The sequence below is a fragment of the Phocoena phocoena genome, chromosome 17, assembly GCF_963924675.1.
Source record: "Phocoena phocoena chromosome 17, mPhoPho1.1, whole genome shotgun sequence".
Taxonomy (NCBI): domain Eukaryota; kingdom Metazoa; phylum Chordata; class Mammalia; order Artiodactyla; family Phocoenidae; genus Phocoena; species Phocoena phocoena.
The window spans coordinates 35,370,137-35,946,852 of record NC_089235.1 but is presented as its reverse complement, the minus strand read 5'-3'; the positions used below and the strand labels follow the sequence as shown (position 1 = coordinate 35,946,852).

At 37.2% G+C, this 576,716-nt stretch overlaps 3 protein-coding genes and 1 pseudogene across 3 annotated transcripts; 2 read left to right on the top strand and 2 right to left on the bottom strand.

Moving 5' to 3' along the window:
- Positions 1 to 11,967: 11,967 nt before the first annotated feature.
- PIP4P2 (phosphatidylinositol-4,5-bisphosphate 4-phosphatase 2) lies at positions 11,968 to 105,202 on the top strand. Its single transcript, XM_065895537.1, has 7 exons — positions 11,968 to 12,092; positions 34,609 to 34,757; positions 49,074 to 49,180; positions 58,068 to 58,191; positions 73,908 to 73,960; positions 104,081 to 104,171; positions 104,831 to 105,202. The coding sequence occupies exons 1-7, from the start codon at positions 11,987 to 11,989 to the stop codon at positions 104,972 to 104,974; spliced, it is 774 nt and encodes a 257-aa protein (XP_065751609.1). The 5' UTR covers positions 11,968 to 11,986; the 3' UTR covers positions 104,975 to 105,202.
- An 18,537-nt stretch (positions 105,203 to 123,739) lies between these two features.
- On the top strand, positions 123,740 to 157,051 carry C17H8orf88 (chromosome 17 C8orf88 homolog). The gene is made up of 5 exons (XM_065895714.1): positions 123,740 to 123,809; positions 126,535 to 126,608; positions 133,899 to 133,968; positions 154,766 to 154,872; positions 157,028 to 157,051. Exons 1-5 carry the CDS (start codon positions 123,740 to 123,742, stop codon positions 157,049 to 157,051), a joined length of 345 nt encoding a protein of 114 aa, XP_065751786.1.
- Positions 157,052 to 159,951: 2,900 nt separating this feature from the next.
- NECAB1 (N-terminal EF-hand calcium binding protein 1) lies at positions 159,952 to 452,258 on the bottom strand. Its single transcript, XM_065895521.1, has 13 exons — positions 452,007 to 452,258; positions 445,114 to 445,138; positions 355,779 to 355,887; positions 291,140 to 291,165; positions 265,831 to 265,928; positions 235,258 to 235,394; positions 222,356 to 222,477; positions 211,325 to 211,401; positions 193,306 to 193,356; positions 171,679 to 171,791; positions 165,501 to 165,578; positions 164,119 to 164,210; positions 159,952 to 160,379 (listed from the first exon to the last, which is right to left on the bottom strand). The coding sequence occupies exons 1-13, from the start codon at positions 452,103 to 452,105 to the stop codon at positions 160,354 to 160,356; spliced, it is 1,053 nt and encodes a 350-aa protein (XP_065751593.1). The 5' UTR covers positions 452,106 to 452,258; the 3' UTR covers positions 159,952 to 160,353.
- An 81,734-nt stretch (positions 452,259 to 533,992) lies between these two features.
- LOC136136896 (PRELI domain containing protein 3A-like) lies at positions 533,993 to 558,724 on the bottom strand (annotated as a pseudogene).
- Positions 558,725 to 576,716: the final 17,992 nt, after the last annotated feature.

The window sequence follows — 576,716 nt, the reverse complement described above, 5'->3', positions numbered from 1 at the left end:
CAATCTTTTGGCTCCAAGAGGCCTGGAGCTATGTGCTCAGGGTCATCAAGTAGTTAATATCTTCCATTTGGTGGGGGGTTTTCACATCTGTAAAACAACTCAGGAAATGAGCATCAAATACTGTTATCTAGGTACTTCAGAGAGGAGCTAAAGCAGAGGATATGGGGGAAGGTCTGTCTTGGGAAGGCCTTATAGGGTCCTGCTCCTTTACAATATCATTACTCCTCTGCTCAAAAGCCAACAAGAGTTCCAAAGTTTTCTCAACTCAGAAGATATACCAAACTGGCCTCATACGATCTGCCCCATCTGGGGTACATGCCAAACTTCTCTGATCTCATCTTTTACTCCCCCACCCCCCACCCCAACCCCCCAGCTCAGTTTGCTCAGGCTTCCTTGCTGTTCCTGCATATCCCAAGCATGCTCCCTTCTCAGGGCCTTGATGTTCACTGTCCACATACCCGTTTAAATGTCAGTGAAGCCTATCCTAGCTCCTCCATGTAAAAAAGCAATGTGCTTCCTCCACCCATCTTTGCCGTTTTCCCTTACCCTGCTTTATTTCTTTTATAACATTTATCACCATCTGATATATTATATATCCTTGTTAAACTGTTACCTATATTTTTCGTTATAATGGGGTCAGGGATATTGTAACTCCTTAAACAGTGCCTGGCACATAGAAGGTACCTAATAAACACTTGCTGAATGAATGAATAGAAAAATACTGCAACAGTTCTGAAACATTAAAAAATAGAGGACTGGTTAAATAAACTGGGATGTTGCACTTAAGTATCAGGCAGATAGACCCTTCAAAGAGCTAGAAGTAGAAATTAAAAAAGCCTAGAAGTGAGGAAATGAAAACTAGAATGTGGTTCTGTATCTCACAGGAAGAAATGCTGGGAATACCAACTTCTAAAGAGGTAATAGGTATTTTTCTTACCCAACTGTTTTCTGAAACCATAGGAAAAGTAGGTTTCTTATCATAAAATGTGTTTTTACATTAATCAACTGCTTCTATGGTCTCAAATAGGTTTATCCGTGAAATGTGCGTATGTGTACCTCCAAGGGCTAAAAGTATTTTAAAAAAACAATCTTATTCTATGTAGATTTTATTAGCTCAAGCTGCCATAACAAAATGCCACAGATGGTTTAAACAGCAGAAGTTTATTTCCTCACAGTTCTGAAGGCTGGAAGTCTAAGATCAAGGGCTCAGTTTCTGGTGAGGACTTTTTCCTGGCTTGCAGATGGCTGTCTTCTCATTGTATCCTCACATGGTCTTTCCTCAGTGCAGATTCATGGAGAGAAAGAGAGAGACAGAGAGAGAAAGAGAAAGAAAGAAAGAGGGAGCAAGCTAGCTCTCTGGTGTCTCTTCTTATAAGGACATGAATGTCATTGGATTAGGGTCCCACCATTAGGACTTCATTTAACCTCAATTACCTCTTTTTTTAAAAAAGTATTTATTTATTTGGCTGCACCAGGTCTTAGCTGTGGTACACAGGATCTTCCTTGCTGCATGAGGGATCTTCGTTGCACCAATTTTTAGTTGCAGCATGTGGAATCTTTTAGTTGCGACATGCAGAATCTTTAGTTGTGGCATGTGGGATCTTGTTCCCTGACCAGGGATTGAACCTGGGCCCCCTGCACTGGGTATGCAGAGTCTTAGCCTCTGGACTAACAAAGAAGTCCTAACCTCAATTACCTCTTAAATGCCCTGTCATCTTTGTAGCCGCAGCATTTACTACCAAACTCTTATATTTATTAATCAAAAATATTTGAATCAAGGAAAAGCTTGAATTTGAGGCAACAGTCATATATATTTCTACATTTATCCATATCTATCTATCGATCTAATCATCTATCTCTACAAGTTATTAAACAAACAGAACTTATCAAAGTACAGATAAGAAACCATTATAGTTTCCTACAAATACTGCCCCTAATAGGGCCATTTAAAATTCTCACTTGTCTACTGTAACATATCTTATCACATCATCACATCTTGGGTAGGTTCTATAACTTCCTTGTCAATTTCAGTGATTAAAAATCCATCCAGTCTAAAACTCCAATTTCATATCCCAATCAAAGATTTCCTCTTTTCTGTCATCTGCTAGTATTGTGGCTTGAAGGACCTGAAATGGGGAGGGGGTATGGTCTTCCTTTTGCCTCTTTCCCATTTTCCACCTTGGGGGAAAGAATGTAGTTTACCTCTGGGCTTCAGGTCCTTCCTCCCTTTTCTAGTTTCTACCTCCTTCAAGAAGTGGACACAGGGAGGAGTTGGAGGGAGTCAATGGGCTGTCGTAGTCTTCCTTGTGTTCCTTGATACTAACTCTTGGGCCAACACTGACTGGCCATTGACAATACTCTCTCCACAGCAGGCACTCAAACACTGGATTTCTAGAGGAGGCACAAATGTGAGTTCTTTAGGGCCTTCCCAATCTATGGTGTCCTGCTTAACTTCTTCCAGTCCTCCTCAGCTCTTGTACTCAGTGGAATACCCCATGGGCTCTGGTTGCTGGAGTTTTTTCACCCAGCAGTTAGCTTCTTTTGTTGCTGCCATCATGATGGCACAAGCCCAGCTAATTTTTGTGGTGCTACTTTGGCCTACAAGAAACTCACATTCTCATCAAAGCAGAAGTGATAGCTGAGCTACACCACAGGCCTTTCTGTTTGCCCTGCCATAATTCACCAATTCTTTTTTTCCTGTTCACACAGATTTTGGGAAGAGCAGGTAATCTGTGTCCTAATTTGAAAATGAGGTGTTAGTTTTCCTTTTATGCAGATACATCCAAACTTTGCAAATTATTCTTAGAGCACTTCTCACTTGACTTTTCAGAAGAGGGCAGGGAGAAGCCACAGAACTCCCTAAGCCAACAATTCATGACTTCAATAATTTCCATTTTCTTCCTTCTCATTCTCCTGTTTATACGGATTGGGGTAATTGTGGTTATTGAGGGGCCAGTTCTGCTGATTTAGTATGTGGAGATACTTACTGCTTTTTTATGGCCTCAGTTTTGGACCCTAATTATCAGTTTTGGATCAACAAGAAAAGTTCCACACAACTTCTAGTCAAATTTTGTCTATGGAACTTTGTATTTCACTCTGTTCTGTTGTGGTGTGCTTATAGAGCTTGGACCTTATTTTACTCTTATTAGCATCCTGTGAGTTGTAGGATAGCTATCTCCCATTTTGCTGATGAAACTGAGAAAATAAGAGACAATCTAGGACTAATTAATTGAAAAAAATGACTCTTCTATGACTATAGTCAAGATTTCAACCCTCCTCTATTGTTTTTGCAAAATGTTGCACTCTTTCAACTTCAGAACATGGTCTTATTTTCTCAGAGTTATAATTCTGTTTGCTGGAGAAGTAAACAAAATCCCTCAGAGCTGAAGGTAAACCTATTTACCCTAGTCTTAGCAGAGTGTGTACCCATCCTTCAAGTTTTCCTCACTTAAGAACCAGTTTCCTGCTTTTTCAGGGTATGCATATAATGAAGGAGCATTCATATTTCATCCTTCATGTGAAATCTAAATCCCTATTTCCTCAAAGTCTTTTTCACTGGGCATTTCCAAAAGCCTTAGGAACATTCATGCATATTTTTTTATTCTTTTGGCCATGCCACGTGGCATATGGGATATTAGTTCCCTGACCAGGGATTGAATCTGTGTCCCCTGCATTGGCAGTGCTGAGTCTTAATCACTGGACTGCCAGGGAAGTCCCCATTCATGCATAAATACAACTCCCTCAGGCCTGCTGAGATACCCTAGAGTTCTTACATTAAGCATACAGACTACACACCTGAGATGTACTATATAATAACTGTAAGGTGAATGTAGATGAATTAATGAGTTAAAAATACAAACATGTTCTGGCCCATTGTGCTTCTAGCCTAGTTCAGTGATGCCTGTCCCCTGGTTTTCTTTCTAATAGAGCTAAAAGAGGAGAGTGATAAAAAAGCTTATGTTTATGGCAAGTCTATATGCCAGTCACTGATAGTTACATTCCATATATTTTCTCATTAAATTATAATAAATACTCCATAAGGTAGGTATTATTACTCTGTTTTACAGACTAGTTAGACAACTGAGGTTTTGAAAGGTTAAACTAACTTAAATAAGATCATTACTCAGAGGTAGTGAATTCAAGTATAATTTTATTTGATTTCCAAGCCTGGGCTCTCCTGGCACAGAGTAGAGAAACAGAGGTCAGAGTGAGAGAGTAGAGGTGGTACCCTGGTATGTGCTAAGGAAAGCAGTTATAACCCTTACGAGTACATATTTAATATGAACATACTTTACATAGAGGTTCATAAAATATTCATAGATATTCATAAAATCTATGATATATATTCATTAAATATCATAGATATCTTGCATAGATATTCATAAAATAGCCTTCTCAGATGGACTTTAGAATTTCAAATTAAACTTCCCCAAAGCATCATGTCCCTTGAAGAACTCTCCTTTGTCTTTATTCCTTTTTTACACAAAATATCGTTTGTGGTTGTGATTGATCAATTTAAAGTGACCTCCAATGAATCACGTCTCCCTGCATCCATGCTCCTCTGCTTGTGAAACTGCCACATCTTCCATCAAGAGACTGAATTAATCCCTCTGCCTGTTTGAATGTGACCTGGCCTTGTGATTTGCTCTGACAAACAGAATGTGGTAGAAGTAAACTTGTACATGTTCCAAAACCTTGGGCTTATTGTTACTGAGTCCAAGCTCATTCTGCTCACTGCATGACAGGGCAATAAATCAGGAGATGAGGTGTTGAGGCAAGGAATAATGACTTTATTCGGAAAGCCAGTATACCGAGAAGATGGCAGACTAGTGTCTCAAAAGAACCATTTTGTTGGAGTCTGGATACCAGTTTCTTTTATAGAACAGAGACGGGGAGGAGGTAAGGGAATAAAGTAAAAAGGCCATAAGTCTTGCAAATATCTCCTGGAATGGCCAGCCTCAGGAAGGGGATGTGTTAATTTCTTCTTTCTCCTAGCCATCCATAGGTGGACAGGGTCAGGATGTTTCCCTGAACAAAGGCACTTTGGTTTAACATTCAGGCAGAGGGGCAGGGTTCCCGGAGGCAGGCCGTTATGTATAGACAGTATCCTCTTAGTGAACAAAAGCAACCGGAAGAAGAGGTTAAGGAAAAAGTAACAGATCCAATATGTAGTCAGATTTTGTTCTTCCCTGTAACATTATAAGGCCTTGGAAGCATCTGCCTTTGCCCTCTAAGTGTACTATTCTGAGACTGACATGTAAAGAGGAAGCCCAGGATAAAAGTACATTTGGAGACAGGGGTTCAGCCAATGCAGCTTTCTCAGCTGAGCTCAGTCCCCAGCTGATCCACCAGATGGATGTATCTTTCTGAAAAATAATACATTGTTGTTTTAATCCACTAAGTTGTAAGATGATGGATTCTTAAAAAGCAATAAAAAAGCAGAAAGTGGTACTGGAAGTACAAAGCAATAGGTAAATATAATAGAAATTAGTATTGCTCTAAAATAAACCCAAGTATATGGCACTGTCTTCAGGACTAGGCAGCCTGAGAATGCTGAAAGGAGTAGAGGGAAAACTGTTAGTAGAAGCTAAAAAGCAGAGAGGAAATTGCTACGGGAGACCAGAGAACAGAAGTCTACCAATTAACTATTGCTTATGGTAACCTGGAAGGTAGAAAATGCACCTAATGAACTTATTGATCTCACTAATTTCCATGTAGGGTATAGAAAATAACAATTAGCTTCTTTTAGCTTTGTCTGGTGAGAGGTGGTATTTTATATTGCTGCCATAAAAAAATTATCACAAACTTAGCAGTTTAAACAACATAAGTTTATTATTTTATAGTTCTGTCAAAATTTAGAGATAGTAAAAATTAAGACTAGGTCAGTAAAATAGTATTAAGTAAGAGTTTATGGTGTACAGAAGGATACTTTGCAAACTGGGAGTCTTCAAATCCAACACTGAGATGAAACTCAGAGGCATGATGTCACAGGATGGCTTTGTAAAGTAGAAGTAAGAAAGGTGTTTAACCTTTACAATGATCGGGCATTACAATGGGGGTTTCCAGATGGTAGGGGATTCATTAACAGTGATTAACTTATACCATTTTAGGAAGATGATTATCAAAGGCACTTAGAAGAAAAAAACTATGTTGATTTTTACTTATGTTCATGAAATAAGCTAGATTTATTTTCGTTGTGTAACTTAAATGATTTTGTCTGCTTGTAGGATTTTCAAGCCTGGTCTCTATTTTATTTTTATTTTTTATTTATTTTTATTTTTGCAGTACTAGGGCCTCTCACTGTTGCGGCCTCTCCCGTTGTGGAGCACAGGCTCCAGACACGCAGGCTCAGCGGACATGGCTCACGGGCCTAGCTGCTCCACAGCATGTGGGATCTTCCCGGACCAGGGCACGAACACATGTCCCCTGCATCGGCAGGCGGACTCTCAACCACTGCGCCACCAGGGAAGCCCTCTATTTTATTTTATTTTAACATTTCCATAGGTCAGAAGTCCAATAATTCTCACTGGACCAGAATCAAGAGATCAGCAAGGCTGTGTTCTGCCTATAAGCTCTAGGGGAAGATCTATTTGTTGACTTGAAAATAAAACACACAACATAAAGGGTTGTGAGTTTAAGTTTTATTCAGGGTCTTACTGAGGAGTACAGCCTGGGAGACAGCTCTGAGGAAGTGCTCCAAAGAGATAGGGGAGGAGACAGAATATATGATTTTTTTGGCCAGAAAATACATGTAGTCACGCATATATATTGGTAAAAGATGGCTGCTAATCACAAAGAACACAGCCTCGAGTTAATGATTTTAATGCTTTTCTATGTATGGAAGATGCAAGAATCTGGGGTCATTGAAATTCTTCCTGAGACATGAATCTATCTAGGGGCCTGTTTATTGAAAGCACAGAGTGCCTCATCCTGTTTTTCATCTTGAATTCCTCTCAGGGGAGACTGCAGTGGGTTTCAACTTAACCCTTATATAGCTGGGTGATGAGCGATGCTCTATGTTCTTCTTTGCTCACAATTTCTTTGCTCATTAAAGTTGTTTATAGAATCTGGTTCTTTGTGTTTGTGGGGCTGAAATCCTCATTTCCTTGCTGCTGTCAGCTGAGAGTCACCCCTAGCTCTAAAGGCCACCCACACTCTTTGGTTCCCTTCCTCCACCTTCAAAGTCAACAATGGTAGGTTGTGTCCTCCTCACACTTCTAATCTCTCCTCCTTCTTCTTCTGTGAATATCACTAGCTACAGCCAAGAAGGTTCTCAGCTTTTAAAGACTCATTGGCCCACCTGGATTACCCAGGATAACCTCCCCATCATAAGATCTGCAACCCTTAATCACATCTGCTAAATCCCTTTTGCTATGTAAGGTTTCCTAGGTTCTAGGGACTAGGTGTAGACACCTTTTGGGGGTCATTATTTTCCCTACCATAGAGATGAACTAAAAAAGAACTTTCAGTTTACAACAGAATTTAGAGGAAATATAGAGGACTCAGAACAGTCCAGTAAAAGATTTTTAACATAAGAAATGGCCTCAGGATAAAATTTTAATCCAAGGGGATGGCTATAAAACTCCTTGTTAAGACCTCTGAAAGATTCAGTCAGTGATTTGAAGACTTCCTTAGGTAAGACAAAGGGGTTTCTACAAATCTGAAGGGTCTCAAATGTGGCCCAATGTAGAGAGATGCCTATCTCAAAAAGAATTATGTCTGTGGCTTTGGGGGCAGGAAGTAAACCCCAGTGAGATTTATAAGAAGCCTGCAAAGTTTTTAAGGGAATTGTATTAACTTGGATTAAAAGGAACAGAGACAGTTCAAAATTTTAAAAAGGCCTCTGGGCCTCCAACTTTGTTTGGGTCGGAGGCAGACTGGGAAAGCTACTCAACTACAAACAGGAGTCGTACTTTATGGAAAAGAAAGAACTCAGTGGCAGGGCAGAGAGCCAAGGACAGCAATAGATGAGGAAACCCAGTAACACTAAGAGCAGAACTATGCCCTAATAAAGGAGCGTTCCCTGGCTCTAGTGTCAAGGGAGCTAGTGACATATGCTCAACTGGATTTCAGAATTCTGTGGTTCAGTGTACACTATGTTACACTATGTTCTTTCCATTCTAAATGCACATCTGCTCCCTCCCCTCACTTTATGAAATTGGAGTGTTTATTGCTGTTATGCTGCTCGTGTTTCACTGTTAAATGTTGGAGGCTGGGGCAGGGGGAGATGAGGAAGGCACATAATTTGTCTTTTTAGTTCACAGTTCTTTGAATCAACAGGTGCTGTACCCAAGGAGCTGAACCTGTGGAATCATACCCAAGGAACTTTGCCTGTACCTGTACTTGATTTAGGTGACAAGATATACAAACATGACTTTGGTGATTAAATGAGACCTTGGGGTCTTAGGAATGGGCAAATGTAGTTTGCCCGTGAGAGGGACATGAACCATTGTGGCCAGAGAATAGACTATGGTAGCTTGCTACATAATGGCCTGCAATGAATCATGCCTTCCTGTGTTCCACAGCCCTTTGCACTGTGACATTGTCACTCCATCCATGAAGATATGGAATCTATTCCTCCACTGGCCTTGTGACTACCTTTGACCATGAAAAGAGGTCTCTGGGCCTCCAGCTTTCTTTGGGCAGGAGGCAGGCTGAAGGAGGTCAAAGAATGTAGTGAAAGTAACATTATTTGAGGTCCAGAGCCTAGATCTTAAGAGGTGCCATAGCTTCCACAATCGCCCTCTTAGAACACTGCTCTGAGCTACTAAGCATGTGAAGAAGCCTTGTTTGAATGACTATATGGAGAGAGACTCGTGGCCATCCCAGCTGTCTCATCAGCTGAGCCCAGCCCCCAGACAACCTGCTAGCTGAATGCAGCTGCCTAAGTAAGGCTAGGTAAGAGCAACAGAATGTCTACTCAGTCAACCAACAGAATCATGAAAAATAACAAATCACATTATTTTAAGCCACTGGGTTTTGATATAATTTGTTACTTTGTAGTAGATAACTGGAACTGTAGTTTAAGCAGCTTAAGTAAGTGGTAAGATAGATCTCTTACTAGCTCATACATTATCTGTTTAATCATACAATTATTCCAAAAGTGAATAGTGATGGCAAAGTATCATAATCATAAAAGGCCTTAGATTGATCAGTATTATTTAACATTTACTGAGTAACCATAAACTATAGAATTATCTTTAAACTAGAATGAAGTGATACTCATCTAATAAGTTTTTTACTTTTTGTGAAATTTGGCATTGTTGCAAATATAATCTCAATATACCCATTAACTGTATCACCCTCAATTGAATTCTGAAATTAATAGAGAAGTCATATAAAGAAGTAAAGAATGAAGAAAAAAAAAACCTTTATACTGATCATTATTACCTGGGCAATAAAGAAAGTCTAGCTGTAAAGATAAAATGCAACAATAAAATAGTCAGGTGGCAAAACTCTCATCTTCATCAAAAAGTCAAGAAACGCTCTTAACTTTTTTCCCGTTAACAATTGTTTTAGTAAGATTCTGGGACTGTGTAGGATTTGTTCATATACTCATTTGTTATTTATTTGGCAAACATTTATCAAGTGCTTATTAATGTGTCATGCACTGTGTTAGATACTGGAGATATAATAGTGAATGAGATAGATTTGGTTTCTGACCTCACAAAGTCAGTTGGGGATAAAAGGTGGGTGGGTAATGGAAATGTAAATACACTGCTACAATAAAGTGTGATAGGTGACAGGATAGGACAATAAAATCGCCCTTTGTCCTTCTGTATCCCTGGGGGATTGGTTCCAGACCACCATCTCCCAGCCACCCCCAAAGGATACCAAAATCTTTGGATATCCTTCCATAAAATAGTGTAGTATTACACAGTATAGCATATGACCTATGCATATCTTCCTGTATACTTTAAATCATCTCTAGATTACTTATAATACTTAATACAATGTAAATGATATGTAAATAGTTGCCTGAGCATGGCAAATTTACGTTTTGCTTTTTGCAACTTTCTGAAATTGTTTTTTGCAAAAAATTTGCACCTGTGGTTGAATCTGTGGATGCGGAAACCCATGTATATGGAGGGCTAACTGTATAGAAATAGGATTTTGTTGATTCTTTTTAAAAGTTTCTTTATCTCAATAGCTTCTAGGCTGCAACTGTAAAAACACTGTTGTTTCTTTTGTAAATTGTTCACTTTTGCAGGGAGTGCTACATCTTTACCCCTCACATTCCAAGTTCCTAGAGACCTATAAATGCCCTTGGATTATATCCTATGGGAATCCTATTTATTTATTTTTGTCTGCACTAGGTCTTTGTTGCAGGGCAAGGGCTCTTTGTTGCGGTGTGCCAGCTTCTCTAGTTGCAGAGTGCGGGGGGGGGGGGGGGGGGTCTAGAACGCACGCATGCTCAGTAGTTGCAGCGTGTGGCCTTAGTTGCCAAACGTGAGGTGTTAGTTCCCCGACCAGGGATCAAACCTGGGCCCCCTGCATGGGAGTGCGGAGTCTTAACCACTGGACCACCAGGGAAGTCCCTGGGAATCCTTATATTGTGTTGTCTCCTGATACTACTGATCCACAAAGGATGCTGCATAATAGAAAACATTATTCTTTGATTTTCCCTTAGGATTTCCAGCTGGTGCCTAAATGGAATTTTCAGAATAAAGAGTATCTTCAGAGGGCACGTAATATAAGAGGTAGTTTCAAATGTCTACAGTTTGCTTTTACTCATGCCCCTTTAAATCTCCAGCCCCTTTAAAGACTACCAGCCTCATTTTTGGTTTGTTTTTGACTGTGCTATCTCACATACATCTTGAAGACCAAGACCATCCCCTATTCATATGTGTAGACCAGTAATCATATGATAATATGTGATGAATGACTCAAAGAACTATTGCAGAAAAATGATCGGTTTGAGACGATGACTATTTTCCCACTGCATTTTTTATCTGGGCATGTTCAAAACTTTGATTTTAAAACCACACTAGCAAGCCACCAAAAAAAGAAAAGAAAAAATAAACACAAAAAGCAAGATGAGAACTGTACTTAGCTTGTTTTTAATACTGTTTTACATGTGAATGATTATTTTAAGACATTACTAAAGAAAATAGTTATTTGTCTTACATTATTCATAAACTTTATTATCATAAATGTGTCAGGGACAATACAGTACAAAAACAAAACTAAACTGACAACCTATTTTGTTAAATTAAACTTGTAAAAACCAACACACTATGCATAGTTTCAATAAGATACAGTTACTAGAGTGCCAAACAGATATTTAAAAATTAACAAGGAAAAGCAGGAAATGGCACTGCTCATACAAAAATTTACGTCCTCTTAGACAACAGATGTTGAAAAAGGATTTCCTAACAAAAGCAGCAGCCCTCGAGAAGGAATTGATAACCCAGGAATAAGTTTTCTTTATATAATTGCTGCAAAGTTTGACAGCAAAGAACTCCTCTTCCTCCCTTGAGGAGTTAAACTTGGATTTGTGATTGCTGTAGTTTTCCTGTAATCAAGCCACAGGCCTTTTGCCCCCTTTCAGGCTGCCCTTCACTCTTCTTTTTCCTTAGTTAAGCAAATGTGAAGTACAAAGAAGAAAGAGTTGTAACCCCTCCCTCCCACTTACCTCCTCTCTGCGTTCGGTTACTTGGCACCTTCCCTTCCCAGCGTTTCCCAGTCAGCCCTACTAAGTTCCCAGGGCTCCTGCTCCTCCCATTCTCCCCTCCCCCAGCTCTCCCGGGCCCTTTCTTTTTTTTTTTCCTTCATCCGCTCCCCTCCCCTAGGCGTGCTTCCCAGCGCGCTTCTCTTCCCTGCCTCTCGATCCCGCATCCCCCTTCCCTGCCCGCCTCCTACCTTGTGACACATCCCGGGTCCTCCCGGAGGCGGCTGCAGCGGCAGTAGCACTAACAGCGCCTCCAACCGGAGCCGCAACCCCAGACTCAGCCTCCACCCCGGCCCCGGCGCCACTGCTGCAGTCATGGCTGCTGATGGGGTGGACGAACGCTCGCCTCTGCTCTCCGCATCCCATTCTGGAAATGTCACTCCCACGGCCCCACCATACTTACAAGAAAGCAGCCCCAGAGGTAAGGCCAGCATAGATCTTTCTACTTTGTAAGAAAAAGCCTAGGATGTAAAGACCAGGGAGTTCTGAGGCGGAGGCCAGCCTCTCACTTGGGCTGGGAGAGAGGGATGCTGACTGTGCCTTCTGAAGCAGAGCCTGCCTGCCTGCCTGAGAGCTTCACCGCAGGGCTTTCTCGTGGTGTAGTGTGGGGTGTGTGAGTGTGTGCGTGTGTGTGTATTTCGCCCCTTCTTACCCACGGGTATGGGATGTGTGTGTGTGTGTGTGTGTGTGCACCGTGTCTTATCCACTGCTGTTGGTGTGTGTGTGTGTGTGTGTGTGTGTGTATTTCACCACTTCTGACCCAGGAGTACAGGATGTGACATGAATTTCCCAGGTTGGGCTTTGCTGTTTTAGAGCAGCTCCTAAGTGCAGCTGGATGGTTGTGCAAATCTTTCACAGTCATTCACAAATTCTTCCACGTTGCTGAGAAACCAGGAGTACTGCTCACCTTGGCATCTGTCCTTGAAAGGGCTTAGCTTGAAAAATATGCATTTCCTACCATTCACCCACCAGTAGTCTGTTCAATCAGGGAATTGCCTTAGCAAAAGGAGAAGAGTTAATCAATATGCCTAACATGTCTGAAATCTCTGCCCTTCCTTATTGCTTCTACTTGTAAGGAGTATGTGTTAGTTTTAGTGGTAAAATGAGGAATAGAAGAGAAGATGGAATATTTTTGATGCATATCAAAAATGCAGTGAGATTGAGTGCATTGAGTGAGATTGAAATTGACTTTTAAAAGTAACCCAAGTTAATAAAATAAATACTTCTATTTATTTCTCTTCGTAAAATGGAATCAAGAAAGATTTGATGGCAATGGGGTCTGAAGAAAGAAGGGGGAAATCTATTTACCAAACTATTCAATTTATTCAAAGATCTATCCTTGTTCTAAGCCTTTTAGTTGATTCCTATAGTAGAAATAAGGCGGAGTCAGTAGTTATAGAAAATGAAAGGCAAGACTTTAAAAAACCACTTAGAGTAGTGAAAAGATTGGTCAAATATGGCACTTGCAAATGTAGGTTAAATGCATCTCTCCTTTTTGGCTGAATGTGAGACATTTAAAAACCCAAGGAGGCAAACATTAATGCCTTTGAAAATGTGGGTGGATCCTGTTTCCTGTAGCACAACTTTTTCTACGTTCAAGTCTGGAATTGGAGCAACTGTAGAGCAGGTCGAACTTGTCAAGTATTTAAAATTTCCATTTAATACTTTATAACTTGAAAAGCAACAATCTAGATCTTAATCCACACTTAACAAGAAGCAGGACAAAGGAAAAGGATGTTTAGCTGTGAATAATTTAGTGTGCTTAATGAGTTGAGAAATAAGGTGCAAAATGGTACAGATACTCACCCATAGAAAACCCACAAGTCATGTTTGTTGGTCAGCATTAAACACGTGTCAGAGGACACCTCTTGAGGGAACTTCCTTAAAAGGCAAATTTGATGTTAATGTGTTTACTGTTATCTAAACTGTATGGTCTACAACAGGTTTAAACACTTATTTAATGACTGTTTCAATTTCATCAATTCACCCTTTTAAGACAAAATATTTGATGATTTATTGAGAGACAGAATTTAGATTTAAGAAACTGTCCCATAACAGATTTTCATGCTCTCTATCTTGCATCTATGTTTTTTATTTTTAGTCAGAGAGTGGCTAAATTATACCACAAAAATGGTCATACTCCCGGACCTGCTTGTAGACTTCTTTATCATTTGCCAAATAGTTGTTATTCTGATAAGACTTCTCAAAGCACAAAATATGGTACAAGTTTCAGCTCAGCCACTAAGAAAAAGAAGTTTCATTCCAGAAAACTTTTACCAAAGAAATTCAATGTGTTATAAAACAAAATTCAACTGAGTACATTTTAAAGATCTTATTGGCTTTATTTTGTGATTCATGAATGAGGCAGAATCCCGCCTAGCAGATAAAAAGGAGCTCTAAGGAACTGTACAAAATTAAAGACTCATATAGGCAGAAGGGAGTGGGACAGGGAAGTTATACTAGCAAAATGTGGATTGGTTGTGGCAAGGTCACTTTTCTTTAGGGGATGGCAGGGGCCTATCAGGCAGATGACCTCAGTAGTGCTGATCAGGAGATTCCTGATTGATTGGGTTAAGAGTCCATTTCTGAGAGAGGCATAAGTGACTCCATTTTGGGTCTGTTGTCTTGTTTGTAACAATGTTTTAGCAAAAAGCTCTTTCTGCCTATTGTAGAACAATTTTTTTTTTCTTAACTGGTGAATGAGACAGGTTAGATAATTAGAAACACTAATTTCATATGGCATAATACCTAGGAAACAAGAAGCATAAATGAGAAGTAAAAGGCATTTTTTTTTGCATTTTCGGCAAAATATCTTTTCTTAATAACAAATAAGAATCTTGATAAATATTTTGAGTAACTACACAAGATCTGATTCTAGAAGAACAGTGCTAATTACTCATTCAGTAATTCATCAGGTGGGACAACGTGCCGGAGACTGCTCTAGGTAAACAAGAGTAACCAAATCCATGCCCTCATGGAACATGAGGAAAAAGAATAAGTAAAGGCATGGTTGAATCATTTCAGATTGTAAGAAACAGTCTGTCACTAGACCAAATATTTTCAGTAGTTGACAACAGTAGAGTTGAAGCTTGGGATTCAAAAGACCAGAAATAGAATGTACTTTTTGGGAAAGAACTTTGGTTTATGATAATTGCCATCTATAATTACCCAGACATTAAAAAATTTTCGTAGAACTGGTTAATAGCCATAACTAGTGACTATTTTCTCCAATTCAACTCTTCGCTATTTGTGTAACCTTCTAAGAACAGGAATGTGAGATCCCACCCCAAGATGAAATATTCCACTTCAGATTGAAAGTTGATGGAGTGTTTATTTATAGACAAGTTATCGATAATGTAGTGGGGGAGCAGTTAGTATTTTGCATCTGGTTTCATTTGTGTAACAAATCCTCCTGGGTTTCTAAGTGGAATGCTTCTAGTGGTCTTTGCTGTCAGTACTGGATTCCTGCATAGAGTAGGAGGACATCACCTCTCCTGTGATCACAGTGCCCCATTTGGTATATTTGTCAGCTTTTGTTAAATCATAGAAATTAAAATCAAAGAGAGTTTTAGGCTCATTTGAAAGGAGGTTGGAAAAAATACCACAAAACATACAATTTGGCTATATTTGTTTGCTTTCTTTATACATCTGCTAATTTTATAGGAAGGATGTGGCAAATGAATATGACCTCTAAATTTATGAGACGTCATCTGTGAAAAATGGTTTATATTTGGGTTGTCTGATTATGTATTGAATATGGGAATGTGATTATCTACTTCACTATAATTCTATAAGGAAAAGAGTACTTTGTTATACAGAGATAGTTTCATTTGCTTACTTTGTTTCTGTTATTCATTCAGCAAATAAATATTGGAGTACTAGCCAAACTCTGTGGTAAGAAGGGAAAGACAGACATGGCTCCTCTTCCAGTCTAGTGGGGGATATTGAGACATAAATTACATAATCATTCAAACAAATGCAAAAGTGCAGTGGGGATGAGGACAGTGCTAAAAATATATCCAGCGCCATGAGAGTATATAATGAAAAGATTTGACCTGGTCAGGAAAGGCTTTCCTGAGACTTGATTTAGCTCTGAAAGCTTAGCAATAGTTAACTTGGCAAGGAGGGGATTAGAACACTCTAAGCAAAAAAAAAAAAAAAAAAAAAAAGTATGTGCAAAAGCCTTTAGCAGGATAGAGTATAGTAAGTACTAGGAACTGAAAGAAAGCCAGTGTGGTCAAAGTAGAAACAGCAATAGGGAAGGTGCTGCAAAATGGGAGTGGAGAGGTTAGTGTGGTTCATATTCTCCAGAGACTCTCCTTAGAACTATGCTTTTTGATATTCAAGTCCTTAGATAGTTTTTCTCTTGAATCTGGGCTGACATTGTGATTGACTTTGGCCTACAGAATAAGATAATAGAGAGCTGAATGACTTAGGAGACTAGGTCACAAGAGGTCTTGCAGCTTTTGCCTTGGTCTCTTATAAAGTACACTCTGAGGAAAGTAACTTATATAAGAATTTGAACATCCTGAGACTGCCATGCTTTGAGGAACTGTTAACTAGCCACCTGCAGAGGCTATATGGAGAGAGGGATGCCTGACCAGCCCTCAAACATGTGAGTGAAGAAGCCATCTTGGATGCCCATTTGAGCCTTCAGATGACTCCAAGCCAAGCCAAATTCTTACTGCACCTGCATGGCAGATTCTAGGTAATTAACATCCCAACTGAGTCTGAACAATCTACAGAATCATGAAAGCTAATATTAAATTGTTGTTTTAAGCATTAAGTTTTTGGGTGATTTGTTCTGCAGCAACAGATGACCAGAACAATAAGTATTAATCAGTGCATGCAGGGATGATTGGTCATGTTGAAGAATTTTGCCTTAAGCAAAGGGATGATCTGGTTAGATCTTTTATTATTTTTTAATTACTCTATCTACTGATTAGAGAATGAATTAGAGAAGGGCCAGAGTAGATGAGGATAGATGACTTTGAGTGGCTACTATAATGATTTGGACAAATCTGATAAACTGTGATGATAACTTGGACTCAGGTGGTGGTAGAAGTGGAGAGATATGTAGATGTTAAGAATTACTGAAGAGGGGTTGATGATAGATTGAATGTAGGAATGAGAGGGAGGTGGAAAGGATATTTCCTAGAATTCTGGCTTCTGCAACTTGGTGTGATTGCCTACACTGAGGCAAAACACTAGAAGAAGACTAGGTTTTGAAGAATACAGATCATGAGCTTAGTTTTAGACATGATACATTTAAGGTGCTTTCAAATATCCAAGAAGCGATGTCAGATAAGCAATTGGATTTACAGGTGTAGGGCTAAGAAATGAGATCTGGGCTGAAAATATAAAACTATGTTATTTACATATTGGTGACAGCCAAATACATGGATCTTGATTTAGAGTTTCCCAAAGCCCCATCAGTGTTCCATGGAATGTGATGAGATAGAACATACATGTGTTAAGATATGGATTATCCTCAGTCCTTGGAGTAGCAGAAGCCTTTAGTCCAGTGGCCTCCAGCTCTGAGTAGCTATACAAATATTGTTGTTTTCTCCGTGTACCAAAATGTGAAAAAGTTTGGGAAGCTTTATATGAGACTCAGGGAGAAAGAATAACATAAAAGAAGAGAGAGCCTAGGACAAAGCTTTGAGAAACTCCCAAATTTAATGAGCAGTCAGATTAAGAAGAGCCTGCAAAGAGGCTGATAAGTGTCTTCCAGTGAGGTAGGATGAAAGCCAGGGGACTGTAATATCACAGAATCAAGGGGAAGAAAACACTTCGAGAAAGGGGTGGTCAAACATGTCAAAAGCTACAAGAAAGAGCAAATAGGTAAGGTCTAAAAAAATGTCATTTGAACTTAGTGCCATGGAGGTTATTAGTGAGAGTTTGTTTAGAAGAGGCAAGGGGGGTGGGGGTGGGGGTAGTGGTGTGATGAATTGGGAGATTGGGATTGACATATATATACCCTAATATGTATAAAATGGATAACTAATAAGAACCTGCTGTATAAAAAATAAATTAAATTAAATTAAAAAAAAGATGTTTATATTCAAATCCTTTTTAAGCATTGAAGAACTGTTCATTTCCATCTAATGTAATACTCTAATGTGCATTTATTTTAATTGTAAAATTACCTCAAAGCAACTTAACTTCAATGAAGAGGTTAATATTCCTTTATTCTGAAACACACTTAGATTTCCTATGAAACATAATTGCAGTTTAGAAGGCATTGCCATTTCCTTTTCACCTTGTTTCACTTTAAAAAGTGTGTAAATTGGAAGTTGCTTGAGGAAATGTTTTTGGTGACTAGAAAATAAATTGACTCCTGGTTTGAGAGATAAGTTATTTAATATGAACTTTTGTACTTCTTAGAAATTGTACAATAAATAAAGTATATTTTTACTGATCCTCTACCTGAAAAATCTAAAGTTAAAAATGGTGCCTTACTTTAAAGTGAGGCAAAGTTTTATTTCACGTGGAACTATGTTCTACACTAGACTAGAGTTTTACTAGGCACTAGAGTGTCTTGGTTCAGGCTGTTATAACAGAATACCATGGACTGGGTGGCTTAAACAGCAAACATTTATTTCTCACAGTTCTGGAGTCTGGGACGTCCAGGATGGAGGTGCCAGCAGATTTGTTGTCTAGTGAGAACTCGTGGGTTGCAGACCCCCAACCTCTCCTTGTATCCTAATGTGGCAGAGGAGGGCAAGAGAGCTCTTTTGGGTTCTTTTCATAAGAGCACTAGTCTCATTCATGAGGTCTCCACTTTCATGACCTAATTACCTCCCAAAGATCCCACCTCCTAATGGGGGGTTAGGATTCAACATATGAATTTTGAGGGGACACAACATTCAGTCCATTGCACTGAGTTAGAGTCCTTGAATCTATTTGGGCAGTCTTTTTTTTTTTTTTTTTTTTTTTTTTTTTTTGCGGTGCGCGGGCCTCTCACTGTTGTGGTCTCTCCCGTTGCGGAGCACAGACTCCGGGCGCGCAGGCTCAGCGGCCATGGCTCACGGGCCCAGCCACTCCACGGCATGTGGGATCTTCCCGGACCGGAGCACGAACCCGTGTCCCCTGCATCGGCAGGCGGACTCTCAACCACTGCGCCACCAGGGAAGCCCTGGGCAGTCTTTTAAATTTCGGAACCTCCTTGCATCCTTGCGGAGTTTAAGATTGGCTGTGGACCAGCAGGAAGAGATGATGTAGACCCAGGGACCCACACTATATGCACAACCAACTGTAAGATTAAATTAAATTCTCATTTTATCAATATTTGCCAAGGTTTCTGAAACCCACTAGAAACCAGTTTGTCACAATGAGTGGAAATAGATGCAGCATATTTGATAGCAGCTACCGGAAGCTCCGTGAAGGTCCCAATATGGGTGTGGACCTGCTGTGATACTGAGAAAGTAGGGAAGCTTGATATTGTGCTGTGTGCTAAAGCTGATGCTCCATTTAAGGGAGTTTTTTCTTTTTTCAAAATGGTTCTTTTTTGTTTGTTTTTTACTGAAGTACAAATGATTTACAATGTTGTTTCAGGTGTACAGCCAAGTGATTCAGTTATACTATATATATATAGTCTTTTTAAGATTCTTTTCCATTATAGTTTATTACAAGATATTGAATATAGTTCCCTGTGCTGTACAGTAGATACTTGTTGTACAAAATTGTTCTTGAATCAAAATCTCCTTCAGTGAGACCACATTCTTATGAAGGGAAAATAGAGCCCAAACGTTGCTGAAGTCTATCTGCTTCCAGTTTTCCAATATTATGGCAAGCCCATTTCCTATTATAATCCTTTTCTGTTATTCAGCAGGCATCAAGCTCTATGATTCTTTTATTCTATTTTATAATGCCCACATTTCCTTCTGGCTCTACCAAACATCTTTAGAACATTAATCAAGAAATGTTTCATTCAGTCAGTTATCATTTCAAATATTTGAGCACCTGTTATACTGTTCCAGATGCTAGGGAGCTTACATTTCAGTGAGAGATACCCTTGGTAAGGATTATAACTCCAGAGAGTGAAGAGAATAAAGCAGGGCATGAGGATAGAGTAAATGGTGGTGTGGGGAGTATTTCAGGTAGTGTGTTCAGGAAAGATATCTCGAAGATGACAATTGCTCAGAGACGTGAAAAATGAGTTGGAATCAGCTGTTGGAAGACTTAGGGGAGGCGTGTGTCAGGCAGCTGGAACAACAGGCACAAAACATGCTGTTATAAAACAAGGTGGACAGTTGTTTAGAGTGTGGTGACTTAGGGGAGTGTGGTAGAAGAAGTTAGAGGACTATACTAGGAAGTCCAGGAGAGCTTTGTCAACTGAAAAAATGCACAATGTGAGAGTTATGAGTTAAGTTTTATTTGGGGCAAAATGAGAAATATAGGCTGGGAGACAGCCCCTCAGATACCTCTGAGGAACTGTTCCAAAGAGGTAAGGTGGGAGGTCAGTATATATGTGATTTTAGTGAAAGGGGTATACATGCAATCAAGCACACATTTTGGCAGAAGGTTGCTGCTAGTCATGAGGAGCAGATGTCTCCTTTAATGATTTTAGTGCTTTTCTAGATATGAGATGATGCAAGAAATTGGGCTCATAATATCTTCTCCTGAAAAATACCTAACTCTCTGAAGGCCTGTTCTGCCAGTTTTTCCCAAGGACATAGTGCTTCATTCCTGATCTCTGCCGTGAACTCCTTTCAGGGTGTGTTGAAGGTCAGCAACTGCAGTGGCTAGTACTTCATCCTTGTAGAGGCAGATGGAGGGTGACAAGTTTTATGGCAGCTTTGTAGGCCACCATCAGAAATGGGATTGTGTGCGGAGGATAATGGGAGGCCATGAAGGGCTTGGAGCAGACGAGAGACACGAGATATTAAATGTTTTACATTTAAGTAGATCATCCTGGTTGGTGTTTGGAGAATGAATTATTGGGTGAAAAATGGTAAGAGGCTAATAAGACATGAAACTAATCAGGAGGCTGTTACAGTGGAATAGGCAAGAGGTAATGTTGTTCTGAGCCAGGCTATAGGTGATGGAAGCAGTGAAATGTGGTTAGATTCAGGACATATTTTATGCATAGAGCAGAAGGACTTGCTGATGGATTGAATCAGTGGAAAGAAAGGAATCACAAATCTCAAAAATGACCTAAACAGCTAGGTAAAAAATTGCACTTTTTTCTAAAATGGGCAAACAGAAGGAGTTGGATGTGTGTTGCGGGGGTGGTGAGGAGAAGGACAGTGGAAATAAATATTTTGTTTCAGACAAGTGGAGTTTGAAATACCTTTAGTCATCATTCAATTGGAAATGTCCAGTATGCAATTGGATGTACAAGTCTGGAGTCTGGGGAGAGATCAGGCCTGAGGAGTACATTTCATTCAACAATTATTTATTATATGTATGGTAATACTTCACTGTAGTGGGAGATGATGCTTTCAGCTTCTCATTTATTTCCAAGGATTCTTCAAACTCTTTTCAGGAATGTCAAACTTCTAGGACAGAGCATTCTGTAAAAATCTTGCAAGATTTGCCAGATGCAGATGTTAGCTAGATAGCTCAGATGTTAGAGAGGAGAGTTAGCAGGACAGATGTTCATAACTATGTTTGAAGGCAGTAAGCTACTGTCTGCGAAGTGATCAATGGAAATGCTAATCCTTCCACTTTGGGGAAAATCAGACAACCTTGAGTACAGCTTTACACTCAGCTGTTATGAGTTCCATTTTTATAAGGATGTAGAGATATTGCATAACCTGAGAATGACAACCCTTTAATAGTTCTTAAAAGGGAACACATTCTGCCTGCTATTCTTTCAAGAGAACTTCCATACTTTTTTTTGGTGGATTGAGTAGGGAGTGCATCAGAGTTTGTTTTGCTTTGGCACTTTTCTAGATTTTTTTTCCTTTCCCTGGTTGCTGTTATAAAGTGAATTTTTTTTTCTTTGTAAGAATAAAAATAAACATGTGAAAAAGAAGTGAAAAGTGTATCTCCTCTTCCTGGTCTTCATGTGTTTCTCAAGAATTATATAACTAAATCCCTGTATAGTCTCAGAAATGATCTGCCACCAGGTGTAGTTTGGCCTGGGGGACCTGACACTTGAATTCTTTCTGCCAGTTACTAGCTGTTGACCTCAGAGTAGTTACTTTACATCTCTGGGCCTCAGTTTTCCACCTGAGAAGGAGTGGTGTAGTGTGTTCACTTTTGCTTTTATATTCCATAGCACAGTTGTTCTTGGTAAGGAATCTGGATACACCTAAGAGAATATATCTGTGACTTTAAAATATAGATGATGATTATCTTTTTTTACCTCATTCTTTTACTTCCAATGTCCCTTTTTTACTTAAATTTCTATTTCTTCCAATACCCTTTTGAAAATTGCAAAGACAGTATTATTGAACATTAAGGAGTGTTACATGGCTTTTTTAAGCATCAGAAGACCAACTAGTGTGCAATATTTTTTTCTTCCATAGGAAGTATTTGTATGTGCCACATGACCAGTCAGGGCATTCTATTCAAAGCATGTATTTCTAAAGGCAATGGCAAAATATTTTTTCCTCCTATGCTTTGTCAAGTTGAGATAGTTAAGCTTCACAGATCCATAATATGGATGTAAAACCAGTATACAGGGCTTCCATGGTGGCCCAGTGGTTGAGAGTCTGCCTGCTGATGCAGGGGACGTGGGTTCATGCCCCGGTCTGGGAAGATCCCACATGCCGCGGAGCGGCTGGGCCCGTGAGCCATGGCCGCTGAGCCTGTGCATCCGGAGCCTGTGCTCCGCAACGGGAGTGGCCATAACAGTGAGAGGCCCGCGTACAGCAAAAAATAAATAAATAAATAAAAAACACACAGTATACAAGAAAGCCTCTAATAGTTCATCATTTGAACATGTGAAGTTTTAAAGTTTCAGAGATTAAAGAGCTAAGATTCACCATCCAGAGGAACAGCAATACATAGAAGGGATAGTGAGCAGATTTAAAGTAGAAGACTTTCACAGACGCCTGAGTTGTTATTAATCTTAGACCATAGGAATTTCCCAAATAAACATTGATTTCTACTGAGCTGTATGGATTCTGCCAATTAATACAAAGTTATTTATAAGAAAACCATTTTCCAAGTTTACAGAATTCAGGGATCCTGTTTCTCTATATAGAATGCTTTGCCTTGCTCAACAAAAGTAGTATTTATATTTACTGCCAGTCCCTAATGACGACATAGGTTATTATTAAAACTATCAGACATGCCTGAACACAAGATGACCTAAGTGAAAGCCATATGGTCTTTTATGACCTAGTCTCAGAAGTCAAATATGGTGTCGCTTCTGCCATGCTCAATTGGTCCAAACACCTGCACGTAAGGTGAAGGAACATAGACTTCAATTCTAATGGGATGAGTATCAAAGAATTTGCATTTTAAAATTTAATATTTTAAAACCACCACAATAAGCTGTGATACACCCACAAACTGGAACACTGTGCAGCTGGAAAAGAAATGAGGAAACTCTACGTACCATTGTGGAAAGGTTGCCAAGATATAAAGTGAAAAAAGCAAGATGAAGAATGAGGAAGGCATATTCCCCCTTTTTTTTTTTTTTTTTTTTTTTGCTGTACACGGGCCTCTCACTGTTGTGGCCTCTCCCGTTGCAGAGCACAGGCTCCGGACGCGCAGGCTCAGCGGCCATGGCTCACGGGCCCAGCCACAACACGGCATGTGGGATCTTCCCAGACCGGGGCACGAACCCATGTCCCCTGTATCGGGAGGCAGACTCTCAACCACTGCGCCACCAGGGAAGCCCCATATTCCCTTTTTTTGTACGAAAGATGGAGAAAAAAGAATATGTGTATTACATATTACAGGTATATATTACCTGTACCAGGCTAAAGAAACACTGAAAGGATTAAAAAAATAGTAATTTAAGTGTAAATCTCTGAAGTGGGGCGTGGTAGATTGGCACAGAAATTGGAGTAACAATTCTAAGCATATATTTTTTACATTAATATTGATTTTTGAGCCATGGAAATATGTTACTAATAAAAATTTAATGTATCAGAAAGCACTTTGGCCACATTATGTTATTGATCCTTGTAGAGTTTATCCTTCACTAGGACCCTGAACAATGTAACAAATGCTATTTTTTAGACCATGTCCCCACATCTCTATACAGGTCCTTGCAGTGGAACCTTATATTTCATTGTGTTTGATTTGGTCCATTACTCCCACTTGTCAAGATCTTAATAGGAAGAATCCTGTTTTGATATGGGAAATGTATCACTATATGTATCTGCTTTTTCCTAAGACCATGCTCGTTGCCTCATACCAGTATCATTTATTAGGCACTTCTGGTCTTCTCTAGATGAGGATTTACTTTTTGCTTCCTATGGGTAGATAAGTAGGAAAGGGATTTTAGAAACTGAAGCATTCAAATTCTATCCATTCGTCAAAGTCCTTTCTTTCCATGTAATCCTTTCTAATCTCTGTTACTGGACGATATATGTTCCCAAAGCAATATCTCTCAACATTTCTACTATATATTTTAATACTTATTTGTGTACATGACCTTATCAAGGAAGACAAGGAGGGAGACAGGATTCTTGTATCTTTTATCTGTGAGTCCTACATAGTCTCTTGCACTTGATCTTATACTGAACAAGGATCAGTCGTATGAATGAATGAGTGAGAAAATAAAGAAGGATGCCATCATGGTGATTTTGAAGTCACTTAGATAGTGAAGGTTTTACAGGTTTACAGAAGAACATGAGAACAAAAAATGGAAGTGATCCAGCAGAGCATGTAGCTGAATCCATTTGTTTCATTAGAAATGCCCACATAGCAAAGGAAGGATCTCCATCACTATACTTCCTGCTGGCTACAATGAAGAACTCTCCTCTTAATGGATTAACTTCTGGATTTTTTTTATTAATCGCTATATTTTAAAATAAAATTTAATTGACCCATGTGGTAGAAATATCTAAGCACTAGAATTTAAGGGGTTTATTCACTAAATATGCTTAAAAAATAAATACTGTTTCTAAGAGGTTCAGTTCACTCCATATATTGTATCTATCCGATTTTGCTTAGATTTATGATGAATATGTCCCAAATTCTAAAATTACTAAACTGGTGACTTTTATCTATAATCTGTTAATCACTAGGTCATTTTTTAAAAAATGAGTGAAATATTTCAAGATAGAAAAATACTGAGTATAATATAATCATTCATATATCATCATCTAATTCTATCAGACCTTAACATTATGCCATACTGTTTCATATATTGAAGCAAATAAAACATTGCAAATCCAGTTGAACTTTTTCCCTTCCCCATATACTGAGGTAATTTCCCCCCTCATATTTTCTCATCTAAAATGTCTTAAAACAAATTTTGGGTTCAGTTATATTTAAGTACATTTTATAACTGTGATTCATGAATACTTGTAACCTGCAAGTTATCATTTAGTGTGTATAGTAGGTATATGCAAAGGAGTGTCTTGCTTTCTCTTAGAAAAAGCAAGTCTGTAAGAGTGAAAATGAGCTGTCTAGGAAGAGTGACAGAGTAGGAATCTGTTACCTCCTCTGGCTATGGGAAGAGTTTCTAAATTTCTAGGCAGGTACATTTTTTGCCTTGGAAACAATTTGTTTTTCTGTACTAAAAATTAGTATCTCTATATTTTTCTTGAAACACATGCTTTCTTGGAAGCAATATTGTAAAAAAAAATTAAGAATGGAGCCATGCATATACAAACAATATGATTTCACATAAATCGTGTCAGAAAAAATTGTATTTTCAATAAAAATAAGCACAGTAGTTGATAAAATGAGAGAATATGTAACTTATTAACTGCCAATACTGGAAGGAAGTACTAGTACCACAAATGAAATGCACTAGAATGAGGTAAAAATATTGCCTAATGAGAAATAGAAAAGACAGAGCAGAAGTTTTTGTCATCTGGGAATTTGTCATTGGCAGGTCACTGGGCATTTCTTGCCAGTATCTCCAGTTATATGGCAGCATTTTGATACAACCCAAATGCCTAAGACCACTTAGGGAGGGAAAAATGGCAGATAAGCTACCCATAGTGGAATTCAGTACTCATCATCACCAGCTGTATAAGAATACCCAGTTTGTTGTTGCCTTGGGGTCTACCATGGACCCACATAAGCGCCTACAAGCAATACTAGAGGCACTAGGATGTAGATTGGTATTGGTGCCAAGCTGATTTCACGACCAAACTTAATAAGGTATAGCTGTTTTTCTAGAGCTGCAGTTTGGAGAAAGGAGTTGATGGTTAAAATATATAGAAAGATTGCAGTACTTGAATGCTAAATTGTGCTAGGGTGACTTTTCTCTTCCGCCCCTACACCTCACTCCTGACACACTGCGCCTTAGTCAGGTTTATATGCCCTCTTCTATACTCCCAAAGCCCCGTGTGTGCATATCCTTGTTAGAACACTTACCACACCAAGTTGTACTTGTAGTTTTACTGTCTTTCTACATGTTAAGAATGTGAGCTCTTTGAGCCCTGGGGTATGCCTTCTTCTCCTTTGTATCCCTGACATACATCCAGTACAGTACCTGGTACAGAACAGATGCTAAGTACTTGTGACTGAGTGCTAACTAACTCTTGGAAATCCACCATAGAGGGCCTGGCTGGCTGCTGCTTTTTGCCTAACTATAGCTGAAGGCCTCTTGACTTCCTCTGGCATCAGAGCTCATAGAGGGGGCTTATATCACGTCTCCTCAGTTACAAAACTAGAATTGCCCTGGAGCAGCAGTCAAACTTAGAAAATGAGTGAGTTGAATGAAGATGTGACAGTTATTACCACTCCTACATCTTTCATAGTAGCACTGCCTCTGTAGTCCTTCCAGGGAATGTGGAGCTGGCTGCTCTTAGTAGAAGATACAGGGACCCTCTGTGTGACCCTTCCTACCTTAATCTGTGGGCCAGAGAACCAATTTAGGTATTTGCTGGTTGACAAGAATGTCTGTTCCAATAATATATTCAGAAACTGGGAAAATAACTTCAGCGTGGGTACCCAGATTTACTGGGACCACTATGGGTGGATCTGGGGCAAGACTCCATCTGTAACCTGATGACCATCTACATAATCTCTCTGACAGGCCGCCCACATTGGAGTTTTGAGTCTTGAGGAATTAACACCATCTATGAGCCGGTTTCTAGTGATACCTGAAATATCTGGGTATTTTCTTTTTCCCCAGTGAATAGTCACTCTAGTAAATGATCTCAGGTCTTTGGGGGAGACTTGGAGATTTATAATATATACTTATAGTAGTGTTGCTGGATCACTTGTCAGAGACATCAACAAACCCTCAATAAAGATGCTCTGGGTCTGTGAATTAGCTTTGTTGGAAACTGGTTGAAAAACTAGGACTCGTCACTGTGGCTACTCAAGTCAGGTTGCTGATTTTAAGACCTAGATTTTTCTATTATATATAACCAAGTAACATTTGTGTAGGTTACCCATCCATTTCATTCTTAGGCTTATTTCAATGAGCCACTGCCAAAGGTCCTCATGGATCAAAATTTTCTAATATCCACTATTTCCCATTACATTAAATGTACCCACTTTTTCTTTGACTTTTAAGTGCTGCCATTTGGCCTCTGTTACTCTGGGATTCCATGGTCTCAATTGGAGTCATCCTGCACTGTAATGCCTGGCCTATGTAGGAGAGCCACCACAGCAGAATGCTTGTGTTCCCCTAAGTAATGTATAAATCAATGCCTTAGTTAAAGGCATATCTTCTGGGTCCTCTCAGGGGATGTAGTGGGGTGTGGGATGCAGATTTCATATGATAAACTCACTCTAATATTCCTGACTCCTTAAACCTTTGATTGCTTCTTCTGCATCATGCTAGGGATGTTTTGACATTTCAGCCTCATTGAATGTAAGGCCAAGTCTCATCAAACCAAAAAGTAAACTGATAGAGCCACTTCCAGATTTCAAACAAACATTGAAACCAGAACATTTGTCAAGTACACCAGGATTGTTAAATTTGGCTCAACTCAGTGTTATATTCCATCCTCTTTGCTTTAACCCCCATAGGATTCACTCCCACACATATTCTCCAGGTTTCTGACAATATATATTATCAAAACATTGCAATTCTCTTGATGTATTAGTTGCTTCTTTCTGAGTCACACTTTGTACTTGTCCTCCTAAAGCTTGTTGAGATCTGATCCTAGTTTATGGGTCTTGAGGCAACAAGGGGTTTGATGATGGGTCTTAAGAAAAATGGTCATTTCCTTGTAAGACAACTACTTCAGGTGAGGTTATTACAGTTTTCCATTAAAAGGAGGCTCATGTTCTCAGATATAAGAAGAAATGTTGTGCTCCACTCACAGGGGAGGCTCAGAGTGACTCAGGAGTGTAGGATTCTCAGCTCTGTTTGGGTACAACTAGATGGCCCCATTCCAAGTTTCAGAGTTCCACTTCTTTGCAATCAGTGTCCTCAGTTTCACATGGCAGACTTGGTAAGGCTGTGGGTTTCCCTGACCTTATAATTTAGCTATCTATACAATTAAATTTTGTGTTTGATTTTCAGCAATATAAGCCCTGTGACAATTAGAAATAAGCAGTATTTTTAGGGCTGCAATAGAAGTTCTGTGACCATGACTTGTGCTGAGAGTTTAAAGACCTGAGATTCTCATTTTACCCCATATCACAATCCATACAGTAATTATTACTGCCATAATGGTCAAGTAAAGGAGCCTCAAATATCACAATCATATATAGGAGATAATCTGATTCACCAGGATGCCACTGCATGCCATCAATCACTACCATACCATGTCTCACTGGTAAAGGAGCTCAGCACTGCATTCAAGCCCAAGGCATGACCAACCCATTTCTCCAATCCCATTTTTGAGGGTCTGTTTCCTGGGATTACACCTGGTATGAGTTTTATAACAGTTAGGACCTGAAGATAGAAACCAAACAATATAATATAACAGAAAGAATTAATTTGGTATAAAGTTGTTAAGTAGGTAACTAAAAGGTAAAGATATTACTCTAACTTATCAAATAGGTATTAAATGCAGGAAGCAGCTATTACCTCTAGGGTTGTGAGAACAAAGGGAAGAGATTGGAATTATTAAAATTTAGTAATTTAGAGGAACATAACTGAAACATGACTTCTCAGAGGTACCAGCCCACTGGTGGTGATGTCTCAGCCCTGGAGATTTTGTACACCTGGAGAAAGGGCTACAAGTCCCTTCTTCCTCCTTCAACCTTGCAGGTTCTGTTTATCACCTCCTATTAACAAAACATAACCTGCAGCCAGCTGGCAAAGAAAAAATGTGGTTTGGAGAGTTTTAGCACCAGCATGACAAAGCATAGAAGGGTGGATTTGGAGCTGAGATTCAGTAGCCTAATAGCTGGGACATTTACCTTCCAAACTGACTTTAGCCAGATGGATCCTTATGAGGGTATAATGGTTCTAGAAAAATCCAAGAGTCTCCTGGAATAGTTTTATTTATTTGGTTTCAGAGAGGGGAGGAACAGAAGGTGGTCTTCCCTTTCTCTGTGTTGAACTGGACTGGAGAGGTTTTACACAGGAAGTAGATATCCCATAGCAGCCAAGCGCAACCTGTCCCTAACCATACTATCCACAAAAATCCTATGGAGGAGAAAAAGCCAGAGCTTTCCTCACAGGCTGGTCCTTTATACTTTTCTTGCTCATCCTATAATCATAGTGTTCTAAATGATCTCTCATTTTAATCTGATGTCATTTTTCAACTTTGGTACATCTTTATCAAGAGTAAGGACTGCATATAAGACTGTATTAGTGAAGTAAGTGAATTAAACTGGAAAATATTGCCACTGCAGAGATTTATAAAGGAATAACTGAGATAATAAAGATCAGAGCTATCCAGCAAAACATTTGCAACCTTTAAAATGCTATATCTGGGTATATCTGGTAAAAAATGAAGTATGGTTTATTACACCAGCATGAATTAGCAGGAAAGAGGAGCTTTTGGGCATAAAATAGATTAATTAGGTTGATGTTTATGATGGAAAAGTGTAATTTGATCACTTGTGGGTTTATAGAATAATAATGGTTCCTTTTGAGTGTTTTAAGGAAGACCATTATGCATGCCTTGTGATCTATGTTATTTTGTCTTGTCTCTTTTAGGAGTCTCAGTTTTTCTGTGAATTTTTTTTTTTTTTTTTGCGGTACGCGGGCCTCCCGCTGTTGTGGCCTCTCCCGTTGCGGAGCAGCAGGCTCAGCGGCCATGGCTCACGGGCGCAGCCGCTCCGCGGCATGTGGGATCTTCCCGAATCGGGACACGAACCCTTGTCCCCTGCATCGGCAGGCGGACTCTCAACCACTGCGCCACCAGGGAAGCCCCTTTTTTTTTTTTTTTTTTTTCACGGTACGCAGGCCTCTCACTGTTGTGGCCTCTCCCGTTGCGGAGCACAGGCTCCGGACGTGCAGGCTCAGCGGCCATGGTTCATGGGCCCAGCCGCTCCGCGGCATGTGGGATCTTCCCGGACCAGGGCACGAACCCGTGTCCCCTGCATTGGCAGGCGGACTCTCAACCACTGCGCCACCAGGGAAGCCCTGTGAATTTTTTATCATGAACTAATTCTTTCTTCATATTATGTTCTAATTTTCATTTTCCCTGACTCTTCTTTCTCCTCCTCCTAATCCCCTTTAACTCAGATCTGATTCTTGTCTAAGTATTTGTGCAGAATGCCCATTAGTCCTTACATCTTTTCCCTATATTAAATCATATTCATTAAGAGAGGCAGCTGTCATTATGGAGTGACCTCTGGGAGAAGAGTCAGCTCTTGGCTTTGCTGAAGTGCTATATAAAAGTCTACTAAGAAGTCAGAATCCCTGGTCTTCAGTTTTCTCTTCCATAAAATGAAGAAATTAGACTAAATACTAGACTAAGATTGCTTGAATTTCTAACACTGTATAATTCTGGAACTTTGAGGGGGTTTTTCAGGTTTGAGGACTACTGGTCTAACAAATACTGCTCACTTGGAGAAAAAAGATTTTTCACTTAGGCAAACCCCATAGAGAATATGATCATTGTTTAAATAACAAGTAAGACTCTTCCAAAATGAAGAACTTTTGTGACTCTTAATATCCAATGATCCCAAGTTCTGAGATTACAGTGGACTTTTTATCCAAGGCAGAAATTTAAAATAGGTATAATAGTGGTGATCTGTTGACTGTTTTAAAGTGAACAGAGACGAAATGAACAATCTAAGTTGTTAATTATTGCAGGTTTACTGACGGTGAAATAAATTTCTGTAATTACAAGTCCTTTACAAGAGGAGATGGAGTTGTAGGTCAAGGTTTCCTTGGCATAAAAGTACAAGAAATATCTCTAAATCAGTTTAGTGCTAAAGTAATTAATGGACAGAAAATTGAAATTATAGGCCTGAAAGCACTGTTTAGTGGAGCAGTTAGGCTGCAACATCTGTCATTCTATTGATCTCTTGGATTGATTGTACTTATCTGGTGGGCCAGGCCAGTGTCCCCTGTCCACTTCCCTCTCTCAGTGCATGATTTGGAGAGGGTATTCTATATATAGAAGAGAGCCTTTTTTTCAGTCATGCTGTACTCCCCTGCTAGGACCCTAGCTCCTCTTCAAGGAGAGTAGTGGTAATATACTTAGTATCATTTTCCCAGGAGAAATAGATGAGCCTGATAAATTTCAGTGATTCAGTTATTCATTCATTTATTCATCCATCATCCATTCAATAAATATTTAGTGAGCAACTATCATAGACCAAGCACTTATAACAAGTGCTGTATCAGTCCTGAACAAGCCAAACATGACCTTGGCCTCATGGAGCTTATAGTCTTTCCCATTTTAGACTCCTAATCCTCACTCATTCTTTCCCCCTCCTTCCACTTCCCAAGCCTCCAGAAGATTCTGGCATATTTTTGTCATTGAAAGCTTTTTTTATTTTACAGGTTAAAAATTATATAGTACAAATCTTAGAGGAAAAGTTCACAGGGTCTTGTTGGTTCTGATACACTTCAAACATATCAGAACCAAAAAAGATCAACCATTAAAATCTTTAGGAGATTCCACTGAACAAAACTTTTGCCTGTTGGAGTGAATGAGTTTTACCATCCTTATATGTAGCTGCAATGTGTGGCCTCTTCCCCTCACCCTCAATACCCTTGTTTTCTTTGTGAAATTATCTTGTCTTTAAATTTCTTTTCTATCACACTATGTAAGGTGGAAACCTGGTATTAATGGGAGACCTACTTTATGTTACTTTATAACTCAAGGAAAAGGCAAAAGAAGAAACTTTTATTAATAACGCTATTGCTAATAATTATTTCTAAAAAAATTATTATTACACACCAGGCAGTGTGTGTTGAATTTCTACTGAGGTGTGTATGCTTTTTCCCAGAACAATACCTTCTTTACCAAGATCTGATAAAGTAATCTGCAAGTTGCACAGGCTCAAATGTATTTTGACACATTGATCCTTTAACCTGTTTTTTCTTCTTGATTAATACATTACAGGTCATTCTGCATCAACCTTAAATTCTTTCAAGGATTTAAAACTATTTTTTGTTTGTTTGTTTTTTGAATTTTATTTATTATTTTTTATACAGCACGTTTTTATTACTTATCTGTTTTATACATATTAGTGTATATATGTCAATCCCAGTCTCCTAATTCATCCCACCCCCACCACCCTTGGTGTCCATACATTTGTTCTCTACATCTGTGTCTCTATTTCTGCCTTGCAAACTGGTTCACCTGTACCATTTTTCTAGATTCCACATATATGCGTTAATATACGGTATTTGTTTTTCTCTTTCTGACTTACTGCACTCTGTATGACAGTCTCTATGGCCCATTCCATGTCTCTATAAATGACCCAATTTCGTTCCTTTTTATGGCTGAGTAATATTCCATTGTATATATGTATCACATCTTTATCCATTCATCTGTCAATGGGCATTTAGGTTGCTTCCATGTCCTGGCTATTGTAAATAGTGCTGCAATTGAACATTGGGGTGCATGTGTCTTTTTGAATTATGGTTTTCTCAGCGTATATGCCCAGTAGTGGGATTGCTGGGTCATGTGGTAATTCTATTTTTAGATTTTTAAGGAACCTCCATACTGTTCTCCATAGTGGCTGTATCAATTTACATTCCCACCAACAGTGCAAGAGGGTTCCCTTTTCTCCACACCCTCTCCAGCATTTATTGTTTGTAGATTTTCTGATGATGCCCATTCTAACTGGTGTGAGGTGATACCTCATTGTAGTTTTGATTTGAGTTTCTCTAATAATTAGTGATGTTGAGCAGCTTTTTGTGTACCTAATTTATAGTTTTATAAATTATAAAACTATTTTTATAATTTAGACATCTATAGCTTCTTTTTAAATTTAGTGTTTGGCAGTGTTCTGGTATAACACTTCCAGGGATGTGTGCATATTGTCATTTCAATGTGACCTCTTTCAGAGCCTTGGCTGCTGGAGAAATTTGGTTTATTATGAATATTTGAATGGATAACACTTGTTGTTAATTCTTTGCAAGTCTAAAAAATCTACCTGATATACCCTAAGGATGCTAGGTGGTAATATGTGGATTTTAAACATACCATAATGTGCTGTGCTCTAACTCATTTCAGACTATCATAGAGTTCAGAATCTAATCCAGTGGATAGAAAAATCTCTATTTCAAAAATAGCTCTTTTCATGATTAGGTATTGTTTTTGTATTTTACAGTGTCACAGTAGCCCCTTGAACTATCAGTTCTCTTTAGTGGGGATTCAATCATGTGTTGAGGCATAGCCTTTTCTAGATGGCCTATGACAAAATCTTACCTTGAAAGGGGCTCCTATTCCTGTAATTAAGATAGCTACAAAATGAGGCTAGGCAGTCCCCTTTAGAAATCCCATTCTGGAATAGTATATCTAGATTCTTTTTCTCTAACTTTTGTAACAAATATATACTTCTGGTAGATTAACACAGTTCTGAAATTGGGCTTCTACCCTCTACCCAATCAGTCGACTTAAGGACTCTCAAAAAGCAGTGTGTGTGTGTGTGTGTGTGTGTGTGTGTGTGTGTGTGTATGTATCTTTGTATTTTCAGAATTTTCAAACATACACAAAAGTAGTAAGAGCAAAATGACCTTCTGTGTCTTTATATTCATAAATATAGACATTTTGCTACTCTTGTTGCATCTATTAACCCATTTTTTTCTTGGAGTATTTAAATTAAATCCCAGACAATATATTTTTTACCCATAAATACTTTGATACATTTTCTAGATTTTTAATGTTAGGTGAAAGTTTGAGATAAAAATTGTTAAATTTACTTCATTCTTGTTTTTTCTCTGAAATTAGCATAATTCCATTCTAATTAAAACATGTTCCATGTTGATATGTTTAGTTTTCCTGGGTTCGTTTTTGTCTCTCCTTGACTGCCACCAAAACCCTATTTTGTTCTTGTCATACTCAGCAGTTATTATACTGCTTCTAGTATAAACAGAGCACGACAACTACACAATTTATGTATATGTATATATGTAAGTGATTTTAAAGCTTTGTCTTCATTGACTATTTCTGTTTCTTGGGAGTCAGATCATTAGTGTAAGATTTTTACTTTTAGGCATAAATTATCACCTTCCTATTACAAACTCTATGAATTTGCACATAGAAATTGAGTGAATGTTTCAAGTATAGGTTAATAAAAGGTGTAAATGTAGGCAGGTGTGATTTGGATTTTAGGAGCTAAGAATTATTCTACTTCGCAATATAGGCCTATATGTGTTTCTGCTCTGAAACTATATTATGTTGGCCAGCTTTAAAAACATAAAGAACAGGAGAATTTTGATAGTTTTCCTTCTTTACTTCTATTGCTTATTTGCTCAAACCAGCCGTAATATCTCTGAGACTCTGATTCAGTGGCTAATATCTTTTTAGCGGAACTCCCACCTCCGTATACAGCCATTGCCAGTCCAGATGCCAGTGGTATTCCAGTAATAAACTGCCGCGTGTGCCAATCTCTCATCAATTTGGATGGCAAGCTTCACCAGCATGTGGTTAAGTGCACGGTTTGCAATGAAGCTACGGTAAGTGGAGATTTTCATTAATAAAAGCAGAAATTATTATCTGACATCTCCCTAAAAATGTACTCCAGTAGTGTTACTTACAAGTAGATGTGGGCTGGATACTGAAATGGCCATTTTTTTATCCTTTCTTCCTTCTGGCTATTTCTCTTTTATCATACAAGGATGCCTCCAGGTGTTTAAAGCTAACTCCATTATGAAAATTTCATGATGAATTTAAATGTAATGCCATTTGGCTCTTTATTTTCTAAAATGAGACTGACCATGGGCAGTCATTTACAATTATCTTCAGTGTCTATCCACATCTCAACGAAATCCATTCTGATTATCACTAAAATGAAATATACTGAACTTCACTACAAATGTGGACTTTGTACTTATTATGTGGAAAATTATTTAAACTTGTTTTACGTCTGTAGGTTGTTGATATAATTTTTCTGGGCTTTCGTGATTGTGCATTTATTATTGGCATTTGTGTCGAAGTGTTTATTAACAGCTTGGTATATTATTCCATTTATTTAATATTAATTCAGTGAAATATTCAAAAAAACTTGAAGGGCATATTTTTTTACTGAACTTTGGGAAGAGCAACTAAATTTTAAGTAAGATTTTTACAGTTTTAAGTAATAAACTGGTATAAAGAGTATACTGGTTAAAGTAAATATATTTCTACTTTCATGGTTAGGCTTTATTTTTTAAATTTCAATCTGTCTCAAAATTTGAAATTAAATATTAATTTAATTTTTGGTATTTGTAGTTTTTCCTCTTTAGAAAAAGCCTAAAAAAGAGTCAGCCAATGATTAGTGTATCTCTAAGAACCCTGAAACATGAATACTGGGGACTTTATAATATGTTTTATGGAAAAGTCATAAGCTAAAACCTTAAGTCATGAAGCAATATATATCATTGTAAATAATTTTTCTATAAGGGACATCTTTTAGAGAACTTTATTGTGTAAATAGATGATACCTACAAAACTAGCTATTTTCTTTATCAGTTGAACACTTAAATAGTAAATTTAATTAATATCAACTTCCTTAGTGCTCCTTTTAGAGTTGGCAAGCAAATAAGAATTGTTAGACACAAATAGCAACTTAAAAAAATAAAAGTGTCTTAAAGGCTTCCTTGGATTTGCCATTAGTGTTGAATTTTTTCACCTCTTCCTTCACCCATACAAACTTTGTTCTTTAATGAGAAGAAAGAAAGGAGATTTAAAGCTTTATATTTACATGTGGAAGTAAACAGAACAGAGTAGGTCAATTATGAAAGAATCTCAAAGTCATTATGGATTTAACCAGCAGTCTCAAGCTGGTTACTTAGAAGTGATGAGTTCATATAGGGTCAATAAAATTTGGCTACAAATAAGCTAGCTACTTTTGGACATAAAGAAAATTGTGCTGAAATTTTTATATCATTACTATCCCTGTTAAGTAAAGAAATGTAAATAATTGTGAATATTCTAGAGAATATGAATAGTATTTAATCAGATTGCCTTGTATGGAATTAGTAACATTACAAGGGAAGAAAAAATTGAAAAAAAAAAGCCTTTGAGGAATGCTGTAACATATGACCTGCTAATGTTTACAGTGTAATGTGATCTTAAATTTATGAATGAAGAGGTTAGGCAACTGGCAGCTTCTCTGGAGAAATTCTATGTTGAAAAGAACAGATATAATAGACAGATATAGTGGACCAGGGCCCAAGAGAACAGTTCTCTTATGTTCACTATCACTGTTTCCTACTCAATTTAACTGGTTATTCATTCTCCTCATGTCACCTAAAACAGGATGTCAGTGTATCTATTCTCTTGGGTAGCCACCTTTAACAGGAACTGGACATTCCTGTGGAGATTGAAAGAAATAAAACATAACAAAACAAAAAAATCAAGGTTAATAAAAGTCCTTTTTACTTCAGTAGATAGAATTAGGAAGGGAAGTAAGGTGTGTGTTGTGTGTTGTGTGTGTGTGTGTTTGTCTGTGTGTGTGTGTGTGTGTGTGTGTCTGTATATGAGAGAGAGAAAGAATATGGACAAATTTTAGCAACACTTGGAGGACACAGAATTTAAGGTTAAAAGGAGAAGCAATATCTATGACTAGTTAATGGAAAATTTGAGAAGTCCTGGAGAAAGAGTGGAGCTAGTTGGCTGCATACTTGATTGAGTCTGAGATTTGGAGACTAATAGACTGGGGTTTGAATCTGCCACTTAGTAGCTATATATCCTTGGGGACTTCTCTAAACTGTGGTTCTTCATGTAAAGAGGTATAATAGTAATAATACCTACCTCTTAGGGTTGCTGTTGGGATTACAGAGGTAAAGTGCCCAGCACAGTTCCTGGAACATGTAAGCTTATTTTGCCAAGTAAGACTATTAAAACTTATGCATATGAACAATGTCATCTCCCCTGCTGCCTCCCCACCCCAGCCCCACCATTTTGCTGTAGACCAGACATGACATGGTGAGGACTGGCATTGAGGACCAGTGCTTGAAATCTTCTATTTCAATCATGTTGTTTTACAAATGAGAGAACTGAGGTCTAGAAGTATGGTGGGAATAAAATACAGGCTACCTCAGAGACATTACAAGTTCAGTTCCAGACTACTTCAATAAAGCAAATATTGCAATAAAGCAAGTCACACAAATTTTTTGGTTTCCAGTGCAAATAAAAGTTTTTACACTATTCTGTAAGTGTGCAATAGCATTATGTCTAAATAAAGGATATATCTTAATTAAAAAATACTTTATTGCTAAAAAATGCTAACCATCATCTGAGCCTTCAGCAAGTCATAATCCTTTTGCTGGTGAAGCATCTTGACTCCCTTTTGATGGCTGCTGACTGATCATGGAGGTGCTTGCTGAAGGTTAGGGTGTCTGTGGTAATTACTTAAAATAAGACAACAGTGAAGTTCGCTGCATCAGTCAATTCTTCCTTTCATGAACCACAATTCTGTACCACAATTCTGTACCACAATTCTGAACCACAACCAACTGTAACACACAATTTAGTTTGGTAGCATTTTACCCACAGTAGAACTTCTTGCAAAATTGGAGTCGATCCTTTCAAACCCTGCGGCTGCTTTATCAACTAAATTTATGTAATATTCTAAATACTTTGTTGTCGTTTTAACAATCTTCACAGCATCTTCACCAGGAATAGATTACATGTCAAGAAACCAACTTTCTTTGCTTATCCATAAAAAGCAACTCCTTATCCATTAAAGTTTTATCATAAGATTGCAGCAATTCAGTCACATCTTCAGGTTCCACTTATAATTCTAGTTCTCCTGCTATTTCCACCACTTCTGCATTTTCTTCCTCCGCTGAAATTGAACATCTCAAAGACATCCATGAGGGTTAGAATCAACTTCTTCACACTCCTGTTGATTTTGGTATTTTGACTTCTTCCCATGAATCACGAATGTTCTTAATGCATCTAGAATGGTGAATCCTTTCCAGAAGGTTTTCAGTTTACTTCGCACAGATCTATCAGAGGGATCACTATCTATGGCAGCCTTATGAAATCTATTTCGTAAAAAATGAAACCTGAAAGTCAAAATTACTCCTTGATCCATGGGCTGCAGAATGAATGTTGTGTTAGCAGGCGTGAAAACATTAATTTCATTGTATATCTCCATAAGAGCTCTTGGGTCACCAGATGCATTACCAATGAGCAGTAATATTTTGAAAGGAATTTTTTTTTCTCAGTGGTAGGTCTCAACAGTGGCCTTAAAATGCTCAGTAAACCATATTGTAAACAGATGTCCTGTCATCCAGACTTTGTTTCTCTATTTATAGTGTAGTGCAGTGGCAGAGTAGTTTAGCATAATTCTTTAAGGGCCCTAGGATTTTCAGAATGGTAAATGAGCATTAGCTTCAACTTAAAGTCACCAGCTGCATCAGCCTGACAAGAGAGTCAGCCTGTCCTTTGAAGCCAGACATTGACTTTTCCTCTTTAACTATGAAGGTCCTAGGTGGCATTTTCTTCCACTAAAAGGCTTTTCATCTACATTGAAAATATTTAGTGTAGCCACTTTTCTTAATTAGCTTAGCTAGATTTTCTGAATAACTTGCTGCAGCTTCAACATCAGAACTTGCAATTTTTTTTTTTATTGAAGTATAGTTGATTTACAATGTTGTGTTAGTTTCAGGTGTACAGCAAAGTGATTCATATGTATACACACACACACACACATGCATATATATATTCCTTTTTGGATTCATTTACCTTATAGGTTATTACAAAATATTGAATATAGTTCCCTGTGCTATATAGTTGGTCCTTGTTGGTTATCTATTTTATGATTAGTATGTATGTGTATGTTAATCCCAAACTCCTAATTTATCACTCATCCCCGCTTCTACTTTGGAAACCATAAGTTTGTTTTCTATGTCTGTGGGTCTAATTATATTTTGTATATAAGTTATTTTTTTTTAGATTCCACATATAAGCAATGTTATATGCTATGGGTCTTTCTCTGTCTGACTTATTCATTTTAGTATGATAATCTCTAGGGCCATCCATGTTGCTGCAAATGGCATTATTTCATTCTTTTTAATGGCTGAGTAACATTCCATTCCAATATACCACATCTTCTTTATCCATTCATCTGTCATCTGATGGACAATTAGATTACTTCCATGTCTTGGCTGTTGTAAATAGTGCTGAAATGAACATTGGGGTACATGTATCTTTCCAAATTATGGTTTTCTCTGGATATGTGCCCAGGGGTGAGATTGCAGGATCATGTGGTAGCTCTACTTTTAGTTTTAAGGGAATCTCCATACTGTTCTCCATAGTGGGTGCACCAATTTACATTCCCATTAACAGTGTAGGAGGGTTTTTTCTCCACACCCTCTCCAGCATTTATTATTTGTAGTCTTTTTTTTTTTTTTTTTTTTTTTGCGGTACGCGGGCCTCTCACTGTTGTGGCCTCTCCCGTTGCGGAGCAACAGGCTCTGGACGCACAGGCTCAGCGGCCATGGCTCACGGGCCTAGCCACTCCATGGCATGTGGGATCTTCCTGGACTGGGGCACGAACCCCGTGTCCCCTGCATCGGCAAGTGGACTCTCAACCACTGCGCCACCAGGGAAGCCCTATTTGTAGTCTTTTTGATGATGATGTGTGGGGTGATATCTCATTGTAATTTTGACTTGCATTTCTCTAATAATTAGTGATGTTGAGCATGTTTTCATGTGCCTCTTGGCCATCTGTATGTCTTTTGTGGAGAAATGTCTATTTAGGTCTTCTGCCCATTTCTTGATTGGGTTGTTTGTTTTTTGATATTGAGCTGCATGAGCTGTTTGTAAATTTTGGAGACAAATCCCTTGTCTGTTGCATCATTTGCAAATATTTTCTCCCATTCTGTGGGTTGTCTTTTAATTTTGTCTATGATTTCGTTTGCTGTGCAAAAGCTTTTAAGTTTAATTAGGTCCCATTTGTTTATTTTTGTTTTTATTTCCATTATTCTAAGAGTCGGCTCAGAAAAGATATTGCTGCAATTTATGTCAGAGTGTTCTGCCTATGTTTTCCTCTAAGAGTTTTATAGTATCTGTTGTTACATTGAGGTCTTTAATCCATTTTGAATTTATTTTTCTGTATGGTGTTAAAGAATATCCTAATTTCATTTTTTTTACATGTAGCTGTCCAGTTTTCCAAGCACCATTTATTGAAGAGAAATCTTTCCTCTGTTGTATAGTCTTGCCTCCTTTGTTATAGATTAATTGACCATAGGTGCATGCGTATATTTCTGGGCTTTCTATCCTGTTCCATTGATCTAAATTTCTGTTTCTGTGCCAGTACCATACTGTCTTGATTACCATAGCTTTGTAGTATACTCTGAATTCAGGAAGCCTGATTCCTCCAGCTCTATTTTTCTTTCTCAGGATTTGTTTGACTATTTGGGGTCTTTTATGTTTCCATACAAATTAAAAAAATTTTTGTTCTAGTTTTGTGAAAAATGCCACTGGTAATTTAATGGGGATTGCATTGACTCTGTAGATTGCCTTGGGTAGTATAGTCATTTTGAAAATATAAATTCTTCTAATCCAAGAACATGGTATCTTTCCATCTGTTTGTGTCATCTTTGATTTCTTTCTTTAGTATCTTAGAGTTTTCAGAATACAGGTCTTTTGCCTCCTTAGATAGGTTTAGGCCTAGGTATTTTATTCCTTTTGATGCAATGGTAAATGGGATTGTTTCCTTAATTTCTCTTTCTGATTTTTCATTGTTAGTGTATAAAAATTCAACAGATTTCTGTGTTTTAATTCTGTATCCTGCAACTTCACCGAATTCATTAACGAGCTCTGATAGTTTTCTGCTAGCATATCTAGGATTTTCTTTGTATAGTATCATGTCATCTGCAGTAACAGTTTTACTTCTTCCTTTCCAATTTGGATTCCTTTTCTTTCTTTTTCTTCTCTGATTGCCACAGCTAGGACTTCTAAAACTATATTGAAAAAAAAACTGATGAGAGTGGACATCCTTGTCTTGTTCCTGATCTTAGAGGAAATGCTTTCAGCTTTCACCGTTGAGTATGATGTTAGCTGTAGGTTTGTCATATATGGCCTTTATTATGTTGAGGTATGTTTCCTCTATGCCCACTTTCTGGAGAGTTTTTATCATAACTGGGTGTTGAATTTTGTCTAAAGCTTTTTCTGCATCTATTGAGATGATCATATGGTTTTTAATCTTCAATTTGTTCATGTGGTGTATCCCAGTGATTGATTTGCGGGTATTCAAAATCCCTGCATCCCTGGGATAAATCCCACTTGATCATGGGATATGATCCTTTTAATGTATTGTTGGATTCAGTTTGCTAATGTTTTGTTAAGAATTTTTGTGTCTTAAGTTCATCAGTGATATTGGCAGGTAATTTTCTTTTTTTGTGGTATCTGTCTGGTTTTGGTATCAGGGTGATGGTGGCCTCATAGAATGTTTGGAAGTGTTCTTTCCTCTGCAGTTTTTTGGAACAGTTTCAGAAGGATAGTGTTAACTTTTCTGTAAATGTTTTATATAATTTGCCTTTGCCTGTGAAGCCATCTGGTCCTGGACTTTTGTCTGTTGGTAGTTTTTAAATCACAGATTCAGTTTCAGTAGTTGTAATTGGTCTGTTTATATTTTCTATTTCTTCCAGGTTCAGTCTTGGAAGATTGCACCTTTCTAAGAATGTGTCTATTTCTTCTAAGTTTCCATTTTCTTGGCATATAATTGCTTGTACTAGTCTCTTATGGTCCTTTGTATTTCTGTGGTGTCCATTGTAACTTCTGTTTTTCATTTCTAATTTTATTGATTTGGCCTCTCTCCCCTCTTTTCTTGATGAGTCTGGCTAAAGGTTTATCAATTTTATTTATCTTTTCAAAGAATCAGATTTTAGTTTCATTGATCTTTTTTATCGTTTTCTTCATCTCTATTTCATTTACTTCTGCTCTGATCTCTTTGATTTCTTTCCTGTAATAACTGTTAGTTTTGTTTGTTCTTTCTCTAGTTGCTTTAAGTGTAACGTTAGGTTTGAGATTTTTCCTGAGATAAGCTTGTATCTCTGTAAACTTCCCTCTTAGAACTGCTTTTGCTGCATCCCATATATTTTAGATCATTGCATCTTCATTTTCATTTATCTCTAGGTATTTTTTGATTTCTTCTTTTTTTCTTGGTTGTTTAGTAGCCTATTGTTTAGCCTCCATGTATTTGTGGTTTCTGCAGTATTTTTCTTGTAGTTGATTTCTAATCTCATAGTGTTGTGGTTGGAAAAGAGGCTTGATATGATTTCAATTTTCTTAACTTTACCAAGTCTTACTTTGTGGCCCAGCATTTGACCTAACCTGGGGAATGTTCCATGTGGACATGAAAAGAATGTATTCTGCTGTTTTTGGATGGAATGCTCTATAGATATCAATTAAGTGCATCTGATCTACTGTGTCATTTAAGGCCTGTGTTTCCTTATTGACTTTCTTTCTGGATGATCCACTGAGGAAACTGGGATGTTAAAGTCTCCCACTATTATTGTGTTACTGTCAATTTCTCCTTTTATGGCTGTTAGCATATGCCTTATATATTGAGGTGCTCCTGTGCTAGGTGAATATATATTTAAAATGGTTATATCTTCTTCTTACAATGATCCCTTGATCATTATGTAGTGTCCTTCTTTGTCTCTTGTAGCAGTCTTTATTTTAAGGTCTAACTTTGTCTGATGTGAGTATTGCTACTCCATCTTTCTCTTGATTTCCATTTGCATGGAATACCTTTTGCCATCCCCTCACTTTCAGTCTGTATTTGTCCCTAGATCTGAAGTGGGTCTCTGTTGTAGACAACATATATATGGGTCTTGTTTTTTATCCATTCAGGCAGTGTATGTCTTTTGGTTGGAGCATTTAATCTGTTTACATTTGCGGTAATTATCAATACATATGTTCTTATTGCCATTTTGTTCATTGCTCTGGTTTTGTTTTTGTGAAGTCTTTTTTCTTCCTTTCCTCTTTCGTTCTCTTCTCTTGTGATTTGATGACTAACTTTAGTGTTTGTTGGATTTCTTTTTCTTTTTGGTGTGTATAGCTGTTATAGATGTTTGATTTGTGGTTACTATGAGGTTTTGATATAGCAGTCTCTCTATATATACATGATTGTTTTAAGTTGCTGGTCTCTTAATTTTAAATGCATTACAAATATCCTGAATTTGTACTCTCCTCTTATGATTATTTGTCTTGATACCATATTTGTGTGTGGATAATTTTCTACCTTTACTTTATGTTTGCCTTTACCAGTGAGCTTTCCCATTTCATAATTTTCTTGTTTGTAGTTGTGGGCTTTTCTTTTCTGCCTAGGGAAGTTCCTTTAACTTTTGTTGTAAAATTGTTTTAGGTGGTGCTGAATTCTTTTAACTTTGCTTGTCAGTAAAGCTTTTGATTTCTCTGTCAAATCTGAATGAGACCCTTGCTGGGTAGAGTGTTCTTGGTTGTAGGTTTTTCCCCTCTCATCACTTAAATATATCATGCCACTCCCTTCTGGCCTGTAGTGTTTTCACTGAAAAATCAGCTGATAGTCTTTTGGGGATTCCCTTGTATGTTATTTATTGCTTTTCCCTTGTTGCTTTTAATATTTTCTCTTAATCTGTAACTTTTATCAGTTAAGTTATTATGTGTCTTGGCATGTTCCTCCTTGGGTTGATCCTGTATGGGACTCTCTGTGGTTTTATGGACTTGGGTTCCTGTTTCCTTTCCAATGTTAGGGAAGTTTTCAGCTATTATCTCGTCAAATATTTTCTCAGGCCCATTGTCTCTGTCTTCTCATTCTGGGACCTCAATATTGCAAGTGTTGGTACATTTGATGTTGTCCCAGAGATCTCTTAAACTGTCTTTGTTTCTTTTCATTCTCTTTTCTTTATTCTATTCCACAGCAGTGATTTCCAACATTCTGTCTTCCAGCTCACTTGTCTATTCCTCTGCCTCATTTATTCTGCTATTGATTCTTTCTAGTGTGTATTTCATTTTTGTTTTCTTCAACTCTGTTTGGTTGTTCTTTATATTTTCTAACTCTTTGTTAAAAAGTTATTGTAAGTTCTTGCTTGAGCATCCATTCTTTTCCTGAGTTCTTGGATCATCTTTACTATCATTACTCTGAACTCTTTCTTGGGTAGTTTGCCTATCTCTACTTCACTTAGTTGTTCTTCTGGGGTTTTATCTTTTTCCTTCGTCTGGAACATATTCCTCTGTCTTCTCATTTTGTCTAAAATTCTATTTGTATTTTTATGTATATAGAAGGTTAGTTATGTTTCTCAACCTTGGAGAAGTGGCCATCTGTAGGGGATTTCCTGTGTGTCCCAGTAGTACAGTCCCCTCTCATCACCGAGGGCCAGGGACCAGCTGGTCCCAGGGTAGATTCTGACCTGTGTTTGTAGACTCAGTTCCACTGGCTGCTGGACTGTGGTTTCTTGCTTCTGGTGTCTGCCTCCTCGTGGGTGAGGCTGGTCTAGAGGTTTATGCAGGCTTCCTGGTGGGTGGAGCCAGTGCCTACCCACTGGTAGGTGGAGCTGGGTCTTGGCTTTCTGTTGGGCAGGGCTGTATCAAGGGGTGTGTCTAGAGGCAGCTGTGTGCTCAGGAACCCTTCAGGCAGCCTGTCTGCTGATGGATGAAGCTGTGTTCCCACCCTGTTGGTTGTTTGGCCTGAGATATCCCAGCACTGGAGCCTACAGCCTGTTGTGTGGGACCAGGTCTTGATGCCAAAATGTTGGCCTCTATGAGAGCTCACACCAATGAATGTCCCTTGGTAGCACTATCACCAGTGTTGTTGTCCCCAGAGTGAGCCACAGCCACCCTCCCGCCTCCGCAGAATACCCTTCAAGACCAGCAGGTGGGTCTGCCCCAGGCTCCTATGAAGTCATTGCTTTTACCCTGGCTACCAGTGCACACAGGACCTTGTGTGCACCCTCTAAGAGTGGAGTCTCTGTTTCTGAGTCTCCAAAGTCTCTGCAGGAGTCCTGTGGAGCTTCTGCAATCAAGCCTTTCTGGCCTTCAAAGCCAAATGGTCTGAGGGCTCCTCCTCCAATGCCAGACCCCCAGGCTGCAGAGCCTGATGTGGGGCTCAGAACTCTCACTCCTATGGGAGAACTTCTGCGATATAATTGTTCTCCAGTTTGTGGGCCACACACCTGGGGGGGTATGGAATTTTATTATATCAGGAGTGCACCCCTTCTACTGTCTTATTGTGGTTCTTCTTATGTCTTTGGATGTAAAATATCTTTTTTAGTGGGTTCCACTCTTCTTAATCGATGGTTGTTCAGCAGTGAGTCATGAGAAGAAGTAAGCTGAAGGCCCTTCTATTCTGTCATCTTGGACAGGAATTGAAAAATTCTGCAGTTTTGCATAACACATACTGTTGGTTATGCAGTTAAGCACACAAGCCCTGGAGTCAGACTGCTGGGGTTCAGATTCAGCTTCTTTCCTTTAACCTCTATGTGATTGACAGCTAATGTCTCTATCTTCATGGAATTTATACCTCTTCTTTCACCCTTAGTCTAGCTTCAGGGACCTTGTGCAGAGGACTTGCACCTAATGAGTTGGATTAGTTTGGATTAGAGTTTCCAGGTCAGAGCTGCTCCTGATATCTGGAGTTTGCGAGCTGGGCCGTTGGCAGTTCACCTTGCAATTTTAGTTTTTGGAGGTGGCTCCTTTCTTTAAACTTCATAAACTAACCTTTGCTAGCTTCGAACTTTTATTCTACAGTTTTGTCACCTCTTAGCCTTCATAGAATTGAATAGAGTTAGGGTCTTGCTCTGGATTAGGCTTTGGCTTAAGGGAATGTTGTATTTGGTTTGATCATCTATCCAGACTACTAAAACTTACTCCATATCTGCAATAAGACCGTTTTGCTTTCTTATCATTTGTATGTTCACTGAAGTAGTGCTTTTAATTTCCTTTGGGAACTTTTTATTTGCATTTACAACTTGGCTGTTTTGTGCAAGAGGCTTAGCTTTTGGCCTGTCTCAGCTTTGGACATGCCTTCCTCACTAAGTTTAATCATTTCTACCTTTTGATTTAAAGTGAGAGATGTGTGAATCTTCCTTTCACTTCAATGCTTAGAGGCCATTGTAGGGTTATTAACTGGCCTAATTTCAATATTGTTGTGTCTCAGGGAATAGGGAGGCCCAAGGAGAGGGAGAGAGAAGGGGTCACTAGGTGGAGCAGTCGGAACAGATACAACATTCATCGATTAAGTTTGCTGTCTTATATGGGCAAAATTTGTGGCACTCCAAAACAATCACAGTACTAACATCAAAGATCACTGATCACAGATCAATATAACAAATATCATAATAATGAAAAACATTCCAAAATTGTGAGAATTACCAAAATTGTGACACAGAGACACAAGGTGAGCAAATGCTATTTGAAAAATGTTGCTGATAGACTTCCTTGATGCAAGATTGCCACAAACCTTCAATTTGTAAAATAGCACAGTATCTGCAAAGCACAGTAAAGCACAGCACAGTAAAATGAGGTATGTCTGTATAAAAATAAATCTTGTCATTTGCCCAACACACATTTACTTAATGGTAAAATATGTATACAGAGAAATTAAGACAAATTCTGGTTTTTGATACTTTAGATTATATAGGAACACATTCTGGATGTTTGTGAATTTTAGATTGTCAGATTCTATCTATAATATAGTTTAATAAATTGCAGATGGCTTATTGCTAACTTATATATATTTCTACCAAGTTTATTTACTTAAAATTCTTAAATCTTAAAAAAAAAATACGTTGTAGACTTACAGATAGTTAGAAAAATAGTAGTACGTAGTATAGAGAATTCCCATGTGGGCCCCTCACCCACATTCCACAAACATTGACATTTTGCCAAAGTAGCTTTCTCTCTCTAAATAAATAAATATTTTTTTCAAAACCTTTTAAGGTAATTGTGGACATGGTGCTCTTCTACCCCTAAACATTTTAGTGTAAATTTACTAAAACTTAGTGTAAATTTTCCTAAAAAAAAAGGACATTCACTTATATAATCACAGTACAGTTATCAAATTCAGGAAATTAACATTGATGCAATACTGTTATTTAATCTTTTAACTTAATTCATGTTTGCCCAATTGTTCCATTAAAAAAAAAAATCTGGTCCAGGAGTCAATTTAGAATTACATGTTGCATTTGATTATCATGTTTCTTTAATCTCCCTTAATCTGAAATTTAGTCTTTGTCTTCTATTGCCTTGACAGTTTTGAAGAGTACAGGTAAGATATTTTGTAGAATGTTCCTCATTTGGGTTTGTCTGATGTTATCTTGTGATTAAATTCAGGTTATACATTTTGGCAAGCATTCCACAGGAGTGGTGTTCTATTCCTCTCAGTGCATCAGAGCTTATTTGCTTTAACAAGCTTAAGTCCTAGTAATGAGAGGAGTGTTTTCTTTGGTGTTATTTATTCTAACTTTTAAATTTACTGTAAAGTTAAAGAAAAAAGGAAATGCTAGCATTAGGAGCTATAATAAGTGTTTTTTAAGCTAAAAGTTGCCATAAAATTAATCACTTGTATTCTAGTGAGTAAAGTTTAAGAAAAATTCAAATTTGTAATATACTCCTCTTTCCTTACTATTCTTTTTGAGCTTGCTTTTCTCAGACATGTGCAAGAACCCTCAGTGAATGTTTGCCCCTGGCCAGGCAGATAAATGACCTTGCCTTGTGAACTTTAAATGGAAAACAACTCCAGGCCAATACAAACTAATTTTGAAATATGCCCTTCTAATTAAATCTCTACAGTTCCCCAAATTTTATAGAGTGTTTACCAACATTTGAGCTATTTAAAATCACCTATGATTTATCATTAATTATTAGAGAAATGCAAATCTAAACTACAATGAGATACCACCTCACACTGGTCAGGATGGCCATCATTAAAAAGTCTACAAATAATAAATGCTAGAGAGATTGTGGAGGAAAAGGAACCCTCCTACACTGTTGGTGGGAATGTAAATTGGTGCAGCCACTATGGAAAACAGTATGGAGGTTCCCCAAAAAACTAAAAACAGAGTTGCTATATGATCCAGCAATCCTACTCTTGGGCATATACCCAGATAAGACTTTAGTTTGAAAAGGTACATGCACTTCTATGTTCATACCAGCACTATTTACAATAGCCAAGACATGGAAACAACCTAAGTGTCCATTGACAGATGAAAGGATAAAGAAGATGTCATATATATATATATATATATATATATACAATGGAATATTACTCAGCTATTGAAAAGAATGAAATAATGCCATTTGTAGCAATATGGATGCAACTAGAGATTATCATACTAAGTGAAGTAAGTCAGAAAGAGAAAGACAAATACCATATGATATCACTTATATGTGGAATCTAAAATATGATACTATCTATGAAACAGAAACAGACTCACAGACATAGAGAACAGACTTGTGGCTGCCAAGGGGCAGAGGGATTGGGGAGGGAAGGATTGGGAGGTTGGGACTAGCAGATGCAAACTATTATATATAGGATGGATAAAAAACAAGGTCCTATTTTATAGCACAGGGAACTATATTGAATATCCTGTGATAAACCATAATGGAAAAGAATATGAAAAAGAATATGTATAACCAAGACATTTTGCTGTACAGCAGAAATTAACATGGCATTGTAAATCAACTACAATAAAATTTAAAAAATCACTTACGATGCATTTTTCCTTAATGTGTACTTTGGTAGCACTATGGGGAGCCTTAGATTTTAAGAATCATTTCCATTTTATATACAAACAAGTTTTGGCAATTTGTACTTTGGTTAATTTGCTGTGTTTATATTTTCTTCTCTTATATAGCCAATCAAAAACCCCCCAACAGGGAAGAAGTATGTTAGATGCCCTTGTAATTGTCTCCTCATTTGTAAGGACACATCACGGCGAATAGGATGTCCAAGACCCAACTGGTAAGACATGAAGATTCATTCATTCATTCATTTGTTCATTCAACAAGTACTTATTAAAGATTCATTATGTGGCAGGTTTGTTCTAAACAGTCTTTCACCTCAAAGTAATTATATGGCCTACAGCATTTTTTTCTTTGTTAAAGGAATAATACTGCTTAGTTTGAAATTAATGGTTACAGTTATTTGCTTTACTTTTATTTGCTGTTATGTTTATTTCCAGCTTATAGATGACAAATCTGAAGCTCTGAGAGAGAAAATAAATAGTTCAAATCAGTGCTTTTCACAATTTTTAAACTTTTGGCTGCATGCCAAGTGTAAAATACATTTTATTTTACAACCCAAAATTCATATATGTTCATCTACATACATACATACACACACATATATTTGAAACAAAAGTTTCACACAAAAAATTTACTTTTGCTATATGCAGTGCACTCAGATTTTTTCGTATTTTACTTACTCTGTTTCTGCCCATTTATCTTTTCTTTTTCTTTCTTTCTTTTTTTTTTTTAAACATCTTTATTGGAGTGTAATTGCTTTACAATGGTGTGTTAGTTTCTGCTTTATAACAAAGTGAATCAGCTATACATATACATATATCCCCATATCTCTTCCCTCTTGCATCTGCCTCCCTTCCACCCTCCCTATCCCACCCCTTTAGGTGGTCACAAAGCACTGAACTGATCTCCCTGTGCTACGCGGCTGCTTCCCACTTGCTATCTATTTTACATCTGGTAGTGTATATATGTCCATGCCACTCTCTCACTTTGTCCCACCTTACCCTTCACCCTCCAGGTGTCCTCAAGTCCATTCTCTAGTAGATATGAGTCTATTCCCATCTTGCCCCTAGGTTCTTCATGACCATATATATATATATATATATATATATATATATATATATATATTTTTTTTTTTTTTTTTTAGATTCCATATATATGTGTTAGCATACAGTATTTGTTTTTCTCTTTCTGACTTACTTCACTCTGTATGACAGACTCTAGGTCCATCCACCTCACTACAAATAACTCAATTTCGTTTCTTTTTATGGCTGAGTAATATTCCATTGTATATATGTGCCACATCTTCTTTACCCATTCATCTGTTGGTGGACCCTTAGGTTGCTTCCATGTCCTGGATATTGCAAATACAGCTGCAATGTATATTGTGGTACATGTCTCTTTTTGAATTATGGTTTACTCAGGATATATGTCCAGTAGGGGGATTGCTGGGTCCTATGGTAGTTCTATTTTTAGTTTTTTAAGGAACCTCCATACTGTTCTCCATAGTGGCTGTATCAATTTACATTCCCACCAACAGTGCAAGAGGGTTCCCTTTTCTCCACACCCACTCCAGCATTTATTCTTTGGATATTTTTTGATGATGGCCATTCTGACTGGTGTGAGATGATATCTGATTGTAGTTTTCATTTGTATTTCTCTAATGATTAATGATGTTGAGCATTCTTTCATGTCTTTGTTGGCAATCTGTATGTCTTCTTTGGAGAAATGTCTGCTTAGGTCTTCTGACCACTTTTGGATTGGGTTGTTTGTTTTTTTGATATTGAGCTGCATGAGCTGCTCTAAAATTTTGGAGATTAATCCTTTGTCAGTTGCTTCATTTGCAGATATTTTCTCCCATTCTGAGGGCTGTCTTTTTGTCTTGTTTATTGTTTCCTTTGCTGTGCAAAAGCTTTTAAGTTTCATTAGGTCCCATTTGTTTATTTTTTTTTTTGTTTCCATTTCTCTAGGAGGTGGATCAAAAAGGATCGTGCTGTGATTTATGTCATAGAGTGTTCTGCCTGTGTTTTCCTCTAAGAGTTTGATAGTGTCTGGCCTTATATTTAGGTCTTTAATCCATTTTGAGTTTATTTTTGTGTATGGTGTTAGGGACTGTTATAATTTCATTCTTTCACATGTAGCTGTCCAGTATTCCCAGCACCACTTATTGAAGAGGCTGTCTTTTCTCCATTGTATATTCCTGCCTCCTTTATCAAAGATAAGGTGACCATATGTGCATGGGTTTATCTCTGGGCTTTCTATCCTGTTCCATTGATCTATATTTCTGTTTTTGTGCCAGTACCATACTGTCTTGATTACTGTAGCTTTGTAGTATAGTCTGAAGTCAGGGAGCCTGAGTCCTCCACCTCCGTTTTTTTTTTCTCAAGATTGCTTTGGCTATTCAGGGTCTTTTGTGTTTGCATACAAATTGTGAATTTTTTTTTTCCAGTTCTGTGAAAAATGCCAGTGGTAGTTTGATAGGGATTGCATTGAATCTGTAGATTGCTTTGGGTAGTATAGTCATTTTCACAATGTTGATTACTCCAATCCAAGAACATGATATATCTCTCCATCTGTTTGTATCACCTTTAATTTCTTTCATCAGTGTCGTATAATTTTCTGCATACAGGCCTTTTGTCTCCTTAGGTAGGTTTATTCCAAGGTATTTTATTCTTTTTGTTGTAGTGGTAAATAGGAGTGTTTTCTTAATTTCACTTTCAGATTTTTCATCATTAGTGTATAGGAGTGCAAGAGATTTCTGTGCATTAATTTTGTATCCTGCTACTTTACCAAATTAATTGATTAGCTCTAGTAGTTTTCTGGTAGCATCTTTAGGATTCTCTGTGTAGAGTATCATGTCATCTGCAGTGACAGCTTTACTTCTTCTTTTCCGATTTGGATTCCTTTTATTTCTTTTTCTTCTCTGATTGCTGTGGCTAAAACTTCCAAAACTATGTTGAATAATAAAGGTGAGAGTGGGCAACCTTGTCTTGTTCCTGACCTTATAGAAATGGTTTCAGTTTTTCACCATTGAGGATGATGTTGGCTGTGGGTTTGTCATATATGGCCTTTATTATGCTGAGGTAAGTTCCCTCTATGCCTACTTTCTGCAGGGTTTTTATCATAAATGGGTGTTGAATATTGTCAAAAGCTTTCTCTGTATCTATTGAAATGATCATATGGTTTTTATCCTTCAATTTGTTAATATGGTGTATCACATTGATTGATTTGCGTATTTTGAGGAATCGTTGAATTCCTGGAATAAACCCTACTTGATCATGGTGCATGATCCTTTTAATGTGTTGCTGGATTCTGTTTGTTAGTGTTTTGTTGAGGATTTCTGCATCTATGTTCATCAGTGATATTGGCCTGTCATTTTCTTTCTTTGTGACATCTTTGTCTGGTTTCGGTGTCAGGATGATGGTGGCCTCGTAGAATGAGTTTGGGAGTGTTCCTCCCTCTGCTATATTTTGGAAGAGTTTGAGAAAGGCAGGTGTTAACTGTTCTCTAAATCTTTGATAGAATTCACCTGTGAAGTCATCTGGTCCTGGGCTTTTGTTTATTGGAAGATTTTTAATCACAGTTTTAATTCAGTGCTTGTGATTGGTCTGTTCATATTTTCTATTTCTTCCTGGTTCAGCCTCAGAAGGTTGTGCATTTCTAAGAATTTGTCCTTTTCTTCCAGGTTGCCCATTTTATTGGCATATAGTTGCTTGTAGTAATCTCTCATGATCCTTTGTACTTCTACAGTGTCAATTGTTACTTCTCCTTTTTCATTTCTAGTTCTGTTGGTTTGCGTCTTCTCCCTTTTTTTCTTGATGAGTCTGGCTAACGGTTTATCAATTTTGTTTATCTTCTCAAAGAACCAGCTTTTAGTTTTATTGATCTTTCCTATCATTTCCTTCATTTCTTTTTCATTTATTCCTGATCTGATCTTTATGTTTTCTTTCCTTCTGCTAACTTTTGGGTGTTTTTGTTCTTCTTTCTCTAATTGTTCTAGGTGTAAGGTTAGGTTGTTTATTTGAGATGTTTCTTGTTTCTTAAGGTAGGATTGCATTGCTATAAACTTCCCTCTTAGATCTGCTTTTAATCCATCCCATAGGTTTTGGCTTGGCGTGTTTTCATTGTCATTTCTTTCTAGGTATTTTTGATTTCCTCTTTGTTTCCTTCAGTGATCTCTTGCTTATGAAGTAGTGTATTGTTTAGCCTCCATGTGTTTGTATTTTTTACAGATTTTTTCCTGTAATTGATATCTAGTCTCATAGCGTTGTTTTCAGAAAAGAAACTTGATACAATTCCAGTTTTCTTAAATTTACCAAGGCTTGATTTGTGACCCAAGATATGATCTATACTGGAGAATGTTCCATGAGCACTTGAGAAGAAAGTGTATTCTGTTGTTTTTGGAGGGAATGTCCTAAAAGTATCAATTAAGTCCATCTTGTTTAATGTGTTATTTAAAGTTTGTGTTTCCTTATTTATTTTGATTTTGGATGATCTGTCCAATGGTGAAAGTGTGGTGTTAAAGTCCTCTACTATATTGTGTTACTGTCGATTTCCCCTTCTTTGGCTGTTAGCCTTTGCCTTATGTATTGAGGTGTTCCTATGTTGGTGCATAAATATTTACAATTGTTATATCTTATTCTTGGATTGATCCATTGATCATTATGTAGTGTTCTTCTTTGTCTCTTGTAATAGTCTTTATTTTAAAGTGTATTTTGTCTGATATGAGAATTGCTACTCCACCTTTGTTTTTTTTTTGATTTTTTTTTTTTTTTTTGCGGTACGTGGCCTCTCACTGTTGTGGCCTCTCCCGTTGGGGAGCACAGGCTCCGGATGCACAGGCTCAGCAGCCATGGCTCACAGGCCCAGCCGCTCCACGGTATGTGGGATCTTCCCGGACCGGGGCACGAACCCATGTCCCCTGCATCGGCAGGCGGACTCTCAACCACTGCGCCACCAGGGAAGCCCTCCAGCTTTGTTTTGATTTCCATTTTCATGGAATATCTTTTTCCATCCCCTCGCTTTCAGTCTGTATGTGTTCTTAAGTCTGAATTGGGTCTCTTGTAGACAGCATATATATGGGTCTTGTTTTTTTTATCTATTCATCCAGTCTGTGTCTCTTGGTGGGAACATTTAATACATTTACATTTAAGGTAATTATCGACATGTATGTTCCTATTACCATTTTCTTAATTGTTTTGAGTTTATTATTGTAGGTCTTTTCCTTCTCTTGTGTTTCCTGCCTAGAGCAGTTCCTTTAGCATTTGTTGTAAAGCTGGTTTGGTGGTGCTGAATTCGTTTAGCTTTTTCTTGTCTGTAAAGCTTTTAACTTCTCTGTCAAGTCTGAATGAGATCCTTGCTGTGTAGAGTAACTGTAGTTGTACATTTTTCCCTTTCATCACTTTAAATATGTCCTGCCACTGCCTTCTGGCCTGCAGAGTTTCTACTGAAATATCAGCTGTTAACCTTATGGGGATTCCCTTGTATGTTATATGTTGTTTTTCCTTTGCTGCTTTTAATCTCTTTTCTTGTATTTAATTTTTGATTGTTTGACTAATATGTGTCTTGGCGTCTTTCTCCTTGGATTTATCTTGTATGGGACTCTCTGTGCTTCATTAACTATTTCCTTTCCCATATTAGGGAAGTTTTCAACTATAATCTCTTCCAATATTTTCTCAGTCCCTTTCTTTTTCTCTTCTTCTTCTGGACCCCTATAATTCGAATGTTGGTGCATTTAATGTTGTTCCCTAGGTCTCTGAAATGGTCCTCAGTTCTTTTCATTCTTTTTTCTTTATTCTGCTCTGCATTAGTTATTTCCACTATTTTATCTTCCAGGTCACTTATCCGTTCTTCTGCCTCAATTATTCTGCTATTGATCCCTTCTAGAGAATTTTAAATTTCATTTATTGTGTTGTTCATCATTGTTTTATTAGTCTTTAGTTCTTCTAGGTCCTTGGTAAATGTCTCTTATATTTTCTCTATTCTCTTTCCAGGATTTTGGATCATCTTTACTATCATTATTCTGTATTCTTTTCCAGGTAAACTGCCTATTTCCTCTTCATTTGTTAGATCTGCTGGGACTGTACTTTGTTCCTTCAACTGCTGTGTGTTTCTCTGTCTTCTCATTTTGCTTAACTTACTGTGTTTGGGGTCTCCCGTTTGCAGGCTGCAGGTTTGTAGTTCCCATTGCTTTTGGTTTCGGCCTCCAGTGTGTAAGGTTTGTTCAGTGGGTTGTGTTGGCTTCCTGATGGAGGGGACTGGTGCCTGTGTTCTGGTGGATGATGCTGTATCCTGTCTTTCTGGTGGGCAGGTCCATGTCTGGTGGTGTGTTTTGGGGTGTCTGTGACCTTATTATGATTTTAGGCAGCCTCTCTGCTAATGGGTGGGTTGTGTTCCTGTCTTGCTAGTTGTTTGGCATAGGGTGTCCAGCACTGTAGCTTGCTGGTCGTTGAGTGGAGCTGGGTCTTGGCATTGAGATGGAGACCTCTGGGAGATTTTCCCCGTTTGATATTACTTGGAGCTGTGTGGTCTCTGGTGGAACCATGTCCTGAACTTGGCTTTCCCACCTCAGAGGCACAGCCCTGATGCCTGGCCAGAGCACCAAGAGCCTGTTATCCACACAGCTGAGAATAAAATGCAGAAAGAAAGAAAGAAAGAAAAAGAGAGAGAGAGGGAGAGAGAGAGAGAGAGAGAGAGAGAGAGAGAGAGAGAGAGAGGGAAGGAGGGAGGGAGGGAGGGAGGAGAAAGAAAGAAAGAAAGAGGTCAAATAAAATGAAATAAAATAAAGTTAAAAAACTTAAAAAGTAATAAAAAATAAAGAAAGAAGAGAGCAACCCAACCCAAAAACAAATCCACCAATGATAACAAGCACTGAAAACTATACTAAAAAAAGAAAAGAAAGAAAAATGGACAGACAGAATCCTAGGACTTATGGTAAAAGCAGAGCTATACAGACAAAATAACACACAGAAGCATACACATACACACTCACAAGAAGTGAAAAATAGAAAAAAAATATATCGTTTCTGCCAATGTCCACCTCCTCAATTTGTTGTGATTCATTGTCTATTCAGGTATTCCACAGATGCAGGGTACATCAAGTTGACTGTCGAGATTTAATCTGCTGCTCCTGAGGCTGCTGGGAGAGATTTCCCTTTCTCTTCTTTGTTCGCACAGCTTCTGGTGTTCAGCTTTGTATTTGGCCCCGCTTCTGAGTGTAGGTCACCTGAGGGCATCTATTCTTCTCTCAGACAGGACAGGGATAAAGGAGCCACTGATTCGGGGGCTCTGGCTCACTCATGCCGAGGAAGGGAGGTGTACAGAATGCAGGGTGAGCCTGTGGTGGCAGAGGCCGGCATGATGTTGCAATAGCCTGAGGCATGCTGTGTGTTCTCCGGGGGAAGTTATCCCTGAATCACAGGACCCTGGCAGTGGCGGGCTGCACAGGCTCATGGGAGGGGAGGTGTGGAGAGCAACCTGTGCTTGCACACAGCCTTCTTGGTGGCAGCAGCAGCAGCCTTAGCATCTCATGCCTGTCTCTGGGGTCTGCGCTGATAGCCACGGCTCGTGCCCATCTCTGGAGCTCCTTTAAGCATTGCTCTTAATCCCCTTTTCTCACGCACCACAAAACAAAGAGGCAAGAAAAAGTCTCTTACCTCTTTGGAAGCTCCAGACCTTTTCCCAGAATCCCTCCTGGCTAGCTGTGGCACACTAGCCCCCTTCAGGCTGTGTTTACGCAGCCAACCCCTGTCATCTCCCTGGGATCTGACCGAAGCTGGAGCCTCAGCTCCCAGCCCCCACCTGCCCCGGCGGGTGAGCAGACAAGCGTCTCAGGCTGGTGAGTGCTGGTCGGCACTGGTCCTCTGTGCGGGAATCTCTCCAGTTTGCCCTCCACACCCCTGTTGCTGCGCTCTCCTTCACGGCTCCAAAGCTTCCCCCCTCCGCCACCCGCAGTCTCCGCCCACGAAGGGGCTTCCTAGTGTGTGGAAACCTTTCCTCCTTCACAGCTCCCTCCAATGGTGCAGGTCCTGTCTCTATTCTTTTGTCTCTGCTTTTTCTTTTTTCTTTTGCCCTACCCAGGTACGTGGAGAGTTTCTTGGGTTTTCGGAGGTCTGAGGTCTTCTGCCAGTATTCAGTAGGTGTTCTGTAGGGGTTTTTCCACATGTAGATGTATTACTGATGTATTTGTGGGGAGGAAGGTGATCTCTATGTCTTACTCTTCCGCCATCTTGAATCCCCTCTGGTTACACTTATTTGTAAACTGATGTTCTTGAATAAGCAATGGAAGTTTTCTTGATGCTACATAACTACTTAATAGATTGTAATAAATCAGTGACTCATATTTTATTAAAAATAACCAATTAGTTTATCTTTGACATATTTCATCTTAAGTTGGAAGTGTTTTAGTAATCATTGTATACTTTAAATTGTGTTATTTCACTAGTCTTTGCTGAGTATAAGCTATGCAATAAATTCTGTAGTCATGTGCCTCTGCCAAATGGTGTATGGAAGTGCACCGATAGAAGTATATCAAAACCTTAACTGTGTTTTGTTTCTGTGTTTCCTGTCTTCTTGACCATTATGTGAATCATTTGCAACCCCATCTGATGGTAACCTGGGAAATGGAAAGGAAAGGAGCCTACCATTGTCCTTTCTGTCCAACTCCAATTAAACAGACATTAAGGAGTACCAGCCTACCCAGAGAAATTTGGTTGTGACTCAGCACTTTGGTACATTCATGGCACACATATATCTGTTAATGTACAATTTTTTAACTTAGTCTTTTACTCAAGTTGTCTTCCTAGATAGGGTAAGATAAGATAAGGAATGATAAGATTTGAATTTATAAGAACTTGGAAACAGTAGTTAAATGGTTCCCAAGGTGATTTGATTAGGTCCAATTCCAAATAATTTTTTTGCTTTTGAAATATTGACTATTGCTGTTTTCTGTGATTTTGGCTTTAAAGGCTGACATTTAATTCACTTAATTTATAAAACAAGTATAACCTATTTTCAATACTATATTCCATGTTTTTGGCCCCATAGTGTAGGTTTCGCTCTCAGTCCATTTGGGGGATAATGAAGTTGTTTCCTGTCTGTTTCCACAGTAGACGCATAATTAACCTTGGCCCAGTAATGCTTATTTCTGAAGAACAGCCAGCTCAACCTGCACTGCCAGTCCAACCAGAAGGTACAAGAGTTGTGTGTGGGCACTGTGGAAATACGTTCTTGGTACGTAACAAGACATTTGTGACAGGGACATCAATCTGTAAATGTAGGTCTTGATCACACAGATTTGACCACTGCTCATAGTCTTATAGTTTGTCCAAGTGCAAATTGATCAAAAGATTAAAATAGAGCCTTTGTTAGAAAGACAGTCAATCAGAGCCATGACTAGGATGTACTGCATTGTTTGTGAATTACATATAAGGTGCATCCCCTGACTGATTCATTTGCAAAAAGGGCCTCTCTGGGTAGGCTAATAACAAACAAGAACCCTGTGCTCCAGGCAGAGCAACTTGGGTATCCTGGCTTAGTGAGTAACTGAATCTACCTCCTACCCTCATCTCCTCAGCAGAGCGCAAAATGCACACTCTCATGTAGTGGCCTTGTTTCATGGTTCTGGATTCAAGAAATATTCTCATTATAATTTATCAAAATTTTTCTGATTGTTATATATGAAACTTGGAGTAACGGGAATTACTGTGGTATCTGTAATTAGATAAGTTATTGGATAAAAAATAAAGTATAAGTAGTTTGACATGAACAAAAGTTATAGGAGTTCTTGTTTTACTACTTTTAACTTTAACCCTAAGCTTGATTTTTAAATGTTAATTTCATAATGACTTACCCCATCAGGAAGAATAAGAACAGGTTTTCTTTTGTTATTTAGCCTCCAAAGGAGACAAAAGATTATCCTTAGAACCTAAGTACTAAAGAAACCTTCCAGAGTGTAGGCATGGGGAGAGCTGAGGTTGCAGTGGTTTATAAACAAGACCTGCTGTCACTAAGGGATGAATGAGCTTAAGAAAGTGTAGACTGTTCGCTCTTTTTCCCTTCTAATTTTTATTTTTGATAAAGTAATTCATGTATAATAACTTCACATGTCAAATAGGACTGTAAAGCTTAAAGGGAAAATGGTGGTCATCTCTTTACCTAACACAACCCCAATTTTCATCCCCCAAATACTTTTGACTCTTTCAGCTGCTCTTCTGGTATGTACTTCCATGTGTTTAAATTGTTTGCTTGTTTTTTTCTTTTTGATTAAGCAGTTTTAGATATTACCTATTACTCTGTAAAACGCAGGTTGAAGATTTAGCACTCTTACCACCCTGCCTGCTCTCATAGTCCTTTCTCCACTTTCATACTCCCAGTAGAGTTATAATATTTTATTTATTTAATACTTAGTCTTTACATTTTTTATGATTAGGTAAATTGTGTTCACAGCTGAGCCAAGTAATATATTACATTTCTCTCCTGTCCCTCCCTCTTTTAGATTTGTTTTAATTTTTTATGTACAAATCACTAGTTCTTCTCATATTCTTTCATAGAACTACAAAATTCCTGTCAATATAGTCAAATGGGTCAGGGAATCTATTATTTAGACTTCCTCCTACACAGCTGTCATCCTGTGACTTCCCTTCATCTTATCTTAGGAATTCCTATTACCTCTTTCCTGTGTTGGATCCTCTGCCATCCTTACAGTTCTTGGTTTATTGCTTTATTTTGTTGGAGCACATCCTCTCTTAGCTTTCTGAGAAAAGATGCAGAGAAATAAATTTGAACCTTTTACTTCTTAAACAGTTTTTTTTTTTTTTTTTAAACATCTTTATTGGGGTATAATTGCTTTACAATGGTGTGCTAGTTTCTGCTTTATAACAAAGTGAATCAGCTTAAACAGTTTTTAATCTAACCCTATTTTCACGTTATAATTTGTCCAGATGTAGAATTATAGGTTGCCAATTCTTTCCTTAGAAATTTGAGGGCTTTGCTCCACTGTTGATGGGAAGATCAACTGCTGTTGGCTCCTGACCCTTACCATGGACCTATTTTTCTCTCTTTATTTTCTCTTATTTTCCTCTTTCATTTCTCCAAGGTTCTGAAATAGTATTAGAATGTGCCTTAAGGAGAATCTTTTTGACCTCATTGTCTGGCTACTCAGTGAATCCTTTTATAGTCCACTCCATTTTCTTTCTTCCATCTTTCTACAACCCCTGAGATTAGATCACCTGAATTGACATACACACTCTCTCTCTTTCTCTCTCTCTTTTTTTTTTTTTTAATATATTTTTCAGTTTTGGCTTTTTCTTTTACTTACAGGGAAATTTCCTCAACTATATCTTCTAAACTTAATTAAAATTTTAAATTTCAGATGATCTAAATTAATTTTTAATTTCTAAGAGTTCTCCTGTGTTCTCTGATTAATTTTTCTTTTTTCTAAATCACATTCTCTTCTTTATGGCATCTTTCTGAAGCTATTAGTTATGTTTTCTGAGGTATTATTCTTCTTTATGCCTTGTCTCTATTTTCTCTCCATTGCTTCTATTTGTTTTTATTTTCTGATAGAGGTTTTAATGAGGAGCTCATTTATATATGAGAGCAAGTTACTGATTGGAATCTCTAAGTATGCAGCAGGGGCTAAACTTTTTCTCCTTCCTTCCTTCCTTTCTTTCCTCCCTCCCTCCCTTTTTCCTTTCTTCTTCTCTTTCCTCCTCCTCCTCATCTTTCTTCTTCCTCTTCTCCTTTTTCTCTTTTCTTGAAGAACTGCCAACTATTAGTATCAATGTCTTTTTTTTTTTTTTTAGGGCAAGTTTCTCTGGGGAATAATCCTCTGACTTCTTGTAAGAGGTATATCTGGGAGACAGCATTCTAGGAGCTAAGAAAGGATAATAGGAATGAAGGTCTCATCTACTGTTCAGACTGTAGACTTATTTAACTCCTTTGTTTTTAGAATGGCGTCTTATTCTTGCCTTCTGCTGTACCTGGTGTTCCTAAGTTCACAGTCCTTCTTCTTTGAGAGAATAAATCACTCTTCTCTTGCATGTGTTGGGGAGGGAGGGGTTTTTGGTTTTGTGATATGGAGGGAAGAGTCTAGAACTGATACTCCTGTTTTTATCACTACCCCTAACTCCTATCTTTGAAAGCACCTTGGAGTCCCAAGGTCTGAACTATTTTGTAGTTCTTCAGTTGAATCAGCCTGCTTTTCATTGGATATCTCTCTTTAGGCAATCAGGTTTCAGCATCCCTTTCAGTTTGTTACCAAGTCTCCATCAGCTTTCCACTGTCTGAAAATTCAAGGTAATTTCTCTTCGGATTCTATTTGTTCTTATGGTATTTTACATTTGTAAACACAATTTACTGTCATTTTAGTCAGGTTTGGGAAAGGAAATACAAATGCATGCATTTGTCCAACTTATTACATTTAACCAGAATTTCTATGATTTTTCTGATCTACTAGGATAAGATAAATCTTCTTCCTTGCATTTATATTTTATTAATTAAGTCAGTGACCAAGTACATCAATTAGGGGATATATTTGGTGGGGATAGTGAAAAGATTTCTTTTTTAAAAATTTCTTTTTAAAAAATCACTATTGAGAATTAGGTTTGGATTTGGGTCCTGGCCATACTAAAGCCTGACTATGTGATGCTGGGCAAGTTATGTAACTTTGCTAAATTCTGATTTCCTCATCTGAAAATGGGGAGAATAATAGCATATTCACAAGATTGCTGAGAGCAGTAGTAAAGACATTTGTCCAAAGTTTGTGACAGTGGAAGCTAGCCTTGTGGCTGACAGGGTCTTGGTGCACCGGCTGGGTGTCAGGCTTGTGTCTCTGAGGTGGGAGAGCCAAGTTCAGGACATTGGTCCAACAGAGACCTTCCAGTTCCATGTAATATCAAATGGCGAGAGCTCTCCCAGAGATCTCCATCTCAACACTAAGACCCAGCTTCACTCAACAACCAGCAAGCTACAGTGCTGGACATCCTATGCCAAACAACTAGCAAGACAGGGACACAACCCCGCCCATTAGCAGAGAGGCTGCCTAAAATCATAATAAGGTCACAGACACCCCAAAACACACCACTGGATGTGGTCCTGCCACCAGAAAGACAAGATCCAGCCTCACCCACCAGAACACTGGCACCAGTCCCCTCCACCAGGAAGCGTACACAACCCACTGAACCAACCTTAGCCACTAGAGGCCGACACCAAAAGCAATGGGAACTACGAACCTGTGGCCTGCAAAAAGGAGACCCCAAACACAGTAAGTTAAGCAAAATGAGAAGTCAGAGAAGCATACAGCAGATGAAGGAGCAAGGTAAAAACCCACCAGACCAAACAAATGAAGAGGAAATAGGTAGTGTACCTGAAAAAGAATTCAGAGTAAGGATAGGAAAGGTGATCCAAAATCTTCAAAATAGAATGGAGAAAATACAAGAAACTGAGGCAGAAGAACGGATAAGTGACCTGGAAGATAAAATAGTGGAAATAACTACTGCAGAGCAGAATAAAGAAAAAAAGAATGAAAAGAATTGAGGACAGTCTCAGAGACATCTGGGACAACATTAAATGCACCAACATTCGAATTATAGGGGTCCCAGAAGAAAAAGAGAAAAAGTAAGGGACTGAGAAAATATTTGAAGAGACTATAGTTGAAAACTTCCCTAATATGGGAAATGGAATAGTCAGTCAAGTCCAGGGAGTGCAGAGAGTGCCATACAGGATAAATCCAAGGAGAAACACGCCAAGACAAATATTAATCAAGCTATCAAAAATTAAATACAAAGAAAAAAATATTAAAAGCAGCAAGGGAAAAACAACAAATGACATGCAAGGGAATCCCATAAGGTTAACAGCTGATCTTTCAGCAGAAACTCTGCAAGCCACAAGGTTCTGGCAGGACATATTTAAAGTGATGAAAGGAGAATAAAATACCTAGGAATAAACCTACCTAAGTAGACAAAAGACCTGTATGCAGAAAACTATAATACACTGATGAAAGAAATTAAAGATGATACAAACAGATGGAGAGATATACCATATTCTTGGATTGGAAGAATCAACATTGTGAAAATGACTCTACTATCTAAAGCAATCTACAGATTCAATGCAATCCCTATCAAACTACCACTGGCATTTTTCACAGAACTAGAACAAAAAATTTCACAATTTGTTTGGAAACACAAAAACCTGAAACAGCCAAAGCAAACTTGAGAAAAAAATGGAGCTGGAGGAATCAGGGTCCTGGACTTCAGACTATACTGAAGCTACAGTAATCAAGACAGTATGGTACTGGCACAAAAACAGAAATATAGATCAATGGAACAGGATAGAAAGCCCAGAGATAAACCCACGCACATATGGTTACCTTATCTTTGATAAGGAGACAAGAATATGTGATGGAGAAAAGATGGCCTCTTCAATAAGTGGGGCTGGAAAAGCTGGACAGGTACATGTAAGAGAATGAAATTAGAACACTCCTAAACAACATTCACAAAAATAAACTCATAATGAATTTAAGACCTAAATGTAAGGCCAGACACTATAAAACGCTTATAGGAAACACAGGCAGAACACTCTATGACATAAATCGCAGCAAGGTCCATTTTTTGGGGGCTACGTGGGCCTCTCACTGTTGTGGCCTTTCCCGTTGCGGAACACAGGCTCCGGACGCGCAGGCTTAGCGGCCATGGCTCACGGGCCCAGCCACTCCCCGGCATGTGGGATCTTCCCGGACCAGGGCACGCACCTGTGTCCCCTGCGTCAGCAGGCAGACTCTCAACCACTGCTCCACCAGGGAAGCCCGCAAGTTCCTTTTTGACCTACCTCTTAGAGAAATGGAAATAAAAACAAAAATAAACAAATGGGACCTAATGAAACTTAAATGCTTTTGCACAGCAAAGGAAAACATAAACAATATGAAAAGACAACCCTCAGAATGGGAAAAATATTTACAAATGAAGCAATTGACAAAGGATTAATCTCCAAAATTTACAAACAGCTCGTGCAGCTCAATATCAAAAAAACAAACAACCCAATCCAAAAATGGGCAGAAGACCTAAACAGACATTTCTCCAAAGAAGACATACAGATGGCCAACAAACACATGATAGGATGCTCAATGTCAGTAATCATTAGAGAAATGCAAATCAAAACTACAGTGAGGTATCACCTAACACCAGTCAGAATGGCCATCATAAAAAACCTACAAACAGGGGCTTCCCTGGTGGTGCAGTGGTTGAGAGTCTGCCTGCCGATCCAGGGGACATGGGTTCATGCCCCGGTCCGGGAAGATCCCACGTGCCACGGAGCGGCTAGGCCCGTGAGCCATGGCCACTGAGCCTGTGCGTCTGGAGCCTGTGCTCCGCAACAGGGGAGGCCACAACAGTGAGAGGCCCACGTCCCGCAAAAAAACAAACAAACAAACAAAAAACCTACAAACAATAAATGCTGGAGAGGGTGTGGAGAAAAGGGAACCCTCTTGCACTATTGGTGGGAATATAAATTGATTCAGCCACTATGGAGAACAGTATAGAGGTTCCTTAAAAAACTAAAAATAGAACTACCATACGACCCAGAAATTCCACTACTTGGCATATACCCTGAGAAAACCATAATTCAAAAAGAGTCATGTACCACAATGTTCATTGCAGCACTATTTACAATAGCCAGGACGTGGAAGCAACCTAAGTGTCCATCAACAGATGAATGGATAAAGAAGATGTAGCACATATATACAGAGGAATATTACTCAGCCATAAAAAGAAACGAAATTGAGTTATTTGTAGTGAGGTGGATGGACCTAGAGTCTGTCATACAAAGTGAAGTAAGTCAGAAAGAGAAAAACTAATACCGTATGCTAACACATATATATATAGACTCTAAAAAAAAAATTGATTGTGAAGAACCTAGGGACAGGACAGGAAGAAAGACGCAGACATAGAGAGTGGACTTGAGGACACAGGGAGTGGGAAGGGTAAGCTGGGACAAAGAGAGTGGCATGGACATATATACACTACCAAATGTAAAATAGATAGCTAGTGGGAAGCAGCCACATAGGACAGGGAGATTAGCTCAGTGCTTTGTGACCAACTAGAGAGGTGGGATAGGGAGGGTGGGAGGGAGACACAAGATGGAGGAGGTATGGCGATATATGTATATGTATAGCTAATTCACTTTGCTATAAGGCAGAAACTAACGCACCATTGTAAAGCAATTATACTCGAATAAAGATGTTTAAAAGTAAATAAATAGATAAAAGGAAAATATTTAGATGTTAAAAAAAGAAAAAGAAATCACTATTGATTTACTATAGGATTACTCCCTCTGTAAGTGTTGATATATATGAATTAATCGACTAATTTAAATATAAATAAAATATATTTACTATCTTTTTCTTTCTTATATGCAAGCATATTTCATTTGAAATATCATTTAAAACTCTTCAAAATAGATTTTTTCAGCTTACTTCAGTGAGTTCCCTTCCACAATTACCTTGCATTTGCATTTTTGCCCAGTTATGTTTTATATTCCAAATCCTTGGCATGGATAGTCCTTATAAGACACATTGTAAGTGAGCCGATTTCATTTTTTCAAACATATATATTGAGTGTGTACCAGACACTTGGCTACATGCTGTGTCCCCTGCCCTTATGGGATTTTTCCAGTCTAATAGGAGAAAGAAAATTAAAACAATAATTATATGAAATCTAGTTAGGCTAAGCAGAGAAATATGGAGTGTTCTTAGTGTACATACGGAAGCATCTAGCCTAGAGGAAGTGAAATTATCCTAAGAGTAATGGAAAGCTAAAGCAGGGCTTTATAATTAATTTTGTGTGTATTGATGCTATGTCTATAATAGATTGCATATGGGCAAGCCTGAAGAAACACAAGACCAGATATTTAGGTTTTATTATTCAGAAAAGTGATGATGATAGTCATGAATAGCATAAAGAATTTGAGAAAGAATTGGCTATACTGATATTAGTATAGATGAGGGAATGAGGAAAAAAGTAAAATTAAAGACAACTCTTACAAAGGTTTATATTTAAGTTTTTGAAATCATCTGGAAGTGAATTCTAGAGAATGATCCAAGTTGAGAGGTTAGATAGATGTGTGTGACATGGCTTTTATTAAAATTTATGCATTTAGATATTTTCTCCACAGAAGAAAATTACTAAAGTAATTTGCAAGTCAGAAATGAACTTCTAAAAGTAAGCTCCTTCTTACTTAATATTCAGTGCAGGCACCTGAATCATATTAGCATAGTAATTATGATTTTAAAACTTTAAGTCTTTGGCAGGAAAGGGTGTTTTGGATTAACGTGTGGTATTTAAAGATTATTTCAAAATTCCCAGAAAACAAAGTTTTTGGTGACTAGAACAGAGTACATACCTTTAGGGTGGCTATTACCTTGGAGAGTTTCAGACTAATGAGAGATACTGAGTGTTACAAAAAATAAACAGACCTGGGGCTTCCCTGGTGGCGCGGTGGTTGAGCGTCCGCCTGCCATTGCAGGGGCCATGGGTTCGTGCCCCGGTCCGGGAAGATCCCACATTCCGCGGAGCGGCTGGGCCCATGAGCCATGGCTGCTGAGCCTGTGCGTCCGGAACCTGTGCTCCACAACGGGAGAGGCCACAACAGTGAGAGGCCTGCGTACAGCACAAAAAATAAAAAATAAACAGACCTGGAAACTATTAATTTTGACTTGAGAACTTCACCTTATCCTTGTTATTATGCTGATCCAAGTAATCTTATATTCTTTGTAGTAGTCTTTGCCCTTCAAGTTTTTAACTAATAGGATAATTCATCTATTTATTCCATACTTTGTTTCAGCCTTGGCTTACAAGGCCCAAAAGCAATTGAGAAAAATTACAAAGTCCAATAGCATTGAAAAATAAAATATGAAATGGTCAGGGAGAATGAAAAATAGGACAGAAATATGATGGTCATGCATAAGTGTATAAGTACGCATAATATTTATTCCTGTGCAGTTGATAAAATTTTACTGAATGTTAGCTATGAGCCTTCTATGGTTAATGAAAGGAGGAAAACATAATCTATTACAACAGGGGTCCCCAACTCCTGGGTCACGGACTGATAGTCGTCTGTGGCCTGTTAGGAACTGGGCCGTAGAGCAGGAGGTGAGCAGCAGGCCAGCGAGAGAAACTTCATCTGTATTTACAGCTGCTCCCCATTGCTTGCATTACTGCCTGAGCTCTGCGTCCTGTCAGATAAGCAGCAGCATTAGATTCTCACAGGAGTGCAAACCCTACTATGAACTGCGCACATGAGGGATCTGGGTTGCAAGTTCCTTATGAGAATCTAATGCCTAATGATCTGAGGTGGAGCTAAGGCAGCAATGCTAGCGCTGGGGAGTGGCTGCAAATACAGATTATCATTAGCAGAGAAGTTTGATGGCACAAAGACCATAATAAATCAATTGCTTGCAGACTCATATCAAAACCCTATCAGTGAGTGGCAAGTGACAATTAAGCTGCATCTGGTGGCAGGCATTATGGTGGCAAGTGAGTTGATGTACTTCAGTTGTACAGCTGCATCTAATGGCAGGCTTTAAGTCAGAATCCTACACTTATTTTAGTCCGTGCATGGCCTGCCCATTATTTTGTCTACCACTTCCATCTGCGCCTCTTTCCCACGCTGCACACTTGTCTCAGTCACAGTTTTGGTAAGCCCACAAGCTAACCCTAGCCAAAATGAGTAAAAAACAAACGTTGCTGGAGAGCTTCTTTGAAAAGGGGGAGAGACTCAATGATTAGACAGCAGAAGACTCTAATACTGCCAACGAAAAGAAAGCTGCATTTAAAAGAAAATACCAAGAGTCCTACTTAAATTATAGGTTCATTGCCACAGGTGATTCACATTCTGCAAGTCTGCTTTGTATAATATGTGGCGACCAGCTAGCCAACGAAGCCATGAAACCTTCAAAACTGCTTCACCACAGGGAGACCTAGCACCCTGCATTAAAAGACAAGTCTTTGGAGTCTTTCAAAAGAAAAAAATGTGAACATGAAGAACAGAAGCAATTATTGAAGGCCACCACTTCATCAAATGTGTCTGTATTGAGAGCATCATTCTTAGTGGCTAACCGCATTGCTAAAGCTAAGAAGCCCTTCACTATTGGTGAAGAGTTGATCCTGCCTACTGATAAGGACGTTTGTCGTGAACTTTTAGGAGAGGCTGCAATTCAGAAGGTGATACGTGTTCCTCTTCAGCTAATACCATAACTAGATGAATTAGCAGCGGATACTGAGGCACAATTGTCAGAGAGAATTAATGAGTCACCGTGGTATGCAACCCAGGTTGACGAGTCTACTGATGTTGACAGCAAGGCAACAATGCTCGCTTTTGTGTGATATATTTTTCAGGAGGATGTGCATGAGTGTATGTTATGTGCAATTTTGTTGCCAATCAACACCACAGCTGTAGAACTATTCAAGTTTTTGAATGATTACATATCAGGAAAACTGAATTGGTCATTTTGTGTCTGGATATGCAGACGGAGCAGCTGCAGTGACTGGACGACTTTCTGGTTTCACTAGTCTGGTCAAGGAGGTCGCTTCTGAATGTGAGTCTACACACTGTGTCATCCATAGAGAAATGCTGGCTAGCTGAAAAATATCACCTGAATTTAACAACGTTTTGCAGGATGTGATTAAAATTATCAACCACATTAAAGTACATGCTCTTAACTCACATCTGTTTGCGTGGCTCTGTGAGGAGAGGGACACAGAGCACACAGGTCTTCTCTTATACAGAGAAGTGAGATGGCTTTCTAAACGTAGATCACTAACCAGAGTTTCTGAGTTACGAGAGCCGCTCCAGAGATTTCTTTTAGAAAAAGCCACCACTGGCTGCACATTTCAGTGATACAGAATGGGTTGCAAAACTTGCTTACTTGTGTGACATATTCAACCTGGTCAACGAACTCAATCTGTCACTTCAGGGGAGAATGACAACTGTGTTCAATTTGGCAGATAAAGTGGCTACATTCAAAGCCAACCTGGAATTATGGGGGCGATGAGTGAACATTGGGGTTTTTGTCATGTTTCAAACATAAGCAGAAATTTTGAAAGAGACTGAGCCAGGGCCTTCTTTTTCCCAGCTGGTGTATGATCACCTATCTCAAAATGATCAGAAGAGTTTGAGCATTACTTCCCAACCAGAAAAGACCCCTGAATTGGGAAGGAATGGATCTGTGACCCACTTGTGAATAAGCCAGGTGAATCAATTTTGTCCGTGCTAGAAGAGGATCAACTTCTTCAGACTGAAGATGACGGTGGCCTTAAAAGTATGTTTGAGACAACTTCAAATCTCCATACGTTCTGGATTAAAGTCAAGGCAGAATATCCTGAGATTGCCACAAAAGCACTGAAAAGCCTGCTTCCATTTCCAACATCCTGTCTTTGTGAAGCAGGGTTTTCTGCAGTGACAGCAACCAAAACGAGATTACAGAGTAGACTGGACAGAAGCAACACACTTCCGGTGTCACTGTCTCCCATCACGCCCCGATGGGACCATCTATTTGCAGGAAAACAAGCTCAGGGCTTCCACTGATTCTGCATTATGGTGAGTTGTATAATTATTTCATTATATATTACAATGTAATGATAATAGAAACAAAATGCACAATAAATATAATGTGCTTGAATCATACCGAAACCATCCCTTCCCCCCCTTCCCCCAGTCCATGGAAAAATTGTCTTCCACGAAACCGGTCCCTGGTGCCAGAAAAGTTGGGGACTGCTGTATTAGAAGATATTTGTGAAGTTTTCATAAAAGTTCACATAGGAGCTTTTACTGGAATACTGAGACCTAAGAGAGAATTATTCCCATGGATTAAGATAAAACAACATTATAATGGACTGTGTCCTCAACAATATTCTTCATTTATAATAACATAATACAATGTAATATAATATCACTGTTCTAATGCTAAAATTAAATTTACTAGGAATTCACTTCACAGTATTCATTTAACAGCCTGGCTGGAACCATGGATAATGTTGAGAAAAGCTAGATTTGTGTTTTCCAAAGTGTATTCATTAGAACACTCATTTTATAGGATAATAATAAGTGTTATGCCAGTAAAGAGTTCCAGGATCATTGGGAATTGCTAGGATAAAAAAATTAAGCATAGGGCTTCCGTGGTGGCACAGTGGTTGAGAGTCTGCCTGCTGATGCAGGGGACATGGGTTCGTGCCCTGGTCCGGGAGATCCCACATGCCACGGAGTGGCTGGGCCCGTGAGCCATGGCCGCTGAGCCTGCGCGTCCGGAGCCTGTGCTCCGCAAGGGGAGAGGCCACAACAGTGAGAGGCCCGCGTATCGCCAAAAAAAAAAAAAAAAAAAAAAATCAAGCAGAATTTTTATAGTTATATTCTTTAGCACTTTTATTATGTAATATGTTAAAATAATAATAAACAATGTTAAATGATTAAATAATAATTAACTTAATTATTATAATTAAATTAATTAAACTTAATTTCTTATGTTAAATAAATAATGTTAAAGTCCAAGAGGAAGTTTTATCTAGTATGTGCAAGCAATTTTGAGGGGATTGCCTAGCCAGACCAATGTTTTAGGAGACATTGCTTAGAAAATAATTTTCCAGGGGCTTCCCTGGTGGCGCAGTGGTTGAGAGTCCGCCTGCCGATGCAGGGGACATGGGTTCGTGCCCCGGTCCAGGAAGATCCCACATGCCGCAGAGCGGCTAGGCCCGTGAGCCATGGCCACTGAGCCTGTGCTCCACAAAGGGAGAGGCCACAACAGTGAGAGGCCCATGTACTGCAAAAAAAAAAAAAAAAAAAAGAAAATAATTTTCCAGAAGAATAAAGGTAATACAAGCTAGTCCTCCATGAATGTAAAGAAGTTTCTTAAGACAACTGAACAGCAGAGAGTTTAATATTGCATCTATGTGGGGCAGGTATTCACTGTTGCTGTTGAAAGGCAAGTCCACATTCTGTGTAGAGTTGACATTTTCCAATAAAATCTACAATATGTGCCTGAATCATAGATGATGGCTCAAACTTTGCCCTGAAATGGGCCAGTGTAGTACCTTCAGACAGGTTCAGATTTTCTTCACTAGTTCACACGGTTCTATGGTTTGGTGGCTTAGCAGAGAGTGGCAGCAGTTTTAACTTGAACATACTTTAAAATAATCACACCAGTTGCCTATTGTATCCATTAAAAATTAAAACCTAGTAGGGTACTACCAAATGACTAGTTTTAGCAGTATACCTTTCTTACATGCCTTCTAAAATCGATTTAAAAATATATCTTGGGGAAACTAAGTTTATCTGTCATACAGAATGGTTAGAAATAAGCCAAATATTGGAAGACCTCTACTAAAAATAATTGGGTTTTAGAGAAGTTGCTTTTAATCGTTCTGATAGAAAATATCTATCTATTTTTCACAATAACCAAAATATGGAAACAGCACAAATGTCCACAATGGATAAATGGATAAAAAAGATGTGATACATATATACACAATGGAATATTATTCAGCCATGGGAAAGGAGGATATCCTGCCATTTGTGACAACATAGAGGGACCCTGAGCACATTTTGCTAAGCAAGATGAGTCACTAGTCAGAGAAAGACGAGTACTGTATGATACCCCTTATATCTAGAATTGAAAAAAAATCAAACCTGTGAAAAACAGGAAAATGGTGGCTACCAGAGAATGGGAGGTGGAGGATAAGATTGATAGTACAAACTTGTAACAATAAATAAGTCACAGGGATCTAATACACAGAATAATGAATAGAGACAGTAATATTGTACTATAATTATGTAATTGATAAATATCACTATAGTGGCAACCATGTTACAAGATATATATATATATCAAAGTAGTAGACTATATACATTAAATTTGTACAGTGTTACATATCAAATTTATCCAATTAAAAAACAGGAAAAATTAGATTTTTTTTCTATTGACACTTCAAGGTTTGGCAGTAAAATTTTAAGAGTGCAGAGGCTGCATTTTAGACAAGAGAATAGTAGTAAATCCTTTCAAAATCACAGGTATTTGCATTCATTCAAATAGATTATGACAAACATTTCTAATAATAAATATTTTTCTATTTTTAGTTTGCGGCATTTAAATGAGTACTTACAGATAACAACAAAACCAGATGTGTTAGGTTGCTGGCTGTATAACTTACTAATCATACAACAGAGTCTTAGTTGTTTGTTAGTAATAATTGAATTTATCATATATAATCTGTGCTAAAATGATAAAATTGGACTAAATAATCTCCCATAGGTTGGTCATCTAAAATTCTAGATTTTCTGTGCCAGTGTGTTAGCCTTCAAGCTTGGATTTTGAGTTACTCTTCTCTTAAGGGTTTCATAATTGCTTCCTCAGCCACTTTGCTTCTCTTAACAATGAAAAACGTGTTTGTTATTTATAAATAAAATTTGAAATGACATTACAAGTTCAACAACTACCTTAAAACTAATTTCAAAAACATGAAAAAGTAATTAGTAAGATTTCTGTATTCTTCACTTCTTACTGTTCTGGTACCAATTTCTGTAGAAATCTATGTAAATCTGTTTAGCACATTAATTTAAGCATTTTTTCTATTAAGAATAAATTAACTTGTTATAAAATAAACGCTAAAAGAAAGAGCTAAGGCTTCTTGAAAAACAATGTAGCCTTCGTTTGACATTCTAGATATTGAAAAATAATCATTGTGAAAAGAGTGAACATTCATGTAAAGTTTCATTTCTAGTTTATTTACCTTGGGACTTTATATTCCTACTGTGACTGAGAGAGATTATTTCAAGGTTAAGTAACTTTCAGGAGGTTTGAAATAAAAATGAAGAAAAAGAAGTCCAAACAAACTCAGATTTATTTTTGTTCTTTTTAAAAAGCTAATCATTAAAAAATTAAAAAGAAAAAATAGCCAAGTAACACATACTTTCTGAAAGTTTTCCCCTATTATGTGGAAAACATTTGAATATGCATAACTTTTTGAAGCTCTACTATACCTAGAACTTGAGAGTTTTGAAGAAAACTGAGTGACCTGGAATCCTAAGCAAAAATTAATTTTAGTGAAAGAAAAGTTATTTTGATAAAACTGCTAATGTACTACACGGAATTATACAAAAGAAATATACACTTTACAAGAAGATATATAGAAAAGCAAATGATGGAAGGTGAGGAAGGTATTTTGAAATATATTTTTTGTGGTAAAGAGTTACTTTATTTTTTTTAATTTTTAAGTTTTACTTTAAATGTATATTGTACCTCCTTTCAAAGACTTTACTACCAGTAAGCTGTTTCAAGCATCTGAATAACAATACTGTGAGGAAGGTAACCCATTTTATTACCTACATTACAGGGAAGAAAATTGAAAGAAAGTTGTCTGTAGAAGAAATGTATTTTGTTACATAGAATAAGCTACTATAGAACAGAAAGCAGCTTCCTGACATTAGTTCTACCTGTATCTAATTTATTTAGTTTATTTACTTTGTGCACTTTCTACATAAATAGAATAGTTGCATTTTTAGTAATGAGTCTGAATACTCATGTATTTAAAAAGCTAATCATCAATATTTAGAGGAAAAACAACATTGAAGGTACATGAAATACGTTTTTATTTTCTGGCAGTGGACTGAAACATAAAGGTGAATGAAATGACCCGAATTTCAACATTACATCCAGTTTTCATTGTAAAGCAAACCTAGATTGCATCAGAACCTTGAAAAAATCGTGGGAACTGTTTCAGAGGGGAATCCCAACCTTTATTTCAAGGGAGGGGGAGATGTGTTGGAGGGGAAAAGCTCATATAACTATGAAAAGGTTGATGGCTTCTGCTGTGATCCCTGAGGACATTTGAACTAAAAGAAACATCTTATCAGATTGGATAGTTTTCAGTTTTTGTTTTCAACCTCTCTTCTTATTTGTTTTACAGTGGATGGAACTGAGGTTCAACACTCTGGCAAAATGCCCACACTGCAAAAAAATGTAAGTTCTGTACCACTGGAAATAATGCTGGGAAATATTTGAGAACAATTTAAAGAGTTCAGAATTCTCACTTAAGTAAATTTTGACTTTAAGACATACTATGGGATGAATGTATGGTTAACATGTTTATGCTTTTCAAGACTAAAAAAAAGACGTCTTTGGACTGATTAATATATTCCATTTTGAAATTGAAATGATTGGGATTATCTGTTCTCTAAAGGTAAATCAATTTACCTTTAGAGAAAGTGAAAATTACTAAAATTATCAGTAACCTGGTAATGATTTTCAAATGTGCTAAGTGGTTATATAATCTGTTGCAAATAATCTAAAATTTATATTTTTAAAATGGACTGTATAAAAAAATTGGACTGTAATCTTGGAGAAAAAGCCAAATTTTGGGGGGTTTATAATTAGGAAGTTGGATGGCAAAGTTTTTATAATTATTTATCTCTCTTCAGTCAATTTCTCTGTATTCCTAAATGGTGTACCTAAGGAAAATAACAAAAGGCAATATAAAAATGGGAGAAACTAGAAGACATTTTGATTAAAGACATTTTATGCCATCTATGTTGGGAGACGCCCAAGTCACCCTAAGATATTTTGACTTTCTAGGAGAACTAATAGGACTTAGTATACAGTTATACTCACAGCTTTATGGTGAAAGTATGCAAAACAAAATCAGCAAAAGAAAAAGGCATGTGGGGCAAAATCTGGAGGAAACCAGGAGCAAGCTTCTAAGAGTCCTCTCCCAGTGGAGTCATAACAGGACTTCATTCCTCCAGCAATGAATTGTTAACAACATATGTGAAATGTTTTTGACCAGAGAAGCTTATTAGGTCTAATTGGAGCTGGTCACATAGGCACCTGCTGCATAGCGCATGCCACGATTCCATATTCCCAGAAGGAAAGCAGGTATTTGGCATAAGCCATATTGGTTGTACAATTAATTTAGGTATAGCAACCCACTCTTATCAGTAAGGGAATAGTTAGAACTTTTTTGAAATCTAAGTTCCCAGGTGTCAGCCAGGGCTTACCTTACAAGCCAACTTGTCTAAGGATAGCAGTGTTAGGCCTGCTATACTCTTTTCTGCACAGCATCTATTTTTTTTTTTTGCTTGTGGTGCACGGGCCTCTCACTGTTGTGGCCTCTCCTGTTGGGGAAAACAGGCTCTGGACGCGCAGGCTCAGTGGCCACGGCTCATGGGCCCAGCCGCTCTGCGGCATGTGAGATCTTCCCGGACTGGGGCACGAACCCATGTCCCCTGCATTGGCAGGCGGACTCTCAACCACTGCGCCACCAGGGAAGCCCCCACAGCATCTATTTTGATAATGAAATTTTAATTCAAAAATTACTGTTTTCCACTTACATGTGTGGAAAGTAAGCAAAGGAAATTAGACTGTAATGTTTTGATAATTAATATTTAAAATAAAAATATCAGCTCATAGTTACATTTTTGTGATCCTTAGAATAATATAAATACTATATCTATTTTGAGAGTAAAATAATCCTAAGAGTGGTTTATAGGAGGAAAGAATTAAAAAGTGTCTAAGAAGTAGAATATATGTAACAAAATATCGCCATTTATTTGTGCTAGATCTGATTCCAACTAAATATAATCCTGTGGGAATAACTTCTTTATAGCACATTTCTAGCTTCAAAGGAACAGATATTTCCTTTTTTATTTATTTGTGAAATTAATCATATGAATGCTTAACTTAGCTGAATCCAGGACAAGTCTGTACATGGAGAAGCAAAGTGGATAACCCAAAATAAGTGCACAGAAAAATATATACTTCAGGGACATACCAAATACACGTGTGTGTGAATAATCCATATTTCTGTATGTTATCTGTGTTTTCACAAAAATGAAGACAATTAAGTTGCATATATCTTTATGAAGAACATTAAATTAGATTTTAAAAATCTTTTAGAAAATAAAAAACTTCTAATGATTAGCAGATTGTGTGCTAAGCACAGTGATTGTTGCTTTGTGTACACATATATATTAGCTGTAATCTTTACAAAAATCCTGGATAGCAAGAATTATTATCCTCATTTTCTAGATGAGGAACTGTTAGAAAGGGTAAGGATTTTGCTCAAGTGATTTGCTTGGTTGGTTAATTATTTTAGAACAATGGCAATATTTTGCTAATAATAAAGAAGTATTGAATGTCTAGATATTCTACCATTGGTTAAGGTATCACAAGACTGTATTAATGTGGAGAAGAATTTATCAATTAAGGAACAACTTGCTTTCAAATTCACATGAAATAAATCAGCTTAAATATCATTCTTAGAGGAATGTGTGTGTAGAATTGGAATCACATGCTGAGCTTGGGAGGACTTAGGGCATGCATTACTTATTTGAGCAAAGATGCTGTTATTACATGAACACTCATGGGTCATATCTAGATTTCTTTTCTTTTTGAATGTTTTTCTTAAAAAACTGATGAGTCATCTGTTGAAGTAAGATTCTGAGATTTTTATTTCTTTAAACTCAAATAGCAAATGTCCTAAAATTATTTTTAAGTTATAAAAGTTACTAAATCATTGCTATGAAACTAGCGTGTTATTTTTATATCTCACAAAACAAGTGGGGAATACCTTCCCCCAGGGCTCCAGAGACCAAGAAGCATTTTTTATCTCACTGTTTTTTACTCATGCAATCACTGAGGCTGTTGTAGCTGAAGGTGAGGTTTCTCTTTCAATTGGGCAGCTTGTAGCTACTGCTGGGCAGGAGATGTAGTCCTAGCATTCTGAAATAACAACTTGGGCGATATTTCCATGAAGATGTTTTAATGGACTTAAGATTAGTAGACATGATGATTTAATTCATGATAATTATCAATGAATATCATTTCTCCTACATCACTGAGGTACTTTAGGGATCTCTTCCAGTCATTTTAATCAATAGCAGACTCATTCTTAGAAGTTATCCTTTTATTTTTCTGTTTAGTGCTTTCTTTTATAATTATTCATTAATTCAATGTCCTGTGCTAGGTACTAGGTGCTCAAAATAAAGATATAACCTTGCCTTCAAAGGACTTAGTCTTGTGGGTATACGGAAGAGAATAGACCATTACAATAAAGTTTTAAGCGCTTTGGAAGGGTATACCCAGCATGCTCTGCTCTGAAGGGCCCCTAATCCAGACGGGAGGGAAAGGGAATGTGAATGAAAGCTTCCAGGAAGGAGGGATGTTAAAAATGACTTGGAGTGATATGAAAAAAAGGGCCAATGGTTCCTTGTAGAAGGAGCAACCTGTGCAATGGTATAGAGGTACAGAGGAGTCAAAGTATAGGTGTGCTATGAAGGAAATGGAATAGATAGGGTTTAATGTGAAGGGACAAGAGAGAGATTGGGGTCAAGAATGACCTTGTATCTGAGAGGCTGTAGAACCATTCACTGAGATAGGGAATGAAAGATCTAGAAGAACTGTGTCCAGCAGAGAGATGATAAGCTCATTTTGAATGTAGGTATAGAGAGACTCTTAGGTTTTCTAGATTGGCTAGATCATCATCCCTTGAAATTCAAATCCATCTACCTGCTTTTCAAACCACCAATCTTGCATCAATATGGCCATGGCTTCTTCCTTCCTTTACCAAGACAACTGAGAGCTGAAAAAATTCTATGTTGATTAGCTCTTTACAAATGTAGAGCTTTACATTTCAGCTAAACCCTTGCTTGATATTCCCTATTTAAGTGTCCTTGATTAACTCTCTCCCCCATTCCTCAAAGTGGTTATCTCCAGATATTTTCTGTTCCTCTTAAACCCCCATCCCTCATACCTTCTTCTCTATCTCAGCAAATGAGTTGCCTTCTTCCTGTCTCTCTCAGATGTTTAAGGCTATCTGTGAACTCCCTCATCTTCACACTTCCTACCTCTAAACAATTTTTTATATCTATACTCACTTTATTTCTTCTTAGAGGGATGCATGTCTCTTCCTTTCAAGACATATCTCTTTAGTTCATCATGGTGCCACATTTCTCCAGGAGTAAAGTAGAATTATTATCAGTCCCCACTAGGCCACTGAAATTTGCTCTGACAAAATTCATGTCCCAATTGCAAATTTTATTTTTTAAATTTATTTTTAATTGAAGTTTAGTCAAATTACAATGTTGTTATTACTGCTGTACAGCAAAGTGATTCAGTTATACATATATATATATATACACACACACATTCTTTTTCATATTCTTTTTCGTTATGGTTTATCCCAAGATATTGAATATAGTTCTCTGTGCTATACAGTAGGACCTTGTTGTTTATCCATTCTATATATATCAGTTTGCATCTGCTAATCCAAACTCCCAGTCCAACCCTCTCCCCACTTGGCAACCACCAGTCTATTATTCCCTATGTCCCTGATTCTGTTTCTGTTTCATAGATAGGTTCATTTATGTCATATTTTAGATTCCACATATAAGTGATATCATATGGTATTTGTCTTTCTCTTTCTTATATACTTCACTTAATATGATAATCCCTAGTTGCATCCATGTTGCTGCAAATGGCATTATTTCATTCTTTTCTATGGCTGAGCAGTATTCCATTGTATATATGTATCACATCTTTTTTTTTTTTAAAAAATATTTATTTATTAGGTTGTGTCGGGTCTTAGTTGTGGTGCGCAGGCTCTAGAGTGCTTTGCAGCATGTGGGATCTTAGTTCCCCGACCAGGGATTGAACCTGTGTCCCCTTCATTGGAAGGTGGATTCTTAACCACTGGACCACCAGGGAAGTCCCTGTACCACATCTTCTTTATCGATTCATCTGTCAATGTACATTTAGGTTGTTTTCATGTCTTGGCTATTGTGAATAGTGCTGCTATGAACATAGACATGCATATATCTTTTTGACATAGAGTTTTGTCAGGATATATGCCAGGAGTGGGATTGCTGGATCATATGGTAGTTCTATTTTTAGTTTTCTGAGGAGACTCCATAATGTTTTCCAAAGTGGCTCCACCAAATTACATTCCCACCAACAGTGTAGGAGGGTTCCCTTTTCTCCACACCCTATCCAGCATTTGTTACTTGTAGATGTTTTAATGATGGCCATTCTGACTGATGTGAGGTGGTACCTCATTGTAGTTTTGATTTGCATTTCTCTAATAATGTTGAGCATCTTTTCATGTGCCTATTGGTCATCTGTATGTCTTCTGTGGAGAAAGGTCTCTTTAGGTCTTCTCCCCATTTTTCAATTGGGGTTGCTTTTTTGTTGTTGAGTTGTATGAGCTGTTTGTATATTTTGGAAATTAAGCCCCTGTCAGTCACATCGTTTGCAAATATTTTCTCCCATTCTGTAAGTTGTCTCTTTGTTTTGTTTATGGTTTACTTTGTTGTGCAAAAGCTTGTTAGTTTGATTGCATCTCGTTTATTTTTGTTTTTATTTCTATTGCCTTGGGAGATTGACCTAAGAAAACATTTGTACCATTTACGTCAGAGAATGTTTTGCCTATGCTTTCTTCTAGGAGTTTTATGGTGTCATGTCTTATGTTTAAGAATTTAAGCCATTTTGAGTTTATTTTTGTGTATGGTGTAAGGGCATGTTCTAACTTCATTGATTTACATGCAGCTGTCCAACTTTCCCAACACCCCTTGCTGAAGAGACTTTTTCCTATTGTATATTCTTGACTCCTTAGTTGAAGATTAATTGCCTGTAGGTTTATTTCTGGGCTGTCTATTCTGTTCCATTGTTCCATATGTCTGTTTTTGTGCCAATATCATGCTGTTTTGATTACTGTAGCTTTGTAGTATTGCTTAAAGTCTGGGATGGTCGTGCTTCGAGCTTTGTTCATTTTCTTCAGGATTGCTTTGGCAATTCTTGGTCTTTTATGGTTCCATATGAATTTTAGGATTATTTGTTCTAGTTCTGTGAAAAAGGTCATGGGTAATTTGAAAGGGATCACATTAAATCTGTTGATTGCTTTCCATTTCTTTGAATCACCTTCAGTTTCCTTTATTAATGTTTTATACTTCTCAGCATGTAAGTCCTTCACATCCTTGGTGAGGTTTATTCCTAAGTATTTATTTTTTGGGTTGTGATTTTAAAAGGTATTGTTTTTTTACATTCCCTTTCTGATATTTCATTGTTGGCATAAAGAAATGCAACTGATTTCTGTATGTTAATCTTATATTCTGATATCTCTCTGAATTCGTTTATCAGTTCTAGTAGTTTTTGTGTGGCGTCTTTAGCATTTTCTATACATAGAATCATATCATCTGCATAAAATGACAGTTTTACCTCTTCTCTTCCAATTTGGATACGTTTTATTTCTTTTTCTCGTCTGATTGCTGTTGCTAGGACTTCTAATACTATGTTGAAGAGAAGTGGTGAGAGTGGCATCCTTGTCTTGTTCCAGATTTTAGCAAGAAGCCTTTCAACTTTTCACCATTTCATTTTATGTTGGCTGTGGGTTTGTCATGAATAGCTTTTACTATTTTGAGATATGTCACCTCTGTACCCACTTTGGTAAGAATGTTTATCATGAATGGATGTTGAATTTTGTCAAATGCTTTTTCTGTATCTATTGATATGATCATGTGGTTTTTGTCCTTTCTTTTGTTTATGTGGTATATTACATTGATTTGCGTATGTTGAACCATCCTTGTGAACTTGGGATGAATCCCACTTGGTCATGGTTTATCATCTTTTTTATGTGTGGCTGGATTTGATTTGCTAATATTTTGTTGAGAATTTTTGCATCTATATTCATCAAAGATATTGGCCTGTAATTTTCTTTTTTCATGGTGTCTTTGTCTTGTTTTGGTATCAGGGTGATTGTGGCTTCATAGAATGTCCTTCAGAGTGTTCCTTCCTCTTTAGCTTTTCGGAAGAGTTTGAGAAGGATCGGTATAAGTTCTTTGTATGTTTGGTAGAATTCACCTGTGAAGCCACCTGGTTCCGGACTTTTGTTTGTACGGAGTTTTTAAATTCCAGATTCTATTTCAGTTCTAGTGACTGGTCTGTTCAAATCATCTATTTCTTCTTTAAGTTTTGGTGGGCTGTATGCTTCTAGAAGAATGTTCATTTCTTCTAGGTCTTCGAATTTGTTGACATATAATTGTTCGTAGTATTCCCTTATGGTTTTTTGTATTTCTGTGGTATCAGTTTTTATGTCTCCTTTTTCATTTCTTATTTTGTTTATTTGTATTCTCTCTCTTTTCTTCTTGGTGAGACTGGCCAGAGGTTTGTCAGTCTTGTTTACCCTTTCAAAGAATCAGCTCCTGGTTTTATTAATTTTTCTATTTTTTTAATCTCTGTTTTGTTTATTTCCTCTCTGATCTTTATTATTTCCTTTCTTCTGCTGACTCTAGATTTTGTTTGTTCTTTTTCTAATTCTTTTAAGTGGTATGTTAGGTTGTTTATTTGAGATTTTTCTTGTTTTTTTGAGGAAGGCCTGTATCTCTGAACTTCCCTCTGATAACTGCTTTTGCTGTATCTGATAGGTTTTGTATGGTTGTGTTTTCATCATCATTTGTCTCAAGGTATTTTTTTATTTTTTACTTATTTTTAAATTATTTTTTATTGGCGTATAGTTACTTTACAATGTTGTATTAGTTTCTACTGTATAACAAAGTGAATCAGCTATACGTATATCCCCTATTTTTTGGATTTTCTTCCCCTTTAGGTCACCACAGAGCATTGGGTAGAGTTCCCTGAGCTATACAGTAGGTTCTCATTAGTTATCTATTTTATACATAGTATCAATACTGTATATATGTCAATCCCAATCTCCCAATTCCCCCCAACCTCCTCTTTCCCCCTTGGTATCCATACATTTGTTCTCTATGTCCGTGTCTCTATTTCTGCTTTGCAAATAAGATCATCTATACCATTTTTATAGATTCCACATATGTGCATTAATATACAATATTTGTTTTTCTCCTTCTGACTTACTCTACTCTAGGTCAATCCACATCTCTACAAATTATCCAGTTTTGTTCCTTTTCATGGCTGAGTAATATTCCATTGTATATATGTACCACATCTTCTTTATCCATTCCTCTGTTGATGGTCATTTAGGTTGCTTCCATGTCCTGGCTATTGTAAATAGTGTTGCAATGATCATTGGGGTTCATGTGTCTGTTTGAATTATGGTTTTCTTTGGGAATATGTCCAGTAGTGAGATTGCTGGGTCATATGGTAGTACTATATAGGTATTTTGTTTAAATTTCATCTTTGATGTCATCATTGACCCATTTGTTTTTTAGTAGCATGTTGTTTAGTCTCCATGTGATCATTTTGTTCTCATTTCTTTTTCTGTGGTTAATTTCTAGTTTCATGCCTTTGTAGTCAGAAAAGATGCTTGAGATAATTTCTATACTCTTAAATTTGTTGAGGCTTGTTTTGGCCCTAATATGCGATCAATCCTTGAGAGTGTTACATGTGCACTTGTTTTTTTTGGATGTCATGTCCTGAAAATATCAATTAAGTCTAACTGTTCTATTGTATCATCTATTTTCTCTGTTGCCTTATTGATTCTCTGTCTGGAAGATCTGTCCATTGATGTGACTGGGGTGTTAAAGTCTCCTGCTATTATTGTATTCCTGTCAATTTCTCCCTTTATGTCTGTTAGTATTTGTTTTATGTATTTGGGTGATCCTGTATTAGGTACATATATGTTGATGAGTGTAAAATCCTCTCCTTGTAGTGGTCCTTTTATCATTATATATGTCCTTCTTTATGTTTCTTTATGGCTTTGTTTTAAATTCTATTTAGTGTAAGTATTGTGACCCCCGCTTTCTTGTCATTTCTGTTTGCATGAAATATCTTTTTCCATCCCCTCACTTTCAATCTATTGTGTCCTTTGCCCTAAAGTGAGTCTCTTGTAGGCAGCATATCATAGGCTCTTGTTTTTTTTTATCCAATCTGTCACTCTGTGTTGTTTGATTGCAGCATTGAGTGCATTGATTTTTAAGGTACTTCTTGATAGATATGTATTTATTGCCATTTTAAACCTTGTTTTCCCATTGATTTCATATTTCTTCTTTATTCCTTTCTTTTTCTTTTTACTTTTGTAGCTTGATGCTTTTCTTTTGTATTATGCTTATGTTCTTTTCTTTTTGTTTTTTGTAAATCTATGGTATGTTTTTGATTTGTGGTTACCCTGTTAATCAAAAATGTTAACACCCTCCTATATCTACTTGCCTTAGACTGGTAGTCATATTGGCTCAAACACATTCTAGGGGGAAAAAATCTACATTTTCTTACTATCCTCCCCCACATTTTATGATTTTGATGTCCTCTTTTACATCTTCATCTTCATCCTTTTGCTGTTCATTGTGGTTATCATAACTTTCACATAATTTTTTTTTTAATCTGCGTACTGGCTTATTTAAGTGATTTATTTTCCAATTGTGATTTTCTCTTTTCTATAGATTCTTACTTCTTTTCTATTTAGAGAAGAGCTTTCAATATTTCCTTTAGGATAGATTTAGTATTGCTGTATTCTTTTAGTTTTTGCTTGCCCGAGAAATTCTTTGTCTCACCTTCTATTCGAAATGATAATCTCGCTGGGTAGAGATTATTTGCAGATTTTTCCCTTTCAGGACTTTGAGTATATCTTGACACTTGCTTTTGGCCTTCATCGCTTCTGTAGAGGAATCAGCCTTTTGGGGGTTCCCTTGTAATTAACTCTTTGCTTTTCTCTTGCTGCCTTTAGAATCTTCTCTTTATCTAACTTTTGCCATTTTGGTATGTCTTGGTGTAGGTCTGTTTGGGTTTATCTTGTTTGGGACCCTCTCTGCTTCCTGTACCTGGATATCTGTTTCCTTCTTTAAGTTTGGGAAGTTTTCAGCCATAATTTCTTCAAATACATTTTTGATCCCCTTTTCTCTTTCTTCCCCTTCTGGAATCCTTATTATGCATAGGTTGGCATGCTTTATATTATTCCATAGGTCTCTTACATCACTTTCATTTTTTTTTTCATTTAACTTTCTGTCTTCTGTCCTGATTGCATGATTTCCATTATTCTATCTTCCGGGTCACTTATTTGTTCTGCATTATTGTGGTATGTATTGCCTTTAGCTCAGCTTTCGTCTCTGCAAATGAGCTTTCTAATTTTTCTTGGTTCCTCTTTATAGTTTCTAGTTCCTTTTTATAGAATACTCTGCATTTCTGTCGATAGCCTTTCTTAATTCCTTCAGTATTTTCATTATCTTCTCTTTGAAATTTGTATCTATTAGACTGAAGAGGTCTGCTTCGTTGTTTGTTCTTTCAGGGGAATACTCTTGGTCTTTTAACTGTGAGTGGTTCCTCTGCTTTTTCATTTTACTTATATTTCTCTTACTCTGTGAATTTAGGAGAAACAATTATCTACTGTGGTCTTGGAGGGCTATTTATATGTAGGGCTGTCCCTGTGTAGCTTGTGTGGGTTTAGTATGTTTGGTGCAAGGGCTGTTTTTAATACGGATGCCTGTTACTTCTTTCTTCAGTGTGTGCTGGTTGTTATTTCCTTGATAGGGGGTGCTGGTTGAAGTTGCTGGTTTCTGGTCTTGGGGTTTTTGACAGCAGCGGATGGCTCAGGCACACCCCCTGGGGCATGCAATGGGAATGAAGGCAGCTTACAGCCACTCCTGGAGTTCGGATGGGTGGTAGTGGGAGTCCACAACTACTCTTGGGGTACAGGAGGAAGTCGGTAGGGGGGCCATGACCACTCCTGGAGTCCGGGAGGGCATCAGCAGGGGCCCATGACCATTCCTGCGGTCCAGAAGGGAGTCAGCAGGGCATGGCAACCACTCCTGGGGTCTGGGAGGGTGTCCGCAGGGGCCCGGCGACCACTCCTGGTGTCTGGGTGGGCTGCAGTGGAGGCTCGGGACCACCCTTGGAGCCTGTGCAGGCAGTATCCTGCCTCTGCAAGCACGTGTACAGGGAAAAAAGCTACAATCCAGGGCCCGCCCCTCCCTAGAGCAGCCCCCAAACAATGGCGACTGGCCCCTAAGGTGGCCTAGGCTTCCCTGGTGTACACCCCCAGCCTGGCCACTCTGGATTCCAGCCCTCTGAGTCTGTTTCTACACAGCCAACCCCAGTCTTCTCCCTGGTTCTGATCTCTAAAGCCCGAATTCCAGCACACAGTCCCTGCCAGAACCAAAGATGGGCGTGTCAGGCTGGGCTGCTGCAAATGGCTACTAGTGTTCTCCTCAGAGGCTCTGAAGCTCCCCTTACGTCTGTCCGGGGAGCTGCTGAAAGGGCTTCCCAGGGTGCAGGAATCTTTCCTCTTTCACAGCTCCCTCCCAGGGGCACAGGTCTGGTCCTGATTCCTTTTTAATTTTCATTTTTCTTTTTTTTTTTTTTTCCTGTTTTCTTTTTTCCCACCTGGTTACATGGAGATTTTCTTTGCCCTTTCAGCAGTTTGAGGTTTTCTGCCAGCATTCAGTAGATATTCTGTGAGAATCGTTCCATGTATAGATGTACTTTTGTTGTATTTGTGAGAGAGGGTGAGCTTCACGTCTGAGTACTTTGCCATCTTGATTGCTCTCCCCACTTGCAAAGTTTAATAGATCTGTTCAATCTTCATTTCTTTCTTTTCTCTTTAGTATTTGGTTCTGTTGATTACCCTGCTTTTTTTCTTTAAAATTTGTTCTTCTTTTGGTTTCAGACATCACTTTCTCCTGGTTTTCTCCCACTTCTCAGAACATTCATTTGCTATCTCCTTTCCTGGCTCCACTTCCTCTTCCAACTCATTAAATATTGCTATTCTCCAGGATTGGAATCTAATCACAATATATCTGTGCTTTCTCATATGTTTTTATATCATTTATATGCCACTAAATCACAACCAATATATCATTAAATCACCCCAGATCTCTCTTCAGACCTTCAGATGTAAATATACAATCTGTATTCACCATTTGCCTGTAGTTATTTCAACCTGGTGTCCCATAGGCATCTCAAACAGAATGTATCCAACTTGCCCACCCCACTCTGCAAACTAATTGTCCTTGTGTGTTGATGAATAACTTACATTAATGAATGTTTTGCTATCTGCTCAGCTGACCAAGCCAGAAATCTGAGTGTATCTTTATTCACAATATCCAAATGGAAACAGGTCCTGTCAATTCTGTCTCTTGACATTTCAATTCTGTCACCTTATTCTTACTATTTGTATTATATATAGTTCAAGCATTCAGGATCTCTCACCAGGACTACTGCAATAGCTTTCTAATTTATCTCTTGGTCTTCAGCCTTATAGTTCTCTTCCAGTTTATTAGAGTAAAGGTCTCCAAGTGAAAATATGATTTCAAACTCTCCAGCTTCAAACCTTTTAGTAGCTCCCAAATTCATGGCCATAGCATACATCTGTGCAGGTTGTATATTGCACAACCCAAGGAGGTGCCATTGCCATTGTTATTTTAGGTTTTTCTATTAGGGCCATATGAAGTGTGCTAAGGAAAGATATTTTATACTTATTGACATAAATGCACCATGTAGATTATTACAGGCCCATTGCCTAAAATCCAAAATCAAACTCTAAACTTCTTATCAAGATTTATACAGCCCTCCAAGTTTAGATATTTGCCTAATTTCTCTAGTGGTATCTTTATTATGTTTTCTTCTACCTCTACACACACCACCAGCCTCAACAAATTCTTCTACTTCCATAAATATACAATAGAGTTTCTTGCTTTTGTCCCTTAATCTCCTGCTAGGACTGGAGTGACCTGGCTCGTCCCTTTCTCATTCCTGTTTACTTGGAAAATAACTACTTAACCTCACAAATTAGCTGAAAATCCCTTTAATTTTACTCACTTACAGAAACATTCTCTGGAAGAAAGGTTATTTTGCTGTTTGTTCCTTGAACAAAAGTATTATTTTTTCTAGCTACTGTTAGCAGCTAAGATGACTTACTCTCCCACCTATTCACATCTTACCCTGCCCTTAAGTTTCACCTAATAAAGACTTCCCTGGCTAACTCATCTGAAAATTGTGCTTAAATAACACTGCTTGGCACCATCTTTATTTTCCAGGTGTCATTCACAATGCTAGTGTTTCACAGGGGAGTGTTATGAAGGGGAAGGTAAATAATTTGAAGGGTGAATAATCAGATGTTTGAGAAACCTTGCATGATCTTTTCCTCTTGGATATTCAGTGTCCACATTTTTGTATATTAGAGGCTCTTGACTTTCACATCCAGTAATATGAAAGACTAGTTAACCATTACAAATATCCTTTTAAATGCATTGTTCAGCTCATATGAAAGTTAAGAAAATCCCCAGGGAACAAAAATGGAGAGCAAATGACCACCAGGGCTGTCCTAAGGATACTAGGGACCCAGATACTTGGATTTCAGTGTTCAAATGAAGAATGAGAGAGAAGACCTTGGTCTTGCAGAAGGTGGAGAGTTGGAATACCATCCATCCCCCCCCCCCAATAAAGGACTATTCTTCATGAATAGAGTAGGTCAAGGAAAATGCCCACCAGAAAAGGAAGAATACAAATGGAAATTTTTATAAGAACAGTGAATTTCAGGTTTATATTTTACCTTGTTTATATGGTCTAAGAAAACCCAGTCCCAGAAATCATTTTAAAGTAGTTTAAGATTGGTATCATTCTAGGCTCCTAGGGAGCCTGGGAAAAGCAAATGAAAATTCTCTGTGGATGAAGACATTCCTAAACCATGCCTGCTAGGGTTTCTTATATTAAGGTCTGTCAAAATAAGTTCTTAACAAAAATACCAACATGAGGACACAAGATACAATAAGCAGAATTGGCATTGATAACAAACAGCATAATTAGACTTCTAGGAACTTCAGATATTATAATGTTAGCTATAGAATATGTTATAACCATGTCTAAAATGTCTTTTTTTTTAAAATAGAAATAAGAGAAGACAGATAAGAGTCTATAAGAAACGACCTGGGCACATACAAAAATCTGTACATAAATGTTCATAGCAACTTTATTCTTAATAGCCTGAAACTGGAAACAACCTAGATGTCCTTCTATGGCTGAATTGTTAAACAAACTGTGATTTTTCCAGACCTTGACATACTATTCAACAGTCAAAGGAATGAACAACAGTTCATCCATGCAACCATTTGGGTGAATCTTTGGGAATTTATGCTGAGTGAAAACCAGTCACACAAGGTGGCTTACAGCATGATTCCTTTTATATAACAGTTTCGCAATGACAAAATTTTAGGAATGGAGAACAGGTGCGTGATAGTGTGGTGAGTACAGGGGGTGGGTAGGCAAGAGGGAGGTGAGTGTGGTTATAAAAGGATCCTTGCAGTGATGGAACTCTTCTGTATCTTAACTGTGGTGGTGGGTACATGAACCTCCACATGGGATAAATTGTACAGAATTAAATATACACATACACATAAATGAATATAAGTAAAACAGGAAATATGAATATCAGTGGATTGTATTAATGCCAGTACGCTGGTTATAATATTGTACTGTAGTTTGCAAGATGTTACCACTGGGGGAAATTGGGTAGAGGATGAATGAGAGCGCTCTGTATTATTTCTTATAACTGCTTTTGAGTCTACAATTATTTAAAAATAAAAAATTAATTAACCCAAACAATAAGCAGGCAGGTTTTGAAAGATACAATAAAACTTCTGGAAATTAAAAATTACAGAAATGAAAGTACAGTGGAACAAGCTAAACAGCAGGTCAGATTAAGTTGACAACTAAAGTTATGGATTGGAAGATAGAGTAAAGTAAATTACCTAGAATCTGTCAGAGAGACAAAGATGAAAATAATATTGAAATAAATATATATAAGAGCATCTGATATATTTCTGATCTAGAAGGAAAAACTAGAGAATGGGCTAGAGGAATTTTGAAGAGATAATCCCTAAGGATTTTCAGATCTATGAAAGATATGAACCTGTAGATTCAAAAGGAACAATGAAATCCAAGCAGAATAAACAAATATGTTATAGTGAGATTGCAGACAACCTAAAATAAATAGAACATATTAAAAGCAAAGACAGAAAAGTCAGATTTTTAGTATGAAAAAGATAGCAGCAAACATCTCAACTACAACAATGGAAGCCAAAAAGTTTAAAAATACTTCAAAGTTCTAAGAGAAATTAACTGTCAAAGTGTCTAAACCATCACAGACTAATGAAGGTAAAATAAAGATATTTGCAGATGCAGAACCAACTAACCAGCAGTAACAACCAAAAAGAGTGGTTACCATTCTGATACCCTCACTAAAAAATTGATAAAAGATGAATTTAGGGAAAATATCCCTGAAGAAATTTCTCCTCTGTAAGAATAAGGAAAGTATAAACCAAGAAATTCTAAACATTCATCAGGAACACTAACTATATAAAATACCAAAAACATAACAGTAATAGTATTAATGCTAACAAATTTGGAGAACAAAAATAGAATTGAATTGAAATATTGGGACTTCCCTAGTGGCGCAGTGGTTAAGAATCCACCTGCCAATGCAGCGGACACGGGTTCAAGCCCTGGTCCAGGAAGATCCCACATGCGGAGCAACTAAACCCACGAGCCACAACTGCTGAGCTTACATGCCACAACTGCCAAAGCCTGCGTGTGCCCCCTAGAGCCTATGCTCCACAACAAGAGAAGCCACCGCAATGAGAAGTCCATGCACTGCAACAAAGAGTAGCCCCTGCTTGCCTCAACTAGAGAAAGCCTGCATGCAGCAACAAAGACCCAACACAGCCAAAATTATATAAATAAATAAATAAACAGATAGATAGATAGATAAAAGAATTGAACTGAAATATTGAAGAACAAGAACATGTAAGATGGGAGTGCAATGTTTAGAGTTAAAGCTTTCTAAGATCTTTGCATTTATTGGGAAGATAGATTTACCAAATGGTTTTATTTTTTAAAAGGTATGCATATTAAAAATTTAAGTGCAACTGCTAAATGAATAAAAATAAATTGTAAAACTTTCTAAATAGTAGGTAGAAAATGAAATAAAAGAATCATAGTCAATCCAAAAGAAGTCCAGAAAAGTGGGTAGAAAAGCAGATAGAGAAACAATAGAAAGCCAAAATACGGTAGAAGGGATAATCAAAATATATTACTTGTCAGAATATATATAATTAGACTAAACTTGTCAATAAAACTTGCAAGAAATTATCAGACTAGATTTAAGTACATCTGTATGCAATTTGAAGAAGAAACACATGAAATATGAGAACATAGAATGAAAGTAAAAGGTGAAACCATGAAACACTAACCAAAATGAAAGATATACCAGGCAAACACTAACCAACAATAAAATAGCAATAGTAATATTAGTTAAAATAGCAAAGACTGCTGTTCTCTTTTTCCTTGCAGTAGAACTGTCAGTCTTAATGGCGACCCAGCTGGAGACTACATTTCCTAACCTCTCTTGCAGATAATTGTGACCATGTGTTTATATTAGGGCCAATGGAATATGAACAAAGTGATGAATACATCTTCCTGATACTCTCCTTAAAGACAAAAGCTGCTTGGCCTCCTTTTCTCTCCCTTCCTCCAATTGCTTGGAAAAGGCAACTGCAGCAGAAGACTTGTTACCATATTGAGTCAATGGCAATCATAGAACAGATGTAAAAAGAATTTTTATCATTATGGTCACTTCATCAGAAATATAAATTTTGAACTTGAGTGCAACAAATAATCTAACTTTGAAATATGTAAAATAAAAATATATAATTATAAGGAATCTGCTCTTATAGATCGACATAAATACTACTGACTAAAAAAAATACACAATGTGAGAGCTGTGAGTTTTTATTGGGGGCATAATGAGGATTATAGCCCGGGAGACTGCATTTCAGATAGCCCTGAGAAACTGCTCCAAAGAGGGAGGGGGGAAGGTCAGTATAATGCAATTTTGGCAAAGGGGGAGTACATGCAGGCAAGCACATATTTTTTGCAGGAGGTTGCTGCTAGTCTCATGAAGATTACCACTAGTCACAAGGAGCAGACATCACCATGAAGGATTTTAGTACTTTTCTAGATACAAGGAAATACAAGAATTGGGCTCATAAAATCTCCTGAAAATATCTAACTATCTGAAGACCTGTTCTGCCAGTTTTTCCCTGAGCACAAAGTGCCTCATTCCTGAACTCCTCCGTGAACTCCTTTCAGGGGATGTTGAAGGTCAGCAGCTGCAGTGACTCATGATTTAATCCTTGTAGAGGTAGATGGCAAGTGCCAATTTGTAGCTGGCAATACAAAAAGCAAAATTGTAATACTTTTAGAAGAAAAGATAGAAAAATATTTTTATGACAGAAGTAGGAAAGAATTTCCTAGACAAGGCATAAAAAGTATGAACCTTAAAGGAAAAGACTGATAGCTTTGACTATATTAGAAGTACTTTGTGTTACATTGGTATCATTAGTAAATACTCATGATCAAAATATGTTATTAAAGTTGAATTTATAAAAACAGACTATAAGAAAATATGTTCAGTATATATAGCTGCATGGAATAGTATGCAGATTATATAAATGTCATCTATGGATCAGTAAGTTAAAGACAGCCCAAGACAGAGACAATAGGTATGAACAAGCAATTAATAGAAAAATAAAACCAGTAGTCAACCTGCATTTGAAAAGATGTCCAACCTCACTGCAAATTATGGATATACATAATAAAATCACAATGAAATACCATTCACACTCGTGAAATTGTCAAACATGAGAACAATACCAAGTGTTGAAGGGTTAATGAGGATGTAGGTGGAGCAGTGGAAGCTCTCAAATAGTGTTGGTGGGTATATAAATTTGGCATTTGTTAAAATTAAAAACATGTCTACAGTACTACCCAGCAATTCTATTCCTAGGTATATGTTTGAGAAATTCCTGCATATGTACATAAGGAAACACGTAAAAGCAAATTCAAAGTAGCCTTGTTATAATAGCAAAAACATTTAAAACAAAACAAAACAAAACCCTGACTGTCCATCAACAGGGAGAATGAGTAAGCTGTGTTATTCCATATAATGGAAGATAGTTATGCAAATGAATGAAGTAAGCTTCCACATATGACTATGGAAGAGTCTCGTAGAGTACTGAGGAAAAAAAAATCAAGTCACAGAAGCATACAGTTTAACACATGTACGTGTAAAGTTTTAACACTTGCAAAACAATACTATATATTGCATACAGATACCATATTTGTATTAAATGTATGAGATTTTATTGTGCATGTGATAGGTGTTTTTGTCATTGCCTTCTCCCTATGATAAGATGGCACTTGGGTTGTAGAGTAGCAGTAGGTTATTTCTTTCCTGGGAAGATTTTCCAGAGGTAGTGACTATTTAAGTTGAGTGATGAAAAATGAGCATGGGTTTTCTAAGTAGAATTCATGCACTGAAATTAATATACTAAAGTGTGTTCCTTTGGCTCACAGAAAAGCTACTCTGGTATTCACTTAGACCCTTTTGAATTATTGAGTATATTCTAACAAATTTGTTGCCTTCTAATCCATGGTAGATTAGACTGCCAGAGGCAGATACATAGGTAAATGAGAAATGATGGCCAGCTGTGAGATATAAGGCAGGAAAAATCACCAAATGCAGACATAGTTATTAAAACTAAAAGCAGTCTAAGGCTAAATGTAACATAAAGGCAATGAATCACAGATGCCCTAATAACTCCAGATAGCAGGTTGTACACTACTGCAATTAATGATGACCCCCCCAGGTCATCCACATGTTTCTATTTTTCTTCAACTATTCAGGAATTTTTATGATACATATTTGCAATAATATTCATCAATTTTAAAAAAGATTTGGGAATTGAAGCTATTTTTCTGTTATGCAAAATTAACCTTTTGGAATAGCACACTTCTAAATTATGCCTAATGAAATGCCCACGGTCACGAGACCCCTCCACAAGACCACCAGAGACAAGAGTCAAAGCCAAACGGCAAGGGTCATTTATTGCAGGTTCGAACCTGGACCTCCGCGCACTCGTTGCCGGTAACGCTAAGAGGTCCCGATGGAGTTTAGTACAGCTCTTTTATAGACAGGTACAAACAAGCTCGGGACCTTCTGCGGGGCTTTCCAGGGGTGGGGAGTACTGATTGGCTAACTTTTAAAAAAGACACTAGTCACTGATTGGTTAACTTTTAAACAAAGACACTAGTCACCGTCTGATTGGTTGGATGGTTGCAAAAGGGCGTTCAGCAAGCATAGTTACAGAAGCGAGAGCGGCTGGTTAAGTTTCGGTTTCCTGAGGCTTTGTTTTTCAATTAGGAATACTTAAGATGGGGCCATAGTTACAAACAGTACAAACAGGAAGATCGATGCAATCCTAGCAGCGCTACGGCCTAATGGCAGGGCATCAATTCAGTCCTATTTCTACCAAAGTAGAACATAGCCCTTCATTCCCCCTTCTTTCATGAACCAGAGGAGCCAATCTTGGGTCCTCAAGGCTCAGTTTCTTCATTTTCTAAGTCCTCGTATGGCTGATATTGTGATCTTAATACCATTAGCTGAACTGTGTTTATTCTTTTTCGGACGAAATCCATGATTTTGTTGAATATATAGGGGCCTATAGTGAGGAGGAGAAGGAGGCATAGTAGAGGGCCCAGGAAGGGGAGGAGGAAGGGAAGCATCCCATGAAATCCTGACCAAAGGGGATTGTCCGCTAATTCTTTCCGGCGGCGGGCTAAGTCTTCCTGGAGCTGGTGAATTTTGTTTCTTACAATGCCTGATTTATTTGCATAAAAACAACATTTTTCTTTTAGGGCGAGGCATATCCCACCCTGTTCAGCTGTCAGCAAGTCTAAGCCCCTCCTATTTTGTAGGACCACCTCGGCCAGCGAATCTAATTGGTCCTGTAAGTCCTGAATGGTTCCAGAGAGGGCTTCTACATCTTCTATTAATTGTCTAGACAGCTGATTATAGGAGTGAAGGGAGACCCCAAGACCTGTACTCCCTGTGGCCACAGCTCCTGTAATTCCTAGTCCTACCAGGAGGGGTATGGCTGTAATGGCTCGTTTGGTTCTTCCTGCCCAAAGGTCAAAGCTGGGAATGGGCAATGGAGTGTCTCCCGAGATCAGGTCTGCATTAGGGAGGAGGGTGGCTAGGTTGCAGACCCCTGTCCAGTTCTGGGGTAAATAGGTGTATGCTAGGTTATTTCCACAGACAAAGACAGTGGTGTTAGGACTACAGAGGGAGGAGTTTACGGGGATATACTGACTACATCCAGTAGATGAAAGGATTCCCAAGTCAATACTGGCGTTAGAGAGGGAATCGTTTTTGACAAAGCATGAGGTATTAAAGGTAGTTGAAAACTTTGAAAATTGTATGGGAAACGGCTCGGGGAGTAAAGTTGGGTTACATTGTTTGCTGATGTTTAAATTGGCGAAAATGGGGATGGCTATAGGGCAGGGCGGTCCTTGAGGAAGGCAGAGCCAGCAATCTTGTGCTAAGTTGGGGTTGGTGGTATTTAAAAGCGCAAAAGTAGCTTCTAGTATAGTTGTGGTTTGGGGGTCCAGTTCAGAGGGATTGACCTTAGGGCGAATTAGGGGGTGGTAGCTGAGCTGTGGGTACAGATCCTGATAGGCCTTTTCTATTTGTCTTCGGGTTTCTATCTGGCGCACTTCGTCTTGGGGCCCTCCACCGTCTGACATATGTATGGGGGCCCTGGTATTCCAGCACACCGGGGTCCCGGGAGTGCCAATGCATCCAGCCTGAAGGTATTTATTATTATCACTAATGGTGGGACTTTTATTATTCTGTAGTGTGGCTGTGAAATAAGTCTTGTTATTGGTCCCTGTACATTGCTGGTAAGAGGAGTAGCACGTGCTATGCATTGATTCCTGAAAAGTAGAACAGGGACAAATAGCTCGGGGGGGGGGGAGTGGTTTAGGCTTATGGTGGCATTGCCAGCTGGTTTTGACCCCGGTGCCTCCATATACCTGAACAAGGTATGCAGTTATTCCCCCGCAATCCTGCATGAGTATACCTTCGGGGAACAACAGGAGTCTCGCTAGTACCTCCCCTGCACTCACACGGTGCACCATATAGTTGTTGCATTAAAGCATTCTTATTGGGGGGGGGGGTTGAATCCTCCCCTCGTGGCCCGAGGGTTGAGGGTTAGGACTGTCATTAGAGCTATCAGCAGTACCTTGGTCCTCATGGGGGAGGGTATGGCGTAAGGTCAGTTTGAGGGGATTGTCCTTACTCCGATCAACCGTCCAGGTGACGTCAGCTTTAGTGGACTTGATGAGGTCAGAAAGTGGGTCCACCGGCTTGACGTGGGTGTAATGGATCCAGGCAGCTATGCTGTCCACCTTGATGGCCGTCGGCGTTGTCAGGATGATCTGGTAAGGTCCTTTCCACCTGGGTTCTAGGGTCTCTTGTCGATGGCGTTTGACAAGGACCCAGTCACCTGGTCGGAGCTGGTGTGGAGTAGGCGGGGGTCCTGTTGTATATAGCTCTTTTAGTTTGGGCCAGATTGTCTCATGTATCCGCTGTAAGGCTTGGAGGGAAGACAGGAGATTATTTTCTGGGTCCGATTGGATAAGGTTAGTCTTTAGGTTAGGGATAATAGGAGGAGGCCTACCATGTATTATTTCGTAGGGGGTAAATCCTAGCTTATAGGGGGAATTTCGCACCCTAAACAGAGCGTAGGGGAGTAGGACTACCCAGTTAGCACCAGTCTCCATGGTTAATTTAGTCAAGGTCTCTTTTAGAGTTCTATTCATTCTTTCTACCTGTCCTGAACTCTGGGGGCGGTATGCACAATGTAATTTCCAATCAGCCCCAAGTATGGAAGCCAGATCCTGACTTACCTTAGAAACGAAGGCCGGCCCGTTGTCTGACCCTATCATAACTGGAAAGCCATACCTGGGCAGGATTTCTTCTAGTAGCTTTTTAGCTACTATTTGTGCTGTCTCATTCTTGGTCGGGAATGCCTCAGTCCAACCTGAAAAGGTATCTATAAACACCAGTAAATATCTATATCCATATTTGCCAGGCTTTACCTCCGTGAAGTCCACTTCCCAGTAGGCTCCGGGCTGGTTCCCTCTTTCCCGGATGCCAGCGGTTGGTGGGTGGGTGTTAGCATTATGGAGTTGGCAGACTGCACAGCCAGCAACCAGTCGTTCAGTTTTTTCGGAGACATTTTTAATTTTAAGTCCAGTCTGTCTGATGAGATCCTGTAGCCGTTGGGCGCCCAAGTGGGTGCTACGATGGATCCGTTCAAGGACCAAGGTTCCTAGTTTTTCTGGAAGGAGGATATTGTTCTTAGCGTCCCGCCACCATCCGTCTTTAACCTGGGTTAGAGGGAGTTTGTTTATCCATCTAATGTCATCTTCCGAGTAGTCGGGTTGGGGCGGTAATTCCCGGGGCCCTGGATCCGGCAGTTGTAGGGGAAGTAATGGTATTGGAGTGTATGCCGCCTTTCGAGCCGTCTGGTCTGCCAAATTGTTGCCCCGGGCGACTGGATTTGTGGGTTTTTGATGCCCCGGGCAATGTACAATGGCTAACTTTTTGGGTTCCCATATGGCCGCTAGCAAGGCCAGGATTTCCTCTTTGTTCTTGATGTCTTTGCCCTCTGCTGTGAGTAGTCCCCGCTCTCGGTATATTGCCCCATGTATGTGTGCGGTAGCGAAAGCATACCGGCTGTCTGTATATATGGTGGCTTTTTGGTCTTTGCTCATCTTGAGAGCTTGGGTCAGGGCAATTAATTCAGCTTTTTGGGCTGAGGTCCCTGGGGGGAGAGTCTTTGCCCATATCACCTCAGTTTCCGATGTTACCGCTGCCCCCGCATACCTCTGACCTTGCTGGACAAAACTACTGCCGTCAGTGAACCATGTGACTTGTGCATCTAATAGGGGCTGGTCACATAGGTCTTCCCGAACTCCATGGATCTGAGCCAGTACCTCTGCACAATCATGGAGTGGGGAGTCTAAGTCTGGGTCAGGTAATAGAGAGGCAGGGTTTAAAGCCCGTGGTGGAGTGTAGCTGATTTTGAGAGGATTTAACAGTAGACCCTGGTAGTGGACCAATCGAGCATTGCTCATCCATCGGTCGGGAGGCTGTTTGAGAACCCCGTCGATGGCGTGGGGGGTGGTGACATGTAATTCCTGTCCCATAGTTTGTTGGCATCCTTTACCATTAGGGCTGTGGCGGCGATCACCCGGAGGCAAGGAGGCCAGCCTGCAGCCACGGGGTCCAATTTCTTCGATAGGTAAGCGATAGGCCTGGTCCAAGGACCGAGGGGTTGGGTCAACACGGCCTTAGCTATGCCTTTATTTTCATCCACAAAGAGGTGGAAGGGTTTGGAGACATCAGGGAGACCCAGGGCGGGTGCGGATAGCAAGGCAGTTTTTATCTGCTGAAACGATTGCTCAGCCTCCTCTGTCCATTCAAAGGGCGTCTGTTCTTTGGTGGCTAAGTATAGTGGTTTGGCCATTTCAGCAAATTTGGGTATCCATAAACGGCAGAACCCAGCTGACCCCAAAAATTCTCTCACCTGTCGAGGCGTGGTGGGTCTGGGGATGTGGAGGACAGTCTCTTTCCGTGCATCTGTGAGCCATCGTTGCCCCCCTTTCAGTAGGTATCCCAGGTAAGTTACCTCAGGCCTGCAGATCTGCGCCTTTTTGGCAGAGGCCCGGTATCCCAGGGTGCCGAGAGTCTGTAGGAGGTTTCTGGTTCCCTGCAGGCAGGCTTCAGCGGTCCCAGCATCTATTAAGAGATCATCAACATACTGCAGGAGGGTTATATTGGGGTTTTGTCTCCGGTACTCACTGAGATCCTCGTGTAGGGCCTCATCAAACAAGGTAGGTGAGTTCTTGAATCCTTGGGGAAGTCTGGTCCAGGTGAGTTGTCCGTTTATGCCTCTCTCGGGATCCGACCATTCGAAGGCAAAGAGTTTTTGACTTTTGGGTGCTAAGGGTAAACTAAAAAAGGCATCTTTGAGGTCCAGCACAGTATACCATTGTTTTTCTGGACTAAGGGCGCTCAAAAGAGTATATGGATTGGGTACGGTAGGATGGATGTCTATGACTCGTCTGTTAACTTCCCTCAGGTCCTGTACTGGGCGGTAGTCTTTACTGTTAGGTTTGCGGACTGGCAGCAGGGGTGTGTTCCAGGCCGACTGGCAGGGACGCAGTATACCTAGGTCAAGAAGCCGGCGAATATGTGGAGTGATACCAGTTTTGGCCTCTATGGGCATGGGATATTGTCGGACACGTGCAGGATCTGCCCCTGGTTTGATTTTTATGAATAGGGCTGGGCGATGTTTGGCTAGTCCCATCCCACCTGTTTCTGCCCATGCTTCGGGGAACTGCTGAAGCCATGACTTTATATCTTGATTTTGGGAGGGTGGTTCCTGGTGAAGTCGGTACTCATCTTCCAAGTTCAGGGTGAGCACAGATATGGGTTGGTTGTGAGGGTCTGTTATGATCGGCCCCTCTGACCGAAAATGAATTTGCGCTCCCATTTTAGTAAGTAAGTCTCTCCCCAGTAAGGGGCAAGGGCTATCGGGAATGACCAGAAAGGAGTGGGTTACTTTTCCCGTGCCCAAGTCCACAGTTCTCTGAGTGGTCCAGGGGTAACGTTTAACTCCCGTAGCTCCCTGGACCCAGGAGGTTTTGTCAGAAATTTTCCCGTGGGGCTTAACCAAGACCGAATGCTGTGCCCCTGTATCCACCAGGAATTGGACTGGTTTCCCCTCCACTTGTAGGGTTACCCTGGGTTCGGGGAGGGGGTCCGAACCCCGTCCCCCCTACTCTGCATCATATGTAAACAGGACTGGGGTGGTGGCCTTCGGTTGCCATTGCCCCTGGTTGGGGCGCGGCTGCCTTTTTTTGGGGCATTCCCGAGCCCAATGGCCTTTTTCCTTGCAATAGGCACATTGACCTCTGTCCAATGGTCGCCTGGGAGGTCGAGTGGCTGGGGGGTCCCCTTGATCTTTCTGAACAATGGCGGCCAGGACCTTAGTCATTTTCTCAGTGGCTTTAAGTTGTTTATCCTCTGGGGCATCTCGGTTATTAAAGACGTGCTGAGCAATACGGAGTAGGTCCTGTATCTGTTTGCCCTCCAGATCTTCTAACTTCTGGAGTTTCTTTTTAATATCAGGGGCTGCCTGGTTAACGAAGGACATTACAACGGCAGCCTGATTTTCGGGGGCCTCTGGATCCATAGGGGTATATTGCCTGAAGGCTTCCATTAATCTTTCTAAATAAGAGGAGGGACTTTCTGTTTTACCTTGTACAATTGAATATACCTTGGCCAAATTAGTGGGCTTGCGCGCGGCAGCCCGGAGACCCGCCATTAGAGTCTGGCGATAAATGAGCAGTCGTCCCCTACCTTCTCCCGTGTTGTAGTTCCAATCATCCTGCGGGGGGCGAGTTAAGGGAAAGGCTGCATTAATAAGATCAGGGTTAGCGGTGGGTTGACCATCATCTCCAGGAACCAGTTTTCTTGCCTCCAGCTGGATTCGTTCTCGTTCCTCGGTAGTAAACAGGATCCGGAGAAGCTGTTGGCAGTCATCCCAGGTGGGCTGATGAGTAAACATAACACTATCTAGAAGAGCTATCAAGTCTTTAGGATTATCAGAAAAACGAGCGTTCTGGGTTTTCCAATTATATAAGTCACTGGTAGAGAATGGCCAATATTGGAGTCGGGGGTTCCCTGTCTCATCGGGAGGGCCTATTTCTCGCAGGGGTAGGGCTGTGGTGGAATCTGGATGGCGGAACCCTGGGTCGCGCTGAGTGCGTCCACGGGTGCGTCCAGCCGGCCCAGGGGAGTTATTTTCATTGGGCAGGAGGGCCGGCAGTGCCTCTGCCTCTCGCTCCTCCGGTTCTGACCTGGGTGGCCTCTCGGGAGGGGCCACAGGAGGTTCTTCCAAGGGGAGAGGAGCAGGGTCAGGAGCAGGAAGGGGGACCGGTTGTGGGGCCAAAGGAGGATGTTGATATGGAGGGGGTTCTATGAGAAGGAGGTCTTGGCTGTCAGAAAGTATGGGTGCGGTTGAGGTCTGAGGCTTGGGAGGTTTAGTTGGTCGGGCCGTAAGGATCTTATATGTCCCTGATGACAAAAAGGGGGCCATCCAGGGAGGTGGGTTTTCTACCAGGTCCTGCCATACCAAGATGTAGGGGATTTGGTCCGGATGGCCTTCTTTCCCTGGTAAGAAAACTCTAGATTTAATTTTTAGGACTATAGGAAGACAAAAGGTACCCTCGGTGGGCCAACCAACCCCGAAAGTTGGCCATTCAGAGCTGCAGAAGGTAATAAGTTTTCTTTTCCGGATGTCCAGACTGAGATCGTGTCCTCGGGATTTCACATCCCCAAAATTAGTGAGAAGGAGGGAGAGAGGGGTACTCTGTGTTTGGCCCATGTTTAGGTCCTGGAAGAGGTTGGTTAGAAAAGGTTATTCTGAAAACGAAAGTGATTAAGAGCAGTCCCAATAGCGGAGCCTGTAAAAGGAGGAAGGGAGGTTATCGCGTGCGCGCTTCAGATGGGCTATCAACCCCCAGATGGGTCGCGGTGGACGTCTCCAATCACGCCCGACTAGGTGTCCTATAGCGCATCCGCCAGGACTGTCCTAGTCCCCAAAACAGAAGGTACCTTGAGCCAGCTTACTTACCGATCGGTTGTCAGCGATGACCCGTTGACCTGATGTCTGGTGGGCTTGGGGGCATCCCGGACGAGCCCCCAAATGAAATGCCCACGGTCACGAGACCCCTCCACAAGACCACCAGAGACAAGAGTCAAAGCCAAACGGCAAGGGTCATTTATTGCAGGTTCGAACCTGGACCTCCGCGCACTCGTTGCCGGTGACGCTAAGAGGTCCCGATGGAGTTTAGTACAGGTCTTTTATAGACAGGTACAAACGAGCTCGGGACCTTCTGCGGGGCTTTCCAGGGGTGGGGAGTACTGATTGGCTAACTTTTAAAAAAAGACACTAGTCACTGATTGGTTAACTTTTAAACAAAGACACTAGTCACCGTCTGATTGGTTGGATGGTTGCAAAAGGGGGTTCAGCAAGCATAGTTACAGAAGCGAGAGCGGCTGGTTAAGTTTCGGTTTCCTGAGGCTTTGTTTTTCAATTAGGAATACTTAAGATGGGGCCATAGTTACAAACAGTACAAACAGGAAGATTGATGCAATCCTAGCAGCGCTACGGCCTAATGGCAGGGCATCAATTCAGTCCTATTTCTACCAAAGTAGAACATAGCCCTTCACTAGTAAGTGATGCATTTCTGTGTTTCATTTATTTAGTAGACATTCTATGAGTAATTTACCATGTGGTAGGCATAATGTGGACACTGGCCATACACAAACAAATCAGATAATTATATCATCCACTAACACAATGTGTGATATATGATATGTGTTAATATATGTTTATTTAGGAAGAGAAGAAAATACCAGTTGGCTTTTTGATCTTTGCTATACTTTTATCATTTTGGAAATTAAAAAAATTAGAAGTAGAGAGAACTGAAAACTATTGGAATTTCAATTGAGAAATATATTTTATGAAATTCCCATAGGCTTCTTGCAGTATGTATTAAAAGATTTTTAGAAGTTTAATCTCTTTAATTTTGTAATTCTGATTCTAAAAATTTATCATAAGAAAACAATGAAAAATAAGCACAATGGGAAGAATTAATATTGTTAAAATGGCCATACTACCCAAAGCAATCTACAGATTTAATGTGATCCCTATCAAATTACCCATGACCTTTTTCACAGAGCTAGAACAAATAATCCTAAAATTCATATGGAACCATAAAAGACCCAGAATTGCCAAAGCAATCCTGAAGAAAAAGAACAAAGCTGGAGGCATAACCATCTCAGACTTCAGGCAATACTACAAAGCTACAGTAATCGAAACAGTATGATATTGGCACAAAAACAGACATATGGATCAATGGAACAGAATAGAGAGCCCAGAAATAAACCCACACACCTATGGTCAATTAATCTTTGACAAAGGAGGCAAGAATATATAATAGGTAAAAAGACAGTCTCTTTAGCAAGGGGTGTTGGGAAATTTGGACAGCTGCATATAAATCAGTGAAGTTAGAACACACTCTCATATGATACACAAAAATAAACTCAAAATGGCTTAAAGACTTAAACATAAGATATGACACTATAAAACTCCTAGAATAGAACACTTGCAAAACATTCTCTGACATAAATTGTACCAATATTTTCTTAGGTCAGTCTACCAAGGCAATAGAAATAAAAGCAAAAACAAACAAATGGGACTAATCAAACCTACAAGCTTTTGTACAGCAAAGGAAACCATAAAGGAAGTGAAAAGAAAACTTACAGACTGGGAGAAAATATTTGCAAATGATGTGACTGATAAGGGCTTAATTTCCAAAATATACAAACAGCTCATACAGCTCAAAAACAAAAACACAAACAACTCAAATTGAAAAATGGGCAGAAGACCTAAATAGACATTTTTCCAAAGAAGACATACAGATAGCCAACAGGCACATGAAAAGATGCTCAATGTCACTAATTATTAGAGAAACACAAATCAAAACTACAATGAGGTACCACCTCATGCCTGTCAGAATGGCCATCATTAAAAAGTCTACAAATAGGGGCTTCCCTGGTGGCGCAGTGGTTGAGAGTCCGCCTGCCGATGCAGGGGACACGGGTTTGTGCCACATACCGCGGAGCGGCTGGGACCGTGAGCCATGGCCACTGGGCCTGCGTGTCCAGAGCCTGTGCTCCACAGCAGGAAAGGCCACAACAGTGAGAGGCCTGTGTACCGCAAAAAAAAAAAAAAAGTCTACAAATAAATGCTGGAGAGGGTGTGGAGAAAAGGGAACCCTCCTACACTGTTGGTGGGAATGGAAGTTGGTGCAGCCATTGTGGAAAACAGTATGGAGGTTCTCAAAAACCTTAAAATAGAGTTGCCATATGATCCAGCAGTTCCACTCCTGGGCATATGTACAGACAAAACTATAATTCAAAAAGATACATGCACTCCTATGTTCATAGCACTATTCACAATAGCCAAGACATGGAAACAACCTAAATGTCTATTGACAGATGAATGGATAAAGAAGATGTGGTACATATATACAATGGAATACTACTCAGCCATAAAAAAGAATGAAATAATGCCATTTGCAGCAACATGGATGCAACTAGTGATTATCATACTAAGTGTAGTAAGTCAGAAAGAGAAAGACAAATACCATGTGATATTACTTATGTGTGGAATCTAAAATATGACACAAATGAACCTATCTATGAAACAGAAACACACTTGTGATTGCCAAGGTAGTTGGTGGGGGAGAGGGATAGATTGGGAGTTTGGGGTTAGCAGAAGCAAACTGTTACATATAGAATGGATAAACAACAAGGTCCTACTGTGTACCACAGGGAACTATATTCAGTATCCTGTGTTAAACCATAATGGAAAAGAATATAAAAAAGAATATATATATATATATATATAGATATATATATATATATATATAACTGAATCACTTTGCTGTACAGCAGAAATTAACACAACATTGTAAATCAACTATACTTTCATTAAAAAAAATAAGCACAGTGCTTTTAGATGTTGCTTACCTGGCATTATTTCCAAGAAGAAAAAAGTGTCCAATACTAGGGAATTGGTTAAGTTATGTTATATTCATCTATCAGAATTCAAGTTTGAGGATACTTAATGATGTAAGAAAATGTTTATGCTAAATTGGTAAGTTGTAAAAAATGGCTGGAGAAAAATAGTGGTATTTATGGTAGTGGAATTACAGGTAATTTTCCTTTCTATTCTTTATTCTTATTTTCCAAATTTTCTACACTAAACATATAACAATGGTTATAAATGTAAAAAAAAATCAATTTCTATTTGTAAGACAGCACTGATTTTCCATTCTGGAATAGATTGTTTTGGAAATAAATTTTTATCTTGGATGATCATTATTGACCATAGTGAGTTTTTGTGGACTTTGTCAATGATCAACACTTGAATTTTGTTTAAAGCCACAATAATTCACACACAAATTCACCAGGTATGATTTAGATCACTCATTAAACATATTATTATGTACGTTCTTGTCTCTCAAGTTGAATAAATAAATAGAAGTATATGTATTACTAAAGCCGTAGATAAGTATTCACAAAGATGAAATGGAGAATCTTCATGTAAATACTTAATATTCTGTTTTGTTCTCATGAATTTGCAGTTCCTCTGTGGGTAGTGCACTTCCTCGAAGACGCTGCTGTGCATATATTACCATTGGAATGATATGTATTTTCATTGGAGTTGGATTAACTGTGAGTATTACTCTACTCGCTGTTAGAATTCTTTCCTCTTAACTTTATCAGTAGTAAATGGTGAGGTCTGGAACAGCCTTCATTGATCGCTGAAGAACCTGCCTCCCTCGCATACCAGGCCCAGAAGCTTCTGAAGAACTATGAGCAATCCGAAGCCAATCCATTGGCCTGGAGCTTGCCCATCCAGGTGAAATCATGTCTTGGGATCCCTCTGAAGGTCCTTGACATTGGGAATTTTACCCTCCATTTAACAAAAGCCCATTTGTTTTTATTTAGTGCCAGAACCAATTTTGTCATGGCCAAAGCTGAAGCAATGCTCATTCAGCTATGAAGGTCTGAAAAACCATTCTTCTTTTTATTCAAGTGAAACAGAGATTTATTATCAATATGGGGATGACATTGGGGTTATATAGATTAAATTCCTTTTATAAATAAGATATTTTAATGGAATTTTTGTTTACTTTATAAAGTTCATAGTTAATGTAGCTAGCAATGTCATTTTATTAAATTTTACTCTGTTAGTGGTAGCCAACAAATGCAGCAACTCATATTTTGTTGGGGTTTTGTTATCTTAGGAATATACTTCATAAAAACTGCATGTAAGCCAACACAAGTTCTCAGTTTCTAACCTTTTATTTTTATATTGCTTTTTATTTTAGGTTGGCACCCAAGGTTTTGCAAGGCGATTTCATGCAACCTATGTTTCTTGGGCAGTTGCTTATCTCTTAGGTTTGATCTGCCTTATCCGAGCATGTTATTGGGGAGCTATAAGAGTGAGTTATCCAGAACACAGTTTTGCATAAGCTTGTTTATGATTTGGTAATGCAGGTGAGAGTATCTAGCAGTTCTGGATAAACTACTCTGGCATCTTTAAGTCATTTACCTAATGGATTTCATTCTGGTTTATGTATGAAGTTTTAAGACTTTGGGAGTCTTTTATGAACAAATGCTCATTGTACTACATTATATGCAGATAGGTTGTTTTGCTGCTAAGTTTTCAAGCTCCAAATAATAAAGCTTGGTCTTCATGTTCTTTTACATCTCTTAAATATATTTTTGATTTGTTCCCAAATTTTACATATAACATCAACCTTTCATTATTTTTAAATCAGTTATTCCATTACTTTCTGATCTGTATTTCTAAGAAGTGTTTATAAATGTTGGTATAATAGCTTCACATTTATACTTATATTTTAATTAAACAGTAACACAATTGCTTGCTTTAAAATCTAAGCAATACACATTTTGCTTGAACTGCTTACTGTAACTTTAACTAAGATTATAGTGACCTTATTCAGGAAAAAAAAATTTAGTGTACCTTCAAAGACTTGACATTCTTGTCAGATAAAGACCATTTCTAGATACTGTATGCTTGTTTTATGTTGTTTGTAGAAAGATATAATATTTTGGTAGTAATTTAAAATACAAGAATAAAAATATTTATTTGTCCACAGCTGGAGATATGTTGGGTAAATGTTTTTTCCTCAAAGATCACAGGATCTTTGTCTTTGTCTTTGTCACAGGATCTTTTTGTCTTTTATTTTTGTCATTTTTAAATTTACTAATTATAAAAGTTCTGGCCTAGATTTTTGAAATTTAATGTTAATCATCTCTATGTATTCCTTTATGGAGACTGAAGTATTTCACATAACATATTTCACAATATTTAACCATTTACAAAGATGTATGTATATTAGGTTGTCCTCCTTTTCATTAGATCATGGTAAATTTTTCTTATTGGGATAATTATGGAATACTTATATGTGAAGGGAGCCTGTAACATTTTATACTGGTTAAAATATTGAGATGAGATGCAGTTACTTTTACCATTCTTCTCAAATATAGCTAGTTAAATAATTACCAAATTTATTCAAAATACAGATCAAAGACATAAAGCAACATAGTTTTCTAAGAATTCACTAGGATTTAAGGAATCAGCTCTTGCACTGCCCATCTTTGCAGTTTTGAAAAAGATTAACTGAGAGGTAATATTCTAAAGCTTTTGAAGTAGTAGAATTAGATAATGAGATGCTCTGAGTAAATTAATTGGCTATTCCATGGATAAGAATAATATTTTTAATTATTTATGTTCCTAATTAGTATAAAAATGTACTCATCAGAGAGTTTGGAACAAACTACACGTAAATTTCAAAGAGTAAATGATAAATGTATAAATGCAGTTGCTCAGGATTATATGTACCTTTAAAAATATACTAATAAAGATTATTGTTCAAAAATTACCTTGTTCTATTCCATTTTTAAAAAATAAGAGGTTTTTCTAAAATTGCCTTGAGACCTTACTCTAAAGTTTTCATGTTCAAGAATGCATATAATGTTCCTTTATATAATATTCGCTTATGTTTTTTCCAGTATTTTCATGCTTTTATTTTAAAAAGAAAGATTTTTTAATCCATTTGTAATATACTTGATTTATGAAATGAAAATCTAATTCATTTATTTTCTTAATCGTTGATTAGTTGTAGCAGCATTGTATATTGAGTAATACATTCTTTCCCCAGTAACTTGAAATCCCACATTAAATTATATGCAACATGATTATATTCCTTTTGGAATATAACTCCATGATAGCAGGAATCTTGGTCTTATTTGCTGCTTTATTTCCAGCATTTAGAAGAATGCCTAGTGCGTATGTGTTCAATAGATACTTGTTGCATGAATGAATAAATGATTGAATGAATTGGTATGTTAAATTCTTAAATGTGCTTGGGTCTGGAATTTATGTTTGTTCCAGAATGTATAGGTAAATGTTTATATAATCTTATGCTAATGAAAATCTTTCCAAGTAGAAGCCCAAAGCAGATATTAATAAGAAAGAAATTCAACATCCATTTATGATAAAAACTCTCAACAAAATGGGTATAGAGGGAACATACCTCAACATAATAAAAGCCATATATGACAAACCTACAGCAACATCATATACAACAGCAAAAATCTGAAAGCATTTCCTCAAAGATCAGGAAAAGGACAAGGATGTCCACTCTCACACTTCTTTTCAACATAGTATTGGAAGTCCTAGCTACAGCAATCAGACAAGAAAAAGAAATCCAAATTGGAAAGGAAGAAGTAAAACTGTCACTGTTTGCCAGTGACATGATACTATATATATAGAAAATCTTAAAGACACCACCAATAAACTACTAGAATAAATGAATTCAGTAAGTTGCAGGATACAAAATTACTATAAAGAAATCTGTTGAATTTTATACAGTAACAACAAACTATCAGAAATAAAACAGTCCATTTACAATTGCATCAAAAAGAATAAAATACCTAGGACTAAATCTAACCAATCTTTTACAGAAGGTAAAAGACCTATTAAACTGACATTAATGAAAGAAATTGAAGACAACACAACAAATGAAAAGATATACCATGCTCATGTATTGGAAGTATTAATACTATTAAAATGACCACAGATTCATTGTAATCCCTATCACAATACCAGTGGCATTTTTCACAGAACTAGAACAAATTATTCTAAAATTTGTATGGAAACACAAAAGACTCCAAATAGCCAAAAGAATCTTGCAGAAGAAGAACAAAACTGGAGATATCATGCTCCCTGGCTTCAAACTATACTACAAAGCTGCAGTAATCAAAACAGTATGGTGCTGGCACAAAAACAGACACACATTATCAATGGAATCAAAAATCAAGAGCCAAAAAACAAAGAACCAAGAGCCAGAAATAAACCCACATGTATGGTCAATTAATCTACAACAAGGAAGGCAAGAATGTACAATGGGGAAAGACAGCCTCTTCAATAAATGGTGAACAGCTAGATGCAAAAGAGTCAAACTGGACTACTTTCTCACACCACATACAAAAATAAACTCAAAATCGATTAAAGACTTAAATGTAGGACCCCAAACCATAAAACTCCTGGAAGAAAACATAGGCAGTATGCTCTTTGACATCAGTCTTAGCAATGTTTTTATGGATATGTCTCCTCAGGCAAGGGAAACAAAATCAAAAATGAACAAATGGGACTACATCAAACTAAAAAGCTTTTTCATGGCAAAGGAAACTAACAACAGAACAAAAGGCAACCTACTGAATGGGAGAAGATACTTGCAAACAATATATCTAATAATAGGTTAATATCCAAAATATACAAAAAACAACTCATACTACTCAACACCAAAAAAAAAACAAAACTTGGGCAGAGGACCTGAATAGACATTTTTCCAAAGAAGACATATGGATGGTCAACAGACATATGAAGAGATGCTCAACATCACTAATATCAGGGAAAACTACAGGATATCACCTCACATCTGTCAAAATGTTTATTATAAAAAAGACAACAAATAGCAAGTGTTGGTGAGCATGTGGAGCAAAGAGAACCCTTGAGCACTATTGGTATGAAAGCAAATTGGTACAGATACCATGGAACACAGTATGGAGGTTTCTCAAAAAAACTAAAAATAGAACTACCATAGGTTGCTGCAATTTCACTTCTGGGTATTTTTGTGGAGGAAACAAAAACATTAATTCAAAAGGTATAGGCAACCCTATTTTCAGTCCAGCATTATTTATGATAGCCAGGACATGGATGCAACCTAAGTGTCTATCAACAGATGAATGGATAAAGAAGATGTGGCATATATATTCAATGGAATATTACTTAGCCATAAAAAGAATGAAATGTTGCCATTTGTGACAACATGGATAGATCTAGAGAGTATTATGCTAAGTGAAATAAGTCAGACAGAGAAAGACAAATGCCATGTCATTTCACTTATATGTGAAATCTAAAAAACAAAACAAACATAACAAAGCAGAAACAGAGGCACAGATACAGAGAACAAAAAGGTAGGTTTGTGGGGGGATGGGTGAAATAGATGAGGGAGATTAAGAGATACAAACTTCCCATTAGAAAATTAATAAGTCACAGGGATGTAATGTATAACATAGGGAATATAGTAAATAATATTTAATAACAATATAGTGATAGGTGGTAACTAGATTTATCATGGTGATCATTTTGTGATGTATTAAAATATCGAATCATGTACACCTGAAATGCCATATTGTAAGTCAGTTATACTTCAATTAAAAAAATACATTAATAGGAAAGGATTAATAGATTGTATGATTAAAAGAAAAAAAATCATAAGTAAAGCCAAAAGATAAACTGGTGAAGATCTTTTCAAAATAGTATAAAGAATTACTTTTTTTAATACGGGAAGAGACTAAAGGCATGAAAAAGCAATTCACAAAAGAAGAAATACAATAATTAATAAACACCATCTTTTTAAAAAATGTGCTAATGATGAAAGACTATACGTTAAAAACTATGAAAAAAGAATTTCACCTACCATATTAACAAAAGTTAAAAAGCAGTAATATTCCTGCAATTTCGAAGATATGGGAAGGTACACACACACACACATGCACACACACACACATTCTTTGACCTAGTTATTCTATCTCTAAGAATTTATCCTAAAGGTGTTATGGATAAGATAACAAATATATATGTACAACAATGTTTATCACATTTTTATTTATAATGGGGGTTAAAAAGGAAAAAATGTCTCAAAATTCAATAATGTGGACTAAGTGAAATAAATTATGGTACACCTGTACTGTAAAACAACAGGCAGTCATTAAAAATATGATGAAATTTTTCATCTGTTCAGTTGGAATGGTTTACAAAATATTGTGGGACAAAATCAGATCACAAATCAATATGTAGAGTATAATTCACTTTAAAAAAATGATTTTACATGTTATGTGTTGAAAAAACTAAGAAAAATTAAGCACTAAACATTAAGAATAGTTATCTATGAGTGATAGAAGATAAATGATTTTTACTTTATTTCTGTGCTAGATTAACTAATAGTTGGAAAGTGTTAAGTTTCCTTTTGATAAACAGATAAGAATGCTAAATGATGATCACATCAGTATTTGTTACATTGTCATTTGATTCTTGAGTTTTAAATTTATTAAAACCCAAACCAATGAGTTTCATCCATAAAACCTTAAGTTTTAAAGTTAACATATTATATATTTAAGCTTAGTCTTATATGAATTACCATAAATTTTTAATTAACTACATCCAAACTTATGACAGTTTATACTTAGCCTTCCAGTGACTAGTACAGAAGTAGAACACAGAAAGTGCTGGGAAAACATTATTGGAAAGAATATAACATAGCCACTCATCAGAAAAGGAAGGATTTATTTGTCCCCTGTGGTCCAAGGTAGGAAAAAAAAAAAAAAAAAGGCTTAGTTCTTAGAAAAGAGAAAAATAGAACCATGATCAGGTATTCTTGAGCAAGTCATTTGTGAGAATACATATGTCATTTTGGCAGAAAAGAAAGAATCCTAATAATGATAGGTGGCAAGTATGGTGCTAGCCTTACAACATGTGCTATATAATATTCACAGAAATCCTAAGAGAAAGCGTCTTGTTTCTGCTTTGCCAGAGGAAATTGAGGTGCCACTCCCATAGACCTGAAAAAGATTTTGCGTAGAACAGGCATCTGCATTCAAAACAAGCACTAATGATTCTGATGTTGGTTTTCCCTGAGTCATACTCTGAGAAACACTGTACTAAATCATGATGAAAATATACACAATACATGTTCACATGCACTTGCTCTGGCATTCACATTTTCTAATATAGAAAAAGCTTTGATTGTATTTGAGTAGTAACACCATTTTTTTTGTTTAGCTTTTGTTTATTTTTGATCTAGCTATACTTGTGTGTAACTCATCTCTGGGAAGAAAATAAAATATTTGCCCTAAGTATTCATTTCACAAAGAATAGAATACTCTAGTTTAAAAAACATTTTTTTATTTTATTATATCATTATTAATTTTATAGCATTTTATCTTAAATATTATTACATGTATTTATTTTCTTTTTTATAATTAACAAAATCATAGGAAATAAGTAGGAATATTACATATTAAATATAAGGAAACTGACATACAATGAATTTTAATTAATATAACTTCTCTTTCTTGTAATAGCAATATTTATTAAAATGATTGTTAAATAGCACAAAATGCTAAAAAAAGTTTGTAAAGGCTTTTAATTTTTAAATTTATTTTACATGTTCGGTTACAAATTTAAATAAATACTAAGGTTCTTTATGTTTGATAAATGTGCATGTGTTTGACCTTAGGTGGAATACCACTGATAAACAAAAACGAGAAGCCTATATTCTTTTGGGACTGCCTCCCAAATAAGTTTTTAGGTAAGGCTAAATATCTGAGTGCAGTTTGTAATTTAACAGGTGAGAGTCTTTGATCCTCCACAGAGATAGGCTTCAGTTTTGTAAATGTAACTAAAACTCATTTAAGGTAACTTGCTAAAAAGGAAGTGATCACACACATTGCTCTGAAGTTTTTAAGTGTCTTATGTGTATGTGTAATGTTTAGATATAGAACTACTGTAAGTTCCCAGTGTTTAAATAAAATTTTCTGAAAAACCTTGCCCCAGTGTCTGATACTCTATGCCAAATATACCATTGACTTAAGATATTTGATATTTAAATAATCTTGGAGAAAATACATTACATTTTCATTAGTCATTAAGCCTTTAGCAAGAATAAGCTTAGGAGATTTGTAGAGAATTCCTTAGATTATGTAATGCCTTATTTTTTCCTGGCCTCTTCCTACACACCTGCTGTATGACTCCTTCCTTTAAAAGTTCCTCTCTGCCTACCATCTGCCATCCACAGGTCTTCTTTTACTCCCCCATAATTAATGCAGACTTCAGTATCTGGTTTTCATTCTTATCACATGCCATTGATTTAAATGTCAATGTGAATGGCCTCTCTAATACTCTGGTCTGGACTCATTTCTTTGATTCCCTCAAGTCCAGTGACCTTTATCTCCATTACGCGTCTGCTATTCACCACTGTAGCTGCACTCTGGGCGCCCATAGTTAGAACCACTCCATCTCCAAACTCATACTCAGATATCCACTCTCTGAACATATGCTTCCTCTATCCAAAATTCTGACCCTTTTTGTACTGCCATTCCTGAATATCACCTTCAACACTTCTAATTTCTTGATTATTCCAATCTATCATCTTCTATATTTACCAATGAATCCCATAACCACAAATGCCACTACATATTTTTGATCTTTACCTTCAATTACACCTCAACATTGTTTACCTGTCTTCAGCTCTCTCTGCAAATTTCCCACAGATACCATATGAAAACTTTAGTCCTAAAGCCCCTTACCACACTTTTCACAGAGACCCCCTTCCTCTTACAGCGGTTGTTTTCTTATTTCACCTATTCTTACCTTTGTTCCATTCCTCCACCTACACTCTAGATTCATTCCATTCCCTCATTCCTCCTCAGGGAACTCACAATATCTTTTCATTGTTTCTGAGATCCATCTGGCTGCCTAAATCGATAACTGGCATCACCATTTTTATTTCTCATCTCACACCCTCTACAATCCATCAGTTCTCCCTATTCTCTGAAGTATGTGCACGTCTCTTCATGGTTCCTCCCTATCTTAATTGTGACTCTCATCAACATTTCCTGTAAAAGGCTATGAACAGGTCCCTCTGCTTCTATTTTTGCCTTGCCTGCTGCCTGTACCTCTCCTCAATCCATTTTCCACATTAGTCACCTAAGTGATTATTTTTTAGATGCACATAAGATCTTATCATACCCTACCTACAGTCCTTCAGCATCTCTCCACATGCTTATAAGGGAGATTAAAGGCTCTTCATTCTTCTTTAGCCTAATATTGAACCACTACCCAAGCAGTGTCTCATATTTTGTGTTTCTGCAGTATTGAATTACTGATATTTTTTGGTATTGCTTCTGTTTTATTTCTATATGCCTTTGGACGTGTCCTTCTGCCTGCAAGGAATATCCCTGTCTAACTTGGTAAACTCCTTTCTATCCTTGAAAATCCTCCTTAGGCATTACCTCCCCTGCAAACTCTTCCATGATCCTTCCTCTCCTCCTTTCCACCCAGACAGAATTCTTTCCTTGTACTATTTCTATTCCATGTAAATACTTCTGCCACATATACTACCCTCTATTCTACTTACAGGTTTATAGGTACTCTTAGACTATTGTTCTCTTCTTACTAGTTGTGCCTCAGTCATGCAAGTCGTATCTCAGTTTGGTTTTTATATCCTCAGTGCCTGGCACATAATAGGCATAGACTTTCAAAATTTTTTCTTTTTTTTTTTTTTCTGAACTAAGCTGAGTGGAAGCAAATTGCTATTATAGCTTTTCATGCATTGTTTCAATGATTATCTGTATTTGGGGGTGTGTGTATCTTCCATAAAATGCTTTGTAGATGTTTGTGGAATAAGAGGAAGAATACTGACAGGAGGTTGGTAAGGAGATCATTTGGTAAACACTAGGTAATGCTACCTCTTCAGCTTTTCCCAACTCCCAGGCTTTCAGTAGAACTACACAGGCACACCATGAATGCCTTTATCTTAACAATTAGCTATTGAATTGGAATTGTCTCTGTGTAACTGCACCCTAACTAGACAGTACCTACCATGAGAACAAGAAACCAGTTTGTGTACGTGTTACTTGTGCTCATACAAGGTTATTTGTGATCATACAAGGTTTTATTAACTAAATGTAAGGTATTGTGAAGGTAAATAAGCTAAGAAAATACAATTGTAAATAAAACCTCTACTTACAAGTAGTAAGACACATTTAACTCTTAATTATTATCCTTCTAATTGGGAACTGGGATTCCTATTTCCACTTTTGTATTTTCCTTGATACAGTCTCCAAACCTTTTTTTTTTTTTGAACCAAAGTAAATATTTATTTAGAATGAGAAAAACAATGCAATGACAACAAATTAAAAATTTTAAAAAGCTGACAAATACCACAAACATCAAAAAATCCATAAAAATATTTTAAATTAACTGCCTGTATTTTTAGTTTTTTGATTGCCTCTTCATTTGAAAACAATTTTGTAGTGCATTTTCTTTGTGAGAATAAATAATTTGGTATTTTCTCCAGGATAGGCAATCAAAATTTATTTTTATTATTGAAAGTTTAGAAAAGTTAATTTCAGTAACAACTTGTAGTGTCAATTTTTAGTGTTGTTAAATTTGGGGAAACTTGTCATGAGTTTCTTATGTGAGCTCAATGATTTCAGGGCATTTCAAGTTTTCCTGGGCAGTGTAATTAGTATTTAAATTGCTCACTAACCTGTTGTTAAGCTCTTTTTGTAGATGTATATTATAAGTTCTGGATTATCCTTGTAGATGCCAATATTTCTTACCAAATCAACAAGAGATTTTTTAAAATTTCAATGTGTTTATATAATTTATTCTTCTTCATCAATTATCCAAAAAATTAGGAGTCTGCTTATTAACTATATTTAAAATGTATTTATACCTTGAAGTAGATTACTGATTTTGGTTTTATTTGAAAAAAATTTTTTTCTTCCATCTCACTTTTTTATCATAATTTCTATTGATTTCATTTAGTAATATGTAAAACTAATTTTATTGTATGATGTATATATAATTGTATATGTTACATTGTTAAACATATTCCTCAAGAAGAAAACTTCTGTTTTGACTAGATTAATGAGAACTGAATCCTACACCTACAATTTTTTACATCTGGGGGTTGAAAGGATTTACTGACTTCATTATCCACAGACTTCTGGTGCTTCATGCCACAGGACATGTTCTTATCATGACACCTCCTCTGACCTGCACTTTAGTCTCTGAAGCCAGGTGAGCTGTCTCAGTGGAAGGTAAGAATGTTGCTGGAAGCCTTTTCTACACCTAAATAGCTAGCAATAACTTGACTATGCATGGAAGTGATTGTGAAACTCCACACCTTTTAAAATGGTAAATCCTACCATATTACTGTCCCACTTAAACACTTCAATGCTTTCCATTGCTCTTAAAATAAAATTCAGTCTCCTTACTGGAGCCTACAAAAAACTGTAGGATTTCAGCTTTTCCTGTCTCTCCAAACTCATCTTCAGCATTCTCTTCTTGCTTTCTATTCAACCATACTGGTCTTAATCAGTTTTTGAAATATGCTAAACTTTGTTTTTTCTCACCCCAGGACATTAATACGTACAGTTCCCTTTCCCTAAATACCTTTTTCTTATTCTACATCAGCATTCAGCCCTAGCTTAGATGATCCCTTTTCAAAGAGGCATTTCATGTTCAGTTATCCCATTCCAGTCAAGCTTTCTTTGCCTTTACACAGCCTCCTTTGCAGTACTTGCCTTTTGAGTCCTCTTTCTAAATACTTTTTTCTGGAATGGGTTTTCTTAATCAGCATCCCTTTCCTAATGTTCCAATTTATCTATAACGTGTATGTATGTTATATATGTATGGGTACATATTTTTTTGTGTGTACATAAAAAAGCTGTTTGAAAACCTCAACTTAAATATTCTTTTATAATCTCATATTTACAAGTCCCAGTTTGAACTCATCATTTCCCTCCTTAAACCTGTTCTGCCTCTTGTGTTCCCTGTCTTATGTCATCACCACCTATTCACTTGTTCACCCAATTCTGAAACCCCGAGTCACCCTAGACTCTCTTCTTATTCACTCCTTTCACCCAGTCTGTCACAAAACTATTGATTTCACTTCAGCAGCATCTCTCAGATCTATCCCTTCTTCTTTGGTACTTATCTCAGACATCATTATTTTTTATTGGAGTTATTGCAGACACCCCCAGGGAAGCCTTCTGTGGCCTGTTTAATATTGCTATATCTTACACCCCACACACACAATCCGCCCTCCATAGTGCTGTGAGAACGACCCTTCCAATATTCAAAAAGATAAGTTATGAAAGATTCAAACTTTTGATTCATGTCCACTTCTGTTTCCTTTCCACACTGCTGTTTCCCCTACTCCAACTACTGTACGCCAGACAAGTTTTCTTTTCCCTTTGCACCGTCTCTTCTTCCTTGCCTTCTTCCTCCAGCCAGCTGGAAGAAACCAAGCCTAAGCTGTTCCGAAAACGGCTCTAACATTCCAAGCCTAAGGGTCAGTTTAGGCATTCCTTACACTATGCTCCCAACTTAAATCTATTCCCCTATCGCAATACTTAGCACAGCCCACAGAATTTGTTCACCAGCCCAGGGGCCCACCGGATTGTGAGCCCTGTAATTACACCCGTGTTCACCCGTGTTCCGCCTCCACGTCCCCCTAGTATAGTGGTAGTACCAAGTGGGGACTCTCAAAAATAACAGTGAAAAATTGAGTAAAAGAATAAAAGTGAAAATTAAAAATAAAGGATTCGGATTCAGATGGAGTCGCCTCAACCAATTTTGTTCCTTTCAGGACGGCAGTCTGTGTGCGATATGTATTCCTGTCAGAAGTTAACCATTTCCCTTACTCCATGACAGGCCGAATCCTAGCACCACTTAGATTCAGGCCAGGGACAGCTGCCAGCGCCTGCGGGATCCGCCGGCAGCTCCGACGCGGGAGGGGCTCAGTCGTCAGCTCACCGGCGGCCTCGCTCACAGAGGCGGCATAGCTCACAGACGCTTCCTGGAGTCCGCCGCCCGGCACCGCGCAGACGTCTCGTCTCGCGCCTCCCCGTGTCGGGCAAGCAGGACCGCCGGCTGGGGTCCCAAAGGCACCTCGGCGAAGCCTCCGCACCACGCGCGGCTCCCGAGACGCTGCGCCCGCCCCTCGCGCCCTGCACATCCCGAGAAACGCACGCCACTGGTTTAACGGTTCTGCTCCCGCCGGGCGGCGCCGCGCTCTGGGCCCCAGGCGCCCGAGGCCCCGCCCCGCGCCCGCCCAACGCCCGTGGGAGCCGCCGTCTGCCCCGCCCTCGTCGCCGCCACCCTGGGCCTGGAGCGGACTCGCGGCTGCAGCTGTTCACGGACGGGCAGCCGGGCGCTCGGCCGCCGCGTTTAGGGCTGAGCGCCGCGACGCGGCTGCTTGTCCCGAAGTCCTCCCGGATCTTAAGGCGGTAGGTGGCCGGGGATGACGAGCCATACGGGGACAGAAGTCAGGCCCGGGGTGTGAGGAGGCCGGTGGACGCCGTCTCCGAGGGAGGAAACGGGGGAAGTTGAGGTGAGGGAGAGAACCTCTGGGGTCAGTCGGCGCAAATCAGGCAGGGCCTCCACAGGGTCCCCAAGGGGGTTCTTAGAGTGTGAAGGGAGCGAGCAGGTCGGAAGGAAAGGGGTGGGGGCCGGTGTGGAAAACCGGGCGAGGGGCCAGTGGCCAAGGGAATTACACTGCTGAAGGGATATTGATAAAACAAAAACCAAACAAACACATTAAAAGCCCCAAAAAGGAAGTGCACATCGCCCGCTGTCCCAGGACCTGGTCCTAGGTAGTGGGATGGTTTGAAGACTGTTTCCCATGTCCTAGAATCATCCTTACTAATTTTGGGCAACAGTTTGTTTTTGTTTTTGAGATTACTGTAGTTGTTTTTATTAATAATAAATTAAATTCAATAAGAAAAGAAAACCCAGTAAGAATAAAGAAGCAAAAGACATATGTGGTCACTTCACAGAAGGAAATCAAATGGTTAATGAACGTATTTGAAGATGTTCTATGCAACTTGTATGTAAGGGTATGCTGTTTTACAAAAGTTGACATATAACATTATAATAGTTTCAGGTGTACAACATATTTGTATCAAAATTTTATAATTGCTGATATTTTAGCAAAACTAAAAAAAAAAAAAAAAACCTGAAAAAGGACAGTTACATCAGTTATGACAACCACCAACACCCATTACCTGGACAGTTTTATCCCACCGCAATGTTAAATTGTGCTTGTATTGAAAGATGCTTCACAAAGAAAAAAAATTTTTTTGGTCAGAAAGCATGAAATGGAAAATATAAGGGGACACTCTAGGCTTATAACTTTTTGATATTTTAGTTTTAATTTTTCCTGCATATGGCAACACGATTTGTGGAGTATAAAGTGTCTTTCGTCATGTAAGTCATAATTAGTTTATCCTGTACTCCTCTATATTTCCTTTATGTTATTTTTCATCTATCAGGTTATCAGTTTGTGCTGTTTACTTACAAGCAGCATTTGGCTTTAAGGAATCCTAACTTTGTAAAAGAGATATTTTGAAGTTGAAAATTAAGATTAAATCCTATCTGGTATAATCCTATATGGGAAATATACATGAAGTAAATGAAAGCATGGTCTTTTCACTTCTTCTCTCAGCTTGTTTCTTTAATTTTATATGCTTTTATTTCTTAATTGCAGCAGAACCATCAGCAGTTTCTAAAGAAATCTAGAATTTAAGTTGTAAATTTTAAGTATAATATTCAGCTTTTAAGTATAATACATATTATGTTTCATATATCTAATCCATTCTGTGGATTAGAATGGCAGTGTACCATGTCTGCAGAGTGAGGAAAGCATAGTAATCCCACAATTTATTTAGTAGTTGAAGAAAAATGGAAAATTGAGGAAATGAAAATTATTAGCACACACCACTTTATTCAGCAAGGTTTTATACATAAATGTTCCTTCTCATAATTAATTTTTTTTTCCATACAAATAGTGTCCACATGGAATAGTGGAGAGTCAGGTGTCTTTTACTTACCAAACACACAAGTTTAGAGACAAGGGCGTGAACTTTATAGTCGGAACCTCATTTCTACCAATTACTAACCGTGTGAACTTGAGCACATCTCTTATTTTTCTTAGCCTCAGGTTTCTCATCTGAAAAGTAGCTAATAATGATTTTCTACAACAGTTAATGTATGGCTCAAAATTAAATGAGATAGTATATGTAAAGCATTTAACATGTAGTAGGATCTCAAAAAATGGAGTTTTAATTAAAAAAGAATAGGATATGTTGGGTAATGAAATTTTGCCCCAATTGATCAGTATATATACTTATCTCATGGTACTATATTTTAGAAAATTTTAGGTTAATTTGTAATTTCAGAATTGGTAGGCCCTTATATTTAGTTTGGTATATTTTTTTTAAACAAACAAATAACCTAAGATATAGTTAGTATTCTAGATGAAGAATAGCACCTACACAGGTTTCCTGACTTGCAAACCAGTGTTCTGTTCATACCACTTGGCATTTTAAGATGATTTGTGTAAACTTGAAAAACAACTTTAGTTAGTAACCATTTCTCAGCATGTGTTAATATAATGAATTTTTGAGACATTGGATCAAAATGTCCTTTAAAAATATTTATACCACAAAACTATATATTTACATTTCAAAGACAACTTTATGACAGGCCCACTACTTGCTACCCAATGTTGTATGTAGGGTTATGTTTTTTTTGCAACTGTTCTTTGTAACACTTGATATCATAAATGCCTAACCTAGGTAGCTTCAAAGGAAAGGAGTTCTACATTCAATGAGTGAGCAGACATTAGAGTTTAAGATTGAAGTTATTTTATATGCTGACTGTGTAGTTCAGCTGTCTTTATTTGTAACCCAGAGAATTAGGCTTTGGTTTGTGGAGCCCTGTCCTTCATAGATTCTGATCCTAGATCAGTTTTACAATAATAATTGCTTATTATTGTATAAGGTAAATACTTTTCCATTAATAACACTGTTTAAGACATGATGCTGTTATGTAGTATGCATCGCAAACTTATTCCCTATAATGTCACTGTCTCTATGCAGACATAGTTTACTTTAATAATTTCCTTAACTGATGTGGATTTATGTATCTGGGGACTTTGCTGTAGTTTTCATACTACAAATTGAAAGGGTAGGTGGTACTGAAAAATCTTTTCGTTTGTTTGCTTGTTTATTTACATGTGTTGTAAAATCATATAAGAGTTCTGTAACTCCCCAACACTTGGCAACTGTGGATTTGCATTGAATACTGGGGATTTGCATTGCTCAGCAACTGGAAAGACTTTACAACCTACCAACTCGATTTCAGCTGAGCAATGAAAAATAAAAAAGTGTGTGCCAAAGTACTCTATTGTATTCTTTTCATATGGGAAACAGGATGGAAAATTACTACTACTAGTATTAGAGTCCTAATTAAAATGGCTAGGATAAACATTAAATAATGCAATATTAGACTGTTCTTTGGTCCATATTAAAATATTCCCTTCCACATAGAAAATATTCAATAACTATTTGAAGTGGGGTTTTTTTGCTACATATGCTTATAACTATTTTTTTTCCTATTATATCAAAGTAGTTCATTAGTTTTGTTTAGAAGGTTGTTAATCACTGTGCTGAAATACCAGTTAACATACACATTACAAATCTAGATGGGTGTTAACTTAGAGTACTGGCTTGCATCTCTCCGAATTTCAAGAAAAAGTAACTATTTTGTGCTTAGTTATCATTGCTAACTTTGAGAGATAGTTTATAAATTTATGATTTTAACACTTGAATTATGTCCAAAGGCATTTTTTTTAAGATGAAAACATTTCTTTGGAGCATAAAGAAAGTGATTAACCCTATTTTATATTTAGGGAAACAGTCACTTAGACCAACCTCTGCTTAAAATCATGGGTTACAATCAGTTTCTGGATGAGCAAGTGCAAAATCAGGTGGAGTTTTACTTTTGACTTTGTCTTGATAGGTATCAAAATTTGGAAAGCTTTTGGTCCATTCAGGCATCAGAAGATTTTCATTAAATAGGAGGTATTTAAATTTATAGATTTATTTAGTAAAACTAATTATGTTGCAGCTACTAAAATACAAAGATAAATAAAGCCTAGTTTTTTTGGCTTAAACTAACTCACAGTCTAACCAATTAGGCATATAATAGATTTTTTGTATGATACATTTTAGAAAAATTAATAGGCAAAATATTGGGTTGGTCAAAAATTCATTCAGCTTTTTCATAAGAAGTCATGGAAAAACCCGAATGAACTTTTTGGCCAACCCAATACAATATGGACCACTGGAGGAAGAAAGAAAAATCATTATTGTTGCTACCACTATTGTTATTTTACTATCAACTATTTGTTAGGAACTAGAGAACTTCATGTGAACCAGTTTATTTAATGTTAGCGTTGAGACATGAGGATACTTTCCAAGGAAGTAGAGGGAACTTGACCTTGGCTTTGAAGGATGAATAGCAATTTGGGAGAAGAGCAGCAGGGAGAGTGATGGAACTCCAAACAGAGCACCTGAATATATATGATGAAACAAAATAACATTTATGAATTCAACAACTTAGTGAACATGTACTGTGTATTAGACACTGTGCTAGCCATTAGAGATATACCTGAGTGATAGAGCTATAATTTTATAGTCAGATAATAAGTATTTGAAACTAATGCAACACACTGGAAGAGGATACAGGGGTGATTTATGAGCACATAAGAAGGGTACTTAATGAAACTTGGACAGTTCTGCCTGTGTGAGAGGTGGAAAGAGAGTATGGGGCTAGCTTGATCATAGCATCTTGGCCAAAAGCATGGGGATGAGCATACCCATCACTTTTTAGACTCATGACCTTGGGCAAGTTACCTGATTTCCCTAAGCCTTCTCTGTAAAATGAGGATAAAAAAATGATAAAATTACATTTATTTAACTTTTACTATGTACCAGGCATTGTGCTAATGCTTTATACAGATTTTCTTTTTTAGTCTTCACATCAAACTTAGGAGATAGGGGTTATTGTTTTCCATAATTACATAACTAAGTGGTGGAGCTATGATATGAACCTAGGTAGGCTGACCCAAGACCTGAGCTCTAGCTGTTAATAGTGCCTAATTTATAAAGTTGTTCTGAATATTAAATAATGTGACATAGATAAGTGGTTTACTGTGCATGACACATGGATGTTGGGTCCTGTTTCTATTAATAATTCAGGAGGTGATGGGGTACTGAAGTTTTTTAAGCAGGTATTTGTGTAAGGAGATCATAGTTTGGAGACTATATTCACCCATTTGTTCAGCAGATGCTTGTTTTACACCTACTTTGGATCCCGTCCAAGTACTGAGTTAGTTGTAGGGGACACAGGAGGAATGAAAATATTGTTCCTCACTTTAAGAAGACTCTGTTCCTCACTTTTGCCTAGTATGGAAGACAAATCAGCCATTATAGTGTGGTATATAGTATAGTATAGTACAGTGTTCTCTAAGTGGCATGATAAGGGCATATTCACTGTGTCCCAGGTACATAGGTACATAGGGAGAGGGAGTATTTTAATCAGTCTAGGTGTTCAGGGAGATGAATTAAGAACTACTGTGGGACTAAAAGAGTAGTGGTGGGAGTAAAGAAAATATATTTGAGAGATATTTTGGAAGTAGAATAGATAGGAATTAGAGACTGATTATGGTGTGGGGGCTCTAATATAGACAAATTTAAGGTGTCTTTAACTGAGGGTGATATGAGGGAGTTGGTGATGACTTAAGGAATACAGGAGGAGGGACATCTTTGGAGTCAAAGTAATGAATTTGATTTTTTTTATAGTAATAACATTTATTTAGCACTTGCCTTGTGCCAAGTAGTCTTTTTTTTCTTTTTAACATCTTTATTGGAGTATAATTGTTTTACATTGTTGTGTTAGTTTCTGCTGTGTAACAAAGTGAATCAGCTATACATATACATATATCCCCATATCCTCTCCCTCTTGCATCTCCCACCCACCCTCCCTATCCCACCCCTCTAGGGGGACACAAAGCACTAAGCTGATCTCCCTGTGCTACGCAGCTGCTTCCCACTAGCTATCATTTGGTAGTGTATATATGTACACTACATTTGGTAGTGTATATATGTCAATGCCACTCTCTCACTTTGTCCCAGCTTACCCTTCCCCCTCCCCGTGTCTTCAAGTCCATTCTCTACATCTGCATCTTTATTCCTGTCCTGCCCCTAGGTTCTTCAGAACCTTTTTTTTAGATTCCATATATATGTGTTAGCATATGGTATTTTTCTCTTTCTGACTTACTTCACTCTGTATGACAGACTCTAGGTCTGTCCACCTCACCACAAATAACTCAATTTCATTTCTTTTATGGCTGAGTAATATTCCATTGTATATATATACCACATCTTCTTTATCTATTCATCTGTCGATGGATGCTTAGGTTGCTTCCACGTCCTGGCTATTGTAAATAGTACTGCAATTTTGGATATGTTAAATTTGAGGTACCTATAGTAAAATATAAATGGAAATATCTTTTGGCAATTAGAAAGATAAAACTGGAATTTAAAAGAGAGGTAGATGCTGGATGTGTAAATTAGGGCATATTTATCATGCAGATAGGTAGTTGCAATCATAAGAATAGATGAGAGTAGCTAAGAGGACCAAAGCCAAATTTGGACGAATCCCTAAGTTTATTTGGAGAAAAGTAGGAATCAGCTAAGGAAGTTAGAAGAGGCAATCAAAGAAATAGGAAACAAAACTTAAAGAAAAGAGTCAGGGGAGTTAAGGGAAGAAAATGTTTTAAAGAGGGAATATTCAGTTGTGACAGGTGCTGCAAAGGGGTCTGTGGTTTGTTGCATGTTATTTTAAATGCTTTGTTTTGTGTTTTCCACCTTAACTTATAAAATAGTTCTCTTCAAATGAATGTCGTGGTTATTTGTATATATGTTAAAGCAACTTGATTATCTTGTCTAGAAGATAAAATGTATTTTTCCCGCCTAAAGTATGGAACCTCAAGGTCTTTGAAACAATGGAAACCAAAAAGTTGATTGGTAAACCACTTCAACCAGCAAGACCTGTCCGTCATCTGACTTCTCCTGGTGAGTAATCTAGGGTACACATTTTAAAAAATTAATTGGTTAATGGCTAATTAGTATTTGAAAGGCCAAATAATATATAAATAATGTGTATATACAATATATAAGTAAATAAATATATAAATGGTGGATGTTTAAAAAATAATGAAAACCAATGATCTCCACTGTTTAAAGAATTTAGAAGTATTACCAAAGAGAAGGATTCTTTTTTTATTGAAATATAGTTGATTCACAATATTGTGTTAGTTTTAGGTATACAGTAATGATTCAGTTATATACATATATATATATATATATATATATCTTCAGATTATTTCCAGTATAGGTTATTATAAGATTGAATATAGTTAATTGTGCTATACAGCAAATCTTTGTTGCTTATCTATTTTGTGTATAGTAGTTTGTATCTGTTAATCCCGTACTCCTAATTTATCCCTCTGCTCCTCCCTTTCCCATTTGGTAATCATAAGTTTACTTTCTATGTCTGTGAGTCTGTTTTATAATAGATTCATTTGTATTATTTTTTAGATTCCACATGTAAATGGTATCATATAATATTTGTCTTTGTCTGATTTACTTCACTAAGTATAATATTTTCTAGGTCCATTCATGTTGCTGCAAATGGCACTATTTCATGCTTTTTTATGGCTAATATTCCATTGTGTATATATCACATCTTCTGTTGATGGGAACTTGGGTTGTTTCCATATCTTGGCTATTGTAAATAGTGCTGCTATGAACATTGGGATGCATGTATCTTTTTGAATTAGAAATTTTGTCTTTTCTGGATATATACCCGGGAGTGGGATTGCTAGATCATATGTTAACTCTATTTTTAGTTTTTAAGGAACCTCCATACTGTTTTCCATAATGGCTGCACCCATTTACATTCCCACCAACAGTGTAGGAGGGTTCCCTTTTCTCCACACCCTCTCCAGCAATTATTATTTGTAGGCTTTTTATTTATTTATTTTTTTGTGTGTGGTATGCGGGCCTCTCACTGCTGTGGCCTCTCACATTGTGGAGCACAGGCTCCGGACGCGTAGACTCAGCGGCCATGGCTCATGGGCCCAGCCGCTCCGCAGCATGTGGGATCCTCCCGGACCAGGGCACGAACCCATGTCCCCTGCATCGGCAGGAGGACTCTCAACCACTGCGCCACCAAGGAAGCCCTATTTGTAGACTTTTTGATGATGGCCATTCTGACCTGTGTGAGATGATACCTCATTGTGGTTTTGACTTACATTAAGAAATTTCTTAATGGTCTACCAGACCAGCAAAGGTGGGAAGAACTCATGTATTTTTTTTGCCTGAGAGCAACTTGTGTATCTTTTTTTTTTTTTCATGTCTCATTTTCATGGTTAACAACTGGCTTCTGCTCAGAATGATACTCTCAATACAAATTGTGTCCTGTGATTATGATCACTGCAGAGCAGTCATCTGGAGAGAGCATTAGACTTTAAAAAATATACCTAATTGAAAAAAATTAGTACCAAGCAACACTTACAGATTAAGGCTGTGCTTGAGCTGGAACATAAAATCTAATTTTTCAGGAAATCTAAATTTTCTAAAATATTTTCCTTGCCCATAAAACTAAACTTTTGGACAAATTCTTGAAATACTTGGTATTTAATTTCTAAATTTTTTGTTATTATTTTCATTACTAGTATATATATTTATATTTTATGTATATTTGTCTATACATATATACATAAAATATAAAAGTTATTTAAATTCTGTTTAGTCCATGTGTTCAACTGAATAACTGGCTACTTAGAAAAGGGAAAATATAGCCCTTTTACTGGGTACAAAGATGAATCAGAAAATATAGAAATGACACAGCTCCTCAGTCCTCCATTTTTTCTCCTATCTTTGGTTCCTACAAAGAAGATTGTCTCTACTTTGGTAATGTTTCCTTTGAAGATGGCTGTGACTTAGGACAGACAAAATGAAATTAAGGGATCTTCTGGACCATAGTTTAGCAATGCTGAAGCTGTATCCTTCTGGTGCACTGAAGAAGCAGTTGTGTAGGGCGAAGTCTCAGATTTTTTCCTAAAGCGAAGGAAATAAAACCATTGGCAGCCGCTTCTTTCTGTGACTAGCCTTTTTACAGTACTCATCCCTCCCTCATTTGTACAGGTTCAGTTTTCCACTGATCCTTTCCCTTGAAGGCTATTTCAGGGGTAGGTAGGAGTGGGCTGGTAGCCCTGATCTCTCATTTAGTTATATCCTCTTAAGATCTGGACAGGAGTAGGGGTTTATTAAGCAGAATAGTTAAGTAAATCAGAAATTAATTTTAGCCTTTCTCAGCATACTTCTATACTCTCTGGACAACTCACATCCTCAAAGAAATCTACTTTTTCTTCAAGACCCAGATTGAATTATTTCTTTTCGTGAAGCCTTAGTTGATACCCCCAAAGCCCACTCTACTCTCCCCTGGTATCTTCTCTGTACCTGTCACATAACTTATTTTTATTATAGTCATTATTTATGAGCTTGTTTTTTTAAAAATAAGCTATGAACTCTTTTATCTCTGAGCTTTTTTCATGCTTATAAACCCATCTCCTAACATGGTGGCTGACATTTCATTGTGTTGAGTAAATGAACTATCAGAAAACATTTCAAAACAGTGCCTAGAATATCCTAGGTACTTAAGGTTTTTAGGTGGTGGTATACCATTTATTGAAGTAATAGATATTTAAAACGTTTTTTTTTTCTCTCCTAACAGGAACAGTATTCCCTTTCAACTTCCAAAACGAATATCCATGCAACACCCAGTACTTACAAACTGGAGTTAGCAGAGTAAGTCTTAGAAGTTATAATAAAATAAAGCATTACGACTGGAAAGTAACATTTGTTAGATGGCTGTTGTGTGCCAGGTACTATACTAAGTGCTTTATATACTTTTTAAAAGTTATGATCTATTTCAGGCATATATTAAAGAGAATAAACACTTATTAATACCCATTGCTCACCGTTTTCAAATCTAAATATTTTGTTTTATTTGCTTTAGAAAATGTTAAAGCAAAAAACCTTACAGGTAAAATTTTAAAAACCTATATATCCCTGCACCATCCCATTTCCTTCCTATACTTCCCCAAGATAACTGTCCTCAATTTATTATTGTTTTCGTGAATGTATTAGTACTTTTGCTATAACAAATAGAATTGTTTTAACTGTTCTACAATTTTATATAAATAATATTTTACCTACACATATTCTGCTATGTTTTTTCACATTTAGGTTTATATTTAAAATTTTCTAATTTAATGACTAAATAAAATAGTCGCAAATTTAAAAATTTAAAATATACAAAATGACATTTAGTGAAGTTTCCCTCCAATCTCTATCCCCCAGTCACCTATTTCCTCTGATCAGAAGTAACCATTGTACCCCTTTCTTATCTAGAAACTTCCACAAATACATTATGCATAGACTAGCATAAATATATTTATAAATGGATACTAGGCAACTGTTAAAATGAGTAAAGCAGTTCAATATGTGCTGATACAGAATAATCTCTTTATATATATATATTAAGCTGTCACATTTCTTGTTCCATTTTCTGTCATGGGCATGACACTTGTTTCTGTTTTATAATAGAAATAGAAATATTTTATAATAAATGCTACAATAAACACCCATCTATATGTTATGTTTAATACATGTTTGAGAGGTTCTCAGTAGTATAAACCTGTAGTAGAATTGCTATATACTGTCAAATTTCTCTCCAAAGTGATTTGTACAAGCAATGCATGAAGTACTCTGATTTTTCTGCATCCTTACCTTGTTATTGTCAGACTTTCACTCTTTTTTTTTTTTTTTGCGGTACGCGGGCCTCTCACTGTTGTGGCCTCTCCCGTTGCGGAGCACAGGCTCCGGACGTGCAGGCTCAGCGGCCGTGGCTCACGGGCCCAGCCGCTCCGCGGCATGTGGGATCTTCCCGGACCGGGGCACGAACCCATGTCCCCTGCATCGGCAGGCAGACTCTCAACCACTGCGCCACCAGGGAAGCCCGTGACTTTCACTCTTTTTTCATGTTTAATGGGTGAGAAATGTATCTTGTCGGTTTTAATTTTTAATTCTTTATTACTTTGAATGCAGCATCTTATGTTTAATTTGGCCATTTGGTTTTTCTCTTTTGTGAATTATCAGTTCATATCATTTGCCCATTTCTCTTGGTCTATGAGAGAATTGTTTATTTTTTGTGTGTGTTTTTTTTTTCAAACTATAAAATTTTAATGTAGTCATATTTTAAATTTTTTTATGATTTCATGCTTTGTATCATTGTTTATGAAGTTTTCTCATCCCTAAGATCAAAGGATATTTTTCCTATATATTCTTCAAAAAGATTTAAAGTTTTGCTTTAATATTTAAGTGTATAGTCTACCTGAAGTTAATTTTTGTATGATATAGATAGAAATCTATTTTTTTCATATAGAAGACCAGTTGTAAAGCACAATTCATTGAATGATTTATTCTTTCCATTCACATTTATGCCATCTTTATAAGTTTTCAGATAAATAGGGCCTGTTTCTGGACTCTTAATTCTTTTCCATTGATCTATTTGTGTATCTCTGTGTCAGTACCATGATATCTTAATTACACTTGCTTTATATTAATTTTTTAAGCCATTGTAATGTTTTGTTTTATCTGTTCCAGTAGTTAGCATTTCCCTAATTAATACAATAATAATATTCATACCACTCTTTGGAACCCTTGACCTTCTTATAGAAACTTTATAAGTAAAAAGGAGTATGTTAATATTGTAAATTTTATAGAGAAAAATCAATTAATTAGATACACTTCTAAGTTTAAAATTTTGTCTGCTGCTTCAGTTATAATGCAAAAGCGAACAGAATCTATGTCAGAGATATATCACATAATTTATAATGAAGGACACTTTTTACTAACTCTGTATTTTTTTAAACCAACTTTGTTAAGGTATAATTTACATACAGAAAAATGAACCCATTTGTTCAAAGAGTTTTGATAAATATATACCTCATGTAACTAACCCCACAATGAAGCTACAGAGCTGTAGTTTCATCTTCCCCCAAAATACTCTTTTATTCCTTTATAGTCATTCACCATCCCCACTTCCACTAATCCTAGTGCTCCTTCCTCCAGGCATCCACTGATCTGCTTTCTTTAACTATACATTAGTTTTGGCTGCTCTAAAATTTCATATAAATGAAATCACACAGTCTATATTCTTTGGTGTTAGATTTTTTTTTTTGCGGTGCGCGGGCCTCTCACTGTTGTGGCCTCTGCCGTTGCGGAGCACAGGGTCTGGACGCGCAGGCTCAGCGGCCGTGACTCACAGGCTCAGCCGCTCTGCGGCATGTGGGATCTTCCCGGACCGGGGCACAAACCCATGTCCCCTGCATCGGCAGGCAGACTCTCAACCACTACACCACCAGGGAAGCCCTGGTGTTAGATTTTTTTTTGCTCAGCATGTTTTTGAGATTCTTCCATGTCCTTGTAGATAGCAGTAGTTGGTTTGTTTTTAATTTGGAATAGTATTCTGCTGTGTGAATATAGGACAATTTATTTATTCCTCAGTTGATGGACATTGGATTGTATCTAGTTTTGGGATATTATGAATAATTTTGCTGTGCATAATTGTGTTCACGTCTTTGTGCGGACATGCACACAATACCCAGGAGTGGAATTGACGGATCATATGTTAAGTTGGTTTAGAAACTGCCAAAATGTTTTCCAAAGTGGTTGTACTTTCTTACATTCCCACTAGTAGTGTGTGAGGTACCAGTTGCTTCACATCCTTGTCAACACTTGGTATAGTCAGTCTTCATTTTTAGCCATTTTAGTGTGTGAGTAGTTGTATCTCATCGTATTTTATATTTGCATTTTCCTAATAATTAATGAGATTGAGCATTTTATCATGAGTTTATTTACCATCTGTAGTTTTCTTTTTTCTTTTTGGTGTCTGTTCAGATCCTTTGCATGTTTCTAATATTTGAGTTGTCTTTTTATTCTTTTATTTTAAAAAATTATTTTAAAAGATAATATACAAAAGCAAATCACTATATCCTATATGTGTGAATTTATTTCTAAACTCTATTATGTTCTACTGATTTATATGTCTGTTTTTTTCCAGCTTTATTGAGATATAATTGACATATAATGTGTAAGTTTAAGGTATAGAATGTGATGATTTGATACGTGTGTATGTTGTAAAATGTTTACCACAATGGGTTCAGTTAACATATCCTTCATTTCACATAATCACTATTTTGTTGTTGTTGTTTTGTTATAGTGAGAACATTAAGATATACCCTCTTAGCAGCTTTCAATATACAATATAGTATTGTCAACTATAGTTATCATGCTATATACTAGATTCCCTATATGTCTATCTCTTGGTCACCATCACACTTTACAGACTGCTGTAGCTTTCTGATAAGTCTTGAAATCAAGTAATGAAAGTTCATTAACTTTATTCTTTTTCAAATTTGTTATTCTGGGTCCTCTGCATTTCCATATAAGTTTTAAATGAGGCTGTCAGTTTCTACAAAAAAGCCTATTGGAATTTTGATTGAGTTTAAAAATTAATTTGAAAAGAATTGACATCTTAATTTTGAGTTTTTGATCCATAAACATGACATTTCTCTCTGTGCTTTGTTTTTTTCAGCATAGGGGTCTTGAGCATCTTTTGTCAAATTTATAAGCATTTTGTATTTTTTGATACTATTGTTAAGTGGTGTTTTTGTAAATTTCAAATTCCACATCTTGGATACTAGGATATAGAAATACTATTGATTTTTGTATATTGACCTTGCTAAACTCACTTCTTAGATCTCATAGCCTTTTTGTAGTGTATTCCCTCCCATTCTTGCTCTATTGTCATAATTTTACTTTAGTTTGTGCTATAAATACACAGCACATTGCTACTATTTTTGCTTTTGTATATTATATTTTAAAATAATTTTTTAAAATAAAAGAATGAATTTTATTTTACCTTCATTTATTCCATTTCCAGCACTCTTAATTTCTTTGTGTAAATCCAGGTTTATTACTGGTATTATCTTTCTTCTGCCTGAACAACTTCTTTTAATCTGTTTTTTTAAATTATTACCTCATAAATAAGCACTTGAAAACTTTGGCTTAACAACAACTTATTATCTTTCATGTGTCTGTGGGCTGACTGGTCTTAGGTGACCATTTCTCAAAGATGTGGTTGCAATCAGATAACATCTAGGTCTGGAGTGCTTTAAAGTCTTGACTGGACTGGATGGCCAGATGGCTCACTCACATGGCAGGTAGTTAATGCTGGCTGTTGGTTTAGAGTTTAGCTGCCCCTGTAGACTGGAAGGGGCACCTACAAATGACCTCACCAAATGGCTTGGGCTCTTTACAGCACCACATCTGGGTTTCAAGACTAAGGCCTGGAAACCAGCAGGGGCCTGTCATATTAGATTGGTCTGAGCAATCACAGAGCTTGCTCAGATTCAAGGGGAGGAGATAAAAGAATGTCAAGAATGTGTGGCCATCTTTGATCTGTTTAAAAATAATATGAATTTCCCTTCATCTGTATTACCAATTCATGGCCTTCACCCATTCTTTTTATTTATTTATTTATATTTTTTAATTAAAAAAAAGTTTTATTGGGATATAGTTGTTTTGCAATGTTGTGTTAGTTTCTGCTTTATAGCAAGTGAAGTGGAGTTCCCTGTGCTATACATCAGGTTCTCATTAGTTATCTATTTTATATGTATTAGTATATATATATATATATATATATATATATATATATATATATATATATATATATATGTCAATCCCAATCTCCCAATTCATCCCACTTCCTCCTTCCCCCTTGGTGTCCATACATTTGTTCTCTACAACTGTGTCTCTGTTTCTGCCTTAGAAACAGGTTCATCTGTACCATTTTTCTAGATTTTCTCTTTCTGACTTACTTCACTCTGTATAGCAGTCTCTAGGTCTGTCCATGTCTCTACAAATGACCCAGTTTCGTTCCTTTTTTATGGCTGAGTAATATTCCATTGCATATATGTGCCAGTCTCAGAGACCACTGGGACAATACTAAATGCACCATTCTTTTTTATAGGCTTTTTCCCCCATTGTTTCCTAGGAGATCCTTTATACTACAGAAATTAGTTCTTTATGAGTTACAGTATTTTTCCTGTTTACATTTTGCCTTTTGAGAGTGTTTATAAATCTTACTCTTTAAATTTTCATCCTAGGAATGGATGTTGATATGAATTTCTCTCTTCCTGTTCTCCTTCCTTATCTCAGTGGTGTACATTTGTTTAAGATAAGTGACAGGGTCTGGGAACATTTTTGCTATAAAAATGAAAAGGCTAAATAGAATATCTAGGTGTGCAGATTGGGTATTTCACCACAAATTGTAAAGAACCTTGACTTGAAAAAAAAATGGTGTTTATTTTGCTTTATTCAAGCCTGGTCAACATTTTTCATTTCCTAAACTAGCCATATTATCCCATGTTTTGCAGCTCAAAGGCTGCTTTTCTTCCATAAACATTCATTTTTCACCGGTCAGCCAGCCTAATTCCTATTAATCCTATAAGTGTTGTTTAAGCATCACTTCCTATGTAAAGTGTTTCCTGAAATTTCTAAGTCAAATTTGATACCCCTTCCTTCCATTGCACCTTCTGCATATCGTTATTATAGATCTTCTCAAGTTTCATTGTCATTTAGTGTTTTATTTTTCTGTCTACCTTTTAGTTTGTGATCCCTCCAGAAACATATACTGGAATGTCATGTTCATCTTTTTTTTTTTTTTTTTTTTGCGGTACGTGGGCCTCTTACTGTTGTGGCCTCCCCTGTTGCGGAGCACAGGCTCCAGATGTGTAGGCTCAGCAGCCATGGCTCACAGGCCTAGCCGCTCTGCGGCACATGGGATCTTCCCAGACCGGGGCATGAACCCATGTCCCCTGCATCAGCAGGCGGACTCTCAACCACTGCCCCACCAGGGAAGCCCTATGTTCATCTTTGTATTCCCAATACAAAGCACAGTGCCAGTCATGTAGTAGGCACTCTGTGTTTGTTAAATGAGTGGGTTTAATAGGGCCACTGCTATCCATTTGGTGCCTTTACAAGAATTAGAAGAAGAACAAAAAATTATATAAAAATACAGATTTTGTTAGAATAAGATACCTTGCTGCCACCTGCTAGGATATCTGCCACATCTGTGCTGTGAATGATACCCCTTTAGATCCACATTCTTCATAACTATATGCAGTAGCCCTGAGTTTCAAAAGCTAGCTTGACTACCTCTTATCTATGCACTTTTGGATTTGTTACTAAACACTTTTTGTCTTGATTTCCCTTGCCTGTAACATGGTGATCATAACACTTTCTTTACTTCCTTGTAAGATTATGACAGTTAAATGAGATAAGACATAGATAATCACCTTATAAAATTTTAGTAGGTGTACTTTCTTACATGCTATGAAAGATTTGAAATAATCTACATTTTCAGTTGTTAATATGTGCAGGCATGACAAAGTAAATTTACTTTTCTTCAGCTTTATTGAGATATGATTGACAAATACAAATTTAATATATTTAGGTTGAACAACATGATTTTTTTAAAAAGTTATGTAACCTGATGATGTAATATACATACATATTGTGATATGATTACCACAATCAAATTAATTAACACACACAATTTATATGGAAACACAAAAGACCCCAAATATCCAATCTTGAGCAAGAAAAATGGAGGTGGAGGAATCAGGCGTCCTGACTTCAGACTATGCTACAAAGCTACAGGAATCAAAACAGTATGCTACTGGCACAAAAACAGAAATATAGATCAATGGAACAGGATAGAAAGTCCAGAGATAAATCCACACACCTATGGTCACCTAATCTATGACAAAGGAGGCAAGACTATACAATGGAGAAAAGACAGTCTCTTCAATAAGTGGTGCTGGGAAAACTGGACAGCAACATGTAAAAGAGTGAAATTGGAACACTCCCTAACACCATACACAAAAATAAACTAAAAATGGATTAAAAAACAGTGTTAGATAAAATTATAAAACCTTAGATAAAAAATGTATTTTCTTCTTTCAATAGTGTAAGACGAATGGAATGCAAGCCTTTTCTCAAGGTCTTAATGAACAACATCAGTCTCCAGTTAAAAAAGGTAAATTTTTACCATAATTCTCAACTTTCATAAGAGTTTTAGCATTCATGTAAAGTTAATATTTGCTTAGCTGCAAACCTTAGGTACATAAGAAATTTTATTATATTCTTTTGGTTGATTTCTGTCTATATTTGGTTATAGGTTTGACTGCTCTAAAGGGGAGACCACAATAACAGTGACTGAAACAAGATAGAAGTTTATTTCTGTATCTTCTGTATCATGTAAAATTTTGAGCTGGTGTACTCATTCTGGTTTGTGAAGTTGCTACCAGCCCCTGTATTATGCTGTCCTATGGCTTTACAATCCTCAATACATGGCTTCTATCTTATTGCACAAGATGAATGCCTCTACTCCAGCCACATGTCCCCTCTCTAGCCATCAGGAAGGAAGGAGGAAGAAAGTTCTAAAAAGTATGACCCAGAAGTTGCATATATAACTTCTATTTAATTTCTCATTGGCCAGAACTTAGTCATGCTGTACAAAGCAGACTGGAAAATATAATCTTTAGCTTTCCAGCCAGCTAATTCTATTGCTGAAGCAGAAAGGAAGAATTGCTCTTGGGAAGAACAAATAGTCTTTCCCACACCAGCTACTTTTTAATAAAGTAAAGATTATTTATTAATTTAGTTTCCAAATTTTTGTCAACCAATCTATGTATGTAATTTAAAAGTTACAAGTTATAAAAAATACTCTATTAGCATTTTCTTCCAGTATTTAACTCCATATTCTAAAGAAAATATTTAAATTGTTTCCATATTTCTCATTTTTTATATTTTGAAAGCGTCTTTTGGAAAATGAGAATTTATGTCTTTCACATCAGTCCCCTCACTTCTTCAACCCTTCTATCTAACCCCTCCCCATCACATAGTTACTTAAATTTCATTTATAGCATCATCACTCTTTATATTATATGACTATATAAATACAGTTGCTTGGCTGAGAGGTGCATATCTCCGTTTCATACAATCCGTCTTTTTTCCTGGAGTTAACGTTTGCCTTGTTTTTCTATGCAACTGTTGTTAACTTTGCGCATCAGTTGCTCCAACAACTCTGCCACACTTATATATATATTTTCCTTATGGTCATATATATATCAGTTGGCAGTTTTTCCCCTGAAGGAGACTTTCCTTTTAGAATCTTCCATTATCCTGTTCCAGTATGGATTAATTACTCTTCAGTACTGCTGTGAAGCTGTTTTCCTGGAATGGACTTCTACTGTTATCTGGGGATATTCCCCTTGCAATTCTCAGGTTTCTTTTTTCTTCTTTTTGATTGAAGTAAAACTCATCATTTAAACCATTATAAATGTACAATATCATGCAACCATCACCACTATCTAATTCCAGAACATTTTTATTACCCCCAAAGAAACCTCATACCCATTAAGCAGTACTCCCTCATTCAGTCCTCTCCCCAGCCACCAGCAAACACTAATCTGCTTTTTGTCTTTATGGATTTACTTATTCTGGACATCTCATTTAATATAATTATAAAATATATTACCTTTTGTTTGTGGCTTCTTTTATTTGCCATAAGGTACTCAAAGTTCATCCATGTATCAGTATTTCATTCCTTTTTATGGATGAATAATATTCCATTGTATGGGTAAGCCACATTTTATTTATTTCTCAGTTAATGGACATTCAGTTGTTTTTACTTTTTGGCTATTATGAATAATATTGCTATGAATATTTGTGTACAGATTTCTGTTTGAACACCTGTTTTCATTTCTCTTGGATATATGCCTGTGAGTAGATTTGACAGGTCATATGGTAGTTCTGTGTTTAACATTTTGAGGAACTGCCAAACTTTTCCACAGTGGCTATACCCCTTTACATTACCAATAGCAATGTGTGAGGGTTCCAATTCCTTGACATCCTTGCTAGGATCTTTTTTTTTTTATCATAACCAATCTAGTGGGTGTGAAGTGGTATCTCATTGTGATTTTGATATTTATTTCTCTAATGACTAATGATCTTGAGTGTCTTTTCATGTGTTATTGGCCATTTGTATTTCTCCTTGGAGAAAGGTCTATTCATGTCCTTTGACCATATTTTAATTAGGTTGTTTTCTTTTTGTTGTCGAGTTTTAAGAGTTCTAGATACTAGACCCTCATCTGTTCTCTCCCTCTCTCTCCCACTTCCCTTCTGCCTTCCTCCCCTTCTCTCTCTCCCTGTGTATGTGTGTGTGTGTCTATGTGTGTGTGTAATAAATATATACATATATTTATTAGGTATTAGATATGTGTATATAAGACCCTTATCAGATATGTAATAATAGACACTAGACTCTTATCAGATATATAATTGTCAAGGACTTTTTCCTTTGTCTTTTCATTCTCTTAATAGTATACTTATATGTACACATTTTTAAAAATTTGTTGAAGTCCAATTTATCGTTTTTTCTTCTGTTGCCCATGCCTTTGATGTCATTTCTGAGAAATTGCCAAATCTCAGGTCATAAAGATTTATCCCTATGAGTTTTACAGTTTTAACTCTTACATTTAGGTCCATTTTGAATTAATTTTTGTATATGGTGTGAGTTATAAGCCAACATTCACTTTTTAAAATTGAGGTATAGTTGACATACAATATAATATAAGTTTCAGGTATGCAGAATACTGAATCAATTTTAAAGGTTATATTTCATTTATAGTTATTATAAAATGTTGGCTATGTTCCCTGCGTTATACTATATATCCTTGTAACTTATTTATTTTATACATGGTAGTTTGTACCTCTTAATTCCCTACCCCCCATATTGCCCCTCCCCCTTCCCTCTCCCTTCTGGTAACCATTGGTTTGTTCTCTATATTTGTGAGTCTATTTCTTTGTGTTATATTTAATAGTTACTTTTATTTTTTAGATTCCACATATAAGTGATATCATACAGTATTTGTCTTTCTCTGACTTATTTCACTTAGCATAATACCCTCCAAGTCCATCCATGTTGTTACAAATGGCAAACTTCCATTCTTTTTTGTGGCTGAGTGATATTCCATAGTATATGTATGCCACATTTTCTAATTCCATTCATTTGTTGATGGACACTGGGTTGCTTCCATATCTTGGCAATTGTAAGTAATGCTGCTGTGAATATTGGGATGCATGTATGTTTTCATTTTTTTCAGATAAATACCCAGGAATAGAATTGCTGAGTCATATGGTAGTTCTATTTTTAGTTTTTTTAAAAATCTCCATTCTGTTTTCCACAGTGGCTGCACTAATTTATATTCCCAACAGAAGTGAACCAGGGTTCCCTTTTCTTCACATCTTCACCAACATTTGTTATTTGTGTTCTTTTTCATGATAGACATTCTGACAAGTGTGAGGTGCTATCTTGTTATGATTTTAATTTGCATTTCTCTGATGATTAACGATGTTGAACATCTTTTCTTGTACCAGTTGGCCATCTCTATGTCTTCTTTGGATAAATGTCTATTCAGGTGTTCTTCCCATTTTTTTAATTGGGTTGTTTGTTTTCTGGATGTTGAGTTGTATGAGCTGTTTATGTATTTTAGATATTAACCCCTTATTGGTCATATCATTTGCAAATATTTTCTCCCATCAGTACGTTATCATTTTGTTTTGTCAGTGGTTTCCTTTGCTGTGCAGAAGCTTTTAAGTTTAATAGGGCCCATTTGTTTATTTTTGCTTTTATTTCCTTTGCTTTAGGAGACAGATTCAAAAAAATATTGCTACAATTTATGTCAAAGAGTGTTTCACCCATGTTTTCTTCTAGGAATCTTATGGTTTCCAGTGTTACATTTAGGTCTTTAAACCATCTTGAGTTAATTTTTGTATATGGTGTTAGAGAGTGTTCTAGTTTCATTCTTTTACATGTAGCTATCCAGTTTTCCCAGCACCACTTATTGAAGATACTTTCTTTTCTCCATTGTATATTGTTGCCTACTTTGTGGTAGATTAAATGACCATAAATTCATGGGTTCATTTCTTGGGCCCTCTATTCTATTTCATTGATCTATGTGTATGTTTTGTATCCTACTGTTATTTTCTTTTAATTGAAGTACAGTTGATTTACCATGTTGTGTTAGTTTCTGATGTACAGCAAAGTGATTCAGTTATACATACACACATATATATATTCTTTTTCATATTCTTTCCATTATGATTTATTACAGGATATTGAATATAGTTCCCTGTACTATACAGTAAGACCTTTTTGTTTATCCATACTGTTTTGATTACTGTAGCTTTGTATATAGTGAAGTCAGGGAGGATGATACCTCCAGTTCTGTTCCTCTTTCTCAAGATTGTTTTGGCTATTTGGGGTCTTTTCTGTTTCCATACAAATCTTAAAATTATTTGTTCTAGTTCTGTGAAAAATGCCATTGATATTTTCATAGGGATTGCATTGAATCTGTAGATTGCCTTGGGCAAAATGGTCATTTGAATAATATTAATTCTTCCAGTCCATGAACAAGGTATATCTTTCCAAATATTAGTGTCGTCTTCAGTTACTTTCATCAAAATATTAGCAAACTGAATCCAACAATACATCAAAAGAATCATACACCATGATCAAGTGGGATTTATTCCAGGATGCAAGGATTTTTCAAAATCTGCAAATCAATCACTGTGACACACCACATTAACAAATTGCAGAATAAAAATTATATGATCATCTCATTAGACACAGAAAACGCTTTTGACAAAATTCAACATCCACTTATTATAAAAACTCTGTAGAAAGTGGGCATAGAGGAATCATACATCAACATAATAAAGGCTGTATATGACAAGCCCACAGCTAACATCATACTCAATGGTGAAAAGCTGAAATCATTTCCTTTAAGATAGGCAAAAGACAAGGATGCCTACTCTCACCAGTTTTATTCAACATAGTATTGTAAGTCATAGCCACAGCAGTCAGACAAGAAAAAGAAATAGAAGGAATCCAAATTGGAAAAGAAGAAGTAAAACTGTCACTGTTTGAAGATGACCTGATACTATTCATAGAAAACCCTAAAGATGCCACCAGAAAACTTCTAGAGCTCATCAATGAATTTGATAAAGTTGCAGGATACAAAATTAATATACAGAAGTCTGTTGCATTTCTATACACTAACAACAAATGCTCAGAAAGAGAAATTGAGGAAACAGTCCCATTTACAATTGCATCAGCAAGAATAAATACCTAGGAATAAACCTGCCTAAGGAGATAAAAGACCTGTACTTGGGGGCTTCCCTGGTGGCGCAGTGGTTGAGAGTCCGCCTGCTGATGCAGGGGACACGGGTTCGTGCCCCGGTCTGGGAAGATCCCACATGCCATGGAGCGGCTAGGCCCGTGAGCCATGGCTGCTGAGCCTGCGCGTCTGGAGCCTGTGCTACGCAACGGGAAAGGCCACAACAGTGAGAGGCCCGCGTACTGCAAAAAAAACCAAAAAACAAAAAACACCTGTACTTGAAAACTGTAAGACACCAACTTTATAGTTTTGCATTAGGTATGCAGTTTTCTCGTCACCATTTCTTAAAAAGACAGTTTTTTTCTTCATTGAACAATCTTGGCACCTTTGTAGAAAACCTTTGACCATAGGTTTATGTGTTTATTTCTGGGCTCTCAGTTCTGTTCCCTTGATCTGTAAGTCTACCCTTATTTCAGTACCACACTGTTTTGTTTACTATAGCTTTATATTAAGTTTTGAAATTGGGAAGTATGAGTCTTCCAACTTTGTTCTTTTGCCAGGTTGTTTGGTTATTTGAGATCCCTTGCAATTCCATGTGAGTTTTAGAATCTGTGCTTCCATTTCTGCAAAAAAAAAAAGAAAAAGACAAGACTGTGGGAATTTCGATATGGATGGCATTGCATTTGTAGGTCACTTTGGGGGATTATTGCCATCTTAACAGTATTGAATCTTCCAATCTGTGAACATGGGATATATTTCCATTTATTTAGGTATTCTTTAATTTCTTCCAGCAGTTTCTTAGTTTTCAGTGTACAAGCCTTATACCTCTTTGGTTAAATGTATTCCTACATATTATTTTTGATGCTAAAAAACTGGTTTTCTTAATTTCCTTTTTGTGTTATTTATTAATTGTGTATAAAATACCACTGATTTTGTGTGGGGACATTTCTATGAGCTTAAAGAAATAAAGGATCATAAGAGAAAATTATGAATAATTAATTGTATGCCAATTAGGTAATTTAGATGCAATAGAAAAATTTCTAGAAACACAGAAATTACCAAAACTTACTCAAGAAGAAATAGAATATCTGAGTAAACCTATAAAACGTCAGGAGATTGAATTTGTAATACAAAATCTCCCAACAGAGAAGAGTCTAAGATTGTTGGCCTTACTGGTGAATTCTACCAAACATTTAAAGAAGAATTAATACTAGTCCTTCCCAAGTTCTTCCAAAAAATCGAAGAGGAAGGGACACTTCCCAACTCCTCTATGAGACCAATATTACTCTGATATAAAAGCCAGACAAAGATATCACACAAAAAGAAAACTACAGACCAATATCTCTTAAAATATGGGTGCAAAAATTCTCAGTAAAATACTTGAAAACCATATTTAGCAGCACAATAAAAGATTATGCACTATGGCTAAGTGGGATTAATCCCAAGAATACAAAGGTGGTTCAACATTTTAAAATTAATCAGCATAATACACCACATTAACAGAAGGCAGGGGCAAAGAAGATACATCACTATCTCATTTGATGCAGAAAAAGCATTTGGCAAAACCCAATACCCTTTCTTGGTAAAATCTCAGAAGCAAGGAATAGAAGGGAACTTCCTCAACATGATAAAAGGTATATATGGAAAACCCACAGCTAACATTGTACTCACTGGTGAAAGACTGAAAGCTTTCCCCTCTAAGGTAAAGAACAAGTCAAGGATGCCCACTCTCACCACTTTTACTTAACATTATGGAAGCTCTCACTTGAGCAATTGGTCAAGAAAAAGAAATAAAAGACATTCAAATAGGAAAGGACAAAGTATTCTCCAGTCACACATGACATGGTCTTATGTGTAGAAATCCTAAAGAATCCACATAAAAAATTTAAACCTAATGAATTCAGCAAAGTTACAGGATACAAAATCATTGTCATTTATGATTTTAGTAATTTGAGTCTTTTTTTCTTAGTCTTCATCAATTTTAAACTTTTCAAATAACCAACTTTTTGTTTTGTTGATTTTCTCTGTTGCTATTTTATCTCTATTTCATTTATCTCCACTCTAATCTTTATTTCCTTCATCCTTGTAGCTTTTGATTTAGTTTGCTCTTATTTTTACTAGTTCTTTAATTTTTAATGTTAGATATTGATTTGAGCCATTTTTTTAGTATAGGCATTTATAGCTGTATGTTTTACTCTGAGTGCTGCTTTTGCTGCATCCCATAGATTTTGGTATGTTGTCTCCTTGTTTTCACGTCTTAACGTGTTTTCTCACTCTTCTGTTATTTTTCTCTTTGACCCATTGGTTGTTTAAGAATATGTTTTTAATTTACACATATTTGTAAATTTTCCAGTTTTACTTCTGTTATTGATTTGTAGTTTCATTCCATTGTGGTCAGAGAGAATACTTTGCATATCAGTGTTTTTAAACTTTTTGAGACTTCTGTGGTCTAACATATAGTTTGTCCTGGATGTTTTATGTATACTTAAAAAGAATGTATATTCTGCTGTCGTTGAGTGAAGTGTTCTGTATAGTCTGTTAGGTCTATTTGGCTTATAGTGTTGTTCATGTCTTCTCTTTCCTTTTTGATCTTCTGTCTAGTTTTTCATACATTATTGAAAGTGGGGTTTTGAAGGCTCCAATTGTTATTGTTAAACTGTGTGTTTCTTCTTTCAATTCTGTCAGTTTTTCCTTTCTGTTGTTAGGTACATATATGTTTATAATTGTTATCTTTTTAATGAATTCACCCCTTTATCGTTATATAATATCCTTTTTTTTCCCTTTTAACAATTTTTGTCTTAAAGTTCGTTTTCATTTAATGTTAGTATACCCTTTCCAGCTTTCTTTTGGTTATTGTCTGCATCAAATATCTTTTTCATTCTTTTACTTTCAGCTTATTTTGTGATTGGATCTAAAGTGAATATCTTTAGACAACATATAATTGGATCATATTTTTAATCCATTCTGCCAATCTCTGCTTTTTAATTGTTTGTGACATTTAATGTAATAACTAATAAGGAAGAACAGCTCTATCCATTTTGCTATTTGTCTTCTGTAAGTCTTTTATCTTTTTTTATTCTTCAGTTCCTCCATTAATGCCTTCTTTTATGTTTAATAAATTCTTCCTAGTGTATCATTTTTATTCCCTTTTTATTTCCCTTGTCATATATATTTTAGTTATTTTCCTAGTGGTTGCACTGGGGAATAACTGAATTTACAACAATCTAGTTGGAATTAATATCAATTTAGTTTCAAAATTATATAAAACTTTACTCTTATATAGCTATATCCCACCTTTATGTTGTTATTGTCTTTATACATATTTCTACATATTTTGTCTTTATACATTGCATAATCTATCAACCTAGATTTGCATTTTTATGTATTTGTTTTTTAAATCATACAGGACAAAAGAGGACTCACATCCAAAAATTCATTGATACTGACATTTATATTTACCTATGTAGTTATGTTTACTGGTGTTCTTTATTTCTTCGTGTGAATTCTAATTACTGTGTACTGTCCTTTTATTTCAGCCTGAGGATTTCCTTTAGCATTTCTTGTAAGGCAGGTTTACAAGCAATGAACTCTCTCGGTTTTTGTTTATCTACAAATGTCTCAATTTCTTTTTCATTTGAAGGTAGTATTGCCAGATATAGATTTCTTGGTTGACGTGTTTTTTGCTTTTAGTAACTTTTTCATCCCACTGCTTTCTGGCTTCCATGATTTCTGATGAGAAATCAGCCTTTTCTCCAATTGAGAATCCCTTGTAAGTGATAAATTGCTGCTTTTCTTCAAGATTTTCTCTTAGTCTTTTAACAGTTTGCTTATAATGCATCTGAGTGTGAATCTCTTTGAGTGTATTTTGCTTGTAATTTGTTGAGCTTCTTGGATGTGTCAGTGTGTGTATTTCATCAAATTTGGGAAATTTTCTGCTATTATTTCTTCAAACATTCTTTCTGCCCTTTCTCTCTCCCCTATCTTTCTGGGTCTTCCATTATGTATTTGTTGGTATTCTTGTGTAGTCCCACAGGTACCTTAGGCACTGTTCATTTTTCTTCATTCTTTTTTCTTTCCATTCATCAGATTGGATAATGTCATTGACTTATCTTTAAATTTGCTGCTTCTTTCTTCTGCCTGGTCATATCTACTGTTGAACCTTTCTAGTGAATTCTTCACTTCAGTTATTGTAATTTTCTTCTCCAGAATTTCTATTTGATATCTTTTTATAATTTCCATTTCTTTATTGATATTTTAATGATATTGATATTTTGGCAAGACACTTTTCTCATGGTTTCCTTTAGCTCTTTGGGCATATTTAAATTAGTTTATTTGAAGTCTTTCTCTAGTAAGTCCAATATCTCTGCTTCTTCAGGGAAGATTTCTATTAATTTCTTTTTTCCTGTGTGTGGGCCATACTTTATTATTTCCATGACCTGTATTTTTTGTTGTTGTTGAAACCGGATATTTTGAGTATTATAATGTGCTAACTGTAGAAATCAGATTTTCCCCCCTTCCCAGGGTCTGTTGTTCTTGTTTGTTGTAATTGTTGTTTTTCTTGTTTAATGAGTTTTCTGAACTAATAGTATAAAGTCTTTATTTGTCATGTGTGGCCATTCAAGTCTTTTTGATATCTTCATGGTCAGCTAATGATTTGGCACAGATTTCCTTTAATACCTAGAACCAAAAAAAGCCCTTTCCCAGTCTTTGCATATGACCTCTGTGTGTGTGTTGGGGTGTGCCTCCAGTACTCAGTCTAGAAGTTTACAGCTCTGCCTTTGCCTTCACTTATTGCTTGTGAGGAACCTGAAGGTCAGCAAGGGGTGAGAGCTTGGGAACTCCTCAAGCCTTTCTGTGAGCATGAGCCTAGCCTTTAGCATGCATGTAGCCTTCTAAATTCCTTGGAACATCTGAGAGTCTTTCATGCCTTTATTCCCCAACACATCTCTTTCCCTAGCCTTTCCTCCTGAGCTTTTTGTTTTGCCTATTGTTTGCTCCAGTTGTTATCCCTTGTCCTAGGTGGAAGTGGCTAATACATTTCCATCTAAAAGTTTTGACAAATAGATTCAGATAGTAGCCTCAGACCTGGGAGAGTTCTTAGGTGAAATATAGGCAAGTCCTTTGAGATGATTCTTCAGGGAGCCACCAGAGAGGTCAAAAAAAATGCCACCACTATTCTTTGAGACTGGTCTGTATTGCTCTCTCTAGTAGTGGGAACCTAAATCAGGAATGAGGCCTGTTATTTTCAAGGCCACAGCCAAACTGGGTTGGCGGAGATGTTCCCAGGCAAGTTAAAATGCCACAAAACTCTACCAAATTTAGCTGATTTTTTCTTCACTAAGCATTCCCCTGTTTTTTGCAAGGTTTTGATTAAATTCCAGAATTTAGGAAAAAGTTGATTCTGGAAGTTTTTGACACTTTATTTGTTGCTTTTGTGGAGGGAAGGACTTTTAGAGTTCCCTACTTGGCAATTTTCGCTGACATCACTCTCTTCTTAATTCCTTTGCTTTCTTTTTTCTTCATTTTGCTCAAGTGCATTCTTCAGGAGCTTCATTGTAAAGGGCATTGGGTTGGTGAATTCTTTTAATCTGTGTATTTACTTACACACTTGATTGGTAGTTTGGTTGGATAGAAAATGCTGAGTTGAGGATGAACCTTAAAAACATTATGCTAAGTGAAGAAGCCAGACACAAAAGATCTAATATCATATGATTCCACTGATATAAAATGTCTCGAAAAGGCAAATCTATAGAAACAGAGTAATGATTGCCTAGATTGGATTGGGAATGGAGAGTGACAACAAATGAGAGTGAGGTATCTGATGATAGTTGATGTAAAAGTTCTATATTTCACATTTGTGGCCACTCAGGTCTCTTTTGTGATATCTTCATGGTCAGCTAATGATTTGGCAGAGATTTCCTTCACTGCCTAGAACCAAAAAACAAAAATATATTGGGGCAGTGGTTGTGCAACTCTGTAAATATACTAAAAATCATTTGACTGTACACTCAAAATGAGTGAATATTATACTATGTAAATTATACCTCAATAAAGCTATGGAGGAAGAGGAAGAGGATGAAAATAAGAATTAGTAGAGCTCTGCTTGGTAGTGCTGTCAAAACCTGCTGAGTGAAACACAGTGAGTGAATCTTCAACCTCAGGAGCCTGTGCTTTGGGAACTCACAAGAACAAGCTGGGTTTCCCTTGTGTTGATTAAATATAGAATTTGATTTTTAAAATTTCCAGGTTGAAAATTATTTTCATTCTAAAATTTTAAGGCATTTTGCTTTATTTTCTAGCAGTCTATGTTAATTGGCTCTTAATTCTATGAAGTCCAGTGCCATTCTGATCCCCAGTTCTCCAAGGCCCTTAGTAAGTGGCTTTGTCTTTTGTTTCTGTTTTTTATTTTGTTTTGTTTTGCCATTGTTGCTCTGGAAGTATTTTGGATTGTGTGTTTACCTTAGGTTTTCTGAAATTTCCTATTGTTGTGTCTCTTTTTGTAGTCTTTTTTTTTTTTAACTCAAAGTTTTCTCCTGATCAATTGGTGAACTTCTTTGATCTCAAGACTTAGGTTCTTCTGATGTGGAAATTTGTGAATATTTCTTTGATAATGTTTCCCATCTCTATTTTCTTTGTGTTCTCTTCCTAAAACTGTTATATTAGTAATATATTAGTAACATTAGCCTACTTGACTCTGATTGTTTCTCTAATTTTCTTATTTTTCATCTTCTCATCTTTCAGGTTTACTTCCTAATAGCCTTCCTCAATTTCTTTATTTGGCAGCATAGTCCAGAGAACAACTTGGAATTGAGTATTAGCCATTAGTTCTTTTAAAAGCCACAAGTCATTTCCATCACTGGAAAATTCTTTCACTTCTTCCACATTGTGCAGCAGCAATCTCTCCTTTCCTCCCAGCAGTTTCACTCCTAGTTTTCCACGAAAGGGAAATGAAAAAATAGGTCCACACAAGAACTTATAGTATATCCAATTCATCCAAATTGTCAAATGTTGGCTTAAAGTTGTTCATAGTATTCTCTTATTTTCTATTTAATGTCTATAGGACTGTGGTGATAACCCCTTTCTTATCTTTGATATTGATCATTTGTGTTCTTTTTCTTTATCAGTTAGTCTAGCTTGAGATTTGTCAGTTTTGTTTCTGTTTTCAAAGAACCAACTTTTGGCATTTTAATTTTATATATTTTTTCTATTTTGGTGATGTTTCCTTTCTATGAATTCCTTTCTTCTATTTTGGGTTTAGTTTGCTCTCCTTTTTATAGCATTTTTAGGTGGATTGTTAGGTCATATGTTGTAGATATTCTCTTATTATAAGAATGTATAAGAACGAGTGATGGTAGTCAGAAAGAGAAAGACATATACCATATGATATCACTTATACGTAGACTCTAAACTGTGGCACAAATGAACATATCTACAAAACAGAAACAGACTCACAGACATAAGGAACAGACTTGTGGTTGCCAAGGGGGAGGGGCATGGGGGAGGGAAGGACTGGGAGTTTGGGATTAGCAGATATAAACTATTATATATAGGATGGATAAACAACAAGGTCCTACTGCATAGCACAGGAAACTATATTCAATATCCTGTGATAAACCATAATGGAAAAGAATATAAAAAAAATGTCTATATGTGTATAACTGAGTCACTTTGCTGTACAGCAGAGATTGGCACAACATTGTAAATCAACTGTACTTAAATTAAAAAAAAAAAATTACAAACCTAAAAAAATGGAATGTTTAAGAACAAAGCTGAAGGAATAACCCTCCTGTGAGATTTCAGGCAATACTAAAAAGCTACAGTAATCAAAGCAGCATGGTATTGGCACAAAAACAGACATATAGATCAATGGAACAGAATAGAGAGGCCAAAACTAAATCCACACACCTAAGGTTAATTAATACATGACAGAGGAGACAAGAAATAAACCCACACACCTACAGTTAATTAATACATGACAAAGGAGACAAGAATATACAATGAAGAAAAGACAGTCTCTTCAACAAGTGGTGTTGGGAAAGCTGGACAGTTACATGTAAGTCAGTGAAATTAGAATACTCCTTCACAGCATTTACAAAAATGGTTCAAAGACCTATATATAAGACATGACACCATAAAAACAGCAAAGGAAACCATAAACAAAGCAAAAAGACATCCTACGGACTGGGAGAAGATATTTGCAAGTGATGCTACAGACAAGGGCTTAATTTCCAAAGTATACAAACAACTCATACAACTCAATATCAAACAAACAAACAACCCAATCAAAAAATGGGCAGAAGACCTAAACAGACATTTCTCCAAAGAAGACATAACAGATGGCCAACAGGCACATGAAAAGATGCTCAACATTGCTAATTATTAGAGAAATGCAAATCAAAACCACAATGAGATATCACCTCACACCGGTCAGAATGGCCATCATCAAAAAGTCTACAAATAATAAGCACTGTAGAGGGTGTGGAGAAAAGGGAACTCTCTTACACTGTTGGTGGGAATATAAATTGGTACAGGCACTGTGGAAAATAGTATTGAGGTTCCTTAAAAAACTAAAAATAAAGTTATCATATGACCCAGCAGTCCCACTCCTGGCTATGTATCTGGAAAAGATGAAAACTCTAATTCAAAAAGATACATGTGCACCCCAATGTTCATAGCACTGTTTACAATAGCCAAGACATGCAAATAACCCAAGTGCCCATCAACAGTCAGTTGCCTTAAGAAGATATGGTATATATACACAATGGAATATTAGCCGTAAAAAAGCATGAAATATTTCCATTTGCAGCAACATGAATGGACCTAGATAATATCATAGTAAGTGAAGTAAGTCAGACAGAGAAAGACAGGTATTATATGTATCACTTATATATGTAGTCTAAAAAATAATACAAATGAATCTATGTACAAAACATAAACAGACTCACAGACATGGAAAACAAACTGGTGGTTACCAAAGGGGAAAGGAAGGGGAGGAGGGATAAATTAGGAGTATTGGATTAACAGATACAAAATACTATACATAAAATAGATAAGCAACAAAGATTTATTCTACAGCACAAGGAACTATATTAAGTATCTTATAATAACCTATAATGAAAAATAATGTGAAAATATATATATTTTGTATATTTATATACTTATATTTTTATATTATACACAATATTATATATATATAATCACCTGAAAGTAACACAGTACTGTAAATCAACTATACTTCAATTAAAATAAAGAATTTATGTTTTCCTTGGAGCACTACTTTAGTTGCACTGCAGCAATTTTTACATTTTTTTTTTTTTTTTTTTTTTGCGGTACGCGGGCCTCTCACTGTTGTGGCCTCACCCATTGTGGAGCACAGGCTCCGGACGCACAGTCTCAGCAGCCATGGCTCACGGGCCCAGCCGCTCCAGGGCATGTGGGATCTTCCCAGACCGGGGCACGAACCCATGTCCCCTGCATCGGCAGGCAGACTCTCAACCACTGCGCCACCAGGGAAGCCCTACATTATATTTTAATTGTCATTAAGTTTAAACTATTTTTAACTTACTTATCTTTGACTTGTGAATTATTATAAAGTATGTTATTTAATTTCTAAGATATTTGAGATTTTTCTGGATATCTTATTAATAGATTTCTTAATTTACTTTGTTGTCAGAGAATATAGTCTATATGATTTCAAGCTTCTTAAATTTATTTTTTTTATTTTTAGCATTTTTTTAAAGTTGACATATATATTATATTAGTTTCAGGTGTACAACATAATGATTTGACATTTGTATATATTGGGAAATGTTCACTTCAGTAAGTCTAGTTAACATCTGTCACCATACATAGTTACAAAATTTTCTTTCTCTTGTGATGAGAACTTTTAAGATTTACTCTCTTAGTGACTTTCAAATATGCAATACAGTAATATTAACTATAGTCACCATGCTGTATACATTACATCCCTGGGACTTATTTTATAACTGGAAATGTGTAACTTTTGACCCCCTTCACCCACTTCACCTACCCCTTAGCCCCACCTGTGGCAACCATCAATCTGTTTTCTGCATCTGTAAGTTTGTGGGGTGTTTTGTTTTGTTTTTAAGATTCCACATATAAGTGAGGTCATATGGTATTTGTCTTTCTCTGTCTGATTTATCATAATGCCCTCAAGGTCCATCCATGTGTTGCAAGTGGCAAGATTTCCTTTTTTTTATGCCTGAATAATATTCCATTGTGTGTGTGTGTGTGTGTGTGTGTGTGTGTGTGTATATATACACACACACACCACATTTGCTTTATCTGTTCATCCATCAGTGGACGCTTAGATTGTTTTCATGTCTTGGCTATTGTAGATGTCCTGCACTCAACATGGGGGTGCATATATGTTTTTGAATTAGTATTTTTATTTTCTTTAGAAATGCCCAGAAGTGAAATTGTTGGATCATGTGGTAGTTCTGTTCTTGATTTTGAGGAACCTTCATACTGTTTTCCTTAATGGTTGCACAAATTTACATTTCCACCAACAGTGCACATGTTCCCTTTACTCCACATCCTCGTCAACACTTGTTATTTCTTGTTTTTTTGATGACAACCTTCCTAACATGTGATAGCTCATTGTGGTTTTGATTTGCATTTCCCTGATGATTAGTGATATTGAGCATCCTTTCTTGTATATATTGGCCATCTGTATGTCTTCTTTGGAAAAATGTCTATGCAAATCCTCTGCCCATTTTTAAATCAGGTTGTTTGGGGTTTTTTGCTATTGAATTGTATGAGTTCTTTATATATTTTGGATATTAGCCCCTAATCAGATATATGATTTGCAAATATTTTCTCCTATTCAGTAGGCTGCATTTTCATTTTGTTGATGTTTTCCTTTACTATACAGAAGATTTTTAGTTTGATGTAGTTCCACTGATTTATTTTTACTTTTTGTTGCTTTTGCTCTTGGTGTCAAATCCAAAAAATCATTGCCAAGACCAGTGTTATGGAGCTTACTGCCTATATTTTCTTCCAGGAGTTTTATGGTTTCAGGTCGTACATTCAGGCATTTAATCCATTTTGAGTTAATTTTTGTGTATAGTGTAAAGTAAAGGGTCCAGTTTCATTCCTTTGCATGTGGCTGTTTAGTTTTCCCAATACCATTTATTGAAAAGACTGTCCATTTCTCATTGTATAGTTTTGGTTCCTTTGTTGTATATTAATTGACCATATATTAGTGGGTTTATTTCTGGGCTTACTATTCTGTTCCGTTTATCTATACATCTGTTTTTAGGCCAATACCATACTGTTTTGATTACTATAGCTTTGTAATATAGTTTGAAATCAGGGAGTATGTTACCTCCATCTTTGTTGTCCTTTCTCAAGATTGGTTTGGCTATTTGGGGTCTTTTGTGATTCCATACAAATTTTAGGAATTTTAGGAATTTTTTGTTCAATTTCTGTGAAACATGCCATTGGAATTTTGATAGGGATTGCATTGAATCTGTAGATTGCTTTGGGTAATATGGACATTTTAATGATATTAATTCTTGTGATCCATGAGCACAGAATATCTTTCCATTTATTTGTGTCATCTTCATTTTCTTTAATTAATGTCTTAAAGCATACAGGTCTTTCCCTCCTTGATTAAATTTATCCCTAGGTTTTTTTATTCTTTGTTGCAATTGAAATTGGGATTGTTTTCTTAGTTTCTTTTTCTGATAGTTTATTTGTGTATAGAAACACAACAAATTTTTGAATATTGATTTTGTGTCCTGCAACTTTACTCAATTCACTTATTAGTTCTAACAGTTTTTGGTAGAGACTTCAGCGTTTTCTTTATGTCACCTGCAGATAGTGACAGTTTTACTTCTTCCTTTCCAATTTGAATACCTTTTTCTTTTTTTGGCTAAATTGCTCTGGCTAGGAGTTCTAATACTATATTGAATAAAAGAGGTAAGAGTGGCCATCCTTGTCTTGTTCCTACTCTTAGAAGTAAAGCTTTCAGCTTTTCACCATTGAGTATGATGTTAGCTGTGGGCTTGTCATATGTGGCCTTTATTAGGTTGAGGTATATTCCCTTTATATCTGCTTTGTTGAGAGTATTAAGTATAAACGGATGTTGAATTTTGTCCAATGCTTTTTCTGTATTTATTGAGATATCATATGATTTTTGTCCTTCATTTTGTGATGTGGTATATCACATTGATTGATTTGTGGATATTGAATCATCCTTACATCCCTGGAATAGATCCCACTTGATCATGCTGTATGATCCTTTTAATGTATTGTTGAATTTGGTTTGCTAATATTTTGTTGAGGATTTTTGCATCTATGTTCATCAGGAATATTGGCCTGTAATTTTCTTTTCTCATGGCATCGTTTTCTGGTTTTTGCATCAGGGTGATGCTGGCCTCATAAATTGAATTTGGGAGTGTTTCTTGGAAGAGTTTGAGGATTGGTATTGATTTTCCTTTGAATGGTTGGTAGAATTCACCAGTGAAGCCATATGGTCCTGGACCTCTGTTTGTCGGGAGGTTTTTGATTCTGATTCAATTTCATATTTTCTATTTCTTCATGAAATAGAAATAGATTGTAGGTTGTCAGTCTTGGTAGGTTGTATGTTTCTAGGAATTTATCAGTTTCTTAGAGGTTGTCAAATTTGTTGCGTATAACTGTCCATAATATAATCTTATCCTTTGTATCTCTGTGGTATCAGTTGTAATGTCTCCCTTTTCATTTCTGATCTTATTTATTTGAGTCCTCTTTTTTCCAAGCCTCTTAAATTTATTGAAACTTGTTTTATAGCCAACATATAGTCTGTCTTGGTTACTGTACCATATCTCTGTGAATATAATTTGTATTTTGCAGTTGTTGATGTAACTTTTCTAATTGTCAGTTAAATCAAGGTGGTCCATAGTATTGTTAAGATCTGTGTCTTTTCTGGTTTTTTTTTTTTTTTGTCTAGTTATATCAGTTGCTGAGGGAAGGGTTTTTACATTACCTAATATTTTTGTGGAATTGTGTGTTGCCCCCTTTATTTCTGTCAATTTTTGCTTCATGCATTTTGAAACTGTCCTTAGGCACAACACATTGATAATTGTTATCTCTTTATCTAATGTTAAGAGCCACTCTAGCCTTCTTGTTCTTAGTCTTTGTGTGGTATATCTTTTTATATCCATTTACTTTCAACCTATCTGTGTCTTTATGTTTAATGTGTATTTCTTGCAGGCAGCATGTAACAGTGTCTCTTTTTATTTGTTGTGTCAATTTATGGCCTTTAATTGCAGTGTTTATCTTAGGAGTGAGTATACTATGGCCCTCAGGCCAAATGCCCAATTTGGAAATTAAATTTTATTGGAATACAGCCACATGCTTTATTTAGTTATTATCTGTGTTTGCTTTTCTGCTACAAGACAGAGTTGAGTAGTTGTGACAGAGATTATATGTCCCAAACTCCTCAAGTATTTACTTTCTGGTCATTTACAGAAGAATTTTGCTGACCCTGGTTTAGACCATTGAGATTTAATGTGATATGGTCGAATTTAGGCATATAATTTTATTATTTGTTTTCTGTTTGTCCTCATTTTTGTTTGTTTTTGTTTTCCCCTGTTCTTTGGATTTTGTTAAGTTTAATTTTTGGCATTTAATTATATCTATTGTATTTTTAGCTGTATTTCTTTGTATTTTTAAGTGGTTGATCTAGGGATTATAATATCTAACTTTCTCAGTGTACTTGTTAATATTGTACTTCATGCAAAACAGTGATGGCAAAACTTTGCAACCATATGTAGTTTCCTTTCCTTTATCCCCCTGCATTGATCTTTTTGCTATAGCTGTATGCATTATATCTCCATACCTTGGAAATCTCACCAGGCAGTGTCAGAAGTTTTGCTTTTCAACAATCATACATATTTTCATAAAACTTAGATAAGGGGGAAAAAAAGGAGTCTGTTATATTTATTCAGCTATTTGCCATTTCTCTTTTGTTCTCTTTTAAATCTTAAGATGAAAGACTCTGTCTGGTATCATTTCCCTTCAACCTGGAGGACTTCCTTTAGTGTTTCTTATAGATCAGGTCGGCTGGTGACAAATTCTTTTAGTTTTCTTTCATCTGAAAATGTTTTTTACTTCATATGCATTCCTGAAGGATTTTTTTCACTGGCTATGTATAAGGGAAAAACTACACTCCTCCTGTGTTTTTCCTCTACTCTCAATACTCTATTATACTCACAACACTTCTGACACTAGATGTGAGGTTTTTCCACATATCAAGCAATTCATTGCGAAACCAGCTTGGTGTCCTATAATTCAAGTTAATTCTGATATAAACTGGAATTACTGTAGATGCCACAGGGTAATGGCCTGGTCACATAAGACTACCCTCCACTTCTGATGACAGTTACAAGTAAAGGTTCCCAAGACCCCCTTCTTGGATTCTGTCATTTTCTAGGACAGCTTACAGAACTTAGGGAAACCACTTTCTTACATTTACCAGTTTATTACATAATTAAGGGTATGATAAAGAATGTAGATGAATAGTCAAATGAAGATATACATAGGGCCGGGTTTTGTAGGGTCCCAAGTGCAGGAGCTTCTGTGGAGTTGAGTTACACCACTCTCTGGTACGTGGATGTATTCACCCACCCAGAATCTCTCCAAACTCTTTACTTTTTTGATTTTTATGGAGGCTTCAACACGTAGGCACCATCGATCCTTAACTCAATTTCCAGCCCCTTCTCAGAGGATGTAGCGGTGGGGCTGAAAGTTCCAAGCTTCTAATCGTGGCTTGGTCTTTCTGGTGATCAGCCCCCATCCAGAAGCCCACCAAGAGTCACCTCATTAGAACAGAAGACCAAATCACCCAGAAAATTTTAAGAGATTTAGCAGCTCCGGGTCAGGAACTAGTGTCAAGGAACAAATATTAGAACAAAAGACGCCCCTAGTGCTCTTATCACTTAGGAAATTACAAGGGAAAGGATTTTTGTGCCAGGAACAGGGACAGAAACCCATATATATATTTTTTCTTTTATTTCACAATATGGGAACCTAGGTTTCAGTCCTTTTCTGTTGGAAATTTCAAGATTATAGCTCCACTATTTCTGGCCCAGCAAATGGTCTCATATAGACCAAGATGGTGATAGTCTCTGATGACAAATCTGCAAATATTTGAATCATTGTTCTCCTTGAAGATAGGGACCCTATTTTGGACCTTTTTCACCATTATCTACAATAAATGTTTCTTGAATTTATTGGATTGTATTAAATTTTTAGTAAGTTAATATAAAGACTAGACAGGCTTATTAGGGTTCCATTTCCATAGGCTTATCAGTATCTGAATTGCCCAATAGGTGTTATACCTGTTATATTTTATAATAGAAGATTTCTTTACTAGATATGAATAAACCAGATAAAAGAAGCAATGCGTTACCAAGTTTCTGAAATGTTTCCTTGGTTAATTGGCTTTGTTTCTGTGTAAAAGGAAAATTGGAGGCAGTAGATGTTTGTCAGAGCTTTTTCCCCACTTCTCTTTTACATAAAAACTACTTACCATTTTATAAAATAATGGACAGTTAAGGGACATCCAGAAAGAAATGAGCCAAAAAGTGTTCTGGGAGAGTTCTGTGCTTTATAACATTACATTTGATGTTTTGATATCTACAGAGAGAATCAAATACAGCAGAGATTTTCTGTTGAAGCTCTCAAGTGTTTCCATCTGCAGAAAAAAACCAGACTTTCTGCCTGATCATCCCATTGTACTTCAAAAACCAGTAAGTAGTTTTCTAATTTTGTATTGTTTTAATCCTAAATATTTATCTTTTAAATATTTTTGTATAGTTTTAATTCTAAAATATGTGTCTTTTAAACCTTTTTAATCTTTCTCATTGTGAAATATAATTCAGAAAAGTACATAAATCTAAATGTATAATATAACCAATTACTGCAAGTAATTACGACTCTGGTCAAAAATAGAATGGAATTGTCATATTTTAGGAAATATTTTTGTTTTTCAATTAAGTTTTATAATTCACCTGAAATTGATTTTACTATATGGTGTGAGGTAGGGGTGAAGTTTTATTTTTTTCTGCATGGATATCCAGTCATCCTAGCAATATTTAGCGAAAGGATAGTCCTCTGCCACCTTTGCGGCAATATATTTACATGTGGTCTTTCTGGGCACTCTGTTCTGTTCAGTTACTCCTTTTATACAGTAAAACAACACAACTATTCTTCGACACATCTTTGCTGTTTCTTAGCCCTTTATATTTCTGTGTCACCTCATCAAATTATATCAAAGTAAATACACACAGTAAATACATACATGTATCTTTCAGGATATTGATTGGAAAGGACATGAGTTTCATGTCAAGCTTGGGTTCAAGTTGTAGCTCCACCTGTGTACTGGTATATTGTTCAAGCTTAGGCAAGTCACTAAACGTTCTTGAGCCTCAGTTTTGCAATTGTGATAAGGGGATGATTTCTAATTGTTAGGATTAAATGAAATGTATGAAATTGCTTTTAGCATGGTACTTATCTCTCATTATGTACTCAGTAGCTGTTGATTTTCATCTTTTATGGTCTTTACTTCCATTTTGACTGGAATTTGAATTTCTTTTATTTATAGTTTTCATAAACACCATTTTATACAGGTAAAGGTGCATAAAAGGTATACAGGCATACCTCAGAGATGTTGCAAATTTGGTTCCAAACAAACATTGCAATAAAGGGAGTCACACAAATGTTTTGGTTTCCCAGTGCATATAAAAGTTATGTTTACACTATACTGCTCTTAGTTGTGCAATAGCATTATGTCTGGAAAAAAACTATTTACATATCTTAATTAAAAAACAATTTAGTTATTTATTGCTAAAAAATGCTAACCAACATCTGAGCCTTCAGCAAGTTGTAATCTTTTTGCTATGTAACATTGAAGATAACTGTTCACAGATCACTATAACAAATATAATAATAATGAAAATGTTTGAAATATTGGGAGAATTACCAAAATATAACACAGAGACTCAAAGTGAGCAGATGGTGTTGGAAAAATGGTACCCACAGGCTTGTTTGATGCAAGGTTGCCACAACCCTTCAATTTGTAAAAAACACAGTATCTACAAAGAGCAGTAAAGTGAGGAATGCCTGTAGTATTCTACTGAGATGAGTTCAGAATATAGGTATGCTAAGAATGGGTCAAATGTGAGATATAAAATACCTCCTGTGTTCTCCATTTGGGGGATTTCTTACCCTTTGGAATCCATAGCTTTTTTTTCATAATTACAATTTTTTGTATTTTAGTTTATTCATAGTGTATCAATGGCTCTTAATTTAAACTCACTACCTTGTCGACATCCAGCCAATTCTTTTTAAAATTAAAGCATAAATTTAAAAGTTTTTTTCATAATACCTTTCTCACAGGAATATTTAATGAGGTAAAGCATCCTTGATGATATTTGAATTTTTCTACCTGTTCAGAGATCTTAGGGGCATATAATCCTTGGTCTATAAGAATAAATCTAAACTTCAGTGCTATATAAAATAGAGTCGCTTTCTCATTTGAAGGCTTTCCACTTCTAACAACATTTTATTTTGTCAATAGAAGTTTGACCTACACATTATTTTGAGTTTACTTTTGTTTTATGCATTAATAATATTTTCTAAAAATTAGGTACCACAAAAACAGAACAACGGGTTTTGAATACAATCTAATATATTTAAATATAATATATGTATTATATAAGTTTTACTAAACACAGAAGAACTACTTTATTTGACAAATTCCAGTTACTTAATAGTGTCTATAGTAACATGCATTTAGATCTGCAAACACTTAATAGGTCACAACATTTGGTTTGATAAACTAATTAGTAAAAGGTACATTCATTCAATCTAATTGATAAGTTAACTTTTTCTTCTCTATTACAGGAAAACAACCAAAGCTTTAAGTAGCATTTTGAGAATGTATGTATTTGAAGATAAAGAATTACTAGTTTTATATTTTGGACACCTGCAAATGAAGTGGATCTAGTAACAATAACTGTAACGGACTGTAACAATTCAGTTTATTTTTAATTTTGATGGTTGGATATTTGGTTTCTCCTAAAATGAGAAAGAGATACTTTAAACAATAAAGAATTTTCTAATCAGTTTCAGCTTTGCAGGCAGTTTCTTGCATAAATAGGGAAGTAACACTGGAAAGTAGGAATTTGGTTAGTGAAATGGGAAGACTGTATTTATAATTTGCATGCTACTTGCAATTTTTGTTTTTCATCGCTTGTAATAATGGAATGAAAATGTAAGCTGTAAGCATTCTCAAATATAAAGTATATGCTATGATGTACATATGATACATAATTTCTTGTTGCTTTTAAAGTTGCTTTTGTTCTGTTTCCCACTGATTTCATACCAGCACTTGAAAGGATCATTACAATCTCTCTAGAGGTTTAGAATGATTCAGGATGTTCAATGAATAGTTCTCAGTGATAGGAGGGAGAATATTTTAAGAAGTATTTCTTTTCAAATATATGATTGTTCTCTAGGTTTGTGATAATAACAACATTGTCTAAGATTCTTTTATTTCCAAAAGAGGAATAATTGAGGCATTTGCAAATAATTGAGGTGCATTAAGTTTCAGTGCTGTAATTTCTTATAACAAGTGTATGGATGAAGAATTTGGAGGTTTAAACTTTTAGCTCCTAGAAATTCTATACAATAAATCTCCTGCAATTTGTCACTTTTGTTAAAAAGAAAAGTTGGTTCCAGCACAGTGTCACAAAGAATTGCTCATATAAAGGTAAGTGTAAACTCTCCCTAGTTCTATTCTCAGATTCTTTCAGATCCCTGGGTCTATTGGCAAGGCATTCAAGGACATCATTTGGCAGAAAGTTTATCTTAAACTGAATTCTGAACTCCTAAAACCAGTACCTTTTTCTTCACTGGTCTTTAGACTTGTTACCCAGATTCAAACTTTAGTCCATGGCAGATTTCCCAACTTGGTCTTTAGTATACCACTTTTAATTGCTTTGTTCACCAGAAAAAGATTGCTTTTCAAGTAGGAAAAAAAAAAAGAACCTTCACTAGCCATAAATTTATTGGTTACTTAAAAATGAGTTTACACCTACGGCCCAGTTTTTTACACTCATTTTTGCCCTACTATTTCCCTTTATATTATAGCTTCTAGTATTTATATGTGTATGAATACACGCACATACACAAAAATACATGTAATTTATATAAGAGCTGGGGTCATCTCAATAAAAAAGTAATTTAAAAAGAGCTGGGGTCAGAATTACCATATAATTAAATTGGTTTGCTTTATTATTTGCCTATTATCCAAGTCTGTTGACTTTAGTTAAAAAAAAATATGATCGAACCTATTCCAATTTGGAATCCAAAGAGCCCTTCCATTTAGCACTGTTACTGAGGGCAGACCCCTTTTAAAGTCATACTACCATTCTAACTTTGGAAAGTGCCTAGTATCCAAATGACTTGATGTACTTTCTGAATCTGATACAGAAACTGACTGGCCAGAACAATATATTGATTAGCTATAATTTCTATTTTTGAAATCATTTATAACCAGCGTTTTCAAGAAGAGTTTGTATATTAGAAGTCCTCGAGGTTTCAAAGTCTTTTGATCCTTTCTTACTGTATATAATCAGAGTGAGACTGCAAAGACTGTTTTATTATCTGTTTGCCTTTGTACATATGTATAGCTTATTTGAATAATCATTGTACATCTCCATTCATGTTGTTCTTTGCTTTGTATATAAATTAAAAGAGTTGAGCCAGGTGTTGTTTCATGTTTATCATCTTTAGAAATGACCAGACACACACACACACACACACACACACACACACACACACATATACACACATGTGTGTATGTCAATATTTACTACCTATTTCTAGTAGAAGCTATTAAAAATTCTTTAATTTTATTTAGACTGAATGAGGACTGAGAGTACACAAAGGTGTTGGTAAAAGTTAGTTTGAGAAAATATGTTAGGTTAACTTTTATATTTAAAAAATAAAATTTTAGTTCAACCTTCCTTTTTGTCTGAGTTTAAAAAAAAAAAAAGGAAAAATTCACCTTATGTTTGTTTCCTGGAAGACCTGTGGTTTCAGAGGAATTTGGCCTAGAAAATAAACAAATTTCTATATGCATTGCATTTTCATTAGCAGCATTTATCAGAATAAAAGAGATTTTATTAAAAATATTTAATTTATGAGCTTGTACAGCAGAATATATAAGGTACATAGTTTTAGTTTTTCTAGTGAAACTGGGATTGTAGTCATTCTAGTGTTGAAACTGAAAAATAGATGTTTTTTGTCCAGTACATATTTTATTATTTCCCTAAAGTTTGTACTTGTTTTATAATTCTTTGTTCACTTAGGTTAAAATTTTGGTTTTAAAATATTTTGAAATCATTATTTAAATGCAAATGTCTATTTTTCATAAGTAAAGTTAGACCTCTGGATCATGTGCCAAAAATTTTGAGCCACATTTTCTTAACAAATGATATAATGGTGTTACATTACTAAATGGTACCCTGTCACAGAATTGCTCACTTATGAAAAACCAGTTTATAACTTGACAGATGGATAGAGATTCTATTGGTTATAGTGAAGATTGGTTTATGCTCATGTATTAATGTTTTTTTAAGCTTAAACATCCCTGCTCTCTCTCTTTGCATATAAGGATACCAGTCATATTGGATCATGTATTAGCTTTTTAAGTAACATAAAGTGAATAGTTATAGGATCCTGAGTTGGGAATGGAGTAGGTATTACTGAAGAATACATTTCACTCATGGAAAAGCAGATACTTAAAAATCACAAAACGCTGATTTAACCTTTATAGTTTATGACAGATCTACAGAAGCTGTTCTATGAAGTAATAGTCTAAAAGCTCTCACTTTAAATGTTTTTTTCTCTATCATAACAATTTTGTTACTTTATATGTATACTTTTCATATATTATGATTTTGATATTAAAGGGTTTTAGGTTTATTGTATGTAGCAATACAGCAGCAAATATTGAGGATAATAGTGAACTTTGAAAGTTGAGCTAAAATTTACATGAAAGATAAAATGATAGAAGACATTTAAGAAGAGTGCACATCTTAGGGTAAATATATTTAAACAAAAGTAGAGAGTAGATTAATAAGTACAGAGAATTTTCTAATTCACATTTCAGATAGGAACAGTTGTTTTTTACTTGGAACCATAAAGAAAATGTTAAGGAACAGCTAGTTGTTCAGGATCCACCATGAAGCTGAAAAGAGAAAAAGAGTTTTTTTTTAATAATGAAAATAACTGCTAGGGCTAAGTTAGTTCAAGGTGCAAGTCATTCTTAAAGAGACTATTTTCCCTCACCTTTAGTCTGTATAATTACTTATCTTTCAAGTTACTATTTCCTGACTTGATTGAACTTTCCTGTGCACTTGTTAGTTGTACCATATCTTTTGACACTTGGTTGCAGTCTAACTAAAAAGTTTTTGTTATATATGAATAGAGATTGTCTTGGCAATGAGATTATAAACGCCCTGAAGATAAAATCATGTTGTTGTTGTTTTAATCTTCCCAGTTCAGGAAGTTTGGGTATAAGTAAGTGGATGTGTTTTAAATAATTTTTTTTTAGTATATCTGTATTGTAAAATTAGAAATATTTTCCCCAGTAAATGTAAGTATCCTAAAGACAAACCTATGTCAAAGAAGTAAGATTGGTGGAATGAGGTGAGAAACAGACAAATGTGAAGGATTAAAATTTGTTTTCAAAGCTGTTTAAATAATACACTGACTGGCAATAGGATCTTACTTTCTTATGTATCCTTTTTTCCCATAACCATAAGGCTTTCTCCTTTGCCAAGGGATATTCTGCTCCACAGACCAATTCTCATACTCTTTTTGTCTGGGTGTTTTATGATAGCTTATCAGCATAGGCTCCATATTCCAGTATGCCTCATTTAAGTGATTTTTATATTTGAGAGTTCATAGGAATATATTTTGGTTTATATTTTTGTATCTAGTGCAGACTGGTTTATTTGCTTTGTTTATTTAAATAAATTTGTTTTATTTATTTTTGGCTGAGTTGGGTCTTTGTTGCTGCTCACGGGCTTTCTCTAGTTGCGGCAAGCGGGGTCTACTCTTCATTGCGGTGCTCGGGCTTCCCACTGAGGTGACTTCTCTAATAGCGGATGGAGCATGGGCACTAGGCATATGGGCTTCTGTAGGTGTGGCACGCGGCTCAGTAGTTGTGGCTCACAGACTCTAGAGCGCAGGCTCAGTAGTTGTGGCGCACGGGCTTAGCTGCTCTGTGGCATGTGGACTCTTCCCGGACCAGGGCTTGAACCCATGTCCCCTGCATTGGCAGGCAGATTCTTAACCACTGCGCTACAGGGAAGTCCCTGCTTTATTTCTTAAGATGTATCTTAAGTAAACCACTTAGAAATCTTAATTAAAAGGCAGTATTGGGCTTCCCTGGTGGTGCAGTGGTTGAGAGTCCGCCTGCCGATGCAGGGGACACGGGTTCATGCCCCGGTCCGGGAAGATCCCACATGCCGCGGAGTGGCTGGGCCCATGAGCCATGGCTGCTGAGCCTGCGCTCCGCAACGGGAGAGGCGACAGCAGTGAGAGGCCCGCGTACCACAAAAAAAAAAAAAAAAAAGTCTTATTAGAAATTGTTATTTGTGAATTAGTAATACAAACCCACTCATTCTGTGTTTCTAACTGTAATAACTTTCAGATTTTTATTTTAGGTCAAAATATATGCAGCATTTCAAAACTACATAAACAAAATGCACAAAACTAGTTATTACAAATATAAGTCATATGGACATTAAAATCATAAATGATATTTATAAGCTAATTTCAGCTTTTTGTCCAGGGAGATATATCTGCTGTTTTTCCCCAAGGGAAATCAGCTGTTAACAGTGATAAAACTTTCAGTTTAAAATAGAGTAGGATGGCCCAATAGATGTTAAAAATCTTGTTTGAAGTAGGTTTTTAAAATTGTGTTAGAATCAAGCCTAACTTTTTTTTTCTATCAAATTCCAGTGGTTATAGAAATTAGATGTGATGTGAAAATCAATGAAAAATAGGGTAGCAATTAAAAGGCATTAAATTGTATTCACTCTGAATTCTGAGAACAGGAATTGATCCAGTTTTATCTGTACTCAGTTTTTCTCTCTAAATTAGGAAATGCTCTGAGAGAGAAAGAGTAATAGAATGCATGTACCAATGATACTAATAGTGCATAAACCTGCCCTTAAGATCTAGAGTAAATATAAAAAATCAGGCTGAGACTGTCAGAGTCAGCCAACTTGAAAGCATTGACACCTGATCTCCCCATCTCCTCACCTAGCTTCAATTCCAGAATTGACTTTTTCATTTTCCATTTATTGCCAATCCATCAAAATCTACCCTAATTTTAAAATTCTTACCATTTTATTAAAACTTCTCTTGTCAAATCCAATTTTCAGTCCCATTCTCTTCAGTCATGCTCTCCTACATAGGCACCCTGAGGAGCACTGTACCTTGCATGTTACTCCTCTTTTGGTTTCCTTGATACTCTGCAACTGTGACTCTCCTATCTCTGGTTCCCCTCAGTCTCCTTAATGAAAGGAGGCTTTTCTCTCTGCCTTTTAAATAAAGGCAGTTCCTCAGGCTTCTGTTAGATATTTTCTTCTTACCTACACACTTTCTCACCAACCCCCGGCTTCAACCATCATCTTGCTATGGTTAACTTCTGAAAATTCTATCTGCAAGGGAACTCTATGGATATCATCTTGGTTCAGATGCTTTTTTTTTTCCTGGCCTAGGTTATTGCCCTGCCTGACCAATTTCTCTCCTCTCGTGACATTCACCTTTCTCCCTCCTGCCACAGTTACTACTGATTAGAGCATTCACTAGCCCTCTCAAAAACCTTTAATGGCTCCATAATACTGTAAGAAGAAAGTTAAAATTCCTTATTTTCAACTCCCATTTCCTACTCTCTCCTCTCTTTGCACATGTACCATATACAAGCCTTATGCTTTAATCATATCTTTGCACCAATTAACACAGCACATTTAACATTTCTTACATTTGTTCATGTCTACAATTTACCTCTAAGTACCTTCTTCTCCATCTTTATTTGTCCAAATCTAATTTTTTAAAGTCCAGCTCAAGGATCATCTCCTCATTAAAAACTGTTAAAGAGGCAATCCACTCCTCTAAATTCACATAGCACATTATGAGTCTAATGGGTAACTACTATGTATGTCCTGAGCTTGTTATTTTTCTACAAACATTTGTCTTTCCTACTGGACAGAAAGCATTTTATAGGTAGGGACTGCATTTTTACTTTGTACCCTCTATAGCTCCCAACACAATGCTTGTTCATAATTGGAGCTCAATCAGTGCTAGTAAACAGGCTAGGAACCCCAGTATCCCCAGTGCTTAGCACTTATTAACATTCAGTAAAAGTATGTTTAATTGGTAATTGAATGGATGGGTAGATGAACAAATAATTTTTGTTCTCAATTATCTTAAATAAGCTTTGGCTAGGCCAGACTTCTCAGGCAAGTTCATTTCAAATTTCTCTTTCCCTTCTCCTTTTTCTCCAATTACAAAAAATATTTAACAATTATTATAATAAAGATATTTCTAACATAATTCTAATCTCCAATCTATGGTCACCTATTTCAAATTTATTCAATACACTATAATATAGTAAAGTATTTGAATAATTTTTTGAAATGTCATGATTTATACTTCAAATTGTTAAAAGGTGACCAGCAAATGACTAATATTAGGTTTAATACAGCCAGGAATACAAATGGGGTCAACTAAGGACTAAAGGCAATAGAAAAAATATATAGATCTCTTATTTCCTACCCCCACTCTCCAATTTTAAGATAGATAAAAAAATAGAGTACAGTTGATGAAGGGGAAGGCGCTAGAACATACTGTCTTTTAAACAGAGAAAGGCAATACAAAAGCACATAGAAGAATTGTGAACCCAGGATAATTACCAGGAACTAGCATAGTAGACGTGAGTTCTGGAGTTTCCAAGAAATCCACATTACTTCTTTGGAAGGTCTTGCTATAATTCATCTGACGGTGGCTGTATAAATAATTATAGGTTACGGCTGTGCAATTTATTACAATCTTCCTGAGTAGAATGTAGCACAGTTCAAATTCACTCAAGGTGGCAAGGTTTCAGATGATTTAGATTAAGTGCCTGAATACGGATTTCTTTTCTTGGTTATTTACCCTTAAAAAAAGACTAAGGAGTAATTTAACAAGTATCACCAGAATTTTTTTTTAAAACAGGAGAGCACTAATTCTCTAGAGAAGATAAAACAAAAGGAGATAACTGTAATTACAGCAAGAAGTTTAAACAGAAGGAAGACTATCTTGGGCATCAGGATGTTTAAAAAATAGGATAGCTAAGAAGAAGGACTATAGATTTTCCATCTCTAGAGGATAAAAAGAAAGAAAAATCATCTAAAAGTGTAGGCCTGGAACTGCAGAGTTGAATAAGTTGCCTTTAAAGCTCCCTTTTGTGCCTGAAATTCTATTGATGTCATTATGCATTATAGCACAGTGTTTAAAATAGCCACAAAAATAAAAATTTTAGGTGAAATATGTATCAAATAAATTTCCAGGTATTTGTTTCATTACCATCATTTAACACCCCAAAATATGGACTTATTGGAGAGCTATATTCTCTGTGCCATTTAAAGCCAACTAGAACTATATAATTTCAGAATAGCAAAATTTCCTTCATCTATTTTTCTAATTATATATTTGTTACTTATTAATAGTTATTTTAATTTCAAAGAACTTGATTTATTTTTTAACTTTATCTAGGAATAGTTAACAAATATAATTATATACAAAACTGAATGATTACAAGAGAAGTTGACATGCTTTTCATCTTTTCCAAACAATGTCTTGAATTTCCCTTTTATTTGCAGTAAGTAAAGACATTTCAAAAAGCTGTTAAGCTATGATGATCTTAACCATTATATATAGCTATATTGCAAAATAAAAACCACAGAGCTTAAGAAAAATTAGGAGGTAAAGTTATTTTCATCTTTTTCTGCATCCTTTGTCTCCCACCCCTGCATACCTTAGACACCCATGACCCACATCTAAATCTGTTTACCTGAAAGCATCAGTAAAATGGTAATTCTTAAAGTGTGATCATAATCAAAAGTTTTTGTGCTTCAAAAGGAAAGTAATTTCAAATCCATAAAAAGAGTGAGATTTAGGAAAATGAGCAAATAAGACAGGTTTTAAGGTGAGGTAAAGGGAATGGAGTTTTTTCTACAGGTTCTAAAATTATATCATGTATATTGCCACCTCCCTGGCAAAAAAATTAAAAAAATAAGGCCTGCTCATAACTTACCTATTCCACACACTACTATTCTCCCAGAACTCGTAAATCGTATAGTGAGATTCATTTGAAAGCTTCTGTATAGAAATACTGAAATGGAAAAGGAAAGGTGTAATTAGCCACAGGAAATTAAATACAAGAAATAAACTAATATTTCTAATCACCTCTAATCTTATCCATTTGTATAGGAAACACCTATGGTTCCTGCATGAAAATTGAAGTTTTGTCAATAATTGATTAACATGTCTGTTTGTTTAATATACGTTTTTAGTTTTCTGGTTTGGCATCATGAATACTGTCTCAGTATATTTCAGAAATCACAAATATAACTTTGTAAAATTTCATTCATATATCTATTCAAAAAGATTTTGTGAGTTCTGTTTTGCCAGGGTTCAGAAAAATGTGAGTGCATGCCACCTTCCTTGCCCTCAGCTGTTGCTCTTTGGATCAGTCCAATCAGCCTCCAAAGCTCTTGCCCTTACCTCTATCTCTGGATTGACAGCTTTTGTTTGGGGTCCTGCTGTAAGCTAAGTCACCTGGACCACACTGCTACACAACTAACTCCAACTTTGCCAGTGCCCAGTGTTGGTCCTCCTCCTTTCTCTTTTACACACTCACACCTCTCAACTTTCTCGCTGTCCAGATCAAGTTTGAGTCCATATTCTGGCCATAATTGTAGTTTTTTTTGTAATTGCTTTTCCAATTTAGGGAAGACAAATTTGTTCCTTCCAGCCTTCTGGACTAGCCTGAAAGTGGCTAATAGCCTATATAATATGTTTTGGAGTAGTGAAGAGAGAGGAGGTGGGTGAAAAGACAAGTTGAGGTGAAGACTGGATTTAATCCGGTAGCAATGAGGAGACACAAAAGGGTTTAAAGCAGGGAGAGTCTCTGTTGAAGCTGGGTTTTAAAAGATCCTTCTGATGGCCGTGTGAGGTAGCCTATGGAGAACAGTTCAAAGCAGGAAGAAAAGCTAGAGAGGTAGTGAAATTAGCTTAGGTGAGAGATGATGAAGATCCAAATTAAGGTAGAAAGAAAGGAAGAGGGGATAGATTCATAAATTTAAGGGAGAGTAGGACACAAATATAAAGATTCCTTTAAAAAATTAATTCCACAAGTCCAGCTTGTTCAGCCTAACGTTTCACAGTATATTCAGATTATAAATCAAAATCAGAGGTTAGAAAAACAATAAGGATTTAAAAAAACAAATCAGATGGGGTGCTTTTTTTTTTTTTTTTTTTGTGGTACACGGGCCTCTCACTGTTTTGGCCTCTCCCGTTGCGGAGCACAGGCTCTGGACGCGAACGCTCAGCGGCCATGGCTCACGGGCCCAGCCACTCCGCGGCATGTGGGATCTTCCCGGACCGGGGCACGAACCCGTGTCCCCTGCATTGGCAGGCGGACTCTCAACCACTGCGCCACCAGGGAAGCCCAGTGTGGTGCTTTTTTAAATGGAAGTATAGTTGATTTACATTATATTTCAGGTATACAGCATAGTGATTCAGTAGTTTTGCAGATTATACTCCGTTAAATGTTATTACAAGTTAATGGTTATAATTCCCTGTGCTATACAATACATCCTTGTTGCTTATCTATTTTATACATAGTAGTTTGTATAAACTACTCTTTTTTAATTTTTTAAAAATAATTTTTATTGGAGTATAGTTGATTTACAGTGTTGTGTTAGTTTTGGGTTTACAGCAAAGTGAATCAGTTATACATAGACATATATCCACTCTTATGATTCTTTTCCCATATAGGTCATTTCAGAGTATTGAGTAGACTTCCCTGTGATACACAGTAGATCCTTATTATCTATTTTATATAAAGTAGTGTGTATATCTCAATCCCAATAAATTGAGAGATTGGGAAAAATTGGGAGAATAGAATATTGATTTAATAGCGAACATACGGTAAAATAGCCAAGCTCAGTGTAAATTTAGGATTTACCTAAGTGTGGCCAGCAGATGGTGGTAACTACACAGAAATTGTAATACTTATTTGGCTTGTAGTTTGGTGTTTTTCACAGAGCTATTGATCAAGCTTGCTTCAGTTAAGATATGATGTAGCAAGTATTGTTATTAGTTCAATTTCAGATTTTCTCGGGAAAGGTTTATAACATAATCAAAGGAATTGAACAGAAAGTGAAACTAGAGATTTTCTAACCCCAGGAGTTTATTGATGGGCTTTTGGGGGGGTTCCTTGAAATCCCAGAAATGAGCTGAAAATTACTGTGCATATCTACTTTTTCCTGGGAAGAGAATCCATAGTTCTCATCATAGTCTAAAAGGATCTGTAATCCCCAAATGTAATCTGACAATGTAATGGTCAAATTTCAGTCCATGACTATGAACTGCCTCCTACAAACTAATTCATTTGTATTACTTATTACATATAAAAATCACTTATCCTGCTATCTGAACCTGCCATTTTCCAGACTAGCCACAAGAAATTCACAAAATTTTAGCCTGATGCTCAAGTTTTGAAGGACTGAAGAAGATAAACACAGTGTGATAAGGTAGTGGTTTGAAGTATAGCCATACAGGCTTACCTTCATCCACCATGTATTAGAGCTTTGTCACCTTGGGCCCATTACTTAACCTGTTTCCTCACCTGTTAAATGGTGGTAATAATAGTACTGAGTACTAAATAAAGCATTACATGTAGAATGTTTTGCCCAGTAATTGGTATATTGTATGTGTGTATATGTGAGTGTATGTATGTGTGTGAGCTGTTAGCTCAATAGTGAAAAACAAAGTAGCACTTTCCTTAGGTGAGTGAAAGCTAAGCCTTAATGCTATCAAAGTTGAGAAACATGACAGAATTAAAAGGAACAGAAAAGAAAATGAGGGAAAAAGACAAATCTTTGAAAACAATGAGGAGCAGCAAGCCAATAATAATGATGATAACAATTATTACATTATTATACATACTAATAACAATGGTGATGGTTGCTAACATGTATTGCTCTGTTCCAGGCCCTGGTTTAAGCATTTCCCATGGATTAAGTCATTTTACCTTCACAGTCACTCTGGGAATCATATGGTAGATACTGTCTGTTGCCTCCCCAACTTTTATTCCCCTCTCTCTAACCAAACCCTGCCATTGTTCATTTTGCAATATATCCAATGTACCCATCAGTGCTGGGCTGAGACAGTCATCACAATCTCCTTTCTGCTAAATATTTGTTTTCTAACCTCCCCTGTAACCAGGAATAGCCATGTAACTTGAGTTGGGCTGATGAAATGCCAAGGGAAGTATGCTGAGAAGCAAGGACTTCTGGGAAACTTTCTGTCCTTAGGTTCAGACATGAGAGGATGGCTTGTTGGTGTTGCTCCTTTCTCCTTCTTCCTGACTGTAGGCCATCTGGTCAAGAGCCAGATGGAAGAGTTGAAAGACCAGTTCAGATTGTGTCTCAAAGGACTGTGGGTGAAAATGCTAATCAAAATTGTTCTACAGACTGGGTGCTTTCAATTAAGGGCAAAACTGACCAATACACAGCAATGACATTTAAGGACATTGATATTTGAGACTGTACAATACAGATAATAATACATATGCAGTGATGACACTGAGACAGCAAGAAAAGGTTAATGATAAAATTTTTAGAAACTTCAGTCAGCAATATTTCTGTTAAAAGGGCTTAGAGCTTGAATGATTAGCTTTCAATTATTTGCAAACTTAAAATTACATGATGTAACTCTGAGCTTTTGCTTTGTGACTTTACTAACTTAAACACCCTCAGTCTTCCTCCTCAATGTATTCATACTTCCTGTGGCACTTAAAAACTCACTGGCTAAAGCAAGAGTTCTTTGGCTAAGCTGTCTCTGGATAAGTCACTTAGAGCTTCAGCCCTGAGCTCCAGGACACCTTGAACATTCCAGGAGCTGGAAAATGTCAGTGAAATGGGGAAAAATGATGTAGCTCAGGAACGATTGGGGTTAAACATCTTACCTAAGGTAGCTTGGCTCATCAGGAACAGGACACACTTCGTCTTGGCTTCCTCTGTTCCCCAGGTGGCCTACCTTAACTCACAGAGCCTAATCACTGGAGTAAAGGGCACACAGGAGGGATAGTTCCCACAATTCTCCACCACACTACGGCCACCCTTTTATTTTGTCTATATAAAAATGCTGATAAATTAATGGTTCAATGTGCCACAGGGTACCATGAGTTCTTAAGGATGTTTGGCCATAGTACAACTCCCAGGGTTGATTCTTACAATGCAGTTCCACATTCATCTTCCCTACATCCTTGACATGGAGTTCAGAATACATACAAATTCTAGAATTTGGTAGCTGAGAGTGACTTCAGAAATCATTTTATTCTACTTAACAGCTGTGAAATTAAGGCCAAGAACATGGCTTTAATTGTTCATGAATGAGTATCCTATTTTCCCAACTGGTTTCCTGGATCCTTGGAAGCAGAAACTATTCTCAACTTTCCAAAGTCATGCATGGTTCTGAGAATACACTGTGTGCATCACATGTATTCAGTTGGTACCTCCCCGTGCCAAACACAGGGATTAAATAAGCCTTCATGATTACAAAATATGGGAAAAGAGGAATCAAAAAATGTGTGTGTGTGTGTGTGTGTGTGTGTTATACATGGGTCACACAATTGCTCTGCTTGGGTTTTTCAGTAACTTTTTTTTTAACATCTTCGTTGGAGTAAAATTGCTTTACAATGTTGTGTTAGCTGCTGCTATATAACAAAGTGAATCAGCTATATGTATACATATACCCCCATATCCCCTCCCTCTTGCATCTCCCTCCCACCCTCCCTATCCCATCCCTCTGGTGGTCACAAGCACGAGCTGATCTCCCTGTGCTATGAGGCTGCATCCCACTAGCTATCTATTTTACATTTGGTAGTGTATATATGTCAATGCTACTCTCTCACTTCATCCCAACTTCCCCTTCCCCTTCCCTGTGTCAAGTCTATTCTCTACATCTGCATCTTTATTCCTGTCCTGCCCCTATGTTCTTCAGAACCTTTTTTTTTTTTTAGATTCCATATATATGTGTTAGCATACGGTATTTGTTTTTCTCTTTCCCAAACCCACTGAGTTAATACAACCCATGTTTAATTCCAGAGCCAGACTTCTTAGCTGCAGAAGTATTTTGCCAGAGTGCGCATAAAATATAACTAGTAATTACTGGGAGGAACACCAAAGAGACATAAAGTATGTGTTCCTATGTGCACATACATGCATGCACACATGTGCTAAAAAGCTTTCCCAATGTTCTAAGAGTATTGTGAAATACAATTTAAACAAGCTCCTAAGGTAGGGGTGGATTTGGTTGTGGCAGTTTTCCAGGAGCAGGTGAGTTTGATCTTTGGCATTAAGGTAGAGCATGGTCTGGCAGAGACCTGAAGCTGGGTGCACACTTCTGGGAAGGAGAGTGGCCAGATCGAAGGCACAGCAGTAAGACAATAGATTATGCTGGAAAGGCAATATGCAGCTGGGCACTGTTGAGGCATAGTGTTCAGGTGAGGGAGAACAAATGGTAGCAGTGCTATGGATCTCTGGGGTCTGTTGGTAGTATAATTGTAGGGTCAGGATAAACTTCTGGCATTTGATAAGCTACTCATTAGATAGTTATTGCAGGTTTCTGAGTAAGAGAATTCTATGATAATTGTTTCCGGGAAATTATAATTGTAGTAGTTGTTTCTCGGACTACTTGGAGTAGAGAAACTGAAGATGAGGTATAGTTAGTATATTTTAGTAGCCTGAGATAACAGAAGCCTGAGCTGGAGTGGCCATGGAAATAACTTTTTTTTTTTTTAAATGACAAAGTCCTGCCATCAAGACTTCAGAGATGGTGCAATTTCATAATGAATGGCTGAAATAGTGGTTATTAGGCCATAGGGCGCATTCTCAAGGTAGCAATCAGAGCTAGATGCATTAGAGTTGAGGCCTCATATACCAGAGATGATTTAAATCAGAGTGTGAGTCTGCCTGGATGCAAAAGGAGGAATTTCAGTCTATTTGACTTCCCTTGGTGCTCTTAATGCTCAAATCCACACAGAGTCCAAGGATAAAAGAGAAAACAGCTCATTGGAATTGGAGATAGCAAATTCTGCATCACCCTGAGGGCTAGAATGACCAGCATAACTTTAGATGAAGATTCTCAAATACCAGTCCTCCAGACCCCACCTTCATCTAAGACACATGCACAGGAGCACTTACCGCAAGCAACCACTTTGGGAGGAAGCGCTCTCCACGTAGTGTTTCAGAGCAAGTTGGAATTCTTCCAAGTCCTCTTCTATCACAGACATCTGACGCTGCACAAGCATGATGTGCTGCAGAGGAAGGGGCAAGTGTTACTTTGTTGACTATCATGGAGCCTCCCTAAGCCCAACCCCCTACTGCTCATCCCATCCCTCCTCACAAAACAAACAATTTTTCATCTAAAAATGACTAAAAAGGCCATGACTAGTCCAAGTAATAACACTGTATAAAAGCTGTAGTATAGGCAGGATATTTTCTTGCCTCTAGTAACAGGCACTAAAAAAGGTGTCCTTCATGATGACATATTTCCCTTTTAAAAGCAGTGGTTCTCCATCAGAATCACTGGGGAGGTTTTAAAATTGCATTTATATCAGAATCTCTGGAGTGAGGTTCACGCACTGGTATTCATAAAAACCTCTCCAAATGACTTTAGTGTGCAGCCAGGGTTGGAATCACTGACCTAAAGTCACTCACCAAATTTTAAAGAGAAGTTTTATTGTACACAGTGCACAGCTCCAGCTTCTCCTTGGCTATTTTGTGATATTAGACATATTATGAATTTCATTACAAACAACCAAATTTCAAAAAATATGTGTTCACTGACGCATTTCCAAAGCTACATAAACCATCACAGGGTTCTCAAACAATTAACCACCTATAATAGGCCCCACTCAAATCTCATGGCATTAGATGAAGCCTGTGTTTAATGGATCATGCTGGGTTGGATGACAACTGATTCTTGTAACAAATCCTATTACCCTTATAGCACCTGTCGTTTGAATACTTTCCTAAAGATATGCCTATGGGCTTCTCATGGTATTTTGATCTCAAGATTAGTCCTTTCCTCATCACTTGTTGGTAGTGAATCATAAAAGTGCAAAAACAACAAGGATTGGAGGTGAATTATAAAAGTGCAAAGCAACAACAATAATGTGAGAAAGATTTAGAATATGAGGAAACTAACTTGCATGATCTTACCCAGCTATGTAGAAGTAGAGCTAGAATTAAGCCCCTAGTTTGCTATCTCCAATTCCAATGAGCTTCAACAGCTACCATTGGATGAACACTAATTATATTGTAGGTATTATGTTAGGCACTTTTTATATTGAACAAATGTTCCTACTTTGTGTTCCTACAGGGAATTAGTAAATGCTGGATTCTAGTATACAGTGATGGATTAAGATAGAATTCTTGTCTTCATAGGTTTTAGCAAAGAAATAAGTCTTGAACACTGTGTCTAAGAAGTAATTTTAGGTATGGCCCATGAAACTTATTGTATGTAAATTGATCAGAATTCTACTAAAATTTTGACCAACTGTATTGCCAAATAAATTTTGATCCTTGTGTTAAAATCCTTTGACTATTTAAGGCTTAAAATAATTTTGGGCCCCCAAACTCATATGAGCTGGAGGCAGGCTATGAATACTGCATAACCCCCAAGAAAGGTAATGTTCCACAATGGGCTGATTCAGGTGTGGTCATGGATGATAATGGACCAAGAAGAAACTCTTAAAGAAGAACAGAAAACAGGGGTCCTCTTAGAATGGAGATCTGGTGTCTAATAGTGGAACTTCCTTCATTAACCAGATCTCAGAATGGAGATCTGGTGTCTAATAGTGGAACTTCCTTCATTAAAATACCTTCCCAGCATGAATTCATCGTTGCAACTAACCTGTGAATGTTGTGTATTTCCTATTCATCTATTTTCTGAGTGGCAGTTTTATGGCATTTATCCTGGCCTAGTTTTATCATTGTATATTTTATCTGTGTGTGTGCAGAGGTTGGGCATTTCAGACCTTAAAGGGCTACATCCTGACCTTACAGATAAGACTAAACATCATCCAGGGATCCTGGATTTGAGCTAGAAGCAGTAACTGGAGGAGACTTTGGGCGGTCTCCCTTGTGAAGGTAATGTGTTCTATAAATGTGAAAAGAAAGATGCAAATGAACACCTGATGACCAGAAGGTAGACTATGGCACAGACTCCAAACTGTTCATCAAAATCCATTTCTTTCTTCTTTCTAGATATAGAGTTAGACTTACAAATTCCATTATCCCTTGCAGTTAGGTGTAGCCAACTGACAAGTTCTCACCAACAGAATATGAGCAGAAGTGCTGTGTACTACTTTTGAGCCAAGACTTTCAGGAAAGATGTGAGCCTCCTCCACCTTCTCTTTTTCTTTTCTGCTAGTAAGATGAAGACCTGCCTTAGGACTGGCAGGCCCATAGGTGAGAGAAGTCTGTGTCCCTGAATCATTGTGTGGACTATTTACTAGGAAAACTTTTATTGCATTGGAATCATCCTACATCTTGGGTTTATTTGTTTCCATAACCTAGTCACCTAAATGAGTTCAGTAATTTTAATTGAGCTTTATCTTATTTCCCTTCAGGATCAGGAATCAAAGTCAATAACTATCTCCTAAGGTTGTATAATGAACAATCAGCCTTCTATCTGACTCTTCCAGGGCCTAGGTTTTTTTTTGTTTGTTTGTTTTTGTTTTCTGTAACATCTTTATTGGAGTATAATTGCTTTACAGTGGTGTGTTAGTTTCTGCTTTATAACAAAGTGAATCAGTTATACATATACATATACATATGTTCCCATATCTCTTCCCTCTTACATCTCCCTCCCTCCCACCCTCCCTATCCCACCCCTCTAGGTGGTCACAAAGCACCGAGCTGATCTCCATGTGCTATGCGGCTGCTTCCCACTAGCTATCTATTTTACATTTGGTAGTGTATATATGTCCATGCCACTCTCTCACTTTGTGCTAAAGATAATCTCTACCAAAATAATTATGGATACATCCTTTTGACAAAAATCTACAGGTCAGGTATTTGATGAACAGTGACTCACATGATTCTTATGGGCTTTCCTAATGAAATATTATAAATATATCCACCTATTCCATCACAATTCTTTTAGTCTGAAGGCAATTGTTATGTGATCTAGTGAGGCAGGTTATAAATATGACCAGAGTCCTTCACTGCTCCCTGAACCCATGCCCTTTGAAATATGACTTTTTACTTCTCCATCTAGACATGGATTCTATTTCCCCTTTTCTTGGATCTGGGCTGGACTTCTAACTTGCTTTGGCCAACAGAACATGGCAGAAGTGGCACTGTGGTGGTTTCAAATTTAGGCCCCAACAGACCTTGTGAGTTTCCACCCTTTTGCTTGGATCTCTGACATTGTCATGTAAATGAGCCCTGCTAGAGCAGGGGTTAGCAAACTTTTTTTTTTTTTTTTTTTTTTGCGGTACGTGGGCCTCTCACTGTTGTGGCCTCTCCCGTTGCGGAGCACAGGTTCCGGATGCGCAGGCTCAGCGGCTCCACAGCATGTGGGATCCTTCCGGAACGGGGCACGAACCCATGTCCCCTGCATCGGCAGGCGGACTCTCAACCACTGCACCACCAGGGAAGCCCCAAGCAAACATTTTATGTAAAGGGCCAGATAGTAAAGGTTTTAGGCTTTGAAGGCCATATGGTTCCTGTCACAACTACTCAACTTCCCTGTTTTATTGTGAAAGCAAACATAGGCAATAAATAAACAAATGGGTATGGCTCTATTCCAGTGAAACCTTATATATAAAGACAGGCAGTGAGCTGTAGTTTTGCCAACTCCTATGCTGGAGGATTAAAACCACATAGAACAAAGCTGAGTCAGTGGATTCATCCTAGCTGAGGTCCTAGACATGAGAAAGCCCAGCTAAGATCAGTAAAGCTGGCATGCAGCTGATTACAGACGCCAAAAGGGAGCCAGCTGAGACCACCAAGATGATCTCGCCCTAAATTGCCTACATGCAGAATTGTGGTTTAAGCCATTCTGTTTTGGGTGGTTTGCTATATAGCAATAGCTAAATGGTTCATTTACGTATATACATGGATGTGAATATGATTTGGAAAAATTAAATTTACTTTGCAATCCAAACAAGGCACTTCTTTCCTCTCTTTTCCTCAGATATGTACACAAAGAAATAAACTTATAAAGGGGCCCAGATAATCTGCCTGCATTTTATGACTACTGTGACAAGTGGAGCTTTTTGAATCTTGGGTAATTTAAGGTAGACTTTCTGAGGTCCAAAGAAAATCCTTATATTTTTCTATGCTGGCTAGGTTAAGATGTGGTATATGGAGTATGGGAGAAGTAGGGAAGGGGTCCTAATATCTTCATGATATTTCTATATGTCTCTTGTTTAAAATATACAGCCTTTAATCCTTACTGAAATCTGAGATCCTATAATGTAAATGGCCAGCCCAGAACTTTCTTTCACGGTAGAAAATAGTGCTACATTTTTGTTTCTCTGCTTTGGAAGGGGTTAGTGTTGCTTTTATGACTTACCTTATAGGGATTTTGTTACAATGGAATTAGGGTGGAATATTAGGGATTTCTTGGGCTGAGAAGTGCTAATTATGAAAGGTTAATCCAGGTTTACTGAATAGTATTTGCCAGTGACGTTACGTTACAGTTGCGTGTACCTCTGATTTCTTGGATCTTTTTATTTCAAGAAATATCAGCTTTTTAAATAACTGGAGACAAAGAAATGTTTTAAACACAACCAATTTGTTTTATGTTATTCTGTCTCTATTTACTACATTTACAACTGTGTTCCAAGCATTCTTCAGAAACATCAGAACCTTCCTTGTGTGCTCTTGTTGGAGTCTCTTAACAGCTACTGCAAAGCAAGACTATGTTTTGAAAGTCTCAGACATATTAGTTGGCAATAGCCCACAAAACACATTAAAGTGCATGGCAGAATTAATTTACTCACAAAATATTATTCATAGGTTTAATGAGGATACAGAAGGAAAAAAAAAGATATTAGATTTGTAAACTCCTATTGTATGAAAAGGGATTCTAGTGTATATATACAAAAATAATGTGCTCAAGAAAAGTTAACAGTTTTTGAAAAGCACCAGAATGTGATAAAACTTTGTTTAAAATTATATTGACTTTTTTGTTAACATCTTTACTGGAGTATAATTGCTTCACAATGTTGTATTAGTTTCTGCTGTATAAAAGAGTGAATCAGCTATACATACCCTTATATCCCCATCACACTTCCCTCTTGCATCTCACTCCCACCGTCCCTATCCCACCCCTCTAGGTGGTCACAAAGCAATGTGCTGATCTCCCTATGCAATGCAGCTGCTTCCCTCTAGCTATCTATTTTACATTTGGTAGTGTATATATGTCAATGCTACTCTCTCACTTCGTTCCAGCTTCCCATTCCCCTTCACCATGTCCTCAAGTCCACCCTCTATGTCTACATCTTTATTCAAGTCCTGCCATTTCTCTAGGAGGTGGGTCAAAAAGGATGTTGCTGTGATTTATGTCACAGAGTGTTCTGCCGGTGTTCTCCTCTAAGAGTTTTATAGTGTCTGGTCTTACATTTAGGTCTTTAATCCATTTTGAGTTTATTTTTGTGTATGGTGTTAGGAAGTGTTCTACTTGTATTCTTTAACATGTAGCTGTCCAGTTATCCCAGCGCCACTTATTGAAGAGGGTATCTTTCTCCATTGTATATTCTTGCCTCCTTTATCAAAGATAAGGTGACCATATGTGCATGGGTTTATCTCTGGGCTTTCTATCATGTTCCATTGATCTATATTTCTGTTTTTGTGCCACTACCATACTGTCTTGATTACTGTAGCTTTGTAATATAGTCTGAAGTCAGGGAGCCCGATTCCTCCAGCTCTGTTTCTTTTTCTCAAGATTGCTTTGGGTAATTGGGGTCTTTTGTGTTTCCATACAAATTGTGAATTTTCTTCTTCTAGTTCTTTGAAAAATGCCATTGGTATTTTGATAGGGATTGCACTGAATCTGTAGACTGCTTTGGGTAGTATAGTCACTTTCACAATGTTGATTCTTCCAATCCAAGAACATGGTATATCTCTCCATCTGTTTGTACCATCTTTAATTTCTTTCATCAGTGTCTATAAACTGTAAGTTTTCTGCATACAGGTCTTCTGCCTCCTTAGGTAGGTTTATTCCTAGGTATTTTGTTCTTTTTGTTGCAATGGTAAATGGGAGTCTTTCCTTAATTTCTCTTTCAGATTTTTCATCATTAGTGTATAGGAAAGCAAGAGATTTCTGTGCATTAATTTTGTATCCTGCTACTTTACCAAATTCATTGTTTAGCTCTAGTAGCTTTCTGCTAGCATCTTTGGGATTCTCTATGTATAGTATCATGTCATCTGCAGTGACAGTTTTACTTCTTCTTTTCCAATTTGCATTCCTTTTATTTCTTTTTGTCTCTGATTGCTGTGACTAAAACTTCCAAAACTATGTTGCATAATAGCTATGAGAGTGGGCTACCTTGGCTTGTTCCTGATCTTAGTGGAAATGGTTTCAGTTTTTCACCATTGAGAATGATGTTGGCTGTGGGTTTGTCATATATGGCCTTCATTATGTTGAGGTAAGTTCCCTCTATGCCCACCTTTATGGAGGGTTTTTATCATAAATCGGTGTTGAATTTTGTTGATAGTTTTTCTGCATTTATTGAGATATCATATTGTTTTTATTCTTAAATTTGTTAATATGGTGTATCAGATTGATAGATTTGTGTATATTGAAGAATCCCTGCGTTCCTGGGATAAACCCCACTTGATCAGGGTGTGTGATCCTTTAGTGTGCTGTTGGATTCTGTTTACTAGTATTTTGTTGAGGATTTTTGCATCTATGTTCATCAGTGATATTGACCTATAGTTTGTTTTGTTTGATATCTTTGTCTGGTTTTGGTATCAGGGTGATGGTGGCCTCGTAGAATGAGTTTGAGAGTGTTCCTCCCTTTGCTATATTTTGGAAGAGTTTGTGAAGGATCAGTGTTAGCTCTTCTCCAAATGTTTGACAGAATTCATCTGTGAAGTCATCTGGTCCTGGGCTTTTGTTTGTTGGAAGATTTTTAAATCACAGTTTCAATTTCAGTGCTTGTGACTGGTCTGTTTATATTTTCTAATTCTTCCTGGTTCAGTCTCGGAAGGTTGTGCTTTTCTAAGAATTTGTCTATTTCTTCCAGGTTGTCCATTTTACTGCCATATAGTCACCTGTAGTACTCTCTCATGATCCTTTGTATTTCTGCAGTGTCAGTTGTTACTTCTCCTTTTTCATTTCTAATTCTGTTAATTTTATTCTTCTCTCTTTTTTTTCTTAATGAGCCTGGCTAATGGTTTATCAATTGAGTTTTTCTTCTCAAAGAACCAGATTTTAGTTTTATTGATCTTTGCTACTGTTTTCTTCATTTCTTTTTCATTTATTTCTGATCTGATTTTATGATTAATTTCCTTCTGATAACTTTATTTTATTTATTTTTTTTTTTGGTGAGTCTTCCTCTAATTGCTTTAGGTGTAAGGTTATGTTTTTTATTTGAGATTTATCTTGTTTCGTGACGTAGGATTGTATTGCTATAAACTTTCCTCTTGTTGCATCCAATAGATTTTGGGTCATTGTGTTTCTATTGTGATTTGTTTCTAGATGTTTTTTGATTTCCTTTCTGATTTCTTCAGAGATCTCTTGGTTGTTTAGTAGCATATTGTTTAACCTCCATGTTTTCATACTTTTTACAGTCTTTTTTTCCCTATAATTGATATCTAGTCTCATAGCGTTGTGGTCAGAAAAGGTACTTATACGATTTCAGTTTTCTTAAATTTACCAAGGCTTGATTTGTGACCCAAGATATGATCTATCCTAAAGAATGTTCCATGAGCTACTGAGAAAAAAGTGTATTATGTTGTTTTTGGATGGAATGTCCTATAAATATCAATTAACTCCATCTTTTTTAATGTTTCATTTAAAGCTTGCGTTTCCTTATTTATTTTCATTTTGGATGGTCTTTGCATTGGTGAAAGTGGGGTGTTAAAGTCTCCTACTATGATTGTGTTACTGTCGATTTCCCCTTTTATGGCTGTTAGCATTAGCCTTATGTATTAAGGCACTCCTATGTTGGGTGGATAAATATTTACAATTATTGTATCTTCTGCTTGGAATGATCCCTTGATCATTATTAAGTGTCCTTCTTTGTCTTCTGTAATGGTCTTTATTTTAAAGTCTATTTTGTCTGATATGAGAATTGCTACTCCAGATTTCTTTTGATTTCCATTGCATGGAATACCTTTTTCCATCTCCTCACTTTCAGTTTGTATGAACCGCTAGGTCTGATGTGGGTCTCTTGTAGACAGCATATATGTAGGTCTTGTTTTTGTATCCATTCAGCCGGTCTATGTCTTTCAGCTGGAGCATTTAATCCATTTACATTTAAGGTAATTATCTATATGTATGTTCCTATTACCAATTTCTTAATTGTTTTGGGTTTGTTTCTGTAGGTCTTTTCCTTCTCTTGTGTTTCCTGTCTAGAGAAGTTCCTTTAGCATTTGTTGAAAAGCTGGTTTGGTGGTGCTGAATTCTCTTAACTTTTGCTTGGCTGTAAAGGTTTTAATTTCTCTGTTGAATGTGAATGACATCCTTGCTGGTAGAGTAATCTTGGTTTTAGGTTTTTCCCTTTCATCATTTTAAATATGTCCTTCCACCCTCTTCTGGCTTGCAGCGTTTTTGCTGAAAGATCAGCCGTTAACCTTATGGGGATTCCCTTGTATGTTATTTGTTGCTTTTACATTTTTTCTTTGAATTTAATTTTGATAGTTTGATTAAGATGTGTCTTGGTATGTTTCTCCATGAATTTATCCCATAGGGGACTCTCTGCATTTCCTGGAATTGATTGACTATTTCGTTTCCCATGTTAGGGAAGTTGTTAAGTATAATCTATTCAAATATTTTTTCAGTCTCTTTCTTTTTCTCTTCTTCTCTGGGAACCCTATAATTTGAATATTGGTGCATTTAATGTTGTCCCAGACATCTCTGAGACTGTCCTCAATTCTTTTCATTCTTTTTCCTATATTCTGCTCTGCAGTATTTATTTCCACTATTTTATCCTCCAGGTCATTTATCTGTTCTTCTGCCTATTTATTCTGCTATTGATTCCTTCTAGAGAATTTTAAATTTCATTTACTTTGTTGTTCATCATTGTTTGTTTGCTCTTTAGTTCTTCTAGGCCTTGTTAAAAGTTTCTTGTATTTTCTCCATTTTATTTCCAAGATTTTGGATCTTCTTCTCTATACTTAATCTGAATTCTTTTTCAGGTAGACTGACTATTTCCTCCTCATTTATTTGGTCTGGTGGGTTTTTACCTTGCTTCTTCATCTGATGCATATTTCTCTTCCCATTTTGTTTAACTTACTCTGTTTGGGGGTCTCCTTTTCAAAGCCTGCAGGTTTGTAGTTCCAGATGTTTTTGGTGTCTGCCCCCTGTGGGAAAGGTTGATTCAGTAGTTTGTGTAGAGTTTCTGGTGGAGGGCACTGGTGCCTGTGTTCTGGTGGGTGGGGCTGGATCTTGTCTTTCTGGTGGAAGGACCATGTCTGCTGTTGTGTTTTGGGTGTCTGTGAACTTTGTATGATTTTAGGATACCTCTCTGTGAATGGATGTTGTTGTTTTCCTATCTTGCTAGTTGTTTGGCATTAAGAGTCCAGCACTGGAGCTTGCTGGTGGTTGGGTGGAGCTGGGGCTTAGTGTTGAGATGGAGATCTCTGGGAGAGCTCTCACTGATTGATATCACATGGGGCCAGTAGGTCTCTGGTGGTCCCATGTCCTGAACTCAACTCTCCCCACTCAGAAACTCAGGCCTGACATCAGGCCAGAGCATCAGGACACTGTCAGCCACACAGCTCAGAAGAAAACACAGGAAAAAGAGAGAGAGAAAAAATTAAGATAACAAAATAAATAAGGTTATTAAAATAACAAAATTTAAAAGTAGTAATAATAGAGAGAGCTTCAAGATGGCGGAAAAGTAAGAAACAGAGATCACCTTCCTCCCCACAAATACATCAGAAATACATCTACATGTGGAACAACTCCTACAGAATACCTACTGAACGCTGGCAGAAAACCTCAGGCCTCCTAAAAGCCAAGAAACTGCCCACATACCTGGGTATGGCAAAAGAAAAAAAAAAGACAACAGAATAGGGAGGTGACCTGCACCAGTGGGAGGGAGCTGTGAAGGAGGAAAGTTTTCCACCCACTAGGAAGCCCCTTCGTGGGTGGAGACTGTGGGTGGTGGAGGGGGGAAGCTTCAGAGCCATGGAGGAAAGTGCAGCAACAGGGGTGTGGAGGGCAGAGTGGAGAGATTCCCGCTCAGAGGATCGGTACAGACCTGCACTCACCAGCCTGAGAGGCTTGTCTGCTCACCCACTGGGACGGTTGGGGGCTGGGAGCTGAGGCTTGGGATTCGGTCGGATCCCAGGGAGAGGCCTGGGGTTGGCTGGGTGAACACAGCCTGAAGGGTGCTAGTGTGCCACAGCTAGCTGGGAGGGAGTCTGGGAAAAAGTCTAGAGGTACCGAAGAAGCAAGAGACGTTTTCTTGCCTCTTTATTTCCTGGTGCCTGAGGAAAGGGGGTTAAGAGAGATGCTTAAAGGAGCTCCAGAGATGGGCACAAGCCGCGGCTATCAGCACGGACACCAGAGATGGGCATGAGATGCTAAGCCTGCTGCTGCAGCCACCAAGAAGCCTGTGTGGTAGCACAGGTCATTATCCACACCTCCCCTCCTGGGAGCCTGTGCAGCCTGCCACTGCCAGGGTACCATGATCCAGGGACAACTTCCCCGGTAGTATGCATGGCGCGCTTCAGGCTGGTGCAACGTCATGCTGGTTTCTGCCACTGCAGCTTGCCCAGCATCCGTACCCCTCCCTCCCCCAAGCCTGAGCAGGCCAGAGGCCCTGAATCAGCTGCTACTTTAACCCTGTACTGTCTGTGTGAAGAACAGACACCCTCAGGTGACCTACATGCAGAGGTAGGTCCAAATCCAAAGCTGAACCCCGGGAACTGTGCAAACACAGAAAAGAAAGGGAAATCTCTCCCAGCAGTCTCAGGAGCAGTGGATTAAATCTCCACAAGCAACTAGATCTACCCTGCATCTGTGGAATACCTGAATAGACAATGAATCATCCCAAATTGAGGAGGTGGACCTTGGGAGCAATGATATATATATTTTTTTCCCTTCTTCTCTTTTTGTGAGTGTGTATGTGTATGCTTCTGTGTGTGATTTTGTCTGTATAGCTTTGCTTTTACCATTTGTCCTAGGGTTCTGTCTGTCCCTTTTTTTTAATTAAAAATTTTTTTGTCTTAATAATTATTTTTTATTTTAATAGTTTTATATTATTTTATTTTTTATCTTTCTTTCTTTCTTCCTCCTTCCCTCCCTCCCTCCCTCTCTCTCTCTTTCTCTCTCTCTTTCTTTCTTTCTTTCTTTCTTTCTTTCTTTCTTTCTTTCTTTCTTTCTTTCTTTCTTCTTTCTTTCCTCTCTTTTATTCTGAGCCATGTGGAGAAAAGGCCCTTGGTGCTCCAGCCAGGCATCAGGGCTGTGCCACTGAGGTGGGAGAGCCAAGTTCAGGACACTGCTCCACAAGAGACCTCCCAGCTCCACGTAATATCAAACAGTGAAAATCTCCCAGAAGAGATCTCCATCTCAATGTCAAGACCTGGCTCCACTCAATGACCAGCAAGCTACAGTGCTGGACAACATAGACCAAACAACTAGCAAGACAAGAACAAAACCACATCCATTAGCACAGAGGCTACCTAAAATCATAATAAGGCCACAGACACCCCAAAACACACCACCAGTCGTGGACCTGCCCACCAGAAAGACAAGATCCAGCCTCATCCACCAGAACACAGGCACTAGTCCCCTCCACCAGGAAGCCTACACAACCCACTGAACCAACCTTAGCCACTGGGGACAGACAACAAAAACAATGGGAACTATGAACCTGCAGCCTGTGAAAAGGAGACCCCAAACACAGTAAGTTAAGCAAAATTAGAAGAGAGAGAAACACACAGCGCATGAAGGAGTAAGGCAACAACCCATCAGACCTAACAAATGAAGAGGAAATACGCAGTCTACCTGAAACAGAATTCAGAATCATGATAGTAAAGATGATCCAAAACCTTGGAAATAGAATGGAGAAAATACAAGAAACATTTACCAAGGACCTAGAAGAACTAAAGACCAAAAAACAATGATGAACAACACAATAAATGAAATTAAAAATTCTCTAGAAGGGATCAATAGCAGAATAACTGTGGCAGAAGAACGGATAAGTGACATGGAAGAAAAAATAGTGGAAATAACTACTGCAAAGCAGAAGAAAGAAAAAACAAGGAAAATAATTGAGGACAGTCTCGGAGACCTGTGGGACAACATTAAATGCCCCAACATTCTAATTATTGGGGTCCCAGAAGAAGAAGAGAAAAAGAAAGGGACTGAGAAAATATTTGAAGAGATTATAGTTGAAAACTACCCTAATATGGGAAAAGAAATAGTTAACCAAGTCCAGGAAGCACAGAGAGTCCCATACAGGATAAATCCAAGGAGAAACACACCAAGACACATATTAATCAAACTATCAAAAGTTAAATACAAAGGAAAAATATTAAAAGCAGCAACGGAAAAAACAACAAATAACACATAAGGGAATCCCCATAAGGTTAACAGCTGATCTTTCAGAAGAAACTCTGCAAGCCAGAAGGGAGTGACAGGATATATTTAAAGTGGAAAGAGAAAAATCTACAACCAAGATTACTCTACCAGCAAGGATCTCATTCAGATTTGATGGAGAACTTAAAACCTTTACAGACAGGGGCTTCCGTGGTGGTGCAGTGGTTGAGAGTCTGCCTGCTGATACAGGGAACACGGGTTCGTGTCCCGGTCCGGGAGGGTCCCATGTGCCGTGGAGTGGCTGGGCCTGTGGGCCATGGCCGCTGGGCCTGCACTACCAGAGCCTGTGCTCTGCAGTGGGAGAGGTCACAGAAGTGAGAGGCCTGTGTACCGCAAAAAGAAAAACAAAACAAAACACCTTTACAGACAAGCAAAAGCTAAGAGAATTCAGCACCACCAAATCAGCTTTAGAACAAATGCTAAAGGAACTTCTCTAGGCAGGAAACACAAGAAAAGGAAAAAACCTACAATAATAAACCCAAAACAATTAAGAAAATGGTAATAGGAGCATACATATCAATAATTACCTTAAATTTAAATGGATTAAATGCTCCAACCAAAAGACATAGATAGGCTGAATGGACACTAAAACAAGACCCATATATATGCTGTCAACAGGAGACCCAATTCAGACCTAGGGACACATACAGACTGAAAGTGAGGGCAAAGAAAAAGATATTCCATACAAACGGAAATCAAAAGAAAGCTGGAGTAGCAATTCTCATATCAGACAAAATACACATTAAAACAAAGACTATTACAAGAGACAAAGAAGGACACTACATAATGATCAAGGGAACAATCCGAGAAGAAGATATAACAATTGTAACTAGTTATGCAGCCAACATAGGAGCACCTCAATACATAAGGCAAATACTAACAGCCATAAAAGGGGAAATTGACAGCAACACAATCATAGTAAGGGACTTTAACACCCAACTTTCACCAATGGGCATATCATCCAAAATGAAAATAAGTAAGGAAACACAAGCTTTAAATGATACATTAAACAAGATGGACCTAATTGATATTTATAGGGCATTCCATCCAAAAAAAACCAGAATACACATTCTTCTCAAGTGATCATGGAACATTCTACAGGATAGATCATATCTTGGGTCACAAATCAAGCATTGGTAAATTTAAGAAAATTGAAATCATATCAAGTATCTTTTCTGACCACAATGCTATGAGACTAGATATCAACTACAGGAAAAAATCTGTAAGAAATACAAACACCTGGAGGCTGAATAACACACTACTTAATAACCAAGAGATCACTGAAGAAATCAAAGGGGAAATCAAAAAGTACCTAGAAACAAATGACAATGAAAACATAATGACCCAAAACCTATGGGGATGCAGCAAAAGCAGTTCTAAGAGGGAAGTTTATAGCAATACAATCCTACCTTAAGAAACAGGAAACATCTCGAAAAAACAACCTAACCTTGCACCTAAAGCAATTAGAGAAAGAAGAACAAAAAAAAAAAAAAAAAAAAAAACAAAGTTAGGAGAAGGAAAAAAATCATAAAGACCAGATAAGAAATAAATGAAAAAGAAATGAAGGAAATGATAGCAAAGATCAATAAAACTAAAAGCTGGTTCTTTGAGAACATAAACAAAATTGATAAACCATTAGCCAGACTTATCAAGAAAAAAAGGGAGAAGACTCAAATCAATAGAATTAAAAATGAAAAAGGAGAAGCAACAACTGACACTGCAGAAATACAAAGGATCATGAGAGATTACTACAAGCAACTGTATGCCAATAAAATGGACAAATTCTTAGAAATGCACAACCAGTCGAGATTGAACCAGGAAGAACTAGAAAATATGAACAGACCAGTCACAAGCACTGAAATTGAAACTGTGATTAATAATCCTCCAAGCAACAAAAGCCCAGGACCAGATGGCTTCACAGGCGAATTCTATCAAACATTTACAGAAGAGCTAACATCTATCCTTTTCAAACTGTTGCAAAATACTGCAGAGGGAGGAACACTCCCAAACTCATTCTACGAGGCCACCATCACCCTGATACCAAAACTAGACAAAGATGTCACAAGGAAAGAAAACTACAGGCCAATATCACTGATGAACCTAGATGCATAAATCCTCAACAAAATACTAGCAAACAGAATCCAACAGCACATTAAAAGGAACATACACTATGATCAAGTGTGGTTTATCCCAGGAATGCAAGGATTCTTCAATATATGCAAATCAATCAATGTGATACACCATATTAACAAATTGAAGGGGAAAAAATGTATGATCATTTCAATACATGCAGAGAAAGCATTCGACAAAATTCAACACCGATTTATGATAAAAACCTTGCAGAAAGTAGGCATAGAGGGAACTTTCCTCAACATAATAAAGGCCATACATGACAAACCCACAGCCAACATCATCCTCAATGGTGAAATATTGAAACCATTTCCACTAAGATCAGGAACAAGACAAGGTTGCCCACTCTCACCACTATTATTCAACATAGTTTTGGAAGTTTTAGCCACATTAATTAGAGAAGAATAAGAAATAAAAGGAATCCAAATTGGAAACGAAGAGTTAAAGCTGTCACTGTTTGCAGATGATAGTATACACTGAGAATCCTAAACATGCTGCCAGAAAACTACTAGAGCTAATCAATGAATTTGTAAAGTAGCAGGATACAAAATTAATGCACAGAAATCTTTTGCATTGCTATACACTAATGATGAAAAATCTGAATGTGAAGTTAAGAAAACACTCCCACTTACCACTGCAACAAAAAGAATAATATATCTAGGAAGAAACCTACCTAAGGAGACAAAAGACCTGTATGCAGAAAATTATAAGACACTGATGAAAGAAATTAAAGATGATACAAATAGATGGAGAGATATACCATGTTCTTGGATTGGCAGTATCAACATTGTGAAAATGACTCTACTACCCAAAGCAATCTACAGTTTCATTGCAATCCCTATCAAAATACCACTGGCATTTTTCACAGAACTGGAAGAAAAAATTTCTCAATTTGTATGGAAACACAAAAGACCCCGAATAGCTAAAGCAATCTTGAGAAAGAAAAACGGAGCTTGAGGAATCAGGCTCTCTAATGTCAGAGTATACTACAAAGCTACAGTAATCAAGACAGTATGGTACTCGCACAAAAACAGAAATATAGATTAATGGAACAGGTTCGATAGCCCAGAGATAAACACACACACAAAATTCACCTTATCTTTGATAAAGGAGGCAAGAATATACAATGGAGAAAAGACAGCCTCTTCAATAAGTGGTGCTGGGAAAACTGGACAGGTACATATAAAAGAATGAAGTTAGAACAGTCCCTAATACCATACACAGAAATAAACTCAAAATGGATTAAAGATCTAAATGTAAGGCCAAATACCATCAAACTCTTAGGGGAAAACACAGGCAGAATACTCTATGACATAAATCACAGCAAGATTCCTTTTGACCCACCTTCTAGAGAAATGGAAATTAAAACAAAAATAAACAAATGGGACCCAATGAACTTAAAAGCTTTTGCACAGCAAAGGAAACCATAAACAAGACAAAAAGACAACACTCAGAATTGGAGAAAATATTTGCAAGACATGGAAGCTACCGAAGTGTCCATCAATAGATGAAGGGATAAAGAAGACATGGCACATATATACAGTGGAATATTGCTCAGCCATAAAAAGGAACAAAACTGAGTCCTTTGTAGTGAGATGGATGGACCTGGAGACTGTCATACAGAGTGAAGTAAGAGAGAAACAAATGCCGTATGCTAACACATATATATAGAACTTAAAAAGAAAAAAAAAAGGTGATGAAGAACCTTGGGGCAAGATGGGAATAAAGATGCAGACCTAGTAGAGAATGGACTTGAGGATACGGGGAGGCAGAAGGGTAAGCTGGGACAAAGTGGGAGAGTGTCATGGACATATATACACTACCAAACGTAAAATAGATAGCTAGTGGGAAGCAGCCGCATGGCACAGGGAGATCAGCTCGGCGCTTTGTGACCACCTAGAGGTGTGGGACAGGGAGGGTGGGAGGGAGGGAGATGCAAGAGGGAAGAGATATGGGGACATACGTATATGTATAACTGATTCACTTTGTTATAAAGCAGAAACTAACACACCATTGTAAAGCAATTATACTCCAATAAAGATGTAAAAAAAATGTAATAATAATAAAAAAGGAGGGCAATCAAACAAATAAAGAAATCCACCAATGATAACAAGTGCTAAAAACTATGCTAAGATAAACATAAAAATCAGAAACAAATCTTTCATAGACAGCAAACCCCAAGTCCACAGTTGTTTCCAAAGTCCACTGCCTCAATTTTGGGATGATTCATTGTCTATTCATGTATTCCACAGATGCAGGGTACATCAAGTTGTTTGTGGGGATTTAATCTGTGGCTCCTGAGGCTTCATGGAGAAATTTCCCTTTCTCTTCTTTGTTCGCACAGCTCCTGGGGTTCAGCTTTGGTTTTGGCCCCACCTTTGCATGTAGGTTGCCCTCAGACATCTCTTCCCACCCAGACAGGATGGGGTTAAAGCAGCAGCTGATTAGGGGGCTGTGGCTCACTCAGGCCGGTGGGGGAGGGAAGTGTACGATAGTTATAATTGGAATGTGGGGTGAGCCTGTGGCTGCAGAGGCCAGTGTGACGTTGCAACAACTTGAGGCATGCTGTGTGTTCTCCTGAGGATGTTGTCTCTTGATCATGGGACACTGGCAGTGGTGGGCTGCACAGGCTCCCGGGGTCGGGGGTGGTGGATATGGATAGTGACCTGTGCTTTGCATACAGGATTCTTGGTGGCTGCAGCCGCAGCCGTAGCGTTTCATGCTCATCTCTGGTGTCCGAGCTGATAGCCACGGCTCACGCCCATCTCTGAAGCTTGTTTAGGCGGTGATCTGCCTTCTGTGGGCAGACAGGGAAGGAATCCCCTCTCCTTGCACACCCGGAAACAATGGTCTTTTTCATCTTAGGCAGATCCAGACATTTTTCTGGACTCCCGGCTAGCTGTGGCTCACTAGCTCCCTTCAGGGTGTGTTCATGCAGCCAACTCCAGTCCTCTTCCTGGGATCTGACCTCTGAAACCTGAACCTCAGCTCCCAGCCCCCACCCGCTCTATAGGTGAGCAGAGAAGTGTCTCAGGCTGGTGAGTGCTGGTCGTCACCGATCTTCTGTGAGGGAATCTCTGTACTTTGCCCTCTGCACCCCTGTTGCTGCACTTTCCTCTGTGGCTCTGAAGCTTACCTCCTACCCACCTCTGTCCCCACCAGTGAAGGGGTTTCCTAGTGTGTGGAAACTTTTCCTCCTTCACAGCTCCCTCCCACTGGTGCAGGTCCCATCCCTATTCTTTTGTCTCTGTTTTTTCTTTTTTCTTTTGCCCTACCCAGGTATGTGGGGATATCCTTGCCCTTTTGGAAGTCTGAGGTCTTCTTACTCCTCCGCCATCTTGAAGGTCCTCCCCATATTGACTTTTTAAAACTCCTTTTGAAAGTAGAAAATATCTGAAAATGATCATTTCCCCCCCCCCCAATAGTCATTTGAGACTATTTGAGTCATTTGAGACCACACAAAGCACACAATTGAACCAGGCAGAAAGTATTCAGGTGTATCAATACACCTGGCCAGATCCAGGATGTATGGTCTGGTTGAAGCAATTCCCTTCAAAAATCATACTAACCTTTCAGTGATTCATACTCACTTCTTAGTACTTGAGAGCTAGAAGACAATAAATTATCCCTAAATTTTCAGTGAGTCATAAAACCAAGGTCTTGGACTTTAGATCTGCGTTTATCCCTGATGTGCATTTATTTCCTATTTTATTAAGAAATAATAAAATAGTGAATTCCTAAGGTTGCTGTCTTTATGACATGCTTGATATAAATCATCTGAAATATTTTAATATTCCCATGTAGCACCTATTCTTTTAGTGCAAGTTTAGAACAATTCAGTGTTGTAAGAGATATACAAATATCATTTTTAGAAACCCCTACTTATCCTTTTTGATTTCATCTTAAATGTTATGTCATTCTGGAAGCATTTCCTGGCCTCTAAATTAGGTCATATTCCTTAGCTATGAAAATCTATACCTTCCTATAATAATATTCATCACATCCTATTGTAGATCCTAGTTATATTTGCCTATATTTCCTTCTAGTCTGTCTTCTAGTCTGTAATATTCACCACTTTATCTACAGACACTCCCTCAGGGCCCACCACATAGTTAGTGATCAAGTTAAAAATAAAATGTGCTTTTGCTTTTAACCATTGACTATTCTTAAAATTCCTTTAGTAAATTTTATTTATATACTATCCATTTCAGAAAAGGATTTGAGGTGGTCCTGAGCACTGTTAGGTGCTCTTTTATCTACCTCCATCATCTTGCCCTCTTTTCTTTTTTCTTTCTCCTTTTAGACCAGGAGGTGTAAATTGGCTTCACTTTTACTAGCTCTGTGGCCTTGAACAAGTTACTTAATCTTTCTCAAGTCTTCTGATATGCAAAATTGGAATAAAGGTACTTATATCACAGAGTTTTGAAGAAGGTTAAATGGAATGAAATAGTGTATGTAAAGATATTGCCCATGATAGATATTCAAAAAATGTTACTTCTCTTACTCCAGGCTGAGAAAAGAAATGGACTTAAAAAGAGATTATATGCTACATTCATCATTATGTAATGGCTCACGTACCAGAAAACTAGTATGGCAGATACTAGGGTTCAGGACTTTTGCTGTGTGCTTAAATAAGCCTACCAGATAATACGCTCTGCTCTAGTGGTAGGAAATCTCATGAAAAAAAGTCATCCATTACCTCACAACCTCACTAGCAAAAGCAACTCTACTTCCCAAAGTGCACCAAACACTAGAGTTGGAGTATTACAGTGTGGTGAGTACTGTAGGTCTGGCATAGAACTTCTGGACTTCAGCTGTGGTATTTAAACCTTTCTACAACTTAATTTTTTCATCTGTAAAATGGAGCTAATAACAGCACCACCTCATATGACTATTGTGAAGACTGAGTTACATATGTGTGGGTTTAACACAACACTTGCACATAGCAAAGGCTCAATAAAGATTAACTTTTAAAAATAAAGTATATAATAAAAATTTAATTTTTGCATTCTGATGTAGGATTTATTTTTCAGAGTTCTCATGCATTCACTAATGGAAAAGGAAAAATACCTCTCCAGTCAATGAATTCTAAAATTGGTTTTTGGTCACCAGGAAAAATCACTGATCAAAAAGTAACATACAATTATGTGTGCTAGCTGTGAAATAACAGTGAAAAATTGTTTTTGTCATTCTGAATATAGAGGTTTTATAGGAATTGATAGTGATACATATACTACCACTAGTAAAAAATACAACTTTTGATGACAAATATGAAAAAACAAACCAGCTCAGACTATTACTATGTGTGTATTCCCAAAGAGCATAATTCTTTTACATATGGTTAAAAATAGTTAAAGAATATTCTTTCCTGCTTTTAAATAATATTGACTATCGAACTACTTTGCCCAGTTCTTTTTCTCTAAAGTACTTCCATGAACTATTGAATTGGCAATGCTGTATGGGTTGATAGATCTCTTAAGATAGATCTCTCTTTTCTGTCGGGGACCAGAGAATGGAAGAGTCTTTCACTTTTCATAAATAATCCTTAGAAACTTTTCTCCTTCACAGCTAGTGAGAGAGAATACTTATATTAAGAAATTATTTAAGAATAGACAATAATCTCTCCTAACATTAGAAAAATTATGTTCATGTTTCTTGACTGGAGTGTAGTTTTCTCTACATGCAAACCTAAGAGACGACACAGATGCAAGACCTCAAGGTCATAATCCTGTGCTTATGGGACTGCACAGACCTGCATAATATCTGTGTTCAACAGCCCTCTCCCCTCACCTTTGTGCCAAAACCTATCACTTTAAAACTCTGGGTGCCTGATAAATTAACACAGACCACATCCCTGTCTTTGGAGTAATAAGAGCACTGAACATGTAGTATAGCTAGGAATTGTGTCTACATCTATAGGATTCTAATCACAACAGCCATTATTAAACTTTTCTGAGAAAAAGCTCCCTCTATGAAAATTTCCTTTGTGCTGTGAGTTTGGACAGATGAACAGGAGCTGACATGCAGGTGAGTCTCACCTTCTATCACACAAGCAGTGCCTATAGAATAAGTACATGATACAGAGATGGAAGGTATTTCATATCCTTGTTTCATGTAAATGTGACTGATCCTACAAGATCTATACAATATATAATATATTTAAGGTATTAAGAAAAAGGTGATTTTCTGTAGATACCCAAGATTTTAAAATCCAAATTTCTGCTAAATGTAAATGCAAACATCCAATTTCCCAAAGCAGTATGTGCTATAAATATTTGCCTCAAAATAAAATAAAATAATAAAGCATGGTATGTGCTCCTTTTCAATTAGTTAATTTATGCATTAATTTCTTTTTTGTTGCATATAATGAACCTATTAGGATCACTGTCCATTTTCTTTCAGTCTTCATCAATTGCCACCCTTCTGGATGGGTATATTCTCCCCACAAGCATAAATGTTCACTTTTCTCTAAACATCAATTTTTTTTCTTTGGAAAATGATTTCTGAGCATCTTGTCCCTGGGCTATGTGCTGAAAATACAATAATTAATAGGACCAAGTTTCAGCTCAGGTGTACCCTTCAGCCTAGTTGATGATACAATTTGAATGTTGCCCTTCTCTGCCAGTCATATTCATTCAATTATTCAATAACTCATTGATTTATACATGCATAAAAATTTCACTTTTCACATATTACATAACAAGTTCTTTCAGAAAACCCCTGTGAAGTAGGCATTAGTTTTCCACAAATCACAATTTAGAAAATCCTACTTAGCCACACATAATGAAATATGCCTATGTATTGTTTTTTTTTTTAATTTTCACTGAGATAGTAACTAATTTTGAAGAAATTAAATTATGTTTTCAAAGTACATATTTCTAAAATTTTGACCTAGGGAAAGTACTTACAGGTTTAGTATTCCCTTCAATAACTTCTTCTAGAGGTTCAAGTTTAAGATCCTTTGGTTAGAGTAAGAAATGGGTAGAAAACAAGAAATTAGTTAATTAAACAAAACATCATATATTTGAATGGTAGCAATTTTTGGCTAACATTAAACCGAAGGAACTTCATGATCTGAATGGAGATGAAATAATTCTGATTTTTTAAAGTGGGCTCTTCCAATAAAGATTCTTTTACCCATTATATCAATTGTAAGGAGCTATCTCAGATGTGTTCAATTTGTTATTACTTTGAATGTACATCACTGATGCCATTAAAAGAGAACAAAGTGGAGAGAAGGTTCATTAAAGCAGAGAGGGAAAGGATAGAAACAGTAAAAAGCAAAAGTTAGGATGACTATGCTGATTTCTTTTCCTGTGGTTATATGGCAATATACTTGAGATATCATGATAGACATTTACACTCTACTGCTAATTTTGCTTTGTTAAGACGTGAAATAAAAAACAAATGAAACCACTATTGATATTTGTTAAAAATGAAGGGTTACCAAAAAGACCTTAGAGTTTTCTGCAGTGATCAATGTATAATGCTAATGGCTCCACTGAAACCAAGACTGTAATATATAAGGACTTCATTCTAAGAATATATATCCTAGAGAGTGACATCACCAAAATGGTGACATAGGTTGTTCCTGGCTTTGCTCCCCCTCACAAGAACAACATGGCTTTGCTCCCCCTCACAAGAACAACAACTAACAACTATTGAGAACACTACACCTCTGAGGGAATCCTAGAACAAGGCTGAAGCAACCTCCTGTACCACAGAGACCAAGACAGACTTCATTAGAAGGTAAGAGAGGTGGCTATACATTGACAGCATTGCCCCATCACCAGGCCAGCACAGCACCACCTGGACAGATCTTCCCTGAGCCTCTGGTTCCCTCAGTGGGAAAAGAGATCCCAGGAGAGACAACTAGCCCGAGCCAGTATTTTGGGTCATTTTGTGAAAGCTCCTACTCTGATCTTGTACCACAAAGATGGGAAATCTGTGGGGCTCAACCACAGGAAATCTGACTGTGACAGAGAAGAGGGGAGGGGCTCGCAACAACCAGCACACAGATCTTGGCAGACCAAGCTCTGCAGTGCCCAAGTAGTAATCCCAACCAGCAGCTTTGCTCATCTGCAGAACCAAGCTGGGAACTTGGGGGAGAGCAGATCTGCCTGATTCGGATCTTCAAAGGAGTTTTGTTGGCCCTAGAGCCCAGTTTGCCCACGCCCAAGCAAGGAGCTGAATCATATTCCCACCCACTATGGTGAGTGTCTTCCAGGCCGATCTTACCAGAGGAGCTGGCAATAACTTCTGGAAGTAGTGTGGCCCAGTGGTGCTCAAGCCAAGAGGTGGGTGAGCAAAGCTGATTAACCACGAAGCAAAACCAGTAGCAGGTGTGGAATGTTCCCACGCTATGCACAAACAGATGGATTAATTCATAGCCAAAACTGAGGGTAGGTCCTGGCATCTCCTTATCTGAGACCTTATTTGGGAAACTGAGAATAGCCTGGAGCTAAACCTCCCCCTCTTGCCTAGGCAGGGGAGGTGAGACTCAGCTCCACCTGCTGTGGAGAGTGTCTTCTGACTCCATCTCACCAGAAGGGCTGGTGACAACTCCTGGAAGTTGTGCATCCCAGTGGCACTTGAGCTGAGAAGCAGGCAAAGCCAATAGTTTGCAGAGCAAAGCCAGCAGCCATGTTTAGTCAGGGAACTTGGGCTGTGGGTTGGCTTGAGTTAAAACAACAAAGAGCTTCACCAGCTTTAGAGCTGCTTGTCCTGCTACATGCAGGCAATTATTCTAATTCATAGCCCTGTTCATTGCCAAGTACAGTCTCCAATGTGTCCAAGCAAGGAACCTAACTAGAGCACACAGGAAGCTACACAGCTCATTCAACACCCCTACATGCAGTGGTACTTGAACAGAGAGCACAGACCATGGCTTCCCCCATCTGCAGAGTAAAACCAGTGGCCTCACCTGACCAGGGAAGTCAGTGTACACTATGGACTGGCTTGGGTCCCCAAACAATGAGCTGTATAGGCCCTGGGTCCTGTACTGCTGCCATGCCAGGGCACAGAAGTCCCATTTACTACTGTATATAGTAACCAGTCCCAACCATCTATTAAGTCTGACCAGAGAATCCAGGCAACCATGGAGCCCATCCTACAGCCTCACTTGTGTAAGGAACCAAGCCAGAGTACTATCCAACAGTTCTCAGCCAATGGCACAACCCGTATCCCTATCCTCAGAGCTGAAACAATTGCCCTGCCCCCAATAAAGCATAATAGCAGGCCCCACCTGCTCAAAAACATTACCAGCAGACATACCCCAAAACCCAAACTGAGCTTACTACTGAAGAACTGTCTCTGCCAAAGCCAACCTGTAGAGTCTGGAAGGGGAGCCCAATTACTCAAACGCACAAATATCAATGTAAGGAATCAAAGATTATGAAAAGTCAGGTAAATATGACATCACCAAAGGAAATTAATAAAACTTCAATAACTGGCCTTAAAATGAACACCTATGAAATGCCAGAGAAAGAATTCAATAAGATCCTCTTAAGGAAATTCCTCTTAAGGAACTGCAAGAAAAAACAGACAGCTACACAAAATTAGAAAAACAAAGCATGAATATAATGAGGTTTGACAAGGAAATAGCAGCCATCAAAAACAAACCAAAATAAACAAAACTCCTAGAGATGAAAAATACAATAACTGAACTGAAAAATTCAATAGAGAATTTCAAAAGTAGACTCAACCATGCAGAAGAATCAGTGACCTGGAGGATACAACACTGGAAGTTACCCAGGAAGAGGAGCAAAAATAAAAAAGAATGAAAAAGAGTGAAGGAAACCTATGGGAATTTGGGAGACACTGAAAGGGAAAAAGTATTCACATCATGGGAATTCCAGAAGAAGAGAAAGAGAAAGAGACAGAATGCCTTTTTAAAGGAATAATGTCTGAAAACTTCCTAAATTTTGGGAGAGATATGAACATCCAGATCCATGAGGCCCAAAGGACCACAAATAGATTGAATCTAAATAGGGCTACTCTGAGACACGTTAATTAAATTGTCAAAAGTCAAAGACAAAAGAACTGTAAGGGCAGCAAGAGAAAAGAGAGAAGCCACATACAAGGGAACCCCCATAAGATTATCAGCAGAACTTTTCTGACCAGGAGAGAATGGGATGACATAATAGAAATATTGAAAAAAAATAACTGTCGACTAAGAATTCTATACTTGGTGAAGTTTTCTTTCAGAAACAAAGGAAGGATAAAGACTTCACTGGACAATCAAAAGCTAAGGGAGTTTACCACCAGACCTGCCTTATAAGAAATGTTAAAGGCAGTTCTTTGAGTGGAAGTGAAAGAATGTTAATAACATCATAAAAAGGTAGTATAAGTCTCACTGGTAATAAGTATATAGTCATTATTTCTGCAATATGGTAATAGTGATGCATAATTCACTTAACTTTTGTTTAAAACTTGTAAAAGAGCATAGCAAAAATAACCATAACTGTAGTAATCTGTTGTCAGTTACATAATATGAAAACATATACATTATAACAGCAATAACCTAAAAAGTGAGGTGGACGTAAAAGTGTAAAGTTTACAAATTCTATTGAAGTTAAGTTGTTATCAGTTTAAAATAGGGTGTTATATTTTATGTAAGCCTCACGGTAACCACAAGTGAAAATCTTGTAGAAATTACACAAAAGAACATGATAAAGAAGTCAAAGCATACTGATACCAAAAGACATCAAACACACACACAAAAAGACAACAGCATGAGAAACAAGACACAGTAATCTACAAAACAACCAGAAAACAATTAACAAAATGGCAATAGTAAGTCCTTACCTATCAATAACTATTTTAAACATAAGTGAATTAAATTCTCCAATGAAAAGAGATAGAATGGACCACGCTGAGCCTAAACCCTGTCCCCCCAAACCCCAAGACCTTTTCAGCTGTGTGGATTCTGAGACTAGCCTCCACTCCCACCTAAACCCCACCCTGCCTAAGCCCCACCCCTGCCTAAGCCCCGCCCCCCTTGGTAGTGTTTTTTCATTTATATTTTTTCTAATATATTTTTCTATTTTTACTTTATTTTTTATTCTTTGTTATTGTTCTGCTCCTTTTTTTTTCTTTTTTTGATGCACTGCTTGTCTTACAGGATCTTGGTTCACAGGCCAGGGTTCAGGCCTGAGCTCCTGTGGTAGGACCACTGAGTCCAAACCGCTAAACTGAAAGAGAACCTCAGACCCCAGGGAACATTAATCTGAGTGAAGTCTCTTGGAGATCCTCATCTCGGCACCAAGACCTGGCTCTGCGCAACTGCCTGCAAACTCCAGTGTGGAAAGCACCAGGGAAAGCAACCTGTACGACAGGAACATAGCCCCGCCCATCAAAAAAAATGAGATGACAAAAGTTATGTTACAGATGAAGGAGCAAGGGAAAAACCTAGAAGACGAATGAATAGGAAATAGACAACCTACCTGAAAAAGAATTCATAGTAATGACAGTAAAGATGATCTAAAATCTCAGAAATATAATGGAGGCATGGATCAAGAAAATACAAGAAATGTAGAACAAAGACAGAGAAGAACTAAAAAGCAAGCAAACAGTGATGAACAACATAATAACTGATATGAAAAATACACTAGAAGGGGGCTTCCCTGGTGGCGCAGTGGTTGAGAGTCCGCCTGCCGATGAAGGGGACACGGGTTTGTTCCCCGGTTCAGGAAGATCCCACATGCCATGAAGCGGCTGGGCCCATGAGCCATGGCCGCTGAGCCTACGCATCTGGAGCCTGTGCTCCGCAATGGAAGAGGTCACAACAGTGAGAGGCCCACGTACCGGTAAAAAAAAAAAAAAAATACACTAGAAGGAATCGATAGCAGAATAATTGAGGCAAAAGAATGAATAAGTGAGATGGAAGACAGAATGGTGGAAATAACTGCCGAGGAGCAGAATAAAGAAAAACGAATGAAGAGAATTGACGACAGTCTCAGAGACTTCTGGGACAACATTAAATGCACCAACATTCGAATTATAGGAGTCCTTAAAGAAGAAGAGAAAGAGAAAGGATATGAGAAAATATTTGAAGAGATTATAAGTAAAAAGTTTCCCTAACATGGAAAGGAAATAGCCACCCAAGTGCAGGAAGTGCAGAGAGTCCCAAACAGTATAAACCTTAAGAGAAACATACCAAGACACATATTAATTAAACTAACAAAAATTCAATGCAAAGAAAAAAATATTGAAAGCAGCAAGGGAAACGCAACAAATAACATACAAGGGAATCCCCATAAGGTTATCAGCAGATTTTTCAGGAGAAACGCTACAGGCCAGAAGGGAGTGGCAGGATATATTTAAAGTTATGAAAGGGAAAAATGTACAACAAAAATTACTCTACCCAGTGAGGATCTTATTCAGATTCAAAGGAGAAATCAAAAGCTTTACAAACAAGCAAAAGCTAAGAGAATTTAGCACAACCAAACCAGCGTTACAACAAATGCTAAAGGAACTTCTCCAGGCAGGAAACACAAGAGAAGGAAAAGACATACAAAATCAAATCCAAACAATTAAGAAATTGGTAATAGGAGCATACATATTGATAATTACCTTAAATGTAAATGGATTAAATGCTCCAACCTAAAGACACAGACTAGCTGAATGGATACAAAAACAAGACTCGTGCTGTCTACAAGGGACCCACTTTAGACCTAGGGACACATACACACTGAAAGTGAAGGGATGGAAAAAGATATTCCATGCAAATGGAAATCAAAAGAAGGCTGGAATAGCAATACTCATGTCAGATAAAATAGATTTTAAAACAAAAACTGTTACTAGAGATAAGGAAGGACACTAGATAAGGGATCAATTCAAGAAGAAGATATAAAAATTATAAACATTTATGCACCTAACATAGGAGCACCTCAATATATAAGGCAAAGGCTAACAGCCATAAGAGGGGAAATCAACAGTAACACAATAATAGTGGGGGACTTTAATACCACAGTTACACCAATGGACAGATCTTCCAGACAGAAAATAAGTAAGGAAACACAGAGTTTAAATGACACAGTAGACCAGATAGATTTAATTGATATTTATAGGACATTCCACCTGAAAGTGGCAGAATACACTTTCTTCTCAAGTGCACACTATTCTCCAGGATATATCACATATCAAGCCTTGGAAATTTTAAGAAAATTGAAATCATATCAAGCATCTTTTTTGACCACAATGCTATGAGATTAGAAATCAATTACAGGAAAAAAAACAACAACAACCAAAAAACACAAACACACAGAGGCTAAACAGTGTGCTGCTAAATAACCAAGAAATCACTGAAGAAATCAAAGAGGAAATTAAAAAATAAACAGAAACAAATGACAATGAAAACACAATGACCCAAAAGCTATGGAATACAGCAAAAGCAGTTCTAAGAGGGAAGTTTATAGCAATACAGTCCTACTTCAAGAAACAAGAAAAATCTCAAATAAACAATCTAACCTTACACCTAAATCCATTAAAGAAAGAAGAACAAACAAAACTCAATGTTAGTAGACGGAAAAAATCATAAAGATCAGAGCAGGAATAAATGAAATAGAAATGAAGAAAACAATAGCAAAGATCAATAAAACTAAAAGTTACTTCTTTGAGAAAATGAAATTGATAAACCTATAGCCTGACTCAAAGAGACAAAAAGGGAGAGGACTCAAATCAATAAAATTAGAAATGAAAAAGGAGAAATTACAAGAGACACTGCAGAAATACAAAGGATCATAAGAGATTACTACAAGCAACTCTATGCCAATAAAATGGACAACCTGGAAGAAATGGACAAATTCTTGGAAAGGTACAACTTTCCAAGCCTGAACAAGGAAGAATTAGAAAATATAAACAAAGTGAATCACAAGTAATGAAGCTGAAACTGTACTTTAAAACTTGTCAACAAACAAAAGTCCAGGACCAGGGCTTCCCTGGTGGCGCAGTGGTTGAGAGTCCGCCTGCCGATGCAGGGGACACGGTTTCGTGCCCCGGTCCGGGAGGGTCCCACGTGACGCGGAGTGGCTGGGCCCGTGAGCCATGGCCGCTGAGCCTGTGTGTCCGGAGCCTGTGCTCCGCAACAGGAGAGGCCACAGCAGTGCGAGGCCCCCGTACCGCAAAAAAAAAAAAAAAAAGTCCAGGACCAGATGGCTACATAGGCGAATTCTATCAAACATTGAGAGAAGAGTGATCAACTATCATTCCTAAACTCTTCCAAAATAATTGCAGAGGGAGGAGCATGCCCAAACTTGTTCTACGAGGCCACCATCACCCTGATACCAAAACCAGACAAAGAGATCACACACACAAAATTTACAGACCAATATCACTGATGAACATAGACACAAAAATCCTGAACAAAATACTAGCAAACAGAATCCATCAACATATTAAAGGATCATACACCATGATCAAGTGGGATTTATCCCAGGAATGCAAGGATTCTTCAATGTACACAAATCAATGTGATACACCATATTAACAAATTAAAGAATGAAAACCATATGATCATTTCAATAGATGTAGAAAAAGCTTTTGAAAATATCCAATACTCATTTATGATAAAAACTGTCCAGAAAGTGGGCATAGAGGGAACCTACCTCAACATAATAAAGGCCATAAATGACAAACCAACAGCCAACATTGTTCTCAATGGTGAAAAATTGAAATCATTTCATCTAAGATCAGGAACAAAACAAGGATGTCCACTCTCACCACTCTTATTCAACATAGTTTTGGAAGTCCTAGCATGGCAATCAGAGAAGAAAAAGAAATAAAAGTAATATTAATTGGAAAAGAAGAAGTAAAACTGTCACTGTTTGCAGATAACATGATACTCTACATAGAAAATCTTAAAGATGCCACAAGAAAACTATTAGAGTTAATCAATGAATTTGGTAAAGTGCAGGATACAAAATTGATGCACAGAAATCTCTTGCATTCCCATACACTAACAATGAAAAATCAGAAAGAGAAATTAAGGAAACACTCCCACTTACCATTGCAACAAAAAACTTTTGCACAGCAAAGACAATAAACAAGACAAAAAGACAACCCTCAGAATGGGAGAAAATATTTGCAAATGAAACAACAGACAAAGGATTAATCTCCAAAATATACAAACAGCTCATGGAGCTCGATATAAAAAAACCAAACAACCCAATCAAAAAATGGGCAGAAGACCTAAATAGACATTTAGCCAAAGAAGACATACAGTTGGCCAAGAGGCACATGAAAAGATGCTCAACCTCATTAATTATTAGAGAACTGCAAATCAGTATTATAGTGAAGTATCACCTCTCACTGGTTAGAATGGCCATCATCAATAAATCTACAAACAATAAATGTTGGAGATGGTGTGGAGAAAAGGGAACCCTCTTGCACTGTTGGTGGGAATGTAAATGGATACAGCCACTTTGGAGAACAGATGAATTGATAAAGAAGATGTGGTACATATATACAATGGCATATTACTCAGCCATAAAAAGGAATGAAATTGGGTCATTTGTAGAGATATGGATGGATCTAGAATCTGTCATAAAGAGTGAAGTAAGTCAGAAAGGGAAAAACAAATATCATATATTAATGCATATATGTGGATTCTAGAAAAATGGTATAGATAAACTGGTTTGCAAGGCAGAAATAGGGACACAGATGTAGAGAACAAATGTATGGACACCAAGGGGGGAAAGGGGAAGGTGGGATGAATTAGGAGATTAGGATTGACAAATATACTCTACCATGTGTAAAATAGATAGCTAGTGGGAACCTGCTTTATAGCACAGGGAGCTCAGGTTTTTGCTCTATGATGACCTAGATGGGTGGGATGGGGTGGTGAGAGGCAGGTCCATGGGGGAGGGGATATGTGTATACATATAGCTGACTCACTTCATTGTACAGCAGAAACTAACACAACACTGTAAAGCGATTATAATCTGATAAAAAAGAAAAGACATTGAATGGCTGAATGGATTAAAAAAAAAAACAAGATCTAATAATATGCTGCCTACAGGAGTCTTACTTTAGCCTTAAAAGCACATATAGACTGAGAGTTAAGGGATGGAAAGAGACATTTCAAGCAAATAATAACAACAGAAAGCAGAGGTAGCTATACTTAGACAAAATTGACTTTAAACGAAAAATGGTGAATAAAGACAAAGGGTGTCATTATATAATGACAAAAAGATCAATATATCAAGAAGATATAAGAACTGTAAATATTTATGCACCCAACATTGGAGTACCTAAATATATAAAGCCAACTGACAGAGCTAAAAAGAGAAATAGACAGTAATACAATACTAGTTGGGGGCTTTATTACCCTACTTTTATTTTAATTATTTATTTATTTTATTGGAGTATAATTGCTATACAATGTTGTATTAGTTTCTGCTGTACAATGAGGTGAATCAACTATATGTATTCATACATGCCTTCTCTCTTGAACCTCCCTCCCACTCCTCCACTCCCAGTCCCACCTATCTAGGTCACCACAGAGCAAAGAGCTGAGCTCCCTGTGCTATACAGCTGGTTCCCACTAGCTATCTATTTTACACATGGTAGTGTATATATGTCAATCCTAATCTCCTAATTCATCCCACTCTCCCCTTCCCCCACCCCATGCCCACACATCCGTTCTCTATGTCTGTGTCTCTATTTCTGCCCTGCACATAGGTTCATCTGTATCATTTTTCTAGATTCCACATATATGTGTTTATATACAGTGTTTGTTTTTCTCTTTCTGACTTGTTTCACTCTGTATGACAGACTCTAGTTCCATCCACATCTCTACAAATGACCCAATTTTGTTCCTTTTTTATGGCTGAGTAATATTCCATTGTATATATGTACCACATCTTCTTTATCCATTCATCTGTCAATGGACATTTCATGCAGACAGAGAATCAGTAAGAAAACAACAGATTCGAACAACATTAAAGACTAAATGATCCTAATATTCATATTCTATCTCTCAATAGCAGAATATATATTTTTCTCAGGTGTACAACAAAATTCTAGAATGGACCATATGTTAGGCCACAAATCAAGTCTTAGCAATTAAAGAAGATTAAAATCATATCAAGTGGGCTTCCCTGGTGGCGCAGTGGTTGAGAGTCCACCTGCCGATGCAGGGAACATGGGTTCGTGCCCCGGTCCAGGAAGATCCCACATGCCACAGAGCAGCTGGGCCCATGAACCATGGCCGCTGAGCATGTGCATCCGGAGCCTGTGCTCTGCAATGGGAGAGGCCACAACAGTGAGAGAACTGCGTACCACAAAAAAAAAAAAAAAAATCATACCAAGTATCTTTTGTGACCACAATGGCATGAAAGTAGGAATCAATAAGAAGAAGAAAACTGAAAAATTCATGAAAACAAGGAAATTAAACAACACTGTCTTAAACAACCAATGGATCAAAGAAGAAGTTAAAGAGGAAATAAAATTTTTGAGACAAACAAAAGTGAAAATGCAACACACCAGAACCTGTGGGATGCAGCAAAAGCAGTTCTAAGAGGGAGGTTCATAGCAATAAACACCTACTTAAGAAGTAAGAAAGATCCCAAATAAACAACCTCACTCTACAGCTTCAAAAACTAGAAAAAGAAGATCAGAGCACAAAGTTAACAGAAGAAAGAAAATAATAAAGATTAGAACAGAAATAAATGAAATAGAGAACAGAAAAACAATTGGAAAGATTATCCAAACTAAGAGTTGGTTCTTTGAAAAGATAAGAAAAATTGACAAACCCTTAGCTAGACTAACCAAGGGAAAAAGAGAAAGGACACAAATTAACAAAATTATAATTTAAAAATCAGACATTATAACTGATACCACAGAATTCAAAGGATCATAACAGCCAACCATATGCTAACAAACTGGGCAACCTAGAATAAATGGAAAAATTCTTAGAAACATATCATTTACCAAGACTTAATTAGGAAGAAATATAAAATCTGAATAGACCATTTACTAGTAAAGGGATTGAATCCGTAATCAAAAACCTCCCAACAAACAAAAGTCCAGGACCAGATGGCTTCACTCGTGAATTTTACCAAACATTTAAAGAATTAACACCAATGCTTCTCAAATTTTTCCAGAAATAGAAGAGGAGAGAGTACTCCCAAATTTATTTTATGAGGCCAGCATTATCGTGAGACTAAAACCAGAAAAGGACACTAGTAGAAATGACAGCTATAGGTCAATACCCCTGATAATTATAGATGCAAAAATTTCAATAAAATACTAGCAAACCAAATTCAGTAGCACATTAAAAGAATCATTTATCATGATCAAGTGGGATTTATCCCTGGGATGCAAGGATGGTTCAACATATGCAAATAAATCAGTGTGATACATCATCTTAACAGAAAGAAAAAAATCATACAATCATCTCAATAGACACAGAAAAATCATTTGATAAAATTTAACATAAATTCATAATAAAAGCCCTTAACAAAAAGTCATAAAAGGAACATATCTCAACATAATAAAAGTCATATATGACAAGCCCACAGCTTCCTCAACATCATACTAATGGTGAAAGGGTGAAACCTTTTCCTCTAAGGATCAGGAATAAGACAAGTGTGTCTATTCTCACCACTCCTGTTCAAAATAGTACTAGAAATCTTACCTAGAGAAATCAGGCAAGAAAGAGAAATAAAAGTAAATGAAGAAGTAAAACCATCTCTATTTGCAGATGGCTTGGTTTTATAAACAAAAATCTTAAAGATGTAACAAAAAAAACTGTCAGATCTAGTCAAGGAATTCAATAAAGTTTCAAGATATGAAATTAACATACAAAAATCAGTAGCATTTCTATATGCCTACAGTGAATTTTCTGAAAAAAAATAAAGAAATCAATCCTATTTACAACAGCATAAAAAAATACTTAGGAATACATTTAACTAAGCAAGTGAAATTTCTCTACTGTGAAGACTGAAAGACATTGATGAAAGAAATCAAAGAAAATACAAAAATACAAATAAGTAGAAGGGTATTCTGTATTCATGAACTGGAAGAATTAATATTGTTAAAACATCAATACTACCAAAAGCCATCTATAGATTCAATAAAATCCCTATCCATATTCCAATGGCATCTTTTACAGAGGTAGAAAAAACACTCCTAAAAGTTATATGAACCACAAAAAACGCTGAATAGCTAAAGAAATGCTGAGAAAGAAGAAAAGAGCAGGAGAGATCATACTTCCTGATTTCAAGTTATACTATAAAGCTAAAGCCGTCAAACAGTATGCTACTAGCATAATAACACACAAAAGACCGATGGAATAGAATTGAGAGCCCAGAAATAAAACCAAACATATACAATCCACTAATATTTAATAGGGAAGAATACTCAGTGGAGAAAAGAAAGTCTTTTTAATAAATGACTCTGGGATAATTGGATATTCACATGTAAAAGAATGAAATTGGACCCATATCTTACACCACTCACAAAATTAACTCAAAATGGACTAAGGATTTAAATGTAAGACCTGAAACCATGAAACTCCTAGAAGAAAACATAGTAATAAAGCTCCCTGACATGATTCTTGGTAATGATTTTTGGATATGTCACCTGAAGCACAAACAAATAAATAAAAAATAAACAAGTGGGATACATCAAACTAAAAAGCTTCTGCACAGTAAACAACAACAACAAGGAAAATAAATCAATAAAGTGAAAAGACAAACTTTAGAATGGGAACAAAATATTTGAAAACCATATATCTGATAAGGGTTAACATTCAAAATACATAAATAACTCATATAATTCAATAGCAAAAAAAAAAAAAAAAAAAAATGAGCAAAGGACCTGAATAGACATTTCTCCAAAGAAGATATATGAAAGGTCAACATGTACATGAAAAGATGATCAACATCACTACTCATTAAGGAAAAGCAAAGTAAAACCACACTGAGATATCACTCATGTCTATTAGAATGACCATCACAAAAAAAACAAGAGATAACGTGATGGCAAGAATGTGGAAAAAGGGAATGCTTGTGCATTGTTGGTAGATTGTAAATTGGTGCATCCACTATGGAAAGCAGTATGGCTTTCTCACGTTCCTCAAAAAATTAAATACTGAGCTACCATATGATCTAGCAATTCCATTTCTGAAGTATATTCAAAGGTAATGAAAACACTACGTCGAAAAGATATCTGCACCCCTATGTTCATACCAGCATTATTTATAGAAGCCAAGACATGAAAACAACCTAATTGTCCATCGATGGGTGAATGGATAAAGAACATGTGAGATATATATATATATATATATATATACATACATATATAATGGAATATTATTCAGCCACAAAAAACAAGGAAATCCTACCATTTGTGACCACAGGGATGAGCCTTGAAGATATTATGCTAAGAGAAATAAGACAGAGAAAGACAAATACTGTACTGTATGATATAATTTATATGTGGAATCTAAAAAAAATAAAAACAAAAACCCCAAACTCATAGAAAAAGAGAGCAGATTTTTGGTTACCAGAGGGAGAGAGTGGGAGGAGGGGAATAGGATGAAGATAGTCAAAAGGTACAAACTAAAAAAAAAAAAAAAAAAAAAAAAGGTACAAACTTCTTCCAGTTATAAGATAAATAAGTATTAACGATGTAATGTTACAATATGATGACTATAATTAACACTGCTGTATGGCATGTAGGAAAGTTAAAAGAGTAAATCCTAAGAAGATAAATATTTTTCCCTTGTTTTTCTTCCTTTCCTTTTTATTGTACCTGTATGAGAAGATGGATGTTAACGAACGTATTGTGGTAATTATTTCACCTTATATGTAAATAAAGCCATCACGCTGTATGCTTTAAATTTAAATAGTGATGTATGTCAATTATTTCTCAAAACTGGAAAACAAGTGAGGATTATGCACAATAATTCCTTCAAATAGATAAGAAATAAATAGAAAGTTATAGAAATCCAGACTGCCTGAAATAGTATAAGCCTGTTAATAACAGAGCTACATAGCTCTAGCTATGCAGTTCTTTTGTGGGTGAACTTTATGCAAGTTATTTAACTTCTCTGCAATTCACTTTTACTATTTCCACTGCCTTATATTCTCTACCCCTAGGTTTTCCTCTAGTTGGCTCTTCCTTATTTTTCTAACTTCAACTCAAATATCACATCCTTAAAGTGACCTTCTCAGATTACTCACTTTAAGTATCCAACCCTCCATCTTCATCACATTGTCCTACATTTTCTTCATAGTACTTTACACTATCCGAAATTACTTCATTTCATGAATTTGTTTACTTGGGGTTTGTCTGTCTCTCCAGAGACCAAGGACCTTACCTGTTTTGATCACTGCTATATTCTCACTGTCAGAATAGTACCTTGCATAAAGTGGGTACTCAATAAATGTTAGTTGAATAAACAAGTGGCTGAATGAATGCCCATTTAAATCCTAGCTCTTCTGTGAAGACAAACATATAATGCATATAGATGTGAATTGAATCTTTAAAAGTACTCTGCATATAGAAACTGTAACAATAGTGATCTCTTTGACTGCTGTTTCCCTAATAACAACTCAGGCACACTTTTCAGTTCTACTTTCTTTAATCTAAGGTAAAAAACTTAAAGCAAGTTGTATGAGTGTGACATCCTTAATTATATCCCTTTAAATATGGATATACTGTGATCTGATGGTATACTTAAGACTTCATGAAGATTAAACGGACTTTGTTGTTGTTTTGTTTAAGCATTGAACACTGGTTTCTGCAGAGTTCAAGCAAAACATGAGATATAATCTCAATATATCCCATAAATACTCAGAGAGGCTGAAGTGGAAAAAAGGAATGTCTGAAGAGACTTGTAGAAATTTCAAAGGTTATTTTTCCCCCACATAAATGGTATTGGGCTTGGTTTACAGTGCAGGAAAGATTTATCATAGATACTTAGTGGTGAGAAAAGACAGTATGGCTTCCACTCTAAGTACATTCCCTTTTAATGTGGAGATCAAACCTAGTGCTAACAACTGAGAAGACAAAACAGCCATCAGTAAAATATAATATGCACTTAGCTTCTGTTTGTCAATTGGATGTTTTTCCTCTAAAAACCTAATTCAGCATAGTACAGAACAAGTTGCAGAAAAAAACCCAACTTGCACTGCTTCTCCTTTCATTAAGACAGATCATGCTGAGCCCCACACAGCTGGAGCCCCATGTTTAAGACCATCAATCACATTGTACTTTCAGCAAACCTCTCAGCCACTGTTCTCATAATGAAATGCTTTCATAGGAATGAAGGGAGAAAAAAGCCTAGAAAAGAAGGAGACATGACAATACTTTGATTTTAAGTTGGAAAAAAAGCCATGACCTGAGTTTGAGCTACCCCTTTAAAAAGAATGACATACATTTATGACACCAGAAGAAAGACAGCTTTGCCAAGGACTTCCAAACCATTTTAAAAAGAGGTACTTGTATTCTTTAAATGAATCCAAACTTATTTAACAACTGAATCTTTATGTTTTAACAAGGTTTGTTTTTTAAATAGGGTCCTGCATTTCCAAGACTTCCACCATTGGAAAACTAATTTGTATGGCCACTATTTTTATTATCAAGCATTTTAATCTCAATTCACACATCAATTAATGAAATTAGAAAGGAGGAAAGTTGACTTGCAGCAAACTCTTAGTTTATGTTATTTGTCCCCATAAGTGGTCAATTTAAATTTAGTGAACAGTGATGTGGTGGCAGAGGGACTGGAACTCTCCAAAGTTGTTTCCTCTAGACGTGGTTCTTCTTTGTATAGAATCTCCATTTCAGAGACCTTACCCATCCTTAGGACATGAGGTTTCACCTCTGGGAGATGGCTCTCAAGATCTCAAATACTAATCTAACTGGATATTTCTACTTAGATGTCCTATTATATCTTGAAATTTAATAAACCAGTTCACCTCCTCACCTCCTCACCTCACCTCACCAATTATCTCTCACTGTCTCTCCCTTGTCTGTTAGTGGTATAATTGTCTCAGACACTTGGGCTCAAATCCTCAGACTCCTATTTGAAACTACCCTTTTACCCATCATACACATTCAACGGTCCTGTTAATTTCACCTCAAGTCTTTCAAATCTGCCATTTTCTTTTTAGTCACTTAGTCCAGGCCCATCTTTTACTATACTTGATCCCAGTGGGCTCAGGTATACAGCCTGCCCTTTAATGTCACTGTTATAGCTGGCTTTGGTAGCTCTGACTGAATCTTCTTGTTTGAATCCATTTCATATTCTTGCTGTCCAATTTTCTATCTAAAGGATCTTTTTTATTATGTCACTTATCTGTTGAAAAATAATAAATGCCTCCTGTTGTCTCCAAGATCAAGTCCAAATTCCTTAGTCTGTTATTTAAGGCCATCCATAATTCAGCCCCATCCTTTCATATAATCTTATATGTCACTATGTCCCTAAATGGAAGACTCTAACCAGGTTGGTCTACTTAATCTTTGCTCATGCCATCACCTTACCTGAATGCCCTCTCCAACTGCTCTCTGTTTACTAAAAAGTTATTTTCCCATAGCAAATACTTATTAGTTTGTTAGCTGACTAACATTTATTCTGATTTTAGTGACAATACAATTTCCTTCAGTGAATGATCTCATCTCATTTTAATACTTGACTGTTAACCAAGGTTTTCTCTCCTTCCTTATCTAAGAGACCTGCATGCAACCATAACAAGACAAACCAGACTCTCCCTCCTGGAAAGTGGAATCTTGAGCAGAATGTCCATAGACTGGAAATTGTTGAAACTCATCTATTACAGTGGAGACAACCTGAGAGACTGGTGAGTATTTCTTGCTTACCTACATCTCTAGACTTATCTTGTCTACTGACTTCCTAAGTCTAGACCTCTAGACTGTCTGTTGATTCGTGAACACTCCCATTTCCTTCTAGAGATTTCTTTTTTATTAAAGAGGTAATTTCTGTTACTTGCACTCAAAATTCCTAATTGTCATCATTTCTAAAGGCCCCTTAAGCCCTTCCTGACACAAGCGGTCCTTCCCAGCTTGCAGTGATCATTCCGTCAGGTTAGCAACTGTAAATTTTAGTATATGCTCCATTCCTTTGGCATGTCTCAGTCAGTCATTAAGTATTTACTGAGCATTAACAATGAGCTTGGTTTTGTGCAACTGCATACTTTTAAAAATCTGTTAACTCATTTAATGAATATAGAATATTTTTACGGGTAGACTCTGGGTTCTTCAAAGTCAGAAACTCTCTCGCAAGCATAAAGGTTCCTTCCTTCGTGCTTGGCATGCACAGAAAACACATATTCTTACTGATTAACAAAAGCAGCCTCTTCCATTAAAGCTGCTTAAGAGGAATATAATTATAATATCAGGACTACTTGGTGCTAATTGAATTAGTCAATAAAAATACAATAACTGGAAACATAAAATATAGTTCTGAAGAACTCTTCATCATATCTTAACTTGCTTGCTAACTTGGTAGTTTTCATGCTAAAAATCATCAGTTAAGATGCTAATTTCTAGAAGTTGAGTGTACAATATCATCTTTTAGTGTACCACACAGCCATTTCCCTGAATCACTTTGAAACATTCCCAAGGCATCAACCAGGTCATTCCCAAGAGCTGCCATTTGCATCATTCAAGCACACTGCTACCTTACATGGTTGATAACCTAAAAGTCAGACAATGCAGTAGATTTATTTAACTTTAAACCCTATATACTATTTTAACTATAATTAGGGATTGGCATGGGGGGAATGAGAATTAACATTATATTTGCTTTAACAAAAATCCCAAATAACTATCAAGCAGTATAACGGAGATCCTGGTTGCTAGTCTATCCAGGCAGACATGAATATTGGGGGAATAAGGAATAATGAGTCATAATCTACTGAAAACTAAGAGGGAGAAGAAAGAAAAGGAAGCACTCACCTTCTTTTCCAGTCTATCAATTAATTTCTGGAGTCTGTTTATCTGGGTCATCCACTGGTTATCTTCTTCTAATAAGCCTTGAGGGGAAAACCATGAGGGCAATATATTAAACTCTAGACAGAGCAGGAATGCTCTGGTGTCTCAGAGCTTTTCTTTTACCCTGAAGGAAGAACACAGTGTCACTGGCTAATCACCACATTTAAATATATATATATTTATATTTATGTATATAGATAGATTCACATGAGTTCTTTCTAAGTTATTAATTTCCATAGATCCATGTATCCCAGTGGGTTCATTTTTATGTTTATTTTTTTTATGTTGTTGCCTACACTGGCCTTTGATATTCAAAAGAACAGATCCTGCTGAGCCATTTTTAACACCACATAATGTAGCTGATTTTTCTTTTAGAAAAAGGAAAGCACCAAGAAACAATTCTAAACTTACTTCTGGGGCAGTGGCAGGAGCCAGGGAAATCATAGCCATGAACACAGCAAGGGATAAATTATTAATCAAAAAGAAGTATAAGAGCAAGGTAGCTGGTATCTCCTTCCCTAGGGACTAACCTGAGTGGACACTATGTTCATGGCATAGCAGTGAAGAGTACAAGCTCTGGAGCCCGCTGATTTTGGTCAAATTACTTAACATCTCTGGTCTCACTTTTCTTATTTTTAAATGGGCATAATAATATCACAAGCCTCACTGTGAGGATTGTGTATATATACACATATGCATACATACATATGTGCATATATACACACACAAACGTACATGTACTACGTATGTAGTATTTTTATTTTTTTATTTTATTTATTTATTTTGCGGTATGCGGGCCCCTCACTGCTGTGGGCTCCCCGTTGCGGAGCACAGGCTCCGGACGCGCAGGCTCAGCGGCCATAGCTCATAGGCCCAGCCGCTCCGCGGCATGTGGGATCTTCCCAGACCGGGGCACGAACCCGGGTCCACTGCATCGGCAGGCGGACTCTCAACCACTTCCACCAGGGAAGCCCCCTAGTATTTTTAATATGTCTGTGTATACACACACACATCTCTATCTAACAGCAGGATAAACATTATGTAAGTGCTGCTGCTATTATTGTTGCTGTTATATATATTATTATGCAAAGGCAAGAAGGAGTAAGTTGTGGTGTGAGCCCCTGCACAAACATCCTGGTATCCTTGTGTATCCTTATGGCAGCTTGCTCAAAATATTTTCACAGACATTTGCTGAAGTAATACTTTTTGATATTTCCTGATAGAAGAATGTGATTGAATTTAAGACTATAAAGCCTTGTTTTAGCTTTGAATGTTAGGAAGATAAGACCTAAATTATAAGGGGGTAGTACTTTACATTAGAATTCACTTCTCCACCTGCCATCTTCAGTGAAGCTCCTCTCAAAGCCCACCAAATAAATTATGATGCAAAAAGAAGCAGTAGCATTGCCACAAAGAAGTGGCTACTAAAAATGAGTGCTTTTACAATAAAATATTATAAATATGTAAACGAAGTTTATGTTTATATTTTAATTTGCAGAGTAGTTAACATCTTTCCATTCTAGGTTGCTCCTAAAAGAATTTAAGGCAGCTATCACAACAAAGTCCCATAGAAGGATATTTTGGGCTTAATACTGTTTTCTAAATGACAAAAATGGAAAGAACAATCTATGGTTTAATTTTTTTTAAACATCTTTATTGGAGTATAATTGCTTTTAAATGGTGTGTTAGTTTCTGCTGTATAACAAAGTGAATCAGCTATACATAAACATATATCCCATGTTTAATTTTTTATATTCCACATACAAGTGATAATATTTAGTATTTGTCTTTCTCTTTCTGACTTATTTCACTCCAGGTCCATCCATGTTGTTGCAAATGGCAATATTTCATTCTTTTTCATGACTGGCTCATACTCCATTGTATACATACATATGTGTGTGTATGTATATATATATATATATATATATATATATATATATATATATATATATATATATCTCACATTCTTCTTTATCCATTCATCTGTTGATGGACACTTAGTTTACTTCCATATCTTGGCTATTGTAAATAATGCTTCTATGAATATTGAATGTACCTTTTTGAATTAGTGTTTTCATTTTCTTCAGACATAATCCCAGAAGTGAAATTGTTGGATCATTTGGTAGTTTTATTTTTAGTTTCTTGAAGAAACTGCATGCTGTTTTCCATAGTGGCTGCACCAATTTACATTTCCACTAATGGTGCACTAGAGTTCCCTCTTCTCCACATCCTTGCCAACATTTGTTATTTGTGGGCTTTTTTTGACAATAGCCACTCTGAAAGGTGTGAGGTGATATCTCATTACAGTTTTGATTTACATTTCCCTGATGATTAGTGATATTGAACATTTTTTTCATGTGCATGCCGTCTTTGGAAAAATGTCTATTCAGAGTTTCTGCCTATTTTTCAATCTGGTTATTTGGGGGTTTTTTTTGAGTTTTATGTTGAGCTTTATGAGTTCTTTGTATATTTTGTATACTTAACCTGTTATCAGATACATCATTTGCAAATATTTTCTCCCAGTTAGTAGATGGACTTTTGATTTTGTGATAACTTTCTTCACAGTGCAAAAGATTTTTAGTTTGATGTAGTCCCATTTGTTTATATTTGCTTTTGTTTCCCTTACCTGAGGAGAGATAATTATTAAGACTAATGTCAAAGAGTACACTGCCTGTGTTTTCCTCCAGAAGTCTCATGGTTTCAGGTCTTACATTTAAGTTTTTAATCCACTTTAAATTTATTTTTTGCATGGTGTGAGAGAGTAGTCCAGTTTAATACTTTTGCATGTAACTGTTCAGTTTTTCCAACACCATTTATTGAAGAAGCTGTATTTTCCCCACTGTATACTTTTGCATATTTTGTTGTAGACAAGATTATTTGCCCATAAAAGTGTGTGTTCATTTCTGGGCTCTCTATTCTGTTCCATTAATCTATGTGTGTGGGTTTGTGCCAGTACCATACTGTTTTGATTACTGTAGATTTGTAGCATAGTTTGAAATCAGGGAGTGTGATACCTCTGGCTTTGTTCTTCTTTCTCAAGATAGTTTTGGCTATTTGGGGTCTTTTGTGTTTCCTTGCCCTTTTAGAATTATTTGTTCTAGCTCTGTGAAAAATGTCAGTGATATTTTGATTGGGATTTCACTGAGTCTGTAGATTGCCTAGGATAATATGGTCATCTTAACAATATTAATTCTTCTAATCCATGAACATTCTATATCTTTCTTTCTTTTAACATCTTTATTGGAGTATAATTGCTTTACAATGGTGTGTTAGTTTCTGCTTTATAACAAAGTGAATCAGCTATACATATTCTATGTCCCCATATCTCCTCCCTCTCCTCCCTCTTGCATCTCCCTCCCACCCTCCCTATCCCACTCCTCTAGGTGGTCAGAAAGAACCGAGCTGTTCTCCCTGTGCTATGTGGCTGCTTCCCACTAGCTATCTATTTTACATTTGGTAGTGTATGTATGTCCGTGACACTCTCTCACTTCGTCCCAGCTTATACTTCCCTCTCCCCATGTCCTCAAGTCCATTCTCTATGTCTGTGTCTTTATTCCTGCCCTGCACTTAGGTTCTTCAGAACCATTTTTTTTCTTTAGATTCCATATATATGTGTTATCATATGGTATTTTTTTTTCTCTTTCTGACATACTTCACTCTGTATGACAGACTCTAGGTCCATCCACCTCACTACAAATAACTCAATTTCGTTTCTTTTTATGGCTGAGTAATATTCCATTGTATATATGTGCCACATCTTCTTTATCCATTCATCTGTCAATGGACACTTAGGTTGCTTCCATGTCCTGGTTATTGTATATAGTCCTGCAGTGAACATTGCGATACATGACTCTTTTTGAATTATGGTTTTCTCAGGGTATATGCTCAGTAGTGGGATTTCTGGGTCGTATGGTAGTTCTATTTTTAGTTTGTTAAAGAACCTCCATACTGTTTTCCATAGTGGCTTTATCAGTTTACATTCCCACCAACAGTACAAGAAGGTTCCCTCTTCTCCACACCCTTTCCAGCATTGATTGTTTGTAGATTTTTGTTGATGGACATTCTGACTGGTGTGAGGTGATACCTCATTGTGGTTTTGATTTGCATTTATCCAATGATTAGTGATGTTGAGCATCCTTTCATGTGTTTGTTGGCAATCTGTATATCTTTTTTGGAGAAATGTCTATCCATCTGTTTGTCTCATCTTCAATTACTTTTGTCAGTTTTTGAAGCACAGGTCTTGTACCTACTTAGATTTATTCCTAGGCATTTTACTTTTTTTGATGGAACCATAAAGGGAATTGTTTTCATAATTTCTATTCTGATACTATATTTTTAGTGTATAGCAATGCAACAGATTTCTGTATACTCGTTTTGTAACGTGAAACCTTACCAAATTCATTGTTGAGTTCTGGTAACTTTTTGGTGGTGTCTTTAGGATTTCTTATGTATAGTGTCATACCATCTTCAAATATTGACAGTTTTACTTCTTCCTTTTCAGTATGCATTCCTTTTTTAGTCTGATTTCTGTGACTAGGACTTCCAATACTACGTTAAAGAGAAGTCGTGAGAGTGGGCATCCTTGTCTTGCTCCTGATCTTAGAGGAAATGCTTTCAGCTTCTCCCCATTGAGTATGATGTGGGTTGTCATATATGGCCTTTGTTTTGAGTATGATGTGGGTTGTCATATATGGCCTTTGTTTTGTTGAGAAATGTTCCCTCTATACCCACTTTCTGGAGAGTTTTTATCATAAATGGATGTTGAATTTTGTCAAAAACTTTTCTGCAGTTATTGAGATGATTATATGAATTTTATTCTTCAGTTTCTTAATATAATGTATGACATAGATTGTTTTGCAGATATTGAAGCATCCTTGCATCCTTGGGATAAATATATTACTTGATCATGGCTCATGATTCCTTTCATGTATTGCTCAATTTGTTTGCTAACACTTTATTGAGGATTTTTACATTTATGTTCATATTGGCCTGAAATTTTCTTTTTGTGTGTGATATCTTTTCAGGTTTTGGTGTCAGGGTGATGCTGGCCTCACAGAATGAGTTTGGAAGTGTCCCTTCCTCTGCAATTTTTTGGAATATCTTGAGAAGAATAGGTGGTAACTCTTTTCTAAATATTTGGTAGAATTCATCTGTGAGGATAACTGCTCCTGGACTTTTGTTTTTTGGGGGCTGTTTTATTACTTTCTCAATTTCATTCCTGGTATTTGGTCTGTTCATATTTTCTGTTTCTTCTGAATATGTTCATTTCTTCTACATTGTCCATTTTATTGGCATATAATTGTTCATGGTAGCCTCTTATGATCCTTTGTATTTCTCTGGTGTTGGTTATAACTTCTGTTTTATTTCTGATTTTAATGATTTGGGTCCTCTCTTTTTTCCTTGATGAGTCTGGCTAAAGGTTTATCAATTTTGTTTATCTTTTCAAAGAACCTGCTCTTGCTTTCATTGGTCTTTTGTTTTTTTTTTTTTTTTTTTTTTTTACTGTTTTTAAGTCTCAGTTTTATTTATTTCCTCTCTGATCTTTATGATTTCTTTTCTTCTACTAAATTCAGGTTTTGTCTTTTCTTCCTTTCCTAGTCCTTTGGGTGTAAGGTAAGGTTATTTATGTGAGATTTTTCTTGTTCCCTCAGGTAAGCTTGTATTGCTATAAACTTCCTCTTAGACCTGCTGCTGCTGCATCCCATAGATTTTTGATCATTGTGTTTCCATTTTAATTTGTCTCCATTTATTTTTTGATTTCTTCTTTGATTTTTCCAGCAACCCATTGGTTTTTTATAGGCATATTCTTTAGCCTCTACGTGTTTGTGTTTATTTGTACTTTTTTTTCTTGATTTCTAGTCTCATAGCATTGTGGTTGAAAAGTTTCTTAATATTATTTCAGTCTTCCTAAATTTACTGAGACTTATTTTGTGGCCTAGCATGTGATCTATCCTGGAGAATGTTCCATGTGCCCTTGAAAAGAATGTGTAATCTGCTGCTTTTGGATGGAATGTCCCATATATACATCTGTTAAATCCATCTTGTCTAAGGTGTTGTTTAAGGTCAGTGTTTCCTTATTGATTTTCTGTTTGGATAATCTGTCCATTGATGTAAATAGGGTGTTTAAGTCATCCCCTAGTATTATTGTATTATCATCAATTTCTCCCTTTATGTCTGCTAATATTTGCTTTACATATTTAGGTGTCCTATGTTGGGTTTATATATATTTACTCTTGTTATATCTTCTTCTGGGATTGATCCCTTGATCATTATGTAATGTTCTTTTTCTCTTTTTACAGTCTTTTTTTTGAAGCATACTTTGTCTAATATAAGTATTGCTACCCTAGGTTTTTTTGCATTTTCTTTTGCATGGAATATCTTTTTTCCATCCCCTCATTTTCAGTCTGTCTGTGTCTTTAGATCTGAAGTGAGTCTCTTATAGGCAGCATACATATGGATCTTGTTTTGGTTTCCAAGCAGCCATTCTATGCCTTTTGATTGGAGCACTTAGTTATTGACATTTAAAGAGATTATCAATTGGTGTGTACTTATTGCCATTTTGTCAATTGTTTTGGGATTTTTAAAGTTCTTTTTTGTTCCTTACTTCTTTTTTTTTTGCTCCCTTCCCTTATGATTTGATGACTTCCCTTGTGATTTGATCTTTAATGTTATGTTTGTATTCCTTTCTCTTTTTTTGTGTGTACATCTATTATAGATTTTTGGCTTGTGGTTTCCATGAGTTTATATATATATATATATATATATATATATATATATATATATATATATATACTGATATATTGATATATATATATATAGGTGATTTTAAATAGTCACGGATATATATATATATATATATATATATATATATCCGTGACTATTAAAAGTTGTTAATCTTTTAAGTTCAAACCCATTTTAACAACTCTGCATTTTTACTCCCATGCCCGCATTTAATGTTTTTGACATCATATTTTACATTTTTGTTTTTTATATCCCCTAACTATTGTGGATATAGATGATTTTACTACTTTTATCCATTAACCTTCCTACTAGCTTTATATGTGGTTGATTTATCTTACTATATATTTCCCTTTACTAATGAGATTTTTCCTTTCATAATTTTCATATTTCTAGTTGTGGCTTTTTCTTTTCTGCTTAGAAAAGTCCCTTTAACATTTCTTGTGAAGCTGGCTTGGTGGTGATGCTGTCTTTTAGCTTTTTCTTGTTGTAAAACTTTTGATCTCTTCTTCAAATCTGAATGAAAGCTTTGCTGTATAGAGTATTCTTGTTTACAGGTTTTCCCTTTCATCACTTTAAATGTATCATGTCACTTTTCCTGGCCTGCAGAGTTTCTGCTGATAAGTAAGCTGAGAGCCTATGGGAGTTCCCTTATATGTAATTTGTTGCTTTTCCCTTATTGCTTTTAATATTGTCTCTTCATCTTTAATTTTTGCCATTTTATTATAATGCTTCTCAGTGTGTCACTTTGGGTTGAACCTGTTTGGAACTTTCAGTCATTCCTGGACCTGAATTACTGTTTCCTTTCCCAAATTAGGGAAGGTGTCAGTACTGTGTTCAACTATGTTCTCTGCCTCTTTCTCTTTCTCTCTCTCTATTGTCTTCTGGGACCCCTATAATGCAAATATTAGTACACTTGATGTAGTCCCAGTGGTCTCATAAATAGTTCTATTTCTTTTTTTTCCTTTCTTCCATTCAGCTTGAGTGATTTCACTACTCTGTCTTCCAGCTTGCTGATTTGTTCCTCTGTAGTATCCAACTTATTGTTGATTCCTTCTAGTGCATTTTTAATTCCTTCTAGTGCATTTTTAATTTCAGTTTTGTATACTTCATCTCTGTTTGGTTCTTCTTTACATTTTCTATCTCTTTGTAAAAACTTCTGACTTCTGACATTTCCCTCTGTTTTGTTTATCCAAACTCTTCTCTCAGGTTCTTTGAACATCTCTATGATAATTAACTTGAACTCTTTATCAGATACATCACTAACCTCCACTTCACTTAGTTCTTCTTCTGGAGTTTTATCTTGGTCCTTCATTTGGGACTAATTCCTCTATCACCTCATTTTGCCCAATTTGCTGTTTTTATTTCTAAGTATTTGGTAGGTTTGTTACATTTCCTGACTTTGAAGAGGAGTCCTTTTGTAGAAGATGTCCTATGTGTACCTGTGGTGCACTCCTCTATGGTCACCAGAGCTACATGCTTTAGGAGTGCCCCATTTTTGTGTTGTGTGGGTCCTTCCATTTTGGCTGACTGACTACTGTGGCTGATCTGGTTGGTGTGGCTAGCCCCTGTCTGGTTGATTGCCAGGCCTTGCCATGGGCAGAGGATGCCAACTACTTGTGGGCAAGGACTGGTCATGACATGGCTGACCACAGTGTCCTGGGATTCCTGGGGCTAGTGCTGGACCAGTGGCAGGTGGATCTTGGTGCTGGGGTGGGTGGCTGTAGGGTCACAGGTGCCAGATCTAGTCTTGCCCTACTCGTGTATGAGACAAGTTCCAGACATGGCTTGCTGCAGGGTCCAGGGTGTCCCAAAGCTGGTGTCAGCCTGCTCGTGAGTGGGGCTGGATCCCAGGGCAGCTGGCTGAGGGGTTCAAGGTGTCTCAGAGCTGGTGTCTCAGAGCCGAGGCCTAAAGGGTTGGAGTCAGCTTACTAGTGGGCTGTAATGAGGCCTTGAGCATACCAATCCTAATTCCAGCTCACTGGTGGGCAGACCCGGGTTCCAGGGTCTCTGAATCCTGGGTCCTGAGGGTACCAGAGTTGATGTGTAGGCTTGTTGGTGGGTGGGCCTAAGTCCCAGGGGATCCTGGGGCTGGTGCCTGCTCAATGGTGGGTGAGGCTAGTCCTAGGGCTAGTGCCAGCCCATTGGTCAGTAGAACTATGTCTCAGGGTCTCTGGCTGCAGACCCCTGGTGGGGGGGTTTCCCAGATTTGGTGTCAACCCACTGTGGATGAGGTTGGGTCCTGATGGCAGACTGTGGGGCCCTGTGATTTCTTGAGGCTAGTGCCAGTGCTTTGGTGGGTGTGGCCAGGTCCTGAGCCCTCTGGTGAATAGGGTTGGGTCCTGGAGCCACTGTGGACTCAGGGATTCTTAAGTCAACCAGCTTGCTGGTGGGTGAGACTGTGTTCCCACCTGACTAGCTGCTTGTCTTGAGGCGTCTTAGTTCTAGTGCTCACAAGCTGGTGGGCAGGGACAGGTCTCAGCACTAATTAGCTAGAAGAAGGATTCCAAAGTGGTGCCTGCCATCATCAGCGTCCTTGTGGTAGAATGAGCTCCCCAAAATAGCTGCCACCAGTGTCTATGTCCCCAGGATGAGTTACAGTTTCTTCCTGCCTCTCCAGGAAGCTCTCCAAGATCAGCAGGTAGGTCTGACCCATTCTCTTTTCAAGTCACTACTTCTTACCTGTATCCCAGAGCATGTGAGAATTTTTGTGCACATTTTAAGAGTGGAGTCTCTATATCCTACAGCTTTCTGGCTCTCCCCAAGGTGAACCCTCCTGGCCTTCAAAGTCAAATGTCTGGGGGTTTGATTTCCTGGTACATAACCCCAAGCTGTAGACCCTGATGTGGGGCTTGAACCCCTTGCTCACTTGTGGAGAAGCTCTGTGATTGTAATTATCATTTCATTTGTGGGTCACCCTCTTAGGTATATGGATCTTGACCATACCACTTCCCTGCCCCTCCTACCCATCTTGTTGTGATTCTTTTTAATGTATCTAGTTGCAGAATATCTTTTCTGCTAGTCTTCTTGTCTTTCTCATCAATAGTTGCTCTGTAAATAGTTGTAATTCTGATGTGACCATGGGAGAAGGTGAGCTCAGTGTCTTCCTATTCCACCATCGTGGCCACTCCTACAATGGTTCTAAATGAGCTTCATGATTTTTCCTGTACTTTTGATACTGACCAAGAGAAGATATTACCCCAAGTAGTCCCTGATCCTAAGAAGCTACATGAGGAGTAGAGCTGAATCCAACCTACAAGCTGGAGCCACATCCAGCTGAGATCACTCAAATCACAGTCAAACATAGACCCATGAGAGAAAAGAACCAAATATTTCCAGTTGTAATCACTGAGATTTTGAGGTTGTTTCACTGTAAAAAATGACTAATGATCCATTACCCCTAGACAAATAGCTTTACTTTCTGGGGAGATGGAGATACTAACATCTATCTTATAAGGTGTTAGGATAAAATAAGACAGTGTTCAAGAAAGCACTTTGAAATCTTTCAAGTACAATCTGTGTAAATACAGACTATATCTATACATTGATTTTCTGAAATGGTAGATATTTAAATATTAATTTATGTTAAAATGACATGTTCAAGTGATATGTGCAGGTACATACAGATACATATATACATACATATGCATATATATTCATACTTTATAAAAATTACTCTACTTAACAACATATGTTTTTATATTTCAAAGTATTTTAAAGTAATTAATATAAATTACATGGTTAAAATATGGTGACCTAATGAATATTATTGAGGTCTCAGTCTCATAAATCATATACTACATTATGCACTTCAAAAGCCACTATAAATTTAGTCCTGTTATGAAAGGAAGCAATAACCTTTTCCTAAAATGAATTTAGAGTATGCTTAACCAGGCTTGGGAATCTGGGATTAGGGTGCAGACTAAAGGGCACCTCTTTGCTTGGAGATGATGATGATTTCTATAGGTCTTAAGTCTTTCACATATTAGGTGATTGAGTCACTTTCTTCCCTACCCAACATGTCTCTGTGTACTGTCCAAGTACAACGGCTAGGATTCTGACAGAACTGATGATTAGGATCACCACCTTAGTTCTTAATATCTTAGACTCTTTACCACTTTGGTTTCAGACAAACTTGTTCGGTGTAAGAAAAGCATTCCATTATTATTGTTTTAGCTGCCTTTTGGTCCTTTTTAAACAAGTCAATATGAAGATACAATTGAGTCAACTTCAAGAAAAATGACAAAGTTTCATTACCTGCACCATAGACATTAAACTGAGGGCTGTTGGGGGAGAAGCTTTTGTGTCTCTGGACTCGACGACTTGATCGTTTTCCAGGCCATTGAATCGACAGGACTTCTGGTTTGGTTGGCCCTTGTCTTGAACAACAAAGACAATATTTAACCTCAGTTAATATTAAACCTCAGATTTAACCACATCTTCAAAGATCAGACACAAATATTTTCTAGTGTAGTGAAATGAAAACTTATGAGAACTATGGCTTGGCAACATGGTCTAGAGATAGCTGGTAATTTGACATTATAAGTGAAACTAAGGAAAAGAGGGGGGAACATGGCAGAGTAGAAGGACCTTGAGCTCACCTCCTCTCATTAAACTCAATATTTTGTAATAACCTATAAAGGAAAAGAATCTGAGAAAGAAAAAAAAATATATATATATATAAAACTGAATCATTTTGCTGTACACCTGAAACCAACACAACATTGTAAATCAACTATACTTCAATAAATTATTTTTAAAGTTATTAAGCAGAAAAAAAAAGAAAATACATTGGGCTTTTTTTATTCTTGTAATTTAAAAGTTTGAGTAAAAAATCATACCTTGATTTGTAATTTAAGAAAAACTAGTTTCTTTTATTGCCCAAATTATCAATGGAAAGAATGCTTATTTGTACACTTCCACAGTATTTTGTTTAGTTTGAGAACACCTATGGAGTTTGTTTTTCCTTTTATTCAGTTTTTAACTTAACTGTTTAAATCAAAGCTAAATATCCATATAGTTAAAAAGTCAAATAATTCTATAAACCTTTTTCTACAAACAGGTTCTCCCCTTCACCATATTGTGCCCTCATTCTCCTTATACAAAGACAACACTTTTCAACAAGTGTTTATTTGTGTTTATCTATATATAACAATACTATCTCTTGGGGAGGTGTGACCAAGATGGTAAAGTAGGGAGACTCTGAGCTCACCTCCTCCCATGGGCACAACAAACTTACAACAATTTACAGAGCCACTATTGACAGCAACAATCTGAAGACTAAAAGAAAAGATTTTCCACCACTAAAGGAACCACAATAAGATGGGTGGGACAAATGGAGATGCAGTATAGTCAAGATCCACACCCCTAGGTAGGCAACCCACAAAGAGAAAGAAAACCACAATTGCAGAGGTTCTTGCCAAGAAGCAAGGGGTCCAACTACCACATTGAGCTCCCAAGCCTGGGGTTCTTTACTGGAAAGATGAGCCCCCAGAACATCTGGCTTTGAGGGCCAGTGGTGCTTGCATACAGGAGACCTGGAGGGCTGTAGGCAACAGAGACTCCATTCTTAAAGGGTACAAACAAAATCTCACACAATCTGAGATCCACAGTGAAAGAGTAATTTAAAAGAATCCTGGGTCATACCCAAGCTCTCCAGCTGATCTTGGAGAGCTTCCCAGAGAGGCAGGAGGTAACTGCAACTCTCCCTGGGGACACAGAGAGTGGTAGCAACCTTTTTTAGGAACCTGCTCTACCACAAGGACACTGGTGCTGGCAAGCACCATTTTGGAATCCTCCCTCTCGCATATTAGTGCTGGGGGTTTACCTGTACTTTAGCAAACTGGCATCCATCCTGGGAACCACAAACCCAGCAGCCAGCCACAAGAGACCCAGCTCTTCCCACCATCTGCCGCAGGACCTGGCCTGTCCCAGTCCCAGGTACCTTGGACCACACAGCTATCTGCCCTGAAGCCCAAATGCTGCCCAACAGTGAACTGGCACCAGCCCTGGGACTCCCCAGACCATGCAGCTAGCCACACTGGGACCTGGCCCTGCCCATCAGCTACTATGAAGCTGGGTCTAGTAGCCAACTGGGCCAGAGAAAAGCCCCACCTGCCAGTACACCCATAGTAATTGGTCCCACTATAACAGAAGGGCCCATGCAGCCCACATAGTGGGTATGCCTAGAGTATATAGTTCTGGTGAACAGAGGGAAGTGTTTTGCCAGGCCCAATATGATGTCTCCTATAGAAGTCCACTTCCTCAAGATCAGGAAACATAACTGACCTACCTAATACATAGAAATAAAACAAAGAATTTGGCAAAATGAGGTGACAGAGGAATATATTCCAAACGAAGGAACAAGATAAGACCCCAGAAGAAGAACTAAGCAAAGTGGAGATAAGCAAACTACCCAAAAAAGAGTTCAAGCTAATAATCATAAAGAGGCTCAACAAACTCAGGAGAAGAATGGATGCACACAGTGAGAAATTTCAGTTAGATAAAAAAACTAAACACAGCTGAAGAATACAATAACTTAAATAGAAATACATGGAGGGAATCAAGAGTAGAGTAGATGATACAGGAGGAAATGGATCAGTGCCTGGAAGACAGAGTAGTGGAAATCACCAAGGCTGAACAGAAAAAAGGAAAAATAATTTTAGAAAATGAAAATAGTTTAAGAGACCTCTGGGACAACATCAAGGTAACTAACATTACCATTACAGAGGGCCCAGAAGGAAAAGAGAAACAGAGGAAGAAAACTTACTTGAAGAAATAAAGGCTAAAAACTTCTATAATCTGAGAAAAAACAACAGACATCCAAGTCTAGTAAGAATAGAGGATCCCAAACAAAATGAGCTCAAAGAGATCCACACCAAGACAAACTGTAATTTAAATGGCAAAAGATTGTAGATAAAAAGAGAATCTTAAAAGCAGCCAGAGAAAAGCAACTAGTTATACACAAGGGAACTCCCATAAGACTATCAGCTGACTTTTCAGCAGAAACTTTTCAGGCCACAAGCAAGTGGTAAGATACATTTAAAGTGATGAAAGAAAAAACTTACAATCAAGAAGACTCTACCCGGCGATGCTATTATTCATATTTGAAGGAGAGATAAAGAGTTTTACAGACAAGCAAAACCTAAGAGTTCAGCATCACTAATCTAGCTTTACAACAAATGTTAAAGGGACTTTTCTAAGTGAAAAAGGAAAGACCACAACTAGAAATATGAAAATTATGAAAAGAAAATCTCATTGGTAAAGGAAAATATGCAGTAAAGGTGGTAGATCAACCACTTATACAGCTAGTAATAAGGTTATAGGACAAAAGTAGTAAAATCATTTATAACCACAATAAGTAGTTAAGAGATTTACAAAAGAAAAGTATATAAAATATGAAGTCAAAAACATTAAATGTGGCAGGGGGAGTAAAAATGCATTGTTGTTAGAATGTGTTTCAACTTAAGAGATCAGCACGTTTAAATAATCACAGATATATATAGGTTATTATATATAAATGCCATGGGAACTACAAACCAAAAATCTATAAAGAGATATACACACACAATAAAGAAAGGAATCCAAACATAGCATTAAAATAGTCATCAAATCAAAAGGGAAAATAGCGAAAGAGCTAAGTTACTAAAAAGAACTATACAAAACCCCCAAACAATTGACAAAATGGCAATAAGTACATATCTATGAATAATTACTTTAAATGTAAATGAACTAAATCCTCTAATGAAAACACAGAGAGTGGCCTAATAGATTAAAAAAAAAAACAAAAACAAGACCTGTATATGCTGTCTACAAGAGACTCACTTCTTATCTAAAGATACAGATGCTGAAAGTGAAGGGATGGAAAAAGTATTCCATGCAAATGGAAATGAAAAGATAGTTGGGTTAGCAGTACTTACATCAGACAAAATAGACTTTAAACAAAGATTGTAAAAAAGAGACAAAGAAGGACATTACATAATGATAAAACAATCAATTAAATAAAAAGATATAGCAAATGTAAATGTATACACACCCAACATAGGAGCAATTAAATACATACAGCAAATATTAACAAACATAAAAGGAGAAATTGACAGTAATACAATAATACTAAGGAACTTGTAAGAGCTGGTTCTTTGAAAAGATAAACAAAATTGATAAACCTTAATCCAGACTCATCAAGAAAAAAAGGAGGGCCCAAATCAATAAAACCAATAAAATCAGAAGAAAAAAAAGGGGGGGAAGCTACAACTAACATCACTGAAACACAAAGGACCACTAAGAGATTACTAGAACAAATACTTGCCAACAAATTGGGAAACCTAAAAGAAATGGACAAATTCTAGAAACATACAGTCTCCCAAGTATGAATCAGGAAAAAATAGAAAATATAAACAGACAAATTACCAGTAATAAAATTAAATCAGCAATCAAAAAAACCCAAAAACCTCCCAAATAACAAAAGTCTAGGACCACATGGCTTCACAGGTGAATTCTAGCAAACACTTAAAGAAGAATCAACACCAATCCTTCTCAAACTATTCTAAAGATTTGCAGAGGAAGTTAACCTTCTGAACTCATTCTATGAAGCCAGCATCACCATGATACCAAAACCAGCCAAAGGCACCTTGAAAAAAGAAAATTACAGGCCAATATCACTGATAAACATAGAAGCAAAAATCCTTCACAATGTATTAGCAAACTAAATTCAACAAAAGACTCATACACCATGATCAAGTGGTATTTATCCCAGGTATGTAAGGATAATTCAATATCAAAACAATCTATGTGATACACTACATTAAGAAATTGAAGAATAAAATTCATATAATCATCTCATAGATGCAGAAAAGTCTTTTAACAAAATTCAACAACCATTTACGATAAAAACTCTCCAGAAAGTGGATATAAAGGGAATATTCCTCAACAACGTAAGGCCATATATGACAACCCACAACTAACATCATACTTAATGGTGAAAAGCTGAGAGTATTTCCTCTAAGATCAAGAGCAAGACAAGGATGCCCACTCTCACAACTTCTATTCAATATAGTATTGGAAATCCTAGCCAAAGCAATCAGACAAAAAGGGAATCCAAATTGTAAAGAAAAAAGGAAAACTTTCACTGAAGATGACATGATATTATATATAGAAAATCCTAAAGATGCCACCAGAAAACCTACTAGAACTAATAAATGAACTTAGTAAATTTGCAGGATAAAAAAATACTATACAGAAATCTATACACTAACAATGTTTCTATATACTAACAACAAACTATCAGAAAGTGAAATTTAGAAAACAAGCCCATTTATTACAATTGTATCAAAAAGATTAAAATTTCTAGGAATAAATCTAACCAAAGAGGTAAAAGTACTAGTCAGAAAGATGTACGATATTGATGAACTGAAGATAACACAAATGAAAAGATATACTGTGCTCAATGATTGGAAGAATTAATATTGTTACAATGACCATACTACCCAAGGAAATATAAAGACTCAGTGCAATCTCTATCAAAATAAAAATGGTAATTTTCTCAGAGCTAAAATAAATAATTCTAAAATTTGTATTTAAACACAAAAGACCCCGAATAACCTAAACGATCTTAAGAAAGAAGAACAAAGTTGGAGGTGTCATGCTCTCTGAATTCAAAATGTACTACAAAGCTATGGTAATCAAAACAATATTGTACTGGCACAAAAACAGACAGCTAGATCATGGAGCAGAATAGAGAGGTAGAAATAAACTCACCCTTACATGACTAATTAACCTAGGATAAAGGAGGCAAGAATATACAATGGCAGAAAAGACAGCTTCTTCAATAAATGTTGGGAAAACAGCTGCATGCAAAAGAATCAAACTGGACTACTTTATAACACCATATACCAAAAAGAAAAATAAAGAAAAATCAAAATCGTTTAAGGACTTAAATGCAAGACACAAAACTATAAAACTCCTAGAAGAAAACATAGGCAGTAAGTTCTTTGACATCATTCTTAGCAAGATTTTTCATACCTGTATCCTCAGCAAGAGAAACAAAATGAAAAATAAACGAATGGGACTGCATCAAACTAAATAACTTGTGCAGTGAAGGGAACTATCAACAAAATGAAAATGCAGCCTACTGAATGGGAGAAGATATTTGAAAATGATATAACTAATAAGGGGTTAATATCCAAAATACACAACTAACTCGTACAACTCCTCAACATCAGAAAATCAAACAAGTCAATAAAAATGCGTGGAGGACCTGAACAGACATTTTTTGAAAGAAGACATAGCAATGGCCAGCAGACATACAAAAAGATGCTCAACATCACTAATCATCAGGGAAATGAAAATCAAAATCACAATGAGATATCACCTCCCACCCTTCATAATGGCTGTTATCAAAAGGGCAACAATAAACAACTGTTAGTAATGTTGTGGAGAAAAGGGGGGCCTCGTGCACTGCTGGTGGGAATGCAAATTGGTACAGACACTATGGAACACATTATAGATGCTCCTCAAAAAATTAAAAATAGAACTACATATGATCTATCAATTCCACATCTGAATGTTTTTCCAAAGGAAAAAAAACTATAATTTGAAAAGTTGAAAAGAGGTACTTCCCTGGTGGCACAGTGGTTAAGAATCTGCCTGCCAATGCAGGGGACGTGGGTTTGAGCCCTGGTCCGGGAAGATCCCACAAGCCATGGAGCAACTAAGCCCATGAACCACAACTACTGAGCCTGCTCTCCAGAGCCTGTGAGCCACAACTACTGAGCCCATGAGCCACAACTACTGAAGCCTGCATGCCTGGATCCCATGCTCCACAACAAGAGAAGCCACTGCAATGAGAAGCCCGTGCACAGCAATGAAGAGTAGCCCCCGCTCACCTCAATGAAGACGCAACACAGCCAAAAATAAAATATAAATAAATAAATTAATTTTTAAAAATGTTGACAAGATATACACACCCCTGTGTTCATTGCAGTATTTTTTTTTACAATAGTCATGATATGGAAGCAACCTAAGTGTCCATCAGTAGATGAATGGATATGTGTGTGTGTCTGTGTGTGTCTATTTACATATATGACATACGTGTATATATATACATACATATGTATATATATTTGTGTTTATATATATATATATTCACACACACACACACACACAATGGAATATTCCTCAGTCATCAAAAAAGAATTATGCTAAGTGAAGTATGTCAGAGAAAGATAGACCATATGATTTCACTTATATATGCAATCTCAAAAACAAAATGAACAATCATAACAAAATAGACTCATAGTTACTGAGAACAAACTGGTGGTTGCCAGAGGGGAGGGGAGATGGGAAGAGTGAAATAGGTGAGGGAGATTAAGAATTACTAATTTCCAGTTACAAAATAAATGAGTCACAGGGATGAAATGTACAGCATGGGGAATATATTCAATATTGTAATAATAATATGGTGACAGATGGTAACTAGACTTATTGTGGTGAACTTTTTGCTATCCCTTTCTTTTTCAGTTTTAGGCTTTAGGTATCAAATTCCCTATATGAAAAGCTCAGGCCAAAGATATATACATGGAAATGTAAGGAACTTCCAGGAAGGCTGTTTAAAAGGAAGAATTGAGCTGAGAGGCTGCCTATTCTTTCCTTATACTTCTTTCTTGGTTGGAATATGAACATGGTATCTGGAATTCCAACAACCAGCTTTGGCATGAGGTAAACTTGCAAATGAAAGTCATGTATGAAGATGTGAAAAAGACAGGAAATCTATGATAAATCTGTAGAGCTGCCATGCTTGCCTTAGACTGCCCACCACCAGGCTCTTTAGCAGGAAATAATAAGCTCTTATGTGATTAAGCCACTTTTCACCCTCTGTTATATGCAACCCCCCCCACCCAAAATAAGATTCCTTTAGCCTCTCTCCTATTTTGGATTCTCCCTCCCCACCCCACCTCTGCCTTTATCTTTCTTTTTTTTTTAAACTGGATTTCATTTTTCTTTTAGTTTATTCCTTTGTTTTGGAGAGAAAATGCCTCCAATTGCTTCATAAGAAATGGAATACCATGAGAGGCAAAATTCTTGAGACACTGCATGTATAAAAATACTTTAATTTTTCCTCCAGCATTATTAGTGGTTTTATGGAGTAAAGAATTTTAGGTTGCAAATCTTTTCCATTCAAATTTTGAAGAAGTTGCTTGATTGAATTTTAGCTTCCAGTCTCATTATTGAAAAATATAGTGTTTTCTTTATCATTTGGGTTTTTCTCTCTGGGAGTTTTTAGACACTTCTCTTCATCTCCAGTATTCTGAAATTTCAAAATGGCATGACTTGGCGTGTGACTTTTATTATTCATTATAATGGCTCTTAGTCTGTTCTATCAACCTGGAAACTCATGTCCTTGTTCTGAAAATTATTTCTTTGATAATGTCTCTCCTGTGTTCTATTTCTAGAAAATGTCATCACACTTTTATCTCCAAATATTCCTCATAGGTTTTCATTTCTACAATCAGAATTTCCAAGAACTGTTTTCTGTGCTTTCAATATTCTTTTTTTAAAATAACATCCTGCCCTTAATTCATAAATGCAGTATCTTCTCTGATTTTTGAGGGTATTGATGATTTACTTTCTGAAGTTTTCTGCTCCCTTGATATTTCTGTTTCAAGTTTTGTTTCTTGTGTTTGACTTGTTCTCTTGGTTGTCCCTGCTTATCTCAGAGGAAGGAACCACAGGAATTATTGGAATCTATATGTGTATGTTGGGGACTGCCAACTTGCATCCTCCATTGTAGGGTGGCCTGGCTTGGCCTGTTCATTGGAGGACACTGACTCCCAGTACTTTTAAGTATTTTCTCTAAGACTGATGAGATCGCTAAAAGAAGGAGGTCCCAACTGGAGGGAATAAGCCCAACTGCCAGTCCTCTGGGAACATAGGATTCTGAGGGGGTTTCAAATCTCACTGTTCAGTACGGAGACTTTCACTTAATGCCTCATTTTTTAGAATTGTGCTCTGACACCCAGTTGTGCCAGTGTAAATCTGTTCACCTACTCCAGAGAGTATACCTCTAGGCTTCCTCAAGGGTTGGGGAGAGGCAGTCAATATAAAGCTTTGGGTGGAGCTTTCAACAATATGTCAACCTCACTTTCATCCCCACTATCAGTTGCACATGGTGAAGCTAATTCTTGAGGCTTTCTGAGGTTTTGTGATACCAGCTGGATTGCATCTTGGCTTCTTACACTACCTGCTTATGTTTCAGCTTTCTCAGATCTTCTAAATCAGTTACCGCTAGATTCACCTTCTTTTCACGTTCCAAGCTTCTATATCATTTTTCTTCTACCCTTCTTATCTTTGTGGGTTTATGACTCCTTTTTATCCAGACACTCTTAATGCCATTTTTGAAGGGTTTAGGGAGGGAGCAAAACTAATATTCTATGTTTACTCTCCAATCTAACTACACTTCCCTCTATATTTTCCTATGGCATATTAAAAAAAAAATCAACTTTCTAGTAACTTCTCCTCTCTCCCAAATCTTTACTACATAGGAGGAAGTGATTTAGAGCACTCCTTCTTTATGTTCAAGATAAGGGAATTTAAGTTGTCTGAACTTTATAATCACCTATATGTGAAATTAAAGCCTTCCCTTACTTCTGTAATAAACAACCATGAAAAGGAGAAAAATAACTTCCAAGCCAGAAGGAATTAGTTGTTTTTCTGAATAAAGAACAACTTTGGAAAATAGAACAAACTTTCAGATTTCATTATAAAAAAGAAATTCACATATAATTAAACTGTGTTCCTAGAAACCTAGTTTGTTTGAGGAAGAAAGGTTTACATAAGAAGACAAGGGTCCTCTAGAGGAAAACTTTAGTATAAAGTAATGATAATTCTTGTCATCTATTAGGTACTTTCAAAAGACATGGGATTAAAGTGGCTTCCATTTAGCCAGCTGGCCAGGGCAGATATAAAGAGTGCTATAGAACGCCATCTGAAAAATCTCACTTCTGTGGCATTCTAGCTGTATGCATCTCTTCTTTCTGAATTGCCATTTTCACATGAATACACACAGACATTTTGCTCAACACAGCATGTCTAACTCATTACTGCAGGATGAATGATATTGTGTGATTCCTCCTTGGGGTTGATAGCTGGAATAGATGACTTCTCAATTTTTTCTATATTTCAGCAAGTCATTGTATCCTTAGGTTTCACAAGTGTTAAGCCCCAAAGTAATATTGATGCTGAGAGGAAACAAATTATTACAAATGTGGAATTTTTAAAGATATCTGTGCAACTTTTGACTGCAGAGCCTCATGGAATCTTCCTTTATGGTATAAAAACACTAATGAATTTTTGGATATACTTATTTGACCTCTCCTCTCTGAGCTTCTTCTCTTCTCCTCCAAATCTTTACTACATACTACTGTGAGACTATTTCCCTTGAACTCCATTTTTACTATATTTCTCCTTTATTTACAACCACCAATGATAATCTCTGATCATATGAAGTCTAAATGCATCTGTTTAGCTTTGAAGACCTATCCTGACCCTAGATTCCAGGTAAGTTGGTCTTTCCACTGTCCCAGGTCCATATCCACTGCTCTTCTATATGGCTCCCTTTACCTGGAATCCCCTTTGATTTATTCAGTTTTATATATTTAACATGTAGCTGTGCCAGGTATAGGGAAACAAGAAAAAGTCCCTGCCATCTAGAAACTCAAAGTCTAATGGGAGAGATAATTAAGGAACTGAGATCGTAAGTAGATATAAGTAGAGGGTACTAACGGGAGTAGTGGAGTGGGAGGTAGGTATAAAATTCTGTTTTGAGAGCAATGAAAGCTTCCTAGAGAAGGTTCTGTCCAAACAGAGACCAAACAAACTAGGAGGATGAGTTAGCCAGATGAGAGAAGATGGGTAATATAGCGTAGATGAGGACACCCCTCCCTTCAGGGAGATATCATTCTGCCATTAAATCTACCCAAAAGATCCAATTCAGGTCTTATCTCCCTATGAGGCTCCTTCACTGGTTTCTTATTTGATATCATAGGGAAAAGGGCAGCCATCTTTCTTCTCTCTGTCTTTTTTCCAATGATGAGGCCCCTGGGGCTCTCTTCACTTTGGTTTCTGGTGGCTAGCTGATAGGAAGATGGAGCCTTGGGAACAGAGATAGAGTCCCTGTATGCTTGGGTCTAATTCGCATGCTTCAGTCAGAGTAATCAGAGACTTCACATTGGATATTATGGACACAAACATGCTTCAGTCAGAGTAACCAGAGACTTCATGTTGGATATTAGAGGCACAAACCCATAATGGAACTTTGTTTTCTATTTGCTTGTTTGTGTATTTTTTTCTAGAAACCTCCCTGGGAAGAGTATCGTGGATTTGTGGTGAGATTTGGGCATCCCTGTGTGCCTTAGCCAAATTCTATTCAATAGCACTCTCCCAAACTGATATTAGATCTGTAATATTTTCCATTCTTCTAAGCTGTTTTTGAGCTAGAAACCTAGAAATAAAAGATTCATTAATTCTCTAGTGTCTTCTAATTTCCTTAAACTCTTATGCTCCTTCTCATTAAACACAGCTGCAGTGCAGCTGTTGGCATCAGTCGCAGGAGTTCAAGGCTAGCCTGTGGCCTAACACAAGGAATAGTTGTTCATTATGCATTCACTCTATGGTGGTGAATGTAGAATGCAAATTTGTACAAGGTGACTATAGAAAATAAAAACCAAAGTGCAGGTGAAGAAAGGGAACAGAATCCTTTTTCAAGCCTCTTCTCAGGTGGCAAAAGATTGAGTCTAAAAATGGGCAATCCATTTTACGTCAAGAGAGCCTGAACAAAAGACAACAAATCAGGCCTCATTTTCTCATCAGGAACATTAAATCAATTTCATTGCACTTCAAGACATTCAGTTATCCTCTGTTCAAACCTGAGGAGATGGGTTGTTGCTTCTCTAAAGCTAATTGTTACACTTTGCCATTTGATATGGAATCACCCAATACAGTGAAGAAACTACTAAGTTTATAAGTGAAATGCCACGCAGATCCATTGGAGAGTGCATATCAATGTTCATCAGCTGCACAAGCTCATTAGATCTGAGATTACAGGCTTTTTTGTTAGAATTTGGTGGTGCTCACTCATTTTGACATTATAAACATAAAATTGAAAATTCCACTGTTTTTCTGTTACATCCTAATAATTATGTACCCATTAATTTGTCTTAAAAAATTGGCCTACTGAGAAGTCTCTTATCAGCCTGTTCAAAAAACTTACTGTGTGGTTCTCTATAACTTAAAATGCAGAAGTTAGATAAGCCATTGCACATGCAAAAATTTGTTGCATAAGCAAGAGTTTTGCCAAGCTCTTCTCTGGCTTGCAAGGTAAAAATTATAACTCAAGAAATTACCAACTGTTGTTTGGAATTACTCTGATGTCTGCTTTACACATTTCTAATTCAAGTTTATCTTTAGCATTAGTGCCATTATTTATACAACTACTATATTATCATTACTTATCTTCTCAGTGGCATTGAATTTTGAAAGTTTTTCCCATCATTCACTTTTCTCTATTTCCTTAAATAATTAGGCTTATTGAATTCTCAAGTCTCCTGCTGTATCTAGATTCACTGAGCCTGTAAGATTTTTCTCCATCATTTCCGTATTTTCAAGTATACTCATTAAGAAGATTAGCTCAAATGTCATCAGGAAACTGCACAAAACTCTCTTTCATGTCTATCTATACTAAATCTTTTACTCTTCTGAAATCTCTTGGCAATATATTTCCCCTTCTCTGTGGTATTTATCACTTATAACTTGCATTATAGTTTTAGTGTTCATATTATATTTATGTAATAGATTTTAGCCTCCTTAAGAATTGGGACTTTGTAAAATGTATCTTTACATTATCACAGCAAATTGTAAAGTCTTCTCCATCTATTAAATTCTCAATTAAAATTTGTTGAATAAATGATGGATAGTAAAAGAAAAAGGAGAATGGTCTTTTCTAGAGGAAAATATAAGGCTAGTATCCATTGGAGGTCCCTGCCATTCCATTTAAATCTATTCATTCTCATTTTTAGTTTTTACTAGTTTAAGTATGATGCCCTTCAACTGGTCTTTCATAAACATGGAGTCACTAAAGAGACATCATATGAAAGCATTTAACTTGCCTTTCTTGACGAGTTTGCTCCTCAGTAATTTCCATGGCACATTCCAGAGAGTTCTGGAGAGACTGCAGTTGATTCAAGGTCTCTTTCAATAAAAATCGAGTTACAAATTGTTTCAAATTGGAAGCCTCTTGGTAATCCTAAGGATGACAAAACAAATGTAATTAGAAATATGGTAGGAAAAAATAACCAGGAGTGTTTTATCACCCCATGTACCCATCAATCTCAGATTAATCCTTGAGAAAAATAGACAAAGAGGAGAGAAAACATGTTGGGTCCTGGAGGTTGGGGCAGAATTCTATCTACCCACCAGAAGTTGAATAAGAGAGCTGCAGAAATGACTTGAATATCTCATATCCCATTGCACCTGCTTCAAGATTAGAAAAAATGACAAAAACCAGTCAAATTATGGAATAGACATATGTAGAAAAGGAAGAAAATTACCTGGAGAAAAGTTTGGATCGTGACTAATTCTGGGTGTTTTTTTTTCTCTTACCAACTAAATGTACTCACATGTTGACAATTGGCTTAATTCCCTCTTGATGTATTTATTATGCTTGATGTGTATTACACTGAAGCCAAAGGAACTTATGTGTTTTTATTTCAAAATTCAGAAAATGTTAGGCTTGGAATATTTAAACACTTTACTAAATCTGCTTACGTCCCTCCTTCAGGAAATTTACCCAAAGCTCAGCTGCATCTAACTTCTAGTACAACACCTCAGCCACAAAAGCACCTTCACTCAAACAACCCCAAGTCTACACAGAGATCATCAGAAACATAATCACTATACCTGCCAAACTTAGTCTAGGTATACAGGTGGATTGTGGATGGTGCTACTTGTTGCTATTGTCTTCTTCTTTTTTATTTTATAAAGTTATTTATTTAATTAATTTATTTTTGGCTGCATTGGGTCTTTTTTGCTGCACACAGGCCTTCTCTAGTTGTGGCGAGCGGGGTCTACTCTTCGTTATGGTGCGTGAGCTTCTCATTGTGGTGGCTTCTCTTATTGTGGAGCATGGGCTCTAGGCACGTGGGCTTCAGTAGTTGTGGCACATGGGCTCAGTAGTTGTGGCTTGCAGGCTCTAGAGCGCAGGCTCAGTAGTTGTGGCGCATGGTCTTAATTGTTCCGTGGCATGTGGGATCTTCCCATACCAGGGCTCGAACCCGTGTCCCCTGCATTGGCAGGCAGATTCTTAACCACTAAACCACCAGGGGAGCCCGCTCTTGCCTTCTAAAGTCTTAGAGAGAACCAAGGCAGAAAATAAAATCAAGTTGGCATGGAATGAAACGGTGACAGAACCACTTTTTCAGGTCATGGGACCAGCCAGCTAAACCTGATTTCCTAGAGTCTCAGGTGGGAACAATAGACAAAAGTTCAGCCAAGGAAAGGATTTATTTGGCTCCATTCCTAAACAACATGATTATCTCATGATTGAAAATACAAAACTGAAAGGAATGATGGTGACAAGATAATGCTAGGAAATACAGCATGCTGGGGAATCTTGGGGCATGGTTGCAAATCCAAGCAAACAAGATTTAATTAATCTCTCTGGGTCTCAGCTTTCTCACTTACAAATCAGACTAAGCACTCTGGCATACATTCCAACTCAAAAATATTCTGTACTTCTATCAATTCTAAATTAGGAAATATTGAGCTTCTGGACTCCTGATACAAGTTACTTTGTTATTTTTCTTCTGTTAACGGAACAACCTAATGTTGTAGAAAACTTCATTTCTTTCCTAATGTGAAATCATAAAAGGTTTCGATCATCAATCTCTTTTCTAAGTTCATTTTTTTTGCAGCTGAACAACACAGGAGATTTTCTTATCACCATATCTTATTTAAAAATTAAAAATTTTAATGTCTTTAAACTCCACCTAACAAACTAACCATAAAATGAAACATTACATGCTATAATAGCCATTAGGATTTTTGGTGAGCTAATTCAAGATAAAAAATATACAAAATATTTAATTTGATCAAATAGCTTGCCACTCAGCAGCAATAAAAGTTTCAAAAATTATTTCTCAATGTGTTTTTTTTTAAATTGAGTAAAGCTTTCCTTTGAGATGAAAAGGAAACGTGATGACAGGAAAAAATTGTGTTTGATCCGTTCCCCACAGTTATTCCATTTTGCTAAAGCATATTTTTAAAATAAAATGTATTAAGACAATGAGAAGATGTAATTGTGTAGTCAGAGATCATACCAATTGTACCTGCACCTCAGTATACACTGCACTAATCTAAAGCAAATGATATTGTACTTATTTGAGGACAGCAGGTAAAAGTGAAAGAACTATGCATTTATTGAGCTATGCAGCACTACATTGGCCTTATTCTTTTCTCATTTAAATGTTAAATATTTGTCATGTCAGAACTATCTATAGAAAGGAGATTTTGTTTTTTGGGTTATCCAATTTAAACACTCTGGTCACTGAGATTAGATTTTAGCTTCAGAGACACAAAGATCTACTCTTCTGTATGCCCCCATGGTGCCCAGAGCAAATACTCATCCAACACTTGAATGTTTGCAGATAAGCTAACTGAGAATTGATTGTGTTTGCTATTTTGGTCTTGCATGTAAAGACTGTGGTGATGTTAGAGTTTTGAGGACAGTTAAAATCAGTCAACTAGCTACTCTGTCATTTTCTATCATAGCATATTAAGAAATTGTTATGCTGAGACTTGCATCTTACCTTGAGAATTTGTTATCCTCATTAGTAACTCTCCAGATAATATTAAGAGATGGCACAACCCAAATGGTACATTTGACAGAAATGTTGATGCCTTGACACTGAGAGGAGTGGTGGGTGGGTTTAAGGCTTTGGGGGATTAGGTTTTTGAGTCAATTATGAAGAGTTGCTGTTACGTGCTGCCCTTGATGATAAGGAGAAAAAAGAGCTTGTTTTCTAATATTTATCATTCCAAACTCAGCTCATGGTATCATCTGTGTATTGCCTTTCCTCCTCTTGAACCACTATTTCTTTTCACAGGGTTAGGCACACATCCTTTCGCTCTGTGTGCTCTTGTAACAACGTTTCCTTACCTAGGATATAATTTTATCATTTTATATTGTAATATGTTGTTTACTAACATGTCTTGATCATCTCTGCCTCCAGAATACCCAGAACAAAGCCTGGCTCACAGCAGCTGATCCTTAAATGCTTAAAGACTACGTGAGGTACAGGGAATCACATGGAGATTTAGGCACCAGAGGGAGTGTCTGAGTTCTGGAAACTCCTCTTGCCTCTCCCCAATTACCAGATGCCTTCCCCCACATCTAGCCCTTGCTGGTGGTAGATGCTGCTGTGCAGCTTGTCCAGTCATGTGGGCTCTAGAATAAAGAGAAATACAGCTTTATTTTTAACAGATTGTCCTCATTTCATTTTCTAGACCATTTGTTCATCTTCTTCCCTTCCCTTAATCTGGATCCCAAGGTTTAGGACTGTAGACCCAGGTGGCTTAGATCCAATCTTCCTTTCCTTCCCTCAGATATGCAGCAGATGTTCCTTTGGAAGGCAGTGGCAAAAGAAGCAGATGGAAAATTAAATAGATAACAAGCTGGGAAATGTCAAAGCCTTGCCCTTTTTATTCTCAACAAATGTGTTGGCTGAGAAGGTACAGAAAGGGATCTTTGCATACTGAACTCCCAGAACACTGATATATTGGCTTAAGGCACATATTCCTTTGGGCAAAACCTGGAATCTGAGAGATTGGTAGAAAGAACTAATAAGGCAGTAAAAAAAACATACAGATGGTACCTGATATTCAAATTCTGCCTCTTTTTCCAAACACAGGTTATTCTTTCATGTCTATTAAAAAGGATATGGGCAAATGAAGGTTTAGAGCATGTTTCTCAGATTCCAATAATGTTCATTGAATTCACTGATAATTGTTCAAGTGATAATCAAGTGGAAATTGTCAATAAAGTAGCATTAATATTTCCATTTGTGCCTTTGGAAAGTCAGAATGTAAATATTTCAGTCCATGCATTTACTTTGTGTGGAGCTGGAACAAGGCTAGGAGTCATTCAAGTAAAATCCTTAGCATTAGAAGCATGGTACTTTGAAAATCAGGTTTCTTAGAGGACTGACTGTGCATTTTTACTGTCAGATCATCATCAGAAAGCAAGCTCTTTCCCATCTGGGTGATGGAAGAGTGGAAATCTTAGCTATTAACCCACTATGAATCATCTCAGTTAATTATGAAAATGAGAGCATAGTCTTCCCTGTTTGTATTTGTCCTACTTGAAAATTAATCAAGTCAGTGACAACCCATCTCAGTGTCTTCTTGTTTATGAAATCAGACACAATCACACTTAGCAGGGGGTACTGCTTCTGACTGCCTTTTAATCTAAGCTCCTGCTGCTCTACCTGTTGTGTGAGACATCTGTGCCAGCTTCTATAACAGGAAAAAATTTACTTTTACAAAAATAGTGCTGTTTTTTTCTCTTTTCCTACTTTCCTCCAAACTGTTACTTTGTAAATACTAACTGACTTACACTATTATCTATGTCCTATTTCTTTAAACATTCTTAGGCTTTCATCTTATTATTTTTATTAAAAAAAATTATTGGGGTATAGTTGATTTAAAATGTTGTGTTAGTTTCAGGTGTGCAGCAAAGTGAATCAGTTATATATATATATATATATATATATATATATATATATACACACCCTTTTTTTTAGATTCTTTTCCCATATAGGCCATTACAGAGTACTGAGTAGAGTTCCCTGTGCTATACAGTAGGTCCTTATTTGTTATCTATTTTATATTAGTGTGTATATGTCATCCCCCATCTTCCAATTTATCCCTCCCCGGCTTACCCCCTGGTAACCATAAGGTTGTTTTCTACATATGTAACTCTATTTCTGTTTTGTAGTTAAGTTCATTTGTCCCCTTTCTTTTTAGATTCCACATATAAGTGATATTATATGATATCTGTCTTTATCTGTCTGACTTACTTAACTCAGTATGACAATGTCTAGGTCCATCCATGTTGCTGCAAATGGCATTATTTCCTTCTTCTTTATGGCTGAATAATATTCCATTGTATATATGTACCACATCTTCTTTATCCATTCCTCTGTTAATGGACATTTAGGTTGCTTCCATGTCCTAGTTATTGTCAATAACTGTAATGAACATTGGGGTGCATGTATCTGTTTGAATTACGGTTTTCTCTGGATATATGCCCAGGAGTGGGATTGTTGGATCACATGGTAGTTCTATTTTTAGTTTTTTAAGGAACTTCCATACTATTCTCCATAATGGCTCTATCAATTTACATTTCCACCAACAGTGCAAGAAGGTTCCCCTTTCTCCACACCCTCTCCAGCATTTATTATTTGTAGATTTTTTGATGATGGCCATTGACTGGTGTGAGGTGATACCTCATTGTAGTTTTGATTTGCATTTCTCTAATAATTAGTGTGTTGAACATCTTTTCATGTGCTTTTAAGCCATCTGTATATCTTCTTTGGAGAAATATCTATTTAGATCTTCCACCCATTTTTTGATTGGGTTATTTGTTTTTTTGATGTTGAGCTGCATGAGCTGTTTGTATATTTTGAAGATTAATCCCTTGTTGGTTGCTTCACTTGCAAATATTTTCTCCCATTCTGAGAGTTGTCTTTTTGTTTTGTTTATGGTGTCCTTTGCTGTGAGAAAGTTTTTAAGTTTCACTAGGTCCCATTTGTTTATTTTTGTTTTTATTTTCATTACTCTAGGAGGTAGGACCTACCTCAACATAATAAAGGCCATATATGACAAATCCACAGCAAGCATCATTCTCAATGGTGAAAAACTGAAAGCATTTCCTCTAAGATCAGGAACAAGACAAGTATGTCCACTCTCACTGCTATGATTCAACATAGTTTTGGAAGTCTTAGCCACGGCGGTCAGAGAAGAAAAAGAAATAGAAGGAATCCAAATTGGAAAAGAAGAAGTAAAACTGTCACTGTTTCCAATTACATGATACTATACATAGAAAATCCTAAAAATGTTATCAGAAAACTACTAGAGCTCATAAATAAATTCAGTAAAGTTGCAGGATACAAAATTAATAGACAGAAATCTCTTGCATTCCTATACACTAACAACAGAAGATCAGAAAGAGGAATCCCATTTAACATCCCACCAAAAAGAATAAAATACCTAGGAATAAACCTACCTAAGGAGGCAAAAGACCTGTACTCAGGAAACTATAAAACACTGATGAAAGGTATCAAAGATGACGCAAACAGATGGAGACATATACCCTGTTCTTGGATTGGAAGAATCAATATTGTGAAAATGACTATACTACCCAATCTACAGATTCAATGCAATCCCTATCAAATTACCAATGGAATTTTTCTCAGAATTAGAATAAAACATTTTACAGTTTGTATGGAAGCACAAAAGATGATGAATAGTCAAAGCAATGTTGAGAAAGAAAAATGGAGCTGGAGGAAACAGGCTCCCTGATTTCATACTGTACTACAAGCCTACAGTCATCAAAACATTATGGTACTAACACCAAAAAAAGAAATATAGATCAATGGAACAGGATAGAAAGTCCAGAGATAAACCCACACACCTATGGTCACCTAATCTGTGACAAAATAGGCAAGACTCTACAATGGAGAAAAGATTGCCTCTTCAAGAAATGGTGCTGGGAAAACTGGACAGCTACATGTAAAAGAATGAAATTTGAACACTCCCTAACATCATACACAAAAATAAACTCGAAATGGATTGAAGACCTAAATGTAAGATTGGACACTATTAAACTCTTGGAGCAAAACATGGGCAGAACACCCTTAGACATAAATCGCAGTACTCTTTCATTTTAAATGATACACTTTTTAAACTAGGAGAACACCATATCAAGTTTAATCCTTATAAAATTGAGAAAAAAATCTGGTCCTTAATTACGTGCCTTAAAAATGAACTGAGGTTAATTCCAGATAGGTCTTTGGAAAGCTTAGAAGACAGAGCAAGAGATTAAAATATTTTCAAACTGCAGATCCCCATGTATTAAGAGAATTATAGTTTTGCAGTTTAGTGAAAGAGGAAACAAGGCTCTAATTTTTGTAATAAAATGTTATTAAATAACCAAGAAATTTAAAAAAATCTAAATCCTATCATAACTAGATATTTTCTAGTTTGAAATCAGAAAATACTGTAGAGATGTTATATTATTTAAGACTTTTAAATTGACAAACTCCATTATAAAGGTCTCATCCTGGAGTTGTCAAGGATTTTTTTCATGTAGGTTTCTTTCCTCTGGCTCCTTCTATTGCTCTGTCTCACACCAGCAGCCCCTAACAAGAACATATGGCCCCTTGAATGTCTTTGCTCAGAGAACAATGCCAAATTAACCTCAAAGTAACCCTCTTCAAACAAGTAGAATTTCAGGAAAATATGCGTGGATATGAAAATGGGAACATATATAGAGTTAACCCAAACTTGGAGATTAATAACAGATGAAGACACAGATCATATTCATGTGCATCTGACAACATAGTGTGGTAGTTAAGAAACTGGGTCTGGGGACTTCCCTGGTGGCCCAGTGGTAAAGAATCCACCTTACAATGCAGGGGACGCAGGTTCGATCCCTGGTTGGGGAACTCAACACCCACATGCCGCGGGGCAACTAAGCCCGCATGCCACAACTACTGAGCTTGCACACCTCAACTAGTGAGGCTGCATGCTACAAACTACAGAGCCCATGCACCCTGGAGCCTGTGTGCCACAACTAGAGAAGAGAAAATCCTCACGGCATAACTAGAGAGAAGCCCGTGAGCCACAATGAAGAGCCCATGTGACACAACCAGGACCTGATGCAGCCAAAAATAAATTAAATAAATAAATAATAATAAAAGGAAACTGGGTCTGGAGATATTTACACTGAAGTTCTAATATGTGCTTGTACCACTTAACAGCATTGTGAACTTGGGAAAAATTAAAATTAAAAAAAAATTAAAATTAAAAACTCCTAAGTTCCTATTTTCCTAACTGTAAGATAAGAACAGTATCAATCTCATAGTTTGCTGTGAGAAGTAAATGAAAAATACATGGCATGTAAAGTGCACTGTATGATGTCTAGCTTGTAGTTTTTGATAAATGAATATTCACTATTGTTATAAATCCGTTGGTGGAAGGATATTACAAAGTGTAATGAACAGATCATTGGCCTAAAATTCACAAGACCTGGGTGTAAATGGTGTGGTAATAGTTCAGTTCACAATTATTGCTAGGATAAATATATGGTTCGTTCGGTATGTAACAGGCTTTTTACAAATATTAATTTTTCTGAGTTCTTTCTACATATAGTTAGTACTGCATATCTGTTACCTTGATTTTTCAGAAATGTATAATTTTTACATTCATATTTGTTACCACATTGAAGCTGAGGCCCATGAAATTTGGTCTTTGAGGAGTTACAATGTAGAGTTACAAATATATAGTTCAACTGCAAAATTAATTTAAAAGTGTTTCTGTCTTTGACTTGTTTCTCATCAAGGATAGTATATGAGATCCAATTTATAAATCTAAACAACACTTCTTGCATTATCTCTTTTATCTACTCTGAATTCTGTCAACCATATCCTCTTCCAGACCATTTCATTTCCCAGAATCTGTTCAAAATTCTTTCTCAGTCTCTAATGTGATTTTATTCCCTCTTTTTCTTTTCTCTCCCAGATCTTTTTATGTATATTGGCTAAGATTTCTTCCCTTCTCCTCAAGTCATTATGAGTGTGGTTCTATTCATCCAGGCCCATTTCTTTATTCTGCTTCATAGGAACATAGAAACCAGAAAAATAATAGCAGGAGGATATGGGGAAGATGTCCATGTTGGTGGCATTGTTTTTGAAACTCCAGGAATTCTCACATAAAAACCAATAGTGCAAATAGATAACAACAACAACAAAACTCCATAGCCAACAAATAACAACAAAACTAGAGTTTAAGGTATCATCATGAGCCACAAGTTACAAGTGGTTAAGGACAAAATCACTGATAGCCAGAAGGTCTGCATTGCATGGTATTACTGGCTGGATGTATAGGAAGAAACAAAGGGAAGCAATGGGATATGTGACAGATCTGAAGACAAGAGAACTCCAAAATAGCCAACAAATGTTCACAAGAAAGCATAATTGACTAGCTTGAGAACAGCTAAATCTGGGAGGATTTTTATCCCAAAGTAGGTGAGCATAAAAATCTTAGTAAAGTCTAAAGAGGTTGGAAGCATGAGCCCCTGTGAACTCTTGAAATTAATTAGCTAAGATGGTATGCTAGGAGGGTCCCACACTGAAGATAAACTGCAGGGATCCAAATCAAAACTGAGCAGGACAAGTTCACAGAGATCAAGAAGAGAAGATTCAAATAAAAGTCAGGGAGAGGTACAGAGCCAGAAATCTCAGAAGGAAAGACACTATAGTTTTCAATACTACAAGATAACCAAGAGGGAGGTCTGTGAATTCAGAAAAACTATTCTGAATACAACCTTCTTTGAAAAATCCAGGAAAATTAGTATTTTTTTTTAAAGTAGGCAATAGAAAATTATTAAGGTCAAATTCTATATAATTTTATTATAAAAAAGGAATATGAGCAAAATAACATTCCTGCAGACAGTGAACGCACACCAGAAAGACAAGCCCACCAAACAGATCAAAAGTATAACCAAGTATTTTAAAATGAGAAAAAAGACATTAATGAAAAATTGAAGAAAAAAGAAAATAAGGAAAAGAAACAAAAAGGATTTGAGATGAAGTAACAAATATTGTAGATATGCAAAGAAGATCCAAAATACTTAGAGTTCCTAAAGAATAAGTGTAGAAATCAACAAAGAAACAGAACAAATACTAGAATCTAACATTCAAGAATGTTTTTCTGAAATAAAAAGATTTGAAATTAGGTATAAAGCCATACTACATGTGTAAGAATACCAACTCAGAACAAACACATCAAGACATATTTTAGTAAAATTACTGGACTTTAAAGGCAAAGAAAAAAGTCTTTGTGCACTTACACATAAAGAGAAAATGAGTCTCAGAGTTAAAAAAAACCTAGATTATGTTGAGGCTTTACAAAAGCAATGCCTTTTTACCAGAAGAAAGTACAGAAACATATTTCAGGTATACAAAATAAGAAAATGAAGCCAAGGATTTTACATCAGGAAAATTGACTTCTATGTGTAAGGTGCACAGAAAAATTGTCAATATGTAAAAACTTAGATTAAATTGTTCCCATGATGTCTTCCTGAGGAATCAACTAGAGAATGAGCTTCATACAGCCTAAATTACCAGAGTGTTCAACATAAAGACCAATGATGTAGGCCAGGTACTGGCAAACTATTTTGGAGAGGCCTACACAGTAAATATTTTAGACTTTATGAACCAAGAGGCCACAAATCCTGCCAATATAGCATGAAATCAGCCATAGATAATTATTAAATGAATGAGTCTGGCTGTGTTTGTAGACCATATTGAACATGTGCTTGGCAGATTTTGGCAGATGGCTGAAGTTTTCTGACCCCTAATTTGGGCACTGAACATCAAAAGCTGCCAACATCAAAAGAGACAATCAGATAGTATGTGCTTCCTGATGAGATAACACACTATCAGGTATAGTCTTGTCAAATGAGACTTTGGATTCAGCTGACAATTTGAAGTAAAAACAGAGTTCAAAAGAACATGATGAATTGTACCATGAGAAGTCAACCGCAGTCTAGATGGTGAGCATCTCTCTAAAGGATTTCAAGGTAACCTGCAAATTAAAAGAGTTGTAACAGACATAAAAATGGGCACAAATAAACTATAGTTTTTAGGGATGAACATTTGTATGATGAAACCATAATAAAATGCAAGGAAATGATTACTAGAGAGATCAGTTTGGTCATTATTTACAGGGGAGGGAGGAGATTCTAATTGGGACAAGGCACTTGGAAGGTCTAGGGTGGTTGGTAAGTTTGTAATTTTGATCTGAGTGGTGGGGTATAATTATTAAGTTCCACATTTGATTTCTGTGGCTTTTCTCTTTCTCATTTTATTTTACAACAAAAGGGTTAAGATATGTGTATGAACCAGTCTGGTGGAGGTACACTATTCTCATGTTTGAGAGGTTGTGGGAATAGACAGATATGGGCTGTAAAATACAGGACTGTTTGGCAAGCAATAGAAATACATACAAATTAGTAATTTTTATCACTTCTCATATATTGTCTTCTTAACTGCTGGTCTGCATTTTTCTGGAGTGTAACACAGAAACAAATGTCAATTTTTTTTCAGTATAAAGAGCCCAGAGCTATATTTCTGCATAAATTGAGCTCAATATGTTTGTTGATATTGATAATAAAATATAACCAAAATTTCTTCTCCCAAAATAGGGTGCTTTGCACATTACTGCTCACACACGTTCTTTTGAATGTCATTTTTAAGCACATGAAATACCTCAAGGGTAACATTCACTTGTAATTTTTCTCCTCCTAAAAACCATGTATATGAGGTATCTAAAATATGCAAATTAAAATAATGAAAGAGTGGAATGGTGGTTGTAAGGAGCTGGAGGGTGGGAGATGAAAATGGGGAGTTACTAGGCAACAGGCCTAAGTTTCAGTTAAGCAAGACGATTAAATTCTAGAGATCTGCTGTACAGCATTGTACCTATAGTCAATGGTAATGTACTGTACACTCAAAAATCTAAGAGGATAGATCCCATATTACTACCATAATAAAATAAATAAATAGATAAATAAGTGGATACATTTTTTGCAAGTCTGAGAAACACTAAAAAGAAGAAACATTTCCAAACCTCTATTTTCAAATTGATTTTTATCACACACAGAGCATCTTTTTTTTAAAAAAAGTAAAGTTTTACTTTCAAGCTCCTTGATTAATCTTTACTTTGGGGAAAAAAAGAATAAAATTTGTAGATTAGTAACTCTATTATTTACTGAATATCCCTTTGTAAATACAACTGTGTAAGGTGCATTTAAAAAGGAAATAAAACAAAACAGCATGATTTTGCAGTTGTTATAGATTAAAATGCATTCATTTCACGAACACTTATCTTACATTAACACACAGAAAACACTGATAAGGTACAGATAAGGTTTTAGCCAAACACTAACTACGCATAGGGTTTACTAATTAGGACACATTTCCATTCTCCTACAAAATGAATATTAACTACTAAAAGTCTCACTTGGCATGAGAGAGATATATTTAATTATTAACAAGAACATGGTATCTATAGTCTGTTGATCTGAGAAACAAACTTCAGTATCAGAAAGTCACTGAATTTCATAGGCAAGCAGCTAATCAAAGACAACATATTATAGAGCTAAAAAGGAGCACTGAATACAAATTTCTCGTTTCCAAAATGAGGTATAGATTAAGGATACTTGTTCAAGTTCACACAGCCCTCCTAGAATAGACTAGAATATAGTTGTCTTTTTCCTGCTGCTTCATATCAAAAAGTGTTTAAAACACAAAATTCCTCTTGATCATTTCTGGGTCTGTGGAGAGAAACAGCAACTTCCAGCCTCTTGAGGCTGTGAAGGGCAGAGGCTCTTGACTCTAAAACTGCCCTTAAGTGCACTTCTGGAAGGAAAGCTTTTCAGAGCGAAGAATGAGCAATTAAAATGGAGGGGAAATGTCATCTAAATTGCAGCTGAAATTCTATTTAAGCTGATAGTAGCAAAAAGGCAGCATAAATTTCTGAAAATCAGTTTTTCTTGATCACCGACACAAATCATGTCATCTTCAGAAGGTTTTTCTCAGAAACATTTAAGGCCTTCACGTAAAGATTCATCAAAGTCCATGCTGAACTGAGTATCTCCAGGCTGCCAGTTATTTCAATTATAATTTTACATTCTTCTTTCATATTTGAGATAGATTTTCTGTGTTCTGTATTGAATCAAACACTCAAAAACCTTAATATTAGATGGTAAAATTTAGATTTTAGAAGAAATGAAAAAGTTATAACCTTACTATCCATCAATCTATTTTTCATCACTGAAATCAAAACATTTAAATATTTAGAATGATTAAAGTATGTTGCTGAAAAAAATCAAGAAACTGATAGAGCAAAATTAATTCATTTTTAATGTAAACAACAAAAAGCAAATTTCGATTAGGCATTTTGAGCTCTAGACTTGGGGTACTATGGAAAATGAAAAGACTATAAGACAGTGATGAAGCTCATAAGAATCTTGATGGTTTCTTACAAAAGGATACATTTTAATCAGAAGCTTAGAGTTTGCTCCTTTGTTATGACAACAGATGTAGAGTCCTGTAGTTGGAAGGTTAATAATCTTCATTATGCTCAGAAGTGGCCCCATGTTAACAGTTTAGTGATTGGACTGCAAGGAACTGATTTGAGTATTTCTACCAAATTCTGAATAATATTTTTTGATCCTCATGGAGGATGTGATTCCATGTTAACAGGCTTGGCCATGAACTCATAGTGTGACTTTGGGTAAGTCCATTAACTCTCATGTGTTTGTTTCCTCAAATCTATGAAATGGGAGCACTGGGCTCAGCTTCCACCCCAGAACAGGCTAAGTCTGTGTTCACTGGTTCGTCTGATGCTGGTTGGAAAGAAAAGAACCTATTTTTCCTCTTCTTTGCATAGCTGAAGCAATTCTCTTGTACCCACTCTACCCTTCTCTTCTTGCTCTATGGTCTCAAAAAAGGTCAATGCAGGGAGATACAGAGCTTACAGAATTATGATCATTCTGTTGCGTGCATCTTGATATTTCACATGATCCTTGAATCTTACCACTTCGGTAAATAAGAACTAAAGTCAGCTGCTTTGCTGATGAGCAACTTTTTATTTTCTTAATGAAATGAAGAAAATAACTCTAATAATGAAAATGTGCAAACAGTAGAATCACAGAGAAAAGCACAGGGAAGGTTTTATTCCTTTTAATTAGAGAGGATACCTTTATAGTACCCAGTTAAATACTAATGTAGTCTTCAAAGCTTCACATCAGGTAGTCAGTGTCTGCGTAGCAACACTGATTATTCTTACTCGTGTATTTGACTCTAGGGAGGAATGTTAGGTTTCCTTCTCCCATACTGTCAACCCTGGGTCTCAGAATATTTCCAGAACATTCTAAGAACTATAATGTTCATCCTCATTATAAAACTGTATCAAGAATAAGGACCTACCTGAGTTACATATTTCCTATGACAAAGAAAAAAAGCATTGTAAACCTTTCTGGATCAAACCGGGGTATAATAAATATACACAAAAATCAAATGTACTATATAGTATTATATACACCAAGGATGATATATGAGCATCAGTATATATAGACCTAGGCAATTTGTTTTTGATGCAGTCACTATCCCTTTCTGCACATCTCTCTCTGTCTCAGAGTTTCTCCAGCTCAGAAACTTTGGATCCCATCCTTTCACTCTTAGCAAGCTTCCCACTATCCTTTGCTAAGTTATTAGATAACAAAGATATTAAGTCTTTCCCTTCCCATGGACATTTGCTTTTGAGACTTAAGAGAAATGGATCGCTAAAGGTGAATTTTTAAGGATTTGTGAATCTTTGCCCATGATCCTGAAATCATATTCTGGTATATAGTAGGTACCTTGGCAGCCATGGAGGTGCTACCAGAGAAAACCCGTCAAAAGAACATACTTATTTGACAGCCTCCAGCTACTATACCTTAGGGATCCTCTGAAATGTTAATGCTGAAGCCACATTCTCTCCAGGCTATTCCTAACTAATGATTGAACATAGTGAAGGTTCAAGAGCTGGGCCATTTCTGCCTGATGTGGAACTCCTTTTTGGGCAGGCTTTGCTCTGGGGCTCCCCATTGGCCTGGTCAGGACTTAGAGGTATTTCATGCTCAACTTCCATGTCTTTTTCCAGATGTCAGATAAGCATCATAGTGCAAAGCTTCTTCCCACTATTCCTGCTTCCTCTCCCCTTTACCCTTCAGAGGCATTTCTCCCAACAAATTTCTTGCACTCCTAGATTCATCTTGGCATCTGCTTTCCAGAGGATTTGAGCAGACACAGCACTCCATAAATATTGGTTGGGTCAGATAAAGGAATCTCAGGATGAAATACATGAACTATTAGAAGAGGTGAAGAGAGCTGTGAGGAAACAAGATTGAGTACCTACCATTTGCCAGGTGCTTAGTTGTAAGAGAAACTCATGCAGTTGGACTAAAAGATTAGTTGAAATAATGTGTGCTCAGTAGCTGATATGTATTAAATGCTCAATAGATAGCAGATATCCTTATTATAAAGAATTACATTAGATTCTGTATGAAAAGGTCAGGTGGGTATGAGATATCAAGAGTCATGAAAGAGGCAAAGAATCAGGCAAGAAAAGAGGTCAGGGATCTGAAGGGAATATAGTCCAAGCAGTAGTCTGGGTTCAGTCATCTTGGCATGGCTGAGAAGAACTCCTTAGGAGCAGTTACTAATGAAGTTTTAGACCTTCTGGGGATATTCACCCTTGTTGAACCCAAATATTAATTTTTTTTTCATTTTTCAGGGTTCTGTGATTATGCAGGTCCCTAATTGTTAATATAGTGTCTGATTTCAGTGAATGAGGAACTATTGGTATCAATTTATAAGTAGTCCTACAAGGCTATATTTTTAAATTCGGATTTGGGGCCCTGAGTGGTGGTGGGTGGAAGAGGGGAAGAGAGAGCATACAGGGCCTTGATGTGAGATCTTGACTTCCTTTCTATCTGAACTTATTCTCATTGAGAGCTCCAAGGCTTAGCAGTTAGCTTTTTCATCTGCTTAAAATGCAGCTCCATAGTTAGGTGTGTGATTATGGGCTTTTCTTAATTGTAGTTTGATTAGAGAGACTTTCCAGATGTAAGACACAATTTTGAGGTCACATTCTTTACCTCCTAAGAAGATACAGGTTATAAGTAGAAAAGTTCCTCCAGAATACTACAGAGGATAAAAAACTTGTAAAGAAGCAATAATTAATCTCATCTTGTAGCAATATAAAAGGAATTATTCTTTAGACCAATTGATTATGCTCAAAGCCATCTAAGTGATCTGTCATCAGTGACTTTCAGAAGGTAGCTCCTGATTCCTCTTAGTAAATTAAGCCTACAAGTGAACGCATTATTAATTCATTACATGCCAGTACACCTGCCACAAACATAATTAGTCCAGTCTCATAAGGGTGTCATTTTTGAAAGGTTAATAGATCCAACCATGCTTACCCCATCGCCCCAGGGGTCAGTTTTCAATTTGCCTATTCATGATGTGTTCTGCTGCTCTTGAAATGCAATGAATTTCTCAAAGAATTGGTAGTTTGTTTCTAATGTAAGATAGTATTGCATTTCAGCATTGCTGAAATATACAATCTGGTGGTCTGAAAGACTAATTAGGAAATCTATTACCACACCATATACAATGATATAGCCATCTCAACTCGATCTTTTATTGAAACTATCAGGGCCAAATGTGTTTCAAAATTCAGAAATTTTCAGAATCTAGAAAGGTAATAGTATATACCATGTATCATATAATATCCTTATCAGGGTCTGGGGCAGCACCCAGCACCCAATGACTATATTGATATTTTTGCAGCACAATACTGAATATTAAAATAGGTTTTGCTACCAAGTGAATTTAGGTGCTAAGCTTATCAAACAGCATCAACAACAAACAACAAGAAAAAGAAAGCCAAAGCATTCAGTTTGCAGAACTTCATGGATTTCGGAATTGCAAATAGGAGTGGTAGTGAATTTGCATCCTAACTCCTCCTCAAACAATCTCCATGAAGATTTTGGGAACAGAAGAGAAAGAGTTGCCAAGAATTTTGCTTGAAATTGAAGTAGGGGACATTTATTGCTGCTTTCTACCTGTTAATTCTATAAGACTCATTTTCAAAATTTCTCTTAGGCTACATAAAATATGGACTCTCTACATAATGGTTTGTCTAAAATGAGTAACTTGGGCGAATTATTCTTTTACCGATAATCAGCTCATTGAGCTTTACTTGTGACTCTGATATGCATAAGAAAATATAAAAGGGAGTGGAGAGTAAGAATTAAAGGAAGAAAACAGCTCCTTCCAGTTACTGCCCTTTTCCTATGGCCACAGGTCCATCCTCACAGTAGTCTCATCTTTGCAAAGAGGCTGAAGAGTTGACTATTTTGCATTAATACTTTGCGGCACAGGGAAGGGGGATTACAAAATTTCCTACTGTTTCTCTTTATTAGATCAACAATCACTTTTTCTATCAGCTGAAAAATCTGGTAACACAATGATCAAGATAGTAGAATAGTTATTAATAAAAGTGTTCTTGTTATCATCACTCTTGGGTAACTTTTGTTTCCTATTACAATCTTCTTGGTGCTTAAGACCTGGTTACACCTTGAATGTAGTGGGTGCTCCTAGTGTGCTTATTAAATTGGATTGAGAAAGCATCCTTATGCCCTTCACACCACACTCTTTGTTTGTTTGCTTATTGCTTTTCAAAAGAAGTCTGTGTTTCCTATTGTTGAAGCTACTTTTCCTGTTTTCTCTCTAGGATTCAGAGGCATTGGATTCTGCTCCTGAAGATATTTATATCCTTTGTACTTCCAAGGGGGTTGTAGGAGTATATAATCTATCACTGCAAATGATCTGTTTTGATCACATAAATGAAGAGATGGCTGACTAAGAGTTGTGCTTCCTTTTCAGTTATTCTCCTATATTGTTATGAATTAATTTCTGTTGGATTTTGATAATTCTGTTATTGACAGACATTTGTACCTGCACATACTCATGTGTGTCTCTACCCATAAGTAGCAGTTTGGCCTGTCACTCAGGGATATACATGCACTTCTATGCATTCACCAGCCTGAAATTGTCCCAGAAACAAGCTCATTTTGCTTCATCATTATTAAAAATATTTATGTGGGAAAAAAGTGTTTAGAACTGTTAAGAAACATATAACTAAATATGTTATCAATGTACTTTATAGGAAATTTATGCTATACGTCTCTTTTTCCTCCTTGCTCTTTATCAGCATGAAAATGAGGCTTCTGTTTCTAAGAAACTCTAAAAATATTACTCACCTGCACCTACCCTGTTCTGCCACATTATAATCTTGGTTATAGCTCTCAAATGTCAGAACAGAAGATCATGAACTGAAGATGTGTCATAGAAAAAACTGCTTTAAAGGCAAGTTCAACATAATGGACTAAGGAAAAAAGTCCAACCATGAGAAAACTTGATGTTGACTTAATTAAAAAAAAAAAGGCATCCTTTATAAAATACAAACTGTATGAGCACTAAAATTAAAACTGCTAATCCTTTTCTTTTTTTCAGTCCTCTCCAGCTGGCTACAAAATGTCTCTGGCCCCTTGCCAGGGAGCCCTGAATGTCTCTGGCACCAATGGAACACAGGCAGGCTAGAGACAGGCAGTTCTCACTTCACATTTTGGTAAATTCAGAAACAGTATGTTGCTGCCCTGGGCAGCTAAACATTCCAAATTTTAGAAACAATTTTTGGTGGAAATTTCGTGAATCTGCTCCCTCCTCACATTTTCCCTGGTTCCTTGGAATGAACAGTCACTTTGCCGCTCAGCTTGACAAGAACTGTATTGCAGTCACTGATCCCCTCTTCCCTTCCACCTGATACAAGATCAGCAGTGACCTGCAGCACAGCCTTTCCTGTGATCTAATATATTTCAAAAAATGTTACTGAGTGGCTTAACTAGCCCTAGCACTATAAGATACTTCAAGATAGTAAATGGCTGAGTATGGTTGGGACAGAAATCACATAGGACTGGCTAAAGGTGGGACTGGAAAGATGAATAACAGTGCCAGATGGACAAGAGGGCCAAGTCTTGTGTGCCCTGGGCAAAGAGTCTGGATTTTTTCCTGAGAGCAGTGGAGAGCCATTGCAAAGTTTTAGGCAAATGAGGGAAAGTCTTATTTTTTAGAAAGATTTCTCATCCTGCAGGATGGAGCATGACCTAAAGACAACATTGGGAGCAGAATAATGAATTTGGTGTCTGTGGCAAATAATTCCAGTTAGCATCATGGCAACTCTGCCAACCATGGTCCAGACAGTGGGTTGAGAGAGGAGGATGTGAACAATATTAAAGAGATTAAATCATTGGGACTAGGTGATTGATTCTACCACAGGGGATAAAAGAAAGAGTGGAAGGTGACAAAGAACTGAAGGGGACACAAATTTGAAATTAACCCTTTCATTTGAGTGTTAGTCATATGGGTGATTTTTTTTCATTTAAAAAATATTTTTATTGTTATAATGTCATTTTAAATATTGTATATATTACAAAGAAAATTTGATAGGTGTGATATTTAGTGATATAATGTTTTTCTTAAGATAGAAGTCATGATGCTAACACATGTTTACTACAATAAGATTGTTATTATTGCCCATATTTGACTGAATCATACGGCAAGTCAAAATGCATTTCTCTGCTTTAATAGAGATAATACCTGTGAGTTACTCCCTCACCTACCCACATTTCATGTAATTGAGATACTGATTTTCAGAGTAATACAGAAAAATGATATGACCATGTGAGGAAGAAAGAATGATCACTTACATATTTTGATATTCCTGAGAAAAGAAAGAAAAATCCTCACATAAATATTTTCTGAACATTTTGCATAACTGTTTGCTGTTGTAAGCCAAAAATTCTTGGTCTTTATCCACTACTTTTGGAGCACACAAAAATATATCCAAATAGGAAAACAGTGCTGGCAACCTTGTCTTAATTCATTTTGACTGTTAACAACGAAAAAAATAATCAGATCAAGAATAACACTTTTTAAAAATAGTTATTTTTAAAAATAGTTCCATTATATTTTTTCTGTGTGGATATGTAATTCTTGTTGAAAAATTTGTAGAATTCATAAAAATCACCTAAATTCACCTAAATATGCACAAAATGGCAGAATGGACACAGTAACTTTTCTTTAAAAGAAGAAAAATCAATACTATAACTGGAGTAAACATTATCCTGAATTTAGAGGTTACAGCTGGGAAACCAAATAAATATATATGAGAGAAGTAAGAGCTCTCTTAATTGACCTCCACTGTACTGAATATTCCCTCAGTTAAATTTTCAATGTCCCTCCACTGCTTAACAATTAAACTAAATTTCCAACCAGTTTGCCTTTCAGCCTGAACACCCACTAGCAACCAAAATAGCCTTATGCTTCAAACATGCATGATTCCCTGTATTTCCATGAAAATACACTGTTTCTCACACATGTGCTTATGTTATTTGTTTTCCTGAAAGTGAATTCCATTCCCACTATTACTCCAGCAATCTCTACCTATAGACAGAGATTTCTGTTCTTTGAAGTTCAGCTGAAATGCCATTTACTCCTTGGTAACTTTCCAGATTAGCTGGACAAAGAGATGCATTCCTATTTTCTATTCTTACCACGTGGTTTGAACCATTCTTATCAAATCTGTTCAAAGTTTTGCATTACGACAGTCCTGCATTACCCATTCTACTCTATGGTAAGCCTCTTGAGGACATTGTGTGGTAAAACTTAGATTCCTTTCTACTTCCTAGCACAGCATTTCTGCTGAATGAGTGACTGAATGGAGTCATTCCTAAAAGTCATGGATTTTCAGTTATTAAAAAAAACTGAAACAGTCTTTGAAAGCTGGTACTTATGAAGTACTTCGTTAAAAGCTTATTTTAGACTAGTCATCTTTAATATTAATTCAAACACATAAATATGTATTTCTTCTCTTGTTATGCATGTTTTGGCTCTTTTGATACCTATTTCATCATACATACATTTGTATATGTGGCTTGAGGCACAGTTCTAAAAACATAATTGATTCTCGCTATCTTTCAGCATTATTAATACTCAACTAAGACGAGGAATGGACATGTCGGTTTTAAAAAATCTATTTGGTTTCTTTTAATGGAGGCAAATATTAATAGAGAAAAAAACCAGGTAAAGATTCCCTTTCACCACTCCATCTCAACACACACACACACAAGCACAGTTAAAAGTTAACTATTACAGTGGTTTTAAAGATATGTACACATACTCTATGATACCTTTCCCTTGAATAAGTGGAGTTTAATTCTCCTCCCCTTGAGGAGGGTTAGATTTAATGACTTGCTTCTAATGAACAGAATGTGGTAGAAGTGATAGGATGTTACTGCCAAGGTTATATTATAATCATAGTCTCTCTCTCATCTTAATCTCTCTCTGTATGTCTCTTTGCCTGACTGACTTTGTCTTTTCCTCTTTTGGGGTCTTGCTCTGGAGAAAGCCAGCTGCCATGTCATATGAGCTGCACTAAGGAGAGGCTCACATGATGAGGAACTAAAGCTACATGACTGACTCTCTATTCCCTCTGAATATGCCAACAGATGTTCAGACGCAGTTCCTCAAGCTCCTGCAGATGACTGCAATCTCTACTCAAATCTTGACTATAAGTTCTGAGTCAGAATCACCCAGTTAAGCAACTCCTGAATTCCTGACCCTCAAAAACTGCATGAAATAACTGGTAATTTAGGGAAAAAATGTGTTACACAGCAGTAGATAATTGTTATAACTAACAAGTCCTAAAATATTTTTTCTTTTCTCTCTAACCAATCATGTTTTTTTGTCATCTTTTCAAGAAATTGACTAGAAACCATGGTAGATTCAAGCCAAAAAAGCTATGAAGAAATTCATAGGGCATCAGTATTGAGATTACTGTCTACATCTTAGCTGTATGACCTAACACTTTTTTCCTCAGTTTCTTTATTCACTATAGGAAACTGAACCTACCTAATAAAATATTAGAATTAAATAAGATACTAAACTAAAAGTGCTGGCATAGTCTTTGGTAAGTTGTAATTGCTCAATAAATGTTAGCTTTATTATTATTATTCTGGTTTAAAAAGAAAAGCTAAGAGGTTGCCTGAATAGACATTCAATCTCACAGAGTAAAACACACAGCTAGTATTCAGACACATATGTGTAAAATTAATGAAAACAAACTCCTTCTCATACTGTCAGAAGTCAAGCCACTTACAGCGCTAGTGAATGTCTTGAAAAGTGAATATGATCTATAACAGAAATTCAAACTGAATACTGTCCAAGTTCAAAGAAACTCTAAGAGTGTGTCACTTTTGAACCACACCAGGGATCTCAGACCATGCTACAGCCCTATAGGGCCATTAGAGCTACAGGCCATGTGCTAGTACACAACTGTCAGATCACTAAATAAATCATTCCGAAGGGGACATCATACAACACTATGTGGCCATGAGCTTTATTACCTCGTAGCCACACAGGAAGCACAGGTATAATGTACTGCATATTTATTTTGTTTTTGAATATACTATTCAGATAAGGACTATGGAAAAAGTAAATATTCTTCAAATAATATTTAGCATTTTTTGTATGCAATAGCAAACAAGAAAGGAAAAGAACAACTTCAACATGATAATAACTGATGCCTGTTGGATCTGAGAAATACAACACAGACCAAGTGTTAATCTCTCCCTCTGCACTTTTACACTTTAGGCAAAAGAAATGAGTCATATCAAATTTTACTCTCATGGCAGAAGGAATCACATGCTGAGCTGTGTATCCCCTAAAAATATTTGTATTAATTTCTCTTTACCTTATCTAGCTTTGAACATTTCAAAGATCAGTTCCTCAGAAATAAGGCTATTACTTCATGAAGGCAACTGTAGTTCAGAGATATATCCTTAAGCAAACCTCCTGTTCTGTTTAAATAAAGTAGTATACTTTGTACTCATTACTTCGTTAGGTCGAAAATTAACTCCCAACTTCTGTTAAGAACATAAGTGTTCCAGTCAGCGATTTAATAAAGATAAATTTTAAAAGAGTCCCATGAAGGAAATAAATGGCTCCAAAACTATAAGTACATGACACAAAATACAATAATTTCTCACCATATCTTTTTTCTGGTTTGGAGAAGGAAAGGGAGTAGAGTTGAAAGGATTGGTAGGATTGTCTAAAAATAAAAAATGATCATGAAAAAGAAAGGATTATTTATAAGGATCCCTATGGCGTTTGGGTTACACCAGAGATTTACCTGGAGCCTCTAACTGTCACAGTTCTAGGAATTTGTTGAGTTGTTTTTTTCAAGTCCTCTCAACTCAAGATTATATGCAAGATCACTGCTTGCTGTTTACACACTCATTCAGGAAACAGTAAATAAGGTAAAACGTAACAAACTGCAGTCAACATAACCAGGCCCTATCCACTGATAAACCATAGCCTCTTGTGGACATGAATGAAGGGCTTTGGCAGAACCAGGCTCCAAAACTGCCTACTTAAAAGGTCAAAGACCTGCAGGCTTTTCTAGCTTCTTTCTCTATTAAAGTCCTGCCCATTCTCACCTTCTTGCTTAAGTCTCACCTCCACCCACTGAAGTTTTATCTGACTATTGTTTTTGAACATCAAGTTTATTCATAGCCTATATTAATGCATTGGCAGTTAATTAAATATGTTATTTGTTCATGGTTTTATTATTTGTTTTTCCTCTTCCAATAAAAATATAAAGAATCTATTTATGCTTTCTACAAGTTTGTATTTGTAGTATTTTGTGAAACCATTTTAAAGCTTTATTTTATAATCAGGGAAATTATCTTGTTCCACTAAGATATAAGATTTTAAATGTAGAGTCACAACTTATTATGGCCTTGTGGCACTGAAGAAGATTTTGAAATTTTACATAATAACAATAAGCATAAAGTGAAGCTTTACAGTTCAGATTAGAAAAATGCGATACAGTGAGCCAGAAAGTTCAAGACAATGTAGCGACTGGTTAGATTTCTCTGGAACACAGATGAGATAGGTTGGTCCTTTCACTAAGTGGCAATGGATCTCAGTGTTCAAGCCTGTAATATCAGTTAATGAAGATAAATAGATTGTCCCAGATGGAGCAGCTACTCAAGATAGTAGCTAACCTAGTTACCAAATTTATATACAAAAAAAATCAATCATTTTCCAATATACCACCAATATAAAGGTAAGAATATGGAGAGGCAGACCATTTATAAAAGTGACAAAAATATAGAATATCTATAAGTTGACTGAACAAGACATGTTTTGAAACTATATGAAGTATCAAAAAATTTAATGAGACCTAAAAGGAAGCTTGGATAAATGAAGAAATATGTATGTACCTACATAGGAAGGCATAAGATGACAATCTCTCAAAATCACTTACAAAAGGAATGCAAATCCAATAAAAATTCTCATGGAATTTTTCCTTAGAATTGGAAAAAACAATATAAAACTTATATAATGGCAAAACAAACCAAAAAAAAGACAGTCCTTTGGTGAAGAAGAACAACCAGGGTAGACTTGTACTTTCACATTTCCAAATATACCCAAGTATTCAAGCAAGAATTCAATGTGTTAATAAAATTAGAATATACCGTTTTATCAGTGGAATAGGACATTTAGCTTGGACACAGACTCAAGTATAAATATGTATACAGCAAATGGTAAATGTGGTATTTTAAGTGAGTAGATAAAGAATGAAAAGTGTTGAAATAGTTAGGTGGCTATTTGGAAAAAAATCAGTTGGACTTCTACTTGGATGCTATTGGATCCTTTATAAATCTACCCAGAGCTCAGAGGGCCACCAATATTTTTGCTTATTGGCCTCAGGTATATTAGCTTTTCTTTTGGATATATTTATTCTCCAAGTAAAAAGCTAAATATGGCATGTAACTTCCCTTGTTTTCCAACTAAAACTCCATCTATTACTCTGATGACATTAGACTATGTATATTAAAATGTATGAACTTCCTTGTCTAGAATGTTGCATATGTACCATTCATCTTTTGATTTTAGCATTTAATTATTTTAGCATTTAATTATCATCTACTTCTGTCTATAATTTCTTACATACTTTCTTCATATATTACCCTAGGCTCTGGACACCTATTTGTTCACTTTCAAAATTGAAAGTAACTTTATCAGAGAAGCTGGAAGTCTCCAGCCTTTGCTGATCCACAGCCAAATTCTGAAGAGTTTAATCGTTTCAAAGAGCAAATTTATCTAACAACAGAAATTTTCTGTGCCATGATACAACTTAGAATTACATGTTTGTAATATGTTCAATATGGAGTCACATAAACCTCAAAAAATTTCAAATGAAAATCACTTGGCTTAAATCTCACTAAATTTATTTTATTAATAAATCAACTAAGCACTTTGTGACTCAGTTTCCACATTTTTGAAATAAGTCTATTTTCATTTGCCTAACATTCCTCACTAGGATGTTACAAAAAATAAATGAAATAATGTGTATTAAAGGATGTTGAAAACTCTAAGGCACTATGTAAATGTTAGCTGGAACTTATTGTTAATTCTTATTCCCTTTTTGGTCAAAGCTACTCTAGCCTTAAACTAATAGGAAAGAAGACACATTGGGCTTTGGTAACTTGGCTCAGGGAAGTAAGTCAGTGGTCAGGTAATTTGGCAGGGCTGCGGCAATAGAAAAAACTAATGATACGGTTGCCAAGTGGGTGCCAATCCAAGTTCTGATCCTGCTCTGACTTCACTGTGAGCTTTTGTCCCTTACCTTCCTAACTACCACCTTGTTGATGTTCTTTGCCTAAACTAATCACCCATCCCATGGCCTGTACCCTATCCGTAATCTCACCTTTAAATTACCCCAAAAGTTATACTCACATGAGCTGGGTCAGGTGATCTCAGTTCTGCTCCCTCCTTCCCCAGACAGAGATGGCAAGTTCCTCTGCCCAGGATTCTCACTCTATAAGTCAGCAAATACTTCAGACTCCTTCAGGAGACCTGGGTCTCCTAGCAGACTCTGTCATCCATGACTTAATGAAGCAGGCTTTCCAAGGACCTGGGATTCCCCTTTGTCAGGCTGGGCAAAAGTCTGGCCAAGTTTGAAAGAGATTCTAAGGCTTAGGGCTGACAGAGGGCTTCTCTGCTATAGAGCCAAATTTGCAACCTCAAGACATTTCTCTCCTATTTTCCATGCCCTGAGTCTCTGTCTCCCATTCCCTAAACACATTACACTAAAGATCATTTTAAAGAGCAAATGGGATATCAAATAAGTTTTTTGGAAAATGTTTTCCTATGGTTGCTCTGAAGTCTAAGAATATATTTTTCATTTTATTTTTAATGAATACTTAAAAGGATTGTAATGAAACTATAATAAAGAATGAAAGTGCCTGACTTCTATAAGCCTAAGAGGGTGTTTCTTCCATGAGCTTAAGAGGGTTTCACTATTCCATACATGGTAGTATTTCAGCGCCTATACTTTGCCTGAAATAAGGGAAATTTATAAGGATAAATCCAATATAAAAATAGTAATTAATGATGTTTTACCCAGATAGGAATTCTGAGACCTATTGTTATTTCTTCTTTTCTTTATAATAAGACTTCTCATAAATGAAATGATCATAATTTTTAACTAGTGAAAGAATTATGGAGCCCTGGGAGGCCCAGATGCTAAATATAAGGAAATAGGGATAGAGGAGAGATAGAAAGGTTGAAATGAAGACATCTACAGATGCCAGGGAGACAAACAACTTGGATCCCAAAGGCAGGTATAAGAAGCAAGGGAGAGACAGATGCTCAGCAATGCTAGGACTCAAGTCTATTTTTTCTTAAAATCATTGATGTATTGGAGAATGTGCTTATTTGAAAAATAACTTTTAGGAGAAAACTAAATAGTATATAGATGCATTTTTTATATAGATGCAGCTTCATTCAGCAACGTGACCATCACACCCTAAATAATATTTTTAAGAACATCATCCTTCATTTTAGCTTATGATAATCTCCTTTTAAGCCTTACTAATAAGCCTTAAGGATACCCCATTTAAATTTTAGCTTAAGCATCAGAATTCTACATGTGCTTTGAGATTACAAGCACATCACATACTGATGGTATATGTTACTTATCACCCCATTATAGAAAGAAGAAAAACAAATTGACAAATCCAATTTGTGTGTGTGTGTGTGTGTGTAATTCAAATTCAGGAAGCTCTGGTTTTAGCTACCTTCAAGGCTTTCAAGACCATTTGAAACTTGACCTGTGGTGCTTGTTCCAGAAAAATAAGCAAAGTAAAATAATCCAGGTAACTCTTTAAGGATCTATCAAAGGACTGGGGTTAAAGGAGGAGGAGGAAGGGAAAATAATGTTAACAGATTATATCTGTCCTGAGTTACCTCCTGGAATTTAAGTTAAGCAGCTGGAACCCATTTTGTCCATTCTCTCACACCACAGACAAATGTATTGCCAGTGAAGATAGACCACAAATGGCTTGCATTTTATTTTTCTTAAAAACCTAGAACAGTCAGCCCTTCCTACTGAGACAGGACTTTTCATCTGGGTAAAAATATATAAGGACTCTCAAAAGAGAAATACTGGATTTCTCAGTCAGAAGCGTTCTTTGTGCTAGACAGTATGGAGAAAATGTCAGTTTAACAGTGGTTTGAAAAATGTCAAAACTCCTGTGTTTCACTCATTTTGAGATATCATGCAAGTAACCTTTCTAATTTTATTTTTGACTATTTCTGATTTTCTTTCTTTTTTTTTTTTTTAAATCAAAGAGCTTATCCTTGATTAAGTAGAAATTTGAAAGCTTCCTAAATGAACTTAGGAACAATTTTTCTTTTAGGCACAAAATTATTTAGCCTTTGGAGCTGTATGAATATCTATTTCATCAATTATTTAGCCAATCAATAAATTTTTATTGAGTTCATTTTAATTGTCAGGTTCATTTCAATTGCTAGACTCTGGGTATTCAAAAAAGACACTGCCTTTCTCCCTCCTTATAGACAGCAAATAAACAAAAAAATATATAGTTACTCATGCTGATAATTGTCAGCAAGGAACAAATAAGTTACTCTAAAAAGACAGCCTCTCTTAGATAAGATGATCAGAGAAGACCTTTATGAGAACATTGTATTTAAGATAAGATCTAAACAAAGAGAAGCCAGCCATATCAAGCAGAGGTTTTAAAAATTACCATTTCTGGAGAGAAGGTCCCAAGGGATAAAATTTTATACAGTTTCCAAATGTTCCTGAAGAGGTCAAGAGAAAATGCATTTAGATTTCTTTTTCCTGTTTTCTTTTTCTGAAATTTGTTGTTTGGATATAGGAGATCCTAGACTGATATTCCATTTTTTCATCTACTATTTTGCTTTACTTTTTGGCAGACTTTTTAAAATTTATTTTCCAAAATTCTGTTAAGTCTTTATTTCTGCTCTCTTGTTTAAATTTCCAAAAGCACTTTCTTATTTTCTGGTTGCCCACTGTTTGTCATACTATTCTTGCTTCATGGATGCTATATCTTCTCTTATCTCTTGGAAGAGGTTGAGGACATTACCTTGAAGTTTTCATCTTCCTGCATAGAACGCTGTCTTAGTCTCTCCCTCCCTCTTTCTTCTTTTTCAGTTTGTTTTGGTCTCTTTGTTTCCTGTAAGAAGCTTGATGGCACTTGGCTGACTGCATATTTAAGAATGGGGTACAAACAAGCTGATTACACAATGGGAGGAGAGATCAGGCCAAGCTCCATCACTGGAGGATTCATAGGTCTTTTCTCTTGTATTGGTTAGACTTCTCAGAGACAACCTCTTCCTTTCTGCCAGGAGGATATATGTCTGGTTGCCACACTCGGAGTTAAGCTATGGAAAAGAGCTGGATGTCTTTCCATGCAGTATATAAATTTTATTTAATCCCTCAGCTATGACTGATGCCACCTCAGGGCTCTCTTTTACCTTTTCAGAGAACAAGGGTATGTTTTCTACCTGGATTGATAAAGACACAGTTGCTTAGCTGGGTAGAGAAGAACAGGGGATCGGGGGAATCTAACTGCTTCCTACTCAGATTTCTAATAGGTCACCTTGTTTTAGCCTTACTATTCCCCTTGTTTCCCAGTGGCAACTAGTGACACCAATTGCTGAGCCTTTCTACAAATCAAGTTGGTGGTTTTCTCCTTTAGCTCAGTCCAGGCCAAGCAGTCAAATATCTCAGGTCTTCTATCAACTATTGGTTGTCCATTTGCTTTTCAGTTTCCAAATTTTGCTGCTATAAATTTCCCCATTAAAATATCTAATTTCAGTCTTTTTCATGGAGCTTCAAGATCAAGCTGAACTACTTGTATGTATTAATCTGTGGTGTTTTTATCCAGAAATTCTGTATATTCTTTAATTTTTAAAATTTCTTGTTATGCACTCTATGTGCTAAAATGTCTTTTTTCACTTACTGATAGTGGAAATCTTAGTTATCATCTCTCTTGACCTCTTCATAGAAGTCAACACTATTGTCCACCTCCTACTTTATGAAACTCTCTTCTTCAACTCTGGACACTATACTCTCCTGTCTTTCTTCCCACCTTTCTTCCCATTCCATCTCAGACACGCTTGCTAGCTCTTTCCCCTCTATTCACCATCAAAGCTGAAGTTCCTTAAAGCTCAGTGTTAGGTTCCCTCCTCTCTTTACTTTATAGTCTCTCTTCAGATGACATATCACTCAAGTTCTTTGCCTAAGCACTAACAGGTCACATATTGTATACCTCCAGTCTAGACTATTTCTCAGGTCTAGACCTATGTATCCAATGGCTTATTTGAATTTCCTTAGATGTCTCAAATGTAGTTTAGACCCAATGTGTCTAAAAAATAACTTATGATCTTATCTCATTAAACCTGGCCCTCTTTTAGCATTCTTTGTCTAGATAGTGCCACTGTCCAGGAACACAAACTGAAAACTAAGATTCATTCTTGACAATTCCTTCCCTCCCAGTCCGCATATTCAATCCTTCTCCAAATTCTATTGACGGAATCTCAAATATATGTGCAATTCACTTATGTTTCTCCATTTGTTCTGCCAGTACTGCCAAACTACCAACATCTCTCAGCTGGATTTGTGAACTAGCCTCCTACTCATCTTCTTAATTTTGTTCTTCCACATTCTCCACCCTAATCCCAAGCTAATTCTTACACAGTCTTTTCAAAAGACTACATGAGTTTTCATACCTCTGCTTAAAATGGCTAATTTATTTGCATTAAGGATACAAGTCTAAATCTTTAGGTTTACCAGCAACATTGTGAAAGATGTGACCCCTCCCTACAACACCAGTTTTACTTCATACATTGCCACTCTTGGATTTTCTGTATTTTAGCCTTATTGGACATCTTCAATTCCTAGAATGCCCTGTGTCCCTCCTGAAAGAGGGCATTTGTACCTGATGTTACTTGTATCTGGTTCTCCTTGGCCTAGCTATAACTATTTCTTTTAATTCAAATTGCTTAGATGTCATCTCCTGCAGCACGAATAAGGTATTCTATCTTGTAATTCTCTCTGTTGTGCTATGTTGTAATCATTTGTTTACACACTTATCTCCCCATCAGAATAAGAGCCATTTGAACAGCTCTTTGTATCCTTAGCATGAAGCACAGTATCTAGAATCTGGTAAGTTTTTTGTAATTGTATTGTGAATGAATAAAAAAGCTCATTTATATCAAAAAAATAAATTATCAGTGATTAAAACAAATCTGTACTTCCATGATACATTAGGAACTAGTTATGATTTTCAAGAGAAAGATATTTTATAGATAATAATTAAATTTCCTTACTTTTTTTGTTTTTCCCATTGCCTTCAGGATGGAAAGATTTAAATCTTCAAGTGCTGTTAGTACATTCTCATACTCGCCCAAATGCTGAGAAAAATATTCTGAAAAGTAAAAATATTGAAATAAATACTTGTTTGCCTTTAGGTAATGATAAAACAAAATATCAACTGAAGATTTACACAATAAATGAGTAAAACAAATGGATAAAACTGACAAATTTTCAGATAAGACTAACTAAAGTGTCAATATACTTTCATTAAAAAAGAAAAAATCCTGGAGGGTTACCATTATTCTTCTTATCTTACAAAAAATAGAGAAAAATTGAAGCTGGATTTACATACACAGCTGCTTCAATAAAAAGTTGTTCCCGAGAGACCTTCAAGATGGCAGAGGAGTAAGATGTGGAGACCACCTTCCTCCACACAAATACATCAAAAGTACATGTACATGTGGAACAACTCCTACACAACACCTACTGAAGGCTGGCAGAAGACTTCAGACTTCCCAAAACACAAAAAACTCCCCATGTACCTGGGTAGGGCAAAAGAAAAAACAGAGACAAAAGAATAGGGATGGGTCCTACACCTCTGGGAGGGAGCTGTGAAGGAGGAAAAGTTTCCACACACTAAGAAGCCCCTTCATGGGCAGAGCTGGGGGTGGGGGAGAAGCTTTGGAGCCACAGAGGAGAGCACAGCAATAGGGGTGCAGAGGGCAAAATGGAGAGATTCCCGCACAGAAGATCAGTGCCGACCAACACTCACCAGCCTGAGAAACTTGTCTGCTCACCCACTGGGGCGGGTGGGGGCTGGGAGCTGAGGCTCCAGCTTCGGAGGTCAGATCCCAGGGAGAGGACTGGGGTTGGCTGTGTGAACACAGCCTGAAGGGGGCTAGTGCACCACAGCTGGCTGGGACGGATTCCGGGAAGAAGTCTGAAACTGCCTAAGAAGGAAGAGACCATTGTTTCAGGGTGCGTGAGGAGAGGGGACTCAGAGCACTGACTAAATGAGTTCCAGAGACGGGTGCGAGCCGCGGCTAACAGTGCAGACCCCAGAGATGGATATGAAATGCTAAAGCTTCTGCTGCAGCCACCAAGAAGCCTGGGTGCAAGCACAGGTCACTATCCACACCTCCCCTCCCAGGAGCTTGTGCAGCCTGCCACTGCCAGGGTCCCATGATCCAGGAACAATTTCCTTGGGAGAACACATGGCATGCCTCAGGCTCTTGCAACATCACGCCAGCCTCTGAGACTGCAGGTTCGCCCCACAGTCCATACCCCTCCTTCCCACCCCAGCCTGAGTGAGCCAGAGCCCCTTAATCAGCGGCTCCTTTAACCCCATCCTCTCTGAGTGAAGAACAGATGCCCTCAGGCGACCTCCACACAGAGACGGGGCCAAATCCAAAGCTGAACACCAGGAGCTGTTTGAACAAAGAAGAGAAAGGGAAATCTCTCCCAGCAGCCTCAGGAGCAGTGGATGAAATCTCCACAGTTAATGTGATGTACCCTGCATCTCTGGAATACCTGAATAGACAACGAGTCACCCCAAAATTGAGGCAGTGGACTTTGGGAGCAACTGTAGACTTGGAGTTTTCTTTCCATCTCTAAATTTTTTCTGGTTTTAGGTTTATCTTTTTTGGTATCTAGACTTTATTATCATTGGTAGATTTGTTTGTTGATTAGGTTGCACTCTTCTTTTTTTTTTTAAATATATATATACATATTTTTCCTCTTTCTCATTTTTCTTTTTTTTTTTTGTGGTACACGGGCCTCTCACTGTTGTGGCCTCTCCCGTTGCGGAGCACAGGCTCCAGAGGTGCAGGCTCAGTGGCCATGGCTCATGGGCCCAGCCGCTCCGTGGCATGTGGGATCTTCCCGGACTGGGGCACGAACCCATGGCCCTGCAACAGCAGGCGGACTCTCAACCACTGTGCCACCAGGGAAGCCTTCCCCTTTCTCTTTTTATGAGTGTGTATGTGTTTGCTTCTTTGTGTGATTTTGCTTGTATAGCTTTGATTTTACCACTTGTCCTAGGGTTCTGTCTGTCCTTTTATTTTTATTTTTTTAGTATAGATTTTAGTGCTTGTTATCATTGGTGAATTTGTTTTTTGGTTTGGTTTCTCTCTTCTTTCTTTGTTTCTTTCCTTTTTTTATTAGTTTTTCATTTTCTCATTTTTAATATTTTTATATTTTTTATTTTTTAATCTCTCTCTCTTTCTTTCTTTCTTTCTCTGTTTCTTTCTTTCTGTCTCTCCTCTGAGCTGTGGGGCTGACAGGGTCTTTGTGCCCTGCCAGGGTGTCAGGCCTGTGCCCCTGAGGTGGGAGAGTTGAGTTCAGGATACTGGTCCACCAGAGACCTCCTGGCTCCACATAATATCAAACGGCAAAAGCTCTCCAAGATATCTCCATCTCAATGCTAAGACTCAGCTCCACCCAACGACCAGCAAGCTACAGTGCTGGGCACCCTATATCACACAACTAGTAAGACAGGAACACAAACTCAGCCATTAGCAGAGAGGTTGCCTAAAATTATAATAAGGTAACAGACAAACCAAAACACATCACCAGACGTGGTCCTGCCCACCAGAAAGACAAGATCCAGCCTCATCCACCAGAACAAAGGCACCAGTCCCATCCACAAGGAAGCCTACAGAACCCAATGAACCAATCTTAGAAACTGGCAGCAGACACCAAAAACAATAGGAACTACAAACCTGCACCCTATGAAAAGGAGAACCCAAACATAGTAGATTAAGCAAAATGAAAAGACAGAGAAACACACAGCAGATGAGGAGCAAGGTAAAAACCCACCACACCAAACAAATGAAGAGGAAATAAGCAGTCTACCTGAAAAAGAATTCAGAGTAATGATAGTAAAGATGGTCCAAAATCTTGGAAGTAGAATGGAGAAAATATAAGAAACATTTAACAAGGACCTAGAAGAATTAAGAGCAAACAAACAATGATGAAAAGCGCAATAAATGAAATTAAAAATTCTCTAAAAGAAATCAATAGCAGAATAACTGAGGCAGAAGAATGTATAAGTGAACTGGAAGATAAAATAGTGGAAATAAATACCTCATAACAGAATAAAGAAAAAAGAAAAGATGTGAGGACAGTCTCACAGAACTCTGGAACAATATTAAATGCAACGACATTCAAATTATAGGGCTCCCAAAAGAAAAAGAGAGAAACTAAAGGACTGACAAGATATTTAAAGAGATTATAGTTGAAAATTCCCCTAATATGGGAAAGGAAATAGTCAATCAAGTCCAAGAAGCACAGAGTCCCACACAGGATAAATCCAAGGAGAAGCATGCTAACACATGTATTAATCAAACTAACAAAAATTAAATACAAAGAAAAAATATTAAAACAGCAAGGGAAAAACAACAAATAACACACAAGGGAATCCCCATAAGGTAAACAGCTGATCTTTCAGTAGAAACTTTGCAAGCAAGAAGGGAGTGGCAACACATATTTAAAGTGATAAAAGGGAAAAACTAACAACTAAGATTATTCTACCCAGAAAGGATCTCATTCAGATTCGATGGAGAAATTAAAACCTTTACAGACAAGCAAAAGCTAAGAGAATTCAGCACCACAAAACCAGCTTTACAACAAATGCTAAAGGAACTTCTCAAGGCAGGACACACAAGAGAAGGAAAAGACTGACAATAACAAACCCAAAGCACTTAAGAAAATTGTAACAGGAACATACATATCAATAACTACCTTAAATGTAAATGGATTAAATGCTCCAACCGAAAGACATAGACTGGTTGAATGGATACAAAAACAAGACCCATATGCATGTTGTCTACAAGAAACCCATTTCAGATCTAGGGACACATACAGACTGAAAATGAGGAGATGGAAAAAGATATTCCATGCAAATGGAAATCAAAACAAAGCTGGAATAGCACGTCTCATATCAGTCAAAATAGGCTTTAAAATAAAGACTATTACAAGAGACAAAGAAGGACACTACATAATGATCAAGGGGTCAATCCAAGAAGAAGAGATAACAATTGTAAATATTTATGCACCCAACATGGACACACCTTAATACATAAGGCAAATGCTAACAGCCATAAAAGGGGAAATTGACAGTAACACAATCATCTTACAGGACTTTAACACCCCACTTTCACCAATGGACAGATCATCCAAACTGAAAATAAATAAGGAAACACAAGGTTTAAATGATACATTAAACAAGACGGACTTAATTAATATTTAAAGGACATTCCATCCAAAAACAACAGAATACACTTTCTTCTCAAGTGCTCATGGAACATTCTCCAGGAAAGATCATATCTTGGGTCAGAAATCAAGCCTTGGTAAATTTAAGAAATTTAAAATCGTACCAAGTATCTTTTCCAAACATAACGCTATGAAACTAGATGCCAATTACAGAAAATAACCTGTAAAAAATACAAACACATGGAGGATAAAAAATGCACTACTAAATAACCAAGAGATCACTGAAGAAATCAAAGAGGAAATCAAAAAATAATTAGAAACAAATGACAATGAAAACACAACGACCCAAAACCTATGGGATGCAGCAAAAGCAGTTCTAAGAGGGAAGTTTATAGCTATACATTCCTACCACAGGAAACAAGAAACATCTCAAATAAAAAACATAAACATGGACTTCCCTGGTGGTGCAGTGGTTGAGAGTCTGCCTGCCGATGCAGGGAACACGGGTTCATGCCACGGTCCGGGAAGATCCCACATGCTGTGGAGCGGCTGGGCCCGTGAGACATGGCCGATGAGCCTGCATGTCCCGAGCCTGCGCTCCACAATGGGAGAGGCCACAACAGTGAGAGGCCTGCATACCGTGAAAAAAAACAAAACAAAAAATCCCATAACCTTACACCTATAATCATTAGAGAAAAAGAACAAAATTACCCTAAAGTTAGCAGAAGGAAAGAAATCTTTATGATCAGATCAGAAATAAATGAAAAAAAATGACAGCAAGGATCATAAAACTAAAAGCTGGTTCTTTGAGAAGATAAACAGAATTGATAAACCATTAGGCAGACTCATCAAGAAAAAAAGGGAGAAGACTCAAATCAACAATATTAGAAATAAAAAAGGAGAAGTAACAACTGACACTGCAGAAATACAAAGGATCATGAGAGATTACTACATGCGACTATATGGCAATAAAATGGACAACCTGGAAGAAATAGACAAATTCTTAGAAAAGCACAACCTTCCAAAACTGTACCAGGAAAAAACAGAAAATATAAACAGACCAATCACAAGCAGTGAAATTGAGACTGTGATTCAAAATCTTGCAAGAAACCAAAGCCCAGGACCAGATGGCTTCAGAGGTGAATTCTATCAAACATTTAGAGAAGAGCTAACACCTATCCTTCTTACACTCTTCCAAAATATAGCAGAGGGAGGAACACTCCCAAACTCATTCTACAAGGCCACCACCACCCGGATACCAAAGCCAGACAAAGATGTCACAAAGAAAGAAAACTACATGCCAATATCACTGATGAACATAGATGCAAAAACCCTCAACAAAATACTAGCAAATAGAATCCAAGAGCACATTAAAAGGATCATACACCATGATCAAATGGGGTTTATCCCAAGAATGCAAGGATTCTTCAGTACACGCAAATTAATCAATGTGATACACCATACTAACAAAATAAAGTAGAAAAAGCATATGAGCATCTCAATAGATGCAGAGAAAGCTTTTGACGAAATTCAACACCCATTTATGATAAAAAAAAAAACCCTGAAGAAAGTACGCATAGAGGGAACTTATGGCAACATAATAAAGACCATATATGACGAACCTACTGCCAGCAACCTTCTCAATGGTGAGAAACTGAAACCATTTCCTCTAAGATCAGAAACAAAGAAGGTTGTCCAGACTCACCACTATTATTCAACATACTTTTGGAAGTTTTAGCCACAGTAATCAGAGAAGAAAAAGAAATAAAAGGAATCCAAACTGGAAAAGAATAAGTAAAGGGGCCACTGTTTGCAGATGACATGATAATATACCTAGAGAATCCTAACGATGCTACCAGAAAACTACTAGTTCTAATCAATGAATGTGATAGAGTAGGAGGACACAAAATTAATGCACAGAAATCTCTTGCATTTCTATACACTAAAGATGAAAAATCTGAAAGAGAAATTAAGGAAACACTCTCATTTACCATTGCAACAAAAATAATATACCTAGGAATAAACCTATTTAAGGAGACAAAAGACCTGTATTCAGAAAGCTGTAAGAAACTGATGAAAGAAATTAAAGATGATACAAACAGATGGAGAGATATACCATGTTCTTGGATTGGAAGAATCAACATTGTGAAAACGAGTATACTACCCAAAGCAATCTACAGATTCAATGCAATCTCTACCAAACTACCAATGGTATTTTTAACAGAACTAGAACAAAAAATTTCACGATTTGTATGGAAACAAATTTGTATGGAAAATACCCTGAATAGCCAAAGCAATCTTCAGAAAGGAGCTGGAGGAATCAGACCTCAGACCTCAGATTATACTACAAGGCTACAGTAATCAAGACAGTATGGTACTAGCACAAAAACAGAAATATAGATCAATGGAACAGGGTAGAAAGACCAGAGATTAACCCATGCACATATGGTCACCTTATATTTGATAAAGGTGGCAAAAATACACAATGGAGAAGAGATAGCCTCTTCAATAAGTGGTGCTGGAACACCTGACAGCTACATGTGAAAGAATGAAATTAGAACACTCCTTAACACTATACAGAAAAATAAACTCAAAATGGATTAAAGACCTAAATGTAAGGCCAGACACTATAAAATTCTTAGAGGAAAGGATAGGTAGAACACTCTTGCTGTGACATAAATCACAGCAAGATCCTTTTTGACCCACCTCCTAGAGAAATGGAAATAAAAAGTAAAATAAACAAATGGGACTTAATGAAACTTAGAAGCTTTTGCACAGCAAAGGAAACCATAAACAAGATGAAAAGACAACCCTCAGAATGGGAAAAATATTTACAAATGAAGCAACTGACAAATGATTAATCTACAAAATTTATAAGCAGCTCATGCAGCTCAATATCAAAAAACAAAAAACCCAATCCAAAAGTGGTCAGAAGACCTAAACAGATATTTCTCCAGAGAAGACATACAGATGGTAAACAAACAGATGAAAGGATGCTCACCATCACTAATCATTAGAGAAATGCAAATCAAAACTTCAATGAGGTATCACCTCACACCAGTCAGAATGGCCATCATCAAAAGATCTACAAACAATAAATGCTGGAGAGGGTGTGGAGAAGAGGGAACCCTCTTGCACTGTTTGTGGGAATGTAATTTGATACAGCCACTGTGGAGAACAGTATGGAGGTTCCTTCAAAAACTAAAAATAGAACTACCATACGACTCAGCAATCCCACTATTGGGCATATACCCTGAGAATACCATAATTGAAAAAGTTCACAATGTTCATTGCAGCACTATTTACAATAGTCAGGGTATGGAAGCAACCTAAGTGTCCATTGACAGATGAATTGATAAAGAAGATGTGGCACATATATACAGTGGAATATTACTTAGCCATTAAAAGTAACGAAATTGAGTTATTTGAAGACAGTTGGGTGCACCTAGAGTGTGTCATACAGAGTGAAGTAAGTCAGCAAGAGTAAAACAAGTACTGTATGCTAACACCTATGTATGGAATCTTAAAAAACAAACAAATATATTTCTGAAAAACCTAGGGGCAGGACAGGAATAAAGATGCAGACTTAGAGAATGGACTTGAGGACAAGGGGAGGGGGAAGGGTAAGCTGGGATGAAGTGAGAGAGTAGCATTGACATATGTACGCTACCAAACGTAAAATAGATAGCTAGTGGGAAGCAGCCACATAGCACAGGGAGATCAGCATAGTGCTTTGTGACCACCTAGAGGGGTGGGATAGGGAGGATGGGAGGGAGATGTAAGAGGGAGGAGATATGGGGTTATGTGTGTATGTAAAGCTGATTCACTTTGTTATAAAGCAGAAAGTAACACACCATTGTAAAGTAATTATACTCCAGTAAGGATGTTAGCAAAAAAAAAAAAAATAGCTGTTCCCAAAAGCATATCATTATAAACTTCTCTAGGTCAGTAATTTTTGAGAAATTAAGTGAAATGTTATTGTTTCTTCTGGGAGACATTTTAGAAAGGTATGCTCTCTTCAAAGGTAAGAATTTAAACACAAGGGCAGTCTCCTATGGAAACTTCCATGTAAATATTCCTGTCATTATCTAACTATTTTTAAATAATTTAGACAGAGGTAAAGGCATGGTTAACACATTTTTCAGTTGGTTAGAATAAATATTATATTGGATGTTACAATTAAAATTAAAGGTATGGAATATATATTGATCCCAAGGTAGTAAGTTGAAATATAATAGACATAAATGCAAAACCTTATATTTGCTTAGAGAAATCAATATTTTTCTGAAATGGTTATTGGTTAATGGCATGGTTGTTTTAAAAAAGAAGGAAAGCCATCTTTCAAAATAAATATTTCAGGGAGGAGGATAAAGATGGCAGAATAAGATGATATGGAGCTCACCTGCCCCCATAAACACACCAAAAATACACCTACATGTGGAAAAATTCTCATAAGAAAACTAATTGGAAACTGGCAGAAAAACTCTTATACAACAAAGGATTCAAGAAATAGTCCCCTGTAACTGGGTAGGATGGGAAAAATATTGTCTGGTTGGGACCTGTGCCCCTGGGAAGGATTTAAGAGGAAAAGAAAGACTGCATAGGCAGACTCTTGCCCTGGGGAGTCAGGGGATCAAGCCACAGACTGGGTGTCCCCATTCTGGGTCTGATGTGGAGGAGATAAGCACATCTTATCTTCCTTTGGCTGCTGGGAGAACCATTGGGACAGAGAGAAAGGCTGGAGAAGCCTAGACTCCACTCACAAAGAGGGTGTGTGTGCTGGCTTGCCAACAGACAGGGCAGAGAGAAGTCTGCCCTAGCAGCTGATGCCTCACCACACTCCCCAATCTGAGTTAGGCGAATATCCCAGCCCACTCACTCCATGCCACAGCCTTGGTACAGGCTCTGAGCTTGGTATAGGGCCTGGCTCCTAGGGCAGCCACGTCCTGAGAAAAGACCTGATCTAGCAACACGGAGATTGCCTGGGGGCCTGAAGTGTGGTCCAGGTGGGACAGCAGCAGCCAGCATTACCACTTAGCCAAAGAGTGCCCCAGAAGAAGTCCAAACCTCTACCAGCAGCTCAGCCACTTCAATTCCTCTAACCACAATGCCCCTACCCCAAGTCCTAGCCTAGTGAATTCTCCTGTCATATGCAATCTTAACCACAAACTTGCACTAGATCTGAGATAACCACAGCAGGGGAAAATATGTGACTTTAACATGTTGATGAGGGGAGCTGCAGATGCACACACAGGCAGCATACCAGACCACTATAAGTGCATGAGTCCCACTTACTTCAGCACTCCACTTCTTTGAGGCAAAGGTTTCAGTACAGGGAGAAGGAAAAACACACACTTAAAGGGAAGAGAGCCAGCTCCAGCCTGACCCTCAAGGCTTCTACTCCAGCAACTTGGGAGCAAACCCCACCCCTGACAAGGCAGAGACAGCCATGGAGCAGAGAGGAAGTCCTGCCTCACACTCTGCACAGGTTTTAGATACTCCAACACCAAACACACCCTCTCTAAAAGGGATAGCAGCCAGCACACCCTGAGGAAATATGTGGCTGGCATCCATATCAAAACCAGCCCTTACACAAAAGACAGTGGACACAAAGTGTCTACACAGGGATGCTCTCACATAAAAGCACTCCTTCAACACCACAATTTTTAAACATGCTGTTTAAAAATAAATAAATTTAATTTAGTTTAACAGAAAAAAAAGAGTAAACTCAGATCATTTTAACAAGGAACTGTAAACTATAAAGAAGACCCAATCGAAAATACACAATTCAATTTCTGAGATAAAAAGACACTCTAGAAGTAATGAATAGCCAACTAAATGACACAGAAGAATACATAAGTGATCTGGAAGATGAAATAATGGAAATCACCCAATCAGAACAGCAGACAGAAAGACAAATGAAAAAAAATAAATAAATAAAAGCAATATATGAGACCTATGAAGTAATATAAAATGTGCCAATATACACATAATAGGGGTCCCAGAAGGAGAAGAGAGAGAAAAAGGGATCAAAAATGTATCTGAATAAATTATGGCTGAAAATTTCCCAAAACTAAAGAAGGAACAGATATCTAGGTACAGGAAGCACAGAGGGTCCTAAACAAGATGAACACAAAGATCACACCAAGACATATAATTAAAATGGCAAAAGTTACAAAGAGAATCCTAAAGGCAGCAAGAGAAAAACAAAGAGTCAGTTACAAGGGAACCCTGATAAGGCTATCAGCTGATTTCTCTGTAGAAAATTTGCGGGTCAGAAGAGAGTGACATTCAAAGTCCTGAAAGGGAAAAACCTGAAACCTAGGATACTCTACCTAGCAAGATCATCATTTAGAATAGAAGGAGAAATAAAGAATTTCTCAGACAAGCAAAAACTAAAAAAAAATAATCAATATTAAATATACCATAAAAGAAAATTTGAAGGGTCTTCTCTAACTGGTAAAGAAGGAAGAATCTATAGGAAAGGGAAAATTCCAAGAGGAAAGGCAAATTTTTAGTAAGGATTGAAGATCACTTAGATAAGCTAGTAGGTATATTGAAAAACAAACAAAATGTGTTTAGAATGTGTTTGAACCAAATGATTATCAGTTTAAAGCAAGTAGGTATAATTATGGGGAACTCATGGTAACCTACAATAGGTACACAAAAACCAAAAAGAAAGGACCTCAAGAATATGACAAAAGAAAGTCATTAAACCACAATGAGAAACTCAAAACCAAGAAATGAACAAAGAAGAGCTGCAAAAACAACTGGAAAAAAGGAATAAAATGGCAGTAAGTACATACCTATCAACAATTACTTTAAATGTCAATGGACTAAATGATCCAGTCAAAAGACACAGAGTGGTTGATTGAATAAAAAAACAAGACCCTCCATTATGCTGCCAACAAAATACTCACTTCAGGAAGAAAGATACACAGAGACTTGAAGTGAGAGGATGGAAAAAGATATGGAAATGACAAGAAAGTGAGGATAGCAATACTTATATCAGACAAAATAGACTTTAAAACAAAGGCTATAACAAAAGACAAAGAAGGGCATTATATAATGATAAATCAATCAGTGTGATAGACCACGTTAACAAAAGGAGAAACAAAAACCACATGATCATCTCTATAGACACAGGAAAAGCATCTGACAAAATTCAGCATCATTCATGATGATTCATGTACCTCATCAAAGTAGGTACAGAGGGAACATGTCTCAACATAATAAAGGCCATTTATGACAAACCCACAGCTAACATAATACTCAATGCTGAAAGCTTGAAAGCTTTCCCACTAAATTTAGGAAAAAGACAAAGATGCCCGCTCACACTGCTTCTATTTAACATGGTATTGCAAGTCCTAGCTACAGCAATCAGACAGGAAAAAGAAATAAAAGGAATTCAGATTGGAAGGAAAGAGGTAAAACTGTCACTATTTGCAGATGACATTGTACTCTATCTAAAGAACCATAAAGTCTCCACACAAAAACTATTAGAACTAATAAATGAATTCAGCAAGGTAGCAGGATAAAAATTAATATACCGAAATCTATTCTGTTTCTATACACTAATAGTGAACTAACAGAAAGATAAAGTAAAAAAAAATTCCATTTATAATCACATCAAAAAAACACTAGGAATAAATTCAACCAAGGAGGTGAAATACCTATACTCTGAAAACTATAAAAAGTTGATGAAGGAAATTGAAGATAATTCAAAGAATTGGAAAGATATCCCATGCTCTTAGATTAGAAGAATTAATATTGTTAAAATGGCCATACGATGCAAAACAATCTACAGATTTAATGCAATCCCTATCAAAATAACCAGGATATTTTTCACAGAACTGCAACAAATAACCCTAAAATTTATATGAAACCACAAAACACCCAAAGACAAAGCAATCCTGAGAAAAAAGAACAAAGCTGAAGATATAACTGTCCCAGACTTCAGAGTATACTACAAAGCTATAGTAATCAAAATGGTGTGGTATTGGTACAGAAACAGAGACATATATCAATGTAACAGAATAGAGAGTGCAGAAATAAACTCACATGTGGCCAATTAATCTATGAAAAAAGAGGCAAGAATATACAATGAAGGAAAAACAGTCTCTTCAATAAGTGGTCCTGGGAAAACTGGACAACTACATGTAAAACAATGAAATTAGTATATTTCTTCACACTACATACAAAAATAAACTCAAAATGGTTTAAAGACCTAAATGTAAGACATGAAACCATAAAATTCCTAGAAGAGAGTATAGGCGAAACATTCTTTGACATAAATCATAGCAATATTTTCCTAGTACAGTTTCCTAAGTCAAAAGAAATAAAAGCAAAAATAGACAAATGGGACTTAATTAAACTTAAAAGATTTTTCATAGCAAAGAAAACCAGAACAAAACATAAAGACAACTTATGGAATGGGCGAAAATATTCTCAAATGATGCAACTGACAAGGGGTTCATATCCAAAATATACAAACAGCTCATGAAGCTCAATATGAAAAAAAACAAACAATCCAATCAAAAAATGGGCAGAATATCTAAATAGACATTTCTCCAAAGAAGACACACAGATGGTTAAAAACATATAAAAAGATGCTCAACATCACTAATTATTAGAGAAACGCAAATCAAAACCCCAAGGAGGTATCACCTCACACCTGTCAGAATGGTTATCATCAATAAGTCTTCAAATAAATGTTAGAAAGGATGTGGAGAAAAGAGAACTATCATACACTGCACGTGGGAATGTAAATTGGTGTAGCCACTATAGAAAACAGTATGGAGGTTCCTTAAAAAACTAAAAATAGAACACCATATGATCCAGTAATTACACTCCTGGATATATATCCAGAAAAAACAAAAACACTAATTCAAAGAGATGCATGCATCCCAATATTCATGGCAGCACTTTCTCCAATAACTAATTCATGGAAGTAACCCAAATGCCCATTAACAGACAACTGGCTTAAGAAGATGTGTGTGTGTGTGTATATATATATATATATACACAGTACTACATTACTCAGCCATATAAAAGAATGAAATACTGACATTTGCAGCAATGTGGATGGACCTAGAGAATATTATGCTTAGTGAAATAAGTCAGTTAGAGAAAGAAAAATAGTATATGATATCACTTATGTATGAATCTAAAAATAATGCAAATGAATCTATATATAAAACAGAAACAGACTCACAGACATAGAAACCAAGCTTGAGGTTACCAAAGGGGAGAGAGAAGCAGGGAGGGGCAAATTAGGGTTATGGAATTAACAGATACAAACTGCTCTATATAAAATAGATAAGCAACAAAGATATATAGCACAGGGAATTATACCCATTATCTTCTAATAACCCATAACAGAATATAATCTGCAAAAATGCTGAATCTCTATGCTGTACACCTAAAACTAACACAATATTGTAAATCAACTATACTTCAATTAAAACATAAATAAAATAAATATTTCAATTCATATAGAAGATACTTGGCTCAATCAGTAAACATCCCTGGAAAGAACATAAGTTGCCTTTCCAATTTGAAATCAAATCTATGCAGTCATGTGCTGATAAAGCACATGAGAAGACAATAATTAGAGGATTCAGAGGTGACTATGTAGCCTTCCTTCCTTCCTTCCTTCCTTCCTTCCTTCCTTCCTTCCTTCCTTCCTTCCTTCCTTCCTTCCTTCCTTCCCTCCTTTCATTTGTTCTTCTCACCTATTCAAAGTAGTTAGGAAAAAAAAAATCACTCCCCAATTACAAAGGAAGTAACTGAGAAGAGAGAATTACAACACCCAAGCTCTGAACAGGAGCTTAAGTTGTGGATCTAATTGTAATGTTTATTTTGAGGTGGTACAGTGCAGTGTCATTCAAACTGTTTTAAAGTTACACACTGCAGGACATGTGCCAGGGCGAGTAAGGGTCCAATGAACTCAAAGAGGGAAGTTAGGTGAAAAAGTCAGGGACATTTAACATAGATGAAAGGAGATAATTCCCTCTTCACTTCATCATGACGAGGGTTCATTTACTCATTCCATGACTTAACACACACACTTAGTGCCTTCTATGTGTCAAGTGCTATACTAGGAACTTGGAATACAATGATAAAAAGACAGAACCTTTATTTTAAGAAGACTACAATCAGGTAGGGGAAATAAACACTCCAACAAGCAACTGCCATACACATGATCATTGTTCAAGACAATGGTTCAAGAGCCAGGTACAGTGTGCAATTTAAATACAGAGCAAAGAATGCCCAAGTTCATGTGGAGTAAGTCAGAGAGAGCTTCACAGAGGACACATCAACAAGGCCTGAATTAACAGATAAATAGTAATCTGCCGGATAATCAGAGAGAGGGTAAACAAAGGCATGGAAGCAGATGATATCTTCTCGTGTTTGTAGGAGTATGTGTTGTTCAGCATTGGTAGGATATAAGGGACAGGATTGGGAGATATTTAAGGAGAAGAGACAGCAAGGAAGCGGGATGCTACAAATCAGTTATGAAAGAGGAAGCTGAATATTTGGAAATATTCCTTGCTAGGTGCTCTACATTTTATCCTGAAGTCTAGGTCAGTGTTTCTGACCATCTTCATCAGATCCTCCAGAGAATTCCCTAGAGCCTCACTGCTCAAAATTTGGCCTGTAGACCAGCAGCCTCAGCATCATCTGGGAACTTGTTAGAATGCCACCTCAGACATACTGAATCAGAATCTGCATTTTAATAAGCCCCCAGGTGAGTTATAGGCACATTGAAGTTTGAGAAGCACTGCCCTGATATAATTGTTAGAAATGAATGTTATTGATAGTTCTCATCTATTAAATTAGAATCTTTCAGATGAGGCCCAGGCCTCATCATTTTTCTTTCTTTTTTTTTTTTTTTTTACAGGCTCACTAGGAGATTATATGGCATATTAGATTTGAGAACCACTACGTGCAATGGGGAGCCATGGAGCAATTTTGAAAAGGAGAATGACATCCTCAATTTTTTTCTATTAAAAGTGTTATCTGAACACACTATGGAAGGTTTGGGGAATACTGGTGATACACCATCAGGAGAGACAAGAGTAGAATCAATTGCCAGGAGTACTTTAGTCACAGAAGAAGGACCATAGGTCATATCAAAGCTTTGAGGTGGTAGTGGGTAGGAGCCTGAAATTTCAGCAGTATATCTTTATACCCCAAAATATGGCAAGCAGGGAGGGAAGGTCAGGGGTGGCTTTGGAAGTGGCTAAGCTTGAACTAATTAACGTTTTATTCCTATTACTATGACTCATGTTCCTTATTTGAATCATGTTACCAATGTGAGCTGGGCAAATGTGTCTAGCATTAGACAGAGAAAAATTTAGAACAAATATTTACTCTTTCAAACTCTTGTCCTTTGTAACTGGGATAACCTCCAGGAGAAAAGACTTACTTTTATTGAAACCTATATGTGGGTTTGGAGAAGGTAATGTAGAGGACGTGACCACTGGTTGAACTGCAAGTTATACCTGGGCAATTGGAGGCTCCTCATCCACTTTCCTGTCCTTGGAGTGTATGCTTTCCCCAACATTCCCACAGTGGGAGCCATTTTCAAGGACACTACCTTGAGAGAGCAATCTGGATGTTGTTGTATGTGACTGAATCCAGTTAAGACCTCTATATAAACTTAAGATTCTGGTGGGAGGGTGCAGAGATCTACTCGTTTTCTACCTGCCCAAGACAAGCCTTGTATGTAAACCTTGTATGGAAGGGTAAGTTCCCTTGTCTACTAAACCTGCCACCTACCAATGTGGAGTGGTCTGCCTCTTTCTTTGGTTTCCCTGTGCCCTCTGTGTACAAAGGCCAATTTGAAAACCAATAGGGTTTCATGGGCAAGAGCAAAAGAGAACTGTATAGCACATATGGAAATGTGTGAGAACAAATTCTCCTCAGTTTAAGTGAAGAGTCTCTGAAAAGTAAGAGTCTGGGTATTGAGTATAATTAAAAAATAGAGCAAGAGTTATAAACAGATGCATTTAATAAATTATCTGTCAGAAAGGAAATTATCTCCTCATGGATGTTCAATGCAACATCTTCTCTATTAAAATGCTGACAAGGGAATTCCCTGGTTTTCCAGTGGTTAGGACTGCACTTTCACTGCTGAGGGCATGGGTTCAATCCCTGGTCAGGGAACTAAAATCTCACAAGCTGCGTGGCCAAAACAAGAAAAAGAAATGCTAACCAAAGGTTAGTTTCTCCCTTCCTCCTTCACTACTGTACTTAATTGGTGGTGTCACATCACCTGATTACAGAGTTTCCTTCTATTCTGCATCTCAGTCCTCCAAGTTGTTGAGTTTTTGGATCTGACCCAAGAATTCCAAGTCAGAACCAGAGAACTAGCTGCCACAAAGATCACACTGGGAACTGATCTCACAAAGCATTTTCATGAGCTTAGATGAGGCCCACAGTGTGTACCTTGCTGTAACTTCCCAAGAATTGTATTAGATAGGAAAGAAGATAACTGAGATGACCAAGACAAAAAAAGAGAGTTAGAACACCCATGTTGTGAATAAAGGCGAAAATCTAAGAACGAGTTATTTTGACGGAATACAGATCAGTGTCACTCAAACTGTCTACAACTCTTTTAGGTGATTTTATAAATGTGCCAAGTAGTCACAGCTCTAAAAGTCTGGAGTAGAGACTTGATTTTCTAGTACCCAGACTCAGCTGGCACAAGTCCCTCAGCACTGCCCAGGATCTGGCAATGCAAGATGGTGCTCCTATACAGTCTGACTAGGGGGAATTTGGGCACAGCAATTTAAAGGAACGTTGCATATAAGGCTTATACAATTCTTATGGGAGATTCCTCAGTTTTATCAATCTTATTTACAGAATTTAGCTAACTTTTCAAGTAACTGGTAGGCAAAAACTAACTAGATGAAAACTTAGACTACTGAATATATTCAAACTTGCTCATAAAGCTTTCTATATGCTTTCAGATCAAGCACTCTAGCTATATGAACTTTCATTGCAATTATTCATCACCCATCCATAAGTATCCTAAAATACTCACGTACCAAGTTGAAGATTTGCAAAATAGTTCAATAAAAATGAGTAAGAATAGAGAGAACTTTTTGGCTGAGAGAGAAGTGCAACTGCACTGGTTTATGAACAGAAGATATTCAAGATTTTAAAAGAACCACTCAAGAGGGTCTGAAACTACATTCTATGTGTCTTCTGAGAATAGCTCTGCAAGGTGAAAATAAAGTGCCAAATCTCAGTTAAGGAATTCAGTGATAAGCAAGCCAGGGGTAGTGCCTGAGCTCCTTTGGTGGGAGCGCTGAGTCCAAGCTGCTGGACTAACAGAGAACCTCAGACCCCAGGGGATATTAATTGGAGAGAGGTCTCCTGGAGGTCCTCATCTCAGCACCAAGACCTGGCTCTAGTCAACTGCCTGCAAACTCCAGTGAGGAAGGCCTCAGGCCAAACAACCAGTAAGAAGAAACACAGCCCCACCCATCAAAAAAATGAGATGACAGGCCTTCCCTGGTGGTGCAATGGTTGAGAGTCCACCTGCAGATGCAGGGGATACGGGTTTGTGCCCCGGTCCAGGAAGATCCCACATGCCATGGAGCAGCTAGGCCTGTGAGCCATGGCCACTGAGCCTGCATGTCCAGAGCCTGTGCTCTGCAACAGGAGAGGCTGCAACAGTGAGAGGCCCACGTACCTCAAAAAAAAAAAAAAAGAGATGACAAAACAATATGTTACAGACGAAGGAGCAAGGTAAAAACATACAAGGCCAAATAAATGAAAAGAAAATAAGCAACCTACCTGAAAAAGAATTCACAGTAATGACAGTAAAGGTGATCCAAAATCTCAGAAATAGAATGGAGACACAGATCAAAAAAATACAAGAAATGTTTCACAAAGAACTAGAAGAAATAAAGAACAAACAAATAGGGATGAGCAAAACAATAACTGAAACGAAAAATACACTAGAAGGAATCAATAGCAGAATAACTGAGGCAAAAGAACAAATAAGTTAGCTGAAAGATAGAATGGTGGAAATAACTGTTGAGGAATAGATTAAGAAAAAAGAATGAAAAGAATTGAAGACAGTCTCAGTGACTTCTGGGACAATATTAAATGCACAAACATTTGAATTACAGGGGTCCCAGAAGAAGAGAAAGAGAAAGGGTATGAGAAAATATTTGAAGAGATTATAGTCAAAAACTTACATAACATGGGAAAGGAAATAGCCACTCAAGTCAAGTAAGTGCAGAGTCTCAAACAGTATAAACCCTTGGAGAAACACACCAAGACACATATTAATCAAACTAACAAAAATTAAATTCAAAGAAAAAATATTAAAAGCAGCAAAGAAAAGCAAAAAATAACATACAAGGGAATCCCCATAAGGTTATCAGCAGATTTTTCAGCAGAATCTCAGCAGGCCAGAAGGGGTGGCAGGACATATTTACAGTGTTGAAAGGGAAAAACCTGTAACCAAGATTACTCTACCCAGCAAGGATCGTATTGACATTCGAAGGAGCAATCAAAAACTTCACCGACAGGCAAAAGCTAAGAGAATCAGCACCACCATACCAGCTTTACGACAAATGCTAAAGGAAATGCTCTAAGCAGGAAACACAAGAGAATAAAAAGCCCTACAAAAAGAAACCCAAAGAAATTAACAAAATGGTAAGAGGAACATACATATCAATAGTTACCTTGAATGTAAATGGATTAAATGTTCCAACCAAAAGACCCAGGCTGGCTGAATGGATACAAAAACAAGACTCAGGGCTTTCCTGGTGGTGCAGTGTTTGAGTCTGCCTGCCGATGCAGGGGACACGGGTTCGTGCCCTGGTCCGGGAAAATCCCACATGCTGCGGAGCGGCTGGGCCCATGAGCCGTGGCCGCTGAGCCTGTGCGTCCAGAGCCTGTACTCCACAATGGGAGAGGCCGCAACAGTGAGAGGCCCACGTACCGCAAAAAACGAAAACAAAAACAAAACAAGACTCACATATATGCTGTCTACAAGAGACCCACTTTAAACCTAGGGACACATACAGACTGAAAGCGAGGAGACAGAAAATGATATTCTATGCAAATGGAAATCAAAAGAGAGCTGGAGTAGCAATTTTCATATCAGAGAAAATAGACTTTAAAATAAAGAATTTTACAAGAGACAAATGAGGACACTACATAATGATCAAGGGATCAGTCCAAGAAGAATATATAACAATTATGAATATGCACCCAACATAGCATCACCTAAATACATAATGCAAATGCTAACAGCCATAGAAAAGGAAATTAACAGTAACACAATAATAGTGGGGGACTTTAACACCCCACTTACACCAAAGGACAGATCATCCAGACAGAAAATAAATAGGGAAACACAGTTTTAAATGACACAATAGACCAGATAGATTTAATTGATATTTATAGACGTTCAACAAAAAAGCAGCAGAAGACATTTTCACCTCAGTGCAAACAGAACATTCTCCAGGATAGATCACATCTTGGGGAACAAATCAACCTTCATAAAACTTAAGAAAATTGAAATCATATCAAGGATCTTTTCTGACCACAACACTATGAGGTTAGAAATCAATTACAGGAAAAATCTGTAAAAATCATAAACACAAGGAGGCTAAACAGTACACTGCTAAATAACCAAGAGATCACTGAAGAAATCAAAGAGGAAACAAAAGAAAATACATAGAAACAAATGACAATGAAAAGATGATGACCCAAAACCTATCAGATGCAGCAAAAGAAGTTCTAAGAGGGAAGTTTATAGAAATTCAACCTCATCTTAAGAAATAAGAAAAATCTCAAATAAACAATCTAACCTTACAGCTAAAGCCACTAGGTAAAGAAGAACAAACAAAACTCAATGGTAGTAGAAGGAAAGAAATCATAAAGATAAGAGAAGAAATAAATGAAATAGAGACAAAGAAAACAAGAATAAAGATCACTAAGACTGAAAGTTGGTTCTTTGAGAAGATAAAAATAAAATGATAAACCTTTAGCCAAACTCATCAAGAAAAAAAGGAAGAGGACTCACATCAATAAAATTAGAAATGAAAAAGGAGAAATTACAATGGACACAGCAGAAATACAAAAGATCATAAGAGACTACTATAAGCAACTATATCCCAATAAAATGCACAACATGGAAGAAATGGACAAATTCTTGGAAAGGTACAACTTTCCAAGCCTGAACAAGGAAGAATGACAAAATATAAACAGGCCAATCACAAGTAATGAAATTGAAACTGTAATTAAAAATCTTCCAACAAACAAGAATCCAGGATCAGATGGCTTCACAGGCAAATTCTACCAAACATTTAGAGAAGAGCTAACACCTTTCCTTCTCAAACTCTTCCAAAATATTGCAGAGGGAGGAGCACTTCTGAACTCATTCCACAAGGCCACCATCACCCTGATACCAAAACCAGACAAAGATATCACACAAAAAAGAAAATTACAGATCAATATCACTGATGAACATAGACACAAAAATCCTGAACAAAATAACAGCAAACAGAATCCAACAACACATTAAAATGATTATACACCATGATCAAGTGGAATTTATCTCGGGAATGCAAGGATTATTCAATATACGCAAATCAAACAATATGATACACCATATTAACAAATTAAAGAATGAAAACCATATGATCATGTCAATAGATGCAGAAAAAGCTTTTGAAAAAATTCAACACCCATTTATGATAAAAACTCTCCAGAAACTGGGCATAGAGGGAACATACCTCAACATAGTAAAGGCCATATATGACAAACTCACAGCAAACATCATTCTCAATGCTGAAAAACTGAAAACACTTCCTCTAAGATCAGGAAAAAGACAAGGATGTCCACTCTCGCCACTCTTATTCAACATAGTTTTGGAAGTCCTAGCCATGCAAATCAGAGAAGAAAAAGAAATAAAAGGAATACAAAATGGACAACAAGTAAAACTGTCACTGTTTGCAGGTGACGTGATACTATACATAGAAAATTCTAAAGATGTCACAAGAAAACAATGAGAACTAATCAATGAATTTGGTAAAGTTGCAGTGTATAGTTCCTATACACTAACAACAAAAGATCAGAAGGAGAAATTAAGGAAACAATCCCATTTACTATTGCAACAAACAGAAAAAAACAGCTAGGAATAAACCTACCTAAGGGGGCAAAATATCTGTATGCAGAAAAGTATAAAACACTGGTGCAAGAAATCAAAGATGACACAAACAGATGGAGAAATATGTCATGTTCTTTGATTGGAAGAATCAATAATGTGAAAATGACTATACCACCCAAAGCAATCTACAGATTCACTGCAATACCTATCAAATTACGAATGGCATTCTTCACAGAATTAGAACAAAAAATTTTACAACTTGTATGGAAACACAAAAGACCTCGAATAGCCAAAGCAATCTTGAGAAAGAAAAATGCATCTGGAGGAATCAGACTTCATCACTTCAGACTATACTACAAACCTACAGCAATCAAGATAGTATGATAGGGCTTCCCTGGTGGCGCAGTGGTTGGGAGTCCGCCTGCCGATGCAGGGGACACGGGTTCGTATCCCGATCCGGGAAGATCCCACATGCCGCGGAGCGGCTGGGCCCGTGAGCCATGGCCACTGAGCCTGCGCGTCCGGAGCCTGTGCTCCGCAACGGGAGAGGCCACAACAGTGAGAGGCCCATATACCGCAAAAAAAAAAAAAAAAAAAAAAAAAAAAAAAAAAAAAAGATAGTATGATACTGGCACAGAAACAGAAACACAGATTAATGGAACAGGATAGAAAGCCCAGAGATAAACCCATACACATGTGGTCACCTTATCTTTGACAAAGGAAGCAAGAATATACAATGGAGAAAAGACAGCCTCTTCAATAAGTGGTGCTGGGAAAACTGGACATCTACATGTGAAAGAATGAAATTAGAACACCATACACAAGAAACTCATAATGGATTAAAGAGCTAAATGTAGGACTGGACATTATAAAATGCTTAGAGGAAAACATAGGAAAAACACTCCCTGAGATAAACCACAGCAAGATCTCTTATGACCCACTTCCTATAGTAATGAAAGTAAAAATAAACAATGAGCCCTAATTAAAATTAAAAACTTTTGCACAGCAAAGGAAACTATAAACAAGATGAAAAGACAACTCTCAGAATGGGAAAAAAATATTTGCAAACAAAGCAACGGACAAAGGATTAATCTCCAAAATATACAAAGAGCTCATGCAGCTCAATATCAAAAAAACAAACAACCCAATCCAAAACTGGGCAGAAGATCTAAATAGACATTTCTCCAAAGAAGACATACAGATGGTCAAGAGGCACATGAAAAGATGCTCAACATCACTAATATTCAGAGAAATGCAAATCAAAACTACAATGAGGTATCACTTCACACAGGTCAGAATGCCCATCATCAATAAATCTACAAAAAATAAATGCTGGAGATGGTGTGGAGAAAAGGGAACCCTCTTGCACTGTTAGTGGGAATGTAAATTGATACAGCCACTGTGCAGAACAGTATGGAAGTTCCTTTTAAAAACTAAAAATAGAACTAGCATATGACCCAGTATGAGCATATACCCTGAGAAAACCATAATTCAAAAGACACATGTACCCCAATGTTCATTGCAGCAATATTTACAATAGCCAGGACATGGAAGTAACCTAAATGTTCAACAACAAATGAATGGATAAAGAAGATGAGGTACATATATACAATGGAATATTACTCAGCCATAAAAAGGAATGAAATTGGGTCATTTGTAGAGATGTGGGTGGACTTAGAGTCTGTCATACAGAGTGAAGTAAGTCAGGAAGAGAAAAACATATATCATATATTAATGCATATATGTGGAATCTAGAAAAATGGTACAGAAGAACCTATTTCCATGTCAGGAACAGAGTTGCAGACATAGAGAATGGACATGTGGACACAGAGGGGGAAGGGGATGGTGGGATGAATTGGGAGATCAGGACTGACATATATACACTACCATACGTAAAATAGATAGCTAGTGGAAGCCTGTTGCATAGCACAGGAAGCTCAGCTCGGTGCTCTGTGATGACCTAGATGAGTTGGATGGTGGGGTGGGAGGGAGGTCCAAGAGGGAGGGGATATATATATATATATATATATATATATATCTGATTCACTTCTTTGTACAGCAGAAACTAACACAACTTTGTAAAGCAATTATACACTAATAAAAAATTGAGTAAGAGTATAAAAACAGTTACAAGCTGTTTAAGATCAGGAAAGTAATAAATTTGCTCCCAATAGATTTTAGATCATAGCTAAAGATTGCACAGATAGGAAACCAAAGACCCAATGCTAAAGTTCATACACAATTACCTAATTAAAGTCAAGTTATGTATTGACTGGTAGGAATAAGTTATGGCCTAAAGCTGCTATTTAGGAAAGTGAGTAATCTTGACTTGCCTATATATTGCTGCTGGGCATGCACACTGGAAGAATCTTTGACCAAGTAACTACACTTTTGGGAATCTATCTTACAGAACTACTTGTATAAGAGTGCAAAGAGAATACAAACAAGGATATTTACTTCAGTGTTGTTTGTCCCAGTGGAAATTTGGAAACAACCTGAAAACCCAAAACAACTGAAAGGGATTTGGTTAAAAATTTTAAGGTAAATGGGGCACTATGCATCCTTTTTAATAAAATGATATAGAACAGTGTGCACTTGTATTGATCATATAGTGTACACATTGTTGGAAAAAAACATACTTATATATATCAATGTCATTACATGTGTAAAAATGTTTGGAAGGATACATTCCAAGAAGTTAGCAGTGGAGATCAGTATTAGGGGAAAGAGAAGTGCGTGAGAGCCTTTGACATTTTCTCTTATACACCTATATAATTCTGTGTTGCTAAATTAAAAAAAAATAGTTAAATATTACTTTCATCAATAAAATAAGAAATATCTATACTTTATTTTAATAAAGCATTTATTAAAGTATTTTGAATTCTAGGTCCATAATTTAGTAAACTGATAAACTAAATAAAAGCAACAGAATGAAAGTTTTAGATACTTAGACCTGTTAATTGGCTTCTACTAAAGAGCACAATAAATCCATTTTCCATGTCAATCAAACACTGCCCCTCCCACATAAAAGGGAGTATTTTTGCTGGGTGTGAGTCTACATATTTCATTTGCTAGCACTGAAAACTTTGGTTTTAATTAGAATCCATTTTGATTAGAATATGTTTACTTTATATTCACAAAATAATGAAAAATGAAACTTCACTCTGGAAATTAAAATGCATATTCTTGAACTGAGAGGGAGTATTATAACACAGAATTAGGAGTACAACCACTGGGTTTAAAGATATAGAGCAATTCTGTTGAATTAAAACCCCTTAACTAGTTCCCTAACTAAAATTATGCAGGAAAATCAGAGTCAAAACTTTCAAAATAAATATAGAATAGGTCTTTAATCTAGTTCTATTATTAGAGAAGACAAATTTTTGAGAACGAAGAATAAATCTCAAAAGTATTTGCCTTTTCATATTTCTAGCCTATTACTTTTGTTTCCACCCACAAAAACGAAGAAAGTAAATGAAGAGGCCACTAAACCAGGAATTTGTTAAGACATCTCTCCCCACTGAATCACTTGTTTTGCAAGTGACATTCCAGAATGGTTTAGGCAAGGTATGGGACAAAGTTGTTTTTACATATCAAGGGATCAGCTTTGCAAAAAAATAACCAAAGCCTCTGCACAATATATTTGAAGTGAATAATGAAGTTGTATTAAACAACACTTTAAAAATATATTCAAGCTGGTAGAATATATTCTTGTGAAACTTATTGTACTAATTATAATTCTTCTGCTATGAACAAATTAATAAGGGCCAACTCTTTCTTCAGTGAAATACATGCTTGAACAAAACTCATGGATAAAGATAAATTCCTTGAGGTCTCAACTATCTTTTATTTTATTCCAGAACTCCTAATCTATGACATTAATTTCAGGGTTTATAGAAATATGTAAGACAGTGTTCTTTTTTATTCTAAAGCAAGTAATGGGTTTGATTGGCTTTAAATAAACTTACCACATAGTTCTTCTGTGTCAAGATTGCTGAAAAGATGAAAAAAATATTATTATTTTGGTAATATTTAAGTTTTTAAATAGGTAAATACAGTTATTCCCCAATCTGTATTGTTATATTAATAGATGATATGTAGTTATGGTATTTTCTCTTATAGATTCTACACTGTTGAAGTAGTCAACCAAATATTAGCAATGATTGTCAGATTTTGTCTTTAAACAGATTAAAAGAAATAATTGTTATTTTTCTGGAAAAACGTATTTTATTTATTTATTTATTTTCCTAGATTTTCATTGAGATATAACTGACATATAGCGCTGTATAAATTTAAGGTATACAGAATAATGATTTCACTTATATACATCAGGACATGATTATCATAATATGTTTGGTGAACATCCATCATCTCATACAGATACAAAATTAAAGAAACTAAATTTTTTTCCTTGTGATGAGAACTCAGAATTTACTCTCTTAAAAACTTTCATATATAATATACACAGTGTTAATTATATTTACCATGTAGTACATTATATCCCTAGTACTTATATACCTTGTAACTGAAAGTTTGTACTTTTTGACTAACTTCCTCCAATTCCCCCTTCCCCAATACCCTGCCTCTGTAACCACAAAACTGATCTCTCTTTCTATGAGTTTGTTTGTTTTGGGTGTATAATTGACCTACAACACTGTTAGTTCCTGTTACACAACATAGTGATTCAGTATTTCTATACATTTAGAATAATCACCACTATAAGTCCAGTTAAGTTCTGTCACCATACAAAGATATTATATAAGTAATGACTATATACCCCACGCTATACATTTCATACACATGACTCATTAATTTTGCAACCGGAAGTTTATACCTCCTAATCTCCCCCACCTATTTCTTTCCTCCCCCAACTCCCTCCCCCTGGCAACCACCAGTTTGTTCTCTGCATCTGTTTCTGTTTTATTATGTTTGTTAATTTGTTTGTTTCTTACATTCCACATATAAGTGAAACCATACAATATTTGTCTTTCTCTGTCTGCTTCCTTCACTTAGGATAATACTCTCTAGGTCCATTCATGTTGTCTCAAGTGGCAAGACTTTATTCTTTTTTAATGGCTAATATTCATGTATATTTATGTATATATGTCACATTCTTTATCCATTCATCTATCAATAGACACTCAGGTTGCTTCCATATCTTAACTATTGTAAATAATGCTGCAATGAACATAGGGCTGCATATATATTTTCTTTTTTCCAAAAATAATAACCAGCATTTATTGACTGTTTACTATGTTCCAGGTACTGCTATAAACATTTTATGTAAAAAATTATGCAACTTTTTATTATGGGAAATTTTAAACTTAAGAAATAAAGAAAAGATCATTATGGATAAACAACAAGGTCCTCCTGTATAGTACAGGAAACTATATTCAATATCCTGTGATAAACCATAACGGAAAAGAATCTGAAAAAGAATATATATATATATATATATATATATATATATATATATATATATATATATATAAAACTGAGTCACTTTGCTGTACAGCAGAAATTAACACAACATTGTTAATCAACCATACAGCAATAATTTTTTTAAAAAATTAAAGATCATTAAAAAACTATGTATGTATTGTCCACTTTAAACCATTATCATCAACATTTTAACATTTTGCCATATATGTTTTATTAACCACCATCATTCTCCTCCCTCAATTTTTTTTCTGGAGTATTTAAAGAAAATGACGGATGTCCAATAATTCACTCATAAATATCTTAAATACATTCTTAACTTTTAAAATATATTAGCTAGTTTAGTCGTAAAAAAAAGATACTACTATTATTCCCATTTTACATATGTGTAAACTGAGGCAAATGTTATTGAGTGATTCAAACCCTGGAGTCTAATGGCCAGCCCCCAAGGTGGCCCCTGACCCCTGCCTCCTGGTATTCATATTTTGTGTAAGTGCCCTCACATGTTACACCAGGGTGGGTCTGGGAGACCATGCATATATCTTTTCTAATTGGTGCTTTTGTTTTCTTCAGGAGTGGAATTAGTTCTATTTTTAATTTTTTGAGGAATCTTCATACTGTATTCTACAGTGGCTACACCAGTTTACATTTCCACAAACAGTGCATGAAGGTTCCATTTTCTCCACATCCTCACCAATACATGTTATTTATTGTATTTTTGATAATAACCATTCTGACAGGGGTGAGATGATATCTCATTGTGGTTATGCTTTGCATTACCCTGATGATTTGATGTTGAATATTTTTCAAGTACATGTTGGTGATCTGTATGTCTTCTTTGGAAAACTGTCTATTCAGATACTCTGCCCATTATTAATTGGGTTGTTTGCTCTTTTGATGTTGAGTTGTATGAATTCTTTGTTATTTTGGGTATTAAGCCCTTATCAGACATATCATTTGCAAATATCTTTTCCTATTCAGTACAATGCATTTTAATTTTGTTGATAGTTTCCTTCACAGGACAAAAGCTTTTCAGTTTCATTTGTTTATTTTTGCTTTTATTTCCCTTGCCTGAGGAGAAAGATTAATAAAACTTACTAAGGTTGATGTCAAAGAGCCTACTGCTTGTGTTTTCTTCTAAGAGCTTTGTGGCTTCAGGTCACACATTTAAGTCTTTAATCCATTTGAATTTATTTTTGTGCACAGAGAGAGTGTCCAGTTTGATTATTTTGCATGTAGCTGTCCAGTTTTCTGACCACCATTTATAGAAAAGGCTGCCTATTGCCCACTGTATATTCTTGCCTACTTTATCATAGATTATTTGACCAAATAAGTGTAGTTTCACTTCTGAGCTCTCTATTCTGTTCCATTGACCTATTTGTCTGTTTTTGTGCCAGTACCATATTGTTTTGATTACTGTAGCTTTGCAGCATAGTTTCGAATCAGGGCATGTGATACTTCCAGCTTTGTTCTTTCTCAAGATTATTTTGGCTATGCAGTGTCTTTTGCGTTTCCTTGCCATTTTAGAATTATTTGTTCTAGGTCAGTGAAAAATGCCATTGGTATTTTGATAGAGATTGCATTGAATTTGTAGATTGCCCTGATTTGTATGGTAATTTTAACAATATTAATTCTTCCAACCCAGAAACATGGTATATCTTTCCAGCTGTTTGTGTCATCAGCAATTTATTTCATCAGTGTCTTATAGTTTTCCAAGTACAGGTCTTTTACCTCTTAGTTCAATTTATTTCAAGGTTTTTTATTCTTTTTGATATGATTTTGAATGGGATTATTTTATTAATTTCTCTTTCTGATAGTTCATTGTTAGTGTATATAAATGCAACAGGTTTCTATGTATTAATTTTGTATCCTGCAACTTTACCAAATTCATCGATTAGTTCTAGTAGTTTTGGGGTAGTGTATTTAGGATTTTCTATGTACAGTATCATGTCATTTGCAAACAGTGACTTTTTACTTCTTCCATTTCAATTTTGATCTTTTTAAAATTCTTTCTCTTGTGTGATTGCTGTGGCTAGGTTTTCCAATATTATGTTGAATAAAAGTGGCAAGACTGGACATCCTTGTCTTGTTCTTGATCTTGTTCTTAGAGATTTTCACCATTGAGTATGATGTTACTTGTGGGCTTGTCATATATGGCCCTTTATTATGTTGTGGTATGTGTGTTCCATAACCACTCTGTTGAGAGTTTTATCATAAATGAATGTGGAATTTTGTCAAAAGGTTTTTATGTACCTATTTAGATGATCATATGATTTTTATTCTTCAACCTGTTAATATGTTTTATCACATGGATTGATTTATGGATATTGAACCATCCTTCCATCCCTGGGATAAATCTCACTTGATCATGGCATGAACTTTTAGATGTATTGTTGAATTTGGTTTGCTAAAATTTTGTTGAGGATATTTACATTTATGTTCTTTAGTGATATTGGCCTGTAATTTTATTTTTTTGTGATATCTTTTTGGGTTTTGGCATCAGGGTGATGCTGGTCCTATAGAATAAGTTTGGAAATGTTTCTTCCTCTGCAATTGTTTGCAATAGATAGGTGTTAACTCTTCTCTAAATGTTTGGTATAATTCATCTGTGAGGCCTGAACTTTTGTTTGTCAGGAGTATTTTTTATTACTGATTCAACTTCATTAAGAGTAGTTGGTCTGCTCATATTGTCTATTTCTTCCTCATTCACTCTTGAGAGATTGTACATTTCTAGACATAAGCTTTCTTCAAAATTGTCCACTTTATTGGCAATTGTTCATAGTAATTAATATCTTATGATCCTTTGTATATCTGTGATGTTGGCTGTAACTTCTCTTCTTTCATTTCTGTTTTATTGATTTAGACCCTCTTTCTCTTTTTCTTGATGAGACTGTTAAAGGTTTATCAATTTTATTTTCCTTTTCAAAGAACAGCTCTTAGTTTCATTTATCTTCTTTTTCTTTTTTAGTCTATTTAATTTCTTTCTGATCTGATATTTATGATTTGTTTCCTTCTACTAACTTTGGGTTTCTTTTATTCTTCTTTTTCTAGTTCCTTTAGGTGTCAGATTATGTTGCTTATTTAAGATTTTTCTTGTTCCCTGAGGCAGGCTTGTATCACTGTAAACTTCCCTCTTAGAACTCCTTTTGTTGCATCTCATAGATTTTGGATTATTATATTTTCATAGTCATTTGTCTCCAGGTATTTTTAAATTTCTTCTTTGATTTCTTCAGTGAACCTTTGGTTCTTTAGTGGCATTTTGTTTAGCTTCCACGTGTTTGTGTTTTTTGCAGTTTTTCTCTTTTAGTTGATTTCTAGTCTCAGAGTGCTGTGGTCAGAAAATATGCTTGACATGATCTCAATTTTCTTAAATGTACTGAGACCTGTTTTGTGACTGAGCATGTGATCTATCCTGGAGAATGTTCCATGTGCACTTGAAAAGAAAGTGTGTTTTGCTGTTTGGGGATGAAATGGACATTTGTCCTAAAGTGTCATTTAAGGCCAATGTTTCCTTATTGATTTTCTGTCTGAATGATCTGTCCATTGATCTAAGTAGGGTGTCAAAGGGTCTTACTAACATTTTGTTAGTGTCAGTTTCTCTTCTTATGCCTGTTGATATTTCCTATGTAATTAGGTGCTTCCATGTTGGGTGCATATATATTTATAATTGCTGTATCCTCTTCTTTGATTGTTCCCTTGATCATTATGTAATGTTCTTCCTTGTCTCTTGTTACAATCATTGTTTTAAAGTCTATTTTTTCTTATATAAATATTGCTACCCTGGCTTTCTTTTCATTTCCTTTTGTATGGAATACATTTTCCCATCCCCTCACTTTCAGTCTTTGTGTGTCTTTAGATCTGATGTGAGTCTCTTATAGGCAGCATAGATATGGGTCTTGTTTTTGAATCCATTCAGCCTCTCTATGTCCTTTGATTGGAACATTTCATCCATTTACATTTATAATTATTGATAGGTATGTACCTATTGCTGTTTTGTAAATTGTTTTTGGTCTGTTTTTGCAGTTCTTTATTACTTTTTCTTTTGCACTCTTCCAAGGTGATTTAATGACAATTGTTAGGGTTATGTTTGTATTCCTTTCTATTTTTTGTATATCTATTATAGATTTTTGGTTTGTGATTATTGTAAGGTTTCTATGTAGCCATCTATGTATGTATGTATGTATGTATCTATGATTCATTTAAGAAGCTGATCTCTTAATTTCAAATATATTTTAACTACCATACATTTTTACTGCCACCCACATCACATTTACTGTTTTTGACATCATATTTTTGTCTTCTGTATCCCTTAGATAAGGGATTTATTGTGGACAGGTATGATTTTACTACTTATGTCTTTTAACCTTCCTCCTAGCTTTATATCTGGTTGATTTACTACCTTTACTGTAATTTGCTTTTAACAATGAGATTTTTCCTTTTATACTTTTAATATTTCTAGTTTTGGCCATTGTGTTTCACTTAGAGAAGTTCCTTTAACATTTCTTGTAAAACTGGTTTGGTGGTGCTGAACTCTTTTTGCATTTGCTTGTCTGTAAAAATTTTCATCTCTCCTTCAAATCTGGAGTAAGCCTGGCCAGATAGAGTTACTTGTTGTAGGTTTTTCCCTTTCATCACTTAAAATATATCATGCCACTCCCTTCCAGCCTGCAGTGTTCCTCCTCAAAAGTGAACTGATTGATAGACTTATGGGAGTTCCCTTGTGTGTAACTTGTTGCTTTTTCCTTGCTGCTTTTAATAGTGTCTCTTTAATTTTTGTCATTTTAATTATGTGTCTTGGTGTGTGTCCTAATGCAACCAGCCTCCTGGTAGGTGGGGCTGTTTCTCCAACTGGATATTTTTGTTTCTTGAGATCTGCTAGTACTGGTTTCACAGACTTGTCAGTGGGTCAGGTCCCATTGCTAAAAAGTTAGACAGAGGATTCCAAGAGGGCACTTGCCAGCACTTTGTGGCAGAATGGGTTCCAAAAAATGTCTGCGGCCAATGTCTAGGTCCCCAGGATGAGCTCCAATTGTCTCCTGGTCTCTAGTAGTCCCACAATAAAAAACTATTAAAGTACTAAAGTGTTTGTCACCTCAAACTTTACCTTATTTAGCTGTTTACAGAAGGCATTTAAAGATTCAGTGCAAAGGAAACACTCTCATTTACCATTGCAACAAAAAGGATAAAATAGCTAAAATGAACCTACCTAAGGAGACAAAATACCTGTATGCAGAAAACTATAAGAAACTGATGAAAGAAATTAAAGATGATACAAACAGATGGAGAGATACATCATGTTCTTGGATTGGAAGAAGCAACATTGTGAAAATGGCTATATTACCCAAAGCAATCTACAGATTCAATGCAATCCCTATCAAACTACCAATGGAAATTTTCACAGAACTAGAACAAAAAATTTCACAATTTGTATGAATACAAAAAAAGACCCCGAACAGCCAAAGCAATCTTGAGAAAGAAAAATGGAGCTGGAGGAATTAGGCTCCCTGACTTCTGACTATACTACAAAGCTACAGTAATCAAGACAGTATGGTACTGGCACAAAAACAGAAATATAGATAAATGGAACAGGATAGAAAGCTCAGCGATAAACCTATGCACATATGGTCAACTTATTTTTGACAAAGTAGGCAAGAATATACAATGGAGAAAAGGCCGCCTCTTCAATAAGTGGTGCTGGGAAAACTGGACAAGAATGAAAGAATGAAATTAGAACACTCCCTAACACCATATACAAAAATAACTCAAAATGGATTAAAGAGCTAAATGTAAGGCCAGACATTATAAAACTCTTAGAGGAAAACATAAGCAGAACACTCTATAACATAAATCATAGCAAGATCCAAAATAAACAAATGGAACCTAATGAAACTTACAAGCTTTTGCACAGCAAAGGAAACCATAAACAAGATGAAAAGACAACCCTCAGAATGGGAGAAAATATTTGCAAGTGAAGGAAATGACAAATGATTAATCTCCAAAATTTATAAGCAGCTCATGCAGCTTAATATCAAAAAAGGAAAAACCCAATCCAAAAATGGGTAGAAGACCTACATAGACATTTCTCCAAAGAAGACATACAGATTGCCAACAAACACATGAAAGGATGCTCAACATCACTAATCATTAGAGAAATGCAAATCAAAACAGCAATGAGGTATTACCTCACACCAGTCAGAATGGCCACCAACAAAAAATCTACCAAAAACAAATGCTGGAGAGGGTGTGGAGAAAAGGGAACCCTCTTTAACTGTTGGTGGGAATGTAAATTGATAGAGCTACTATGGAGAACAGTATGGCAGTTCCTTCACAAACTAAAAATAGAACTACCATATGACCCAGCAACCCCACTACTGGGCATATACCCTGAGAAAACCATAATTGCAAAAGAGTCATGTACAACAATGTTCATTTCAGCACTATTTACAATAGCCAGGACATGGAAGCAACCGAAGTGTCCAACAACAGATGAATGGATAAAGATATGGCACATTTATACAATGGAATATTACTCAGCCATAATAAGAAACAAAATTGAGTTATTTGTGGTGATGTGGATGGACCTAGAGTCTGTCATACAGAGTGAAGTAAGTTAGAAAGAGAAAAACAAATACTGCATGCTAATACATATATATGGAATCTAAAGAAAATATGTTCACCAGAACCTAGGGGAAGAACAGGAATAAAGACACAGACATAGAGAATGGTCTTGAGGACACTGAGAGGGGGAAGGGTAAGCTGGGAAGCAGTGAGAGAGTGGCATTGACATCTATATCTATATCTATATCTATCTATATCTATATTACCATATGTAAAATAGATAGCTAGTAGGAAGCAGCTGCATAGCACAGGGAGATCAGCATTGTGCTTTTTGACCACCTAGAGAGGTGGGATTGAGAGGGTGGGAGGGAGATACAAGAGGGAGGGTATATGGGGATATATGTATAGGTGATTCACTTTTTTGTACAGCAGAAACTAATACAGCAATGTAAAACAATTATACTGCAATAAAGATGTTAAAAAGGGCAAAAAAAGATGCAGTGCAATCCCTATCAAAATTCCAATGACATTTTTCACAGAAATAGAGCAAACAATTTTAAAATTTGTATGGATCCACAAAAGACTCCGAATAGCCAAAATAATCTTGAGAAAGAATGAAGTTAGAGGTATCATACTTCCTGATTTCAAACTATATTACAAAGCTATAGTTATCAAAGCAGTATGGTATTGTCATAAAAAGAGACATGTAGATCAATGAAACAGAATAGAGAACCCAGAAATAAACCCATGCACATATGGTCAATTAAGTTATGTAAAGGAGTTTAAGAATATACAAAGGGAAACAACAGTCTCTTCAATAAATAATGTTGGGAAGCTGGACAATGGCATGCTGAAGAAAAAAACCAGACCACTATCTTAGACCATACACAAAAATCAACTCAAAATGTATTAAAGACTGGAATATAAGCCTGAAACCATAAAACTCCAGCAAGAAATCATATGGGGTAAACTCCTAAACACTGGTCTTGGCAATGATTTTTTTTAAATTTGGCAAATTAAAAAAATGCAAATGCAAAGACAACAAAAGAGAAAAAGAGGGAAAAAATGGAGCTACATTAAACTAAAAAGCTTCTGCACAGCAAAGGAAACCATGAACAAATGAAAAGTCAATCTACACAATGGGAGAAGATATTTGTAAATCATGTATCATGATATATTATATATAATCGTATATACATAAGGGGTTAATATCCAAAACATATGAAGAACTTATAAAAGTCAACAGCAAAAAAAAAAAATCTGTTTAAAATGTCATCAAAGGACTTATACATTTTTCCACAGAAGACACACATATGGCCAGCAGATACATGAAAGGTACTAAACCTCACTAATTAGGGAAATCAAGTCAAAATCACAATGAGATATCACCTCATACCATCAGCATGGCTGTCATCAAAAAAATAAGAAATAAGTGTTGATGAAGATATGGAGAGAAGGGAATCCTTGTGCACTGTTGGTAGGAATGTAAACTGGTACAACCGCTATGGAAAACAGAATGGAGGTTCCTCAAAAAATTAAAAATAGAACTGCTATATAATCTAGCAATTCTACTTCTGGGTATATATCCAAAGGAAATGAAATCACTATCTTGAAAAGATATCTGCACCTCCATGTTCAATTTAGCATTATTAACAATAGCCAAGATATTGAAACACCTTAAGTGCCTATAGAAGGATGAATAAAGAAAGTGTGATGTGTGTGTATGTATATATACATATATATATGAATATTATTCAACTATAAAAAGAAGAAATCCTGCCATTTGCAAAAACATGGATGAACTTTTATGGCATTAAGCTAAGTGAAATAGGTCAGATAGAGAAAGACAAATACGTGCTTATATGTGGGATCTAAAAAAAACCAAACTCTTAGATACAGAGAGGAGATTGGTGGTTGCCAGAGTGAGCGGTGTGGGGTGGGGGAAATGGGTGAAGGGGGTCAAAAGGTAAAAACTTCCAGTTAAGATTTAAGTTAAGGGGATGTAACATATAGCACGGTGACTGTAGTTAACAATACTGTATTCTATATTTGAAATTATACCCAAGAAAAAAAGAGTGTAATGATGTGAGGCGATAGATGTCAATTAAACTTATGGTAATTATTTTGCAATATATACACATATCAAACCAATATGTTATACATCTTGGACTAATACAATGTTGTGTGTCAATTATTTCTCTATAAAACTGGGGGAAAATGAACTATGGTGATTAAAACAAACAAATCCTCAGTGGAAGATCTACTGGGAAGTAGCCTAAGTAGAATGGCCAGGGGAGATTGTTATCTCAGAAGTCAAGGAGAAGAGAGTTCCAGGAGTTCCCTATACTGAAGAAAAGCACAATAAGGTATGAAGAAGAACCACTGCAATTTACACTTACTGTTTTTGGCAACTTTTGAAACAATAGTTTCAGTCCTTTCCTGAAATTGGAGCCAGGGCAATGCAGGCATAGTATAACAATCACTCTCTGGAGAAATGTGGCATGAAAGGAAGAAATAATGTAGGGCTGTGGAGACTTAGGGAGATGGACTCAAATGAAGGGAAAAAGTTATATTTACAGACTGGAACCAAGACACTGAGAGGAAAGAGGAGGTAACAGATGGAGAGACGCCAAGCAGAGACAGGAAGAAGGGGTTTGAAGCACAGCTGTAACCTCAAAGCCGAGAAGGCATATTCCTTTCTCCAAGCCTAAAAAAAATTTTTTTAAAGGCAGAAATCTAATCAGTTCATAACCATGTCTATTTTCTAGTTTAGAGTTTTCTAAATCTGGCTAAGCATTTGGACCACATGAAGAATTTTTAAAATGCAGATTTCCAGGCCGAACCCTTAAAGTTCAAGGTGTGACTTAGGAATCTCTTTAAAGAAGTTGCCAAGGTGATTTTGGTAGTCAGTCCTTCCCTCTCAATACTCTACCTTTAACACTTTCTCTCAAATCAAATAAACTATTTCTTAGAAAACTTGCACACACTTTTTTGTAAATATATAAAAAGCATTGGGAAATTGTCCAACTTTAAGAAAGTTTGATATGACTAGCAATGTTTCAATCTTTTCAAAAAATGAAAAGAAAAATTCAGAGAAATAAAATGGTTACTTTGGAGAGTAGGAAAAATGGTGGGTTTGGAGCATGTTTATACCTTTCTTTTTATGCAATGAAATGCATTTTTAAGCATAATTCTGAACCTAGCATGCCTCATAAAATCCTTGATCTTTCTACTATTTCTAAAATTCAATCTTGAGGGCTTATTTCAAATATCACTTTGCTTTGAGAATTCAGTCTCTGTCATCAGACAGGCAGTATAAGAAAGGCAAGAAGAAACATTCCAGAAAATTTTTCAATACAGTGGAGAAAGCTTTATTAGTGAAAAATGAATTCTTCCCTTTTTTCTTTTTTTTTTCTTAAAATCAATATTGTGTTTTCATCAAAATCCATTCAAGTGCTTAATATGGACATGAGGGGAAAATCAATTGTTTTGGAGTTTATATATATTTATGTTATTGGAAAGAGCAGAAATTACAAAAATTAAGCAAAATGTTAATTATAAGTGAAAAAAGAGGGAGGTTATTATGTGGAACCAAGACACATGGGATCTATTCCAACATTCTGAGATACTATTAGCAATTATATGATGTTCTGAATTTTGTATGTGAGTTAGGGGAGGGAAAATAAATACTTTGTAGAAACATTTTGGACTTTGCATACATTTTATATCTCCTATATCCAATATAATCGCTTCCATTCCACTGATTAATTTAACGATTCAAAAATATGGCTGGGTAGTGATTCTATATTTTAAAAAATCAGACTCAAAGAAAATCCATACAAATTTAAACATAATCACATATAAAAGTCTGCATACATGTGCTGAGCAATATATTCCCTCAATGGCCTGCTTATCCCCCTTCAGGACCAGTACATGAACCTGTTTCACTGGTTTGCCTCATAAAATATCTCATTTTACTAAGATTTCTAAAACTCAATTTTGCAAGCTTATTTCAAATATTCCTGTTGCCATTGAGAACTTTGTCTTTGTCATCATGCAGGCAGTGTCCTTGTTTGTTTAGGCAGGTAATAATTATACATACAAGACATAACATTCAAAAGGTAAAATGGCATCTCCAGTGAAAAGTCTGTCTTCCTCCTACCTCAACTCCCAGCCACACAGCTCACTTCTGGTAGGGTATATATTATTTCCAGTTTCACGTGTATCTTTCCAAGAATATCCTTATATTAACTAACAAACTCATGCATATATTTTTTTCTTTTTTAATCAAAAAGTAGCATACTGTACAGGTTATTCTATATGTTGCTGATTTAATGACAATGTATCTTGGACATCTTTCTTATCCATACATATAGTGTTGTCTCATTATATATAGTGTTGTCTCACTATTTTATTATCGGGGTTTTCTACCAAATGAACGTACCGTAATTTATTTATAAAAGCCCTACTCAATGAGTATAACTGTTAAGACAGGCTACCTTCAAACTAACTGAAAGGTAATTTTATGTATAAAGAAGTCCCACATCAGTGCTCTCATCTCTAACTACTCCTCCTAAGTCCAGGCAATTTCCTCTCCAATCCATTGCTATCAGATGACATCCCATTCTCAGTATATAGTCTCATGTTTGAAACCTGGGTTTAAATCTGTACTGTGAGGCTGTATCTTGTAGCAGCAGCGAATTGGGAGATGTGAGTTTTTGCTTGGATCCACCGTTGACTAGATGTGCTACTGAACTTAAATAAGTTGCTTAGATTTCTAAGCTAGAGTTCCCTCATGTATAAATTAGGGATAGAAATAATTATACCTTTCTCAATGGATTGTTTGTGAACTGAATAACCTAATATATATAATGCCTTTAGCCCCTTGCCTGGCACATAACTAGTATCCCCCAAAGTGGTAGCTCTCATTCCAAGGGACACTTAGATAATTATGCTTTAGCATACCAAAGGGGTACAGGATTCTTAGTCATTTACCATGTACCAGCATTTCCTTTACCCTTAACCATATAGAACTGATTACCTATTATTAGGAGAGAATGACACCATTTTGAAGGACTAGGTCTTTCTATTTCCAGGTAATATTATGATATTATGACAAGGGAAAGAGGATAAATACATGAGATACTCTTTAGACTTTATATCTTTTCCTATGTCAGGGAAACTTTCCATGCTTGTTTATTTGCCAGAAGCTCAAATGAAGAAGAGAAAGGTGAAACTGTATGTCATCATTGCCAGTCACATTGGTTTACCTTGAGGGAGAGAAGTTCCTGTTTTCAGAGCTTGCCTGTGGGTAAACCTTTCCTTGACTGTGCTTCCTAAGATCAGAGAAGACATTGTGGGGAGTGTATTCAATTCTCCCTGGGCATAAAAACAGCTTCAACAGAGACCTCACCATCATAGAAATCTGAAGAGCCAGTCAGGGTGATACCTGATTGTTAATGCTATCTTGAACAGAAAATAAAGGGATTTGTAGAAACCCCTTTGGACTGACTGATGGCATCTTCTTAGAATTCTGAAATTTTTACTCATAAATGGAAGCTATTAATTAGTTCGAGATCTATAAGGAAGAAAAAAAATCATCCTTGATGTTTAATTTAAAAATTCTCCCAAAGAGCCCAAAGCCTAACTTCTCTCATAATACTCTTCTACTAGCAGACATATTCCTACTTCCATAAGTTTTTCCTTCTCTTCCCTGGACCTGGAAAGACAACTTCCTTCCTCTCATATCATTATGTTAGGCCCTGCAATGCCCTGCGTGTGTTCCGTCTTCTTTACAATGCTGTTTTTGACCACTCCAGCCAATCTTTGACTTTCACTCTTCTGAACCGTCAACTGTCGTTCTTAGCCTTTTGTGCATACTGACCCTATTGAGAATCTTTAAAACCAGGAACCATCTCCAACTACTTAGACACCTAGAAATGGCATATAAATATACACAAAACTAGTTTGGTAGTTTGAGAACCCTCAAGACCTATCATTGAAATCCTAGGTTCTTAGCATTTTTCTCCAAATCAACCCACTTGGTCCTGCCTTATATTGTTAATTAGCTGGTAAATGTAATGCATGTATTATCTCCCTCCTAGGTTAGTAAATTCTTGAGCACATGGGTAGTAAAATTCTTAACTTATTGGTATCATTTTCAGTGTTCTATAAATATCTCAAATAGAGGTGCCTCCCAGAAGGGAGGGGCATATCAGGAACAGCAATGGGTCATTGTGCAGTGATTCTCACCCTTGGCTGCACATTAGTATCACCTAGAAAGCTTTAAAAATACTGATGCCAAAGCCCTGCCACCGGTTCTTATTTATTTGGTCTTGGGTACAGCCTTGGCCTAGTAATTTTTTTAAAAGCTCCCAGGGTAATTCTAATAGGCAGACAATGTTGAGATCCACCAGTAGGTGACTAATAGTAAACTCTCCTGAATCAGACTGATTAGGTTTGAATCGAACTCTTACACGTTGTAGCTGCATGATCTTAGCCAAGTTACTTAACTGCTCTGAGGCTCAGTTTACTCAATTGTAAAGTGAAGATAATGATAAATTTAGCCCTACAGGTTGTTCTGAGAATTAAAGGAGATAAATCTTGAAACATTTGACAGGGTCAGGCAAAGAGTAAGAACTCAATAGATATCAGCTGCTACTATTACTTTAAATAATAAACATACATACACAGATACTTTGGTATACACCTCACAGCAAAGACCTAAGTGCCTTACCCTCTTAGAAACAACACAGGTGAATCCAATTTAATTATAAGTACCATCCTTCTAGCCATTATTCCCAGGGAGCTGTTTCCATGTTTTTGTGCTACAGCTCAGCTATATCATAAGATCCTGTTTCTAGGTGAGGCAGTAGAAACAGCAGAGAAAGTGCCAATGGAGATAATAAGTGAAAGAAGCTGGGACAGGTACAATATAGACTGTAATGGTCTATCTGAGTTAGCATCCTTGACTTGATAATACCACAAAATGAACTTCAGCAGGTGTATTCACAGAGCATATGCCTTCATAGCACTCTCTGAGATTCCTTCTTTAAGCATTTTGCTGTGGGAGTTTGGCTTCAGGGGAGATTAATTCCTTGGGAACATTTTTGTGCAAATAATAATACATGTATAACTGTTTTTCTCAGCTTCAAATGGTATTATATTTTAGGATAATTGCAAATTTGAACAGGCAAAGAAATAATATATTAAATACACACATCATTAGAAAAAACTGTGATCTTTGTTTCAGTTGGGTTGAATGATACTAGTTTCCTAATAGCTTTCTTTATAGATGCAATTTAAAAAATAAAATCAGGGACTTCCCTGGTGGTGCAGTAGATAAGAATCTGCCTGCCAATGCAGGGAACACAGGTTCAATCCCTAGTCCAGGAAATCTCACATGCTGCGGAGCAACTAAGCCTGTGCACCACAACTACTGAGCCTGTGTGCCTAGAGCCTGTGCTCTGCAGCAAGAGAAGCCACTGCAAGAAGCATGCACACTGCAAAGAAGAGTAGCCCCTGCTCGCCACAACTAGAGAAAGCCTGTGCGCAGTGATGAAGACCCAACACAGCCAAAAATAAATAAAATTAAAACTTAAAAAAAATAAATAATAAAACCAAGTATGGTTTTTAATCTTCTATCCCCTCCCCAAAAATCTTTAAAAAATACTCTAAGAAGTATCAGTGACTTGCTATGAATGAAAGAGCATGGCTTAGGAAAATTAGTCAATCATTCACAGCCTTAGTTTTTTCTGTTTAAAATGGTTAAGTGAGAGATGAGTGGGAAAGCATGTTATTATGAGAAAATTTAAAATTTGAAACTACGAAGTTCTGGTTTGATTCCCTGATCCATCCTTTACAAGCTATGTGACCCTTGAACTTTTGAAGGTCACATTGAACTTTTCAGGGCCTTGATAAGGGGTGGTAATTTAAAAGGAGGTAAAAGTATAAAACATTTAAAACAGTGCTTTGCAAAAAGTAGGAATTTGACAAATGTTAGCTTGTATTCTTCCTGACAAACATTCATTTAAGGTGAAATCAGATATTTCTCCACAATGCAAGTAAGGTATCCAGGAGAGACTTTAATGGATACATTTCTCTCAGAACACTCCTTCCCCAGCAATAAAACTATAAACAACAACAACAAAAGTATATTCATTCGTTTTAACTAAATGTAATGAAGGAGACACTGGATCCTGTGTACTGGGGAAGGAAAGAAATAAACACAATTAAAAACTAAATAATAATTTAATGATTTCAATGGAAAAAAGAGACTTGAACTCCACTAATAAGATATAGACAAAGTAACAAAACCCAAGATCTCTTGTTTCCTAATCCAGTGCTCTTTCCTCTGAGCTGTCCAATAAAGCATACATTGCGATTTTTATGGTGTTTCTGTATTATGTATTACATATTTATCAGCTCTCTGTATTTATGACAAATGATCTTTACATGATTCATTTTTCCCTTCTCTCCAGGATTCACTATCTGATCCAGACTGCCAGTTCCCCCGTCATCTTTGACATTGTGCCAGATTTCTTCAAGCTTAAATCTTCTTCCTATTCTCCATTAATTTATAACATGCTTTGGGGAAATGTGCTGCTTTGTGCACAAAGACATATTTAAGTTATTGAAATGAATATCAAGGGGCATTGCTTATCCTATTCCTTTCTTACCTTACTTACCTTTCTTTTAAACTGTCTAGTTTCTCGCTTCCACATCTCCATTTCTATCTTCCTCTCTCTGTTCCTTTCTGACATCCATAAGAGAAAATTTAAATGATTTGAAGTGAATTAGCAACTACTTTGTTTGACAGGTCACATTGAATTCCCTTTTTCCTTGTATAATTTTGGCATATTAAATCAATTCTAGACTATAGTTTATTCTAGTCTCCTCTCTTTCTGCTTTGGAGAGTCCAAACACAAAAGAAAATATTTTTATTACAAAGATGGAAATTATTACTACATGCAATGATCAACTATGGCTGTTTTGTTAAAAGCTTTATTAAAAATGAATAATACAGGGAAATTTTAACTTGTTTTTTGAGTATTCTACCATAAAATAACAAATCTGAGTAATAATCTAAATTATTCTAAGGATAAGTGGCCAAAGGTGGAGGCTTAAGAAGACCTTGAGCTCACCTCCACCATGTGCACACCAAAATTACAACTATTTGCAGAGCTACTATTGATGAGAAAGACTAAGACTAGAAAAGATTTTCTATAACTAAAGATGTAAAGAAGGAACTACAAGAAGATGGATATGAGGGATGGAGACACAATATAGTCAAGACCCAATCCCTGAGTAAGTGAACCACAAATGGGAGGAGAATTACAATTGCAGAAGTTCTCCTCAAGGAACAAGGAGTCAGCCTCACAAAGAGCTCCCCATACTGGGAACTTTGCACGAGAAAGATGAACCCCCAAGAACACTTGGCTTTGAACGCTAATGGGGCTTATTTTCAGGTGAGTCAGAAGGCTGTGAAATAGGAACTACACTCTTAAAAGGGGCACACAAAAATCTCACATGTCCCGGGACCCAGGACAGAAGCAGTAATTTGAAAGAAGACTGGGACAAACCCACCTGCTGCTCTTGGACAGCCTCTGGAGAGACAATAGGAAACCGGAGCTCATCCTGGGTATATAGACACTGGCCAAAGTCATTTTGGGGAGCTCATTCTACAATGAGGACACTGAGGCTGGCAAGTGCCCTTTTGGAATCCTCCATCTAGCCTATTAGCACTGGGATCTGGCCCCACTGACCAGCCTGTGGGCACCAGTACTGGGATGCCTCAGGCCAAGCAGATAGCTAGGTGGGGACACAGCCCCACCCAGAGCAGGTTAGCTGCCTTAAGATCCCCTGAGCCCTCAGCCACCCTGGAGCCCACTCCAGTCCACCAGAGGGCCCAGAACCTGTCCCCTCATACTAGTTCACTGGCACTATCCCCAGGGCACCTGGAGCGACACAGCCAGCCACTGAGACCCCTCCTCACCCACCAGTGGGCTGGCACTATCTCCAGGATCAGCCTCACAAACCAGTGTGCAGGCACCAGCACCAGGACCATCTGGACCACAGCCAGGACAATCATCAGGCCAATACCAACTTTGGAATACCTTAGGCACCTCAGCCAGCTACCCATGATTCAGCTCCACACACCAGTGAGCCAACACCAGCTTTGGGAAACCCAGGACCCTGCAGCCAGCCTTGTATGAAACTGGTCCTGCCCACCAAAGGATCAACTCCAGCTCCTAGACCCCCACGGCCCTGTAGCCAAGACCCCAGGACCTGGTCCACCAATCAGTGAGCTGGCAGTAGCCCCTGGACCCAAGAACCCCAACCCTGCCTACCAGCAGGCCAATACCTGCTCTAGGACAACTTGGACCACTCAGCCAGTCAACTAGAGACCCACCCTCATTCAACAGCAGGCAAACAACAGCTATGAGACACCATGGACCCCGCAGCTAGCAGGAACCACCCCACCAGCCAGCAGGTCAACAGTACACATGGGACCCTCAACCCCTCAAACACCCACCCCAGAACTCAGTTCCACCCACCAGTGAGTCAGAAGTAGCCCTACTTGAGAAAACATTTGCAAATGATATGACCAATAAACAATTAACGTCCAACATATATAAACAGCTCACACAACTCAACATCAAAAAAATAAACAACCCAGTTAAAAAATGGGAGAAGAACTGAATAGACATTTTTCCAAAGACGAAATGTAGACATGCAACAGGCACATGAAAACACACTCAACGTTGCTAATTATCAGGTAAATGCAAATCAAAATAATCATGAGATATTACCTGACTCCTGTCAGAATGGCTTTCATCAAAAAGACCACAAATAACAACAACTGGCAATGATGTGGAGAAAACAGAACACTGTTGGTGGGAATATAAATTGTTGCAGCCACGGTGGAAAACAGTATGGAAGTTTCTCAGAAAGTGAAAAATAGAACAACCATGTGGGAGACAACTTCAAGATGGCAGAGGATTAAGACGTGGAGATCACTTTCCTCCCCACAAATATATCAGAAACACATCTACATGTGGAACAACTCCTACAGAACACCTACTGAATGCTGGCAGAAGACCTCAGACTTCCCAAAAGGCAAGAAACTCCCCTCGTACATGGGTAGGGCAAAAGAAAAAACAGAGACAAAAGAATAGGGACAGTACCTGCACCTCTGAGAGGGAACTGTGAAGGAGGAAAAGTTTCCACACACTAGGAAGCCCCTTTACAGGCAGAGAGGGGAGTGGCGGGGGGAAGCTTCGGAGGCAGAGAGGAGAGCGCAGCAATAGGGGTGCAGAGGGCAAAGCGGAGAGATTCCCACACAGGGGACCGGTGCCAACCAGCACTCACCAGCCCGAGAGGCTTGTCTGTCCACCAGCAGGGGTGGGTGAGGGCTGGGAGCTGAGGCTTGTGCTTCGGAGGTCAGATCCCAGGGAGAGGATTGGGGTTGGCTGTGTGAACACAGCCTGAAGGGGGCTAGTGCACCACAGCTAACCAGGAGGGAGTCTAGGAAAATGTCAGGAACGGCATAAGAGGCAAGAGACCATCATTTCGGGGTTCTTGAGGAGAGGGGATTCAGAGCACCGCATAAAAGAGCTCCAGAGGTGGGCGCAAGCTGTGGCTATCAGTGCAGACACCAGAGATGGACACAAAATACGAAGGCTGCTGCTGCAGCCAACAACAAGCCTGTGTGCAAGCACAGGTCACTATCCACACCTCCCCTCCCAGAAGCCTGTGCAGCCTGCCACTACCAGGGTCTCATGATCCAGGGACAACTTCCCCAGAAGAACACACAGTGTGCCTCAGGCTGTTGTAACATCACGTTGGCCTCTGCCGCCGCAGGCTCACTCCACATTCCATACCCTTCCCTCCGCCTGGCCTGACTGAGCCAGAGGCCCCTAATCAGCTGCTACTTTGACAGATGCCCTCAGGCGACTACACACGGAGGTGGGGCCAAATCCAAAGTTGAACCCCAGGAGCTGTGAGAAAAAAGAAGAAAAAGGGAAATCATTCCCAGCAGCCTCAGGAGCAGCGGATTAACCCCACAATCAACTTGATGTACCCTGCATCTCTGGAATACCTGAATAGAAAATGAATCATCCCAAAATTGTGCAGTGGACTTTGGGAGCAAATGTAGACTTGAGATTTGCTTTCTGCATCTAATCTGTTCTTGGTTTTATGTTTACTTTAGTTTAGTATTTAGAGTTTATTATCATTGGTAGATTTGTTTACTGAATTGGTTGCTCTCTTCCTGTTTTTCCTATGTATACATATGTACATATTTTTTTCTTTTTCTCTTTCTGTGAGTGTGTATGTGTATACTTCTTTGTGTGATTTTTGTCTTGCTTTTACCATTTGTCCTAGGGTTCTGCCTGTCCATTTTTTTTATTACTTTTTATTTTTTAAGATTATTTTTTATTTTAATAACTTTACCTTATTTTATTTTTTAAATTATTTCTTTTTTTCTCCCTTTTCTTCTGAGATGTGTGGCTGACACAGTCTTGATACTCCAGCCGGGTGTCAGGCCTGTGCCTCTGAGGCGGGAAAGCAGAGTTCAGGACATTGGTCCACCAGAGACATCCTGGCTCCATGTAATATCAAATGGTGAAAGATCTCCAACTCAATGCTAAGCCCCAGCTCCACTCAATGACCAGCAAGCTACAGTGCTGGACAACGTATGCCAAACAACTAGCAAGACAGGAACACAAAACTACCCATTAGCAGAGAAGCTGCCTAAAATCATAATAAGGTCACAGACATGCCAAAACATACCACTGGATGTGGTCTTGCCCACCAGAAAGCCAAGATCCAGCTCATTCACCGGAACACAGGCACCAATGCCCTCCACCAGGAAGCCTACACAACCCACTGAACCAATAATAGCCACTGGGGGCAGAACAAACACAATGGGAACTACGAACCTGTAGCCTGCAAAAAGGAGAAAACAAACAGAGTAAGTTAAGCAAAATAAGAAGACAGAAACACACAACAGATGAAGGAGCAAGGTTAAAAACCCACCATACCAAACAAATGAAGAGGAAATAGGCCGTCTACCTGAAAAAAAATTCAGAGAAGTGATAGTACAGATAATCCAAAATCTTGTAAGTAGAATGGAGAAAATACAAGAAACATTTAACAAGGAACTAGAAGAACTAAAGAGCAACCAAACAAGGATGAAAAACACAATAAATGAAATTAAAAATTCTCTAGAAGGAATCAATAGCAGAATAAATGAGGCAAAAGAACAGTTAAGTGCCCTGGAAGATAAAATAATGGAAATAACTACTGCAGAGCGTAATAAAGAATAAAGAATGAAAAGAATACAGGACAGTCTCAGAGAACTCTTGGACAACATTAAAGGCACAAACATTCAAATTATAGGGTTCCAGAAGAAGAGGAGAAAAAGAAATGGACTGAGAAAATATTTGAAGAGACTATAGTTAAAAAGTTCCCTAATCTGGGAAAGGAAATAGTCAAATCCAGGAAGCAGAGAGACTCCCATACAGGAAAAATCAAAGGAGAAATACGCCAAGACATGTTAATCAAAATATCAAAACTTAAATACAAAGAAAAAATATTAAAGGCAGCAAGGGAAAAACAATGAATAACATACAAAGGAATCCCCATAAGGTTAGCAGCTGATCTTTCAGCAGAAACTCTGCAAGCCAGAAGGGAGTGGCAGGACATATTTAAAGTGATGAAAGGGAAAAAACCTACAACCAAGATTACTCTACCCTGCAAGGACCTCATTCAGATTCGAAAGAGAAATTAAAACCTTCACAGAAAAGCAAAAGCTAAGAGATTTCAGCACCACCAAACAAGCTTCACAACAAATGCTAAAGGAACTTCTCTAGGCAGGAAACACAAGAGAAGGAAAAGACCTACAATAACAAACCCAAAGCAATTAAGAAAATGGAAAAAGGAACATACATATCGATAACTACCTTAAATGTAAATGGATTAAATATTCCAACCGAAAGACATACACTGGCTGAATGGATACAAAAACAAGGCCTGTATATGTGCTGTCTATAAGAGACCCACTTCAGACCTAGGGAAACATACAGATTGAAAGTGAGGTGATGGAAAAAGATATTCCATGTAAATGGAAATGAAAAGAAAGTTGGGATGGAAATAGATATTACATGTAAATGGAAATGAAAAGAAAGCTGGAATAGCAATTCTCATATAAGTCAAAATAGACTTTAAAATAAAGACTATTACAAGAGACAAAGAGGGACATTACCTAATAATCAAGGGATTAATCCAAGAAGAATATATAACAATTGTAAATATTTATGCACCCAACATAGAAGCACCTCAGTACATAAGGCAAATACTAACAGCCATAAAAGGGGAAATCAACAGTAACACAATCATATTAGGGGACTTTAACACCCCACTTTCATCAATGGACAGATCATCTAAACTGAAAATAAATAAGGAAACACAAGGTTTAAATGATACATTAAACAACATGGACTTAATTGATATTTATAGGACATTCCATATGAAAACAACAGAATACATTTTCTTCTCAAGTGCTCCTGGAACATTCTCCAGAATAAATCATATCTTAGGTCACAAATCAAGCCTTGGTAAATTTAAGAAAATTGAAATTGTATCACGTATGTTTTCCAACAACAATGCTATGAGAATAGATATCAATTACAGGAAATAATCTATAAAAAATACAAACACATGGAAGCTAAACAATACACTATATAATAACAAAGAGATCACTGAAGAAATCAAAGAGGAAATAAAAAAAAAAAAAACCTAGAAAAAAATGACAATGAAAACACACAGACCCAAAACTGATGGGATACAGCAAAAGCAGTTCTAAGAGTGAAATTTACAGCAATACGATCCTACCTCAAGAAACATGAAAAACATCTCAAATAAAAAAACATGAAACATCTCAAATAAAAAAAACCTAACCTTACACCTAAAGCAATTAGAGAAAGAACGACAACAACAAATAAAACCCCGCAAAAGTTAGCAGAAGGAAAGAAATCATATTGATCAGTTGAGAAATAAATGAAAAAGAAATGGAGGAAACAATAACAAGAATTAATAAAACTAAAAGCTGGTTCTTTGAGAAGATAAACAAAATTGATAAACCATTAGACAGAATCATCAAGAAAAAAAGGGAGAAGACTCAAATCAATAGAATTAGAAATGAAAAAGGAGAAGAAACAACTGAAACTCCAGAAGTACAAAGGACCATGAGTGATCACTACAGCAACTATATGGCAATAAAATGGACAACCTGGAAAAAATGGACAAATGCTTAGAAAACTGCAACCTTCCAAGCCTGAAGCAGGAAGAAACAGAAAATATAAACAGACAAATGACAAGCACTGAAGTTGAAACTGTGTCTAAAAATCTTAGAGCAAACAAAAGCCCAGGACCAGGTGGCTTCACAGGAGAATTCTGTTAAACATTTAGAGAAGAGTTAACAACTACCCTTCTCAAACTCTTCCAAAATATAGCAGAGGGAGGAACACTCCCAAACTCATTCTACAAGGCCACAATTACCCTAACAACAAAACCAGACAAAGATGTCACAAAGAAAGAAAACTACAGGCCAATATCACTGATGAACATAGATGCAAAAATCCTCAACAAAATACTAGCAAACAGACTCCAATAACCTATTCAAAGGAGCATACAACATTATCAAGTGTGTTTTATCCCAGGAATGCAAGGATACTTCAATATAGGCAAATCAATCAATGTGATACATCGTATTAACAAATTGAAGGAATGAAACCAAATGAGCATCTCAATAGCTGCAGAAAAAGCTTTTGACAAAATTCAACACCCATTTATTATAAAAACCCTCCAGAAAGTAGGCATAGAGGGAACTTACCTCAACATAATAAAGGCCATATATGACAAATCCACAGCCAACATCATTCTCAGTGGTGAAAAACTGAAACCATTTCCTCTAAGATCAGGAAGAGGACCTCCACTCTCACCACTGTTATTCAGCATAGTGTGGGAAGTTTTAGCGACAGCAATCAGAGAAGAGAAAGAAATAAATGGAATCCAAATTGGAAAAGAAGTAAAGCTGTCACTGTTTGCAGATGACATGATACTATAAATAGAGAATCCTAATGATGCGACTAGAAACTACTAGAGCTAATCAATGGATTTGGTAAAGTAGCAGGATACAAAATTAATGCACAGAAATCTCTTGTATTCATATATACTAATGATGAAAAATTTGAAAGAGACATTAAGGAATCAGCCCCTTTTATCATTGCAACAAAAAGAATAAAATACATAGGAATAAAGCTATCTAAGGATACAAAAGACCTGTACGCAAAAAACGATAAGACACTAATGAAAGTAATTAAAGATGATAGAAACAGATGGAGAGACATACCATGTTCTTGGATTGGAAGACTCAACATTGTGAAAATGACTATAATACCCAAAGCAACCTACAGATTTAGTGCTATCCCTATCAAACTACCAATGGTAATTTTCACAGAACTAGAGCAAAAAATTTCAGAATTACAATGTAAACACAAAAGACCCCGAAAAGCCAAAGCAATCATGAGAAAGAAAAATGGAGCAGGAGGAATCAGGCTCCCTGACTTCAGCCTATACTACAAATCTACAGTAATCAAGACGGTATGGTACTGTCACAAAAACAGAAATATAGATCAATGGAACAGGACAGAAAACCCAGAGATAAACCCATGCACATATGGTCAACTTATGTTTGATAAAGGAGGCAAGAATATACAATGAAGAAAAGACAGCCTCTTCAATAAGTGGTGCTGGGAAAACTGGACAGGTACATGTAAAAGATGAAATTAGAATACTCCTTAACACCATGTACAAAAATAAAGTCAAAATGGATTAAAGACCTAAATGTAAGGCCAGACACTATGAAACTCTTAGAGGAAAACATAGGCAGAACACTCTATGACATAAATCACAGCAAGATCCTTTTTGACCCACCTCCTAGAGAAATGGAAATGGAAACAAAAATAAACAAATGGGACCTAATGAAACTTCAAAGCTTTTGCACAGCAAAGGTATCCAAAAATAAGATGAAAAGACAACCCTCAGAATGGGAGAAAATATTTGCCAAGGAAGCAACTGACAGAGGATTAATCTCCAAAATTTACAATCAGCTTATGCAGCTCAGAAAAAAAAAAAAAAAAAAACAACAACAACAATGTAATCTAACAATGGACAGAAGACCTAAATAGACGTTTCTCCAAAGAAGACATACAGATTGCCAACAAACACATGAAAGGATGCTCAACGTCACTAATCGTTAGAGAAATGCAAATCAAAACTACAATGAGGTATCACCTCACCCCAGTCAGAATGGCCATCAACAAAAATCTACAAACAGTCAGTGCTGGAGAGGGTGTGGAGAAAAGGGAACCCTCATGCATTGTTAGTGGTAATATAAATTGATACAGCCACTATGGTGAACAGTATGGAGGTTCCTCAGAAAACTAAAAATAGAACTACCATATGACACAGCAATCCCACTACTGGGCATATACACAGAGAAAACCATCATTCAAAAATAGTCATTACCACAATGTTCATTGTAGCTCTGTTTACAATAGCCAGGACGAGTAAGCATCCTAAATTTCCATTGACGGATGGATAAAGAAGATGTGGCACATATATACAATGGAATATTACTCAGCAATAAGAAGAAATGAAATTGAGTTATTTGTAGTGAGGTGGATGGGCCTAGAGTCTGTCAAACAGAGTGAAGTAAGTCAGAAACAGAAGAATAAATATTGTATGCTAACACATATATATGGAATCCAAAAAAAAAAAGTTTCTGAAAAACCTAACAGCAGGACAGGAATAAAGATGTGGATGTAGATAATGGACTTGAGGGCACAGGGATGGGGAAGGGTAAACTGGGATGAAGGGAGAGACTGGCATGGACATACATACACTGACAAATATAATATAGATAGCTAGTGGGAAACAGCCACATTGCACAGGGAGATCAGTTCGGTGCTTTTCGACCAGCTGAGGGGGTGGGATTGGGAAGATGGGAAGGAGTCGCATGGGGGAGGAGATATGGGTATATACGTATATGTATAGCTGATTCACTTTGTTATAAAGCAGAAACTAACACACCATTGTAAAGCAATTGTATTCCAATAAAGATGCTTAATGAGAAAAAGAGAGAGAATAACCATATGATGCAGCAATTCCACTCCTATTTATATATCTGAAAAAAACAAAACCACTAATTCAGGAAGATACATGCAGCTCAATGTTCATAGCAGCATTACTTACAATTCCTAAGATACAGAAGCAACCTAAGTGTCCATTAACAGATGAATGGGTAAATAAGATGGGATAGGAGAGAGGGGGAAGATGGCGGAAGAGTAAGACGCGGAGATCACCTTCCTCCCCAAAGATACATCAGAAATACATCTACATGTGGAACAACTCCTACAGAACACCTACTGAACGCTGGCAGAAGACCTCAGACCTCCCAAAAGGCAAGAAGCTCCCCACGTACCTGGGTAGGGCAAAAGAAAAAAATGAAAAACAGAGACAAAAGGATAGGGATGGGACCCGCACCAGTGGGAGGGAGCTGTGAAGCAGGAAATATTTCCACACACTAGGAAGTCGCTTCGCGGGCGGAGACTACGGTTGGCAGAGGGTGGAAGCTTTGGAACCGTGGAGGAGAGCACAACAACAGGGGTGCGGAGGGCAAAGCAGAGAGATTCCCGCACAGAGGATCGGTGCCAACCAGCACTCACCAGCCAAGAGGCTTGTCTGCTCACCTGCCAGGGCATGTGGGGCTGGGAGCTGAGGCTCGGGCTTCGGTCGGAGCGCAGGGAGAGGACTGGGGTTGGTGGCGTGAACACAGCCTGAAGGGGGCTAGTGCGCCACAGCTAGCTGGGAGGGAGTCCAGGGAAAAGTCTGGACCTGCCGAAGAGGCAAGAGACTTTTTCTGGCCTCTTTGTTTGGCGGTGCGCAAGGAGAGGGGAATAAGAGTGCTGTTTAAAGAAGCTCCAGAGGTGGGCGCAAGCCGCGGCTAACAGCGCGGACCACAGAGAAGGGCATGAGACGCTAAGGCTGCTGCTGCCGCCACCAACAAGCCTGTGTGCGAGCACAGGTCACTATCCACACCGCCTCTCCCAGGAGTCTGTGCAGCCTGCCACTGCCAGGGTCCCAGGATCCAGGGACAACTTCCCGGCGAGGACGCACAGTGTGCCTCAGGTTGGTGCAACGTCATGGCGGCCTCTGCCACCACAGGCTCACCCAGCACTCCGTACCCCTCCCTTCCCACGGCCTGAGTGAGCCAGAGCCCCCGAATCAGCGGCTCCTTTAACCCCGTCCTGTCAGAGCAAAAAACAAACGCCCTCAGGCGACCTACACGCAGAGGCGGGGCCAAATCCAAAGCTGAGAACCAGGAGCTGTGCGAACAAAGAGAAAGGAAAATCTCTCCCAGCAGCCTCAGGAGCAGCGGATTAAATCTCCACAATCGACTTGATGTACCTGCATCTGTGGTATACCTGAATAAACAACGAATTGTACCAAATTGAGGAGGTGGACTTTGAGAGCAAGATTTATTATTTTTTCCCCTTTTCCTCTTTTTGTAAGTGTGTATGTGTATGTATGCTTCTGTGTGAGATTTTGTCTGTATAGCTTTGCTTTCACCATTTGTCCTAGGGTTCTATGTGTCCGTTTTTTTTTTGTTTGTTTTCTTTGATTATTTTTTTACTTAAAAATTTTTTTCTTAATAATTATTTTTTATTTTAATAACTTTATTTTATTATCTTATTTTATTTTATCCTCTTTCTTTCTTTCCTTCTACTTTTTCTCCATCTTATTCTGAGCCATGTGGATGAAAGGCTCATGGTGCTGCAGCCAGGAGTCAGTGCTGTGCCTCTGAGGTGGGAGAGCCAACTTCAGGACACTGGTCCACAAGAGACCTCCCAGTTCCATGTAATATCAAGCAGCAAAAATCTCCCAGAGATCTCTATCTCAACACCAACACCCAGCTTCACTCAACAACCAGCAAGCTACAGTGCTACACACCCTATGCCAAACAACTAGCAAGAGAGGAACACAACACCACCCATTAGCAGAGAGGCTGCCCAAAATCATAAGTCCACAGACACCCCAAAACACACGACCAGACGTGGAACTGCCCACCAGAAAGAGAAGATCAGGCTCATCCACCATAATACAGGCACTAGTTCCCTCCACCAGGAAGCCTACACAACCCACTGAACAAACTTTAGCCACTAGAGACAGACACCAAAAACAATGGGAACTATGAACCTGCAGCCTGCAAAAAGGAGACCCCAAACACAGTAAGATAAGCAAAATGATAAGACAAAAAAACACACAGCAGATAAAGGAGCAAGATAAAAACACACCAGATGTAACAAATGAAGATGAAATAGGCAGTCTACCTGAAAAAGAATTCAGAATAATGATAGTAAAGATGATCCAAAATTTTAGAAATAGAATAGAGAAAATGCAAGAAACATTTAACAAGGACCTAGAAGAACTAAAGATGAAACAAGCAACAATGAACAACACAATAAATGAAATTAAAAATACTCTAGAAGGGATCAGTAGCAGCATAACTGAGGCAGAAGAACGGAGAAGTGACCTGGAAGATAAAATAGTGGAAATAACTACTGCAGAGCAGAATAAAGAAAAAAAGAATGAAAAGAACTGAGGACAGTCTCAGAGACCTCTGGGACAAAATTAAACGCACCAACATTCGAATTATAGCAGTTCCAGAAAAAGAAGAGAAAAAGAAAGGGACTGAGAAAATATTTGAAGAGATTATAGTTGAAAACTTCCCTAATATGGGAAAGGAAATAGTTAATCAAGTCCAGAAAGCACAGAGAATCCCATACAGGATAAACCCAAGGAGAAACACACCAAGACACATGTTAATCAAAATATCAAAAATTAAATACAAAGAAACCATACTAAAAGCAGCAAGGGAAAAACAACAAATAGCACACAAGGGAATCCCCATAAGGTTAACAGCTTATCTTTCAGCAGAAACTCTGCAAGCCAGAAGGGAGTAGCAGGACATATTTAAAGTGATGAAGGAGCAAAACCTACAATCAAGATTACCCTACCCAGAAGGATCTCATTCAGATTTGATGGAGAAATTAACAGCTTTATAGACAGCTGAGAGAGTTCAGCACCACCAAACCAGCTTTACAACAAATGCTAAAGGATCTTCTCTAGGAAAAAACACAAGAGAAGGAAAAGACCTACAATAACAAATCCAAAACAATTGAGAAAATGGAAAAAGGAACATACATATCGATAACTACCATAAATGTAAATGGATTAAATGCTCCCACCAAATGACACTGACTGGCTGAATGGATACAAAAACAAGACCCATATATATGCTGTCTAAAATAGACCCACATCTGACCTAGAGACACATAGAGACTGAAAATAAGGGAATGGAAAAAGATATTCCACGCAAATGGAAACCAAAAGAAAGCTGGAGTAGCAATTCTCATATCAGACAAAATAGACTTTAAATAAAGACTGTTAGAAGAGACAAATGAGGACACTACATAATGATCAAGGGATCCATCCAAGAAGAAGATATAACAATTATAAATATTTATGCACCCAACATAGGAGCACCTCAATACATAAGGCAAATACTAACAGCCATAAAAGGGGAAATCGACAGTAACACATTCATAGTAGGGAACTTTAACACCCCACTTTCACCCATGGACAGATCATCCAAAATGAAAATAAATAAGGAAACACAAGCTTTAAATGATACATTAAACAAGATGGACTTAATTGATACTTATAGGACATTCCAATCAAAAACAACAGAATACACAATTTTCTCAAGTGCTCCTGGAACATTCTCCAGAATAAATCATATCTTGGGTCACAAATCAAGCCTTGGTAAGTTTAAGAAAATTGAAATTATATCAAGTATCTTTTCTGACCACAACGCTATGAGACTAGATATCAATTACAGGAAAAGATCTGTAAAAAATACAAACACATGCAGGCTGAACAAAACACTGCCTAATAACGAAGTGATCACTGAAGAAATCAAAGAGGAAATCAAAAAAATAGCTAGAAACAAGCGACAATGGAGACACGACGACCCAAAACCTATGGGATGCAGCAAAAGCAGTTCTAAGAGAGAAGTTTATAGCAATACAATCCTACCTTAAGTAACAGGAAACATCTCAAATATACAACCTAACCTTGCACCTAAAGCAATTAGAGAAAGAAGAACAACAACAAAAAAAAAAAACCCAAAGTTAGCAGAAGGAAAGAAATCATAAATATCAGATCAGAAATAAATGAAAAAGAAATAAAGGAAATGATAGCCAAGATCAATAAAACTAAAAGCTGATTCTTTGAGAAAATAAACAAAATTGATAAACCATTAGCCAGACTTATGAAGAAAAAAAGGGAGAAGACTCAAATCAATAGAATTACAAATGAAAAAGGAGAAGTAACAACTGACACTGCAGAAATACAAAAGATCATGAGAGATTACTACAAGCAACTATATGGCAATAAAATGGACAACCTCGAAGAAATGGACATATTCTTAGAAATGCACAACCTGCTAAGACTGAATCAGGAAGAAATAGAAAATATAAACAGACCAATCACAAGCACTGAAATTGAAACTGGCATAAAAAATCTTCCAACAAAAAAAAACCCAGGACCAGATGGCTTCACAGGCAAATTCTATCAAACATTTAGAGAAGAGCTAACACCTATCCTTCTCAAACTCTTCTGAAATATAGCAGAGGGAGGAACACTCCCAAACTCATTCTACAAGGCCACCATCACCCTGATACCAAAATCAGACAAGGATGTCACAAAGAAAGAAAACTGCAGGCCAATATCACTGATGAACATAGATGCAAATATCCTCAACAAAATACTGGTAAACAAAATCCAACAGCACATTAAAAGGGTCACACACCCTGATCAAGTGGGGATTATTCCAGGAATACAAGGATTCTTCAATATATGCAAATCAATCAATGTGATACACCATATTAAAAAATTGAAGGAGAAACACCATATGGTCATCTCAATAGATGCAGAGAAAGCTTTCAACAAAATTCAACACCCATTTATCATAAAAACACTCCAGAAAGTAGGCATAGAGGGAACTTTCCTCAATATAATAAAGGCCATATATGACAAACCCACAGCCGGCATCATCCCCAATGGTGAAAAACTGAAAGCATTTCCACTCTCACCACTATTATTCAACATAGTTTTGGAAGTTTTAGCCACAGCAATCAGAGAAGAAAAGGAAATAAAAGGAATCCAAATCGGAAAAGAAGAAGTAAAGCTGTCACTGTTTGCAGATCACATGATACTATACTTAGAGAGTCCAAAAGATGTTACCAGAAAACTACTATAGCTAATCAATGAAGTTGATAAAGTAGCAGGATACAAAATTAATGCACAGAAATCTCTGGCATTCCTATATACTAATGATGAAAAATCTGAAATTGAAATCAAGAAAACACTCCCATTTACCATTGCAACGAAAAGAATAAAATATCTAGGAATAAACTGACCTAAGGAAACAAAAGACCTGTAAGTAGGAAATTATAAGACACTGATGAAAGAAATCAAAGATGATACAAATAGGTGGAAAGATATACCATGTTCTTGGATTGGAAGAATCAACGTTGTGAAAAAGACTCTACTACTCAAAGCAATCTACAGATTCAATGCAATCCCTATCAAACTACCACTGACATTTTTCATACAACTAGAACAAAAAATTTTCACAATTTGTATGGAAACACAAAAGACCCCAAATAGCCAAAGCAATCTTGAGAACGAAAAATGGAGCGGGAGGAAGTGGCATGGACATATTATACACTACCAAACATAAAATAGATAGGTAGTGGGAAGCAGCCACATAGCACAGGGAGATCAGCTCGGTGTTTTGTGACCACCTAGAGGGGTGGTATAGGGAGGGTGGGACGGAGGGAGATGCAAGAGGGATGAGATATGGGAAGATATGTATAACTGATTCACTTTGTTATAAAGCAGAAACTAACACACCATTATAAAGCAATTATACTCCAATAAAGATGTAAATTAAAAAAATAAAAAAGATGGGGCATATACACACACACACACACACACACACACAGTGGAATACTACTCAGCCATAAAAGAGAATGGAATTTTGCTGTTTGCAGTAACAATGGATGGATTTGGTGGACATTATGCTGAGTGAAATACCTCAGACAGAGAGAGGCAAATAGTTTATAATATCACTTATATGTGGAATCTAAAAAATACAACAAACCAGTGAATATAACAAAAATTATCAGACCTACAAATATAGAGAACTAAATAGTGGTTACCAATATGAGGTGATTAGGAGCAATATAGGAATGAGGGAGTGGGAGGTACAAATTACTGGGTATATGATAAGCCCAGGGACGTATTGTACAACCCAGGGAATATAGCCAATATTTTGTAATAAATGGAAAGTAACCTTTGAAAATTTATATTAAAATAATACTAAATTAAAAATAAAATAAAAGTGATAATAAAAAAAAGAGCCACCTTGTGACCCACCAATGCCCACCATTGTCCTGCAGCCTGTGCACAACACATGTCCTGAACCAACCAGACAAGGGGCCAGCCACACCTACCAGACTGCTTGCAGTAGTCAGCCCACCACAACAGAAGTACCCATGCAACCCACATAGGGGACACCCCTAGAGCATATAGCTCTGGTGATCAGAGGGGAGTGCACTACTGGGACACATAGAATATCTCCTACAAAAGGCAACTTTTTGAAGGTCAAGAAAAATAAGCAACCTACCAGATACACAGAAATAAAAACAGCAACTTAGGCAAAATGAGGTGACAGAGGAACATATTCTAAATGAAAGAACAAATTAAAACTCCAGAAGATGAACTAAGTGAATGGAAATTTGCAGTCTACAGAGAAAGAGTTCAGGATAATGATGGCAAAAATGATCAAAAAACTGGGGAGAAGAAAGGATGCACAGAGTGTGAAGTTACAGGTTTTAAACAAAGAGTTGGAATATATGAGGAACACTCAAACAGAGATGAAGAATACAATAACTGAAATAAACATACACTAGAAGGAATCAACTGTAGTTTAGAAGATGCAGAGGAATGGATCAGTGAATTGAAACACAGAGTAATGGAAATTGCTAAAGGTGAACAGAAGAAAAAAAAAAAGGATAAAAAGAATGAGGACAGTATTAGACACCTCTAGCACAACATCAAATATACTAACATTCACATTTAGGTGTCCCAGAAGGAGAACAGAGAGAGAAAGGGGCAGAGAATATATTTGCAGACATAATAGCTGAAAACTTCCCTAACATGGAAAGGTAACAGACATCCAGGTCCAGGAAGCACAGAGTCCAAAACAGGATCAACCCATGAGGACTACACCAAGACACATTGTAATTAAAATGGCAAAAATTAAAGATAAAGAGACACTATTAAAAGCAGCAAGGAAAAAGTAATAAGTTACACACAAGGGAACTCCCACAAATCTATCAGCTCACTTTTGAGCAGAAACACTGCAGGCCAGAGGGAGTGACATGATATATTTTAAGTGATGAAAGGGAGAAAACCTAAAACAAGAATACTCTATCTGGTCAGGGTGTCAACCAGATTTGAAGGAGAGATGAAAATTTTACAGATAAAAAATTGCAAAAACAGTTCAGCACCACCAAACCAGTTTTATAAGAAATGTTAAAGGAACTTCTCTACGTGAAAAACAATAGCCACAACTAGAAATATGAAGTAGGAAAAGAAAATCTCATTGGTAAAGGCAAATATACAATAAAGTTAGTAAATCAACCAGATATAAAGCTAGTAGGAAGGTTAAAGAACAAAATTAGTATAATCGTCTATATCCACAATAAGTAGTTAAGGGATACACAAGACAAAAAGATGTCAAATATGATGTCAAACAGTAAACCTCTCTGGGGGAGGGGAGTAAAAATGAATGATTATTAAATATATATTTACAATTAAGAGATCAGCAACTTAAAATAAACATATATATAATATATATAATGCTTCTCATAAACCTCACAGTAACCATAAATCAAAAGTCTATAATAGATACAGACACAAGAAAAAGGAATTCAAAAATAACATTAAATATAGTCATCAATCACAAAGAGAGCAAAAGAAGAAGAGTACAATAAAGAACTAAATGGCAATAAGTACATACCTATCCAAAATTATTTTAAATGTAAATGGACTAAATCCTCCAATCAAAAGACACAGAGACCCTGAATGGATACAAACCCAAGACCCATATATATGCTCCTTACAACAGATTCACTTCAGATCTAAAGACACACACACTGAAAGTGAGGGGACGGAAAAAGGCATTCCATGAGAATGGAAATGAGAAGAAAGCCAGGGTAGCAATACTTATTTCAACAAAACAGACTTAAAACAAAGACTGTAACAAGAGATGAAGAAGGACATTACATCATGATCATATATATTTATAACATTTCATCCAAAAGCAGCAGAATACACATTCTTTTCAAGTGCACATGGAACATTCTCCAGGATAGATCACATGCTTGATCACAAAGCAAGTCTCAGTAAATTTAAGAAAACTGAAATCACATCAAGCACCTTTTTGGACAATAACGCTCTGAGACTAGACATCAACTACAAGAAAAAACTACAAAAAAACATAAACACATGGATGCTAAACACTATGCTGCTAAGCAACCAATGAACCACTGAAAAATCATAAAAGAAAATTTAAAAATAGCTGTATACAACTAAATATGAAAACACACCAATCCAAAATCTACAGGATGCAGGCAAAAGCAGTTCTAATAGGGATGATTATAGTGATACAACAAAAGAAAAATCTCAAATAAACAACCTAATCTTACACTTAAGGCAACTAGAGAAAGAAGAATAAAGGAAACCTAAAGTTAGAAGGAAATAAGTCATAAAGGTCAGAGCAGAAAAAAAAAAAAAACAAAACAAAAATAACTAGACACTAAAAGAAACAATAGAAAAGATCAGTGAACCTAGAGCAGGTTCTTTGAAAAGAGAAGCAAAATTGATGAACCTTTAGCCAGACTCATCAAGAAAAAAAGAGAGAGAGCCTAAATAACTAAAATCAGGAATGAAATAGAAGTTACAACCAACACCACAGAAATACAAAGAATCATAAGATATCAATACAAACAATTAAATGCCAATTAAATGGACACATAGAAAAAATGGACACATTCCTAGAAATGTACAATTTCCCAAGAATGAACCAGGAAGAAATAGAAAATATGAACAGACTAATTACTCTTAATGAGGTTGAGGAGAACATCCCTGTGGTCCATTTGGTAAGACTCCATGCTCCTAATGCAGGCAGCCCAGGTTTGACCCTGGTTGGAGAACTAGAGCCCGCATGCATGCTGCAACTAAGAGTCTGCATACCACAACTAAGAAGCCCACATGCTGCAAATAAAAGATCATGCATGCTGCAATGAAGATCCCACTTGCCTCAATTAAGACCCAGCACAGTCTAAATAAATAAATAAATTTTTTTTTAAAAAAGAAATTGAATCAGTAATAAAACAATCCCCCCCCCCAAAAAGTTCAGAACCAGATGGCCTCACAGGAGAATTCTAGCCAACATTTTAGGGAAGAGTTAACACCTATCCTTCTCAAACAATTCTAAAAAATTGCAGAGGAAGGAACACTTCCAAACTCATTCTATAAGGCCAGCATCAGCCTGATACCAAACCAGGCCAAGATATTACAAAAAACATAAAATTACAGGCCCATATAACTGAAGAATCCTGAATTATAATCCTGAAGATGCAAAAATACTCAACAAAATTTTAGCACACAGAATTCACAGAATTCAACAATACATAAAAAGATTACATACCATGACCAAGTGGGATTTATCCCAGGATGTAAGGAAGGTTCAATAACTACAAATTGATCAATGTCATATACCACATTAACAAATAGAAGAATGAAATATGATCATCTTAATAGATTCATAAAACTTTTTGACAAAATTCAACAGCCATTTATGATAAAAACTCTGAACAAAGTGGATATAGGGTGAACATACCTCAACATAATAAAGGGCCATACATGACAATCCCACCTACATCATACCCAATGGTGAAACGTTGAAAGTATTTCCTCTAAGATCAGGAACAAATCAAGAATGCCCACTCTCACCATTTTAATTTAACATAGTATTGGAAGACCTAGCACAGCAATCACACAAGAAAAAGAAATAAAAGGAATCCGAAATGGATAGAAAGAAGTAAAACTGTCATTGTTTGCAGATGACATGATTCTATACATAGAAAATCCTAAAAATGACACTAAAATGTTACTAGAACTCATCAATGTATTCAGTAAAGTTGCAGGACACAAAATTAATATGCAGTCTGTTGCATTTCTATACCTTAACAATGAACTATCAGAAAGAGAAATTAAGAAAACAATATCATTTACAGTCACATCAAAAAGAATAAAACAGCTAGGGATAAATCTAAGCAGGTAAAAGACCTGTACTTTCAAAACTAAAAGACACCTATGAAAGAAATTGACAATGATACAAACAGATGGAAAGATACAATGTGCTTGTTGACTGAAAGTATTAATCTTGTTAAAACAACCATATTACTCAAGGCAAACTACAGATTCAATGCAATCCCTATCAAATTACCAAAGGCCTTTTTCACAGAACTAGAACAACTAATTCTAAATTTTGTATGGAAATACAACAGACCCTGAATTGTCAAAACAATCTTGAAAAAGAAGAACAAAGTCGGGGGTATCATGTCCCCTGATTTCAAAGTATACTTCAAAGTTAAGTAATCAAAACATTATAATACTAGCACTAAAACAGACACAAAAATCAATGGAACAGAATTGAGAGCTCAGAACTGAACCCACACTTACATGGGCAATTAATCTATAACAAAGTAGGCAAGAATACACAATGAGCAAAAGACAACCTCTTCAATAAATGGTGTTGAGAAAACTGGACAGCTATATGCAAAAGAATCAAAATGGACTACTCTCTCAGACCATGCACAAAAATAAATTCAAAATGGATTAAAGACTTAAATGTAATACCTGAAACCATAAAACTCCTAGAAGAAAACATAGATGGTATGGTATTTGACATTCATCTTAGTAATTTTGGGGGGCTCTGTTTTCTCAGGCAAGGGAAACAAAAGCAAAAATAAACAAATGGGCCAACTTCAAGCTAAAAATCTTTTGCACAGTGAAGGAAACTATCAATTAAAAGAAAAGGCAGACTACTAAATGAGAGAAAATACATGCAAATGATATATCTGATAAGGGGTTAATATCCAAAATATACAAAGAAATCATGCAACTCAACATCAGAACAACCTGATTAAAAAGTGGGCAGAGGGTCTTCCCTGGTGGTGCAGTGGTTGAGAGTCCGCCTGCCGATGCAGGGGACACGGGTTCGTGCCCCAGTCCAGGAGGATCCCACACGCCGTGGAGCGGCTGGGCCCGTGAGCCATGGCCGCTGAGCCTGCGCGTCCGGAGCCTGTGCTCCGCAACGGGAGAGGCCACAACAGTGAGAGGCCCACGTACCAAAAAAAAAAAAAAAAAAAAAAAAAGTGGGCAGAGAATCTGAATAGAAAATTTCCAAAGAAAACATACAGAGGGCCAACAAGCACATAAAAAGATGTTCAACATTACTAATCATTAGGGAAATGCAAATGACAGCCACAATGAGATATCACCTCACATCATTCGGAACAGCTATAATCAATAAGACAACAAATACAAGTATTTGCAAGAATGTGGAGAAAAGGGAATCCTTATATACTGTTTGTGGGAAAGTAATTTGGTCCAGCCACTATGGAAAACAATATGGATAATTCTCAAAAATTATAAATAGAACTATCATATGATTCAGTAATTCCACTCTTGAGTATATATATATATGAAGAAAAAGAAAACACTAATTTGAAAAGATATATGCACCCCTATGTTCATTACAGTATTATTTCCAATAGCCCAGATATAGAGACAACCTAAGTGTTCAGCAGTAGCTGAATGGATAAAGAATATGTGAGATAGCACAGGGAGATAAGCTCAGGGCTTTGTGACCACCTAGAAGGGTGGGATAGGGAGGATGGGAGAGAGATGCAAGAAGGAGGAGATATGGGGATATATGTATATGTATAGCTGATTCGCTTTGTTACAAAGCAGAAACTAACACACCACTGTAAAGCAATTATACTCCAATAAAGATGTTAAAAAAAAAAAGAATATGTGAGATACACACACACACACACACACACACACACACTGGAACATTTCTCAGACATGAAAAATGAAATTCTGCCATTTGCAACAATGTGGATATACCTAGAGGGCATTATGCTAAGTAAAATATGTCAGACAGAGAAAGACAAATACTATATAATTTCACTTATATGTAATATAAGCAAAACAGAAACAGAATTATAGATGCAGAGAACAAACAGGTAGTTGCAGAGGGGAGTGGGATGGCAAGAGGAAAGAAATAGGTGAAGAAGATTAAAAGGTACAAACTTACAGTTACAAAATATTTAAATGAGTCATAATGTACAGTGTGTGGAATATAGTCAATAAACAATATCTTAGTATGGTGACATATCTTTACTAGACTTATTGTGGTGATCATTTTGAAATATACCAAAATATCAAATCACTATATTGTGTAATAGAAAGTAACACAGTGTTGTAGGTCAACTATACTTCATAAACCAACCAACCAACAAACAAACTCATAGAACAAGATTAGATTTGTAGTTACCAGAGGTGGAGGGTGGGGTCTGGGGTAATTGGAGGAAGGCAGTCAAAATGTACACACTTTCAGTTATAAGATATAGAAGTACTAGGGTTGTGATGTACAACTTGATAAATATAATTAACACTGCTGTATGTTATATGCAAAAGTTGTTAAGAGTCAATTCTAAGAACTTTCATCACAGGAAAAATTGTTTTTTTCTATTTCTTTAATTTTGTATCTATATAAAATAATGGATATTCACTAACCTTATTATGATAATCACTTCATGATATATGTAAGTCAAATCTTTATGCTGAACACCTTAAACTTATACTGTGCTGTATGCCAATTATGTCTATTATATTTCAATAAAGTTGGAAGAAAAAATAATTATAAATAAATTATTATATTATTTTAAACTATAGGTCAATTCTAGTCTGGACAGTTTGGGCTATGGTAAGCATTCACATAATTATAGAATAAATGAACAAGTAGAAAATAGCATAAACTGAAAAAAATACTTGGTGTTTGATTGAAGCATTCTCATCATTGAAAGTACTTAAAACTAAATTTTCTGTCTTGAATCTTTTGCTCTAAAAGATGGAAGACCAGTCATAGCTAGTCTCTTACAATAAGAACACTCTAAAACATTCACTGAAGAAGTTTTTGGAGGCTTCGACAACTATCATAGTTCCATCTAAATAGAGATCAAGCAAAGTTCATCGAATAAATCTATTATGAAATAATTACTGCAGTTTCCATTTTGATGACACTAAAATGTCTGTTATTTTCTTTCTTTTTAAGGTATCAAAACAACTTTAAAAACATTGTAAAATAATTGCTCCTACACTTTTGGTGTTAAACAAAAAGCTATTTTGTTGTAATAACAATCTTAGCAAAGCATTAGATATCAATGGCCAAAATATGATCGACAGCATGCATACCCAAAGGACACCTATTAAAATGCAAGCTGTAAAATTGGTGAAGTCATTCCAGTTCTAAAAGATTATCTTTTATAAGTGACATTGAAATCAAACACCATCTTAGCTATATTGTGTTACATTAAATCTGGCAGGAAGGTAATTAGGTATCATTTTGTGGCAATTAAGGATATGTCATTTTTGTTCACTTAGCCCAGCTTGATCTCTGCTTCACAGAACTTAGGATGTACCCAGTGGAACTTCTGGAAAACCCTGTGGTCTCCCAGCAGCTCAAAGGGAGTCACAAGCATTACTTTGCTGGCTTTCAAAAATCACTCAGGGAAAATCTACTAAAAAATTAGAACATAGATGACACTCAAAGAAAAAAAAAAACACCCAGCTGTTTGGAGCAAAAAACATTGCTCATTTTAGAAGATTTTGTCTAGAAGTTTTACCAGACTAGTGTCCTTTGATTTTGTATAAAGACAAAATATGCAAATCTCAAGAAAATTTTAAAAAATCAAGTTAAGTGAATGAAGTTATACTTCAGTTTTCTCAGTGACAAATATTAATGAAAAATTGCATAGTTTCCACTTAAATATATAGTGCCCTACCTTGTGGTTTAAAAACAATTTTTTTAATTAATAGAATTCATTAACTGTTTATTGATGAAAAATACAAAAAAATTATAATCAACTGAAGATAAACCAGTGTATGTTTTCACAGAAACTTTATTTTTTTGGAAGACCGAAGATAAATACCTGTGAAAATGAAAATGTACTTATGAAGTAACATATTGAAAAATTCTAATTAATAACAGTCAAAGTAAATATATAAATACTATAACTATGCAAGTTGGGTATTTTAAAAATATGAAAGAGTCTCACGATCCACTTCTACCTCCACAGTACCTACCTATTATTTCACAGTACCTATTATTTCTTCCTACTGACTAAGCTACTATTGTCTTGGAGAAGCAAGGACAAGGCAGACCATAAATAAGAGACGGTGTGAGAATTAATTTTATGTGTCAACTTGGCTGGGCCACAGTGCTCAGATATGTGATCAATCATTATTCTGGATATTTCTGTGAGACAGTTTTTGGATGAGATGAATATTTAAATCAATAATCTGTGAGTAAAACAGTTTACCTTCCATAATGTGAGTGGGCCTCATCCAATCAGCTAAAGGCCTGAATAGAAAAAAAAAAAAAGACTGACGTCTCCCAAACATGAGTGAATTCTCTAGCAGGTGGCCTTTTGACTTGAACTGCAACATCAGCTTTTCCTGGGCCTCCAGCCCACCCTGCAGATTTTGGACTCACTGGAATCCATAATTGCAAGAGCCAATTCCTCAAAAGAAATCTCTATATTAATATACATCCTATTGATTCTGCTTCTCTGGAGAACCTTGACTAATACAAGGGATCAGACTCTTGACTTTTGAAATTCAAAAGTCTAGACCTAGGTAAGATGAAAGATTTAGAAGACTACAACTCATTAATAGCTAATCGTCCCCACCCCCTAACTGGATAAGATTTCCTAGAGTAGAAGAGGAAAAGAGACATAGGGAAAGTGATTCCAGGGTCATCTTCCCTGAGGTCATTTACCCTGTCTTCCCCTCAAGGCTATGTCTGTAAGGTGAAAAAGGTTGTTTGGTGGTAGAACCATAGAGAAGTTTGAGATCTAGCATCTCCAGATAGAAAGTTCGTGTTCTCCTTGATCGGCATGGTGGGAAGCATCAAGCCAACACATCTATGTGGTATGTTTGAGCAGAATCACCTGAAACAGTTTCACAGAATTACCTGCATAGAGACTGACTTTGGAATACTACAGAGACTCTCAGGATTTGAAAGCAGTAGAGACATGGCCCAGAGAGCTGGCAGATATGAAAAGGGTTGGGCGTGAGAAAAAGAGAGAATGCAAGGGACCTTCCTGAACTAATGAACAAAAAATCAGGTGGAAAGGAAGATAATACTACAGATGCATCATGGAAAGGTGAACAGAGAGGTAGAGATGCCCCTCTTCACTTGTGATTTTGTACTAGGTAAGGCCCCAGACTTATGCACAGCACCCAGAAATGGAAGAGAATTACCCTGTACTGACTGACAATAAATTTCCACCACCTGGCAGAATGGATGCTCAAAATAGAAATTAAGTCATAGGAAAAAAACCCTTACATTTCCCATCCACCTGGGTTTCATGGTCTGCTAGGGTGGCAGTAGAGAATAGAGAAGAGGGAGGGATGGGTTTAGGAGACATTTGTCCTAGTCCAGGCTTAGTCAGTCATAATTATCTTCTTTGAACTCAGTTTCCTTGAATGTAAAATGAAAGAGTTAGACTAGAAGTTCCCTGCAGAAGCAAGTTTTTTTGTTTTCTTTTCCTTGACATACATTGTCAGTGATCTAAAAATGTAAAAGGAAACATCCAGCTCAGAAGGAAGCACTTCTGTCCAAAAATATGCTAGATTTTACATTTGTATAGTTCCTGGCCCATAGTCAGTACTGATAAACGTCTGTTTGAGTGAAATAAAACAATTTCCAGGGTTCAGTGTTGAAATTATCCTCAGGGTCTTGTCACTGTTCTGATTGGTGAGCATGTAAATAGTTCCCACTAACAATAGACAATGGGACCATTGAAAAATCATCAAATTCATTTTTTCTACTCTATGCTGAGAAAATGTTAAAGATTTTCTACTCATCACCCTGCAAATCATAGCTGCTTCAGAAATAAATTATTTAAAAAAAAAAAACGCAAGGAGGAAACAGTAAGATTTTTTCCTCTTTCTTTTAATAAGGGAAGTATTTACCTATATCTCTCTTGGATATGAAAGGGAAAAGAAGACCAGTAATTATCCACTCATTCAACCAAAGGAATGATTCCAGAAGGGGTACAAACCAGTAAAATGTACATGTTTCTGTCTATCCTCATCTGCCACATTCCAAGGCAACTTTTCTAGCACTTACAATCATGTACCATTTATATTGCCCCCAAAGTCATTAGCACCTTTAGCAAAACTCTTAAAGTACATACCATAAAAATCAGGTGTAAAGTTCTGAGATCCATCGAGCAAGACAACAAAGAAATCCTCTAGCCATCTAAGTGATAGCATCGTCTCAGCATTCTGTGGCTTTATAGAAAATTCCTACATTAGAAAAACCTCTGAGTGTGGTTAAAAAGCTCCAAATATGCACAATGCAGGGCTAGACAGCCTAGGACTTGTATGAAGAGCAAAGAGCTCTAGCAGACAAGTAGTTCCAGCCTACATCAAACAAACAGTCAACAGCAACTAAGAAGCCCCACAAACACAGCCAGGCCCTTGAGAGCCTGCTGATGTGTTTCCTCTGCAGACAGCTTCTACAATGTGAGGTGCAGGTTAAGCAATCTTCCCTCCTACCCAGCACTTGTATTTAAGGGATTAGAAACAATGGAAAAATTTAAAAAGTAGCATCGCATGTATTTGTCAGACATATAGATTTGTACTGGATATAACTTCAAGCTCAAGGACAAAATTTGACCTTTGAGGTCAGGGTGGATGGACCTTTTAGGAGGCTCCCTGTGGCCCACCTTGTGGAATTCCTTAGTATCTACCTTCTAGAGAATTGCATGGGGTCCTGACTGTTAAGTGCCCCAAATTGCTTCTCAGGCCTGAGCTACCCAGACTGTTTTCCTTTAATTCTCAGAACTGCCGCAACCCCATTATCCATCAAGAAGTTTCTTCTCTCTCAAGACCAAAATTCAGTCTGCTCAGTTCCCCCCTTTCCTTGCAATCTTTGAAAACAAGTCCCCAGACCATTTTCACGGCTGAGAAACTAAACACTAGGAGAAGAGAGATGGAGGCACAGTCCCAAACAGTTTTTAAATCCCTTTCTTAGATGATACCCAGAGGCTGAAGTGGCCTCCAGTATTCTATTATTACTAAGTCAATGCCTTTTTGACCCCCATCTATCTCTATACTACACTAATACTAATATCTTTTTTTCAAAAGATATTTTTCAAGCTACTATCGCATCCTGAAACCATGATTAGGAAAAAAGCAAATCCTGTCAACAAGAGTTCACATTACTAAGGCTCTTCAGAAAGAGAGATGTTAATCTCAAAAGGTTCTCTCCCAAAGATAGTTCATTTCTACACACATTTTCCAGTCAGCTATTTCAGCTACTTGGTCACTAAATTGATAGGTTCATCACCACCATTTTGGTAACACCTTTTGAAATATTAGATTTCTATTTATTGAGTGCCCCCACCACAGATATCAGCAATATCTCCCAAAGAAGAGTTAGGGCAGGGGCTTCCCTGGGGCCGCAGTGGTTGAGAGTTTGCCTGCCGATGCAGGGGACACAGGTTCGTGCCCTGGTCCAGGAAGATCCCACATGCCGCGGAGCGGCTGGGCCCGTGAGCCATGGCCGTTGAGCCTGCGCATCCAGAGCTCTGCAACGGGAGAGGCCACAACAGTGAGAGGCCCGCGTACCGAAAAAAAAAAAAAAAATTTAGGGCAGTGTGCAGAGAACTGAATGAAATTGTAGCTTCACAGCTGCCATCATTTTTCTCCTGTCTAAAACCCAGGAAGCAGCAATGAGCAATGAATTGGTGCTTCATGTGGTTCTGCACTCACAAGTACTTCTGTACTCACAAGTACTACTAACCCAAGTCAAACAAACTTCACATATTTATGTAGAACCTTCCTTGGATGACAGACTAAACTGTTTCTTAACATTTGTGTCATGATTTTTTTACAACTTACTGCCAGAAAATATTATTAGCCTCACTTAATATTCAAAGATAGTAAAACACTGAAAAGTTTGCTTGGCCAGGGATTTTGGAAACAAAATGAAGATTACCACTCTGCCAGACACCAAGGCAGTGTACATACAAAGACTGATTTAACAGGGGGCTGTATAGAGTGGTGGTTAAGAGCTACAGTGCCTAGCCTTACCCCTTGCTCTCTGTGTGACTTTGGGACACTTACTGGATCTCTCTGTGTTTCAGTTTTCTCATGTGCAAACTGGGCTCAATCATAGGTTTGTTGTAAAGATTAAATAAGTTAATGAATGTAAAGTGCTTAAAACAGGGTCTTGCACATGGTAAATTACCCATAAAGGTTAACCATGATTATTGCTCTGCAGCATCAGGATAACTATCATCCAAAATCTTTCTGGATCAGGAAGATTTAAGCCAACTCAGAAAGACTAGAGTACAGACTCTCAAAATTATGGTTCATATAAACACTTTTCAAGTACAGCTGCAGCTGCCTCTTAATTGGTGTTTCTGTCTTTAGACTTGTCAGCTGTCATCAATTCTCTTCATTTTGAAGGGATCCAATTTTCTATCATAAAACATAAACCTAATCCACTCACTTCCATGTTTAAGACCGTTTGACAATTTCACACTGACCTGAGGGTGGAAATTCACAAGCCCCTCTGGTTCACAAGGCCTTTCACAACTTGGCTCCTTGCTTGCCTCTCTAGCTCCTCTTATCATCACCCTCTTGAATTTGATATTATGGGCATGCTGAATGTGTTCAGTTGTTCCAACATGCCACACTCTCTCTTACCTAAAGACTTCCACATATGCTATTTTCTTTGGCTAGAAACTTCTATCATCTGCATCCCCATTCATGTCCATACCTCTTCTTGATGATATCTCATGACTTAGAAGTCACTTCTTCCATGAGGTCTTGATTGACCTTTTAGACTAGGTCTGCTGTAACTCCCCAACCCCAAAACAGTTGTATTTCCCTGTCATAATTAATCAAGCTATTACTTTCCTATGTTGCTTCTAAACTACAAATCTCTTGTTCACCAATATATCCCCAGTACCTAGCGCAATATCTGGTGCTTAGTAAACACTCAGTTACTCTGTTGAAAGAACGCAAGCTCAGTATGCATGGGCAAGACAGAATCTTAGACATGGGTTGACTTCAGAGTTCAACTTAATAGCCTTCTCGCCCTAATCTCCAGGATCCTCCTTCCTAAAATTCCCAAGAACCTTCAGTGGGTTTTTGTGGTAGCCTCTTACAATATCTAAACTCTTTTTGTGCTGTATCAAGGTTGATATAAAATTATTTTCAAAAAACTGATGACATCTGATTTAGAAGTTAAGAGGGATGATGAATCTCATGTAGGGTTTCTTTGCTGTTTTGGGACTGGACATTGAATGTCTGATACAATGCATCAATCATCCTACTTTCCTTCCTACCAGAATGAAGATACTTCATATCTATAACATTTTATATTAAATTTTCAGGGATTAATGTTACCTGGATTAAGAAATATTGTGCCAAAAACTTTAAGTAATAAATCAAGGACAGAAATTTGTTGTGTGGTCTATGACAGGGGGATTTCTGTTATGGGCTTTAAAATCCAATTATTTTCTTCACATTAAAGAAGAGTTCTAATCAAATACAATGAGAATAATTACTTTTAATACATTTATCAAAAGTAAAGGAAAAACACACCCTGATTTTTTCATTGGACTGGTCTCTCTGAATACACACTATTTTAAAGACATAATCTCGTTGAGTGTTCATGACCACCCAGGACATATACACATTTAGCTTCGTGGGCAACAAAGTTAAATATAAAATATAAACTATATTTGAAATATAAACTATAAAAAGCAGAAATCTGTGATTAAAAAACTAAATACAAGTAGAAGTGCCTGATGAACATAGATGTAAAAATCCTCAACAAAATAGTAGCAAACAGAATCAAACAGCACATTAAAAGGATCATACACCATGATCAACTGGGATTTATCCCAGGAATGCAAGGATTCTTCAATATATTCAAATCAAGAGATGTGATAAACCATATTAAAAAATTGAAGGAGAAAAACAACATGATCATCTCAAAAATGCAGAAAAACCTTCTGACAAAATTCAACAGCCATTTATGGAAAAAACCCTCCAGAAAGTAGGCATAGAGGAAACTTACATCAACATACTAAAGGTCATATATGACAAACCCACAGCCAATATCGTTCTCAATGGTGAAAAAATGAAACCATTTCTACTAAGATCAGGAACAAGACAAGGTTGTCCACTCTCACCACGATTATTCAATATAGTTTTGGATGATTTAGTCACAGCTATCAGAGAGGAAAAAGAAATAAAAGGAATCCAAATCAGAAAAGAAGAAGTAAAGCTGTCACTGTTTGCAGATTACATGATACTATATATAGAGATTCCTAAAGACTCTACCAGAAAACTACTAGAGTTAATCAATGAATCTGGTAAAGTAGCAGGATACAAAATTAATGCACAGAAATCTCTTGCATTCCTATGCACTAATGATGAAAAATCTAAAAGAGAAATTAAGGAAACACTGCCACTTACAATTGCAACAAAAAGAATAAAATACCTAGGAATAAACCTACCTAAGGAGACAAAAGGCCTGTATATAGAAAAGTATAAGACACTGATGAAAGAAATTAAAGATGATACAAACAGATGGAGGGACATACCATGCTTTTGGATTGGAAGAATCAACATTGTGAAAATGACTCTACTACACAAAGCAATCTACAGATTCAGTGCAATCCCTATCAAATTACCAATGACATTTTTCAAAGAACTAGAGCAAAAAATTTCATAATTTGTATGGAAACACAAAAGACCCTGAATAGCCAAAGCAATCTTAAGAAATAAAAATGGAGCTGGAGGAATCAGGCTCCCAGACTTCAGTCTATACTACAAACCTACAGTAATCAAGACAGTATGGTACTGGCACAAAAACAGAAATATAGATCAATGGAACAGGATGGATAGCCCAGAGATTATCCCACACATATATGGTCACCTTATCTTTGACAAAGGAGGCAAGAATGTACAATGGAGAAAAGACAGCCTCTTCAATAATTGGTGCTGGGAAAACTGGAGAGCTACATGTAAAAGAATGAAATTAGAACACTCCCTAAGTCCATACACAAAAATAAACTCAAAATGGATTAAAGACCTAAATGTAAGGCCAGACACTATAAAATTCTTAGAGGAAAACATAGGAAGAACACTCTATGACATAAATCACAGCAAGATATTTTTTAACCCACATCCTAGAGAATGGAAATAAAAACAAAAATAAACAAATGGGACCTAATGAAACTTAAAATCTTTTGCACAACAAAGGAAACTATAAACAAGACAAAAAGACAACCCTCAGAGTGGGAGAAAATATTTGCAAATGAAGCAACCGACAAAGGATGAATCTCCAAATTTTATAAGCAGTGCATGCAACTCAATATCAAAAAAAAAAACAACCAACCCAATCCAGAAATGGGCAGAAGACCTAAATAGACATTTCTCTAAAGAAGATATACAGATTGCCAAGACACACGTGAAAGAATACTCAACATCACTAATCATTAGAGAAATGCAAATCAAAACTACAATGGGGTTTCCCCTGTGGTGCAGTTGTTAAGAATCCGCCTGCCAATGCAGGGGACAAAGGTTCAAGCCCTGGTCCAGGAAGATCCCACACACCATGGAGCAATGAAGCCCATGCACCACAACTATTGAGCCTGAGCTCTAGAGCCCACGAGCCACAACTATGGACACCCATGTGCCTAGAGCCCATGCTCCAAAACAAGAGAAGCCACTGCAATGAGAAGCCCTAGCCCTGCAATGAAGAGTAGCCCCCACTCACCACAACTAGAGAAAGCACACACGCAGCAAGGAAGAGTCAATGCAGCCAAAACTAAATAAATAAAATAAATAAATAAATTTTTAAAAAATCATATTTAAAAATCCTATTAATGAGATTAAAAAAAAAACTACAATGAAGTTTCACCTCACACCAGTCAGAATGGCCATCATCAAAACATCTACAAACAATCAATGCTCAGGAGGGTGTAGAGAAAAGGGAACCCTCTTGCACTGTTGGTGAGAATGTAAATTGATACAGCCACTATGGAGAACAGTATGGAGGTTCCTTCAAAAACTAAAAATAGAACTACTATGTGACCCAGTAATCTCACTACTTGGCATATACCCTGAGAAAACCACAATTCAGAAAGAGTCATGTACCACAATGTTCATTGCAGCTCTATTTCCAATAGCCAGGACATGGAAGCAACCTAAGTGTCCATTGACAGAAGAATGGATAAAGAAGATGTGGCACATATATACAATGGAATATTACTCAGCCATAAAAAGAAATGAAATTCAGTTATTTGTAGTGACGTGGGTGGACCCAGAGTCTGTAATACAGAGTGAAGTCAGAAAGAGAAAAACAAATACCACATCCTAACACATATATATGGAATCTAAAAAAAAAAAAATTCTGAAGAAACTAAGGGTAAGACAGGAATAAAGACACAGATGTAGAGAACGGACTTGAGGACACGGCGGGGTAGGCGGTGCAGAATGGTAAGCTGGGACGAAGTGAGAGAGTGGCATGGACTTATATATACTACCAAATGTAAAACAGATAGCTACTGGGAAGCAGCCGCATAGCACAGGGAGATCAGCTCGGTGCTCTGTGACCACCAGAGGGGTGGGATAGGGAGGGTGGGAGGGAGATGCAAGAGGGAGGAGATATGGAGATATATGTATATGTATAGCTAATTCACTTTGTTATACAACAGAAACTAACACACCATTGTAAAGCAATTATGCTCCAATAAAGATGTTTAAAAAGAAAAAAAGTAGAATTGCCAGGAGATACTTAGAATAAATAGGAAAACAAATATTCAAAAACTGGAGAGCTCTTACAATTCATTCTATGAGTTTGGTATAGACACAATTTTACATCAAATTTGGGGATTGATCAGACCAAGACAGAAAGAAAGAGTGAGAGAGATTGAAAGAAACCAGGCAGAGACAGTGACTCAGAGACAGTAGATAAAATTCCATTATTTCTACTTATATTTTTGAAATAAATGTTAAATGGTAACTCTCCCTATTTGATTCTTGATGAGTCCAGAGGAAGAACCTTGATAAGTTATTTTTCAAGTAATAGGATATCACTTCCCTTGTCTATATTATTTCCTTAAATGGTTGACCTTTGGCCAAAGTGAGACAGGTGACTCATTTCCACATAACCTAGGAGTCTCTGGTTTTTTGAAGCCATTTTTTAAAAGTTAGTCTCCTACTAATAACTTTCACACAAACTAATTTTTATTAAAGGACAGGTTTTTCAAACAGTAATGGACATGTTATATTGCATTTTATCACCAAGAAATAACTATTGTAAAGATCCTAGGTTAAGACAGGCATAGAAATAGAAATATTAATAGAATATTAATAAACATATTAAGTAGGAGCCACTGACTCCTCTTTTGCAAAAAATAAACCCCCCATAAGATATTTAGAAAACAATTTTCTATCAGTCAATGTCAGCTTCCCATAAATATAAAGTAATATTTATTCATTTATGTATAATACATGGCACATAGTACCTATTGTAGTTGGTTAATAAATATTTGTTGAATAAATAAATGAATATGTAGGTAAAAGATGACTAATTTCTTGGAAGCAATGATCTCAACTGGAATAAAACTGTCAAGTTTGATAATCCGAGTTTTCACTTAGAAACTATTTACAATTCAAAGAAAGAAAGAGAGAAAAGAGAAACTCTTTTTGCCAGTCTCAAGTCTATATCTACTAATTTCTACCTGATAGCAGTGAGGATGGAATGATAGAGGAAAAATTATTTGTGCAAGTGATCACAATTCTAAGGCCCTCCATGAGTAGATTTCTAATTATTCTGAATCACTGTTTTTAATCTGAAGTTGATTAAAAATAGGTTCCCAGGGAAACTTCAAAATAAAATTAAACCGTTAAATCCTTTAGTGAATGAAAAAGGACAATAATGTTCAGTTGATACCCATGCTCAGCTTTCTTCCTATTACAGTTTAACTGCTAAAAGCTATTGCTATTTAGTCTATTTTTTCTCCATGAGAAACCTTTTAAGATCATAAAAGAGAATATACTATTTTATGTAGTAGGAGATTCTTTTTAAGCATTGAAAACTTTTCTTTTACATGTAAATGTATTAAATATACTGGGACAAAAAGAAATTCTTAACTTGAACATATTCTGAATCCGTTAGAGTAAGGAAATATTCACATTTACATCTTAACATTGCATTTCATGTTTTTAAATTCATAGGAGTAGATAACTATTTTAAAAAAGTAACAACTTTTGAAACTGTTTAACTGAGAGTCCAAAGCCAGATTTATCATTTATTCTGTCCCCAACAAGAAGAGTCAGATTTGTCAGCGGCATCACCTTTTCTGTGGTCAGTCGGCCAGGTTCTAAAGTCTAAAAGTCACAAGCAATATACCTTTGCATGCCTTTCTTTTACCTAATCAATATATCCGACTTCTATAACAATCCATCAAGTAACCAAGTCGTTATTGAATGTATTCCAGTAATTGCTACAGTAGTGAGAACAATGTCCTTGCCTCAGAGGAGTTTATAGTTTAGATCTGGAGACAAGATTAATATACTAGTGAAACAATTAGCAAAATATAAGAGATGGCATATAATTTAGTGGTACATTTTGAAAGTATAAACCATACTTATAGAAATTTGGAGAAAAAAGATGAACAGGAAAGAAGAAAAGTTTAGTGATTACATCATAATAATTATTATTTTATGGCAGGTGTTTATATACATTACTGCTAAACTTTGAAAGTTGGGTTTTTATATTGGCTCTATTTTACAGCCAAATGAAATTAGGGTTCAGTGAAGAACAATGACCACCCATAGTCCTCATAGCTAGATAGTCGAAGGATTTAACCTTGACCAGTTCCTGAATTCTTTCCACATTGCAGCACTACTTTTCATTGAGTTGAGTGGACCTTGATGCCTGGAAAACTTTACTAGGCAGAGGGGAGGGGCAGGGCTAATCAAGCAAAATGCATAGTATAAGGTATGGAGTAGGAGAAATCTCTCCCTTCTCATTGAACTTGTAATATGTGCTAGATGCTATGCTAGGTCCTGGAATCAGTGGAAAGCAAAAGAGTCATGACCTCTGCCTTCATGAAGTTTAGGCCAGGCAACATGAGCATTAATCAAACACAAAACAAATATAGAATTGTAGTTGATTCAAGAGCTGCAGAGAAGAGATACATATTACAACGAGAAGGCAGAATGAGAAATTTAACCTAAAAAGGAAGGTCAGGGAATGCTTTCATGAGACATATAGATGTATATACAATTACACAAGCATGGAAAAAAGATGCAGAAGATCACACATTAGGTGCTGGTGAAGATTGGTTATGGAGAGTGGGTTAGGGGACAGTGGAAGAGAAGAAACTCAAAAGAAAGTAGTCCTCTGTGATTAAAACAGAATGCACTTGCATTCCTATGTACTAATGATGAAAAATCTGAAAGAGAAATTAAGGAAACACTCCAATTTACCATTGCAACAAAAGGAATAAAATACTTAGGAATAAACCTACCTGAGGAGACAGAAGACCCATATGCAGAAAAGTATAAGACACTGATGAAAGAAATTAAAGATGATATAAACAGATGGAGAGATATACCATGTTCTTGGATTGGAAGAATCAACATTGTGAAAATGACTATAATACCCAAAGCAATCTACAAATTGAGTGCAATCCCTATCAAACTACCAATGGCATTTTTCACAGAACTAGAACAAAAAACTTCACAATTTGTATGGAAACACAAAAGACCCAAATAGCCAAAGCAAACGTGAAGTAAAACAGAGCTGGAGGAATCAGGTTCCCTGAATTCAGACTATACTACAAAGCTACAGTAATCAAGACAGTGTGGTACTGGCACAAAAACAGAAATATAGATCAAAGGAGCATGATGGATAGCCCAGAGATAAACCCACGCACATATGGTCACCTTATCTTTGATAAAGGAGGAGAGAATATACAATGGAGAAAAGACAGCCTCTTCAATAAGTGGTGCTGGGAAAACTGGACAGGTACATGTAAAAGATGAAATTAGAATACTCCTTAACACCATGTACAAAAATAAAGTCAAAATGGATTAAAGACCTAAATGTAAGGCCAGACACTATCAAACTCTTAGAGGAAAACATAGGCAGAACACTCTATGACATAAATCACAGCAAGCTCCTTTTTTACCCACATCCTAGAGAAATGGAAATAAAAACAAAAATAAACAAATTGGACCTAATGAAACTTACAAGCTTTTGCACAGCAAAGGAAACTATAAACAAGACAAAAAGACAACCCTCAAAATGGGAGAAAATATTTGCAAATGAAGCAAATGACAAAGGATTAATCTTCAAAACATACAAGCAACTCATGCAGCTCAATATCAAAAAAAATAACCAACCCAATCCAAAAATGGGCAGAATACCTAAATAGACATTTCTCCAAAGAATACCTACAGATTGCCAACAAACACATGAAAGGATGCTCAACGTCACTAATCATTAGAGAAATGCAAATCAAAACTACAATGAGGTATCACCTCATACCAGTCAGAATGGCCATCATCAAAAAATCTATAAGCAGTCAATGCTGGAGAGGGTGTGGAGAAAAGGGAACCCTCTTGCACTGTTCGTGGGAATGTAAACTGACACAGCCACTATGGAGAACAGTATGGAGGTTCCTTCAAAAACTAAAGTAGATCTACCATACGACCCAGCAATCCCATTACTGGGCATATACCCTGAGAAAAGCATAATTCAGAAAGAGTCATGTACCACAATGTTCATTGCAGCTGTATTTACAATAGTCAAGACAAGGAAGCAACCTAAGTGTCCATCAACAGATGAATGGATAAAGAAGATGTGGCACATATATACAATGGAATATTACTCAGCCATAAAATGAAACAAAATTGAGTTATGTGCAGTGAGGTGGGTGGACTTTGAGACTGTCATACGGAGTGAAGTAAGTCAGAAAAAGAAAAACAAATACCATATGCTAACACATATATATGGAATCTAAAAAAAAAAAGGTTCTGAAGAACCTAGGGGAAGGACAGGAATAAAGACGTAGATGTAGAGAACGGACTTGAGGACATGGGGAGGGGGAAGGGTAAGCTGGGACGAAGTGAGAGAGTGACATGGATATATATACACTACCAAATGTAAAGTAGATAGCTAGTGGGAAGCAGCTACATGACACAGGGAGATCCGCTCGGTGCTTTGTGTCCACCTAGAGGAGTGGGATAGGGAGTGTGGGAAGGAGACTCAAGAGGGAGGAGAAATAGGGATAAATGTATATGTATAGTTGATTCACTTTGTTGTACAGCAGAAACTAACACACCATTGTAAAGCAATTATTCTCCAATAAAGATGTTAAAATAAAATAAAGTCATTTGTGGAAAAAAAACAAACAAACTGAATGCACACATTGGAAGTAATGGTAACTAAATGCTATGGGTAGTTTTCTCAAAGTGATGAAATTTCAGGTGTTTTTTTCTGCTCTTTCTTATGATTTCTATACTGTTTGAGTTCTTTTTTATAGGAAGCATATGTTATTTATCTAAATTTTATTGTGAAGGGAAAGTATTTTCCTAAAGAAATTGCTCTTTAAAAATATTCATTTAAGAAGTAAGCAATGACTTTCAGGTTATTTGTATTTATTTCAAGAATTTTATAATCTCAAGATGTCACAGAGAAAAACAATTGTAACTCTTCCATCAAACAGACCATTTTTGAGAATAGTATAGTTGTAAAAAAGAGAAAGCAGGTACTTAGGGAATGTGTGACAGTAAAGGGAATAGATGGATTCATAGGATTAATAAACTGGAGGGGAATAAGGACAGAATTTATTGGACATGGAAGATGAGAGATGGAGACTTGTCCAAGAAGTGAGCATCACATATTTTTTAAAGATTGGGGTTAACATTTTACTGATTTGATTTCACCCACTTGGTGGGTATTGGCAAGTAAGAAAGAACACTGCAGTTAGGTGAATAAATAATTTGCCTTGATTCCTCAGTAGACAATTTTTATTTTAAGCAGTAATAGATTTTGCTTCACCATTAGCAATTTTATCATGGCTGATGGGAAGACAGAGTACAGTTAAGATTGAAAGAGGAGACTTCCCTGGTGGTGCAATGGTTAAGAATCCATCTGCAAATTCAAGGGACATGGGTTCGAGCCCTGGTCCGGGAAGATCCCACATGCTGAGGAGCAACTAAGCCCGTGTACGGCAACTACTGAGCCTGAGCTCCAGAGCCCATGAGACACAACTACTGAGCCTGCATGCCACAACTACCAAAGCCCATGTGCCTAGAGCCTGTACTCCGCAACAATGAAGCCACTGCAACGAGAAGCCCAGTCACCGCAACGAAGAGTAGCTCCTGCTTGTCACAAATAGAGAAAGCCCATGTGCAGCAATGAAGACCGAACACAGCCAAAAATAAATAAATTTATTAAAAAACAAAAGATCAAGAGAGAATTCAAGTTCTTTATTGGGAGGAAGAGGTGACAAGCAGAGAATAATTCTCTAGATAATATTAAAAATATAAAATATCTGAAAAAAATTGGAAACAAAGGTCTTTAATAGAAATGACTAATTGAAACAGTAAAACTCTGTGAGTGCTCTGAAGAACAATGGAGAAAATGAGGTAAGTGCAGAGTGATGGGATGGAGAGTAGTAAGAGAAGTAAGTCCAAAAGCACAAGATAAATTCCAAATGTAAAGGTAGGATGGAGGGAGGGAAATGTTCCAAGAAAGAAAATAATGTCCACAGAGAAAAAGAATAACATTGCTACATTGTAGCAACTCCTATACTGTAAAAATCCTACATTATGAATATAAAAAGAGGAGAGATAAAGGCAGCAATTAAAGCAATTACCTCTATACTGTACATCCAAATACATTCTACTGCTGGAAAGAATCAAGCATCTTTTCATCAAGAATGAAACACCTGAAAGTGAGTTTAAAAGCTGGCCTTGGAACCTTTTGATTTCTGATATACAAAATAAATAGCTAAAAGTCTGAAAATTTACTGAGGTGGCATGACAATGGAAAGAGCTTTGAGTTTTGTTTTCAGGCCACCATGAAATAATCTCCAGGCCTTACACTACTGTCTGTGTAACCTTGGTCAAATCACTTAACTTTCTGTATCAGATTCCTTAACTGTAGGCTGTGAATAATAATAATAATAATAATAATACCTTGTTTTTTTGTGAAGATTAAATAAGATGATGCAAGTAAGTGCCTGCCATATAGTCATTCAATAAATGTATTTCCTTATTTAATTAAACATTTTCTTTAGAAATTACATATTTTTTAGAAATTATATACATATTGTCTTGATACAAAATTTGGCTTGTCTATCATCTTTGTCAGAGAAAATTAGAACCAATTATTTTTTCAGAAATTATAACTAAGGAGAAACCATTTCCTGTCACTTTAAAGAAAATCTCCTAAAATTGTCTTCTTTATAAATCCCTCAAACTATGCTAATCTTCTTAATTATAATGTAGACTTTGTTGATTCCTCACTCTCCCTACAAGGAAGAGTCCTCAGCCCCAATCAGCACTGCAAATTGTGGAATGGTCTGATTTAGGAGGAAATTGTGGTGGTGCCAATGAAATGCCTTCACAGGAAGGAAAAGAATTTTAAATGTAACTCTTAGGAAGTAGCTTATTTGATTCTCTCCATATCTTCATGAAGTAGATATGCTCAAAGAAAATAAATGGATTTCAGAAATTATTGGAATGAAAGGTACATTTAAAAATTGAGTGAATAATAAGGAAATTTGATGACTACAGGTTAGTTCCAATGACGAAATGGAATCAATAACTGGAGAACTGGTTATAGATTAGAGTGAGTCTTGGTAAGGTTGTAAGACTTCTATTTTCAGTCTCTAAGAATGTGGCAAAAAGTATACCTCTATAGGATGTAATCAAATAGTGCTTCTCTTAGTTATATACTCAGTTCTTTCTAATTTTTAAATTTAAAAAAATAAGGATAATGTGATATGTGAGAACTGCCCAGAAAATCTGTTAGGTGATTATGGAGAAATACTAAGAGAAAAAAGACCAGGTGTTACTCACTAAGTCTGCCTAAGTTTTTTGCAGAGACTTGGTAGGACCATAAGGAAAAAAAGGGGGATTATAGGCATGATTCTAGTGGAGTATGGGAAAACAGGAACATTGAGAATAGCCACAATCAGATGGTCAAGAAGAGAGGCAGGTGTAGAGGGCTAGGGTCCTGCATAGCTCAATGGAACTAGGATGCCTATTAAAACAAAGATTTCTCCCTGGCTTCAATCTTTTCCCATATAGATAGCTTCAGATTTTCCGGATTGACTCCACACTTTGTAGGAACTCTCTGGAGTTGAAACTCTACCAAGCCCCTTTTCCTCTAAAATATGAGTTGGTAAGTGGAAGTCTTTGAGGCTGAGTAGGTGGTTATTTGATCTACAGGGGACTCAAGTTTTGCCTGCCCAGAATTTATTCCCCCTTATTTTGATAATAGCATCCTGGTTCCTTTTCACTTTATTTTTTCCTTGAAAACAGTGATTTTCCAGAGATGTGTATGAGCTCCAAGCCAGGCTAACATAATTCAAGACCAGAATTTTGCTGGTACTACTCTGAAAGAAAGCCAGCCTCTTGGCATTTGCCAAGGTGGTGGCAATATGAACCTTGAGCCTCTCGTAACCATCTTGACCTCTCAGCAAGAGAGCCTGCACAAGAGAATAGCCAACATAGAGAAAGAAGAGGTGAGAGATGATAGATTCCTAGCACCACTGTTTAGGCACTTTGCTCCAACACACATGAAGCCTACCTCTGGACTTTTCAGATACATGAATCAGATAATTATTTCTTTAAGTCAGTTTAATTTATGTTTCTGTCACTCACAACCAGTAAAGTCCTTCCTAGTACATCTTCTGCCCTGCTGTGAACTCTGCTAAGTAAGACTTAGGAGAAGTTGAGGGAAATCTATAAAAAGAATGTTATTCTCTCCCTCCTTAGTTTCCTTGGCTCCTCTGGCGCCATGCCTCATTTGGCGTATAAGCATGCTAAACTAACATCATTGACACCATGTGTCAGCTAACTTGTGCCTTTCTGTGGAAAACAGTATACATCTGTTGGGCTTTGTCTGCTTATGCCAAAGAGGCAACTTAATGCCTGGACAGAGGTCAGCCCGCCATCTGGTTCTAACAGGTAAGTCTTGATCATAAAATGCTCCATCCGGACTCTTCGTTCTCTGTGAGTTTGCTCATGGGCAGTTTGGGCTTTGTCTAAATACTTGGAGTACTCTTCTGCCAGTGTTCCTTTGCCCAATCTATATTGCTAAAGCTCAACCCTGACACAGCCAGTGTGTCCACCACACTTTAGCCTGTATTCTCTGGACTTTGATTTTCACTGTGCTCTCTTGATATACAGCTACACCACCTTTTTCCATTTCCTGATTTCATGACTCTAAGTCATGCCATACTTCCTTAGCTTAGCACTTGGGACTGGGGTCTGCCCTATCCTCCAGGCACTTGGTGCTGCTCTCTTAGTGTTCAGTGCTAGTTGAAGATGTATAGGCTACGTTAATAGGGAGATCTCTCTTACCCACTATTGGAGCTATTGGAATTGGAATGACCTTTCTAGTCATAATGCAGTGCAGGCTTTGGTCTTCAGGCCAACCTACTAAATACTTATTCCTTGGGTACTGATCCTGCCTTCTTTTCCTAATGCCCATAAAATGTGTCTACTTAAGGAGGGCAATGGGTAACTCAAGGGAGAAGGCGGTTTCATCAACCAACTAATCAAGCTTTAAAATTTAACTGTTATGCACAAGTATAAGATGAACGGATTTTCCTGTTTCAGAAGGAATAAAATTCTATCATCTAAAACAAACCCTTTGATATTATTACTCTCCAATTATTATGGGACTTTATCTCATTATTGGTGCATAAAAACTGTCTTCAAATATTAGAAAGACTTGTTATAAAATATTCGTATTCTGCATGGCCCTAAGAAATTGAACAAATGAAGTGAAACTTTAGAGAGAAAAGTTTCATGTTAAGTTAAGAAAGAAAATTTTAAACTTTCAAGTCTAGCTCAAGATGAACTATGATTTTTTTGTAGGTGGTAATTTTGTGTGTGTGTGTGTTGGTGTGCTTCAGTGATTTAACAAGTACTGGGTTGAAATCCCAGTGCTCAGCATCCAAAAAAATTATTTTAGTCTGGAATAAGGAACACCTGATCTGAAGACATCAGTTGTCCATCTCTATCATAGGCTTCCATCTGCAGGCCCCAAGAAACGTTCCTGTGTGTTCACTGTCTGATATAACAGCAAAACTTCCATCTGGTCTACTGTTTGGTCTATCCTGACAATTTGGAACTCCAAATTGCTATACTGGAAGAATCATTTTTGCCTCCAGGGGATCATTCTCCCTGCCTGTGCTGTGAATCTCTTCTACAAGAAATTATGCTAATTTCTTCATGTATTCCTCTAACTGACTGAAAAATGTGGACATGCTGGCTTTCTGATAAGTGAAAACACTTCTTTTGATGTTGAAGAATAATTGATTAGATTAGTTGCAGGTGTACAACATAGTGATTCAATATTGCTATACATTACAAAATGATCACAGTAAATCTAGTTACCATTTATCATCATACAATGTTATTACAATATTGACTGTATTCCTCATGCAGTACAGTTCATCCCCATGACTCATAGCAATTCACAATTTTTAACAATATTTGCAGTTATTATAAAATATTAGCTATATTCCCTATGCTGTCAACATATCCTTGTAGCTTATTCATTTTATACATAGTATTTTGTACCTCTAGTCCCCCAACCGTATATTGACCCTCTCCCCTCTCTCTCCCCATTGGTAACCACTATTTTGTTCTCTACATCTGTAAGTCTGCTTCTTTTTTGTTATATTCACTAGTTTGTTGTATTTTTTAGATTCCACATGTAAGTGATATCACACAGTATTCGCCTTTTTTATTTTACTTATTTCACCTAGCATTATATCCTCCAAAAGTCCATCCATGTTGTTGCAAATGGCAAAATTTTATTCTCTTTATGGCTGAATAGTATTATACTGTATGTATGTACCACATCTTCCTTATTCATCCATCTATTGATGGACTCTTAGGTTGCTTCCAAATCTTGGCTATTGTAAATAATGCTGCAGTGAACATGGGGGTGCATGTATCTTTTTGATTTTGTTTTCTTCAGAAAAATACTCAGAAGTGAAATAGCTAGATTGTATGGTAGTTCTATCATTAATTGTTTGAGGAAACTCTACACTATGTTTTCATAGTAGCTGTACCAAATTGCATTCCCACCAAGAGTGCATAAGGTTTCCCTTTACTCCACATCCTGACCAACATTTGCTATTTGTTGTATTTTTGATAGTACCCATTCTGACAGGTGTGAGGTGATATCTCATTGTGGTTTTCATTTGCAGTTTGCTGATAATTAGTGACCTTGAGCATATTTTCATGTGTCTGATGGCCATCTTTATTTCTTCTTTGGAAAAATATCTATTCAAGTCCTCTTCCCTTTTTTACTTGTTTTTTTTTTTTTTTTTTTTTTTTTTTTTTTGAGGTTGACTTGTATGAGTTCCTTGTATATTTTGGATACTGACTTCCAAAATATAGTTTGAAAATATCTTCTCACATTCAGTAGGCTGCCTTTTCATTTTTCTCATATTTTCTTTCACTGTGTAAAAGCTTTTAAGTTTGATGTAGTCTTATTTATTTATTTTTGCTTTTGTTTCCCTTGCCTGAGGAGACAAATCCAAAAAAATATTGCTAAGACTAATGTCAAATAGCATACTGCCTGTGTTATCTTCTAAAGGTTTTATGGTTTAAGGCCTTACATTTATGTTTTTAATCCATTTTGAGTATATTTTTTATATGGCATGAGAAAGTAGTCCAGTTTGATTATTTTGTAAGTAGCTGTCTGGTTCTCCCAATACCATTTATTGAAGAAGCTGTCTTTTCTCCATTGTATGTCCTTGCCTCCTTTGTTGTAGACTAATTGAACATATAAACATGGGTTTATTTCTGGGCTCTTAATTCTGTTCCACTGATCTATGTTTTCATGCCAGTACCATACTGTTTTGATTACTGTAGCTTTGAGGTATAGTTTGAAATAAGGGAGTGGGATACATCCAGTGTTGTTTTTCTTTCTCAAAATTGTTTAGATTATTCAGGGTCTTTTGTGTTTCCAGGCAAATTTTAGAATTATTTGTTCTGTTCTGTGGAAATTACCATTGGTATTTTGATAGGGATTACACTAAAACTGTAGATTGCTTTGGGTGGCATGGACATTTTAACAATATTAATTCTTCCAATCCCTTAGCACAGTATATATTTCCCTTTGTATGTTGTCATCTTCAATTTCTTTCATCAACGTTTTATAGTTTTCCAAATGGGTCTTTTACCTCCTTGGTTAGATTTATACCTAGGTATTTTATTAGTTTTGATGCAACTGTAAATGAGATAGTTTTCATAATTTCTCTTTCTGATAGTTTGTTCTTAGTGTACAGAAATGCAACAGATTTCTGTATGTTAATTTTTTATCCTACAACTTTACTGAATTCATTGAAAGTTCTAGTAGTTTTTGGCGATGTCTTTAGAATTTTCTATATATAGTATCTATACTATATAGAATTTTCTATATATAGTATCATGTCATCTGCAAACAATGACAGTTTTACTTATTCCTTCCAATCTAAATTCTTTTACTTCCTCTGCTAGTCTAATTGCCGTGGCTAAGACTTCCAGTACTATGTTGAATAGGAGTGGTAGATTGAGCATGCTTTTCTTGTTACTAATCTTTGTGGGAAAAGTTTCAACCTTTCACTGTTGAATATGATGTTAGCTGTGCATTAGTTATTTATGCCTTTATTATGTTGAGGTATATTACTTCTACACTCATTTTGCTGAGAGGTTTTAAAATCATAAATTGGTGTTGAATTTTGTCAAAAGTTTTTCTCCATCTGTTTAGATGATCATATGATTTTTACTCTTCCATTTGTTAACATGGTGTATCCTATTAATTGATTTGCTGATATTAAACCATCCTTGCATCTGGGGGATAAATCTGGGATGAATCCCACTTGATCATGTTGTTTGATCCTTTTAATGTATTGTTGAATTCAATGTGCTAAAATTTTGTTGAGGATTTTTGCACCTATGTTCACCAGAGATATGGGCCTATCATTTTCTTTTTCTGTGGGGTCTTTGTCTAGTTTTGGTATCAGGGTAATGCTGGCCTCTTGCAATGAGTTCAGAAGCATTCCTTCCTCTTCAATTTTTTTTTGGTGGGGGGGAGGAATAGTGTGAGAAGGATAGGCATTAACTCTTCTAAATATTTGAGAGAATTCACCTGTGAAGCCATCTGGTCCTGAACTTCTGTTTGTTTTTTACTGATTATTTTTCATTACTGGTAATAGGTCTGTTAATATTTTCTATTTCTCCCTGATTCAGTTTTGGGAGATTTATGTTTCTAGGAACTCATCCATTTCTTCTAGGTTGTCCATTTTATTGGTGTATAATTGTTCTTAGCAATCTCTTATGATCCTTTCTATTTCTATAGCATGGGTTGTAACTTCTTTTTCATTTCTTATTTTATTGATTTTGGACCTCTCTCTTTTTTTAATTTCTTATTTTATTGATTTGGGACCTCTCCTTTTTTCTTGATGAGTCTGTCTAAAGTTTTATCAATTTTGTTTATCTTTTCAAAGAATCAGCTCTTAGTTTCATTGATTTTTTTTGTCTCTTTTTTAGTCTCTATTTCATTCATTTCTCCTATGTTCATTATTATTGCTTTCTTCATACTAACATTAGATTTTGTTGGCATGTCTTTTTCTAGTTCCTCTAAGTGTAAGATTAAGCTGTTTCTCTGGGATTTTTCTTCTTTCCTGAGGTAGGCTTGTATCTCTATAAACTTCCCTCTTACAACTGTTTTTGCTGTGTCCCATAGATTGTGGATTGTTGTGTTTCTATTTTCATTTGTGTGATTTCCTCTTTGATTTCTTCAGTGACTCATTAGTTATTTAGTATATATAACTGTATATATTTACATGCTCCCATGTTGGATTTAAATATATTTATAAATGTTATATATCCTTATTGCATTTATCTCTTTATCATTATGTAATGTCCTACTTTGGCTTTTGTTACAGTCTTTGTTTAAAAGTCTATTTTATCTGATATAAATATTGCTACCCTGGTTTTCTTTCCATTTCTGCTTGCATGGAATATCTTTTTGCATCCCCTCACTTTCAGTCTTTGTGTGTCTTTAGACCTGAAGTAAGTCTCTTGTAGGCAGCATACATATGGGTCTTATTTTTGTATCCATTCAGGCATTCTGTGCTGTTTGATTGGAGCATTTCATCCATTTACATTTAAAGTAGTTATTGATAAGTATGTATCAATTGCCATTTTGTTAATTGTTTTCAGTTCATTTTTATAGTTCTTTATTGTTCTTTCCTTTTTCTTTTGCACTCTTCCAATGTGATTCGATGCTATGTTTAGTGTTATTTTTGGATTCCTTTCTCTATTTTGTGTGTATATCTATTATAGATTTGTGTTTGTGGTTACCATGAGGTTTATATATAACAATATATATATATGTGCATATATATATGTATATATATACACACACACACACGATAATTATACTTTACTGATCTCTTAAGTTCAAATGCATTCTAACAGACCTGCACCCCCACCCAACATTTAATATTTTTTATTTCACATTTTGCATTTAAAAAAATATCCCTTAACTACTTATGGTGGATTAGATGATTTTACTACTTTTGTCTTTTAACCTGCCTACTAGTTTTGTGAGTGATTGATCTACCACCTTTACTGTGTTTTCCTTTACTAATGAGATATTTACCTTCATAATTTTCATATTTCTGGTTGTGGTCTTTCTTTTCCACTTAGAGAACTCCCTTTAACATTTATTGTACAGACATTTTAGTGGTACCAAACTCTTTTAGATTTTGCTTGTCTTAAAACTATCTCTCCTTCAAATCTGAATGTTACCCTTGTTGGGTAGAATATTTTTCATTATATATATTTTTCCTTTTATCACTTTAAATATAGTGACATAACCACTTTGAAAACATTTGGAAAGAAAGAAGGAAAACATTGAAATATATCTTGTTGGTTAAATTTTCCTCTTTAACTTGCAAGTTAAATTTTCCTCTGTTGTCACATAAATAATATTTTTAAAATATTTTGCTTGATCATGAGAAGCAAATATTTTTTTAGAAATGTAGTCATAGCTGTGCCTATAGTGCAACATAATAAAGCACTTTAAATTTCAAAAATTAAGTAAATCATTTCTTGTAAAATGACTCAAAAAAATCCATCAGTTAAACCTACAAATTTTCAGAGCTCATATTTTATTTTGCCAGATTTGAAAATAAATCAAGTAGATCACTATATACATTGATTGCTCAGAGAAAATTCTGTGTCCCGCATTACCTACATCTCTCAGGTAACACTGATTTGGAGTTCAGCACACACATCTGAATTGTCCAGATAATTGCTGCTATTTCCTATTTTACTACAGTAATATAAAAATGGACTTAGAACAATTTTTAAATGAAGCAAACTGAGATGAAATCTAAGAAACAAGGTAAAATTCTACTTTCTTATTAATGGCAGAATTAGAATTATTTATAACCTATGTTTTGTTTTAATTCTGCAAACTCTTTATGAAAACTCCCTACAGAAGATCTTTATTTTCCAGTTCAAAATTCAGTTTTTCACAGCATTTCAATTGTTAGAGGCTATCTCAGAACTGAACATAGGCGTGTTACAAAATGTGATCTCTGCAGCTTTACTCCATCTCTGTTTCATTGGTATGTACTTGTTCATGCCCTCTCTACTTTGTTTACAGAATGTAGTGATTTTAAAAAAGTTCCTTACTTGGTATTATGTGTATCAATGGTATGAAAGAGGTCACGTAACTCTTCTCCACTCAGAACACCATCTGCAAAATATGCTTTGAATTCTTCAAAGGACAATTTTCCATCATCTAAAATGGTAAGAACAAACAAAAGAGAAGCAAACATTTCAATTTTGTATGTTATTATATCTTTTAATTTTTAACATTTTGCTCAAATGCTTGAACAGGTTTGTTTGTGCATGTATACATGTATTCAAAAAGGAAGAACAATTTCACGTGTTTAAAATAAAAATAATTACCCACCCAGACCCAAGAATGGTCACAGGTCCCCACCTCCTCCCTCCCAGACCCAAGGAGTGGTCATGGGTGTCTGCTATCTCCCTCTTGGAATCCAGGAGTAGTTATGGGCCCCTGCCACCTCCCTCCCAGATACCAAGAGTCATTGCAAGCCAAGAGTGGTTGCAAGCCACCACTGCCACACTTGCAGACCCCAGGAGTGGCTGAGAGCCCCCACTGCCACCTGCCCAAACTCCAGGAGTGGTTGTGAGCCACCTCTGCTCCCATCCTGTGTCCCAGGGCCACTCCTGAGCCATTACCACCACTGAGAACTCCAGGACTGGGCACCAGCAGCCACATCTGCATACCACCTATCAAGGGGATAATGACCAGCACATGCTGAGGAAAGAGGTGCCAGACATGCATACTAAAAAAAGCCCTCAGACCAAAAATACTAAATCCATACAAGCTACACAGGGATGCTCCCACATAAAAAGAGCTCTCCAAGACCAGAGTACATAATTGCTTCTCCTAAACTCACAGAGAGAAATAAAAGTAAAATGAAGCAGAGGAACCACTCCCAGTTAAAAGACCAAGAGCATTCCCCTGAAAGAACAAACAATGAAGCAGACCTATTCAATATGATAGACACTGATTTAAAACAGGAGATAATGAAAATACTGAAGGAATTCAGAAGGGGTATCAATGGAAATGCAGAGTACAGAAAAAAGAAACTAGAAAGAGGAACCAAGAAAAATTAGAAAACTCATTTGCCAAGATAAAAGCTGAGCTAAAGTCAGTGAATAGCAAAATGAATAATGCAGAAGAACAAATAAGTGACCTGGAATAATGGAATAAGGAATAATGGAAATCGTCCAATCAAGATAGAAGACGGAAAGCCAAATTTAAAAAATAGAAGAAAGCAATACAAGAGACCTATGGGATAATATAAACTATGCCAACCTATGCAAAATAGGGATTCCAGGAGGGAAAGAAAGCAAAAAGGGATCAAAAATGTGTTTGAAGAAATTATGGCTGAAAACTTCCCAAATGTAAAGAAGGAAACAGATATCCAGGTACAGGAAGCACAGAGGGTCCCAAACAAGATAAACCTAAGCAGACCTACGCTAAGACATACTATAATAAAAATGTCAAAAGCTAAAGACAAAGAGAAGATTCTAAAGGCAGTAAGAGAAAAGCAAAGAGTTAATTACAAGGGAACCCCACTAACACTATCAGCTGATTCCTCTACAGAAACATTGTAGACCAAAAGCAAGTGTCAAGATATATTTAAAGTCCTGGAAGGGAAAAATTTGCAAACTAGAATACTCTACCCAGCAAGATTATCCTTTAGAAGAGGAGAGATAAAAAACTTCCCAGACAAGCAAAAACTAAAAGAATACAGCAATACTATACTTATCCTAAAGGAAATATTGAAAGCTCTTCTCTAAATAGAAAAGAAGTAAGAATCTATAAGAAAAAGAAAATTACAATTGGAAAATAATCACTTAAAGAAACCAGTACACAGATTAAAACATTTTAATGAAATGTTTTAATCAAAATTAGTCAGAATGTTTTAAATTTTAATCAAAATATTTTAAAATCGAAAATATTTTCTGTGAAAGTGATGACAACCACAATGAATAGCGAAAAGAAGAACATGAAGATGTAAGAGAGGACATCAAAATCATAAAATGTGGGGGAGGAGAGTAAGAAAATGTAGATTTTTTTCCCCTAGAATGTGTTTGAGCCTATATGACTACAGTCTAAGGCAACTATATATAGGAAGGAGTTAACATACATGAAAAACAGTGTAACCACAAGTCAGAAACACACAATAGATTCACAAAAACCAAAAAGAGAACGTAAGTATAATACAAAAGGAAAATCATCAAATGATGAAAGGAAAAAGAAACGGACAAAGAAGAAATATAAAATCAATGGGAAAATAAGGTTTTAAATGGCAATAAATATATATCTATCAATAATTACCTTAAATGTTAATGGACTAAATGCTCCAGTCAAAAGACCGAGTGGCAGGTTGGATAAAAAAACAAGAGTGTACAGTATGCTGCTTACAAGAAATGTACTTTAGGACAAAGAACACACATAGATTGAAAGCCAGGGGATGGAAAAAGATATTTCATGCAAATGGAAATGAAAAGAAAGTGGGGGTCCCAATACTCATATCAGACAAAATAGACTTTAAAACAAAGGCCACAAAGAAAGATAAAGAAGGACACTATATAATGATAAAAGGATCAATACAAAAGGATTTTACACTTATCAACATATATGTACCTAAAATAGGAGCACCCAAATACATAAAGCAAATAGTAACAGACATAGAGGGAGAAATTGGCAGGAATACAATAATAGTATGAGACTTTAACACCCCACTCACATCAATGGACAAATCTTCCAGACAGAGAATAAATAAGGCAACAGAGATCCTAAGTGATACAATAGGACAGTTAGACTTAATTGATATTTTCACAACATTACATCCAAAAAAACAGATTACACATTCTTTTCAAGTGCACATGGAACATTCTCTAGAATTAACCACATACTAGAGCACAAAACAAGCCTCTACAAATTTAAGACTATAGAAATTATCTCAAGCATCTTTTCTGACAACAACAACATGAAACTAGAAATTAACCACAGAAAAGGAAATGAGAAAAAAATGATTCCATGGAAACTAAACAACATGCTTCTAAAAAACCAATGGGTCAATGATGAAATCAAAGAGGAAATTAAAAAATACCTTGAGACAAATGACAATGAAAACACAGCCATACAAAGTCTATGGGATACAGCAAAAGCAATTCTTAGAGGGAAGTTTATAGCGATACAGGCCTTCCTCCATAAAGAAGAAAAATCTCAAATAAACAAATTAACCAACCACTTAAAAGAATTAGAAAAAGAAGAAAAACAAAACCTGAAGTCAGAAGAAGGAAGGAAATAATAAAAACTAGAGAGGAAATGAATAAAATAGAAATTTAAAAAATAGGAAAAAATCAGTAAGACCAGGAGTTGATTCGTTGAAAGGATAAACAAGATTGACAAACCTCTGGCCAGGCTCACCAGGAAGAAAAGAGAGAAAATCCAAATAAACAAAATAAGAAATGAAAAAGGAGACATAACAATTGATACTACAGAATAACAAAAAACCATAAGGGAATACTATGAATAATTATATGTCAAAAATTTGGCAACCTAGAAGAAATGGGACAAGTTTCTAGAAACATACAGCCCTCCAAAATTGAATCAAGAAGAAACAGATAATTTGAACAGACTGATCACTAGAACTGAAATAGAGTCTGTAATTTAAAAACTCCCTACAAATAAAAGTCCAGGACCAGATGGCTTCACAGGTGAATTCTAGCAAACATACAAAGAAGAATTTATATCAATTCTTCTCAAATTCTTACAGAAAATTGAAGAGCAGGGAACACTCCCAAGGACATTTTAATGAAGCCACTATAACACTGATAATAAAACCAGACTAAGACACCATCAGAAAAAAAATTACAGGCCAATATTTTTGATGAATATAGACGCGAAACTTCTCAACAAAATATTAACAAACCAAATCCAACAACGCATGAAAATGATCATAACCGTGACCAAGTGGGATTCATCCCAAGTTTACAAGGATGGTTCAACACACACAAATCAATCAATGTGATACACCATATAAACAAAAGAAAAAACAAAAACCACATGATCATCTCAATAGATGCAGAAAAAGCATTTGACAAAATTCAACATCCATTCATGATAAAAATTCTTACCAAAGTGGATGGAGAGGGAACATATCTCAAAATAGTAAAAACTATTTGTGACAAACCCACAGCCAATATAATAGTCAAAGGTGAAAAGCTGAAAGCCTTCCTGCTAAAATCTGGAACAAGACAACATTGCCCACTCTCACCTCTTCTATTCAACACAGTATTGGGAGTCCTAGCCACAGCAATCAGGCAAGAAAAAAAAATAAAATGTATCCAAATTGGAAGGGAAGAGGTAAAATTGTAATTATATATAGATGATACACTGTATGATACCCTAAAGACTCCACACAAAATCTGCTAAAACTGATAAGTAAATTCAGTAATGTAGCAAGATACAAGATTAACATACAGAAGTCAGTTGCATTTCTTTACAACAACAATGAAATATCAGAAAGAATGTAAAAAAAAAACAAAACAATACTTTCTAAAATCACAACCCCAAAAATAAAATACTTAGGAATAAACCTCACCAAGAAGGTGAAAGACTCATAAGCTGAGAGCTATAAAACATTAATAAAGGAAACTGAAGACGATTCAAAGAAATGGAAAGATATCACATGCTCTTGGATTGGAAGAATTAATATTGTTAAAATGGCAATAGTACCCAAAGCAATCTACAGATTTAACACAATCCCTATCAAATTACCAATGCACTTTTCATAGAACTAGGACAAATAACCCTAAAATTCATCTGGAACCATAAAAGATTTAGAACTGCCAAAGCAATCCTGAAAAAAGGACCAAGCAGGAGGCATAACCATCCCAGACTTCAGAGAATACTACATAGCTACAGTAATAAAACAGTGTGGTACTGGCACAAAAACAGAATATGGATCAATGGAAAAGAAGAAAGAGCCCAGAAATAAACCCACACACCACAGTCAATTAATCTTCGACAAAGGAGGCAAGAAGGTACAATGGGAAAGGAGTCTTTTCAGCAAAGGGTGTTGGGAAAGTTAGACAGCTGCATGTAAATCAATGAAGTTAGAACACAACCTCTCACCATACACAAAAATAAACTCAAAATGGCTTAAAGACTTAAACATAAGACATGACACCATAAAACTCCTAAATGAATACATAGGCAAAACATTCTCTGACATAAATCGTACAAATATTTTCATGGGTCAGTCTCCCAAGGCAATAGAAATGAAAGCAAAAATAAACAAATGAGACCTTATCAAATTTAAAGGCTTTTGTACAGCAAAGGAAAGTATAAACAAAATGAAAAGACAACCTACAGAATGGAAGAAAATATTTGTAAATGATGCTACGACAAGGGCTTAATTTCCAAAATATATAAACAGCTCATACAACTCAATTTCACAGAAACAACCCATCATAAAATGGGAGGAAGACCTAAAGAGACAATTTTCCAAAGAAAGCATACAGGCACATAAAAAATGCTCATTATTGCTAATTATTAGAGAAATGCAAATCAAAACTACAATGACGTATCACCTCATACTGGTCAGAATAGTCATCAATGCAGGAGAGGATGTGGAGAAAAGGAACCCTCCTACAATGTTGGTGGGACTGTAACTTGGTGCAGCTACTAAGGAGAACAGTATGGAAGACTCTTAGAAAACTAAAAATAGAGTTATCATATGACCTAGTAATCCCACTCTTGGGGATATATCTGGAAAAGATGAAATTTTAACTTGAAAAGATACGTGCATGCCAAATGTTCACAGCAGCACTATTTACAATAGCCAAGACATGGAAGCAACCTAAACGTCCGTTGACAGATGAATGAATAAAGAAGATACTGTGAGGTCTTCCCTGGTGGCGCAGTGGTTGAGAGATCGCCTGCCGATGCAGGGGACACAGGTTCGTGCCCTGGTCCGGGAAGATCCCACATGCTGTAGAGCAGCTAGGCCCGTGAGCCATGGCCGCTGAGCCTGCGCGTCTGGAGCCTGTGCTCCACAATGGGAGAGGCCACAACAGTGAGAGGCCCATGTACCACAAAAAAAAAAAAAAAAAAAAAAGAAGATACTGTGTGTGTGTGTATATATATATATAATGGAATGTTAGCCATAAAAAAGAATGAAATAAGTTCATTTGCAGCAATATGGATGGACCTACAGATTATCATACTAAGTCAGACAGAGAAAAATATTATATAACACAGGTGGAATCGAAAAAATAGCACAAATTAAATTATTTATGAAACAGAAATAGACTCACAAACATAGAAAACAAACTTATGGTTACCAAAGGGGAAATTGGGGGTGGGGGATAAATTAGGAGTACAGAATTAACACATACACACTACCATACTAAAATAAACAACAAAGATTTACTGTATAGCACAGGGAACTATATTCAATGTCTTGTAATAACCTATAACAGAAAGGAATCTATCTATCTATCTATCTATCTATCTATCTATATATCAGAATCACTTTGCTTGCTATACACCTGAAACTAACAATACTGTAAATCAACTATACTTCAGTTAAAAATATATATATACGACTTGTCATTTAACATATAACAGTTTCATCCATTCTTTCATCAAACATTTATCAAGATCCTACTATGTGCCCATATAGTTTTGTGTTAAGAATATATGTAGACAACTCCTTATTGATCCTATAATTTTGATGGAGGATGTAACAATTGAACAGCCAAATACAGTATGATGAGGGCAATTCTAAGGGACATAGGGTGATGTGAGAGAGTGTAGAAAAGAAAACTAATCCACATATTAGGAGAATAGGGACATAAGGAAACCTTCTTGGAAGAAGTGAAGGCTTCTTAGAAGAAGTGACATTTCTACTGAGACACAAGTGAAAAATAAGGGCTAGTGGGGGAAGATCTGTAAAGAGGAAGAGTATTCTAGGCAGAAGAAATGCCAACTACAAAGGTAGGATGCAAGAAAGAATACGGGTTGAACACTGAAAAGAAAAATCAGTGTACTCAAAGAATATATTGGAGTAGAATTGTGGTTACCAGGGGCCAGGGGGAAAGGGAAATGGGGAGATGTTTTTCAAGGGGTACAAAATTTCAGGTATGCAAGATGTATAAGTTCTGGAGATCTAAAGTAAACAATGTGAGACAGGAGAAGATGGTGGAAGAGTAGAACGCGGAGATCACCTTCCTCCGCACAGATACATCAGAAATACATCTACATGTGGAACTGCTCCTATAGAACACACACTAAACACTGGCAGAAGACCTCAGACCTCCCAAAAGGCAAGAAACTCCCCAGGTACCTGGGGAGGGCAAAAGAAAAGAGAAAAAACAGAGACAAAAGAATAGGGAGGGGACCTGCACCAGTGGGAGGGAGCCGTGAAGGAGGAAATGTTTCCACACACTAGAAGTCCCTTTGCGGGCGGAGACTGTGGCTTCAGAGCCACGGAGGAGAGCACAGCAAGAGGGGTGCGGAGGACAAAGCAGAGAGAGTCCCGCACAGAGGATCGATGATGACCAGCACTCACCAGCCCGAGAGGTTTCTCTGCTCCCCCACCGGGAAGTGCGGGGCTGGGAGCTGAGGCTCGGGTTTCAGAGCTTAGCTCCCAGGAAGAGGGCTGGGGTTGGTGGAGTGAACACAGCCTGAAGGGGTTAGTGCACCACGGCTAGCCCGGAGGGTGTCTGGGAAAAGTCTGGAGCTGCCGAAGAGACAAGAGACTATTTCTTGCCTCTTTGTTTCCTGGTGCTTGAGGAGAGGGGATTAAGAGCACTGCTTAAAGGAGCTCCAGAGATGGGCGCGAGCTGCGGCTATCAGTGGACCCCAGAGACGGGCATGAGACTCTAAGCCTGCTGTTGCAGCCAAGAAGCCTGTATGCAAACACAGGTCACTATCACCACCTCCCCTCTAGGAGCCTGTGCAGCCCGCCAGTGCCAGGGTCCCATGATCCAGGGACAACTTTCCCAGTAAAACACACAGCACGCCTCAGGCTGGTGCAGCGTCACCATGGCCTCTGCCGCCGCAGGCTCGCCCCACATTCATACACCTCCCTTCCCCCGGCCTGAGCCAGCCAGAGCCCCCGAATCAGCGGCTCCTTAAACACCGTCCTGTCTGAGCGAAGAACAGACACCCTCAGGCAACCCACAGGCAGAGATGGGGCCAAATCCAAAGCTGAACCCTGGGAGCTGTGCGAACAAAGAAGAGAAAGGGAAATTTCTCCCAGCAGCCTCAGAAGCACCGGATTAAAGATCTACAATCAACTTGATGTACCCTACATCTGTGGAATACCTGATTAGACAACGAATCATCCTAAATTGAGGAGGTGGACTTTGGGAGTAAGAGAGATTATTTTTTCCACTTTTCCTCTTTTTGTGAGTGTGTATGTGTATGCTTCGGTGTGAGGTTTTGTCTGTATAGCTTTGCTTTCACCATTTGCCCTAGGGTTCTGTCCTTTCATTTTTTTTGGTTGTTTGTTTGTTTGTTACTTTTTACTTTATTTTTCTTAATAATTATTTTTTATTTTAATAACATTAATTTATTTTATATTTATTTTATTATATCCTCTTTCTTTCATTCTATATTTTCTCCCTTTTATTCTGAGTCGTGTGGAGGAAAGTCTCTTGATGCTCCAGCCAGGTGTCAGGGCTGTGCCACTGAGGTGGGAGAGCCAACTTCAGGACACTGAAGGTCCACAAGACACCTCCCAGCACCACGTAATATCAAACAGTGAAAATCTCCCAGAGATCTCCATCTCAACACCAACACCCAGCTTCCCTCAACAACCAGCAAGCTACAGTACTGGACACCCTATGCCAAACAACTAGCAAGACAGGAACACAGGCCCATAAATTAGCAGAGAGGCTGCCTAAAATCATAATAAGGCCACAGACATCCCAAAACACACCAGCAGACGTGGACCTGCCCACCAGAAAGGACAAGATCCAGCCTCATCCACCAGAACACAGGCACTAGTCTCCTGCACCAGGAAACCTACACAAGCCACTGAACCAACCTTAGCCACTGGGGACAGACACCAAAAACAATGGGAACTACGAACCTGCAGCCTGCGAAAAAGAGACCACAAACACAGTAAGATAAGCAAAATGAAAATACAAAAAAACACACAGCAGATGAAGGAGCAAGGTAAAAACCCACCAGACCTAACAAATGAAGAGGAAATAGGCAGTCTACCTGAAAAAGAATTCAGAATAATGATAGAAAAGATGATCTAAAATCTTGGAAATAGAATAGAGAATATGCAAGAAACATTTAACAAGGACCTAGAAGAACTAAAGATGAAACAAGCAACTATGAACAACACAATAAATGAAATTAAAAATACTCTAGAAGGGATCAATAGCAGAATAACTGAGGCAGAAGAAAGGATAAGTGACCTGAAAGATAAAGTAGTGGAAATAACTACTGCAGAGGAGAATAAAGAAAAAAAGAATGAAAAGATCTGAGGACAGTCTCAGAGACCTCTGGAACAACATTAAATGCACCAACATTTGAATTATAGGGGTTCCAGAAGAAGAAGAGAAAAAGAAAGGTACTGAGAAAATATTTGAAGAGATTATAGTTGATAATTTCCCTAATATGGGAAAGGAAATAGTTAATCAAGTCCAGGAAGCACAGAGAGACCCATATAGGATAAATCCAAAGGGAAACATGCCAAGACATATATTAATCAAACTATCAAAAATTAAATACAAAGAAAACATATTAAAAGCAGCAAGGGAAAAACAACAAATAACACACAAGGGAATCCCCATAAGGTTAACAGCTGATCTTTCAGCAAAAACTCTGCAAGCCAGAAGGGAGTGGTAGGAAATATTTAAAGTGATGAAGGAGAAAAGCCTACAACCAAGATTACTCTACCGAGCAAGGATCTCATTCAGATTTGATGGAGAAATTAAAACCTTTACAGACAAGCAAAAGCTGAGAGAGTTCAGCACCACCAAACCAGCTTTACAACAAATGTTAAAAGAACTACTCCAGGCAAGAAACACAAGAGAAGGAAAAGACCTACAATAACAAACACAAAACAATTAAGAAAATGGGAATAGGAACATACATATCGATAAATAACTTAAATGTAAATGGATTAAATGCTCCCACCAAAAGACACAGACTGGCTGAATGGATACAAAAACAAGACCCGCATATATGCTGTCTACAAGGGACCCACTTAAGACCTAGGGACACATACAGACTGAAAGTGAGGGGATGGAAAAAAGTATTCCATGCAAATGGAAATCAGAAGAAAGCTGGAGTAGCAGTTCTCATATCAGACAAAATAGACTTTAAAATAAAGACTCTTACAAGAGACAAACAAGAAAACTACATAATGATCAAGGGGTCGATCCAAGAAGAAGATATAACAATTGTAAATATTTATGCACCCAACATAGGAGCACCTCAATATATAAGGCAAATACTAACAACCATAAAGGGGAAATCGACAGTAACACAATCATAGTAGGGGACTTTAATACCCCACTTTCACCCATGGAAAGATCATCCAAAGTGAAAATAAATAAGGAAACACAAGCTTTAAATGACACCTTAAACAAGAGAGACTTAATTGATATAATAAGACATTCCATTCAAAAACAACAGAATACACATTTTTCTCATAGTTCATGGAACATTCTCCAGGATAGGTCATATCTTGGGTCACAAATATAGCCTTGGTAAATTTAAGAAAATTGAAATCGCATCAAGTAACATCCAACCACAACATTATGAGACTAGATATCAATTACAGGAAAAGATCTGTAAAAAATACAAACACATGGAGGCTAAACAACACACTACTTAATAACGAAGTGATCACTGAAGAAATCAAAGAGGAAATAAAAAAAATACCTAGAAACAAAGGACAATGGAAACATGATGACCCAAAACCTATGGGATTAAGCAGAAGCAGTCCTAAGAGGGAAGTTTATAGCAATACAGTCCTACATTAAGAAACAGAAACATCTCAAATAAACAACCTAAACTTGCACCTAAAGCAATTAGACAAAGAAGAACAAAAACCCCCAAAGTTAGCAAAAGGAAAGAAATCATAAATATCAGATCACAAATAAATGAAAAAGAAATAAAGGAAAAGATAGCAAAGATCAATAAAACTAAAAATTGGTTCTTAGAGAAGATAAACAAAATTGTTAAACCATTAGCGAGACTCATCAACCAAAGAAAGGAGAAGACTCAAATCAATAGAATTAGAAATGAAAAAGGAGTAACAACTGCCACTGCAGAAATACAAAGGATCATGAGAGATTACTACAAGCAACTCTATGCCAATAAAATGGACAACCTGGAAGACATGGAAAAATTCTTAGAAATGCACAACCTGCCAGGACTGAACCAGGAAGAAATAGAAAATATGAACAGACCAATCACAAGCACTGAAATTGAAACTGTGATTAAAAACCTGCCAACAAACAAAAGCCCAGGACCAGATGGCTTCACAGGCGAATTCTATCAAACATTTACAGAAGAGCTAACACCTATCCTTCTCAAACTCTTCCAAAATATAGCAGAGGGAACACTCCCAAACTCATTCTACAAGGCCACAATTACCCTGACAACAAAACCAGACAAGATGTCACAAAGAAAGAAAACTACAGGCCAATATCATTGATGAGCATAGAGGCCAAAATCCTCAACAAAATACTAGCAAACAGAATCCAACAGCACAGTAAAAGGACCATACACCATGACCAAGTGGGGTTTATTCCAACAATGCAAGGATTCTTCAATATATGTAAATAATCAACGTGATACACCATATTAAGAAATTGAAGGAGAAAAACCAGATGATCATCTCAATAGATGCAGAGAAAGCTTTTGACAAAATTCAGCACCCATTTATGAAAAAAACACTGCAGAAAGTAGGCATAGAGGGAACTTTCCTCAACATAATAAAGGCCGTATATGACAAACCCACAGCCACATCATCCTCAATGGTGAAAAACTAAAACCATTTCCACTAAGATCAGGAACAAGACAAGGTTGCCCACTCTCACCACTCTTATTCAACATAATTTTAGAAGTTTTAGCCACAGCAATCAGAGATGAAAAAGAAGTAAAAGGAATCCAAATCAGAAAATAAGAAATAAAGCTGTCACTGTTTGCAGATGACATGATACTCTACATAGAGAATCCTAAAGATGCTACCAGAAAACTACTAGATCTAATCAATGAATTTGGTAAAGTAGCAGGATACAAAATTAATACACAGAAATCTCTGGCATTCTTATACATTAGTGATGAAAAATCTGAAAGTGAAATTAAGAAAACACTACCATTTACTATTGCAACAAAAAGAATAAAATATCTAGGAATAAACCTACCTAAGGAGACAAAAGACCTGTATGTAAAAAATTATAAGACACTGATGAAAGAAATTAAAGATGATACAAATAGGTGGAGAGATATACCATGGTTTTGGATTGGAAGAGTCAACATTGTGAAAATGACTCTACAACCCAAAGCAATCTACAGATTCAATGCAATCCCTATCAGACTACCACTGGCATTTTTCACAGAGCTAGAACAAAAATTTTCACAATTTGTATGGAAACACAAAAGGCCCCGAATAGCAAAAGCAGTCTTGAGAACGAAAAGCAGAGCTGGAGGAATCAGGCTCCCTGACTTCAGACTATACTACAAAACTATAGCAATCAAGACAGTATGGTACTGGCACAAAAACAGAAAGATAGATCAATGGAACAGGATAGAAAGCCCAGAGATTATCCCACGCACATATGGTCACCTTATCTTTGATAAAGGAGGCAGGAATATACAGTGGAGAAAAGACAGCCTCTTCAATAAGTGGTGCTGGGAAAACTGGACAGGTACATGTAAAAGTATGAAATTAGAACACTCACTAACACTAAACACAAAAATAAACTCAAAATGGATTAAAGACCTAAATGTAAGGCCAGACACTATTAAACTCTTAGAGGAAAACGTAGACAGAACACACTATGACATAAATCACAGCAAGATCCTTTTTGACCCACATCCTAGAGAAATGGAAATAAAAACAAAAATAAACAGATGGGGCCTACTGAAACTTAAAAGCTTTTTCACAGCAAAGGTATCCAAAAATAAGATGAAAAGACAACCCTCAGATTGGGAGAAAATATTTGCCAAGGAAGCAACTGACAGAGGATTAATCTCCAAAATTTACAATCAGCTTATGCAGTTCAGAAAAAAAAAAAAAAAAAAAAAAACCCACAACAACAACAATGTAATCTAACAATGGGCAGAAGACCTAAATAGACATTTCTCCAAAGAAGACATACAGATTGCCAACAAACACATGAAAGAATGCTCAACATCATTAATCATTAGAGAAATGCAAATCAAAAGTACAATGAGGTATCATCTCACACCAGTCAGAATGGCCATCATCAAAAAATCTAGAAACAATAAATGCTGGAGAGGGTGTGGAGAAAAAGGAACATTCTTGCACTGTTGGTGGGAATGTAAATTGATACAGCCACTATGGAGATCAGTATGGAGTTTCCTTAAAAACTACAAATAGAACTACCATACGACCCAGCAATCCCACTACTGGGCATATACCTTGAGAAAACCATAATTCCAAAAGAGTCATGTACCAAAATGTTCACTGCAACTCTATTTACAATAGCCAGGACATGGAAGCAGCCTAAGTGTCCATCGACCGATGAATGGATAAAGAAGATGTGGCACATATATACTATGGAATATTACTCAGCCATAACAAGAAACGAAATTGAGTTATTTGTAATGAGGTGGATAGACCTAGAGTCTGCCATACAGAATGAAGTAAGTCAGAAAGAGAAAAACAAATACCGTATGCTAACATGTATATATGGTATCTAAGAAGAAGAAGAAAAAAAAAACGTCTTGAAGAACCTAGGGGTAAGACAGGAATAAAGACACAGACATGGATTTGAGGATATGGGGGAGGGTAAGGGTAAGCTGTGACAAAGTGAGAGAGTGGCATGGACATATATGCACTATCAAATGTATAATTGATAGCTAGTGGGAAGTAGCCACATATCATAGGGGGATCAGTAGGTGATTTGTGACCATCTAGGGTGTGGAATAGGGAGGTTGGGAGGGAGAGAGATGCAAGAGGGAAGAGATATGGGAACATATGTATATGTATAACTGATTCACTTCGTTATAAAGCAGAAAGTAACACACCATTGTAAAGCAATTATACTGCATTAAAGATGTTAAAAATAAATAAATAAGTACATAAGTAAGTAAGCAATGTGACTATACTTAACAGTATTGTATTGTACACTTGAAATTTGCTAAGAGGGCAGAGCTTGTGTTCTCACTACACATAAAAAAAGAAAATGGTAACTATGTGAGGTGATGTGTATGTTAAGTAGTTTGATAGTGATTAATATTTTACAATGTATATGTATATCAAATCATCAAGTTGCATACTTTGTACAATTTTAAACTGTCAACTATACCTCAATAAAGCTGGGGGTGGTTGGGGGAGAGAATGAATGTATACTGGAAGGAGAGGAGAAGCCAGAGAGAAACAGAGAGTCAATGTCTTGAAAAACCTTAAAAATCATAGTAGAGTTTTGAATTTACCCCAAGAGGCACTGTCATATTGGAAAGCTTACTGTGGCTACAGTGAGTAAAATGGAGTGGAGAGGTAAGACACTAGAAGAGAATACCCATAAGAGGACATTGTAGTAATTCCTACAAGAATCAACTTGGCGTAAACCTTGGTGGTGACAGTAAGAACAAAGAGAAGTAGACAGATTTACAATCTGTTTAGGAAAAAGAATCAACGGGAACTGATGATCAGTTAGAGGTGATGGGTGAGAGGGAACAATAAATCAAGAATTATACCCACTTCCCAGGACTGAGCAATCACATGGACAATATCACCATTGTAAAAGAGAACACAGGGCAAAAAGTGTGGGGTGAAGTAAACTGCTGTTTTGGACATGTTAAAATTAGATGTATCTGTGCAATAAGTAGAGGCACCCAGTGAGCAGTAGGATCATACAAGTCTAGAAAAGGAGAGGGTGGGGCAGGGAGGGAAGGAGTAAATGAAAGAAGGAGGGAGGGAGGAAGGGGGAGGGAGGAAAGGGGAGGGAGGAAAAGAAGAAGGGGGAGAGAGAGAGAGAGAGAGAGAGGTAGAGAGAAAGAAAGAGAAAAGCCGACTGGAATGTATGCTTGGGAGCTATCAATGCATAGGAATTAAGGTCCTAGAAGTAAGGGAATTCGTTCTCCCAAGAAAAATTCCTACAGTGAGGAAGAAAAAGCCCCAGAACAGACTTTGGAAATGCCAACTAAATTCTTTATGTTTCAGATTTTATAAATGTTTAACTGTTGCAAGATTTAACTGAGAGGCTATATACAAAACATTTAGCATGGTAACTAACACATAGTTCAACAATAGTGATCTGGGAAACAGGTTTACTAGTTCAATCTTGGTAAGTGAAGATCATTTATGTGTTTTTAATTCTCATTTTCTTCTATTCCTTGAAAAGTCCTTACACAGACAATCGATATTTAACATGTTTGTTTAAAAATATAAATTTTTATTTATTTTCTTAGGTAATCAGGTTTTGAAAATCCTAAAATTGGTACTTCTGTGAAAAGAGATTCTTTAAACATTCATTTAATTTCTCCTTCAAGTTTCATGTCCACAAATATGCCAACAACTAGAGTTCTAATCTCAGTATTTCCCCTCCTTCTATTGCAAGCTAAATCTCGTCTTTGTATTTAAAATGACTATCCTCTCAAAACACTGGCTTTTCTTTCATGTATTAAAACATTTTTGAACACTCTAAATATTTTAGTTTGTCAAGATTAAAATACAAAAACATGATCATCTTCAATAATAACCATCCTGGTACAAAATGAACACCTGGAAAGCATTACTGGGTTTAATACACAAAGGACAGCATATACTTTGCATGTGGATGCAAATTTTAGAGGCAGAAATTAAAAATACCAACCTCAATTCTAAACTGAAGTTCTTAAATTGTAAATTCAGTAAAATTAATAATATATTACTATTTTGTTAAATTTAAAGATTACTTTCTGTTAAATGTACATGCCACCTTGCACAAGTCATTTAGTATCATTATTCATTAACTTCCTCATCTCTGAATGAAAGCCCCCATTATTCCAACCTTCTAGTTATATATATATATTTTTTTTTAATGATTTACTGCCATTATATAAATAAAAATAAAATAGAAGCTCTTCCAATTTCAGCTCTGATATATAAAGACCTTAGACATCATCACTTCTGTCCTTAAAACAACAAAAAGCTGAACGCTGAACAAACTCAAAATCAATTACTTTTCTGGGACTCTTTGGAGAACTGAGGTCAAGGGCAAACCACTAGTCAAAATCTGGAGAAATAGGCAAAACCAGAGAATCACAGCCAAGATCTGTTTCCCCAGAGCAGAAGCTAGGGGAGCCATAAACTGATAGGAATAGTTAAATGGTAGTTTTGATGAAATGCTAGAGACCGAGTGTAAACTAGCATGAGAGGAGGAAACTCTTTGGGGCTTTAGTCTTTGGGGAGCTTCCATACTTTAATGGGTTTTACCTCCAGGAACCCTACCAGGCTCTTACTGAGGAGACAAGAAAGATCTGGAAGTGGAAGGAGAAGAGTAATTGTGAAATGTACATGAGTGTTTTCCATGACAATGGTCTACTCTCCAGGGGTAAAGATTTTACCAGAGACATATCCCACCTGGGGGAAGGGCATTTCCCATCTAGCCTACCTGTCTCAACTAAGAGTAGGAGGAACTAAAAGACATTGGGAAGGTCACAGCCCAGGGACACAGACCCACTGAAAAACTTGTATTTAATCATAATGGTATAGAACACATCTGCTCCCCCATTCTTTACCATCACACCAACAGGGCTGCCAAATAATAATAGTACATGACAGCTGAAAGAACTGTCACACTTCCAGAGAAGGAGTGCTTAGGGAAGCCCAAAGTCAATAAAAAAGACAAGAGAAATTTAAAGACTGTGGCAACTACAACATTAAATACAGCCCAACTCCTAGTCAGATTAACATAAATCCTCACACTAGAGGCCTAAGTACTTATTCTATTACCTGATACATCACATCTGGCTTTCACAAAAAAATTACAAGGCATGATAAAATGCAAGAAAAGCACAGTCTAAAGAGACAAAAAAGCATAAGAACCAGACTCAGCTATGACACAGATACTGGAATTATCAAACAAGAAATTTAAAATAACTATGATTAATATGTTATGGGAATAATGGAAAATGTAGACAATAATGGAAAATGTAGGCAATATGCAGAAGAGATGGGTAATGTAGGCTGACAGATGGAACTCTAAAACAACTTGAAATAAAATGTTAGAAATAAAAGACACTAACATAAATGAAGGCCTTTGATGGGCTCATCAGTGGAGGATACAGCTTAAGGAAAGAAGCAGTAAGCTTGAGCTAGGTCAATAGAAATGTCTTAAGCTGAAATACATAGTTAAAAAAAAATACAACATCTAAGAACTCTGAGAAATTTCAGAAAGTGTTACATACACATAATTAGAGTACCAGAAGAAGAAAGAGAGTATAGAGCAGAAGAAATATTTGAAATAATAATGACCAGGAACTTTCCAAAGTTAAGGTCAGAAACCAAAACACAGAACCAGGAAGCTCAGACAGCACCCAACAGGATAAATTCTCCCCTCTACACCCACACCCAAAGCAACTCTGTATCTTTGAATATCATACCCAACTACAGAATACCAAAGACAAAGAGGAAATTTAGAAAGAGGTAGAGGAAAAATATAATCTATATAGGACCAAGAATAAGAATTACAATTACAGTGGACTTCTCATCGGAAACCAGGCAAGCAAGAAAAAGGTGGAGTGAAATACTTATTGTTGAAAGAAAGTACACCACAATCCAGAATTTCATATCCATGAAATAATTCTTCAAAATAAAGTAGAAATAAATACCTTTTCAGACAAACAAAAATGAAGGAATTCATTGCCAGAACTGCCCTGCAATAAATGTTAAAAGAAATTCTTTAGGGAGAAGGAAAGTGATATAGGTCAGAAACACAGATCCACATAAGAAAAGATGAATGTCAGAGAAAGAATAAATAAAAGTAAAATAAAATATTTTACTTTTCTTACTCTGAATTAATTAACAGATAACACTATAAAGTAATAATACAAACAACATATTGGTAATTATAGCATATGGATAAATGAAATAAATTATGCTAATTTCATAAAGAACAGAAGCAGACATTGGAAATATTCTGTTATAAGGTACCTGTATTACCCATGAAGTGGTACCGTGCTATTTGAAGGTAGATTTCGATTAGGGAAAAATGAATATTGCAAGCTTACATTAGAGAAAAATGTATATAGTAACCACTATTTTTTTTTTTTTTCAGTACGCGGGCCTGTCACTGTTGTGGCCTTTCCTGCTGCAGAACACAGGCTCTGGAAGCAGAGGCCCAGCGGCCATGGCTCACAAGCCCAGCTGCTCTGCAGCATATGGGATCCTCCCGGACCGGGGCATGAACCCATGTCCCCTGCATCAGCAGGCGGACTCTCAACCACTGTGCCACCAGAGAAGCCCAGTAACCACTATTTTTAAAAATATATATAATTAATTTATTAAGAGAGGCAGTAAACTAGAATTAGGTAAAATACTGTTTAAAACCAGATAAGGCAGAAAAAGCAGGGGGGGGGAGAACAAGTACAACTAATACAGAACAACTACTAACATGGTAGTTATTAATCCAACAATATCAAAAATCACTCTGAGTGTGAATGGTTTAAATACAGCAATTGGGGGGGGACCTTGAAGATGGCGGAAGAGTAAGACCGGAGATCGCCTTCCTCCCCACGGATACACCAGAAATACATCCACACGTGGAACAACTCCTACAGAACTCCTACTGAAGGCTGGCAGAAGACTTCAGACCTCCCAAAAGGCAAGAAACTCCCCACGTACCTGGGTAGGGCAAAAGAAAAAACAGAGACAAAAGAATAAGGACGGCACCTGCACCAGTGGGAGGGAGCTGTGAAGGAGGAAAAGTTTCCACACACTAGGAAGCCCCTCCGCGGGCGGAGACTGCGGGAGACGGAGGGGGGAGATTCGGGACCGCGGAGTAGTGCACAGCGACGGGTGCGGAGGGCAAAGCGGGGAGATTCCTGCACAGACGATCGGTGCCGACCAGCACTCACCAACCCGAGAGGCTTGTCTGCTCACCCGCCGGGACGGGCGGGGCTGCGAGCTGAGGCTCGGGTTTTGGTTTTGGACGGAGCTCAGGGAGAGGACTGGGGTTGGCGGCTTGAACATAGCCTGAAGGGGTTAGTGCACCACGACTAGCTGGGAGGGAGTTCGGGGAAAAGCCTGCACCTGCCGAAGAGGCAAGAGACTTTTTCTTCCCTCTTTGTTTCCTGGTGCGCGAGGAGAGGGGTTTAAGAGCGCTGCTTAAAGGATCTCCAGAGACGGGCGCGAGCCGCGGCTAAAAGCACGAACCCCAGAGACGGGCGCGAGACGCGGCTAAAAGCGCGAACCCAAGACGGGCGCGAGCCGCGGCTGAAAGCGCAAACCCCAGAGACGGGCGCGAGCCGCGGCTAAAACCGCGGACCCCAGAGCCGGGCGGGAGACGCTAAGGCTGCTGCTGCCGCCACCAAGGGGCCTGTGTGCGAGCACAGGTCACTCTCCACACCCCTCTTCCGCAGAGCCTGTGCAGCCCGCCACTGCCAGGTTCCCGGGATCCAGGGACAACTTCCCTGGGACAACGCACGACGGGCCTCAGGCTGGTGCAACGTCACGCCGGCCTCTGCCGCAACGTCACGCTGCCTCTGCCGCCGCAGGCCCGCCCCGCACGCAGTGCCCCTCCTTCCCCCATCCCCCAACCCCCGGCCTGAGTGAGCCGGAGGCCCCGAATCAGCGGCTCCTTTAACCTCGTCCTGTCTGAGCGAAAAAACAGACGCCCTCCAGCGACCTACACGCAGAGGCAGGGCCAAATCCAAAGCTGAGCTCCTGTGAGCTGTGAGAACAAAGAAGAGAAAGGGAAATCTCTCCCAGCAGCCACAGAAGTAGCGGATTAAAGCTCCACAATCAACTTGATATACCCTGCATCTGTGGAATACCTGAAGAGACAAGGAATGATCCCAAATTGAAGAGGGGGAATTTAGGAGCGAGATCTATGATTTTCTTCCCTTTTCCTCTTTTTGTGAATGTGTACGTGTATGCTTCTGTGTGAGATCTTGTCTGTATACTCTTGCTTCCACCATTTGTCCTAGGGCTCTATCCGTCCATGATTTTTTTTTTTAAATTCTTTTTCTTAATAATTAAGTTTAATTGTAATAACTTTATTATACTTTACCTTCGTTCTTTCTTTCTTTCCTTCCTTCCTTCCCTCCTTTAGACAACGAATCACCCCAAATTGAGGAGGTGGTCTCTGGGAGCAGGATTTATGATTTTTCCCCCTTTACCTCTTTTTGTGAAGGTGTATGTGTATGCTTCTGTGTAAGATTTTCTCTGTATAGCTTTGCTTCCAACATTTGTCCTAAGGTTCTATCCGTCCTTTTTTTTTTTTTTTTCTAAATATTTTTTAATTCAATAACTATATTATACTTTATTTTATTTTTACTGTATCATCTTTCTGTCTTTTTTCCTTCTTTCCCTCCTTCCTTCCTTCCTCCCTCCCTCCCTCCCTCCCTCTTTTCTTTCCTTCTTTGCTTCTTTCTTCCTTCCTTCCTTTCCTCCTTTCCTTCTTTCTTTACTCATACTTCTACTAATTCTCTCTACTTTTTCTCCCTTTTATTCTGAGCCGTGTGGATGAAAGGCTCTTGGTGCTCCAGCCAGGAGTCAGGGCTCTGCCTCTGAGGTAGGAGAGCCAACTTCAGGACACTGGTCAACAAGAGACCTCCCAGCTCCACATAATATTAAACGGTGGAAATCTCCCAGAGACCTCCATCTTAACACCAGCACCCAGCTTCACTCAACAACCAGCAAGCCACAGTGCTGGACAACCTATGCCAAACAACTAGCAAAACAGGAACACAACCCCACCCATTAGCAGAGAGGCTGCCTAAAATCATAATAAGGCCACAGACACCCCAAAACACACCACCAGACGTGAACCTGCCCACTAGAGAGACAAGATCCAGCCTCATCCAGCACAACACAGGCACTAGTCCCCTCCACCAGGAAGCCTACACAACCCACTGAAACAACCTTAGCCACTGGAGACAGACATCAAAAACAACGGGAACTACGAACCTGCAGCCTGCAAAAAGGAGACCCCAAACACAGTAAGATAAGCAAAATGAGAAGACAGAAAAACACACAGCAGATGAAGGAGCAAGATAAAAACCCACCAGACCTAACAAATGAAGAGGAAATAGGCAATCTACCTGAAAAAGAATTCAGAATAATGATAGTAAGGATGATCCGAAATCTTGGAAGTAGAATGGACAAAATGCAAGAAACAGTTAACAAGGACCTACAAGAACTAAAGATGAAACAAGCAACGATGAACAATGCAATAAATGAAATCAAAAGTACTCTAGATAGGATCAATAGCAGAATAACTGAGGCAGAAGAATGGATAAGTGACCTGGAAGATAAAGTAGTGGAAATAACTACTGCAGAGCAGAATAAAGAAAAAAGAATGAAAAGAACTGAGGACAGTCTCAGAGACCTCTGGGACAACATGAAACTCACCAACATTCGAATTATAGGGGTTCCAGAAGAAGAAGAAAGAAAGAAAGGGACTGAGAAAATATTTGAAGAGATTATAGTTGAAAACTTCCCTAATATGGGAAAGGAAATAGTTAATCAAGTCCAGGAAGCACAGAGAGTCCCATACAGGATAAATACAAGGAGAAACACGCCAAGACACATATTAATCAAACTGTCAAAAATTAAATACAAAGAAAGCATATTAAAAGCAGCAAGGGAAAAACAACAAATAACACACAAGGGAGTCCCCATAAGGTTAACAGCTGATCTCTCAGCAGAAACCCTACAAGCCAGAAGGGAGTGGCAGGACATACTGAAAGTGATGAAGGAGAATAGCCTGCAACCAAGACTACTCTACCCAGCAAGGATCTCATTCACATTTGATGGAGAAATTAAAACCTTTACAGACAAGCAAAAGCTGAGAGAGTTCAGCACCACCAAACCAGCTTTACAACAAATGCTAAAGGAACTTCTCTAGACATGAAACACAAGAGAAGGAAACGACCTATAGTAGCAAACCCAAAACAATATAGAAAATGGAAATAGGAACATACATATCAATAATTACCTTAAATGTAAATGGACTAAATGCTCCCACCAAAAGACACAGATTGGCTGAATGGATACAAAAACAAGACCCTTATATATGCTGTCTACAAGAGACCCACTTCAGACCTAGAGACACATAGAGACTGAAAGTAAGGGGATGGAAAAAGATATTCCATGCAAATGGAAACCAAAAGAAAGCTGGAGTAGCAATTCTCATATCAGACAAAATAGACTTTAAAATAAGGACTATTAAAAGGGACAAAGAAGGACACTACATAATGATCAAGGGATCGATCCAAGAAGAAGATATAACAATTGTAAATATTTATGCACCCAACATAGGAGCACCTCAATACATAAGGCAAATATTAACAGCCATAAAAGGGGAGATCGACAGTAACACATTCATAGTAGGGGACTTTAACACCCCACTTTCACCCATGGACAGATCACCCAAAATGAAAATAAATAAGGAAACACAAGCTTTAAATGATACATTAAACAAGATGGACTTAATTGATATTTATAGGACACTCCATCCAAAAACAACAGAATACACATTTTTCTCAAGTGCTCATGGAACATTCTCCAGGATAGATCATATCTTGGGTCACAAATCAAGCCTTGGTAAATTTAAGAAAACTGAAATTGTATCAAGTATCTTTTCTGACCACAACGCCATGAGACTAGATATCAATTACAGGAAAAGATCTGTAAAAAATACAAACACATGGAGGCTAAACAATACACTACTTAATAATGAAGTGATCACTGAAGAAATCAAAGAGGAAATAAAAAAATACCTAGAAACAAATGACAATGGAGACACAACGACCCAAAACCTATGGGATGCAGCAAAAGCAGTTCTAGGGGGAAGTTTATAGCAATACAAGCCCACCTTAAGAAGCAGGAAACATCTCGAATAAACAACCTAACCTTGCACCTCAAGCAATTAGAGAAAGAAGAACAAAAAAGCCCCAAAGCTAGCAGAAGGAAAGAAATCATAAAAATCAGATCAGAAATAAATGAAAAAGAAATGAAGGAGACGATAGCAAAGATCAATAAAACTAAAAGCTGGTTCTTTGAGAAGATAAACAAAATAGATAAACCGCTAGCCAGACTCATCAAGAAAAAAAGGGAGAAGACTCAAATCAATAGAATTAGAAATGAAAAAGGAGAAGTAACAACTGACACTGCAGAAATAAGAAAAATCATGAGAGATTACTACAAGCAACTCTATGCCAATAAAATGGACAATCTGGAAGAAATGGACAAATTCTTAGAAATGCACAACCTGCCAAGACTGAATCAGGAAGAAATAGAAAATATGAACAGACCAATCACAAGCACTGAAATTGAAACTGTGATTAAAAATCTTCCAACAAACAAAAGCCCAGGACCAGATGGCTTCACAGGTGAATTCTATCAAACGTTTAGAGAAGAGCTAACACCTATCCTTCTCAAACTCTTCCAAAATATAGCAGAGGGAGGAACACTCCCAAATTCCTTCTACGAGGCCACCATCACCTTGATACCAAAACCAGACAAGGATGTCACAAAGAAAGAAAACTACAGGCCAATATCACTGATGAACATAGACGCAAAAATCCTCAACAAAATACTAGCAAACAGAATCCAACAGCACATTAAAAGGATCATACACCATGATCAAGTGGGGTTTATTCCAGGAATGCAAGGATTCTTCAATATACGCAAATCTATCAATGTGATACACCATATTAACAAATTGAAGGAGAAAAACCATATGATCATCTCAATAGATGCAGAGAAAGCTTTCGACAAAATTCAACACCCATTTATGATAAAAACCCTCCAGAAAGTAGGCATAGAGGGAACTTTCCTAAACATAATAAAGGCCATATATGACAAGCCCACAGCAAACATCATCCTCAATGGTGAAAAACTGAAAGCATTTCCACTAAGATCAGGAACAAGACAAGGTTGCCCACTCTCACCACTCTTATTCAACATAGTTTTGGAAGTTTTAGCCACAGCAATCAGAGAAGAAAAGGAAATAAAAGGAATCCAAATCGGAAAAGAAGAAGTAAAGCTGTCACTGTTTGCAGATGACATGATACTATACATAGAGAATCCTAAAGATGCTACCAGAAAACTACTAGAGCTAATCAATGAATTTGGTAAAGTAGCAGGATACAAAATTAATGCACAGAAATCTCTGGCATTCCTATATACTAATGATGAAAAATCTGAGAGTGAAATCAAGAAAACACTCCCATTTACCATTGCAACAAAAAGAATAAAATATCTAGGAATAAACCTACCTAAGGATACGAAAGACCTGTATGCAGAAAATTATAAGACACTGATGAAAGAAATTAAAGATGATACAAATAGATGGAGAGATATACCATGTTCTTGGATGGGAAGAATCAACATTGTGAAAATGACTCTACTACCCAAAGCAATCTACAGATTCAATGCAATCCCTATCAAACTACCACTGGCATTTTTCACAGAACTAGAACAAAAAATTTCGCAATTTGTATGGAAGCACAAAAGACCCCGAATAGCCAAAGCAATGTTGAGAACGAAAAAAGGAGCTGGAGGAATCAGGCTCCCTGACTTCAGACTATATTACAAAGCAACAGTAATCAAGACAGTATGGTACTGGCACAAAAACAGAAAGATAGATCAGTGGAACAGGATAGAAAGCCCAGAGATAAACCCACGCACATATGGACACCTCATCTTTGATAAAGGAGGCAGGAATGTACAGTGGAGAAAGGACAGCCTCTTCAATAAATGGTGCTGGGAAAACTGGACAGGTACATGTAAAAGTATGAGATTAGATCACTCCCTAACACCATACACAAAAATAAGCTCAAAATGGATTAAAGACCTAAATGTAAGGCCAGAAACTATCAAAGTCTTAGAAGAAAACATAGGAAGAACACTCTATGACATAAATCACAGCAAGATCCTTTCTGACCCACCTCCTAGAGTAATGGAAATAAAAACAAAAATAAACAAATGGGACCTAATGAAACTTCAAAGCTTTTGCACAGCAAAGGAAACCATAACCAAGACCAAAAGACAACCCTCAGAATGGGAGAAAACATTTGCAAATGAAGCAACTGACAAAGGATTAATCTCCAAAATTTACAAGCAGCTCATGCAGCTCAATAACAAAAAAACAAACAACCCCATCCAAAAATGGGCAGAAGACCTAAATAGACATTTCTCCAAAGAAGATATACAGAATGCCAACAAACACATGAAAGAATGCTCAACATCATTAATCATTAGAGAAATGCAAATCAAAACTACAATGAGATATCATCTCACACCAGTCAGAATGGCCATCATCAAAAAATCTAGAAACAATAAATGTTGGAGAGGGTGTGGAGAAAAGGGGACACTCTTGCACTGCTGGTGGGAATGTGAAATGGTTCAGCCACTATGGAGAACAGTATGGAGGTTCCTTAAAAAACTACAAATAGAATTACCATATGACCCAGCAATCCCACTACTGGGCATATACCCTGAGAAAACCAAAATTCAAAAAGAGTCATGTACCAAAATGTTCATTGCAGCTCTATTTACAATAGCCCGGAGATGGAAACAACCTAAGCGCCCATCATCGGATGAATGGATAAAGAAGATGTGGCACATATACACAATGGAATATTACTCAGCCTTAAAAAGAAATGAAATTGAGCTATTTGTAATGAGATGGATAGACCTAGAGTCTGTCATACAGAGTGAAGTAAGTCAGAAAGAAAAAGACAAATACCGTATGCTAACACATATATATGGAATTTAAGGGGAAAAAATGTCATGAAGAACCTAGGGGTAAGACAGGAATAAAGACGCAGACCTACTGGAGAACGGACTTGAGGATATGGGGAGGGGGAAGGGTGAGTTTTGACAGGGCGAGAGAGAGTCATGGACATATACACACTAACAAACGTAGTAAGGTAGATAGCTGGGGGGAAGCAGCCGCAAGGCACAGGGATATTAGCTCGGTGCTTTGTGACAGCCTGGAAGGGTGGGATGGGGAGAGTGGGAGGGAGGGAGATGCAAGAGGGAAGACATATGGGAACATATGTATATGTATAGCTGATTCACTTTCTTATAAAGCAGAAACTAACACACCATTGTAAAGCAATTATACCCCAATAAAGATGTTAAATAAATAAATAAATACAGCAATTAAAAGACAGAGATTGTGAAAGTCAGTAAAAAAATAAAATAAAAGCCAACTATGTTGTCTATAAGAAATCCACTTTAAATATGAACACTCATACAGGTTAAAGCTAAGGGATAGAAAAAGATACTTTTTCTACTCCTTTAAAAAAAATACCATAATAATGCTAATTAAAAGAAAGTTGAAGTAGATATATTAATTTCAGACAAAGTAGGCTTCAAAACAAGCAAAATAATGAAGTATAAAGAGGCACATTACCCAATTATAAAGGTGTCAATACTTCTAAAAGACAATTCTAAGCGTGTTTGTATCTAACCATAAAACGTCAAAATACGTGAGGCAAATACTGATAGAAATGAAAATAAAAACAGGAAATCCACTATTATAGCAGGAGACTTTAACATCCCTCTTTAACTAATTGATAGATCAAACATGTAGAAAATCAGCAAGGATATAGTTGACCTGAACAGCACTATCAATTACTTCATCTATATTTATTTATAGAATACTGCTTCCAACAACAGCAGTATATGTAATCTGCTGAAACACACATGGAACATTCACCAAGAGATGCCACATATCTTGTTAAGGTGTGGGCCATAAAATACACATTAACACATTTAAAATATAGAAGTCATACAAAGTATGTTCTCAGACCACATTGGAAGTAAACTAGAGATCGATAATTAAAAGATAGCTGGAAATCCCCCAGTATTTGGAAATTAAATATCACCTTGTTAAATAATACATGAGTTAAGAAATGTCAAGAAAAAATGTTTAAATATTTTGAACTAAATGAATATGAAAATACAGCAAATTAAAATTTATAGGATTTAGTGAGAGCAGTGCTTAGAGAGAAATTTATACCATTAAATGCATATATTATAAAAGAAGAAAGACCTAAAATAAATATCTAAGCCTCCACCTTAGGAAACTAGAAAGAGAAGAGTAATTTGAGCCTAAAACAAACAGGAGAAAATAAATATGTTAAACAACAAAAATTAGAGCACAAATCAATGAAATTGAATCCAGGAAAACAATAGAGAAAATCAGCAGAAGTAAAAAGTGATTCCTTGAAAAGATCAATAAAATAAAGCTCTAACTAAGCTAAGCAAGAAAACAAGAGAGAAGACACATTACCCACATCAAAAATGAAGAAGTTATCACTGTTATTCCTAGGAATAGTGAAAGGAAAATAATGAAGTACTATGAAAAATTCTATGCCCACAAATTTGATAACTTACATACAATGGAACTATTAATTGAAAGATACAAACTGCTAAAACTCACCCAAGGAAAAACAGTTAATCACAAGAGGTCTATATCTACTAAAGCAATGGAATCAATAATTAATAGCCTCACAGAAAATAAAGCACCAGGCTCTGATGGATTCACTAGTAAATTCTATCAAACTTTTAAGCAACAAATGACACCAATTCTCTGCAATCTTATCCAGAAAATAGAAGCAGAAATAACATTACTAATTCATTCTATGAATCCAGAATTATCCTAACACCAAAACTAGACAGACATAAAAGAAAGGAAAACTCTCTACCAATATTGCTCAGGAACATGGATGCAAAAATTCTCAACAAAACATTAGCAAACTTATTCTAACAATGTTTTTAAAAATTATACATCAAAACCAAGTGGGATTTAGTTCAGTTGTGCAAGGTGGTGCCAATATTAAAAAATCAATCAATATAATCCACAATATCAACATACTAAAGAAGAAAAAATCATTTGATCATATCAGTTGATGAAGAAAAAGCATCTGATGAAATCAAACACCTATTAATAATAAAAAAAACTCTCAGCAACCTAGTAATAAAAAGGAATTTCCTCAACCTGATAAAGAATATCTACAAAAACACTACAGCTAACAACATACTAAACAGTGGGGAAGTAGATGCTTCTTTTTTTTTAACATTATATTTTATTGACTTAAGAGACACTGAAAATATTTACGTCATAAGTAAGACTATATTATAAAAACCTAGTGCCCGTGCCATCCTAGGAAATAATATGGAAGTGAATAAGATTTATTGTTGATTGAAGGTTTGTAAAATTCAACACAAAGATCAAAGGGTTAATGTTCTGACACACTATGCATAGCTCCTTGGAAATCTTTGAGGATTTCTTTTTTTTTTTTTTATTGAAGTATAGTTAACTTACAATATTGTGTTAGTTTCAAGTGTACAGCAAAATTGTTATATGTATATACTCTTTTTCAGATTCTTTTTCATCGTAGGTTACTACAAGATATTTAGTTCCCTGTGCTTTACACTAGGTCCTTGTTGTTTATGTATATTATATATAGTAGTGTGTGTATGTTAATCATAAACTCCTAATTTGTCTCCCCCACCACCCCCACTATCCTCTTTGGTAGCCATCAGTTTGTCTTCTATGTCGGTGAGTCTATTTCTGTTTCATAAGTAAATTCATTTGTATCTTTTTTACATTCCACATATAAGTGATATCATATGATATTTGTCTTTGTCTGATTCACTTCACTTAGTATGATGATCTCTAGGTGCATCCTTGTTGCTGCAAATGGCATTGTAACAGGGAAGAGCTAAATCAGACTCCACGTTGGATCTGTTTCTTTGACTTTAACCTCTGCTTTTCGTTGCTTTTGTCATTATAATCATATATAATGCCCTGCCACAGGGAACCCTGCCCCTCTGCTGTTCAGCTCACCGGGAGACAATCTGACCCTGCTCAACTGTGGATGGCTGAAAGAAAAAAGAAACTAACACATCCCCTCACCAAGGCTGGTCATTCCATGACATGTTTTGCAAGACTGATGGCCTTTTTACTTTACTTCCTCACCTCCTCTCCCTCTCCTCCTCTCCCTCTCTATTCTGCCTTTTTACTTTACTTCCTCACTGGATCTCCCTCTCTGATTATATAAAAGAAAATGGCATCCAGACCCTGATAAGATGGTTTTTCAGAGACACTAGTCTGCCATCTTCTTGGTCTGCTGGCTTTCGAAATAAAGTCGTATTCCTTGCCTCAACACCTTGACTCTGATTCATTGACCTTTCGTGTGGCAAGCAGAGTGAGCTTGGACTCAGCAACAGCATTATTTCATTTTTTTTATAGCTGAGTAATATTCCATTGTATATATATACCACAACTTTTTATCCATTTCTCTGTTGATGGACATTTAGGCTGCTTCCATGTCTGCATTATTGTAAATAGTGCTGCTATGAACATTGGGGTGCATGTATCCTTTCTAATTAGAGCTTTCATCTTTTCCAGATACATGCCCAGGAGTGGGATTGCTAGGTCATATGATAACTCTATTTTTAGTTTTCTAAGAGACTTCTATACTGTTCTCCATAGTGGCTGCACCAATTTACATTCCCACCAACAGTGTAGGAGGGTTCCTTTTCTCCACACCCTCTCCCTCATTGATTATTTGTAGACTTTTTAATGACGGCCATTCAGACCAGGGTGAGGTGATACCTTATTGTAGTTTTGCTTTGCATTTCTCTAACAATTAGTGATAATGAGCATATTTTTATGTGACTGTTGGCCATGTATATGTCTTCTTTGGAGAAATGTCTATTTAGGTCTTCTGCCCATTTTTTTGATTGCATTGTTTGGATTTTTCTTTTATTATTAAGTTGTATGAGCTATTTGTATGTTTTAGAAATTAAGCCCTTGTCTGTAGCATCACTTGCAAATATTTTCTCCCAGTCCCTAGGTTGTCTTTTAATTCTGTTTATGGTTTCCTTTGCTGTGCAAAAGCTTTAAAGTTTAATTAGATACCATTTGTTTATTTTTGCTTTTATTTCCATTACTCTAAGAGAAACATCCAAAAAAATATTGCTGAAATTTATGTCAGAGTGTTCTGCCTATTTTTCCTCTAGAACTCTTATAGTATCCAGTCTTACATTTAGGTTTTTAATCCATTTTGAGTTTATTTTTGTACAAGTTGTTGGAGGATGTTCTCATTTCATTTTTCTACATGTACCTGTCCAGTTTTCCCAGCACCACTTAAGACCAGAAAAAAATCTTAGAGATGCCTTTCTCATCACTTCCATTTAACAATATACTGGAAGTCCTAGCTATTGATATGACAAGAAATAGGAATAAAAGGTATATAGACTGGGAAGGTGGAAACAAAACATTTTTTTTTCACAGATGGCATAACTGTAGAAAATTCTAAAGAATTAAGCAAAAGAAAAACCCCAGACATACAAACAAAGAAAACCCTCTGGAACTGAAAAGTAGATATAGTAAACTCACAGGGTACATGGTTAATATATGAAAGTCAATTGCTTTACTACATGTCAGCAACAAGTAATTGTAACTTGAAATTTAAAACACTACCATTTACAAAAGTACTACAAAAATGAAATACTTAGGTATAAATCTAACAAAATATATAAAGAATCTAAATGCAGAAAAATAGGTAACTCTGATAAAAGAAATTAAATAAGATCTAAGATTTATTTCATATTTTTATTTATTTATTTATTTAAACAACTTTATTGGACTATAATTGCTTTATAATGGTGGGTTAGTTTCTGCTGTATAACAAAGTGAATCAGCTATACATATACATATAACCCAATATCTCCTCCCTCTCCACCCTCTTGTGTCTCTCTCCCATCCTCCCTATCCCACCCCTCTAGATGGTCACAAAGCACTGAGCTGATCTCCCTGTGCTATGCAGCTGCTTCCCACCAGCTAGCTATTTCACATTTAGTACTGTATATATGTCCATGCCAGTCTCTCACTTCATCACAGCTTACCCTACACCCTCCCCGTGTCCTCAAGTCCATTCCCTATATCTGTGTCTTTATTACTGTCTTGCCCCCAGGTTCTTCAGAACCATTTTATTTTATTTTTTTTTGGATTCCATATATATGTATTAGCATGTGGTATTTGTTTTTCTCTTTCTGACTTACTTCACTCTGTATGACAGGCTCTAGATCCATCCACCTCACTACAAATAACTCAATTTTGTTTCCTTATATAGCTGAGTAATATTCCATTGTATATATGTGCCACATCTTCTTTATCCATTCATCAGTCGATGGACACTTTGGTTGCTTCCATGTCCTGGCTATTGGAAATAGAGCTGCAATGAACATTGTGGTACATGACTCTTTTTGAATTATGGTTTTCTCAGGGTATATGCCCAGTAGTGGGATTGCTGGGTGGTATGGTAGTTCTATTTGTAGTTTTTGAAGGAACCTCCTTACTGTTCTCCATAGTGGCTGTATCAATATACATTCCCACAAACAGGGCACACCCTTTTCTCCACACCCACTCCCACATTTATTGTTTGTAGATTTTCTGATGATGGTCATTCTGACTGGGGTAGGTGATACCTCATTGTAGTTTTGATTTGCATTTCTCTAATGATTAGTGATGTTGAGCATCCTTTCATGTGTTTGTTGGCCATCTGTATATATGCTTTAGAGAAATGTCTATTTAGGTCTTCTGCCCATTTTTGGATGGGGTTGTTTGGTTGATATTGAGCTGTTTGTAAATTTTGGAGATTAATCCTCTATCAGTTTCTTCAATTGCAAATATTTTCTCCCATTCTCATGGTTGTCTTTTCATCTTGCTCTTGTGCAAAAGCTTTTAACTTTCATTACGTCTCAATTGTTTATTTTTTATTTTATTTCCATTTCTCTAGGAGGTGGGTCAAAAAGGATCGTGCTGTGATTTATGTTATAGAGTTTTCTGCCTATGTTTTCCTGGAAGAGATTTCTAGTGTATGGCCTTACACATAGGTCTTTAACCCATTTTGAGTTTATTTTTGTGTATGGTGTTAGGGAGTGCTCTAATTTCATTCTTTTACAGGTAGCCATCCAGTATTCCCAGCACCACTTATTGAAGAGGCTGTCTTTTCTCCATTGTATATTCTTGCCTCCTGTATCAAAGATAAGGTGACCATACATGCGTGGGTTTATCTCTGGGTTATCTATCCTGTTCCATTGATCTATATTTCTGCTTTTTTGCCAGTACCATACTATCTTGATTACCATAGCTTTTTACTATAGACTGAAGTCTGGGAACCTGATTCCTCCAGCACCATTTTTCTTTCTTAAGATTGTTTTGGCTATTTGGGGCCTTTTGCGTTTCCATACAAATTGTGAAATTTTTGTTCTAGTTCTTTGAAAAATGCCATTGGTAGTTTGATAGGGATTGTATTAAACCTGTAATTTGCTTTGGGTAATATAGTCATTTTCACAATGTTGATTCTTCCAATCCAAGACCATGGTATATCTCCCCATTCGTTTGTATCATCTTTAATTTCTTTCATCAGTGTCTTACAGTTTTCTGCATACAGGTCTTTTGTCTACTTAGGTAGGTTTATTCTTTTTGTTTCACTGGTAAATGGGAATGTTTCCTTTATTTCTCTTTCAGATTTTTCACTATTAGTGTACAGGAATGCAAGAGATTTCTGTGCATTAATTTTGTATACTGCTACTTTACCAAATTCATGGATTAGCTCTAGTAGATTTCTGGTAGCATCCTTAGGATTCTCTCTGTATAGTATCATGTCATCTGCAAACAGTGACAGCTTTACTTCTTCTCTGATTTGGATTCCTCTTATTTCTTTTTCTATTCTGATTGCTGTGGCTAAAACTTCCAAAACTATGTTGAACAATAGTGGTGACTCTGGAAAACCTTGCCTTGTTCCTGATCTTAGAGGAAATGGTTTCAGTTTTTCACCATTGAGAATGATGTTGGCTGTGGGTTTGTCATATATGGCCTTTATTATGTTGAGGTAAGTTCCTTCTATTCCTTCTTTCTGGAGGGTTGTTATCATAAATGGGTACTGAATTTTGTAAGAATCTTTTCCTGCATCTATTGACATGATCATATGGTTTTTCTCCTTCAATTTGTTAATACGGTGCATCACATTGATTGATTTGAGTATACTGAAAAATCCTTGCATTCCTAGGATAAACCCTACTTGATCATGGTGTATGATCATTTTAATGTGCTGCTGGATCCTGTTTGCTAGTATTTTGTTCAGGATTTTTGCATGTATGGTCATCAGTGATATTGGTCTGTAGCTTTTTTTCTTTGTAAAATCTTTATCTGGTTTTGGTATCAGGGTGAACATGGCCTCATAGAATGAGTTTGGGAGTGTTCCTCCCTCTTCTGTATTTTGGAAGAGTTTGAGAAGGATGGGTGTGAACTCTTCTCTAAATGTTTGATAGAATTCACCTGTGAAGCCACCTGGTCCTGGGTTTTGTTTGTTGGAAGATTTTTAATCACAGTCTCAATTACAATGCTTGTGATTTGTCAGTTTATATTTTCTATTTCCTCCTCATTCAGTCTCAGAAGCTTGTGCTTTTCTAAGAATTTGTCCATTTCTTCCAGGTTGTCCATTTTGTTGGTATATAGTTGCTTGTAGTAATCTCTCATGATCCTTTGTACTTCTGCAGTGTCAGTTGTTAGTTCTCCTTTTTCATTTCTAATTCTATTGATTTGAGGCTTCTCCCTTTTTTTGTTGATGAGTCTGGCTAATGGTTTATCAATTTTGTTTATCTTAAAGAACCAGCTTTTAGTTTTATTGATCTTTGCTATTGTTTCCTTCATTTCTTTTTCATTTAATTCTGATTTGAGCTTTATGATTTCTTTCCTTCTGTTAACTTTGGAGGGTTTTTCGTTTATCTTTCTCTAATTGCTTTAGTTGTAAGTTTAGGTTTTTTATTTGTGATGTTTCTTGTTTCCTGAAGTAGGATTGTATTGCTCTAAACTTTTCTCTTAGAACTGCTTTTGCTCCATCTCATAGATTTTGGGTCGTTGTGTTTTCATTGTCATTTGTTTCTAGGTGTTTTTTGACTTCCTCTTTGATTTCTCCAGTGATCTCTTGGTTATTTAGTAGCATATTGGTTAGCCTCCATGAGTTTGTATTTTTTACAGATTTTTTCCTGTAATTGATATTTAGCCTCAAAGCATTTTGGTCGGATATGATACTTGATACAAATTCAATTTTCTTATATTTACCATGACTTGATTTGTGAACCAAGATATGATGTATCCTGGAGAATGTTCTATGAGCACTTGAGAAGAAAGTGTATTCTGTTATTTTTGGATGGAATATCCTATAAATATCAAGTAAGTGCACCTTATTTAATGTATCATTTTAGGGTTTTGTTTCCTTATTTATTTTCATTTTGGATGATCTGCCCATTGGTGAAAGTGGGGTGTTAAAGGCCCCTACTATGACTGTGTTACTGTCAATTTCCCCTTTTATGGTTGTTAGCTTTTGCCTATGTATTGAGGTGCTCCTGTATTGGGTGCATAAATATTTACAATTTTTATATCTTCTTATTGGATTGATCCCTTGATCAATCCTTCCTTGTCTCTTCTATTAGTCTTTATTTTAAAGTCTATTTTGTCTGATATGAGAATTGCTACTCCAGCTTTCTTTTGATTTCCATTTGCATAGAATATCTTTCTCCATCCCCTTTCTTTCAGTCTGTATGTGTACCTAAGTCTGAAGTGGGTCTCCTGTAAGCAGCATATATATGGGTCTTGTTTTTGTATCCATCAGCCAATCTATGTCTTTTTTTTATTTTATTTTTTTCACAGTACATGGGCCTATCACTGTTGTGGCCTCTCCCATTGTGGAGCACAGGCTCCGGACATGCAGGCTTAGTGGCCATGGCTCATGGTCTCAGCTACTACACGGCATGTGTAGCCCAGACCAGGGCTCGAAGTCATATCCCCTGCATTGGCAGGCGGACTCTCAACCACTGTGTCACCAAGGAAGCCCCAATCTATGTCTTTTGGTTGGAGCATTTAATCCATTTACATTTTAGGTATTCATCAATATGTATGTTCCTATTACCATTTTCTGAATTGTTTTGGGTTTGTTATTGTAGGTCTTTTCCTTCTCTTGTGTTTCCTGCCTAGCAAAGCTCCTTTAGCATTTGTTGTAAAGCTGGTTTGGTAGTTTTCATTTCTCTTAACTTTTGCTTGGCTGTAAATATTTTAATTTCTTCATTAATACTGAATGAGACCCTTGCAGGGTAGAGTAATCTTGGTTGTAGGTTTTTCCCTTTCATCATTTTAAATATGTCCTGTGACTCCCTTTTGGCTTGCCGTGTTTCTGCTGAAAGATCAGCTGTTAACCTTATAGGGATTCACTTGTATGTTATTTGTTTCTTTTTCCTTGCTGCTTTTAATATTTTTCCTTTGTACTTTTTTTTTTTTTTTTTTTTTTGGTACACAGACCTCTCACTGTTGTGGCCTTGCCTGTTGCAGAGCACAGGCTCCAGACGCGCAGGCTCAACAGCCATGGCTCATGGGCCTAGCTGCTCCACGGCATGTGGGATCTTCCCGGACTGGGGCACGAACCCGTGTCCCCTGCATTGGCAGGTGGACTCTCAACCACTGCGCCACCAGGGAAGCCCTGTACTTAATTTTTGATAGCTTGATTAATATGTGTCTTGGAGCTTTTCTCCTTGGATTTATCCTCTATGGGGCTCTGTGCTTCCTGGACTTGAATGACTATTTCCTTTCTCATATTAGGGAAGTTTTCAACTATAATCACTTCAAATATTTTCTCAGTCCCTTTCTTTTCTCTTCTTCTTCTGGGACCACTATAATTCGAATGTTGGTGTGTTTACTGTTGACCCAGAGGTCTCTGAGACTGTCCTCAATTCTTTTCATTCTTTTTTCTTTATTTTGTTCTGTGGTAATTATTTCCACTATTTTAACTTCCAGGTCACTTTTCCGTTCTTCTACCACAGTTATTCTGCTATTGATTCCTTCTAGAGAATTTTAAATTTCATTTATTGTTTATCATTGTTTGTTTGTTCTTTATTTCTTCTATGTCCTTGTTAAATGTTTCTTGTATTTTCTCCATTCCTTTTCAAAGGTTTTGGATCATTACTCTGAATTCTTTTCAAGTAGACTGCTTATTTCCTCTCCAATTTTTGCTCTGGTGGGTGTTTACTCTGCTTCTTCATCTACTGCGTATTTCTCTGTCTTCTCATTTTGCTTAACTTACTGTGTTTGGGGTCTCCTTTTCTCAGACTGCAGGTTAATACTTCCCATTGTTTCTGATGTCTGCCCCAGTGGGTAAGATTGGTTCAGTGGGTTCTGTAGGCTTCCTGTTGGAGAGGACTGGTGCCTGTGTTCTGGTGTATGAGGCTGGATCTTGGCTTTCTGGTGGGCAGGACTGTGTATGGTGGTTTGTTTTGGGGTGTCTGTGACCTTATTATGATTTTAGGCTCCCTGTTGGCTAATGGATGGTGCTGTGTTCCTGTCTTTCTACTTGTTTGGCATAGGGTATCCAGCACTGTAGGATGTTGGTCTTTGAGTGGAGCTGGGTCTTAGCATTGAGATGGAGATCTCTGGGAGAGCTTTCACTGCTTGATATTACATGGAGCTGAGAGGTCTCTGGTGGACCAATGTCATTAACTAGGCTCTCCCACCTCAGAGGCACAGACCTGACACCCAGATGGAGCACCAAGACCCTGTCAGCCACATTGCTCAGAAGAAAAGTGTGAAAAGAAGAAAGAAAAAATAAATAAAATAAAGTTATTACAAAATAAAATTTTTAAATTATTTTTTAAAAAATAATTTATAAAAGGAAAGAAAGAAGAGAGCAACCAAACCAAAAGACAAATCCACCAATGATAAGAAACACTAAACACTATACTAAAAAAGAAACAAACAAAAAATGGACTGGCAAAACCCTAGGACAAATGGTAAAAGCAAAGCTATATAGACAAAATCAAAGAAAGAAGCATACACATACACCCTGATAAAAAGAGAAAAATGAATAAAAATGTATATCTATTTATAAATAAAAGGAAGAGAGCAACCAAATCAACAAACAAATCTAACAATGATAATAAACTCTAAATTCCAAAATAAGATAAACATAAAACCAGAAACAACTTAGATGCAAAAAGCAAACCCCAAGTCTGCAGTTGCTCCCAAAGTCCACTGCCTCAATTTTGGGATGATTTGTTGTCTATTCAGGTATTCCAGACATGCGTTGTACATCAAGTTGATTGTGGAGATTTAATCCACTGCTCCTGAGGCTAATGGGAGAGATATCCCTTTCTCTTCTTTGCTTGCACAGCTCCTGGGGTTCAGCTTTGGATTTGGCCCCACCTCTTGTGTAGGTCACCTGAAGGTGTCTATTCTTCTCTCAGACAGGACAGAGTTAAAGGAGCAGCTGATTATGGGGCCCTGGCTCACTCAGGCCGTGGCGGGAGGAGGGGTGCAGAATGGGGAGCAAGCCTGTGGCAGCAGAGGCCAACATGACATTGCAACAGCCTGAAGCATACCGTGTGTTCTTACAGGGAAATTGTCTCTGGATTATGGGACCCTGACAGTGGTGGGCTGCACAGGCTCCCAGGAGTGGCAGTGTGCATAGTGACCTGTGCTTACACACAAGCTTCTTGGTGGCTGCAGCAGCAGCCTTAGCATTTCAGGTCTGTCTCTTGTGTCTGCGCTAATAGCTGTGGCTCATGCCCATCTCTGGAGCTCATTTAGGCGGTGCTCTGAATCCCCTCTCCTCATGCCCCATGAAACAATTGTCTCTTGCCTCTTAGGCAGTTCCAGACTTTTTCCTGGACTCCCTTCCGGCTAGCTGTAGCACTCTAGCCCCCTTAAGGCTGTGTTTAGGTAGCCAACCCCAGTCCTCTCCCTGGGATCTGACCTCCGAAGCCAGAGCCTTAGCTGCTAGCCCCCACCCACACAGACAGGTGAGCAGACAATCCTCTCAGGCTTGTGAGTGTTGGTCAACACCATTCCTCTGTGCAGGAATATCTTCACTTTGCCCTATGCACCCCTATTGCTGCACTCTCCTCCATGGCTGTGAAGTTTCCCCACAACCACCCCCTGTCTCTGCCAGTGCAGAGACTTCTTAGAATGTGGAAACTTTTCCTCCTTCACAGCTTCCTCCCGGAGGTGCAGGTCTTGCCCTTATTTTTTGTCTCTGTTTTTTCTTTTTCCTTTTGCCCTACCCAGTATGTGAGGAGTTTATTGCCTTTGAGGATGTCTGAGGTCTTCTGCCAGCTTTCAGTAGGTGTTCTGTAGGAGATTTTCCCACCTGTAGATGTATTTCCGATGTATTTGTGAGGAGGAAGGTGATCTCCACATCTTACTCCTCTGCTATCTTGAATTTTGGCTCTAAGATTTATTTATAAATGAAGTGAGATTCCATGTTCATGGATTGGAAGACTCAATATTAAGATGTCAATTCATTCCATCTTTGTTTATTAATGTAATATCAATCAAAATCTAAACAAGATACTTTGTAGTATCTTGCTTTTATATGAAAGACAAAAGACCTTGATAACAGAAACAATAATTTAGAGGATAAACAAAAGACATACACTACCAAATTTCAAGGCTTACTATAAATACAGTGATTAAGTCAGTATTGTATTAGCAAAAGAATACATGTATACATCAGTGAAACAGAATGAAGAACCTAGAAAGATACCCACACAAATAGAGTCAAGATCTTTGACAAAGGAGCAGAGGCAATTAAATGGAGAAAGACTAGTCATTTCAAAAATATGGCACAGGAATTATTGTCTGCCCGTATGCAAAAATATAAACCTAGATACAGACCTTGATCTTTTGAAATAATAAAAGTTAACGCAAAATATAGACCTAAGTGTAAAATGCAAAGAAAGAGAAAATCTATGTTGCTTTCAGTTGGATAATGACTTTTTAGATATAACACCAAAATTATATCCACAAAAGAAAAAAAATTGATAAGTGGACTTTATTAAAATTTTTAAAAATTTCTCTGTGGGAAAAAATTACTTTTAAAAGAATTAAAGAGAAGTCACACAGTGGAAGAAAATATTTGCAAAACATGTATGTAATTAAGGAATTATAGCCCTAATATGCAAAGAACTCCTAAAACTCAACAACAAGGAAAAAAATAGCCAATTAAGAAGAGGTAAAAAGTCTGAATAGACACTACTTTAAAGAAAATATACACTGATGGGCCAAGATCATAAAGTAGAAAAACCCTGAGCCCACCTCCTTTCACAGGTACACCAAAATTACAATTTACAGAACACCTATCAATGAAAAGACCAGAACCCACCAGAAAAGATCCACAACTAAAAATAATAAGAAGAAACCATCAGTCAGGTGGAAGGGGGAAAGTCACAGTATAGTCAAGACCCATACCCCCAGTTGGGTGACCCACAAATGGAAGAATAATTCCAATTAGAGGAGTTCTGCCCACAGAGTGAGGGATCTGAGCTCCACATCATGATCCCCAGCATGGGGGTCCTGCACCAGGAAGACAAGCCCGCAGAAAGTTTGGCTTTGAAAGCCAGAGGAGCTTAATTTCAGAAGAGCCAGAGAATCATGGGGAATAGTCTCCATTCTTAAAGGGCACACAAAATCTCACATGCTCCAGGACCCATGGAAGAAGCAGTAATTTGAAAGGAGTCTGGGTCAGACGTACCTGCTGATCTTGGAAGTCTCCCAGAGAGGCAGGGGGCAATTAGAGCTTACCCTTGGGAACACAGACACTAGTGGCAGCCATTTGGGGGAGCCTGTTCTACCATGTGGACTCTGGTGCTGGCAAGTGTCATTTTGGAAGCCTCCTTCTAGTTTACTAGCCACAGGACCCAGCCCCACCCATGCCCACCAGCTCCTAGGTACGAGTACTGGGACACCTCAGGCCAAACAACTAACTGGATGGGGACTCAGCCCCCACCCACCACCAGACAGGCTACCTTAAGATGACCTGAGCCACCATCCACCCCTGGACACAGTCCTGCCCACTAGAGGGCCCAGGCCCAGGCCCCACATACCAGTGTGCAGGAACTAGATGCAGGACCCTCAGGGCTCTGCAGCCAGAGACCCCAGGACTCACATCCAACCACCAGCAGGCAGAGCCCAGCCTCAGGAAAATCACAGCTTCACAGCCTGAAAATCCAGTCTAATCACCAGCAGGGCAGCACCAGCCCTGGGACTGGCTGGACACCAGCCTTGCCCACCAACAGAAATTTTGAGAACCCCAGACCCTGCAGCCAGAAGTGTCTGGAACCCGCCACAACCACCAGTGGTCCAACACAAGCTCGGGTACCCCTCGGCCCTGCATCCAAATCCCAGAACCCAGCTTTCCCTGCCAATTAGCCAGCTCTACCCCTGGAGTTCTGCAGCCAGCTGCCTTGTAACCCAGCACCCCCAAGCAGTGACTAGCAGCCTCCCCACAAGCCTGGGCCCAGCAAGCAACCAGACCAGGGGCCAGCCAAGCCTATAAGAGTGTTCACAATAATCAGCCTGGACCCACAATAATCAGAAGGACACAAGCAGCTGAAATACGTGGAACCCCTACAACATAAATCTCTAGCAACCAGAGGGGTGTGCACTGCTGAGACACATAAGAGGTGTCCTACAAAAGGCCACTTCTCCAAGGTCAGGAAATGTATCCAACCTACCAGATACACAAAAATAAAAATAGCAAGTTAGGCAAAATGAAGAGACAAAGTAACATGTTCCAAGTGAAGGAACAAGATAAAATCCAGAACTAAATGAAGTGGAGAGAGCCAATCTATCCAAGAAAGAGTACAAGGTAATGATTGTAATGATGATCAAAGAACTTGAGAGAAGAATGGAAGAAGAGAATGAGAAGTTAGATGTTTTTAACAGAGAGTTAAAAAATATAAAGAACAACCAAACAGATGAAGAATACAATAACTGAAATGAAAACTACACTAGAATAAATCAACTGTAGATTAAATGATACAGAGGAATGAATCAGCAAGTTGGAAGACAGTAGTGGAAATCACTAAAGCTGAACAGAAAAAAAGAATAAAAAGAAATGAGGACAGTTTAAGAGAAATCTGGGACAACATTAAATATACTAACATTCACTTTATAGAGGTCCCAGCAGAAGAAGGGAGAGAGGAAGAGGCAGAAAACATATTTGAAGAAATAATAGCTGGAAAATTCCCTAACCTGGGAAAGGAAACAGACATTAAATTCCAGATGGACTGAATATGTAGATACTACGTTCCATCCAAAAGCAGCAGAATACACATTCTTTTCAAGTGCACATGGAACATTCGCCAAGATACTGGGCCATAAAACAAGCTTCAGTTAATTTAAGAAATTAAAATCATATCAAGTGAGAGGAGTTTCAAGATGGTGGAAGAGTAAGAAGCAGAGATCACCTTACTCTCCACAAACATATCAGAAATACATCTACTTGTGGAACAACTCCTACAGAACACCTACTGAATGCTGGCAGAAGACCTCAGACCTCCCAAAAGTCAAGAAACTCCCCACATACCTGGGGAGAGTAAAAGAAAAAAAGAAAAAACAGAGACAAAGAATAGGAATGGGACCTACACCAGTGGGAGGGAGCTGTGAAGGAGGAAAACTTTCCATACACTAGGAAGTCCCTTTGTGGGCAGAGACTGCTGGTGTCTGAGGTGGGGAGCTTAGGAGCCATGGAGGAGAGTGCAGCAACAGGGGTGTGGAAGGCAAAGTGGGCAGATTCCTACACAGAGGATCGATGCCGACCAGCACTCACCAGCCGGAGAGGCTTGTCTGCTCACCCGCCGGGACAGGTGGGGACTGGGAGCTGAGGCTCGGGCTTTGGGCGGATACCAGGGAGAGGACTGGGGTTGGCTGCGTGAACACAGCCTGAAGGGGGCTAGTGCTAAATAGCTAACTGGAGTAGCAATTCTCATATCAGAAAAAAATACATTTTAAAGTAAAGACTATTACAAGAGACAAAGAAGGACACTACATAATAATCAAGGGATCAATCCAAGAAGAAGATATAACAATTGTAAATATTTATGCACCCAACATAGGAGCACGTCAATAGTTAAGGCAAATACTAACAGCCATAAAAGGGGAAATTGACAGTAACACAATCATAGTAGGGGACTTTAACACCCCATTTTCACCAATGCATAGATCATCCAAAAAGAAAATAAATAAGGACACACAAGCTTTAAATGATACATTAAACAAGATGGACTTAATTGATATTTATAGAACATTCCATCCAAAACAACAGAGTACACATTCTTCTCAAGTGGTCATGGAACATTCTCCAGGATAGATCATAATTTGGGTCACAAATCAAGCCCGGGTAAATTTAAGAAAATTGAAATCATATCAAGTATCTTTTCTGACTGCAATGCTATGAGACCAGATATCAATAACAGGAAAATATCTGTAAGAAATACAAACACGTGGAGGCTAAGCAACACACTACTTAATAACCAAGAGATCACTGAAGAAATCAAACAGGAAATCAAAAAATACCTAGAAACAAATGACAATGAAAACACAATGACCCAAAATCATCCCATCTAGGATGCAGCAAACGCAGTACTAAAAGAGAAGTTTATAGCTATACAAGCCTACCTTAAGAAACTTGAAACACCTCAAATGAACAACCTACCCGTACATCTAAGGCAATTAGAGAAAGAAGAACAAAAAATCCCAAAAGTTAGCAGAAGGAAAGAAATCATAAAGATCAGATCAGAAATAAATGAAAAAGAAATGAAGGAAACGATAGCAAAGATCAATAAAACTAAAAGCTGGTTCTTTGAGAAGATAAACAAAATTGATAAACCATTAGCCAGACTTATCAAGAAAAAAAGGGAGAAGACTCAAATCAATAGAATTAGAAATGAAAAAGGAGAAGTAACAACTGACACTGCAGAAATACAAAGGATCATGAGAGATTACTACAAGCAACTATATGCCAATAAAATGGACAACCTGGAATAAATGGACAAATTCTTAGAAATGCACAACCTTTTGAGACTGAACAAGTAAGAAATAGAAAATATGAACAGACCAATAACAAACACTGAAATTGAAACTGTGACTAAAAATCTTCCAACAAAGAAAAGCCCAAGACAACATGGCTTCACAGGTGAATTCTATCAAACATTTAGAGAAGAGCTAACATCTACGCTTCTCAAACTCTTCCAAAATATACCAGAGCAAGGAACACTCCCAAACACATTCTACGAGGCCACTGTCACTATGATACCAAAACCAGATAAAGATGTCACAAAGAGAAAACTACAAACCAATAGCACTGATAAACATAGAGGCAAAAATCCTCAACAAAATACTAGCAAACAGAATCCAACAACACATTAAAAGGATCATACACCAGGTCAAGTGGGGTTTATCCCAGGAATGCAAGGATTCTTCAATATATGCAAATCAATCAACCTGATACACCATATTAACAAATTGAAGGAGAATAACCATATGATCATCTCAATAGATGCAGAGAAAGCTTTTGACAAAATTCAACACAAATTTATGATAAAAACCCTCCAGAAAGTAGGCACAGAGGGAATTTTCCTCAATATAATAAAGGCCGTATATGACAAACCCACAGCCCACATTAGTCTCAATGGTGAAAACCTGAAATCATTTCCACTAAGATCAGGAAGAAGACAAGGTTGCCCACTCTCACCACTATTACTCAACATAGTTTTGGAAATTTTAGCCACAACAATCAGAGAAGAAAAAGAAGTAAAAGGAATCCAAACTGGAAAAGAAGTAAAGCTGTCACTGTTTGCAGATGACCTGATACTATACATAAAGAATCCTAAAAATGCTACCAGAAAACTACTAGAGGTAATCAATGAATTTGGTAAAGTAGCAGGATACAAAATTAATGCACAGAAGTCTCTTGCATTCCTACATACTAAGGATGAAAAATGTGAATGTGAAATTAAGAAAACACTCCCATTTACCATTGCAACAAAAAGAATAAAATATGTAGGAATAAACCAATTTAAGTAGACAAAAGACGTGTATGCAGAACATTATAAGACACTGATGAAAGAAACTAAAGATGATACAAATAGATGGAGAGATATACCATGTTCTTGGATTGGAAGAATCAACATTGTGAAAATGACTCTACTACCCAAAGCAATCTACAGATTCAACACAATCTGTATCAAACTACCACTGGCATTTTTCACAGAACTAGAACAAAGAATTTCACGATTTGTATGGCAACACAAAGACCCCGAATAGCCAAAGCAATCTTGAGAAAGAAAAATGGAGCTGGAGGAATCAGGCTCCCTGAATTCAGACTATACTACAAATCTACAGCAATCAAGACAGTATGGTACTGACACAAAAACAGAAATATAGATCAATGGAACAGGATAGAAAGCCCAGAGGTAAACCCATGTACGCATGGTCATCTTATCTTTGATAAAGGAGGCAAGAATATACAGTGGAGAAAAGACAGCCTCTTCAAAAATTGGTGTTGGGAAAACTGGACAGCTACAGGTAAAAGAATGAAATTAGAACACTTCCTAACACCATACACAAAAATAAACTCAAAATGGATTAAAGACCTAAATGTAAGGCCAGAAACTATCAAACTCTTAGAGGGAAAACATAGGCAGGACACTCTATGACATAAATCACAGCAAGATCCTTTTTGACCCACCTCCTAGAGAAATGGAAATAAAAACAAAAATAAACAAATGGGACCTAATGAAACTTAAAAGCTTTTGCACAGCAAAGGAAACCATAAACCAGACAAAAAGACAACCCTTAGAATGGGAGAAAATATTTGCAAATGAAGCAACTGACAAAGGATTAATCTTCAAAACATACAAGCAACTCATGCAGCTCAATATCAAAAATACAAATAATGCAATCCAAAATTGGGCAGAAGACCTAAACAGACATTTTCCCAAAGATATACAGGTTGCTAAGAAACACATGAAAGAATGCTCAACATCATTAATCATTAGAGAAATGCAAATCCAAGCTACAATGAGATATCATCTCACACCAGTCAGAATGGCCATCGTCAAAATATCTACAAACAAAAAATGCTGGAGAGGGTGTGGAGAAAAAAGAACCCTCTTGCACTGTTGGTGGGAATGTAAATTGATATAGCCACTATGGAGAATAGTATGGAGGTTCCTTAAAATCACTAAAAGTAGAACTACCATATGACCCAGAAATCCCACTACTTTGCATACCCTGAGAAAACCATCATTCATAAAGTGTCATGTACCAAAATATTTATTGCAGCTCTGTTTACAATAGCCAGGACATGGAAGCAACCTAAGTGTCCATGAACAGATGAATGGATAAAGAAGATGTGGCAATATATACAATGGAATATTACTCAGCCATAAAAAGGAATGAAACTGAGTTATTTTTAGTGAGGTGGCTGGACCTAGAGACTGTCATACAGAGTGAAGTAAGTCAGAAAGAGAAACACAAATACCGTTTGCTAACACATATATATGGAATCTAAAGAAAAAACTAATAAAAAAGAAAATGGTCAGGAGAACCTGGGGCAAGATGGGAATAAAGATGGAGACCTACTAGAGAATGGACTTGAGGATATGGGGAGGGGGAAGGGTAAACTGGGAGAAAGTGAGAGAGTGGCATAGACATATATATACTACCAAACGTAAAATAGATAGCTAGTGGTAAACAGCTGCATAGCACAGGGAGGTCAGCTCGGTGTTTTGTGATCACCTAGAGTGGTGGGTTAGGGAGTGTGAGAGGGAGAGAGATGCAAGAGGGAAGCGATATGGGGACATATGTCTATGTATAACTGATTCACTTTGGTATAAAGCAGAAACTGACACACCATTGTAAAACAATTATACTCTAATAAAGATGTAAAAAATATATCATATCAAGTCTCTTTTCCAACAACAACACTATGAGACTGGAAATCAAGTACAAGAAAAAAAAAACTAAAATAACAAAAACACATGGAGGTTAAGTAATATGCTACTAAACAACCAATGGGTCACTGAAGAAATCAGAAATAAAGTTTTAAAATACCTTGAGATCAATGAAAATGAAAGCACAATAATCCAAAATCTAGGGGCTACAGCAAAAGCAGGTCCAAGAGGGAAGTTTATACCAATACAAGCCTATGTCAGGAAACAAGAAAAAGCTCAAGAAACAACATAACCTAACACCTAAAGGAACTAGAAAAAGGAGAGCAAAAAAAATCCAAAGTTACTAGAAGGAAAGAAGTCATAAATATCAGAGCAGAAATAAAAGAAATAGAGACTATAAAAACAATAGAAAAGATTGATGAGACTAAGAGCTGGTTCTTCATAAAGAATTTAACAAAATTGAAAAATGTTTAGCAAGACTCATCAAGAAAAAAGGAGAGAGGGCCCAAAGTAATAGACTCAGAAGTGGAAGAGGAGAAGTTACAGCAGACACTGAAGAAATACAAAGGATCATAAGACATTACTATGAACACCTGCCAATAAAATCAAAAACCTTAAAGAGAGATTTCTAGAAATGTACAATGTCCTAAGACTGAACTAGGAAGAAACAGAAAATATGAACAGACCGATTATCACTAATGAAACTTAATCAGTAATTAAAGCCTACCAACAAACAACAGTCCAGGACCAGATGGCTTCACAGGATAATTCTATCAAATATTGAAAGAAGAGTTAACACCTACACTTCTGAAACTCTTCCAGAAAATTGCAGAGGAAGGAGTTCTCCCAAACTCACTCAATGAGGTCACCATCACCCTGATACCAAAACGAGACAAAGATATCACACACAAAAAAAATTACAGGCCAATATCACTAATAAACAAAGAAGCAAAAATCCTCACTGAAATGTTAGGAAACCAAATCCAGCAGTACATTAAAAGAAGAATATATCAAAATTAAGTTGGATTTATCCCATGGATACAACGATGGTTCATTGTCCACAAATCAATCCATGTGATACACCACATTAACAAACTGAATAATAAAAGCCACATGATCATCTTGATAGATGAAGAAAAAGCTTTTGACAAAAGTCAACATTAATTTGTGATAAAAACTCCCAACAAAGGGGGTACAGAGGGAACAAACCTCATGATAATAAAGGTTATATATGACAAGCCCACAGCTAGCATTATACTTAATGGTGAAAAGCTGAAAACATTTCCTCTAAAATCAGGAACAAGACAAGGATGCCCATTTTCACCACTTAACATAGTTCTGGAAGTCCTAGCCACAGCAATCAGACAAGAAAAAGAAATAGAAGGAATTCAAATTGGAAATAAAGAATTAAAACATCCCTCCTTGCAGATGACATGACACTATACATAGAAGATCCTAAAGATGCTACCAAAAAACTACTAGATCTCATCAATAAATTTGGTAAAGCTGCAGGATACAAAATTAATACACAAAATTCTGTTACATTTCTATATGCTAAAAACAAACTATCATAAATAGAAATTAATGAAACAATCTCATTTACAATTGCATCAAAAAGTATAAAATAGCTAATAATAAACCTATCTAAGGAGGTAAAAGACCTGTACTCAGAAAACTATAAGACACTGATGAAAGAAATTGATGACCACACAAACAGATGGAAAGGTTTGTGGATTAAAATAATTAATATTTTTTAAATGACCATACTACACAAGGCAATCTACAGACCCAATGCAATCCCCATCAAAATACCAGTGGCATTTTTCACAGAATTAGAAGAAATAATTTTTGGAATTATTTTATCTATGGAAACAGAGAAGGCTGAATAGCTGAAACTACCTTGAGAAAGCAGAACAGAGCTGGAGGTATCATGCTCCCTGACTTCAGACTAAACTACAAAGCTACAGCTACAGTAATTAAAACAGCATAGTACTGGCACAAAAGCAGTCACATAGATCAATGGAACAGTATAGAGAGCTCAGAAATAAATCCATGCACTTATGATCAATTAATCTACAACAAAACATGCAAGAATATATAATGGAGAAAAGACAGTCTCTTGAATAATACTCCTAGAAGAAAACATAGGTGGAACACTCTCTGACATATATCATAGCAATAAGTTTTGGATCTGTCTCCTAAGCCAAAGGAAACAGCAGCAAAAATAAACAAATGGGACCTAATTAAACTTAAAAACTTTTGCACAGCAAAGTAAACCATTGAGAAAATGAAAGACAACCTACCTCCTGGTTATATATCCAAAGACAATGAAAACACTAATTCAGAAACATTAGTGCATCCCAATGTTAGAATTATTTATAATAGCCAATATATGGAAGCAACATAAGTGCCATCAAGACATGAATGGATAAAGATGTACATATGTATGAGAAATACTGTATGATATCACTTATATGTGGAATGTAAAAGATACAACAAACTAATGAATATAACAAAAAATAAAGATGATATACAGATGTTAAATAATCATTTGAAAATATTTTTAATAGCTTGTCATAGGGAGTTAATAATTTAAATTTTAATGAGATACTAGTACATACCCATTGTAATAGTTAAAATTCACCCCTTCCCACCCAAAACAAAATTGACTACACCAATTCCTGGCTAGGATCTAGAGCAACAGGAAAATCATTCATGCTGCTTTGGAAGACATTTTGGCATTTTCTTATACAGCAATCACGCTTACCCAAATGATTAAAAACTTATGACCATACAAAAGCCATCATATGAATGTTTAAACAACTTCATTCATAATCACCAAAAATGGAAGTAACAAAGATATCCTTAATTAGGCACATGGAAAAAGTAATTTGGGTGCATCCACATAATGGAATATTATTCAGTGATTTTAAAAGTGAGCTATCAAGGAGATGGAAACTTTTACCATATCATAAAAAGAAAAGAAAAGCTAGTTTAAAAAAAGGGTGGGGGGGAGAAGGGTAGCTGTTTTACCACCACAGATTCTCTGACTTCATTTTCTCCCTCAACTGCCTGCAGCTGAGCTCCTGAAAGCCCAGAGCTGTTCCAGCTCCTGAGGCTGTTCCAGTGGGGGCATGGGATCAGCTCACTCAGCCTTTCTATTTTGTGAAAATTGTAATTAAACCTTGCTTCAGACAAGACCTTGGATGTGTCCTCCCTGAGACACACCCAAATAAAAATGGCTTATTAAAGTTGAAAGAAGAGATTCTCAAGATGGTGGAGTAGGAAGATGTGGAGCTCATCTCTCCCACAAACGGCTCAAGAATACATAGACTAATGGAACAATTCTTACAGAGCACCTGCTGAACACTAGCAAAGGACTTCAGAAACCTAAAAGAACAAGAAAGATCCCCATGTAGCCAGGTAGGATGAAAGAAGGAAGAAAGGAGAAGAAAGAGGAGAGGAAGTGGGATGAGACCCGTTGGTGGGGAGCTGAAGGTGAGGAGAGGGTCCTGTTCTGGGGAAGCCCCCTCACTGACAGGGACATCAGCTGGGACAGAAGGGGAGTTTCGGGGGCTCAGAAGAGAGTGCAGCAACTTGTCAGTGGCAGGTAGGACAGACTGAGACCTACACAGATGGCCCATGCCACAGCCCTGTATGCAGCAGCCTGAAACGGCTGTCTGCCAGTGTGCGTGGGGACTGGGTGCTGTAACATGGCGTTTGGAGAGCATACCCAGGGAGGGGACTGCTGTTGGCTGTGAGCAGACGGCCTGAGGGGGATGGGAGTGAGGAGCTCTGCAACTGGGAAAGCTCATGGCAGAAGCGCAGACCGCCATAGAAATGAAGCACCTTTGTTGAGTGGCACACAAAGGGTGGGGCCGCCATTGCAGCCTCTCTCCTCACACACTGGCTGCAGCCTCCTTGGGCACTAGAAAGAGCTCAGGCTGGAGCCAGCTCATGCAACACCACCAATGCCTCCTCTGCACCCATCCCTGTCTAGGCGACCCGCTCACCCCAATCCCCACTTTGGCTTCTTCCCTCCTAATGGACAAGCATGTCCAGATCACCACTCCCGTATGCTACCGCCTGGGCAGCCCATTCGCCCTGATCACCACCTTAGCCCCCTCCCACCTGATGAGATCATGTGTCTTAGCAACCTCTGGAGCAGACTCCGGTGAGAGGAACACATGCAGAAGTGAGGTTGAAACCACAGCTGAGCTCAGCTGAGCTGTGACTAAGGAAGAAGAGCTGAAATCTCTCCTCACAGCTGCGTGAACTGTGGAGTTACACCTCTGCTGATGGCTTCCTAAATTCAGTGCCTGAAGAACATCTGTACAGATAATAAGTGCTCCTGCAGTTGAGATGAATCTGGCTTTAGCAGCTGTGGATTTGTGGGCATGTACACACGGAGGTTGGGCCAGGCCAGAGTCTGGTGTATGACTACTGCTGTCTTGGGACCTGACCTCAGTGGATCTGCACTGGTGGCCTGGTGAAAACAATGCCTGAGAATTACCAGGGCCAACTGCTGGCATACTCATAGTTAAGGTGGGGCCAAGCACCAACAATAGTGTACTTTGTGAGCCTGCACAACAGGAGAAAGGGGGCACAACAGAGCACAGTCACAGGTAAACAGCTCAAGAGGAGGAATACTCAGGGGCTTCTCTCCCAGTGGGAGTGTTCCAATCCTGCCTACATTGCATCACAGATCAGAAACACAGCTAAGAAACATATCTGAGGGACTCTACTCCAAAAACGAAGGAGCAGACCCCACCCCTGACAGAGCAGTGACAACCACAGAGCAAAGGGGAGGCCTGGCTCACTATATAGGGCAGGTTCTGGTCAACAAAACACCAGTCAAACCCCCTATCAAGGTGATAATTGCACAAGCCTCTGAACCAACCTCACCAACTGCAGGTAGACACCAGACGTCAATGGAACTACAGTCCTACAGCCTGTGGAAAGGAGACGACAAAGATAGTAAGTTAAGCAAAATGAGAGGACAGAGAAATATGTTGTGGATGAAGGAGCAAGATAAAAACCTACAAGAACAACTAAATGAAGGAGATAAGCAGTCTACCTGAATAAGAATTCAGAGTAATAATAGCAAAGATGATCCAAGATCTCAGAAAAAGAATGGAGGTATGGATTGAGAAGATAGAAGGAATGTTTAACAAAGACATAGAAGAACTAAAGAACAAACAAACAGATCAACAATCCAATAACTGAAATGAAAAATACACTAGAAGGAATCAATAACAGAATTACTGAGACAAAAGAATGCATAAGTGACCTGGAAGACTGAATGGTGGAAATCACTGCCATGGAACAGAATATAGAAAAAAGAAGGAAATGAGGATAGTCACAGAGACCTCTGGTACAACATTAAATGCACCAACATTTGAATTATAGGGGTCCCAGAAGAAGAAGAGAAAGAGGAAGGGCCTGAGAAAATATTTGAAGAGATTATAGTCAAAAAATTCCCTAACATGGGAAAGGAAATAGTTACCCAAATCCAGGAATCACAGAGAGTCCCAGGCAGGATAAACCAAGGAGGAACATGCCAAGATATATATTAATCAAAATTACAAAAATTAAATACTAAAAAAAAAATATTAAAAGCAACAAGGGAAAAAAAAAAAAAACATACAAGGGAATCCCCATAAGGTTATCAGCTGATTTTTCAGCAGAAACTCTGCAGGCCAGAAGGGATTGACAGGATATACTTAAAGTGATGAAAGGGAAAAACCTGCAACTAAGAATACTCTACCTAGCAAGGCTGTCATTTGGATTTGATGGAAAATCAAAAGCTTTACAGACGAGCAAAAGCTAAGAGAATTCAGCATCACCAAACCAGATTTACAACAAATGTTAAAGGAACTTCTCTAGGAAGAGGGAAATAAAGGGGACACAACTAGAAACAAGAAAATCACTAAAGGGAAAGCTCACTGGTAAAGGTAAAAAAGATCAATGAAACAGTAAAAGCAGGAAATAATCCATACACAAATATGACATCAAAACAAGCAACCATGAGAATAGGAGAGTACAAATGCAGGAAATGGGGACTGCATTTGAAATTAAGAGACCAGCAACTTAAAACAACCTTGTATATATATGCTGCTTTATCAAAAGCTCATGGGAAATGCAAACAAATAAACTACAATAGATACACACTCACAAAAAGAAAAAGCAACCTAAACACAACATTAAAGATGGTCATCAAACAGCAAGAGCAGAGAATAAAATAGGAAGGGCAGAAAAAATACCTACAAAAACAAATGTAAAACAGTTAAGAAAATGGCAATAGGAACATTCATATCAATAATTACTTTAAATGTAAATGGAATAAATGAGCCGATCAAAAGACATAGACGGGCAGAATGGATACAAAAACAAGGCCAGTATATATGCTGTCTACAAGAGACCCACTTCAGACCTAGTGACACACACAGACTGAAAGTGAGGGGATGGAAAAAGATATTCCATGAAAATGGAAATCAGATGAAAGCTGGAGTAGCAATACTCACATCAGAAAAGATAGACATTAAATTAAAGACTGTTATGAGAGACAAGGAAGGACACTATATAATGATCAAGGAAGAAGAAGATATAACAATTGTAAATATATATGCACCTCAATATATTAGGCAAATGTTAACAGCCATAAAAGGGAAAATTGACAGTAACACGATAATAATGGGGACCCCACTTACACCAAGGGACAGATGATCCAGACAGAAAATTAATAAGGAAACACAAAGCTTAATGACACATTAGACCAGATAGACTTAATTGATATTTATAGAGCATGGATCTGAAAGCAGCAGAATACACTTTCTTCTCAAGAGCACACAGAACATTCTCCAGGATAGATCACATCTTGGGTCACAGATCAAGCCTTGGTAAATTTAGAAAATTGAAATCTTATCAAGCATCTTTTCTGACCATAACATAATGAGACTAGAAATAAATTACAGGGGAAAAAAGGTAAAAAACACAAACACATGGAAGCTAAAAAGTACATCACTAAATAACCAAGAGATCACTGAAGAACTCAAAGAGGAAATTAAAAAATTTCTAGAGAAAAATGACAATGAAAACACGATGATCCAAACCTTTGGGATGCAGCAAAAGCAGTTCTAAGAGGGAAGTTTATAGCAATACAATCTTACCTCAAGAAACAAGAAAAAATTCAAATAAACAACCTAACATTACACCTAAAGGAACTAACAAAAGTAGAACAAATAAAACCCAAAGTTATTAGAAGAAAGTAATAAATATCAGAGCAAAAATAAATGAAATAGAGATGAAGAAAACAATAGAAAAGATCAATGAAACTAAAGCTGGTTCTTTCAAAAGGTAAACAAAATTGATAAATCTTTAGCCAGACTCATTAAGAAAAAGAGGGAGAGGGCTCAAATCAATAAAATTAGACATGAAAAAGAAGTTACACCTGACACCACAGATATACAAAGGATAATAAAAATCTACTACAAGTAACGCTATGCCAATAAAATGGACAACCTGGAAGAAATGGACAAATTCTTAGAAAGGTACAACCTTCCAAGATTGAACCAGGGAAAAATAGAAAATATGAACAAGGACTGAAATGGAAACTGTGATTAAAAATCTTCCAAAAAAACAACAATCCAGGACCAGGTGGCTTCACAGGAGAATTCTATCAAACATTTAAAGAAGAGTTAAACCTACCCTTCTGAAACTCTTCCAAAAAATTGCAGAGGAAGGAATATGCCCAAGCTCATTCAACAAGGCCATCATCACCCTGATACCAAAACCAGACAAAGATATAACAATAAAGAAAATTACAGGCCAATATTACTAATGAACAGAGATGCAAAAATCCTCAAGAAAATACTAGCAAACAGAATCCAACAACACATTAAAAGGATCATGCATCATGAACAACTGGGATTTATTCCAGGGATGCAAGGATTCTTCAATATATGTAAATCAATCAGTGTGATACACCATATTAACAAACTGAAGAATAAAAACTACATGATCATCTTCAATACATGCAGAAAAAGCTTTTGACAAAATTCAACATCCATTTGTGATAAAAACTCTCCTGAAAGTGGACATAGAGGGAACCTACCTCAAAATAATATAGGCCATATACAACAAACCCACAGCAAACATCATTTTCAATGGCGAAGAGCTGAAATCATTTCCTCCAAAATCAGGAGCAAGACAAAGATGTACACTCTCACCACTTTTATTTAACGTAGTTTTGAAAGTCCTAGCCATGGCAATCAGAGAAGAAAAAGAAATAAAGGGAATCTAAATTGGAAAAGAAGAAGTAAATCTGTCTCTCTTTGCAGATGACATGATACTATACATAGAAAATCCTAAAGATGCTACTGGAAAACTACTAGAGCTTATCAATGAATATGGTAAAATTGCAGGATAAAAAATTAATACACAGAAATCTCTTGCATTCCTATAAACTAACGACAAATGATCATAAAGAGAAATTATAAAAACAACCCCATTTACCATTGCATCAAAAAGAAAAACATAGCTAGGAATAAACGTACCTAAGGAGGCAAATGACCTATACTGACTAAACTATAAGATACTGATGAAAGAAATCAAAGATGACACAAACAGATGGAGAGATATGCCATGCTCTTGGATTGGAAGAATCAATATTGTGAAAATGACTATACTACCCAAAGCAATCTACAGATTCAGTGCTATCCCTATGAAATTACCAATGGCATTTTTCACATAATTAGAACAAAATATTTTCCAATTTGTACAGAAACACAAAAGACCACGAATAGCCAAATAAATCTTGAGAAAGAAAAATGGAGCTGGAGATATCAGACTCCCTAACTTCAGACTATACTATAAATGTACAGTCATCAAAACTGTATGGTACTGGCACAAAAACAGAAATATAGATCAATGGAATAGGGTAGAAAGTCTGGAGATAGACCTATGCACCTATGGTCACCAAATCTATGACAAAGGAGGCAGCATATATATACAACGGAGAAAAGACAGTCTCTTCAATAAATGGTGCTGGGAAAACTGGACAGCTACATGTAAAAGAATGAAATTAGAACACTCCTTAACACCATATACGAAAGTAAGCTAAAAATGGATTAAACACCTAAGTGTAAGGCCGGATACTATAAACCTCTTAGAGGAGAACATTGGCAGAACACTCTCTGACATAAGTTGCAGCAATATCTTTTTCATTTATCTCCCAGAGTAATGAAAATAAAAACAAAAATAAACAAATGGGACCTAATGAAACTTAAAAGCTTTTGCACAGCAAAGGGAACCATAAACAAAACAAGAAGACAACCCTTGGAATAGGAGAACATATTTTCAAATTGAGCAACCAACGAGGGATTAATCTCCAAAATATACACACAGCTCATGAAGCTCAATATCAAAAAAAAAAAAAAAAAAACCCAATCAAAACATGAGTGGAAGGTCTAAATAGACATTTCTCCAAAGAAGACATACAGATGGCCAAGAGTCACATGAAAAGATGCTCAACATCACTAATTATTAGAGAAATGCAAATCAAAACCAAAATGAGGTATCACCTCACACTGGTCAGAATGGCCATCATCAAAAAATCTACAATGAATGCATGAGAGGGTATGGAGAAAAGGAACCCTCCTGCACTGTTTGTGAGAATGTAAATTAGTCAGCCACTATGGAGTATGGAGTTTCCCTAAAAAACTAAAAATAGAGCTACCATATGATTCAGCAATCCCTCTCCTGGTCATATATCTGGAGAAATCCATAATTCAAAAAGATACATGCACTCCATTGTTTACTGCAGTACTATTTACAACAGCCAGGACACAGAAACAACCTAAACGTCTATCAACAAGGGAATGGATAGAGAAGATGTTGTACATATATATTGGGTTGGACAAAAAGGTCGTTTGATTTTAAGTAAAAATAAAAGACACATTTTTCATTTTCACAAAGAACTTTATTGAACAACGTGTTCATTAACTGAATGAACTCTTTGGCCTAACCAATACAATGGAATACTACTCAGCCATTAAAAAGAATGAAATAATGTCATTTGCAGCAACATGGATGGATCTACAGATTGTTGTACTGAGTGAAGTAAGTCAGACACAGAAAGACAAATATCATATGATATCTCTTACATGTGGAATCTAGTAAAAGGGTACAAATGAATTTATCTACAAAACAGAAATAGAGTTACAGATGTAGAAAATAAACTTATGGTTACCATGGGATAAGTGAGGAGGGGGAGGATAAATTGAGAGATTGGGATGGACATATACACACTACTATATATAAAATAGATAACTAATAGGGACCTACTGTATAGCACAGGGAACTCTACTCAATATTCTGTAATGGCCTATATGGGAAAAGAATCTAAAAGAGAGTGGGTATATGTATATGTATAACTGATTCACTGCTGAAAATAAAACAACATTGTAAATCAACTGTGCTTGAATAAAAATTAAAAAGGAAAAATGAGTTATCAAGCCATGGAAAGAAATGGCTGACCCTGTGCCCTAGAACCTGCATGCCGCAACTACTGAGTTCACGTGCCACAACTACTGAAGCCCATGTGCTCTAGCGCCTGCATGCCGCAACTACTGAGGCTGCATACTGCAGCTACCGAAGCACGCATGCCTAGAGCCTGTGCTCCACAATGAGAGAAGCCATCGCAATGAGAAGCCGGTGCACTGCAATGAAGAATAGCCTCCACTTGCTGCAACTAGAGAAAGCCTGTGTGCAGCAACAAAGACCTAATGTAGCCTAAAAAAAAAAAAAAAAAAAAAAAAGGCTGAATCTTAAATGTGTATTGCTAACTGAAAAAAACCAGTCTGAAAAGGCTATGTAGTATGATCCCAATTTTATGACATTATGAAAAAGACAAATTTGTAAAGACACTTAAAAGATCATTCATTGCTGGGATTTCAGGGCAAGGAGGAAGGGTTGAAAAGGACAAAAACAGGATATTTTTAGGGTAGGAAAACTGTTTTGTGTGACATGGTATGATGAACACGTGGCATTATGCGTTTGTCGAAACTCATAGAAATTTACAGTGTAAAGAATGAATTTTAATGTATGCAAATTATTAAACAATTCTTTAAGTTCAGGACATCCCAGAATGGAATAAAGAATGTGACAAAACAATTTAGCTGTGTCAGAAATGTAAGAAACAACCTCACTGAAGGGAGTAAGGGAAAGGGAAAGATGTTCTGACCTGGGTAACTTTGGAAATGAGTAGAATCTATAAGCTAAAGGCAAAAGAAACTGTTCATACACACTATATTACAGCTGATAAAATCATTTCCTGTGGGAGTACAAGTTAAACATTCTGATATTGTTATACATATATACTGGAGTTGAATAATCATGTAAATAAATGGTAGAATAGGGGGGTCAGTGTTCTCACTGTTGGAGTGAGAAGTTACTGATAAGCAAAGGGAGGAGGCTAGAATAATTCATGTGGTAATCGTTTGGAGTCTGAGATATTGACATGAACTCAGGTTTACCTTAATATAGATACATATGGGTATATGGGTCCAATGGAAATATTTATAGAAATGTACATATATATGGGTTAGTATATACAAATATTTCTTTGCTCCATCAGCTGAGAGAGCTTAGAAGCACCCCAGTAACAATGAGCACATCTATCACTCAGATCTTGGTTTCTAATGCCATTCTTCAATAAAAAAGATCAGAGCTCCTGGGAGAGTGGTTGAATCTAGGACTGGGGCAGGACTTACAAAAGATGAGTCTGGAGCTTCTTACAATTCCAGAAAGTAAGGAAGTGCTAAAAATCCACTCACAATTATGATGGTATGTCAAAGACACATAGGAGTCAACTGAAATAGCTCCCAATGGCCAATATAGGAAATATTTGAACAACAAAATAATTTGAGTAGTATTGGATTACAATACAATGTTCATAATAAAAATCCATATGTCCATAATGTTATAAACAAATAATCAATCAATAAATAGAAAAAAATAGACAAAACCCCATGCAGAATTCTAAATAATTCATGCAGATGCTAAGTCTTCAAGGAGGTAGAGCACAACTACGCACTCCCTACATGTGGGCTGCCCAAAATGACTTCTTTTCAAAGAGTCAAGTCATGGAATGGGGAGGAAAGAGTAAACTCTACAGTGGAGAAACCTGACAAACACTACCTCAGCTAAGTGATCATAAATCATGTTGATAGTATATACCTTTGATATGATGTAATGATACTTTATCTCTGTGACCTTCCTCCCTACAACACATATCCCCAGTCTAATCATGAGAAAAACATGAGACAAACCCGAATCAAGAGACATTCTACAAAATGCCAGACTACTACTCCTTAAAATTGTCAATATCTCAAGAACAAGGAAAGTCTGAGAAACTGTTTCAACCAAGAGGAATCTAAGGAGATATGGCTACTAAATGTAATGTGGCAACCTGGATGGGATCCTGAAACAGAAAAAAGGACATTAGGTAAAAGCAAAGGGAATCTAATAAAATATGGACTTTAGTTAATGTATCAATATTGGCACATTGATTGCAACAAAGGTACCACACTAACATAAAATGTTATAATAATAAGGGAAACTGGATGTCAGATATATAATAATTCTCTATGCTAACTTCACTGTTTCTCTATAAATATAAAACTATTCTAAAATAAAAAGTTTATTTAAATATATATATGATAGAATATGTTATATAGAATTAAAATACTTTATTAAAAACTGACTTGCCATGTTATCAACATGATAAAATAAGTTATGTTTATTCATATTACATCTTGAAATCTAACACATTTAACTCAATAATCAACTCAACAGTTTAATTTTCCAAACTCTAGACATTCTACTGTGGCTGCCATGTTTTCTACAGACTATTTGGGGGAATAAATTGTGCTTTATGTATCAGAGTTATACAAGTAAAAAATGTTGACCTGTTATCTTGAAAAGAATTTTACTCAAAATTTTATTGACTATATCCACCACAATAATTTCCTGAAGTAGTTTCATATTCTAACTTTTCTTTTTAGGAGCATAAGAAAACAAATACAACAAGGTTAAACATGGTCCCTGAAAGCACATTCCTGTGACACATTTCTGGAAGCTGATCGTTAAAGCTGCCTTCAGTTTAAAATATACCAAGTACCCAGAAATTGGGTAAAAAATCAAATAATTGAGTCAAATGTCTGGCTTTTCACTGACTTGATACCAAATATTTAGATGGTTTATCAGGAAGGCTTATTTCTTTCATCGAAATAGTTTTGTCACTCAGAATTGTGCTCTGAATATGAAAAAACCTGTCTTCACCTTGAGGAAATGAGTGTTTATTAGTTTTTCATGACTAGAAAGGACGTGCTTCTAACTTAGTAAAAAAAAATATGTTTAATGTCACTTCCATGGAGAGTTAACAATAATATTTTATGCGAGACTGGGACAAAGGCAACAAGAAAACATACCCCCAATTACTCAGCCTCTTTGTAGAATGACAGAGGAAACATTTGTTGGAGGAAATTTTAGTCATTTATAGAGAATGTAGATTCAAAATTAGCAATGTAAAGAATACTCCATTTGTAGGCAAATTTTGCCACAAAATAAAAAATTAAATGTTTTAATGCAGGTGTTAGATATAGAAAAAGTAATACAATACATAACTGAATTGCTTTCTTTCCCCCTCCTCCATACCTTCATTCCCAGTGGGTAATCACTGCTTTCCAAGTTAATTTAACTTCCAAAATAAGATTATCTGTTTTTTCTGCCTGATCAACATCTTATTTCCCTTATTTTGGTTAAAATACTTTGATTTTCACCTGCCCTCTCTCTCACTGTAAGTATTTTATGTGGGGATTTATGTACCCCATCCTACTCTGGGGGTGTATGTAATCCAAGCCTGGAAAACCAGTTCATTCCATCTCTCAGTTATTGCTTCAAGGATAAGCATATGACTCTAGATGATCACTCAGAGAAAATCTTGAGATTTTTGCAAAAATCATTTTAAAAGAAATGCTCTCTCTCTATTCTGACTTGTTGAATTGGTAGGAGCCACTCCAGGAGCCATCTTGTCACTCCTAGTAAGAAAACCTACCTGAAAGTAAAACCAACCAGAGGAAAACCAAAAAGGAGATGGAGAAAGAGGGAGGGAAACAGGGAAAGAGTGATTCCTGAACACCCAGATATAGCTGGGCCTGAAGCTATACCATTTCCTGAGTATTTCAATTACAAGAGCTAGCAAACTCCCAACTTTACTTAAACTAATCTGAATTGGAGTTTTGTCACTTTAAAGTGAATTGGTCTTGAATGATAACCATCTTTCTTTTTTTATAGCTACCTCAATTTTCACTCACCTTCGGAGATTTAGTTGAGGACAATTATTCCATAAAATTACCTAGGCCGCCCAAAGCCCAGAGACCTCTTCCTCTGAACTCTTATACATTGGTTATTTACCATTCAACATAGTGATACCTTTTGCATTGTTGATGACATTATTATTCAATTTTCTCTGTGTTTACCACTCGTTTATCAATAAGATGCTAAGCTCTCAGAGGACAACATGTCCTATATCTCTTCCATACCTCAGGTTCCTAAGAGTTTAGAGGTGATCAATTAAGTGTTCTCCAGATCTTTGTCCAAAATCTAAGGGTAGTTACTTTCATTACACAAACATATAATTTGTCCTAGTAACACAAAGCATTGTAAGGGCTCACAGTTTTCAGTCAGCCTTCCATAATTGATCCACAAGTGAAGAAATCATATCTTTAGAACCTGCACGAAATTAATAAAGGCAAAATGGAACTGATATGTTTTGAATATTCATAATATACTAAACAAAGTCCTTGGGGCTTTATATATATTTACCTTGCTTAATCCTTACCTATTGTGTTAATTTAGTCTTATTATTCCTACTTTAAATATGAGAAAATAAGCTCAGAGGGGTTAATTTGTCCAAGATCACATCCTAATCAATGTATACTAATTTTTTTTTAATTTTAATTTATTTATTTTTGGCTGTGTTCGGTCTTTGTTGCTGCACACAAGCTTTCTCTAGTTGCAGCGAATGGGGGCTACTCTTCATTGTAGTACGTGGGCTTCTCATTGCAGTGGCTTCTCTTGTTGTGGAGCACGGTCTCTAGGTGCGTAGGCTTCAGTAGTTCTGGCTCATGGACTCTAGAGTGCAGGCTTAGTAGTTGTGGTGCACGGGTTTAGTTGCTCCGTGGCATGTGGATCTTCCCGGACTAGGGATCGAACCCATGTCCCCTGCATTGGCAGGCAGATTCTTATCCACTGCACCACAAAGGAAGCTGTTTTTTTTATTTTTAGTTTTTAATCTCTCCACCTAACACAGTGTCTGGCATAAAAAAAGCACTTATAAAATACTAGGCAAATGAATAAATGAAATAATGAATGGTAGAGCTAAGATTAAAGATTGTCCTTTTTGGTTTCAAATCTCCATTATGCCGTGCTTCCTTCAAACTGGATCATAGCCAAAACATTTCCATATATTTTTGCATTTTGTTTATAAATTACATTGAATCACTTAGTGTTATTTATGTGGAAAGACTGATATTTCTAGATTTCAACAGCATAACCCTACTACAGACATGAGACTCAATAAATGAAGCATCCTGGGCTAAGTACTAGGACTTTGGGGTTAGAGTGGAATCTAGACATAAATTCTATTTACTTACTCTAGGTCACTGAACAAGTTACTTATGTCTCAAATTATTCATTGATAAAATTGAGATAATGATATCATCTCCCTTGAAAGATTATTATGGAGATTAAATGAAAATATGCCTAGTATAGCATCTGGCATATTGTAATCCTTTGCTAGGGTTGTTTACTCTTATTACTATAATATTATTTTCTTTTGAAGTCTAAATCAATTTTCTCATGGCCATATAAGTCTTGGTAATGTACAAGCTATTATATTTTTAACAATTTAGGAGTGATTTAGAATATTAAGGGAAAAGACAGAAATGTCACCAGAGCAACAGATATTCATAAGCAAGTTCTCATAACTAAAAGTGACCCCAATATTACAAAAAAATAAGTTTTTAATACATAAAACACTCTCAACATAAAGAATTTAACAGTCTCATTACTCATGCAGTTACCCAAGCCAGAAACTAGAAATCTGACTCCCTCCTCCCCATTTAAATGCATGCCATTAAATACCTTCATCTTATTCATTAAATATTTCCAATTACTTTCCAAGTTTTTGCTAATTATACATCCAATAATATCAACTTTGTTTTTTACCTTTATGATGACTTAATTGAAGCCTTCAATAGCTCTAATATGGAGGGTTTTGCAGTAGTCCAGATGCAAGATTATGGAGGCTTTAATAGGGTGGAGATTTGGAAGTACTGAAAAGTGATTAGATTTTGAAGATACTTTAACAGAGAAGACAAAAGGGATTAGATGTGGAGTTATCATAGAAAGAGAATAATCATGGAAGCCCCTGAAACTTTTTGGTTGGAGAAATTGCTGAATGGTGGTGCCGTTTCCTGTGATGGAGGATGCTGCTGGAGTAAGTCAAGCAGTTGGGATTAAGAGTGTAATTTGAGATATGAGTATGGTAGGTATTCAATATATATTTTTACAAATTTTGAAATTGTGTTCAGTAACAAATTCCCAAGAATTTTTTCAAGTTGTGTGCCTTTGTACTTGCTTTTCCCTTTACCTGGAATTACCTGTCCCCCACCTAACCCACACTTACTCGAATGAATTACAACTCAACTGGAGGTTTCCACAACATCCCAGGTAGAATTAGACTTATCTTCCTCTATTTCCCCATAGGAATTTAGTAATGTTTATGAAATACTAACCATGAATCAAGCATTAATCACTAGTTATGTAAAGATGTATAGTCCCTGACCTCAAAGAGCTTACAATCTCATAGAAGGTAGGGGAGCATACCCACAAACTATTCAGTAGAATGTGATAAGTGGAGAGAGTGGTGGGTACTCAGGCAAAATATTTATTGGTTATGTATTTGTCACATGTAAGGTACTTTAATTGTGTGATTTAATTAATTATCACAACAACCCTATAAGCCAAGCATAAAGGTATAAATACCTACCCAAAGTTATAAAACTTGCATATGACAGAACTACTTTAAAAATCAATGCCTACTGCTTTGATATTTCTCCGCCAAGCCAAATTCAGAAGAGGCTTCATAGGAGGGATAAATTTGGGTTGAAACAAGAGAGATGAAAGCCATTCCTGACAGAGGGCTGGGGGAGTTAGAAGCAGTATCCTTCAGAGGTAATGGGGTAAGAGGAAGCTGAACAGGTAATACTATGCTCAGGAGTCTGGATTTTATCCTGCAGGCAATAGGTACCAAATGAAGGATTTTGAACATAAAAGTGATTGAATCAGATTTATACTACAGGAAGATTACTCCAATATAGAACCTAATATAAACTTACATCACAACATTTATTAGAGTATATTATTATTTTCTAATTCATGTTTATCTCCCCCTCTAGAATATGAACTTTAATTTAACTGAACTCCATTCCATTCCCTGTATTCTGTGTTTGTGTGTGTGTGTGTGTGTGTGTGTGTGTGTGTGTGTGTGTGTATAGTACTGACTTAATTAACCCTTATTTATTTTCTATCTTTATTCCCCAAAATAGGATCTGGCAAATAAGACTATTGCCTAGTAACGATTGAATGAATGAAGGAAAGGTAGAGGAAAAGAGGGAGAGCTGAGGCTAAAACTTAAGACCTTCTAACTCCAAATCTTACACTATCATTTCTATGCATAGTTCTCATTAGATTTAATAAAACATTTAAAAACACTGTTTAGGGGATTCCCTGCTGGCGCAGTGGTTGAGAGTCTGCCTGCCGGTGCAGGGGACACGGGTTGGTGCCCCGGTCTGGGAGGATCCCACATGCTGCGTGGAGCGGCTGGGTCCGTGAGCCATGGCCACTGAGCCTGTGCGTCTGGAGCCTGTGCTCTGCAGCACGAGAGGCCACGACAGTGAGAGGCCCGTGTACCACAAACAACAAAAAAAAACCACTGTGTAAGTAATGATCAGTTGAGCTACTACGTGAAAAATAAAAATTGCTACTCTTAAAGAAATACACTGATCCACTGGTTATTTTGACACCATGAAGACATAGCCAACATAATCCGGCACTGAAATATTTTTAATGTCAAGGAGAGCCTTATATACTGAATGTATCACATATATTTGATTTTTTCTCACTTCTTTATTTTATTTAAAAACCATAAATAAAGATGAAATGATTTTCTTCAGTTTGGAGTGTAGAGTATAGAACTCAAAGGCTGTCTTATGCATATAGGGCATCTCCAAGCACAGATAGAAATTATATTAAGACTACTGGATTGCAAACAATAGGAAAACCTGAATGAGCAGGACAAAGGTAGGAAAAGCACCAGGGCAGCTCGGGGGGCTTAGTAAGGTTGTCAGGTACAGAACATCTGGGCACTGTTAGGTGAATAATTCAGCACCACTGGGAGGGTGGGAAGGACACTGTGATTGAAAGTCCCACCAAATAAGAATAAGCATTAAGATAAAAACTGGAAATAGATAACACTTATTAAGAATTTCTTAAGGGTCAAGCACCTTTCCAAGAAATTTGTGTGTTATCTCATTTAATCTTAAACAAGCCTGTGAAAGAGGCACTGTCTTTATCTCCATTTTACAGATGAGAAAGTTAAATAACTTGCCCAGTTCACAGAGTAAGTGGAACAGGAATTTGAACCCAAGAAATATGACTGCAAAGTCATAAGTTTAACTACAATGCTACAGGCCTCCTGGATATAGATGGTGTACAGGAAATGATTACATTTCAAAACAGAAAGGGAAAGGAATGTTGAGCTACCAATCCATAGATCTGGATTACAGAAAGTGCTTAAGGAAGAAGTCACATTTTAGGGTAGACATTGTGCTTTATATACTGCAGGATCTGTTATTGGAGCAGGGTCTGACTTCACAGCTTTTGGCTGCCCATGACAGTCATATGATGAGCTCAGTAATTTGAATCTAAATTTTCTACTTGTTTCTGTGACAACTGATAAGCCCAGCTACGCGAAGATAAAAATTTTAACAGTTTTCTGCTTTTGGCAGAAAAGTAACACATTTATGAGTGTGAAACTGCTTTACATTTTAGAAAAAAACTATACTACAGAAATGGAAAAAAATTTTTCCCCTACTTTGTAGAAAAAAATAATTATGAGTGTGAAACTGTTTTACATTAATATATATATACTATATACTAGTATATACTATATACTAATATATATATACACATATATATATATATATACACACATATATATATATATATATATATATATATATATATATATATATATACTATGAAAATAGAAAATTTGTTTTCTCTTACTTTGTAGAAAAAATAAATAAATCGAGCTTCCAGGCTGGGGAACCAGAATGCTTCCACATGCCATTGTGCAGCTTCTATAACCACAGAAGCTACTTTGTTCAGGACCTCACCCTACATATCTCTTCATCTGGCTGTTGTTAATGAGCACCTAAAACTGGAGAATCACAGGTTTCAACAGGGGAGTTTCAACAATATGGCAGAATAAAAGGACCTTGAGCTCACCTCCTCTCACAGGCATACCAAAATCACAACTAACTGCTGAACAAAAGGACTGGGATCTATCAAGAAAAGATATTCTACATCCAAAGACTTAAAGACTAAACCATGATAAGGGAGGAGGAGCGAACTCATTATATAATCAAATCTCATAAGACCTGTGTGGGCGACATACAAACTGGAGAATAATTATACAATGGAAGTTCTCCTACAGGAGTGAGAGCTCTGAGCCTCATGCCAGGTTCCCCAGCCTAGGGGTCCAGCATCAGGATGATGAGTCCCCATAGCAGTTGGCTTTGAAAGCAAGTGGGGCTTGTTTGCAGGAGAGCCACAGGGCTAGTGGAAACAGAAACTCCACTCTTGGAGGATGCACACAAGGTCTCGTGCACTTCCAAACCCATGGCAAAAGTAGTGACTTCATAGGGGTGTGTGCCAGACCTATCTGATGGTCTTGTAGGGTCACCTGGGGAGGCAGGGCACAGCTGTGGCTCTCTCTGGGGTCATAAAAGCTGGTGGTGAACATAGCAGCCACCTATGTGACCTCTGGCTGGAGGCAGACATTTTGGATCCTTGGCATGGAGACCTGGCCCAACCAAACAGCCTGTAAGCTCTACTGCCAGGATGCCTCAGGCCAAACAGCCAACAGGGCAGGAACACAACCCCATGCATCATGAGACAGGCTAACTAAAACTTCCTGAGCCAACAGCCACCTCTATACATGTCCATTGCCACCACCCTACCCACCAGAGGGTCAAGATCCAGCTCCACCCACCAATGGACAGGCACCAGCCCCTCCAGCCAGGAAGCCTGCACAAGCCTCTAGACCATCCTCCCCCACCAAGGGGCAGAAACCAAAAAGAAGGAAACTACAATCCTGCAGCCTGTGGAACTGAGTCTGCAAATGCAGGTCAGAAACTACCCTGGGACCAGCTGGTCCCTGGCCCTTGGGTGATGAGAGAGGAGTATACTGCTGAAGCACATTGGACATCCCCTACAGAAGACCACTTCTCCAAGGCTGAGAAATGTAACTAAGCTACTACATACATAAAAATAGAAATTTAGACAAATTTAGATGGAAAAGGAATATGTTTCAGATGAAGAAACAAGATAAAACCCCAGAAGAACAACTAAGTGAAGTAGAGATAGGAAATCTACTCAAGAAAGAGATCCAAGTAATAATTGTAAGGATGACCCAAGAACTCGGGAAAAGAATGGATGCACAGATCAGGAAGTTACAGGAAGTTCTCAGCAAAGAGATAGAAAATATAAGTAACAACCAAACAGAGTAGAAGAATACAATAACTGAAATGAAAAACACACTAGAATGAAACTATAGCAGAATAAATGAGGCAGAAGAATTAATCAGTGAGCTGGAATTCAGAGTGGTGGAAATCACTGCCATAGAATAGAATAAAGAAAAAAGAATGAAAAGAAATGAGGACAGTTTAAGTGACCTCTGGGACAATGTCAAACACACCAACATTCACATTATAGGGGTCCCAGAAGGAGAAGAGGGAGAGAAAGGACCTGAGAAAATATTTGAAGAGATAATAGCTGAAAATATCCCTAACATGATAAAGGAAACAGTCACCCGAGTCCAGGAAGCACAGAGAGTCCCAAGGCAGGATAAACTCAAGGTGGAGCATCCAGAGATACATAGTAATAAAATTCTCAAAAATTAAAGACAAAGAGAAAATATTAAAAGCAACAAGGGAAAATCAACAAATAACATACAAGGGAACCCCCATAAGACTATCAGCTGATTTTTCAGCAGAAACTCTACAGGCCAAAAGGGAGTGGCACAATATATTTAAAATGTTGAAAGGGAAAAACCTAAAACCAAGAATACTCTACCCACAAGGCTCTTGTTCAGATTTGATGGAGAAATAAGAAGCTTTACAGACCAACAAAAACTAAAAGAATTCACACCACCAAACCAGAATTACACAAATGCTAAAGAAACTTCTATAAGCAGAAAAGAAAAGGTCACAACTAGAAACAGGAAAATTACAAAATGGGAAAGCTCACTGGTAAAAAAAACATACAGTAAAGGTAGGAAATCATCCACACAAAAATATTATATCAAAATCAGTAAATGTAAGAGGAGAGGAGTACACATGCAAGATATTTGAAATGCATTTGAAATTAAGAAATCAGCAACTTTATAAAATAATCATGTGTACATATAGACTGATATATCAAAACCTCATGCTAACAACAAATGAAAAATCTATAATAGATATACACATAAAAAGAAAAAGAATCCAAACACAACACTAAAGATGGTAATAAAATCCCAAGAGAAGAGAACAAAAGATGAAAGGAAGAAAAAAGATCTACGAAAAGAAATCCAAAACAATTAACAAAATGGCAACAACAACATATACATTGATAATTAAATGTAATGGATTAAATGCTCCAACCAAAAGGCATAGACTGGCTGAATGAATACAAAACAAGACCCATATACATGTTGTCTACAAGGGACCCACTTCAGTTCTAGAGACAATTACAGAATGAAAGTGAGGGGGATGAATAGATATTCCATGCAAAGAGAAATCAAAAGAAAGCTGGAGTAGCAAAACTCATATCAATAAAATAAACTTTAAAATAAAGAATGCTACAAGAGACAAGGAAGGGCACTACATAATGATCAAGCCATCAATCCAAGAAGAAGATTAAAAAATTGTAGACATATATACACCCAACACAGGAGGATCTCAATGTGTAAGGCAAATGTTAACAGACATAAGGAGAAATTGACAGTAACACAATAAGCGTGGGGGACTTTAACAAGCCACTTACATCGATAGATATATCATCCAGAAAATCAATAAGGAAACATAGGCCTTGAATGACACATTAAACCAGCTTGGCTTAATTGATATTTATAGAGCATACCATTTAAAAGCAGCAGAATACACATTCTTTTCAAGTGCACATGGTATATTCTGCAGAATAGATCAAATGCTGAGCCACAAAGAAAATCTCAGTAATTTTAAGAAGATTGAAATAATATCAAGCATCTTTTCCATTGACAACACTCTGAAATGAGAAATCAACAACCAGGAAAAAAACCCACATAAAACCCAACAAACACATGGAGGCTAAACAATATGCTACTAAACAACCAATGGGTCACTGAAGAATTCAAAGAGGAAATCAAAAAATACCTAGAGACAAAAGAAAATGAAAACACAACAATCCAAAACCTATGGGACCCAGCAAAAGCAATTCTAAGAGGAAAGTTTATAGCAATACAATGCTACCTCAAGAAACAAGAAAAATCTCAAATAAACAATCTAGCATTACACCTAAAGGAACTACAGAAAGAAGAACAAACAAAACCCAAAGTTAGAAGAAGGAAAGATATCATAAAGATCAGAGAAGAAATAAATAAATTAGAAACAAAGAAAACAATAGCAAAGATCAATAAAACTAAAAGCTGGTCCTTTAAGAAGATAAACAAAGCAGATAAACCTTTAGTGAGACTCAGCAAGAAAAAGAGGGAGACTACTCAAATGAATAAAATTAGAAATGAAAAAGAAGAAGTTACAGTGGACACCACAGAAATACAAAGAATCGTAAGAGAATACTACAAGCAACTCTATCCCAATAAAATGGACAACCTGGAAGAAATGGACAAATTCTTAGAAAGTTATAACCTCCCATGACTGAACCAGGATAAAATAGAAAATATGAACAGACCAATCACAAGTAATGAAACTGAAACTGTGATTAAAAATCTTACAACAAACAAAAGTCCAGGACCAGATGGCTTCACAGGTGAAATCTATCAAACATTTAGAGAAGAGCTAACATCTATCCTTCTCAAACTCTTCCAAAAAATTTCAGAGGAAGGAACACTCCCAAACTCATTCTACGAGACCACCATCACCCTCATACCAAATCCAGACAGATACTACAAAAAAAGAAAATTACAGACCAATATCACTGATGAATAAACATACAAAAATCCTCAAGAAGATACTAGCAAACAGAATCCAACAACACATTAAAAGGATCATACACCATGATCAAGTGGGATTTATCCCAGGGATGCAAGGATTCTTCAATATACACAAATCAATCAATGTGACACCCCATATTAACAAATTGAAGGAGAAAAACCATATGATCATCTCAATAGATGCAGAAAAAGCTTCTGACAAAACTCAACACTGATTTATGATAAAAACTTGCCAGAAAGTGGGCACAGAAGGAACCTACCTCAACATAATAAAAGCCATATATGACAAAACCCACAGCAAACATCATTCTCAATGGTGAAAAACTGAAAGCATTTCCTCTAAGATCAGGAACCAGACAAGGATGTACACTCTCACCACTATTATTCAACATAGTGTTGGAAGTCTTAGCCACAACAATCAGGGAAGAAAAATAAATAAAAGGAATAAAAATTGGAAAAGAAGTAAAACTGTCACTGTTTGCAGATGACATGGTACTATACATAGGTAATCCTAAAGATGCCACCAGAAAACTACTAGAGCTAGTCAGTGAATCTGGTAAATTTGCAGGATACAAAACTAATGCACAGAAATCTCTTACATTTCTATACACTAACAACAAAAGATCAGAAAGAGAAAATAAGGAAACAATCCCATTCACCACTGCAAAAAAAAAAATAGAATAAAATAACTAGGAATAAACCTACATAAGGAGGTAAAAGACCTCTACTCAGAAAACTATAAAACACTGATGAAAGAAATCAAAGATGACACAAACAGATGGAGAGATATACCATGTTCTTGGATTGGAAGAATCAATATTGTGAAAGCGAGTATATTACCCAAAGCAATATACAGATTCAACGGAATCCCTATCAAATTACCAATGGTTTACAGAACTAGAACAAAAATCTTAAAATTTGTATGGAGACACAAAATACACCAAATAGCCAAAGCAATCTTGAGGGAAAAAAACAGAGTTGGAGGAATCAGACTCCCTGACTTCAGACTATACTCAAAGCTACAGTAATCAAGACAATATGGTACTGGCGCAAAAACAGAAATGTAGATCAATGGAACAGGATAGAAATCCCAGAGATAAACCCATGCACCTATGGTCAACGAATCTGTGACAAAGGAGGCAACAATATACAATGGAGAAGACAGTCTCTTCAATAAGTGGGACTAGGAAAGCTGGACAGCTACAAGCAAAAGAATGAAACGAGAACACTCCCTAACACTACACACAAAATTAAACTCAAAATGGATTAAAGAGCTAAATGTAAGATGGGACACTATAAAACTTTTAAAGGAAAACATAGGAAGAACATTCTTTAACATAAATCACAGCAAGATATTTTTTGACGCACCTCCTAGAGTAATGGAAATAAAAGCAAAAAAAAAAAAATGGGACCTAATTAAACTTAAAAGCTTTTGCACAGCAAAGGAAACTATAAACAAGATGAAAAGGCAGCCCTCAGAATGGGAGAAAATATTTGCAAACAGATCAACAGACAAAAGGATTAATCTCCAAAATATATAAAGAGCTCAAGCAGCTCAATATTTAAAAAAAATACAACCCAATCCAAAAAAGGGCAGAAGACCTAAATAGACATCTCTCCAAAGAAGACATACAGTTGGCCAAGAGGCACATGAAAAGCTGCTCAACATCACTAATTATTAGAGAAATGCAAGTCAAAACTACAATGAGATATCACCTCACACCAGTCAGAATGGCCATCACCAAAAAATCTACAAACAGTAAATGCTGGAGAGGGTGTGGAGAAAAGAGAACCCTCTTGCACTGTTGGTGGGAATGTAAATTGATACAGCCACTATGGAGAACAGTATGGAGGTTCCTTCAAAAACTACAAATAGAACTACCATATGACCCAGCAATCCCACTACTGGGCATATACCCAGAGAAAACCATAATTCAAAAAGAGTCATGTACCACAATGTTCATTGCAGCACTATTTACAATAGCCAGGACATAGAAGCAACCTTAGTGTCCATCAACAGATGAATTGATAAAGAAGATGTGGCACATATATACAATGGACTATAACTCAGTCATAAAAAGGAATGAAATTCAGCCACTTATAGAGACATTGGTGGACCTGGAGTCTGTCACACAGAGTGAAGTAAGTCAGAAAGAGAAGAACAAATATTGTATAGTAATGCATATATGTGCAATACAGAAAAATGGTTCAGATGAACCAGTTTGCAAGGCAGAAATAGACACACAGATGTAGAGAACAAATGTATGGACACCAGGGGGGTAAGTGGGGGTGGGGGGTGATGGTTGTGGTGGGGTGATTTGGGAGATTGGGATTGACATATATATACTAACATGTATTAAGTAGATAACTATTAAGAACCTGCTGTATAAAAATTAAATAAATATAATAAAATTCAAAAAATAAAAAGAGACAGAAAAAGAGAAGACACAGGTATAAAGGGAAGGCAATGTGAAGACAAAGGTAAAGATTACAGTGATGTGGCCTCAGACCAAGTTTATGGTGGCCTCACAGCCACCATAAACTGGAAGAAGCAAGGAAGGATTCTCCCCTAGAGCCTCCGGAGTATGGCTATGCTGACAACATGACTTTGGACTTTGGTCATCCATAACTTTGAGAGAATAAATTTCTGTTGTTTTAAGCCACACCATTTGTGATTCCTAGGACTGCTGTAATAATTTTATTACAGCAGCCCTAGGAAACTAATATAGATAGGGATAACAATAATGTGTCTTATAAAAATGTGTTTATGGATTTGTCGAGATTATAAAAAGAAAAAAATGCAGAGCAATCTTGACATATACAGGATACTCAATCATTTTAACTATTAAAATTATCCTTTAAATCAAAATTTAAAAAATAAAATAAAAATGATGGTTGAACCTGAACTTTGAAAGCATTGACATGTTGAAAGGGATATAAAATGGCTGGTTCAACAGAGTGTCACAGCAAATTTAATTGGAAACTATGAGTTGGATAACTAGATTTTCTTCCAAAATTGTAACACTAGAATGAATCCAATACAATCATTTTACAGATGGGGAAACTGAGGCCCGGAAACCTTGTGAATTTTTGCAAGGAGGTAGGATCATAGTAAAAATGCATGTCTTCTCACTCCCACATTCTTAACTTTGAAGTTGTCACAGGACCAGAGCTGTAGGAAAAATGTGAAGGTCACTCAATGGAATTTCCTGCTGTTCTTGTTCAAACGTGTCTCATTGTGGCCATATTCAATATTTACAGATGTTTCTGCTTGCGTAGTCTAAATTCATACCTTTGCAGAGATAGGGTCACTGTAACTTACAGTGTCTTTTCCTCTTATTGTAGGTTGTCTGTCTGGCTAAACCAAGCTATCTTCTTTGCCTTTCCATATTGGCCTTGATTTAGAATCAATGTCAGTATGATCAGATTGGGGAGAGAACTGTTACTAAACCTCCAGAAGTTATGGAAATGACATAACCACTTTTCTTCATGGGTGAGATATCCTGAGATTGCTATTTGAGAAAATAATGAGACCTATCATATATTTACTCTAAATAAATCTGGCTTTAACACCAAAACCCCCCAAAAAATGAGACCAATTATATGTACTGAAATTGAATCTGTGATTTAAAAACTCCCAACAAACAAAAGGCCAGGACCAGATGGTTTCACAGGTGAATTCTATCAAACATTTAAAGAAGAGTTAACACCTATCCTTCAAAAACTATTCCAAAATATTGCAGAGGAATGAACACTTCCAAACTCATTCTATGAGGCCACCATCACATCGACACAAAAACCAGACAACAATACCACAAAAATGAAAATTATAGGCCAATATCACTGACGAATATAGACACAAAAATCCTCAACAAAATACTAGCAAACCGAATCCAACAATACATTAAAAGGATCATATACCATGATCAAGTGGAATTTATCCCAGGGATGCAAGGATTTTTCAATATCTGCAAATCAATCAGTGTGATACACCACATTAACAAACTGAAGAATAAAAACGATATGATCATGTCAATAGATGCAAAAAAAATCTTTTGATAAAGTTCAACATCCATTTATAATAAAAATTCTACAGACAATGGTCATGGGGGAACATACCTCAACATAATATAGGCTGTATATGACAAACCCACAGCTAACATCACACTCAATGGTGAAAAGCTGAAAGCATTTCCTCTAATATTGGAAACAAGACAAGGATGTCCTCTCTTACCACTTTAATTCAACATAGTTTTGGAAGTCCTAGCCATGGCAATCAAAGAAAAGAAATAAAAGGGATCCAAATTGGAAAAGAAGTAAAACTGTCACTGTTTGCAGATGACATGATACTATAAGTAAGTCTGCTACATACAAACCTTCAAGTTGTGAACTTCCAAAGATGCAAATGTGCATTCCATCAATGTCAGGCCTGAGTGACATTGTAGCTTGCACTCCATCTCCTATTGCTGACGATCCTTCAGCTCTACCATCTCCCACCTCCTCTCCCTCCTTCAGTCAGTAACTCTTCTTGCCTGTTCATTTGATGATGTCAGCCCCTGTATGCCAGCTGTTGTACTATACTACTGTACTTTTCAAGATACTGTACTGTAAGAATAAAAATGTTTTCTGTATTTTTTGTGTTTGTTTGTTGTATATTATTTGTGTTAAAAGTATTATAAACCTATTACAGTACAGTACTATATAGCTGATCGTATTAGTTGAGTACCTAGGCTAACTTTGTTGGAGTTATGAACAAATTGGACATACAAACACATTCTCGGAGTGGAACTCGTTCATATGTAGTGGACTTACTCTACGTAGAAAATCCTAAAGATGTTACCAGAAAACTATGAGAGCTCATCAAACTCAGTAAGGTGGCAGGATACAAAACTAATAAAGAGAAATCTCTTGTATTTTTATACACTAACAATGAAAGATCAGAAAGAGAAATTAAGGAAACAATCCCATTTACCATTACATCAAAAAGAATAAAATACCTAAGAATAAACCTACCTAAGGTGACAAAAGATCAGTACTCTAAAAACTATAAGATGCTGATGAACGAAATCAAAGAAGACATAAACAGCTGGAAAGATATACCATGTTCTTGGATTTAAAGAATCAATATTGTCAAAATGACTCCACTACCCAAGGCAATCTACAGATCCAATGCTATCTAGAGATCCAATGCAATCCCTATCAAATTACCAATGGCATTGTTCACAGAACCAGAGCAAAAAATTTTTAATTTGTATGGAAACACAAAAGACTTCAAATAGCCAAAGCAATCTTGAGAAAGATAAACGGAGCTGGAGGAATCAGGCTCCCTGACTTTAGATTATACTACAAACCTACAGTCATCAAAACAGTATGGTATTGGCACAAAAACAGAAATTAAGATTAATGGAGGTGGAAAGCCCAGAAATAAACTCAGGCACCTATGGTCAATTAATCTATGACAAAGAAGGCAAGAGTATACAATGGGGCAAGGACAGTCTCTTCAGTAAGTGGTGCTGGGAAAACTGTACAGCTACATGTAAAAGAATGAAAGTAGAACATTCTCTAACAACATGTGCAAAAATAAACTCAAAATGTATTAAAGACCTAAATGTAAGGCTGTTTACTATGAAACTCTTAGAGGAAACCATAGGCAGAACACTCTCTGACATAAATTGCAACAATATCTTTATGGATCCACCTCCTAGAGTAATGGAAATAAAATCAAAAATTAAAAAGTGGGACCTATTAAACTTAAATGTTTTTGCACAGCAAAGGAAACCATAAGCAAAATGAAAAGACAACCCACAGAATGGGAGAAAATATTTGCAAATCATACAACCGACAAGGAATAAATCTCCAAAATATACAGACAACTCATGCAGCTCAATATCACAAAAACAAACAACCCAATCAAAAATGGGCAGAAGATCTAAATAGACATTTCTCCAAAGAAGACATACAGATGGCCAAAAGGTACATGAAAAGATGTTCAGCATCACTAATTATTAGAGAAATGCAAATCAAAACTACAATGAGGTATCACCTCACACTGGTCAGAGTGGCCATCATCAAAAAGTCTACAAACAGTAAATGCTGGAGAGTGTGTGGAGAAAAAGGAACCCTCCTACACTGTTGGTGGGAATGTAAACTGGTACAGCCACTATGGAGAACAGTATGGAAGTTCCTTAAAAAACTAAAAATAGAGCTACCATATGATCTTGCAATCCCACTCCTGGGCATATATAGAGAGAAAACCATATTTCAAAAAGATACATGCACCTCAATGTTCATTTCAGCCCTATTTACGATAGTGAAGACATGGAAGCAAACTAAATGTCCAGTGATAGATGAATGGATAAAGAAGATGTGGTATATATATATATATATACACACACACACACACACACACAATGAAGTATTACTCAACCATGAAAAAGAATAAAAGAATGCCATTTCAGCAAAATGGATAGACCTAGAAATTATCATACAAAGTGAAGTAAGCTAAACAAAGACAAATATCATATGACATTGCTTATATATGGAATCTAAAAGAAAAAAAAGACACAAATGAACTTAATTCCAAAATAGAAAGAGACTCACAGACATAGAAAACAAATTTATGGCTACCAAAGGGGAAAGATGGGTGGGAGGAGGGATAAATCAGGAGGCTGGGATTAACCTTACTACTATGCATTAACATAACACTACTATGTATAAAACAGATAACAAACAAGGACCTACAATGTAGCACAGGGAACTATACACAGTATTATGTATAAACTATATGTGAAAAGAATCTGAAAAAGAATATATATAGGGCTTCCCTGGTGGTGCAGTGGTTGGGAGTCCGCCTGCCAATGCAGGAGACACAGGTTCGTGCCCCGGTCCAGGAGGATCCCATGTGCCGCCGAGTGGCTGGGCCCATGAGCCATGGCCGCTGAGCCTGCACGTCCAGAGCCTGTGCTCCACAACCGGAGGGGCCGCAGCAGTGAGAGGCCCAGATACCGCAAAAAAAAAAAAAAAAAAAAAAAAGAATATATATATATGTGTATAACTGAACGATACTGTCAATCAACTATACTTCAATAATTTTTTTTTTAATTTAAAACAAATCATTACAGTCAGGACTTTCACTCGTGCGCTCCCACATATTGAACTCCTTGATGAATCACTTCTCCCAGTAGGGTCATTGTTAGGGCATGAGGTGTTTTTTGTATGCTTGTTTGCTTGTTTGTTTAATGAATCACTCTTATTAGACTTTTCTTTGACTTTCAAGCTGGCAGATGTGTAGGAAGAGTTTGCAAGTTTGCCTATGCCTGAGAGCAAACATGAATCTAGAGCTCTCTGAGAACCCTCCTCTGTAATAAGCTATCTGATTCTCAGTTTCACTAATTTTCACCAAAATGTTTGAGAAATAGTGAGGCATTACAAAATGAAAATCAGCCTTATGCCAGTAATCCTACTTTACAGCACCCAGTCCTTAATCTTGTCATCTTTATTTGTGTCTCATATCCCTTATTAGAAGATCAGAGGGACTATGGCATCCAGTGGGGGGGCCAGTGAAACTTGACTAAGCAGCTCTTGTCAAAGGACAGCCTTGTTATTAATACACAGGAAACATAGAATCTGGCCTCTCGATGGTACTCTGAAAGTTTCTGTCTTCAAAAAAATATTCCTACGTACCAGAACCTTTGTTTCACCCCTCTACTTGAGGTCATATTCTTACATTTTAACTGAATAAACCAAACTTTGGGTAACCAAATTAAAAGACTCTTAGAAATTCTCATTTAATTTAATAACATTAGTTATATAATGATCCAATGAAATCTTCAAAATATTTCTAAACACACATATACAACAACTGTTCTTAGACCAGGGGTTTTAATGCCAGCATTATTTTCTTGAAGTAGATTAGTCATTCAAAGAGTCATAATTCTTTCATATTACCAAGAAAATTAGTGCATTAAGTCAAGAAAACTAGTACATTGGGAAATCAGAATATCATATTCAAGCTCTTTGCAAATTCAGGTTATAATTATATTTATATATTTGTAGACTGAAGTACATATATATGTGCATATACAGTAAAGTTGAAAAGATCACCAAATTTGGAGTCAGATAAACCTGAGTTCAAAATTCTGCTGTTAACATACAATATAACCCAGAAAAATTATTTAAACTCTCTGAGCTTCACCTAAAAAAAGGAGAAATATTAAAAATAGCTAAAAATATTGTACAATTACTACTATATGCAAGATCAAGACTAAGAGTTTTAGAGGCATAAGAGAAGTAATATTACCCTTCTTTCACAGATGAGGAAACTGAGGCAAGGGGAAGTTGAGTAACTTGCTCAAAGTCATAAAACTAAAGCCTGTGTTCTTACCACTAATCTAAACTGGCTATTCTGTAGACTTTTCATAATAACTGAAGACAATATATACAAAGCATCTAGTGTAGGGCACAGCCCATAATATATCCTCAATAAATTTTACAAATACTATTGATTAATAAATGACAAATAAACAATAACAGTGCTTAGTTTGATTAACTGATATATATGATTAAGTTTCTTCAGTTTTCAAGGTCAAATTGTTGGTAATGCACTTCTTACAAATAAAGTTACAAATATTTATTGAGCACCTATGTTGTGACAGGCATTTGGCTCACCACTGTGGGCCTGGTGCTATGTGTAATAGGCATGATCTCTACCCTCACAGATTTACAATGTACAGGTTATTGGAGTGGTCTAAAGGCCACTGAGGAGAACTATAATGATCTCTTAAAGAGATCAGTCATTACATTGGGATCAAAAGTGTCATTCATACATCCTGCCTATTTGCTGACCAAGAAAGCCAGATCAAGGATGGCAGCAGATCTTAGCAAATGCACATCTACAAGAGGAATTAGATGATATTATTCATTACAATGAGCCTTTTTATTTTGCCCTTTGAGAAAGTTAAAAAATTTCTTTTTGTACATTTTACAAATGCCCATGTTATCATTTCCATTTTCATTCGACCTGCATGGAAGTAAGTTTTGCATTTCTGTGTTTAATTTTGGCTCTTTAGATCAAAGCACTTGTGTCTCTGTTATACAATACTATTTTAAGGTCTATCTTTATGTTTAGGACCCTAGTCTATGATTTAAAAACAACAACCAACCCCTCCCTCAAGATCTCTCTAATCATGTATTATTTTTTCCAATTTCTCCAGAAGCTTCCCTTTCATGTGAGATAGATTCCAAAATTAAATCTGTACTGTGGCACACTATCTATCATACTGCTTATAGTCCCTTATTCCCTGTGTTATTCCATCACCAATTATGCAGTCCATAAGGTATTCTATCATGTGAGAAGTACATGTAGCACCTGTTTATTTGCCAATACAGAATGTGATGAGTACATGGTACAGAAAGATTTTTTATGCTAATATCCTCTCATTTACATTAGATAATCCTTATCCTTTTCCTGTTTTTCAATTTTGCTTGTATGGTAAACAGTCTGCTTTTCCAACTAAACTCCACTGAAATAAAAATGACTAGAGGAAGATGGCGGAAGAGTAAGACGCGGAGATCGCCTCCCTCCCCACGGATACACCAGAAATACATCCACACGTGGAACAACTCCTACAGAACTCCTACTGAAGGCTGGCAGAAGACCTCAGACCTCCCAAAAGGCAAGAAACTCCCCACGTAACTGGGTAGGGCAAAAGAAAAAACAGAGACAAAAGAATAAGGACGGCACCTGCACCAGTGGGAGGGAGCTGTGAAGGAGGAAAAGTTTCCACACACTAGGAAGCCCCTCCGCGGGCGGAGACTGCGGGAGGCAGAGGGGGGAGTTTCGGGACTGCGGAGTAGTGCACAGCGACGGGTGCGGAGGGCAAAGTGGGGAGATTCCTGCACAGACGATCGGTGCCGACCAGCACTCACCAACCCGAGAGGCTTGCTGCTCACCCGCCGGGGCGGGCGGGGCTGCGAGCTGAGGCTCGGGTTTTGGTTTTGGACGGAGCTCAGGGAGAGGACTGGGGTTGGCGGCTTGAACATAGCCTGAAGGGGTTAGTGCACCACGACTAGCCGGGAGGGAGTTCGGGGAAAAGCCTGCACCGGCCGAAGAGGCAAGAGACTTTTTCTTCCCTCTTTGTTTCCTGGTGCGCGAGGAGAGGGGTTTAAGAGCGCTGCTTAAAGGAACTCCAGAGACGGGCGCGAGCCGCGGCTAAAAGCGCGAACCCCAGAGACGGGCGCGAGCCGCGGCTGAGGGCGTGAGCCCCAGAGACGGGCGCGAGCCACGGCTAAAACCGCGGAGCCCAGAGACGGTCGGGAGACGCTAAGGCTGCTGCTGCCGCCACCAAGGGGCCTGTGTGCGAGCACAGGTCACTCTCCACACCCCTCTTCCGCGGAGCCTGTGCAGCCCGCCACTGCCAGGTTCCCGGGATCCAGGGACAACTTCCCCGGGACAGCGCACGGCGGGCCTCAGGCTGGTGCAACGTCACGCCGGCCTCTGCCGCAACGTCACGCTGCCTCTGCCGCCGCAGGCCCGCCCCGCACGCAGTGCCCCTCCTTCCCCCATCCCCCAACCCCCGGCCTGAGTGAGCCGGAGGCCCCGAATCAGCGGCTCCTTTAACCCCGTCCTGTCTGAGCGAAAAAACAGACGCCCTCCAGCGACCTACACGCAGAGGCAGGGCCAAATCCAAAGCTGAGCTCCTGTGAGCTGTGAGAACAAAGAAGAGAAAGGGAAATCTCTCCCAGCAGCCACAGAAGCAGCGGATTAAAGCTCCACAATCAACTTGCTATACCTTGCATCTGTGGAATACCTGAATAGACAAGGAATGATCCCAAATTGAAGAGGTGGAATTTAGGAGCGAGATCTATGATTTTTTTCCCTTTTCCTCTTTTTGTGAATGTGTACGTGTATGCTTCTGTGTGACATCTAGTCTGTATACTCTAGCTTCCACCATTTGTCCTAGGGCTCTATCCGTCCATGACATTTTTTTTTTTAAAAATTCTTTTTATTAATAATTAAGTTTAATTGTAATAACTTTATTATACTTTACCTTCGTTCTTTCTTTCTTTCCTTCCTTCCCTCCCTCCTTTAGACAACGAATCACCCCAAATTGAGGAGGTGGTCTCAGGGAGCAGGATTTATGATTTTTCCCCCTTTACCTCTTTTTGTGAAGGTGTATGTGTATGCTTCTGTGTAAGATTTTCTCTGTATAGCTTTGCTTCCAACATTTGTCCTAAGGTTCTATCCATCCCTTTTTTTTTTCTAAATATTTTTTAATTCAATAACTATATTATACTTTATTTTATTTTTACTGTATCATCTTTCTTTCTGTCTTTTTTTTCCTTCTTTCCCTCCTTCCTTCCTTCCTCCCTCCCTCCCTCCCTCCTTTCTTTCCTTCTTTGCTTCTTTCTTCCTTCCTTCCTTTCCTCCTTTCCCTCTTTCTTTACTCATACTTCTACTAATTCTCCCTACTTTTTCTCCCTTTTATTCTGAGCTGTGTGGATGAAAGGCTCTTGGTGCTCCAGCCAGGAGTCAGGGCTCTGCCTCTGAGGTAGGAGAGCCAACTTCAGGACACTGGTCAACAAGAGACCTCCCAGCTCCACATAATATTAAACGGTGGAAATATCCCAGAGACCTCCATCTTAACACCAGCACCCAGCTTCACTCAACGACCAGCAAGCCACAGTGCTGGACAACCTATGCCAAACAACTAGCAAAACAGGAACACAACCCCACCCATTAGCAGAGAGGCTGCCTAAAATCATAATAAGGCCACAGACACCCCAAAACACACCACCAGACATGAACCTGCCCACTAGAGAGATAAGATCCAGCCTCATCCAGCACAACACAGGCACTAGTCCCCTCCACCAGGAAGCCTACACAACCCACTGAAACAACCTTAGCCACTGGAGACAGACATCAAAAACAACGGGAACTACGAACCTGCAGCCTGCAAAAAGGAGACCCCAAACACAGTAAGCAAAATGAGAAGACAGAAAAACACACAGCAGATGAAGGAGCAAGATAAAAACCCACCAGACCTAACAAATGAAGAGGAAATAGGCAATCTACCTGAAAAAGAATTCAGAATAATGATAGTAAGGATGATCCGAAATCTTGGAAGTAGAATGGACAAAATGCAAGAAACAGTTAACAAGGACCTACAGGAACTAAAGATGAAACAAGCAACGATGAACAATGCAATAAATGAAATTAAAATCACTCTAGATAGGATCAATAGCAGAATAACTGAGGCAGAAGAACGGATAAGTGACCTGGAAGATAAAGTAGTGGAAATAACTACTGCAGAGCAGAATAAAGAAAAAAGAATGAAAAGAACTGAGGACAGTCTCAGAGACCTCTGGGACAACATGAAACGCACCAACATTCGAATTATAGGGGTTCCAGAAGAAGAAGAAAGAAAGAAAGGGACTGAGAAAATATTTGAAGAGATTATAGTTGAAAACTTCCCTAATATGGGAAAGGAAATAGTTAATCAAGTCCAGGAAGCACAGAGGGTCCCATACAGGATAAATACAAGGAGAAACACGCCAAGACACATATTAATCAAACTGTCAAAAATTAAATACAAAGAAAGCATATTAAAAGCAGCAAGGGAAAAACAACAAATAACACACAAGGGAATCCCCATAAGGTTAACAGCTGATCTCTCAGCAGAAACCCTACAAGCCAGAAGGGAGTGGCAGGACATACTGAAAGTGATGAAGGAGAATAGCCTGAAACCAAGACTACTCTACCCAGCAAGGATCTCATTCACATTTGATGGAGAAAATAAAACCTTCACAGACAAGCAAAAGCTGAGAGAGTTCAGCACCACCAAACCAGCTTTACAACAAATGCTAAAGGAACTTCTCTAGACACGAAACACAAGAGAAGGAAATGACCTATAGTAGCGAACCCAAAACAATATATAAAATGGAAATAGGAACATACATATCGATAATTACCTTAAATGTAAATGGACTAAATGCTCCCACCAAAAGACACAGATTGGCTGAATGGATACAAAAACAAGACCCTTATATATGCTGTCTACAAGAGACCCACTTCAGAACTAGAGACACATACAGACTGAAAGTAAGGGGATGGAAAAAGATATTCCATGCAAATGGAAACCAAAAGAAAGCTGGAGTAGCAATTCTCATATCAGAAAAAATAGACTTTAAAATAAGGACTATTAAAAGGGACAAAGAAGGACACTACATAATGATCAAGGGATCGATCCAAGAAGAAGATATAACAATTGTAAATATTTATGCACCCAACATAGGAGCACCTCAATACATAAGGCAAATACTAACAACCATAAAAGGGGAGATCAACAGTAACACATTCATAGTAGGGGACTTTAACACCCCACTTTCACCCATGGACAGATCACCCAAAATGAAAATAAATAAGGAAACACAAGCTTTAAATGATACATTAAACAAGATGGACTTAATTGATATTTATAGGACACTCCATCCAAAAACAACAGAATACACATTTTTCTCAAGTGCTCATGGAACATTCTCCAGGATAGATCATATCTTGGGTCACAAATCAAGCCTTGGTAAATTTAAGAAAACTGAAATTGTATCAAGTATCTTTTCCGACCACAACGCCATGAGACTAGATATCAATTACAGGAAAAGATCTGTAAAAAATACAAACACATGGAGGCTAAACAATACACTACTTAATAATGAAGTGATCACTGAAGAAATCAAAGAGGAAATAAAAAAATACCTAGAAACAAATGACAATGGAGACACAACGACCCAAAACCTATGGGATGCAGCAAAAGCAGTCCTAAGGGGGAAGTTTATAGCAATACAAGCCCACCTTAAGAAGCAGGAAACATCTCGAATAAACAACCTAACCTTGCACCTCAAGCAATTAGAGAAAGAAGAACAAAAAAACCCCAAAGCTAGCAGAAGGAAAGAAATCATAAAAATCAGATCAGAAATAAATGAAAAAGAAATGAAGGAAACAATAGCAAAGATCAATAAAACTAAAAGCTGGTTCTTTGAGAAGATAAACAAAATAGATAAACCACTAGCCAGACTCATCAAGAAAAAAAGGGAGAAGACTCAAATCAATAGAATTAGAAATGAAAAAGGAGAAGTAACAACTGACACTGCAGAAATAAAAAAAATCATGAGAGATTACTACAAGCAACTCTATGCCAATAAAATGGACAATCTGGAAGAAATGGACAAATTCTTAGAAATGCACAACCTGCCAAGACTGAATCAGGAAGAAATAGAAAATATGAACAGACCAATCACAAGCACTGAAATTGAAACTGTGATTAAAAACCTTCCAACAAACAAAAGCCCAGGACCAGATGGCTTCACAGGTGAATTCTATCAAACGTTTAGAGAAGAGCTAACACCTATCCTTCTCAAACTCTTCCAAAATATAGCAGAGGGAGGAACACTCCCAAATTCCTTCTACGAAGCCACCATCACCTTGATACCAAAACCAGACAAGGATGTCACAAAGAAAGAAAACTACAGGCCAATATCACTGATGAACATAGATGCAAAAATCCTCAACAAAATACTAGCAAACAGAATCCAACAGCACATTAAAAGGATCATACACCATGATCAAGTGGGGTTTATTCCAGGAATGCAAGGATTCTTCAATATACGCAAATCTATCAATGTGATAAACCATATTAACAAATTGAAGGAGAAAAACCATATGATCATCTCAATAGATGCAGAGAAAGCTTTCAACAAAATTCAACACCCATTTATGATAAAAACCCTCCAGAAAGTAGGCATAGAGGGAACTTTCCTAAACATAATAAAAGCCATATATGACAAGCCCACAGCAAACATCATCCTCAATGGTGAAAAACTGAAAGCATTTCCACTAAGATCAGGAACAAGACAAGGTTGTCCACTCTCACCACTCTTATTCAACATACTTTTGGAAGTTTTAGCCACAGCAATCAGAGAAGAAAAGGAAATAAAAGGAATCCAAATCGGAAAAGAAGAAGTAAAGCTGTCACTGTTTGCAGATGACATGATACTATACATAGAGAATCCTAAAGATGCTACCAGAAAACTACTAGAGCTAATCAATGAATTTGGTAAAGTAGCAGGATACAAAATTAATGCACAGAAATCTCTGGCATTCCTATATACTAATGATGAAAAATCTGAAAGTGAAATCAAGAAAACACTCCCATTTACCATTGCAACAAAAAGAATAAAATATCTAGGAATAAACCTACCTAAGGATACGAAAGACCTGTATGCAGAAAATTATAAGACACTGATGAAAGAAATTAAAGATGATACAAATAGATGGAGAGATATACCATGTTCTTGGATGGGAAGAATCAACATTGTGAAAATGACTCTACTACCCAAAGCAATCTACAGATTCAATGCAATCCCTATCAAACTACCACTGGCATTTTTCACAGAACTAGAACAAAAAATTTCGCAATTTGTATGGAAACACAAAAGACCCCGAATAGCCAAAGCAATCTTTAGAACGAAAAAAGGAGCTGGAGGAATAAGGCTCCCTGACTTCAGACTATATTACAAAGCAACAGTAATCAAGACAGTATGGTACTGGCACAAAAACAGAAAGATAGATCAGTGGAACAGGATAGAAAGCCCAGAGATAAACCCACGCACATATGGACACCTCATCTTTGATAAAGGAGGCAGGAATGTACAGTGGAGAAAGGACAGCCTCTTCAATAAATGGTGCTGGGAAAACTGGACAGGTACATGTAAAAGTATGAGATTAGATCACTCCCTAACACCATACACAAAAATAAGCTCAAAATGGATTAAAGACCTAAATGTAAGGCCAGAAACTATCAAAGTCTTAGAAGAAAACATAGGAAGAACACTCTATGACATAAATCACAGCAAGATCCTTTCTGACCCACCTCCTAGAGTAATGGAAATAAAAACAAAAATAAACAAATGGGACCTAATGAAACTTCAAAGCTTTTGCACAGCAAAGGAAACCATAACCAAGACCAAAAGACAACCCTCAGAATGGGAGAAAACATTTGCAAATGAAGCAACTGACAAAGGATTAATCTCCAAAATTTACAAGCAGCTCATGCAGCTCAATAACAAAAAAACAAACAACCCCATCCAAAAATGGGCAGAAGACCTAAATAGACATTTCTCCAAAGAAGATATACAGAATGCCAACAAACACATGAAAGAATGCTCAACATCATTAATCATTAGAGAAATGCAAATCAAAACTACAATGAGATATCATCTCACACCAGTCAGAATGGCCATCATCAAAAAATCTAGAAACAATAAATGCTGGAGAGGGTGTGGAGAAAAGGGGACACTCTTGCACTGCTGGTGGGAATGTGAATTGGTTCAGCCACTGTGGAGAACAGTATGGAGGTTCCTTAAAAAACTACAAATAGAATTACCATATGACCCAGCAATCCCACTACTTGGCATATACCCTGAGAAAACCAAAATTCAAAGAGAGTCATGTACCAAAATGTTCATTGCAGCTCTATTTACAATAGCCAGGACATGGAAACAACCTAAGCGCCCATCATCGGATGAATGGATAAAGAAGATGTGGCACATATACACAATGGAATATTACTCAGCCTTAAAAAGAAATGAAATTGAGCTATTTGTAATGAGATGGATAGACCTAGAATCTGTCATACAGAGTGAAGTAAGTCAGAAAGAAAAAGACAAATACCGTATGCTAACACATATATATGGAATTTAAGGGAAAAAAATGTCATGAAGAACCTAGGGGTAAGATAGGAATAAAGACGCAGACCTACTGGAGAACGGACTTAAGGATATGGGGAGGGGGAAGGGTGAGTTTTGACAGGGCGAGAGAGAGTCATGGACATATACACACTAACAAACGTAGTAAGGTAGATAGCTAGGGGGAAGCAGCCGCAAGGCACAGGGATATTAGCTCGGTGCTTTGGAACAGCCTGGAAGGGTGGGATGGGGAGAGTGGGAGGGAGGGAGACGCAAGAGGGAAGACATATGGGAACATATGTATATGTATAGCTGATTCACTTTGTTGTAAAGCAGAAACTAACACACCATTGTAAAGCAATTATACCCCAATAAAGATGTTTAAAAAAAAAAAAAAAATGACTAGAATGTCACCAAGTGTCTCCAAAGCACCACAACACAAAAACAACTCAGGCTTTCAGTAGTATACTGAACACATTAATCCTAATAATACCAGCAAAATGAGCAGGTATAAATTCTTACTATATGATATGCACTGCCCTGGGAAATTTTCATATGTTGTCTCATTTATTATTTAAAACTCCATGACATAGGTAGATGTCATTATCTCTATTTTGTAGATGAGAAAGCTGAGGGTACAGAGTTTGTTACTTATCCAAAGTCACACAGCTACTAGGTGGCATAGCTGTGATTTAAACCCATACCTGCCTGACCCTGTCCTCCCCTCACTTTACACTGAGAATGAGGGAGAAGAGTAAAGTGGGATGAAAGGCAGAGGGAAGAGTGGACAGATGGAAGGGAGATGGATAATGGAGTAGAATGTACTTAGTTATTATTAATTCATTAAACAAATATCCATTGAGCACCTAGTATTGCCTAGGCATAGTGTCTACTCATAAGACAAGTTCCTTACCATAGAAAGGCATGTTTGGTTTAGAGAAGTAGAATCACCAACAAACAATTTTAGTCCTCACAAAGGGCAATAATCAATACATGCCAAAGTATGGAGAGAGAGGGTGGGGCTCTGTCTGGTGGAGTTGATGAGTGCTTCCTAGATAAGGTGCCTTTGACCAAGAATGTAAGAAATACCTCAGAGTTCTCAAGCTGACTAAGGGTTGAAAGGCCAGAGTAGGTGGAGATGAAAGCAGGGACAATACCACAGAAGTGTGGCACGTGGAGCCCCAAGTGCTTCAGAGGGCTGCAGAGGAGGATGCATAGTGAAGATTGTGGGAACAAGAGCAGAAGGACAGGTAGCTTTGACATCACGTTGGGATTGGGCACTAGGAAAGAGAACAAGAAGGGGAGAGGTATCATATGGGGGGGATGAGACAGGTGAGGAAACATGGAACTGAATGGGACCACATGGGGTTGCCAGTGCCAATGACCACTCTACATGGCATAACATATGCAATTATCTTAAAATCCATTAAATTGTGTGCATAGTCCATATCATGGGTTATGATAGTGGGCTGCCAAAGAGGTAAGTTTTGGTGGAAAGAAAAGTGATAGATACAAAGGTAATACTGACCCTCTATCAGAGCATTGGGGTCCAAGGAAAGGAAAGTGTAACCTCAAGAGAATTAGGATCTTAGGTAGAGAGGGAGACAAGGTATTTCTGAGCTGAAAATGGCTACCAAAGTAGAGGCAGGTAGCATGGAGACAAATGGACTACTGAGTTGTGCTTTCAGCATCACTGGAGCTAGATATCAGGCATAGGCCAATGAGTAGAATGAGGAGACAAGATGATAGCATCATTATGTCTGTCTTAAAAATTAATCAAGTGGTTCAAGTGAAAAAAAAACCCTTTGACTGCAACATAGTTTGAGAAAATATTTAATTGGGTAGGCACAGTTAAATATTATCAGGATTTGGGGCACTATTTTATTGCTCCTTAGATTTATATCTTTTCTGTTGTGTGGCAAGGTGTTGAGTATCAGTCAAGCTTTCCTTGATCTGGCAGCTTAATGGGCAACTAGACTACAACATATGTCTGTCAGATCTAGATTCTACCTGTAATTTCTCCCCATATATAAGAAACTGGATTTCAAGAAAAGGACTTTTTGAACCCTAAATTTGTCAAGAAACTCTTGTCAAGAGTATAGCTCTGTTATGTACTTATGTGTTATGTACTTATGCTACAGCAGCAGAATAAATTCAATAATCTCTGATTTGGTATTCTGTGGAACAAAATTTATAGTGGAATGAAGGATTCAAAAGATATTGCTTATGACAGCTTATAATTGGACTTTGTGCAGGCATCATTTCAACTTTAGTTCTTTTGACAAAACAATTTTTCCTTCTGGTTTCTACTACTTGTCTGCCTCTACAGATTATCACTCACAGTGCATACAATTCGACTGGGAGAGCTATGCTCAAGAGCCATGGAGTAGAGATAAGTCTGTAATACATGCTTCCAGGTAACCATCTTAGAGTGTAGTAGCCCCAAAGCCACTATAAAGTTCAATGTTGAGAGCCTGGACTTTGGTGTCACACAGACTAAATTTCAAGTCTCAGATCTATATTTGATAACTCTAAGAAATAATGAATGCCAAGCACTTACCCCAGTAGATACTCAACAAATAGAAGCTATTATTACTTTAAAATTAGTTTAAAGCACAACACAAAAGGGAAAGCTAGAGCCCAAGTATGATGGCTCCTCACTTCAAAGGCATAAATTCCATCTTCCTGTCAAATGCAGATACCTCTGTCAACTTCTGATGAACTCGCCTAAACTGGAGCCATGAACTCGCGTGAAACTCTTACTGGTACAAGAAGCTGACATTTTACGTGTCAATTTCTTGGGTTCCCCTCTCTCTTCCATATTATTCTATATAAAGTGATCTAAACAGTAAGAGATTAATAAGTAAAAACTGTAGATTTTTGCTCTTACCATTTTTGTCTGCTCTCCTCAGTATCTGGAAAAGAAAAAGGAAACATTTTATCACCATTTTTGTAAGTATTGCAGCAAACATTATACTCCCACACAATTTACCCATTATTAAATGAAAGAAATTCCAATTTAAAATAAAGTTTTCCCAGTTGAAATATTTCTTTACAATAGTAAAAAATTAAAAATACCCAAATATCCATAAACAAGTGAATGGACAAACAAGTCATGGTGTATCCATACAATGAATACTCCTGAGCAATAAAAAGGAATGAGCTCTTGATGCATACAATAACTTGGATAGATCTCAAAGTAATTATGCTGAGTAAAAAACCTAGACACAAAAGAAGATATATTATTCCATTTATATAAAATTCTAGAAAATACAAATAGTAACAGAAAGCAGATTAAGGGCTGTGTAGGAATGCAAGGGCAGAGAGGGCTGGATTGCAAGAGGGCATGAGGAAACTTTTTAGGATGGTAGATATATTTATTTTCTTGATTGTGGTAAAAGTTTCACATATATATAAATATGTGAAAATGCATCAACTTTTCACTTTAAATATGTGCTATTTAATGTAAGTCAATCATATAATAACACGGGGAATAAACAGGAACAAAAATAATAAATTATGGATAAATAAGAGCTCTTGCGTCTATAGTATATCTTACTTTTATGAGTTAATTTATTATCTGGGACTATCTTAAATTGTCTTTGATGAATATGAACTGCTTGACCATCCAGTATCTTTAGTAAAGATTTCTAATTTTCTTCTGGGAAACCAATCTTTCCTCCAGTCTTGGACCATGTGTTCCAGGGTTGGGCAGAGTACTCAAGCCTAGTAAACAGAGTGTCATACTCCTCTGGCTACAATGATTACTCAGGCATTAGCACAATAAAGCCAATGAAGCCATGGTTTTCCTTGAGTTGTCAAGAGAGAAACACTTTATCTTCTGTTGACTTTGAACCTAGGAAAATATAGGTAAGGAGCTGCTTTGTTGTAATTGTATATGTCACAGGTTGAACTGTATTGCCCCAAAACAAGTGTTGAAATCCTAATCCCTAGTAACTGTGAATGTGACCTTGTTTGGAAATACAGTCTTTGTTGTAATCAAACTAAGACCTTCCTGGATTGGACCCTAAATCCAATGGTTGGTGACTTTATAAGGAGAGCAATTCAGAGATGCAGAGACACAAAGAAGAAGGCTATGTGATAACAGGGGCAGATATTGGAGTGATACAGCTGCAAGCCAAGGAATGCCAAGGGCTGATGGTCACCACTAGAAGCTAGGAGACAGGCATGGAACAGATTCTCCCCTAGAGCCTTCAAAGGGAGTATGGTCCTACCCACACCTTGATTTCACCCCTCTAACATCCAGAACTGAGAGAGTAAATTTTGTTGTTTAAACCACCATTTGTTTAGTACTTTATTATAAAAGCCCTAGGAAGTTAATATAATATACAACCTGGAAATAACTAACATTCAAGAAAGGAGTATCCAGAGGCTGAGAGAAACTGGATCTTGATGACACTCTCTGAGCCCCTGATCAAGCCATCCTGAAAAGATGATTTCTGCTTTTCATTACAAGAGTCAATAAATTGTTATTTTTTAAAATCTTAAAATAGTTTGGGTTATTTTTTTCTGCTAACAGCAATCAAATTAGCCCTAACTGATACTGTATACTGCTAGAAAAAAATCTGGATAATATAATACACAGCTATGTTATAACAGTACAAAAGAAAATGTCCCTTTACCATATTGCAAAGAAAATACTCACTGGGAGAAAATATTTGCAAATGATATGACTGATAAAAGATTAATACCTATATACATAAATAGCTCATACAACTCAACATCAAAAAAAAAATTTTAAATGGGCAGAAGAGCTGAATAGACATTATTCCAAAGAGGAAATGCAGATGGCTAACAGGCACTTGAAAAAATCCTCAACATTGTTAATCATCAAGGAAATGCAAATCAAAACTACAATGAGATATCACCGATCAGAATGGCTATTATGCAAAAGGGCACAAATAAAAAATACTGGCAAGGATATGGAGAAAAGGGAACACTTGTATACTGTTGGTGGGAATATTAATTGGTGCAGCCACTGTGGAAAATAGTAATGGAGATTTCTCAAAAAACTAAAAGTAGAACTACCATATGACCCAGCAATTCCACTCCTGGGTATATATCTGAAAAAAACAAAAACACTAATTAAAAAAGATACATGCAGCTCAATGTTCATAGAAGCATTATTTACAATTCCCAAGATATGGAAGTGACCTAAGTGTCCACCAACCCCATGCACCAGCAGGCTAGCACCAACCCCAGGACACCCTGGGCCCTGGCCCTGCCCACCAGCAGGCTGACACAAAAAAGGAAGAAGTAAAATTGTCATTGTTCACAGATGACATGATATTATATATAGGAAATCCTAAATATATCACAAAAAAACTACTAGAACACATTATGGGTTTGGCAAAGTTCCAGGATACAAAATTAATATATAGAAATCTGTTGCATATCTATACACTAACAGTGAACTATCTAATAGAGAAGGTAAGAAAACAGTCCCATTTACAATGACATCAAAAAGAATAAATTACCTAGGAATAAACCTAAGGAGGTAAGAAACCTGTACTGAGAAAACTATAAAACACTGATGAAAGAAATTGAGGACAACATAAACAAATGAAAAGATATACCATGTTTATGGATTAGAAAAATTAATATTGTTAAAATGTTAACAATTAATATTAACAATTAATATTGTTAAAACCAAAGGTAATCTACAGATTCAGTGTAATCCCTATCAAAATACCAATGGCATTCACAGAACTAGAAAAAATAATTCTAAAATTTGTATGGAAACATAAAAGACCACAAATAACCAAAACAATCTTGAGAAAGAACAAAGCTGGAGGTATCATGCTTCCTGATTTTAAACTATACTGCAAAGGCACAGTAATCAAAACAGTATTGTACTGGCACAAAAACAAACACATAGATCAATGGAACAGAATAGAGTCTAGAAATAAACCCACACTTATATGGCCAATTAATCTACCACAAAGGAGGCAAGAATATATATGAGGAAAAAGCCTATTCAACAAATGGTGTTGAAGGGAATTCTCTGGTGGTCTAGTGGTTAAGACTCAGTGCTTTCACTTCTGGGGCCTGAGTTTGATCCCTGGTCAGGGAAATAAGATCCCGCAAGCTGCATGGTGCGGCCAAAAAAAAAAAAAGTGTTGAGAAAACTGGACAACTACATACAAAAGAATCAAACTGGACTATTCTTTCATACCATGCACAAAAATAAATTCAAAATGAATTAAAGGCTTAAATGTAAGACTGAAACTATATAAATTCTAGAAGATAATATAGGCAGTACACACTTTAACATCACTATTAGTAATATTTTTTTGAACATGTCTACTCAGTAAAGGGAAACAAAAGCAAAAGTAAACAAATGGTACTACACACTTAAAAGCTTTTGCACTGTCAAGGAAACTATTGACAAAACAAAAACTCCATCTACTGAATGGGAGAAGATATTTGCAAATGACATATCTGATAAGGGGTTAATATGCAAAATATACAAGGAAGTTGTACAACTCAACACCAAAAAACAAATTACCCAATTAAAAACTGGGCAGGAGATCTTAATAAACTTTTTTCCAAGGAAGACATATAGATGATCAACAGGCACATGGAAAGATGCTCAACATCACTCATCATCAGGGAAATGCAAATCAATACCACCATGAAATATCACCTCACACCTGTTAGGTTGGCTATTATCAAAAAAGACAACAAATACAAGTATTGGAGAGGATGTGGAGAAAAGGGGACCCTCATGCACTATTGGTGACAATGTAAATTGGTGCAGCCACTATGGAAAACAGTATGAAGATTCCTCAAAAAATTAAAAATAGAACTATCATATGATCCAGAAATTCTACCCCTGTGTATTTATCTGAAGAAAAAGAAAACACTAATTAGAAAAGATATATGCCCCCTTATGTTCATTGCAGCATTATTTACAATAGCCAACATGTGGAACCAACCTAAGTGGCCATTAATAGATGAATAGATAAAGAAGAAGTGGTATATATATGCAATATAAAAATATATGCCATAAAGAAAAGAATGAAATCTTGCCATTTGTGACCAGTGGATGGACCTAGAGGGTATTATGCTAAGTGAAATATGTCAGGCAGAGAAAGATTAATGCTGTATGATATCACTTATATGTAGAATCTATAAAACAAAACAAATGATCAAGCATAAAAAAAGAGAGACTGTTATAGATACAGAGAACAAAAAGGTGATTGACAGAGGAGAGAGGGATGGGGGAAAGAAAAATAACTGAGGGAGTTTAAGAGGTACAAACTTTCAGTTGCAAAATAAATGAGTCACAGGTATGAAATCTACAATATGGGGAAACAGTCAATAACTATGTAATATCTTTGTATGACAGATCTTAACTAGACTTATCATGGTGATCATTTTGAAATATATGGAAATATCAGTTCACTGTGTTATTAAATAGGAACTAACATAGTGGTATAAGTCAATTATATTAAAAAACAAACAAGCAAATTCATAGAAAAAGAGGTCACATTTGTGGTCACCAGAGGCAGGGGTGGAGGAGAAGAAATTGGAGGAGGTGGTCAAAACGTACAAATTTCCAGTTATAATATACATAAGTACTAGGAATATGATGAACAACATGATAAATATAATCAACAACACTGTATGTTATATGTGAAAGTTGTTAAAAGAGTAAATCCTAAGAGTTTTCATCACAAGGAAAAATTTCTTTCTACTTTTTAAATTTTGTATCTATACGAGATGATGGATGTTCACTAAACTTATTGCAGTAATCATTTCATGATGTACGTAAGTGTACATTATGGATATATTAAGGTGTACATTATGCTGTACACCTTAAACTTATATAGTGCTGTAAGTAAATTATATCTCAATAAAACTGGAAGAAAAATTAAAAATAAATTAATTAAATAAATTAAATACACTTTTTTTCAGAAAAATAAAAAAGTCTTATTGAAGCACTTGTTATCCTTCAGGTACAGGCTGAAGATCAGCTCAGAATGAATGGAAGCCCCTCTTTCTCTCTCTGAATCAACTTCATGGCAGTTTAGCCATCAACCTTATAACTGAGATGATTTTCAGGGGTCCTGACTCTCTGTCCTTGAGGATTTCCTTCTCTGGTGTGCTGTGTGCCTCCTCCTTCTACCTGCTTAGTTCCTCAGAGGCTTTTTCGCCTTGAATGGCAAGACTTAAAAGGAATAATATCAGCCAGTTTAACCATTAGCACCAATAACATCATCTGATTGACCCAAACTAAGCAGAGATGAGTGCTCATTAGTATTGTTAATACCTCATTAAGAATGAGGTATTAACAATCCTATTGAGTGGAAGAAATTGGAATCTCACATGTGTATTGGTGGGAAGAAGATGGCCTGCCCAGAATGCCTGTATCCCCAATTGTAGCTGCATGGTGATGAGAAGAGAAGGCTGCTAGGAAACAAAGTTGAACCTTATCTATATTTTTGCCTTACACTAGGTTTAATTATTGATAGGGGTTTCTCTCCCAATTAAAAAATTCAAGCTAATCCATTCAAAATAAACTTGGGAGGGCTCCTTGCCTCCTGTCCCTTATATTCATCATTTCTGCTTCACCATCATGATACTAATAATTTGGTTTCCTCATATTTTCATTGCTCCACAAATAAATAAATGTATTTGGCCTCTGGCCCCCTCACCTTGATTTTAATAAGAAATGATAACTCAGAGAAGGTTAGAGGAAAGAGCAAGAATCACTCTTCATTGCCCTTTGCCCATCTTTTATCATGCCAGAATTGTCCCCACTGAGCCAGAAACTACCTCAGGGGACAGCATGAATGTGACAACTGAGAGGCTGAGAGAGCTGGGTGCCCCGCAGGAAACTGAGGGATAGGAAAACCACAAAACCTAAAGGCAGAGAAAAGAACTGAACAAAAGGGTGAGAAATATAGAGACCAGCAGGAAGGAGAGTAAAGCAAAATCGAGAAACAAATAAGAAATAAAACTGCTATAGAGATGGAAACCATTGCATGAAGGCAGAAAAATATCAGAGAAAGGGGAATAAAGAATGAACAAAACTGATCATCAACAGCAGAGAAATGGAGGAAGAGAATCAATACCGAAGCCAGGGAGAGGACCAAAAGAAGAACAGCTAAATGCTTGAATTGATGAAGATAATGACAGTAATTACAATTTGGAGAGGTACAGAAGGCCAAAAACAGAGCAGGAAAATGGAAAAATAGGATATGGCAGTGAAAAAAGGATCATTATGAAAGAGATCTTGGCCACCGCTGGTAAAAATGAAAAACAAATATGTTTCAAAGTGTTTTCTAGGGGGCTGAAGGAGGAGGTGAGGCATTGCCACTTCTACCGATTCCCTTGGTCACCACAGAGAATCTGCGAGGTGGGTGCTGCAAACAGAGCACATTAGAGATGAGTTGGGACAACTTCTCCCACCCCTATGGAGACTGTTGTATTTACAAACCTAGTCCCTATTGGAATCCAGGCTGTTGAGAAATTTAACTTTGGGAATTTATTAAGGGTTGTTAAGTCCCAGGTTTTAGGTCTGGGACAGCCGTTTTTACAAGTTGAGTGGTGGTCATATCTCCAGCATTTAACTGGGTGGTTTACCAGGGAGAGAGGGAAGCGAAATAGAAGGTAGTTCTCTCCGGTGTTCTGGGGGCAAAACACTGGCTGATCAGCTCCTGGGCCGACACCCCTCCTCCCGAGTAAGAAAAAAGACGATGGCGGTGGGTGGGGGCGGGGAGGGGCACTGATCTAACACCTTCCCTCTGTACTTACTTCGAGGAAGATCGACATGCCCTTTGACAGCTGCAGCTCAGAGCTGAGCTCTTCCGAGGAGTTGTTGGAGGACGGCGACGTCTCCCGGGAATCCTCCATTCTTGGGAGCCCTGATGGCCGGGAGCGGGAGTGGAGCTTGACGGCTGCACAGACTCAGGCAAAGGATGCCGCACTGCCGTCTCTGCCCCGCCCGCTGCTGGGCTCGGGATCCGGAGCTGGTGTTCGCTTCCCGGCGAGCCTCACTCCTGTCTCTCTCTGGCTCGCTCTCCCCTTCCTTACCTCTGTCCCCCCGCGCTCCCACGCGCTCTGACTCGCGCCTCCCCCACTTCCCTTGGCTGCAGCGACTGGATCAGTCTCATCCCTGCACGTAGCAAAGCGCTGCTCCACTTTGTGGGGGAGTGGACTCTGACCGCCCCCCCCCTTCCTGCACCGCCATCGGCCTTGGCTGAATGTAACACTGAGGTATCTGCCCACTCCATAACAGTCCCACATGCAGCGAGAAAGGAGGTAGCCCAGGCAGAGAGGGAAAACAGATGGAAAGGTGTCTTGAGAAGCAAGAGCACAAAGTAAGGACGCCCCTAAGCTCACCCCGGGTAGAAATCGTATGAGTTAGAGAGATTCCAAGAGGTTTCGCCAACTTTGTTTTTGAACAAGTGCACCTGTCTTTCCTACCCTCCCCAAAGACCGGTAAATGGATACCACCAACCAAAGAGGGGCTGGATTAGTGTGAGGATAAAATCATACATTTTTGGAATCTTGGATGCCCAGGTTGAGAACCTGCCCTGGTTAATTTGTCATTTTGTGATCTAGCAAGTTACTAAATCATTTAGCCTTGGTTTTCCTCATCAGGAAAATGAATCACAATAGCAGTGCTTACCTCAAAGGGTTCTGTGGCTTAAATGTGGTAGTGCCATCGTCAAGGGTATGGACTCTGCATACATTGAGCATCAAAAAAAAAAAAAAAAAGTTCTCTATGGGGAAAAGACTGTCAGGTAATGTTCAAGCAAGTTTTCCAAAGGTGAAGTCACAATAAAGGATGCAATACCTATCTATGCTTAAGAATGTAAGCGAGGGCAATTATTCAACATTTGAGGTCTGCAAAAATGGTAATCTCACCTTCCATCAGGATAGATATCCACTGTGCTTCTAAAATGTGCACAGTACATACCAGTTGCTGTGTGGGTTACAAAGTTGAACTGTCTCAAAGCAAGATGAGTCAAAGAAAATAGCACTCTTTTTCAGACAAGACTCTGCCTGTGAGAATTGATGGGGTGGATCCAGATCTCCGTTTGGTGGCCTCCAAGAAAAGAGAACATGTTCTTTCTATAAGACAAGTGCACAAACTACCAGGACAAAATGTGAGTTCCTTAAGGCATATAAAAAAGTGCTACGGGTTTCTTAGGAGGAACAGTTTATAATTTAGCTTATGGGACCAAGAGAGGCCTGATAAAAGAGGTAGTATTTGAAATACTCCTGATCTTAGATCTTAAAAATTGGTAGATATTCCATAGTTGATAGAATAGAAGGAAAGGTCATTCCAGGTAGAGGGAACAGCATGAGCAAAGGCATGACACCCAGGAAAGTACATGGAAATCTGTAATTAGTCTACTGGAATCTCTGAAAACATACAGAATCCCAGTCTACATCACAGGCTTCCTGAATCAGAATATCAAAGTATGAGACCCAAGAATCTAAGTCCTTCTTTCACCCATGATTCATACACTGGTGCTCTGTAGCAGGGGCAAGACTAGGGTGAGACCGATAAATGGCCTTGGGCACAAAATGTAAGGAGGTGTTACCCTGCACTTGCATGATCCTGAGAGTGACTGCCTTTGCACCCTAGGTATCTCATTCGCCTCACCCAAGTCCCAGCCCTGCTCTGTAGATCAGTATTTGCAAGAAATGGATCCAGCTCTTCTCAACTTTGGCTGCACATTGGAATTACCAGAGGGTGTATGGCAACTTTTGTTATGGCCACAATTTCATTGACATTCTTCCTGTAGAGACGTGAGTCCCCTCCCCTTGAATCTGAAGGATTGTGACTGCTTCAATAAATAAAATGCAGCAAAAGTGATGCTATGCTTTCTGAGTCTAGGTATATAAAAAGCATCACAATGCCACTTTTTTCAGTGGAATATTTGCTCCTGGAGTCCTGGGATTCCTATAGGAAATCCAACTACCTTGAGCCACCATGCTTTGAGGAAGCCCAAGCTGTATGGAGGAGCAGAGTAGACACCCTGGCTGACAGTACTATCTGAACTCAGCCTTTGAGTCATCTCAGCCTAAGTGGCAAAAAAGTGAATAAAGAAGCCTCTAGATGATTCCAGCACATAGCTGTTTGAGACACACCTAGCCATTTTTGTTGTCTCAGCCAAGATCTCAAATATCGTAGAGCAGAGACACACCATCAGTGCCATGCCTTGTCTAAATTCTTAACCCACAGAATTCAGGAGCATAATAAAATGGTTACTGTTTTATACAAATAAGTCTTGGTATGGGTTTGTTTTGTGACAATAGATAACAAAAATAAGGAGTTTTTTAAAAAAAAAAACACAGAAAAAACAAATTGATACCTGAGCTTCATCTCCACGTTCATATTCAATTAGCATGCAGCTGCACCTGGGCATCAGTGTTTAAAAAAGAAAAGCTTCCCAGGTGATTATGTTGTAGAGCCAAGATTAAGAACCACTGAACTGATCTGTACTATACATACAGGACAGAATAAAATATCAGAAGACAGGCTTGAAGACATTTGAAGTCCAGAACTCTAGACTTAATTAGGTAGAGACGTGAAAGACTTTAGACTAAGGGCAGATATTGATTAGAGCTGTACTTTAGAAATATTAATCTAACATCTTTTGGTGATTTTACCTTATTAACTGTAAATCTCATTATCTGAACTGCCCCTTTCTTTTGACAAATATTCATCAAAAGAAAATACAAAATCATTAAAAAACAGACTGACCAACTCATCAAAAGGATACTGGTCATTCACATCACTGAAGAAGAAAAACAAGAAGGAGAAGGAGGAGGGGAACTAATCATGAACATTGTTACCAAGTTTATAAAAATACAATATTATTTGTTCTTGCCATTGGATGGAGTGTTGAATAGATTTTTCTGCAACAAGTGCAGTTTAGGTCTGATCCCTCTAACCCAAGCTGTGGGTCCCTCAGTCCTTAAATTCAGCCCTGCAAGTGACAATATTTTTATGCCAATCCCATGGTAATAACAGCAGGTGTTGAAGAAGAGTTTCTGTGATTATAAATGAAGAATAGGAGAATAATTAGTAGTCATCATTCAAAACCAGGGAGCTATTTGTAACATTTCAGAAAATATGTTCCTTTTACCTTTGTTGACATGAATGATATTTTGTGTTATTTCCTCTAACCATCTGTCAAGAGGAAGTATAAATTTTTAAACAACTAGTCAGTAATGTTTTTTACTATTTCAACATGAACACCATATTGCTATACCTGAGTTCTCTATTTAATGGAAATGTAAGGTTCATAGAAGGCTTCAGTAGAAATGGATAGCAATTAGATTTCCATTCACCGACAAATTCAATAGGCACTACAAAGTGGTAACCATACTTTTGGTTTTCTTTTTATACACACAGTGTGCATTTTTGAAAACTGTTTTCACACATTATTTTTGTGAAACTGTGTATAGTATCAGTCACAAACAAGAGACAACCAACTTGATAGAGGAAATGCATCTTCTGACCAACTTCTTGTAGCAAAATCATGGTTGGGGGGTTGGCGGGGCAGAGTGGGTGGAGAGGAATGTCATTCTAAATTCCAGCTCTTGGGCTTCTAATAAGACTTTGACACAAAGGTATTTCTAGCATTTCAGGAGATGATAGCCGTGTGAGGATGTATTGTATTTCAATCTGTCTCTGCTTCATGGAGGAACTATTATCTAAACGACTTCAGACAGCCAGGAATCTATCTTATTTGTATTTTAAAAATTTTACAGAAGGCCATCCTTTGGAACGATGACTCAGAAACCTTTCAGTCAGTTTGGTGGACATTTTTGTTTCTTTGGCAGCCTAAGATCAAACCGTCGTCCTCATCTAGGCACCTGTTCCATGGTATGGATCCTGTTCAGGGGCAGGACTCACCTCTTCCAAGGAGGGAAGATGGTCCCTCTCCCTTTCCCCTGGCAGCCGGAGCAGAGTCTGAGATCTAGGATGTTTCACTTGGGACTTTAAATCTGTATCAAGGTACATAAAAGGAAACAGTATCAGTGAGCAAAAGCAGTGTAGTGTCAAGTGGCCACAAAGCCAGTGGAGCCCCTGAAGACAAGTTAACTGGTATAATAGGGGATCTTTGGCTGTGATTTCAGCAGTCTTGTCCTCCAAGCTTAATCTCCAGCCTTCCTATCAACTTTCTGAGTGACTTGGTATCCATCCAAAATACAGAATATTTGTCTTTCTCTGTTTGGCTTATTTCACTCAGCATAATGCCCTCAAGGTCCATTTATATTGTCACAAGCAGCAGGATTTCCTTCTTTCTCATGGCTGAATAATATTAAATTGTATATATAAACCATATCTTCTTTATTCATCCTTCCATCAGTGGACACTTAGGCTCTTTCCATATCTTGGCTATTGTGAATAATGCTGCAATGGACATGTGGATGAAAGTATCTCTTCAAGATCCTGTTTTCATTTCTTTGGATATATACTCAGGAGTCGGATGGCTAGATCATATGGTAGTTCTATTTTTAATTTTTGCAGGAACCTCCATTTTTTGTGGTAGCTACACCATGGAAAAGTTAGTTAGAAAACTCTGAAAAGTTAGTGAGAGTTAGTTTTTGATGCTTTAACTCTGATAAGTTCAATCTAAATTTCTCTTGTTAAAGAGAACCATTTGGTAAGTCATTGGGGAAAAAATTTGTTAGAAAAATTAATTCTATTTGGATATCTGTTAAGTGTCTGCTTCATGCCACCAACTGACACGCATAGCTGAGGAAATGATGAAAAAGACTGGTCCTCGCTCTTGCAGAACATGTGTGACTTAAAGAGACACTACTTTAATAGATAACTTTAATACAGTGAGACAAGAGTATCACCAGAGGCTTGCAGTAAATGCTGAGAGAAGACAGAGGATGGCACAGCTCCCCATTAGCACCTATTCTGCATGACCATTTATGTAACTGTAGATCACAAAATTAGGACTTGAGAGTAGTAAGTGCCATTGGGCCAAAAATAGCCATTATTCCATGCTCCTGGGCTGTTGCCTTGGCATTCTCTGCCTAGAATACAGTTTTCCTTAACTGGCCTGTTCATTACTTAATGGGTTTTTTTCTTTTTTAACATCGTTATTGGAGTATAATTGCTTTACAATGTTGTGTTAGTTTCTGCTGTATAACAAAGTGAATCAGCTATATGTATACATATATCCCCATATTCCCTCCCTCTTGCATCCCCCTCCCACCCTCCCTCACCCACCCCTCTAGGTGGTCACAAAGAACCACGGAGTTGATCTCCCTGTGTGATGCAGCTGCTTCCCACTAGCTACCTATTTTACGTTTGGTAGTGTATATATGTCAACGCTACTCTCTCACTTTGTCCCAGCTTACCCTTCCCCCTCCCCGTGTCCTCAAGTCCATTCTCTACGACTGAATTTTTATTCCTGTCCTGCCCTTAGGTTCTTCGGAACCTTATTTTGTGTGTTAGCATATGGTGTTTTTTAACTCTTTCTGACTTACTTAACTCCGTATGACAGGCTCTAGGTCCATCTACCTCACTACAAATAGTTCAGTTTTGTTTCTTTTCATGGCTGAGTAATATTCCACTGTATATATGTGCCAGTTCTTCTTTATCCATTCATCTGTCAATGGACATTTAGGTTGTTACCATGTTCTGGCTATTGTAAATACTGCTGCAGTGAACATTGTGGTACATGTCTCTTTTTGAATTATGGTTTTCTCAGGGTATACGCCCAGTAGTGGGATTGCTGGGTCATATGGTAGTTCTAGTTTTAGTTTTTTAAGGAACTTCCATACTGTTCTCCATAGTGGCTGTATCAATTTACATTCCCACCAACAGTGGGTTTTAAGAAGACATCATTTCCTCTCCAGAAGAGTCTCCCTCTCCCAATGCGCCCAGCAATCCCCAGGGCTGGATTGGTTTTCCCTCCTCCTTTCCATAGCACTCTTATATACCCTTCTCATGTCCCTTATATTTTTAAAAAAATATTTTTTTTAGTATCCTCTCTACCTACCTGTCTAAACTCTGAGATGCTAGAGAGCAAGAATTGCATTTTTCATTTATATCTTATATCTGGCAAATTGCTAAACACATGGCAGGCACTCAATAAAAGTGAAATGAATGAACAAAAGAAAGAAAGATGAAATGATTCTTACACTGAATATAGGAATCAGATTAAAAGAATGAAGGATCTTAGTTGCTTCCTTGTCATAATATCCAATTACATGAGTTGATGATAAAAACATACCGAGGCAAAGCAGAAGGGCCTCATTATCTGAAGGAAACCTTGTAAGCATAAGCTGCTAAATCTGGGCAGGACTGGTGCTGGGTCATCAGTGGCAGACTAAGAGTGTGCTTAGGCAAACACAGCAGGGGCACCTTAACCCCCCAAAAAGAGAAAGGTTAAACGTTGATCAATTTATCTACCATTTCACAATCAGAAAATATGGGAAATTATAATTTTAATAAGCATCTATACATTTAAAAAATTCAGGCTTGTAGGGACGTGGGAAAGAGGACTTGACAACTCTGTGTAGATGCCCCAAAGGTTTTATCCAGGCCCTAGAAACAGGCTTCATCCCCTTGTGATTCAGACTCTACAAGTGTGGACATTTAGGGATCTCACAATGAATTCCTGGTGATGTGTCACTAAACCCATAGGAACCAGTATTAGGTAGTGCAGTAGGGATGGGAATGGGGGATCCAAATCTAACTCTGGAGTCATGAGCAAGGCACTTAATCTGTCTGAATCTTAATGGCCATTTTGTAAGATTTTTGTGGGATTAATGAGAATATACATAAATCTGGCTGTGAGCACTTTGTAGGCAAACCCTGAATTTTTTGCTCCTCACTGTGTTCCCGGCACTTAGCAATGTTCTTGAAGCAAAAGAAGTGATCAGTCATACTGGTTGAGTAAGCCAGTAACCAGCAGACAGTAAGGTCTTCATTAAGTGTGCAACACTGTGAATTTTACTAACCTCAAAGAGGTGTAAAGAGAGAATGTGAATGCACCCACTCTTCACCTGTCCTAGTGAAGGACTGTGAAACACTGTCCTAGTAATCATATGCCCACAATCATGTAGAGGATGAAAAGTGCTCGGTTTCACACTTTTTAGCATTTTCACCTCTTTGTTGCTCCCTCATATGATAGCGGCTTCCAAAATGCATTTGACGTTTCCCCTTAAAAATAGATTAGCCTCTAATTAGGGAAATATGTAAAAACAGACTGATTACTCAACAATTTCTTCAAAACAGAGCCCCACAAACTGAAATATGTTACCTAGTTTGTAGATGAGCCAAGGTTGTTTGAAACAATAACAATTGTTTGAAAGTGATTTTTAAATTATTAAACTACTTTTCACTGTAGAAAAGTTGGAAACCATATTCCAATCATACAGCTATTCTTCTTGTACATATTTCAGAATCCACAACATACAACTCTTATAACTTTTTATGAAGAAAACTAGTCCTTTTGGACTGTAGTACATCCTTGAGATAAGTAGATTCAATCCTATTAAATAACGTATAAAATACACCATTTTATTTACATCAGGAAAATTTTTTAAAACAGTCTAATTTATAAAAGCAATTTACAAACTGAATTATACTTGGGAAAATTCTAGGAGCTTAACAACAGCAGTGACTTCCTCCTTCAAATTTCCTTCCCAGCTTCAAATTTGTCTGTTAGAAAAAATATGGAATGGGAAGGATTTGGCTTAAAGGAATGACACTTTAAAAATTGGCAATTTCAGTCACATTTCAAAAAGAAGAAAAAACAAAAACTGATATGTAATTGTAAAGTTCTGCCCTACTTACATTAATTGACAATTTCTAAGATATTGGGCCTTTAACATTCTTTTGAATGAACTACCCATCTTCCAATGGGCAAACTTGCTTTAGGTTTAAAATATTTTTCTAATTTTATTGGGTTCTCTTTCAGTTTTGCTAACAGAAGTCATCATAATAATGTGAGGTATTGAGACAGAGAGAGAGAGAGAGAGAGAGAGAGAGAGAGAGAGAGAGAGAGAGAGAGAGAGAGAGAAGGCTGGGTCATGCACAGGCTTTTCCACTTTTGACCTGTGTGACTTTAGGCAAATTATTTAGCTTATTTTCTTCATCTGAAGGTGGACTGATAATAGCACTTACCTCATGGAAAGTTATGAGGACTAAATGAAATATCCCATGCCTGGCTCAAAATAGTTGCTCAACAAAAGTTAATCATTAATTTAAGTAACAAGCAGTTACATAAATCTCTTCATGGTTCCTGTTAGTACAACCAAAAGAACAGGACACACTTTGATGGAAAATATTAATCTTTTTAAAGAAGAATGGGAATCATCTTTGCCTTCCCTAACCCCTCAGAAATCCAGGCATTCACCAGGGCTTATGAATTCTAACACATAAAGATTTCTGGAATCTATAGCCCTACATTTGTATACATTTCTGTCCCAACTTGCCCCAGGACATCCTCCCTCTGGAGCTACAGCCTCTTTTTGGAACTCCATACCTCTCATATTTCCTTCACCTATTAATGCTTCAACCAATGTCAGAGCAATGATCCTGGATTATATGATCTTAATTTTTTCCCTGCTCACAAATATTCAGTGACCACCATTAACCTTAGGATTCAATATTTGTGGCCTTTGTGATATTCTCAAGATCCTGAAAAATCCAGTTTCATCTCTCCCTAGGAGCCCACCTTCTAGACACATGCACTTATACATGCATTTACAGACACACACATGCACATGTATTTGTGTGCACACACAAACACACAAGTTTGCTTCAGTTCCTCACTTCCATGCTTTTGCCTCCTCAACTCCTATTCATTCTTTAGGTTTCAGTTTAGAGCTCACTTCCCTTGGGAAGCTTTAGGCGGCCTTTCAATGACTCAATACTTTTCCAGTGCAGACACTCAAACCGTGCAACCTGTCTGTTGTTGTGTCTGTGGATTGTAAACTCAAAAAAGGCGGAGGTCTGTTACCTTGCTGTATTTCCACTGTGTATTAAGCACCCAGCACTCCATAGTGCCTTAGCAAGTATTACTGAATAAAATCTATTACATGAAAAACTGCCATGTTCATTCATATATATATATATATATATATATATATATATATATATATATATATATATATATATATATATACACCTGATGAAAACACACAAACCTTGAAAAGAGAAAATGGTTATGAATATTAAGTAAAATGGGATATTGGTGAAATAAATAAATTAAATTAATAAGTAAATTCAGCAAATCAGTACCTCATATAAAAAGGAATATTTAAATTAGATGAGTTATATATCAGTTTCTTTCATGGGAAAAATGCATGAGGACAGCTGGTAAACAAGCAAAATGTTGCAGTTTACCATGGAACACTTTTCTCCAGGCTGAACTGAATATTAAAGTTATTGAACTTTTGAACTTATTGAACTTGTTTTCTTTCATAAACAGTATGACTTTAGTGTTAATTTTAGGAGAAGACAAAAAAGATTAAAGGTGAGAAAAGAGAATTCATTTCACAGTCCATCATTTTCAGCCTCAAAAATAAATCAGCATTCATTTCATGAGGTGGGTAAACTAATTCAACTTCTGTGGAAGGTAGTTAGGCAATTTGTATTAAAGTTAAAATGTTGATCCCTTTAGCCCAGTACTTTTACTTTTAGGCACTTCCCTCTAAGGAGCAGACAACATCATAAAGAAAATGTCTTAGCACAGATTGTCTAATAATAGAGTCTGAGGCAAAGTTTACTTGGGCAAACTTTATTGGCAGCTACAATACTCGGGCAGCAAAAGTGATGGAAAAGAGAAGCCAGGCAGGAAAGGGAGGAGAAAAAAAATAAAATTATACTTAGTGAGGTGGCCACAGTTTCACAAGAAAATACACTTAGTCACGGGCTCATGCCAGATTTCTCTTGTCTGGCTGTGTAGACCCACTGTACCTGGGAACTCTCCTGGGACAGAGGAAGAGGGGTGGTGAATTCATCTATCATCTCCTTTCCATCTTTTGTATGTCCCTCATCAGTTTGCCTCCCCACTTCACCCCCACCCTCGATATAAACTTCCCTCTAATAACTGCTTTTGCTGTATCGCATATATTTTGTATGGTTCTATTTTCATTGTCATTTGTTTCGAGGTATTTTTAAATTTCCCCTTTGATTTCATCATTGACCCATTGGTTTTTTAGTAGCATGTCATTTTGTCTCCATGTAATAGTTTTTTCTTGTTTCTCTTTCTGTGGTTAATTTCTAGTTTCATGCTGTTGTGGTCAGAAAAGATGCTTGAGATAATTTCTATAGTCTTAAATTTGTTGAGGCTTCTCTTGTACCCTAGTATGTGGTCAATCCTACAGAATGTTCCACGTGTACTTAAAAAGAATGTGTATTCTTGGGGTTTTTTTGGATGTAATGTTGTGAAAATATCAATTAAGTCTAACTGTTCTATTGTATCGTTTAGGATCTCTGTTGCCTTATTGATTTTCTGTCTAGAAAAGTCTGCCCATTGATGTGAGTGGGGTGTTGAAGTCTCCTACTATTACTGTATTCCTGTCAATTTCTCCCTCTATGTCTCTTAGTATTTGTTTTATGTATTTGGGTGCCCCTATATTAGGTGTATATATGTTGATGAGAATAAAATCCTCATCTTGTGTTGATCCTTTTATCATCATACAGTGTCCTTCTTATCTCTATTACCTTTGTTTTAAAGTCTATTTTGTCAGTATTGTGACCCCCACTTTTTTGTCATTTCCATGTGCATGAAACATCTTTTTCCATACCCTCACTTTCAATCTATGTGTGTTCTTTGCCCTAAAGTGGGTCTCTTGTAGGCATCATATTGTACACTCTTGTTTTTCATCCAATCTGCCAGTGTCTTTTTATTGGAGCATTTAGTCCATTAACATTTAAGTTAATTATTGACAGATATGTATTTATTGCCAGTTTAAACCTTGTTTACCCATTGATTTTATATTTCTTCTTTGTCCCTTTCTTTTAGCTTTTCCTTTTGTAGTTTGGTTATTTTCTTTTGTGTTATACTTATGTTCTCTTCTTTTTGGTTTTTGTGGATCTATTGTACGTTTTTAATTTGTGGTTACCTTGTTTTTCAAGCATATTAACCCCTTTCTATATCTACTTTCCTCAGACTGGTAGTCATATAGGCTTAACCACATTCTAGGAAAAAAATATACATTTTCTTACTCTACTCCCTGACATTTTATGATTTTGATGTCCTCTTTTACATCGGCATGTTCATCCTTTTGCTGTTCATTTTGTTTATCATCACTTTCACAGAAAATTTTTTTGATTTCTTTAAAATCTGTGTACTAGCTTAAGTGATTTATTTCCCAATTGTGATTTTTCTTCTCTCTATAGATTCTTACTTCTTTTCTATTTAGAGAAGACCTTTCAATATTTACTTTAGGATAAGTTTAGTATTGCTGTATTCTTTTAACTTTTGTTTCTCTGAGAAATTCTTTATCTCTCCTATTCTAAATGATAATGTTGCTGGGTAGAGTGTCCTAGGTTGCAGATTTTTCCTTTTCAGGACTTTGAATAAGTCTTGTCACTCCCTTGGGTCTGCAACTTTTCTGTAGAGAAATCAGCTGATAGCCTTATGGGGGTTCCTTGTAATTAACTCTTTGCTTTATCTTGCTGCCTTTAAAATCCTCTCTTTATCTTTAACTTGTACCATTTTTATTATAAGATGTCTTGGTGTAGGTCTGTTTGGATTTATCTTATTTGGGAACCTCTGTGCTTCCTGTACCTGGATATCTGTTTCCTTCTTTAGGTTTGAGAAGTTTTCAGCCATAATTTCTTGAAATACATTTTTGATCCCCTTTTCTCCTTCTTCCCTTCTGGAATCCCTATTATGTGTATATTGGCATGATTTATATTATCACATAAGTCTCTTATGTTCTTTTCATTTGGCTTTCCAACTTCTGTCCTGATTGGGTGATTTCCATTATTCTATCTTCCAGCTCACTTATTCATTATTCATTATGTTATTTATTGCCTTTGGCTCAGCTGTCTTCTCAGCAAATGTGTTTTCTAATTTTTCTTGGTTCTTCTTTATAGTTTCTAGTTTCTTTTTATAGTACTCTGCATTTCTGTTGAAAACCTTTCTTAATTCCTTCAGTATTCTCATTATCTCCTTTTAGAAATCAGTGCCTATTAGACTGAAGTCTGTTTCATTGTTTTCTCAGGGGAATGCTCTTGGTCTTTTAACTGGGAGTGGGTCCTCTGCTTCATTTTACCTACATTTCTCATAGTCTGTGATTTAGAAAAAACAATTATTTACTGTGGTCTTGGAGGGCTATTTATATGTGGAAGCAGCCCTGTGTCACTTGTGTAGGTTTAAAATTTTTGGTGTGAGGGCTGTTTTGTATAGATTCCTGTTGCCTCTTTCCTCAGCATGTGCTAGTTGTTATCCCCTTGATAAGGGGTATGCAGATGCACTGGTTGGTGCATGGTCCTGGAGTTTTCAGTGACAGTGGTGGCTCACACACATCCCTGGAGCATGTGATGGGAGTGGAGGTGGCTTGCGACCACTCCTGGAGTCTGTGAGGGTAGCAGCAGTGGCTCACAAATGCTCCTGGGGCTTGTGTACATGAAAGCATGCACAGGGAAAGAGGCTGCAATGGCAGATCCTGCTCCCCCACTCATGCACGCCCTCCAAACAATGGCACCTGGTCTCTAAGGTGGCCCAGGCTTCCCCCATATACACCCTCAGTTGCAGTCACACCAGACTCCAGCCCCTGCACAGCCTGTTTCTGTGCAGCCAACCCCAGCCCTTTCTCTGGGTCTGATATCTGAAGCTCGAGCTTCAGGATCCAGCCCCCTGCACACACCAGTGGACATGCATGTCAGGCTGAGGAGCGCAGGATGGTGGCACTGACCATTTGTGCAGGTCTCTCTCTATTCCGGCTGCTGCAATACTGTTGCTGCATTCTCCTCCAAGGTTCCAAAGCTCCCCCTTTGTCCCACCTGACCTCCTCACTGGTGAGGGGACTTCCCAGGGTGCGGGAACATTTCTTCTTTCACAGCTCCCTCCCAGGGGTGCAGGTACCACCCTGATTCCTTTCTCACTTTGTTTTCTTCTTTTTTCTTTTGTCCTGCCTGTTTACGTGGAGATTTTCTTGGCTTTTCAGACGTCTGAGGTCTTCTGCCAGCATTCAGTAGATATTCTGTGAGAATCGTTCCCCAGTTATATGTATTTCTGATGCATTTGTGGGAGGAGGTGAGTTTCACGTCTTACTACTCCACCATGTAGATCATGTCCCCCAAATGATGATTGGTCCAATCAATTTTGATATATTCAAAACTGCATCAAATCAGTTTTTAAAAGATATTTAATGTATGATATAATGTATGCAAGCATGTAAAGAGAGTGAGACTGTGGGTGTGCATGTGTCTGTGTAAACCCAGAGATATTGGGAAGAAATGTTACCAAAATACAAAATATTAGTGGCTATTTTATCTGGCTAATAATAGTTCAAGTGACAATATTTTCTTATATTTAAAAATCTATAATGATTTTATATTATTGTAATCATGCTACGATAAATATACAGCATGCATCTATATAGATCCAATTTATAGATCCAATAATCAGAAATATTGCAAAGTTATTTATAGTTTTTAGACAGTTCATATTAAGAGAAATGTTTATATAATAATACCCTGGCACTCATGATAAGTAAGAACAGGAGAATTTCTATTCTGAGTCTGCCATGCCCTAGTAGGTCTACTGTGACTCTAACTTCAAAAGGTTTTGTATGTATATCAATAACCAATATCATCATTTATGATATAATTATCATATATGAATTCATTTAATGAAGATTTAACTCTGAAGCCCACGATTCTATTCATGTACTTCTATAGATGTGTCACCATACTATCTTTATAGCTATTGTTTCAACTGTGTCAAACTAGACAGTAGGTATTCCTCACACTAACCTTGTTCTTTCCCTTTTCCACACCTTTGCTCCAACATATCCAACTATCTGCTCTCCCCAATCCCATATCTCCACCTGGGGAAATTGAAGTCATCCTTCAAGTCTCAGTTCATGTGTTACCTCTTCTTGGTAATGTCTTCTGATCAATGAACCCATTATATAACTTATTGTAATCATTTAAATTCTTCTTCAAATCTCAGTAGAATTCATAGTATTAAAAATTGCTAATAATCTCAAAGAAGAATTTAATTTGCTTACATAAAGCATGAACAACTAGATTTGCAGTTCCAAATACACAAATTTATCATTTCTTGTGACAGGAACAAATCCTGCTTGAAAATGATACTCAATTGCAAACTGAGACCATAATGCAAGTTAATTATATGGACCTCTTCTACCCTAAGAAAGACAGCAATTCTTCCTGAGGTAGCAGTAGGGATTTACTTTTGCTTCCCACAGTGTCTGAACTAGTACCATAATCAGAGTAATGGATTTTTCTTTATGGGATCCTATACAACATTGTCTTGGGACAAGAGACTCACTTTATAGAAAAGTAGATATAGCATTGGGTACATGATGATGAGATCCACTGCTTCTACAACATACCATCTTACAAATACAAAGGATCTGTGATTTGGGGGCATTTTTCTTAAGGATGCAGTATATGCCCTCTATTAACATCAATTACATGGTATTGTGTCCCCAACAGATAGAACACATGGGTCTGCAGACTAAGGTGCAGAAGCAGAAATGGCCCCAATCACCATCATTTTCAGTGAACTTCTTGGGGAATTTGTGATTTTCTGATATACTGATATTTTCACTCTTTGGTTTCTCCCGTATAATTCATTTGCACAAATATCCACTATTAGACTGTTTTAGGGAATCTCACCTAAGACAAGACAAAAGCCTAGCTTTCCAACAGTGTTACTAGACTAAAAGATGATTGAATTTTCACTAAACCTCAGATTTATGGGCTAGAAATCCTTTCAGACTATAGTTCAGAGTGGTGCTAGAGACTTACACAGGGTTGAAAATAAAGGGGGATATGTGGCAGTGGGAAATGTTGCTAGTTATGATGAGTAGAGGAATGAAAACATTGGGAGTCTGTGCTACAAGTTTGAGGCAATCCATAATCTTTAGCCAATTCAGAAATAAACTCTACAGGTTGGGAAATGTGAACAGAAGGAAGAGGAAGACTATGCCATTTGGTGAACTGCCCTCATGATATCAGTTCTTTATCTGGGGCAAAGAAGTCAAGAGGGATTTGTTGCCTTTTCTAAAGAGAACACCCCACCCTCATAATCTCCACTGCATTCAGCCAGGCAGACAATGTCATACCTCCTGGGGACATCAGCCACACAGTTATAGATTTCTAGTAATGACACTAAATAAACATTTGCTTAGTGAATGAATGAGTTCTAATATCCTCAGTGTCAGCTTGTATGTATCTGAAGTGCTTGAAGTCTGCTCTTCACTATACATAATATTCATAAAATATTTTGAGTCCCATGACAGAGGTTCTTTGCAGACAGAGTACAATTATCTCTCTCTAAAAGATATGGTGAAGACTAATTACTTAATTTTATAAAATTCTTCAGGGATGAGAATTGCTTCATAAAAATTAATTATGACAATCACACCATGTGCATGCCATAAATTCACACCTCTAAAGTTGAATGGAATTTGTTTTTTATTGTTATAAGAAAGAGTTTTTGGACTTGATATACCATTTCTTTCTTATACTATGCAAAATTATTTTGCAGTTCAAAATGTAGATTTTGTGCCTCATACCACAGGGATAGCTGAGTCTGGTTGTGCAGCCAGGGAATTAGCACTAACTACTTCTCATTTGGGGTTGATTCAAGACTTCAGACATACACAATTATCATTTAAAATACATAAAATTTAGCAGAGTTCATATTCTCCTTCTACTGTATACCATTTAGGAGACTTCGGGAAATTCAGTAAACCTCTCTGTGCCAAAGTTTTCTTATCTGTCAGATAATAGGTAGGACATATCCTATGGACTTAAAAGATACAGCTCTGTTAGAGACTTAGCAATGCAGGTATAGATTTAAATAGTGCTCAGTAATTGCTGGTGTCACTAATAATTTGAACAGTCACAACTATTGTGTGTAACCACAATATTTGATTTGTGTCTACCACTGTCCCCTTCAAATAAATTTATTCAGTAGAAGCATTGTTTATTTTGTTGTTGTTTGTTTGTTTGTTTTTGTTTTACTGTGTCACTAAATAAAACTCCTGGCAAGTTTTATAATTTTTCTGTTTATTCTTGGGTAACATATCACAACAGAGCTTCAATTTGGCAATCTAGGTCATTTCTGGAATAATAAATTTGAAGGTAAATCTTTCCTCGCTAAAACACAGCTGTGTCTGGACTACATGCTTTTGGCACATGGACTCTGAAGTTCCAGTTATGAAACTAAGCAACCCAGGCTCCAGACCTGGTCCTTTAGGCCTGGAAATAGTCTCCCACTCATAGGAACCTGGTTTTAAAGCATGGAATCTGGCCCTGCAGACATGGAATAGACCTTCCCTCCCCTTTACCTCCAGGTATGAAACCTGGTCCCATGCATTGAATGTGACTCTCCAGTGTGGAAATGAACTCTCTAAGCATGGTGAGTTGCATGCAGTCACGGAACATGTCTTCCACACAGGGCTTCAATCTCTACAGGCATGAATTCTGTCCTTTCAGCATGAAATCTGGCCTTTCAGACATGGAAAGAAGCATTTCAGCTGCTACAGCCATGTAACCTGTACCATGGAACTATAGTACATTATGGAACTTGGCACCCCAGGCATGGAACCTGTACTTCCAAACACATAGCCCAAACTACCTGGCATGAAGCACCATTATCCAGTTGTAAAACTTGGCCATCAGGCATGAAACCTCACAGTCCAGCTGTAGAACTTACGCTAAACATAGAATTGGACCCAATAAATAAAGACCTTAGGACTTTCTGTGTACAACATGAGCCCAGAGAAATGGAATCTGACCAACCAATTATGGAATCTGATCTTTCACTGATTTAAAACTTTTAGATGTTAATTCTGCTTTTCCAGGCATAAATCGTGGTTTTTAAAATGAGGCCCAGCCTAACAGGTATGAACTTAGATCTCCAGGACTGGAAACTAGCCCCCTAAGCATGAAACTTCTCTCTCCAGGTATAGAATATAGCCCTTTAATCATGGAACATAAACTATGGAATTTGACTTTGCAGACATGGAAACTAGTTTAAAATGTGACTCCTGACTCTCTAGGCATAGCATTTGATCCTGGAACCTTGACTTTTACATGTTGCTACTGGACATTTAGGTATGGAATAGATGTTGACTACTCAATACAATAATACTTGTCACCCTGTCATGGAACTTTGCAACACATGTATAATCTCAATTTCCAAATGTGGAATTTTGCACTACAAACATGAAAACTGATACTCATGTATGGAATCTCAATCTCAAAATATGAAACTTAGAGGGGAATATGGCGGAAGAGTAAGATGCAGAGATCACCTTCCTCCCCACAGATACATCAGAAATACATCTTCATGTGGAACAACTCCTACAGAACACCTACTGAATGCTGGCAGAAGACTTCAGACCTCCCAAAAGGCAAGAAACTCCCCACGTACCTGAGTAGGGGAAAAGAAAAAAGAATAAACAGAGGCAAAAGGATAGGGATGAGACCTGCACCAGTGGGAGGGAGCCATGAAGGAGGAAAGGTTTCCACACACTAGAAGCCCCTTCATGGGCAGAGACTGCAGGTGGTGGAGGGGGGAAGCTTCGGAGCTGTGGAGAAGAGCGTAGCAACGGGGGTGCGGAGGGCAAAGCAGAGAAATTCCCATACAGAGGATCGGTGATGACCAGCACTCACCAGCCCGAGAGGCTTGTCTGCTCACCCGCCGGAGTGGGCAGAGCTGGGAGCTGAGGCTCGGGCTTCAGTCGGAGCGCAGGGAGAGGACTGGCAGAGTGAACACAGCCTGAAGGGGTTAGTACACCACGGCTAGCCGGGAGGGAGTCCGGGAAAAAGTATGGAACTGCCGAAGAGGCAAGAGACATTTTCTTCCCTCTTTGTTTCCTGGGGCGCGAGGAGAGGGGATTAAGAGCGCTGCTTAAAGGAGCTCCAGAGACGAGTGCAAGCTGCGGCCTGCAGCGCGGACCCCAGAGTCGGGCATAAGACTCTAAGGCTGCTGCTGCTGCCACTAAGAAGCCTGTGTGCAAGCACAGGTCACTCTCCACACCTCCCTTCTGGGGAACCTGTGCAGCCCGCCACCACCAGGGTCCCCGGTATCCAGGGACAACTTCCCCAGGAGAATGCATGACGCACCTCACGCTGGTACAATGATGTCATGCTGGCCTCTGCTGCCACAGGCTCACCCCACACTCCGTACCCCTCCCTCCCCAAGCCCTGAGTGAGCCGTAGCCCCCAAATCACGGCTTCTTTAACCCCGTCCTGTCTGAGTGAAGAACAGACGCCCTCCAGCGACCTACATGCAGAGGCAGGGCCAAATCCAAAACTGAACCCCAGGAGCTGTGCGAACAAAGAAAAGAAACAGAAATGTCTCCCAGCAGCCTCAGGAGCAGTGGATTAAATCTCCACAATCAACTTGATGTACCCTGCATCTGTGGAATACCTGAATAGAAAACGAATCATCCCAAATTGAGGAGGTGGACTTAAGAGCAAGATTTATTTTTTTTTTCCCCTTTTCCTCTTTTTGTGAGTTTGTATGTGTATGCTTCTGTGTGAGATTTTGTCTGTACAGCTTTGCTTTCACCATTTGTCCTAGGGTTCTATCTGTCTGATTGTTTTTTACTTAAAAAAATTTTTTTCTTAATAATTTTTTTAATAACTTTATTTTATTTTATCTTATTTTCTTTTATTTTATCCTCTTTCTTTCTTTGTTTCTACTTTTTCTCCTTTTGTTCTGAGCTGTGTAGATGAAAGGCTCTTGGTGCTTCAGCCAGGAGTCAGTGCTGTGCCTCTGAGGTGGGAGAGCCAACTTCAGGACACTGGTCCACAAGAGACCTCCCAGGTCCACATAATATCAAACAGGAAAAATCTCTAAGAGATATCCATCTCAACACCAGCACCCAGCTTGACTCAATGACCAGCAAGCTCCAGTGCTGGACACCCTATGCCAAACAACTAGCAAGACAGGAACACAACACCACCCATTAGCAGAGAGGCTGCCTAAAATCATAATAAGTCTGCAGACACTCCAAAACACACGACCAGACGTGAACCTGCCCACCAGAAAGAAGAGATCCAGCCTCATCAACCAGAACACAGGCACTAGTCCCCTCCACCAAGAAGCCTACACAACCCATGAACCAACTTTAGCCACTGGGGACAGACACCAAAAAACAACGGGAGCTACAAACCTGAAGCCTGCAAAAAGGAGACCCCAAACACAGTAAGATAAGCAAAATGAGAAGACAGAAAAACACACAGCAGATGAAGGAGCAAGATAAAAACCCACCAGACTTACCAAATGAAGAGGAAATAGACAGTCTACCTGAAAAAGAATTCAGAATAATGATAGTAAAGATTATCCAAAATCTTGGAAATAGAATACAGAAACTGCAAGAAACATTTAACAAGGACCTAGAAGAACTAAAGATGAAACAAGCAACTATGAACAACACAATAAATGAAATTAAAAATACTCTAGAAAGGATCAATAGCCGAATAACTGAAGCAGAAGAATGGATAAGTGACTGGAAGATAAAATAGTGGAAATAACTACCTCAGAGCAGAATAAAGAAAAAAGAATGAAAAGAACTGAGGAGAGTCTCAGACCTCTCGGACAACATTAAATGCACCAACATCCAAATTATAGGGGTTCCAGAAGAAGAAGAAATAAAGAAAGGGACTAAGAAAATATTTGTAGAGATTATAGTTGAAAACATCCCTAATATGGAAAAGCAAATAGTTAATCAAGTCCAGGAAGCACAGAGAGTCCCATACAGGATAAATCCAAGGAGAAACATGCTAAAACACATATTAATCAAGCTGTCAAAAATTAAATACAAAGAAAACATATTAAAAGCAGCAAAGGAAAAACAACAAATAACACAAAAGGGAATCCCCATAAGGTTAACAGCTGATCTTTCAGCGGAAACTCTGCAAGCCAGAAGGGAGTGGCAGAACATATTTAAAGTGATAAAGGAGAAAAACCTACAACCAAGATTACTCTACCCAGCAAGGATCTCATTCATATTTGAAGGAAATTAAAAACTTTGCAGACAAGCAAAAGCTGAGACAGTTCAGCACCACCAAACCAGCTTGACAACAAATGATAAAGGATCTTCTCTAGGCAAGAAACACAAGAGAAGGAAAAGAACTACAATAACAAACTCAAAACAATTAAGAAAATGGGAATAGGAACATACATATAGAAAATTACCTTAAATGTAAATGGACTAAATGCTCCCACCAAAAGACACAGACTGGCTGAATGGATACTAAAACAAGACCCTTATATATGCTGTCTACAAGAGACCCACTTAAGACCTAGGGACACATACAGACTGAAAGTGAGGGGATGGAAAAAGATATTCCATGCAAATGGAAACCAAAAGAAAGCCAGAGTAGCAATTCTCGTATCAGACAAAATAGACTGTAAAATAAGGATTTTAGAAGAGAAAAAGAAGGACGCTACATAATGATCAAGGGGTCGACCCAAGAAGAAGATATAACAATTGTAAATATTTATGCACCCAACATAGGAGCTCCTCAATACATAAGGCAAATACTAACAGCAATAAAAGGGGAAATCGACAGTAACACAATCAGAGTAGGGCACTTTAACACCTCACTTTCACCAATGGACAGAGCATCCAAAATGAAAATAAATGAGGAAACACAAGCTTTAAATGATACATTAAATAAGGTGGACTTAATTGATATTTATAGGACATTCCATCCAAAAACAACAGAATACACATTTATCTCAAGTGCTCATGGAACATTCTCCAGAATAGATCATATCTTGGGTGACAAATGAAGCCTTGGTAAATTTAAGAAAATTGAAACTGTATCAAGTTTCTTTTCTGACCACAATGCTCTGAGACTGGATATCAGTTACAGGAAAAGATCGTAAAAAATACAAACACATGGAGCCTAAACAATACACTACTTAATAACGAAGTGATCACTGAAGAAATCAAAAAATACCTAGAAACAAATGACAATGGAGACACGATGACACAAATCCTATGGGATGCAGCAAAAGCAGTTCTAAGAGGGAAGTTTATAGCAATACAATCCTACCTTAAGAAAGAGGAAACATCTCGAAAAAACAATCTAACCTTGCACCTAAAGCAATTAGAGAAAGAAGAATAAAAAAAACCCCAAAGTTAGCAGAAGGAAAGAAATCATAAAGATCAGAGCAGAAATAAATGAAATAGAAACAAAGAAAACAATAGCAAAGATCAATAAAACTAAAAGCTGGTTCTTTGAGAAGATAAACAAAATTGATGAACCATTAGCCAGACTCATCAAGAAAAAAAGGGAGAAGACTCAAATTAATAGAATTAGAAATGAAAAAGGAGAAGTAACAACTGACACTGTAGAAACACAAAGGATCGTGAGAGATTACTACAAGCAACTCTATGCCAATAAAATGGACAACCTGGAAGAAATGGACAAATTCTTAGAAATGCACAACCTGCCAAGACTGAATCAGGAAGAAATAGAAAATATGAACAGACCAATCACAACCACTGAAATTGAAACAGTGATTCAAAATCTTCCAACAAACAAAAGCCCAGGACCAGATGGCTTCACAGGTGAATTCTATCAAACATTAGAGAAGAGCTAACATCTATCCTTCTCAAACTCTTACAGAATATAGTGGAGGGAGGAACATTCCCAAACTCATTCTATGAGACCACCATCAGCCTGATACCAAAACCAGACAAGGATGTCACAAAGAAAGAAAACTACAGGCCAATATCACTGCTGAACATAGATGCAAAAATCCTCAACAAAATACTAGCAAACAGAATCCAACAGCACATTAAAATGATCATACACCATGATCAAGTGGGGTTTATTCCAGGAATGCAAGAATTCTTCAATATACGCAAATAAATCAATGTGATACACCATAGTAAAAAATTGAAGGAGAAAAACCATATGGTCATCTCAACAGGTGCAGAGAAAGCTCTCAACAAAATTCAACACCCATTTATTATAAAAACCTGCAGAAAGTAGGCATTGAGAGAACTTTCCTCAACATAATAAAGGGCCTATATGACAAACCCACAGCCAACATCATCCACAATGGTGAAAAACTGAAAGCATTTTCACTAAGATCAGGAACAAGACTAGGTTGCTAACTCTCCCCACTCTTATTCAACATAGTTTTGGAAGTTTTAGCCATAGCAATCAGAGAAGAAAAGGAAATAAATGGAATCCAAATAGGAAAAGAAGAAGTAAAGCTGTCACTGTTTGCAGATGATATGATATTATATACAGAATCCTAAAGATGTACCAGAAAACTACTAGAGCTAATCAATGAATTTGGTAAAGTAGCAGGCTACAAAATTAATATACAGAAATCTCTGACATTCCGATATACTAATGATGAAAAATCTGAAAGTGAAATCACGAAAACACTCCCATTTACCATTGCAACAAACAGAATAAAATATTTAGGAATAAACTTACCTAAGGAGACAAAAGACCTGTATACAGAAAATTATAAGACACTGATGAAAGAAATTAAAGATGATACAAATAGATGGAGAGATATACCATGTTCTTGGATGGGAAGAATCAACATTGTGAAAATGACTATACTACCCAAAGCAATCTACAGATTCAATGCAATCTCTATCAAACTACCACTGGCATTTTTCACAGAACTAGAACAAAAAATTTCACAATTTGTATGGAAACACAAAAGACCCTGAGTAACAAAAGCAATCTTGAGAATGAAAAACAGAGCTGGAGGAATCATGCTCCCTGACTTCAGACTATACTACAGAGCTACAGTAATCAAGACAGTATGGTACTGGCACAAAACCAGAAATGTAGATCAATGGAACAGGATAGAAAGCCCAGAGATAAACCCACGTGCATATGGTCACCTTATCTTTGATAAAGGAGGCAGGAATATACAGTGGAGAAAGGACTGCCTCTTCAATACGTGGTGCTGGGAAAATTCTACAGGTATATGTAAATGTATGAGATTAGATCACTCGCTAACACCATACACAAAAATAAGCTCAAAATTGATAAAGACCTAAATGTAAGGCCAGAAATTATCAAACTCTTAGAGGAAAACATAGGAAGAACACTCTATGACATAAATCACAGCAAGATCCTTTTTGACCCACCTCCTAGAGAAATGGAAATAAAAACAAAAATAAACAAATGGGACCTAATGAAACTTCAAAGCTTTTGCACAACAAAGGAAACCATAAACAAGGCCAAAAGACAACCCTCAGAATGGGAGAAAATATTTGCAAATGAAGCAAGTGACAAAGGATTAATCTCCACAATTTACAGGCAGCTGACGCAGCTCAATATCAAAAAAAACAAACAATCCAATCCAAAAGTGGGCAGAAGACCTAAATAGACATTTCTCCAAAGAAGATTTACAGACTACCAACAAACACATGAAAGAATGCTCAACATCATTAATCATTAGAGAAATGCAAATCAAAACTACAATGAGATACCATCTCACACCAGTCAGAATGGCCATCATTAAAAAATCTAGAAACAATAAATGCTGGAGAGGGTGTGGAGAAAAGGGAACACTCTTGCACTGCTGGTGTGAGTGTGAATTGGTATAGCCACTATGGAGAACAGTATGGAAGTTCCTTAAAAAACTACAAATATAACAACCATATGACTCAGCAATCCCACTACTGGGCATATACCCTGAGAAAACCATAATTCAAAAAGACTCATGTACCAAAATGTTTATTGCAGCTCTATTTAAAATAGCCAGGAGATGGAAACAACCTAAGTGCCCATCATCGGATGAATGGATAAAGAAGATGTGGCACATATACACAATGGAATATTACTCAGCCATAAAAAGAAATGAAATCGAGCTATTTGTAATGAGGTGGATGGACCTAGAGTTTGTCATACAGAGTGAAAGAGAAAGACAAATACCATATGTTAACACATATATATGGAATTTAAGGGGAAAAATGTCATGAAGAACCTAGGAGTAAGACAGGAATAAAGACACAGACCTAGTAGAGAATGGATTTGAGGATATGGGGAGGGGGAAGGGTAAGCTGTGACAAAGTGAGAGAGTGTCATGGACATATATACACTACCAAATGTAAAATAGCTAGTAGGAAGCAGCCGCATAACACAGGGAGATCAGCTTGGTGCTTTGTGACCACCTAGAGGGGTGGGATAAGGAAGGTGGAAGGGAGGGAGATGCAAGAGGGAAGAGATATTGGAACATAGGTATATGTATAACTGATTCACGTTGTTATAAAGCAGAAACTAACACACCATCGTAAAGCAATTATACTCCAATAAAGTTGTAATATATATATATACATATATATATATATGCAACTTAGCTCTACAACATGAAGCTGCCATTCCATATGTAGAAATGCAATCTCCCATTATGGTATCTGGCCTTACAAACATGCCATATGGCATTCCATGTGTGTAAGCTGAATCTCCCTGGACTTACCGTGGTGAATGTGGTATCCTAGACTTGGAATCTGGCATCTGAGTCACAGACGTTGTCCTAGCAAGACATGGCCCCATGTCTCGCTGGTGTGGAACTTCACTTTCCATGCATGCATACTCAACAACCAAACATGAAAACTGATGCAACAAGCATAGATTCTTGTCTGCTATGTATAGACTTGTGAATTCCATATATAAAAACTAGGCTTTACAGTTTTGAAATTTGGCATTTCATGTATGGAATATCAATCTCAAAGCATGGAACTTGGCTCAATTGTGGAGCATGCTACAGATATATAGCATTATATTTTAGTCATACACATGGGCTTGCCAAAACTTTGAAACTGGTCTGTTAGTAATATATCCTAGAACTCCATGTATGTAATCTCAATGTCCAAGCAAGCGTCCTAGCCTTATAATCATGGATAATGGCACAACATGTGTGGATTCTCAATCTCCAAACATGGACCACTTCAGGGTGTGAATCTTGATATCCAATATATAGAAACCTGTATTTCTTTCATAGATTTTGGCTTACCACATATGGAATTTGGCCTTCCTGGCAAGGAAACTAGAACTTCATTTATGAAATCTCAACATCTAGGGATGGACACTCTAAGTACATAAACTGGCATTCCATCTATGGAATCTCAATTTCCAAGTGTGGAGCCTGGACCTACAAGCATGGAACTTGGCATGGATTCCAGGTGTGGACTACAAAAAAGAAATATGACTAGGTATATCTAAAACCTCTCATTTCAGACATAGGAAATTGGCATTTGAGTCATAGGCTTTGGCTCTCCTAAACGTGGAAACTATTTTTTGAGGTATCAGACCTGCCACACCATGTGTTGCTGACTAAATTTTATCCCCTGCAAATTCATATTTTGAAGCCATAATCCCCAATGTGATTGGTTTTGGAGATAGGACTTTAAGGAGGTAATTAAGGTTAAACAAGGTCATAATGATGAGGTCCTAATCCTATAGGACTGATGTCCTTATAAGAAGAAGAGACTCCAGAGTTCTTTCTTTTTCTCTGTGTGTACAGAGGAAAGATCACGTGAAGATACAGTGAGAAGGTGGCTATTTGCAAGCCAGGGAGAAAGCTCTCACCAGAATGTGAATTTTTGACATGCTGATCATAGACTTCTAGCCTCCAGAACTATAAGAAAATACTTTTCTGTTGTTTAAGCCACTCAGTCTATGGTATTTTGTTATGGCAACCCAAACAGACATACACCATAAGGAATTTAAATCTCCACACTATAAGCATAGAACCTGGCACACTACACTATTTATATAATTTGAATCTCTGAGCATGAAACCTGACACTACAAAGGACCTGAGGAATCTCAGTCTCTGAGCATGGAACCTGGACTTATGAACATGGAAACTGGTACTCCAGGTTCTCAAAGTGGAATCTCAAATTCAGGGATCAAACATGGACCCCCAAGCATGGAACCTAGTATTCCGTGTGTGGAATCTCAATCTCCGTGCATGAGACACAGCACAGCCTTGAATGTACTGAACCTTGTCCTGAAGATATGGAACCTGATGTGTAGGTCATAGAGACTGGCTCTACAATACATGAAACTATGCATAATATTTGTAGTGTTGGGGAGGAAGAAATTATCCTCTATCCATTTAGGTTCTTCTGGCTTGCCTAAGAATTTAATTGACATGACAGATTAGCAGGAGCAAATCAAGCAAAAGTTTAATAGCATATATACATAGGAGAGACCCAGGATAACTGAGTATCTTGCTAGAGTGGCTGAAGCCCTCACCTTAAATACCATGCTTAACTAAAGACAAAAGAGGTTGTTGAGGGTTTCGGAGGCAATGAGGAAAAATACAGCAAACAAAGGTAAGGTTTTTACGCATATTTAAATCATTGTCTTCTCCACTGATAAGAGTTTCTAGAGATTTGCTCATCCTCTTCTTCCTGGTACAAGGAGGGAGACGTCCTTACAAATGAAGATTTCCGTTATAAATGCAAATGTTTCTTACAAAAGTGTAAATCCTATTTGGTTTTCAGAGTTTTTCCCATGTCTGCTATTTCTTAGAAAATAAACAGCTTAAAAGAATATGCCAAAGAGACACATTTTAGGGTGACAAATTCTGCTCCTCTACACAGTACATATATAATATCTCAATTTCCAAACATTTAGATTGGCTCTACAAGCTTAGCACCTCCCACCATATGTGGAATCTCAATCTTTACACATGGATTCTGGCCCAATGAGAATTAAACCTGTTATTCCATGTGTGAATTTTTAATCTCCAAGTGTGTAACCTAACCTTAAAATCATGCAACCTGGCTCTCCAAGTGTGGAATCTCAATCATTAAACATGACACCAGACCCTATAAGTATGGTACTGACAAACTATGTGAGGAATCTCAATCTCCAAGCAAGAACTAGGCTCCACATGTGTGCTGCCTGGCATTCCATGTCTGAAATCTCAAATTCTATGCATGGAAATTTGTCCAATTAGAATGGAAACTAGCATTTTATATGTGGAAACTATATCTACAAGAATTTCACCTGGTTGCAATAGTGTGGAGCCAGGCACTCAGTATATATAATCTCAGACTAAAAGCATGGAACATACCTTATATGGGTGAAACCTGGCACTCTAGGTACTGGACATTGATGTGAGTTATAGCTGTTGGCTTTCTAAGACAAGGAACCTTCACTCCCAGGCATGGAACATTAAATACACATATGTATTCTCAATATCCAAACATGAATTTTACCCTAAAAACAGGAAAAATAGCATTTTGTATGTAGAATTTCAATCACCAAACATGGAACATGACCTTAAAACATGGAAGCTGGAACCTCACATATGGACTATCAATCACTAGACATGGAATCTGGCCCCCAAAACAATGGAACCTGACATTCCATGTGAGAAATTTCAAGCTAGAATCTGTCCCTAAAAGCATGCAACTTGGCATTCAATGTTTGGAATCTTTACCTGCAAACATTTAACTTGCCTTCCTATGTTTGAAATCTGTCAGTCCAGACAAAGAACATAGGCTTTTGCTATTAGAATTTGGCTTTCCAAGATATGCAAATTTGTCTCAAGCATGGAACTTGGTACTACCCAAATGGTTTCTAAAGATTTGGGTCTTTAGATGGAATATAGACTTATTGATCTCAGGTGGTCTCATCCTGTAGCAGCTTGAAGCAGGCTTTTTGTTCCCAGCCAGAGACTGAGGTCAGGCAACAGCACTGAGAGCACTGAATCCTAGCCACTAGACCACCAGGGACCAGTGGCCAGTGACAAGGCCCTGGCCCATCAGCTGTGTAGAAATGAATTTCCACGTAGAGATAGAAAGTAGTTAAGCAAGTAAACTGTTTATTAGAAGGAAAAAGAGTATGTGTGTATAGACGCACAGGTAGACTCAGAGAGAGAGTCACACCCTTACCGTAATTTGAATCACCTTTATGGGGTATTTCTTCCCTTTGGCCAATCATCTTGTTTTACCTGGTTCTGAGTCTGTATTTGGTATATCTCAGGATCCTCCCCTGAGTGCATGTGCATCTCTTAGCCAAGATGGATTCTAGTGAAGATGCCTATGGGTAGTTGACATCACTTACTATGGGGTAGGGCATCCTCCATTTTTGACCTCCAAGGAGCCTTTCTGTGCATGTGTAGCTGGGGAGGTCTCCTTGACTTCAAAAATGAAGTATATGTGGTCTTTTATCTCTTATCTGGGCAGGGCCCAGCTTTTATGGAATTTCTGTCTACAGGGGAGAAACTGTTGAGCCAGGGGCCCATCTATCTCCTACCTCGCTATGAGCATGGAATCTTTCTCACTAGGTGTGGAATATAAAATTCACATATGGAATGTGGACCAACAATGATGGTACATGGCACGCCATGTATGTATTTTAAATCTCCAGATATAAAACTTGTTCAAAGAAGTGTAGATTATGACATCTAGGCATAGAAAGTTGCTTGTCACTCATTGACATAGGATCTCAATCTCCAAGCATGGAGATTGGACACACCAATTGTGGAATTTCTATGCTCTCTGTGATTCAAACAGGGAAACTAGATATTAATGTGTGGAATCTCAAACTACAAGCATATAACAGGACTTGATATGTGTGTAAACTGGAACTCCAGTCATCGGAACTGGTATTTAATCACAGACCTTGCCTCTACCAAAGATAGAACATAGATTTTCAGGCATCATACCTGGCACACCACATATGGAATCTCAATCTCCATGGAATCTGACCCTCCATTTGTGGAATTTCAATCTCTGTGCATGGAGCCTAGCTCTAAATACATAAGACCTGGAACACCACACTTGAAATCTCCATCTTTAAGTATGAACCTGAATCTGAAAGCATGGAAATTGCATTCCACTTGTGGCATTTAATCTCCAAGCATGAAACCTGGAACTACAAGCAGAAAATCTGATTCTATATGTGTGAAATCTCAGTCTTCAAAAATGGAAACTGAACAGTCATGGACACTCATTCCCTATAAGGAAACACTAAATCCATCATGCAATATGTGCATGATGTTAGAATTTCAATCTGATAATATGGAACTTGGCCTTATAATCCTTACAATGGAACTTTGTATTTTAATCAAAGACTCAGCTTGTCATGTCACAAAATCTGATTTCCTAAGTGACCTATCACACCATGTATGGAATCTCGATCTCCAGGCATAGAACCCAACTCTATGAGCAAGGAAGCTGACAATTCATATGTAGAACTTCAAATCCTAAGCACAGATATTTGTCATACAAGCAAGGAACGTGGCAACCCATGTGTGGAAACTCTGTCTCTAAGCATAGAACCTAACCCTTTAAACATGGAATGTGACACTGCCTATGTGAAATCTCAATCTCTAAGAATGGAACTCAGTCTTACAAGCATCAATTCTGATATTCCATGTTTGAAAGTCCAAGCATGGAACACTGCCTTAAGGTGACAAACCTGGCACTTTAGACATAGAATTTGCCATCATATTGGCTCCCCAAGACATGGAAACTGGATTTCTGGGCAGCAAACTTGGTACTCCATCTTTGAAGTCTCTACCTCCAAACATTAAGCCTGGCCTTACAAGAATGGAACTTCGTGATCCCTGTGTGGAATCTGATTTCCCACGCATGAAACATGGTCTTACAAGCATGGTATGTGGCAATCCAGACTTTGTACCCAGGGTTTGAGACATAGTAGTTGATACTTCAAGGACCTAGGTCTCCCAGGCTTGGAACCTGCTGCCTCTTGTGTGAAATCTAGACTTTCAGTCATTAATTTATTTCTAGGTGTAAATTCTGCATTTCCAGTCATAAAAGTTGGTTCTGCACATGAGACTCAGCCTTACAGTCTTGGAGTCTGAAGTTTCTGGGGTGGAACTTACCCCTCAAAAGATGAATATTGGCCATTTAAGCTTTGATATAGCTATTTAAAATTGGATCCTGACCCTCCAAAATGGAATTTGACTTTATAGGCATGAAAAGTTAATCTAAATGTGGACCTTGCCTTTCCAGACATGGAGTCATTCCCTCTAGGTCTAGAATTTGGGATTCTATATGTGGATCAGGGCCCTCTAGCCATGGAAGTAAGCCTTCCAGAAAAATCATGACTGTATGGTATCTCCTTTTCCAGGCTTGCAACACAGCCTTCTGAGGGTGAAACTTAAACCTAAAGGGATGGTCATATCTAATCCATCAACTGTGGAATCAGTTCGTATAGGTATGAAATACTGAATCTGGGTTTCTTAGCAAAAAATAAGTCTTTTCAGTCTTGACACTTAATTTTAGATATGGAATCTGATTCTCCGTGGTTGTAACTGGATATCAAAGGGTAAAACCTGGATTTCTGAGTGTGCTAAGCATTGAACTTAGCTCTATTTATAAAACTTGCCCCCACCCCAGGTGTGGCCAAGATGGCCAAGTAGGAAGACCCTGAACTCACTTCTACCCCTGCATGCCAAGATTACAATTTACAGAGCAGTTATTGATGAGAACCACCTGAACACAAGCAGAAAAGATTTTTCATAACTAAAGGTGTAAAGAAAGAACCACAACAAGATGGGCAATAGGGGTGGAGACACACTATAGTTAAGACCCACACTCTCAGGTAGACAACCCACAAATGGGAGGATAATCACAATTGCAGAGTTCTCCCCAAGGCAAGATGGGTCCAAGTGAGGTAGGAGGTAGATGGTCCCCTGGGCTGAGCAGCTGGAGTTTGTCAGGCAGAGTAAATTGGAAGTTTGTTTTCCCTAGACACTCCAAGGACAAAGTTAATTGTGGGAGCTGAGCTTTGCTAGAGTAAAGAGATAAGACTACCACATCTATCACTCCTCAGGTCAAGGAAACTTCCCTGACTGCACACTTGCAGAAAGGCTCCTGGAGGTCAAAATGGGAGGGGGTGTCATCCCGTAATAGGTGTTGTCAAACCTCCTATTAACATCTGCTCTGGAATCTATCTTGGCCAAAAAAAAAAAAAAAAATGCACACACATACTGGGGAGAGCCCTAAGGCAGGTCAGATGTAGAAAAAAGAAGTGAAATAATTGGCCAGTGAAGAACAAAGACTCAGAAGAACTGCTCTTATATAAATGATTTAACTGCCTGTTTACTGAACTCCTCTTCATTAGGGAGGATGCCCACACCCTTTCTCTTTGGGTATTTCTGCCTTGCCTTTGTCTTAAATAAACTGTCTCTCTGTGTGCTCTCCCACACATTGTGCTGTGTCTCTAATAATAAACTTTGCACCTGTTTTTGCAGTTTTTGCCTCCTTGAGGGAAATACAATCTTGCTTCAAGCCACCACTCACTGCTGTCCAAGAACACAAGCACCACATTGCAATCTCCAGCCCAGGGGTTCTGAAACAGGAAGATGAGCCCTTAGAAATTCTGGCTTCAAAGATCAGTGCAGCTTGCATACAGGTGAGCTGGTGGGCTGTAGAAAATGGAGACTTCACGCTGAAAGGGCTCATGCAAAATCTCACATGCTCCAAGACCCAACACACTAGCTATAATTTGAAAGGAGCCTAGGTTAGACACCGTTGCTGATCTTGGAGAGGCTCCCAGAGAAGCAAGAGGCAGCTTGGACTCCCCATGGGGGTAAGGATGCTGAGAGCAGCAATTTGGGGGAGGTTATTTTACCACAAGGACACTGGTGCTGGCAAGAGCCATTTTGGAGTCCTCCTTAGAGCCTGTTAGTGCTGTGAGCTTACCCACCTATGAGCCAGTGAGCACCAGTCCTAGGACCCCTCCCCCAGGCTGAGCAGCCTGCCTCATGGAGACCAAGCCCTGCTACTAGTGGGCCAGTACCAGCACCAGAACTCCCAGGGCCCCACAGTCAGCTGCTCTGGGATATGGCTTCACCCAAAAGCAGGACAGCACCAGCACCAGGAACTTCAGTTGTGCAGCCAGTCATCCAGGACTGGCATTGTCCATCCTGGCAGCCTCCACACAAGACAGAGCATGGTAGCCAACACACCTGGGGCCAGTCCTGCAAACCAGCATGTCCACAGGAGTTGATCCAATCACAGCAGGAGGGCTCACACTGCCAACATAGGGGGCACCCCTAAAGCATATAGCTCTGGTGACCAGAGAGGAGTGTGCTGCTGGCCTCCATAGGACATCTCCTACTTAAGGCCACTTCTCCAAGATTAGGAAACATAACCAACCTACATAATACATAGAAATAAACATAGAGAATTAAACAAAATGAAGACACAGACAAACAAAAGAACAAGACAAAACCTCAGAAAAGAACTAAACAAAGTGGAGATAAGCAATCTACCCAATAAATAGTTCAAGGTACTAATCATAAAGATGTTCAAATAACTAAAGAGAAGATTGGATGAGCACAGTGAGAATTTTACCAAGAATTAGAAAATATAAAGAAGAACCAAACAGAGCTGAAGAATGTAATAACTGAAATTTAAAAAATCATCATAAGGAATCAACAGTAGATGATAGAGAGGAATAGATCAGCCATCCAGAACAGAGTAGTGAAAATCACTCAAGCTGAACAGAAAAAAAAGATATAAAGAAATAGGCCAGCTTAAGAGACCTTGGGAGCAACATCAAGTATACTAACATTCACATTTTAAGGGCCTTAGAAAGAGAGAGGGAAGGGAATTTATTTAAAGATGCAAAGTACTCTGAGAAAACCATAATTCAAAAAGAGTCATGTACCAAAATGTTCATTGCAGCTCTATTTACAATAGTCAGGACATGGAAACTACAGAAATATCCATCAACAGATAAATGGATAAAGAAGATATGGCACATATATACAATGGAATATTACTCAGCCATAAAAGGAATGAAACTGAGTTATTTTTAGTGAGGTGGATAGACCTAGAGACTGTCATACAGAGTGAAGTAAGTCAGAAAGAGAAAAACAAATACCATATGCTAACACATATATATGGAATCTAAAAAAAAAGCAAAACAATGGTCATGAAGAGCCTAGGGGCAAGATGGGAATAAAGATGCAGACCTACTAGAGAATGGACTTGAGGATACGGGGAGGGGGAAGAGTAAGCTGGGACAAAGTGAGAGAGTGGTATAGACATATATACACTACCAAACGTAAAATAGATAGCTAGTGGGAAGCAGCTGCATAGCACAGGGAGATCAGCTCAGTGCTTTATGACCACCTAGTGGGGTGGGATAGGGAGTGTGGGAGGGAGGGAGAAGCAAGAAGGAAGAGATATGGGGACATATGTATATGTATAACTGATTCACTTTGTTATAAAGCAGAAACTAACACACCATTGTAGAGTAATTATACTCCAATAAAGATGTTAAAAAAGAAATAAAATATAATAAAGACATAAAGGCCGAAAACTTTCCTAACAGGGAAAGGAAACAGATATCTGGGTCTAGGAATTACAGAGAATCCCTGACAAGATGAAACCAAAACGTCCTCACTAACACATTAAAATTAAAATGTCAGATGGACATAGAGATTATCACACTAAGTGAAGTAAGCCAGGTAGAGAAAGACAAATATCATATGATATCACTCATATGTGAAAGCTATTAAAAAATGATACAAATGAGCTTATATACAAAACAGAAATAGAACCACAGACATAGAAAACAAACTTATCGTTACCAAAGGTGAAAGCAGGGGAGGGATAAGTTAGGAGTTTGGGATTAACGTATACAGACTACTATATATAAAATTGATAACCAACAAGGACCTATTGTATAGCACAGAGAAATATACTCAATATTTTGTAATAACTTATAAGGGAAAAGAATCTGAAAAAGAATATTTAATACATATATATATACACACATATACATATACTCATCACTTTGTTGTACACTTGAAACTAACACAACATTGTAAATCAGCTATAACTTCAATAAAAAAATTAAAATGTCCACAATTAAAAATAAAAAGAGAGGGGCTTCCCTGGTGGCGCAGTGGTTGGGAGTCCGCCTGCCGATGCGGGGGACATGGGTTCGCGCCCCAGTCTGGGAGGATCCCACGTGCCGCGGAGTGGCTGGGCCCGTGGGCCATGGCCGCTGAGCCTGCGCGTCCGGAGCCTGTGCTCCGCAGCGGGAGAGGCCGCGACGGTGGGAGGCCCACGTACCGCAAAAAAAATAAAATAAAATAAATAAATAAATAAATAAAAAGAGAATCTTAAAAGCAGCAAGAGAAAAGCAACCAATTATGGGGAACTCCCATAAACCTATCAGCTGACTTTCCAGCATAACCTTACAGGACAGAAGGGAGAAACATGATATATTCAAAGTGATGAAGAAAATAATCTACAATCAAGAATACTCCACACAGTAAGACTATCATTTGGATTTTAAGAACAGATAAAGAATTTTACAAACAAGTAAAAGCTGAAAGAGCTCATCCCCACTAAACTGGCTTTACAAGTAATGTTAAAGGGACTTCTCTAAGTGTAAAAGAAAAGACCACATTAAAAATATGAAAATTACAAAGGGAAAAATCTCATTAGTAAAGCCAAGTATACAGTAAAAACAGTAAATCAACCACTCATATGGGTAGTAGGAAGGTTAAAATAAAAAAATAGTAAAATAATTTACATTGACAATAAGCAGTTAAGGGACACACAAAAGAAAAAGATGTAAAATATGAAATAAAAAAACATTAAACATAGGGTGAGAGAGTAAAAATGCAAAGTTGTTAGAATGTGCTTCAACTTATGAGATCAACAACTTTAAATAATCACAGATATATACAGGTTGTTATATTTAAAAGTCATGGTAACTGAAAATCAAAAATCTGTTACAGTTACACACACAAAACAGAGAAAGGAATCCAAACGTAACTCTAAAGATAGCCATTAAATCACAATGGAAGAAAGCAAAAGAAGAAAGGAACAAAAAAGAGCTATAGAAACAACCCCCAAACAATTAACAAAATGGCTATAAGTACATACCTATCAATATTTACTTTAAACGTAAATGGACTAAATGCTCCAATCAAAAGACAGAGTTGCTGAATGGATAAAAAACAATATATATGCTGCCTACAAGAGACTCACTTCAGATCTAAAGACACACACAGACTAAAAGTGGGGATGGAAAAATGTATTCCATGCAAATGGAAAGAATAAAAAGCTAGGGTAGCAATACTTATATCAGACAAAGACTTTAAAATGAAGACTATAACAAGAGACAAAGAAAGATATTACATAATGATCAAGGGGTCAATCCAACAAGAATATAATAATTGTAAATATATATGCACCCAACAAAGGAGCACTTAAATACATAAAGCAAATATTAAGAGAGAAAAATGAAAGAATAGACTGTAACACAATAATATTAGGAGACATTAACACCCCACTTACATCAAGGAACAGATCATCCAGATAGCAAATCCATGAGGAAATATTTGCCTTAAACAGCACATTATACAAGATGGATTTAACAGGTAATTATACAATATTCTATCCAAAAGCATCAGAATACATATTCTTTCAAGTGCACATAGAACAGTCTCCAGGAGATATCACATGCTAAGCCACAAAACAAGTCTCAGTAAATTTAAGAAGAATTTAATCATATCAATCATCTCTTCCAACGACAACTGTGTGAGACTAGAAATCAACTATGAGAAAAAACTACAAAAAACAAAAACACATGGAGGTTAAGCAGTATGCTACTAAAAAATGAATGAGTCACTGAAAAAATCAAAGAGGAAATCAAAAAATACCTGAAACAAATTGAAAATACAAACCCAGTGTTTCAAAATCAAGAGATACAGCAAAAACAATTCTAAAAGGGAAGTTTATAATGATACAGGAAACAAGAAAAATTTTAAGTAAACAACCTAACCTTACACCTGAAGGAAACATAAATATAAGAACCAGCAAATCCCAAAGTTAGTAGAAGTACCAATAATAAATTTCAGGGCAGAAATAAATAAAATAAAGACTAAAACAAATAGAAAAGGTCAATGAGACTAACAGCTAGTTCTTTGAAAAGGTAAACAAAATTGATAAAACTTTAACCAGACTCATCAAGAGAAAATGGCCCATAATGATAAAATTAGAAAACAAAGAGAAATTACAACCCATATCACAGAAATACCAAGGATCGTAAGAGGGTACTAGAAACAATTATACACCAATAAAATGGACAACCTAGAAGAAATAAACAAGTTCCTAGAAATGTACAATCTCCCAAAACTAAATCAGGAAGAAAGAGAAAATATGAACAGACCAATTACCACTAATGAAATTGAATCAATAATTTAAAAAACTCCCAGTGAACCAAAGTTCAGGCCAGATAGCTTCACAGGTGATTTCTCTCAAATATTAAGAATTAACACTTATCCTTCTCAAACTATTCCAAAAAATTGAAGAGGAAGAAATGTTTCTGAATTCATTCTATGAGGCCACCATCACCCTGATACAAAAACCAGACAAACACACCTCAAAAAAAGAAAATTACATATCAATATCACTTGTGAACATAGGTGCAAAAATCCTCAACAAAATATTAGCAAACTGAATTCAGAAATACAATGAAAGGATTGTACACCCTGATCAGGTGGAATTTAACCTAGAGATACAAGCATGGTTCAATACCTCACAAATCAATCCATGTTATACCCCACATTAACAAAGTGAGAAACAAAAATCATATGATCATCTTGATAGATGCAGAAAAAGCTTTTTTGTTGTTGTTTTTGTTTTGTTGTTTTGTTTTGTTTTCTTAGGGGGGAAATGGGATAGGTTTTTCTTTTTAATAACATCTTTATTGGAGTAAAAATGCTTTACAATGTTGGGTTAGTTTCTGCTGTGTAACAAAGTGAATCAACTATATGTATACATATATCCCCATTTCCCTTCCCTCTTGCATCTCTCTCCCACCCTCCCTATCTCACCCCTCTAGGTGGTCACAAAGCACCAAGCTGATCTTGCTGTGCTATGCAGCTGCTTCCCACTAGCTATCTATTTTGCATTTGGTAATATATGCCAATGTCACTCTCTCACTTTGTCTCAGCTTACATTTCCCCCTCCCTGTGTCCTCAAGTCCATTCTCTACGTCTACATCTTTATTCCTGTACTGCCACTAGGTTCTTCCGAACCTTTTTTTTTATAGATTATATATATATATATATATATATATATATATATATATATATATATATATATATATATATATAGCATACAGTATTTGTTTTTCTCTTTCTGACTCAATTCATTCTGTATGACAGATTCTAGGTCCATCCATCTCACTACAAATAACTCAATTTCGTTTCTTTTAATGGTTGTGTAATATTCCATTGTATACATGTGCCACATAAAATTCAACACTGATTTATGATAAAAACTCTCAACAGAGTGGGTATAGAGGGAACATACCTCATGACAATAAAGGCCATATATGACAAGCCCACAGCTAACCTCATACTCATTGGTGAAAAGCTGAAAGCATTTCCTCTAAGATCAGGAACAAAACAAGGGTGGTAACTCTCACAATTTCTATTCAACATAGTGTTAAGTCCTACCCACAGCATTCAGACAAAAAAAAAAAAAAGAAATAAAAGGAATTCAGGGGGGAGAATATCAAGATGGCAGAGGAATAAGACATGGAGATAACCTTCCTCCTCACATATATATCAGAAATATATCTACATGTGGAACAACTCCTACAGAACACCTACTGAATACTGGCAGAAGACCTCAGACTTCTCAAAAGGCAATGAACTCCTCATGTAACTGCATAGGGAAACAGCAAAAAGAAAAATCAGGGACAAAAGAATAGGGATGGAACCTGCACCCATGGGAGGGAGCTCTGAAGGAGGAAAAGTTTACACACACTAAGAAGCCCCTTCATAGGTGGAGAGAGGGGTGTGGCAGTGGGAAAGCTTCAGAGCCACAGAAGAGAGCACAGCAACAGGGATGCAGAGGGCAAAGTGGAGAGATTCCCAAACAGAGGTTCGGTGCCGGTCAGCATGCACCAGCCTGAGAGGATTGTTGGCTCACCTGCCGGGCAGGGTGGGGGATGAGAGCTGAGGCTCCGGCTTTGGAGGTCAGATCCCAGGGAGAGGACTGGGGTTGGCTGTGTGAACACAGCCTGAAGGGGTCTAGTGCACCACAGCTAGCTGGGATGGAGTCCGGGGAAAAGGTCTGAAACTGCCTAAGGCAAGAGACCATTGTTTTGGGGTGCACGAGGGGAGGGGATTCAGAGCACTGCCTAAACGAGCTCCAGAGAAGGGCACAAGCTGCTGCTATCAGTGCAGGCACCAGAGATGAGCATGAAATGCTAAGGTTGCTGCTGCTGTCACCAAGAACCTTGTGTGCAAGCACAGGTCACAATCCATACATCCCCTCGTGGGAACCTGTGTAGCCCACCACTGGCAGGGTCCCATTATCCAGGGACAATTTCCCTGGGAGAGCATACAGTACACCTCAGGCTGTTGCAACATCATGCCGGCCTCTGCCACTGCAGGCTCACCCCGCATTCCGCACAACTCCCTCCCTCCAGCCTGAGTGAGTCAGAGCCCCCTAATCAGCTGCTACTTTAACCCCGTCCTGTCTGAGAGAAGAACATAGGCCCTCAAGTGACCTACGAGCATAGGTGGGGCCAAATCCAAAGCTGAACCCCAGGAACAGTGTGAACAAAGAAGAGAAAAGGAAATCTCTCCCAGCAGCCTCAGGAGCAGCAACTTAAATCTCCACAATCAACTTGATGTACCTTGCATCTGTGGAATACCTGAATAGATAATGAATCACCCCAAAATTGAGGAGGTGGATTTTGTGTGATTTTGCCTGTATAGATTTGCTTTCACAATTTGTCCTAGAGTTCTGTCTGGTTTTTTTTGTTTGTTTGTTTGTTTTTTGTATAGTTTTTAACGCTTGCTATTATTGGTGGAGTTGTTGTTTGGTTTGGTTGCTCTCTTCTTTCTTTCTTTTTTTTTATTACTTAAAAAATTTTTTTTTTTTTCAGTACGTGGGCCTCTCACTGTTGTGACCTCTCCCATTGTGGAGCACAGGCTCCGAACATGCACACTCAGCGGCCATCACTCACGGGTTCAGCCACTCTGTGGCATGTGGGATCTTCCCAGACCGGGGCACAAACCCGTGTACCCTGCATCGGCAGGTGGACTCTCAACAACTGCGTCACCAGGGAAGGCCAATTTTATTTGATTTTTAATAATATTTTTACTTTTTTAATAACTTCATTTTATTTTTTTCTTTCTTTCTTTTTTCTTCTCCCTTTTCTTCTGAGCCGTGTGGCTGAGAGGGTCTTGGTGCTCTGGTCAGTTGTCAGGGCTGTGCCTCAAGGTGGGAGAGCCAAGGTCAGACATTGGTTGACCAGAGACATCCCAGCTCAATGTAATATCAAATGGTGAAAGCTCTCCAAGAGATCTCCTTCTAAACGTTAAGACCCAGCTCCACTCAGTGACTGACAACTTACAGTGCTGGACACCCTATGTCAAACAAATAGGAAGAGAGGGAAACATCCTCACCCATTAGCAGAGAGGCTGCCTAAAATAATAATAAGATCACAGACATCCCAAAACAAACCACTGGACTCGGTTCTGCCCACCAGGAAGACAAGACCCAGCCTCATCCACCAGAACACAGGCACCAGAACCCTCCACCAGGAAACCTACACAACGTACTGAACCAACATTACCCACTGGAGGAAAACCAGAAACAACACGAACTACGAACCTGCAGCCTGTGTAAAGGAGACCACAAACACAGCAAGTAAGCAAAATGAGAAGACAGAGAAACACACAGCAGATGAAGGATCAAAGTTAAAACCCACCAGATCAAACAAATGAAGAGAAAATAGGCAGTCTAACTGAAAAAGAATTCAGAGTAATGATAGGAAAGATGATCTAAAATATTTGAAAAAGAATGGAGAAAAAACAAGAAATATTTAACAAGGATCTAGAAGAACTAAATAAAGAGCAAACAAACAATCATGAACAACACAATAAATGAAATTTAAAATTCTCTAGAAGGAATCAATAACAAAGTAACTGAAGCAGAGGAACAGATAAGTGACCTGGAAGATAAAATAGTGGAAATAACTACTGCAGAGTAGAATAAAGAAAAAAGAATGAAAAACATTGAGGACAGTTTCACAGACCTATGGGACAACATTAAACACACTAGCATCCAAATAATAGGGGTCCCAGGAAAAGAGAAAAAGAAAGGGACTGAGAAAATAATTGAAGAGATTATAGTTTAAAAATTCCCTAATATGGGAAAGGAAATAGTCAATCAACTCCAGGAAGTGCAGAGAGTCCCATACAGGATAAATCCAAGGAGAAACAAGCCAAGACATATATTAATCAAACTATCAAAAATAAATAAAAAGAAAAAATATTAAAAGCAGCAAGGGAAAAACAACAAATAACACACAAGGGAAACCCTAAGGTTAACAGCTGTTCTTTCAGCGACCCTCTGCAAGCCATAAGGGAGTGACAGGACATATTTAAAGTGATGAAAGGGAAAAACTTACAACCAAGATTAATCTACCCAGCAAGGATCTCATTCAGATTCAATGGAGAAATTTAAAACTTTACAGACAGGAAAAATCTAAGAGAATTCAGCACCACCAAACCAGTTTTACAACAAATGCTAAAGGAACTTCTCTAGGCAGGAAACACAAGAAGGAAAAGACCTACAGTAACAAACCCAAAGCAATTATGAAAATGGTAATAGGAACATACATATCGATAACTAACTTAAATGTAAATGGATTAAATACTTCAATCAAAAGACATAGACTGGCTGAATGGATACAAAAACAAAACCCATATATATGCTGTCTACAGCAGACCCACTTCAGATTTAAGGACACATACAGATAGACAGTAAGGGAATGAAAGAAGATATTCCATGCAAATGGAAATCAAAAGAAAGCTGGAGTAGTCATTCTCATATCAGACAAAATGGACTTTAAAACAAGGACTATTACAAGAGACAAGAAGGATACTACATAAGGAAAAAGTGATCAATCCAGGAAGAAGATATAACAATTGTAGATATATATGCAACCAACATAGGAGCACCTCAATACATAAGACAGATGCTAAGAGCCATAAGAGGGGAAATTGACAGTAACACAATCATAGTAGGAGACTTTAACACCACAATTTTGCCAAAGGACAGATCATCCAAAATGAAAGTAAATAAGGAAACACAAGCTTTAAATGATACATTAAACAACATGGACTTAATATTTATAGGACATTCCATCCAAAAATAACAGAATACACTTTCTTTTCAAGTGCTCATGGAATATTTTCCAGATAGATCATATCTTGGTCACAAATCAAGCCTTGGTAAAATTAAGAAAATTGAAAATGTATCAAAAGTCTTTTCCGACCACAACGCTTTGAGACTAGATATCAATTACAAGAAAATTTCTGTAAAAAATAGAAACACATAGAGGGTAAACAATACACTACTTAATACCCAAGACATCACTGAAGAAATCAAAGAGGAAATCAAAAAATACCTAGAAACAAATGACAATGAAAACACGGTGACCCAAAACCTAAGGGATGCAGAAAAAGCAGTTCTAAGAGGGAAGTTTTAGCCATACAATCATACGTTAAGAAACAAGAAACATCTAAATAAACAACCTAACCTTACACCTAAAGAAATTAGAGAAAGAAGAACAAAAAAACCCCAAAGTTAGCTTAAGGAAAGAAACATAAAAATCAGATCAGAAATAAATGAAAATAAAATGAAGAAAACAATAGCAAAGATCAATAAAACTAAAAGCTGGCTCTTTGAGACGATAAACAAAATCGATAAACCATTAGCCAGACACATCAAGAAAAAAAGGGAGAAGACTCAAATCAATAGAATGAAAAAGGAGAAGTTACAATGGACATCACAGAAATACAAAGCATCATAAGAGACTACTACAAGCAACTCTATGCCAGGAAAATGGACAACCTGGAAGAAAGGGATAAATTCGTAGAAAAGCACAACATTTTGAGACTGAACCAGGAAGAAATAGAAAATATAAACAGACCAAACACAAGCACTGAAATTGAAACTGTGATTAAACATCTCCCAACAAACAAAAGTGTGGGACCAGATGACTTCACAGGCAAATTCTATCAAACATTTAGAGAACTAACACCTATCCTTCTCAAAGTCTGCCAAAATATAGCAGGGGGAGGAAAACTCCCAAACTCATTCCATGAGGCCAGCATCACCCTGATATCAAAACCAGGCAAAGATGTCACAAAGAAAGGAAACTACAGGCCAATATCACTGATGAATATAGATACAAAATTCCTCAACCAAATACTAGCAAACAGAATCCAACAACACATTAAAGGGATCATACACCATGACCAAGTAGGGCTTATCCCAGGAATGCAAGGATTCTTCAATATAAGCAAATCAATCAATGTGATACACCATATTAACAAATTGAAGAATAAAAACCATATAATCATCTCAATAGATGCAGAGAAAGCTTTTGAAAAAATTCAACACCCACTTATGATGAAAATCCTCCAGAAAGTAGGCATAGAGAGAACTTACCTCCACATAATAAAGGTCATATATGACAAACCCACAGCCAACACCATCCTCAATGGTGAAAAATGAACTATTTCCTCTAAGATCAGGAACAAGACAAGGTGCCCACTCTCACCACTATTATTCAATATTGTTTTGGAAGTTTTAGCCACAGCAATCACATAAGAAAAAGAAATAATAGGATTCCAAATTGGAAAAGAAAAAGTGAAGCTGTCGCTGTTTGCAGGTGGCATTATACTATACATAGAGAATCCTAAATATGCTACCAGAAAACTACTGGAGCTAAACAATGAATTTGATAAAGTAGCAGGGTACAAAATTAATGCACAGAAATTTCTTGCATTCCTATACACTAATGATGAAATATCTGGAAGAGAAATTAAGGAAACATTCTCATTTACCATTGCAACAAAAAGAATAAAATACCTAGGAATAAACCTACCTAAGGAGACAAAGACCTGTATGCAGAAAACTATAAGACACTGATGAAAGAAATTAAAGATGATACAGAAAGATGGAGAGATATACCATGTTCTTCGATTGGAAGAATCAACATTGTGAAAATGACTCTACTACCCAAAGCAATCTACAGATTCAATGCAATTCCTATCAAACTACCACCGGCATTTTTCACAGAACTAGAACAAAAAATTTCACAATTTGCATGAAAACACAAAAGACCCCGTATAGCAAAAGCAATCTTGTAAAAGAAAAATGGAGCTGGAGGAATCATGTTCCCTGACTTCAGACTATACTACAAAGCTACAGTAATCAAGACAGTATGGTACTGGCACAAAAACAGAAATATAGATCAGTGGAACAGGATAGAAAGCCCAGAGATAAACCCACGCACATTGGTCGCTTTATTTTTGATAAGGGAGGCAAGAATACACAATGGCAAAAAGACAGCCTTTTCTTTTGGTTTTGGGAAAACTGGACAAATACATGTAAAAGAATGAAAGTAGAACAGTCCCTAACACCATACACAAAAATAAACTCAAAATGGATTAAAGACCTAAGTGTAAGGCCAGACCCTATAGAACTCTTAGAGGAAAACATAGGCAGAGCACTCTATAACACAAATCACAGCAAGATCCTTTTTGTCCCACTTCCTAGAGAAATGGAAATAAGAACAAAAATAAACAAACCAGACCTAATGAAACTCAAAAGCTTTTGCACAGCAAAGGAAACCATAAACAAGACGAAAAGACAACCCTTAGAATGGGAAAAAATATTTGCAAATGTAACAACTGACAAAGGATTAGTCTCCAAAATTTATAATCAGGTAATGCAGCTCAATATCAAAAAACAAACAACCCAATCCAAAAATTGGCAGAAGACATATATACACATTTCTCCAAAGAAGAAAAACAGATTGCCAACAAACACATGAAAGAATGCTCAACATCATTTATCATTAGAGAAATGCAAGTCAAAACTACAATAAGATATCATCTCACACCAATCAGAATGGCCATCATCAAAAAATCTAGAAACAATAAATGCTGGAGAGGGTGTGGAGAAAACGGAACACTCTTGCACTGTTGGTGGGAATGTAAATTGATACAGCCACTATGGAGAACATGACCCAGCAATCTCACTACTGGGCCTATACCCTGAGAAAACCATAATTCAAAAAGCATCATGTACCATAGTTTTCACTGCAGCTCTATTTACAATAGCCAGGACATGGAAGCAACCTAAGTGTCCATCGACAGATGAACAATAAAGAAGATGTGGCACATATATACAATGGAATATTAGTCATAAAAAGAAAAAAAACTTGAGTTTTTTGTAGTGAGGTGGATGGACCTAGAGTCTGTCATATAGAGTGAAGTAAGTCAGAAAGAGAAAAACAAGTATCGTATGGTAACACACATATATATGGAATCTAAAAAAAAAAAAAAATACTCCTGAAGAACCTAGGGGCGGGACAGGAATAAAGACGCAGACTTACTAGAGAATGGACTTGAGGACACGGGGAGGGGGAAGGGTGAACTGGGACAAAGTGAGAGAGTGGCATGGACATATATACATTACCAAATATAAAATCGATAGCTAGTGGGAAGTAGTTGCATAGCACAGGGAGATCAGCTTAGTGCTTTGTGACCACCTAGATGGGTGTGATAGGGAGGGTAGGAAGGAGGGAGATGCAAGAGGGAATAGATATGGGGTTATATGTATATTTATAGCTGATTCACTTTGCTATAAAGCAGAAACTAACACACCATTGTAAAGGAATTATACTCTAATAACGATGTTAATAATAATAATAATAAATAACTTTGTGACAGATGGTAACTAGATTTTGGTGATCTTTTTGTAATGTATAGAAATATAGAAACAGTAGGTCATGCACATGGAACTAACACAGTGTTGTAGGTCAATTATACTTTGACAAAAAATAATTAATTAGTTAATTAATAAACTTGTGTCCCTCCAAGCACAAACATGACATTCTATATATGGCATCTCAGTCTCCAAACACAGAACCCTACACACATGGAACCTGGCCCTTGCGGTGTGGTGTCTCAAATTCCACCCATGTTAGGGGACCCTACATACATGAAATATGGCACATTGTGTGTGGAAACTCAATCTCTAAACATGTAACATGACCTTAAAATTGTGGAACCTGACACGCCATATAAGATACCAAGCAGTTCAGTCTTAGCAGGCTCTACTAGATATGGATTCTGGCATTACAAACAAAGAACCTGGTTTTCCATGTCCAGAATCTCACTCTTCAAACATAGAAAATGTTCTTACAAATGTGGAAACCGTCAATCCAGGAGTAGTTCTTGAATTTTCATTACAGACGTTGTGCTATGTAAATTAGAGAAAGATGACCTCTTTGTATTGGTGCCTAAGTTGTTTATTTCTTCACTGCAGAAATAAACTGTTAGCTCAAAACCCCACTAGCATCACACTTAAATTTGTACATATCCAGTTATTTTTAAAATAGCCCAAACAAGCCAAATTTTAGCCACTTAGACCATGCCTGCTTTGTATACCTTGTGAAATATTGGCTTGGCCAAAAAATTTGTTCGGCATTTTCCATAACATGTAACAAGAACTTTTTGACCAATGCTATCCTTGGTATCTCCTGGCCAATGAAAAGATAGAAGCTTGTGGTTATAAGACTCCAAGCTGCTGCTGCCCTTTAGAGCTCTCTGACCCAGTGATTCCCCCATTCTACTGATAGACGTCACCTAGACACATAGGCTCCCACTTCTATCTCCCTCTGCCCCAGAAGTTCTCTTGCCCTTTTCCCCTTCTGAGGCTAGCCCACTTACCATAAGCCTCTGAATGAACTTATTCTGTGAGGAACTTCCCCTCTTATGCAACCCTGTCCAAACACTGCACAATAAATCTTGTTGTGTGTCATTGCCTCTTGTGGTCATATCGTTTTCCTGATCAGCCCCAAATCCCTCAAACTAACCCCCTACATGTCATTCTAAAACATGGAGCCTGGTCTCCTGGATCTGGAACCTGGTACTCCATGTATGGGATCTCAGTCACCAAGCATGGAACCTGGTCCTACAACTATGGAATCTGTCACTCTGTATGTGGAATATCTTCACCAAGAATGGAATCTGGCCTCCTTGACATAGAAATGGAAACTCCATATATGGAATACCAATCTCCTAGCATGGAACCTGGCTATACATGCACTCTGTGTGTGAAATGTGTACCTTCAGGATTGATTTAAGTCTTCTAGATGTGGATCTTGCTTTTCTAGGCATACAATCTGGTTCACCCTGGGACACCTGACCTTAAAGGCATAGAACTTGGACCTTTAGGCATTAAACCTAGCCCTCTAATCATGCACATTGACCCTCCACATGTGTAATGTGTTGGTGATAGCTGTTTATGGACTGTGAAATTTGAGTGGTTTTAATTTTAATTTTTGTGTATGTGTGTGCTATATTATTCTATAGTCATTATGTAATTTAAAAAGAAGGGGAATTTTTCACAGGGAAAAGAATGCTTTTTATCAGAAAAGAAGAGAATTATATAATTTACATACTGGTTTATAATGCAATCCTTTAAGAAGCCCATGGTCTGTTGTGTGTAATTTTCCATTGTTATAGCTCTTATGCCATCTTCTGGTATAAATATAATCCAACTATTTGGGAATGTCTAGCATCAGTGGTTAGTACCTTAATGTTATTTCAGATACTTCACTCAGCCTGCTTATGAGTCAAATATCTATATACATATCAAGGGTAATATTTTAAGCCAACAACTTAAAAACCTATGATAAAATAAAGCAAGTTTAATGTAGCAGAAAGAGAACATTGAAAAATCTTGGCAAAATGTAACTTCAGAGACAGAGTGAAATAAATACATTCTTGAATAAATTTATGTAAACCTAAAATATAACATTAATGTAATCTTAAATATTAATTTAGATACACTATAGAATTATATTATGTATTTCTATTCAGCATAGGATTTGGAGTCAAAAAGCCTAGTTTTGAATGCCATCTCTGACACTAATATTTTAGGTAATCTTTATAAACTCACTTAACTTCTCATTTACCTAATTTCATCCCTGTTAAATAAGGAAAGACAATAATATCTACATTTCCTTTTTTTTAACATCTTTATTGGAGTATAATTGCTTTACAATGGTGTGTAAGTTTCTGCTTTATAACGAAGTGAATCAGCTATACATATACATATATCCCCATATTTCCTCCCTCTTGCGTCTGCCTCCCACCCTCCCTATCCCACCCCTCTAGGTGGTCACAAAGCACGGAGTTGATCTCCCTGTGCTATGCGGCTGCTTCCCACTAGCTATTTTACATTTGGTCGTGTACATATGTCCATGCCACTCTCTCACTTTGTCCCAGCTTACTCTTCCCCCTCCTGGTGTCCTCAAATCCATTCTCTACGTCTGCATCTTTATTCCTGGCCTGCCCCTAGGTTCTTCAGAACCTTTTTTTTTTTTTTTTTGGATTCCATATATATGTGTTAGCATACTGTATTCGTTTTTCTCTTTCTGACCTAATTCACTCTGTATGACAGACTCTAGGTCCATACACCTCACTACAAATAACTCAATTTCGTTTCTTTTTATGGCTGAGTAATATTCCATTGTATATCTGCCTTTCCCAACTGCCTCTAACCGTTCTTCCTTATTTTTGAACTTCTACATTCCTATAAATTAGTATGTATTGTTGTCTGCACACTAGGGACATAATAAAAGATCTAGTTCAGAGAAAGATAAAACCAATATATCCAGGATGGAAAAACTGTAGCTGTTTGGAGTTGTTTAATATTCTAGAGTTTATATTCTAGAACTTAAAAAAAAAACTGTGCTGAGGATGTGCTAAGACAAGGGATGAGAGTTAGTAAAATGACACCCTCATAGCACATGTGAGGGATTTTCACAGACTCAGAGAGAATAAAACTCTGAGTACCAAAATTGATTGAAAGAGGTGATATGGAGAACTCAGAAGATATAATGTTGAAGTTTAGGCTCATTAATCAGAATTAAAGATCATCTCATTTCCTGATGATGACTTTCAAACAAAAACCCTTTAAGTGCAAAAGCTGACAGCTCCCAGCATCTCTCTGTCTGGTCCAAAAAGAGAAGTCTAGAATATCTGCTAAGTAATTCTTACCTCCTACTCAATTTAGACCCCTGCTTTCTCCTATGGACTATAGAATGTTTTATTCCCTTGCTCACAGCATTCCCTGTTTCCTCAGATAGGATCACAGCTGTCATTCTACATTTATTTTGGAGTATGTGTCATAATTGATTAATATCTGTCCACTAGTTCAAGTACCATCTTTACTTGTCAGCATAAGAAGAGGAACCCATGTTTTGGTTCATCACCATTAAAATCCCAGAACCTAGGACAGTGTTTGGAACATAGTAGATACTTAATTAATACTTTTAAGTCTATAACTGAATAAATACAAAGAATAAAGCAAAACAAAATGAAAGAAGATAAGGAGGAGAAAAGAGTTTCTGCATTTGGTTCATATTATGTCTTCATCATGGCCATGTTACTGCAAATACTTTGTCTCACTCTTATGCCTGAAATAAGGGGATTTTTCTTTTAAAAAACAAGTAACTTTTTTCTAGTGGAAATTTAAAAGTATAAAAGTTACAAAAAATAGTATAATAATTACTACCCACTAGGGGTAAAATTATTCCTCATAATATTGGCTTACTTGCTCCCAGAATGTTCTGTGTATGTGCTTTTAAAAATAAGCATTACATGAGCACACTTTTCTTTTTCTCAAATACCTTAGAAATACACAGTTATTAAAGTAATATGTTCATCAGCTAAATTTAAGAAAGCAATTACTTGAGATCTGTTGTGTCCCCGGCAAGTAATGGACAACAATTTCACAACAACCACTTCTTCTTATACAACTATGGCTGTGGCATTCCAATAAATACAGTCATGATGGCAACACTCAGTTATCAAGAAACATTTATTCTGGAATCTATATTCTGTCTCCTATGGCAGGACAGTGTGTAAAAATCTTATATGAGATAGTCAATAGAAATGTTCAACTATTAACCTTCAGCTTTTTGTCTAAAAACTGTTTTGGAACAATTCACTTCCTTACTATATTGTATCAATCACTACACTTTTGCCCTATAAATTTTAATATAGAGAGGAAAGTAGTGACTTATCATTGTGTCAAAAAGTTGACATCAGCTCTACTAACTGATTGTTTGACTAAAATAAGTATTTAATTCACACATATTAGTTGGGATATTTTACTGAACTGATTGAGTGTTTGGCCAATCGCCAAGACATTTCAAGACTCTCAACTCTAGCCTGAGGTGGTAGTATCCTGTGCCATTTCCATTATGTCTTTAAAAGCAAGTCAATATGATTCATCTGGGATTGATGCTGGTGGAGTAGAGGCTCTTTTCCACTTGATCAGACTGATATAGTCAGCAGCTAAATGAGATAAATCAGCTTCAGAAATAGAGTGACCCAAATGACCTTCAATTTCTTATGAATAAGTTTCTGATAAACTGTGGTAAACTTTATTTTTTAAGAAGTTTCCAAAATCTGGTGCTCTCATACAAATATTTCAATATAATTTTTACTTGTTACTAGTTGTATAATTTTATTTGGGTGTTTTGTCTTATATATTAGTGATAATTCATTTATATATTACATATAAGTATCCTTAGATTTATCATAATGAAAATAATCTACACAATTTTAGATTTAACTTTTAGAATTGTTTACATTTATGCCTTCATGGAAATTTTCTTTTCAAAAAGACATTTTTGAAAACAGAGTAGCTGATACTCTAGTTCTATTTTATAACGTATAAATATATCCCATTTTTCAATAGCAAGTCTTTTTTTATATTATTATTATCTTTTTAAAATATTATATTGTATAGATAAGAGGTGTTCCCCTTCATCCATTGCCAAATCCCTTTCTAATAAGAACATTACACTGGTAGTTTACCAGAAAATATTCTTCTTTTAGTCAAAATATATGAGGGAAATTGACTTAAAATAACATTATTTTGATTTGCCTCTCTATGTCAGAGAACATATAAAATTGCCTTTAAAGAAGTTATCTGTTGATACCAATGCAGTCTCATTCCTTTCATTCAAAGAAATAAAGTGTTTCTATTTTTAAAAACCATGTCACAAGACTGGTGAAAATTTAAAATAAGAAAACAAAATAAGGGACATTGTGCAGAGAGGGAAAATAGTGTTCTAGACATAAAGACAAAACAGGATGAGTGAAGTTATTTGAGGTATTTTATTATCTTCCCTTAGGTCAGCTTGACCTAACTTCTCAAATTCCCACAATTTCTTCTCCATATCTGTCTTCTAACCAATCACCATACCCGTGGTGATTTATTTCTCTACTCTGACATTTTCCATGATACCAGAACAACTGAAAACTCCCTTGTCAGTGACAAAGGCTTACAAAAGCAGATACTTCATGAAGAAGCAGTAGAGACTTCAAGCAACATAGACATTAAGTGCCAGTGATGAGATGGTTTACAGCAAGCCAAAGAACAGTTCATCAGGAGCAGAAGTGAAGGCTCCAGAGAGAATGTCTAAGACAAAGAGAGAGAAAAGAAATAGGAAAGAAAGAGGAAGAAACTCATTGATGACCAAAGGTTTGACTACTTTGAGAGGTAGAAAACAAATTAGTAATAGATACATAGCAGTAAACAGCTGGAAAAAAAAAGCTGATAATAATCTCCTGAGAAAACAAAAAGCAAGGTAAGGAAGGATAGGCAATCATAGTATACTATAGAGGTCAGTGGTGATATGGTGAATACCAAACTGTGATCTCACCAAAAATTATGATTGAGAAATTGGGAAAACAGGGATGAAGGAAGTGTGTGTCAAGCTAAATTATAATTATTCAAAATAGGAAGTCAGTAAGTAATATCTAAAATTTAGACAATCAAGAAGTATTAGGGGCTTCCCTGGTGGCGCAGTGGTTGAGAGTCCGCCTGCCGATGCAGGGGACATGGGTTCATGCCCCGGTCGGGGAAAATCCCACATGCAGCGGAGCGGCTAGGCCCATGAGCCATGGCCGCTGAGCCTGAGTGTCTGGAGCCTGTGCTCTGCAATGGGAGAGGCCACAACAGTGAGAGGCCTGAGTACCGCAAAAAAAAAAAAAAAAAAAGAAGTATTAGTATAAGATTTTAGTGAGAAAAGAAGGCAAATACTAGAAAAAAATAGCAAAGGAATTGAAGTGGCTGCCTCCTAAGAATAAGAACTGAGTGTCTGTAGGATGGGAAAAGAAATACCTTTTTTAAAATTATAAGAATCATAGAAACATTTTACCTTTTAAAGTATGCATATGTGTAACTTTTGAGAAAATAAAGCTAACAATTAAAATTAATTGGGAAAATAAGAAAAAACAACTTTTATTATATATGCTGCTAAGGTAGAAAGAGGCAACAGTATGCTTTTCTCCTGCCTGCTGGCCCAATTTGGTAACTTGTTTAGTTTCAAAATAAAATATTTAGGTTCAGTGATAATATCACATATTTAAATTGTTTTTATGAAAGAAGATCAATAGGGTATTGTGTCCACATTTATATAGAGTGGATATTACACATATGCTTCTTCATCCACTGATTTTTCAAATTTAACAATGCAAAGATTTTTTTTTAAGTAGACAGTGACTGACCCACTTGTCAGATTTAACTTGCAGACATAATTTATATAGATTGCTCAGTTTTCTAAAAAAAATTTAAATTAGTACCTGCATTTAAAATGTGGGAGAGTTACCATGAAAATTTTAACCATTGGCTTCTTTTAGAGAATTGTAAGATTTCACCACTTTGGATCCACATTCCCTCATGGCCACATTGGCAGAAGCTGAATGAAAAATTAGTTTAATTAAGATTCACCCACATTAAGTCATTAAAAAAATTAATAAAGAAGCTTGATGAAATAAATATACATAAACATATATTTATAAACTTAAAAAATCCTCCAAAGATGTAGATTGCTGCATGTAGTAAAATACCATTGAGTAAAAAGGGAAAGTATTTAAGTTTATATATTTACTTTCTAGTACATGTACAGAATAGCTGTGCAAGCATACATAAGCAATCAGTAACATCTGAGGACAGGATGAATGGACATCATTCCATTTTTTATAGCTGTTGAATATATTGAATAATGTGAATACGTCTTCAAAAAATAAAATTCATTTAAAAATTTTAATATTCCTTAACTCTAGAAATATAAATATATGTATATATATTTATGAATAAGAGTATGTAACTCTAGAAATATGGATTTATTTCTATATAGCATATATTCATATGAATAGATAAATATTTTTCCCCTTCTGATTGAATGTTTTATTTTAATTCCATCATTAGATACTGGGGAATATATAAAAATTAATTCTGTCTGGCACTTAAACATAGAACCCTGAAAACCCCCAAACTCTTTCACTAACATTTCCCCTGTTCTCTTTTGGATGTTTATATGCACTGCTGAGATTCCTTCCATGCCTATAAAATTATATCACCCAAAGAAATGTTAGAGACACCAAATTATTGAATCAACATAGTATTAGTTAATGAGGAACTCTGTTCATAATTCAATGCATAATTTTTAGTATTCTCTCTACTTGAATGCTATGATTATTATACCAGATTCTCAATTATTTTTTCCACTTGTATTTGCTATGTTGATAATCTTCCTCTGATTGAGAAGCTCAAAGATGTCACACAGAAAAATGATCCCAGTTTCCTTCTGCTGATTTTTAACTTTTTCTTAATCCTTTTAAGTTTTTGCTTTCAATTCCAATTAAATGGAACACTCATACATCTCAAATATAAGTGAATAGCTGCACTGCTGAATTCAGTCTTATTTTATACAGACAAACCCAGAAGTTGGACAGAGTGGGAGCCACGTAATCAAGTACCTGCCAGGTGCCAATGCCAAGGTGGCTGAACAATCTAGCAATCTGCTCGGTGAACTGGAGTATCATTATAAGAGATCCCAAGGCAAAGATCAAGGACAGTACTGGACATGGAGACAGCCCATATGGGCAGAAGATTTGAAGGACTCTATAGAGAGCAGATGATAAAGAAGAAATGAAGCTAGAGTTTAATCTTCACCTTGTTCTTCAATTTGTCTGTCACTTGTAGCAAGGCCAAGGTCTCTATTTTTTATTTTTATTTATTTCATGTCACAGTTTACTTTCTATTTAAAAGACATCAAAGAATAAAGAAGCAAGGCAATATTTATCTGAATGGAGTCACAATTTTTAAAACTACTGAAATGACAGTAATGATAACTATACTGTTTTTTAAATCTTTTAGGTCTGTAGCATATTTTTTCTTTTTGAAAACCACAATATTATAATAATAGGAGTTTTAAATAAGTAATTCTGGAGAATGACAGTAATATTTTAACACTTCATATGATCAGTGAGTATGAACAGCAACATATTCTGAACAACTGAGCAGAATAAAGATGCCCAGTACAGTTAAATATGTTTATAGGGTCTTTTAAAGTCAAAATTGTATAAGAGATATATGAGCATATTGAAGCCATTAAAGTATGCTGAGTCACTAAAGATGATTGAGACTGATATTTCTTTCCTACCTCTTACCTACTTAACTTTTCCAACTTTCTAAACTGCTATCCAATAAGCTAATGCTTTAGACTAGTACACTTTCTGTTCTAGAGGGAAGAGAGCATAGCACAAAGTTAATTAACAATGTGGATTCAGGACAAAGATTGCCCAGGTCTTAATATTAGCACCACCATTTAGTAGCTCTGTGACTTTAGGAAAGAAAGTCCTCTCAGGCAGCTGTCCCCAACCTTTTTGGCACTGGTTTTGTGGAAGACAACTTTTCCACGGATGGGGTGGGCAGGGGCGGAGGGGGTATGGTTCCGGCAGTAATGTGAACTATACAGAGCAGCAGATGAAGCTTTGCTCGCTCACCCGCTGCTCACCTCCTGCTGTGTGGCCCAGTTCCTAACAGGCTGTGGACCGATATCTGTCCGCGGCCCAGGGGTTGGGGACCCGTGCTCTCAGTGAATGAGTTTCCTCATCTGTGAAGTGAGGATGATAATAGTTAACTACTTGATAGGTTTAGTAGGAGGATTAAGTGTAATAACAACTAAAAGAACATGGTACATTGTAAGCACTTAATAAATATTGGCCATTATTATTCCAGCTGGACCCAAAAGAATTATTTAATTTTCATACTGTACTTTAAAACAAAGATGTGCCCAACTTCCCACACCTTGGAGGGAAGAAAAGAGGAGATTAATCTGTAAAAAGTGAATCTGCTACTTTATAATCATCCAAATGGGAGAACTGTTAGTTCCCATGGACAGCTTCCGTGGCCGATGAAATTCTAGTGTCAGAGTTTCTATGGCAAATAACCTTTCTACAGAAGTGATGTTGATTTTGCTTCTTTCACATATGTTGCATCTGTGCATCCCAGGGAATTTTGGTTATACTGATTTTGAAAAACATGAAGAGTTCAGAGTTATAATGCTTATTGGCAAACAAGAAAAGTTATGATTTTGTAGATTTTCCAGTTTTACTCATTGTTAGATAGGGACCATGTGCTCTTGTGACTTTCCACCTGCTAAACAGAAGCAAAACTAACTTGGATATTATTTTTAAATAATTTTTATGCTCCAGTATCTCTCTCCTTTTATTCTAGAATTCCTATTATCTGACATATCTCTGAGGCACTGTTCAAATTTTTTTCTCTTTGTTCTTCTGATTGGATAAATTTAGAGTAGTTTATTAACTCTTTATTCTGTAATCTGCTATTAAGTCCAACCAGTAATTTTTTTCACATTATACAATGTGTTATTGGTTCTAGAATTTACCTTTGTTATTTTTAATATATTCTATTTCTCTGCTTAAACTTAAAATGTGTTTATTATAAATATATTCTCCTTAATGTCTTTGAGCATACCTGCTTTAAAATCTTTGCAGATTTTATTATCTAGGTATACTTATCTCCAAATTCACTGATTGTATTTTCTCTTGAGTATGGATCACATATTCTCATCTATATGACTAATAATTTTAGATTGTATTGTGGATATTTTGATTTGAAAAGACTCTGAATTTTTGTTTTATCCCTCTGAATAGTATTCATTTTGTTGTTGTTGTTTCAACAAGCAGTTAACATGGCTGAACTAAATTTCCAAACTCTGTAATTCCCACATGGGTAACAATTGAAGTTGCAGGAGTCAGCCATAATTTGGGTAGACTTTACATACAGAATTTAGAGCCTCTCCCCTGTGTGTGTCTCTCTCTGTTTCAGAAATCCTTCCTCATTTTCCAGTTGCTATGGTCACAGAATATTCTGACTTCTAGGTCCCTCAGCTAGAAAGACTGCAAGTTTTTTATCCAAATTTTAGCCACCTTGCTTGGAGTTGAATGGAGTGTGTCCTCAGGCAAAAATAAATATACAAAAATTTTAAATAAAACAAATAAAAATGAAAAATTCATGCAATGCTATTTTGTTCCCCTTCTTCAAGTGTAGGGTTTTTTTCAACTTTTTTATTATATATTAGACTATAATTGACTAAAAATATTGTGAAAGTTTCAGGTGTAAAGAAAAGTGATTCAGTTATACATATACAAGTATCTATTTTTTTTCAAATCATATTCCCATTTAGGCTGTTACATAATACTGAGAAGAGTTTCCTGGGTTATACAGTAGGTCCTTGCTGATTATACATTTTATTTACTTTTTATTTATTTAATTTTCCTGTCAAGAGTTACTTTTATTTATTTTTTATACATCTTCATTGGAGTATAATTGTTTTACAATGTTGTGTTAGTTTCTGTTGTAGAACAAAGTGAATCAGCCATATGCATACATATATCCCCATGTCCCCTCCCTCTTGAGCCTCCCTCCCACCCTCCCTATCCCACCCCTCTAGGTCACTGCAAAGCACAAAGCTTATCTCCCTATGCTATGCTGCTGCTTCCCACTAGCTGTCTATTTTACATATATGTCAATGCTACTCTCACTTTGCCCCAGCTCCCTCCTCCCCCTCCGTGTCCTCAAGCCCATTCTCTATGTCTATGTCTTTATTCCTGCCCTGCCACTAGGTTCATTAGTACCATTTTTTTTTAGATTCCATATATATGTGTTAGCATATGGTATTTGTTTTACTCTTTCTGACTTACTTCACTCTGATTGACAGACTCCAAGTCCATCCACCTCACTACAAATAACTCAATTTCATTTCTTTTTATGACTGAGTAATATTCCATTGCATATATGTGCCACATCTTCTTTATCCATTCATCTGTTGATGGACAGGCTGCTTCCATGTCCTGGCTATTGTAAATAGTGCTAAACTCTTAGAGGAAAACATAGGAAAAACATTCTTTGACATAAACCACAGCAAGATCTTTTTGGACCCACCCCCTAGAGTCATGAAAATAAAAACAAAAATAAACAAATGGGACCTAATTAAACTTAAAAGCGTTTGCACAGAAAAGGAAACCATAAACAAAACAAAAAGACAACCCGAAGAATGGGAGGAAATATTTGCAAATGAAACAACGGACAAAGGATTAATCTCCAAAATATACAAACAGCTCATGGAGTTCAATATAAAAAAACTAAACAACCCAATTAAAAAATGTTTGGAAGACCTGAATAGACTTTTCACCAAAGAAGACATACAGATGGCCAAGAGGCACATGAAAAGATGCTCAACATCACTAATTTTAAGAGAAATGCAAATCAAAACTACAATGAGGTATCATCTCACATTGGTCAGAATTGTCATTATCAAAAAATCTAGAAATGATAAATGCTGGAGAGGGTGTGGTGAAAAGGGAACCCTCCTGCACTGTTGGTGGGAATGTAAATTGATACAATGACTATGGAGAACAGTATGTACTACTGGGCATATACCCTGAGAAAACCATAATTCAAGATGAGACATAGTTATCCCTTTTATATATAGCAGTGTGTACATGTCAATCCCACACTCCTTAACTATCCCTTCCTCCTACTCTTCCCCCCTGGTAACTATAAGTTCGTTCTCTAAGTCTGTGAGCCTGTTTCTATTTTGTAAAACAAGTTCATTTGTATCATTTATTTGTAGATCCCACATCTAAGCAATATACGATATTTCTCTTTCTCTCTCTGACTTATTTCATTCAGTATGACAATCTCTAGGTCCATCCATGTTGCTGCAAATGGCATTATTTCATTCTTTTTAATGGTTGAGTAATATTCCATTGTATATATGTACCACATCTTCTTTATCCATTCGTCTTTCAGACATTTAGGTTGCTTACATGTCTTGGCTATTGTAAACAGTGCTGTAGTGAACATTGGGGTGTATGTATCTTTTCGGACCATATTTTTCTCTGGATGTATGCCCAGGAATGGTTTGCAAGATCATATGGTAGCTCTATTTTTAGTTTTTTTAAGGAACTTCCATACTGTTCTCCACAGTAGCTGTACCAATTTACATTCCCATCAAAAGTGCATGAGGGTTCCCTCCTCTCCACACCCACTCCAGCAATTGCTATTTGTGGAGTTTTTTAATGATAGCCATTTTGACTGGTGTGAGATGATATCTCATTGTAGTTTTGAATTACATTTCTCTGATATTTAGCAGTGTTGAACATCTTTATATGTGCTTCTTGACTGTCTGTATGGCTTGTTTGGAGAAATGTCTATTTAGGTCTTATGTCCATTTTTTGATTGGGTTGTTTGTTTTGATGATATTAAGCTGCATGAGCTGTTAATAAATATTGAAGACTAATCCCTTGTCAGTCACATCATTTGCAAATATATTCTCCCATTCTGTGGGTTGTCTTTTTTTTGTTTGTTTATGGTTTCCTTTGCTGTGCAAAAGCTTTTAAGTTTAATTAGGTCTCATTTGTTTATTTTTGTTTTTATTTCCATTACTCTGGGAGATGGATGAAAAAGATATTGCTGTGACTAATGTTAGAGAGTGTCCTGCCTATGTTCTCCTCTAAGAGTTTCATTTTTTCCAGTCTCACATTTAGGTCTTTAATCCCTTTTCAGTTTATTTTTGTGTATGGTGTTAAAGAATGGCCTAATTTCATTTTTTTTTTTTTTTTTTTTTTTTTTTTTTTTTTTTTTTTGCGATACGCGGGCCTCTCACTGTTGTGGCCTCTCCCGTTGTGGAGCACAGGCTCCGGACGTGCAGGCTCAGCGGCCATGGCTCACGGGCCCAGCCACTCTGCGGCATGTGGGATCTTCCCAGACCGGGACACGAACCCGCGTCCCCTGCATCGGCAGGCAGACTCTCAACCACTGCGCCACCAGGGAAGCCCTAATTTCATTTTTTTTTTAATGTAGCTGTCCAGTTTTCCCAGCACCATTTATTGAAAAGACTGTCTTTCCTCCATTGTGTAGTCTTGCTTCCTTTGTAGTAGATTAATAGAGCATGGGTGTGTGGGTTTATTTTGAGGCTCTCTATCCTGTTCTATTGATCTATATTTCTGTTTTTGTGCCAGTACTATACAGTTTTGATGACTGTAGCTTTGTACTATAGTCTGAAGTCAGGGAGCATGATTCCTCCAGCTCCATTTTTCTTTCTCAAGATTGTTTTGGCTATTGGTCATCTTTTGTGTTTTCATACAAATTTTAAAACGTTTTGTTCTAATTATGTGAAAAATGCCATTGGTAATTTGAAAGGCATTACATTGAATCTGTAGACTGCCTTGGGTAGTATAGTCCTCTTGACAATATTGACTCCTCCAATCCAAGAACATGGTATATCTTTCCATCTGTTTGTGTAGTCTTTGATTTATTTCATCAGCATATCATATTTTTCAGAGTACAGGTCTTTTGTCTCCTTAGGTAGGTTTATTCCTAGGTATTTTATTCATTTTGATGTGATGGTATTAATAAAGGGAATTGCTTCTTGAATTCTCTTTCTGATCTTTGTTGTTAGTGTGTAGAAATGCAACAGATTTGTTTATTAATTTTGTAACCTGCAACTTAACAAATTCATTGATGAGCTCTAGTAATTTTCTGGTAACACCTTTAGGATTTTCTATGTATATTATAATGTCATTTACAAACAGTGACGATTTAACTTCTTTTTCCAATTTGGATTATTTTTATTTCTTTTTCTTCTCTGATCGTCATAGCTAGGACTTCCAAAACGATGTTGAATAAGACTGGCAAGAGTGGAAATCCTTGCCTTATTCATGAACATAGAGGAAATGCTTTTAGTTTTTCACCATTGAGTATGATGTTAGTGGTAGGTTTGTCATATATGGCCTTTATTATGTTGAGGTAAGTTCCCTCTATGCCTACTTTCTGGAGAGCTTTTTCATAAATTGGTGTCGAATTTTTCAAAATATTTTCTGTTTCTATTGAGATGATCATATGGTTTTTATTCTTCAATTTGTTGATGTGCTGTATCACAGTGATTGATTTATGGATATTGAAAAATCATTGCATCGCTGGGATGAATCCCACTTGATCATGGTGTATAATCCTTTTAATATGCTGTTGGATTTGGTTTCCTAGCATTTTGTTGACGGTTTTTGCATTTATGTTCATCAGTGATATTGGTCTGTAATTTTCCTTTTTTTTTGTGATATTTTTGTCTGGTTTTGGTATCAGGGTGATGGTGGCCTCATAGAATAAGTTTGGGAGTTTTCCTTCCTCTGAAATTTTTTAGAACAGTTTCAGAAGGATAGATGTTGGCTATTCTAAAGCCATCAGGTCCTGGACTTTTGTTTGTTTGTTTTTAAATCACAGTTTCAATTTCATTGCTTGTGATTGTTCTGTTCATATTTTCTATTTCTTCCTTGTCCAGTATGGGAATGTTGTACATTTCTAAGAATTTGTTCATTTCTTGCAGGTTATCCATTTTATTGGCATACAGTTGCTTGTAGCAGTCTCTTATGATCCTTTGTATTTCTGTGGTGTCCATTGTAACTTCTCCATTTTCATTAATAATTTTATTAATTTAAATCCTCTCCCTTTTTTCTTGATGAGTCTGGCTAAAGGTTTATCAATTTTGTTTATCTTGTCAAAGAACGAGCTTTTAGTTTCATTGATCTTTGCTATTGTTTTCTTTGTCTCTATTTCACTTATTTCTGCTCTGATCTTTATGATTTCTTTCCTTCTACTAATTTTAGGGTTTTGTTTCTTCTTCTTTCTCTAGTTGCTTTAGGTGTAAAGTTAGGTTGTTTCTTTGAGATATTTCTTGCTTTCCATATTGCTATAAACTTCCCTCTTACAACTTCTTTTGCAGCATCCCATAGGTTTTGGGTCATCATGTTTTCATTGTCATTTGCTTCTAGGTATTGTTTGATTTCCTCTTTGATTTCTTCAGTGCTCCATTGGTTGTTTGGAAGTATACTGTTTAATCTCTATGTGTTTGTGTTTTTTACAGTTTTTTGTTCTTTTGGCTGCATTGGGTCTTCATTGCTGCATGTGGGCTTTCTCTAGTTGCGATGAGTGAAGGCTACTCTTTGTTGCAGTATATGGGTTTCTCATTGTGGTGGCTTCTCTTGTTACAGAGCACAGGCTCTAGGCACAGGCTTCAGTATTTGTGGCATACGGGCTCAGTAGTTGTGGTACATGGTCTCAGTAGTTGTGGCTCACGGGCTCTAGAGCACAGGCTAAGTAGTTGTGACACATGAGTTTAGTTGCTCCGTGGCATGTGGGATCTTGCTGGACCATGGCTCGAACCCATGTCCCTTGCATTAGCAGGCAGATTCTTAACCACTGTGCCACCAGGGAAACCCTTTACAGTTTTTTTTTTTCCTGTAGTATATTTCTGATCTCATAGTATTATGCTCAGAAGAGATGCTTGATATGATTTCAATTTTCTCAAATTTACAGAGGCTCAATCTGTGGCCCAGCATGTGGTCAATCCTGGAGAATGTTCCGTGTGCACTTGAGAATAATGTGTATTCTACTGCTTTTGGATGAAATGTTCTATAAATATCAATTAAGTCCATCTGGTCATTTAAGGCCTGTGTTTCCTTACTGATTTTCTGTCTGGATAATTTCTCCACTATTATTGTATTACTGTAGATTTCTCCCTTTATGGCTGTTAGTATTTGCCTTATATATTGAGTTTCTCCTATGTTGGTTGCATATGTATTTACAATTGTTATATCTTCTTCTTGGATTGACCCCTTGATCATTATGTAGTGTCCTTCTTTGTCTCTTGTAACAGTCTCAATTTTAAACTCTATTTCATCTGATATTAGTATTGCTACTCCAGCTTTCTTTTGATTTCCATTTGCATGAAATACCTCTTCTATCCCTTCACTTCCAGTCTGTATGTGTCCCTATGTCTGAAGTGGGTCTCTTGTAGACAGCATATGTACTGGTTTTGTTTTTGTATCCATTCAGCCAGTCTATGTCTTTTGGTTGGGTCATTTAGTCCACTTACATTAAAGGTAATTCTTAATATGTATGTTCCTATTGCCACTTTCTTACTTGTTTTGGGTTTGTTTTTGTAGGTATTTTTTCTTCCCTTCCTCTCTTTTTCTCTTCTCTTGTGGTTTGATGGCTATCTTTAGTGTTGTGTTTGGGTTGCTTTTTCTTTTGTGTGTGTGTCTACCAGTTTTTGGATTTGCTATACCAATGAGGTTTCGATACAGCAGTCTATATATGTACAATGTTGTTTTAAGTTGCTTGTCTCTTTCCTGTCCAGAGAGGTTCTTTTAGCATTTGTTGCAAAGCCAGTCTGGTGGTGCTGAATTCTCTTAGCTTTTGCTTGTCTGTAAGCTTTTGATTTCTCTGTCAAATACGAATGAGAGCCTTGCTGGGTAGAGTATTCTTGGTTGTAGGTTCTTCCCTTTCATCACTTTAAATATATCATGCTGTTCCCTACTGGCCTTCAGAGTTTCTGCTGAGAAATCTGCTGATAACATTTTGGGAGTTCCTTTGTCTTTCATTGTCACTTTTCCCTTGTTGCTTTTAATAATTTTTCTTAGTATTTAATCTTTGTCAATTTGATTACTATGTGTCTTGGCATGTTCCTCCTTGGATTTATCCTGCCTGGAGCTCTCTGTGCTTTCTGGACTTGGGTGACTATTTCCTTTCTCATGTTAGGGAAGTTTTCAGCTATTATCTCTTCACATATTTTCCTTGAAGTGTAGTCCTTAGAAGAAGTCCTTTCTCTCTCTCTTTTCCATCTGGGGTCCCTATAATGTGAATGTTGGTGCATTTAATGTTGTCCCAGAGGTCTCTTAGATTGTCTTATTTCTTTTCGTTCTTTTTTCCTTATTCTGTTCTGTGGCAGTGATTTCCACCTTTCTGTCTTCCAGGTCATTTACCCATTCTTCTGCCTCAGTTATTCTGCTATTGATTCCTTCTAATGTATTTTTCATTTCAGTTATTGTACCGTTCATCTCTGTTTGTTTGCTCTTTAGTTCTTCTAAGTTTTGTTAAATATTTCTTGTATCTTCTCGATCCTTTCTTCCATTCTTTTTCTGATATTCTGGATCATCTTCACAATCATTATTCTGAATTCTTTTTCTGGAAGGTTGCCTATCTACATTTCAGTTAGTTGTTTTTCTGGGGCTTTATCTTGTTCCTTCATCAGGGACATAATCCTCTGCCTTTTCATTTCATCTAACTTTCTGTGATTGTCGTTTTCATTCCACAGGCTTCAGGATAGTAGTTCTTCTTGCTTCTGCTGTCTTCCCTCTAGTGGATGAAGCTATCTAAGATGTTTATGCAAGCTTCCTGATGAGAGGATCTGGTGGTGGGCTGGGATGGGTCTTGCCCCTCTTGTGGGCAAGGATGTGCTCAATAAAACTTTAATCCACTTGTCTGCTGATGGGTGGGGCTGTGTTCCCACCCTGTTAGTTGTTTGGTATGAGGCACCCCAGCACTGGAGCCTACAGGCTAATGGTGTGGCTAATAGCAGTATCTGGGAGGACTCAAGCCAATGAGTACTTCTCAGAACTTCTGTTGCCAGTGTCTTCATCCACACAGTGATCCACAACCACCCGCCACCTCTGCAGGAGATCCTCCAATGCCAGCAGGCAGGTCTGGCCCATTCTCCTATGGGGCCACTGCTTTTTTCCCATGCATCCTGGTGCACACAAGACCCTTTGTGTGCCCTCTGGAGTGGAGTTCCTGTTTCCTCCAGTCCTGTGGAAGTCCTGTAGTCAAATCCCACTGGCCTTCAAAGCCAGACTCTCTGGGGACTCCTCCTCCCATTTCTGGACCCCCAGGCTAGGAAGCCTGATGTGGGGTTCAGAACTTTCACTCCAGTGAGATAACTTCTGTGGTACAATTGTTCTGCCATCTGTGGTTCACCCACCCAGCAGCTATGGGATTTGATTCTATCACAAATGCACCCTTCATACCATCTTGCCATGGCTTCTTCTTTGTCCTTAGATGTAGAGTATCTTTTTTGGTAGGTTCCAGTGTTTCTTTGTTGACGGCTGTTCAGCAGTTAGTTCCAAATGTAGTTTCATCTCCCATTTCTGCCTGCTTTTATTTGCCCTTCAATACTTAAGGTAGTGTCTTTTTCCTTTTTAACATATTTTGCCAAGAGTGTAGAGTTATTAACAGGAAAAGATGATCTAATAGATTCTAGTCCTCCATTACCAAAAGCTAAAAATCTACTTTCACTTTTGTCATTATCTCTCTTAATAATTTTCACATAGATTGATGTTATCATTCTGGTAAATTTATCCTACTTTGTATGTATCTTCCTCAAAGTTTGTCTCTATATTTAAAAGTATGAGATCAAAGTACTTAGGAAAAAGTATCATATAGGAGACTTCCCTTATAAAAAAATTGTGGCTGTGGTTTACATCCTAAAACTGTCACTTGCAAGTCTTTTATCTTGTCCAGGACAAAGTTTTACATATTATATAATTGTAAAGATTCTTCCAACATTAATCTTCCATTATTTTTAATTAACCATAATGGCAAAGGATAATACCATATTGTACAAATGTAAAATCTTGCTGTCTAGGTAGTTTTGATAATACATTTCAGGGATGAGCAAACTTTTTCTTAAAAGGTTTTAGAGTAAAAATATTTAAGCTGTGTAAGCCATAAAGTATCGGTATTAATTATTCAACCCCACAACCCTTGTAGTGTATATGCAATCATAGACAATTCATAAACAAATGAACATGACTGTATTCCAATAAAACTTTGTTTACAAAAATGGGCAGTGTGCTAGATTTGGTCTTTGGCCATACTTTGCTGACCCCTGATTGTTTAGTCATTATGCTGTCATATTTATTTTTTTGCATATTTCTATGAACAGTTGAATTTATTTAAGATGTGAAGAGATTAGATATTTTCTATGTCTCATAAATAAAACCTTCCTACCTTCAAGCATATTAAAACCTACATAACAATCATGAAGATTTTTATGGATCTTTCACATATATGACTTTAAAATTGCTTAGATATTTTAAAATAAAAAGAAAGCTAGGAGGAATTTCAAGATGGCTAAGAAGTAAGATGTGGAGATCACCTTCCTCTCCACAAATACATCAAAAATACATCTGCCTGTTGAAAAACTCCTACAAAACACCAACTGAACACTGGCAGAAGACCTAAGACCTCGCAAAAGTCAAGAAACTCCCCATGTACCTGGGTAGAGCAAAACAAAAAAGAAATAGGGACGGGATCTGCACCTCTGGGAGGGAGCTGTGAAGGAGGAAAAGTTTCCACACACTTGGAAGCCCCTTCACTAATGGATATGGGGGGTGGGCTGGGGGGAATCTTTGGAGCCATGGAAGAGAGTACAGCGACAGAGGTGCAGAGGGCAAAGCGGAGAGATTCCCCACACAGGAGATCGGTGTCAAGCAGCACCCACCAGCCTTAGAGGCTTGTCTGCTTACCCACTGAGTTGGGTGGGGGCTGGGAGATGAGGTTCAGGCTTTGGAGGTGAAATCCCAGGGAGAGGATTGGGGTTGGCTGCGTGAACACAGCCTGAAGGGAGCTAGTGCTCCACAGCTAACTGGGAGGAAGTACAGGAACTGTACTAAGAGTCTGGAACTAAGAACTGTACTAAGTCTGGAAGTGCCTAAGAGTCAAGAGACAATTGCTTCAAGGTGCGTGAGGAGAGGAGATTCATAACACTGCCTAAACATGCTTCAGAGACAGGTGGGCACAGCATTTATCAGCATGGACACCAGAGACAGCATGAAACATTAAGGCTGCTGTTGTAGCCTCCACAAAGCTTGTATGCAAGCACAGGTCACTTTCACACCCTTCCTGGGAGCCTGTGCATTCTGCCCCTGCCAGGGTCCTGTGATCCAGGGACAACTTTCCTGGGAGAATACATGGCATGCCTCAGGCTGTTTCAATGTCATGCTGGCCTGTGCCACTGCAGGTTCACCCCACATTCAATACACCTCCCTCCCTTCTGCCTGAGTGAGAGCCCCCTAATCAGTCGCTCCTTTAACCCCCTCCTGTCTGGGTGAAGAAAAGTTGTCAGGGGGTAACCTATATGCAGAGGTGGGGCCAAATCCAAAGCTGAACCACAAGAGCTGTGCAAACAAAGAAGAGAAAGGAAAAGTTCTCTGTGAAGCCTCAGGAGCAGTGGATTGAATATTGACAATCAACTTGATAGCATTTGATCTATGAATACCTGACTAGACAATGAATCATCCCAAAATTGAGGTGGTAGAAGTTGGGAGCAACTGTAGACTTGGGGTTTGTTATACGTGACTGACTAGTTTCTGATTTCTATGTTTATCTTAGCATAGTTTTTAATGCTTGTTATCATTGGTAGATTTGTTTATTGGTTTGGTTGCTCTCTTCTTTTTTTAATTACTTCTTAAATTTTTAAAAGAATTTTTTATTTTAATAACTCTATTTTATATAATTTATTTTTCTTTTTTTTTTCTCCCTTTTCTTCTGAGTCCTGTGCCTGACAGGATTTTGGTGCTCTGGCCAGGTGTCAGGCCTGTGCTTCTGAAGTCAGAGAGCTCAGTTCAGGGTATTGGTCCACCAGAGACCTCTTGGCTCCACATAATATCAAACAGCAAAAGCTCTCCATGGAGAGAGATCCCAGAGATCTCCATCTCAATGCTATGACCCAGCTCCACTCAATGACCAGCAAGCTCCGGTGCTGGACACCCCATGCCAAACAACTAGCAAGACAGGAACACATCACTACCCATTAGCAGAGAGGCTGCCTAAAATCATAATGTTCACAGACATCCCAAAACACACCACTGGACATGGACCTGACCACCAGAAAGACAAGATCCAGGCTCATCCAGCAAAACAGAGGGACCAGTCCCCTCCACCAGGAAGCCTACACAACCCACAGAACAAACCTTACCCACTAGGGGCAGACACCAAAAACAAAGGCAACTATCAACCTGAAGCCTGAGAAAAAGAGACCCCAAACACAGCAAGTTAAGCAAAATGAGAAGACCAAGAAATACACAGCAGATGAAATAGAAAAGTAAAAACCCACCAGACCAAACAAATGAAGATGAAATAGGCAGTCTAACTGGAAAAGAATTCAGAGTAATGATAGTAAAGATGATCCAAAAACGTGGAAAAAGAATGGAGAATATACAAGAAACATATAACAAGGATCTAGAAGAACTAAAGAGCAAACAAACAATAATGAATAAAACAATAAGTGAAATTAAATATTCTCTAGAAGGAATCAATTGCAGAATAATGGAGGCAGAAGAACGGATAAGTGACCTGGAAGATAAAAAAGGGGAAATAACTACCACAGAGCAGAATAAAGAAAGAAAGAATGAGAAGAATTGAGGACAGACTCTGAGACATCTGGGACAACATTAAATGCACCAACATTCGAATTTTAGGACCCCAGAAGAAGAATAGAAAAAGTAAGGGGCTAAAAAAATATTTGAAGAGATTATAGTTGAACACTTCCCTAATATGGGAAAGGAAATAGTCAATCAACTCCAGAATGCAGAGAGTCCCATACAGGATAAATCCAAGGAGAAACACAACAAGACACATATTAATCAAACTATCAAAAATTAAATACAGAGAAAAATTATAAAAAGCAGCAAGGGAAAAGCAACAAATAACATAAAATGGCATCTACAGAAGGTTAACAGCTGATCTTTCAGCAGAAACTCTGCAAGCCAGAAGGGAGTGGCAGGACATGTTTAAAGTAATGAAAGGGAAAAACCTACAATGAAGATTACTCTACCCAGCAAGGATCTCATTCAGATTTGATGGAGAAATTAAAAGATTACAGACAAGCAAAAGCTAAGAGAATTCAGCACCACCAAACCGGCTTTATCACAAATGCTAAAGGAACTTTTCTGGGGAGGAAACACAAGAGAAGGAAAAGACCTGCAATAACAAACCCAAAACAACAAAGAAAATGGTAATAGGAACATACATAATGATAATTACCTTAAATGTAAGTGGATTAAATGCCCCAACCAAAAGACATAGACTGGCTGAATGGATACAAAAACAAGACCCGTATATATTCTGTCTACAAGAGACCCACTTAAGACCTAGGGACACATAGAGACTGAAAGTGAGGGGATGGAAAAAGATATTCCATGAAAATGGAAATCATAAGAAAGCTAGAGTAGCAGTTCTCATATCAGACAAAATAGACATAGATTTTAAAATAAAGACGATTACAAGAGATAAAGAAGGACACTACATAATGATCAAGGGATCAATACAAGAAGAAGATATAACAATTGTAAATATTTATGCACCAAACATAGAAGCACCTCATAAGGTAAATGCTAATAACCATAAAAGTGGAAATCCACAGTAACACAATAAAAGTAAGGGACTTTAACATCCCACTTTCACAAAAGGACAGATTATCTAAAATGAAAATAAAAAAGGAAATACAAGCTTTAAATGACACATTAGACAAGATGGACTTAATTGATATTTTTAGGACATTCCATTCAAAAACAACAGAATATACTTTCTTCTCAAGTACTCATGGGACATTCTCCAGCCTTAGATCATATCTTGGGTCACAAAGCATTGGTAAATTTAAGAAAATTGAAGTCATATCAAGTACCTTTTCCAACCACAATGCTATGAGACTAGATATCAGTTACAAGTGAAAAAACTGTAAAAAATACAAACACATGGAGGCTAAACAATATGCCACTAAATAACACAGAGAACTCTGAAGAAATCAAAGGAGAAATCAAAAAATACCCAAAAACAGATGACAGTGAAAACATGATGACCCAAATCCTATGGGATACAGCTAAAGCAGTTCTAGGAGAGAACTTTATAGCAATACAATCGTACCTCAAGAAAAATGAAAAATCTCAAATAAAGAACCTAACCTTACACTTAAACCAATTAGAAAAAGAAGAAGAAAAAAGTAACAAAGTTAGCAGAAGGAAAGAAATCATAAAAATCAGATCAGAAATAAATGAATAAGAAATGAGGGAACAATAGCAGGGATCAATAAAAATAAAAGCTGATTCTTTGAGAATATAAACAAAATTGATAAACCATTAATCAGACTTATTAAGAAAAAAGGAGAGAAGACTCAAATCAACAGAATTAGAAATGAAAAGAAGTAAAAACTGACAATACAGAAATACAAAGGATCATGAGAGATTACTACAAGCAACTATATGCCAATAAAATGGACAATCTGGAAGTAATAGAAATATTCTTAGAAAGCACAACCTTCCGAGACTGAACCAGGAAGAAAGAGAAAACATAAACAGACCAATCACAAGCACTGAAATCAAGACTGTGATTTAAAATCTCCTAACAAACAAAAGCCCAGGACAAAGTGAATTCACAAGCGAATTCTATTGAACATTTAGAGAAGAGCTAACACCTGTGCTTCTCAAAAACTTCCAAATATAGCAGAGGGAGGAACACCTCCAAACTCATTCTAAAGACCACCACCACCCTGATACAAAAAAACAGAAACAGATGTCACAAAAAAAATCTGAAGGCCAATATCATTGATGAACATAGATGCAAAAATCATCAACAAAATACTAGCAAACAGACCCAAAAAGTACACATAGTGGGAACTTACCTCAACATAATAAAGGCCATATATGACAAACGCACAGTCAACATCTTTCTCAGTGGTGAAAAACTGAAACAATTTCCTCTAATATCAGGAAGAAGATTAGGTTGTCCACTCTCCCCACTCTTATTCAACATAGTTTTGGAAGTTTTAGCCACAGCAATCAGAGTAGAAAAAGAAATAAGGGGAATCCAAATCGGAAAATAAGAAGTAAATCTGTCACGGTTTGCAGATGACATGATACTATACATAGAGAATCCTAAAGATGCCAGCAGAAAACTACTGGAACTAATCAACAAATTTGGTAAAGTAGCAGGAACCAAAATTAATGCCCAGAAATCTTTTGCATTCCTATACACTAATGATAAAAAATCTGAAATAGAAATTAAGGAAACACTCCCATTTACCATTGCAGCAAAAATAATAAAATACCTAGGAATAAACTTACCTAAGGAGAAAAAAAGACCTGTATGCAGAAAACTATAAGACACTGATGAAAGAAATTATAGATGATACCAACAGATGGAGAGATATACCATGTTCTTGGATTGGAAGACTCAACATTGTGAAAATGACTATACTACCCAAAGCAATCTACAGATTCAATGCAATCCCTATCAAACTACCAGTGGCATTTTTCACAGAACAAGAACAAAATGTTTCACAATTTGTATGGAAACACAAAAGACCCCGAAGAGCCAAAATAATCTTGAGAAAGAAAAACGGAGCTGGAGGAATCAGGCTCCTTGACTTCAGACTGTACTACAAAACTATAGCAATCAAGACAGTATGGTACTGGCACAAAAACTGAAATATAGATCAATGGAACAAGATAGAAAGGCCAGAGATAAACCCACACTTATAGTCACCTTATCTTTGATAAAGGAAGCAAGAGTATACAATGGAGGACAGACAGCCTCTTCAATAAGTGGTGCTGGGAAAACTATGCAGCTATATGTAAAAGAATGAAATTAGAACACTCTCTAACACCATACACAGAAACAAATGCAAAATGGATTTGAGACCTAAATATAAGACTGGACACCATGAAGCTCTTAGAGGAAAACATAGGCAGAACACTCTATGACATAAATCATGGCAAGATCTTTTTTGACCCACCTCCTAGAGAAATGGAAATAAAACAAAAATAAACAAATGGGACCTAGTGAAACTTAAAACTTTTGCACAGCAAAGGAAACCATAAACAAGATGAAAAGACAATACTCAGAATGGGAGAAAATATTTGCAATGAAACAACTGACAAAGGATTAATCTCCAAAATATACAAGCAGCTTATGCAGCTCAATATCAAAACAACAAACACCTCAATCCAAGAATGGGCAGAAGGTCTAAATTGACATTTCTCCAAAGAAGATATACAGATTGCCAGCAAATACATGAAGGGATGCTCAACATCATTAATTATTAGACAAATCCAAGTCAAAACTACAATGAGCTGTCACCTCACTCTAGTCAGAATGACCATCATCTAAAAGTTAACAAAAAATAAACGTTGGAGAGGGTGTGGAGAAAAGGGAACCCTCTTGCACTGTTGGTTGGAATGAAAATTGATAAAGCCACTATGGAGAACAGTAGGGAGGCTCCTTAAAAAAACTAAAAATAGAATTACCATACGACCCAGCAATCTCACTACTGGGCATACACCCTGAGAAAACCATAATTCATAAAGAGTCATGTACTGCAATGTTCATTGCAGCTCTATTAACAATAGCCAGGACATGGAAACAACCTAAGTGTCCATCAACAGATGAATGGATAAAAAAGATGTGGCACATATGGAATATTATATGGCTAATGGAATATCAGCCATATAATATTCCCATGTAATATTAACCATAAAAAGAAATGAAATTGAATTATTTGTAGTGAGGTGGACAAACCTAGAGTTTGTCCTACAGAGTGAAGTAAGTCAGAAAAAGAGAAACAAGTAACATATGATAACACATATATATGGATTCTAAAAAAAAAAATATGTCTGAGGAACCTAGGGGCAGGACAGGAATAAAGATGCAGATGTAGAGAATGGACTTGAGGACACGAGGAGGGGGAAGGGTAAGCTGGGACGAAGTGAGAGAGTGGCATTGGCATATATGCACTACCAAATGTAAAACAGAAAGCTAGTGGGAAGCAACTGCATAGCACAGGATGATCGGCTCAGTGCTTTTTGTGACCACCTAGACGGGTGGGATAGAGAATATGTGAGCAAGATACAAGAGGGAGGGGTTATGGTGATATACATATATATAGACCTGATTCATCTTGTTATACAGGAGAAACTAACACAATGTTTTAAAGCAATTATACTCCAATAAAGATGTTTAAAAAAAAAGAAAGTTAAATAATTTATTTTTGTTTGACATCAAGGTAGATCAATTATTTGGATAAAAGTAATTGCTAGAAAAATGTTACTTTGTATGGATTGTAGGATTCATAATCAAGGTAGACACTGAAGTAATTACTTACAATCACCACAAAACACAATGTAGCTCTGATGCATGGAGAGTTTTATTTAAAATGGGATCCTGATTAAAATTCTAATGCAGCTCCCCTTTTACAAACTTTACAAGAATAAACATAAAGGAATTTTGAATACCTTTTTACTTTATTTCATTTTTGTGTTTATTTCCTCCAGATTTATTGAAAAATTATAGACATATAACATATATAAGTTTAAGTTGTACAACATGATGATTTGATGAAAGTATATATTGTGAAGTTATTACAACAGTGAGGTTAACAGTTCTAACCCCTCACATAATTACCATCTTTTTGTGGCTGTAACAAGCAAGAACTATTCAACTTTCAAGTAGATAATACAGTAATGTAAGTGGTTGTCACCGTGCTCTATGTTAGATATGCACAATCTATTCATCTTATAGCTGGCAATTTATACCTTTGGTCAACATCTCCCCACTTTCCCCACCCCTCAGCCTCTGGCAATCTCTATTCTACTTTCTATATTTATGAGTTTAGCTTTTGTAGATTCCAGATACAAGTGAAATTATGTAGTATTTGTCTTTCTCTGTCTGACTTATTTCACTTAGCATAATGCCCTCAAGGTCCATACACGTTGTTGTAAAATGCAGGATTTCCTTCTTTTTTATGGCAGAAGAATATTCCATCCACATATAAATACACGTACACCACATTTTCTTTATCCATTCATCCATCTATGGAAACAGGTTGTTTCCATGTCTTGGATATTGTAAATATTGCTGCAATGAGCATGGGTGTACAGATATCTATTTGAAACAGTGATTCCATTTCCTTCAGATAAATACCCAGAAGTGAAATTGCAGGGTCACATGGTAGTTCTATTTTTAATTTTTTGAGGAATTTACATACTATTTTACATTCCCACCAACAGTGTACAAGGATTCTCTTTCCTCCACAACCTCACCAACACTTGTCTTTTTGATAATGACCATTCTAACAGGTTTGAGGTGATATCTCATTGTGATTTCAATTTTCTTGCCCCTGATGATTAGTAATGTTGAGCACTTTTTCATATGCCTAAAGGACATTTGCATACCTTCTTTGGAAAAATGTCTATTCAGGTCCTTTGCCCATTTTTAAATCAGATAATGATGATGATGATGATGACTTTGCTACGTTATATGAGTTTCTTTTATATTTTGTACAATAACTTCATATCAATTTTTTGTAAATATTTTGTCCCACTTTGTGGGTTGCCTCTTCATTTTGTTGATCTTTTCTTTGGCTGTCTACAATTTTTTATTTTGGTGTAGTCTCACTTGTTTATTTTGTTTTTGTGCTTTTGGTGTCATATTCAAAATATTGTTGCCAAGAACAATGTCAAGGAACTTTTTATTTATGTTTTCTTGTAGTAATTTTCAGTTGGAGTCTCACGTTTAAGTGTTCAATCCGTTTTGAGTAAATTTTTGTGAGTGGTATAAGATAGGGGTCCAATTTCACTCCCTAAGATATGAGCATCCAGTTTTTCCAACACTATTTATTGAAGAGTCTATCTTTCCCCCATTGAATATTCTTGGCTCCCTTTTCAAAAAATTAGTTGACTGCACATGTGTAGGTATGTATCTGAGATTTTGATGATATTCCATTGGTCTATGTGTCTGTTTTATGTCAATACCATAATTTTTTATTGCTATAGTTTTGTAACAAAGTTTAAAGTCAGTAATTGTGATGCCTCCAGCTTTGTTCCTGTTTCTCAGGATTGCTTTGGCTAACCAGAGTCTTTTGTGGTTCCATACCAATTTTAGGATTGTTTTGTTATTTATGTGAAAAGTGCCATAGGAATTTTGATAGAGATGCATTGAATCTATAGATGATTTGGGGTTGTGTAAACATTTTAACAATATTAATTCTTCTAATTCATGAAGGTGGAATACCTTTCCATTTATTTGTGTCTTCTCAATTTCTTTCATCAAAGTATTGTAATTTTCAGTGTACAGATATTTCACCTCCTTGATTAAATTCATTAATAAGTATTTTATTATTTTAATACTATTATAAATGGGATTGTTTTCTTTATTTCTTTTTCAGATAGTTTGCTATTAGTGTATGGAAATGCAACATACAGAAGTATGTTAATTTCATATCCTGCAACTTTACCAAATTTGTTATTTAGTTTTAACAGTTTTTTTTTTTTTTGGTAGAGTCTTTAGAATTTTCTGTATATGAGATAATTTCATTTGCAAACAGAGAAAATTTTACTCTTTCCTTTCCAATTTTGATGACTTTTATTTCTTTTTCTTGCCTAATTGCTCTGGTTAGGACTTTCAGTACTATGCTGAATAGGAACTGTGAAAGTAGACATATTTGTCTTGTTCCTGATTGTAGTGGGAAAGCTTTCAACCTTTCATCATTGACCATAATATTAGCTGTAGGTCTGTCATATATAGCCTTTATTTGTTGAAGTACATTCCTTCTATACTCAAATTGTTCAGAGTCTTTATCATAAATAAATGTCAGATTTTGTCAAATTCTTCTTCTGTATCTGAGATGATCATATGATGTTTATCTTTCATTCTATTGATATGATATTTCACACTTATTGATTTGCATTTATTGACCCATCCTTACACCCCAGAGATAAATCTCACTTGATCTTGATGCATGATGATTCTTTTAATGTGCTGTTGAGTTTGGTTTGTTATTATTTTAGTTAGTTAGTTAGTTAGTTAGTTTAGTTAGTTTAGATAGTTAGTTCTCAATTTGTTAGTTGAGAATTTTTACATCTATACAGATCAAGGATATTGACCTCTAGTTTTCTTGTCTTGTGGTGTTCTTATTTGGCTTTGGTATCAAGGTAATGCTGGCCTCATAAAGTGAATTTAAGAGTGTTCCCTCTTCTTCAATTTTCTGGAAGAGTTTGAGAAGGATTAGTGTTAATTCTTTAAATGTTTGGTAGAATTCACCAGTAAAACCATCTGGTCCTGGGCTTTTCTCTTTTGGGAGATTTTTGATTACTGATTTAGTCTCATACTCATTTATCTCTTTAAATTGTTTATTTCTTCATGATTCAGTCTTTGTAGGTTATATGTTTCTAGGAATTTATCCATTTTTTTCTAGGTTGTCCATTTTCTGGCATATAATTGTTCATACCAATCTCTTATGATCATTTGTAGTTTTATGGTGTCAATTTTAACATCTCCTCCTAAATTTCTGATTTTATTTACCTGAGTCCTCTCTTTTTTTCTTAGTGAGTTGAGCTAAATGCTTGTCTATTGTGTGTATCTTTTTAAAACACCAGCTCTTAGTTTTATTGATTTTTTTCTATTATTTTTCTGGTCTTTATTTTGTTTATTTCTGCTATGATCTTTGTTATTTCCTTTCTTATAGTAACTTTGGGCTTAGTTTGTTCTGCTTTTTCTAGTTCCTCGTGGGTGAAGTTCGATTGTTTGTGATCTTTCTTTTTTCTTAATGTAGGTGTTTATCCTATACACTTTCATCTTAGAGCTACATTTGATGCATCTCATAAATTTTGGATTTTTAGTTTCCATTTTTGTTTTTTTAAAGATAATTTTGAATTTTTCTTTTACCTAATTGTTTAGGAATATGTTGTTTAATTCCACACATCTGTGAATTTTTCAGTTTTCCTACTATTACTGATTTCTATGTTCATACCAATGTTGTTCAAAAAGATACTTGGTATAATTTCAACCCTCTTACATTTGTTAAGTTTTGTTTTGTGACCCATCATATAATTTATCCTGAGGAACATTCTGTGTGTTATTGAAAAGAATGTGTATTCTGCTACTGTTGGGTGTAATGTTCTGTATACTTCAGTTGGGTTCATTTGGTCTAAGGTACAGTTCAAATCCAATGTTTCTTACTGATTTTTTTGTATAGAAATTATCTCCCTTATTGAAAGTGAGGTACTGAAGTCCCCTACTTTTATGTGTTTTTTCTTGTTCTCCCTTGATCTGTTAGTATTAGTTTAATATATTTAAGTGCTCCAATGTTGGATGTACATATATTTACAATTGTTATAATTTCTAGATGAATTGACTTTAATGACCTTGTCTCTTGTTACAGCTTTGACTTAAAATCTGTTTTGTCTGATATTAATGTAGTTATCCCTGCTGTCTTTTGGTTTCCATTTGCATAAAATATCTTTTGCATACCTTCAATATGTGTCTTTAAAGCTGATGTCTCTTATAGGCAGCATATAGTTGGGCCTTGTTTTTTATCCATTCATCTACTCTGTGTCTTTTCTTTTCTTTTTTTTTTTTTCAGTACAAGGGCCTCTCATTGTTGTGGCCTCTCCTGTTGCAGAGCACAGGCTCCGGACGCGCAGGCTCAGCGGCCATGGCTCACGGGCCCAGCCACTCCGTGGCATGTGGGATCTTCCCGGACTGGGGCATGAACCTGTGTCCCATGCATCAGCAGGCGGACTTTCAACCACCTTGCCACCAGCAAAGCCCTATTCTGTGTCTTTTGATTGGAGAAATTAATCTATTTATATTTAAAGTAATTTATAGGTAAAGACTTACTAATGCCATTTATCATATTAATTGTTTTCTGGCTATTTTAGAGCTTCCCTGTTCCTACCTTTCTCTTTTGCTGACTTTTTTTGTAAATTGATTATTTTCTGTAGTGGTATGTTTTGATTCTCTTTTATCTTTTTTGTATCTACTGTAGGTTTTTGCTTTGTAGTCACCATGATGCTTATATAAAATATCTTATAGCATATCTATATATAGTAATAACATATATAACTTAACTTCAATCACATACAAATCTACCCTTTTACTGTCTGCTCCATATTTTAAGTTTTTGATATAAAAATTTACATTTTTGTAATGTGTATTCATTAACAAATTATTGTAGCTATAGTTTTTTTTTAATAATTCTGTCCTTTAAACCTTTATACTAGAGTTAAGTGATTAACACACCATCATATTTGATGTAAAATATTCTTAATTTGACTTTATTTACCTTTACTGGTGTATTTTATATTTTCATATGTTTTCATGTTATTAATCAGGGTCCCTTCCTTTCAGCTTGAAGAACTCCTTTCAGCATTTCTTGTAAGGCAGATCTAGTTGTGATAAACTCTCTCAGCTTTTTGTTTGTTTTTTTGTTTGTTTGAGAAAGTCTTTTCTCTTTCATTTCTTAAAAACAACTTTGCCAAGTAAAGCATTCTTGGTTGGCAGGATTTTTCTTGTTGCACTTTGAATATATCATCCCACTCTGTCCTGGCCTGTAAGGTTTCTGCTGAGAAATCTGCTAATAGCCTCATGAGGTTTCCCTTCTATGTGAGAAATTTTTCCTCTTGCTGCTTTTTAAATTCTCTCTGTTTTTTATTTTAGACAGTTTTATTATGATGTGTCTTAGAGAAAATTGTTTTGGGTTGAAGTTTTGGGGTGACGTTTTGAACAAGGATGTCAAAAATCTCTCTCCTTAAGTTAAGTAAGCTTTCTGCTCCTTTCTACCTCTATTTACTTTCTGAGACTTCAATAATACATATATTATTTCTTTTAATGGTATCCCATAATTTATGCAGCGTTTCTTCATTCTTTTTTCTTTTTACTCCTCTACCTGGATAATTTCACATGAGCTATCCCCTAGTTCATTAATTCTTTCTTCTGCTTTATCAAGTCTGATGTTGAAGCCCCCTTTTATATTCTTTAATTCAGTCATTTTATTCAACTCCAGGATCAGTTTAGTTTTCAAATATTGTTTTTATTTCTTGTTGAACATCTCGTTTTATTCATGTATTGTTTTCCTAATTTCATTTAATTGTCTATATATGTTTTCTTGTAGTTCCTATCTTTAAGAGGATTATTTTGAATTATTTGTCAGACAATTCATAGATCTCCATTTCTTTAGGAGTTTTGTTAGTTTCCTTTGGTGGTGTTATGTTTCCTCGATTACTGATGATTTGTGTGGCCTTGAGTTGGTGTCAGTGCATTTGAGGAAATACACATCTTTTCCAATTTCTACAGATTGGCTTTGACAGGCAAAGCTCTTCACCAGTGAACCCAACCAGAGATTCTGAGTGGGTCATTTGGTGGTGTCCACAGGTAAGCTTGCAGCTGGAGTCCTTAGGTTGGCACATCTAGTGCCTGAGTTTGTGGATGGGCTGGTCTGGTACCTGTGTTCACTGAGGTGCGCTGGGGAGCCTGGGTTCACTGGGGTGGTCCTGGCACTTGAGTCTGTGGTGGTGAGCCTGGGCCTTAGGTCTTCATGCACATACCTGTATCCTGGGCCCACAGGGTTTAACAAGGCAGCAGGGACCATAGGGGGAGTCTGGCATCTGGATTGCAGGGACTCTTCCTGTACTGGGATGAGTTGTGAGTCTGATTTTGCAAGAGCTGGACTGGAGGCAGGGGTCATGGGAGCTGGCCTTTAACTACAATAATCTTGAAGCCTGGGACTGTGGGATTCAGTTTTAACCTGAGGTCTCAGAGGGGCCAGTCTGGAGGTGGGGTCTGGAGAGGTTGTTGTAGGGCTGGAGCAGGCTGGGAACCTCAGTCCTTGGAAGCCAGTCTCAAGCCTAGGACTGCAGGGGCTGGCCTGTTGCTGGGGCAGTCCAGAATCCTGGGTCTGTGGGAATTGGTCTGCAGTCTAGATCAATGGGGGGGGGGGGGGAAAGCCTGGTGCTAAGAGGTTGTGAGACTTTGTCCATGGAAACAAGCCTGGTGGTGAGGTGGGTTGAAAGCCTAGGTTCTTGTTATTTGGCCTGGTGCTGGGCTCAACCAGGAGCCAGGATTCATGTGTGCCTGCCTGGAGCCCGAATTCATGAAGGCTGATTGGAAGCTGGTGCTGGGATACGACAAGAGCCTGGGTTCATGGGAGCCTGCCACAGCCTGCTGCCATGGAATCTGCTTGGGGCTGTAGGAGCCACCTGGGCCACTGATGCATCAAGTAACCCAAGGGCCTGGATTTTTGGAGTCTTACAGGGAGCCGCCTAGAGAAGCAGTCAGCCTGTGCTGGGACAGGCTGGCTCTGCAGCACACAGCGAAGTCAGGAGCTCAGTTCACTCTCCTTTTCCAATGGGGAGGGTGTCTCTCTCTGAATTGAGCTCCCTGGGCTTGGGGAGGGATAATGTGAATCTATTTCTTCTTCTCTTCTCAATTCACATTCTTTTAAATTTCTGTGCTTCACCCAGGTGCTGTAATCTCTGACTTGGAATCCTTGGCGCTTGTGAAAGTATTTTGTGTTGCTCAAATTGATGTTTCTAGGAGGGGAAAAGTACTGGAAATTCCTATGCTACCATTTTGCTGATGTCACTCTCCAACTTTTTGATTTTATATTATACCTATATAAATTATCCATTATGAAAGAGTCTAAGTATGCAAAACAAAATTGCTGTGCCATAGGAAAAAATGCAGAGAAGAAATCTAACTCTATAAAGAAATCAACATTTCACTGTAAAGATTTTTTTCCCCCTGAAACTTATAATAAGTAACTTGGCAGATATGAGGTAAGGAAGTTCTTGACAAGGCACCAGAATAATAAACTCCTGCCAATACTTTTAAAATTTTGAGAGGCATACAAATTACCTGGAGATCTTGTTTAAATGCAAATCCTAATTCAGTTAATATGGAAGGAGAGTGGAAAATTCTCAGAAAATAATGATACTGTTACTCTGTGAACCACTCTTTTGAGGAGCAAGGCTCTATACCACCTGGATTCAGGTAACTTTATTTTCACAGTACCTAAATACATTCTTTACTGAAATATCAGAGGGGAAAAGTGTCAAGAATCAAATGGCAGACTGTATGGCTAAATAGATTTAGTTAACTATTTCAGATGTTTTAGCTAACTGGCAAGAGAGCCAAGTAATGTATCCCAATGATTGAATGACTTTAGTTTATCCTCATGATTTTCTTTTGCATTGTCCTCTCTGTACAGAGCTCTTTGTACCTTTTTGTTTGTTTGTTTTTAAGTTTCATGTGTTTCTCTCTGGGAACCGTAAACTATGGGTTCATTACGCAGTGACTAATTGTTGTAGGACAAAGTTTTTCTACCCTTAACTGTGAATTACTCATAACAATTGCTGCTTTATATTTCTTGCTCATTCTCACTGTATACACAGATTCTGAATAACATCATGTTATTAGCAGATGGTTTTAGCAGATGTTAGCAGGTAACATCACTTTTTACCTAAACAAGAATTGACTTCCCTCTCTACATGTCAGAAGGGAGGGATAATATAGTTGCTCTATGATTTTGGATAGGAAAGACTATCTTCTAAGCTGCCATTTGGAACATCATTGCCCTTCAGAACCTAAATATACCCTTCCCACTCTGGCTATCCTCATTTCTATTTTAAAATATTCCAGTGAAATCATACTGCCTCTTAGTATAGCAGCTGTTTGTGGAGAACTGGCAAAGTAAAGCACTTATCTCATCTTGGTCCTCCATATGAGGTATGAATTATTCTCTGGTTTCAGTCACTATTGATTATATATATTTGTACCATCTTTCTTGTTTATACTCATAATTAATTTAACATATAAGACAATATCAGAAAACTTGGCAGGAAGAGGTAACATCTATCCTCTGCATTCACACAACATACTGTAGTTTACACTGTAAACCCCACTTACTGCTTTGTGTTGAAGTTTTCTGCTAGTTACAGTTGACCCTTGAGCAATGACCCCTGAACATTAGGGGCACCAACCTCCACATGCAGTCAAAAATCTGCATATAGGGCTTCCCTGGTGGCGCAGTGGTTGAGAGTCCACCTGCCAATGCAGGGGACATGGGTTCATGCCCCGGTCCGGGAAGATCCCACATGCTGTGGAGCGGCTGGGCCCGTGAGCCATGGCCACTGGGCCTGCGCGTCCAGAGCCTGTGCTCCGCAGTGGGAGAGGCCACAGCAGTGAGAGGCCCACGTACCGCAGGAAAAAAAAAATCTGCATATAACTCCCCCAAAACGTTACTATTAACAGCCTAATATTGACTAGAAGCCTTACTGATAACATGAACTGCCAATTAACCTATTTTATATGTAATATGTATTGCATACTGTATTCTTACAATAAAGTAACCAAGTGAAAAGGAAATGTTATTAAGAAAATCATAAGGAAGAGAAAGTGCATTTACAGTACTGCATTGTACTTATAGGTACCATAAATTTATGTCATCTGTTTACTAGATGAATTCTCTGTTTGTTAGTATCTACATGAATTTTGTCTTATATGATACAAAACACTGTAGATGTTATATGTATTACTAACTATGTAATACTATATGTATTACTAGATATCAACAATGAAAAGATAATGTGAAAATTTCATATTTATTCACAGGTATAATGATTCATGCATTGATAAAGGAGCAGCAATATTATTATGTTATGGTAGCCTGATAATCAATAAAACTGCTTCATGGTAACCAAGCATATACACAATGAATGAATCATTATAAAATTTTTATGGTATACAGTATTATAGTCATATTCATAATACAATATTAGAAATGTTACATTAAGATAAACCCACTTACCTGTGAAGATATGCTGATACGCAATTTATCCAATTATGAGAGAGAGAGGTATAATGTACAATATTGTAATTCCTTGAAAGCAAATTATAAAACAGCAAGAAAACTAACACTTTCTAATTATATGTTAACTATTATTTACCTTATGCCTATGTAAGAATAAACTATTCACTCAATAAAAGCCTTGCCACAATGAATACTAAGGTGATGATGATGATGACAAAAAGGTCTCATACAGATCCTGCCTTACAGTTATTAGATTTTCACATGAAGACACAACAAATAAGTTTATCAATTGTATGGCATGATGATTATTTACTATCCATTTGGTGGAAGTGGATCATTTTAAAGGACTTCATTCTCACCACCTTCACATTGAGCAGGCTAAGGAAGAGGAGGAAAAAGAGGGTGGCAGATGTGGAGGACATGGAAGAGGAGCCAGGAGAGACAGGCACACTCTGTGCAACGTTGTGGAAATACATCAAAATTTCTGTCTGACTTTTTTGGTTTTTCATTTCTCTAAAAATGTTTCTATATGGTACAGTCCTTCTTTAATTGTTTGCTTTAGTTTCAGTTCCCATATCATAGAAGGGTTCATGTCATAAAAGAAGACAAAACTGCTTTGAATTATGGCAGAATGCAAATGTTAGTTTGTTTTATGTCACTACATCTCTGTCCTCATCATCTGGCACTAGTTCAGAAGCATTCACCTCCATCAAGTAATTTTCTGTTAATTCCTCTGGTGTGGTGTCTATTAGCTCTTGAATTCCTCTAACATCCACATCTTGAAACCCTTCATCCCCCACCTTTCTTGCCATATCTAAATCTCTTTCATGATTTCCTTGATTGTCTCTGTTGTAAATTCCATGAAGTCATGCATAATATCTGGACAGCTTTCGCCAGGAATGTATTCTTGGGGTTTGATGGCTTTCTTGGATTTTTCTATAACAACAATGGCATCTTCAATAATGTAATCCTTCGAGACCTTTATGATGTTCTCTTAGGTTTCTCTTCATAGCATACACAATCTTTTCCATAAAGTACCATGTGTAATAAAGCTTAAAGGTCTTTATGACTCCCTAATCTAGAGGCTGAATTAGAGACATTGTGTTTGGGGGGGGGGCAAGTTCAACCTTGGGTGTTGAATGCATATGGTTTCTGGTGGCCAGTGAAATTGCCCAATATCACAAGAACTTTAGTTTTAAATTTATTTATTTATTTTTATTTTTTGTGTGTGTCTAGGTGAGAATTTTTATTAAGTCTTATTAATTTGCTAAGTGAAGCCCCATTTATTTATAGAAGAATGTTTGTTTTGTTTTTAATTTTTATTGGATATCTCAACATAATAAAAGCCATATATGGCAAACCCACAACCAACATCATTCTCAATGATGAAAAACTGAGAGCATTTCCTCCAAGATCAGGAACAAGACAAGGGTGCCTACTCTCATCACTATTATTCAACATAGTTTTGGAAGTTTTAGCCACAGCAATCAGAAAAGAAAAAGAAATAAAAGGAATCCAAATTGGAAAAGAAGAAGTAAAACGGTCACTGTTTGCAGGTAACATGATACTATACATATAAAATCCTAAAGATGCCACCAGAAAATTACTAGAGGTAATAAATGAATTTGGTAAAGTAGCAGGGTACAAAATTAATGCACAGAAGTCTCTTGCATTCCTATACACTAACAACAAAAAATCTGAAAGAGGAATTAAGGAAACATGCCCATTTACCATTGCAACAAAAAGAATAAAATACCTAGGAAGAACTTACCAAAAGGAGGCAAAAGACCTGTACGCAGAAAACTGTAAGACACTGATGAAAGGAATCAAAGACAATACAAACAGATGGAAAGATATAACATGTTCTTGGATTGGAAGACTCAACATTGTGAAAATGACTATATTACTCAAAGCAATCTACAGACTTAATGCAATCCCTATCAAATGACCAATGGCATTTCTCACAGTACTAGAACAAAAAATTTTACAATTTGTATGGAAACACAAAAGACCCCGAATAGCCAAAGCAATTCTGAGAAAGAAAAACAGAGCTGGAAGAATCAGTCTCCCTGACTTCAGCCTACACTACAAATCTACAGTAATCAAGACTGTATGGTACAGTTGCAAAAACAGAAATATAGATTAAAGGAACAGGATAGAAAGCCCAGAGATAAACCCACGCACATAAGGTCACCTTATCTTTGATAAAGGAGGCAAGAATATACAGTGGAGAAAAGACAGCCTCTTCAATAAGTGGTGCTGGGAAAACTGGACAACTACATGTAAAAGAATGAAATTAGAACACTTCCTAACACCATACACAAAAATAAACTCAAAATTGATTAAAGACCAGACATTATCAAACTCTTAGAGGAAATCATAGGTAGAACACTCTATGACATAAATCACAGCAAGATTCTTTTTGACCCACATCCTAGAGAAATGGAAATAGAAACAACACTAAACAAAAGGGACCTAATGAAACTTAAAAGCTTTTGCATAGCAAAGAAAAACATAAACAAGACAAAAAGACAACCCTCAGAATAGAAAACATTTGCAAATGAAGAAATGAACAAGGATTAATCTCCAAAATTTACAAGCAGCTCATGCAGCTCAATATCTAAAAAGCAAACAACCCAATCCAAAAATGGATGGAAGACCTAAATAGACATTTCTCCAAAGTAGGCATACAGATTGCCAACAAACACATGAAAAGATGCTCAACATCACTAATCATTAAAGAAATGAAAATTAAAACCACAATGATGTATCACCTCACACCAATCAGAATGGCCATCATCACAAAACCTAGAAAAAATTAATGCTGGAGAGGGTGTGGAGAAAAGGGAACCCTCTTGCACTGTTGGTGGGAATGTAAATTGATACAACCACTATATAGAACAGTATGAAGGTTCCTTAGAAAACTAATAATAGAACTACCATATGACCCAGCAATCCCACTACTGAGCATGTACCCTGAGAAAACCATAATTCAAAAAGAGTCATGTACCAAAATGTTCATTGCAGCTCTATTTACAATAGCAAGGACATGGAAGCAACCTAAAAGTCCATTGATAGATGAATGGATAAAGAAGATGTGGCACATATATACAATGGAATATTATTCAGCCATAAAAAGGAATGAAATTGAGTTATTTTTAATGAGGTGGATGGACCTAGGGTCTGTCATACAGAGTGAAGTAGGTCAGAAAGAGAAAATCAAATACCGTATGCTAACACACATGTGTGGAATCAAAAACAAATGGTATTGATGAACCTAGTGGCAGGGCAGGAATAAAAACACAGATGCAGAGAATAGACTTGATGACACAGTGGGGAAGGGGAAGCTGGGACGAAGTGAGAGAGTAGCAATGACATATATACACTACCAAATATAAAATGGATGGCTAGTGGGAAGCTGCTGCATAGCACAGGGGGCTCAGCTCGATGCTTTGTGATGACCTAGAGGGGTGGGATAGGGAGGGTGGGAGGGAGACGCAAGAGGGAGGAGATATGTGTATATATGTATATATATATATAACTGATTCACTTTGTGGTACAGCAGAAACTAACACAACATTGTAATGCAATTATACTGCAATAAACATGTTTTTAAAAAATTCATTGGTGTATAGTTGATTTAAAATATTGTGTTGTTTCTGCTGTACAACAATGTATATCAGATATACTCTCTTTTAGATTCTTTTCCCATATAGGTCATTACAGAGTTTTGGGAAGTGTTCCCTGTGCTATACAGTAGGTCCTTATTAGTTATTGATTTTATATATAATAGTGTGTATATGTCAATCTCAATCTCCCAATTTATCCCTCCTCCCACTTTCCCCCCAGGTAACCATAAGTTGGTTTTCTACATCTGTGACTCTATTTCTGCTTTGTAAATAAGTTCATATGTACCAATTTTTTTTAATTCCACATATAAGCAGTGTCACGTCATATTTGTCTCTCTGTCTGTCTTACTTCACTCAATATGACAATCTTTAGGTCCATCCATGTTGCTGCAAATGGCATTATCTCATTCTTTTTAATGGCTGAGTAATATTCCATTGTATATATGTGCCACATCTTCTTTATCCATTCCTCTGTCAATGGACATTTACGTTGTTTCCATGTCCTGGCTATTGTAAATAGTGTTGCTATGAATACTGGGGTGCATGTATATTTTCAAATTATGGTTTTCTCCAGATATATGCCCAGGAGTGGGATTGCAGCTTCATATAGTAGCTCTATTTTAAGTTTATAAGGAACCTCCAAACTGTTCTCCATAATTGTTGTACCAATTTACATTCCTACCAACAGTGTAGGAATGGGGTTCTGGGTGGCCAATGATATTGTCCAATATCAGAAGAACTTCAAAAGGCAGTGACTTACTGACAACATACTTCTTGACTTCAGGGAGAAAGCATCAATAAGACCAATCCAGAAAAAGGATTCTCATTGCCCAGGCCTTTTTGATGTACAACCAAAAGACTGGCAGCTGGTGTTTAACTTTTCCCTTCAAGGCTCAGGGGTTAACAGCTATACAGAGAAGGACAGTCCTAATCATAAACCCAATTGCATTTGCACAAAACAGTAGAGATAACCTATCCCTTTCTGCATTACATTCCGGTGCTCATCTTCTTTATCCATTCATCTGTCAATGGACATTTAGGTTGATTCCATGTCTTGGCTATTGTAAACAGTGCTGCTATGAACATTGGGGTGCATCTATCTTTTCAAATTAGAGTTTTCATCTTTTCCAAATATAGCCCCTGGAGTGGGATTGCTGGCTCATATGGTAACTTTATGTTTAATTTTTAAAGAAACCTTCACACTGTTTTCCATAGTGACAGCACCAATTTTCATTCCCGCCAACAGTGTAGGAGGGTTCCTTTTTCTCCACACCCTCTCCAGCATTTATTATTTGTAGACTTTTTAATGATGGCCATTCTGACTGGCATGAGGTGATACCTCATTGTAGTTTTGATTTGCATTTTTCTAATAACTAGTGATGTTTATCTTTTCATGTCCATGTTAGCCATCTGTATGTTTTCTTTGGAGAAATATCTATTTAGGTCTTCTGCCCATTTTTTTGATTGGGTTGCATTTCTTTTCTATTGAGCTGTATGAGCTGTTTGTATATTTTGGATATTAAGCACTTGTTGGTTGCATCCTTCGCAAATACTTTCTCCCAGTCTGAAGGTTGTCTCTTTGTTTTGTTTATGGTTTCCTCTGCTGTACAAAAGCTTTTAAGTGTGACTAGGTTCCATTTGTTTATTTTTGCTTTTATTTCTATTGCCCTGGGAGACTGACCTAGGAGATCATTTCTGTAATATATGTCAGAGAATGTTTTGTCCATGTTCTAGGAGTTTTATGGTGCCATGTCTTATATTTAAGTCTTTAAGCCATTTAATTTATTCTTTTATATGGTGTGAGGGAGTATTCTAACTTCATTGACTTACATGTGGCTGTCTAGCTTTCCCAACACTACTTGCTGAAGAGACTGTCTTCTCCATTGTATATTCTTTCCTCCTGTGTCAAAGATTAATTGTGGGTGTGTAAGTTTATTTCTGGGCTGTCTATTCTATTCCTTTGATTTTTCTGTCTGTTTTTGTGTCAATGCCACACTGTTATAATTAGTGTAACTTTGTAGTATTGTCTGAAGTCTAGGAAGGTTCTGCCTCCAGCTTTGTTTTTTTCCTCAGGATTGTTTTGCAATTCTGGGTCTTCTGTGGTTCCATATAAATTTTATGCTCTAGTTCTGTGAAAAATTTCATGGGTAATTTGATAAGGTTGGTATTAAATCTGTAGATTCCTTTGGATATTGTGGCCATTTTAATGATATTAGTTCTTCCAATATGGGATCATGGGATATCTTTCTATTTCTTTGAGTTATCTTGAATTTTCTTTATCAATGTTTTATAGTTCTCAGCCTATAAGTCTTTCACCTTCCTGGTTAGGTTTATTCCTAGGTTTTTTTGTTTGTTTGTTTGTTTGTTTTGATATAATTTTAAAAGGGATTTTTTTTTACTTTCTCTTTCTGATATTTCATTGTTAATGTAAAGGAATGCAACAGAATTCTGTATATTAAGTTTGTATTCTGCTACTTTGCTGAATTCATTTATTAGAACTAGTAGTTTTTGTGGGGGGTTCTTAGGGTTTTCTACATATAGTATCATGTCTTCTGCATACAGTGACAATTTTACATCTTCCCTTCTAATTTGGATACTTTTTATTTCTTTTTCTTGTCTGATTGCTGTGGCTAGGACTTCCAAAACTATATCAAATAGAAGTGGTGAGAGTGACATCACTGTCTTGTTCCAGATTTTAGTGGGAACTCTTTCAGCTTTTCACCATTGAGTATTAGGCTGGCTGTGGGTTTGTCACAAATAGCTTATTATGTTGAGATATGTTCACTCTATACCAACTTTGTTAAGAGTTTTTATCATGAACAAATGTTTAACTTTATCAAATGCTTTGTCTACATCTATTGAGATAATAATATGGTGTTTGTCTTTTCTTTTGTTGATGTGGTGTATCACATTGATTGACTCACATAAGTTGAAACATCCTTGTGACCCTGGGATGAATCCTACTTGATCACAGTGTATGATATTTTTTATAGGTTGTTGGATTCTGTTTGTTAACATTTTTTGGATGTTTTTTGCGTCTATATTCATCAAAGATATTAGCATGTACTATTAATAATAATAATAATAATAATAATTCTTTAGTACTGTCTTTGTCTGGTTTTGGTATCAGGATGATGGTAGCTTCATAGAATGACTTTGGGGGTGTTCCCTCCTCTTCAATCTTTTGGAAAAGTTTAGGAAGGATTGGTATAACTTCTTCTTTGTATGTTTGGTGGAATTCCCCCAGTGATGTTATCCAATCCTAGACTTTTGTTTGCTGGAAGTTTCTTTTTTATTGTAGATTCTATTTCACTTCTACTTATTGCTCTGTTCAAATTATCTATTTCTTCTTGATTCAGTTTTGGTGGGCTGTATGTTTCTAGAAACTTGTCCATTTCTTCTAGGTTGTCCAGTTTGTTGGTGTGTAATTGTTCATAGTCTTCTCTTATGTGTTTTTGTATTTCTGTGGTATCAGCTACTATTTTTCCTCTTTCATTTCTTATTTTGTTTATTTGGGTTCTCTCTCTTTTCTTCTTGATGAACCTGGCCAGAGGCTTCTCAATTTTGTTTATCCTTTCAAAATACCACCTCTTGCTTTTATTTACTTTTTCTATTGTTTCTTTCATCACGATTTTATTTATTTCCTCTCTGATCTTTATTATTTCCTTCCTTCTGCTGACTTTAGGTTTTGTTTGTTCTTTTTCTAACTTACTTAGGTGGTAGGTGGTTGTTTATTTGAGATTTTTCTTGTTTTTTTGAGGAAGGCTTGCATTGGTATGAATTTCACTCAGAACTGCTTTTGCTGCATCTCATAGATTTTGTATGATTGTGCTGTCTCAAGGTACTTTTTAATTTACCCTTTGATTTCATCATTGACCCATCAGTCTTTTAGTATCATGTTGTTTAGTCTCCATGTAATTATTTTTTCTTGTTTCTCTTTTTGTGTTGATTTCTGGCTTCATGCCATTGTGGTCAGAAACGATGCTTGAAATAATTTCTATCCTCTTAGATTTGTTGAGGCTTGTTTTGTGTCCTAGTATGTGGTCTATCCTAGAGAATGTTCCATGTGTGCTTGAAAAGAATGTGTATTCTGTTTTGTTTTCTTGGATGTAATGTCCTGAAAATATCAAGTCTAACTGTTCAATTGTATCATTTATGATCTCTGTTGCCTTACTGATTTTCTGTCTGGAAGATCTGTTCATTGACGTAAGTGGCATGTTGAACTCTCCTACTCTTATTGTGTTCCTGTCAATTTCTTCTTTTATGTCTGTTGGTATTTGTTTTATGTATTTATGTGCTCCTAACTGGGTGCATATATGTTAACAAGTGTAATATCCTCTTCTTTTATTGATCTTTTTATCATTGTATAGTGTTCTTCTTTATCTTTCTTTACGGCCTTTCTTTTAAAGTCTATTTTGTATGTTATGAGTATTATGACCCCCCACTCTCTTGTCATTTCTGTTTGTATGAAATATCTTTTTCCATCTCCTTACTTTAAATCTATGTGTGTCCTTACCCCTAAAATGGGTCCCTTGTAGGCAGCATAAGCTGCCTTGTAGGCTCGTGTTTTATTATCCAATCTGCCACTCTATTTTTAAATGGAACATTTAGTTTATTTAAGGTAATTATTGATAGATATGTATTTACTGCCATTTTAAACCTTGTTTTCCAGTTGATTTTGTATTTCTTCTTTGTTCCTTTCTTTTTCCTTTTGTAGTTTGATGGTTTTCTTTTGTGTTAGGCTTGAGTTCTCTTCTTTTTATTTTTTGTGAATCTATTGCATGTTTTTGATTTGTAGTTACCCTGGTTTTCAAGTATGTTATCCCATTACTGTATCTACTTGCTTTAGACTGGTTGTCATATAAGCTCAAACATATTCTTTTTTAAAAATCTACATTTTCTTACTCCCCTCCCCCATATTTTATTATTTTGATGTCCTCTTTTACATCTTCAAGTTATCCTTTGCTGTTCATTTTAGTTATTATTACCTTCACAAAAATTTTTAATTTTTTTTAGCTATGTACTGACTTATTTAAGTGATTTACTTTCCTATTGTGATCTTTTTTTCCCTATGGATTCTTGCTTCTTTTCTATTTAGAGAAGACCTTTCAATATTTATTTTAGGATATTTTTAGTACTGCTGTATTTTTTTAGTTTTTGCTTCTCTGAGAAATTCTTTATCTCTCCTTCTATTCTAAATGATAATCTTTTTGGGTAGAGTATCCTAGATTACAGGATTTTCCCTTTCATGACTGAATATATCTTGCTACTCCCTTCTCATTTGTAACATTTCTGTAGAGAAATCAACTGATAGCCTTAGGGGGGTTCCCTTGTAACTAATCCTTTGTTTTTCTCTTGCTACCTTTAGAATCCTCTCTTTATATTTAACTTTTGCCAATTTAATTATAATATGTCTAGGTGTAGGTCTATTTGGGTTCATCTTTCTTGGGACCCTCTATGCTTCCTGTAACTGGATATCTGTTTTCTTCTTTAGGTTTGGGAATTTTTCAGCCATAATCTTTTAATACATTTTTGATCCCCTATTCTCTTTCTTCTCCTTTGGGGATCCCTATTATGTGTAGATTGGCTCACTTTATATTATTCCATAGATCTCATTTATTGCTTTCAGTTTTTTTTGTCTTTCTGTCTGCCCTTCTGGCTGCATGATTTCCATTATTCTATCTTCCAGATCACTTATTCATTCTTCTGCATTATTTAGTTTGCTATTTATTGCCTTTTGCTCAGTTTATGTCTCAGCAAATGAGCTTTCTAATTTTGATTGGCTCCTCTTCAGTTTCTAGTTCCTTGTTACAGTGATCTGCATTTCTATTGATAGTTTTTTAATTCCTTCAATATTTTTACTACCTCCTTTTTGAACTCAGGGTCTAGTAGACTGGACAGGGTTGTTTCATTGTTTGTTCTTTCAAGGGAATTCTATTGTTCTTTTAATTAGGAGTGGTTCCTCTGCTTCTTCATTGTACTTACATTTGTCTGACTCTATTCATTTAGGAGAAACTATTATCTAGTGTGCTCTTGAAGGGCTTTTTTTTTTTTTTTACATGGGAGCCGCCCTGTGTAGCCTGTGTGTGTCTAATATTTGTGGTGCAAGGGCTGTTTTTTGTATGGATGACTTCCATGTCTTTCCTCAGTGTGTGATGACAATTATTCCCTTAATAGGGGGTGTGATTGGTGTTGTGGTGATCAGAGCCTGCAGTGGATGTTGAGTGGGTCTCCTTTTTGCTCTGTGGTTGTCACAGCCCTGTCAGTGGCAGGGTCTGCTCCCCAGTTTTTGGAATGGAAGCCCCCAGATGTGGTCTAAGTTGTGGTGAGAGGTAGGCAGGACTGGAGCACTCGCACTAGTATAGAAGTCACTGATTATTCCTCCACAAGGACTGTCCACTGGGAAGTCAGCTCTGTGGCATCATCTGTCATCTGTTGCAGAGGCTTACAATGTACCCTGTTGTTGGCACTGCCCTAGCCCCACCTCAGCCATGTGAACACAGGCAATCAGTTCAGATGTTCATCAGGCACTGTGCTCACAAAGCCACTGGCATAGATCCACAAAAGTCTGGCCCTGGGACCTGCCATACTTATGCACCTGGACCTGACATGGGAGCTAGAGAATCAGTGCAGACCCTGGCCCTGCCTCCACATGCACATGTCCTCAAAGCCTGCCACTACTAACCTTTGACCTGCTCCAGCCATGGGAACCCCAGTAATCCATTCAGTTGTCCTGCATGCATCAAGCTTACAAAACCACTGGTGGCATAAATCCACTGAAGTTGCAGAACCACCAGGGATCATCTCAGATTTCAGCTCCACCTCTGTGTGTGGGCAACCAATTGGGGTTTGTGTGCTCCTGGAGCTTGTAGAGGTGGAGCCAAACCTGCTGTGAGTAAGCCAAGAATGAGGCTGTTATGGCAAGGCCCCATCCCTCCCTTCATGCACAAGTTAACAATGGGGCTTCTGTTAAGACCCAGGTCTGTCCTGCATGCACCACTTTTTGAGGCCCAGACCACATTCCACTCACTTTGGACTGTCTCCATGCATTCCTTTCCCTGAGTCTGTCAGCTGAGGTCCAAGTTTCAGCACCCAGCCCCAACATGCAACAGCAGGTGAGTGAATATTTCCTCTTTCACAGCTCCCTCCCAGGGGTGCATGTCCCATCCCAATTCATTTTTTATTCTTTTGTCCTACACTGTTATGTAGGATCTTTCTTGTAGCATTGTTTGTATGAGATCTTCTGCCAGCATTCAGTAGGTTTTCTGTGAGAATTGTTCCACATGTAGATGTATTTTTGTTGTATTTGTTCCTTTTATTCTGCCATCTTGATCTCCTCTCAAGGTCTTTCTTAATGGCTTCTGGGAAGTTGTGTACTGACCCTTGGTCAGCAGAAGTTGCTTCTCCTGTTATCTTTACATTTTTTTAAGCCAAACCTCTTTCTATAATTATCAAACCATTTTTTACTGGCATTAAATTCTCCAGCTTTAGATCCTTCACCTTCCTTTTGATTTAAGTTGTCATATAATGACTTTATTTTGAATCATGTTAGAATCTATGTGTATGTCTTTCTTATAGCAATCCTACACCCACTTAAAAGCTACATTTTCAATATGAGATAAAAAGGTATTTCACAAAACATACAAAGTTTTTATGGCTACTGGCATAGCTGCAGCAATGGGGAACTTCCAGTGATGGCATCAAGCAGTGCACATTAACAGGACCAGCCAGAGTCACATGAGTTTTTCACTTTCAAGCACTTAGTTTGGATGACAGACCCAAAGGGAGGCCATGCCACCAGCAGTAAATGTTGCTTGACGACCCAGACACATGGTATGATTGTTTTGCATGGGTGTAGAGTTACATATTGAAGTGAAAGAGAGCATTTATTGCTCTCACCCTCTTCCTGCAATACCTGAGGTTGAATGTCCTCCACAGTTATCAGGGGTGTTGTTCTCCCACAAAGGTCAGGACATTGCCGTGTCTCACCTCAGTAGATAAAATCTCACTTTCTCTCCAGTCATCCCATACTTGACCCTGACCTTGAAAGTATCAGTTTGAGAGAGGACAAGGCCATCTTTACAAAATTTACACAGATGCACTATATCCTTCACTTTGGCCACTGGCCATTGCAAGATAGTTACTTTTAAAAGGTATGAAATTAATAAATGATATTGAGTTATTTTCTCAAATCAGAATGCTCCATTTTTGTATATTCAAATCAAATATCCTTATGCTAATTCTGGTAGAAAGAGTGTTATGAACAATAATATAGTTGACTCTTGAACAATGCAAGAGTTAAGGACACTGACTCCTGTGCAGTAGAAAATCTGTGTATAACTTTACAGTCAATCTTCCACATCCAGGTTCCACACCCACTGATTCAACCAATCATGGGTCATGTAGTACTCTATTATTTATTAAAGAAATCCATGTGCGGGTGGACCTGTGCAGTTCAAACTCATGTTGTTCAAGGGTCAGCTGTAATCAATTTCTTACTTCTTTGAATTATCCATGATGTGTGTTTTCTTTAAACCTTAATTAGTGAACTAGCTTCAGAATACCCTTATTTTTCCCCAACTAAGAAAAATTTACACTCTATTTTAGAACTAATATGTTTCTTGATGTAAATTTATCATTTCTATGTAAGTATCACTTGTAACCTTTAGTTTCTATGTGCTTATCATTCTAATTAAGATTACTATATTCTACTGGGTTATAACAATCATTGTTGTGAATACCAGTAAACTTTCTAGAGTCAAATAGTTTTGCTCAAAATTAAAAGTCATAACCTCAGTGTTAGTTTCATTAGTTAAGTTGTCCCTTTATTTATTTGTTTTTCTAAATGTATTATATTTCACAATTTAAAGTTTTTCAGAACTAGTATTACTGAAAGCATAGGAAGGTATCAAAATAATTATAGGTATAACCCTAAACAAAGGTTGGACAAAGTATTCTTTTTTAAATTTAAAAGCACTGAAGAGCTACAAAGGCAGAGATGGATCCTTGGACCAAAAGCAAAGAGAAGAAGAAAATCTAGAAAGATAAGCCTGGCATTTGGATCACTTTCCTCCAGAGACTAAGAAGCTAAACTGGACTTAAAATAGCCTTGTCAATTAGAGAAGATAAAAACTGAAATGTAGAGCCTGGCAAGGAGAGGGAGGTCCTGGCAAATCCCCAGATTTAAGACTGGGGTCCCCAAGGGCTGCACCTAAAGAGTTAGGGTAAGCTAAAATAGCCCAGCCCTTACAAGGACCGAAGTTCAATTTGCATCATTTCAATCCTTGTTGGGATTAAGGGGATCTGGTAATGCTATTTGCCAGAAACAAATATAAATCTTATTTGGGATGAAAATAACTACCTTAGGCATCAAATTATCTCTATAATTTTTCAAAAACAACAAATGGCACTGAATTTAAAAGATCAGGCACACAGAGACAAAAGCACGTTTCTGAAACCAAAAATACCCCAAACAATAGACAACATAACAGATTCACAGACTATCCAGATAGTAAAATTTCAGACATAGACTAAAGTACAAATAATAACAATATATGACAATAATAGCACAAAGTACAGGAAGAGTATATATCAAAGTATTACTTAGAAGGTTCTTACATTACAGAGAAATACTGTAATATTAATTTAAAGTAGAGTGTACTAAATTAAAAACATATTGAAATAACTGGAATAACTACTGAAAGTAAAAGAGGGTAATAATTCAAAGGAGGAAAAAACTTGATTTGGGGAAAACTACTATTGTTTTAAAAAAAGAACCCTGAAAGTATTAATTGGAGGGTGGATGTTATGAAACACTAAACAGTTCAAAAAAGAGTTTATGAACTGCATGTCTGCAATGCAAGTTACAGTAAATTAACATCTACATAGATGACATTTTAGAAACAAAGAAAGTAGTCTCTAGTGGAGAAATTAGCTATGAGACTCTACATGAAAATTTATGTTGAATTTTAAATCTGTCTGAATTTAGGCAATAGTTCTACACATAGGGATTCAAACAAGGAAATAGTTTTATAAAGATAGACACTAATAGGGACTTTCCTGGTGGTTCAATAGTTAGGACTCTTCACTTCCAAAGCAGGTAGGTGTGGGTTCCATCCTTAGTCAGGGAATTAAGATCCCACATGTCACGTGGTACAGCCAAAAAAAAAAAAAAAAAAGATAGATACTAATGGCAGCATTTTCATAATAAAAGTAATTAAATACTCAAAAATAAGAATTTGTTACCTAAATTATAATATATGCAATCAACTAAATATTATGCAGCAAAATAATTATATTATAGAAGTATATTTGACTGAGAGAGATGGTCATCATTTAGTTTACAGTGACAAAATGTTTACAATATTATATTATATATATATGTATTGTAATAAGTGATTATCTCTGATTCATAGATTTATGGACAGTGTGTATTTTTTTCTTTTTCTTTTTTTTTTAAACATCTTTATTGGGGTATAATTGCTTTACAATGGTGTGTTAGTTTCCGCTTTATAACAAAGTGATTCAGCTATACATATACATATGTTCCCATATGTCTTGCCTCTTGCGTCTAGCTCCCTCCCACACTCCTCATCCCACCCCTCCAGGCTGTCCCAAAGACCCGAGGTAATATCCCTGTGCCTTGCGGCTGCTTCCCCCTAGCTATCTACCTTACTACGTTTGTTAGTGTTTCTATGTCCATGACTCTCTCCCGCCCTGTCAAAACTCACCCTTCCCCCTCCCCATATCCTCAAGTCCGTTCTCCAGTAGGTCTGCGTCTTTATTCCTGTCTTACCCCTAGGTTCTTCATGACATTTTTTTTTCTTAAATTCCATATATATGTGTTAGCATACGGTATTTGTCTTTTTCTTTCCGACTTACTTCACTCTGTATGACAGACTCTAGGTCTATCCATCTCATTACAAATAGCTCAATTTCATTTCTTTTTAAGGCTGAGTAATATTCCATTGTGTATATGTGCCACATCTTCTTTATCCATTCATCCGATGATGGGCGCTTAGGTTGTTTCCATCTCCGGGCTATTGTAAATAGAGCTGCAATGAACATTTTGGTACATGACTCTTTTTGAATTTTGGTTTTCTCAGGGTATATGCCCAGTAGTGGGATTGCTGGGTCATATGGTAATTCTATTTGTAGTTTTTTAAGGAACCTCCATACTGTTCTCCATAGTGGCTGAACCAATTCACATTCCCACCAGCAGTGCAAGAGTGTCCCCTTTTCTCCACACCCTCTCCAGCATTTATTGTTTATAGATTTTTTGATGATGGCCATTCTGACTGGTGTGAGGTGATATCTCATTGTAGTTTTGATTTGCATTTCTCTAATGATTAATGATGTTGAGCATTCTTTCATGTGTTTGTTGGCATTCTGTATATCTTCTTTGGAGAAATGTCTGTTTAGGTCTTCTGCCCATTTTTGGATGGGGTTGTTTGTTTTTTTGTTATTGAGCTGCATGAGCTGCTTGTAAATTTTGGAGATTAATCCTTTGTCAGTTGCTTCATTTGCAAATGTTTTCTCCCATTCTGAGGGTTGTCTTTTGGTCTTGATTATGGTTTCCTTTGCTGTGCAAAAGCTTTGAAGTTTCATTAGGTCCCATTTGTTTATTGTTGTTTTTATTTCCATTACTCTAGGAGGTGGGTCAGAAAGGATCTTGCTGTGATTTATGTCATAGAGTGTTCTTCCTATGTTTTCCTCTAAGAGTTTGATAGTTTCTGGCCTTACATTTAGGTCTTTAATCCATTTTGAGCTTAATTTTGTGTATGGTGTTAGGGAGTGATCTAATCTCATACTTTTACATGTACCTGTCCAGTTTTCCCAGCACCATTTATTGAAGAGGCTGTCCTTTCTCCACTGTACATTCCTGCCTCCTTTATCAAAGATAAGGTGTCCATATGTGCGTGGGTTTATCTCTGGGCTTTCTATCCTGTTCCACTGATCTATCTTTCTGTTTTTGTGCCAGTACCATACTGTCTTGATTACTGTTGCTTTGTAATATAGTCTGAAGTCAGGGAGTCTGATTCCTCCAGCTCCCTTTTTCGTTCTCAAGATTGCTTTGGCTATCCGGGGTCTTTTGTGTTTCCATACAAATTGCGAAATTTTTTGTTCTAGTTCTGTGAAAAATGCCAGTGGTAGTTTGATACGGATTGCATTGAATCTGTAGATTGCTTTGGGTAGTAGAGTCATTTTCACAATGTTGATTCTTCCCATCCAAGAACATGGTATATCTCTCCATCTATTTGTATCATCTTTAATTTCTTTCATCAGTGTCTTATAATTTTCTGCATACAGCTCTTTCGTCTCCTTATGTAGGTTTGTTCCTAGATATTTTATTCTTTTTGTTGCAATGGTAAATGGGAGTGTTTTCTTGATTTCACTTTCAGATTTTTCATCATTAGTATATAGGAATGCCAGAGATTTCTGTTCATTAATTTTGTATCCTGCTACTTTACCAAATTCATTGATTAGCTCTAGTAGTTTTCTGGTAGCATCTTTAGGATTCTCTATGTATAGTATCATGTCATCTGCAAACAGTGACAGCTTTACCTCTTCTTTTCCGATTCGGATTCATTGTATTTCCTTTTCTTCTCTGACTGCTGAGGCTAAAACTTCCAAAACTATGTTGAATAAGAGTGGTGAGAGTGGGCAACCTTGTCTTGTTCCTGATCTTAGTGGAAATGCTTTCAGTTTTTCACCATTGAAGATGATGTTTGTTGTGGGCTTGTCATATATGGCCTTTATTATGTTGAGGAAAGTTCCCTCTATGCCTACTTTATGGAGGGTTTTTATCATAAATGGGTGTTGAATTTTGTTGAAAGCTTTCTCTGCATCTATTGAGATGATCATATGGTTTTTCTCCTTCAATTTGTTAATATGGTTTATCACATTGATAGATTTGCGTATATTGAAGAATCCTTGCATTCCTGCAATAAACCCCACTTGATCATGGTGTATGATCCTTTTAATGTGCTGTTGGATTCTGTTTGCTAGTATTTTGTTGAGGATTTTTGCATCTATGTTCATCAGTGAAATTGGCCTGTAGTTTTCTTTCTTTGTGACATCCTTGTCTGGTTTTGGTATCAAGGTGATGGTGGCCTCGTAAAAGGAATTTGGGAGTGTTCCTCCCTCTGCTATATTTTGGAAGAGTTCCAGAAGGATAGGTGTTAGCTCTTCTCTAAACGTTTGATAGAATTCACCTGTGAAGCCATCTGGTCCTGGGCTTTTGTTTGTTGGAAGATTTTTAATCACAGTTTCAATTTCAGTGCTTGTGATTGGTCTGTTCATATTTTCTATTTCTTCCTGATTCAGTCTTGGCAGGTTGTGCATTTCTAAGAATTTGTCCATTTCTTTCAGATTGTCCATTTTATTGGCATAGAGTTGCTTGTAGTAATCTCTCATGATTCTTTTTATTTCTCCAGTGTCAGTTGTTACTTCTCCTTTTTCATTTCTATTGATTTGAGTCTTCTCCTTTTTTTACTTGATGAGTCTGGCTAGTGGTTTATCTATTTTGTTTATCTTCTCAAAGAACCAGCTTTTAGTTTTATTGATCTTTGCTATTGTTTCCTTCATTTCTTTTTCATTTATTTCTGATCTGATATTTATGATTTCTTTCCTTCTGCTAGCTTTGGGGTTTTTTTGTTCTTCTTTCTCTAATTGCTTGAGGTGCAAGGTTAGGTTGTTATTCGAGATGTTTCCTGCTTCTTAAGGTGGGCTTGTATTGCTACAAACTTCCCCCTTAGAACTGCTTTTGCTGAATTCCATAGGTTTTGGGTCGTTGGGTCTCCAATCTCATTTGTTAATAGGTATTTTTTTATTTCCTCTTTGATTTCTTCAGTGATCACTTCATTATTAAGTAGTGTATTGTTTAGCCTCCATGTGTTTGTATTTTTTACAGATCTTTTCCTGTAATTGATATCTAGTCTCATGGCGTTGTGGTCAGAAAAGATACTTGATACAATTTCAGTTTTCTTAAATTTACCAAGGCTTGATTTGTGACCCAAGATATGATCTATCCTGGAGAATGTTCCATGAGCACTTGAGAAAGATGTGTATTCTGTTGTTTTTGGATGGAGTGTCCTATAAATATCAATTAAGTCCATCTTGTTTAATGTATCATTTAAAGCTTGTGTTTCCTTATTTATTTTCATTTTGGATGATCTGTCCATGGGTGAAAGTGGGGTGTTAAAGTCCCCTACTATGAATGTGTTACTGTCGATCTCCCCTTTTATGGCTGTTAGTATTTGCCTTATGTATTGAGGTGCTCCTATGTTGGGTGCATAAATATTTACAATTGTTATATCTTCTTCTTGGATCGATCCCTTGATCATTATGTAGTGTCCTTCTTTGTCCCTTTTAATAGTCCTTATTTTAAAGTCTATTTTGTCTGATATGAGAATTGCTACTCCAGCTTTCTTTTGGTTTCCATTTGCATGGAATATCTTTTTCCATCCCCTTACTTTCAGTCTGTATGTGTCTCTAGGTCTGAAGTGGGTCTCTTGTAGACAGCATATATAAGGGTCTTGCTTTTGTATGCATTCAGCCAATCTGTGTCTTTTGGTGGGAGCATTTAGTCCATTTACATTTAAGGTAATTATCGATATGTATGTTCCTATTCCCATTTTCTATATTGTTTTGGGTTCGTTATTATAGGTCGTTTCCTTCTCTTGCGTTTCTTGTCTAGAGAAGGTCCTTTAGCATTTGTTGTAAAGCTGGTTGGTGGTGCTGAACTCTCTCAGCTTTTGCTTGTCTGTAAAGGTTTTAATTTCTCCATCAAATCTGAATGAGATCTTTGCTGGGTAGAGTAGTCTTGGTTGCAGGTTTTTCTCCTTCATCACTTTCAGTATGTCCTGCCACTCCCTTCTGGCTTGTAGGGTTTCTGCTGAGAGATCAGCTGTTAACCTTATGGGGATTCCCTTGTGTGTTATTTGTTGTTTTTCCCTTGCTGCTTTTAATATGCTTTCTTTGTATTTAATTTTTGACAGTTTGATTAATATGTGTCTTGGCGTGTTTCTCCTTGTATTTATCCTGTATGGGACCCTCTGTGCTTCCTGGACTTGATTAACTATTTCCTTTCCCATATTAGGGAAGTTTTCAACTATAATCTCTTCAAATATTTTCTCAGTCCCTTTCTTTCTTTCTTCTTCTTCTGGAACCCCTATAATTCGAATGTTGGTGCATTTCATGTTGTCCCAGAGGTCTCTGAGACTGTCCTCAGTTCTTTTCATTCTTTTTTCTTTATTCTGCTCTGCAGTAGTTATTTCCACTACTTTATCTTCCAGGTCACTTATCCGTTCTTCTGCCTCAGTTATTCTGCTATTGATCCTATCTAGAGTACTTCTAATTTCAATTATTGCATTGTTCATCGTTGCTTGTTTCATCTTTATGTCTTCTAGGTCCTTGTTAACTGTTTCTTGCATTTTGTCCATTCTACTTCCAAGATTTCGGATTATCCTTACTATCATTATTCTGAATTCTTTTTCAGGTAGATTGCCTATTTCCTCTTCAGTTATTAGGTCTGGTGGGTTTTTATCTTGCTCCTTCATCTGCTGTGTGTTTTTCTGTCTTCTCATTTTGCTTATCTTACTGTGTTTGGGGTCTCCTTTTTGCAGGCTGCACTTTCGTAGTTCCCGTTGTTTTTGATGTCTGTCTCCAGTGGCTAAGGTTGTTTCAGTGGGTTGTGTAGGCTTCCTGGTGGAGGGGACTAGTGCCTGTGTTGTGCTGGATGAGGCTGGATCTTGTCTCTCTAGTGGGCAGGTTCACGTCTGGTGGTGTGTTTTGGGGTGTCTGTGGCCTTATTATGATTTTAGGCAGCCTCTCTGCTAATGGGTGGGGTTGTGTTCCTGTTTTGCTAGTTGTTTGGCATAGGTTGTCCAGCACTGTGGCTTGCTGGTCGTTGAGTGAAGCTGGGTGCTGGTGTTAAGATGGAGGTCTCTGGGAGATTTCCACCGTTTAATATTATGTGGAGCTGGGAGGTCTCTTGTTGACCAGTGACCTGAAGTTGGCTCTCCTACCTCAGAGGCAGAGCCCTGACTCCTGGGCTGGAGCACCAAGAGCCTTTCATCCACACGGCTCAGAATAAAAGGGAGAAAAGGTAGAGAGAATTAGTAGAAGTATGAGGAAAGAAAGAAGGAAAGGAGGAAAGGAAGGAAGGAAGAAAGAAGGAAAGAAAGGAGGGAGGGAGGGAAGGAGGAAGGAAGGAAGGAAGGAGGGAAAGAAGGAAAAAAGACAGAAAGAAAGAAGATACAGTAAAAATAAAATAAAGTATAATATAGTTATTGAACTAAAAAATATTTAGAAAAAAAAAGGGACGGATAGAACCCTAGGACAAATGTTGGAAGCAAAGCTATACAGAGAAAATCTTACACAGAAGCATACACATACACGTTCACAAAAAGAGGCAAAGGGGGAAAAATCATAAATCTTGCTCCCAGAGACCACCTCCTCAACCTGGGGTGATTTGCTGTCTAAAGGAGGGAAGGAAGGAAGGAAAGAAAGAAAGAAAGAAAGAACGAAGGTAAAGTACAATAAAGTTATTACAATTAAAATTAATTATTAAGAAAAAAAATTTTTTTTAGAAAACCATGGACGGATAGAGCCCTAGGACAAATGGTGGAAGCAAGAGTATACAGACAAGATCTCACACAGAAGCATACACGCACATATTCACAAAAAGAGGAAAAGGGAAAAAAATCACAGATCTCGCTCCTAAATTCCACCTCTTCAATTTGGGATCACTCCCTGTCTATTCAGGTATTCCACAGATGCAGGGCACATCAAGTTGATTGTGGAGCTTCAATCCGCCACCTCCGCGGCTGCTGGGAGAGACCTCCCCCTCTCCTCCCTGCTCTCACCGCTCACAGGAGCTCAGCTTTGTACCCGGCCCTGTCCCTGCGCGCAGGTTGCTGGAGGGCGTCTGTTTTTTGCTCAGACAGGACGGGGTTAAAGGAGCCGCTGTTTTTTGCTCAGACAGGACGGGGTTAAAGGAGCCGCTGATTCGGGGGCTCCGGCTCACTCAGGCTGGGGGGTTGGTGGATAGGGGAAGGAGGGGCACTGCGTGCGGGGCGGGACTGCGGCGGCAGAGGCGGCGTGACGCTGCGGCAGAGGCCGGAGTGACGTTGCACCAGCCTGAGATTCGCCGTGCGTACTCCCGGGGAAGTTGTCCCTGGATCCCGGGAACCTGGCAGTGGCGGCCTGCACAGGCTCCGCGCAAGAGGGGCACGGAGAGTGACCTGTGCTCGCACACAGCCCCCCTGGTGGCGGCAGCAGCAGCCCTAGCGTCTCCCACCCGTCTCTGGGGTCCGCGGTTCTAGCCGTGGCTCGCGCCCGTCTCTGGGGTTCGCGCTTCTAGCCGTGGCTCACGCCCGTCTCTGGGGTTCGTGCTTTTAGCCGCGGCTCATGCCCGTCTCTGGAGTTCCTATAAGCAGTGCTCTTAAACCCCTCTCCTCGCGCACCAGGAAACAAAGAGGGAAGAAAAAGTCTCTTGCCTCTTCGGCAGGTGCAGGCTTTTCCCCGAACTCCCTCCCGGCTAGTCATGGCGCACCAACCCCTTCAGGCTATGTTCAAGCCGCCAACCCCAGCCCTCTCCCTGCGCTCCGTCCAAAACCGAAACCCGAGCCTCAGCTCGCAGCCCCGCCGGTCCCGGCGGGTGAGCAGACAAGCCTCTCGGGTTGGTGAGTGCCGGTCGGCACCGATCGTCTGTGCAGGAATCTCCCCGCTTTGCCCTCCGCACCCATTGCTGTGCACTACTCCGCGGTACCGAAGCTCCCCCCTCCGCCTCCCGCAGTCTCCACCCGCGGAGGGGCTTCCTAGTGTGTGGAAACTTTTCCTCCTTCACAGCTCCCTCCCACTGGTGCAGGTGCCGTCCTTATTCTTTTGTCTCTGTTTTTTCTTTTTTTCTTTTGCCCTACCCAGGTACGTGGGGAGTTTCTTGCCTTTTGGGAGCTCTGAGGTCTTCTGCCAGCCTTCAGTAGGTGTTCTGTAGTAGTTGTTCCACGTGTAGATGTATTTCTGGTGTATCCGTGAGGAGGAGGGCGATCTCCACGTCTTACTCTTCCACCATCCTCCAACCCATCAGACGGCGTATGCGTTTTTTCCTGAACATATTCAGGAAAAAACGCATACGCCCTTTTTGGCCAACCAAGCAAGCCTGTAAAGGAAATCTGCACTACAATGAAGTCTCACTGCCCCCCGGTCAAAAGGGCCATCTGAAAAAAGTGTAAAATCCAGAAAGGCAGGACAGGACCTTTTTTCTCTTTTAAATCCATATTTTCTATTCCTTCTACAATGAACACACAGTATTTAAATCAAAATTAAAATAAATAAAATAATAGCTTGGATTGGCTTATGCTACAGGATTCAAGATGAGTTATGCTTTTTGTTTCTAGGATTCATAAAGTAAAGCAATATTTAAAAATAACCTTTAAAGATAATGTAAAAAATACAGAATAATTTGGATTAAATATTCAGTGACCCAAAAGCAATGCTCTTTAGCATTACATTGTTAAGACTTTAATTAGAGATGAAATCTTATTTAATGAATATGACTTTTCTCTCTATCCATACATTTTTGGTATTATAAAAGAAATATATCAGAAATAAATGCATGGTGTAGAGGGAAGCGATATAAATAGGAATACAGAATACTTAAATTCTTATAGGAAAATAAACATATTTCTGTTCAGAGTTCATAAATGCTATGAGTTAAACTGCATAAAGGAATTGGAATCACCATTTTCTCAATGGGCACTTGAACTCAATATTTTATAAACATTGTCTTATTTAATTCTTATAGCAACTTTACAGGTGGATATTTTTCTTCCTACTTTATACAAGAGGAGAATGAATGTCAGAGAGGTTAATTAACCTGAGAAATGTCAATAGACTGTGAATGGCAAAGCCAACAAGCAGACCTGTATCTATCTGATTCCAAGTCTTCTGATCATTTCACTATGTTTCCACATGTAACTGATTTTCTCCTTGGAACGCTGTTACAATTGGATTTTACATTCCTGAACAAGAGATATAACTTTTGTATAAATAACCCAAAGCATCACGAATTAACTATAAATTAAATATCAGTATATTGTACCAAAAATATCTGTTATTTATATGGAACCCGTTGTTAATTTGAATATAGTTGTATTTAAATTATATACGACCCCAGGCCACATCTTTTCTTAATATATTCAAATTTATGGTATTATATCCCACTATACAAAGTCTTTATTTGTGCTCTATTCAAAGGCTACACTAACAAAGATGTAACATTGGAAATTAAGAACACAAGAAACATTACAGAATTCAGGTTTTATTTCTATGCTTCTGTCAAAATTATTTTTTACATAAAATAACACCTCAGACAAAAATATGACATTAGGAAATAACATTTTTCCTCCTGCATTTCCTCTGAAACAACAAAAATGTTTGGTTTGGTTACAACATAAACTAGGAAATATAGATCTTATTTTATATTCAGAAAATAAAATGACATTGATATATCTTGTGTTACTTGTTATATACATGCAATTAAAATCACCTACTAAACATCTCTTAAATTAAATGTAAGGCCTCTGATCAGTGGGAGATAAAATCCAGTAAATAAATTAGTAAATAAACATGTTGTATGTGGTCGTAGCATTTGTAGAACCTCAACTTCAGCCTTGGCAGGTAGGATTTTGTCCCAGAACTTTAGCAGCAACACAGGAAGGAGGACCTTCTTGTACCCTGGATACAGTCAAAAAGTGTTTCTTTTTGTGTTCCTGTGTTTCTCACAGCATGATCTGGTGACCACCTACACCACTATCACCTGCATTTTGGCAAAGTTCATATTAAGGAACCATACTCCAGAACTGTCACCCATACAAGTTCCTGAAAGCTGAAAGCTAAAGAGTCCTGGCCTTGATTTACCTCTGTGTTTGTTTCAAAAGCACCTGGTATTTGACAGAGATGTTTTGCTGCTGTGCTTTAAGAGATATGCAGTAGTCAACTGCCCCGAACTGGCTCTGACTTGACCACAGGAACACACCTGCACAGATGAGAACTGGAGGTGTCCAAAAGTTACCTTTGCTACATTACCATGCTCAGATCTCCACCCAAAGTGGTGGTGATGGGAGGGCTCTGCTAAACAATTTGTGCACTGTACAAAGAAGCATGGAAGACGACTGCACATGCCCCATCTGCCCCCAGATACCCCTGGAAATCTCCACCCCTTTCCTAGAGCCCTAATGACATGTCTACTTCCTAACCCTTAAAATTCCATTACTCTCCTCCCTTCAGGGAGAAGATGTTTTTAGAGCACAAGCTCTCCCTTCTCCATTCCTTAGTCAATGCATAAAATTTCTGTTCTGCTATACTTAACCTGGTTTCATTTGATTGGCTTTTGTGACTCAGGGCAAAGGATCCATTGAGGGGCCATCTCCCATTGGGGATAAGTAATAGAACTCATAGAATCTCTGAAGCCCATAAAGCTGCAAATTTCAAAAGCTAAAAACTCCTCAGGTTATCCTCAGGTCTCTAAAAGGCATGGCTCTAAGAATACCATTCTTTCTGAAGAAGCCAAGGGGAATGTTCTGTCCATGAATGCAACAAATGATGATCAAAACTCCCAAGGAAACTTATACTTCAATGTTTTGGACTTTGAAGAAACTATATCAAATACTTAAATTCATTTTTTGTTTAGCAAACAAACAAAACAAAAACTCTTTCTTGGGACATAAAATATTTCTTATCTCAAGAAAAGTAACAAAAAAAGGCCAAGATACAGCAAATAAATCTCTATTCTAGTGTTTTTTTCCTAAATCAACTAATAACTACTCTCCTGAGATGTGCTAAGAGCCAATGTTCTTTCTGACAAACCAAATGTAAAATGAGTATGCACACTTCACAGTGATACAAGGTGGAATAATGAATTCCTGTTAACACTTGCTTCTGTATTTTTTTTATTCTCTCATAACCTGTATTTGCCTGATTTCTCCTGTATGTTTCATGCACTCTCATAGGTTAGTGCTTCTAGGTCCTCAAACTGTGGTAAGGCTGCGGATGCCACTCATACCAAGGCATCTGTACCTTTCATTGTGTTTGATGACATAGAATTTGTCATTAAACTTTCAAAATAGTTCCCCAGGGTAATTCCCTTCATGGGAATGATTCCCTTCATGGTTTTGATGGTTTCTTGACTGAGTGAGAACATTTCAAGTTTCTATGGGTGAGGTGTGTACAAGAACCTCTCTTTAACTGACACCAAATTTCTGAGTGTGATATTAGTGGAACAAAGTTCCATTTTCTTTTCTACTACATCAAGGGTCAGCAAAGTAAAGCCTATAGGCCAAATCTGGCCAGTCACCTGCCTTTGTATATAAAGTTTCATTAGAACACAGCCACAATTATTCACTACCTATTGTGAATTTCTGCTTTCACAGGATAATGGTAGAGTTAAGTAGTTGTGACAGCATAAAATATTCATTACCTGGCCCTTTACATGTGTTCCTTGATGTATGTCAAAGACCTACTATTTCCTCCAATCTGAAGTCTCACCACTTTCACAAGAGTGGGCAATCCACAACTGATACTGAGAAGATGGCCAAGTGCCTATTAAACTCACCAAGACCATCAAAAATCTCCTTTAAAACATTTACTTCCCCTACACAGCATTCATGGATTCAAATATTTTCTCACAGCAGCTTTGAAGACTGAGTCCCATAGATGGCTAAATACATTCTCTGAGCTCCAAATGCTCATCTATGCAAGTCCAGAGACCAAAGGCAGAGAGTAGTCCAGCCTGGAGCTCAGATGCCCAGGTAATCCCTCCATTTATCACTGACCTGGGCATGCCACACCAGGAGCCAACCCCACTGCAAGGCTCATCATCCACCCAGCCTGAGGGTGTAAAGATGCTGGTATAGATATTTATGTTTTACTGCCTTCTTTTTCCCCATTTAAAATTTTCCTATAGCAAGCACGGCTATTCAAGTCATCACTCTGTATTAGTGAGTTTTCTTTAGGTTATTCTGCAGTAAGAAAGAACTCCTAAATCTTAGCACTTACTAAAACAAAAATTAACTTCTTGCTTATGTTACAAAACAGCTAGGGATTGTCTCAGAGTCTGCTCCAAATGTCTTCTTTATTCTGGAATCTAGGCTGAAGGAGCAGTGTTTTCCTGGTACATGCCATCCTAGGGACAGAGGGAAAAGAGAGAGATGGCAGAGCTATGTGATAGCTCTTAACTTCTACTGATACATCTCATGTTTCTCCCATTCACATTCCACTGACCAAAACTAGTCACATGCTCAAACATGAAATACTTGTAGTGGGGAAGGATATTCTTCCATATAGAAGGTCTACTTCAAATTCCATGACAATGCACAAGGAGGACACAGAAAATTTGGGAATAATACAATTTATGATATATTCTTGGTTTAAAAGTAGAATGTCTCTGATTTCTTTTTTTTTTAACATCTTTATTGAGGTATAATTGCTTTACAATGGTGTGTTAGTTTCTGCTTTATAACAGAGTGAATCAGCTATACATATACATATGCTCCCATGTGTCTTCCCTCTTGCGTCTCCCTCCCTCCCACTCTCCCCATCCCACCCCTCCAGGCTGTCCCAAAGCCCTGAGCTAATATCCCTGTGCCTTGCGGCTGCTTCCCCCCAGCTATCTACCTTACTACGTTTGTTAGTGTGTATATGTCCATGACTCTCTCTCGCCCTGTCAAAACTCACCCTTCCCCCTCCCCATATCCTCAAGTCCGTTCTCCAGTAGGTCTGTGCCTCTATTCCTGTTCTGATTTCTTAAAGTGTCATCTCATCAGGACCAGGGACTTAATTTGGGCTCTAACATCTTTAAATGCATGAATCCAATCTGGATATCTACCTTGCTTGCCTGGTAGACAAATTGATCTTGAAACCACAACTTAAACTTTTTTCTGTCTCAATTTCAGGTGCTATAAGCCCCTATTTAAAATTATAACCCTAAGTGGAACATCATGTTTTGCTTTTATATTATTTTCAAAGATTTTTATGGACTGGATAAATGGTACATTATGATGATAAAGTTAAAATCTTATTCCCATACTCACATCCACCAACCCACTCCCAGGGGAAAAGGTAAGTTAAGCAGAATTCTTTGTATCACTGATGAATTTTAAGCTAATGGCTCTTGCTCAAATCATTCTGGGAACTTCTTTTAAGCCATTTTATTAGATGCAGGTGAAAAATCAATCTCACACTGTATAGACATGGGGCATATAACTTTATAGGACTACATTTTCTTCTTTATTCCCTTTTTCCTCTTTTTGGCTTATTCATTCAAAACAATGTATTAGACAACCTCTGTATGCCTATCACTGGATAATCTCTTCCCCTTTGCTCTTTCAGGCTTCCTAAGCCTTAATGTGCTGGCCTGGACTAAGAGGGCCCAGAGAGAGAGGACTTCTGGGTAGCCTCGGTTGGGCTGCTGGGGGAAAATCTGTCAGTGAGCAGGCTGGTTGAGACTAGTTCCTTTTAACGTTGGTCGCTTTCTAACTGCATGCTGATACAAGTCACAGAAATAATCTGAAGTCGTTATCCTGCAGTGAAGTCTTCTAGGTACCACAAATATGAACTTATAATTTCAGACTATATCAACTCGGTGATAAGATGTACATTACAAGGTTGTTACATGCTTTAGGAGGATTCATTATGAGAACTTTACAATTTTTTAATCTATTTACTTTTTAAATTGGTAATGTATGCACACAACACAAAAATCAAAAGACACCAGAGAGGTTTAAAGATTGAGTCTTCAATCCTTGTTCAGCTACCCAGAAGCCCTTTGAGAAAACAACCACATTTACCATTTTCTTGTATATCCTTCCAGAGATATTCTATACACATGCATGTTTGTTTTTTATTTAAATTTCCCTTTCTTTCCTTCCTTTCTTCCAGAAAACAGTATGCATTCTGCACTTCATAGTATATCTTAGAAAGCTTTCCTTTCTACTACATGTAGAGCTGCTTTGTTTATTCTGACTGTTGAAAAGACTAGTGTTAAGTATGGAGAGTAAGACCCAAACCACCTGTGTTCAAATCCCAATTCTATCACTTATTATCTCTGAAACCTTGGGCAAATTAACTTCCATGTTCTTCAGTTTCTTCATAGTGGTGTTACAATAATTAAGTAATTTAATGTATAAACAAAGAATTTAGAACCATCTTTGGCACCCAGTAAGTGCTCAAAAAGGTTATTTATTGTCATTATTTATTATTATATATTCCTATGTATAGAAGTACCATAATTTATTTAATCAGTTCCCCCTTGATACATATTTTGGTTATTTCTAATCTTTAAATATTATATACAGTGTTCAGTGGAGATCTATATTTATGGGGCTGTTAAGGACACTGGAATTATAGGGACACACAGAGCTAAGGAATAAGAAACAAAATACTAATAATTTACATTTGTGTAGCACTCTATATCTCTAAATAATGCTTGCTTGCATTATCTCATTTGAAACTTTAGAACAGCACAGTGAGGTCATCTATTTATCTCCATCTTCACTGCAATCATCACCCTTCTAAAGTACTATCAGTACATCCCTAGTATAAAACACTGAACGTGGAACACTGTAGGTAGAAAATAAAATGTATTGAATGACTAAAAATATGAGTGAAGATGGAATAATATATATAACTAAGGGAGCAGAAATTGGTAAGCTTTATTTACTAAGGTATCATGGTTGGGAGTTATTGGAGCCAGATCTCAAGTCTGCACTTTCTAATACCATCTGGTGTTCTTCCAGCACTACTTCACCACCTGTCTAATGACTAGTGTGTAGAACTACTAACAGTTGAAGATCAACACAAGAGACAGTAACACTTCCCTCTCACCCAGTTATTGTTGAAACCTATAGGATAATAATATTCTCTTCACACAATTTCCTTTCCCATGAATGAGTCTATACTTTTGTATTACAAGGACAAATCTTTTATAATTCAGAAAACTGCTTCAAGTTCAAACAACTTGATTAAGTTTTCTTCAGTGTCTTTGGAAGGGAAATGCTAATATGTGATGTTATATTGAGGGAAAAACATAATAAAAAGAAACAAAGTTTATTTCAAGTTTCACATAATTAAAATAGGAAACATGATTGTCAAGGTAATTTCTGATCAGTTGGATTTGCAGAGCTTGAAACTCATATTTTTTAAAAAGGCTTACAAAACTCAAGGAAAAACAACTGTGTCTTCTGAAAGTTACTTAAGATATCAGAGGAGCTTGTGGAGTTTCCAAAACATAAACAACAGCACAATTGGAATAGCTATAATGGAACAACAGTATTGCTGATTATTTACTTCCTCATTTCCAGGTTTAAATGGGATTACTTACACCCACTCACTACCTGGCAGCTCTGCACTGATGTAAACAGAGGATTGTTAGGTGAAGTGGGAATTCTCTGTGGTTTAGCCACTCTAACAAAACATCATATTCTTCCCTTAAAAGATTTTCCTGACGTGAACTTACTCTATACTCCAGAATTTCTCAAGGTACAATCTATGGACCACCTATGTAATACTTCAAAAGGCTGAGCCCTGGTTCCTACCTCAGACCTACTGAAATCAAAATATCAGAAAGTGGAACCTGGGAATTTGGGTTTTACTTAGTAGATTGAGTGGTTGCTATCCATACAAAAATGTGACAACTGCAACTCAGTGATTTAGCCAAATTACTCCCCAAATGTTGTAAGTTATAAATGGATCCAATTTTCCAGGAAAAGATTTGAACTTCTATGTCAACTCAGCAATGTGATCCCTAAATCTCAGAAAATTACACGAAGCTGCTATTGCCTAGCAGAATTTTGTGTCTTCATTAAAACAATTTGTGGTCTAATTTTAGTTTCCAAAAGACCAGACTATAAAATCCAGAATCAGTCTTATAAAGGAAATTAGTTGGTTGCATTGTTATTGTTCTCAACAGAGGGCAAAGAGTTTATTAAGTGGAATATATAATACTAGTAGCCCTACAGAGCCAAAGTAAGAAGCAAGGTTAATATTCACAATAGATATAAGAATTATGTTGACAGATATTTAAAATATACATTAGGCAAATTCTGAATTTATTTACAAGGCAATAAAAAAGTGAACAAGATATAATGGATCATAAAAATAAATGTGGAGACCTTCAAGATGGCAGAGGAGTAAGATGTGGAGATCACCTTCCTCTCCACAAATACATCAGAAATACATCTACATGTGGAACAACTCCTAAAGACTGCATGCTGGCAGAAGACCTCATACTTCCCAAAAGGCAAGAAACTCCCAACACGCCTGGGTAGGGCAAAAGAAAAAACAGAGACAAAAGAATAGGGATTTGACCTGCCCCTCGGGGAAGGAGCTGTGAAGGAGGAAAAGTTTTCACACACTAGGAAGCCCCTTCACTGGTGGAGGCAGGGAGTGGCAGCAGGGAAGCTTCGGAGCCAAGGAGAAGAACGCAGCAACAGGGGTACAGAGGGCAAAGTGGAGAGATTCCCACACAGATCAGTGCCGACCAGCATGCACCAGTCTGAGAGGCTTGTCTGCTTACCTGCCGGGAGGGTGGGGGATCGGAGCTGAGGCTCTGGCTTCGGAGCTCAGATCCTAGGGAGAGGACTGGGATTGGCTGCATGAACACAGCCTGAAGGGGGCTACTGCACCACAGCTAGCTGGGATGGAGTCCGGGAAAAAGTCTGGAACTGCTTAAGAGGCAAGAAACCATTGTTTCAGGGTGTGTGAAGAGACATGATTCAGAGCACTGCCTAAACAAGCTCCAGAGATGGGCGCGATCTGCACCTATCAGCGTGTACACCAGAGACGGACATGAAATGCTAAGACTGCTCCTGCAGCCACCAAGAAGCCTGTGTGCAAGCACAGGTCACTATCCAAACCTGCCCTCCTGGGAGCCTGTGCAGCCCACCACTGCCAAGGTCTGGAGATCCAGGGGCAACTTCCCAAGGAGAACACACAGCATGCCTCAGGGAGTTGCAATGTCATGTCGGCCTCTGCTACCACAGGCTCGCACTGCATTCTATGCCCTCCCTCTCCCCAGCGGAGTGAGCCAGAGCCCCCTAATCAGCTGCTACTTTAACCCCATCCTGTCTGAGTGAAGAACAGATGCCTCAGGCAACCTACATGCAGAGGTAGGGCCAAATCCAAAACTGAATCCCAGGAGCTGTGCGAACAAAGAAGAGAAAGGGAAATTTCTCTCAGTCAGCCTCAGGAGCAGCAGATTAAATCTCCACAATAAACTTAATGTAGGCTGTATCTCTGGAATACCTGAACAGACAGCAAATCATCCCAAAATTGAGGCGAAGGACTTTGTGTGATTTTCTTTGTATAGCTCTGCTTTTACCACTTGTCCTAGGGTTCTGCCTGTCAATGTTTTTTTGTTTGTTTGTGTTTCTATAGTTTTTAGCACTTGCTATCATCAGTGGATTTGTTTTTTGGTTCATTGCTCTCTTCTTTATTTCTTTTTTTTAAAATAACTTTCAAATATTTTTTATTTTTAATAAGCTTTTGATTTTTTATTTTAGTAACTTTATTATATTTTTCCTTCTTTCTTTCTTTGTCCTCCATTTTCTTCTGAGCCATGTGCCTGGTGCTATGGCCAGGTGTCAGGCCTGTACCTCTGAGGTGGGAGAGCCAAGTTCAGGACATTGGTCCACCAGAGACCTCCTGGCTCCACATAATATCAAACGGTGAAAGCACACCCAAAGATCTCCATCTCAATGCTAAAAACAAGCTCTACTCAATGACCAGCAAGATACAGTGCTGGACACCCTACACCACACAACTAGCAAAACAGGAACACAACCCCACCCATTAGCAGAGATGCTTCCTAAAATCATAATAAGGTCACTGGCACCACAAAACATACCACCAGACATGGTCCTGCCCACCAGAAATACAAGATCCAGCCTCATCCACCAGAACATAGGCACCAGTCCCTTTCACCAGGAAGGCTACAAAACACATTAAAACAACCTTAGCCACTGGGGTCAGACACCAAAAACAACAGGAACTAAGAACCTGCAGCCTGTGAAAGGAGACACTGAACACAGTAAGTTAAGCAAAATGAGAAGACAGAGAAACACACAGTACATGAAGGAGCAAGGTAAAAACCAACCAGAACAAACAAATGAAGAGGAAATAGGCAATCAACCTGAAAAAGAATTCAGAGTAATGATAGTAAAGATGATCCCAAATCTTGGAAATAGAATTGAGAAAATACAAGAAACGTTTAAAAAGGACCTATAAGAACTAAAGAGCAAACAAACAATGATGAACAACACAATAAATGAAATTTAAAATTCTCTAGAAGGAATCAATAGCAGAATAACTGAAGCAGAAGAAAGGATAAGTGACCTGGAAGATAAAATAGTTGAAATAACTACTGCAGAGCAGAATAAAGAAAAAAGAATGAAAAGAATTGAGGACAGTATCAGAGACCTCTGGGACAACATTAAAAGCACCAACATTTGAGTAATAGGGGTCCCAGAAGAAGGGGAGAAAAGGAACAGGACTGAGAAAATATTTGAAAAGATTATAGTTGAAAACTTCCCTAATATGGGAAAGGAAATAGTTAATCAAGTCCAGGAAGTGCAGAGAGTCCCATACAGGATAAATCCAAGGAGAAACAAGCCAAGACACATATTAATCAAACTACCAAACATTAAATACAAAGAAAATGTATTAAAAACAGCAAGGGAAAAACAACAAATAACATACAAGGGAATCCCAATAAGGAAAACAGCTGATCTTTCAGTAGAAACTCTGCAAGCCAGAAGGGAGTGGCAGGACATATTTAAAGTGGTGAAATGGGAAAACCTATAACCAAGACTAATCTACCCAGCAAAGATCTCATTCAGATTTGGTGGAGAAATCAAAACCTTTACAGACAAGCAAAACTAAAAGAATTCAGTACCACCAAACCAGCTTCACAACAAATGCTAAAGGAAGGAAATAAAAGAGGAAGGAAAAGACCAACAATAACAAGCCCAAAACCATTTAGAAAATGGTAATAGGAACATACATTTAACTACCTTAAATATAAATGGATTAAATGCTCCAACCAAAAGACACAGAATAGCTGAATGGATAAAAAAAAAAAGACCCATATATATGTTGTCTACAACAGACCCACATCAGACCTAGGGACACATACACACTGAAAATGAGGGGATGGAAGAAGATATTCCATGCATTTGGAAATCAAAAGAAAGCTGGAGTAGCAATTCTCATATCAGATAAAATTGACTTTAAGTAAAGACTATTACAAGAGACAAAGAACAACACTACATAATGATCAAGGGATCAATCCAAGAAGAAGATATAACAATTGTAAATATTTATGCATCCAACATAGGAGTGCCTCAATACAAAAGGCAAATGCTAACAGCCATAAAAGGGGAAATTGACAGTAACACAGTCATAGTAGAGGACTTTAACACCCCACTTTCACCAATGGACAGGTCATCCAAAATGAAAATAAGTAAACACAAACTTTAAATGATACATTAAACAAGATGGACTTAATTGATATTTATAGGACATTCCATCCAAAAACAACAGCATACAGTTTCTTCTCAAGTGCTCATAGAACATTTTCCAGGATAGATCATACCTTGGGTAACAAATCAAGCCTTGGTAAATTTAAAATTGGAATTGTATCAAGTGTTTTCTGACCACAATGCTATGAGACTAGATATCAATTACAGGAATAAAATCTGTAAAAAAAAAAAAAAGAAAAAGAAAAATATGGAGGCTAAACAGTACATTACTAAATAACCAAGAGGTTACTGAAAAATCAAAGAGGAAATCAAAAAATACCTAGAAGAAAAATGACAATCAAAACATGATGACTGAAAACCTACGGGATACAGCAAAAGCAGTTCTAAGAGGGAAGTTTATAACAATACAATCCTACCTCAAGAAACATCTCTAATAAACAACCTAACCTTACACCTAAAGCATTTAGAGAAAGAAGAACAAAAAAACCCAAAGTTAGAAGAAGGAAAGAAATCATAAAGATCAGATGAGAAATAAATGAAAAAGAAATGAAACAAACAATAGCAAAGATCAATAAAACTAAAAGCTGGTTCCTTGATAAGATAAACAAAATTGATAAACCATGAGCCAGACTCATCAAGAAAAAAAGGGAGAAGACTCCAATCAATAGAATTAAAAATGAAAAAGAAGAAGTAACAGCTGAGACTGCAGAAATACAAAGCAATCTACAGATTCAATGTAATCCCTATCAAACTACCAATGGCATTTTTCACAGAATTAGAACAAAAAAATTTCACAGTTTGTATGAAAACACAAAATACCCTGAATAGCCAAAGCAATATTGAGAAAGAAAAACAGAGCTGGTGGAATCAGGCTCCCAGACTTTAGACTATACTACAAAGCTATAGTAATTAAAACAGTATGGTATTGGCAGAAAAACAGAAATATAGATCAATGGAACAGGATAGAAAGCCCAGAGATAAACCCATGCACATATGGTCACCTTATTTTTGATATAGGAGCCAAGAATATACAATGGAGAAAAGACACCCTCTTCAATAAGTGGTGCTGGACAGCTACATGTAAAAGAATGAACTTAGAACACTCCCTAACATCATACACAAAAATTAACTCAAAATGGATTAAAGACCTATATGTAAGGCCAGACACTATCAAACTCTTAGAGGAAAACATAGGCAGAACACTCTATGACATAAATCACAGCAAGATCCTTTCTGTCCCACCTCCTAGAGAAATGGAAATAAAAATAAACAAATAGGACCTAATGAAACTTAAAAGCTTTTGCACAGCAAAGGAAACCATAAACAAGATGAAAAGACAACCCTCAGAATGGGAGAAAATATTTGCAAATGAAGAGATTGACAAAGGATTAATCTCCAAAATACACAATCAGCTTATGCAGTTCAATGTCAAAAAAACAAACAATGCAATCCAAAAATGGGCAGAAGACCTAAGTAGACATTTCTCCAAAGAAGATACACAGATTTCCAGCAAGCACGTGAAAGGATGTTCAACATCACTAATCATTAGAGAAATGCAAATCAAAACTACAAAGAGGTATCACCTTACACAGGTCAGAATGGCCATCATCAAAAAATCTATAAACAATAAATGCTGGAGAGGGTGTGGAGAAAAGGGAACCCTCTTTAACTTTTGGTTGGAATGAAAATTGATAAAGCCACTATAGAGAACAGTATATAGGTTCCTTAAAAAACTAAAAACAGAACTACCATATAACCCAGCAATCTCACTACTTGTCATATACCCTGAGAAAACCATAATTCCAAAAGAGACATGTACCACAATGTTCATTGCAGCTCTATTTACAATAGCCAGGACATGGAAGCAGCCTAAGTGTCCATCAACAGATGAATGGATAAAGAAGATGTGGCACATATATATAACTGAATATTATTCAGCCATAAAAAGAAATGAAATTGAGTTATTTGCAGTGAGGTGGATGGACCTAGAGTCTGTCATACAGAGTGAAGTAAGTCAGAAAGAGAAAAAAAATTACCATATACTAACACATATATATGGAATCTAAAAAAAAAAAAGCTTCGAAGGACCTAAGGGCATGACAGGAATAAAGGTGCACATGTAGAGAATGGACTTGCGGACATGGGAGGGGGAAGGTTAAGCTGGGACAAAGTGAGAGAGTGACATGGACATATATACACTACCAAATGTAGAATAGATAGCTAGTGGGAAGCAGCCACATAGCACAGGAAGATCAGCTCAGTGCTTTGTGAGCACCTAGAGGGGTGGGATAGGGAAGGTGGGAGGGAAATGCAAGAGAGAGGGGATATTGGGATATATGTATATGTATAGCTGATTCAGTTTGTTATAAACAGAAACTAACACATCATTGTAAAGCAATTATACTCAATAAAGATGTTAAAATTGATACATAAATAAACAAAAATAAAAGATAAATGCCCATGAACTTCCTGCATGCTTCTCTATAATCATCTGCCCTCCTTGTATTTATTTCTAGCACCTTTACTATCAACTGTCTGTTAAACTAAGAATAATAATTTTAAATTAAATAACACAAATATCAGGAAGGAGATAGAACCAAAAAGATATAAATGTTCTAAGGAGAACTAATTTCTGGACTGCTGGGAGACTGCAGTAAAGTGGATGTAGATGACAGCAACACTTTCATGCATAGACAAAGCTGTGACTTCAAACCTTGTATTCTTCAAGGTCAGTACTCAGTCAATACTTTTACATACCGAACATCAGGTTTTTCCTGTAGTTTTAGATATACTAGGGTTTAGCTTGCTACTCTGCAGACAGAGAGAGTGTAGTTCTCTCAGCTACAACTGTCCCACACCCTGGCATTCAAGCTTCTAAGCAGATGTCTGGAGGCTCTGGTTACTCAGGCCAATAGAGATCAATGCTTACGTCTCGTGCCTCCAGTCCCACTTTAGACAGAGCGTCTCCCCTCGCTTGCTTTACACACTGGACTTTGTCCACAGATGCCATTTAAAGCAAGAGTCCTGCTGCTAACAAAACAGAATGGAAATCACTGCCCAACCAAGTCTGACAGGGAACTGAGAAATATGAGGAGACTAGAGAGAGTTTTTTCTATCTAACTGTACTTTCTCTTCACAATCATCTTCTCTCTGTAGACAATCATTGCATCCACTTCCCATTTGTGAGCATGTATCAAAACTGAGGCTTTGAGAAGTTAGGTAATCTGCTCTAGGTCATGGAGCCTTAAGTGGCAAAACTGAATGCATCACTACTTCCAAAGCCCATGCTTTAACCCCTATGCATCTTTTGCTCACGAGCCCTCTCTTGTCTGAGCCAAATTACATGTGTCAATCTACTTTTTAACTTATTTAATGATTAGAACTCTTAACATCTAATCAAACTTGACATGTCTACAAATGAATTAATCATCTTCCCCCAAAAGGTAAACATCCTTCCTCAACTCACTACTTCTATCAGTGGCATATCATTTTACATTTTAACAATCACCCAACTCAAACTCAATAGACTCAAATGCTCAAAACAAATGCTATCAACTCTTACCTTGAAATAGATACATGTCTCTTTTTATATCACCACCACCACTTTTATTTAGACCTTATCACTTCATGCCTAGTCTGTGTGGGATCCTCTTCATGTGTAGCTGCGTCTCCACACCAGATGCTCTCAACCATGGAAAACTTACTTGAAATTTAGATTCCTGGGTCCACCTCCAGAGGTGCTGACTTACTAACCCTGAAAAAGTACCCCGGGAAAACCCTTTGAGAAATACTGCTCTAGATTTTGCTCACAATGATCTAATTTATATGAGACTGCCAAAATTATTCATCATCACTCTAAACACAATTTGGGGGATGCATTTGTTAATGGGGGTGAAGATAAGGGTTGAGATACTTTTAAATGACTCAAATTCATCTGGGAAAAGAAAAGATAAATTGGAACAGCTAGTTATTTTCTGAGTCATACATAGGGCCAGACACTGCAGATACCCCCAGAACAAAATAAGCGATGACAAAGAGTAATAAAACATAATTGGTATTGTATAAAAAAGCCTTTGTGTGTGAATTATTTACATTAATGGTGATGTAAAATTATTCAATAAATGGAATTAGTAAAATGGCTGTTTATAAAATAACTAACTTGATAAATCCTCATATCACATTTCAAATTTTCTAAATTGAAATTAGAAGGAAAAAGAAGAAACCACATAAAACCTAGGAGAAATATAGGCAGTTTTTCCCTTGTATGATGAGAGCATTTTCTCCAAATAAAACTTATGAAAGAAATCACAAAGGAAACATCAAATTTAACGACATAGTATTTTAAAAATTTAAGATGTCAAAAAATCACAAGCAACCTTTAAGCCAATTGACAAACTGAAAGAATTTACCTTAACTATGGTATTGTTTATCTCTAAAGAGCTCCTGCTCCAGAGGCTGCAATGATGGGACTGAGTCTGTGCTTGTTAAGGAGTAGAATTTTCAAACATATTTTATCAGTAGAATTTATCTTTCAAATAAAAATGTAGGTATAACTCTAACTTAGCAAACATTTAGAGGAGGAGTTGCAGTGGTTGAAAAAGGACAGCAGGTTCTCACCGTCCCTACCTCTTATCTGCAGTAGTCCATGATACATCTCAGGAGCCCGACAATTCTAAGAACACATTCACAAAATCCATGACTGTAGAGCATTCACAGAAGCACACAACTTCAAGCCACGTGGGTAGTTTACTTATGAACCCATGTCCTGCCAGCACCAGAGTTTAGCCCCCACACCTTGGTGCAACAGCAAAAGACACTTCTCTGGCCAGGATACAGACTCGATTATAACTTTGATGTATTCCATTTCAAACCGTTTGTAGAAAATGATCCCCATTTATAAGATACCTCCATGGAACTAAGACTGGGAGGAAGAAGAGCAAAATGTTAATGGAGAGCAAACAATTTTAATGAAAACAAAATAATTGTTTTCCATGAGATACTATCTCAAACATTTTGGGTCATCATGGGATAAATTTCAAACTTCTTAGCTGAGTATTTGTGCTACCCACTTCTGGTGTCCCAACAACTATATCTTCAAACACTTCTGTCCCCAAAGCACTGTCCCCAAAGAAGTCTGCTCCAGCCACATTAGTCTCCTCATTGTTGTCTAAAGGCACATTGTGTGTTCCTGCTTCTCAACTTGGTTCATATTCTTCCCCTTATTTTCTCCCTGTTTAAATTCTATTCTTATTTCAACATCCTGTCCAAGCTTCCTTCTCCCATGAAGCACTTTCTGAACTCTTCAGGACACAGCAAATTCTTCTCTTTGAAATTGTTGCACTGACCTACTGTACCGATTATCTGGCAAATTGGCCTTGCAATGCCTCCACTGTTGTTATGTACCTTATACTGCCTCCTTAAGAGCAAAGAGTATATGCTACCTTCAATCTATTGTCCTTAACTTAGTTCTATGTTCATAATGTGGGTATAGAATGTGTTTGTTCAAAGACATACAGCAAAAAGTTCAGATCCTGATGTAGGCTGATTTGGGTGGGGTTTAGCCCTATCTCTGTAATTCAGGTTTCTCATTTGCAAAATGGTGATAATAATACATACTTCCTAGGATTAAATGAAATGTGAAATACTATGTGTAAATTGATGGTGCAGTCCCTGGCACAAAGGAGGAATTCAAAAAATCATAACTATTATTTATCATTAACATCATCATCATCACCATGTTATTATAAGGTCTTTCACATCAGAGATGATGTATGGATCTATGATGTACCCTCACATCATTATTTTTTCCAACAAATGTTTATTATGTTGCTTGTTGCATGTCAGGCACTGGAGACACTGTGGTAACATGGTAAATGAAAACTAATTTACCATGATAAATTAGTTTCCATGGTAAACATGGTAAATTCTCATCCTCCTTGTGCTTACAGTCTAGTGAGAGCTGTATCTCATCATAGGAACCATATCTTAAACCATCAGGACAAGAAAGCATCTGTAATAACTTTTCAGTAATGTACGTTATATTGTTTCATCAATTCATCTGTCTACATAAAAGTAAAAAATTCTTCCCCTCTTAACCTAACCACTAATCATTGTTGAATTTTTTACTTTGCATCTGATATGGTTCAATGTTGTTTTTGTTATGCCCTTGATGTTCATTACCTAAGGATGCAAATGCTGTGCTGGAGTAGCAATGGGGAAGGTAGTTGAAGCACCTAAATACTCCCCTTACTCACATACACACACATATTCTCGCTCTCTCTCTCTCTCTCTCTCTCTCTCTCTCTCTCTCCCGCATTCTCTCTCTCTCTTTCATTTCTGGCTTTATGGACTGTGCAAAATATTGTAATAGTGCCTGGGATATCAGATCACCTGACCCAACCATGAAACTAGATGGCTTCCTTTCCTCTTGTATCCCAAAACACTACTCACTACCACTTTCTCCAAAGCAGCTTCCTTGCCCCGGTTAACAGCTGTTGCTGAAGTATCTCCTCACCATCAGTCAACTTAAAATTTAATAATTTAATTTAAAATAATAATTTTTTTAAAGACTGGCTTATGCACACATCATCTCTTAGTTAAACAAGTTCCTAGAACTCTGACCTATAAATTTAGGGTCTTAGTTTTCCACACTACCTGTTAAAAATGCTTCTTCTGTAAATGACTCAGCTGGTGGCTTAATATTTTCCTACATAAGAAGAAATGTTGCAGATGGACTAGTATGTGACCTTCTGCATAACCATGAAGAGTGAAATGAGTATCACTAGGAAAGAAATAGCAGTTACAACATAGGACTAGGATAAAGAAGGGGAAAGCTTCACTTTGTTCTTACATCTGAAAAAGAAACTTACTTTCAGCTATATTATTATTTATAAATTATATGATACGACAAAATGAGCTTCCTCAGTGACATGTTTAGAGTGATAATAAATGGCTGTGGATTTGGCTTGGTCCTGTTTTGTTGTGTTTTTGCCTAGCTAATTCTGCTATGCAAGCACATTTTGAAATTTGTACAAACTTTTGTAAAGTAAGGGAAGTAAGTGGCAGGAAACTTACTGGCAAAGCCAAATAGATTTTTCTAGAAGAGAGAAAAGAAATACATTATATCTTCCATAAAGAGTGGAATAATGGGAAAAGAAAGAGACATTAAAAGAAGATTTTAAAGAAGCTTTGCTATGTGCTATATGATTGAACTATCCCCTCTATCAGAGTTCCCTACTGACAATTTCAGAGTTGAATTTGTATGTGTGTGGGAGAAGAAGGATATAAGATGAGTGCTGAGTGAGAGAGGACCTTGAGGATTATATTGCTGAAAACAGGAATCATGTCATTCTTCCATTTAATTTTTCAATACAATTTCTCTTTAGTGTAAAGAATAGCCGAGTCCTTAATAGAAAATCATAGAGTACCTTATGGTGTTCAAAGTAATTCCTTAAACAGTCATTCAATATTTACATAGCTCAGATAAGCCACATTAATTTAAGGACATATTATCAAGCAAACGGCTCAGTGTTCATTGTATTGTATTATTACTGTATTATTTTTCCCTACATAATGCATGTCCATTGTCAAAATTTCAAACGTTAGAGAAGTGTATACAGTTAAAAGTCCCCCAAGAGTTGGGTAACCTTTGTTAGAAATTTAATCGTTTTAGTCACTGCTACCTCCATACTTGCTACGGTGACTTTATAATTATCCCCTAACATGGCACAATTTCAACCTTTGTCATTTTACGTCCTCATGTGCCTAATTTATTTTCTGGAGTCAAAGTTACCCAGTAAAATTTATATTTGGAAAGTAACTATTAGTGGGATCGGGCTCCTAAATATTTTTAAATTATTTTACATTTATATTATTGTTTGGCACTTAATTCTTAAGTTTATTTTTCAGAAAAAGTTTAAAATTTCCGTTTGATGTGGTAACTGAGCAGGACCTTATGAGGGCACCGCAGGACAGACCCCTCCCTCCATGTCCTCTGCCTGCCTCAGAAAAGCTGTTGTCTCCCAGGCCTCCTCTGAGTCACAAAATCTTGTCTCAAGAATGAATGATTGAAAGGTTGTGAACATGTAGTGACAAAAATAGCAGTTGGGCCTGGAGAACTGGTAAGAATTTAAACAGTAAATCAGCCATGTGGCAGCCACAGAATCTTTAGTTTCTCCTAGATTCACATTTCATGAGGTGTTTTACAGATACTAAAACCCCCCACTGAGGCAGGAGATAGATAGGCCTCAGGTTAGACATTTACACCTGGCCTTCCATTTACATTTCATGAAGCAGAAAGAAGTGGGCTTCAGGCTGGGCACTTAACAACTAGCCTCCTGTTTGCATTTCCTGAGACAGGAGATAGGTGGGCTCCAAGTTAGGCATTTACAATCAGTCTCCTGTTTGCTCTCCGAAGTGGAAGTAACAACAGAAACAGAGTAAATAGCCAAGCTTTGTCCCTTATGGATGCCTTAAGATAACAGTCATGGCGAGAACAGAGTGGCAAAACCTTGTTTGAAAAAAGGATCAAGGGATCTCTGCTTCCCCCCTCCTTGGGGCAAGGGAGACACTACACATGCACAGAAAGGCTCCTTTGAGGGTCAAAAGTCAGGGGACAACTCCAAGCCATTGTTACTCTTGCTTCTCCCAGACACCTTCATGTCGGGATCCATCTTGGCTGAGAGGTGCGTGTGCACCTAAGGGGAGGGTTCTGAGACATATTAGCCGGTGGGGGGGGACAAAATGAGATGATTGGCCAGAAGGAAGACAAAGACCCTGAAAACTGCCCCTTTAAAAAGAATATAAACTTCTTAAAGGCGTGACTCTCCCTCTGAGTTCCCCCGCACGTCTTTCCGTGTGTACTTTGCCTTTCCAATAAACTTTTTACCTTTCTCTTTATCTTCTGCCTCCTCACCTGAATTCATTCTCAACAAGGCAGGCAAGAACTAGGAATCTAGGCCCTAGCTGCTGGTCCCTGTGGTTTAGTGGTTAGGCCCCCGGTCTGGGAACTAAAGACTTGCTTCCAGATATTGCTCGCTGCAAACTGCCACTTACTGCTGCGAGCACCCGAAATCACCACCAAATGGAAGAAGTTAACTACTTGGTGACTATAAGCACATAGCAGATCTACCGGAGCCTAAAGATTGATAGTGTTAACCCCTGTGATACCACCCTGATACCTCACCATCAACCAATCAGAGATCACACACTCTGTGACTCCTCTCCCTCACCTTGCCTTTAAAAATGCTTCCCTGAAACCCACTGGGGAGCTTGGGTCTTTTGAGCATGAGCTGTCCCATTCTCCTTGTGTGGCCCTTACAGCAAACCTTTCTCTGCTCTAAACTCTGATGCTTTGGTTTGTTTGGCCTCAATGAATTGGGCTCAAGAACAGTATTCCCCTGAAAACACAATATTTCTGAAACTCCTTCTTAGACTGTTTCTTCATTGCCTGTTTTGTGGTTTGTGAGAATGTAAAACTACTTCACTATCAATCCTAGCAAAATGAAATTAGAATGATCTGTCCTTGTATACTCCAAAACACTGAATACAATATTGAAGTTTAAAAAAAAGCATGGTTTTAGACTTTCTGTGTTACTGTTTCTTACATGACATAAATAATTTAGACTTAGCAGTATACACATTTAAAAATTTTTAAGCCTCATATTCACTGGGAAAATTAATATAAAATTCTGACTTACAATTAAAGAAAGAAAAGAAAAAAGGAATATCTTAGAAGTCAGGAAGAGAAAAATTATGCTGCTATTCCTTTCATATTCAAAATGATTTTCTATTGAGGAAGATGTCTCCTCCCTCTGGATTAGCTCCTCAAATGTTCCCTTTGGCATTGTGTCTATGGTCATTTATCTAGGCTGCCAATGAATGAAGCCTCCTCTGTTCCCCATTTCCTGTCTTCAGTCTCTCTCTACATCCTGATCAATACAAACGACTGTAGCCAAACAATAAAAACATTCAACAATGACTGAATTTAGATGATTCCTTATTGCTTTTTGCACACATTCAAATAACTTATACCAACAAAGGTCTTTAATGTTTTCCATTCCCATTTGGCACTTTCAATTCAATCAAAGGAATGTTTAGTTCTATTTTCCCTTCTCTCTATTTTCTTCTCTATGACTTTTTCATGTTGTCCTTTATATACAGACTAATTTACTCTTTTATACATTTTAAGTCAGTCTTCCTATTCAAAA

Bases quoted from the DNA above. Each gene is read 5' to 3' on its own strand.
- NECAB1 (XM_065895521.1), bottom strand. From the start codon at position 452,105: ATGGAGGATTCCCGGGAGACGTCGCCGTCCTCCAACAACTCCTCGGAA. The intron at 445,139-452,006 runs GTAAGTACAGAG...TTTCTTTTCCAG, and splicing joins GCATGTCGATCTTCCTCGAA to ATACTGAGGAGAGCAGACAA. The intron at 211,402-222,355 runs GTAATGAAACTT...TTTCCCCTCAAG, and splicing joins GTTTAATGTCTATGGTGCAG to GCTTATTAGAAGAAGATAAC.
- PIP4P2 (XM_065895537.1), top strand. From the start codon at position 11,987: ATGGCTGCTGATGGGGTGGACGAACGCTCGCCTCTGCTCTCCGCATCC. The intron at 49,181-58,067 runs GTAAGACATGAA...CTGTTTCCACAG, and splicing joins GGATGTCCAAGACCCAACTG to TAGACGCATAATTAACCTTG. The intron at 58,192-73,907 runs GTACGTAACAAG...TTTGTTTTACAG, and splicing joins ACTGTGGAAATACGTTCTTG to TGGATGGAACTGAGGTTCAA.
- C17H8orf88 (XM_065895714.1), top strand. From the start codon at position 123,740: ATGGAAACCAAAAAGTTGATTGGTAAACCACTTCAACCAGCAAGACCT. The intron at 123,810-126,534 runs GTGAGTAATCTA...CTCTCCTAACAG, and splicing joins CCGTCATCTGACTTCTCCTG to GAACAGTATTCCCTTTCAAC. The intron at 133,969-154,765 runs GTAAATTTTTAC...TGATATCTACAG, and splicing joins TCAGTCTCCAGTTAAAAAAG to AGAGAATCAAATACAGCAGA.